This window comes from Mustela putorius, unplaced genomic scaffold (genome assembly GCF_011764305.1).
Source record: "Mustela putorius furo isolate JIRA1106 unplaced genomic scaffold, ASM1176430v1.1 tig00003836_pilon_pilon_pilon, whole genome shotgun sequence".
Taxonomy (NCBI): domain Eukaryota; kingdom Metazoa; phylum Chordata; class Mammalia; order Carnivora; family Mustelidae; genus Mustela; species Mustela putorius.
The window spans coordinates 13,173,853-13,750,568 of record NW_025421989.1 but is presented as its reverse complement, the minus strand read 5'-3'; the positions used below and the strand labels follow the sequence as shown (position 1 = coordinate 13,750,568).

The 576,716-nt window shown below is 46.3% G+C and overlaps 3 protein-coding genes, 3 long non-coding RNA genes and 2 pseudogenes across 13 annotated transcripts; 3 read left to right on the top strand and 5 right to left on the bottom strand.

Annotated features, from left to right (window-relative positions):
• Positions 1-55,855: 55,855 nt before the first annotated feature.
• On the bottom strand, positions 55,856-61,817 carry LOC123394732. The gene is made up of 2 exons (XR_006609473.1): positions 61,487-61,817; positions 55,856-58,676 (listed from the first exon to the last, which is right to left on the bottom strand). It is a non-coding gene; the product is annotated as an uncharacterized LOC123394732 (long non-coding RNA).
• Positions 61,818-61,859: 42 nt separating this feature from the next.
• Positions 61,860-120,663, top strand: RAI2 (retinoic acid induced 2). Of its 2 annotated transcripts, none has more exons than XM_045089343.1 (2): positions 61,860-62,116; positions 118,673-120,663. In XM_045089343.1, the coding sequence occupies exon 2, from the start codon at positions 118,697-118,699 to the stop codon at positions 120,284-120,286; it is 1,590 nt and encodes a 529-aa protein (XP_044945278.1). In that variant the 5' UTR covers positions 61,860-62,116; positions 118,673-118,696; the 3' UTR covers positions 120,287-120,663. The 2 variants fall into 2 exon arrangements, with proteins under 2 accessions (XP_044945278.1, XP_004758982.1); XM_004758925.3 differs by lacking the exon at positions 61,860-62,116 and adding an exon at positions 62,315-62,698.
• A 21,492-nt stretch (positions 120,664-142,155) lies between these two features.
• On the bottom strand, positions 142,156-155,677 carry SCML1 (Scm polycomb group protein like 1). 7 transcript variants are annotated; one of them, XM_004758919.3, is made up of 8 exons: positions 155,077-155,677; positions 151,474-151,622; positions 150,144-150,224; positions 149,591-149,668; positions 146,563-146,667; positions 145,623-146,163; positions 145,323-145,474; positions 142,156-143,903 (listed from the first exon to the last, which is right to left on the bottom strand). In XM_004758919.3, the coding sequence occupies exons 2-8, from the start codon at positions 151,501-151,503 to the stop codon at positions 143,769-143,771; spliced, it is 1,122 nt and encodes a 373-aa protein (XP_004758976.1). In that variant the 5' UTR covers positions 151,504-151,622; positions 155,077-155,677; the 3' UTR covers positions 142,156-143,768. The 7 variants fall into 7 exon arrangements, with proteins under 7 accessions (XP_004758976.1, XP_004758975.1, XP_012915080.1 ...); XM_004758918.3 differs by having other exon boundaries at positions 155,403-155,677; XM_013059626.2 differs by lacking the exon at positions 155,077-155,677 and having other exon boundaries at positions 142,156-143,737; positions 143,808-143,903; positions 151,474-152,122.
• A 1,194-nt stretch (positions 155,678-156,871) lies between these two features.
• Positions 156,872-491,745, bottom strand: NHS (NHS actin remodeling regulator). The gene is made up of 9 exons (XM_045089342.1): positions 490,621-491,745; positions 212,306-212,458; positions 207,741-207,874; positions 173,777-173,839; positions 171,599-171,791; positions 168,774-168,905; positions 164,800-167,781; positions 164,164-164,290; positions 156,872-160,993 (listed from the first exon to the last, which is right to left on the bottom strand). Exons 1-9 carry the CDS (start codon positions 491,168-491,170, stop codon positions 160,384-160,386), a joined length of 4,944 nt encoding a protein of 1,647 aa, XP_044945277.1. The 5' UTR covers positions 491,171-491,745; the 3' UTR covers positions 156,872-160,383.
• On the top strand, positions 179,565-186,195 carry LOC106006484 (annotated as a pseudogene).
• Positions 200,022-201,611, bottom strand: LOC106006496 (annotated as a pseudogene).
• On the top strand, positions 233,534-249,922 carry LOC123394731. The gene is made up of 3 exons (XR_006609472.1): positions 233,534-233,984; positions 248,167-249,229; positions 249,362-249,922. It is a non-coding gene; the product is annotated as an uncharacterized LOC123394731 (long non-coding RNA).
• Positions 491,746-514,317: 22,572 nt separating the features above from the next.
• LOC101680487 lies at positions 514,318-521,235 on the bottom strand. The gene is made up of 3 exons (XR_001180588.2): positions 521,116-521,235; positions 518,037-518,132; positions 514,318-515,904 (listed from the first exon to the last, which is right to left on the bottom strand). It is a non-coding gene; the product is annotated as an uncharacterized LOC101680487 (long non-coding RNA).
• Between the last annotated feature and the right edge of the window lie 55,481 nt (positions 521,236-576,716).

Here is a 576,716-nt window from a genome sequence, read left to right as displayed (position 1 = left end):
GGTGGGCTTGCACACTCGTCTCGGAGGACTAATTTATCACTCGGGAGAGCAATTTCTCATTAACACAACGTCAATACTGCTGGGGATTGGCTAGACCACCTTTGGAAGAGGTTAAATTACCTTTTAATCAGCGTATGGAAGAACAAAGCTGTGTTCCATCGTGGCACTGCAGCCCGCTGATTTGAATGCTTATGAAAACCAAGGCAATTCCAGCCATACCTGGGCAAGACAAGCAGGATTATTTCCAGAGAGGTGGAAGACGCAAAAGGAGGGCTTCTGCAGCTGTTATCCAAACGGGCGTAATTGATGCGGGTGCAGTGGGTTAGAGCTAATGGTCTGTGTTTAATTATGGAGGCAGTGACACAAGACCTCGAGGATGCTACGGCACTAACCAGATGATGTACCGCTTGCGCAGTTATGAGCCCGCTGGATAGGGTCATGGCAGTGGCACAATGGTCTAAATTCCGTGTTCTTCCCAGGACGGGGGCTCAGTCCTAGAGAGGCTCGGAACTATATTTATAAGATGATCCACATTCACACTGACAAGGTCTCCTGGGAGAACAGTCACAGGCCCCAGATGGAAGGGCTTGGAAATCTACCACTCCAAGAATTCTTTCTGCCATTGAAACCAGTACCATTTACATTGATAAGCACTTAAAACTCATCAACCACAGTGGAAAGATGGGACTTTTCATCTCATTTCATTCATCAGAGCAATAAACAGCAAACAACATATTTTTGTCCGCCAGCTTGCAAAATGATGACCATAACTGTTATTGATCTGCATATTATCACACTATGTCCATGATCAGGTTTTAGAAATAGAACCTTCAGGTTGTACCCGGACACCTGGCCAGAGACCACATTTCTCAGCCTCTGTGGCAGGAGTGTGAGACCGTGTGGCTCTGTTTTAACCAATCAGAAAGAAGCAGAAGCGGGGTGCATGTAATGTCTTGGGTCACGCTCTTAAAGGAATCTGTTCATCCTCTGGTTGTGTCCCCCCCAACTCCCCACCCCCCAGTCTCGTGGGTAAAAGTGAAGCTGTGATAGGTGGTGGTTCAGTTTCAGTCTGGAAGATAAGGAAAACACCTGCAGGGTTTTGTAGGTTTTTATGTTTTAAGTGCGGGAGCTGAGCCGGAGTGGTTAGAGGGTCTGTTTGATAGGGAGGACGCTGGAGCTCAGAGCCGCCAGGCCTTTTTTGCTCAGTTGCATACCTCTGCAGACACAGAGTCACATCCTGAACCCGGGGATTCTGACTCTGATTCCAGTGCTCCTTTTACCGTAATGTTGCCTCTTTGTCCTCGCAAACCTTAAGACATTAGTCCTACACATTCCTGAGAGGGAGATCTGCATCGGTTGACACCCTTGCTGTTTCGGTGGCTTAAGCATCCCCGTCTAGCTGGTGTCCTCTCTTTTCTATACCTCCTCCCGACACCCCCCACCCCCCCAAAAAACAAATGAGCAAAGCTCTGTAAAGCAGAGTTTTGTTTTTTGTTTTTTTTTAAATGGTCGAAGGCCTTGCTTAATATCAGAACTTTCAAGGCTGGAAGGGGAGGAGGAGCTGTAGGCGGAGTATTTTATCAGCCCCACTGTTTACAATTGCCAGCACACGGGGTATTAAAAAGCAGAACAACTTTTGGTCAGTTTTATTATTGTTTTAAAATTCTCTACAGGCAGTGAAACCCTCATTACCTGTACCTGCTTTTTGCCTGTGCCTTGGATGGACCACTTCTCTCACCCGCCCCCCCCCTTAGTATGCTGCAAAATAATAGTAATGAAGGCAAGCAAAATCATAAAATGTAAAATCCACCAAACTCTTGCCTTGATCTCTTTGATATGTACACATGTCCAGGAAATGGCTGGGATGTTTGTACCAGTTGCCGCCCGTTACGTTAAGAAGAGCTTCTGTCAAGAAAAGGAAAGCTTGTCTGTTTTCTTGGGTTTTTCCTTCCCTCTTATCTCCATAGTTACAAGAATTGGTTCTGTGCGTTTTTTAAAGCTGGCATCTTGCCCAACTCAAATTGATTATAAAGGTTGGGAGGGACAGTTAAGATCTGTGCCTTGATTCCCGGCAAGTTGGTTGTTCTGGAAGATAGCGCTGACAGCCCAAGCAGCATGCAGAGGGGAAGGCAAGTCTAGAGACTCCCTCAATTATTATGAAGCCGCTGAATGACTCACTCGGTTGTGCTCTTCCTTGGAGGAACACAGAAAGATGAGTGCCTAAGTGCCTGGCAGAAATTAGCAAGAGACTTTCCTCAAAGGCTTTGTCGTAGGGTGGCCAGATTAAAGACAGAACACCAATTACATGTACATTTCAGAAAAACAACAACTGCTTTTATTGGTATAAGTATGTCCCAACTATTAAATGGAATATACTTTTACTAATAGATACAGGAGACCCAGTTAAGCTGGCATTTCAGACATGCACATTTTAACAGGGCATCCCGTGTTTTTATTCAGTAAATCTGACAGCCCCACCTATAGAAATCCGGTAAGATTTTATGAAATCGTCTCTCTCAATTTGGGATTAGCCAATGCTAATTTATTGGCAGGGGTGGGGGCATGCACGGGGAGAAGATCAAAAGGAAAGAGACTAGACTGGAAGACAGGAGCTCAAGCTCTGAGTCCTGTGCCAGCAGCCGCCTGTGTGAAGCAGGACGAGGCACTTCACCTGCCTGAGCCTTAGCCTCTTAAAAGGAGGGGATTACATGGTCCCTGTAAGGATAAAATGATTTTAAGTTCTTTGTTCTTCTCCACGCTACAAATATTATGATGGAGTTCCTTTTCCGTAGAGATGTTGTAGCTTGGTGCTGTCCAGTAGAAATAAACCACAAGCCGCATGTATGGTTTTAGGTTTTCTAGTAGCCACATTATAAGGTGAAATTAATTTCAGTAGTGTATTTTATTTAACCGATTATATTAACATATTAATCATTTCTATGTGTAATCAATATAAAAGTCATGAATGAGGTAGTTTACATTCTTTCTGTGTACTAAGCCTTCAAAATCTGCTGTGGAACCTTATGGCACAACTCCATTTGGACTAGCCACAGTGAAAGCGCCACTCGCCGCATGTGGCTATTCTGTAGCAGGAGTATAGGCTAAATAAATCACTGAATTGATAAATAAGTAAATCTTAGAGAATTAGACAAGTTCAAAAGTGAGAAATCTGTAGTGGGTTATGGAGAGAACCTAGGCTATTAGGAAGCATGTTCCTAAGCCTTTGAAAGTTAATATACAGTAGATCCTTATTATTCATGGATTCCATATTTGTGAATTCATCTACTTGCTTAACTTTATTTGTAACCCCAAAATCAATACTGGTGGCACTTTTGTGGTTATTGGTGAACATGACTTGTGCATGGGGTGAACCCTTTGAGTGGCCCAGTGCACGTGTTCCCACCTAGGGTGGACCAGGGTGACGTTTTGCTTCCTTGTATCAGCTCTCACACCGTACACAGAACCCTTTTTGTGGTCTGTTTAGTACCATGTTTTTTGCATTTTTTTGTGCCTTTTGTGGCTGATGTCACTGTTTAAAAGGGCCCCAAAGCATAGCAGTGAAGTGCTTTCTCATGTAAGAGGGCTGAGCTGTGCGTGCTGGAAAAAATATGTGTGTGAGATAAGCTTCTTCCGGGCGTGAGCTAGAGTGCCATTCGCCATCAATTCAATGTTAATGAGTCAACTATATATTAAATGAGGCGGCTTTAAGCAGAAACACACATAAAAAAAGGTTATGTATTGATCCAAAAATGTTGTGACCAGAGGTTCACAGCCAGGGGTAATGGCTCCGTATTCACCAGTTCGTGTTTGTGGAGATTTTATAGAACACAGTTACCACAAATAATGAGAATCAACTGTACTTCATTGTTCAGAAGAGTTGTAGATTTATAAAAAAGTTGAACAGATAGTATAAAAATTTTCTGTATACTGTCCTTTCCCTCCGTCACTGACACGTTACGATAGTATGGTTTGTTCGTTACAATTAATGAGCCAGTATCAATACATGAGTATTCAATGACGTCCACTGTTCATTCAGATTTCCTTAGCTTTTACTTAATACTGCTTTTCTTGGACATCAGGATACCACATGACATTTAGTTATCACATCTCCTTGGGCCCTTCTCGGCTGGGAGAGTTTCTCAGATGTCCCTTTTTTTTTGATGACCCTGATAGGTTTCAGGAGGACTGGTTAGGTATGTTGTAGAATGCTCCCGTACTGGGATGTGTCTGATGTATTTCTCACGATTGGGCTGGAGTTATGGCTCTGGGGAGGCAGATCACAGGCATAGAGTGACATTTTCATTGTGTCATATTAAGGGTACATATTATCAACATGACTGATGATATTGTCCTCGGTCACCTGGCTGAGGTAGTTTGCCAGATTTTTTCACTGTGAAGTTGGTCTTTTCCTCCCCTGGCCATACTGTTGTCTTTAGAAGGAGGTCATTATGGGTAACCCACACCTAAGGAGTAGGGCGCTGTGTTCACCTCCTCGAGGGTGAATATTTACAGAATTTCTTTGGGATTCTCCTGCACGGGAGACTGTGTCTTCTCCATTTATTAAGATATTCAATCGTTTATTTATAGCAGTAGAAACTCAGGGATGTTTGTTTTATACTTTGGTTTGGAACCCAATACAACTTTATATATTTATTGCTCAAATTGTTCCAGCTTTGGTGACTGGGAGCTTTTTCAGTTGATCCTTGTGACCATTCAGCATAGTCCATCACTCCACCATTGCGTGTGTGTGTGGGTATGTGTGTGTGTGTGTGTGTGTGTGTGTGAGAGAGAGAGAGAGAGAGAGAGAGAGAGAAGGAGAGAGAGAAGAGGGAGAAGAAAGAGCATTTCCTTACTTTCTGGCTCTACAAGATACTCCAGGCTTATTTAGTATATTTCCTGCCCCAATCCTAGAATCAACCATTTCTCCAAGGAGCTGTGATTCCTTTTATTAGACACTAGTACACTAGTATTAGAAATGAGTGTCTGGGGGGGTACCTTGGTGGCTCAGTGGGTTAAGGCCTCTGCCTTTGGCTCAGGTCATGATCTCAGGGTCCTGGGATTGAACCCCGCATCGGGCTCTCTGCTCAGCGGGGAGCCTGCTTCCTCTTCTTTCTCTCTGCCTGCCTGTCTGCCTACTTGTGATCTCTGTCTGTCAAATAAATAAATAAAAATCTTTAAAAAAACAGAAATGAGTATCTTGGAAGTAGGTTTGCTCATTGTTACTGGGGTGTTGTTTCTTTTAGAACCTCTCAGCTGACAGAACAGAGAAATAGAGGTGTGTATATTAACCCATACATTCATACGTCTCTATAAATATTTCTGTATATATCCATCTGTGTCTATATTAAGCTAACCCTAAATTCATACTGATGTCTCCAACTAATCCATTACCACGTGGGTCATTCTAGCCTCTTCCCCTTGCTTATCTGTAAATTTCCCCTCCAACAGTGAGAAACCTGGCTCCCACCATCTGCCATCCATTTACTTAATTGTTCAATTCCAGCATACATGTATAGAGGTATTAACTCTGCAGAAGTACTGTAGACTTTTATGAAATAAGTTTGTTTCCATTATAAAGCTAACATACGTTTAACAAAGAAAATAGGAAAACTAGATACAAATTGGGAAGGAGCTTCCTAAGTATGCCCCATCACCCGAATACAACCTTTGCTGATGTTTAGGGTTATTTCTTTCCTGTCTGTCTTCTCACTGGCCCTTTAAAGCAGCCAGAGTCTCCCCATATCCCCTAAAGCTGCTAGTGGCCATCTCTCAGGACCCTTCCTGGCTCCCCCTCAATGGCTCCTATCTCCAGTCCCCACACCCAGAAGCCGAGCTGCTCTGCAGCCTTTGGACTTGATGCCTTCCTTGGCCTCCCTCCATCTGGCCGTCGGCCCCCTCAGGGGCACCAGCCTATCCTTACTTCACCTCTTGACATGAGACCCTGATTTGTCTCAGGCCCTAGTCCCAGCCTAGTCCTGTTTCCAGGCTCTTTCCTCCTATCACTTAGGGCTCATTTTTCATAGCTGTAGTCAGGTTTTAGATAAGATTTTGAATATTAATTTTTCCATCTTAATACTATATCATAAGTGTATCCATGTTATTGCAGTTTTCCAAATCCCCATTTTCCTGGGTTGGTTTCATCAACAGGATTTACTGTGAGTTTTTCTTTTTTTAAAACTGTATCCTACTGGAAACCTGAGCAGGCCGGATTTCCTGTTATTATCAGGTACCTGCAATGGTACGTTAGAGCCTTCTAGTCTTTTCTGCATTTAGAACAAATAAGACATATTAGAATATATTCAGAGTCACTCCCAGAAACTGAGTTATTAAATCAAAGAGTGTTTCAAATTTTCAATGCACATCAGTAAATTTCTTCAACACGTGTGGTACTAATTCCACTTAGGGTTAATGTCAGAAGACACGGCCTCGGGTTTCCCAGTCCCTAGCCCCATAGGGCTGCCGCTGGGTGTTCTTGGGAGAAAGAGAAAGGACCCCAGGTTGACCCAGTGAGACAATTCTTTGTTTTTCTTTTTTATGTTATGACATGAATCCAGATATACTACAGACAAATCAGGGCCTCAAGCCATTGTAATAACAATAGTAGTATGTACTGAGGGCTTCCTGTGTGACAGACACTCTTCTGACAGTTTAAATAATGTGTTAAATAATGTCGTTCTCACAACACTCAGAGGCAAGCATCTGCTGGTCTCCATTTTACCGTTGGAGATGCTGCGCCACGGAGAAATTAAAGGACTTGCCCAAGGTCACTTGGTTTGTACATGGTAGAGGCAGGATCTGAACTCAGGCATTCTCATGCCACAGGCCATTCTCTGGGTGCCTCTGTGTGAGATGATGAAAACTCTTCATGGAACAGCCACCTCCGTCCGTTCTGTGTATTATTTACTGTCTCCTAAAACCAAACCCATAAAGAGGGCTCCCTTGTCATATTCTGTGTCTTTTTTTTTTTTAATTTCCATTATAGAAAAACTTGTCTTATTTAAATGGGTCAAAGAACAGTATGAATAAAGATCGCTTTCTTTATTGGCAAGCATTCCAAAAGAGAAATTTGCTTTTCCACTAATTAAAACCGTATCACAGATACAGGTGATGGTTCACTGTTCTAGCCAATAAGGAAGTACAGGGTGCCGAGCTGAGCTCCGCAACTAACTCGAGGCTGTCCTTGCTCTTCTGGGACCGGTCTTGCCCCAGTGTCTGGGGGGTTCCTAGAAACCATCCTGGAAAACGTGCATGACTCTAGAAAATGTTTTCTTATGTATAAAAAGACCACTTCCTTATCTTTCTACATAGAATGCCTAAGATTTGTCGTTCCCATATGAGTAAGGGGATTGGGTTGCAGTGGTCTTCGGTAGCTGGAAAAAGCAAAAAGAGATGATTTGAAAGATGGCCTTTGAAAAGTTTAAGATTCCCTCCATCAACACTGCTCTGTGTTCGTTACAGTAATACCAGAATCACAGTAGATGAATCCATTAGCTGTTTATTTCTGGCTGATGTCAAGTCCATTGCTGGGGCTCTCGTTCAGCAAGTGGCCTTCCGCGGCCTCCTTTGGGGGCCCGTTTCCCCCCATCTTGAGCTAGGTCCAGAGCATCAGCGGATGGGGTAAGAGAGTCTGCAGAAGGCACCCTTCCTTCTTCACCACCTCTGCCCAGAAATGAAAAGTGTGTTTGCACTCATGTTCTGCTGGTCACCAGCCAGTCAGAGGGCCTCCCCCGTGACTATGGGAGACGGACTTGCTGGCTAAGTAGCTGTTTTCCAGCCATACCTCAGCGTCACAGAGGCGAAGGCCAGTCCTGGTGGCTAGGTCGTCAGCTCTGCCATGAGAACCGCAGATGGACTGGGTTCAAGTTCCTCAGGACAGTGGAGGACACTGGACACCGAGGAAGAGGGCGCTCTGTGGAAGGGTAGAACCCCAACACCACGCTCTCTGCGACCTGCGCCATGTAGCCCTGGACTGCCCTGGCTACGGAAATGTGTGGAGAGCTGTCTTCCTGCGCGCTGGACACAGAGGGCCTGGAGAAATCACAGTCCTTGATGGTTTGACTCTAAAGTGAGCACAAAATAACGAGGCATGTGGAGCAACCCCATCAACGTGAGGGTGTGGGGTGGTTTATGCATGGGCACTGACTTTGTTACGCAACAGAAAAACTGCCTGATGTTTTAGAACAAAACCAAACAAAAAACCCAGATGCTCTCTAACTGTGTGGCTGTGTGCCTGACATTTAGCCACTCTAGGGCTTAGTTTAGGCAAAATGATGATGTGGCCTGATTGTTTCCAAAGCATCTTCTATGATCCTATGACCTATGAACTCTAGAATGGTAACGAGCACTTCCAGAGCCCTGAGAAAAGCCTCCTGTTACAGATCTTGATCTGGCTGGTGCTTACACAGATGTGTTTACTTTGTAAACATTCACTGAGCTGTACACTTGTGATTTGTGCACTTGTCTTTATGTATGCTGTCCTTCAGTTTTAAAAGCTTACAAAGGAAAAAGAAAAAACAACTCTTGTCATTGTATCCACCCCTTTTCAAATAAGGAGCCTAACATGGTTTTCAAAGTCAAATCCAGGCCATGAAACATGCGCAGGATAGGGACATCCTTTGCAGGGCTTCTCCCCAGGATCTTTTCCCCCTGTACTCTGTGTCTCTGGGACAGGGTAAAGGCAACTACCTATTGAAAGTGCACTCAGACTTTTCTAGAATCCCTGATTCTCATAGATGTGAAGTCCAGGGAAGGAAGAAACAAGGTAAAAAATGTGGCCATACTCTGTAAACTCACTGACTGGTTTTCAGTGACTCTTGGAAGAATCTTTAGGGGGTGCCTCCTTTGGTGCTGGGCATGTCACATCTCTGGCCATCAGCCGCATGTTGTAGAACCCTCTGAATGGTCCCCATCTTCAGGCAGTTCCTTAGTCAGAGGTCATCCTTCTGCTACCATGTGACCTCATCTTCAGACCACACCAGATTGGGCAGAGATGGACACATGTCCAAACAGTAGCACATCGTGATCGAAAGCCCAGCAATAGCCTGGAGTAAAAGTTCCACATAAATAGAGATGACAGACTAACTGGTACAACCCGATCTTCCTGGGGAGCCTGGATGTGTTACAAATACAGAGTCGGGCAGGTGGGTGCGAGCCCCAGAGGAACGGTGCCTAAGAGAAGCCAGGCAGAAAGGCCTTGAGGAGGAAGGCTCATGAGTGGCCATGACCATGAACAAGCTTTGCATAGGCAGAAGCCAATTAGCAGGCTAGAAGGTGAGGTGGTTGATTGGCAGGAGCAGACCCAGAAATCCCAAGGATTTCTGACCGAGAGAAATGGCAGAGCCCAAAGAAGGTGGCCATGGAGCATGAGCTGCCCGTGAAGAGGCCCTACATCTCCACTCTGGCTCGCTTGACGGCCCTTGTGCTGCTGTTCTTGCTGTCCTTCTTGATGTAGGACAAGATTCCTGTCGCCCTTATTTCATCTCTCAGTTCCCACATCCATAAAATGGGGATGATAAGGCCCATGTCTCGGCATTTTATGGAGTTTACATCAGTTGATGCATATAAAGCACTTAGAAGAGTGCTTCGCACATACTAGGTGCTCAAGAAGCATAAGTCATATTCACGGGGACAACGGTGATGATTTTCACGCATGTTCTTAACCCCACAAGACCCAAAGCGATCAGAGTGACTGTTACCTTCATACAAGGGGCCCTAATTATTTTACCTGATATTTTTAATTCCAAAATATGTGGCTCAATATGAACTCAATTCTGGCCCTACCTCTACTCCTAACTTTGCTTCCAAACACAGTCCGCTTTCCTGTCTTGGGGCTGTCCTCTAAAACACTTGCTTCCTGTCATAGTTGTTAGTGGCATCACCATCACCTGAAGGGAGCCTGGGATATTTTAGGCGCTAGAGAAACTGTGGTTTTCTAGAAGCATCAGGAACCTTGCAGCAAGTCTGACCTGAGCAGTAAGGAAGGAAACTTGCTGAGTGTGCCAGTGTGAACTTGGAACGCAGAACTAACTTTTAGGATGAATGATAAACTGGAAAAGGTGTGTTCCACTCGGCACAGTACGCCACTGGATGTCATCCTCCACGGAAGCCCTGACATCTCGAAACCTGCCAGAGCGTTCAGTTGCAAGGACCTCTGGGAGAAGATAATTGTCTGAGCTTGAGTTCCTCCGGAGGCCGACTCAGAAACAAGGTCTCCCATACGTGGAGCTGATCTGGAACTCTGAGGAAACACCGGAGGGGGAGCAGGCAAGTGAAACAGGGAAGGGATAGTGGTGGAGAAGGAGTGTGCTATGTAGCCGATGGTCCCTGTGGGCAACCGGCTTCAGTTCCTCGGCACTTCTGGCCTGCCACAGAGAAGGGCTGTGCAGACGTCAGGGACCAGAAAGGGTAAAAAAAATGCAGGTTCTGGCAAGTGGAAGTCAGGCTGGAGCGCCCTGAAGTGCTAAGGACCAGGGGCGGGGGATGGGCAAGGCACCTGTCCGTGCCTGCTCCAGCAGCCCAGCCTGTCCTGAAGACGGGGCTGCATGTGCACTTCTGGGGATCAGGTGCTTGTCTTACAAGCCATACTGACAGCCTGCACTTTGTCATTTTGCGAATCATTTGGGTTGAGACAAATGGAATGGTTCTCCTCAAATGGTAATTGCATTTTCCTGGAACTCAGCATGGGTTTGTTTATCTGCCCCTTGCACGTTGCGGCACGTAGCACGTGCGGATGGGGAGCCTGGTGAAACAGCCGCACAGAGCCCCAGCACGAGGCTGCTCACAGACCTGCCCAGAGGACACCAGATGCTCTGTTAGGTCCTCCACCTGACTGCATGGCACCAACAAAGGAGCTCTCCATGCTGGAGGTGGTGCATTTCTGTGATCGCGCAGCAGGCTGCAGACACGAGATTTATGTCATTGCAAGGTCTGGCAGACGTTCTACAGCGCGTCAGTGGCACGGGTGAACACTCGGGATGGGGAAGGTTGCTATTTTAATTTACATGCTACCGCTACCCGTTTTGGCTGGCTTACCCAGAATGCCCCAGATACCTATTTGCATGGGAAGCGTTCCATATTTGTAAGACAGACCATCTTGTGGAAATTGGTGTTTTGTCACTCTCCCAAACAGTGTGAAGTTAGGAAAATGGCTTGTGTGTCTTGTTTGTGTTATAAAATTCTAGCATTTTTTTCTTCATCTTTCTTTCTTATCAACATTTTTCTCAAGGGAGCTCACAAAAGCCAAAAGGATCCTTTTTACCATTTTTTTTAAAAAAACCATCCAACATGAAAAATAAAACCTTCTGTTATGCCTTAATTATTGTTTGCAGAAATTCTGAGTAGTTTCATGCCATGATTTTTGAATACTACTGTGATGGCCTGGTAGAAAATTGAAAGCTTCCAGAAATCATTTTGAGAATTTCTTCTTTTTATTTTTCTCTTGGAATTTTGATGTATTGGACAAAATTTGCTACAGACATTTATTTTTAAAAGCTGCATGATTTCTTTTAGATCCTAAACTATTATTTTGCAACATATTTCTATGCATTATTGAATTATCACATTTTTCAGTTTCATTTTTATATGATGAGTTTTGTTTGTAGAACGCTCAAAATGCCATATATAATATACATGCATATTTAAAATGATAGATGCATTCAGAATTCCAACAAGAATCTCGTATAATTGCAGTGATATAATAGAATATAATGCGATAAAAATGCAATTTATCCCAAGGACATATTTGGCAGAATGCGGAGGTCACTGTTTTCTGACCCTCATTTTCAAGCTTCTGTCTGACATTTACATTGTATATCATTAAGAGCATACACAAGTATATCATGTCTTTTTGAGACTAATTTTACATAAATTATGTGTCTCTTTGATTTGTTTGCATAATGGGGTCTTCAGTCTATATTAGGAATGTCACGTAGACCAGCCCCCTGCCATCACAAGAATGCTGGAAGTAAATCAGAGAAAAGAGAAGTTGGAGATTTCTTCTGAGACATTCTAAAAGCAATCAACAGCAGACTTCTTCCAGTAATAAAACAGACTGAGCTCATGATAAGACCTCTCTTCTATTACTAATATGTGGAAATGCTAAATTATATATATATATATAATATATATAATATATATATATATATAATATATATTATATATAATATATATAATATATATATATATAATATATATTATATATATATATATTTCCAGAATTTAAGTATATACATGGGCTCAGAAAAGGATAAGGAAGTCCCCAAGAGCCAGACAGGAAGAAAGGAATTGAAGTCAGAGCACTAAGGCCAAACAGGTACTCCAGAACCATGAAAATTTCATCTCAGGTTCTGAAAAGGAGCATGGTAAGCTTACTAGGGAAGCAACCCTGGCCCAGGGAAGTTATGAGGATGCTGGTGGCAGGGCCCCTGGGCTGAGAGAAGTCCTCTACAGGAGATGAAAAGCCCAGGACTACCCTGTACTCGGTGTATAATTTGAATTCACATTTCCTATATGGCACAGGAAACCCAAGCCAAAGAACTAACATAAAAATGGATCTAGAACATTTTGAAAGCTCCAGAATTCCCATCTGAAATAAAGGCAGACCTACTCTGCAGGTCCATTTTCATAGGTAGTGACTCATAGGACTCCAGGGGAAAAAACCAACCTGCCAAAGAAGAATTCACAATAAAAGTTTGATTGTATAGAATAATGCTCCCATGGTGAGGGTCAGTTAGAAAGTTCAGCAGACCGGAGAATAAGCATCCCAAGTTGGATATTATAGAATCATCTTGAAGATGTCGTAAGTATATTTTAAATAGTTGAAGATATAAAAAAGAGAACGAAAATGAAAACCCCAAATAGTATGAAAAAAGACTGGAGCGATTTGACTGAGAACCAGATAGAGTTTCTACTGATGAAAAATAGTCATAGAAATTAGTGGACAGTCGTGTAGACAATGGCAAAAGGAAACTTCGTTAATGGTACCTGTGAGGAAATTACTCCACAGGTGGCAGAATGGGAGAGGGAGAGAAAGAGAGAGAAGTAAAGAGAAATGAACTATGAAAGTAATTTGGAGCAAGTTCCAACATATGTCTAATCAAAGCTGCAGAATGAATAATCAACGGGAAATGAAATGGGGGAGAAGCAATATTCCAAGAGATAGCGGCTGAACATTTTCTGGGGCCAAAAAAAGACATGAGTTTTTAGACTAAACAAAGCATGTCTTTTCCCAAGCAAGATCAATTAAATCCACACCTTAAAAAAAAAAAAATGTGGTAAAACTACAGAGTGCTCCAGTAAAGGAGAAAATCTCAAAACCAGAGGGAAAAAGGAAAAAAAAAACAGCCTGCAGAGGAACCATACGGGTTATAATTCAATCACATGGCCAAAGCTGACTGCAAACACACCTGGGAAATGTAGTCAGGCCATGTGTCCAAGAAGGTGGTAACATGGCTTTCAGAAACGAGATGCCATCTCTGCCACAGTGTAATTATCACCTTCTGAGTGGGGAGCTCAGACCTATGGAAGAAGGGAAGACGAAGGATGCTCTTTGGAGATTGAAGCCTTTCTAACTATCCTCCAGTCACACTACACAAAGCACTGGAACTTTCTTCTCTGATATTATCTTGGCTTTACTGTTGTAAATGGCAGCGAAAGAATTCCCCCACCCAGATGGAATATAACATGCTCTAGAAATGAATCTTGTCCAATCTAAACTCAGAGAAGGGTAATCATTTGGGTTTGTTTCTCAAATGCAGAGCTAGCCACTCATAGAATAATAAACTCAAGAAGATCTCAGTGAATCACCCAGGTTAGCCTCTGCCAATGCACTGAGTCATGAGGGTCTCATTTGCGTGTGGCACACAACAGACTCAGCAAAAGCTTGTTGAATCCATTCACTGATTCTTGCATTCAGCAAAAACTTATTGGATGGCTACACTCAACGATTGTTCTATATCTGCACTGTCCAGTACGCTAGCCATTAGTGACATGTGGCTATTTCAATTTCAATTAACTAAAATTAGAAATTCAGCTTCTCCTTCACACTAGTCACATTTCAAGTGCTCAGTAGACACTTGTGGCTAGTGGCTGCCACATAGGACAGCATAGGTAGAGAATATCTCCACTGTCACAGCAGTTTCTATTGGCTAGATACTGAAAGTACAAGAGTGAACACAACAGACACGTTTCCCATCTTCATGAAGCCTAGATGCTATGTCAGATGGTGATAAGCCTATGAAGAAAAATTAAGCAAGAGTGCCAAATAGGGAGTGGTAGTAGAGGAGTGGAGGGGAAGTAGTTGCAATTTTAAATATAGTAGTCTAGGAAGGTCTCCCTGAAAAGATGACTGTATTAGTTAACATTATGCTAGCTGATATAACAAAGAAGCCCTCAGGTCTCAGTGACTAAACACAAGAGTTTATTTCTTGCTTTAAGCACCAGGCTGTGGGGAGGGACTCTGGAATCACCAGGTAGAATCTGTTCTATGTGGTCCTTCAGGGCCACAGGCTATCAGAGGCTCTGCCGGCCCCAGTGGAGAGCTTCCCAAGGGGCTCTGGATGTTAACATCAAGTCAGCAGATGGGAGAAATGCAGAAATGGAGTATGGTATAAGAGGTCTCTCTGGTCTTTGGAGCAGGCCTGGACATGATGTAATCATTTTCGTCAGCATTCAGCTGGCCCAAACTCTGTTTGCCGGGTATAGAGTAGATTTGTGACAGAGGGCAAGGAGAACTCGAGACAGAGGACTTAACCGAATGTGGTTAGAATACCTTATTTTTGCCAATTTTGCAAAAGCACATGACATGTGAACATGTTGCCCAGGCCCCTTTCGGGGCTGATTAGGGGTCTGTGCAGGTGAGGGGCCTCGCAGCTTAGGCTTCATTAGCTTGTTCCCATTAACCTTTTTGATAGGCTATCAAATTATTCAGCCAGGGAAAGGCCACAGATTGTGTAACTGGGTTGTAGTGAAGGAGTTAGCCAAGATCTTCATCATTTTTTTTATAAACAAATTGTAGCCAGTTGGATGGAAGTGAACAACCCACACTTGGAGAGAGAACCTGAGAAGATAGCCCTGGAATATTCTACCTCACCTCCCTATTCCAACCACACTGGCCCCCTTGCTTTTCCTCCTCCATGCCAGATGCACTTCTGCCTCAGGGCCTTTGTATTTGCTGAACTGCTCCTCTCCCCTCCCCCCACATTGCACGCTGGCCCCCTCCGTTCTCTGAGGGACCTGTTAATATGGTAGACAGCAGCTCACCAAAATGTGTGCCCCCAAACATAGCGTAGAAGCATTAGCAGTACAAAAGATGCATCTAGGTAAGGATGTGTGCTAAGGTGGCCAAGTCATCCCAGTAGGCCTGGAACTTCCATGGTTTGGGCACTGGCAGCCCCTCAGCTCACGAGATCATCTCCTCAGTACCGGCAGACTAGCTCGGTTAGTCACCCTCCTCAGCAAGGCGCAACTTGGGAAGCTCCGTGTTGTGGACAGCAGAGCGTCCTTCACATCTGGTGGCACTGAAGTGGCCAGAGATGAGATGGGGCTATGGGGAATTTGAGTTAGGGGTGCATTTAATTTATGCTTAAAGTGAAATATTTATGTGGTTCACAGTGACTTGTGTGTATAGTTAATTTATTGTTAGTTATCCCAATCCAAGAGTGGCTCTGGAATCCTTCTGCTTACTTTCTGTGCCAACACATGCGGCACTGTGACAAAGACTTCCCTAGTTGTATTGAGATGCCAACTGGACCTATGGCGCCAAGTAGCAAAGATACGCACAGAGTGGAGGAGGAAGAAGGTCTGGAAAGCATACAGCTTGATGTTGTGAAAAATTCTTCCATCAACAGACACAAGGGGAGGATTCAGTTCTCACTGATGCCTAATCAAAATGGACATTCTCCTGGCAAGGATATACTTGGTGTGCTGGCTTGAATAGTGTCCTCCAAAACTCATGTCCACCTGGAACCTCATAACGCCGACCTTACTTGGAAATAGGTCCTTGAAGATATAATTTAGGATGAAGTCATACTGGATTAAAGGGGGCCCTAATCCAAGGGCTGGTGTCCTTGTAGAGGAGAGGGCCCACGGAGACGCAGAAGTGGCTATGTGGAGATCAAGATGGAGGTGGGGGTCATGTTGCCACAGGCCAAGAGAGGCCAGGAGCCATGAAGAGCTGAAAGAGGCAAGGAATGAGTCTCCCTTCCAACCTTTGGAGGGAGCAAAGACCCCGATTTGGGACTTCTGGCCTCCGAAACAGTGAGAGAATGTTGTATGAAGCCACTCAGTTTGTGGTCATTTGCTTTGGCAGCAGTAGGAAACCAATACACTTAATAAACGCAACATTTATCGTTACAAGCACATAATATGTTTTTTTTCCCCTTGATGAATTGCAATAGATAGGAATGGGATTCCCATGCTCGTATGCACAGACTTACAGCAGTACTCTAGGCAGTACGGACAGTGTGTGTAGTTGTGTGTTACAGGCACCCCAGCTAGCAGTAATAAAAAGAAGAATTTCAATCAGTCACAATGGAGCTAAGGCTGAATTATTTCTGTTGTTTCTGTAGACAATCGTAAAATTACTGTCACATGAAGAGGTTATCAGAGTATCTAGAAAAAAAGGAAAAAGTATTATAAGTATATCTCAGGAAGCTAATTCATCCAAAAGACTGTCACTTTATGATTTTTGTTTGGGAGCTTTGTTGTTCTTTTTTTTTTGGAATTTATAATTTGTTGCATGTTTTGTTCTTATTCTAAGTAAATATTTACATTTGTACCTAATTTTCTTATTTTGTACTTTTTTAAAATTTATTTTTTATTTATTTTGAGCATAACAGTATTCATTATTTTTGCACCACACCCAGTGCTCCATGCAATCTGTGCCCTCTCTAATACCCACCACCTGGTACCCCGATCTCCCACCCCCTGCCCCTTCAAAACCCTCAGATTGTTTTTCAGAGTCCATAGTCTCTCATGGTTCACCTCTCCTTCCAATTTCCCCCAACTCCCTTCTCCTCTCTAACTCCCCATGTCCTCCATGCTATTTGTTATTTTGTATTTTTTAAAAGATTTTTAATTATTTATTTGACAGAGAGAGAGACAAAGCATGAGCAGGGGGAGAGGCAGACTCCCTGCCGAGCAGGGACCCTCATGTAGAACTCAGTCCCAGGACCCTGGGATCATAACCTGAATGAAGGCAGAGGCTTAACTGACTGAGACACCCAGGCGCCCTGTATGATTTTTTTAAAGTGGGTTCTACACCCACCATGGAACCCAATGTAGGGCTTGAACTCATGACCCCGAGATCACGACCTGAGCCGAGATCAAGAGTTGGATGCTTAACCGACTGAGCCAGCCAGGCGCCCCTATTTTGTATGATTTTTTAAAAGGACTCTCTCCCACCAGATTCTGCAGAGCTTCGGGCCCCACAAAGCCTGGTCTGTCCTTGGGCATGAAAAATTGACTCCAAGGGAATTTTCCAACAGCATCTGTTCACTGCATGATTTTCAGAAATCTATGGGCAAGTTAAGCCCTCTGGAAGCTTGTATCATAAGTGAACCCAGTAATCCTAGATTTACAGCTATCCTGCACGAACAGGATTTTCACGAGGTAGTGAACACGGCTCTAAATTTGCTTGTGCTTCTCGTGGTTTTGACACAGCAATTCGAATGGCAGCTTGGGCAGAACAGGAGTCTGTTGTTCCAGACTGTCCTGTGTGCTGCACACTGTTTGGCATCCCTGGCTTCCACCCACGAGATGCTAGCAAGAGGCTCCAGTCTTTGACATTAGAATCATCGCCAAACGCCTCGGCATTTCCCCCAGGCTTGTTGATGGGGGACGGGTACTGCTCCCATGGAGAACCACCACGGCAGCAGATGGCCCTGAGATGTTCTCTGTAAAGCCCATTTTATCAGATTAAAATTCAATTAGAACTTAATGCGAGAGCGAGACCCTTTGCTTTGTGCCCCGCTTACAGGGCAGACCCTCCTCAGCATTTCCACATCAGCCCCTTTCCCCCACAGGGGAGCCTGGGAGACCGGTTTTGGAAAAGCTCCCCGTGAGATTCTGACATCCATGGAGATCCTGGCTCTCAGATGAGAATGGTTTTGTCCCCGGGGGATTCTGGGGATGTTTTGGTTGTGACAACTCAGGAGTGGGTGCTACAAGCATCTCATACTGTAAATGGAGGCCAGGGTTGCTGCTGAATGTCCTACAGAGCATGGGATAGCTCCCATGGAGGAGAACGATCTCGTCCCAAGTGTCACAAACACCAAGGTTGAGAAGCCCTGATCTAGACATTAGATGGATCCCTGACATAGTCCAAGTGATGCCCATTAAAAAAAAAATCAAATTCTCTTTTAATGTAACCAAGACTTTGTGTCCACCAAGTCCTAAGGTTTTCAACCAGGCTGACTTGCCTGGGGGCCATAAGCAGTGCGCCTGCAAGGTCCAGTCCTCCCCTGAATTGTTGGGAGCCCTCAGGCTTTGCTCCCCATCCCTTTCCCTCATCTGTCAGCCTGTCCTCAGCCCTTCTCACATCCGACAGGGTTGGTCTGAGCCCTCAGGGAGTCCTGGTCTCACCTAGCCTCTCTAGGCAATTATGGCACAGCCGGTCTAGAAATACTCATCAGACCTTTTCTTCCTGGGTTCACGGGGATCACATTTCCCAGGCTCTCTTGCAGTGAGGTGGAGAGCCATGTGACAAAGTGCTGGCCCATGCAATGGGTGCAGAAGGGTGCCCTTTTCCTGGCTGGCCTAACACTGGGGTCAGCAGGGAGGGCATCCAGAAGGGCCCTCTCCGGAGGGAAGCCAACAGTAACCCCAGTGCTGGCTGGTGAGCCCCCCAGAGGAGGGGCCACCGAGGGACAGAGTGACCTGAAGCTCAGGGCCCTGGGGAGTCCCAGCTGGACTTCAGGAGGATACACAGCTTGTGTAAGAGGCAGGAGAGCAAAAGTGGGGCCCTGAGTATCTAGGAGTCGCCAGCTGTATACACTGGCAGCAGAGACAGCAGCGTGAACAGGGGCAGATGGACAGGGAGGCCATTGCTCCCGAGGCCTTGCCAGGACCCAAAGAATGACATGAGGACGTGGCAGGTCTCGGCCTTTCTGCCCACACCCCTGTCCCTTGAGCTGGGTGGAGCTCAGAAAGGGACTTTTTCTCAGATATTCCCCTAGATTTTTATTTTTCAACTTGTCAAATAGTAAGAAAAGTTGAAAAAGTAATGTCGTCATCATCTGGAACCTCTTCACTCAGAGTTACCTAACACTTCTCCTGACGTCATTCGATCATTCTCTCTTTCAACTCTGTTCTCCCTCTGCCTCCCCCATCTTCCTCCTCCCTCCCTCCTTTTGCTGAAACCTTTGCAAGTATCATAATGTGTGTTATAATCCGTCCCTTGCCCATCATCTTTGTGATGCTTAATTTTATGTGTCAAATTGACGGCACTAAGGGGTGTCCAGACAGCTGGTAAAACAGTATTTCTGGGTGTGTTTGCGAAGGTATTTCTGGAAGGGATTTAGCACTTGAATCAGTAGACTGAGCGGAGAGGAGCTGTCTTCAGTAACTTGGTTCACGGCTCGGCACCATCCAATCCCTTGAGCGCCTGGCTGAGCAAGGGTATTTGCTCTCTTTGAGGTGAGACATCCATATTCTCCTGCACTCAGACATTAGTGTTCCTGGTTCTGGCCTTTTAGACTCGGACCAGTACTTACTCTGTTGGGCCTCTGTGGTTCTCAGGCCTTCAGACCAGAACTGCATTATACCAGCTTTCCCGGGTCTCCATCCAGCTCGCAGAGAGTAGGTTGTGGGGCTTCTCGGTCTCCATAACTGCATGAGCCAGTTCCTATAATAAATTCACTCTATCTATCTATCTATCTATCTACCTACCCTATTGGCTCTATTTCTCTGGAGAACCCTGACTAGTATGGATTTTGGTACCAAGAGTGGTTCTAGAGGAACAGAATTTTAAGGGTGAATTTTCTGAATCGGTTCTGCGTTTCTGGAATTGGCTCTTTAACCTGATTAGATTTCAAGATGCTAATGACTCTGTTTCCAGCAGTAAACAGAGAGGGTGTAATTTTGTTACATCGTGCCAACCCCCCTCCAGAGTGGCTATGGCAGTTTCTGCTTCCACCAGCAGCATGGGAGAGTGCCTGTTTTCCCACAGCCATGCCAGCAAAGGTTTTTGTCAAGTCTGTGGGGTTTTGCCCAACAGATGGATGAGAAATGTAGTCTTTCTGTAATTTTAGCTTATTATGAGTGAAGATGAGCAATATATGTACACATATCCTTATATTTAAGAATCATTTGAGGGTGCCTGGGTGTCTCAGTCTGTTAATGTCCGACTCTTGATTCTAGCTCAGGTCACGATTGCAGGGTTATGAGCTTGAGCCCCGTATCAGGCTCAGCACTGGGTGTGTGGAGCCTGCTTAATATTCTCTCTCTCCCTCTCCCCTGCCCCCTAAAAAAAGAATCATTTGTTCATTTTTTTCTCCAGACTGCCTTTTTATATTTGTCCATCTTTTAATTTTGCTTTTGATCTTTTTCTTCTTGATCTTTAAGAGCTCTTTATATATGTGAGGGAGATTGGCCCAGAAAGGGACCCTTTTAAATGGAAAGAGAAGTTTTAAAACTGGGAGACATGAAGATATGACTGATTGAAAAGTTGAAAAGTTGCTTTGTTAGTAAGCAGGAGGGAACACGAAGATGATTAGGTCATACACAGAAAAATAAGATAGTTTTCTCTTATCTTTTTTTATTCTCATAGAAGTCTAGTGCGAAGAGAGCTGTGATGTACCACATATGGCTAACACTCCAGAAGGATTTCAAATCAAATGGGCTTCCCTCCGGACTTCCTGAAAGTGAGACCAGCTGCCGATACATGTAGCCAATTTGCCAACCATCTCCTTTTTAAAGAACAAGATGATGATGTGATCTCAAGGAAAGTCTTACAGAAGAGGCCACAGTTCTGGTTTTTAAAGGCTGTAATGGGTGCCGTGATTAGAGGAGAGCCGGGTGTCTCATAACTAACAGTAACACACTCTTGGCCCTAATTTGAATTGGGTGCTTATGTTTAAAGTCGAAAATAGCAATAGAAAAATGTGGAACTCAAACCGTTGTCTCCAGATAAACATCTTGTAGTAACAATGACTTGAGAATGTTCGGAGTGCGGCGAGCTTGGACGTGGTCACGAAGCATCTGCGTGGCATTCTCTTTGATGAGAAACGAAGAGGAGAGAAAAAGCCACCAAGCGCCCTAAGGGAACACGTCTTGGTTCTTCCCTTGCATCTTTGCAGGGGCTGAGATGTTCTCCAAGAAGAGAGGCTTTGGGCCGGATAGGTCGTGGAGAGTTCATTTCAAGTCCCATTCTCAGCCTTAGAGACAGAGAGAGAGAGAGACAGACAGACAGACAGACAGGCATACAGACAGCGAGAGCCCTGGACATCGACCCAGATGCAGAGGCGCAGTGTGTGAAGCGACGCTTGCTGAGTACTGTGGCTGCCCCACAGGATACCCACGGAGAGCAGGCTGCCCCAGCTGACCGTCTGTAAGCGGCAAAGGTAGTGGAGAACCCAGAGGGAGTGACAACGGCGCTTATGATGGCGTGATTGATAAAACCTGATTGCGGTGGGGTGGAAACAGTGGAGGGCAAACAATGATGGCCAGCACAGATGGCTCATTCTAGAAGTTTGAGGGCAAAAGGGAATGAATGCATTAGTGCAATCTGTGGCATTGGATGTGGAATTGAGGGATGCGTGTGCGTTGTGAAGTGTCGGAGCTTTTACTTATGGTGTGTTTGCACAGCGGTCCAGCTTTCTCCAGTACGCACGGGGAAATTGAGGAGATAGTTGCTGGGCTTGGTCCTTGAGGAGGGCAAGTGGTTGGGACTGGCGTCACGGGCCTGCGACCTATGGAGGCACGGCCCCACACTCTGAAAGGCCTGTTCCATGCTCTGTTGTTGCCCTCTGGAGATTGTTGATACTTGGACTTTTGTAAATAAAAAAGGGGAACTTGGGAGGTGCCAGGGGCTTGGAGCCTCAGCTCATGCGCGGTCCTGCCTTGTCCATCATCCTGGGGCAGGTTCTTAGACACCGGCTCCCGGCGGTCTGGTGCCGCAGGACCCACCTGGCCTCCCCCACATCCCTGCCCCACAACCAGAAAAACAGCTGGGTGGGAAGCGGAAGGTGGAAGGAAGAAGACAGGCCTGACTTGTGCTGAGTTGTGCTGTCAACATCCGCTCCCGGGGGGCCTTGGTACAGGCTGCGTGAGCTCAGGTGCCTACTCCCTGGGGAGTTTCAGGGCAGGCTGTGGTGGGAGCCATCTTGGCCCAGCGCTGGCACTGCCACGGCACGTCCAGGCAGCTTAACGGAGGCTGCATTCTGGTGGAGACAGGCTTCTCATCCACCCCAAGTTGGGTACCTAGTGTGCTCTGGTGCGCAGGTTTCAAGATCCCTGAGGGCCATCCGTCCGCCGTGGACTTAGGAGACACACCCATGGAAGGTGGGACTCGACTTGCTCAGAGCTCACCCCCGGTCTCAGGGCCATGGCTAGGCAAGGTGGCCAGTGGGAGACCAGGCCCAAGTGTGTGCAGCAAGATTTATGCTAGTAATCTAAACCCTTCATTTTTTCTATGTAGCCTGACGTTAAGCAGCAAATAAAAGCCCCATGACAAGTCAAGAGACAGAATGAGAAAGAAAGGAAAAATCTCTGTTTGAGTACCATTTCCCCTGCTTTTTAAGCAAGGTGTCCCACATTTTTAGTTTGCACCAGTCCCCGCAAGTTCTGGATTGAATTCTTCCTCTAGGTCAGGCACCGTGCTAGATGTTTTTCTGTCAGTGATCTCATTTGACTTTCCGGGTAATTCTGCCCTAATGATCCTGTTCTTAGAACGGAGCAACGGCATCCTTGAGCAAGCACGATGGTTAGGGAGGGATAGGAACTCAGGTCTGTTCTTTTCCTGGGAAGAACTCCGATATTCTCCAGGCAGCAGAAATGATGCGTGTCATGAGATAAGCCTTTATCTTTTTTTTTAAAGACTTTATCTTCATATCAGTGCTTATCATCTTTAGTAGCTACTAATCTCTAAATAATTCTCTTTTTAATTCTTTCCTTAAAAAACATAAAGGCTCAGATTTTTTTTTTTTTTTCGAAGCGAGGTGGCTTTGCAGGGGCCAGTACTGCCAGAGCCAGAATGGTAGGTGTTTCTGGTTGGAGAGAGGAGGACCAAGGTGGCCTTATGTGCCCTTCCTTCTCTCGATTGGGCTGCCGGCAAATGGGAAACACCAGTTCTTGCTCAAAATCAAAAGCCTCATTTGCCAACCTTCATGGTGGAAAAAGCTCCCAACATGACGAGGAGCTAGAAGGAGGTACATGGCAATGAGTGGCATTCCCATTGTAGCGATATAAGATGTTTAAACCCCTCCAGATCATAGGTGAGATAAAGTACAACACAACAATTAATAAATGATTTTGTTTTTAATATAATCTATTTATGTATTTAATATAATTTATAGAATTGTATGTTTATTCCATTTAATTCTTTATTTTCACATTTCAAGTTTTTATCTAAATTCCAGACAGGGGTGTCTGGGTGGCTCAGTCGGTTAAGCATCTGACTCTTGATTTCTGCTCAGGTCATGATCTCCAAGCTGTGAGATGGAGCCCCGCCTCGGGCTCCACAGAGTCTCTCTCTCCCTCTCCCTCTGCCCTCTCCTCCCCTCTCCCCTTCTCTAAAAAAAGATAATAAAAATAAATTCTAGGTAGTTAACATATAGTATGATCCTGGTTTCTAGAGTGGAATTTAGTGATTCGTCCCTCCCATATACCATCCAGTACTCGTCACAACAGGAATCCTGCTTAATGTATTTAATTCATTGTTATTTAAATCAACCAGTTGACTCAACCCCGAAAATCGAACAGTCACCTCTCGTGAGCCAGTGTGGGCCAGTGGAAGCTGTGTGGGCTGATTCAAGGCGCCGTGAAGCGGCACAGGTCGGCTCTAGCTCACCATTGCTTCCAAGGAGCTGAGCCGCAGAATGGGCCGAAGGGTGTTTATGTGAGTTTCTGGGGGCGTGGGTACCCAAGGAGCTAGGATGTGGGGCTCCCCATTTCAGAGCTTTAGCCAACACCCATCGCACCCATTTTCCTTTCCAGTTGATCTGAAGAACTTGCTGGATCTTTCTTGCTCAGCGTTTGCCCAGCTGCCCTGGCCGAGGCCCGAGGGAACCAGTTCTGCCCTGCCTGCAGCTGGAGTGGCTCTAGAGGAGCCCTGAGCCTGATCCCAGGGCCGAGGAAGGCATCCTGTCCTTGAGCCAGTTTTCTTTCTTGTTACGGACATCTCAGGGCAGAAACAAATCAGAGCAGGAACAGCTCTAGGAAGCTGCTGGGCCCCTGCCCAGCTTCCAGATCTGGAAATGAGTCCCAGAGGATGCAAGGGGCTTGTGCTCCGTGCACTGGATGCCCGTGGACCTCCAGGGTCTCGGCCACGCTGCCTGTCTCTCCCCCCGCACAGTCCAGACAGTTTTTGAGAGTGGCTTCTATAGCAGGCCTCACGCTACGTGCTGGGGACTCGCCAGTGACAAGCCTGCCATGGAGGCTGTGTAGGGGCAGGGGTCAGGGGTCCACTGCAGGGCGCGTGAATAAGAGGCTGGATCCAAGCAGACGTGGGTCTGGATCTTGGCTCTGCCATTCACTAGCTGCAGGACCAATCCCTTCAGTCCTCGGCACCTCCATCCTTGTTCTCTTATGTGGAGAAAACTGTGCTTTCCTTGGGGGTTGTTGTGAGGCTCTGATGGGGTCATGTACGTGCCTGGGCCGAGGTAAGAGTGTTGTGAGAAGAGAGGCGCCCATGGGAACATCCGGTTGTTGGGCCGCCCTGAACGGTGGCAGGGGGAGGTGCTGGAACCCACTCACCTTGCTCCGCCTGCCGGGGACTGCCAGCTCCTGCTCCCAGCTCCCCCGGGGCCCACGGCGGTCCATTTTCCTTCCGCCTAACCCGGGACCCCATAATCTTATTCCTGGAGCCAGGCCTGGCACCGGCCATGTTCCGGAAGGCCCTGCCCATTCTTCTTGACCACACAGTGCCTGCCACTGGGTTCGGCCGCCTGCTTCCCTAGAGACAGGCAGCCTGGATGGGGGCAGCATGCCCTTTGTTCTTAACCCCCTGCTAAGGCCCAAGAGGCCCAATGCTGTCCAACTGGGAGGCCGGTGGCCCCGGTGCTGAGTGGAAACACGTGGGTGCTCTGCCTGTCCTGCTGCCAGGCCTGGGAAACCCAGGAAGGTGAACACGCCAGCGTGTACTGTGCCTGCATCAGGCTCAGGACAGCCTAAGGCCAGCTGTCTGGAAAAGCACATCCGGTCCTACGCACACGAGAGACCCTGCCGTGTGCCCCCTTGCCTTCGGCATTGCCTTTATGAGCCAGAGCAGCCTAGACAAATATGGGCATATGGGTATATCCACACATCTCTGCTGCTCCCCACTGTCCCCTGAGGCTGATGGGGGTGGGGCAGCCTCCTAGAGGAGGGTCGTGAGTCTGGACAGACCGTCAGGACACAGGGAAGCTGATAGGACTTCAGAGATTCCCTTCTCCCAACACCCAGGGTACCGGGCAGTACCCAGAGTCCGCCACACATCGGTCCCTGGCTGCCAGGAGCCTTAACATGAATCCAAAGCTGTTTCCTGTCCAGCTCCACATTTAGGGGCTGCCAACAGGGAAGCCCCTTTGGACTCTGAAACGTGGCTTTCCCGGGCTTCCTGCTGGCAGAAGATGCCAGAGTCCAGGTCTGCGAAAGTGTGAGAACGCAGACTCGGACTCCCTGTCCCCCTCCAGCACCTCAAAGTTGCTGTTAGTCCCCGTCCCCCCCCCCCCACAGAGGGCCTGCCCTTCACCCTGATGGAGGGTGATGGAGATATCCCGACCCCCATGAAGGGTTCAGATGGGAAGAGAAATGCCACAGGGGAGGAGGCTGCTGGCCATTGTGTATCATCCGTAGAAAAGTGTGGCCAGGAGGAGCAGGGGTGGGGGTGGGGTGTTCCTGGGGGAAGTGACCGGCATCTGGGCATAAGGTGTTCAGGAGCCTCCACTAGGAAATGAAAAGCTGCTGCCCTGGAGGCAAGAAGAGGAGGGAGGTGAGAACGGGCAGTGGGGTACAGCTGGACCCCCTCCCCGGGAAAAGACAGTGAGGCAAGGGGGGGGAGGGGAAGTGGCTGCACCCCGGCCCGGGGTCCGGAGGACCGCTGCTTGTGTGTTGGCATTTTGCCTCCTGAGACCATTTCTGCTGGGGAAGATGGAGCTTCAGGAAAGTCAGCCAGCCCTGAAGTCTCTTTGGTGGCTGAGTGTCCCAAGTGGAAGGAGAAAGTCCCCGCACAGGAAGTGGTGAGCAGGCCGTTGCGGGGGACAGAGCCAGTCAATGCCCCCATCCTAAACTGCAGAGACCCCCCCCCCCCGGCCAGCCTGGGCAGTGAGAGTCCTCTGATTCCTCCAAATGGGAGGCTGGAGCCAGAGTATCAGCGGCCATCGGCACCTGGTCTTTAAAAAAGGGGACCTGAAAGCCCCGCGGCTGGTTTTGCCAGCCCCCAAGCAGGAAGGAGGCCTCCACGGTGGCGGGAGGGAAGGAGGTGGATCGGTGGGTCTAAGACATCTCCAGACTGTCCAGCCGTAGTTCCAGGAAATTCTAGCCCCTGGGGGATAAGCTCCCCTCAGAGAGGAAGAAGTAGAAGTGGAGTTGCTAAGCAGCCGGCAGAAACTAGATGTCCCCAGACCAGGCGGTGATCCCGGGGACAAGCCTGGGAGCCGTACTGGTGTGCTGACCACACGGCGTGAGTGCGATGGGCCAGCAGATTGGCCCTGGGAGTGCTTTGGCGGTTCCTTAGCTTCTTTGTGCATTGTCCTGAGGCACGTAGGGCTGAAGGCAAAAGAACTCCCTGTTCAGTGTGTGGCTGTGGTCCCCAGGCAGTGTCTCAGGACCCTGGATGGAAGTGGCCCCCCGCTGGCTGCCTAGCCTTGGTTTCCAGGGTTGCTCGCTTCTCTGGAGGGCAGCGCCTCTTCCCCAAAGTACCTGCTCAGATTACCTCAGTGGGAGACCCACTCACCACAGCCAGGATTCTCTCTGTGGCAGAAGGCAGCCCAGGGAATAAGGCATCATTTCCGGGATGGCGCTGCGGGCTGGTTTCCTGGACGTGTGACCTGTGCCGTCCCTCAGGGCCAAGGCATCAAAAGGGCACATTGCTTGGTTTAATGCTCTGCTGTTGGTATCTTGGGGTTCTGGATAACTTTTGAATAAGGGACTCTAATTTTCACTCTGTACTGGGCTCCCCAAATTATGTAGCTGGTCCTATAAGTGCAGATGGGAACCAGTGCATAAGTAAGGGGTCAGCTTTAGCTAAGAACAGACAATTCATTTGTTGTAGAGGAGGGAGAAAGCAGTCACAGGGAGGTTGGTGGGTGTGGTGGTGGGAACCTAAGGGACTGTTCCCTGACTGCTAGTACATTTCCAGTGGAGTAAGAAACAAGGTCATCGGGTGATGGTGCAAAAGAGGGAGAAGTGTCTGTGGTTTGAAGAAACAAGATCGTCTATGAAGGTGGACTGATTGGGTCTTTCCCAACATCTGGGATGATTCATGGGCCCCCTTGGGGGGGCACTGTGTTTAGAGGGTCTGAGAGGGTCAACCGGCTAAAAGGACTTCCATCGTACCCAACAAAGAGCTGCTGGAGCCAGCCTTGACAATAGTTGTCCAATGTGGGGGAAGAACATCAACAACAGCCCATCCAGCTGAGGTGGGAGCTGACAGAGTCGTCCCAACAGCCCCCACCGGTCCCTGAATGGGAAAACCACGATGATTTCTGAACTGCAGGTGGCCAAAGAAAAATCAGTGAACCTGCTCTTATGAAAGATGTTAGTGGTCTCTATGGTGCCTCATCCCTTGGCCAGTCTTTGGACCTCATCCAACTTGACCCATCAGCAATAGTGACAATGTTGATCACCATCTCTGCCTTTAAACTCCTTATTTGGTCTCTGAGACGCCACCCTCTCTTGGTTTGCCTTTTTCTTACTGGCTTCTCCTTCCCACCCACCTGCCCTATACTTCCTTGTCTTCCCAACCTCTAATCTTTGGAGTACCCGCAGACTTGGTCTTCGTGTTTCTTGTCATTGCCTCTCACTCCCTAGGTGATTTTATCCAAGCCCATGGCCTAAAGCACCACCTGGATACTCATGCTTCCCACATTGGTATCTCTAGCTCAGACCTTTCTTCTAAACTCCCTACTTGTATATCTACCTGCCTAGCTACTGGACGTCTTGATTAGGAGGCCTAACATACATCTCAACTTAACATATCTACAAGAGAGTTGCTGATACCTCTCACACACCTTCTGCCCTGCATACTTCTTCCTCTCATTGAACACCCAAAACCTGCTATCACTGCTTCCCAGAAAGATAGACCCTCTACCACCACCCACCCCTCAGCCAACTCCCCACCGAGCTTATTCACTCCCACTTTAAATTCTGATTGGTAGAGCCTAGGTCACATGTCTGCTCCCCAGACTCAAGGGAGGCTGGGAGAATGAATTCTGACTTTGAGAAGGGAAATTCTCCAGACAGAGAAGTGTTTTCAAAGATGCTGAGTAGCGGGCCACCTGGGTGGCTCAGTTGGTTAAGTGTCCGACTCTTGATTTTTTCAGCTCGGTTCCAGATCTCAGGGTCATGAGACCATGCCCTGTGTTGGGCTCTCCACTCAGTGGGGAGTCTCCTAGAGATTCTCTCTCTCTGACCCTCCCTTCCAAGATAAATAAATAAATCTTAAAAGGTGCTGAGTAGCCACAACTTAAAATTTCCTCATATTTTTAAGGAAATATGAGTACTAACTCTCTCTAGAGTTTTCTGATTTTCTCCTAATATTTCATACCTGAATCTACTACATCTAGACCATTAGCTTTTTTTTTTTTAACCTCCAGCAGTCTGCCTTAGTCAAGTCTATCCAATAACTCTCAAGCTTTTTATTGTCTTTTTTATATCGATTTAGGTCACATCTAATTAGGTTATAGTGGTCTAATAACAACTATAAGCATAAACAGTTTTGAGAACAAATTTACCTCACTCTTGGCTAAATATTCAACTCAAGCATGACAACAGAAGCATCCGGACATTTGACAGAGTAGCCTTTTAGCCCTGAGCAGTTTCTGGCTCTGGGTGTTAGTCCTGCTTCTGGTGGCGAGTATTAGTTAAGGCAAGTCAAGTAAGCAGAGACGGGTTAAGAGAACTTCCATAGCTTACTTACTGCTCTTATGAGAATGGTGACTTCACATTTAGTTATCTATCTGGATTCCCTTTTGACATTAAACACCTTGGGCTCCTATGTGTCTCCTGCCCCTCACACTCAGGGAAAGGCTGGTTCTTTTCTCTTCCAGAACCCTTTGTTGACACATCAGTCTGTTGCTCTCTGGAGAAATAATGTGCACCTTTAGCCCAATTCTGAAACCATCTGACTTCAGAGAAGAATAAATTTTATAGATAGACTGATAAACAGCTAGATAGCTAGAATCAAATATCATATATCAAGCATTAAATATATATTTATTAATATTAATAATTAACTAAAATTAATACTTATTAAATACCATATTTATTATATCCATATGTAAATATATATGTAAATAAATACATATATCTCAACTAATCAGACACTTCCGAAAGTAAGTAAAGGGGGCACTATAAAAACTAGGATAGGACAACAAGTGTAAAAACCAAGGTGTTTTGTCTTGGTACAGTGGAACGCTCGATAAGCCTGATGTGTAGGTGCTCATGCAATGACAGTCTTCTCCAAAGTTCCCAGAGAGGCTTACAGGGACTGTCAACATGGTGAATTTTGCTTATTGTATGTCATATGACTGATGCAGTGATTTTAGGGATTGGGATAAATGGTTTTTGCTGTGCTACAGTAGCATTCCAGAAGGATAGACTGCCCGGGATAGACACACAGGGATAATGTGATCCTATCTGGTAAGATTCTGTTCCATATCTGGAAAACCAACATCTGGTTCTGGTTCCAAACCACTGAATTCTGGTATTTACTTAGACTGTGCCAGCTTGGAGAATTGAATGGTGATGGATACCAACTTTATTTATGCTTTAAAATGCCATACCCTGCAATTGCATTGTGTATTGTATAACTCCAAGATTGATGAGGTGTACCTGGACCAATGATGCTTTGAGTCTTCCCAGCCCAGGTGCCAAACTTTGTGAATGAGTGAGCTTTCAGATGATTTCCACCCCAGCCATCTGTATTCTTCTGAGAGATCCTGGGCCAAAACCTGCCCAACCGAGCCAATCTCAAGTTCTTGACCCATAGAAACTGAGAGAGATAATAAATTATTGTTACTGTTTGAAGCCACTAAGTTTATGGGTGATTTGGTAGGCATTAATAAATAACTAGAACAGGTACTTATATGTTCTTTCAACAGAGTGTCCAACAATCAATGGATTTTATGAGTTGGAGCTTCAAGGGAGGGCTCACTGATGAAGACAACAATTTAGGGGAGAACCTGAATATATATGGTGCTTAAAAGGGCTGAATATGAAGCCAGAGGCTAGTGCATTAATGAAAAAGATGAAGGAGGGACCCTCCAAGAGTTAAGACTTTGTTTCCCAAACCCCACTTTCTCATGGCTCCCCTCTGTCTCACTGGCCATTGCCTCTCAGTGTCTTTGCTATTTTCTCCTCATGTGTGTGGTCTCTAAACTTTGGAGTTCCAGGTCTCAGACCAGACTGCTTCTCTCTTATACCTATATTACCTAGGCAATCTTATCTAAACTCATAACTAAATACTATCCACGTGCTGATGGGTCCTTCCTTTGATTCTCCAGAGCTAATCTTTCTTCTTAACTCTAGGCATATGTATCCAGCTGCCTGCTCTACATCTTCACTCTACTAGGAGTCTCAGACTCAATCTATCTAAAGCCAAACTCCCAATTTTCCAACATGCTCCTCTTTCAGTCTTCCCCATTTCAGTAAATAATGAATCCATCATTCAAATGGCCCAGGAAACATCTGGAGTTATGTTTGGATCCCTCCACTTATTTCACTGATTCATTTATTCATTCATTATTCACAAATTAATTTATTTGCTGATGTTTGATCCATCAGCAAATTCTTTTGGTTCTACCTTCAAATTACACCGAGAAACAGCCCACCTCTCATCATTTTTACCACTTCCTCTATATTCCAAGTCACCATCAGCTCCCATCTGGTAGATGAAGGTGATGAAGAAAGATAGTGGTACACTCAGAAGATAATGACTCAAAACGGGAGTTAAAAATTTTTCTTAATTAAATCAAACTTTTTATTTAAGATAATCATAGATTCTCATGCAGCTAAATAATAAAGAGAGGTTTGGGGTTTCTCCCAGTGGTAAGAAAATCACTACAAAGATAATGACTTTGATATGGTAGAGATACAGAACATTCTCATCACCACAGGGATCCCTCAATTGTCCTTTCGTAACCACACCCACTTTTCTCCCACCCCTGCCTGCATCCCAACCCTAACCACTGGCAACCATCACTCTGTTCATTTCTAGAATTTTGGTCATTTAAAAAATGTTATATAAATGTTATCATGCAACTTATAATCTTTTTGGATTGGCTTTTCCCCCCACTCAGCATAATTCCCTGTAGATTCATCCAAGGTGGTTTTGTGTCTCAATAGTTTATTCCTTTTTATTGCTGAGTAGTACAATAGCTTGTGTAACAATTCACCTGTGGTAGGACATCTGGGTTGTTTCCTGTTTGGGGTTGTTGTGAATAAAGCAGCTATGGACATTCGTGTACAGGTTTTTGCATGTACGTAAGTTTTCATTTTTCTGGGATAAATGCCCAGCAGTGCAATTGTTGAATCATATGATACTTGCATGTTTCATTTTTTTCAAATAATCATCAAACTATTTTCCAGAGTAGCTGTGCTATTTTACATTCCCAGCAATAGTTTGAGTCAACCAGTTTCTCTGCATCCTTGCCAGCATTTGGTGCTGTCACTGTTTTTAATTTTAGCCATTCTGATAGAGGCAGTAATATCTCATTGGGGGTTTTTTTTTTTTGAAGTTTTAATTAATTTATTTTTTTGAGAGAGAGAGAGGAGAGAGAGAACGTAACAGTGGGGCAGCAGAGGGAAAGGGAGAAGCAGGCTCTCTGCTGAGCAGAGAGCCCAATGTGGGGCTCAATCCTAGGACCCTGGGGTCATGACCTGAGCTGAAGGCAGACATTTAACTAACTGAGACAACCAGACACCCCTCATGGTGGTTTTAATTTGCATTTTCCTAATGGTTCATGATCTTGAACACCTTTTCTTGTGCTTACTTACCATCTGTATATCCTCTTCTGTGAAATGTCTGTTCATGTCTTTTCTCATGTTTTAATTGGATTGTTTGTATTATACTGTTGGTTTTGAGAGTCCTTCATGTATTCTAGATGCTGTCCTTTGCTGAATATGTGCTTTGCAAATATTTTCTCCCAGTCTATAGCTTGCCTCTGCATCCTTTCACAGAGCCCAAAGGTTTGTAATTTTAATGAAGTCCAACTTATCAGGTTTTTTTTTTTTTTTTTGAGAGAGAGATAGAGAGGTTTGGGGGAAGAGGGAGGGAAAGAGAGAATCCCAAGCAGGCTCCATGACCAGCACAGAACCCAATGAGGAGCTCAATCCCATGACCCAAGGTCATGACCTGAGCTGAAGTTAAGAGTTGGATGTTTAACTGACTAAGCCATCCAGGTGCCCCTATCCTTCTTTTGAACTGTTTTTGTACCTAGATCCTTTACCTTTCCATATATTGTAGAATAATTTTGTCCATATCTACAAAAAGTTATGCTAGGATTTTGGTAGGAATTTCAGTAAACCTATATATCAAGTTGGTGAGCGCTGACTTTTTTTCAGTGTTAAATCTTTTAATCGTGGGCATGGTATGTCTCTCTATGTGTATCTTATTGGATTTCTTTCATCAGTGTTTTGTAGTTTTCAGCATAAAAGTCCCACACACACTTTCTTAGATTTACACATAAGTATTTACTTTAGGAATCATAAATGATATTGTATTTTTAATCTCAGTGTTTGTGTGCTCATTGCTAGTATACAGAAATGTCATCAGCTTTTGTAAGTTCCTCTTGTATCATGCCACTTTTCTCAAACTTACTTATTTGTCCTAGGAGTACTTTGTAGATTTCCTGGAATTTTCTACCTAGACAATCGTGTCATCTGCAAATAGGGAAGGTGCATTTTTTTCTTCCCAAACTCTATGCCTTTCCTTTCTTTTTCTTTCCATATTACACTGGCTAGAACCTCCAGAACTATGTTGCATAAGAATGGTAAGAGCAAATATTCTTACTTTCTTCCTGGTCTTAGGGAGAAAGCAAACCTCTCTTTCATCATTAATTATTAGCTGTAGTCTTTTGGTAGATGTTCTTTATCAAGTTGAGGAAGTTCTCCTCTATTCCTAGTTCTGAGATTATTCTTTTATTGTGAATGGATGTTGAATTTTGTCAGATGTTTTCCCTGCATTATTTGACATGATCATGTGATTTATATTCTTTACTGTTATTGTGGTAGACTACACTGATGGATTTTTTTTTAAATTTTGGGCTTTCTTTATTTTTTATTAAGATTTTATTTATTTATTTGATAGAGATCACAAGTAGGCAGAGAGAGGGGAGGAGAAAGCAGGCTCCCTGCTGAGCAGAGAGCCCGATGTGGGGCTCGTTCCCAAGAGCCTGAGATCATGACCTGAGCAGAAGGCAGAGGCCAGGTGCCCCAACACTGATTGATTTTTTAATTTGAACCAGCCTCACATCCTAGGAATGAGCCCCACTTGGTCATGGTGTATGGTTCTTTTTGTATCTTGGTAAATTTATTTGATAAAATATTGTTAAAGATTTTGGTTTTTATATTTATGAAAGAGAGGGGTTTTGTTTTGTTTTGGTACTCTTTTTATCTGGTTTATTATCTGGTTAATATTAGTTTAATAAAATGAACTAAGCAGTGTTTCTTCCTCTTCCATTTTCTGGAAGAGATTGTATAGAATTGGTGTTAATTCTTTAAACATTTGGTAGTATTCTCCAATGAAGCTATCTGGGCCTGCAGATTTCTTTCTGGAAAGTTTTAAAATTATAGATTCAATTTCTTTAATGGCTATAGGACTATTCATATTATTTGTTTCATATTGGGTGAGTTGTACTACTTTTCCCACTGAGCCACCCAGGCACCCCTAGAAGTGTGTTTAATTTCTAACTGGAGATTTTCCCATTATCTTGTAGTTACTGATTTCTAGTTTGAATCCATTATGGTTGGAGAACATACTTTGTGTTATTTCAATTCTTATAAATAAGTTGTGGCTTTTTTAATGCCCAGAATACTGTCTTTATATATTGCCCATGGACAGTTGAAAATAATGTGTATTTTTCCATTGTTGGGCAAAGTGTTGTATAAATATCCATTAGATCCTGTTGCTTGGTAGTGGTGTTGGGTTCTTTGACATCCTTCCTGATTTCCTGTTTAGATGTTCTATCAACTGCTGAGAGTGGGGTACTCTAGCTTCTAAATATGATGCTAGATTTGTCTATTTCTCTTTTCAATTACATCATTTTCTTACTTCACAGATTTATCAGCTCTGTCATTTGATTCATACACATTTAAGATTGCTATGTGTGCCTGGTGGGTTGACTCTTATTGTCTTGTAATGTCCCCCTCTGTGTCTGGTAATTTTCTTACTTTATAGTCTCACTTTATCTAATATCAATGTAGCCAATTCTGTTCTCTTTTGACTGTTTACATAGTATATCTTTTCCCACCATTTACTTTCAGCCTACCTATGTCATTATATTTGAAGTTCATTATAGTTGTGTCACGTTTTTCAATCCACTATGCCAATTTTAGTCTTTTAACTGGTATGTTTAGACCAATTACATTTAATGTAATTATTGGCCTGTTAAGGCTTCAGTCTCCATTTCATTTTTTTAAAATTTGTTCTCTGTGTGTATCATGTCTATTTTGTTTTCCCTGCCCTCCTGTGGGTTATGTAAACATTTTTTAGAATTTAATTTTGGGGTAGCTATATAGAGTCATTGAGTGTATCCTGTATAGCCCTTTTAGTAGATGCTTTAGACATTGCATTATATATACATAGCTTATCAGAATCTGCTAGTCATTTTTACCAATTCTAGTGAAGTACAGAAACCTTAGCTGCCTTTACTCTCCTTTGTTTAGAGTATAATTGTCTTAAATATTTTTCTGCATACATTTAGAAACACATCAGATAGTTTTATAATTTTTGCCTCAATTATGAAACATAATTGAGAAGACTAAAAAGAAAGAAAATGTATTTACCCACATTTTTCTCTTTCTCTTGTACTTCCTTCCTTCCTGATGTTCTGACTCCTTTTATCATATCTATTCTGTTTAAAAAATTTACTTTCGTCACTCTTTTAAGATAGGTCTGCTGATGACAGTTTCTCTTAGTTTTTCATCATCTGAGAATGTCTTGATTTCCTCTTTTCCTCTTCATTCTTGATGGATAATTTTACTGGATATAGAATTCTGGATTGACAGTTCTTTTTTCTTTCAGTACATGAAAAACATACTGTTTTATTTTAGCAGTTTAATAATGATTTCTGATGAGAAACATGCGGTTGTTTGAATTATTTCCCCCCATAGGTAGTGTGCTGTTTCTCTCTCACTGCTTTCAAGATTTATCCTCACCTTTGACTTTCAGAAGTTTTACTACTATATGATGTGGTGTGGCAGTTTCTTTGGTTTTATCCTGTTTGAGGCTTGCTCAGTTCCTGAAATTTATAGATTTATTTATTTCACCATATTTGGAGAGTTTTCAGCTATTATTTCTTTAGCACTTTTCCATCCCCATCCTCTTCTCCTCTCCATCTGGGACTCCAGTGACCCAGATGTTAGACCTTTTGTTATACTCCCATAGTTCCTTGAGACTCTGTTCATATGTCTTGGTCTTTTTTTTCCCTCTTTTATTCAGATTTGGTAATCTTCATTGTTCTTTCTTTAGATTCACCAGTTCTGTCCTCTATCCTCCTTTCCATCCTGCTATTGAGCCCATCTGTTGAGTTTTTAATTTTGGTCACTATATTTTTAATTCTACAACTTCCATTTAGTTCTTCTTTATATCTTCTCTCTCTTTGCTGAGACTTTCTATTTCCTTGCTGATACTGCTTGCATTTTCATTGCTTTAGTCTTGTTTGTAATTGTTCTTTGAAGCATTTTTATGATGGCTGCTTTGGTCTTTGTCATATCATTCTAACAGCTTTTCCATCTGTGTTGGCATCTTTTGATTGTCTTTTTTATTCAAATTGAGATTTTACTGGTTCTTTTTATGAAGAATGATTTCTTTTTTTTTTTTTTTTTTTTTTTTTTTTTTTTACTGAGACCTGGACACTTCTGCTGTTGTACTCTGGCTTTTACTGAAACCTTCTGTTTTAGCTGGCTTCCTGATACTGCTCAGGCAGAAGCAGGAGAGGCATTTTATTCCTGCTTGGTGAGTAGAAATTCCGGTTCCCCACTTAGCTTCTGTTGTCATCCTAGGGGAGTTCCAATTCCCCACAAAGCCTTCCCTGACACTTGGGGTGGTTGTCTCCTTACCACTGGATAGTGGGGGAAACTACACTAGGACTCCCAGGGGGGAGGAGAGAGAGGTGCCTCATTCTGGCTAGGTGAAGATAGGGTTCCAGGCTTCCCACGTGATTTCCACCAACACTGCACAGGGTGTGTGTTTGTTACCACCAAGTGGGGAAGAAAGACATGGCTGCCTATTCCCTACTCAGCTTCCTCTGACTGCTCTGGTGAGAGGGGTCCCAGTTACAGCCATGCAATGGTGGAAGTCTAGACTACAGTTCTTTCTGTGGTGTTTGACCAGAGTAAAGTAGTTATTTTCTAAATGTTCCATCTTGTGAGACGGTCCCTTTCGTGGTACTTTGACTGGCAATAGCAGGTTTTTATTTGTTATTGTTGTTTTTTGTTTTGTGTGTGTGTGTGTGTGTATGTATGTGTGTGTGTGTGTGTGTGTGTGTGCGTGTGTGTACCCTGGCTGTGTTCCAGACTGTCAGCTTCTTCAGCTCCAATTCTGTGCTATAGGAGGCAAAAAGAAACTTCACAGACTTCATGACATTGTTGTTCTTCAAGGTCAGAGCTCCCTGGCTAGTCTGCCTTCCTTTCTCCACCTTTCAGAGGCTTTTTATGTTTGTTTTACATTTAATGTCTAGGGTTGTTAGTTGTACCTAGTGGGAGGAATAAGGAAAAGTATATCCACTCCATCTTCCTGAAAGTGGAAGTTCCCCAGAAGTTTTTTATATAAAGGTTTTCATATAAATATGGGGGAGAAGTGAATGATGGTATCATCTTCATGAAATGCAGGAGAATAAACAACATCTGTCTAAGGGAGTTCTAGGAAGTAGGGAGCTTCATCGGAGAGCCAGGCTTCAATTACCTCTAGTTGGTGAAGGAACAGGCATCTGCAGGGTTGCTTGCTATGGAAGGGGACATCAGAATTCCAGCGGACACTGTGTAAAGGATTGGGAGGGACAGGAAGAGTAGGAGAGGTAAAAAGCAAACAAACAAACAAACAAACAAACCTGGGCTGACATTATGGGAAGGGAGAGAGGACCTGTGAGGTTTATATTTGGGAGGTGACACAGGTGTGACAAGCAGATTGACTGCTTTAGCAGTCACAGATAAATTTGCTGTCACATCAGAACCTGATCACAGTGCACTCTTAGTGGTCGGGAAATGGGGTGCTACAATGGGGAGCAGGTAGGTAGGAGCAAGAATGGCACCTGCCACATTTGGGTTCCATTTTCCCAAAGGCGCAGCTGGACCCAATACAAATAAACCCTAAAATGAAGAGTTTGATTTCCAAAATGTTCTGGAAGAGTGATGGACCACTCATTAACTCAATCTCTACCCCTTATTTTCTTATTCTAGTAAGGTTCTCAGACAAACCAGTATAATTCCTTTGCAGCGAGGCATTTTCTGGTATGAATTTTTGGAAGATTTGAATATTAAGGTTGTCACTTTAAAATAAACTGTTGTTATTGCAACAAGCATAATACTAATAAATTTATTGAGTGCTTATTAGATGCCATGTAATGTTCTAAGTTCTCGACATGCTTTAAGTCATTTAATCCTTACAACCATCCTACAAGGTAGATACTAATTACTATATCAGCTCCATTTTATGCATGAGAAAACTGGGGATGTGTCAAAGGAATCAGAAATATGTTCAAAACCTTCACTGAATTAAAAATTGGCAGAGCCACCTTCTCTGTTACCACATTCATTTCACAAGAATCACAAAGAATGATGTTTTCCAGTGCTTTCCTAAATAATTGCTACAGTTTAGTCCTTGTATTTATTTCAGTTGCTGGGATAAAAAGTAACGAGTGCTAATCTCGTTATATAAATATAAATATATAAATATATAAATATAATCCTTATATTTCCTCTCTGGCAAATCACTTGATCCATTATCCTTATTTTCCCTGCCTTTCAAATTGGGACAGTCATACCAGGCCACCACCCCTCTAGCCACAGAGAACAAAAGCAGTAAGATTTTACTGCAAAACATTTTCCAAAAAATTGAACTTGTGCTAAATTATTATTCCACCCATAGGGAGCTGGGTGGTGACTAAAGAATGAGAAAAGGAGGAAATGGCAGAAAAATCTCAGAGAAGAGGGTTACCTAGCAAGGTGTAACCCAAGAGAACAAAGGTGTAGGAACATTTTGAGATGCCAGAGGTTTGCTTTGAACTGTGTCTGCCCCATGTTGGCTCTAGGCCCCTTCAGACAGGGCTCGTGGGCTTCTCTTGGGGCCTCCAAGATGTCTATGTCATGTTAAGTAATGACTTGAGTTGTCAAAAGAGCTTCTTTGGACTGTTTCCCAAGTCTTCACCCTTGTCTCTCAGCTCCTCTTTCATCTGCCTTTCCAGAGGCTACCAACAGATGGTTTTCAGGTTCGCCCATATTGATTTTGCTTCATGCAGAAATAGGCCAGAGCATCTCCCTCAGTGCAGAGCTCTCGGCCAGTACGATGTGGAGTGGGTGCGTCCATGCACATGCCCTTGGAGCGCCATTCTCTTGCCTGTTGTAGAATCAGTGTCCCGCACTTTGCATTTATCTTAACAGAGCAAGGAAAAAAAGAACATTTCAATGTGGTCTTATTATAAGCCATTTAAACACTGAAAATTCCCCCCCTAGTGATACACTTCCAGGGTGGGGCAAATTTGGATCTCCTTTGAGTCAAGACTATAAACAGAAAATTCCTCACTCCTGGGTTGAAGGCCACCACAGATCAACTTACTGCTTGAAAATCTGCAGATTCTCCCATCAAATTGGCTCAGATTCTGAGCAGACTTTAAGATTTCCATGCTGTCATTTTTAAGGAAAGTTTGAATAATGGAAGACCAAAACTCAAATGCCATTTGTTTGCCTCTGTCTTCTTTACCAAGAGGAATGCTGGTCCAGGCTTCTTATCAAAGTGTAATCCCCAAGAAGTACTTCTTTTCTCACCTTTGTTTGGAAAGAATAGTATACAAGATCAATGTTTCAAGATTTATTTATTTTTTTGAGAGAGAAAGAGAGAAAATCTCAAGCACTCCATGCTGAGTGGAGCCTGGCATGGGGCTCAATCCCACAACCCTGAGATCATGACCTGAGCCAAAACAAAGAGTTGGATGTTCAACTGACTATGCCGCTCAGGCACCCCTACGAAATAGACTTTAAAACAACTTAAGTTCACAAACTTTTTTATTTTTCTGTCCATCTCTTCCCTTCCCCTGCTCACATAATGGAATATACTATAATCAAACAGTTTTGAAATATAGTTTCCATCATAATCATGTCACTACTCAAATATATTCAATGACTTCCAGTGGCCTACAGGATAAAATTCAAAATCTTTAAAAACAGAATACTAGGACAGATGGCTCATGGCCCTAACTCTTCTAGTACATTCTTATCTCCCATTCTTCTATCTATAATCCCTTCACTTCAGAAGCCTTCTAAATATGTTTTCTACTTTTCCCTGCAGAATAAGGTGCCACCTTCCTCATAGCAACTCCCTGCTCTTCTACATATCTAAAATCCTTCAGAGAAATGGTTCTCAAATGTGGTCTCTAGACCAGCACCATCTACATCATCTGGGAACTTGTTATAAATGCAAATGCTTAGGTCTCACCACAGACCTAGGGAATCTGAGTTTCTGGGGAGTGAGGACCTACAGTCTGATTTAACAGTCCACGTGGTTCTGGCATGTATTCAAGTTTGAGAATAATTTTTAGCTCAGATCTTACCTTTTTCTGGATGCTTCACTGATCATCATAGCTTTCATCAAAGCCATTAAGATGTTTCCATGTTTGCAACTTCATTTGGTAATCACCATGCACAGCCCTGTCTAAGGTTAGCTACTTTTTAAGGAAGCCTGGGATGATTCCCATTCCTTCCCTCCTCTTCCTCTCCCTTCCTTGCTTTCTAACCTACCACAGGCCCTGGCACAAACATCAAGTCATCAGTTGTTCATTGGCTGAGGTTAGATGGCTAAGCAGAGTTCATATGTTTTGGTAGTATCTTTACAGCTTAGTCTGTAAGAAAGATGTATCCTTCCAAAACTTGTCCTTATATTTCCTTGACATAAACAGAATACTAGGACAGATGGCTCATGGCCCTAACTCTTCTAGTACTTCCTGAAGTGAATAATCTGGAGACACTAAAAATCAGTGATATAGACCATTGATGTGTCAAGTATCAATGACTAAAGAGGTCCCAGAAGAATCTTGATTGCATAAACGTTGTTCGTCCACTTCAGGCTACTTAAGACAAAGAGAACCCAAATGGTAAGTCAGAAAGATCAATCTGACCGACCAGTAGGACCTCATGGCTCTCTACCCACCCCCACCCTACTCCTCAGGGGAAGTGGCCCTTCTCACCATGGAGGGCAGCATGGTCAAATGCCATGAGAGGTAGCTCATCCTCTCTTAGGGTCCACTGGTGAAGTGAGAACACTGTCCTTTCAATACCATCCTCCTTTATAATTTTCTCCCTTCCCTGCCCACCATGAACCCTACATTTTGACATTTTCCTATACAAAGCAAATTGCTCTTAAATGTCATCATGCCAAAAGAAAAGTTAAGCAACCAAGTTGCTAGGAGTCTTGTGAGAACAGAGAGGCACTCCTTTGTAAGATACTTCTGGGCAAAAAAGAGGTTTAATAATTTTTACTCTATGACTCTACTCTGGTCTGGGGAATTTCAACAGGATTTGTAGTTAGTGCTCATAAACCATTCTGAGATTCCAACTCCCCTTAGAGGAGTGAGCTCCAAAGATTTTTTTTTTTTAAAGATTTTATTTATTTATTTGAGAGAGAGTGAGAGCAAGACAGAGCACGAGAAGCTGGAGGGTCAGAAGGAGAAGCAGGCTCCCTGCTGAGCAGGTAGCCCAATGTGGGGCTCGATCCTGGGACCCTGAGATCATGACCTGAGCTCAAGGCAGACATTTAAATGACTGAACCAGCCAGATGTCCCTCCAAAACTTTTTTTGATCCAGACCCCTATATCAGTAAAAATATTCGGGGCATGAACCACTGATAGAGATATATTTGTTTCTAAGTTATATTTGTGTACTATGAGCTCAAGAAACCATAAGCAGTCACAAAAAGGTTAATTATGGTGGCATGCTCTATCAGTGCCCAATCCAGATCACCTTGGCCCTTCCTAGCAGTCATCTGCAGAAGGTTCCTGTACAAGTAACCGCTTCCAATGCCTGTCCTCATGAAAGCGTTCTTGGACTATTAAAGTATAGTCAGTATATTTGAGAGATGCCATAGTGTGAGGGACCTAACATACCCCAGAAATGACTCTTAACCAATGGGGGACAAGAGTCAGTGGATAAACACTCCAACTACATTGCACCTCAGAGGGACAGGGTTGTTCCACACAGCCGCTCAGAGGGTCCCGGGTGCCCACAGTAGTAATCCGTTCATCAGCATACCTTTGATGGGCTTTCCTGCCTTTGTATGTCCCTTCCCTACTCCCTCACTGTTTTTCCCAGAATCACCTCCCAGATAAGATACTTGCATCTAAATCCTTGTCCTGGGGTCTGTTTTGGGGAGACTCCAGACTAAAATAATTACTAATAACATCTTTCTTGGTAACTTCGATTTTTAAGTACTCTGATTTGAATTCATTATTTTATATAATATGACTGAGACTGAGCTACTAGGGTAGGAAAATTGTTACTGCTGCCATTTCTCACTTTCGTGAGCTTGGGTTAATGGCCATACCTTGATCTGTGGTTTCTTTGCAGGGATTCTTTAAGCTACTTGCCAAATTTGAGAGAGTTATTAGTTAAAACTGGGTAACATAATTGGCAATGCCACTCAACCAGGAACACATCAATGATAATACTTGGCAATACACTGAAAGAAATGATCACATGAGGGCTCCATTGTCAACTATTCCCAGTGTGGAACATTTGCTCCTTCCCCCAGGAGACCTTGAAAAACATTGGGCTCTCTCATACAGACTGATGGAGGGCACTGGGGGCGATCTTTATATTAAATAAGAATAAAACTGCATCTGTCTGTCTACTGATTCTGACATTTGCTCCCTACACCTGACAGTATTATCTATCACCCTGGGGTGGGACCACCGCATTTTGGAGACCACGGCTATAGAGAATCCAAAGCCATGTCGAAACAGTCAAAGCCAAGTGGAGGATTGAAGGTAAAGAATATACTATCTCACAGAGAATCACTTATCACTGGCAGCAGAGAGGTTGGGTTGGGTGCGCAACATTTCTCTGAATTGACGTCCATGAGCCCTTGAGTTCTTGACTTTTGTATCTGAAGGAAGAAAGAGGAGTTAAAAAAATTTATTTGTCAGAGAGAGATAAAGAGAAATAGCAGAAGCAGAGGAAGGGGCAGACAGAGGGAGAAGCAGGCTCCCTGGTGAGCAAAGAGATGTGGGACTCGATCCCAGCGCCTTGAGATCATGACCTGAGCCAAAGGCTTAACTGACTGAGCCACCCAGGCATCCTGAAAGAGGAGTTTGGTGAATATAGTGCACAGGTAGAGGAGGGTAGAGAACTGGGAATGAGGACAAGAGAGTAGAAGGCAAGATGGTTGTTCTTGCCTGGTTTGATACAATGGTTCTGAGCCTTGATGGTGAAGGGTATTATTGATATCTAACATGGGAGAAACTATTTTATGAGGCACCCTGATGAGACTGAACACACACATTTTTGCTTTGGAGCTCAGGTGACAATATGACACAGTGGAGAAGAGAGACATTCTCTAGACTGCTGGCCCCGAGTGAATGTCTCTCTGCTACTGCATCATGGACCATTTAGCGAGCATGGCAATGGAGTGTACTCCGTGGGAAACTGAAGTTCCCACCCTCATCAGCAGCCCTGGGAAGAGACCCTCACTCCACTTTTGAGTAGACGACACTGACAATGGGAAGCCATTGCAGGAGAGGAGAAAAATTTGATCACAGTGGATGTGCGGAGGCTGCATCTGCCATACTGGTTCCCGAGCTCACTGTGAAACCCCTCCAGGGACATCCAGGAATACTTGGTTGGGAGGGGGCTTTTCCAGGAAGCTGTCTCTTTGGGCAGTTGTAATAAAAATACCCTAAACTGGGTCGCTTATAAACAAACATTTATTTCTCACAATTCTGGAGGCTGGAAGTCCAAGATCAGAATGCCAACATGATTGGATTCTGAAGGTCCACTTCCAGGTTACAGACTGCTGATTTCTTGTATCCACACATGCTAGAATGGGTAAGGAACTCTGTGAGGTCTCTTTCATAAGAGCACTAATCCCAATCATGATGGCTCTACCCTTATGACCTAATCACCTCCCATAGGCCACCACCTCCTAATATCATCATCTTGCGGAGTAGAATTTCAATATATGAATTTGGGGGAGGAGGGGCACAGATTTCCAACTGTAGCACTGGTGGCTGTGAATAAGCAGGTGGAGTTACGATCCAGGGAGCTTGGATTAATTTGACTCAATCCATATCCCCCAGGAGACATCTGGGTTGCAATAATGATTTGGGATTTTTTTAATTATCAAATAAGCAAATGATTATTTAACATCAAATAATTATTTCTCCAGTGTGCCTTGGCACTGCTGAGCCAGCCACACTGCAGATAAAACATCAGTGGCTTTTTACCTGTTCACTTCATGGGAGGGCAGTTTTTGGCACAGGGGAATATTCTGGAGCATTAGTTGATGATCTTATGTTGAAAAAGGATGAGGAGGAGAACCAATCATATTGGCGCTTCTAGGCAGGTTTGCAAGGGCAGATTTGCTTCCTCTTGCCTCAAGTTGCAGAATTATAGCTGTTAGAGCCTGCCCTATAAAGGAGTACATCACTCTTCTTGGTGAAATCATTTGTACATCGTATTTTGTGGCTCTGACCCTTAGATTCTTCCAAGTTGAGTCATAATTATACTGTTGGGTGAATTCTTGCACCTGTAATTTATAAACCTGATCGTTTGTACTCAAATCCTTGCCATCTCACCTGCTCATAGAGTCATGATTTAATAGCTCAGCCATGAGTTGAGGTCTGAAGTTACCAAAGCATCATAACTTTTACCACAGATACTCTCAGACAGGCAGGAGGAAGCTAAGACCCTTGAAAGCACTTGCACCTCAGGCAGAAGTGTCAGCTCACTGCAAGACAGACACTTCTGGAAGCTTGGTTCACTTTTTCTGGATGCCGAGAGGCCATTTCATGTGTTGGAGGAAATTCAGGGTAGGTGAGATGGCATCCCAACATCTTGAAAGTGTTAAGAGATTTTCCAAAGATACCTTAATCTATTTCCAGTGAGTAGTTTCCCATGCCTCAAAATAACAAATAATCACAGCCCAATTGCACTTGCCAAAATACATAAACCTTCTGTATCGGGTAGTGAATTTCATCCAGAATGCTATCTGCAGTTTGGTTTCATTTAGAGATAGTTTTCCTGGAGGATTTTGGGGGAAGGAAGTCTCTTGTCTTAAATTTCTTTAAAAACAATGTCTTGGGGTGCCTGGGTGACTCAGTCGGTTAAGCGTCTGCCTTCGGCTCAGGTCGTGATCCAGGGTCCTAGGATTGAGCGCCGCATTGGTCTCCCTGCTCAGCAGGGAACCTGCTTCTCCCTCTCCCCCTGACAGCTGCTCTGCCTGCTTGTGTTCTCACTCTCTGTCAAATGGATAAATAAAATCTTAAAAAACAAAAAGCCTCACCATTAAAACAAAAAATAAAATTCTCTTTGGAAAAAGACTCGTAAATATTATAAATTTATATATAAATACACACACGTATGTGTATATATATTTATATTTATTTATTTGAGTCTTTCAGTAGATTTCTAAAAATTGAACCTGAAAAAGGCAGGGATATAGATATTGTTGTATAAAAAGATCTAATGAAAGACTGAAACACATTTAATTAGTAAGCAGTCAGCCTTTATTGGGAATCCTGCATATACTATTGGGAACAAAGGTTTAGCTTATATGAAAGTGATCACGGGCAAAAGAAGCTTGGAGAAATGTGAAATATTAGAAATTGTCACAGATAAATTTGAGAAATCAGACGCTTAAAAAAAGACATAAGAACTGGTTTTACAGACTTATCCAAATGCCAATTATAATTTAATAGTCTCCCTCTAAGAGTAAGCACTCCAGTGGTAATTATTATCTTGAAATGAATTCATGAACATTAAGCCCCCTCCATGCAGGGTGCTTAAGAGACAATTAATAACAGACATTTAATACTAGTCAAATTTAGTAAACATTTGTTTCTTTTGAAACCTTCTGTTCATTTGCTAGATAGGCAAAAGGTACTTAGCTATTGTAGACTATCTTCTAGAAAATGTTGTGTTTGGAGTTTCAAAGTGGCACCCTGGGAAACAGTGTGCTGTTACCATGGTCTTGGAATGTCATAATCCTGAATTCTGCAACCATCCTGCAGCCAAATGTGAAAGCAATTTTGGGCAAGCAACCTAATGCTTCAGATGCTCTTGTTTCTAATCCCATCATAAAGCAAATAAAATAATAACCTCTCTCAGCTTCTTAACACTCTTTCCACCCTTGACTTCAAGGCTGTTCTCCACAGCCTTTCTGATCTCTCCTTTTACTTTGCTCCCTCTCAGCAGCATAGCTCGTATATTGTACACCTGGAGCAGATCATTTTTTAAATGCCTTAATTTCTATACCAAAATTATTTCCAGTAGCAATCATATAACAATCAGAATGATACTTTCTTCGGTTGTTCTTTAGTTTTTAAATAAATAGTTAAAAATTAGAAGGCAATTTTGTTCTGGACAAGATGGCTTAGACCCATTTCTCCCTGCTCCTCCCTGCTAAGTGCAACTATAAACCCTGGAAAGGACTCAAGCGGCAACCAAAGGAACACTCCAGGAGGTGGGAAGAGAAAGGCAAGCTGGTTTGGAATCCTAGGACCATAGGAACAACACAGCAGCGGGATGTCTCACCACCCAACGAAAGAAGGCCACCCAGGCCTGGCATTTTCAGACCCTCAACCTAGCACCACAGGGCAGGCCAGGTGGGCTCATTTCTTCACCAGATCAAATAGTAGGCCTTCTGACAACACAGGTGATCCTGACAGTGCTGGCGGGGGGAGGGGGGGGTTGATTAGGAGCCCCACTAAAAGCAAGCAGCTAAAGGAAGTGTTCTCCTCCTTTGCCAGACCTGAGACTCCTCCCTTGCCAAGAGACACCAAGTGCTAGGTTGGCACTGGCAAGAGAGACTCTGCTCTGCGCAACAAGTTGCTTGGCTCTGGAAATGTTCTTCATCGCAATGGTCCATTGATTCCCTTCCTCTACCTAGAGACATCAGGGGTCCCTGACTGGGGCAACCCCTTTGCTCCCCTGAAGCAGCACCACAAGGGACCAGTGGGAGTTCCTGCAGCACCAGATAAGCAAAGTTACTCCAGAAAATACTACAAAGGCTTTGAAAATTAAGCTGTCAATCAAGCCACACCACAAAAAAATAGGTCAGGACCTGCATGCTAAACCTAAACAGAGAACTACTTGTTGAAATAAAAGATTTAAATAGGCTCTAGAGTCTCATAGCATAATAGTAAAAATGTCCAGGATGCAATCAAAAGTCACCCATCGTAAGAAAGAAAAGAAAAGAAAAGAAAATCAACCATCATATTAAGAGCCAGGAAAATCACAAGTTGAATGAAAGACAAACAACTGAGGCCAACACAGGGATGACTCAGATGTTGGAATGATCTGACAAGGAGTTTAAAGTAGCCATCACAAAAAGCATCAACAAGCAATAATAAATTCTCGTGAAATAAAAGAAAAAAGAGAAAATCTCAGAAAAATATGTTATGAAAAAGATTGAAACAGATATCTTCTAACTGAAAAACTACAGTACCCCAAATTTTAAAACTTGCTAAATGAACTCAATACTAGAGTAAATATGTCAGCAGATAGAATCAATGAATTTGAGAACAAATTAGTAAAATTTACCCAATCTGAAAAAGACAGAAAATGGATTGGAATAAAATAATAAACAGACTCTCAGGAAACTGTGGGATAACAGGGAAATCATTCGTAGCATTGGAGTCCCAAGAGAAGAGGAGAAAGAGAGTGGAGCTGAACAAATATTAAAGAAAAAGAAAAAGTAACATCTGGGGCCCCAGGGTGGCTCAGTCAGTTAGGAGTCTGCCTTCGATGCAGGTCATATTCCCACAGTGCTGGGATTGAGCCCTGTGCTGGGCTCCTGCTTGGTGGGGAGCCTGCTTCTCCCTCTCCCCTGCTTGTGCTCTCTCTCTCTAATAAATAAATACAGTCTTTTTAAAAAAGAAAAAAAATGACTTAAAACACTCCAAATTTAACAAAAGAAAACACACAGATACAAGATTCTGAGCAAGCCCCAACAGGCTATTTTTTTTTTAATCGTGTAAAAACATTATAAGTAAACCTCCAAAAGCTGAAGGCGAAGATAAAACCTTGAAAGCAGCAGAAATGACACATTACCTATGAGGGAAGACCAATTTGAAAAGCAGTGGGTTTCTCATCTGAAACCAAGGAAGGCAGAAGGAAGTGGTATAGAATTTCTCAAGTTCTGAAAGGAAAGAATGTCCTTTAGGTGTGAAAGGGAATCAGACATTTACAGAAAAAGAAAAATTAGAAGAATTTGTTGCTACCAGATCTACTCTTAAATAATGGCTACAGGAAGTTCTTCAAGCAGAAAGGAAGTTGTAATAGAAGGAATCTTGAAGCATCAAGAAGGAAGTTAATTTTGTATCCTGCAACTTAGCTGAATTTGTTTATTAGTTCTAGAGGTTTTTTTATGGAGTCTAGGTTTTTCTATATATAAGATCATGTAATCAACAGAGACAATTACATTTCTTCCTTTCCGGTTTAGGTGACTTTTATTTCTTTCTCTTGTCTCATTGTTTCTGCTAGAAGTTCCGGTATTATAACGGCTAGAGGTAGTGAAGGTGATCATCCTTGTCTTGGTCCCAATATTTCAGGAAAAGCTTTTACCTTTTCACCCTTCAGTGTGATGTTAACTAGGAGCTTGTCATATATGGCCTTGGTCATGTTGAGATACATTCTTTCTATACCTCATTTGTTAAGAGGTGGTTTTTTTTTTTTTTAATCATGAAAGGATGTTGAATTGTTCTACATTTATTGAGACGATATGGCTTTTATCCTTTATTCTGTTAATGTGATGTATCATGCTTACTGATTTGTATATGTTCAACCACCTTGCATTCCAGGGTTAAATTCCACTTGGTCATGGTGTATGATGCCTTTAATGTGCTGTTGAGTTCATTTGCTGGTATTTTGTTGAGGATTCTTGCATCTATCTTCATCAAAGATAAAAGCCTGTGATTTTCTTTTAGTGTACTTGTCTGGCTTTGGTATCAGGGTAATGCTGGCATAATAAAATGAGTTTGGAAATGTTCCCTCCTCTCTGATTTTTTGGAAGAGTTTGTGAAGGATTGGCATTAGTTCTTCTTTAAATGTTTGGTACAATTCACCAGTGAAGCCATCTGGTCCTAGGTTTTTCTTTGTTGGGAGTTTTTTTATTACTGATTCAACCTCCTTACTCATTATTAGTCTGTTCAGATTTTGTTTTTTCATGATTCAGTCCTGATAAGTGTACCTTTCTAGAAATTTATCCATTTCTTCTAGGAGGTCCACTTTGTTGGCACATAATTTTTCATAGTAGTCTCTTGTGATCCTTTTTGTTTTTGTGGTATCAGTTGTGATGTCTCCCACTTAATTTATAATTTATTTGAATCTTTTCTTAGTCTAGCTAAAGTTTTTTTCAATTTTAGCTTTTAAAAAAAACCCCTCAGTTTCATTGATTTTTTTATTGTCTATCTGGTCTTTTTTCCATTTATTTCTGCCCTAATCTTTGTAATTTATGTCCTTGAACAATAGAAAGGGCAGCCATATGGCTGAATACAATAGACTATCCTTCTTCTCCCAAATTTTACAAATCGTATTTTATGACCGAAACAAAAGTTATAATACCATCTGATATCCAGACAATAATGGCTGGAAGCAATGAGAGTAAAGGGACCTAAATGGAAGTAAGAGTTCACACTTTACTTAAAGTCGCAAACTGTTGATGTAGACTGTACTACATCACATATTTTTGTTGTAATATCCAGAGTAACCACTAAGAATGCTATATAAAGAGACATTCAGAAACACTATGAATAATGCAAGATGAATTCCCAGAAAAGTTCATGTAATCCACAGGAACACAAAAAGAGAAAAAAGGAACAATTAAGAAACAAATAATAAAATGGCAGACCTACGTTCTAATATATCAGTAATTATAGTAAATGTAAATGGTCTGAATACACCAATAAAAAGACGCATTGAATGAGTTAAAAAACAGGAACAAATAGGGGCGCCTGGGTGGCTCAGTTGGTTGGGCAGCTGCCTTCAGCTTGAGTCATGGTCGCTGGGTCCTGGGATCCAGTCCTGCATCGGGCTCCCTGCTCGGTGAGGGAGCCTGCTTCTCCCTCTCCCTCTGCCTGCTGCTCTGCCTACTTGTCGTCTCTCTCCATCTCTCTAATAAATAAATAAATAAAATATATTTTTTAAAGGACCAAATATATGCAGTTTATCAAAAATTCACTTCAAGGGGTGCCTGGGTGGCTCAGTTGGTTAAGCTACTACTTTTAGCTCGGGTCATGATCCCAAAGTCCCAGGATTGAGTCACATGTTGGGCTCCCAACTCCACAGGGAGTCTGCTTGTCCCTCTGACCTTCTCCCCTCTCATGTTCTCTCTCACACACTCTCTCTCTCAAATAAATAAATAAAATATTAAATTCACTTCAAATTTTATGTTATAGGTAGGTTGAAAGTAAAAGGATAGAAACAGATCGACTATACAAGCACTGATTTAAACAATCAGAAGAGGCTATATTAATATCAGATAAAGTAGACTACAGATGAAAGAAAATTAGCAGAGACAGAGAGGGATATTACATAATAATAAAAAGGTCAAAGCATTGATTAGCTATAATGACTCTGTGTATGCAAACAGCAGAGTCTTAAAATGAATGAAGCAAAAACTAATAGAGCTGAATTTGGAATAGATCAGTTTGCAACTACAGTCAGGGACTTCAACATATGCCTCTCAGCAATTGAAGAATTAATTATTAGGCAGAAAATCAAAGAGGATATAGAAAATCTGAACAACATAATCAACCAACAGTATCTAATTGGCATATATAAAACACTCTACCCAATAATAGCATCCATGTAACAGTTACCAAAATAAACATCTAGAGGCATAAAGCAAAATACAACAAATTTGAAAGCATTGTGATCATACTTAGCATGTTTCCTGAGCACAGGTAATCAAACTAGTAACCACTAACAGAGGAAAAAAAAACAACAACAAGAAAATCTCTAACCACCTGAAAATTAAGCACTCCTAAATAATTCAAGTGACAAAGAGGACGTTTCCAAGGAAATAAAAAATACACAAAAGAAATGAAAATAAAAACACAACAAGAAGAAAATATAAGGGAGGCAACTAAAGCAGTCCCGAGAGGGAAATTTATAGCTGAAAAAAGCTAAGATCAAAAATCAATAACCAAAGTTTCTACCTCAAGAAACTAGGAAAGGAAGAGTAAAATATACCATAGCAAGAAAAAGGAAAGAAATAATAAAAAGCAGAAATAAATGAAGTTGAAAATAGGAAAATAATAGTCAAAATTAATGAAATAAAGTTTTGGTTCATAAAAAGTAAAATAATATTGATGAAGTTCTAATACAGCTGAAAAGAATGGAAATAGAAAAGAAATAAGTCACCAATTATCTGTAATTAAACAGGGGCTATCACTACAGATCTTATTAATTATGAAAAAGTTAATGAAGGAATACTACAAATGGTTTACACCAATAAATTTAACAACTTAGAAGACATGGACCAATTCTTCTAAAACCACAAGCTACCAAAACTCAACCAAAATGAAATAGGTGATCTGAATAGTACTATGACCACTAAAGAAACTGAATTTGTAGTTTTAAAACTCCTCCAAATAGAATTCTTCAAATCTAGTTCCATAAGAGCATTCTACCAAACACCAATTATACCAAATCTTTTCTAGACAACAGAAGAGGAGGAAATTTTTCTCATTTATTTTATGAGGCAAATGTTAGCCTGACACCAAAACTAGAACAACTGGTACCGCCAAAAACAAATTTGAAAAACAAAACATAAAAAACCCCTACACAACAGGACTGCTCTGAACTTAGACCCAGAAGTCCTCAACAAAATATTAGCAGATCAAATTCAACAATGTATAAAAAGAATACACCATGACCAAGTAGAATTTATCCCAGTTATGCAAATCTGGTTCAACGTTCAAAAACGTACTAATGCTGACCTTTGACAAAGGAGCAAAAGAAATACAACATGGTAAAGATAGTCTCTTTAGTATATGATGCTGGAACAACTGGACATTCACACACAAAACAAATTAACCTAGGCACAGACCTTACACCTTTCACAAAAATTAGCTCAAACTGAATCATAGACCTAAACGTAAAATGTAAGTATAAAATTTCCAGAAGATAACATAGGAGAAAACCTAGATGAACTTGGGAATGGCAGTGATTTTTAGATAACACTAAAGGCATGATCAATGAAAGAAATAATTGGTAAGCTGGACTTTATTAGAATTAAGAAGTTCTGCTCTGCAAAAGACAATGTCAAGAGAATTAGAGGACAAGGCTGGGAGAAAAGATTTTCAAAAGACATGTCTGATAAAGGGCCGTTATCCAAAAATACAAAGAACTCTTAAAATTCAACCAGAAAAAACAACCCAATTAAAAAATAGCCAAAGACCTTAACAAACACCTCACTAGAGAAGATGTATAGATGATGAATAAGCATATAAAAATGTTATGTGTTTATCATTTATTATAAGGGAATATGTTATAACATGCATATGTTATAAGGAAAATGCAAGCTAAAATGACAGTGAGATACCACTTCCCATGTATTAGGATGCCAAAAATCTGGAACACTGATAACACCAAATGCTAGTGAGGATGTGGAGCAACAGGAACTCTCCTACATCACTGGTGGTAATTTGAAATGGTACTGCTAATTTGGAAGATAGTTTGGTAGTTTCCTATAAAACTGAATGTGCTCTTACCTTAGGATTCAGCAATCACATTCCTTGGTATTTACCCAAAGGAGCTGAAAACTTAATGTCCACACAAAAACCTGCACATGGATAGTTATAGCACCTTTATTCATAATTGCCAAAACTTCAGAGCAACCAAGATGCCCTTTAGTAGGCAAATGGATAAATAAACCATGGTACGTGTAGACAATGGAATATTAATCAGCACTAAAAAGAAGTGAGCTATCAGGCCATGGAAAAACATGAAAGAACCTTAAATGCTATTACTAAGTGAAAGAAGCCAATCTGAAAAAATCTGCATACTTATGAATCCAATATATGACAATCTGGGAAAGGCAAAACTATGGAGACAGTAAGAAGATCAATGGTTGCCAGGGGTTGGGAGAGAGAGGAGGAATGATTAGCTGAAGCACAGAAGATTTTTAAGGCAGTGAGAGTGCTTGGTATGATATTATAATGATGACGAAATGTCATTGTACATTTGTCAATATCTGTAGAATGTACAACACTAAGAAGGAAACCAAAGGCTTTAGGAGATTATGCTGTGTCAGTATAGGTTCATCAATTATAACAAATGTATCTGTCTTGTGAATGATACTGATATGGGGGGCTTGTGTATGTGGAGGGGTTGGGGCCATATGGAGAATCCATACCTTCTCAATTTTTCTGTGAACTTAAAACTGCTCTAAAATATAATAAAGTCTTAAAAAATAAATCAATGGAATCTATTATATCAACAGACTAAAGGAGAAAAATCAGTTAATCACTAGTAATTGATGCGGAAAACACATTTAACGAGATTCAACAGTCTTTCATAATCAAAAAAACTCTCATTGTCTTCTCCTTTCCCAAGATTGCTTTGGCTCTTCAGGGTCTTCTTTGGTTGTATGTGAGTATGAGGATTGTTTCTTCTATGTCTATGAAAAATGCCTTTGGAATTTTGATAGGGATTGCACTGAATTTTTAGATTACTTTAACAATATTAACTCTTCCAATCTAACAACACAAGGTATCTCTCCATTTATTTGTGTCTTCATTGATTTCTTTTCATCACTGTATTAGAGTTTTCAATGTACAGAGCTTTCACCTCCTTGGTGAAATTTACTCCAATGTATGTTATTCTTTTTGATGCTATTAGAACTGTGTCCCCCGCCCCCCAACTTCTTTTTCAGATGGTGTGTTGTTAGTGTATAGAAACACAACTGGTTTTCGTCTATTGATTTTGTATCTTGCAACTTTACTGTATTTGTCTATTAGGTCTAACGGTTTTTTGGTGGAGTCTTTAGAGTTTTTTCTTTTTAAGTATTTTTTTTAAAAAGATTTATTTTAGACAGAGAGAACATGAGCAGGCAGAGGGACAGAGAGGGAGAGAGATAATCTAAAGCAGACTCTGTGCTGAACACAGGCCCAACATGGGCCTGACCCACGACCAAGAGATCACAACCTGCGCTGAAATCAAGATTCAGATGTGGATGCTTAACTGATTGTACCACCCAGGCGCCCCTAGAGTTGTTTTTCTATATAAGATCTTGTAATCTGCAAAGAGACAATTTAATTTGTTCTTGAGTTTGGATGCCTTTTATTTTTATTTCTTGCCTAATTGCTCTAGTTAAGACTTCCAGTACTATGTTGACTAGAAGTGAAAAGAATGGGCACCCTTGTGTTATTTCTAATCTTAGAGGAAAACTTGTAGCTTTTCATTGTTATGTATGATAATAGCTGTGGACCTGTCATATATTGGCTTTATTAGGTTGAGGTATATTCTTTCTATACCTAATTTTTTGAGAGATTTTATCATGAAAGGATGTTGAATTTTTTTCCAATGCTTTTTTCTATATCTACTGAGATGATCATATGGTTTTTATCCTTCATTCTGTTAACGTGGTGCATCACATTTGTTGATTCGTGTATGTTGAACCATCTTTGCATCCAAGGGATAAATGAAACCACAAGAGACCCCAGTTGGCCAAAACAATCTTGAGCAAGAAGAACAAAGCTGGAGGCATCACACTTCCTGGTTTCAAATTATATTTCAAAGCTATAGTAATCAAAACAATATGGTACTGGCATGAAAACAGACACATAGATCAGTGGAACACAATAGAGAACCCAGAAATAAACTCACACATATATGGTCAACTCATCTTTCACAAGGGCGCCAAGAATATACAATGGGGAAAGAACAGTCTCTTCAAGAAATAGTACTGGGAAAACTGGATATACATGCATAAAAGAATGAAATTGGATCCTTATCTTATGCCATACACAAAACTTAACTCAAAATAGATGAAAGATTTAAATGCAAGACCAAAAACGAAAACTTCTAGAAGAAAACACAGAAAAAGCTCCTTGATGTTGGTCTTGGCCATGATTTTTTAAATATGACATCAAAAGCACAAGCAACAAAAGCAAAAAATAAACAAGCGGTACTCCATAAAACTAAAAAGTTTTTAGGAAGCAAAGGAAACAATCAACAAAATGAAAAGGCAACATATGGAATGAGAGAAAATATTTGCTAATCATGTATCTGAGGTATAAAAGAGGTTAATATCCAGAATACATAAGGAACTCATATAACTCAATAGCAGAAAACCACAAATAATCCAATTTAAAAATGGGCAAAGGACCTGAATAGGTATTTTCCCAAAGAAGACATATAGATAGTCAACAGGTACATGAAAATGTGGTCAATGTAATTAATCATCAAGAAAATGCAATTCCACATGCAAAACCAAATGCAAAACCACAATGAGGTTAACATTTCACCTATTAAGACAGCTATTATGAAAAAGACATGAGATAGCAAGTGTTGTGGAGACTGTGAAAATAGACCCCTTGTGTACTCTTGGTGGGAATGTAAATTGGTACAGCCCTCATGGAAAACAGCATGGAGCCTCCTCCAAAAAATTAGAAATAGAGGGGCATCTGGGTGGCTCAGTCAGTTAAGTGTGTGACTCTGGATCTCAGCTCAGGTCTTGATCTCAGGGTCATGAGTTCAGGCCCCTCACTGGGCTCCACACTGAGTATGGAGCCTCCTTAAAAAAAATTAAAAACCGAAATCCCATATGATCCAGCATCCCTACTTTTGGGATTTGTTTGTTGTTATTGTGACTTATATTTACGCTGTATTTAAATAAAGGACACATATACACAAATAAGATGCAAATACTCTTATTTAATTAGTAAGTATGTGAAAGAAATAAACTGACAAAGTATACAAATATTCCTTAGGTGTACAAGTAGAAAGCACAAAAATGGCCCATCTCCCTAGTAATCAGTGAATATAGTTTAAGACAAAATAAAACAAATATTTTGGGCTAGGCCGGTAAGTACTCACAAGGCAAGTACTCTCAGAGCTCACACTTGGAGTTAGTGGAATATCCTTTTTAAAATCAGTTTGGCAACATATAAGTGTTTCTGAGTCTGTCCCAGAAATATTACAGCTATGTATTTATTCTGAGAAATAATTATTAATGGGAACCTTGATATACACAAAGAAAGTAATTGTAGTGTTCATTACAACAGCAGAATTTGGAAATAGCCTACGCTCCCAACAGTAGGGGAAAAGCTAACTATATGGTGATGAATGTACTTGATAAAATTGTTCACGGAACCATCGAAAATGTCTATTTTGATTATGTAATATTAGGAAGCTATGGGAAATGTATATTAGTTGAAGTTATTAAGAGGCAAAAATAGGAGTAAAATCATATCTAATATTATTTCAGATGGGTAAATGCTATAGAGAGAAAAACCTGAAGGGAATATATAATCAACCATTGAGAGGGGTTATGATTGAATGTTTATACTGAAGATAGAATAGGCCGTTTTAGTTATATATAATTCTTAATGAATGTTACAATGAAAAATCATCTGAAAAGAATAAGTTATATGTATTCTAAAATATTTTCATATTAATTATGATTTTTTTCTAAAGCAATACTGTAGTTTTCAAAAGGTCACCTTATCTGTGAGTAAAATGTTTGTGCTTCAAAAAGACAGAAACAATCACTGTAAATCTGTAATGAAGACCCAGCTAATAGGAGTGCAGGAGATGGTCCAGGCTGGTGGTAGTCCACAATTCATGCAAATACTCTTGTCAAGGTTTGGGGCATTCCGCGGAAGGCAGGATGTCAGCGTCGCAGAAACCAGCTCTGTCCCGTGTGGACAGCCATCTGGCCATCCCAGGCCGAGGGAGTGGGATCAGGAGGCGGAGATCCACGTTCCGTGGAAGGCCTGAGAGCCACGCAGAGAAAGAGGCCCACAAGTGTCATCCTAGGGCTGGGGTCACGGAGAGGATGACCGGGGAATGCCGGTCTCAGGGGCCGAGCGATGGCTCGGGCACACAAGGGGCTCAGACGGGAGAAGCCAGCTTCGTGTCAGAGCCAGCCACTGCTGGTGTGGGTCGGAAATCGGGGCCCACGAGCCTCGGAGAGTCCCCCTGCGAGGGGCCGGGGTGGGCAGGGGCTGATGGTGAGTCGTGTCCCGAGAGCTCCGATGCTGACCCGGCCCAGGAGCCACCAAGGCAAAGAACAGCGACGAAAACTGCTAGCCGTCCTAGCGAGAGACACCTTACTCTCATTCTGTTTCCTCCTTCTGTGACATTGTTCCTACAGTGCACTGATCGGAGGAATCGTCTCAGCTGAGGACAGACAGCACGATTCAAGTCCACTCCGTGCCACACACTGATGCGCTCTCCCAAAATGCATGACCTTGTCGAGGCCTTTCACCTCCGGAGCTTCGTACAGCAAGAGAAACCTTGTCAGTCACGTTGGAGAGACTGGCCATGCGGACAAACCCGGTGGGCCATCCCGGCACGGGAGGGGGTGGCAGGAGCACGCCGTCACCTGGGGGCGTGGCTCCCCGTGAAGTTGCGGCCCGCGTCCGTCTGTCCGTGACCTGCGCGCTGGCCCGGTCCCGTGGGTGTGTCTGTGAGGGAGGTCATCGCTCCCAACAGCCCGTGGGTTGCCGCTGAGAAAGCCCCCCGCGGCTCTTCTTCCGAGGGATGGCGGAGAGGGACCCTTGCTGTCGCCACAGTGCCCGGCACGGGGGACGCCCGGCATGGGATGTTGAGGAGCCGCGGCTCCTCGTCTCCCACTGCTCTCGGGGAGCGTCTCCGCAGGTACCTGCTGCGAGTGCTTGGGATAATAGTCTGATTGTCAGCGCTCATCGACACCCCAGGGCCACTTTGACGAGCTTCCCTTTCTTACCGAGAGATCAATCTGGTTCGTTTGTGAATAAATTTTTTAAAAAGGAAAGGCAAGTCTGGCACCTGGAAAGACAAGAGGAAAGAGAGGAGGACTTGGCTTATGTAAAGGGTGTGTGTGTGTGTGTGTGTGTGTGTGTGTGCGCGCGCGCGCACACACGCGTGTGCATGTGTGTTTCTCTACCGAACGTCATTTTCCCCGTCAGAAGGCTGGGGTGCGTGGGGTCATCTCTGAGCCGGCCTATTCTTGGTCCTTTATGGGCCAGTATTTCAGACACACTCGTGTGATTGCTGCCAGTATTTTCCCATCCAGCAAAATAATTTAGCTCTCCAAAACCAAATTGGAGTCTATTTTCCACTTAATCAAAATCCACTGCCTATTATTTCATGCCGCGTGACTTCAGATTTCTCTCCCGGCTTTAGTTTTTGTTTCCGGTCTTTTTTTCCGCGGATAAACATGCTCTTACTTCGTTTCATGCGACCTGGCTTCTCGCTTCGCAGGTCCTGGGCTCTCCACTCATTTGGACAAACGCTGGTAGCCTCCGGTGACACACGGCCCCCAGCCCAGTCCATCCACCTGTTCCTCCACATGGAAAAGGAGGTTGTAAGACTTGCAGTAGGTAAGGGGTACTGAAGCTCCTTCAGACTAAGAGCCCCAAGCACGAACGTGAGGGGAGAGAATCCTGACCAGCTGTCGCTTCCTGAGGGCCTCCTCCCTTCACTTCCAGATCAACTTTCCGCTCTTGCATCCTTGCCTCAGGATTCTGCTTCTGGGGGACAGAGAGCACTCATCATCTCCAGTCCCAAATCTGCTTCTCTTCCCAGGATGTCGTTCTCAGTGCTTACCGCACCCCCCCCCCATCACCCAGTCCAGAAAGCCAGGTACCAGTTACCCTAACTCCTCCCGTGCCCTCCGTCATTGAGTCCTGTCAATCCTGAGTACAACTGGCCTCCAGGTCCTGCCCTTCAGCTCCGCTGGTCCTAGCAGGATTCAAGCCCTGATCATTGCCACAGGCCCTGTCACCTGTTCTCCCTGCTGCCAGCGTCACTCCCTCCGGTCAGCCCTTCACACCTACCAACAGAGGGAGCATTCCTCCACCCAAATCTTTCTCAGTCATCCCTTGCTTAAAGCCTTCCTTGAGTGCAAGAAACTCCTTTACATGACAGACGACAGAGGAGGGCTGTCAGCTGCCCTCCAGCCCCCCCCCCCCCAATTATTCTCAGGGCCTCCACCGCAGTCTCACAGAATATTTGCAGCCTCCAGAATGTGCTTTGCATCTGAGCTTTTGTGCCTGCTGTTCCTTTCATTTGTAATGTCTTTCCCTCACTTTGAAAAGCTCCCATTTATTTCTGAGTGCTCAGCTCTTATGGCCATGTCTGTGCAGTCTCCTCTGTTTGCTCTGCCCCATACCACTCTCTGCCCTTTCCCAACACAAGGCTAGCCCCCCCCCCTTTGGGGCTCACCTAGTCGATGTGATAAAACCCCGTGCACTACCTAGTATCACACTGTATTGTTAGCAGTTCGTTTATTGGCCTCTGAGCTCCTTGGAGTCAGCAACCATATGTTAACCCTTTCTCTAACTATAGCCCTTAGCTTAGTGACTGGCATACAGCAGGTGCTTAATAGATGTTTAATGGATAAATAAATGAATCATCCTTCTGACATGTATGTAAAAACTAGATTATGAGGAGATGCTATGTTAGAAAAGCAAGGTATAGAGCAAAGATTCAGATCTGAGATGGGAAGTTTCTTGAGTCCTTACTTAAAATCACCAAATTTTAAAATCAGACATCTAGAAAATCATCCTGAACAGACCTAGAAGATTTTGGGGGGGTTCTTCCCCGCTATTTGGGCATACTGTTTCTTCCCTCCACTTTCTTGGGCATCCCTTTAACTATATGAATACGATTCTTCCATAGTAAGGTCTTATTTCTGTCCCCAGATATCTCCTCCCCTATCCAAACCTGCTCTATAATTATGGACTTCTTCGTTTTCCTTCTCTCTGCAACGGCAGTCACGATGAAAATACAGAAGGGTGCCACTGTACACTTCTGTGGAACCATAATGCCTGTTTATTATGCATTAATCTGAATCAATATAGTCTCTCCTGAAAACACAAGCCCCTCAAAGAGCAGCAAATATGAATCAGTACTGCCAGCAAGGATCAAACATTAACTCAGGGTTGTGATGAGGCCAACAAAAGAAATAGGCTAGTAATTGCCTTCCAGGGTATCAATCCCTACCTTATACACACATACCCCCTCGGCACACACAAAACCTTTATGGATCTTTCATCCATGAACTTGCCCAATTATAATTGCCCAGCTGTGTCTTTAGTTGTATTCAGGCTTAGTCCTGGCAACACAGACCTCATATACCTGATCCAAGGATTCAAACATTTGTGAGATCTCTAGAGGAAGTCTTTGGCTACTGGAATGGTTGAAGACACATTCACAGACAAATACTTCCACAGGTATCATTAATGACTCGAAGCTGATTTAAGACCCCAAGAGCCTGACCGAAACAAGTAGGAACTGGTACTTTCTGTTGATATTCCTTATTATCAATTCTTAAAGTTACACTGTGTGTCTTTCCGCCTCTATGTCAACTGAGTACTTCTTAATTTAACTGTTTTTTTTTTTTTTCCCCGCAAAAGAGGAAATTCAGAATCAAGGAATGGTACCACCAGAGCTTACTTCTTTCTTACAAGCAGTGGGCACTGTGCATGTAGCTCACAATACTTTTCAGAGGCCACAGAAATGTTTTCATGTCATTTAAAATCAAAAGAAAAATTGATCTTCTAGGTTGAAGGAAATGTACTAACACATAACATTAATACATTTGTCTTTACACCAATACAACTGTAAAATATCACTTTTAGGTATTTTTTTTTAATGGAGAGGGGAAATCACAAAGGCAGAATTGTCCACAAAAGTCATAATGTGGCCCCGATTTCTACCACATTATGCTTGTAACACAACAGGGTTTGACCAGAACCTCTCAAATACAAGTTCAGGTTCCCATACTAATTATAAACTTGCCAGGCTGTTCTCTAGGTCTTTCAAATTCTGTGTGGCCACCCCAAATTCTACAAGAGGGAAGTCATGGTTACTAGTCACGCTGTTGAGATGGAGGACTGAACATGCAAAGCATAGCTGGATCCAGACTGTTCTCTGCTCTGATTAAAGTAACATCAGCTCTGCCGTTCTTTCTCCACTACCTTCGTCCTGCTTTGATTTCCAGGAAAAAAAAAAAAATCTTTACCCCTGTAAGGATTAATTCAACCAGTGCAGTTGCTTCCTTCGCTCTCTTAAAACATTTATAGAATTTAGGTTATTTTATTTTTAAATGACCAATAGTACTACTAATACTTACTACTTATTTACTGATTAGCAATCATATTCAGTCACCGCTGTAACCCCAGGTCTTAGCCCTGGTGTCTGGCAAAACACCAAGTGCTTAAGAAATGTTAGATTAAGAAACAAATCACCTCTCAGGCAAGTTTGTGGAAATTAGATTCTGTCCGTGGGGCTAATTTTGCCTTTAATAATATTACACCTTGAGAGAAGGATCTTCTACCTGTATCACATTGGCATTTTAGGAGGTAATCGCTGGGCCCTCCCCACCTCTCCTGCCTCCATCAGCCAGCCACTTCCTTCCTCCGGGGCTCTGTTCTCGCTCTTCTTCATCCTGGGGTCTGGAATGGTCCCCAGCCCGCCACTTGGCAGCGGGATCCCCGCTCCGCGGGCCCTCCCCAATGTCCATCTCCCCCCTCCCCTGGCCCGAGCCTTGGGCGCCCCTTCCTCCTAACACCCTGCGCCGCCCACAGCCACGCCCTCCCCGTGGGCGAGATCACCTGTCCCTCCTCCGCCGCCGCCTCCTCGGGTACCCTCTCGCCCCCCTCCCGCTCCCCCTCCTCCGCCACCTCCCCCAAGCCCTCCCCTTCCCCGCCTCCTCCCACCCCTTGGTGTATATAGTAAAGGCCGGGCGCCGCACGCAGACACACACTCGCCCGGACACAGGCGCACACACACTCACGCACAACCGGCAGCGGCGGCGGCGGCGGCGACAGCGGCTCGGTGACAGCGGCGACGGCGGCTCCCACCGCTGCGCACCCCCTTCAGGCGGCGGGCGGCGACGCCAGACCGGAGAGTTCCAGCACCCGCGACCACCCCTTGGCTTCCTGGAGGCGGCGGCCGCAATTGCAAGGTAGCCACCGCGGTGGCCCGGTGCGGGCCGGGGTCCCCTTACCCCGCCCTCCCCGTGCGGACCTGCCACCGGGACGCAGGGGGCGCGCCGGGCTGGGCGCGCCTGGCGGGGCCCGGCGCCCGGGGAGGGGCCTGCTCCCGTGGGCAGGACGGCGCCCAGAGGCCGGGGCCAGCTGGGAGGGCCGGGCGGGGGCGGGGACGCGGCCCGAGGCCGCCACCCGTGCGGCGTCACCGGGCCCCGCTCCTGCTCCCGGCGCCGCGCACTGGCTGGCGGGTCCGGAGAGGCGGCGCCGGCCGGCGGGGCGGGGGCCCCGAAGTGGGTTTCGGGCCGCCACCAGCGCTGGCACCCGGCACAGAGGGCGGCGCGCGGCGGACTCCGCGCCCGGGCACCGCACCGGGCCGCCGCCGGCTTTGCCGCTCTGCCCCGGCCCGGAAAACCCGGCGCCTTCCAGGCCCTTCGAAAGATGGATTCTGTTGACGTATCTGGCGGCCCTGGCGAGCCGGGTGGAAAGTTGGGTTTTGCCAGATCGCGCTGGGCTTGTCTTTGTGACGCTCGGCCAGCCCCGCATCCCCCCGAAGCCCGGTGAGTGTGCGTCGGCGTCCCGGGAGCCTTCGTGCCCCCCAATGCCCAGACCCGGGGTGGCCGCACCAGCTCGGGCTTTCTGCCATGTTAGGCATCGAGCAGCGTTCTCGCAGCGTTTTTGCGTGCGTTTCAGCGGTGCCTTTTGCTGCGGAGGGAGTTACCGCTTCCCTCGGCGTTGGCTTTTTCGGGGTTGGGGTTGTGCTCTGTGTGTTTGCTTGTTTGCCGTTTAAAGCCCGACTATTGTTCAGGATAAGCTCCGCCTGGGTGGGGAAATGGCATCCCACCACAGTTGCCGGCGAGGGGTAGAAATGTTGCCAAACAGCTGCTGCTTTGTGTTTCCCTATCAGAAGTCCCTGGAGTAGGTTTGGGGCACGACGGATGGATGGAGAGAGGGATGGGGCACGGAAGAAGAAGGTGGCTTTGGAGGAGCGAATTGTCACCCACCCCATGGCATGCAGTCAGCCTCCCTTTTTGCCTGCCAAACTTTTATGAATATTCCTTTTGTGGCAGGGGAAAGCTTAATGAATTCAGCCCAGTTTTCCAGGGAAAAGCAACCCGGCTTTAACAATGGTTTGAGAACTTAATCAATGAGAAAGGCAGGGAGAGGAGGAGGAGGCGCTGACACCATATGGGGGGGGGGGGCGGGTGTGTGCTGCTGCTTGCAGTCAGGTAGGGGAGAGGTGGGCAGGGCGGAGCGCAGCTCCTGGGTGGCTGGGTTCCGGGAACTGTCGGTAGCTCTTACCTGTGCCCGCTGGAGCCACCCCCTGTCGTGCCCGCATCTCACGGTCTGCCCAGAACCTCCGCGGAGGGGCTTGAGGGGCGCCCTGCCGCCAGCCCCCCTCATCTGGCGTTTTTAAGGACGTGTAAATATTTTGCTGAGGATAAGTGACATCAACAGAATGATATTCCGCAGAGCCCGGGTGTGCAGCGATGATAAATAGATACGGCCAAACAAAGTTTTGATAACCGCGGATTCTTATGGCTCGCTCTGTTTCATTTGGGTCTTTGTTTTTGTTGGTTTAGCATTATCTCTCATCCTCTGGTGTGACCCCTTTATTTAGCTGATTTTGGAAGCTTCTCTTTAGAACAGAGAGAAAAGCAGCCAGCAGGGAGAAAACAATTCTTAGCCTTGCATGCAAGGTTTGCTTTGCTTCTCGCAGGTCCTTCCCAGCGTGGGCTAAATGCCTCTCTTCCTCCTTTTGAGTCTTCAGAATCGTTTGTTGATTGACCAAGAGACTTGGGATAACTTTGCAAGTGTATTGTGATGTGCTTTTGGTACAGCGGAGGGGTGGCAGTGTGGGAGGGGGCTCTGGGGAGGCTAGCGGGTGGGAGCCACTCACCAGGGCAGCATTGTGGCCCCTGCCCCACTGTTTTGTCATTTGCCTTTTCTTCTCAAAGAGGAGCGGGGGGAGCTGTGCCACTTTCAGAAGTCGGGGGTAGGCTGGAACGCACAAAACACACAGCTGGTGCCATCTCAATTTCCCTGCCCCTTAGAAGCCCTAAGAGGCCACCTACCCACCCCGAATCCACACCCCGCCCCCCCTTAAATATCCTACAAATGGCCACTTGTGTCTCATCCTGACTGATGCCTACTAGAGGCATTCCAAGGCAGCCCGGGCACGGTGAGCCACGTCAGACTGGAGCTTGGCACCAGCCCATGCAACATGGGGGTGGTCCTTTATCAAGCAAAGAAGCACCAGACGTCCTGCTGTTGAGGTTTGGCCCCAGAAAACCTGCCCATCTCAGGAAAAAAAAATGAGAAAACAGAGTTCCAGGTGATGCCAGTCACCAGTATAACAACTTGGTCAGTGGGCATTTGGGCAAAAACTCGAAAATAAATAAAAAGTCTTGTAGCCAGAAAACAGCCTCTGAGACAGGGCGTCTGGAAAGCAAGAAAGAAAAAGAAAATGCAAGAGGTGTGTGATGAGGTGACAGAGCTGACAGAGCCCTAGCTGCAGCCCCCCGAAAGCTAGATGGGACTGGCCTCCCCAACTCCATCTGATCCTGAATGGAGGTTATTCTGGATGTGGCCATCTCCACACACAGCATGCTCTGAATGTATAATAAGAAAAGAGCCAGTGTCTGTTCTCTGGCTCCTTCCCTAACCTTAGATCTGGGGGGCGGAGGGTAGTGCAGGGGAAAGGAATTAACATTTGTCACTGTCCTCTGTCTGCCAAACGCTTCACATGTGGGAAACCATGATGTGATGGAGGCATGATTTTCCAGATAAGGAATCTGAGGCTCAGAGAACTTTCCAGTCGTGTGTCTGAGTCCCGACTTTGGTGGTTATGAATTAAAGGAGCAGCACATCCCTCTAACCCCTCTTCCAAGTCTCTTATTTATTTCTCCCAAAGGGCAGAGTCCTCAGCCCCTCCATGTTCAAAAACTGTGGATCCCAGCTTGGGGGCAGGGAGCCTACCAGTGGGGCAACCCAGTCAGCCAGGGTACATGCTCACGTGCCAAGTGCATAGACCCCAGATAGTCCCAGACTATTTCAGATGGAAAGACTGTGTCTTGTCATCTTGGAATTTCCAATGCCCAACTGTTGCTTAATAAACAGGAGTTGAGTGACTAAGTGATGGAACTGATGGAGCAAATGGTGGTGGTGGGGGGGAGGCAGCTGTAAGTCATCATCAAGGGAGACTCAGCAGGGAGAAATCCAGAGATGTTTTTTCTTTGCTTGGGGATTTGGAGTTCCTGGTGTCGTGCTCCATTTCTAGCTTGTGGTAGGTCCAAGTCAACAAGTTTATGTGGTATGGGCAAGAGCATTCCCTTTTTTACAGGTGAGGAAACTGAGCTTAGACAGATTAAATAATTAGCTCTCCATGGAAGGACCGAAGGATGGGTAAAGTATTTCTGACTCTAAACTGTCTCGAATAAATAAATTCTCAATAAAAATGAGATGAGATCTTACCACGCACATGCATCATGTACACAAGTCCCTTAGTCCCTTTCCAACAAGATGGTAGCCTTTAACCCGCTAGAAATTCTGGAGCCACTGGGAGAACCAGGTTTGGAATCCATATGTGATTCTGCTGCCTCCCTGATCAGGGGACCTCTGAGAATGAGGCTCTCAAGGCTCATGGAGGGCAGAAGTTGGCTAATTATCCTCTCCCCTGTACAAAAGCCTGCATGGGATTCTGAATTAAGCTTGATTTGGGGTTCAGGGTGCCATCCTTGCAATAGAGTTGGCAGCTCTTGTCTTTGGAGATAAGATTACCACTTCTTCCTCTCACCTGTTCATCTGCCTGGATGCCCATCATCTTATTCTTTCTAGACCCAAAGCATCTCCTTTGTGGCTCCACCTTTTTTCATGAGCCTCTTGAACACAGCCTCTCCTGTGTTCTGATGGCAACTGGCGAGGAGGTGATTTTGGTGGTCGCATTTGTACTTCTGGATTTTGCACATGACCCTCCTTCCCTCTCCAACCAAGAACACACACACAAACACACATACATGGGCAAACACAGGCGCACATAATTTGATCATGTTTCTTTATCTGCTTCACCAAATTAGATTGCAAACCCAGAATTGTTATTGAAAGAACATACGTGACTTTGGCGATCTTCTGCCCCAGGCCCTGCCTGAAGCAGATCAGAAGAGCTAAGATCGGGGCGGCTCAACCCAGAGATGCTTTGACCAATTATTATACTTGCTGGCTTTCCCACTGCTGTGGGGCATCCCCCCCCCCCCACAATGTAGGCATGGGCCCTGGGATTCTCATAAAAGCCCATTTTAATCTTCCCTTAATAGTAGGTCTGGGCTTCTAGAATATCCCAATCCTTGCCATTCCCATTTCTGCTTTAATTCTTAGCTCCAGGAACTTGATGGCTCACCCTGCTCTCACCTGTCACTCTTTCTTCCCACAGCTTTTTGGTCTTGTACTACACTGTCTAATAGAACCTTTTACGATGATGGAAATGTTCCATTATCTGCACCATCTCCTACAGTAGCCGCAAGTCACATGTGGCTATTCGTAGTCGGAAGGTGGCTTAGTCCAGAGTAGGAAGCGCCAGCGGGATAACGTATGCACGTGATCTCTAGGACTCAGTACAAAAAGAAAAGAATGCAAAATAGCTCATTAATAATTTTTATATTACGTGGTGCAATGATAATATTTTGACTATATTGGTCAAATAAGTTACAGTATTAAAATGAATGTCACCTGTTTCTTTTTCTCTTTTTCATGTGCCTACCAGAAAAGTGACAACATATTATTTCTGTTAGGCAGTGTTTCTCTAGAGCCAACTAGAGAAACCAGCCTGTGCCTTCAGCCTCATGGTACTTTAGGGGACATGAAGACCCTCTGTCTCCATGGCAGATGGGAGGCACGGGCTGGCAGCCTGGTCTCAGGCAACTTTGATTTTCGGTAGCTAAGGTGTTATTTGGAGGGGAGTTGCCTCATCAAGGCTCTCCATTAACATGTTTGGTCGGTCAGGTTCCCCCGAGGAGTGTGGGCTCCTGAAACTTCGGGGAGCTCAGACAGCAAGGCAGGGCTGGGAACGGGCAGGGCTGGCTTGAGTGAAGTGACCCCTTTCCTCTCCTCTCTGCCATCTCACCCCCCCCCCCCAGGCTGGTATCTTTATCTAGTGGAGAGCTGTCTCTTGCCTGAGCAGCTGATTTCCTGAACACCTTGTCTAGGAGTATCCTTCCTGGGGATTTGTGCTTGGAGAAGAGTGTCCCAAGTAGGCACCCTAATGGTGAGAGTGGGTTATTTGGGGCTGGAGCCAATCTTATAGAAAGGAAAGGGGAAAAGAGGATGCACATAGTGATTTCCTGACAGCTTGATGAAAACAAGAGCAAGGAGATACATACAGTTTCTCTGATAGAGACAGAATAAATGCAAGGAAGCCCAGTTTCACACACCACGGTGGTGCAGATGAGGAAATCGGACAAAGGGACGGTTGCTGGGGAAGGGAGGAGGCTCCCAGCCAGCGCTGTGGTCTTCCTGGGCCCTTCCCTGGGAGATGGGCACGGCCCAAGTAGATGGAAAAGGCTGGACTAATGAACTTGGGGCTGCGGTGATTTATAGGTCAGGCCCTGTGGCTCTGGCCCCTGAGGGGGCTGCCCCCATAGGGGACCCTTGGCTGACCTCCTTGAGCTCCTCGGAAGGAGCTGGTTTTGTTTCCCATGGCAGACGCAGACTGTTTACTGGAGCACAGGAAGAATCCGACATTCTGGCGAAAAATAATTCATTAACAGCCAGGGTATTACCAGTTCCCTGGAAAAGCTCCTCCAGCTGCACTGCAGCAACTGCTCTTTTTCAGCAGCAGATTCGGGCCTTGCTGGCAGCCAAGACTGGGTGCATTGGGGGCGTTTTTGTCGTTGTTGTTATTTTTACTTTTGTGCGAATGGCTACTTTGGCCGTATAATTCAGAGAAAGGAATGGTGGCCTGGTAGGGTCATGATGTATAACTGTAAGCCATTGTTTCCTTCCTACTTGAAGCCTGGAAGCTCTAGGCCAACTCTAGGAACCTGCATTTCTCCTGAAGAAAGCCCACCCCCATGTTAGGGGCACCGTAGAGCCACACAGAATATTCTAGAACTGAAGGAAGTTAAGAGAATCTCAACACCTGCACTTAAGACGCTCTGGAAACAATTGGCTGAAGGACGGCCCCCCCCCCACTCCGTCCCAACTTCACGCTCCCACATACACAGAAACATCAGGCAGAAAGTCCTGTCTTGGCTGTGTGGGATTCTTCGCTTACTATTAATTGACACAGTGGGGCCAAAGTATATGATTCATCATCCCAGTTTTGAGGGCATTTGGAAAGCCAGGCAGGCATAACCAAGAGAATGGGCTGCACGTTTTGCTCACTAAGAATGATTGAATCTACAATAAATAAAATGGAATGATTCAGGAAGCTTTTTATGCTCTGGAAAAATCTGCTTTAAAAAAAAAAGGTTTTTGTCTGCTTGTTTGTTTTCTATGCCTCATGTTCAGAAATGTGTACCCAGTTAGCAAGAAATGGAAAAGAATGGCATTTCCTTGTTTTCGTTTTTTTAAAAAGCTCTAATTGCAGGTTAAGTAAAATACGATGTATTGATTTTGGTTTTGTATGGAACATAACTAGAGAATCATTTTATTTTATGGGATATTAATTTCCATCCATTTAGACTGATGAAATATGCATTTAAAATGCACCCTATCTACCCCTGCCATCACTGCAGTATTTCTTTCTTTCTTTTAGGGGGAGAGAGAAAGGGGGGGGAAGAAAATGTGAGTGAGCATGTAAGCAGTGGGCAAGGGAGAGAGAGAATCTTAAGCAGGTTGCATACCCAGCACAGAGCCCAACGTGGGGCTCGATCTCACAACCCTGAGATCATGACCTGAGCCAAAATCAAGACTCAGGTACATGGGAGTGCCTGGGTAGGTCAGTCGGTTGAGCATCTGACTCTTGGTTTAGGCTCAGGTCATGATCCCATGGATTGTGGGGTTGACCCCTGTGTTGGACTTCCGACTTCCTGTTCAACAGTGGGGGAGGGGGATGGAGTCGGCTTGAAGATTCTCTTCCTCTACCCCTCCCCCATAGTCCCTCTCTCTCAAAAAGATAAGTATTTTAAAAAACCGAGTCAGGCACTTAACCAGCTGAGCCAGCCAGGCACCCCTCTCACAGTATTTCTTTAATGTTCCTAGGTCCAGACTGAGAACCTATGGCACTTGTTTGGAAAGGAATAAACATGTCCTTAGCTAACGTATATGTAAACCAACCTTAAATGTCAAGGGAAATGACATCTTCTCCCTTTGAGGACTGCCAAATAGATGAATATTAAAGGCTGAGCATTTTGGTTTTATCTAGCACATAGTTTCTCCACCTTGGCCCTGTTGACATTTTAGGCCAGATTTTTCCTTGTTGGGGTCAGTGGGTCTGTGCGCTGTAGGATATCAGCAGCCCGTCTGGCCTCTACCCACTGGATGCCAGTAGCACTGTTCCTGGCTACCGCAGTTGTGACAATCCACAATATCTCCTGAATTCGTCAAATGTCCTCTCTGAGGCAAAATCGCCCCTGGTTGAGAAACACTGGTGTAGACCAAGGTTTAATAAGTAATTTGTGGGTTTTGGTGAATTGATTTTGAAATAGTAAAGGACACAGTTTATCCCCCAGACTTTTATATATACTGTTCATGGGGGCAAAGAATGAACACCTGGAGGTGTGTCATTTGCCTGATTTCACTCTAAGGTTGGTGGATGAGTCTGTAAGATTGTATAAGCAGAGAGATTTTTTTTTAAAAGGCAGGCAACTAAATAAGGTGTAGGTAAGTAGGGGTACTGTAATAATAAGGGCTTTTCTGGTTTTTCATAGAGCAGGTTTATTCCTCCCTAATTTCTTTTTCATGTGCACCTGATTCCAGGCATGCCTTCAAAGCCAGCAGGCATCTTCGTCCACCCTACCCCCTCTCCACTGTCACTTCTCCTGTAGCATCTTAAGCCTGAACCAATTAATTTAGCCCGTTAGTGTACTTGGGAGAGCTCTGTGCGTAACCCTGTAATAGGCTCATTTCGGATCGTGGCAGCCCTTTACCCGCCACTAATGTCTATGTTTTCCAGGGCTGTTGAGGGAGAATGTCAGTGGTGGGCAGATGGGGTATTTTTCAAGATGCCGGGGCATTCAGATCTCGGTGGTCCTTCTCAGCCTCCCCAGTTCCCTGTAGGCAGATAGACCTGGTAGTGCCTGTGGTCAACAGCAGCAGGGGGACGGCTGCCGCTGGGACAAGCCTTTAGCCTTCCTCTTTCGGAGGGTCCCTTGAAAGGCTAGAGAGAAGGGTTAAGCATTCTCAGGGGAGGCATCCTGGGGCTAAAACATGGAACTGGGATGCGCGCTGTCCCAGAGGGAGAACAGAGAGGTGGGTCACACGTTACCCAGGCAAGCATCCTGAGGTCAGTGTGTCCTGCCGGTCTTTGGAGTGCAATGGGCCATGGGCGGCGCTCAGTGCCGACCTCAGTGCGGGCAGGGTCATGGTGCGGCCATCGAGGCCGACTGACCTTTCCCAAGGAGTGTCTGAAGGCATCCCGAGGGTCAGGCTCCGCCAGTGAGGAGAGGTGGAAAAGCTGAGGACATCGGGGTGGGCCAAGCCAGCAGCACACCCTGCATGGGTGAGTTCTAGCCTCCCCTGGAGAGCAGGTCGATCCTTCCTTGTCGTCCTGAAGGAAGAGGCAGTGAGCTTGGCAGACATCCACGGCGTGCCAAGTCCAGGCAGATAAATAATTGACTCGTAGCCCAGGACACTTGGTCATTCTGAGTAGGCAGCCAGGATTTGGGTGATGGTTGCAAGACTGGGAGAGGAAGCAGGATCATAAATCTGGGCTTTGGAGGCCAGTTTCGTGGCGTAGAGGCCACCGGGGCCACCGCTGTGTGCCGCAGAAGCAAACAGACAGGTCCAAGTGGTGTGTGGTTCCTCAAACTAATGGCAGTGGCAGTGGCTGTGAAACACATTTAGACCCTTGTCATAAAAATGCAAACAGTCCTCCTGCTATAGGGAAAAGCTAAATAAACTCCATCGCAGCTGTATTAAGTAGAAACAGATTTGAAAATCGGGTGTTTTTTTTCCTGAGACACTTATTTATAGCAGGTTGGGCAAAGGCTGCCACTATCTTTCGCGACTCCGGAAGAGTGTTTTCCAGATGGTCCTTGCTGTTTTTCTCTTTATTAAGCTTAGCTGAACACGGCCTCACTTGGAAAGGTTCATCGAAACTGGTGTTCTTTTTTTCAGATTACAATGGCCATTGATTGGCCAACAAATCAATGGATGGGAATGGATTGAGCCCGTGCTGATGAATTTCCTTTTACATTTTAGAAATCAGAAAAATATCAAGGAAAGCACAGAATAGGGTGCTCATTCTTTGGCTGTATACATCAGCACTACGGAAATCATCTGGGGCTACATTTTCTATTAATTTACATTTGCTTTTCTTTTTTTTTTTCTAAATTAATGCCCTTCTTTTTGCTAAACCTCTCCAACATCACTGTTTCCTTTCCAACATCTAAACAATGTCCAGATATATTTCAGATTGAGCAATTAGCTCTGGCTGCAGTTTCCTTTTAAGAAAAAAAAATCACTAACCCGCTAGACTAAATATGAAATTATTGAACGTGAAAATCTCAATCCGAGACCATTTGTTCTAGGATCCTTTGTGGTTTATCACTTGCATTTTAAGAGGGCAAGAAAAGGCTGATTCTGCCCTGCCTTTCCATGCTGGACACACCCACACCAAGAAACCTCAAGCTTTGTTTTTGCTCTTAGAAGCCGGGCAGCTGGATCTGGGGTCATGAAGTCTGATTCTTATAGCCCAAACCACGCAGGGAACCATTTCGGAATGTCACATAAACCATTGGTCCCCACAGACCAGGCATGTGACAGAATTTCTGCCCATTCACAGTGTAATGAAAGAAAAGTGAAAATGTGGTGAGTTTCCTTCTTAAAGCCAAAACTTGTCCATTTCACAGAACTGCCCTTTATTCTAAAATGGCCTTCCTACTTGTCTTGGTGTTTACGGCTCTTTTATGAATGATCAAGACTGTCCCTGACATTTGCAGTTTAACATCTTTTTTGACAAAGTCGGAAGTTGTCCAGCTCATGTTGGAGCCTCCATTTTTTCCAACGTTGCTCATCCAGGAGACCTAACTGCATTATGATGGGAAGCCTTTGTTAGGATTCTGAAGCCAGAAAAACCAACCGGAGCAAGAGTCTTGCTCTGAGTTCCCTTACTCGATTCTTCTGACGCATCAGCCACAGGCCGCTGGCTCTGTCCGCAGCCCGTGGGAAGCACGGAGTCGCATCTCCAGAGGAGTTTGAAAGGGGAAACTGGCTTCTTGGATGTGGCTTCTGAGCATGCATCCTGAACTCTGGGAGCCTGGCCTTTTATCCCTGATGGTGTTTTCAACTCTGTGGCTGGCTCTTACAGGTTCTACCCACCTTCCTCCTCTCCTCAGCCCTGCCCACTGCTGCGTGAGCCAGCAAGCCTCAGCAGGGCTCCCCTAGGCATGGCCCCGGTGTCCTTACTGGTCGGCTCTACTCCTGTCCTTTCTCCCCCAGCCGCTGTTCCTCTCCGTAGGCATCTCTCTAGCCTTGTCACCCCAGCTCCAGAACATTCCGTGACTCCCTGTTTCTTTAGTTAAAAGAAAACTCCACATATGAAGCCCTCTTCCCATGTTCCCAGTCCATTCTCGCCCTCACGACTGGCCTTCAGTAGGATAATGCCTCTGAGGTGTACAATTATCTGGGGGTTCGTTTGTTTTCTTATCTGGAGGAGATCTGCAAGAAGGTTACAAGATCTCTTGGGCATCTTTCTAGATGAAGAACACTGAAGCCCTGAGTCTGCCGTAATGGACCATCACAGAGATTATGACATTTGTGTTTGGAGGCAGGGGAGGAAGGAAGGAAGGAAGAGAGAGAGAGAGAGAGAGAGAGAGAGAAAGCAAGCCCCCAGAAAATGAGGCTCTCTGGCTTCAAGAACTTTAGCCTTACCACAAGTCTCTTAAGTACTGCTTCTGGATGGGGAGGCCACCTTTCTAGCCGACCGACAAATGGGTATTGCTTCAGGACGTGCTGCTGAAAATAGAGCCGCTCTCACAGGCGCTGAAACTTGGAGTCGAAACACAGCAGAAGGAGTCTGTCCTAGCCAATGCAGACTGTCCATTCCATTAGCAAATATCTCCAGGGGTTGCTCATAAAATCATAATAGCAACAATATGACCTATCATTTCTCAAGCTTCTACTATAGCCTGGACGATTGTCAAGGTGATTTACATTTTATTATTTTATTTCCAGCTTTGTAACCCCCTTAATGAGATAGGTGGGTATTATTTCTCAAAAGAGGAATCAGGGCTCCGAGAGGGTGGTAGCTTATACAAGGTCACACAGCTCGTAGAAAGTGGATCTGGGATTCTATACCACCTGATTCAGTAGAACTTCCATTCTACACTAGAAATACACTCTAGGCTAGGACGCTGGCTGTCCAATATGGTAACCGCTAGCTGGAAGTTGCTGTTGAGCACTAGAAATGTGACTAGTATGGCTGAGACCTGACTTTAAAATTTTATTTTTAATTAATTTTCTTTTTAATGTTTTTCCTTCAGCATTTCAAGTGTATAGTTCTCTAGTATTAAGGACATTCACACTGTTGCGTAACTCTCGCTAGCGTCTACCACCCGAAATCTTTTCATCTTGCAAATGGAATCCTATGCCCGTTACACACGAACTCCCCGGGTCCCCTCCCCCAGGTCCCCGGCAACCACATCTATGTTCTTTTTTTTTCTTTTTAAAAAACATCTCCTTTCCCCCCACACCTGAGCCTCTGATAACCACCATTCTACTCTGTTACTATGAGTTTGGCTTTTTTTTTTTTTTTTTAATTCCACATTTAAGTGAGATTGTAGATATTTATCTTTCTTTTCAAAAAAAAATTCAAAATGTAAATTGCCACCTGGGGCTAGCAGCTACTGTCTTGGACAGTGCAGCTCCGGACAATGCCCATCTCACGGTGCCTTTCTGTCCTGCTCCCAGCTTTCTTATAACGTACTCCCAGTCGAGCACAGCCCCTCCCTTTCTCAGAGGCCTGCGGGGATCAGTGGTTCTCAACCTTTGGTGTGCATTCAGATCAGCTGGAGTGCTTGTTAAAATACAGATTCCTGGGACCAAGCCTGGGAGCAGGTCGGGAGTGAGGCCCAAGAATTTGCATTTCTAACAATTTCCCTGGTGCTGCTGGTGCCAGGGTCTTTGGTTGAACATTATCTACCTGGGCTTAAGGACTAATTCCTGCATCTTAAAGTGGTATGGCCTGGGGTTCCGCTGTTCGCTTCTGGTGCACAGAGAGCAGCAGGGGTCGCTGGCTCAGGTCCTTTGGGAGAAGCTTTCTTCTTGCTGCTGTCCTGGAGACCTGGCCCTCTACCAGTCCCAGCTTTATTTGGGCCACAGTTAGATCTGGTCAATCCCTTGGCAATTGTTCTGGAATGCATTCATTTTAATTTGGGGCTCCTTGGGAGAGGAGATGGAAAGCCGGGGGTGGGGCGGTGTGTGTGTGAAGCAAAGGTACTATGTCTAGGAATTGTCTGAGCGCCCAGGTGATGGGCAAGTATGGACATGTAAGAGTATTTGTTGTCCAGCCTACTGTTCTCTGCAATTAAATGGTGGCAGAAACGTTAAGTAGGAAAGAAAAAAAAAAAAGGAGGCAGGTGAAGGGACAGGTGACAGAGCCAGGTCCCCCAGCCGTGTATCTTCATCCTAATTAAAGCCTTTGTCCCTTTTAGAGGGCAAAGGCTATTTGCCGTGGGGCAGTGTTGGAGGCGAGGCAGTGTGAGTGACCAGGGGGCCTGGAGAGGTCCCTGGAAAGGGGACTGTCATGTTGGAGACCTTGACTCTTGATCTAGCTTTCAGTGGTGCTGAGAATGTTGTTCTTGTTTTTGAAAGAAAGAAAAAAAGAAAGGAAGGGAGAAAGGAAGGAAGACAGGTGTAAAGAAGTAGCTGAGGTTACTCATGAAAGTAGCTGTTAGGCTGTTTTTCTTATGAATATTTATAAAATAAAAGAGCAATATGGAATCACTTTGGGTCTAAGTGTGCACAGATCTTCTGTGTTTTCTCCCATGGAGCCTGTTCTTTCCTCTTGCCATTTTCTCTCTTTGTTTTGTTGTTGTAGTTGTTTCATTTTTGGAGAGCAGGAATCATGTGTCTTTTTTTGGGGCTTGGTCTCAAACCAGCCTTCAGTCTCTCGAGCCAGGCAGCACTTCCTAAAGTTCATTTTAATCACCATGTTTAACAACCCAGCCCTCCTTGGCTCCTGGCACTGTGCTCTACAGCTCTTAGATGCTGGTAGTAATCTGCTTCATACAAAAAAAGTACAAACACACACATTTCTTCCAGTTTATCTGTTTCCAAAACCAAGTCTTCAAAGGCATGAACTCAAGGCCCATTTCTGCTACTGCAGGGGTTCCGTCCCTGTTGATCGGTGGTGGAAATGTCAACTTCCTGTGCTTTGAGTACTTCCATCATGTCACTTAGCTCTGGGCCACCTACCCGGGAGAGAGCTCAGCAAGTCGGAGCACACCTGTGGGGCCCCGCCCCCTTCCCTCTCGTGTCTGTCTCCACCACTCAGCAGCGGTAAGACCTTCCTTCCTCCAGTCCACCAGACTGAGCCTCAGCTCCATTTTGGACATTTAGAACATGAAGCTCTTCATCTCCTGTTTGTATGGGATATTGCTTTCCTTCCTTGAAATCTGTTGCTTGCCTCATCTCTGTAGTGACTAGTGCCAAATGCCCTATTCTTTTTTTTTTTTTTTTTTAGATTTATTTATTTATTTTAGAGAGGGACCATCATGCGAGCCAGGGGTAGGGCAGAGGGAGAAGGAGAGAGAGAATCTCCAGCAGACACCGTGCTGAGCGTGGAGCCTGACTCAGGGCCCGATCCCAGGATGCTGAGATCATGACCTGAACGGAAATAAAGAGTCAGAAGCTTAACTGACTGCGCCACCCAGGCACCCCTGACCTGTTCCTTTTTATGACTCCTGTGGATGGCATGAAAGACTTCAACTTCTCCCAATCCACAATGGAGCTGAAGCACCTGGCCAAGAATTTAATATGCATGCTCTCACTTAAACCACAGAGTAATGTTTAGAAATAACTACTTTCATTTACAGTTGAGGAAAGCGAGCTTATGACGCTGAGCAGAAAAGGTAGGTGGGGTCCAGATCATAATGAGACTCGTTAGCCTTGAAAAAGAACTTGATCCTGAACAGTTTCATAGAGGCCAGTGATGTTATCTAGTCTCTGTGGTGGGTTTTTTGTCTTAGTGGAGACTTAGTGGAGACTTTCCCTCCTTAGCAGGAGGGAAAGAAGACCAAAAAGGGGGCTCTGTTGCAGTAATCCCAGAGAGCAGTGACCTTGAACTGAAGTAGCATAGTGGCAGAGGCAAGTGGTTGGATTGTAGAAGTGTTTAGGAGGCCGCCCCTGGGATTCGGTAATGGCTGGTACAGAGAATAATGATGATAACACCCTGGTTTCTGTAGTTTAGGCCCCCTGATGGGTCAGGGAACTCAGGAGAGGGGGGAGATTGAGTATGCGGACCCTCCCTCCCTTTGCAGTCCGGCGAGTGGGCAGACAATCTTGACATTGGCCCATGTAATCATCTGGAGCCCCCAATCTTGAAGGGAGTGTGTTGAAAACAGCGAATGGGCCAAAAAATGGGGGAGAAAAGGAAAACCTGACAGACATCGTCAACAGCCCGAGCACCTTCAGTTGGCAGCTTTAAATACACTTTCCAAGTGCATGTGCTTTAAATAGGCCAGAATTTGTAGGCAGTGGGGGACACGGAGTAATCCTGCCAGTTCAGGCCTTTACTGGGCTCAGCAGGAAGAGAGGGGTTTGGCGGGTGGCCTGCTCCTAGGTTGACCAACTGTCCTCATTTGCCCAGGATTGAGAGGATTCCTGAGACATGAGGCTTTCCGCTCTAAACCTTGGGCAGTCCTGGGCAAACTGGGATGCGTTGGTCATTCCACTTACCAGGGGAGCTGTCTCGGGCCAAGCAGTGAAGACTCAGTTCTTCCTGGGGACTCAGTATGGCGATGCCGCCACAGAGCAGAAAGGGGGCTTGGAAATGGAGAAGGCAAGAATGTATCCCAAGCCCTTTCAGACAGCTTATCTGGGTCCAAATGAAAGTCTTCTCTTAAAGAGCCTGGGAACTCCATTCTGCTTTCCCGGAAACTAGCCTGTGTTGCCGCCTTCTTGTAGCGCACCCCCCCACCCCCTTCCAACCCTAGGGATTCACTGGAACATTTTGGGTGAATTTCAGGTGAATGAACAAATTCTTTGGTTCTGCCAGCATTTGGGACCCGCAGGTCCTTAATCGGATGTGGGAGTATTTTAAACTGGATCCGAGGTGAGAGAACAGTTTCTTTCCTTAATACGTTCCTACATCCTTGAAGTCGCAGTTAGAAAAAGTCTTTATTTATTTTTTTGAACAGCAGCAAAACACAAAATCATTTGTAGCGGTAGACCCTTTGGATCTTCATATGCAAAGGAACCGTAGCTCTCCATTATTCATAAGTCTTTTGAAACCGAATGACAATTTTTTTGTCTTCAAAAGCTTCCCTTTTCCACCCCCCCCCACCACAAGTATTTCTCTTGCAAAATAAACCTCAGTAAATAGCAGACAACATGTTGTAAAGGGAGGACAGAGGGGCACTTGGAATGGAAAGCTAATGAGATGGCCTTTTCCTGCGAAGGCCTGGCCTGGTACAAGCCTCCAGCTCCATCCAGAAACGCAGAGAGAAACAGAGGGGTGAAGTGACAACCCTCACCTCGCACCTGTGACACCCGTGACCGGGAGAGGCATCAGAAGGAGAGGGTCAGTGCAGGGAAACAAAAGAGAAAGGGAAATATAGAGGGAGATGTGAAAAAAAGTAAGGTTTAGATTCTTCTGGCCACGTGGCTCAGGTAGTAAAGGAGCGAGAAGGGCGCCAAATGGCACTTGGGTTTTTGGAAAGAGCCTCCAACAGTCCGCTGTCCTCTAATGAGTCTGAGAGTGAAAACGACCTTTGTCATTTCTCTGCGCCCTTCTGTACCACTTTATAAGGAGTGGATGTTAGTTACAACGAAATCGCCTGTGGTATATTCTTAACCAAGCATAAAGGACATAGTGAGTAAAAGCTTAAATAATAGTATCAGCATTTTAAAAGGGTTTTTATTTCACATGAAATAACACACCCAGGTCACCAGCACCCTGATGGAGATGGGGCGGGGGGGGGAGCACACCAGCCCCCTAGAAGCCCCTCCCCACATCCTGTCCATTACCTCTCCCCAGCAGTACCCACTGCCTTCAACAGCATAGATGAGTTGTGTCTCACACCGAATTTTTCAGTCCTAGCCTTATGGATGAATAACCCCCCTCAAAAAAATCCTTGTAATTTTTTTTACGGGGGAGAGCAGAACTTTTGTAATGGTTTCCTTTCTCCGGCTGCTGTGAATTCGGCCTGTTCAACAGGAAGTTTCTGAGCTGGGTTCCTGCTGGTGCAGGATTTGGGGCAGGCTGGTCTGTGCTGCCCAGGACGATGCCCAGGCTGTAAGCCAGGAGTCTGTCCTTGGTGTCCCCTCTGCCAAAGACAGCCACCACGCTTGCCTTATCTGGCCCATTAAAGCCGCTATCAGATCATGCAAAGACACGTGTCTATAAGCACTGAAGGCAGGACAACAAAATGGCTGAGAGTTCCCCGAACGTACTGGCCTTCTGGAAAAGAAGGTCAGTCACGACCATTAAAACAGCATAGCCATCGAGCTTGTGTTGGTTTTTTTTTTTTTTTTCCCCACCTTACAAATGAGAGTGCGATTGATTAATTTCACTTCCTCTCAGGCTTCGTCGAAGCTCTCGACGTGCTTTCTCCCCCCTTTTCTTGCTGCAGGAAGCAAGCAGTACGAATGCGGGAAGAAAGCTATGGAACATACCTCGTCATGTGTCTGGAGCAGCATCAGAAAAGGACTTATTTGTTCTCCTGGGCTGTGTAGTGCCGAGTGATTGAATGCTCGCCAAGCTGTCAGTTTTATGAAACAAATTCCCTAACCCCCTTGGCCCAGAGCTTTGCTCAGCCTGAGATGGAAAAGAAATAACTTTTAATAGAAAACTCATTGCTAAAATCTAAGATAAGATTTCAGAGTTACTTCTCTCCTAAGAATGAAATGAAATATTGAAGAATGCATTTGATGAGGGATTCTTAGGGAACCTTATTTCTCAGTTCTTGCTTAACAAACTGTGTTAATAAAAATATTTAGACCTTCATGATACATAATGCATTTTTATTCCTAGTGAGCTAGCCTGTTTGTATACACAGATGTTTCCTGTGGTCCTTCTATCATTACTTCTTCTGAAACAATATTTCTAGCCGGAAACAGAATCTTACGTTAAGAACCTAAGCCCCTCATGGACCCTGTCGGTTTGACCAAGGGTATTTTTATTGCTAGATTTGGGGGAGGGGCTGGTGGGAATCTTCTTTTATTCAAAAACACAGAGAACGCTTTGAATAAAAAGATAATGCAATGAATCCACTGTATGGAGACATTATTAGAACATTCTTCCTTGGCTTCTAAATTAGACCTGGCCAGATCATCCAGGCACATTCATTACTGAAGGGCTGGTCGGCTTTTTAGTCTCCGTTCTCACTGTCAAAGCCCCATGAGTAATGCCTGCCCTTTCATACAAACCTTAGGTGTGTTCGACTGGGTTTTACAGATTTTTCCAAAGCATTGTTCTCCCAGAGCGACAGTTTCCTTTCCAGCACCAGGAACATGGTGGCAAACGCAGCTCACCAGCTCAGTTTCTCTGCCACTCTTAGGAACACATGGAAATCAATTAAAAATGAAATCCATAGGCCGGTTGTGCTAAGGAAGGAAATGAGGTTTTTACACATCAGCACTTTTCCGAAAAACAAAACAAAAAAAACCGATCTTAATTGAAAAATGGCACAATGCCCTAATGAAAAATTAAGCTTCAGGATTCAGTCCTTAATATCTCAGTGATGAGTGTGTATTTCCTCCGGTGGCTGCTGCCGTGAGTGAATTCTGAAAGAATCAGGCAGTGTGTTGAAATAAGATATCACTCGGCGTGACTGTTGGAGTGAGGCATCGCCCTGTCTGGCGGACTTGTCAGTTGCTGCCTAAATGCCAGGAGAGGAGGGTTCTGGTTCTCTGGAGTTTTCTTTCCTTTGACGTTTTGGTGAATTTTGCTTTCCTATAGCAATAAAAGTAGTACATACCTACTTGAGGAAATTTATAAATTTAGAATGGCAACAAGAAGCAAATAAATACCATTTGTAATCCTGCCACCGAGAGATCACCGCCAGCAGTGACTTTGGTCCCTATCGTTAAGGGTCTTTCTTGCCTACGCCTAACTCCTTTCTCTTCCCCAGGAGTTTGGAAGGTACTGCCCACCAGTTGGCTCCCCGCACCCCACCCCCCGACTTCTGTTAACATACATTTCTGTAATTGTCAGCATCAAGAATGAAAAGGTATCTCTTTTATTACCTCTCACCTGTGACAAAAACTTGCGGGATATTTGCTCTGATGAGTCCCTCTTTCACTGTCCCCCCACGCTCCCCACCACCAAGTCTCATTCACTGCCATATTCCCAGCACCTGGAACAGCATATGGTACCCAGCCATTGCTTAGGAAGTACCGCCGAAGCAATGATTGAATGGTGAGACTTTATCCTCACCTGACATCCCAAACGTGAGCACTTGATGCGTGAGGCCAACCCCTTTCCACCTTCCTTTGCTGCCTCTCCCAAGACGTCCAACGAAGCCATGGGTCCCCCTGCTGTCTGCTGGGTCTGCTTTCCCTGAATTTCCACGTGGAGAGTGAGAGGTGAAGCACCCAGCCTTTAGTCAAACAGACCAGCTTCCCAGGTCTTCAGATGACTCTGTCACCGGGCAGGTGTCATCTCTCTGGGCGGCAGAGTTGTTACTGGGAAAACGGGCAGTGGTGAGACTTGCCTGGCAAGAAGAATGTCAAGTATGCACCGTGCCCGGTACTTGGGAGGGATCCAAGATCTGTAGCTAGTATGTTGTTCCCACCTCTCTTTCCAATGACAGCATAAGTAAAGAGCCCCTGGGGGGTCCCGGATGTTTCCTTTTGCATTTCCAGTCATGTCATCTAATGAGCACAGGAGAGTTTCTAATGGGTAACTTTATGCTTCTGTGCCAAGTGAATCAGAAATGGCAAAGAATCAGGCGGCCTTCTAGTAATCTGTGAGTCCCCTGCCACACGGGGCTCATTGTGTTGTGACTGTGTATCCGCAGAGCTGACTCCCCATCTATGCGGCGAACACACATGCCATCTTGGTGTCCTCAACCGGAAACCCCGGTGCTGTAACTGAGACGTCACTCACTATGAACTTGCTAAATGGGTGAATGACTGGATGAATGAGTACACATGTTGTACACACCTTGCCTCATCACGACTGTTATCTGTGGGCTTTCTGCTATCTCCTAGATGACAGAAGCTAACCAAGCTGTAGACTTCAATCTCTAGCCTTCTGAGTGTCTACATTAAAATGGAAGCTTCTGATAGATAGACAGACACATAAGTATTGGTTCTGAAAAGGGCCAGCTTGAGGGGGAAGAATACTCCCTCTTAGTTCCTACTGCCAAGTCCATAGGTTTGTTGGCTGGCAGACCAGGTTCCTGGGGAGAAGAGGAGTGACAATGTGTGCACAGCAAGGCTCCTGTCTTCAGCTTTTACGTTGAGTTAGATGTGTGTTGGCATCTCTTTCACACAGAATCTGATGAGTTGGCATTTATTTTTGACAGCATCTCAAATCTTGTGAAAGTCAGAGCTGGGGGCTGGGTTTGTTTTTTTTTTTTTTTTTTAAACAATATCTCAGATGGTTGCAGGATAACCTTGATAGTAAAAAAGAAAGGTTTGAAAAGATATCCCCTTAGAGTTCCCCCAGGAAACTAAAAGCTCAGCAAAGAAGAGCTTCAGAACTTCTCAGAGCGAAGACTTCCTTGAATATTGGCTTTTTGTAGGCTGCACACAAATAAAGACACAAACGCATAGTGTGTGTTTCCTCCTCTCATTCACCATGGCAGCAACTGCTGGTTAGTCCCCCACACGTGTTTTTTTCATCTTCCCAGACTACCCCCCCAGACTACATTTCCCAGCCTCCCCTGCAGCCTTACATGTGGACACATGACCAGGTTCTACCTGATAGGATGTGAGTGGCAATGATGTGCGTACTCTGGTCCAATCATAAAGACTTTCCAGGTTTTCCTCCATGTTCTTTCCTCATCCACTGGCTAGCTGGGTTGGAGCAAAGTCCCAGGGTAACCTTGGAAGCTGGCAGAGTCCCCTCTACCTGGGGAGGATCATTGCATGAAATGAAGCGCCCCCTCCATAGCCCCCACCTTAGACTGTTACAGAAGCAAGAAATAGCTTCCATTGGTGAGCTATTACAAATGTGAAGCAATTTGCTAGGCAGCCTGTCCTAACTTAACAAAGTCATACTCCTTGGATGTTTAAAAAAAAATGTGGCTGGACAGTTTTCAAAGCCCTTTTATGTGCCAGGAATTGTTTACGTTAATAATAATCCCCTCGGTAGACTTAAATGTCACCCTCGTTATACAGCTGGAGACACAACTCCCAAGTGGGAAGGGGGTGAGTATTTTGTCCACCATGGTGGCTCTGGGGTTGGCACAGAGGTTGGAATTGAGGCATGTTGATGATTGTGGAAAAGAAGGCCCAATAAGGTGGTCATATGCCGAGGGCCCACAGCTGGAAAATAGTGGACCCACTGTTTCATCTAAGTTGACCTGGCTTCGAGGTCCAGCTGCCTCTGAGTACCCATAACCCAAGATTTCAAAGAATGAGTGAGGAATCAGTGATGGGCCCATAAAAAAAAATTTGAGTCTCTCGTCTTGTATTTCTGAATGGACAAAGTAACATTAAAAATGAAAACATCAACATTTCCAAAACAAAGAAAGGAACAACTCTCTGTAAGCTTATCAGAGAAAACTGGTACAAGCTTGGTTTTATTCTGTAAGTTCTCAGCGTATACACACATTCAACAAAAATTAGTTCACTTTGTGTGTAGAAAATTCATATTCTCACCCACCACATGATTTTGTTATTACTTTCCCCTTAATAATTTCCCTGGACATTATTTCCACGTCAGGACATAGCATTTTGTGTTGTCCTTTGCAACAACCAGTACTATTCTGTGTAACGACCTGCGGTAATTAACCAGTTTCCTCTCAGTTGTCATTCAGGTTGTTAGTCTTTAGGACACAAAAGAGCTGCGCTCATGTGTATCTCTAAGGTAGGATCCTAAGAGGGCAGTCATGAGCGTGCAACAGGCATGTGTCACTGTCCTCCGTATGTGAACACCTCTTACTGCAGGAAGTCCAGATGGTCAGCAGATACTGAAATGGACTTGATGGGTTTAGTTCTTCAAGTTAAGGGAACAAAGAACAGTGGAAGGAAGGGTTTCTCACACCTCATTCAGAGTGTTGCAGGTTGGCTCCGTGCCGTGGCGGAGGCACTGGTGTCCTGCCTGGAAGAGGTGTGTCCTTCACACTCTTGGCTGGTCTCACTGCAGCACCCCCACAGTGAGGGCAGTGTTGTCGGGCAGACTGGGGCTGACCTGGGCCCCCGGGAAGACACTGTCCCACACTAGGGAGTGAAGCAAGGCTTCCTTCCAGAGGAGGGGGCAGTGGCCAGGAGGCCAGAGAGAAAGAGGAGGAGGGTGTCTGGATGTCACTGTAGGTTCTTGCTGGGGCTGAAGCGGAAGGTTCCAGGACACTCACTGCTGTTCGCAACCAGGCATAAACCTGACGTGCCTGGACAGCTTTCGGGACAAGCAGGCAATTCCAGGCAGATGTCTCTGTGGGCACAGCTGTGTGAGCTCTGAGATGTTCCTCTCCACGAGGGACGTTTGTGGAATGATGGGGATGATGGTGATGATGACAGTGGCCATGGTTGGCAGAGATGATTACCTAAGCAGACAGTGCCGGAACACTGAGAGCTGGAATTTGAGAAGAGCTGCCTTCCGGGTGTGTTTCTGTGTGTGTGCGCGCACACATTGTGATGTGGTCATGTATGTGAATGTGACATACATATGTGGTGTGTAGTGAATGTGTAGTGTGTGCAGGGCTCTGTGTGTGTGTGACCGTGTGGGTGTGTGCTGTGCATGGAAATATTTGAGGATGGGAGAGGGCGCTGATTAAATCCCCCGAGGCCATGATGTCGCCTACCAGAGGCTTTACACTGCTCGCATCGTGTTTTCCCTCCTGTATTCCCTGTTTCCAGTGGCAAAAATGCCAGATTCACCCAAGACAACCCTCTTGACCATTTTCTCCCTTAGGGGGCCAAGCTCTAGGGAAACACTTTAGCTTCCGCCCATCATCTCATTACCTGGCAGGCTTAGAGAGACGGCAGCAAGCGTTCTCTAGAGCTACCTTATTTTAGCTCATTATTCTTTTTTTTAATATTTTATTTATTTATTTGACAGAGGGAGATCACAAGCAGGCAGAGAAGCAGGCAGAGAGAGAGGAGGAGGAAGCAGGCTCCCTGCCAAGCAGAGAGCCTGATGTGGGGCTTGATCCCAGGACCCTGGGATCATGACCTGAGCCAAACGCAGAGGCTTTAACCCACTGAGCCACCCAGGCACCCCTAGCTCATTATTCTTTTTACTTATTTTTCTCTATTTCCAGCATCCCCAAAAGCTCCCTTGAGCCCTTTCCCAGGAGATAACCCCCAAAGACAACCACAATTCTGACTTCTGTCTCCGTAGATGAATTTTGTCTCTTCTAGAACTTCATATCCACGGAACCGTGCAGCATCTATGGTCTTTTGTGCCTGGCTGCTTTCACTTAGCCTAGTGCCTCTGCGATCCATCCACGTCGTGGCGTGTATCCGCAGTTCGCATCTCCTGCTGCCGGGTAGTATCTCATTGTGGGGATGAATCAGTTTGTTTACCCGTTCTCCTGCTGACGGACATCTGGGTGGTTTCCAGTTTGGGGCTATTGCAAATAAAGCTGCTATGAACATTCTTGAACATGTCTTTGGTGGCCATATGTAGAGCTGTCTTAATGTTGCCTGTGATAGCGTTTGACAGAGATAGAGCTTGCAAAAATCAGACAACAACAGAACCCCCAACTTACTCCAGCGAGTTTCGCAGAAGAATGAAGCAGTTGACTCGAAGTGGCTTGTCTTGAGTCTGACGGTTTTCCTTCCTTTGGGGGAAAAGGGCATCCCCTGGGGGAGAGTGGCAGTCTCTCTGGGACTTTTAGCCCTTCTGCAAAACAGACATCATCTCTGAGGATTGCCGTATTTACGAAGCCAGGTTTCCCAGCGTAAAAGTGACTCTGTGGGGTAAGCTCGGGCCATTGGGAGGGCCATTGGCTACTGTACTCGATGGCTTGTGATTTGGGCTCCAACGCCAAGATTTTCTCACTGGGAATCCCAGTAAGGCTGAGTGCACACAACTTGGAAAGACGCCCAGTTTTCTTGAGCGAGCTCAGACTTTGGGAAACTCCAGCCTTTTGCTGGACCCTGGGACGCCAGGGCGGATTTCGGGGAGTGAAGAAAGAGAAACCAACAGGCTTGTGCCCGCGTGGTAGTCACTTTCAGACTCTTTGATGTCTGTAGCACCTAAACCCTTGACTTTCTCTGTAAGGAAGCTCTGGGGACTGACCCCTATGTCCTCCGTACTTATTCCACCGGCTTGTGCCTTCACTGTCACCTCCTCGGTTCTTGGCCATGAGACTCTCGTGCTGACCCTGGGAGCGTGCTTGGCCCAGGCCTTGGGCAGGCAAGAGGTGCTGGTGTTTCTGCCCCCATGGGCAGCCCCTAACCAGTGCCCCAGCAGAGCTGGGGGAAGGGCACCAAACTAACCCCCTTCCTTGGCAAGGATAGCTCTGACGTTAACTCCCAAAAGAACTGATGCCTGGGTGCCTATAGCAGGCACCTGCTTGTTTAAAGTGCCTTTGAGGGGCACCTGGGTGGCTCAGTGGGTTAAGTTGGGCGGGGGATGTGCAGGGAGTGTGGCTGTGTTCCCATTTATGTAACAAAAGACCTTTTATAGGGCGGCTGGGTGGCTCAGTGGGTTGAGCCTCTGCCTTCGGCTCGGGTCATGATCTCAGGGTCCTGGGATCGAGCCCTGCATCGGGCTCTCTGCTCAGCAGGGAGCCTGCTTCCCCCGCTCTTTCTGCCTGCTTCTCTGCCTAACTGTGACCTCTGTCTGTCAAATAAATAAATAAAATCTTAAAAAAGAAAAAAAGCACCTTTGAATGGCTACCTGCCCTTCCGGGCTCACTTCCCCACCCCCACACTGGAGCTGCCTGACACCCTCTCCCATGCAAACTATCTGCACTTGAGTCTGTCTCCGGGTCTGTTTTTGCAGGTTTCCCAAAGGAAGCCATGCTCCTCCCCAAGAAAAATGCTCTTTGGTACGTACGTACCGTTGCTTCTGCCTGGGAATTTTGCAGATTCCACGGCACCTTTTGCATCATCCGCTTGGGGCTTCAGCCAGGCCTCCACCAGCTATATTTGCTGTGGAGGAGTTTGAGACCCGTGGCTGACCCACGGGAGGACGGTAGCAAATAGTATTTACTTGTCAAGCTGTGGTGAAGACAGACAGCCTTCGCCCCATTGCTTACTGTCAGTATCGGTCCCAGTACCGCATCTGATGGACGGGGTACTGCGGGAGGGTGTAAGTTAATGAAACCATTTAGGACACCCGCCGGGGGGGGGGTGGGGGGAATGTATGGTCGGGGAGCGGGATGGGGTTGGGCATTGCTCTTTAAGGAGATTGCAAGCCGTTCCGTAGCCCTGAGGAAAATGGTTTATTATAAAAAAGAACGTGAAGAAGAGGAGACAAAAAGTATCTGTCTGCCATGGTAGGTGTTTCCTGAAAAGATAAAATAATAAAACCAAATAAGGCGTTTGGATTTGTTGGGGGTATGTGATTCCTGAATGAATGTTTCCTTCTGTTTTTGATTTTCCAAAATCTGGTTGTGATGTTGGTGTGAACATTTTGAAAAGAATTCTAAAATGAATCCTTTGGGGGAGCAAAGTCCACGCACAGAGCACTTTGCCCAGTGTCTTTCTCGTCTCTGCTCGGAGGGGTGGGTGTCCTTCCACGAAAGTCAAGCAAGGGAACATAGAGGACTCTCATTAGATGGAGCACTTGATGACTGGCATTCAAATCTGCGCTTCTGGAAGAGGAAACACAGGGACTCCTCTCTGTGGGGCTGGGGCATCCGCAGGCCTCCAGCATTTGGTGGGGGGGAGCGGGTCGTCTGCCTGCAGGTGCAGGGGGCAGCTCACCTGTGGGGAGGGCGCAGCTGAGGCAGCACAGGTGTGTGGGGCAGATTTGAGGGCACAGGTGAGCTCACTCTGCCAGGATGGGTCAGGGTGGCGGAGCCGGGAATTTGGGGTTCTGAGGACTGACTCCCTTTTGTCTGTTTCTCCTCACCACCCCGCATACTTAGAAGCACCCAAGCTGTTTAAGTTAATCTTTCCCCAGGGCTGGATTTGCTCGGGTTGATCAGTGCAACATCGCACGCCTTTTCGAATCATTTTTGCTGTTTCACTGATCGCGGTATTAGAAGCCTCCCCTGTCTGGTGAAAGTAGGTCAGGGAAGTTCCTGACTTCGCTAGGCGGCTAATAGATTTCTGAATGGCAATGTGCAGGGCGCCTGCATGTGACATTTGAGCAAAAGAACAATGGTGATCACTCACTGACGCTCTCGAGCCTGAGTCATTCTGTTCCGCGGCAGGAGCGAGTTCGTGTGGCCGAGGTGTCGAGGTGTCACACACCACGGGTGCTGGAACCCTGTGCCGGGGTGGGGGTGGGGGATGGTGAGCGCCTCTCTCAGGGCCCTACCCTTCCGGGTCTCCCCTCCCAGTGGCCCTCTGCCATTGACCTTCCCTGAGCCTCCACCGCGGAAACCTCTTCTGTCCCTCCTCCCGTGGAAGAGCCGCGTACCAGCATCCCACGTACACAGCCGCCCCTCCCAGGAGCAGCCTCGACTTGGCCGGTGCACCTGCTCCCAAACTTCCTTCTTCCTCCTCTCGCTGGTGTACACCTTCCCTGTTAGTTCAGCTTTACGATACTGTTGGTCGTGCAGAACCCACAGAAAATGAAACTGCATAGCCTTACAATAAAACAGTGAAGCCTTTAGGATGCCCCCAGGAAAAAGCAAATGGAATCAGATTATTAAGACCTAGACATTGTCAAATTCACCAAATGGCTCTGCTACTGTCAAGTAATTATTTAGATAAGGCATGCTGTGGGTGTCTCTCTGGCTTGTTGTCTCTCCTTATTAAAATTTCTTTTCTTCGATCTTTAAGAGGAGCAGTTTCTCTGTAGACCCCTTCTTTCTTCTAGCTACAGACAATGGCAATCATAATCATGTCTGACCAAAACATACTGCTTGTGTGTGTTCATGTTGAATTTGAAAAGTGACAGCAGTGATTTCTTTGAAGTCTCCTACTCAGCCAGAGCTACCTCACTATTGGAATATCCTGGAGGAGGAGAAAGAATAAATCAACATAAAATGATATCATAAAATCCTCTTAAATAACAACCAGGTAGTAAATTAACATATACACGACCTTTGAAATGTTCACGAACAGGGAGAAATACAGCTGCCGGAAGATATTGGAGAGTAGGTCCTAGATGCAGCGGTCTTTTATAAAAAAAGAAAATCAGAACCTTCATTTGACAGACCCTAATTTCATTGAGATTGACAGCATTGCCTTTGTCGAGCATACATTTAACAAATGAGATTGAACAACTACCCCACTCAGTTTCATCTAATTTAATTTGACAGCCAAAGCAGGTAGGTAGAGTAGTGTACTTACAGAGGGGGTAGGAGTGCCTTCCCCGGGGTGAAATGAGCGGCTCACCTCCTCGGTTGCTTGTGTATTTTTTATTTTATTTTGCCACCTATACGTGGATTTTTTTTAATTTTTAATTTTTAATTGAAGTAGAGTTGTATGATATTATCTTACTTTCTAATTGACATATAAAGTATGTCTACTCCCTTGATATACTTTATACGTCATTTAAAAGCTGATTTTAAACATGCCATTAAATTAATTTTTGCCACTATGTACATTTGTACAGCCACCATCTAAATCAAGATACAGGATATTTCCGTCCTGCAAAAAATTCACTTTCCAGTGAATATAACTCCCCTTTCCTGCTAGTAGGGTAACCACTGCTATGATTTCTAATGGTTTTTGTTGCCGGTTTTTGAATTTCATATAAAGTGCACCACGCAGTATGTCCTTTTGTGTCCGTTTTCTTTCACTTAATGGGAAATTTGTCCATGTCTCTGCATGTATTAGAAATTCATTCTGTTACTGCTCTGTAAGATTCCATTATAGGAGGATAGCACAGCCTGTATATTACTGATGGATGTTGGGTTGTTTCTGGTTTCCCCAATACCTTCAGTTTTAACTTCTATTTCTAGAAGTCTTTAGAAGGACATCCTAGAAATAAGCAAGAACGATATGCACCCCCAGGTGAACTTCTTCCAAACTGGTGGCAAAATGCTCTCACTACTGTTTAAGCAAGTGTTCTGTATCCTGAATGAGGGGACTGTCTTGGGTCTTTCTCCACGGAGGATGCAGCCAGCCCCGTGTTCCCTCATCCCATTCCCCGGAGAATTGTTGGGCGAGGGGGCTGCTTCAGGACCTCGCCTCCTTTAACCCTGAGATGGAGGAGAGAGAAGTGAGCAGGGCCTGTGACTGGTCCTGTCGGGGTAGCTTAGCAAACAGATGGGAAGGTGGGCCTGGGGTGGTTTCGAAAGCAGCTAGGAAGGGAGAGGAGCAGTTTCCCTCCGGAATGCCTGTGTATCTGGCACCATGCCTATCTTTGGGCAGACTCAGGGACACAGCTTAAATTTGGGCATCCTTCCTGATCATTCTGACACCTTCCCATTTTCTAAGTCTGCGAAATAAAGCAACCATTATTAGCTCTCACAAAGAAGCTGACCAGGCAGTGTGGCTTAGGGAGCCATTTGTCACAGGGCAGAAACGGGGTTCAAAGCCTTGTCATCTTAGAAGGCCATCCCCTCCCTCCAGCTGATGGGTAAGGCGAGCGGCTGTACATACAGGTGTGGCATGGCTGGGAACTTCGGGGAAGGGCAGGTCTGCAAGCCGCGTTTGGAAATGAAGGGACAGGGTAAGCTCTTTAATCCACCCGTGGTCAGCCTGGGACTGTTACCGGTTGAGCACTGAAAGTCTCGGGTCCCGAAAAGCCCCTCAGTCCAGGATGGTTGGTTACCCTGCAGGTTGGTCACCTTTGCACACTCACTTACCTGTGCATTCCTTTAACAGATATCGATGAACTTCTATCACACAGTGGGCACCTTGCAAGGTTATGGGCTTAGAATGGTCATCAACAAGGCAGCAGCAATCTCTGCCCCACTTCCAGAGTCCTTCCTCTAGAGAGGAAGGTGGGATTTAAGGAAGTAATTACAAGCCGCTGCAGCGCTGGCTTTGGTAGAGATAATAAGGCGATGAGCGCTTAATTGGGAAAATACTGGAGGCTGTGGGAGTGGGTGGGGAAGACAACCTGCTACCGGTTCTTTATCTCCTTAGCACGTGCACGAAGTTCTAGACCTGCTCAGAAAAGCAATTTACAGCCGACTCCGGTGCATTCAGGATGGCTGTGGAACAAAGAGGGTAGGGATGGGGGTGACAAGTAGCCAGATTTAAAGTTCACCGTTGTAATACTTTGTGCTGCTTAGCCCTCGGGCGCGGCTCCCAGTGGTGTGTCTTCTCCCATGAGCACCTCTTGGGTGATGCAGAGAAGCCAGTGGAGTGGTGAGCGGGAGATCTCGGAGTTGTCCATCCCCGTGCATTTGCATGAACAGGCATGCCCTGGCAGACCTTCTGGATCTTTCCAGGTCATGCAGATAAAATGGGGGGTTGCAGGTAGGGATAATGAGCCCGGGTTGGGGACGCAGTATATTTGTGAGCAGGGCTGGGGGAGCAAAACCTTAGCACCAGATTCTTCTCTGTGTTTTGTTACACCAGAACAGCTTGTACTCCTCTCAGTATCAACCACTAATGGACATGTGCTCTTGCCTAAGAGGCCCAGTTATTGTTGGTTAAAAAAAAACAAAACAAAAAACCCCAAAAACTTTTTTAATGCATTAGAATATATGGCAGCTGTTGTAAGATCTGAAAGGCTAGCTCAAAGCAGGTTTATTCGCTCCTTCATTCCACAGTTATCTGTTGACATTAATGCCCCTAAATATTTTACTGTCCACCTAGCCGTCACGTAGAGCCAGCAAAACAAATCCCCTGAAAACTAAAGCCCTTCTCTCCAGGGGAAGGTCCGAAACTTAGCCCAGTGTCTAAGACAGCCAAGCAGAATGAGTCTTGAATTTTAGAGTCTCTTTCTTGGACTCCTCAGCCTAGAGGGTGCCATTGGCCTTTCTAGAAGGCATAAGCTTTCGCTGATGTCTGTAGAAAAGATAGGGGTAGAGGATTTTTCTAGAGAAAGCTTTTTATTATGAGTTAGAAACAGCACGCCTGCACTGGGTCAGGTTTTTCCTCTTTCCCTACCTTTGCCATTGTGCATTTATACTGAGATCCCTCTGAAGTATTCTTTTTCTGTCACATGGGAAGCAATGCGCTGCCCACCTACTCTTGAGTACTGACTCTTTGAATGTTCCCAATGCTCATGCAGCTCTCTCCAGTCTTGGCATGTGACAGGTTAAGGCGGGATAATGACACCCTCCCCTAGATGACCTCCTAGCTTGCTTTCGCAAGCAAGGAAGCAATAATGGAGACTTAGCCATGAGGAAAGAAGTGCCTCTTCCCTTTACAGTCTGACAATGCCTTCCTTTGTAGCTCGTTCAACATGCTTGTCCAGATTTATGATTTTTTTGCCATCTGGTTTATTTCTCTTGTTGTTTTGTATTGTTTTAAATATGCTCGAGGCCATCTTTGAGTCTTTTCTTAAAAAAAAAGAACAAATTAAAAAAGCAAATCATATGAGTGTCATTTGAAGGTTAGGGATGAAAGAGAAGTTTAAATAGGACTTGGATCTTCCCTGTGAAGTTCAGTAGCTAAAAATAATTTTTTTTACTTTGTTGATTACGTAATAGAACACGGTGCTCAGATGTGAACTCTATGGAATGTCTCAGTTGTTTGGAGAATTCTTGTTTGGGTTTTCTTAAACGGAGGTGCAGGGGTTCTGTAAAATCACGGACCGGATTTGGTTAGTGATTGAGCACCTACTAGGTGCTCACCCCTTTGCCAGCCGCTGCCTGTGGCTCACTTTGGGATGCTGATGGGTTTTAACCAGAGGCCAGACTTGCTTTGCACTTGGTCTCACTTCATGTGCATTCCCTTAAGCCAGGTTTCTCTTTCTAGAGAAACATTTGTGCAGAAAGCACGGGGAGGGAGTCTTTTTAAAAGAGGAAAGGGTGGGGTTGGGTGGGGCAGTCTTTGTTTCAAAAAGAAAAGGTACTCTGGGTGCTGTGTTCTGGGAAGCCATGAAATCCCAGTGACCTGGATAACTATGTTTCAACCATGCTCTTATTAAAACCAGCAGTGCTGGCTTTCCCAGACAAAGAGATTCTGAAACAATTTTGGAAATACATTCACAAGAGTGGAATTCATAAAAGGAACGGTACAGGCCATCCGCTGCACTGTGTAGACATAAAATTGGATGGGCAAGGGGGGAATTTCACAAGTACAGATTCAAAGCTTCTAGATGAACTTGCCTAATTAGTAGCAGTGATGTAGAGCATCTTGCTGGAAGGAAAACAAATCTCGTATCTAAAAACGTCCTCTTCGATGTAAAAGCAAGTGCAGCTTCAAACAATGCTCGGGAAATATCTTGGTTAAGGATTTCGGAAACCATTTAAGGATCACGAGTGAGCGTCTGGCACTTGGTAAATTGCTCCACACCACTTAGAAATCTTGCCAAGAGGTTCCTAAATCCTATTCCATTGACTTTAGAATCACCTGGGCGTAGTTTGGGACCCATGCAGCCTTGGCCACCATCAGATGCTTTGGGTCAGGCCCTTGGGTGTCAGGCAGAGGGCCCAGTCTGCCTCTGTTGCTTAATCCCCCCTTTCCTGTGCTTCTAGAGGCTACCACCCCCCTGTGACAGACTCATTCCATCTTCAGGCACTTTATTAGTATTTGTAATCAGGTTACGCTTTGTCTTTTTGACCGAGGATCCGTCTGTCTCTATGAGGTGACAATGCCTGGTTCTGTTTTGCTCTTAGCTCATCTCATAGTTAAACTGTTAGAAAGTGACCTTCCTTCTGGGGATTTTGATGATTAGCCCAGTTTGAGAACTGCTGGCCGGGTCCGTTTCTCTGGACAGGATTCTGTCAATACCATCCCAGACAGTTTTCTGCCACACAGATGGCCAGGAAACAGCATCCTGGCAGACGCCATTGACTCTGGGTGGTAGGTTTATTCATTAGCTGAAGCCCGATTGGAAAATCCGGTCAACTACGATTCCTTCCAATGACTTCAAACCAAGTCACGTACAGTGCTTCTTAAGGTGGATTTTGTTTCTGATTATTCTACTGAGCGCTCCCGACAGCTGGTGGCTCCTGGGTTGGTGGGCTGGAGCCATAAATAGCTTTGGGATCCCACGGGTATCAGGATGGTTAAAAGGATAAATGGCGAAAAGAGCATAAAAGGATGAAGGTCGGTGGGTGAGCAGACAGAAATTGGACAAGGCTCTGCTCTCCTCTACACACCGTGAGAGGCCCTTTCGCGCCACCCCCTGCTGACCCTCACAGCGTCTCTGCGGGGATGTCGTCGCAAACCCCATGTCACAAGAGGGTGAGGCTTATTATAGTCCCAGCTCGCAGAGCCTTCAGAATTTTCTCCATCACCCGGTTGCCCCACTCTTTTCCATCCCTAATCTGATAGTGAGTTTTCTGCTTTTTACCACCTCTCAAGAGCACTTTAAATTTTCCTCGGGGCTGCTGTGGGGTCCAGCTTGGAGACCTGGTTGAGCAGCAGCTGGGCTCACGGGGCCCCTCCCTGCTGCAGAGGCTGCCTTCCTCTTCTCGGAGGAGAAGCGCGGTTCTATTCTGATGTGGCATGCTGGAAAGCAATCAAAGGTAGGACCGCTCATTTCTGAATTATACATGGGTTTCCCTTCATCTGTAGAACATAATTAAGAAAAAGGGCTCGAGGAATACCAAATTCTGAGCCAAGCATCTTAAGAAGCTGCCACAGGAATTGGATATGAGCAGCCTCTGCTGTGGGTCCCGTGGGCCGGGGCGGCCCTTAGCTTCTCGGCGGGAGGGAGTGGCCGCCGTGCCAGGAGCCAGGAGCGACAAGCAGTGGGAGGGAAGGCTCTTGCTTTCTGTCCTGGAGATCTTGGAGAGGTGCGGCAGGATCCAGGCTGACATTTCTCAGGGATTCCCAGACAGGCCCTCTCTTGCTGGCGTCACTGCCATTTTCATGAACTTCCCGCCAGGTGGTCTCTGGAGCACCGGGGCCCTTCACCCTTAGCCCTGCTGGCATCTGGAAGGACATCATTCTTGGTCATTGGGACTGTCCCATGCATCACAAGACATTTAAGCATCTCCATTGGCCTCCCCCCACTAGCTGCCATAGAAACCCCTTTCCCCGAGTTGTGACAACCAAAAATGTTGCCCAGACATTGCCAGATGTCCCCTTCGTGGCAGGGACAGAGTCGCACAATCAAGAGCTATAGCAGCAGCAGGAAAGGAAGGAGCTCTCTCTGGCTGGGGGAGGAACCCCACAGTCCCCACTCCCCAGGCCCTCCCTCAAGCCACAGGTATGAGTCTTCGCCACCAGGATTCCTTTAAGGACTAAGTCCCCAGCCTTCCCACTTAACCTATTTTCATGCCACCTCTCTCCGCCTGTCCTCAGTGTGCAGGGCCATGGCCTCGTTCGTACCCCAGATCTGCCACCAAGCAGCAAGTCATCCGTTCTTTTCATGCCTCGGTTTCCTCATCTGTAAAGTAGTGAGAATAATAGTATCTCCCTTACAGGGTTGTTCGTGAGGATTGAATATTTATAAACATTGGAAAACCTACCAGCACATGAGAAGTATTCTGTAGAAGCGTTTTGAAAATAAATCATAAATAATCCAGAAGAAGACCCTCTGTGCAATACAACCATTCACCCCACGTTACTGGCCACTGACCAGAGCCCCACCCCGGCCCTCCAGGTCTCTGAGTTTGGCCATGAGCCAGCAGTCACTTAGGTGTGTGTGTTAGTTGGGACGTTAGTGAGGAGCAGCGCCCTGGCCGGGCTCTCCTACACAGTCCAGGAGGAAAGCTCTCGACACCCCAGCAGACCCGCCATCCAGCCTTAGAGGCCTGTCCAGTGCTTTCTTACTCTTCATCAGTTGAAGGCAACTTTACCTTGCCATGAACTCAACATTCCATCTGACAGTGACTCAACTCTGTAGAGCCTCGGCTCTGGCCAAAATCCACGGAACCCCTCACCCAAAATTTGGAGGCACCTCTGTGAGGAGTCTGAGGTATACTGGTCTTCGAGTACCCTAGTCAGGAACACTGTACTCCCCCCCCTTCCTTTCTGTTCTCCCTTCTTACAAATGTCTTTTCACTGAGCACCGTCTGCATCTGCAGGGTGAGCATGATTCCAGTTGTTGGGGACACTGCAAGGGAACAGGGCAGAGGAGGAGCTTACATTCCAGACAGGATGGAGGGAGACAGACTATAAATAGTAGACAGAGGACAAAAAGATAATTTGCGAATAGGATAGATGCTGGAGGAAAAACACAGAGACTGACGTGAGGGAGAATCACTGGATGGAGGTGGGGGCTTACAGATGGGCATGGAGTTGTCTCCAAGGAGGCTATTTTGACTTGAGACTCAAAGGCTGAGAAGGCACCCACTGAGGGAAGGTCATTCCAAGCAAAGAAAACTGCCAGTGCAAAGGCCCTGAGGCAGGAAAGAGCTTAATAGCTTCTGGGAAAAGTATTCTGTCGGAGGAGGAAAGTGGTAGGAGAAAAGGATTGGAAAGTATCGAAGTAGGACCAGGTCAGATGAGCCTTTGTAGCGCTTGGCTTTTACTTTAATGTATGACTGAGAAGCCATTGGTGAGTTTTACGCAGCTGAATAAAACAGTCTACCTTCGGACTGAAAAGAAAGAAGGAATGGCCTTCCCTGTCTTTTGGTTTTAGACCATAAATGGTCTTACCAAGGAACAGGCATTTTCATTTGAAGGAATCAATAATCCGATCACATTTCTTAACACTGCTTTGTTGGTCTTCAGGAATGAGCTGGTTTTCTTCTCTACTCAATGATGGTGGTGACGGTGATGTCATCCGCCCTTCCATCACCTTAGTGATTTTCCAGGTGTAGGACAGTGCCAGCCCAGCCACACACAGCCCCTGAGCCGCACAGGGCTCAGAGGGCTGACCTCAGCTGCCTCCAGGCCCTGCTCGGATGGCTGTCCTCTGTGTGGCCTTGCGCTTCCAAAGTCCACCCACCTCCTCAACCTTGCATGCACTTTTAAGCCCCAGAAGGGCAGAAAATCCCTCAGCATAAATCCGTAAAGAGGCATTTGACAAAGCATCTCTAAACTTACACTTGGTGAAAAGCGGCTGTAGAAAAAAGTACATTTAGCACCAGCTTAAATATTACCGTGCTTTTCATGCGGTCTCCCACAGCATTTTGGAACCCTGACATTTTTCCTGACTGATCGTTCCCTTTGATTTTTTTTTTCCCCCTACGCTGCTTTGATTCTCTAACACAAGAATAATATTTTTTCTGGACTAAGCTGCTTATAAGTGGTCTTACCCAGGGAATATTTTAAAATGTAAAGATGATTCTATTTTCTCTTAAGTACCAAGAAGTCCACACACATACAAACACATTTAATAGCTTCCGAGGAGAGAGTTTGACTAATTTTTAAAGGCCTGTGGGAAAAATGTGCTCCTCATAATTCCAGCCCCTAGTGCGGAGTCCCATCGTCTTTATGCTGTTGCATGCACGCGCAGGCAGCTCCCCCGTCTCCTGCACGGTACAGACCCTGGCCTGAGAGGCGGACCTTGGTTCTTGACACATGGATTTCTCCTAACGTATAGTGTCTTCAAGATGACTCAAAGGCGAGTCCATCCCATTTTTAGAAAGGGAAGGGTTCTAACGCCCTCATGTTAAATACCCATGTTTGGTGTGTGGGACAAGGCTCCAAAACGCTAGCACCTTTGTCCTTAGGATTGGGTCTAGTCATTAACCCCACAGGGGCACATTTTGCAGTGAACTCATTCTAAGGAGGTGAGGGCCAAAAGAGGGCTGCTCTGCTCAAAATCCGACATCAGGCGTCGAGCACTGCCTGCCTAACTGTGGCTTTTTAATGGCTGAGGTGTAATCTTGCTCCTATCTAGAAGAATGTCCTTTGTACCTCTGCCCCTGAACTCTGGGGTCCGAGATGAGTTCTTATCTTAAAGTCTGTGCAAATCCTGAACCTTAATGAAAGAAAAAAAAAAAATAGCGGCCTTGTCTGAGGGTGGCCCCCCCCACCTCCCCATGGCAGTGGAGTCGCAAGGACACAGTCACCCTGGAAAGCCCTCTCTTTGGCTTCTTTTGCCCACAGATCTCTCTCCAATCAGAACTGCAGGCACTGGGGAGAGAAGCCAGCTGGGGCCTGCATTGTCCTGGGGGGATTCCAAGCAGTAGATTTTCTGGGTCTGTGGGTATGAATGCTTTTAAATGGCCCTTCAGAAAGTTTTTAAACTAATTTTACTTCCATGTCAGCAGACATTTGCTTTGGTGCTGTTTTTACTCATCCGTCCATCTGTCCGTCCGTCCATCCATTGATCTATTCATTCACTTACTGAGTCAGCGCCAAGACTATATCCCAGGCACTGTGGCCTCATACACAAATACTAATCAATTTCCACCCCGGATGGGGCTCAGTGGGTTCTCTCCATCTCCGTGGAGAGAATTGAGGCTGTGTGTTTGGGCCTCATGAGAACTGACCAGGATAAGCCTTCAATCATGTTGGGAGGAAGGGGATCCGGACCTGAAGGTGGGGTTCTCAGCCCCGCTGGCACACTAGATCACCTGAGGAGCTCTAGCAAATCCCACCACCCAAGCCAACTGTGGAAGAGTCTAATGTTAGTGGCCTAGGTGTGGCCTGGGCATCTGGGTCTTTCAAAGCTGTGCAGCCCGAATTGATTGTCCCTCTACAACCCTTTATCCTGGGGAGTCTGGCCTAATGAAAACCCTCCATCAGGTCCCCACTGCCTCTACTCTTGACCTTATATTTGTCACTTCGGATTTGGTAGCGGTTACTGTCCCCCTGCACATTTTGGCCACCATGGGCCATGGAAGACCAGTACCCAGCCAGGCTTAAAATTGCTGAGAAGAAAATCTACCTCTTTTTCATCGTATTTATTAATTGTAGTTTAAAATGAAATTTTCACCTTATTTATTTAGCCTTCCACAGTGAGGGTCCTTTGGCTCCCTATCTTTTTTTTTTTTTAAGATTAAAAAAGAATTTTTTTTTTTAGTTTAGACAGAGGAGGAGCAAGGGGAATGGCAGAGAGAGAGAGGATGGAGAGGAAGAAGCAGACCCCCCTGCTGAGCAGGGAGCCCCATGTGGGACTCAATCCCAGGACCCTGAGATCCTGACCTGAGCCGAAGGCAGCCACTTAACCCAGTGAGCCCCCCATGTGCCCCTCCCTATCTTTTTCAGTAATAATCGCCAGCCCCTATTGAGCGCTTACTATATGCCGGGAGCTCTTCTAAGTGTCTTGCATGGTAGCTCTTGCGCCCTTTGACAAGCAACCCTGAGGCATAAATACTGTTGGTGTCCGCATCTCACACATCAGGACACTGAGGCATAGAGAAGTTAAGAAATTTGTTCGTGCCCCACAGCCAGTCCATGGGGCATCTCCCCCCCCCCGCACCCCCCATTTCATCAAATAGGGCTCCTCTCTCCAAGTCAGAAGGGTTTGGATTTGCCCTGCCCCTGATCTGTATTTTCCTTCTCATATGACAAGTAGGGTGGGTGAGTGAGGGTCCACCTGCGAGGTCACCCAGCATCCCGACGCTTTCCTAATGGTGAGGAGCGGCTTGGGACAGAGGGCTGAGCAAGGAGTCATGCCCCAGCTTCTCAGCCAATGGTTTGAGTCACTTCAGTCTGGTGAGACCCAGCTGAAGTAACTGAAAGCAGATGGCTCTTACCTGCGCCAAGCACTGCCATTAGCACTTCCCGCCTGCATACTTTTTCAGAATTGTCCTCCTGTCCGAGAGAAGCCTGGGCGGGATTCGCCAACAGCCTGAATTCGTCTCTTTGAAACGCCATAGAACTTCTCATCTGCTTACTCTCCTGGGGGAAGTCAGAGGCTCTCGGAAGTCAGTAATTGTGAGCTCTTGAGTCATCATTTGTGCAGTTGTAACAGAGCCCGGTGTGGGGACGCGAGATGGAAACAGCACGTGGGTCGATTGCCATAGACGAGGTGCAGAGTGGAGCAGCTCAAATCTCCTCCTGGAAGGAAGGGATTAGCCAGTCAAAGTGGAAAAAAGATTTGAGAAATCCATTTACCCTTAAGGTTTAGTAGGGAATGCAGGTCAGACTTACTGTAATGTCTTTAGTCACGGCTCTGTCTCCTGGTTTTATCTTGGACCGGGCTCAGAGTTTCAAAACGAAAGGGGGGTATGTGAGCCTTTAAACCCTGGCCTTAGTACTTCCATCCACATTATTAGGAATCAAAATTCTTGTCATTTTTCAAACTGAAGGGATGGCATTAAATTATATGTAAAATTATTAATTTACTACTTGTATATTTCTCAGCTATTTGTAGGTTATTAGGGAAAAAGTCCGCCTTCTGCTTATATGATCATAGAACCCAACTTAAATTTCACAGAATATCACTAGCATATCCTTGGTTTTTCTCCTGAGAATAAATATCACCTATGATAAGATAAGAGCTTGGAAATATTCACATGGATTTTGACATGGTCCTAGGCCATAAAAGAATGTCAAAATCCTAATTAGTCTTCAAATATTCTTTTTTGTGGCAAAGAACTTCTGCTTGGAGGAACGCCATTTCAGTATACTATTTGTCGCCTCATCACCTGAAAGCCACTTGGAGGCATTTTGTGGAATTCAAACCCTTTGAAGGCCCAGAGGGCCAGCACAGCATCACCAAGATGCACGCGGCCTTGAACAGAGAAGACAGAATCCTAACTGTAAGCTTGCCCCTGACTAGATGTGCGGCCTGAGGCAAGTCGCCCTTTGTGAACCTCTGTTTCCTCATCTGGAAAATGTGTTGCACTAGATAGTCTTTGTAAAATGAAAATTAGAAGGCTGTGTGTGATCTAGTCCCTCGCTTTTCTTTCCCACTACACTCAAACTTGCTCCCTCCTTCTTGTAACATGAGCGCAGACACACACACTCACACACGCACGGGCCCAGGTCTTCCTGGAACACTGGAACGCTCTATACCATGGTGCGTCTTGCCTTTCCGGGCTTTCCTCAGGGGACTCTGCCCCACAGAGCTTTCCCCCCGGATTGCCCTCCCTGAAGTGGTCTCTTCCCTACCTGGTTTCCCCTTGTCACTTACCCTGATTGACTTTCTTCAGGGTGCTTCGCGCCTTCAGAAGCTATAAGCACCAAGATGCTGGAACGTGGGTAAGTGGATGAAAGAACTAATGGAACACAGTAGAAAGTCCAACAGAGCCACATGTTGAGTTGAGTGATGTCTTCACAAGCATTTATTTTGTTATTTTAAATTGTATGATCTTAAAAATAAAACAGTTTTCAAAATGAAATTTAAAAAAAAAAAAAAGTGAGCCGTGCATGGAATAGTGTCATGAACTAAAGATTGTGATCATACAGACTCTGTGCACCTGAGATCCGGGAATGTTACAGTGGATGCTCACTCAGTGGGAGGGGACCCCTTCTGCAGCTGAGAGATGGGCATAGGTGACCAGAAAGACCTCTGGAACCCAGCAGTGGCCGCCCCACCCCCATCCCGTCTCACTGGCTCACTGGTGAGGGAACTGCAGCTCAGAGAGGTCGAGTGCCTTTTCCAAGGCCACGGGGTTCTGAAGGGGCAGAACAAGGGTCTAGGGCAGGCCGCACTCATGAGCCCGTGCCTGGGTCACAACAGCATAACGCCTCCCTGGGCTGTCTGAGGGCTGAGCACGGCGGATGGCAGTGTTGCCGCAGCCTCTTCCCAGGGAAATAGAAGAGTCCTCTCCACCCTATAAAACAGGAGATCTTGGATTCTGCTCTCATGGAACTTGGGATTTCTGCTCCAGCAGGACTTCTGGGCACCCCACGGCAGAGACCCGCAGAGCAAGTCTCGGTAGCAGCATCCTGAAGCCTCTCCCACAGGGCCCCTCAGTTGGGAAGCAGTTGCTGTCCAGAGACCAGCACGTTTTGGCTTTTGCTCGCCTCAGAGCTCCCTCCCCTTTCCCAAACACAAAAATATTGGCATTTCCTGGAAAGTGGTTTTGGCCCAAAGCCTGATAGCTATCCCACACTCTTGGGCCAGTTTTCCTTGGGGCCTCTGTTCTTTTATTTCATTGAGCATTTATTTGTTTGAGAGCTGGTGATGCTCCCTCCTGTGTTTATACCTGAGGTAAAGGGCCCCTGCCAGGTGCCCTGGGGAGCACCCCGTGCCCCCCCCCATCAGTCAGCTCTGCTCCATCTCCACTCCCTCCAGGAAGCTAAGAATTGGTCGGAGTCACAGTGCTCACACACAGTACCTCTTTGGGTGGTATTTCCCCTTTTTTGGTAGCTTAATAATATTTTTAGCTTTTTTCCCCCCCTTAAATCAAAGGTAATTAAAGTCAAATGATTCTTAAGCGGTCAAATGATTCAGTTTTGAGAATTTGTCATACCTGTATAGTCACTGTCTGAAAGAGGCTCTAAAACATTCCTGTCACCCCAGAAAAGTCCCCCTCCCCACCGACTCCCCATAACAACCACTGTCTGATCTCAGGCATACATTCTTTGGGCCTGTTTTTGGATATTGTGCCAATGAAATCTTATAGCATGTACACTTTTGTATCTGGCTTCTTTCACTCAGCACAGTGTTTCTGAGACTCACTGACATTGTCGCATGTGGCGGGAGGTCACTGCTTTTCATTGCTGAGTAGAAGTCCACCGTGTGGGTGTCGCACACTAGGTTTACCCGTCTGCTGACAGACATTTGAGTTTCCAGTTCTTGCCTTTCATGACCAGACGTCTGTGTACAGCTCTTCTTGTGAATATATGTTATCATTTTTTTTAATTTAAAGGTTTTATTTATTTATTTGAAAGAGAGAAAGCACAGCAGGGCAAGTGGCAGTCAGTGGGAGAGGGAGAAGCAGGCTCCCCACTGAGCAGGGAGCACAACCCCAGGACTCCGGGATCATGACCTGAGCTGAAGCGAGATGCTTAACCGACTGAGCCACCCGGGCATCCCTGTATTTTCATTTCTTTGGGGAGGATACCTAAGAGTGGAATTGATGAGCCAGAGGGTGGACAGTTGTTTAACTTCATTGGAAACTGCCCGATGGTTCTCCAAAGTGACCGTACCATTCAACCAGCAGTGTATGAGCCCTCCAGGTGCTCCAAGTTTTGGTGTTGGTCTTTTTAATTTTAGTTGTTCTAATGAATGTGATACGATCACTTAGTTTTTTATTTTAAAGGACAGTTTTAAGAATTGTCAAGCATGTCAGTCAATACTGGCTCAGACACTGAAAATGTCCTGGGAGAGGGGAAGACTAGTGTTATATTTTTATGGGCAGGAGGTTTCTGCTCCTCGTCCCTGTCCCTGAAGCACAGTCTCCAGCCCTGAGGACATTGTCTATGGGCTTCCACAGGGCATGCTGAAGGCCAGAGTCCCCAGAGAGGCAAGGCTGGGCAGGAGAAGAGGCAGGCAAGAGAGCCAGGGTGGAGAAGGGAGAGAGCTCAGAACCACACTGTGACAGCCCTAAGACCTGCCTCCAGGCAAACTGTGCTCTGCGCCTGCGTGGGCGCACACAGCCGGTGAGAAACTAACATGTAAGTAACCAGCAGGCACAGACCAGTTCAGAAGCCTGTTCTAGGGAGTCCCAGCGGCTTATCTTTCCTGCTGCTGTGACCACACATGGTATGAAAGCTCCACTGGATGCAGATATGACAATATTTCTGAGGCCGGATTTTGGCAAGGCAACTGTAAATCCTCCAAAACCAATTGCCAGGCACTGGGCCAGCTTGGTGGGAAGCATCAGAAGCATCCCAGGGTGCTGGCTATGGGTTTTCTGGCTTCTCCAACTCTATGCACACAAAATAGGGAGCACCTCCAAAATGTTTTCGCTAATCTGTATATCTCACATGTCACTATTTTATCCATTTATTACAGTCCTCATGCTAATTAGTAAGCTACCTATTTTACAGCCTGTGAGTTCTAATATTCCCTGTGCTCTGTAGCCAAGCCTTAGGTATTAATGGAGATGAAGAGATAACCAGGACTCTGGTAGCACTCTGGGAACAGGTCTTGCTGATTAGAACTCAAGCTGACACACATCCTCCCCACCCGTGAGGTATGTGGCCTTGATGACAACACTGACAGGGTTAGGGTTTCACCTGAGTCTTAGACAGGAAATGTCGCAGTACAAGGTGCTGGTGCCTCTTCTGTGTTGTGATCGGCTCACTACAAAGTGTCAATGTCCCAAAGTCTTTAGACAGATCAGTATTTTGGAGAGGAACCCAGAAAGAAATCAGTAATGTTGAACACAAGGCAAGAGCTTGCTACAAGTGAAGCTTCAGTGGTTGCTAGAGGTGAGGATACTATTGAATGGGTGGTGTCTGCCTAGGAAATCAATTATGGAGGGCAGGAAGGGAAAGCTGGCCCAGACTTTTGAGCCATAGATGATGAGCTCCCCTAAAGGAAAATCCACAGTGACCTGTCCAATAAAGAATCTGATGTGACTGGGGAAATGGCAGAAATCCCAGGCCTTCCTGCTCCACAACTGCCTCAGCTTCCCAGGACTCTTGGCCTGTGTCGTGCCAGGGCCCTGCTTTGTCTCCCTCCCATACTCATACCCATTCACACGGCCCAGGGTACCCTTTGGGGTTCCAGGAATGAAGGCTGCTGAGAGCTCTTCTCCTCTGGCTCTGTGAAGGCAGCTTTACCCTCCTGTTCTCTCGAAACCCTGCCAGCTCTGAGTCCCCACGAAATGGACTCTTTCAGTGGCTCTTAATGCAGGAACCAATCAAAATATGTCCTGAACCCACGTTAATAAATCAAGCCAAAAGTGTCCATACTTTTAGTGCTGAAAAGTTAACTCGAGGTAGCTCAGAATTGGGCTCTGAGTGCTTGGGCTATCTTGCCGGTCTAGTTTTCAGCTAGTGGGGTTCAGGGTGCTCTGAGGCTACAAGTCAGTCTGTCCCCAGCACTCACTTTGCAGAGCAGGTCCCAGGAAGCATTGATGGTGTCCTTGAAAGTAATGCTGGCTGCTGTTTCAAATAGGTTGCAAGGGTGTTGTGGCTCAAACACAGTAGAAGTTTATTCCTCATTTCCCAAAACCCCAAAACAGATGTTACTGATGGCAGGTGGCCCTCCTCCAAACTGTGATTCAGGCGTGCAGGCACTTCTATCTTGTGGCTCCACTGTCTCCAACAGGTAGCTTCCAAGAGGTTTCTGTGCATCGAGCTCAGGTAGAAAGGAAGAGATTGAAGCACCACCTATGGAAAGTTTATAGGACCCAGCCCTGGAAGCGGCACACATTACCTCCACCCACATTCTGTTGCGTAGATCTCGGGCACATGACCACCCCTAACTGCAAGGGAGGCTGGGAAATGTAGTCCAGGCAGAACAGGAAGTGGGTATGGCGAACAGCTGGCCAGTCAGGCAGGAATGAAATATATTCCCGAGAAGGATGGGAATGAATCCCTGCCTGGGCTTCATGCTTGTGCAGAGGTGTAGGAAGGAAGAGCTAGGCCACAAAAGACATGGGAGCTCCTGTGTCCTTCAGGGGCCAGCAGTGGCTGGCTACAGAGGTATTGGTGGAGGGAGGGGCTCAAGGCTGCCCCTGCCCCAGGTGCAGAAGCAGGCCGAGGAATTCTAGCCTCCAGCCAGAGGCCAGACCATGCTTTCCCCTTCTCTCTCCCTTCCTGCCCTCCCCCAGCCCCCTCTACCCTTACACATGATGCCACGAACCTTTGCCCTCTCTGGTCCCGCCCTCCCCCAGACCTGCCTTCTCTGTACTAAATGTTGTTCACATTCTGAAAAGCTCTGGCCTTCCTTCCCATCAAGATAGTCATTCCCTGGGGATTCACAACTCAGTTCCTGGAAGGAAAAAAAAAACACACAAACGAACCAATTCACACCAAGGTGGTACTGATCTGCCGGGGTTTCTGAGACCCTGGGATGAGAAAGTGAGTGTGAAATACCTAGCAGGGTGCCTGGCACATAAGTAAATGCTTAGTAAATAGTTTATTAGTATCATGTTGTGAGCCTGCGTGTCCAGGGCAGGGGGGGGGTATGGGTGGGAGGGGGAGAGAGAGACAGAGAGGCAGACAGCTAGAGAAGGGAAGGAACTAGCAAAGCCTGGCAAATTAATCTACTTCTCTTTTCCTCCCAATGTAATGGTCTCCCTCCTGAATCATGGCATTCTGTTGGTCAGGATCTGTGAAGACATCAAAACTGTGTGGGTTCAGGTGGTTCATGGGTGACCTTTTGGACACGAGGCAGCTTTTCACCCCCCCCCCGTGGAAGAGCCAGACATCCTCTCCAGTTCACAGCACCGTGTCTCTCCTTGAAGCTCTCACCAGCCTTGGGCTCCAGCCCTGGCCAGGCCACACACCCTTTTCCCCTTGTACCTTTCCTCCTGCTCTTCTAGAACCCCCCACTCCATTCCACTCTCTCCTCTGTTGAAATCTGCCCCATGTGACACCTCCAGCAATTAAGGTTCGGTGACCAGAACCCAGATGTGGAAAGGTGAGGACAAAGTAGATTCCAGTGAATTCTGGTTGGAGAGTTACAGGGACAACAGGTGGCCTCATTCCTGCTCACCTGCTGTGCAGTGTGTGTGTGTGTAAACACACACATTCCAGAAGAACTCTTCCCTGAAAGAAAATAGGAAATAACACCTATAATCCTCATTGCCAACTAACCAGATGTTACACAGCAGCCTTGCAGTGTTTATGCTCCATTAGCTGTGGCGACAAAGCTTGCTTTTGGAGAAATATAGTGAATTTCTAGGACTTCGAAAGGCTCACTGGCCCTAAGATTCTGCAGTGGGTGGTTCTGCTCTTGAAAGAGCTCACCTCCAGGCAGAGAGATGCTTCTGGCCAAAGAGAATTCCAGAAAGCAGTCTCCCTGTTTAAAAGACGAGCATTCTCCACCCTCTTCTTCCTGCATTGTCTGTACACTTCTCAGGTCAAGGCTGCTATTATTTTTATTTTTAGGCGGGATGCAGCTGATAAAGTGAAGTGGCGTTTGTGTATTTATTGTTTTTTGGTCCCCGAGTTGGAACACAAGATCCCCAGAAGAGAAACTCCCTCTGTGACTCATCGCAGGAACATCTAGCCTTCCAGCCAGCACAAATATGATTAAAACAACTTTCTTGAGGGCCCCAGTTATAGTCTAGCAAAGGAACACATTAGCCAAGGTGACCGTCTCTGGACCATTGCGAAAACACCCTACCGTGGTGGCCTGAATTGGTGACATTTGGGTCTTCACATAAGAAGCACTTTCCAGGGCGTGGCTGGTGTAGTAGACATGGTTTGTCCCCATCCTCATGTCCCCTCAGACTGGCCTCTGTACCCTGAGGGCTGCTTACTGCAAATAGCTGTGACTTTCTTGAGGACATCACCCCCACCACCACCCCGCCGCCAGGAGCACAATAGGCCACCTGTCGGGCTAGTTCCAAGGGCTAGAGAATTAACACATCATCAAGGGAGCAGCCCTTGACCTGTGACAGATGGGTGTTTGTGAATGAGCACCCCGATTCTGAGCCATGTGGTTTCTGCCACCTCCCAGCTTCGCCCCGTGGAATCGAGCCCTGGTTGCCCACAGTGGTGACTTAGCGGATAAACTGGCTTCCTTCTCTTCCATGTCTCTCTGCTTCACTCCTCTACTGGTATTTTCTGAGATCTTCTCCCAAATAAACTAGTTCCAGGCAAATCGATCTGTTCTGACAACTAGTTCTGACAACTAGCCGGCTGAGTTCGTCCAAACCCAGCAGCCCTCCGCCCACTGTATCCATCACCACTGGTGGCGGTCAGGAAGTTTCCACCGTGACTGTGGCACTGAGGTAGCATCCTGTACGTAGGGTTGGGGCCCTCTGAGAGCCCCTAATTTCTTCATGAAAACCTAGGAAGACAGAAACCAGACTTCCAAGAGGCAGCCATTTCAACAGTAGGGCCCAGTACCATGAAGTAAGGACAACTTCAGACAGTGCACCTGTTCAGTGTTTCAGCTACAGTGGGGGCCAAGTGAATTTTGGTGGCGATCTCCCCGTCAGGTGCAACATCAATTCTATGTCAAATGCCTTCCCAGGCCCTTGCAGCTGATTTAAAAATAAATCTTTGAACAAACAGGGTTTTAACTTGGGAGCTTACTGTGCAAACCCACTGGGAGCATTTGTAATGCTATTTAAGACCCTCAGAGGAAGGATGAGCGGTGAATGTAAAGATGATAGCAGTGACGCCAGTGACATGGTGACGACGACGATGACGACGATGATGACAGCTTTGACGATGAGAATGATGATGAAGAGGGAGACAGCGATCCCGACAATGATGATGGTGGTGGTGGCGGTGATAACGACCACGTTTCATGCAGGATTTTCCACGTGCCTGGCACAGTGCCAAGTTCTTTACACGGACTGTTTCTTTCAGCAGTGACGACCACTGCAGCTCTGGAAGCCCCATTTTGCAGAGAGAGAGATCAAGGCTTCGAACTCACTTGCCCAAGGCCACACAGCTAGCAAAGCGAGGCAGAACCGAAATTTGAACCCAGGCCTGTCTGAGTTAAAGCTTGTACTTCTGACCACTCTCGTGAGGGGGAGCCCAGGGCCCCGGGTGAGACTGACACTGCTTCTATGCCGGTGCGTGGTGAGGGGCTCACGTGCATTAGGAGAAGGGAAAATCCGAACTCCAGTCCTTTGACTTTACAAGTCTACACCCCTTTCTTCCAGTGACCCCTCAAAGGGTCTATTTCTGGCACACTAGTCTCTGGAAAATGTCCGGCTAATGACACGGGATTATAAACAGTCTTTTTCCCAGAACAAAAATTTAACCTTTGTATCTCAATCTAATTAGAAGTATTTTCTCTTCCAGAGGCAGGTTCCCCCCCGCCGTCTTTGTTCCATAGCGAAGAGGTTTCTTTATTGCAAAAACAAAACAAAACCAAAAAAAATCTCTCCAAACACCATAGCTTTTGAAGATGACGGACACTGGCCTGAGACCTTGGATGAGACCAGCGCTCCCGCACAAGGTGGCCATTCGGACACCAGCACCTGAGGGTGTTTGGGGTTTCTGTGTCCAGCTGAAGGGTGGGTGACCTTGACCAAGTGCAGGGCCAGACACTCCCTGACCCTCCCCGCCCCCAACAGCAGTTCTTCATGACGTCTCTCCCTGGGATGCCGAGGTTCACCAAGACTTGAAGGGGGTACTTCTTGTCGTAGTTTCTGGACAATTAAGCATTTCTTCTCTACTTTAGAGATGTCCTTGCCTTAACATCTCTTCCCACTGCTGTCTTGAAACTGGTGTTCTTCCAATGAGACTTACTGCTTTACCTCTGCAGGAAACAGGGGCCTTGAAGGAGCCCCGCTGGAAGCAGATAACCCTGAGGGGACATGGGTTGCTTAATCCTTTGGGGATTGAGCCACAACAGAAGGGAACACCCCTGTGGAGGAAACAGTACCAGGGTAGAGGAATAGGAAAATATGCCTGGCACACAGTAGGTGCTCAGATAGTTTTTGAAAGAATGAAGACAGGAATGGAGGGGCACTTTGTTCCTATTCTAGCCCTCACCCAGTCCTGTGTGGCCCAAGGGCCGCCATCGGTCCTTGTGAGCAGGCTAGATGTAGTTGGGAGTATGAAATGAGATCACGGATGCAAAGACATCTGACACTCTCCACTTGGGCAAGAAAGGAGACCGGGCAAGCCCATGGTGCCCTCCACAGCCAGTCTCCCAGGTCCCTCCCGTGCTTTAGTGGAACCCAGCAAAGGCCATCAGCAGAAAACCACCTCTGGGCCTCTGAGCTGTTGGCTCTAGTCATGAAGTTTTCCCTGTAATCCTCAGATTTGTCCAGTTTTAATATTTCTCATTTTCAACCGACTGTTTACCTGCGAGGCCCAGCCTTAACCTGAGACCCCGCAGAGACCACAGAGTAGGTATGCTTGGTACTGGGTAGGTTCTCTGCCAGTGCTGTGTCTTCAACCCACAGACGCTGCCTGATGATGGGCAGTTGAGTCCCAAGAGAGACAAAGTGTACTCTGCCTGAAGCCAAAAACAAACTAAACAAAACAAACAAACAAAAAAAAACAACGAATCTTTGTACCTTCTCCCTTCCCTTCAGCCTTCACTTCTTCCCTGGCCTGGTTTAAAGATGACCTGGAGGGGCACCTGGGTGGCTCAGTTGGTTAAGCGTCCGATTCTTTTTTTTATTATTATTATGTTAGTCACCATACAGTACATGATTAGTTTTTGATGTCATGTTCCATGAGTCATTGTTTGCCTATAACACCCAGTGCTCCATGCAATACGTGCCCTCCTTAATACCCATCACCAGGTTCACCCATCCCCCCCACCCGTTCCCTTCCAGAAACCTGTTTGTTTCCCGGAGTCCATAGTCTCTCATGGTTCGTCTCCCGCTCCAATTTCTCCTCCCTTCATTTTTTCCTTCCTTCTCCTAGTGTCCTCCATGCTATTCCTCATGTTCCACAAGTAAGTGAAACCATATGATAATTGACTTTCTCTGCTTGACTTATTTCACTCAGCATAACCTCTTCCAGTTCCATCCATGTTGATGCAAAAGTTGGGTATTCATCCTTTTGATGGCTGAGTAATACTCCATTGTGTATATGGACCACATCTTCTTTATCCATTCATCAGATGAAGGGCATCTTGGCTCTTTTCACAGTTTGGCTATTGTGGACATTGCTGCTATGAACATTGGGGTGCATGTGGCCCTTATTTTCACTACATCTGTATCTTTGGGAATAAATACCCAGTAGTACAATTGCTGGGTCATAGGGAAGCTCTATTTTTAATTTTTTGAGGAACCTCCACACTTTTTTCCAAAGTGGCTACACCAACTTGCATTCCCACCAACAGTGTAAGAGGGTTCCCCTCTCTCCACATCCTCTCCAACACTTGTTGTTTCCTGTCTTGTTAATTTTGGCCATTCTAACTGGTATAAGGTGGTATCTCAATGTGGTTTTGATTTAAATTTCCCTGATGGCTAATGATGGTGAATGTTTTTTCATGTGTCTGTTAGCCATTCATATGTCTTCTTTGGAGAAGTGTCAGTTCATGTCCTCTGCTCATTTTTTTACTTGCTTGTTGTTTGGGTGTTGAGTTTGAGAAGTTCTTTATCGATCTTGGATATCAGCCCTTTGTCTGTAGTGTCATTTGCAGATATCTCCCATTCTGTGGGTTGCCTCTTTGTTTTGTTGACTGTTTCATTTGCTGTGCAGAATAAGTGTTCCATTCTTAATTCTGGCTCAGGTCATGGTCTCAGGGTCATGAGTTCAGGGGAGTGAGTCTTCTCAGTGGTCCTGGGAGTGGCCCTAGAAAACCTACCCTTCATACACTTCCCATCTTTCCAATTCTCCTTCAAACTTCCCCATGTTTCATGGCCCTGTAGCAATTCCCAGAAGGCTAAATTTGACTCCTTCCCATCAGGCACCACTCACTCGAGGGAGGCCTGAGTTAACTTCCTTCCCACAATGAGAGCAGGGCAGTGCCCCATGTCATAATAGAGGAAACTGAGTCCCAGGGACATAAAATGAGTTTCCCACGGTCATGAAAATTTCGTGTGTGTGTGTGTTTTAAGATTTTATTTATTTGGCAGAGAGAAAGCACAAGCAGGGGGAGCTGCAGAGGGAGAGGGAGAAGCAGGCTCCCTGCTGAGCGGGGAGCCCGATTCGGGGCTTGATCCCATGACCTGGGCTGAAGGTAGATGCTTAATGACTGAGCCACCCAGGCACCCTTGAGTTTCTGTGTCTTGAATCTCATCTCTTCTGTTTCAGTCACTTGACTACTAGGTATCACGGTCTCGGGAGCTTACTTCATCTTTTTGAATCTAGCTCCTTCGAACTATATTTGACATTTTGATGGTTGAATCAGACCATCCCACAGACTTTAGTGTGCAGTGCTGGTTGCATTGGAGACGTAACTAGGAACCCCTTCGACTCAAGTGGACTTTGAAACCAAAGCAGTGGGCGAAGGGCTGTGCCTTTGGAGGAGCAGAGCTCTGTGAGTAGGTGCCCTCTACACCTCTGAACCTCAGCTTCCTGCATAACAAAATGGAGAGATGAACTGGGCCAGTGACCTCAAGACTTGTTCAGGCAAGGGGGACCCAGACATTTTGCAGGGCCTTGAGAACGCCATCATCTGTCCTGCTGAGTTGCAACATTTTCATTCTTGCACTCCTATCAGAAAAAACTGCACAATTTCCCAACACACACACACACACACACACAATTATATGTCTTCCTATATTGATTTACTACATATGCTATAAAATAGAAAAATGGGAATAAAAAGGGTGAGATGGCAAAATGAACATAAATGAGTTTTATGGTGACCTAACCTCGCTCCCAGGAAGACCTCAGAGTCCCCTGGTGTCAACGATGCTCAGGGCCTGGCTTGCCCACCTCCACCATGTTTTTCCCTGTGGGGAGAGCAAAACCATTTTTTATGCAGCAGCACATCAGAGCTGAGATTTACAGGCTGTGCTCTGCAGAGCTGCCCAGAGACACTACCCATCTAACTGAAGGGGAGACTCAGTCCTGAACCCTGAGGCCACCACTGTTTTCCATAAATGAAGTCTCATGTCGGGGAACTCATTTCCAAAGCTCACCTGGGTGGTCATATTTCTTTTGGACGGCTGTGTGAGTCTCTGGATATAAAAGGCAGTCAGCTCTAAGGTGGGCGACTATTTTGTGTATTCTCTGTTTTTTCACTAATTTGAGAGCACATTCACGTGGTAATTATGTTCACAGCACCAATAGATCGACTCTGTGCTGGTGTTTAAAGCTCAGAAAATTGAATCACTGGGGCAAGTAACTAACAATTATTACACCCTATGGGGAGAGCAAAACCATTTTTTACCCAGCTGGAATTACTTCTTAGATACTTAGTGCGTATCAGGTCCTGAATAGTGAAACCATATCCACGTTGTATTAAAGATGAAAATTATGCATTGCTCCTGTAATTCCTAGTAAGTGGCGGGTGATTTTTACATGGAATTAAGTCAGTCACTGGGGGTGTAGTTGAAGTACTGGATGGAAAGCAGAAAATAGACTCAGAATGGAGAATGCTTAGCGGGGCAGGATATTTAGCAGAGGTCTCTGTGAAGTCAGCCTTGCAAGAGGGAGAGACGTGCTACCTTTTCCCAGGGGGCAGGGGAACTTGGGGGACACTGTGAGAGCTGGGAAGAAGTTGAGTGAGCTTGGGTTGATGGCTTTAGTTTTTTTTCTGTGAAGCACTAAGAAGATTGGCCGACAGCTGCCTCGTCTTTTGGCCTCTGGATTAAGAGTTCCCAACCTGACTGCACGTTAGAATCACCTAGGGAATTTTTCAAAACCCCAATGCCCCAGTTGTGCCCCGGACTAATTAAATCAGAGTCTGGGGGAGGAGGGGAGGGACCCAGACATCAGTAGTTTTTAAAAGCTCCCAAGCGATTCTAATGCGCAGCCGAGTTTGCAAAGCAGCACTAAGCCTGAACTTGTCAGACTTTAACATGAGGTCCTCAAACCTCCCCAGGGGTAGCCTGTCAAGGTGCAGATTCTGATTCCAGAGGTCCGAGGTGGGGCCCAAGAGCCTGCATTTTTTAGCCAGCTCCCAGGAGATGCTGCTGCAGCTGCATCAAGGACCCCACGTTGAGCAGGGAAGACGTAGACAATCCAGGTTTGACCTGAAATAATTGATAGCTGCCTACAGGCTCCATAAAAATCAAAGCTGTCAATATTTTGTAGTGGGAAAACACACATCTTAAGAGAATTATCAGTATATATTCTTTAAATGAATGTTTTAGAGGAAGAAACTGATCTTGATAGAAAAATCTAGATGAGGCTCATTTCAATGGAAGAGGAGAGCAGGTCACATCTGCCTGTTCTTGGGGCTAAAGGGGTCATACTGAGAAGTAGGGCCAGCAAGCCCAGGGTCACTAAGGTCACTTCCCCTGAGGCTGGACTTGCCTTCCAGTCACCTCACACAGTGGTCCCTGGCTTGAGTTGCTTTGCTATGTTGAATAACCTCTGCTCCTCATGCCCAGGTACCCAGCTATAAAGTGTTTGCTGAGGGGCACTGAGCTCTGCAGACCAGAGCCTTGTGATCATCTCGGCAGTTATCTGTGCTGAAAATGTTCTAAATTCTCAAAATAAAACTAAGCCCCTCCCTAGAAGATGATTGGGGCCTCTGAGAGGGACAGCCTTTTCCAAATTCCCTGCTCAGAAACCAGACTGTACCCGAACTGGTCTTGAGGACTCTCTCTTGGGTCTGTGTGGAGTTCACAACCACATTTTGAAGTTTTTCACTTTGAGATGCAGGCTCTTCAGGGGGCCCCATGGCATCATTTGGGATGTGGCAGAGAGCATTGAGGTGAGGGGATTTGGCTCTCTGGGACTGTGTGTGTGTGTGTGTGTGTGTGTGTGTGTGTGTGAGATAGAGAGAGAGAGAGAGAGAGAAACTGATTTAGTGATAAATGCCCATGATGAGGAAATTAGATGGACTTTAGGACCTAGAGACTAGTCTAAATAATCTGAGTGTTCAAGTGTTTTTGCTTTTTAAAATAAGCTGTAAACAGGGGCACCTGGGTGGCTCAGTGGGTTAAGCCTCTGCCTTCAGCTCAGGTCATGATCCCAGGGTCCTGGGATCGAGCCCCGCATCGGGCCCTCTGCTCAGCGGGGAGCCTGCTTCCTCCTCTCTCTCTCTGCCTGCCTCTCTGCCTACTTGTGATCTCTGTCAAATAAATAAAAAAATCTTAAAAAAAATAAATTAAGTCAAAAACAAATCCTCATTATATAAATGTCTGTCTGTAAAGAGGCCCACAGAGTGACATGAGAGCAACAGTCTGGAAGCAGGAGGCCTGAGAGGCAGGCATGGCTTGCAGCGGCACCTGGTAGGTGCCAGATGTGGGCTAAGCCCCTAACTGACTGCCTGGGAGTTAGGCCCCAGGTCAGCTTCCTCCCGAATGTACCTCCTTAGAAGGAGAGAAGCACATAGCGGGCTTTACTTCACTTTTCTTTTCCTGGGAGTGCCAGAGAAACACAGGAACCTGGGGTGGTTTCCTCCTCATGCCACTGGCTAGTGAAAGGGCCTGGCTGTTGTGTTACCCTCTATGGTCCCGCTGGGGTCTGACCCTCCACTTTTCTCACAGCAAGAGCATGGTGACTTTTGTAATAACTAGTCTTGGGGAAGTTTGGGTCAGACTTTCTGGGTCACAGTTTCCTCATCTGTGAAAAGAGTCAGGAAGAAGATGGAGACAGGAACTTGACCACCCTGGTGAGCCTTGACATGCCGTGGTCATGTATATGGCGAGCCGGCAACCAGAGGTTGGGCAAGAGAAGTGAGACTCGGAAGTCCTGCTCATTCGTGTGCCCCTACTATTCACCAGACAGAGAAAGATGAGGCAGTCCTTTGCTCCTGAAGAAACGAGTGACTAGGCAATCCCAGTATGGGCTGGGGGAGGGGGCACTCAGGACCAGACAAGGGCAAGTTGGGGTGCTGTAGGACCTTAGTGATGTGGGGGAGAAATCACCCCAAAGTCTGATGAATGAGCAGAAATTGGCTGGGCAAGGGCCAAAGCCCAACAGGGCTCAGGCTGAGACACAGATCCTAGGGAGAACCTGTTTCTGGTATACATAGATCTTGATGATAGCTAGATGAAGGGTCCAGATGATAATTCTGTGACCCCCCCCCCACAGCTCTCTGAGCCTAACTACTGCCCCAGAAAGCCTCTCCTCACCTCCTCATTTGCCCTGGGCCCTGAGACTTTTCCCCAGAGTCTCCACCTAGGGAGCATGTGGCCTGTACTGGGGTAGACTTCAACCCTCCAGCTCCAGCAGCTGACCCACGGCCAAGAGACTGAGAGTGACCCACACATCCAAGCTGCCCACTTCCCATCCAGCAACACTGCATTTACAGACCTCCCCCAACCCCCGGGTCATGATGGGCATAGGCAAGACTGAGTCAGATGGATGACCTCATTGAAACCCATTTGCAAAAGATGTTTGGAAAAAAACCTGAACAAAGTGTTCGCTGTCACCTCTGAAGAACTCCCGCCTGTCCACTTGAGGGCTGGTTGGTGGCTTCTGTGATTCCTTTCAATTTGAAGAGGTTCCTAGTACACCTGCCTCCCCCTGCTCATCAGCAGGGGAGGACATCTTCTCTCTTGCCAGCTTGTTTCTCACTCATCCTGAGGCCTAGGGGACAGAGACCTGCCCTTTGAACCCCGCTCTCACCAGCTGGGTGGTCTTCGCAGAGCATTGCTAGGGCCTCCCGCCCCGGCTCTGGTAGCAGCGCCCCTCTCTGTGCTGGCACTGGGGGCTCCCAGCGGGGGGGGGGATGAACAACAGGGGAGGGAGAGCCGAGAAAAAGAGAAGAAACTTCCTGGAAGACAGGAGGGTGCACGGGGAAGGCAGGGTTAGTTGTTCCTTTGCCAGTGTAGCCAAAGGCAAGCCTCATCTCAGAAGCCCAGTGCCGCTAGAGGGAAGGGACTGGGGGTGCTCACGAGGCCCACTATGGCTGAATAGTCAAGCGGGTCCAAAGCTATGGTGTAGGAGGACGTGAAAGCGGGATTGGGCCCGTGCCTCCTTGCCCTGCTCCCACAGACTTGAGTCCGCAGCTAATCTAAGGGCCTCCCTGTAACTCATGGGTGCTGAGCTGCCCCCCCACATGCCTGCTGTCTCAGGAAGGTTGAAGCATAGGGGATGCCAACCTTCTTGCCCTCCAGTAATAGGGCTTTGGGCTGTCTTCCCCAAAGATAGGGACTCTGATGACCCTTCAGCTCCTTGCCTGGTGAGAGGGACAGAGGAGGGCCCTGGTGGACAAAAGAGAGTAAGCAAAGAGTACAGAGGTTTTCTGGGAAGGACCTGGCCACCACTTTGAGGAAATCTTACACTCCAGTGCTCTCTTTTACACGGCTGGGCAGGCGCAGGCGCTCAGTGTTGAAGGGACGGCTGTCGAGGACTCTTCCTGCCAGGAAACCCCACTCATGAAGGAGCGTGGCCCTCACAGCTCCCACGGGGAGAAGCAGCCTGGGATTAACCCTGAACTCTAATCCCAGCCTCAGCGTCCCTTATCCTATCATCTCATATTCCTAGGGCATCCATTTTCTCATCAGTAAAGTGGGCATAATCCTAGGACCCCTCTCAAAGGGTTGTTCTGAGGGTTACGTGAAGTAATGCACCGAAAGTGCTCGGCATTCTTGGCAGAGGCCTGGCTCATCACCGCAGCAGATGCCCAGACAGCCACAGTAAGAGAAGACGCCCGTGGCCAGCCACCACAGTGGCTTCTGATGGCCGTCAAGGCAACTCCAATTCATTAATCGAATGAGTGCGCGAAGGCACGCATGCCTTCAGGAAGGAGGGAACCGACGGTGTCTTGGGGGTACGATGTTTGGTGGGCTAAATAAGGGAGGATTCCCCTCAGGAAAAACCAGGCCCTTTAGCTAGGGCAAGCCATCTCAGCTTCCCTGGGGTGGGCTGCCTCCCTACTCTGCCCTAAAGGAATTATTGGCCTACACGCTGGGTCATCTCCTGGTTTTCGGAGGACACCCCGGTTCTAGGAAGTCGGGCTCTGGAGCCCCCCCTCAGAGGCCCCACAGTGTAACCCTCTATGACCCCTCGCCCTCCCGACCTCCTGCTTCAGAGAAACTGCTTGTTCTATGCATTTGATGCATTTTGATTATCTGGAAATATCACACCTTTGTTTGTTGGTTAGAGCTGCCTTCCCGTAAGCGGGACCTCATGTGTTTATTCCCACTCCCATGGCCTGCTGGGCTGCCTCTCCTCCTTGTTGGGGACAATGTGTTGGTGATTTGGGGGTGAGGAGAGGACGTGAGGTGACTCCGGGACTAAAGTCTAGACAGCTCCAACAGGTGAGGCCAAGAATCAGAGTTCCCCAATGCCTGCCTGGCGAGCCTGAGGATTATTGAATTATTATCAAGCCCAACCAGACTCCAGGGCTGTGCAGATCCCTGAGTTAGACATGGTGCCTGCCTTCTCCATGGCAACGAGGCTAAATATGGACGCGTTTCCATGGAGAGCCATCTCGCGGTGGCAGCCCTGCTTCCTCCAGGAAGCACCCGCACTGAGTTCCTTCGGCCTCTCAGGAAGTGGCCAGAGGTGCGGGTGAGATGAGGAAAGAGTAGCTCACCTTCAAGGGTGTTTGTTTCCAACAAGTCTTCTATGTCTCCAGCCCTACAATCAGTAACATCCCCTCATGACAGTGGAAGTTAGGAGAGGTCACAGGTCGCACAGATGAGCTGATTAAGGAAAGCAACCCTAGGCCCAGTGAGCATTCATGCAATTTTCCCATGTCGGCCCAGCTCCGTGGAGAGGATTTTCCTGTGATGTAGAGGAAAAGGGATGGCGTTTTTCAGGAAGAGTCCGCGAGGCAACTGTGGGGACCCTTTGGAGATGTGCCGCGGCTCTTCTCACCAAGCCAACTGGGGGGAGAATTATTGCTACAAAGAGTTCTTACACTGTTTTCCATACCTGGGATGGCCCTTTTCCGTTTCCTTCGAATGTTCTAATGATGGGCGTTAAGGAGGGCTTGTGATGTAAAGAGCACGGGGTATTCTGTAAGACCGATGAATCGCAGACCTGTACTTCTGAAACCAAGAACCCGTTATATGTTAATTAAAACAAAACAAAAAAGAACGTTCTAATGTGACAGGATTTTATTTTGTTCTCGAAGTAAAGTCAGTCTTTGCCTCCCGTTTGAATCCAAACAGGTCAAATGTCCACATCCCCTAACTGCCCAGTATAGCAGTGTGGAATGGAACTTGGTGTTTGGCGAAAGCTAACCCTATAAGCTGAGTATTAGGCTTAAAAACACTCTGTTTAACCTCTCTTGGCTGTTTAGTCCTTACGTCATCTGTGTTTATAGCTTAATCGTCTGTTAAATTGGGCCTCTGCGTGCACAGCTGACCACGCGGGGGTCTTTGTCTGTAGCGGTTAATATCTATAACACGTGTGTGTACATATAGAGATGGGTGTGCTCCTCGGTTCACTGAGATGCGGAAACTTTTCAGAGATGCGGACAGGGAGCACTTCAGGCCGTTCTAAATAGTCTCCGACAGAAGACTCACATGGTGCATTCTGTGTTGCAGGCCCGGTGGCATCAGAGCCGAGTGATGGACGATCTGCGGTCCCAGAACCTCTCCGTGGACATGACTGAGTCCACTCCCGCCTTGGCCAGTAACAGACTGGAGAATGGCATGACCCAGCTCATCACCACCGAGGCCTGGAACATCAACTCCACTGACCTGGTAAAGAAGGCCCTGGTGACCGTGCCGGCCCCGTCCATCCTGAACCCCCCGGCCGACTCCCAGAGCGGCATGGCTCTGAAGGTGGCAGCCACCGTGCTGCAGCCCCTGTGCCTCGGGGAGAGCCCAGTGGTGATGCCCATTCACATGCAGGTGGAGGGAAGCTCCGCGCCCGAGCTCCAGCCTAATGGCAACGCCGCCTATGTCATGACCACGCAGGGCCCCGTGCAGCTGCCCGTGGTGCTGGAGCAGCACGTCTTCCAGCACCTCAACTCCCCTCTGGTCCTGCCGCAGGAGGCCCCGTGCTCCTCCAGTGCCATCCACAACAACCTGTTCCAGGGAGCCGAGGACCCTGAGGCGCAGCCCCAGCTCCTGGACCTGCGCATCCCCAACCAGCCGCAGGAACCCACCTTGCCATTCGAAGCCGTGCTCCAGAATCTGTTCCCTTCTCAGGGCGCGCTCGGCCCCCCACCCTGCCAGCCTCCTCCTGGATATGCCCCAATGCCCCCCCAGGCCTTCAACCCCCCGCTGTCCCCGCTGGTCCCTCCAGCCACCCTCTTGGTGCCCTACCCAGTGATCGTCCCCTTGCCCGTGCCGGTGCCCATCCCCATCCCCATCCCGGTGCCTCACAGTCCCGAATCCAAGCTCAGCTCCGCTTGCCCCAAGCCACCGCCTTCCTTTGGCGCGCACCCCTTCAAAGGCGCCCAGCCCCCTCTGGAGAAAGAGGAGCGGAAGCCCTTCGATATCCTGCAGCCGAGCGAGTACTTCCAGCTCAGCCGCCGCACGGTCATCAAGATGGGGAGCGACAACGAGGCCCTGGACCTCTCCATGAAGTCGGTGCCCTGGCTTAAGGCCGGCGAAGTCAGTCCCCCCGTCTGCCAGGAAGACGCGGCCCTAGACCTGTCGCTGGCAGCCCACCGGAAAGCCGAGCCTCCCGCTGAGACACTGTATGACAGCAGCGGGTCCGTGGGCAGCCCGGGTCACGCCGCGATGGAGAAACTTCCCGGTGGCATGGAAGTGTCCTTTGCCCCCGCCACGGCCCCGGGGGCCTCGGCTCTGATGGATAGCCACGTGGGCGGCAGCCACCCCACCCAGCTGCCCAGCCAGCCCAGCCAAGCCGGCAGCGAGGTCAAGGCTGAAAATCACATCGAGATGGTGAGCGAGTCCCAGGCAGCCAAGGTGATTGTCTCGGTGGAAGACGCGGTTCCTGCCATCTTCTGCGGCAAGATCAAAGGCCTCTCGGGCGTGTCCACCAAGAACTTCTCCTTCAAAAGAGAAGACTCGGTGCTTCAGGGCTATGACATCAACAGCCAAGGGGAAGAGCCCATGGGAAGCACCGAGCCCCTCCGGAAACCCGTCAAAAACCGGAGCATAAAGTTAAAGAAAGTGAACTCCCAGGAAATGCACATGCTCCCCATCAAAAAACAACGGCTGGCCACCTTTTTTCCAAGAAAGTAAATAATGGCTTTTTAAAATTTTTATGATTATAATATGGGGAAAGGTGCATTGGTTTTATAAAAAGGCCTTTAAAGCAAATTATCTTTGTTAATTATTTTGGGGAGTAGTTGGGAAGCGGGAAAGCAAATTGACTCTAGAGGCCCTGTAAGCTAGTATCGTTTTCTTTTTTAATTTTTGACTTTTCACAAATGAGTAAATAAGAGCAACCTATTTTTCAAGCAGATTGCACATTTTTTGCAGCTTTAATGGAATATTGGGTGAATCAGAGGGGTTAAAAAAAAAAAAAAGCTATTTTCATTGCCACAAAGTGCTTTGATGATGTAATACCTGATAAAGGGTAGGATGACTATTTCACAATAAATGTTTGTTTGCACTAATTGGTTGCAGCATTCTATCATTTTTTAAAAATTTGCATTCCTTAACTGGTGTGGTTTGGCTCATGAAGCACGTTGCTCATAAAGTGACAAGTTCTCTGTGCTTTGAGACCTGAGCTCTTCGGGCATGTCGGGCAGAGAAGAATTATATTGGCCTGTGCCCCCATAAATGGGCACTATGTATGACCCAGAGCAAGTCACTTCCCCCTCAGAACCTTGGTTTCTTCGTTTGTAAAAATGTGGCACAGAGAAGGGGTGGGGATGTGAGTTTCGAGCACCCGGGGTCCCTTCAAGTTCACGTGGGCCCTGCGTGTGGAGAATTCTGTGTCTGAGCCTTCTGTAGACTAAAACAGACAAATGTGTCTGAAAGGAAAATTTGCCGGCTTCCTCCCCACCCCCTCCCAGAATTTAGCTGGAAAGGATCTTCTTTTCAAAGGCAGTACAAGCATTGTTCTGAATGACTGAAAGTCTTGCAAGTCGAACGTATTACTGAAGACCACTCAGAACGAGAGGTAAGTCCTTTGCTGGTGGATCAGGAGATGGCCCAGAAATGTTCCTGGCCTGGGGCAGAGACACTCACGAGTGGGGTCGGGAAGGGAAGAGAGAGTGGCCCCTTGTTAGTGTAGCCCAGTGGTTTTCAACTGGGGGTGATGGTGCCTCCCCGAGGAACATCCGGCAATGCCCGGAGACACTTTTGGTTGTCACAGCTGGCGGGGGTGGGATGCTACCAGCATCTGGTGGGTAGAGACCTGGGACGTGGCTAAATAGCCCACAGGCATGGGGAAACCCCCCCCGCCCCCTCCCCTGACCACAGCAGGTGATCCGGCCCAAATGTCAGTGGTGACGAGGCCAGACACCCCTGTCTGAGCTATTTCTCGTGGCGCGGAAGCGAGGCGCTGGAAGAAGGGACCAGCACGCTGCTCTTCTGTGACAGCACAGAGCATCCCACTCAAATCAGGAACCATGAGTGTACGCTGGAAATAGACCTGCTAGGTGCCACATCACACTTGGGTCTGAAGCCGTGCTGGCGAGAGACGGCTTACGGCGCGCCTGCTTTTAAACTTAGAGCTCTTTCTTGCACGTCTTTGCAATTAGCATGTATCCAGCTGTTACTGCGAACACGAACAGGAGGAAAAGCAGTTGCGAGACTGTTCTTTTATTACCAGGCTCGCCGTGGATAGCGTTACCGTTTCAGCGGGTCCTGGGCTCTACCCCTAGAATGGATTTTGTTTTTCCTGCTCTTTTCCCGTGCTGTTAAACTTGACTTTTCCAGGCGCACCGTGGTGGTGAGGGCCAAATAGATGCTGCTCGCCGGGCTTGACTGGTCCTGTTCGTGGCCCTGGCTATGGCCCTGGCTACACCCCGTCCCTTCGGCCTCCACACAGGGTGCTCCTTTTCCCTACTTGTACTGCCGTGCTGGTTTCTGGCCATGTTTCCTGAGCCTGTGTGTTCTGGTCTCGGAAACGACAATCCAAATGTGCCCAGGGACTTGCTGATGTCTGCTCCCCGTGTTCGCGGCTTGCGCTGCCCCTGTCTTCCCAGCGTGCTGGCAGGAGCTGCTACTTCCCTGGCTCCGACAGAACAGAATTCTCAGTCTGGCCTATAGAAGGAGCAGGTGCCTGAAGCCGAGTGATATACAGGGCATGACTGGGGGGCCTTTGGGGAGAGGCGCCATGGCATGGAAAGGCCTGCTTCCTGAGGTCTGTGAGGCCTACATAGAGTGTTGTCTAGTGACCAGGCTCAGGGTAGTGCTAGGGGGACAGTGACACCCTCTGCCTGCCCCCATTTCCAGCCTGTGATGGAAACTGGAATCCACTTGGCTGCCCGCAGGCCAGGGGATGAGAACAAAGGGCTTGTTGCTGTGACCAGTGTGAGCCTAGGGTTCCCTGGTGGTTCAGTTCCCTGCTGCCTTCCCACTCAGATGTTTACAGCCTTTCACACAACCTGATGTAGGAGTTATCAGCCTGGAACCACAGGTCCTAGCCTGAGGCATGTGACCCCCACCAGGGTCATGGAGGGGGCCACTGGCCACGTCAGGTCCCTTCATTTTTCTGCTCGATTCAGAGAGCTGCAGTCACTTACTCGCCCACCCCTCACAGCTGTTTCCAGCTCACCTGCTTTCAGGTTTCAGCAGGATTTGTATCAGACTCTTTCTCGTGACTTAATTTCCCATTTCTTCTCAAAAAAAAAAAAAAAAAAAAAAAAAAAAAAAAAAAGGTTTGGGCCAACCAGCCAAAAGAATAGCTTCTCAGAGTCTTTTAGGAAATAAGGTTAGTCCCCAGGAATGTTGATATTTGCTCAGACTTGTCAAGATGGCTTCAGCTGGCTTCAGTTCAGAAATGATAAAAAATTGGAACAAATCACAAAGATCCATATTTGGGGGTAGTTATCCTCCTGGCAAAACAAAAACTGGATGGAAAATGAGAGACTTAAAGATGATACAGTGACTAGCCTAGCCAAGGAGGTCCTTCCCAGTGAGTAGACAAGTCTAAAGAGAGGTCAAAGATTTGTTTAGATTCAGATGCAAAAGTCTCATAGTTTAAGCATGAAAACCGTTTGTCTGCGAGGGTGAAAACTCCAAACAAAAGGAGGGAGGAGGGGGTTAGAGGGAAGGAAGGTAAGAAGGAATGGAGGGAGGGAATGGTAGCCAGTTACCGAGAGGGTATGTCAATACAGTGATTATCTTCATAAATGCCATAATTAATAGAGCAGGAAAGGATTTAGATTCCATTTTATAAGTGAGGAAATTGAGGCTCAGAAGAGTTTTCTGTTTTCAGTTTTTAAGCATCAACCACTTAAAAAATATGTACTTTGCAATGATTCTTAAATATTGGGTTTGAAGCCCAATGAACCCACAGGAATTTGGATCCTTTTGGGGGCAAAAGCCAGTGTGAATTAGTGACGAGTCTGAATTACAGAATTTTTTTCAATTATTTTTGAAACCATTCCAATTAACTGGAATGGCCAGAGCACTCGGTACAATTATAAAGGGGTGATTTCAAGCTGAAGGGTGGCAATGCCAGGCCTTTAAAACCCACACTCAAAAGCTGCTAAGCTGAAAACTTTAACAGCAGGGAAAAAAGCGTTAGAGGTCATTCTGGCTGACTTTACTCCTCATTAAATAAAAAAGGCAATTTTCCAGAACAGCTCACTACCACCAGGTCAAATAACTGACCTCCCACATCAGCGAAACAAAATAGGGTGTATTTGAGGTCCTGAGGGTGCCATTTTAATAAATTGGTATTTATTTTAATTAACGTATTGGTTGATTTTATAGTAAGTAGCATATATGAGCGCTGGAAAGAACTAGTTCCAAACCATTGCAAATAATCCATCTGCAGCTGTTATGAGACCAGGGGATTTCTAAGCAAAGTGAGATTGTAGTAATGCCCTGCTGAAACTGCACGAACGAGGAACAAGTTCAAGTTAAAGGAGATGAACTCGTGAGGTTTACTGTATTAACCCAACTTGTAGGTTATCTTCTGTCCGGCTAGGTTCTGGACACTCAAAAGTACTCACTCTGCTTGATAAAGATGGCAGGTCACCTGGAAATGGTCCTCCTGCTAAATAAATTTTTTTAAGTCTAAGGTTTGGTAACCCAGTCAATTAGTAAGAATGTGACGAACCCTTTACACCAGCAGTCCCCATGCTCTCAGTCCCCAACGGTACTGGGAATTCAATTTTATATATAATCGTTTCAAATAAGGAACTTGGGGAGTTTCTGTAAATGCAGAAGTTTTCATTAGGTCACATTTCAAGCCATATTAAGAAACACTACAATGACCAGACTTAATTCTTCGAAAACAGGAAACGAACCCTATTTCTTGACCTCAAGGTTTCTCCACTTTGGCTGGATTCTCTGGATTCTCTGTTGTAGGGTGCTGTCCTGGGCGCTGTGCAATGTTTAGCAGCACCTCTGGTCTTTCCCATGAGATGCCAGCAGCATCCCTCCCGCCTGCCCCCCATTACCCCCGCTGGGACGATAAAAATGTCCACAGGCTTTGCCAAGAGCCCCCTGGGAAGCAAAGTCACCCCTGGTTGAGAACCACTGCTTTATTCCCAGGGTTTGTCTTCCTGTACCTGTTCCCCAGCAAGAGCTCAAAAACTCTGAAGAATGAATTAAATCAAGAGACAGGAAGAGAGAGCTGTAGCTGTGGTCTCTGGTACCCCACTCATACCTTCTGGCTTATCACCACGTGCTTGATCTGACCGGGAAACTATCATTTGGAAACTTCATTCATCCGTCCAAAGGGCCATCACTCATCTAGCATGTAACAGGGCCCTCTAGAAACTTCTCCCGAGAAAACCAGGTTCAGCAAACCTAGTCCACCTCACAGAAAGGGCAGGCACTCAGCCAGTTCTGAAGGGATGCCTCATATTTTACCAGCACCACGAAGCTGGAAGGACCCGTTACTCAAACCCTGTGCCCCCATGATGGCATTCATCAGCCTTAAACCCTGCGCCCCCATGATGGCATTCATCAGCCTTAAACCCTGCCCCCCCATGATGGCATTCATCAGCCTTAAACCCTGCCCCCCCCATGATGGCATTCATCAGTCTTATTTGCTAGGGCAGCATAACCCAGGAGTTTACAAACATTGCCAGGAAGTTGGGTATGGTTTTTCTTCCTTGTGTTTTACCTCAGTCCTTCTTGATGTGCTTGAGCCTAGGTTTTTAGTTGGTCCTTAATGGAAGCAAAAGGCCAAATCTCCTCCTAGCAGTTTCCTATTTAAATACCAGATCTTTCCGCAGCCTCCTTCCCTTGGACTCAAGAGTCCCATCTCCTCTCGTGCAAAGTTGGTTGTTAACAAGTGATGTTTGTTTGAATGCGGCTTCATGATCTCAAGTACCAGACCGATGCAAACCAGCTAACAAGGCCTTACCTGGCAGAAGTGCTTGGGCAAATCTTGTTAATACTGGGATAGCATTATTGGTAAGAGCTATCAGCGATTTGCTAGTGAATGGGTACTTCTGAGGTCCTTGAGGGTGGATGAGAACAGTGTGTTTTCTTTGTGTGGCTGGGGAATGAGCCTAGGCAGGCAGTGGGAGAGCCACGAAATGGAGGGCTCATTCTTTAAGCTCTGAGACCTTTTTACTGCCACTGTTTTCAATGGGAATCTTTTCAAAATGCATCAAGCACTCGGCAGGGGAAACCCCTCCTTGACTCTGTCATTGTTCTGGCCATTGGTGACTGGCCTGAGCTGGAATGACATGATGCCTTACAGGGTGCCCAGGGTCAAGGGCTGGCTTTGGCTGTCCTGTCCCCAGTACCCACTGCACACTGGTGACTTTCTTCTTCATTTTCTTGAAAATCTCTTCCAGTCATGTCCATTCTTTTCTTCCATGACAGAAGGTCATGCCTGCACGGCCATCACTGGCCAGCAGGCTCTTGCCCAGAACCTGGCCCACAGCATGACGTGGTCCCCTCTCCCCTGGCAAGGGCCTTCGGTCCATGGCCCACAGTGCAGAGGAGCTCAGAAAGCTTCAACAGTTGCTTATCGACATGAAACACAGCGTGCTGTCTTTACTTCCTCATTTATCACCTCTTGGCTGTGCTGGGCCCTGCCCTGGACTCGGCCACTGATGGGCCCTACTGCTTTGGGCCGATTCCAGACCCCAGTCTCGCGTGACCCGTGCAAGCATCAGATGAACCTGACACTGTAGCTTAGAACCTTCACTTGGGGCCCGCCCGTCCTATTTAGTTACTCTTCAGACCCCATGTTGCCACCATGAAGGTTAAAATTCAGCAGAATCCCTTTGAACCATTGCAAATTTCCAGAGTAATGAAATTTTAATCGACGTTTTACTGAAGTAAGTTCCTTCCTCCCTCCCTCCCCGTCTTTCTTTCTTTCTTTTTTTTCTTTTTTGTAACATCTAGAAGTTCTGCTACTGTTTCATGTTCCAAGTGACAGTAATTCCCTGGGGAGCCATGACACCTCTCAACCCCATGTGGCCGACCGCGCGGGGTGCTTCTACCCTCCCCCCCAGCTTTCCTGGCCTGCCTCTCGCCATGATCTTCCATCTCCTGACTGTGGCATCCTTTGCCCTCCCTGGACAACGATGCTGATGTTCCATGGCTCACCCACATGGCCTAAAACTTCACTCAGCATCCCCCTTCCCCACCCGGGCCCCAGATCCAACTGTGTCGCACCGTCTCTACAGCTGCCTCCTTCCGCATCGCCCAAGCAAGCAATGTGAGGCTGTGGTCCATGGCTCCGCCCCCTCCTTCCCCTCCCACATCCCATCTTGTTCACTTCGCCTCCTTGATACTCCCCAAATCCACCATTCCTTTCCTCCACACTTACTGTTCGCCACCCAGGCTACATCATCCTTTGCCTAGACGGTTAAAACGGGCTCAGCGCTGGCTGGGGACCGTCCCTCCCTTTGTAGCCACCCCCTCCGACCCCCTTTCTAGTCTTCCACCAGAACAGTTTTGGTAAAAGTCGAGCCTTACCATCTTCTGCTGCTGCACAAAAGCTCCCGGTGTTGGCTATATCCTTAGACCCTGAAGAGGCATCCTGTCTCTGGCCTTCTGAGATCAGAGTGTGGACCACCTCTGTGACGGGAGCTGCCCCCTTCGCCCCCATATGCAAGCTCCAGGAATAGAGAAGGTTAACAGTTCCCAGCATAAGCTTCTGTGGGTCTACTCTTCAGGCCCTGACACCCCCTCCCCACCTTCTTACTCTGGCTAATGCTTCAAGATTTAGCTTAAAATAACATTGCCTCCAGAAAGGTTTCCGGGATGAGCCCAGCATAAGCCGCGAGTTCTGCGTCCGGCCCTCCCATGGCAGCGTGCACACCTATGTCATTTTGTCAACCTCCTTCGTTTGCAAGTATGACTCTGTCCATCCTACCATACCATAAACTGCTCTAGGGCCAAGGTTAAGGTCATTGTATCTCTCACATCCAGCATACTCTATGGCATTTAGGGAGCCCTCCGGGTGGCTAGGGACTCTGGGTAGAGAAGTTAGGAGAGCCAAATTTAGAGCTGCAGAGTCTGGATTCAGGCAAGTCACTCCCATCTCTCTGCTAACCCTCACCTGGAAAATGGGAGTAATAAGACATCCGTGAATACATGACGTGATGCATTTGGAGCACCAAGGATGGAGCGCTCAATAAATTAGTTTGTGTTATACTTTGTTTATGGCTAGTGATAGAGACCAAGGCCACCAGGGCTCACCGAAATTCCCGATTTTATAAAGCATTTCATGGTAGCTGGCATATTTGGGGGTTCTGCTTTGTTCCACAAAGGGAGGTTTCAAGCCAAGACCCGTGAGGGCCTCCTGCAGACTACTGACTAATAGTTGAAGCGGCTTACGTGTCCTCTCATGCTCCATCATAGCCTGAGACAGGACCGATCGCGTGGCCATCAACAGGAAGAGGGACTAGTTCGGAAAGGAGACCAAGAGTCCCAGGTGGGGAGGAAAAAACCTCAAAGGCAAGATTGGCCATGGAGCCAGAGCGGCGCACGTTCTTGAACTTCACTCTCCCTGAGTTTTCTCATCTGGGGAACCATGACTCAGCTGCCTTGCTGTGGGGGTTGATGACCTAAGGCATAAGCCCGGGGGGCCTGCCGGGACAAAGCACGCACGGGCCACCATTCCCTTCCTCTCCTGTGGCAGATAGGCTCCCCCCTGTCCAGAGGCCACTGCTCAGCCCCATGGCCCATTGAAGGCCATGGCCCAGGAGAGGCTCTAGAGTGGCCCTGGAGGCTGTGCAGCCCCAGAAGCCTGCTGTCTGGTGGACAGGGCCATGGGGTCTTCCTCTGAGGTAGACATGTAGAGCCATTCTCCCATTTATCAAACGCTTCTCATGTCTTAGAGCAGCTAAACCTTTATTTGAATTAGATATATAAATTCATGAGGTTCCTGGGTGACTCAGTCAGTTAAGCATCTGCCTTTGGCCCAGGTCATGATCCCAGGGTCCCGGGATCAAGCCCTGCATGGGGCTCCCTGCTCAACGGGGAGCCTGCTTCTCCCTCTTCCTTGGCCTGCCGCTCCCCCTGGCTGTGCTCTCTCTTTCTTGCAAATAAGTAAATAAAATCTTGCAAATAAAATATGTGTATGTATATATATATATACATATTTTTTTCGCTGTTCGAGAGATAAAGCAATTTCTTTTTCCAGTAAGAGAGCTTTCTTGGGTGCCCTTTAAACAAGCTCTAAAGTGTGGGCAGCTTCCCAGGAACACAGCTACTAGACAAATTGAGGGCAACTGTATTTCAAAGAACTACAGAAAAGGGTTGGTGAGGTTAGTGCTGAAAAGGAATCCCTCACTCCTCCTGTGTAAGAGCTGCTGACCCCTCCACCACGGAAACAGGAGCCTTTGCAGTTAATGGGTTTTCAAAAACTCAGAACAGCCAGTGCTTCTCCGCAGTCCTGCTGGAGAGAAAGCACCACATCCCCATGATCCCACTCTGTCTGCGCCCGGAGGACAGTGCCGCCTGCTGGCAGCCACTGCCACAACCACACGGCGCTCATGCCCACCGTGGTCCTGACACCTGCACCTGGCTAGTGACATTCTTCTGGAAGCAGCTACTCTGTGAGCATCCTAGGACATCCGGGGGAAGGATTCACATGGAAAATCCCCAGGACCCCAAGTTCTCAGGAAGGCGCCACCTCCCCCTTTAGTAACGGATGGAAAACGTCATTTTGGCAAAGCGGGGGAGGGAGGCTGAACTGCAAGCTGGGGAGGACCACACGGGCTGGGAGCACATGGAGCCCAAGTGACAACCCCACCTTCGAGGGGAGGAGAGAAATCCAGCGGGTGTGGGGCGGTGGGGCTCTCAGAAGGCAACAGGGAAGGGCAGAAGGTGAGGTCTCCAAGAGAGCACAGGCCCCAACCTCGAGCCACTGCACTCGAGGGAAGGGGACAAGAAAGCCACCCATGTCACAGCTGTCACAGGTCGCTCCTCTGAGTGCCCCTTCATCACGCTGCCCGCACGCGGATCCACCAGGGGAGCTGTGCAAACGGCTGGGGCCCAGGCCCGGGCCCTGGACGTTCCCCCGGCACTGGTCAGGGGAACTGGGGTGCTGAGCTCCGTGGGGCTGGGGCGTCTCACGGGCATCAGGCCAAGGGGCGCTGCTCTGTACGCTTTGTGGAACCAGTCCCAGGATTGTGACACTCGATTCTCGCGTCTCTCAGGCAGGCTCACATCCCAGGCCTGGTTTCTAGGCAACAGGAGAGGGCAGGCCATGGCCACGGCAAGGAAGAGGGTGTGAAGTGACCGTAAACGTGACCTATGGGACCATGACCCACTCTACCCATGAGACAGAAGGGGTGCGACACTCACAGAGCAGCACGGCCCCGCGTGCTACGCAGGACATTCTGCCGGTTTCATTCAGCTCCGTGAAAAGTGCCGCCACGGGCTGGACTCACGAGGCGCGACGGATGACGGGTCGCCACTCCAAGGGGGGGTGCACAGGGACAGGTCTGTGTGTGCGAGTGAGAGAGAGTGGGGGGAGGTACAGAATGTGTGAGAGACACAGGGAGACACGCAGAGATGGGGGGGGAGTGGGGCTTTGGTGGCGGCAGAGACTAGGAAAGAGACTCACCAGAGGTCCGTAAATACAATGGGACACGTCCCCATTGCTGTGGGAGTCTGACCACGACCAGTCTGCCTTCCACCCCGAGTCTGGCCTCAGAGCCCTGGGAGGCTCCCACCAGGGAGCACTGGGGACAGCAGGCTGGCCCCGCTCTGGGGAACACCATGGCACAACCTCCCCACACCACCCTGCTCCGGGCTGACACCTTGTCCTAACCAGAGGCCACACGGTGGCCACTGCTGCAGAAGTCAGAAGCTCTCCTCCCTTGCCTTTACTCCGGTGCTGACGCCAGCCCCACATTGTCGCCTGGCTGTGGTCCCAGACCTCGAGCAGCCTGAACGTGATTCCGTCTCCCATTCTAAAGACAGAGGTGGTTGTGCCTGACCGTTCGTGGCTATCACGAGCCCAACGACGCGGGCCATCCTCAGAGGGACACCTCCTCCTCTGAAAACGGCCCCAAAAAAGGTTACCGTGAAATTGTTGGAGTGGCCGTCCCAAAGCATACCAGAATGGGATTCCGTCAAGGACGCTGTGCACGCTGGAGGATGGATTCTGTTCACTGAGAGCTCGCCCCGGACCCCCAACCGCTGCCAGAACGATCTGTCCAGAATGCCCACAATGCTGGTCTGCTGTGTGACACCCACCCCTGTTCAGAACTCCTTAACTGCTTCCCTTGGACCTTAAGACGCCATCCGGAGGTGACCCAAGGGCCTTCCTGTCCAGGCCTCGTTCAGCTCTCCAAGTTCGTAATGACTCCCCAGTGTCCAGCCCACGCTGTGGTCTCTCTCAACACTCGTGGCTTACTAGATGCCTCGGGATCACACAGCCTGGCAATGACCTGGGCGGAATAAGGGACTCTGTCCTCCTTCACGTGTGGCCCCAAGTGCCCCTGTGGCCGGCTGAGCAGGGATTGTGGTCAACACGGAGGACGTGAACGGGAACCAAAAGGTGGACAGAGAGAATGAATGCTCACAGGCAGAGCCAAGATTCTTCTTGGAAATGTGGGGTCAGCTTTACCTCCCAGAGGAGTAGAGGGCTGGCCGCTCGAGATCCCAAGCTCTGAGACCAAAGGGCTAACAAACTACGCTGACAACACAGAGGTCACATTAGGCCCGCGTCATACACATTTTATCTGGCCTGGGTTTTCGTATACTTAGGTGACCGTCTTACAGTTGGGAGATTTCCCATGAAAACCTGTATTTCTACTTGCTTTGGAAAAACTGGAAGGTCTGGGGCGTAAGACTCAACAGTTTGCATGTCCACAACTGCCAGGACGACTACTCTCCTTGGGGGCAACAGGCGGGCTCCAGCCAGACTCAGTCCCCCGCTCCCCGCCCCCCTCACCTGTGCACACGTCGGCACTGCACCCCTAGCTTCTCAGTGAGGCCGCCAACCTGGCCCAGCTCCAACGCCATCTGCCATCACCCTCACCTGGAAACACAGGAGGCACAGCCTCGTGGAAGAAACGATGCTACATGTTGTCCAAGCCTTCCGTTTCCCTCTTCTTTTTTTTTAATGACTCAAAATATTTATTGATAGAAAGATTATGATGTAAGTTTTTGAATATTAAAGAAAACCCTAGAAATAATTTGGGCAGGAATGATCCCTCTTCTTGAGAAAACCACTCTCTCCCTTGAGTGGGGACACATGCTCGTCTTACCAGTGAGCCCTGAGAACTACCATGGGTCACCTCTGGGCTGAGGCGATGAAAAGATCCTTGCAGGGGCACCTGGGTGGCTCAGTGGGTTAAAGCCTCTGCTTTCGGCTCAGGTCATGATCCCAGGGTCCTGGGATCAAGCCCCGAATCGGGCTCTCTGCTCAGCGGGGAGCCTGCTTTCTCTCTCTCTCTCTCTGCCTGCCTCTCTGCCTACTTGTGATTTCTCTCTCTCTGTCAAATAAATAAATTAAAATCTTAAAAAAAAAAAAAGATCCTGCAGGCCACATGTTCTAGGAGCAGCGGAAAGACGCGGCAGCAAGGGAGCATCAGACCTCACCTGGGAGAAGGGGAGGAAAAGCAAAGGCACAGAGCTGTCGGGGTCTGTTTGTTACTGCAGCAGAGCCTGGGGTACTCGGACCAATCTGAGCACAGTGACCAAAACCACATCTGCCTCAGGCAGTTTGCTTAGTATGACGTAATAACACAGCTGAAGATTCTCAGCACTGTTGTCATCAGTATGTCCAGTTAGCAGGCAGTCCAGACATCTGGCAGCGTCCACAGTGGAACGCAGGGCTGACTGCCAACCCTCCCGGCTCTGACCAGTGTCTCTCCACAGTCCGCTGACACTTTCAGGAAAGGGGTGCACTGGAGCACTTTCCTGACCAGAATCGTGTCTTGTGTACCAGCACTTTTCCTAATGGCACTATTGCTTTTGCTTTTGCCAGCTTTCATGCTAACTTCTGAAATATATTAGTGCATAAATTAATACAGAAAGGTGCAGCGACTCCTGGGTGGCTCATTCGGTTGTGCGTCTGACTTCTCAGGTTGTGATTCCAGGGTCCTGGATCGAGCCCCTTGTCAGGCTCTCTGTTTAGCGAGGAGTCTGCTTCTCCCTCTGCCCCAACCCCTGCTCCTGCTCTCTTTCTCTCTCTCACTCTCTCAAAGAAATAAATCTTCTTAAAAGACGCTGCAAATTAGAAGCAAGGAATTCTCACTCGGTGACTATTTCCAAATGGCGACAGTCATATGCTGATTATTCGTTCTAAATACATCTCCCATATAGAAATGACATGCAGACTCCTTGTTTTTCAAGACCCTGCACACCGTCCTCTTCGGAAGGAAGTCTCTGCATGGCCCACACTAGGGCGTGGGCAGCGGGGCTCCACCCCCTGGAGTGAGAATCTGCATGACTTGGGCTTCTTCTGCACAGGTGTGTCTATTGTCCCCCATCTCTTCATTCTTTCCGTCACTCGCTCACAGCAGTTTGCTCTCATGGGGGGTTATTTTACGCTTTGGGATCTGACCCAATACTACTTTACTTACTGTTCAAATTGTTCCAGGCTGAAGCACTGGGAGCCCTTCTGGTCGGCTCCCTTGTCCCTGTGAATTGCCCCATCCTTGCGCTTTTTAGAGCACATCCTTCTGATACGACAAGATGCTCCAGACTCATCTAGAATTTTCCCTGCCCTGGTCCTAGAATGAGACATTTCTCCAAGAAGCCCTGGTTCCTGTCATTAGAGAATAGTGTCAGAGGCACTGTCGAGCGTGACAGCAGTATGGTTCCTTTAAAAAAAAAAAAAAGTTTCTTTATCCTTTATGCATATTGACCTATTTAGGTTAAATGATCATTCGTATCTGCTTCAAGACAACATGGAAATGGGGGGTGTGGGTGCGTGTATGGACGCAACAAGATTGGCCGTGAGTTCGTAATGACTGAAGCTGGGTGATAGGTCCGAGCTTCCTTTCACAAGTCTGTTTTTGCAGGAACAAATGTACTATCACAGAGCTTTTTAAAAACATAGTCACCTGTGACCAACAGAATAACCAGCCCCTAAAAAGGAAGTAAGTCACTGAAGGTGACCAACCCTAGAGGCCCTCATTGACAGCCCTGTCGGGACCCCTCTCACTCTTGAGACCTTTTTCTGTGTCTTCACTGAATAAACTTCAATTGCTTTACTCAAAAAATAAATAAATAAACTAATTAATTAATTAATCTTACAAAAGAAAGGAACATTTGGCAAAGCCAGTGGAAACAGGTGTTTTATGGGAAATATGGACAGCAAGAACAACTTTGACCTTCTCTCTATTTTTTAAATTATTTTTTAAGACTTATTTATTTATTTATTTGAGAGAGAGCCAGAACAAGTCAGAGGAGCAGGAGGCAGAGGGAGAGGAAGAAGCAGGCCCCCCGCTGTGCAGAGAGCCTGGTACGCGACTCGATCCCATGACCCTGAGATCATGACCTGAGCCAAAGGTAGATGCTTAACCGACTGAACCCCCCAGGTTCCCATACATTTTTATTTTTAAATTCCAATTGCAAAGCATGAAAAATGTAGCCTCTAAATTGTGGAGAAAAGTATTATCCTGACTCAAGAGAAAAACGGCATCAAGCCAGCATTTGGTTTGGAGATACAAGATATAAATTGTAGGGTATAGGACAGAAGCTCAGTGTTTACAGGCCATAGTTAGATCTTCAAATCCTAGTTACACACGCACACACACACTTCCGCTTACACATGCGCACCCAAAACACTTTTTTTGTTGTTGTTAAAAAAAAAAAAACAACACCATTTTTTTTTAACGCACTTGGTTTTTGTCTTAGACAAATCTTTCCGTATGTGCACACAAGGTCAGGACTTCAGTTCTCCTGCAAGCACTGTCTGCCTTTGCCACAAGAATCCCTGGGATTATTCGTCCTTCATCACTATTCAAACACCTGTGAGATGTGTTATGGTCGGTGGAGGGGGAACTGCGTGGATTAGTCAGGTACAAACATCCATAAAAATGAGGGTTTTGTTAAACTGGCAGATGTACTGGAAATGGATATGTTTTTCAGAAGAAAGTCTGCTTTTGTTTATTCAACCAACGTTTATGTATCTCTTACGCAGGCGATACTGAGCTAACCCCAGAGAACCCCAAATAAAGTGTCAGCCGTGGAAGTGCTCCTGGGGCAGAAATTTAACTGACATGACCTCTGGCAGCCAGCTCAGGGAATGACAGACCGGGGGACCCAGACGACCAGAGGGCTGTGGGAGGCGGGATGTGCGGGAGCTGGTGACCTCAAGGCTGGCGGATAGTGGCTGCCACCCCGTCAGGGGCCTGGCCGCGAGGGCAGGTGACATGCTGTCATGGATGTAGGACTGCAGAGGGCTAGATTGGCAAAAAGGAGAAGGGAAAAGATTTAGGTGTGACGAGTAGGAGATGGGCCTAGGGGCTAGCAGGTGCAGGCACCCTTACCCGTGGCGGATACTTTCCGAGACACCTAACGGGCGCCTGAAACTGTAGAGAAGACCCCACACTACATGCACCATGATTTTCCTGTACATACATGTCCCTGATACCGTTTCGTGCATGGATGAGGCACAGTAAGAGATGAACAATGATAACTAACGAGAAAATAGAACAATGACAGCAGAGTAGTGTAGTGACAGTTCTGTGAACGTGGTCTCGCTCTCGAATATCTTAGTGAACTGTACTGACCTTCTCCTTCCTGTGATGACGTGAGCTGGCCACGTGCTGAGATTAGGGCAGTGAAAGACGTAGGCGTCGTGACACAGCATCAGACTACTCTGGATGTGATGATGCGTCAGGAGGATCATCTGCTTCCAGAACTGGGCTGACCTCAGGGAACCAAAGTTCATGGATGAGGGGAGATGACTAGATAGGCCTAGTACTCAAGGAGAATGTTCAGGAAAGAAGCTGTACCTAGAAAGGTGGGGACGATTATTGTTTTCATTATTAGGGTTTCAGAACTGTCCCCTTAACCTCTAATTTTATGTCTCAGCCTGTAGCCTCTACTAACTTTGCTTTGTGTAATTCAGAGGGTACTTTGTACATTAGGATGGACTCGATTTTGTGAAAGTTCCATAGATTCCTGAATTCTCTTTCCAATCTGACGTCTGTTCCTAACACTTTTTTCATTATGTCAATACCTACCCTTAATTTTGTTTACTTATGTCAAAGGCTAAAAGACACAGTGAAGTCTTTTTTTTTCCTATTGGATTTCTAGTAAATCATCTGTATGGTCTATCAGATGTGGCTTTTTACTTGTTGATTCTGTGTCATTGGTTATCTGTTCCAGTCCACGGTCTCTCTCCCCTGTACTCAAATCTCTCACCATATAAGGACTCCTGATGCGTTGACTGCTTTTTGTGTGTAATTCTATGGTGCAGGGATCGATAGATTCACTGGGTCCTACTTTTGGTTCATCTGCAGATCCCTTTCTCTCTAGCCCTTTATTTTTAAAGTTGAAAACAAGTGACAAGGTAGGTAAAAGCATATAATTGTTTTTAGAATCCATCTTTGAATTTTTAAAAATATGGATGTTTAATCTGTTTTGACATGCCATTACCTTAAGGTGGCCTTCTGACACAGGTGATGCATTTTTCTTACGGTTTTGCTGCTTCTGCCTCCCGCTACGTGGCAATGTGTTACTTCCTTTTATCTTCCACCAGTGATTTGAACATGCTATGGCCTGTGTTTTTGTAATTAAACAATCATTATAAAAGCAATATGCTGTAGCAAGATCAGAAAGTCAAGATAAGCAAAATGAAATGAAACAGACCCTGAATCCCACCTACCCAGAGACGCCCACTCTGAGCATGTTTCTATCTATCTTCCGTAATGTCTTCTAGATATGTAAACACATCTGTGTATAAACACACAATAGAATCTGCCGAGGATGTTAGGCTACATGTCTGCTTCCGTGACCTACTTGGATCGACATATAACACATGACTTCCCATGTGAATAAATCTCTACTTAATTTTGAAAATCCCCTTGTCGTGGACCCAATCAGGCTTCTTACAGATATTTTCAAACTGCCCTTTGGATATGTTTGTACCAAATTTGCTTCTCGTCAGCATGAATAATTAATTCTGTTTTTCATCTTCACTGGTTTGATAAAAGGGGAGGAATAACACGCATCCTGTTTTCATTAGGGCTAGTTTCATCCCTAGGCAAGTTGTGCGTTTTCAGGTTTTCTTAGCATTTCTTCATCAGGATTTAATAGAGGGCGAAGGTGATTTTTTGGAACCCATTGGGAAGGGAAGCAGTGTTCAGCAAATGACGTGGGAACCACTGATTTACCATGAGGACAAAAGCTAAAGGTCCTTAATAAAATGCTCACCAGGTATATTTATGATGTCTTCAAAAGAGCCACAGATCTCCTAGAAGAGACATGGGTATGCTTCTAGCAGTTTACCCCTGCTCGCTGTCCCTGGCCTAAAAAGCCCACTGCCCTGCACGCCTCACCCCTCCCCACCACCCCACCCCGCCCCTCCCTCATCCTTCTGGGCTGGGCTACAGTGACCCTTCCTCCGGCAGGGGCTCATCCTCCACCCAGCAGGCAAACATCATCTGGTGTATCTCCTGCCTGCTTGAGCTTTGCCACATGTACGTTTCTCAGGGACCCAAGTCTCTGGAGCTTTCTCATGCTCTCTTCCCGCATAGGCGGGAAGGTGCCTCAGGTCAGGGATCTCGCCTCTTACCTTCACTCTTCCACGCCCAGGAGCCTGCCTGTCATTTACCCCCCTTCTGGGGGTGCTTCCTCCCACCTCCACTTTTTAAAAGACTCATTAGAATTTGCCAGAAATTGCCAGGGCTCTTCCTGTTTGGGCTTCCACGTGCAGTGCTCGGCCTATGGGGTCTTCCGCACCCCCCTCCCCAAAGAGCGCCGCTCCTCTCCGCCTCCTTCCTGATCACGGTGCACTGGCTGTTTGGGAATGGATGGAAGTGAAGGGAAAAGCAAGGGTAGAGCGTGGTAGAGCCTCGAAGGCCCGTGCTCGGTGAGATCTGCCTCTGCCCTGGGTTGTAACGCGCGCCCAGAAGCCAGACATGCGCACGTGTCTGGGCCAGGGGATGAAGGATGTGTGGAAATGGAAGTCACAGGGATTTTCTTACAGACCTTAGAGTGAGTAGGAATACTTCCCAAACCCCAGCAGGTGCAAGCCTACCCATCTTTGTTTTCAGGGCCAGTGTGTGTTTTCCTCATTTTCATTTCCTTACAGATACTTAGTAGGAAGGCAAGCACGAGGGACTCAGGGCTGCTAGAGAAATGCCATGTTAAATTAGATAACTGCTTGGGAGTTTCAGTGTTTCACTCTCTTCAGAGACACACTGTTCTCCAGTAACTCACTCTTTCTCCCTGGGCTTCCAGTGCTTGGCACTAGGTATGTAAAACCAACCGGAAAATGATTTAAAGGCCAAATGAATTTAATAGTACTAACTACCTGGGGGAAAAGGCTCGGGGTGAATTTGGTGCCAAGAAAATTCAAGCCAAACTTGATTCCCCAGGGGGAGGAGTCAGTCCACAAACAGCGGGGCCGTACTTCCGGTCAAGGGCCCTTCAGGACGGACACTGCTGACGCACGAAACAAGCGAGTGAGGCTCACTGTCCTTAATGCAGAGCTCCTTCCGGTGGGGAAGACAGCCAGGGCACAAATAAATAAGATGTCAGCAAGGGCCTTGGTTACATTCCACCCTATTTTTGAGCCGCGGTACTGAGTCCCCCAGACCCAGGACACTGTGCACATTGACTTCTTAGGGACACTCTCTGCAGGAGGCATGGCATGGCCTGGCCCCACCCCACAGGCCTTCTTGCTCCAGAAGCTGGTCTGAAGACGCACCCCCTGGGTGGCATGCGCTGGGCTTGCAGCAGAGGGGAATGAGAGAGGACAGATGACCGAGAAGCCACCGGAGAGCTTCTGTTGGGCCTTGATGTGCCTTTGGGCCACTTGCGTGTCAGCTAGAGCAAGGTTCAGGGCCAACAGGGGCACAGGCAGTAGGTTTTGCCTGTAAGATGGAACCGTAAGCCCATGCCGATAGAGGAAACGCAAGATCCTATTACAGGGAAAGGTGGAGGCAAGGACTAGGAACGATAATATAACCAACCCCACGTGTAAGGGCTACGGAGAAGTCAGGGGAGCCAGGTGTGTGAGTGGAATGCGGGGAGGGGGGGATCCAGGAAGACCAAGACCAAGGAGGTCTTGAGTGTCTTAGGTTTTGCCATTAGGATCACGGTATATGGTTGAGACTGCTGGCTATTTATCAAAGATCCAATTTTTGGTCTTCTTGGGCACAGACATTTCTGGTCACCATCAGTCTGCTGTGACCACATTGTCCTAAAGGAATAACTCTTTACACTCATCTAATATCCACTGGGTACCTGCCTTTCCCGGACTGACTCATACACACCTTTTTACTGTTGGCTTCTCTTAGGCCAGATCTAAACAGGATCCATGCACGACATGTGGATGACATGTCTTTAAGACTGTGTTCATCTACGATCGTGGCCACTTCCTCTTTCTTTTCTTTGGTGGGTGCAAGGAAATTGTTAAATGACCTGCTAAATGTGACGGCTTCTGTCCGGCATCAGCTGATGCCTAAAGACAAAACAGACGCTCGTGGCAAGAACTTCTGCTTATGCTGTTGGCTACACTTTCACATTTCAGAGTCCCGAGAATTGCAAATTTCCGGCAGATCTGATTAGGTTGCTCCATTTTCATTTGTGCTGTGGTTGTTACTGAGCTCAGACCAGGGCTGCCCTTTCTCGCTGGGCACTGGGCTCACGTGATCAGTCTTGAGTTCTCTGCTTCTTTGTTTTATCCTTTTCAAATAACCTGTTCAGCTTTTGAGAGCTAAAATTTTATGCCTTAACCCACTCACTTCTCCCCACCTCCTAATATCTATGGAATTAGTGACAGGGATGCCCATGGCATCTAATTGAATAGGCCACCTTCTTCTCTCCCATTTGGTCCATTAAATGACGGCCGGTCTTTTCGCCAAAGGAGGCTCAGATCTGATTACATAAGGCCCTTCACTGTGGAATTTCTACTCCTCCCTCCCAACAGTGGGCAGCTTCTCTGGGGCAACCCACTGAAGGAGGTAGACAAGTCCGGGTTTGAGAGGGCATATGCAACGTCCTACGTCTTCAGAACAGAAGTGGTTGGGTACAGAACCAGAAGCTCCTGCAGTCACTGGAGGGCAGGGGGCCAGGGCAATAGACGCGGCTCCCAGAGATCCAGGCGTGCAAGGGTTGCCAGGAAGCACCCCTGTGGTTTCAGCCTCCTGTGTGCCTGACATGGGGAGGTCTCCAGATGACATCTGGTGGCCACTGGCCAAATGCACATCTGCCTTCTGCTGTGCCAAAGGCCTGTCCTGAGTAGACACCAGAGGAAAGCTGCTTCTGTTTACTCTCTGCCTTCTCCCTGGTGGGGGACTCTAACCCCCACTGCTGGCAAGGGGGCCTGGGAAATGCGGCCTCTAGGTCACAAAGGGGAGAACTCAGCAAGGCTGGGGCTGCGGGGCGTGTCAACACCAGCCAGCGCTCCAGAACACTGCATGTTGGTCAGTCCGTACATTCAAGGTGAAGGAGCTTCATTTCTCTCACCTTCTCTAAACATAAAAAAGGTGTAATATATTCTTCCCTCTCTCACTGGATTGACTGCTGTGCCTTAGGGAGTCTACAGACCCCAGCCCCTGACATCAGTGAACTTGAGCGCCACAAGCCCACCAAAGGCAAGTGCAACAGTGAGGCCAAAGGTGGGGTGGGGCTTCCTAGGACCATAGTCTGCCTTGCCTGCCCCTTGCCCCTGAGGGATTAGTTCTGCGAACAAACAAGCTTAGTTAAGTGCTTTGGTTCTTTAGCTGAAGTGCAGGACACAGTCACTGGAGTGTTAGGACACTGAGCACTCGCAGTCGCCAGGAACTGGCTCACGTGCGCTATCATGAGCTTCCCGAGGCTCCTTTCCACGAATGCTGGGTCACCAACGTATGGTGGAAGCAGCTTGTGGCAAGGAGTAGGTCTCTTACTCCTTATGCCCCCCCCCCGGGGTTGCCAGAGCCCCTGGAGCCGAAGCAGGTGGTCCCGCGTGTCCAGAGTTGCCTCTAGAAGAGCAAGGAGAGTGGGGACGCTCGGGCTGAGGACTCTCCGTGGAGAGCTGCTTTCAAGGTTGAGTTTCATCAACCTTCAGGACAAAATGGGAAACGTCGGGGGGTCGAGGACGGAACCCCGTCTGCCATGCACTCTGAACGTAGGCCCCGGGCCGCACGTCCCCCGTGCCCGAGAGCCCTTCCTGGTTCCCTCCCTCGTTCCCTGGATCAGCCTCAGAGGACTGCGAAATACAAGCGAGTCCCAGCATCCCAGCGAACCAGCAGCCCCGGAAGTTCAAACGTACTTCACTCACTCAGCCGACTGTGAATGCGACCCCTTCGTGGCTCGGAAAGCGGGGCTTTTCCTCCCAACTACATCGTTCCTCGTCATGCGGTTCAGTTCTTTTCTAGTCGTATTACAGAAGGGCATGTCTTTTTCATGCCTACAGAGGGGGCCTGGGTTTCAGTCTGGGAAGTCCCACCCTGGACACACACTCCGGAGCCGCCGCAACGATCAGAAATCACACAAAGACGAAAGCAAACGCTCCATGCGCCCAGAGGCTGCCACGGTCAGCTTGCAGAATTCTGCCCGCTGGTGTTGGAAGGATGGCCTGAGAGGCAGAACCAGAGGAAAGATCATTTTAACCCACTGAGCCACCCAGGCGTCCCGGAAAGATCATTTTAAAAGCCCGGAGAGTTCCCGAGAGCCTAACACGTTAGATGGTCCCTGGACTATAAGTTGACAAACCGGATGGCCGAGAGCAAGCGGGTCTTAATCACCCAAGTCCCAGACAAGCACAGTGACACCCCATTCCCGCCACTAGAGCATCAGCCCTGGAGGCTCGGTGGGGACCGTGTCAACCGGCAGACGTGCTGCTGCAGTGGGAGGAGTTTGTGGGCCTGAAGGCGTGGAGCAGAAGCTCCTGGCGTAGCCGAGAGGGGCAAGGGGTCAGGTGCGGAAGGCGACGCAGCCCCCGTCCTGAGCCTCTCCTGTAAGCTGGGAGAGCTGAAGGCAGAAAGGCAGTGTGGCTCCTGGCCCCCGGTGACAGAAGAGCAGCCAGACCACCAGGCAGACGTAGGAGCTCGGGGACGGGGACAAGATATGCGGGGGCCCTGGCCTCTTCTAGTGCACTCGCATCCTCGGTACCACTGCGAGCGGCAAGTGCTGAGCACAGACACAGCTCGTGGATGGAACTTCGTGCTGCTCCCCTGGGGGCTCGTTTAAGGTCCTACAGGAGATCAGCCCTTCGCTGCTAGCGACCTGCTTACCTGTAGAATGAGGGCAAGTGTTAACACTCGACTATCTGGATGTGCACGTAGACAACCACAAGCTTGGTATAGCGTTTCTTTATCAACTCTAATACATTTGTACATTAATGTCATGTAGTGAAAGCAAACAAAATCAAATCTGAGGCTTTAACATTATTGTGGTTTTAAAACTTTATTGTATTTTAAAATCTGAAAACTGTAAAACATAGTATTCATATAAACACCTGAGGACTGTTCAACTGGGCACAGCATCTTCACACAATTTGAGAGAAGATCAAGTTTAAAATAGAATCTTGTCTTACAAGAAACAACATAAATGAGTAACATAAATAAAAGCACCTTTTAACAAGATGCTTTTAAGTCACATATGCCCAGTAAAGAATTGCAGTTGTTTATAAAGCACACTTGGTTTTTGAAAAGGAAGATGTATATTTTTGCCCCCGGTGAACATTTTATTGGCATTTATAACAAATGGTTCATACACTTAGCACCAATTCTCACAGCTTATAAATATTATATCAAATGTTATATAACATAAAAAGGTAATAAATAAGAAAACAATGAACAGGTTTCACTTGAACATTCTAATTTTCTAATTCTTAAAATAAAGTCCAAAATGACAAATCAGAGCTAATGTAGTTTTCAAAGTTTAGTAGGATAAATGGCTCAGAAAGCAAATGAACTAGAAACATTGCACAGGACAGAGAGCTTCCCTGTATGGAAACGCTGAAGAGTCAGCTGAGAGGTACTAGTGATGGCAGATGATGTGAATATTTTTAACAGAATAAAAACATCTCACTGGATATAGTTCATCTTTACCTCTGTGAAGTGCAAGGCGCTATCCTTAAATTCAAAAAGAAGACTTACTTGTGTGTATACTTCAGATATAGAATAAAATATAAATATGAAACAGTATCATTATGAACACAGACAATAAAATTTTATCTTTCAAAAATTTGGACATAGGCATCTTTATAGAGAGATGGGAACAATGAGTGCCTAGTGAAATGTCCAAGCTTAGGTAAAATATGTTAAGTTGTAAACTAAGTATCTCTTGCATAAAATGACGGTTCTAACAGTTTATCTAAAAATTGGTAAAAATACTTTAAGAAAGCTTGTAAGGTTGCCTTTTTTTCTTTAAATAGAAACAAATACAACATATATAGAAATAATAATAGAAAGGAAAATACTTTATATGGCTTTCCCTTTTGGGAAGCTGGTAGAATATGAATTGAAGCTTGCAGTAACAAACATAAAAGATTTTAGAAAGATGCTATCTATAGTTGAATCTTTAAGTTTTCTTCTAAGGAAAATCCATGGATTTATTAGAGAACTTTTCAGGCCCTGATATTTTCTCTTTGGGATTCAGCTGTTTTGGTTCCTTAGATAAAGATGAACAGAAATTAGAGGTGTTTCTGTTTCCTGTGTGAAATACAATTGTAAACTATGCAATAAAAATAGTAAAAAGATATAACGAAAAAACTCCTAATCTAAGAAACTTCCAACACTCACATGTTAAATGGCTTCTGAAAGAGTAGACCAAACTATAGTGGAGTTCTGAAATTCTGGACAGAACATAGTTTTAGAAGAACCTTCTACACAACAAAAACTTCTAAGGGCAGAAAAATGATTTTACACCAAGATGGCACTGGTCTCCCCTGAATGAAGATAGAGCTAAATTGACACAAACATGTTTTCAGTTGACAAAGAATTTTTCTTCTTTAAGCTTATCAATGTAGTGGCACTAAATTGACACAAACATGTTTTCAGTTGACAAAGAATTTTTCTTCTTTAAGCTTATCAATGTAGTGGCACAACTTCACGGCTGTCCCCAGCTTCAGCCCCATGTACTTAATCATCATGTCACTCTTAAGCAGTAGCAGAGCCTTTCCGTCAATGTCCTACAGACAGAAGGAGAAGACAGTGATTAGTTGATAGGTTCATATTTTATCAGAATGGTCCTTTCTTCATATTATATGAACATGTGATACCAATAATAGAGCAGCTCCTTCCAGATGTATATTCTCTGAGTATACACCTGCTTGAAGGAAACTATTAAAAATATAATTTGTACAATGAAGCATGGTTTGATCATTTATAAATTTACCTTGAATGTTAGGAAGAAAATTTAACCTAATATCTTTTTAAAAATGTATATATTTATCTGAGAGAGGGTAAGCACAAAGTAAGGGGGGGCAGAGGGAGAGCAAGAAGGGGAGCCAGACACAAGGCTTGATCCCAGGACCCTGGGATCATGACCTGAGCCGAAGGAAGACACTTAACCAACTGAGCCACCCAGGCACCCCTAACCTAAAATCTTAAAAATGTCCTAAGCATCAAACTACCTACCTTTAAATATTGTGTTGAATAAAATACTGCATATCTATGACAGATTAAAAACTGTGAATGGTAGAAATGGATTTCAGATGGCCATTAGTTATCTTAGAACAGCCTGGAATAAGAGGGTGTTAGCATCCATATGAACTGTACGCGTGCTATAGAGTGCTATCTTGATGTTGAAAGCTAATCAGTTAGCTGTCTGCAGTTGATTAGATGCTTAAAAACTATTTTCTTGCCATATCAAAGAGGGTATGGCTACTAATTTTATTCATCAGGAAACACTACAAAAATATGATTTCATAGTCACAAGGCATCCTCCTCAAGTTCTTTACTAATAGTCTGACTGATGTTGCTAAAACATATTACTTCGTTTTTACAAGTTCTGGTCTAAAAATAAAACTGTACTGTCTGAATAGACCTGAAACCCCTTACAGTGCTGCCTTTGTCAGGCACTTTCTGTACTTTTCCTACTAAGTACAATAAAAATTAGAACTTATAAAAAATGTAACCCATGATGTTACTTTGTAAATGGATGAGGCTATCAGCACCTCAAACCATCAACAACCATATAAGGTTAACAGAATTGAGCCAAACGGGATCAGTTGCTGGCTTCATTGGGCATCATAACAAAGAGGACACCCTGTCATACTGTTCCTATTTAAATCCAGCCTCTACCATTTAAGGAGCTAACTTTGGGCTAAGTAACCTTTCTCACACATGGAAAATCGGTTGCTAGCGTTCCCCTACCATCCACACTAATCGGTACCCAACTGAAGGGCCTGCACAGAGGTCATTCAAAAGCATTATGGCATGGGCACCTGGCTGGCTCATTCCTACAGCATGCGACTCTTGACCTTGGGGTTGTAAGTTCAAGCCTCCCACTGGGTGTAGAGCTTACTGAAAGAAAGAAAGAAAGAAAGAAAGAAAGAAAGAAAGAAAGGAGCATTATGGCAGGAAAACCAAATAAAAATATACATTACATGTTGCCTGAAAAGGTCAGCGATGGGGGTGAGTGTCTGAGGATCTGTTTGTTTCAGAAACTGGATCACTTCCTCCACAGACCAGGTTGAAGGGTCATCCGAGAAGCTTTGTTTTAGGATACCTGGCTCAGTTCCAATTGGTGAACTTGTAGCTTCAATGGGAGAAAAAGACAAATCAAAATTGACCTGATCATTATCCCAAAAGAAGAGATGTTAGGTAGGGAGAAATGCCCTTGCATCAAGGACGTTGAGGATTATAGATCAAATAGTGCTACTTGTCATGTGTCATTTCACACTCACCAAAGTTGGGCGGGATACAAAGAGATGAGGCAGTATGGCCGAGGCACTTATTTTCCATTAGAGCTGGGTAAGTCATCATCTCAGGGTTATGCGTCGGACTGGGCTCACCTTGACCCAGAATGGATCCGGGTGCTACTGTACAAGCTCGAGTAGGTGAGAACATGTGGCTGGTATTGGGCCCTGGGCTGGGATAGTAGGGCACAATGGTAGAGGAGCCCTGAATCGGATCATCAGGTGTGAAATATGGCTGGTATGAGTGTGATGAATACACAGAGGGAAGTGTTGGACTCTGGCTCAGATTCGGCTCCTGCTCCTGGAGGTATGACTCTGGATCCCGTTCTGGGGACCCCACCTCTGAATGGTAGGGTGATCCTATAGGATTGCTCGGGGAATCATTTGGGGGCCTTTCCACCGGCATAGTTGGGCTATAACTTTCAGGGTAAGAGAATGAAGAAGGAGGTTCCTTCTTCCTCATTTTCTGCAATCTGATCTTTCTGGAAAGCAGGTAATTATAATTTTTATAAGCATATCCAAGTGGCTTCTGAAATGACACAAACCCAGCATAAACTAACTGTCAGTGAGTAAAAAAGGAAATAAAATAAGTAGTAAATATAAATTTCTTTCAGGAAATACTGCTTTACATTACTAAATATATATGCTCTATTTTGATTATATGATTTTTGTTCCTCTTCAACCCTACATTTTAACTGAATTTTATACATTGTGCTTATAAACATAAAACTATTCATTGTCATACACTTTTCAAACCTAAACCTAAGCATTTTCCCAACAAGTTTCAGTCTCCCATCTGCTGCTACAGCAAGAATCATTTGGCCTTGCTAATCTCATAGTTAATAGTTCTCTCTCATTTCTAACTCAATGGCATCTTTAGAAGCAAGAAGTCTATTGCAGTTGTGAAAATATGTTTGTTAATACTCACGCGATTCTGCCACAGTGATTTCACACGAAAGCGGTGGATTTTCGAAACTTTTCCATGAATGACATCAAATTTCTTATCCAGGTTTTGAATAGCATCATAGATGACCTATTATAATATAAACTATTAATAATTTCTATTCTAAAAGTAACATAAGAATACCAATAAGCCAAATTTTGACTGCTAGAAACAAAGAACAGTTCTCAAGCTGTCAGAACCAGATGCCTGGTTTTGGTGACACAGAGCGGAGCTGATGGGAGATAAGGAGCCCAACCTCCTACTCAACAACTCCAGGCCATGCGGGCATTTTAAAAAGCTTTAATACTGGAAAGTAAATGTACCACCATTCTTATAAGCCACCATATTTATGATGGAGTTGTTTTATATCAAGGAAGGGGCTATTTTAGGAAAGAAAGCTTCAAATCTGCTAAAAAGGCCAAAGAGCCTCTTTCCATATAACCATGGTGAGAACTCAGAGGCAGTGGGCATTCTGTGCTGGAAAGAACAGTGAGCCAAATAGAACAGACGAGACTTTTGGCTTCAAAGTATTTCAAAGGTAATCAACAATTAACCTTATAAAACCTTCCAGTATATGTTCCCTATTGGCCAACCAGGTATGTGGCTAAAGAAACCTGAGAATTTTTCAAATACACAGAAATTTTATTCAGGCCAAAAATACACTTAAGCAGGAGGCCAGGACCATTTCCTTATTCATTCACTCAAACATTTATTGAGGGCCTACTTACTACCTCTTGGAACTGCTTTGCCAGGTGCTGAGACTGTGGACAGAAAGGAAAACAGGAAAACGACGAGAGCCTGCCCTAAGGAACAGCCAGGTGAGTCGGGGAGAGAGGATTTCAATAAAGTGATGGGCAGCCTAAAGCAGTGGTTTTCAAAGTGTGGTCTTGGACCAGTAGCATCCATGTCTCCTACTGGCTTGTCGGAAATGCCCCATCACCCACACCACACCTGCTAAATCGGGAACTCTGAGAGCAGGGGCAGCGATCTGCTTTCACGAGCCCTCCAGGTGGTTCTGGTGCATGATCAAGTGACCCAATGACCGACAGCACTGAGGTGAACCGTGCAGGCTTTAGGGGAACACGCCTGGGTGCAAGGACTAGCGTTCTGCAGCTTATCAGCTGTGTGACCTTGGGCGAGTCACTTAACTTCTCTGTGCCTTAATTTCCTCATGTATAGAATCCAGATGAGAATCTCAGAGTTCTCTCAAGGACAAAGTGAGGCGCTGTGGTGTGTTAGTACTCCCATCCTAACAACAATACTACATGACAACGCGCCCAGTAGTGCTCAACCATCCATCAATAGTCATATTATTGCTGTGACTCTGATGGCTACGTCACAGGTAAGAATGGGAGGCCACGTGTGCACAGAACAGGAAGACCTAACCCAGGCTACCGGTCGTGGCAGTGTTGTCAGAGGAGATGTCCCCATTGAGGACTAAAAGACGAGACGGTGTTCACCAGGAAAGATGCACGGAAGGGCAGAGAGGGCAGAAGGAACAGTAGATTCAAAATACCCAGACAGAACACAGAAGTCAGATGTGTAGACAGTGAACATAAATGACGTTCAAAGAGCCGGCTGTCCTAAGGGAAGGAGAGAGAAGGCGTGACAGAAAGAGGGACCGGAGGCCCCACGCGGAGGTGAAGCTGTGGGAGGGATGCGGAGAGTGATGGAGACGGAAGCCGAAGGGCCAACAGGGGGCCACTGACCAAGGGAAGCGTCCTGGCACAGGGAAAGAGGCTCAGAGGCAGAAAACAGGACCGCCTTCGCCATATAGAGGGAGATGCCTGAAGGACAGATCCCAGCCTAGTGGCTGGCTGTGGGGAGAGGAATTGCGACTCAGAGGGATTTGAGCCTCACGCTCCACCCCACCTTGGCCTCCCTGAAATAAGCAGCGAGGGCCGGGCCCTCCGGAGCTTGCGGGGGACGGAGAGGGAGCTGACCAGAGTGCTGGCGAAGGGCCACGGGACAGTGGAGGGATCCCGGCAGGCGCCCCCTCTGCTTCCCAGCCTGCACAGGGCTGGAATCTTCCTGAAGAGGACACTGGGCAAGGACAGAAGAAGAAAAGACGGAAGTGTACAGCGACCGGTCTCGGCCGGTAAGGGAAGGAGTTGAAGAAAGGAGAGAGCTCGCACGCCGGGAGAAACGGGGAGGATCCCCGATGGTCCGTTTCGGGGCTGGGATGGGACACTGGGCACTTCTCCTCCTCCACGTTCTAGCTCACCACATCTGGCACCATCGCTCAGAAAGAAGGCCCTGGCAGAGCAGTGGCAGCCCGGGGGTCGTGGGTGCTTACATGAGGCAGGCCGGGAATGGCCCCCCTGGAAATCCGAACCCCCCCCCTCACCGCCCACCCTCCATACCTCCTTCCCCAAAGACCTGCTATGTTCCTTTGAAGCAGTCCACTTCTGCTCTCAGTAACAGTGATAAAGACTCACCTAAACGTGCTTTACTTAGGTGGCGTAGCTCATCTTAATCCAACAAACTTTGTATGTTAACAACTACTTTTTAAAAAATAAACTTCCATTACCTCTAGAGGATGCAGCTCACAAAATCCTTGATAATTACCCCCATCAATCTCTACCAGCATGCTAACTTTTACAAAATCCCCTCAAAACTACGTAAGATATAGTCTTTAAAAAACAACAGTATGCTGCCATTTTTTCAATTGAGAAATCTCAACAATGTATTTAGACACATACTAATTTTTTCTATATCAATTTCTTTCAAAGATTTTGTAAGGAAAATTTAATCAGTATCAAATAACATAACACACATTTCTTCAGTTAATGGCTTTTAAAACAAAGCTATAAAACGTACATATTGGTATTTCAAAATTTTCACCTGGAGGTACTATTCTAACTAGAAATTATTAAAAATTATTACAATGAAGGGATAATGTTAGGTAATTTGATACAGCAAAATTTCAATTAATTGTATACTTTTACATGAGATAAAGGGAATTTTAACTTAGTAGTTCAGTAAACTACATTTGAGAAACAGAATTTTGTACCTGACAATGGTTGAGGACATCCATAATAGTTTTTTGTTGTTCTTCATTGTAGGATGTGTCAGACATCACGGTTTCCTGCTAATATTTTAAAAGTTAAGTAGTTAATGCTTTACTTTTATAAGAGCCAAATTCAACACCAGGAGGAAAGAAACACTTTACATTTATTTAAATTGTTTTTATTTGTCACCAACTTTTCAAAAGGATCCAGAAGTCTTAATCTCAAGCAGAAACAAAATAAAGCTCACATTAATACGAAAATGAAAATGGCAACTGCTAATTGAGAGAGGAAATAAGAATTGATTATATCAGAAGGACCTAGGTTTCAAATTTTGTACTAAAAATGAGTATAAGCTGCTCTGAACTTCCTACTACCTAAGGAAAAGGGAAGTAAAATGGTTATATGGTTACTGTCTAGTGAAAGGAAGCAAACAAGTTCAGAAGAGACCTGGGTTTGAGTTTAGAGGAACTCCACAGTATATGAAGAATTTAAACCTTTTTCTTTAAAATGGTTAAGTGTTAATATATCTGGCAAGTGGCAATTAACATTACTTACATTATTGACATATGCAGTATTTGGTTCATATGCATAAAGAACAGTGTTATCATCATCATAAGCAGGTATTCGTGTTCTTATCTAAGGAAGATGTATTAACAAATTAAAAGGAAAGATGAAAGATAGAACTGAAAGAAAAACTGAGGACTTCAATTTCACTTTTAAGATGCTCCAAAAGCTATTGGTGAATATCACAGGACCTTTGTCCACTGTAAATACTATGACTACATGAAAAGATGTACTTGCAAAACTGTTTTCTTATTATCTGAACTTAAGGGATCTCTGAAGATATCATTTACATTTAAGATACCATTTTCTATTGAGCTTAGCCTCTTGTGTAACTCAGGGTTGAAAGACTAGTCTAGGAACCTGGCAAGAGAACTGCTGCAAACCTAAGTATTTTTAACCATGAACAAGGAAGCAGGGTACATGGCTTTTGATTTTTAAATAATCCAACAGTGCCACTCTGTGGACAGAAGAAGAAACACTTAAGCATCTACTTTTCTTGATAAATTAATCACCTTAAAACTTTTTTAATAGGACAGTTTATAAATAAATGAATATACAACAAATAAGCATTAGATTTCATTTAAATACAGTGTTCTAAGAATTAATTATAAACTACAGGAATAATGTTAAAATAAAGACAGAAGCTATGTAGTCTTTGTTTCAAAAAGGATAACCAAAACAATATGGAAAGGGCTATAGATTAGTTCTATTACCATGTATATTGGTATATGCCAACACTATACAAGTTGGTAAATGCCAACATGTATAGTGCCTTGTGCTTTTCAAACTTCTTTCACATACTTATGTCAGAAAGCAATTCTCAGTAGGCAGTTAACATTATGTCCAAAAATGAAAAGGTACTGGGGCTGACAGAAGTTCAGAGAATTGCCCACAGCACTTAGGTGGCATTAATACCCACATCCTTATTTAAGTAAAGAAATGCTTTTTCTGGTAAGCCAAATTATATATAGTTTAATAATCTGTATTTTTACTTACCTTCAGGAATCAAGAAACAGCAGAATGTGACAGAATTATACAACAGCACAATCAAACACAAACAAACAAACAGCACTGTTTGGCAAGATTTTCATAGAGTTACTTAAATTAACCCTATGAGCTAGCAGAGCAGCTCCTGACTATTTACCTGATAGAAATGCTAGTTCACAAAAAACTTGTACATGAATGTTTGTCACAGCTTTATAGACCACTGTCAAAGCTCATGAAGTTATTTCTGAATTCCACTCAATGAAATTAAATTCCATTTAGAAAAGAAATAGAGCACAGTGAAAAGAACAAAGACAGATTTATTTGAAATACAAACCACATCAGCTTCACTGGAGCCGCTAGACATCTTTTTTGAGCAACAGCAGCATTCCACCTCCTCGGAGTGGGCCCTACTTGTATTTAAACTTGCTGGTGGGTTTATTTGTGAAATTGCCTGGTCACCCAGGGCTGGTAAACCACCTACTCCTAAAAAGCAAGACATAAAAAAGTTACTTTGCACATTACCATCATCAACTTAATAGGGATATGTTCTCCAAATGCCAACTCAAACTGAACCGGAGTCTTGGCTGAATTTTAGAGTAACTCTTCCAGGAGTGACTTAGAATAAACCTTTAAAAATTGAAGAGCTATGTTGTCACACCTAGATATAAGGATCAAGATCATGCATAAATTCTAAATTGTGAAGTAAATACTTTACAACTGAAAGGCTACAGAGTAAATGCTGGAAAAAATGAACAAGAGAGCACAATTCCTAACTGCTTTTCGCAAGGCACTGAGGGGCACTCGGGTGGCTCACTCAGTTGAGTGTTGGACCCTTGGTTTCAGTTCAGGTCATGATCTCAGAGTTGTGAGACTTGAGTCCTGTATCTGCTTGGGCTTCTAGTGCGTTGCCCCTCCCCCCGCTAGTGCTGTCTGTCTCTCTCCCTCAGATAACTAAATCTTTAAAATTAAAAAAAATTCTTTCTTTCCCCCCCCCCAACATTTATGCTCTCTCTCTCTCAAAAAAAAAAAAAAAAAAAAACAACCAAAACCCAAAACCTCCAATTTCAGGTATAACTTCAATCTTTGTTTCTTAAATCATTTGTTTTATTCTGATTATAAGATTAATAATAAATAATGAAACTGTTGTGTTTTCATACAAAGGAAGCCTACAGAGCAATGAGAACAAACCAACTTTTGCTACACATGAGGAGAATCTCACAACCATAAACATGTGTAAAAGTCAGACACAAAAGAGAACATACTATATGATTCCATTGATCTAAAGCTCAAAAACAGGCAAAAATAATCAATGGTGGGATAAGTCTTCCCAAACCAATACCTTTAGATATACTGTAGTCACTCTAACAAGTTTCTCGTTTTCTATCTTGCAGATGGGCCATGGTCTACGTAAGCAGTCCCCAGTTAACAGATATCTGACAAAGAACACTGTGGAGCAGTCTCACACCTCTACCTGAACTCTCAAGGAGTAAGAATATTGAATTCAAATTTCCCAACTCTGATACTATTTCCTATAATCTCATTGTATTTCTAACAATTTTGTTTGATATTTTATACGTGTAATTTTTTATTACATATATTTTACTATAGAAAATTTAGAATATACCACAAGGTACAGATAGTAATACCGAACAGATTTTATAGCCGACCCTGTGCCAGGCAAGGTTCTAAGCACTTGTTAACTCATTAGTATTCCTGACAACCTTGTGGGGCAGGCTCTGTTATTTTATCCCCATTTTTCTTAAGAGAAAATTGAGGCTAAGCAAGTTTAAATAATTTATCCAGGTCTCATAGCTAGTAACTGGTACAGTTTGGCTCCAGAATCAATAGGCTTTACTTACTCATTATTAAAACCACCTGGAATCCCTTCTCTAACATTATCAAAATAAAACCCGAACTCCTACAATAGCCTCCATGGTCCTTACACAGTCAGAAGTCTCCACACCCTCAAGTGAGATCACCTTTTACCACTTGTCCCCTTGTTCTTAGCCTAAAATATTTACTTTCTGGCCTTTTATAGACAAAGTTTGCCACCACCGTTACAGACTCTTAAAATCAGACAATTCTCTACTGGATAATTACACTGCAGCCCAAACTTGGCTGTAGTTAGACACAGATGCAGCAGTCATTGAATTCACGACTAGACTCCAGACATTTCTACCTCTGTGGCACATTTATAAATCACCAATGTTGCACTCTTTGAACCTCTCACTCCTGTCATGACCTCTACCCACAATACCCTGCTGGTTCTCCACCTAGGAAAACCTATTCAACTTCAAAGCTCAACTCAAGGTCCATCTCCACAAAGCAAAGGTGCTAAGTCATCCCATCCAAAAGTGACATTGCTTTCCCCAAAGTACCAGAACACTCACACAGTAATGCTTTTGAGGTCATCGTTACCGAAAAGGAAACATCAAACAGCCTAAAGACCTTAGGTTTGGGGCCAGAATACCTCAGTTTTAGATCCCAGCTCCTCCACTTATCAGTTACGTGACTTCCCTGTGCTTTTTTTTTTTTTTAAATCTGTAAAATGGCGATAATAGTACAGACCTCACACGGAGTTATGAGGATTAAATGAATTAATACACGTCAAGCTTTCACCATCACGACCGGCATAGCAAAGGCACCCACTTTTCGCAACTGTTATTTCATTATTTGGGTATTCATAACCTCCTCCCAACAGAACTACCTGTCATGGAGCACACGGACAATAAATACTCAGGGTCAAAACATGTAATTTTCATTCACATTGCACCTGTATACTGCAGATATACAACAATTTCTAGTAAACAAATTTTAAACACCAGGACATAATGCAAAGTATTGGACTTTAAAAATACTTTAATCCATATCCAAATTGCAAGTTTTGCTATTTTGCTTCAAGCAGGTATTTAACCTCTCTGTTCCTCAATTTCTAAACTCGTGAAGTTGGAATAATTTCTACTTCACAGAGCTGTTTAAGACCAAATCATACAGTTAAGCACTGAGTATCATGTCTGGTTCACAGCAAGCACAGCATCAATTTTAGTTCCTTTCCCTTCTTTTCATAAAGTTTCTGCAACAATTTCTTAGAGCCCAATCATGACTGGATTATGCAAAACTAATTAAAATAACTCATTAAACTCAAAATCCCGCAAAATGAGTTTACTTAAAATGAAGCTCGTTTGTATTTTACCACAGAAAACCTAAACTCTTGATAACATAAGAACAAGAAGCCATCTGATTTTTAAAAAGGCTTTTTAAAAGGCATTTTTAAAGGCATCTCAAAGGCTTTTTAAAAGGCATTTTTAAAAAGGCATTTCAAAGGCATTTTTCAAAAAAGTCACTTTAAGATTCAGCTTCCGAAGTTCCAAAGCATTCACTTAACTCATCAACTGACTGCAAATGTTAAGGCTTCAAAAACAGCGTTTCACCCGACAACTACTCTACTGTCCGTATGGAACTTAAGCGACCACAAAGTTGCCCGATGGAAGATAATGCCGCCCAAACTGTATCCCATCACCCAGCACTGAATCGGGACCATGCCCTGTTTTTATGCAACACCATGAAGAAAAACTGCTTGTAAAATCACTGTTTGTAAATATTAACGTAGTTTAAAACTCTAGAGCCGTCCTAATTTGGGGAGAGCGAGAGGAGGGAACGAAGCGATCACTAACGAAGTTATCAAACAATCATGCCTTTACTTTCTTTTGCCTCGGCGTTTATATACATATTCTATATACAATAAACCAGGAAGACTGCACGGTCATTGATCAAACGAGGTTACCAACAAAGCCTCAAAATCAACGTTTCAATCTCAAAAAAATGTTCCAACGAATCAACTCGCTAGCTCATCAGTTCTTTAAACTCAAAATTCTATATAAAGTCTCAAAGTCTTGGTAGTTCCTCGCTCCGCGCCCCGCGCCCCCGCCCAACACACCTTCGCTGAGGCAGCGAACGGACGGAAAACGAACTACTTCTCTCAGAAAGTCAGCACAAAGTACTCAAAAAGCCGCCAAATCTCAAAAGCACATAACCGTGGCTCTCCGGGACAGGAGGTGGGAACCACCCCGAACCACCCCCCTCACCGCGATCCCGAAAATCAAGTTCTTTTCCTTCCCTCAGGACAAATCCTGTCCGGCCCCGCCCCCCTCCCCCCGCTCCGCCCCGGAGCTTCCCAACCGTCAAACCAAACCGTACCTCAGCGGTTTTTCGCAAACGAGGGGCAAGAAAGTTCAAGGGAGGAAAAAGTGCCACTACACAGACCTGTTCTGTCATCAGCACCTGCCACACTGCCCGCCGAAGAGCCCGAGGCCCGATTAATGTCAGCCAGTTTTCCGGAGTATCAACGGCCTAAGACCGTTAACTTCCACAGCTTCACCAACCGTCCACCCACCGGAAGTCGCGCTCGACCATATGAGGCGCTTGCCTCGAGGACCCCGGAAGCTCCGGAATACGCGCGCATCCGGGAGCACGCGGCACGCTTCGTGCTATTCACACGGCTCTTAACCAATCCGGCAAGCGCCTGCGCAAAGTTGGGGGTTGGGGGGAAAAAGAAACGTTGCTAGGGAGACAGCCGAGGGGCGGGGCTTCGCTTCCCATTGCGCGTCCAGCAGTGCCCGCCCCTGAACGTCTGTAGCTGGGCGTGCCAGTTCAGATTTCCGCCCGCAAAAGCTGGTGGGATTGGGACCCGGCACTAGAGCAGAGGCGCGAGCCTCCGACGCTGCGAGGTGTTTCTGCGGCTGCGCAGGGGTGCTGGCGCGCACGCGCGGGCTTTTCCTTCCAGCGCTGGAGAAGCTTCGTGGAGAAGGCTCTGCGGCGTGAGGCTGCCGGTTGCCTGGCCTGCCCACTGTCGTTGGTTGGTTTTCGAAAATTTTGTTTTTTTAAATGTAATTCTGTCTCTCTCCTTACCATCACAGACGTCGACTTTGGCTCTGTCTTAGGTGTGCTTGTCTTTGCTGGAATTCGAAGGAGACGGGCTGGGTCTTTAGTTGTGGAGGCTTGGTACAAACGGGGGAAAGTTATTTTAAAAAGTTGTTACCTCGTGGAAAGGTAACATAGACCCTGGAGCCAGATTTACAGGGGTTCACCCCAGCCCCAACATTTTGTCTTTCCATGGCTTTGGGAGAGTCAGGTAACGGCCCTGAGCTTGCGTTTCCCCGTCTGTAAAATGGGCACAATGTGGGGAGTACGTGAGTTTGAGTAAGCAAAGCACTTAGAACACTACCCAGGACAATAAATTTGCTATATAATAAAAGGCACATGAGATTTATTTAGTGGCGTATTGTAATATGTATATCGAGGCTGCCCATCTTCGGAACAAGGCACAGTCTTGAGTAATTATTAGAAGCAAAGCAGGTGAGTGTTGTAAAGTAAAGCCATAAATTTTTTCCTGGCTCACAGAGGAGCTACAAGGAAAGTATAGTAGCTATTGGAAATTTATTCTTCTCTCAAATACAAAACGAGATTAGAGAGGCACCTGGCTGGCTCAGTCAATAGAGCGTGTGTGATCTCGGTTGTGAGTTGGAGCCCCACATTGGGTGTCGAGATTACTTTTTAAAAAATCTAAAAAAACCCAAAACCCAAAATGAGATTAGAGCTCATTATACATTATTTATTATTTTTTCCACCTACTTTTGCTATAGCAGTTACCTTCCTTTATGTCCAGTTCCCTATAAAACACTTGCTGTTTGTGAAACCCCAAGAATACAATTACATAATCCAAGAGAAACTGGTTGTTTAATTGCAGTCACGTTTATTTGCAGTTTCTATACACACTTTCTAGGTAATCAAACTTTTCTGGTACATTTTTTTGAGAGGGGTTCACAATGAAACTGTCACCATTTTTACTAAAAATAAATACAAGACTTAAAGTGTTGCACAGCTCTAAAATATACAAAGGCTTGAATTGAATGTAAACGTTGAAAACATCTTACAAAAGAAACCATTTCTGCAACAATTTAAAAAGTTCATATTTACAAATATTACAAAAATACAAAATGGATGCAAGTCCATAAACCATTGTCTTTTTGGCCAGCACGAACTGGTTCTAGTACCAAAATAGTTACACTGTAACCTTCTTACAGTTTTAAATCTTTGTCATGATCTAATTCTCTAAGTCTGCCATCTCTGCAGCAAATGTACTCACTCACTGACCTTTGGCAAGAGCAAACAGTGTGTTTTGTTTGCTACAACTAGTCCATGTCCTCTACTTAGCCAAAAACAAAAAAACCCCAAAACACAAAAAAACAAAAAGGAAAAAAATTTTCCCCCACACAACATAGACATGTTGCATAAACATAAAAGAACAAAAAATTAGCATCAGTGCAAACAACAGAAGAAAAGTTTGGATTGATGTTTTTCACGATACCTAATGTGTGTACCCTGCTTCAAAACGGCAGTGATGTTGAGGACAGCCCTCTAATTCTTGGTTTTATATGCTATGTAATAAAGCCATGTAGAATATTCCAGATTAATAAGGAATTCCTTACCTTTTCTTTCCTTTTTTTTTTTTACTCAGTTTGTTACTCAATACTCTTAACACAGTGAATTTAAAATCCATCATTACTTGGGTTTTTTTTTTTAAATCTATGAAATATAAAATAGAGAAACTCTGCTATAGATTTTTAGAGTAAACAAAATAAGTAAAACTATATTATAAGGGTTAGTTCTGTGATCATTACATATAGAAGGAATCTTATTGCCTCACAATTCAAGTCAGTATGTATTTTAAAAAATATATGGTACCATTACTTAAATTGATGTCAATAATAAAAAGGTGACATATTTATTAAAGCCAATTCATGTGTTTCCTATTCAAGATTTAGAATCACTTTAAAGCCCACATACCTTTCTTTACGCTTAAAAAACCCCTAACTACACAAAAGCCATACTGCAAACGAACTGCTTTTATGAAAATTACAAAAGATCACCTATTTGACTGGAAATGACGGTTTCTTATCGCATTTGTCTAAAAACTTTCTTTTAAAATTTTGCCAAGTGTACTTTTCAAAGCATGAGAAAAAGTTATTCATGTTCCCATGTGTCAAACCATGCTGGTTTTCTTGACTAATGGGTTCCAATGAGAAATGATGGTCCATTTTTTTCAAACCCCCAAACATTTTTCTTTTAATAAAAAGTATAACACTTTGTAAATGTTCAAATGTACCCTTTACCAGGTAGCTTATCTATCCCAGCACAAGCACACACACACACACACACACACACTCACATCCACACACGCACGTTCTCCCTCCTCTACCCCACCACCCCCAGCACATATTTTACATACAAGGATGACAAATTTAGAAATACCATTTGATAGTGAAAACAAATAGTAGGAGACAGACATTTTTTTTCTTTACAAACAAAAACCCAACAGCAATCAGATTCTCTAATTCTCAATCTATAACACCTTAGAAAGTGTTTCTATTGAAAGACAGCATCCTCTTAGACCAGGCTTTCTCCTTCATATGGTATGAATTAAACCAAAGCCACAAACCCCCTTTCACACATCCTACTTTCCCAAATACCACTTGCATAAACTTAAAGCCAGCTGCTTATCAATTTCTTGGTAACTCTGGTCTGTTCTATCATTCTAATCACATTCTATTCTTTTATAGGCCATATCCCTTCTTAGTTCTCTCTACTTTCTACCTTGTCCCATTCAAAACATATTTTAAGTACATAGCTGCTTATATTTCTGACATATTTCAAACATTAGTATCAGTTCACGTTAAAATCAGAGGTGTAAGAATCATTTACAGATTTCAACTTGTAACTACTTTTTTTTCAGTTTTAAGACAAGAAAATTCAAGTAATTTCAAGTAATTCAGCTTGTTTCCCTGCCTTCATTGTATCAGAGCACTCACCCTGACATTTCCATTCCCACCCACCACCCTCCCCTTTTGCCATCAAGCAGATATAGTAAAATCAGACAAAAACTCATTTGTATGTAGCATTGTGAACCAGAGCTGTTCCCCATTCCCAGTTTAACAGTGAATATAAATAATGCCTATACACATACCTATTTCCCAACTACATTGTTCACAGTGTCATTTCTGTTACTTTTTTTTAGGTAGCATGAATCTCATCAGCACAGAGAGAAAGCTTCACTGAAAACTCATTGCAGGTACTTACTGATAAATCAATAGCTCTGTGGCATGCTTATGTTTTATTTTTGTTAGTTAAAGAAACTGGAGCTAATTACTAAATTGTTTAAGGAGTTTATAGTCATTAGATGATGACTGTTTATGTCCCCAGTAGCCTAATATAAAACATAACCTAAATTAACTATTGTTTTCCCTATTCATTCTCTTTAAAGCAATCCACTGAAAAATTAAAAATCTAAAAGACACTGTCAAATGTTCTTCAGGGCTTTGTGTTGAGAATGTTGATTTTTCTCATTGATTAAAAAAAATCAAAAGCATGCTTTTCATTCTGTCCAAATTACCACATGGCAAATCATAGCCATGTGTTACTATTCACTTGTTTGGTGCTGCAATTTGTCACAAAAATGGCTAGGTCTGAATTCATTATTTTAAATTAATCACATTTCAGTATATGACCTCAAGATTTTCTTTATTTCACCAGTTTAAAATTCATAATTGAGGTTTATCTATCACTCAGAAAATCATATTGGTGGACATTTAAATATGGTATTTTATATGAAAATGGTATTCACAGAATACAGTTATTACACTTTATTTGTTGTGTTCTATAAACAGTTGGTGTGTGGTAGATAATTGGCCACATGTCCACTCGTCATTGATAAATCTATTTACACATTTTTATCAAAAATATGGTATTTACATGTGTGTAGTTCTTTCTTCTGAATTTTGCTTTAGTTCATTTTAATGTAAAAAAATACCAAACCTCCAGAGTAATTTCATCTTCTTAAGAATTATGACAGTGAGGGCTTTGTTTTCTGAATAGGCAGCTCTGGGAAAACTTTGTCTAGGTTTCATGAAAAGCAGACATTTTCAAATTCTATATTATCAAAAGGAATGAGATTGGGTAAATCAAACTAAGCTAAAGAAAAATATGAAAGACAGTGCAGCTACTTAAAGATGTGGAAAATAATCAAGAAGGACCATCTTCCATTTCCCCAGCCAATATTTAGGAATTCGTTGGTAAGCGGTGATGGTACCCCACGTTGTGCTGACTTCTCCTCAGTCCTCTCTTCTGTTCCTACATCCTCATACGACTAAGGGTTTTGGCCTTGGACAGCCAGCCTGGCCCGGGCCACCTATGTTGAGCTCTGGGAGGATCGGTCGTCATGTGGGCTCCCATCAGAATTTTCTGTCTCGCCCTCAGAGATGGCCTGCATGGGCGCATTGTACAGCCTGCAGCGGACGCTGTAGCGACTGCTGCTGGCCGCAGGGGGTGCTCGGGAGCGGCCAACCCTCGAGGAGGCCGAGGTGGCAAAGTTCTTTGAGGAAAACCCTTCCACATTAACTCTCGGGGAGCAGGGAGAGAGTGGGGACAGGGCCTCGGCCCCGGGGACCCCCTGATGAGCCTCATGGGTGCTTTGTGGGGACTCAGCTGTGAGCTCTCCAGGAGGTTTGGGCAGGATGGGACTCTTGAGGATCTCAGTAGCAGACATGCGGTAACTAGAATCCGAGCGACTTCCTTTCTTGAGGAGTAACAGCTTAAACTCTTCGTTGGACGTGTTGGACTTTTTGGCATTTCGGTAGATGAGGCCCGGGGACCTCTGGCTGTTTGGGGTGGTCACGTTGCTGTTGGGCGAAGTACCAGAACCAGCGCTGCTGCTGCTACTGCTGCCAAGAGAAGCCCTCGATTTGCTTCGAGCTGACATATCCCCGGAGTCTTTTCTTCCAAGGACTTTTCTCTTAGACCTTTCAAGAAAAGGAAAAACCTCAGTCCACACACATTTTTCTGAAACTGGAAATGTTAAGTCACATTCATGCATTGTCCTTGAAGAGCAGTTTGGTGTGCCCTATCTGATTGGCTAGGTGGCATTAGGACACTGGAGGTGAGGAGGGAGATACATTCCTTGTCCTTATAGCTCTCACGGCCCGAGGGAAATTCTCCAATAACCAGTGGACTGAAATTAGGTTCTGTAAATGACCTTCTCACATAATGACTCATGTGGAGGCTGGAGCTAAGAGAGGAGGACTTACTGGGATGTTTTACAAGAGCTTGAGAAGATATTGCTGTCTGACTTCCGGTTAGAGCGTAGGCAGTGAAGAACTGTAGCTTTCTCGTATTAAATCTGTCTCCGCATTACCTATTAAATGCTCTGATGTGTGGGGTCAGCTTCCAGTGAGTACCAGAAGAGCAAAGCGGATAGAGGTGTGGATAGGGCAGGATTAGCCGTAGGTTGATGGTGGACAGGCTTGGGTAACGGATATGTGTGTCTGGGGAGGTGTGTTATACTATTCTGTCAACTTTTTAAATTTCTCCCTATAAAAAAAATTCTTACATGACTTTTTAAATCAGTCAATCCATTTTTGGCTGTAAAGACAATTTTCTGTAGCTGCTTAGTAACAGCAGTGTTATCACTCAGTAAATCAACTTTCTCTGAGAAGCTAAAAACCTAGACTGCCTCTGGAGCTCTTAAAGCTCTCTGTATTGTAAACCCTCAAGAAAACAAGGTAAAAAAAAAAAAAAAGTGTCATACACACACACACACACACAAAGGCAAGGTCATTTTTGTCACTGTGCTACACATAAATAAATCCTATACAAATGCAAATCAAAGATTACCAAGCTCTGTAAGTCCACCAAACATAGGGATCCATCATTATATTATTTCTTTTGATAAGTATATAGGTGTAAACTTAGTGAATCTTTGCATGATTCAGTATGTTGATAAATATTGGCAGCATGCTCTTTCACCAACCTAAAAGTCCATAGAGTAGAGAAAATTTCAGCTTTGCAGTTGGAGACCAGCCTCATTTTGGTTCACTGAAACCTTTGTGGTTAGATCACATAGGCCAGTGTCTGGCACTCCAGTAAGGTAGGAATTCCAAACTAGCATTTGCTTTTAACATCTACCATATTCTAGACACTAAAATGTTATTTTAGCATCAAAATGGAATATGTGAGTATAGGTATTTCCACTAACAGTCAGGAAATGGGTAGAGAGGTTTTAACTGACAAGACTGGATACGAAGTGGCAGCACTGAGATTCAATTCCAGATGATTCTGACTCCACTACTTAGGTTCTGTCCACTATTCCAGATACTGGCATTTGGTCCTTTGGGGTAAGGACTTGACTCTTTAACTTAGGTAGCATTTTAGTAACTTGTCCTAAGATAAAGTGGGGTGTGGGAAGTATAATTGGATCTTAGACTACACACAGAGCAAAGAAAAAAGTAAACTGATTCTTCACTCTCTGAGTGGCGAGGTGTGCCTGGTAAGGTATGTACACACAGAAAGGGTTTCTCATGGAGTCTTTTAAAAAAAGCTGTTGAAGAGCTGTGCTCCTTTATGTTTATGTGGAAAACCACATCAAGAGAAAATGCAAGTTCTCTTTAAAAGTAGAATTCCAGGGCGCCTGGGTGGCTCAGTTGGTTAAACAGCTGTTTAACCTGGCTTGGGTGATGACCTCAGGGTCCTGGGATGGAGCCCTGTGTTGGGCTTCCCGCTCAGCAGGGGGTCTGCTTCTCCTTCTCTCTCTGCTCCTCCCTCCGCTCCTGCTCTCTCCCTCACTCAAATAGATAAATAAATAGATCTAAAAAGAAAAAGAAAAGTAGCATTCCAGGAAAAATGGCAAACTTCTTGCAAAAAACTTGCTTCAAAAAAGTATAACTTCAGGGGTGCCTGGGTGGTTCAGTTGGTTAACCGTCTGCTTTCAACTCAGGTCATGATCCCAGCGTCTCCCTGCTCAGTGGGAGTCTGCTTCTCCCTCTCCCTTTGCCCCTGCCCATATGCACACGTGCTCTCTATCTCTCTCTTGCTCTCTCAAATGAATAAATAAAATCTTTTTTAAAAAGTATAACTTCGCGGGGCGCCTGGGTGGCTCAGTGGGTTAAAGCCTCTGCCTTCAGCTCAGGTCATGATCTCAGGGTCCTGGGATCGAGCCCCGCATCGGGCTCTCTGCTCAGCAGGGAGCCTGCCTCCCCCTCTCTCTCTGTCTGCCTCTCTGCCTGCTTGTGATTTCTGTTTGTCAAATAAATAAATTAAAAAAAAAAGTATAACTTTGTAAGGTAGAAAAGGCAGTTTTCAAGTTGTGTCCCTTGGGAACCCCATGTAGGTGCAAGGCCTAGTGGAAGAAGGTAGTGGTGGTAGTGAAGGGAGCAGGCACAGCACGGTTGGCTAGCTCAGTCCAGTCTGGGTTGGCCTCTGTGCGAGCTCCTGCTCTGTTTGCCGCTCACACACTGCAAGGACGATGTGCTCTTGCAGACATGGCCCTTGCTCGCAGGGGGCAGGGGGCAGGGGAGAGAAGGTGAGTGGGCAGCCTGGACACAACAGTGTCCTGCAAAAACCGCGCAGAGGACGTCCTCTGTTTGTGGGATTTGGAGTACTAATTTTAGAGAGGACCAGTGTTATTAAAGAAGTTTAAGTTTTAGGACGGGCAGGGGGAGCCCTGAAACGGGCAGGCTCCTCCACTGTCTTGTCTCCAACTTGGGCTCTGACTGTTCAGTGAAGCGGCTTGCATCTCTGCTAGTGGAGGATTACGGCCGCGAGCAGATTTTTTTTTCCTTTGGTTCAAGAAATTATTTCCGTCAGAGGTTACAACAGACTCTGAGCTTTCACTCTAAGTTACTTAACCATAAATTGTTTTCAAACGGAAACTTGTTCCAGGATGTCTTTCCTGTGGGAAACCCCGTCCCTCCCGCAGTTCTTACGGAAGGCCCTCAGGTGAGGTTGAGCTACATAGAAAGGCTCACATTCCCTAACGGAAATAGAAGTCTATCAGTTTGATTCGGAAAACAAGGTTGGTTGGTTTGTTTGTTTTTGCTTTTTTGCTGAACGCACCCCAAGTACCCAAGGCTTTCCCGCATTTGCATTTGATGAGACGCATGGAAAGAAGCGAAGCGTTTGGTATTAATTGCCTCACCTGTGAATGACTGCAAACAAATCCTCAGTTGTACGAGGTTTGTTTGGAGACACGAACACACCTTCTGCTTCGGCCTGAGAGTCTTCACTAAGCGGTGAAATCATAGAGTCATCACTCGGTGACGATTCTTAAATGGAGAACAGAAGCATCTTTAGGAAGAAGTTAGCAGGCACACCGCTGCCTTGCACTGGCTTGCGGCAGCAACAATCAACAGATACCTTACTGCTCTCTTTAAGAAGAGAGATTATCGGGGTGCCTGGGGGGCTCAGTGGGTTAAAGCCTCTGCCTTTGGCTCAGGTCATGGTCTTGGGGTCGTGGGATCGAGCCCCGCATCGGGCTCTCTGCTCAGCGGGGAGCCTACTTCCCCCCCTCTCTCTGTCTACTTGTGACTCTCTCTCTATCAAATAAATAAATAAAATCTTTAAAAAAAGAAGAAGAGAGATTATCTGTCGCAGCTCAGTCAGTCCCTCAAAAACAAAAACTGTTATCTCACTCGTTTTAATAAGTGGGAAAAAAAGGGGAGAGGAGAGAAACTGACACCCAGGGCTGCACTGTGTTACGGGGAACATAAGAAAAAAACGTAGTGAAGTGCCGTGAGACACCTCTCTACTTATGACAAAGCCATCAACAACTGACCTTTCAGTGAAACCTCATCCATGCTTCCTTGGGTCTCCTCTGCTTCGCTGTTGTCAGAGGCACTTTTGGCGGAAACACCTGAAGCGGTATTTTCCTGCTCAGAACATTTTTCAGGGCATGAATTTGCAGTTGATAGCTCCGCTTCACAGCTGGTATTCCCAGGCACTTTGTCATGGTGGCGGCTCATCCCAGGTTGAGGCTTGAGTGGATTGCTTATGTCTGTGGGTCTGGTTGGCGAGTCTGACTGAGCCGCGAGCGCATCGAGAGACTCGGGGTACGCAGCTTCCTCCCAATCTGCAGAGGATGGCTTCTGCACCTGTGCCAGGGCCCCGTCTGGACCCGCTCCATATTGTCGTACTTTGCCATCCAGCTCATTTGGGCGGGCACCAGAGACCCTCTGAAATCCCTCTGTGGGAAAGTCAAAATTCTTACTCGCCGTACTTTCCGGAACAGGCTCATTCTCCATATGTTTTTGGTCTTTCGTGACACTCGAATCTAGAAGATTGCTACCAGCTGAGGTCACCGTTTCTGGTTCACAATGGTTCTTTACATCAAAAGTACGTTTTTTCTCTAACTGTAGTTTATCTGGTCCCATCTCGACTGCAGAGGAGTCTAAGAAGGACAGTATGGTGTCTTCAGCGGAGTACTGACGTGATACTGATTTCTTAGCCGCATGTGGCTTAATCTTACCTGGAGACAGGGCAGCCATTGCGAGAGTGCTATCCTCTAAGTAGGGGAGATCTGTATTGTTGCCCTCGTTCTGCTTCACTTCTTCAGACTTGCTGACGGACCTCAGGTTAACAGACTTCAGGACTGTTGGCGTAATCGCAAGGGACGGCGGAGGGTTGGACCGCAGGGTTTCTCCTACTGGGTTCTGCTTACCATGAGCAAAAACATGCAGTGGGTGACGGTGGTGGAATGGTTTATTCAAGACACTATGAAGAGCACTTAGGTCAAGATGGGTAGGAGGTATAATTGGAAGTTCAAGGTCTTTGCTCAGTGACAGAGCTCCATCTTTTAAAGAGGGTTGCTGTAGTGAGGATTTCCTTTCTGGGACTTTTGGTTTTCTTTTGCTACCTCCAGGAGACAGCGGGCCAGAAAAGAAAGCTGTAGGGAAAGAGGAAGTTGGTGTTTCAGACTGGCTTGAGTAGCCACTTGATGGAGATGCCAAGCCGGCCAGCTTTTCTGGTGAGGCCAATTTAAACTCATTGTCAACAGAAGGAAGGGATGGGGTGGTTGCTCTTGATTCTGACTGGGATGTTTGGGATTCAGAGCTCTCTGGAGATTTGATGCATTCAATAACTGTGGTACCCGTAGCAGTGCTGGAATTAGATAAAGATCTGTAAGGATCATTTGTTTTCAAGTCATTCAGAAGCCAGAGATCTGCATAGTGAGCTGATTCAGCACCTTCATCTTTGAATGGCGGAATATCTGGAGTGTCTAACTGAGGCTCCTTAATACCATGCTCACTCTGGTTCATCCAAGAAGATTCTTGCTTGGTGGGAAGGTTGGCATTTTCCATTCGAGAAGGTGTGTTGGAGAAATCTAGAGGCAGCTTCATTTCCCTGGAACTGTGAGGCAGGAGCTGGCCGCTGCTTATCTTTGGTTCTTTCTTCTCAGAAATGTCTGCATTTCCATCGGACTTCCTCAGTGATGAACTACGTTTAGGTGGGGTCGGCTTTGCCTTTGGTTTCCTGAAAGAGATGCTTGGTCTCCCCTGCCTCCTGTGGTCTAAGTAGTCCTGCCAGGCACAGTCGGGAAGAGTAGGAGGAACCCCAATGCCCTGGCCATTCTCTGGGCCCAGGGCTGCATAGTGACAGACGTAACTCTTACTGCCTTTGAGACCACAGTCAAAGTGCATGGAAGTGTAGTATCCTTCTGTGTCCACTGAGAAGTGAGAGCTAGTGTCTGCTTTGTCTGATGGAGACTTTTCCAGAAAGCTGTCATAAGTGGCCATGCTTGTGAAGCTTGCGCAGCCCAGGCTGTCTGCCTTGGGGCGCTCAGGACTAAAATCCTGGCGGCAGGAGGCATCGTGATGGTGGTGTAGGTAGTTCCACTCACTGTCACTGGTGTTGCTGTTGTTGGGGTCATCCAGCAGATCTGCCACAGTGGACGTAAAGGAGTTTGCCCGGTGGCCTCTCACTTTATCCAGGTGGTCATTGTACTGCTCTGTCACGAAGACGTTGGCATCCTCATTAGCATGAGGGGCTGTGTTGAGTGACAACTCCGAGTCACAGTGTGAAGACCCAGTTAGGGGAGGAGAAGCCGCAGGAGGGATTGTCTCTGAGGTCTGTGAGGGGCATGTGGAGCTGCTCCCACTCCAGTTGCCACTGGATGATTGGTGGTCATCTTTCTGGTCCATGTGGCTGCTGAGGAGGACACCAGCTGTGGAGATGCAGTGGATGGGGCTCCCAAAGGTGTCTGAGTTGGAGGAGATGTCACAGCTGCCAGAGTCGGCAGCCACTCGGGACAGGCGTGACCTCCCTCTCTCATTTAACTTGTGCTGAGGGCTGTGAAGATGTTGAGAACAAGCCAGGCCCAGAGCAGGCTGGTGTTCCTGTGCACTTGGGCTGCTGGGGGCCTCACTGCAATCATTTGACGATCTTTCTCGGTCGCCCATGAAGGGCTCCCCCTCTTCATATGCTGAGGGTTTAGCACCAACTTTGGGCTCAGCATCCCCACCTCTGTTGCCCTCCCGGGGAAGGCTCCGAGATCTTGTACGGCTGCTCACTGCAGTGGTAAACATGGTGTCGCCTTTGTCTGCCAATGCAGAGATGTTGCCAGCGGAGTGAGAAAGGGAAGCTGCGATGCTTTGACCCCTTTGAGCTCTGATTCTCCTTCTGGATGGAGCAGCAATCAGAATATCTTCAGTTTGGCACTCGGAGTCCCTGGTTCCAGACCTCCTATTCACAGTGTTGGAAGGGTCTGGATTTGTGTGCACGATCACATTCCTTTCCCTGGCCACAGGGGATTCATCAGAATCTAGGGCACATGGAAAGCATAGTGAGATATTTCATACATCAGCAGACTAACAGACATTCTGAGAGATATCCACAAATCTGGTGGTAGCATGTTGGATCTTTGAGGAAAAAAAAATCAGTGTATAAAATTAGGAGAAAGTTAAAATGCTTTAGGGAATCTGTCCCTTTGCTGCTCTGTCTCTGTCTCTACACACACACACATATCCACAGGTGCACCTGCGTGTGTGAGTATGTGTGTGGATAGTAAGTGAAGATGTTTTTAGATCTTCTGTGAATTTTCTCTCTTCACTATCAAATTACTTTGCCCCAATAAGTGACTACTATTTTTTTAAATTAAAGTGCATTTTGTCTTCTTGGCCACTATTCTTTTTTATTTTGTAATATATGCTCAGCAAAATGAAACTTAAAATTCATTATAAGTAATGAACGAGATGCTATAGTAATAGTAATAAGAATAAGAATAAGAAAACAGGAAGAGATTCCTAAACACATGGAACAGAAAAAAATGGGAAAATAGTCATATAAAGGGTAACATGTTATCAATATTCAATATTTAATTGAATATGCTTAAAATTTACCTTTTTAAAATAATTAATGCCATAAAAGTATATCCGTCTTTAAGTAAGGGTATAATTTTCTAAAAATAATCTTTCATTGAATCTTGTTACTTTTTTTCCATCTTTATAAAACTTTTAAAAATTACTTACTTCCATCTTAATAAAACTTTAAAAAATTTCCAAAATATTACATTTCAGCCATAAGACCTGAACATGTATACCTAAATCCCTAAAGTTAAATCTTCACAGTCAAAAACAGAGATTCAAAAAGTAATACCACCCGGCCTGCTGAACACAGAACAAGTACATGCCATTTCAAAACCTTTACAAGTTACAACACTATCTTTAAGGAAGCTGATGAAAAGGCCAACTTCCATTTCATCTCCTTCTAGTTGACACCCAACAGAATGTTAACCATTAACAGTTTATACTACACCTATTTCTTGTTGGACTCTTCTGGGGATACCGGAGATGGTTTTCCTCCTCCTCAGTTTTCGTCTCCGCTGTAGTACGGATTGTGAATGAACAAGGGAGCAGCGTATACTAGCCTCTCTGTCAAAACCAACTCCTGCAACCCACAAATAGGTCTCATTAGCCTTTAGAAATGGCAAACAAATTTTCATTTGCTTGGAACACAGTGATATTTATTGATTGGAAGTAAAGGAAGAGTTTGGATTAAGCCCGTGAATAAATATAAGGGAGCCCTTATTCAGCTCCTATTTAAATTACTCTGCAGTACATTAAGCTTTACTTCTAAATGCAGCTCTGCACGACAGCTTGCAGTGCCAAGAGTAACAAGCAAAGAAGGAAAATCAAAAGAAAGAGGAGAGAAAAATAACATCAAAGAATCACTCTCGCACAGAAACAGCTCCTGAAGGACTTACAGCCTTTAGTTACTACTATCTACCGGTCTATTTCTGGGCTCTCTGAAGCTGTCTTTGCATAGTAGATCCAGAGCCAAGATATTAACCTGAATTAGTTCAGCCAACATATCCTGACCTGTTCTTCATTAAAAACATCTTTGTGAGGTTTTTTTCTCTCTCCATTACACCCCAACCCACAACACAACACAACATTCACTCTCTCTCTCTCTCTCTCTCACACACACACACACACACACACTCTCTCTCTCTCTCTCTCTCTCTCTCCCTCTCTCTCTCCCCCGTGAAGAGAAAATAGCCTAGAGATTTGTTTTTAAATGAACATGTAACTCTTTCTACTTTGTTCTGCTGACTCAGTCGGACACTTCTTGGTATGGCACCAGTGTCTTATCAATATAAAATAAAAATACAAGGCAGTCCTCAGTTCTCTACTTAAGTGGATCTACCTTCACTATCAGCTATGAATGAAGCTGGAATTCCCAGTCTTTACAATGCGTGTCTGTTTGCTTTTATAAATATAGGGGCCAAACCATGATGCTTGCTTGTTTCTCTCTCCATAATCACATTATTGATACACTACATACAGTCTTATCAAAACTAGAATGGCGAGGAAGGAGGTGAGGAACTCACACCCCTGTCTGGCACAGGCATGTGCCATGGATTTTTCAGATTGAGCTTTGCCTCAAAATCAGGATGCCAAAAGTGCATTGGAATCTGGTTGCCTTATCTATCCTGATTGTTATACACAGAATAGGTTGGCGTGTTAAAACCTTGACTTAGCTATAAAACGAAGCAGTTTGAGTTCTGCTTATCATCAGAGTGACAACAGTTTCTAGAACTCACGTTAAAAAAATCTGTGAGATATCACATGATGAATAATTATAATATTATTGGAGAATTCATACTAATGGGATTTTCCTTTATTAGCTCCAACCAAAAATTAAGATCTTTCATTCTACTCATAATAATTACAGAACACATGGCACACAGACACACTTATGTTATATGGACAAAATTAGCTTTCTCATTAAAGCTCTTGAAATCAACATATAATCTGGGCTTTAGTCTGAGAGTTCCTGAAATAAAGCAGAAGGAAAGATCTTCCCTTTTCCTGAATCACAAGACCCATAATCAAAGAACTAAATTTAAAAACAAAATTTACTTACAGTGCTGTGAAGAAAGCAGGTGCTGCTTATAATCAAATGTTCCCAGAAGGGAAAGTTAGTTTAAGAGGATGCCAAAATGATACATTTTGACATCTACCAACCCCAGCCCATTTAGATTATGGAGATCAGATAAAGTATGCATCCTTAGAATAATTTCTTCTGCAAGTTGAGTAGGTCATCAGGAAAACTTCTCCTAGCTCATAACCAGCTGATCAACCAGAACTCCGGTTATTCAGGAAGGAAATAATATCTATACCAGATATCTGGTCATCATTTGCTCCCCACTGTATGTGAGAGAAATCTGAGTGGGATTAATAATAGCCATGTCCAAAATGCATCTCGAGTGACATGCCGTCTTTAGTCACATGGTACCAGGATAAAAGTAATAACATGGCCATTGTGACATTTTCAATATACAAATAAATTAAAACATAACTATCAGAGCTGTTTAAAGAAAGCTCAATGGATAGATTATTTTCTGTGTATCTTTGAAAGTGAGAATATTTCACAACATTATTTCACTTGCAGCTAAGATTAGTAGATCGTTTCCTGGCATCTACGGTCACTACAGATAAACTTTTCAAGAAAAGTCTAGACAGGCTTGCATTCAACCTAGGCTAACATTTAAACCCTCAGTACACAAGAAGAGGAAGGCAGAGAGGAATGTAAGCCAGGCTGGCTAGATTAGAATAGAATTCAGCTTTCATCTTTGAATCTGCATATTTTTAGGTCAGAAATTGCCAAAATCAATGCGGAAATCTAAACGATCTTTGAAACAAGCCTACCTTCATCCAAAGAAGCCTGAAAACAGATTTTATAGTTGGTCTACAGGATCATTACTTGGCAGTTTGAGAGACCTGGGGTTTGCTGTTTTCTTTTTTGCTGTGCCATGCATCATTATCATGTGACTAATCACTGCCGCTTTCTCCATTATTTCAGTCGGCTATGACCAAAGAGCTATTTGGTGACTTTTTTCAAAAAGAAACTGTCCATCATTTACATAACAAGCAGCCTAGCAGAACATATGCAAATGGATGTTCAAAACCTGACAAAAGCATATTGAACATCTTCTGGGTTGTATTTTGATGAAAAAGGTATTGCTTGTTTACAAAGCGGTATTCTTAACTGGCCCGCCCAGCAGCGCAGGTTTTGAACATATTTAAAACACAGAATATTGTGACCCGACTGCCCGTAAGAAAAGAACAGAACGGTACCAGTGACATTGATGGGAATAATGCAAGAAGAAATCACTTGGGCGTCTTGTTTCATCTTTTCCTCTGGTGTTGGGAGAGGCAGTGCTTTGCTCCAGTTGGTCTGCTTGTCCAGTGTCGAGGGGATATTGTGTACTGGGTTTTTTGGCCTCTGCCCTAACATGACATCTGTATCTTCATCCTCCGGGGGATGGGACTGCAAATGAAGTACATTCAGACTTAGCCAGCATGGTTTATATGTAAGCAACATATCAAGGAATTTCACAGTTGAGTTAAGAGCAGTGAGGTCAGAAATAAGCTTTTAGGTCAAAGGAAGAATTCCTAGAAATAGTTAGTGAGCACCACTAATTGAAAGTTACAATTTCAATAGTCAAGCGACACAAAAGAAAAAATGGACTTAAGGAGCATGCTTTTCAGGTTAAATGGAATTAAGAGGAGAGACAGGGTAGCCATAGGTTCCCCCTGCTTGAAAGTGAAGGAAAATCTTAGTTTCTAACCCAGGGACAGGTAGATTCTGGATATCTATCTCCCTGTATATTCCTAATGAAAGGCTTGAGAGCCCTACATGACTGGAATCAAAGGGAGCAGATGATTTAGATGCCTATGAAAGGTTCAGAAAATGTGCCAGAAAACCTAGAGTCAGGAAACATTCCAGAACATATCACCCGAAGGACAAGCCTATCTACTCTGAGAGGCTGGATGAAATCACAAGGAGTTAATTTTACTGTAGAACTGTGGCATTTGTGAATAACATTTCAAAAATGTAGTTTCATCAACACTGTGTGCACACGGAAAAGCAGCCCATCTCCCCCGCTTACTATAGTGGAAAACACAAAAGCAGTTAATGGGGAAAAAGATCCAAGAGGCTTTCTTTTTCAAATTCGGAAGAGTAAAGGATCTTAGTTTCTTTCAGCTTTTGCAGTGGGAAGCTTTTCTTCTAGCTGTGGAGTTAGAGGCCTTGACTTTGGTATGACATTTGAAACTTCTCCATCCCAGCCCTTGATAGATATTAGTATTGTCTACTTTTTATTTCAGGGCTGGGCTCCTAAAAAGGCTCCACTCCGATTTTGATTTCGGGGTTGGGCTTCTAAACCAGATTATTAAAAGACCCAGTTTTCACCACTGACCCTAGTTTTCTTTCTTTCCATAATTTGGAGGAAAGTGAATGTTTGTATAAAATAAATATTTTCCCTTCTTATTCCAATTAAGTTTTGATAATATTCTGTCCTAAAATCATGAAAAAAATTTTCTCATCCTCACATTTGGAAGCATCATGTCCTGCTGACTCGGGATTCACATATTGTCAAACTGTTCTCAGGTCCTCATAAAGAGAAGATTCTAGAGCCATTTGTTTAAGTTAACCCCCCAGCATTTGCTTACCTTGTCAGAGGTATCTGCAAAGCCCCCCAACACACCCAACAGGATATGACTCCCCCCACCTTGAGAAAAATGTGTTCGGCATGAACATTTTAGTAAAACATAGCAACCTTCTTTTCTCTTCAGCTTTTGTGCAGATTCCCAGCGAAGCGAATAGCTCAAATAAAGTTGGAGCACAAAAGACTTTGTTTCCTAGGTAACTTCCAAAAAGAAAAAAAAAAAAGTTTGGTGCATTCGAAAAGAGAGACAGAAAAAGAGGGAGAAAGAGCAAGAGCTGGAGAGAAACCCCCACCACCAGAGGCCACATTTTGTAGGCGATTCCTTCCTTGAATAACAATGGACTGGGGAACAAAGACAGAATAGTGACCTGACTATAGGCTCTGACTGGCAGCCAAAAGCCTGTTTTATTTAATGGCGACAGGGACAACTGGCTGCCAGAGAATCCTTTTGTCCTGTTCTCTTTTTTGATTTGAGAAGCTGAATCTTTACAGTTCTGATAAATACAGGGCAAACTGGAAATTTCTCTCCTTCGAAGTCTAAGGTCCAGGAGTGGCATTAGGTGATGCCTGTCTTGAACAGAGCCTTCGTTGTAATTTAGAGGGGGAAGGTAAGTGAGAAAGAAAGTCAATGACAGGGCTGTCTAAATCACATTTTATTTAATTCAAGTTAGGAAAATATCACTCTTGAAGTGGACTTAAAAGAATACCTGTTAGTTAGAAAGAACAGTTTGCCATAGTTAAAAGAGAGAAGAAAGTCTGGAGAGAATGGGATAGGGCTGTGATGTAATGTTCTCAGAACCAGTACCTTTCTACTCCATGGGGTCATGTGGCAACACTCAGTGGGGGAGGGCGAACGGGTGCTGTTAAACTATGAACATGAAATGCAAAAAAAGCAAAAATTAAAAACATGCACACAACACACAGTATACCCTGGTTAAGTCAAATCTGAGATAGTAATGAATGAGTATACCAGGATGACTCCCTCCCTCCCTTCCCTCCATATATGTCCTGATTTCAAGGACAGATTAAGAGCACAGACTTTGGAGCTATACTGTCTGACTTCAAATCCTGGTTCTACCATTTATTCACTGTGTGACCAGGGACAATTAATGACTCAGCCTTTCTAAGGTCGGTTTCCTCGTCTGTAAGATAGGGAAATAATAGCATCTATCTGCCCTCCAGGGCTGTTTTGAGGATTAAATGAGCAGTAAGTTGACAGAATTGACTGTGAAAAATGGTGGCACTTAATAAGGTCTGTACGTCTGTCAGCTGCTACCCGTGCTACTGCTACTATCATTATTACATAACCTTACCGTGTAGCTGTGCCGTATCTGTGACATCGACTTTGCAAATGGTAACTTTCTTTTAGAGCCCAGTCCCATTTGTTAATTTGGAAAAGACAGAATTCTTTTCTTTCCTCAGAGTGAGTTTATTTTCCGGTGAACTACTTGGAAGAAAATTCCCTGTGTGCACTTTCTTCATCCAGGCTGCTTAAAATCTGCCTCTTCCCCATATTCACAGACTGTATTTGAAGACAGGGTCAGGTTTAAGGGCATGTGACAGGGTCCCGCACTCAGAAGGACACCATGCTTTTTTGAGTAAGGGGCCCTGCGTCTTCATCTTACTGGGCCCCACAAATCATGTAGCCAGTCGTGTTTGGAGAATAATCAGGTAACTAGAATCCCCTTTTCAGGATCTACTGAGTAGGACATTGAAACTCTCTTAAACTCTAAACCATGTCAGCTTTAGATTCAGTTAGGCCTCTATTACAGCACTTTCCCTATAGCATTGCTTTAACGTAACCTGAATTCTTCCTGGATGTGTCTTTTTCTTCTATTAGGTTATAAATTCTTAGGGGTTAAAAGCCACATTTGATTTCCTTTTCAGTCTTCCATGATGCCAGCAAAGTGGCTCCTCCTTGTAGGAACTCAAAAAATTATTGGTACCCTTGAATGATATGAGCCTTGTGTGTTTTAATAGTGATGAGAAACTCCAAAAGAGTAAGGTTTGTGGTCAAGATCTCAGGAGGAAGCAGACACCATAGAATCCAAGGGCACTGATCATTTTAGTGCAAGTAGGTGAAAAAAATAGAGGAAACCACAAGCCGCGTTTGGTTCCATCAGAGGCTCAGTATTCCAGTTCTGATTTTTCTTAAGCCTATGGCAGACCTCTGTTTTGGAGGTGGAGCACTCCAGGTCTGATTCTCTTCTGAGTTTCTAAATTTTAAGTGACAGGGTTGCTCATTAATTTTTAAGCAAAGCAAATGCCATCTCCTCAGGCCCAGTTAACTTTGATCTGGATGTTACTTAAGACAAAGGATTTCATAGGGTCTGTGGCTCCCTCACTGAAAATGGTCATTTTGACAGATGTGCTGTATGTGGCCTGAGTTCAGACGTTACCCCGCTTCTCTCCTAGCCTCCATCATAGATAGTGATGTGTAGGTCTCAAGTAAGACCCCAGGGTATGCCAAGTAGAGAGCAAAATCATGGAAGCAGGAGAAAGGGAGCCTGAAAACAAAGCCTGTATGGCGAAGGAACCCGTTTCCAAGAAACCAAAGGCTCTGGTGTCTCATGAAAGAATTTAAAGAATTACACAGCAGAAAACTGCAGGGAATAAAACATATTAATGATATTAATATATTAATTCTGGTAGTTTGTCTTTAACCTTCTAAGTCAGCTCTCCTACTGAATGTTTTTTCCAGGAGTGACGGATGAGGAGTGGTTTTTAGTTTTCATCAGTTTGAGAACCGGCCCTGCCCCCACCATGCCATTAAATAAGTATGAGGTAACATTTGGAAATGACTAAGGACTCCAAGTCCAGAGAGAGACTTTTCTGTTTTGGTCAACCATCGTTAGGTCAGGGTCTCTGCAGGTTACACTCCACTGAAGATTCCTTCTCAACTGATCCGCCTCTCTGCTGTTTTGATAGGAGCTCAAGCCTCCAGCTTGTTAGGCCTGAAAGTAGGTGCTCTGGAGCTTGTGTGTGGAAGGACTTTGTTCTTTGGTTCTGATTATTTCTGATTCGACTTTTATATGGTGATATAATCAGGTCATAGGATTTTTTTTTCTAAAACTACCTAAGAAATAAAATGAAACTGAAAGAGCACTGTTGCCTCTGGGCATCTCTGTCCAGCCCAGCATGCCGGTCCTTAACCCTTGTGCACGGATAAGGTGAGGAAAAGCTGCATGCTGGCCAGACTTGTATGAATTAAATTATCCTTTAAGGACTCTATTTAAATGAATCCTTCTGCTTATTCTTAGTAAGACCTACAAGGGCAGAAACCATTTTTTGTTCATAACTGTATTCCTACTGCCTTGGTAATGCTTAAGTAAAATCTGTTGCACTGCTAGCTAGCACCCCCATGTGCCTGGCCCAAGCAAACAAAAATCCTCTCAAAAGAAATAATATCAGATTACCTCCACATACAATTTTGCATTACCACATCCAACACAAAGTCAAAGATAACAAGGTAAGGAGGAGACAAGACAGCATGAGCAAGGAGCATCCAAAACGGTAGGCAGAACAGAAGCAGAGCCATAGGGTGTCCTGTTTTTGGAATTACCACCCCATGCAGGAGTAGCAGTGAACAACCTTGGCTTCCCTGGAATATGTGGGAAGCCTCTTAGACCACTCATTGATTCATTCAAGAACATTTCTTGAAGGTCAAAGATAGCACCCGGGGAACCAAAGTGTCACATGAAAAATGATCTCTCTCTCATCACTATACAGTTCTTTTGACTTTTGTTTTTTTTTTTTTAATTTTTTTATTAGCATATAATATATTATTTGCTTCAGGGGTACAGGTCTGTGAGTCGTGAGGCTTACACATTTCACAACACTCACCATAGCACATACCCTCCCCAGTGTCCATCACCAACCACCCTCTCCCTGCCCCCCTTCTTTTGACTTTTCTGTACTTTCAGATTTTTTCATAATGTTGGACAAAAACACACACATAAAAGTGTCTCTTTATTTTTCCAGGCTCCCATTCTGGCCCTCTTACCCCTGATTTTAAGAGGCCTTAGACTCCGAGATGAGAACATTTTAGAATCAGCCACTACTGGTCTTGCCCATCCTGTCACTGACAAAATATGCCTCTTTGATGCTTTCACCCCATTTCTGTCCCTGCTGGCCCATAATTTACACTCTCAGATCCTTTCCCTACCTGCCCATGAAACTGCTTCAATGAAAGTTAGAGCTACATACTTAGGGTCAATGCTCAGAACAAGAATAATAGACACTATTCATTTCTTCAGTTTTGTGGCTGTGAACAAGCATTTCTCCAAACATCTCAAGATTTTCCCCAACCTTTCTCTTACTGCCAAAAGAAAAATATAATCCCTCCGCATTTTACTTTCTTTGGGGTTTTATTTTATATGCTGATGGGAGCTTATTTTGCCTCTAGACTCTCCAAAAGACATCTGTTAAAATGTTGTGGGTATTTCAGCAGAAAATGTTTTGAAAATTTGGCTTTAGTGTGTGATCTGATAACACATGGCATTTATAGCAGCTGACTTTCAGAGCTGATTCATTACTATCATGCTGTCTTAAACATGAGAAATATTCACTAGAGAATGGATGCTGTGGTATGCTTGAATATAGGAATAAAACCTTAGAGCGAAGATGCCCATTACAAGCCACATGGGTTCCTAGTCAGGGGATCTGGGACCTTACTTTCATTTCACCCTGGGGCCCATTTGTCCTTAGACCAGGTCCCTGCAATTCTGCACAACGTTACGGCCTATCTAGGAGACGGAGGGGACCTTGTCTGCCTCAGATTTTTCTTACTGGAGTGTGTGAATGTGTTGCACATAAACAGAAAGTGCCTCGATCTTTCTGGAAGGCTTAAAGGAAGCTGGTGATACCTTCTTCACTCAGCACTCTTCCTGCTGCAGTTACATAGCACTTTCTTTCCATGACACTGTCCCAGAGCCTCCTATTGGCTGGCATTGTGCTCTTCCAAACATGCTTAGTGACATCGTTTCTGACTCATTCTGTGCTTCTCCCTTTTCTCTCTCCTCAACTCCAACATGTACCAAAGTGAATAGCTGTGGGAAAACAGAATGAAGTAAGGAAAAGTTTAGGGTCTTCCTGTGTCTCTCTCTCCTAAGCCTTTCTTCCCTTTCCTGGTGTTGCCTTTTCTACCACTCCTCCAGGAAAGCCAGGGCCTTCATGCTTTCCCCAGAGGGCCTGAACGCAGCACCCCCTCGTGCCCAAACCCTTCCCACTGCACCCCCAGCCAGCTGTGAGGCTTGACAGAAGCCCACAGATGCATTCACGTTAATGTGCTGAGAACTCCTAGTGAGAAGCCCAAAGGAACACATCTCTGAGGCAGAATTGTGGATAGTGGTTATAGGCCGGGAGGGAGATATTCAGGAACAAGTGCCAACTGAGTTCTTCTTTTAACCACTTTATATATTACTGTCTATTTAAAACACCAAAATGCAGAAATATTCAGAACTGGGAAAAGTGGCCTTATCATTGATAAGTCTGTTTTTCCAAATCATACCTTTATTTCTCTTCCCTGCCAGATATTGCCACCACCACTTCCTCAATTCTCCTGAGAAGCACTTGGCTAAAGGAAATATACGAAAGGCCAATAAGCATATGCAAAATCCCTCAACATCATTTCTCATTGGGAGAATTCAAATGAAAACCCCAGTCACATACTGCTGTGTACTGGAGGGGCTAAACTTAAAAAGGTCAATAATAACAAGTGCTGGTGCAGAGGAAGAGCAACTAGAACTCTCATAAATTGATGGGGTGCATGTAAAATGGTCTAGCGACTTCAGAGACTGGCATTATCTAACAAACCTAAGCAGATGTCTGCCCTCTAATTCCCTCTCAGGTATATGGAGGTAAGAAGAATGAGTATGTCCACAAAAAGCCTTGCACAAAAATATTCATAGCAACTTAACTTGTAAAAGACCCCCCCCCCCCAAGTCCTCACAACTAGAAATACCTCCATTATCTACCAACAAGAGAATGGATAAACAAATTGGGGACTACCATATTCATATAACGCAGTATTACCCAGCCATAAAAAAGAACACGGTATTGATACATGCAACATTGACCTCAAAAAAGTATGTGGAGTGAAAGAAGCCAAACACAAAAGAATATGTGCTCATTCACTCAAAAGTGAATCCCACCCTCTTGATGGTCTGATAATGTCTTGGGTATGAGATTGGCCCCTAGTGAGCAGAACTTGAATGCAGTGGCAATGGCGCAGTTTCCACCGCGAGAGAGTCTTTGTGAAAGACAGCATGTAGCCGCCAAGAATCTCTCTCTCCGTTTGATCTCAGCTGGAACCAAAGGAAAATTCTTTGGGTGATGGAATGCAAAATGATTTTATGTATTTTAAAGTTCAGGAACACTTTGTTTAATGGTGTTCTATTAATGAAGTGATTTAAATGTGCTGAGCAGAACAGAATTCTACTTTGAAGCCTGTGTGGACAGCAGTCCCCATGTGAGTGGAAAAGAGGGCTCCAGGGAGACCAGGAGGGAGACCACTTCCTGCTGCTGCTCAGTCATTTATTCACAGGAATTGCTCTGGACTGTCAAGGAGAACACAAAACAAGGCCCACTGGACCATGATCAGTGTGATGTTGATGCCAGTGAGTGTCTTATTCATCCCCTGTGGCCAGCTTTGCCAATTAGTGGGGTCACTGCCAAGGGCCATTCAGTATCAGTCCTCAAAGGTCGCTAGCACCAAATAAAAGACATGAGTGGGAAAAAGGCAGGCCCGGCTTTGAAGTGGAGGGAAGAAGGAAGCTTTGAACTGCTGCAGATGGCACAAATACCCTCCCCCAAATCACAGGAGCAGGCAGCGTGAGTCCCACAATGGCCCATCGGTGCGGGGAGAGTTCCTCCCTTGCCCACCTGCCTTGCCCTCAGCTGGAGGCTCCAAGGTGTGCAGTAATTGAAGACGTGTACATTTGGCCTCACTCCAAGGGACACTTTTCCCTTGTAACTCACGCCAGTTGTGGCAAGAGCTCAGTAGGGTCCTACTTAACCTTACCACAGCAAAGTTTTCAAAAAATAAGAAAAGATAAAACCTTCCTATGCACAAGCCATGCATGTTCCACCTTTATTTTTTACATTTCCCCCCCTTTTTAATTGACTCCTTTTTTAGTATAGCTCTATGAGTGTTATCACATGCCTAGACTCATGTAACCCTGCCACTATTAGGATTCAGAACATTTCCATTACCTCAAAAAGGTCCCCTGTGCTATCCCTTTAGAGTCATACCTGCCCCCCCCTTAGCCCCTGGCAACCAAGAACCTGTTGTCCATCACTACGGTTTTGTCTTTTTGAAAGTGTCATATAAATGGAATCATACCTTTTGATACTGGCTTCTTTCACTTAGCATAATGCCTCTGAGATCCATCCAAGTTGTTGTGTGTGTCAGTAATTCATTCTGTCTTATTGTGAGTGCTAGTCCATTGTCTGCTTTTACTTAGAGCAGCGGAATGTCTCAGGTGTGCAAGAAAACATGAACCTGAGCATATTCTGGAATGATGTGTACAAAGCAGTAATTTTATTCACTGTTCCACAGCCAGGCCCATGTTTTCAAAAGAAAGAATTCCAAAACTAAACTCTGCAGTAAGGAGTTTTCTTTATTTCTCACAGTATTTGATATTAACGGGGCTCGTGGGCTAAGGCTGTCATTAGCTATTGTGCTGCCTGTTTGGCTGTCGTCTGTCAGCTGCACATCTATTCTTCCGCACTCTGCCGGGACTCTGAAAGTAACATTTCTCTCTCACCAGCTGCTCCCTGTTCGGTTCTGTCCTAGGCGTGTCAGCTCCTTTCTGCACTGACTGTCTCTGTTGCCTCTGTTTCCCGTTTGCTATGTCCGTTTTGCAGTACCTTCCCGGTACTGAGTTCTGTCTGTTAAAATAACTGCTGTGGATCAGTCTGTGTTCCTGGCTGGACCCTGACTGCTGAAGTGTGTGGTACCAGGCGTTCACCCCTGGCTTGCTTGTGTCTAAGGCATCTAAAGTACTTGCTACCTATGCTTCCTCACTTCCCGAGGAAAACAGGAACCGGTGTGATGGTCCGGGGGACGTCAAGGTCATAATGATGCCTGCATCTTATGGCGGGGAACAGGAGAACTGATGGCGTCTCAAAAGCAAACTGCTTCTGGTGATTCTCGAAAATGGGTATAGAGGGGGAGAAGTATCTGCCAGGGTCAGTAGCTGTATAGTTGCATGTCGTAGGTGCTGTGCTGACTTGTCCCAAGGATAGTCCCATATCAGAACAGCAGCTACGAGTAAAGTCACAAGTTACTTAACAGCCAGTCTGTGAGAGCTGACAGCTGAGTTAAATGGAGCATGTGGCAGGCCTCACCACTCCTGTAGTCTTACATTTGAAACTAATGTCAGGCTCTTCCAACCCTACTATACCAAGAAGAAACCTCTAGAAATTGAGGAAGTTAACCCTATACACACATGGCGTGGTATCTTCATAAAGCACTGGTCTTTCTGACCATGTTATCTCTGTGCTCAGAACTCTTCTAATTTCCCGTGTCTGTGTAACAGATTCAGACGTTTTAGTCTAACATTCAAGGTCCTTCAAGATCCGGTCTACTGGAGCACTGCAGCCAAACCAAAATATTTGAATTTATGTATATGCACTTCATTTTTTCCTGCCTGTGTAAGCTTGCTCTCATGGTTTCCTCAGCTTATAATCCCTTTCCTCCCAGTTTACACATGGAAATTCTACCCCATCCTTCAAGACCTTTTCAGATGCTCCCTTTACCATGAAGTTTAATCCTAACATCCAGTCCTATTCTAACACCACATACCAGTTAGGTGCTAAAACCTTATACTTAATAACATACAATTTTCTCTACTATCCCATGTACTCTATATGGCAGAAATTATGTCTCTCATTTTTGTGTCAGTTAATTTTCTTCAAAATGAATAAATAAGAGGCCACAGTGGGAGAGAGGGCATTCCAAGTGGAGATATTGTTTTGAGAGTGCAGGATATTTTCTCAAGAAGCACATGTAGTTTGGTTAGGCTGAGGTCTAGGTCTGTGCAACGGATTTGTGGGCAGTCCATCTGGAAAGGTATGTTAGGACCAGATCATATAGAGGCTGGAGAGTTGGGCTAAGGATTTGAACTCACTTCTTTAGGCAGAATGAAGGAATTGAAGGTTTCAGGATTAGGGGAGAGTTTTTATGTCAAAGATTCTCATACCTATGTTAGAATTTTTGGTAATTGATTTAAAGGAGCAAACTGGATGAGATAAAGGAAAGCACTTAGACTGAAGCAAGAGAGACTTAATTGGATGGATAGAACCATTTTGAGATGGGCCATAAAGCAACAGAATATTTCTGAGAGAGCTTGCAAAACTATGAAGATATTTTAGAAAACCAAAACACCACCTGTCTGGGACACTGTGGTCTGTGTAATTCTTTTACAACAAAGGAAAGGCTCGGTCAGCATTTCTCAGTCTCGGTTTTGTAAACCAATAGAATTATCAGAAATCTCCAGTGAGGACTCATGGAGAAAGAAGGAGGGGAGAGGCTGGATGAGAGGAGACAGAACCGGGGATGGGAGAGAGAGTGAGGCAGTGAGAAGGTCTTTATCCCAGGGCAGGTCAAATACAGCTGAAATGCCCCTCCTGCCAACTCTAGTCTTTAAGCCCTCTCTTGGCTCAGAACTCCACTGCTAGTCTTGTCATTCTTCTGTAAGACAGTTTCGTTGTTCTCAGAAGCTGCTTTCCCATAAGACCCATTTTTTTCTTGATAGAAAATGGAAGCGTGAACGTGGTCATTGTTTATAGCTCTAGACTAAGACCAAGGCGGTCTGGGTCTTCGTTTGAGTGATTGCCTTCACTTACTTCCCAGTAAGGCCGTCGGAGTGTCCCGTCTTTCAGATGCACCTCCTCGGTAAGAAGAAAAGTATGATTTGACAGACTTTTACTTTAAAATCCCTGGATGCATAGTGTGATAAGTTAGAAAACTACTATCAGGCTATGAAATGACAAAGAATACCTGATATTCTTCCCAGGCTAATTTTATGAAGCCTGACACAGAGGATAACTGTTAACACCATATGGTGGAATGAATTAACTGTCAGTCCTGAAGGTCAGGATTTAGGCTTCGGTGTTCCTCGGGAACCTGATCAACCTTTGCCACAGCGCTGCATCTCATGTCAAGCTTCGCCATCCACTGCCACAGACACTGTTAGATATTCTGGCCCCAGACCACTGACAAAAGCTGGAGAGGGACACTTGGTGAAATTGCTGGCGCATCTTACCACATTTGAGGAAGGATGATTTCCGTGCCTTTCCATCTAAACCTCAGAATCTAAGCAGGGACTTAGACTCCAAGGGTCCCCATGGACCTGACTGCAAGCTGAAAGCAGCAACAGGAGATGTTTCAGCTCAAGTGCTGACTCTGATCAGTAGTGGCTCTCTGGACCGTGTGGGAAAGGTTGGCTGTGATCCAACAGGAATGCCTGCCTTAGACTTGCACAGGGGAAGAGCAGGTAAATGTCTTGAGTATTTGCGGCCCATACCAACGTAACTTACTGATGAGAACAGATGAGCTGGACAGCCCATTCAGCAGAGGGCGAGGGTGAGCTGCACCCCCTGTGCAGTCCGTCGTAGCAGCTCACCCTCAGATGGGAATCTGTGCCATGAGGGGGTCCTAGGGGTCAAAGTGTCACATACCATAGCAATTTCTGATTATCTTAGATTAGATTCTCTGTGGTCTTCTGAATTTTGCTATTTAAAGAAAAGAAATTATGAACTAAGCTTGTCCTGGTTGAACTTACTTTCTCCAGAAGCCATATATCTATCATAGGCACTGGGGTACAAGTCCCAACTCAGGAACTGTGGAATATTTATGGCTGTGTGTGTGTGTGTGTGTTTTAACTTTGTATTTTGAAATAACTGAATATTTACACAGAAGTTGCAAAAGTATAGAGAAAATTCCCATATACTCTGTCCAGCTTTTCCTAATGTCAACATTTTATATAACCGCAGTATATTTATTGAAAGCAGAAAATTAACATTGATAAATATTATTTACCAATTTATTAGCTTTATTTGGCATTTACCAGTTTTCCCACTAATGTTCTTCTTCTGGTCCAGGATCCAATCCAGGATCCCACATTGCACTTAGTTGTCAAATCTCCTTAGTGTCCTTCAGTTTGTGGTAATTCCTCAATCATTGCTTTAATGACCTTGACACTTTTGGAGAGTGCTGGCTGATTATTTTCTAGAATGTTCCTTAATTAAGAATGTCTGACATTTTTCTTATGGTTAGATTGAGGTCAAATATTTTTGTCAAGAATCCCACGAAAGTGTCATCTCATTGCATTGTTTCAGGAGGTTCATATACAGCTGTGCCCTATTGCTGCTGATGTTAATTTTGATCACTTGGCTAAGATGGTGGCTGTCAGCTTCTGCAGCTAAAATTACTATTTTCTGTTTGTAATCAACAAGTATCTTGTGGGGAGAAACTCTGAGACGATGCACACATCCTATTTCTCAACATAATTTCACCCAACTAATTTTAGCATTCATCAATGATTATTGCCCATAAAAATTATTACTATCATATTTGGCTAATGGTGATTTTTAAAATTTGTATCAATACTTCTACACTTATTCATTAGAATTTTTCTGTAAGGAAGAACTACCCCCCCATACATGTATTTATTTATCCCAATTTCCTTATAGCAGTATAGACTCAGATCTTTATTTTCTGAGTTATAATCCATTACTATCTTTATTTTATTGCTCAAAGTGTCCCAGATTTAGCTATTGAGAGCTCATTCAGGTTGGCTTCTGTGCCCTTTCGACATGCTTCCTATTATTTTTTGAGCACTTTCTTGCTTTTGAGCATCTTAAGATATTCTAGGCCTATCTTACATTTCCCCTGGCCCAGTCCTTGAATAAATTTCTCCAAGGATCCCTGGTTTATCTTTTTAGGGAATGGCATTTAGAAAGATGTAAGCAGGGCGCCTGGGTGGCTCAGTCAGTTAAGTGCCTGCCCTTGGCTCAGGTCGTGATCCCAGGGTCCCAGGATTGAACTCTGCATCAGGTTCCCTGCTCAGCAGGGAGTCTGCTTCTCCCTCTCCTTCTGCCTGCCATTCTTCCTGTTTGTGCTCTCTCGCTCTCTGTCAAATAAATACATAAAATCTTAAAAAAGAAAGAAAGAAAGAAGATGTGGGCAGTAGATGTATTCAGGGTTACCAAAGTATCATTGTTTCTAAGGCCCTCTCAGATGACAGAGCTAAGAAATATGTTCGGATACTCATACATGCACATAGACACATGTTTATTTTATGCCTATCCATCTGCAGACACATGTGTATATCTGTGTGTTTGAGAAAATATGTATGAATTTATACTGATATTTTAGATGTAATCCAATACCAAAGGATTCATTCTAGACTTTCCCCATTCCTCATTTGTAACTCCTCTCTCTAGCAGTAAAAACTCATTGTCATTATCTACAACATATTTGCTCAGTCCTATCCTGCACATAAAGTAGTTTTGGAATTTTTAGTTCATTCTCTTGTGAAGAATAAATTTTCCAGCGAGAGTACAATATTTGTCTACAGATCCTTTTGTCTTTAGCTTTACACTTGTTGCTTCAGGTACAGCTGCTCCTAGGGGAGTTTGGGGTTGGAGCCTCAGGCCTCCAGGTTACTGTGGAATAAAGAACTCGAGGAGATCAAGGAGAGCAGCCTTTCCCACAGTCAGATCACCCGCCTCTACAGCCAGTTCACCGGCCCGGACAAAGGCGAGAAAGGGGCCCCCAGCTGGGAAGATTTCCCGTTGATGCCAGAACTTGTCATCAGCCCACGGGGAGATGGCTCATTAGTGCCTTCTTTCCAGAGGGAAGAGACCAGGTAAACTTCCGCTGATTCATAAAAACTGGCTCATTTCCAACCCACTTAATATAGTGCTAAGAGCAAAGATGAGAGTGGACCAGAACCACTCAACTCTGAAGCAACGAACTATACTTTGCTTTTCGGCTATATGATTTGGATAAAGATGACAGGATCTCCCACAATGAGCTGTCCAGAGGCTGTGCATGAAGGCTGGAGCGAATTTCCCAGAGCAGCAACTGAGCAGCATCACAGGGCCATCCAGGAGGCTGATCAGGATGGGGATGGTGCCGTATTGTTTGCAAAATTAGTTAGGGTTTTGGAAAAAGTGGGCATAGAACAGAAAGTTAGCATCCAGTTTCTTGACTAAAAAGTTCCTCGTTCTCTAGTATTTAAAAACTGGAACTTTAGAGTCCTCCTCCCAGCCCCACCTCCACCCCATCAGCCCCTCTCGGCCAAGACACCACTGTTGCAGGACAGCCCCACGTGTGCTCTGCTAACACAAACCTGCCTCTGGGGCAAACAGGACGTGACAGAATGGCACATCCAGCCTATTTCTCTTCAGTATCCATTCAGCTGTTCCCCATTTGCAGAGACCATCTCCCCCAGTTATGCTGCTGAATGCTGTCTGTCCATCCTGTCTGAGAAAGGGAGGGATGGAGGGAACGACTCTCGCCAACCGGCCAAGCTAGCTTTCCCTGGGTGTAGACTGCAGCCATGCTGCCTTCCCTCAGCTCGGTTTCAGCATCCTCCTGCGAACTCTCCCATATGTCCTTTGCTTCTCTGTCACCCGGCATACCACTCACTTGATCTTTCAGTCTTCCTGCTTTTTATTATGCCTGAGTTTCCTCTTTTTTTTTTTTACCTGGCACCCCAAGCTGTGCCTGTTAAATACATATCTAACTTGGCAAGGTTGTTCTATGGTCTGGTAGTTTTTATCTACTTTTGCTCATAAATAAGCCTCTGGGATGTTATATACCCAGCATTTCTGTCAGAGAATATGACCATCTCTTGGTCTCCTGCAGTCTGCTCTGTCATCAAAGGACTGCTGGATGGAGATGTTCATCTTAAAAGGTGAAAGGTGTCAAGCCACACTTCTCGGTGGTTTTCCCAGGTCCCTCAACGTCTGGCATCTGATTCTCCACACACAGAGTACCCATATGGCTACTCTTCCTCTTCAGAAAATAGCCACACGCCTGCAGGTTTACTCAGCTTGAGGCACGGTCAACCACCAGAGTGGCTTCTCTGACAGTATGCTTGGGGGGCCTTCTCATGGGTTTCTGAACAAGGAGCTAGGGCACCCTAAACGCCTCCTGTATTCCCATCTCTGCCGCATGGTTTATGCCTAATTTATCTGTCCAAGAGATTTAAATATTGTCCTCAGGACCCTGAAGGTTTTTGCAGTTGCCAAATGATTACGCTAGGAGGTCCAAAGCATTGACTGTATTGTCCCTTGAGCTGCCTGGTTACATTGACTACGTATCTCCTTGTGTAGATTACTGTTAACTTCTTGGAAACATGGGATCTGGCATTGGTAGCACAATATGATGTGGCATTATAGACCTTTCTGCAAGCCAGAGCAGCTTATTTGCCCAAGTCAGCTTAAAGACCTCATTGAATCACGCAGTCGCCATCCTAATGTCCAAATCTGTTCATTCATATATCTGCCCATGGCTCACTTCCCCTGACTCATCACTTGCTTGCTTGCTTCCTTGCTTTGGAAGGAAGATGTGCACACAATTCCTTACGAAGGGAATGGCTGAAGAATATCACTGCAAAGGAAAGGGAGAGGAATGAGGAACAGAGGAGCAGTCAGGTGGGATGGCTGAGGTATAAATGAATGAGAAATTCTACAGAAGTATCATTCTGGCTTTGTGATCAAGTGATGTAATACAGGAATCGTACAAAAGGGAAGAATTGTCTGGTACTTATCTATTCAGTACCTCAGAGGCTCTTTGACTTGAATATTTTAAGTTCCTAAGTTTATGGCTTTTCCCTCTTTTGGTATTTGAATATGGTTTGAATTCATGGTTGTGCCTTCTTATTCTATTTAAAATTATATTCATCAATCCATCAGTAAATATTGTTGGTTAAAATGAAACAAAACAAAAGCACTTCTTTCCGGAGTTCCTTAGGTTTGCCTATTTCCTTTCCCACCTTCTTCTGTGTGATTATGATATTCATTTGAGATATAGTTGGGTTTATTTGTTGCTGTTTGCTTTCCATTTGGGGTTCTCCTCACATTCTGATTCATATTATTTATTTATTTATTGGGGGGGGCTAGTATGTAAAACATTACCTGGGTTCTAAGAGTTAGACCTACCCCAAAAATATACTCAGAGAAGTGTCACTCCCTTGACTCTACTACCTCCTTCCCATTCCCCATTCTTGCTAGTCTGTTCCCACTTACCGCCTGTTGGTAAATCAATCTCATTACTTTCCAATTTGTCTTTCTTGTATGGTTTTGCAGTAATGCTTGTTTTGAAAAAGCAGGTTTGTGCCACCATGATTGATATATCTTAGAAAACAGTTGGAGTTTCATGTGTATTTCGTGTTTGTTTATGGACAGTTTCATGCATGAGAAATTCTAGGTGAACCCAGAAAGTATACCCAGCTGACCTGAGCTGGGTAAGAATACGTAAAATGCACATACTATAGACATCTCTGAGTCCCCCTGGTTCACCAGTGTCTTAGAAGCCACGCCCATCCATACCTGGGGCTACAGCCTTCTTCTACCCCTTCGCACCAGCCGTCCTGCTCGCCATTCCACAAGCAAACTTCAAGGCTTTTTCTAGGTTAAGTGACATGTTTATTGCAGTACACTTCTTAACTACTTAATGTTGTAAAATTGTGTTGCTGCTTTTTTAAAAATTAGGTTCCTATCTGTGTGTGTGTGTGTGTGTCTGAGGTTTACTGAGTGTTGTACCCCATGTTCCCCCATAAACCTTCTGGTTTTTCTTGTGGAATTTTGCATAATGTGGAGATTTTTAGGTATGAATATATTGTGTTATAGCAAAATTGACTCTTTTTTTTAAAGACTATTTCTTTCACACAAATAAATGGATACCTGTATATTTTCTTCCGTATCCTTTTTTCTAACATGAAGGGTAGCGTACAATAGATACTCTTTTGGGCTTTACCTCTTTTTTAAAAAAAAAAACATTTAACTTCATGTTTACATTTTTTATTTGAGTATAGTCGATGCAATGTTATATTACTTCAGGTGTACAACATAGTGACTTGACAAGTCTATACATTATGCTGTGTTCACCACAAGTGTAGCTACCATCATATCATCATATTGCTCTTATGGTATCATTGACTGTGTTCCTTAGGATGTCCCTTTTATTCCTATGACTTACTCATTCCATTACTGGGAGCCTCTGTCTTCCTCTCCTCGTCACCCATTTTGCCCAACCCCCCCCCCACCAACCCTCCCCTCTGGCGACCTTCATTTTGTTCTCTGTATTTATAGGTCTGATTCTGCTTTTTGTTAATTCATTTATTTGAGGGTTTTTTTTAGGTTCCACTTATGAGTGGAATCATATGGTATGTGTCTTAGTCTTATTTCACTTAGCATAATATCCTGTAGGTCCATCATATTGTCTCAAGTGGCATGATGCCATCTTTTTTGTGGCTGTGTAATATTCCATATAGATGGATCTTGTTTATTTTTCTACTATGCATGCTGTTTTAAAAAAATTTTTTTTAATTTAATTTTAAATTTATTTTAATTCCAGTATAGTTAACATACAATGTTATATTAGTTTCAGGTGTACAATATAGTGATTCAACAATTCCATAATGACTCAGTGCTACTCATCATGCCAAGTGCACTCTTTCATCCCTTCACCACTTTCACCCCTGGTCACCTCCCTTCTGAGAACCGTCAGCTTGCTCTCTATAGTTAAGGGTCTATTTTTTGGTTTTTCTCTTTTTCCTTTGTTCATTTGTTTTATTTCTTAAATTCTGCATATGAGTGATATCATATGGTATTTGTTTTTCTCTGACTGATTTACTTGACATTATACCCTCTAGATCTATCCATGTTGTTGCAAATGGCAAGATGTCGTTCTTTTTTATGGCTGAGTAATGTATATCTACTACCTCTTCTTTATTCATTTGTCTATTGATGGACGATTGGCTGCTCCCGTAATTTGGCTATTGTACATAATGCTGCTGTAAACAAAGGGGTACATATATTTTTCGAATTAGTATTTTTGTATTCTTTGGGTAAATACCCAGTAGTGGAATTACTGGATTATATGGTAATTCTAATTTAATTTTTAGAGGAACTTCTGTAGTGTTTTTCACAGTGACAGCACCAGTTTGCATTCCCAACAGTGCACGAGGGTTCCTTTTTCTCCACATCCTCGCCAACACTTGTCATTTCTTGTCTTTTATTTTAAGCCTCTCTGACAGGTATAAGGTAATTGTGGTTTTTTATTTCCATTTTCCTGATGATTAGTGATATTGCATATCTTTTCCTGTGTTGGCCATCAATATGTCTGCTTTGCAGAAATGTTCATGTCTGCTGCTCATTTTTAATTGTTTATTTTTTGTTTTTGAGTTATGTAAGTTCTTTATATATTTTGGATACTAGCCCTTTACTGGATATGTCATTTACAAATATCTTGAGTAGGTTCTTTTAGTTTTGTTGATTGTTTCCTTTGCTGTGCAGAAGCTTTTTATTTTGAGGTAGTCCCAATAGTTTATTTTTCCTTTGTTTCCCTTGCCTCAGGAGACAAATCTAGAAAAATGTTCCTACAACTGGTGTCAGAGAAATTACTGCCTGTCCTCTCTTCTACGATATTTATGGTTTCAGGTCTCATATTTAGGTCCTTAATCCCTTTGAGTTTATTTTTGTGTATGGTTTAAGAAAATGGTCCAGTTTCATTCTTTTACATGTAGCTGTCCAGTTTCCCAGCACTATTTGTTGAAGAGACTTTTTCCCATTGCATAATCTTGCCTCTTTCTTTGAAGATTAATCGACTGTATAATTGTGGGTTTATTTCTGGGCTCTCTGTTCTGTTCTGTTGATCTGTGTGTCTCTTTTTTTGCCAGTACCATGCCATTTTGATTCCTATAGTTTTATCATATATCTTGAAATCTGCGATTGTGATACCTCCAGTTCTGTTCTTTTTCAGGATTGCTTTTGACTATTCAGAGTCCTCTACAGTTCCCTACAAATTTTAGGATTGTTTGTTCTAGTTTTGTGAAAAAATGATTTTGGTAGATTGATAGGGATTTGTATTAAATCTGTAGATTGCTTTGGGTAGTACAGATGTTTTAACAATGTGTGTTCTTCCAGTCCATAGGGATGGAATATCTTTTCATTTGTGTCATCATTAATGTCTTTTATTAATGCTTTATAGTTTCCAGAGCACAGCTCTTTCAACTCCTTAGTTGAGCTTATTCCTGGGGATTTTATTATTTTTGGTGCAATGTAAATGAGACTGTTTTCTTAATTTCTCTTTCTGCTACTTCATTATCAGTGTATAGAAATGCAGTGGATTTCTGTATATTGATTTTCTATCTAAAACCTTACCGAATTCACTCATCAGTTCTAGTAGTTTTTTGGTGGAGTCTTTCACGTTTTCCATATATAGTATCTTGTCATCTGTAAAGAGTGCATGTTTTACTTCTTCCTTACCAATTTGGATGCCTTTTATTTTTGTGGTCTGATAGCTGTGGCTAGGACTATATTGAGTAACAGAGGAATAGCTCTGTTTTTCCCATTGCATATGATGCTAGCTGTGGGTTTTTCATATATGGCCTTTATTATGTTGAAGTATGTTCCCTCTAGACCAACTTTGTTAAGGTTTTTTTTTTTTTTATCATGGATAGATGTTGTAGTTTGTTGGATGCTTTCTATGCATCTGTTGAAATGATCATAAGGTTTTTTCCCTTTCTCTTGTTGATGAGATAATATCATATTGATTGATTTATAAATAGTGATCCATTCATGCATCCTAGAATAAATCCCACTTAATGATGCTGAATGATTTTTTAATGTATTGTTGGATTCCATTTCTTAATATTTTGCTAAGTATTTTTGCATCTATGTTAATCAGAGATAGCGGCCTATAGTTCTCTTTTTATGTAGTGTCTTTATCTGGTTTTGGTATCAGAGTAATACTGGCCTCACAGAATAAATTTGGAAGCTTTCCTTTTATCCTCTATTTTTTGGAATAGTTTGAGAAGAATAGGTACTAACTCTTCTTTAAATGTTTGGTAGAATTTACCTGTGAAGCCATCTGATGCTGGACTTTGGTTTGTTAGGAATTTTTTGATTACACACTCAATTTTATGGCTGGTAATCAGTCTGTTCAATTTTCTATTTCTTCCCAATTTAGTTTTGGAAGGTTATATGCTTCTAGGAGTTTATCAATTTCTTTTAGGTTGTCCAATTTGTTGGTGTATACTTTTTCATAATACTCTCTTTTAGTCCTTTGTATTTCTGTGGTGTTATTGTTTCTCCCTTATTTATTTCTGATTTTGTTTATTTGAGCCCACCCACTTTTTTTTATGAGAATGGCTATATCAATTTTGTTGATCTTTTCAAAGAACCAGCTCCTGGTTACAATTATTATTATTATCTTTAGTTTCTGTTTTGTTTATTTCCATTCTAATGTTTTTGTTTGTTCTTTTTCTAGGTCCTTTAGATATAAAGTTAGGTTGTTAATTTGAGATTTTTTTGCTTCTTTCTGTAGGCCTGTATTACTATACACTTCCCTTTTAGAACAGGTTTTTCTGCATCCCAAAGATTTTGTACTGTTGTGTTTTCATTTTCATTTGTCTTCATGTATTTTTTGATTTCCTCTTTGACTTTTAGTTTGACCCAGTCATTGGTTAGTACCCTATTATTTAACCTTTATGTATTTCTGTCCTTTGCAGATTTTTTCTTGTAGTTGGTTTCTAGTTTCATAGCATTGTGGTCAGGAAAGATGCATGGTATGACTTCAGTCTCTCTGAATTTGTTGACACTTGTTATGTGGCCTAACATGTTATCTATTCTGGAGAAGGTTCCATGTATACTTAAAAGAATGTGTATTCTACTGTTTTAGGATGGAATGTTCTGAATATATCTGCTAGATCCATTTGGCCCAAGGTGTCATTCAAAGCCACTATTTTCTTGTTCATTTTGTTTGGATGACCTATCCATTTTTGTAAGTGTGGTGTTAAAGTCCCTTACTATTATTGTATTACTATCAATTATTTCCTTTATGTTTGTTATTAGCTGCTTTATGTATTTGGGTGCTCCCATGTTGGGTGCCTAAATATTTATACTATCTTCTTGTTGGATTGTTCCCTTTATGATTTATAGTGTCCTTCTTTGTCTCTTGTTACAGTCTTTGTTTTAAAGTCTGTTTTGTCCGATATTAGTATTGCTACCCTGGCTTTCTTTTCACTTCCATCTGTATGATAAATGCTTTTCCATCACTTCACTTTCAATCTACATATGGTTTTAGGTCTGGAAATGAGTCTCTTGTAGGCAGCATATAGATGGTCTTGCTTTTTTATCCATTCCGTCGCCCTATATCTTTTGATAGAAGCATTTAGTCCATTCACATTCAAAGTAATTATTGACAGGTGTGTGCTTATTGCAATTTTGTTACTTTGTTTTATGGTTGTTTTTGTAGTTCTTCTCTGCTCCTTTCAAGCTGTCTTCACGCATGGTTTGTTGGCTTTCTTTAGTAATATTCTTGGATTCCTTTGTCTTTATTTTTTACCTATTACTGGATTTTTGTTTGTGATTACCATTAGGTTTGTATATAACATCTTCTGCATATAGCACTGTATATTGAGTTGATAATCACCTAGGTTTGAACCCATTCTTTACTTTATTGGCCACCTCATTTTGGGTAAATGGTGTCATACTTTATGTCTTTTTATTTTGTGAGTCCCTTGACTGATTTTTATAGATACACTTATTTTTACTACTTTTGTGATTCCTACTTATTTTACTCTTAGGGTCTTTTGTTTCCACTCTAGAGTCCCCTTTGACATTTCTTATAGTGCTGGTTTAGTGGTCATGGTTTCCTTTAATTTTGGTCTCTTTGGGAAACTCTCTCTCTCCTTTTAGTCTGAATGATAGCCTTGTTGGACAGAATATTTTTGGCTGCAGGGTTTTTTTCTTTCAGCACTTTGAATCTACCATGTTACTCCCTACTGGCCTACAAAGCTTCTGCTGAAAAATCAGCTGGCAGCCTTTTGGGGTTTCCCTTGAATGTAACTGTTTTCTTTTCTCTTGCTGCTTTTAAAATTCTCTTTTTGTCACTACTTTTTGCCATTTTAATTACTGTCTTGGTAATTGGGTTGATTTTGTTGCAGGCTCTCTGTGCCTCCTGGATCTGGATTTCTGTTTTCCTCCCTAGATTTGAGAAGTTTTCAGCTATTATTTCTTCAATAAATTTTCTCCCCCTTTTCTCTCTTCTCCTTCTGGGACCCCTCTAATGTTAATATTACTAGGCTTGATGGTGTCACTGAGTTCCCTTAATCTATTTTCATGTTTTATTCTTTTTTTCTCTACTGTTCTGCTTGATTGCTTTCCATTACTCATCCTCCAGGTCACTGATCTGTTCTTCTGCTTTCTCTAGTCTACCATTTATTCTATGTAGTGTGTTTTAAATTTCAGTTATTAAGTTCATCATCTATGGTTGGTTCTTTTTTATGTTTTCTATCTCTTTTTTGAGGGTCTCACTGAGGTTCTCCACTCCTTTCTCAAGTCCAGTGAGAATCTTTATGACAATTAGTTTAAAATACTCTATCAGACATATTACTTATCTCTGTTTCATTTTGCCTCTTGCTTCACTTTTGCCCTTTTCTTTCATTCAGGACATATTCCTGGGTCTTCTAATTTTGTCTAACTCTCTCTGTTTCTTTCTCCATGTTAGGAAAATCAGCCATGTGTCCTCCTCTTGGAAGTAGTGGCCTTATGAGTAAGAGGTCCTGTAGTGCTCTGCAGCACAACATTCCCTGTTCACCAGAACCTGGTACTTCAGGGGTGTCTCCTATATGTGTTGCATGTGTCCTACTGTTGTGGCTGTGCTGAATTTGCCTTCAGTCCATTTGTCTCTAATGACTCTCTTTGCCTGTTATAGGCAGGGTTTGGTTACTATGTTGTTAGTGGGCCAGTCTGGGGCCACCTTGTAAGTGGGCCAGTCTTGGGCTTAAGTTGAGTTAGATCAGGCTTTTCCCCAGAGCTATGGTAGCATCAAACTGCAGGGCACTTTCCCTGTGTTATGCTCTGAGAAGCTTTCATTCGTGGGTGGGGCCTGCAGTCAGACATCATGTCTGCCCCCAGCCCATTGCTGGGGCTGCAGTCATATTGGTATGTGCAGTTATTTTCCCCAGGAGTCACTTTGGAGTCGTCCTGTCTCCTGTCGGGGCTACTTGCACACAGCCAGGCTTTGGCATGCTTTGGGTGGGCTCCAGCCAAGGGCATATTGGAAGGGGTATGTCTGTAGGGAGAGCGGAGGGGCCAGGTGTGCGAGCCAACCTGCTGTGGGTGGCGAGCGGCAGGTGCCCAGGAGAACTCCTGTGAAATCCTGATGGATTGGAGGGGACAGATCTGCTGAAGAGCATGGGAGCTGGACACAAGCTGTTAACAAGCTAAGTGGAGAGTGTTGCGCTCTGGTGGTTCCACCAGGTGTCTGTTATCTAGGCTGGGGGGCACGGGAGGGAAAGGGCACCTACCAGGACTTTTGTTCTTGGAAAAGTTTCCCAAAGTTCCCTGCCCCTGCAGCACATGCTTTGACATTAGTAAATAAATCTTTCAGTATATCTCGGGAAGTTTTCAAACTATTGCTTCTATGCTTTATCTCAGTGGGACTGTTTGTTAAATGCTGTCTCTTTAAAGGTGGGGACTCAGTTCCCTGTGACCTTCCCAGCTCCTGCAGAACTGAGCCTGCTGGTTTTTAAAATTCCAGGTGTTAAGCCCTACTGATTACGAAAACTTGCAAAGCCAGGCACCTCTGGCCTTCAAAGCCAAATGTTACAGGGATTTATGTTTGCAGTGCAGTCCCCATGCCTGAGGTGCCTCTCCTTTCATTGTGCTGGTGGTGTCCCTCCCTCCTGTGGGCAGTCCTGCTAGTTTGTCTGGCTCCCCACTGCATCTCAGTCCTTCTGATCCTCTTTGATGTGGCCTCTTCTCTACATTTAGCTGCGAGAGAGTGTCGTCAGTCTTCTAGTTGTTCTGGTTTATTTACACTGATGTGGGTATTTCCTAGTGGTGTCTGTGGGACAGATGAGCCGGATCCTCTTCTCCTATTCCACCATCTTTCCTGGAAATCTACATGGGTCTTTTTACATCTATTCTGCCCACTGTACATCTTTTGACTGCAGCATTTAAGCCATTTATATTTAAAGTAATTATTGATAGGTATGTACTTACTGCCATTTTAAAATTTGTTTTCTGGTTGTTCTTGCAGTTCTTTGTTGCTCCTTCTCTTGTTCTCTTTCTTTGTATTTGATGAGGTTCTATAGTGTTGTGTTTGGCTTTCTTTTTATTTTTTGTGTATCTGTCATAGGTTTTGTGTTTGTGGTTCTCATGAGGTTTGGTCATTTAAGTTCAAATACAGTCTAAAATAAAAGGGAAAAAAACCCCTTGATTTTCTTTTACCCTTCTCTTTCCTTTTTACTCCCTCTCCACACTTAATGCATGTTTTCATATTTTACATTTTTCTATTCATAATTTTTATGTCTAATTATAGCTATTTCTTTTCCACTTAAAGAAGTCCCTTTAACATTTCTAGTGAGACTCATTTAGTGGTGATAAACTCCTTTATCTTTCATTTGTTTGGGAGACTTTAACTCGCCTTCAACTCTGAATGATAACCTTGCCAGTAAAGTATTCTTGGTTGCAGGTTTTTTCCTTTCAAGCACTTTAAATATATCATGCCCTCCCTTTCGGCCTGCAAAGTACTGCTGAGAAATCAGCTGATTAGCCTTATAGGTTTTCTCTTGTAGTTAACATTTTTTTTTCTTTCCTGCTGCTTTTAAAATTCTCTCTTTAACTTTCACATTTTAGTGCCATGGTATGGACCTCCTTGGGTTCATCATGTGTAAAATTCTGTGCTTCTTGGGAGTGGATATCTGTTTCCTTCCCTAGGTTAGGGAAGTTTTTAGTTATTATTTCTTCAAATAAGTTTTCTACACCTCTCTCTCTCCTTTTAAGACCCTATATCATGATGTTTGTTCACTTGATATTATCCAAGAGATTGCTTAATCTAGCCTCATTAAAAAAATTCTTTTCTTGGGGAGTATGGGTGGCTTCTTTGGTTAAGTGTCTGCCTACGGCTCAGGTCATGATCCCAGGGTCCTGGGACTGAACCCCATGTAAGGCTCCCCGCTCAGCAGGGAGCCTGCTTCTCCCTCTCCCTCTGTTCCTCCCCCCAGCTTATGCTCTCTCTGTCTCTCAGGTAAATAAATAAAATTTTTTTAAACAAATTCTTTTCTCTTTTTGCTGTTCAGTTTGTGCACTTTCCATTATGCTGTCTTCCAGACTGCTGGTACATTCTTCTGCATCCTCTAATCTACTACTGACACTCCCTCTGGTGTTTTTTTATTTCAGCTGTATTCTTCAACTCTGATTGGTTCTTTCTAGTATTTTCTATACCTTTATTGAAGGGCTTACCAAATTCTTCCACTTTTTTTCTGCAACCCACTATCTTTATTATCATTATTTTAAATTCTTTATTAGGCATATTGCTAAAAAAGGAGGGGGCGCCTGGGTGGCTTAGTTTTTAAGCATCTGCTTTTGGCTCAGGTCGTGATCCCAGGGTCCTGGGATCTAGCCTGGCATTGGACTCCCTGCTTGGCAGGAAACCTGCTTCTCCCTCTCCCACTCCCCCTGCTTGTGTTCCCTCTCTTGCTCTGTCTTTCAAATAAATAAACAAAATCTTTATTTTAAAAAAGGTGTATTGCTTATCTCTGTTTCATTTATTTCTTTTTCTGAGGTTTTTATCTTTTTCTGTCTATTGGAGCATATTCCTCTCTCCTCCCATTTTGCTCAACTTTTGGTGTTTCTATGGATTAGGCAGAAAGGCCACTTCTCCTAAACATGAAGGAGTGGTCTTGTGTATGTTGTCCTCTCTGTAAATTGTGTGTGTGTGGTGACTTTTGCTGGCTGGCTGGAGCTGTGGCAGTATATGTTAGTTACTCTTTTTAAACTGTAGCTTTTTATAGAAAGAAGAAAAAATTTAAAAATTTTAAAAAGAAGGGGAAAAGAAAAAACAAAACAAAACCCAAAGAACAAAAATAAAAACCAAACAAGACAAATTTTAAAAATAAAATATAAATAAAATTTTTTTCAATTAAAAACAAAAATATTTTTTGTGCCCCAGCACCACAGGATAGTTGTGGGCTGTTATGGGCTTGTGGACACTAGGCTAGCTGAGGTTGCAATTGTGAGCCAAACCCTGTTCTGGCTTGGGCTTTTAGGGTGGAGGGGGAGAGAGGATCCCAGCTATTCCTCTGCCCTTTTAAACAATGGCTCTTTTTTTTTTTTTCTGTGTCCCATTGTGACCAGGGTTGGTGTGGTCTTGCAGACCCTGGGCTTGCTGAGGTCAGAAGCTCCTGGTGATGACCAGACCTGTCAGTTATGGCATCCAGACCCACCACTTACAGCATCTAGATCCCGTTCCCATCTGGGCTTTTTTTTTTTCCTCCCCATTATGGTTTTTTTTTTTTTTTAATTCCACTTGCTTTATTCATAATTCTTTTTTTTTTTAAATAAACATATAATGTATTTTTATTCCCAGGCCATCTGGGCTTTTAAGGTGGAGGGGAAGAGTGTTCCTACAGTTTTTTGGCCCTTGTAAACTTGGCTTTTTTTTTTTTTTTCCTGTGCTTTAGTGCAACTGAGACTGGTGCAGGCTTGTGGACCCTTGGCTTGCTGAGGTTGCAAGCTCCCTGTGAGGGCCAGACCCACCTGTTACGGAGGCTGGACCCTGCTCCATTCTAGGCTTTTAAGGTGATATGGGAACATAAACTGTGTCTCTCTCACCTGGAGAACATTCCCACAGCTCCTTCACCACTCAGCAGAGTTCTAGGGTTGTGTCTTTTATATGCTACTTGTTCTTTAAAACTGTGGCTTTTATTTTTCTGTGCCCAAGGACAGAGGGATCTGTTCCCAGTTCCTCAGTACTCTCCCTCCCCACTCTGTTCACAGTGTGAGTGTAGGGGTTCCCTTTGGTTCTCTCTCGCTTGCTCGCTCGCTCACTCACTCTTCTCTCCATCTTTGGTTGCTCAGAAGCTGTTCGGTTAGTCGTCAGGTCTTCTTGAGGAGGAACTGTTCTATCAATAGGTGCAATTCGCTGTGTTCCATGGGGGAGGTCAGTTCAGGGCTTTCCGATATTGCCATCCTGTACTGGAACCTAGGGCTTTGCCTTTTTCAGTTAAGAATATGTCCTGGAATCACTCCTTATTAGTTCATAAAGATCTTCCTCATTTTTCTCACAGCTGCATAGTACTGTATTGTGTGGTTGTCCTGTAGTTTACTCTGTCAGTACAGGTACATGTGCCACAGAAGGGCTAATATCACTCATAGATAAATAATTCTTCAATATATCCATCTGTGTATAGCTTTTTGGTTATTTACGGTATCTTTGATTTTAAGCAATACTGCAATGATTAATCTTTTGGTAATACTGGAGGTGTATGTTTAGTGGGATTGCTAGGGTGAAAAGTAAGGGTATATGTCGTTTGGTTAGATATCGCCAAATTCCCCTCCAGATAGGCCGTACCAAGTTTGCTTCTCACCAACAGTGTTTGTGAGTTCCCCCCAGTTTCACCGGATTATATTGCCATATTGTTTAATTTTTGCCAGTCTAATTAGGTGATGAGTGATTTCTCAACATAAATGTTTGCATTTCTCTAAGTATGAGTGAGTTTGCGCACTTTTTCTTAAGTGTAAGCAACATTTTTATGTGTTTTCTGGATTGTCTGTTTAAGGCTTCCCCCCCATTTTTCTACCATGTTTTTGTTCCTTTCTTTGTCCCTCAATTTTTTTTTCTCATTAAACTTTTGTTTTAATGGGTCTCAAAATTGTGTGACAGATTTTTGGTCAAGTTGTTTCCATTAAAAAGTACTGATTTTAAAAACTAATAACTTAAAACTGCCACACACACACACAGAAAAACAAATGGTCCAGAAAACATTCTCCTTTCCTTCTGAAGGTTTTACGATGCATTGTTATCATTAACCAGTCTTTTACTATTAAACTTAAATGGCCAATTGACACAAACAGTTCTGAGACCATTCTTCCACCACTGATTAAGACTGGGGTGGCAGGTATTGTGGATAATATTCATTTAGCCTTCTGAGCTTTCTGGGCAGACTTGGTGACCTTGCCAGCTCCAGCTGCCTTCTTGTCCACTGCTTTGATGACACCCACAGCAACTGTCTGTCTCATGTCACGAACAGCAAAACGGCCCAGAGGAGGATAGTCAGAGAAGCTCTCAACACACATAGGCTTGCCAGGAACCATATCAACAATGGCCGCGTCACCAGATTTCAAGAACTTGGGACCATCTTCCAGCTTTTTTCCAGAACGACTATCTATCTTCTCCTTCAGCTCAGCAAACTTGCAAGCAAGGTGAGCTGTGTGACAATCCAGCACAGGTGCATATACAGCACTAATTTGGCCTGGATGGTTCAGGATAATCACCTGAGCTGTGAAGCCAGCTGCTTCCATTGGTGGGTCATTTTTGCTGTCACCAGCCACATTGCCACGACGAACATCTTTGACAGATACGTTCTTGACATTGAAGCCCACATTGTCCCCAGGAAGAGCCTCACTCAAAGCTTCATGGTGCATTTCAACAGACTTGACTTCAGTTGTAACATTGACTGGAGCAAAGGTGACCACCATGCCAGGCTGAAGAACACCAGTCTCCACTTGGCCCACAGGGACAGTACCAATACCACCAATTTTGTAGACGTCCTGGAGAGGCAGACGCAAGGGCTTGTCAGTTCGATGAGTTGGTGGCAGAATGCAATCCAGAGCTTCAAGCAGTGTGGTTCCACTGGCATTCCCATCTTTACGGGTGACTTTCCATCCCTTGTACTAAGGCATATTAGCACTTGGCTCCAGCATGTTGTCACCATTCCAACCAGAAATTGGCACAAATGCTACTGTGTCGGGGTTGTAGCCAATTTTCTTAATGTAGGTGCTGACTTCCTTAACACTTTCCTCGTATCTCTTCTGGCTGTAGGGTGGCTCAGTGGAATCCATTTTCTTAACACCAACAGTTAGTTGTTTTACACCCAGTGTGTAAGCCAGAAGGGCATGCTCACGGGTCTGCCCGTTCTTGGAGATATCTGCTTCAAATTCACCAACACCAGCAGCAACAATCAGGACAGCACAGTCAGCCTGGGATGTGCCTGTAATCATGTTTTTGATAAAGTCTCTGTGTCCTGGAGCATCAATGATGGTCACGTAATACTTGCTGGTCTCGAATTTCCACAGGGAGATATCAATGGTGCTACCACGTTCACGTTCAGCTTTCAGTTTATCCAAGACCCAGGCATACTTGAAGGAGCCTTTTCCCATCTCAGCAGCCTCCTTCTCGCATTTTTCGATAGTTCTTTTGTCGATCCCACCACATTTGTAGATCAGATGACCAGTAGTGGTAGACTTGCCCGAATCTACGTGTCCGATGACAACAATGTTGATATGAGTCTTTTCCTTCCCCATTCTGGTTTAGGATGAGCGGTGGTTTTCACGACACCTGTGTTCTGGCGGCAAACCCGTTGCGAAAAAGGAGTCCCTCAATTTTTAAAAAAGGATTTTATTTATTTATCTGAGAGAGTGAGAGAGGAAACACAAGCAGGGGGCGTGGGAGAGAGAGAAGCAGGCTTCCTGCAGAGCAGAGAGCCCGATGTGAGGCTCGATGTGGGGCTCAATGCTGGGCTTAATGCAGGGCTTGATCCCAGGACTGCAGGATCATGACCTGAGCCAAAAGCAGACACTAACAACTGAGCCACCAGGCACCCCTCTTAGTCCCTCAATTTTAAAGAGGTATTTATCTACTTAGTGATATTAGTCCTTCGTGGTATATATTGCACATATTTTCTCCCAATTTTGGCTTATGTTTTGACTTTATGGTGTTTGAGCACACAAAAATATTTACTATTCAGATTTATCAATCTTTTCTTTTACTTCCTCTGTATTTTGAGTCAGAGTTAAAGACTGAGGTTAAAGAATAATTCACCCTTATTTTCCTCTAGTACTTGTGTGGTTTCAGTTTTTATGTTTAGGTCCCTGATCCATTAGGAGCTTAATCTTGTGTTTGGTGTGAAGTATGGATCTAATTACATGATTCTCAACTAGGGGCAATTCTGTCTCCCTAGGGAACATTGGCAGTGTCTAGAGACATTCTGGATTGTCAAAACTAGGGGGAAGAGTGCTCCTGGCATCTCTTGGGTAGGGGCCTAGAGTGCTGCTAAACATAGCACACCGCACAGGACAGCCCCCACAGCAACGCCTTATTGGACTCAAAATGTCAATAATGCCAAGGTTGAGAAACGCTAATGAAATTTTGTCTTTTACCAACTGGCTACCTAGTTGTTCCAGCATCATTAAAAAAAAAAAAAAACCATCTTTTGCCTCAGTGTTTTGGGATACTGCCTTTATCATAGACTATGTGTTCATATATATTTGGGTTGATTTCTGGACTTTGTATTTTTTTTCTACTGGCATATTTTTCTATTCATATATTAGTGACACACTATTGTAATTATAAAGGCTTTAAGGATATTTTAATGCCAGGTAGAGCTACTTACCCCTTATTGGTTTCCTTTGTCAGTGTTTTCCTGGATATTCTTGTATGTTTTTCCATAAGAACTTTATTATCAATGGGTCTAACTCCATTTAAAAGAAGGCTTATTGGTATTTTGAGATTGTGTTAAATTTATAAATCAACTTAGAACTTACCTACTTATAATGCTGAATCATTCTTTCCAAGAATAGGGGACATCCTTCCATTTGAGAAAATCTAATCTTGTGTTTTAAAAGAATGCTGCCGTTGCTCTCATACAGGTTTTGCACATTCTGGTAAATTAATTCCTAAGTATTTAATCTTCTTTGTTATTGCTGTAAATGGAGTTTCATCTACTAGTTGGTCTTTTAATTGGCTATCATTTGTGTAAATGAAGGCTATTGATTTTTGTGTGTGTGTATCCTGCTACCTTACTGTGTGTTTGAATTACTTTTATCATTGATCCTCTACCAGGAAGATCCTATAGTATCATATCATCTGCAACTAGATATACCTTTACTTCTTCCTTATCAAATCTTATGCCTATAACTGATTTATTTTGTCCAGTTGCATTGATTAATCTCCCTAGTATAATATTAGTTAGTAGCAGAGATAGATAGCATCTCTGCCTTGTTTCTGATTTTACTGGAAATGCCTCTAGTGCTTCCCCATTAAGAGACTGGCTTTAGGACTAAGATATGTATATTTTATCATGTTAATGAAGTACCACTCAATTCCTATTTTCTCAAGTCTTTTTATAAAGAATATGTGTTGAATTTTATTTAAGGCCTCTCTGGCATCCATGGACATAATCATATTTTTTTTTCCCTTTAGATAGTATATGATTAGTATATGAAACCATATATATATATATATATATATATATATATACACACACACACACACACTAATACTAATCTACTAATACATACATATTCTAATATATATATTAGTATATGATACTAATATATTTCTTAATATTGAACCAACCTTCTATTTATAGAATAAATCCCATTTAGTCATGGTATATGAATTTCTTAATGTGGTATTCTATTTGCTAACATTTATTATTTCTGCATTAATAACCAGAGTGATATAGGTCTATATTTCCCTCCCCCACTTCCATGCTTTATCAGGTTCAGGTGTCAAACTTTCATAACATGTTCATAAAAGAAATAGGGAAGTTCTATTTTATTTTCAATGCTCTGAAATAATTTATAGAGCACTGGTATTATCTGGACTTGGAAGGTTTAGAATTCCTCTGGAAAACCATCTAGGCCTGGGATCATCTCCTTTCCCACCCTTGAAGGATGAGGATTCCTAAGATGGGCTTTACAATTGTGAGAGAGACCTTGAATTTTCAGCTGACAGTGGGTTTTAAGCTAAGTTGGCTGGTCAGTTTCCCTTGTGTTCCTCTCGGAACTTCTGATTTAAATTACATGTCAAGAAACCAAGCAACCCCTCTTTCCACTTGCAAAATCTATGAGGCTACTTTGGAGCCATCATCAGGTAGAAACAGAGGACCTCTTGATAATGTAAAATATCCCAGTGCACCCTTTGGATTTCACTGCAGTGCCCTGGAGGACCCCATCACACAGTTTGGGAAGCACAGGTACAGAGCCTTCCGGCCTTTTTTCCTATGCATGTATGTATGTATACTCACGTACGCACTCATAGACACCATACACAATTTTTACACTACTTAAAACTCCCTGATGATAAAATATATATTTTCCATGTCATTGAATATTCTTTAGTGACACTTTTTGATACCATAGTCTATCCTATGAATATATCAGAATTCACTAAGTACCTACTGTTGGATATTTAAGATATTTGTAACTATTTTTCCTATTCCAAACAGTGCTTTGATGAACATCCTAGTGAAAATATCTTTGCATTAGGATAAATTCCTAGATATAGAATTGCTGGATCAAAGGGTAGGAATATCTTATAGGGGGGTTTTTTGGGTAAAGATTTTATTTTCTTAAGTAATCTCTACATCCAGCGTGAGGCTCAAACCCACAACCCCGAGATTGAGAGACACACGCTCCACTGACTGAGCCAGCCAGGTACCCCATCTTGTAAGGGCTTTTTTGCCCCTTTTATTTATTTTTTATTGAAGTATAATTGAGAAATAGTGTTACATTCAGTGATATGACCAACCTTTGCTATATTATGCAGTGCTCTCCACAAGCGTAGCTCCCATCTGCCACCGTACAGTGCTATCACGGTATCACTGACTATAGTCCCTACGCTGTACCTTTCATCTCCGTGACTTACTCATTCCATGACTGGAGCCTGTACTTCCCAATGCCCTTCACCCCTTTTGCCCATCTCCTCTTCCCCTCCCCTCTGGCAACCATCAGTTTGTCCTCTGTATTTATGGGTCTTTCTGCTTTTGTTTGCTCATTTGTTTTGGTTTTTAGATTCCACATACAAGTGAAATCATATGGTATTTGTCTGACTTATTTCACTTAGCATAATTTAACATCTTATAGTTTGATAAATATTGGGAAATTGCCCTCTAGAAGAAGTCACAACTTATATTTCCTCTAGTCTTATTAGTGAATATATGCTACAGGCTTTTCATTTGATGGTAAGGGTTTGATTTTAAGTGTTTATGAATATAGATTCAGATATTTGTATGTTTTAGGCACTACACTAGGGACTTTTTCATATATACATGATTTAATTGTATTTATATAACACTTAAATCTTCTTAACAACCTTGTAAAATTGAAGTTATCTCCCCATTTCACAGAAACTGGGACTCAAAGATAAAACTTTTTCAAAATCATGCAACCGAAGAAATTGTAGAGCTGGGATTGAAACCTAGTTAGACCCATCATCTTATTACAATATCAATGATACACCATGAATTTGATTGGCTATTAACAATGATGATGATGTCTAATACGTATCGAGTGCTTATTATGCATTAGGTACTATCTACATGTATTAACAATGTAATAACACATTCAGTCTTTGTTTCAAACTTATGAGGTACTATCACTATTATCCCGGAGACACTAAAATGATTAACTTGTTCAGGGTCACACAGCTAATAAATGGTAGAGCTGATATTCAAATCCAGGCAGTTTGACTTCACAGTCTATACCCTTAATGACCAAACTACAGTATAACAGTCTGCAGAGTTGTATCAGCATCTCACTATGAATGCTTTTTTCCCTGTTGCTCTCTAAGAAAATGTCCAACAATGTGGTTGCCAATTTCCTGTCCCTGCCCCTGCAGCCTCTTCTCTGGTAGCAGTCTACGGCTCCTGTAAGCTCAGCGCACAGAACTGTGTTCTGTTCTGAATCACCTTCAGGTCTGAGGGATAGAACTTGAATGGAAGATCTTCCAGTGAACTTGGTGAACCAAATTCAATCAAATAAATGAAACAGTATTCCTAAGTAATTGGGGCGATTTTAATTATTATCATTTGAGATGGGTACACTTTCTGGTTTACGTCAGTTTGCTCTAGACTCCTCCTCTTATTGAAGCTTGCTCGGTAAATGAAGCACCCTCATTGTTATTCATTATTTTTGGCTTTTTCCTATAGTCTTAACTTTGGTATTTAGACATTATTAAAAATTATGCAGATTATGACAAATGGTGATATTTTTATGTCATTTCTGTAAATGCTCAACATTATTCTCTCCCATCCGCCCCCCTGAAAAAAAACAACTTAATGAGCCACAAAACATGTTATAATGAATGGAAAAATATTTTTAGCATTTTTATGCAGAAATGCCTCATTAAAAGCAAATGCTTTTGCAAGCACATTTGAGCTTAATAAAACTTTTGTCGAGCAGGGGCTTTTATGACAAATCACTAGCATGTGTAACTGCTCTATATAAAGACCTAGAAAGCCCTCAGAGTCTCTCACCTTCCTTTCTCATCCCTGGGCTGCACTGCAGCAGCGTAGTTGAGTGTGACACGGCTCTGAGGAGCCTCGGTGAGCCTGAAGGACATGGAGCCCACAGTGCAGCCACAGGTAGGAAAAATATCTATGTCTTAGTCAACATCACTTACTGTTGTATCTGGGTATGTTAAAGCATGCAGATTCATTTAGATGAAGTCTGTTCTCAGCTGGATGTTTGACATCCTGCAGTCCAAATATTTTGCATCTGTTTTGTGTATCGTAAAAGCCAGAAGGGCGCAGGATTTATTACCATACAGAGAAGCTTAATATCAAGTAAAAACCTCAACTTGGACCCACACTTGTAACTTCTTAAGACTTTGGGCCTCAAACTGTACTGACAAGGGAGCAGGGGTCCAGCCATGTGGGCTGATTTGGTCATAGAAATCATAGCCTCTCACTTAAATGCTGCCCTCCTCCTGGGCACACAGCGCTCACCTCTCCCCGCCGAGGCCGTAGAAAGTGCACTCGTGGTGGTGATGTTTGTAGGTGCTCCGACCTGGGCTCAGCTTCATCTGTCATTGGTACTTGGGGGCTTGGGCTGAGTTACAACCACATCCACCCAGGCAAAGCTGCCATCACCAGCAGTGATGAGGACCCTCGGGTAACTGGTGACCCGGCAGGCCTAGCCTCCCTTATAGAATGGGGAAGCATGAAAGCATGACATGGCTCATCTTCATGCGGTGATTTTTCACATTTTTTTCGCAGCCCACCCCACCGAGTCATCTGCACTAGCACCTTCCCAGTAAGAGTGAGCATTTACTGAGGTCTTACTCCATGCCAGGCACCGTGCTACCTTCTTTCCAGGCCTTATCTCGGTTAGTCCTCAAACTTTATGAGTGAGGTGCTACTCATATCCCCAAATTACAGATGAGGGGCTGAGGACACCGAAGCCACCTGCTCTAAATCTTTCTGCTTCTATACAGAAAAACTCCTTTTTTAGGCAAAAACTTCCCCCTGATTTCAGAGTCCTCAATTATTATGGCTTTACTACATTGTGCAACCAGTTAAGTAAAAAAAAAAAAAATACTTATGTACTCCTACTCTATTCTCCAAAAGACACATGAATGAAAGGGGGAAAAAAGTCCAGTCACTCTCAAATGCCCATGACTTGGCTCTCTTAGGTGGCCCAGGCTCTTCCACTAGGAGGAAGGAAATGGACTCCCAAGACCCATTCATGGTTTCTGATGAGCAAGGCCAGGGCTGCCGGCTGGCCACCAAGCTCACCGTTAAGAAGTGCCGGTCCTTAACTTCGCGCCTCCTCTGGCTGTGAGCTGGGGGGTGGGCTGGCAGTGGAGGGGCCGCTATGGAAAGAGGGGCAGCGGCTCTCTGCTCCCGGCGATCACTCCGGCTCCGGTGCTCTGGGGGCAGAAAAAGCAATAATACGGACACATCCTTGGCATCTTCCATTTCTCCTTCCCCCTTGGGAGGGTGAGCAAACAGCTAGAAAAAAGTGAGTTTTTCCTAATCTAGCTCATCCTTATACCAAATAAGATTTTCAGAACGGTTCCAAGCTAAACTTTCATTTCACAATAATATGAAAAGGGGCCCTTACATTTTAGTGGGTCCATCTCATAATCTTTGTACGAGATGGCTCAATCTTGAGTTTGGAAAAAGCAGTGTATTTTCAACATGCTTCATTTCAAAACACGAGCAAAAAAAAAAAAAAAAAAAAAAAAAAAAAGTCTAGAACAATAGCTGACGTTGATGCTGGAGGGGATGGTAGGCACAGCCATGCCAGAGTCTCCTGGGGAGTGGCAGGCACGGATGCTCCCAGCCATTCAGTGGGTGAGGGAGTTGGCTCGCCCTGACTCAGGGCTGCTGACTGCTACGTGGTCAGGAATTTTGCAGGCCAGTTTTTAAACTATTGGTAGCTTGAAGTAGGCCATGGTGGAGGTATTTACATCATAGAAATTAGTGAGTGTTACACATTAGGGCTTTTATCTATCTTTCCACCAGCTATCTAGTTCTTTATCTACATTTTCTTTTCTAGAGAGCCTGTGACCAGCACACCATTGCAGCCTTCTAAGCTCTGGCATGCCTAACACTCAGAGGGCTTTGAAATCCTAGGCTCCTAGAGAAAGTAAAGGAATCCCAATGATGACAGTTGTCTGATTTAGAAATAAAGCTACCTCTGAGGAAAGCCAAGACATTTCTGTTCGTGGGATGAAGTGGTCCTGACTTCATAACAAGAATCACTGAGAGCCCAAGAGTAGTTTAGCTTTCTGGGTGTCTCAGTGAGCTACAGAGCACACCCTGCCCCATACACTGGCCACACTGAAGGCCACCAAGCCTGCAGACCCAGCCCACATGCATGCCTGGGGCCTCCTCGTCTAACCAAGACACGAAGTCACTGAAGAGGTAGTCTGTGCCAAACTGCTGCCCAGCCAGTGGTTATCAGAAAGCCTTTGGAGATAAATGTCTTCTTTGTTGAAGTGTCTACCTCTATTGCCATCCTCTTTGCTCTCTGCAAGCCAACAATAGGCTTTTCTAAATGGACAGCACAAGGAAAAAGTTACATTTTAAAATACATAGTGAGGAGTAGAATACAGGTGTCACTGGTTAGGAAGAGGTCAGAGGAAGGGAGTCAGGAGGGAGACATCAACTCAATTTCCCGTTTACTGGTTGCCTTCCTACACGTTCTGAAATCTCTTTCATTTGCCCCAGGCTGGGAGGAGACAGGCTAGATTAGTGGCTCCCTACTAATATTTTTTCTGGTGCTATGGTTGGGAGAACATTCATCTGTTAGAGTCTGGAACTGCAGTAGACCCTTGGTCCATATTCCTTTAGACCAGTAGAACATAGACCTCAGCCCTGAAACTTGAAAGACAATATAAAATATAAATGTCTCTTTACAGCCACTTGGTAATCTCTCTCCCTGTCTTACAAACATAAATGATGGCCTCACTTAAAGCCATCATTGGCTCTGAGTATAAAGAATTGCTAAGAAAAAGGGGGGAAGGGGGAATCCAATTCTAAGTACTCCAAAAGCCAGTGAGGTGTGACTTGCTCCGGGAAGCCTTCTCTGAAGCACCCTGGCACAACTGGTGCCTCCTCTGAGCAGCCACGGCGCTGCGCCGACGTCCCCTGCTTACCTGTCCGGCTCTGTCACCAGACAGGCATTCCCTCTGAACAGGGACCAAGCGGTAGTTACTGCTCGCCGCGTCCCAGGTGTGGCGCAGCACTTGGCCTCAGTAGGCTATGTTGAGGGGTGTGCTATGGAGCAGATCTTGAAAGCAGCCAATTTCTAGGCTCTGATCCCAGGCCCCTGCTCTCTCCTTTTAGCCTCAGCTCCAAAAGGAGCACAGTACTGCTGCCACCACAGCTTTACTCGTCTGGGCTTTGTTATCCCTAGTCCTCTTGGAAGCCAGGATCTTCCACCTGTCCAGAGAGCCTCTGGGGAAGCTCACTGCCCTGTTTGCCGAGCAGGGCTGTCGCCTGGTCGGTGTTAGTCACGGCCACCAGATGGCAGGAGTGGTATTCTGATGGATGCCCTGCTAAGCTGCTGTTTCTTGGACAAGGTTAAAAAAAAAAAAAAAAGTCACTTTCTAATTTTGATTCCACACTGCATGTTTTTAATTCTATGATGCCTATAATTCCTGTTTATGGCTCTCTGCAGTGCTATTAAAACTACTACACCCAAGATTTGCTGTTGAGAGAACCTCAAAGAAAGCCAGTCTGTGGAGGACAAGATGCAGCTCCACAATCTTCCTTCCAAACCCCCAGGAGGCCTTATATCCCTCTCTCAGCCCCCAGGAGGAAGTTCTGAGAAAATTGATATTGGCACTTGCTGTTCCTCAGTTCTGTCATTAAGTCCAAACCCGACAACACGGTGAAATGTGATAGCTTACCAAGCAGCTTAATGTTATCTGGTCGAATCTGGAAAAATCTAATCAGGGATGACTTATGAATAATAATAAAGGGATAAAAATAATTATGTCTAAAGGGCTAACGTAACTCAAGCTCTCTGATGATGGGATCAGAGAAAGTATTTAGTGAGAATGATCAGATTCCTCTGTCATCATTCTCTGCCCTCAATGCTCAACCAGTTTTCTATAGAATTTGATTTACTTACGCATACATTCATTGAGGACCTACTCTATGTCAAGTTCATGCTAAGTGATTTGAATAAAAAAATTAATAAGATGCTGTCCGTGCTCTTGAGTTGCTCATGGATTAATGGTGGAAGACAGGCCTATAAGGGGTTAGTGATGATATAAGTGTATAAATGACATGATTGGGAGGATGCAAAGGGTATTATTATGGGAAGGGTGCCTAACTGTGGCTGCAAGGGAACGGTGAGTATGTTAAGGAAGATTTCCAGAAGGTGCTTACAGTAAAAATTTGGTAAAGAAGGACTTTTTAGCCAACTACAAAATTGAAGTGACTCAATTTAAAAAATCAAAGTGATTAGTAAGAGTGCCAGAAATACTTCTAGAGGATACTGGTCATCACTCTTTTTTGTAAGTGTCACAGTATCGGCTACCAATAACCAAGGGGAATTTTTACAAACAGTTGAGTTAGGGATATTAGTCGGTTAATTCTTTCATTAAAGGGGGAGAAGACCAGGGCTATGGAGAAAGGGAGAAGTCATAAACATGTGGAAGAACATAAACTGAAAACAAAGTGTCATTTCTCCATCCTCATGGTGACATTAAAGTGTTTAATTTGAATTGTAATACTTTTGGAAAATACCATTCCTTACAGGAGCACAGGGAATTTGGAACAAAGGCACTGAAGGTGCAGACATCACCATCTGTCTCCACGGCAAAAATCTAAAGGCCAGAAAAGCTGGCATGCCAAATTCTGATACCCAATTTAGGGGGAGGTCTCTAAAAGGATAATGCCGGTTTTTAATCTCCTTGTCCCAACTACAATGGTTTTAAGCCACCAGGAAGTAAGAGAAGGCTGTTACCTTCTACCTTGCCTGCTTTGTGCCCATCTCTGGCTTTTTCAGGACTGAGAGAGAAAGAGAAATAGAAATATTTATTTTCCCAGGACACTGTGTATAGTGAGGAGGAAAAGAGCTCTGGCTGGGGGTCTGGAGGCCTGGATCAGGGTCTTGGCATTCTACGTAATGGGCTGTATGTGACTCTGAGCAAGTTTGCTGACCTCACTAGGCCTCCACATGCTCTGCTGGAGAATGGACCACGTCACTGGTTCTCAACAGGAGCACACCTCCTGAGGGAGGGTCTGGCTGTTAGATGACTAGGCGGGAGCCAAGGATGACAGCTGTCCTACAAGGCACAGGAGGGTCCTGAACGAACAGTGCCCTAGGTCCCACCTGTGTTGTGGGGGGGCATAGAACCTACTTCTGAATCAAACCTAATTCTCTTTTAACTATAACCCAAAGGCGTGGGCCTTTTTTTTTTTCTGCTCATGTTTAATGTATGCACAATACACCAGTTTTTATGGTTGTGTCCTCCTGGCCCCGAACTCCTTCATTTCCCTCTACTTTTTGTTCAGAATGGCTTCTGATTATCTTTACTTAATCCAAACCTATTTGATAGGCACAAACATATGACTGCTTTATGATGTCTTCAAGTGTCGTCGTGCCCAGGCATTTATATATTGCAAATATAAATAATTTTCCTTTTAAATTCTATTACATATTCAGACCATAGTGCTATTTCTAATTACATGTATAAGCAGGTTGTATTACCCAAGAATTTGTTTTCAGTGTAGAAAAGGGAGCATTTCAAAGTCATTATAGTAAGGTGAAGTGTTAGAACTGATGGGACAAGCTCTGAGTTCTCTCTCTGAAAAGCCCCCCAAAGCCCAGGACCAGTTACCTCTGCGCAGGGCTTGTAGGCTCTGCCGGGCATGGCGGTGCAGCTCCTCCACGCAGGGTGGCCTTGTGGCCGGGAGGAAGATGTTTCTCTGCTGGTGCCATGGCGCACGGTAGTACACGCTCAGTTTACTCTCAATGTCCAGGTTGGAGACGGCTGCAAGACAGAGAGAGAAAGGGGTCGTTATACAGTTATACATCACAACTTTAAATTATGCCTCTGGCAGAGCCTGGGTGGGGGTCGGGGTGGGGTCTGGGTGGAGTAGAAGTTCAGAGAGCTGCGTTCATATTAGGAATGCACTCAAGGCTGGAGGAAGGTCTGTGGCTTCCAGTATAGAAATAGACCACCTTCGCCCCCAGGCTAAGGGATGGGAGACCCCAGGACACCCACCATCTGCCTGGGACCAGCTAACTTTCTCTCCACACCTCTTTGCACTCTCTGGCACAGATGCTCATCAACCTGGACGGACTCTTGGCCATCCATGCTTGGGAGTGGGATGTGGCGGGTGGGGGTGGGGGCCCTGCCTTCCAAGAATACAGAGAAAAGCCTCAGGAATGAGTAAAAAAGGTCGCCCTAGCTCCAGTCTTCTGGCCGCGAGGCCTCAGACTTCTAGTTGTGCACGCGTGCTCCTGCATCCCAGCTGAACTTTCCTTTTCCCTTGCTCTGCTTCCTGTCTCCTGTGACCCCGGGCCCCCAACCCTTGCTGTTTTGCTTTATCTTGCTCTCCACCTGCCAGATCCATGGCCTGCCATCTTTCAAAGCACTGCCCAGCTTCCTTAGTTTCATCTAGGGGCAAGGACAAGCACTGAAGAACCCGTTCCCGGGGTCCTGGGGTTCGGTGAGGAAACCACAGACAGTGCAGGTAAGGAGAGGGGTGCCGTCCCTGCAACTCATCCAAGAGATCAGGGAAAAAAGCCTCTTTCCCCCAGACACACCCCAGGTCTTCATGTACACACTGAGCCTGGGATGGAGATCACCTACGAGTGATCCCCAAATAAACTTAAGACAAATTCTCATGGGAGAAGCTGGTCCTAAGCAGGAGGATTCTGGTCAGGAAAATGCTGCACAGAGGAACTCCTGAGCACCTGGGCAGCTTGCCAGCCTCAGGAATAGTGAGAACTGGCCCAGAGGGCCTCACCTGCCATGCCAGACCTGCTATCCCAACCAGACCCCTATTCCTGCCCGTCTCATTGTTTCCCTCTTCTCCTTCCCCTCTTCGCCCCAGTGTATGATTTGGGCATGTTCTGCCCAACTGTTTATTCCTGTGCCCCAGACTTTTTTTTTTTTTTTTTTTTTTTTTTTTTTTTTTTTTTTTTTTGGTTCTCCTTCGATCCTTTTGTTTTTGAAGTCTGGTTTACCATTTCACTTTGTCTGGGAAGGCTTACACAGAACAAGATACTCTACAGATAAAGCAGAAAGACAAATGGAAAAAGGAGGTAGGGCACTTTTGTAGAAAGGAAATAAAGAAAACTGGGGAAAAACACAACGTTTTGATAATTAATCCCCACCACCACCCAGTACTGCATTTATGGGAATTAGTTTTGGTTTTTTCTTTTTCTTTTTTTAATTTTATTTTTTGAGAGACAGCCTGTGCCCTAATGGAGGGGAGGCAGAGGGGCAGAGAGGAAAAGAGTATCTCAAGCAGGTTCCACACTCAGTGCAGAGCCCGAAGCAGGGCTTAACCCACAACTCTGAGATCATGACCTGAGCCAAAATCAAGAGTTGGCCACTTTAACTGACTAAACCACCTAAGCGCCCCTTGGTTTTGTTTTCTAATGCAGTCTTCAGTAGTCTTTTTTTTTTCTAGAATAATGCATCATAATCACAAGAACCATCAATAGAAACAGACATATTTCCAAAGATGCTAAAGAAACATCACATGGACAGGGTCAAAAGAACAATGCTGTGCCCGCCAAACAGTGCCATGCAACAGAAATTTCTGTGATGATGAAACGCTCTATTAGCTATGCCATCCAATGTGGTAGCCAATGTGGCTATTAAACACTTTTTAATTTTTAAAAAAAATGTAAATTGCTTAAATAGCAATAGGTAGCTATTCTGGACAGCCATGATCATGAACACTCATCACATTCTCTCACCTCCAGCTACAGAGCATATTACTCTCTTTGACCTAGATTTTTTTCTTCCTTGGTGTTCAGTCTCTAAGAAGAATTCAGGCCCAAGGGTTAGAGACCCCAGAATTATCTTCCCAGGGAACCCAGGGGAGAGTATTTTTAGGGCAGAGTTCTATGGGGCCAAGCATAAAGACAGCAACTTTTCTTTTTCTTTTTTTTTTAAAGATTTTATTTATTAATTTGATAGAGAGAAATTACAAGTAAATGGAGAGGCAGGCAGAGAGAGAGAGAGAGGGAAGCAGGCTCCCTGCTGAGCAGAGAGCCCGACGCGGGACTCGATCCCAGGACCCTGAGATCATGACCTGAGCCGAAGGCAGCGGCTTAACCCACTGAACCACCCAGGCTCCCCAGCAACTTTTCTTTATTGAGTTACTCTATAACCTCAACCCTTTCCTTGGAAACCGTAAGTGCTTGGTGAACAAGTCAGGGGTCACTGAGTTTGGGGGGACAAGAATACCTAGGAGGATCATGGGAGGCCTTGGGGTGGAAAGGTCAGGCCGTATCTAGATCAGAGCCTCCCTTCTCTCCTGGGTTAAGTAGTGGGGCATGCGAAGACCGAGGCTTTATTTAGCCGCCCTCGGAGGATCGCTCTGGTTCAGTGACCAAAACTGACTAAAAGGTCAGCCCCTGCCTGGTGGCAAAGGTCAGCTGCCATCTAACAGGGCAAAGGTCATTATCAAACTTAGCAGAGGTTGGTGAGAATTCATGGGCTGGTGACAGCTGGGAGAAGGTCCTGAACAGAGAGCTTGCCAGGGAAAAGAAGAGGCCAAGATGTTTAGGGGGCAGTCTGGGAGTAGAGGGGCTCCTGAACACCTCTTCTCCTAGGCCATGCCTTCAGGAGGGTGGCAGCTAGGATTCAGGGCTGAGCCCAGGTGAATGGGAATGGACCAGAAGGCTTTGATAGCTCCTCAGCAAACAGGTCAAGTGGCCGTGGCTCCTTAATCTGAGTAAAGGGAATTGCTGAGCTCGTGCTATTTATCTCAGTGTTCTTCTGAAGAAAAGACTGATCAGAAGGGCTTGTCAAAGACAGATTACTGGGCTCCAGCTTACTAGGCCTCTACAGGCTTCCTACAGAGACCTAGTCATCTGTATATTTGAAAAGTGCCCTCAGATTATTTTTTATCATGAGGTGTATGTGAGAAACACAACATGTTATCTGCTGATGCCTTGGGATCTTATGTGAATGAAGGGAGATGGGCAACCTAGTGGGCCAGAAGAGACTGCTGACAACAGAAATCTCTATCTACACCTGGAGTATTTTCCAAATAGCTCTTATGTCCTAGGCACAGTGCTGGGTGTGGAATATAGCACAGAACAAAACACAAGAACCTCTGCCCTCCTGGAGTCTATGTTCTCTGGTCCTGTGCGAAACTTGTTTATATGTGATGGTGCCTGGAAGCAGCAGGTTGGGAGAAGAGCCCTCTGGCTGAGTCCTCCGTTCTGCTATTACACCATTCCTGAGGGTAGTCCAACACCTCGACTTCTGAAGGCCCTAACAGTAAAAAGACCATAGCCTCCACTCCTCCATCTCTGCCTTTCTGCAGTAGGTAATCTCAAATGAAGCCATGAATTAGCAATCATAACATAAATGTAAAGAAGTTCTGTAAAATTCTCTTTCCTCACTATTAAACATTAAATATAAAGTTACTTGAAAAAAAAAAAAAAGCATTTTTTGGCACCACTGCTTTGCTGATGCCCAAAACATTCTTACTGTTCCCTACTGCGCAAGCCAATGCTGAGTTTCTGGGCTGCAGAACTCTGCCTGCTGCTCAGGCCTGTGGATTTACAGATGCAAAGACTAACACAGGCAGCCAAGTCACGGTTGCTGGGAAGAACCAGCTCTCTCAGTGACAGCCTTCAGGGCTAGGAATCCACACCTCTCCCCATCTAGTCTTTTTCTTTATCTGCTGAGAAGCTATAATGAATTTCTGCCATGCATTAGCAGGTGAACATTTCACTCATCAGTTGCCACAATTGTGTTTATCTCTTAGACGAGGAAGGGAAGGAAGACTCTTTAATCCCTTTGCTTTCAGTTTTGTCCTTTGGTTACAGAGCATTAACTAGTATTATGTGACCACTGGAGGCAGACACACAGGCACTAATGGAGCTCTTCCAGGGAAAACTCCCATTTTCCCTCTTAAAAAAATTTTCTTTCTTTCTCTGAGTTCAATGAAAGTTGAATACACTCATTCACTCATTCATAAGCTCATTGCACCACTGCCACTTATTGCAAAGCTCTCCCACATCTTCAGGTTCACCCTGCCCCCTTTTCTTTCCCGTTTAACAATTACACCGTGGCTCAGCCTTGAAAGCTAGTGGCCTTAGTATTCACAGAAATGTTTGTTCTCATAAAAATGATACAGAAAGCAGCAAGAAGGTTTCTCCTCTGCTTATTAGGATACATGCAGCCTCCTGGCCCATGCTAGACAGAATTCTAGAATAGCCCCCAAGATTCCTGTCCTCTCTTGTATGTACCCTGTGTAGTCCCCACCACCTTGAGTGTAGGTGAAACTTGTGAATTCTGTTACATTATATGGCAGTGGGGAGTTTAAGATCCCTACTTAGTTGACTTTTCAGTTCATCAAAAGGGAGATGATTTTCCTGAGCAAATCTGGCCTAATCAGCTAAGCATTAAAAAAAAAAGAAAAAAGACCAGAAGCAGCAGAGACATTCTCCTGTTGCCCTTGAAGAAACAAACTGCCACACTGGAGAGATGGCTATGTGGCAGGTATGGGCGGACAGCCTCTAGGAGCTCAGCCCCAATCCAAACTTTGATTGCAGCCCACAGAGACCCTGGGCAGAGGACCCAGTGAACCTGTGTCGAGACCTCAGATCCACAAGATAGTTGGAATACACTGTTACACAATCACAGAAAATGAATACCTATTTTCCACAGCAGAAAAAAGGTTTTGTGGAGGTATGATTTCTCCTGTCCAACTATAGGCTCTCGTAGAGAGCTCCGGCTACAGGCCAAGCTGTATGTACATCAGGTGTATTACATTCTTCATATCTTCACTTCACCCAAAGATGAAAGTACTGCTCCCATTTTACAGCTAAGGAAACTTCTAGGTATCCTAGAAGTACAGAAATTTCCAAAGTCTCACATACCTGGCCCGTTGATGATCTGGCACTAGAAACCTTCTCTGTCTGGCTTCCAAGCTGTTGCTCTTTCCCAAACCAGGACTGAAATGTTTGCCTAAATTAAGGCTGATTGGGGGCAGGTATAGAGTAGGCTGTCTGCCACATTAAAAGTATCTAGTGCTTCTCAAAAATCAAAAGATTCAGAACTGCTACTGTTTGCATCAGCCACAGGACTAGGTGTAACCAAGAACTGAGTGCATCTTTCAGAAAGTACCCAGGAGATTTGTCGTACGAACAGACACCATAAAACCAAACTGCTGAAAGAGAATACCACTGTACGAAATGTCCACAGGGCAGTGAAAAGTCTTTATAGAATGAACTTAGTTCATTCCCCTGTCAAACTCTGGATATAACGGTATTGTCAGGACCTTGATTCATAGTGATATATTGAAAGCACAGATCTGGTCACCAGGTACAGCTGAAATGAACTGATTTGGAAGTTGAGGAAAACTAGTGGCTGCCATTCTCTTGGGAAGGCCGGGCCTATTTCTAAGGACAGGAGGAGGCTCGTGCTTAGGGACTGTTGCAAAGGGGTGAAAATCAGGGGGGGAGGCATAATCTTGCCCTAAGCTTCTCCCATCCTGCGAGGGTTGGTCCTTATTTAACACTGCCTTCTCTGGCCTGGCCGCATGAACTTTTCACTCCCTTACAGCTTGCTTATCCCTGGGAGGAGTGCAGGATGCTTCTTCTCAGCCTGGCTTCCAAGCCCCTGTACCTCAAGTCCCCACCCCTGCCACTGTCTCTCTCCACGTGCTATTCCTCCTTCCTTCTCTCAGGCTTTCCAGAATCTAAGAGGGGTAACGTGGTAGCTGAAATCGAAGTATGAATGTTTCGTGTGGCGAAAATGGCAGAAAGATATGCAAAGCCATTCAGAAACGGAATTGTCTTTTGGATTTTTAAATGTTCTTAGCGTGCCTACAGGTCAGACTACCTAACCTCCCTTCCTTCCCTTCCGCCTGTCCCACCCACCCCTGTCACAAGGATTCCCTGCCAGAAACCATCCATTCTGATGCTCTGGGACAGAAAGCAGCAGGGAATGTGTTAGCACATTAATATATTAATGAGCATCTGAAAGAGTCTGTGTCACAGATACGGAGCCAGTTTGCTCCCCAGGTCCCTGCTATGCTGAAGCCAGTGCTCAGCCGTCATCAGCTTGGTAAGCAGAACAGAAATCGACTCAGGGTCTCTCTTGCTACCGCCTGAGCTCTCAGATCTGTTAGGGAGGAAGGATGGGATTTCCCCAAACGCAACCATTCATTCCCGCCTGCCCTTCCTTCCTTGGTAGCCAGCCCTTTGCCCATTCTATCTGGCAGTGTGGCGGAGGGAGCAGAGTAAGGAGCACCGAGACTCCTGCCACTTGTGGCACGGCCTGACGCCGGCGCCAGGCTCCCAGTCTGTCCCTGTTGGACTGCCGTTTCTGTAGAACCACAATAATTCAGACCTGTTCACTGCTGTGGGCAAAGCATCCCCTCAGCATCAGAAAAATCTAGGCTTTCTGACAAGTTCCAGTGTCCTGAAACATTCCAGCACGCACAGAACGTGTCTGTGTGTTTATTTATAGACTAAAAGGATCTAGAACGATTTTTCCCTCTAGAAATATTTCCCCAACTTCTAAAACAAACTGACGCATCATACTAGGAGTACTGTTTAATTATTGCTGTTACTGTCATTGCCCTCTTCATGTCTGACATCCCATGGAAAGACCACTAGAGGCATGGGTTCCACTTGCAGTTCTGCACCCTTGTGCAAGTCATAGAACCTTCCCAGGATCCACCTCCCTATCTTTACAAATGAGGATTTGGACTCTCTTCTCTCTGAGTCCTGTCCTGCTCCATTTATGCGTCCGTTTCCTACCGCTCATCAGAATAAGTGAGGCTGCATCATCCACCCAGACGGACTCTGCCTTTAAGCAGTGGCAGGCTACTCTGCGGGGAAAGACCCTGAGCTCCGGGCTGGCAAGATGGAGGTTCATTACAGGAGCAATGGATCAGAACAAGTGACTGAACTCTTTGGGCCTCTGTGCCCTCCTCTGTGAAGTAGGAATCCTAGAGCCTTCCTGGAGTGGCTCTGAGAGTCCAATAAAATGATAACATCCTGGCCATGTCCCTGCTCACTACATATCATTCCCTTTCCTGGACTGGGAACAAAAGAAGACCAAGAGGCCATGATTGGGGGTCGCAGTACAAAAGAGGAAAGTCTGGAGCTCTCGAAGTTTCTTGTTTCTTTATTTGCCTGTCTTCTTGGTGAGTGAAATGTGTACAAAGATGAGGCCATTAGAGATCAGTCTTTGGGGGACCTTATAATCTGGAAGCTAGAAAGGAGGCTGCCCACACAAAAATGAACTACTGGGGCTTCATCAAGATCAGAAGCTTTTGCCCAGCAAAGGAAGCAGTCAGCAAAACCAAAAGACAACCGACAGAATAGGAGAAGATATTCGCAAATGACATATCAGATAAAGGGCTAAAATCTATAAGGAACTTATCAAACTCAACACCCAAGGAACAAATAATCCAGTCGAGAAATGGGCAGAAGACATGAACAGACATTTCGGCAAAGAAGACGTCCAAATGGCCAACAGACACATGAAAAAGTGCTCCAAATCACTCGGCATCAGGGAAATACAAATCCAAAGCACAATGAGATACCACCTCACACCAGTCAGAATGGCTAAAATTAACAAGTCAGGAAAGGACAGGTGCTGGCGAGGATGTGGACAAAGGGGAACCCTCCTACACTGTTGGTGGGAATGCAAGCTGGTGCAGCCACTCTGGAAAACAGTATGGAGGAGGTTCCTCAAAAAGTCGAAAATAGAGCTACCCTATGACCTAGCAATAGCACTACTGGGTATTTACCCTAAAGATACAAATGTAGGGATCCAAAGGGGCACGTGCACCCGAAGGTTTATAGCAGCAATGTCCATAGTATCCAAACTATGGAAGGAACCTAGATGTCCATCAACAGATGAATGGATAAAGCAGATGTGGTATATATATATCCAATGGAATACTAAGCCATCAAAAAACCGAAATCTTGCTATTTGCAACGAGGTGGATGAACAAGAGGGTATTACGCTAAGTGAAACAAGTCAATCAGAGAAGGACAATTATCATATGATCTCACTGATGTGAGGAATTTGAGGGGCAGGGCATGGGGGGTAGGGAGGGGAAAAAATGAAACAAGATGGGATCAGGAGGGAGACAAACCATAAGAGACTCTTAACCTCACAAAACAAACTTTTGTGGGTTGCTGGGGGATGAGGGGAGGGATAGAGTTCTGGGTGATGGACATTGGGGAGGGTATCTGCTATGGTGAGTGCTGTGAAATGTGTAAGCCTGACAATTCACAGACCTGTACCCCTGGGACAAATAATACATTGTATATCAATAAAAAGTTAAAAAAAATTTTTTTTAAAGCATATAAAGAAAGAAGGCTGCCCACAGTCACGGAGCCTGTGGTCTCTCTGACAGGTTGCATGTCTCCAGTGTCATACTGGTTTACTGACTGGGGCAGCATTCAGTGTAATGACTTGGAGATGCTAATTGTCCAAGTGGCTCTCGGAGCTCCAGCACTGCACATTCTCGGAAGCTGTGTATAATTTATGTGTTTATCTTTAGGTCACTCTGCTGCCATGCTCTACACCATGCACTTCCTCCAGAATGTAAGCACACAGCCATCTGTCGCAGCTCAGCTATTGTTTTAAGAAAATTCCTTCAGGCACCTAACAGAGTCATTGAATACTGCTGGGAGGGACCTCGGGAATTACAGAGTTCTGTGTTTTTTCAGACCCGAGGGCATGACCCATTAGTGGATTGTGAAATCCATTCAGCAGGTCAAGACTAGCGGTTTTTAAGACAAAGAAACAGAATATAGTAGAACAGAAAATACCAAAACGCACTGCATATAGTAAGTATTGTTTTGTGAAGCTGTTGTTTCTGTCACATGTGTGTGCCTGCTGGTAGAAATGTGTTTCTGGCTCTGGGTAGCAGTCAGCACACCGAAAGCTACTGTTTAGCCCACCCCTCTCATGTACTGATGAGGAAATCAGTATTCGGAAATTTGACCGAAGATCCCAGACCCGATTTTTGGCAACCCCGGCGCTCAGGTCTCCTGACCCTCACGCTTCCCTGGGCGACCCCTCCTCCCTTCCTTCGCCTTTCTTCCTGGTCCTTATTTCCCACCTGGCAGGTTGTACTTCCAAAACAAAACAAAAACCCCAAACAGTTCTCATCTGTTCGCCAAGAAATCAGCCATTCTTATTTTAGGATTCCAGAAGCACCTCAGCCAAGTGAGCAAAGAGCAAGTTCCCCGGGGAGGCTGGCGCTGCGTGTCAGGAGACCACGTATGGAGCAGCACTCGTTCAAGGAAGGAGAGACGAGGCAACGAGGTAGGTGTCAGCGTGAACAATGTCAATCAGTGACAGCCAACCGTTTCACTCTGCAAAAACTATCTGAAGAGCCCAATTTAATAATTAGGTCGACTCCAAGATTAGGTTTGCCAGAAAGGACATCATGTTCTTAGTGGTAAAGTGCTCCCCTTCCAGCAACCTGGACTGAAAATGACCAGCCCGTCATCAAGAAGTGACATATTTGTTCCAGTTTTCAAGGCATGTGAGCCTGAGCTTAAATCACAGGGGGGGGGGTGGAGGGGCGGGGGGGGGTGGGAACTTGGCTCAACACTTGCTTCACGAGCCTTGCACCCCTTAAAGAGACAAGGACAGTTTTACAAGTTTGCAAACAGGTTTCAGTGGAGAAAAGAAAACACTGATCAGAAGTAAGGAATTTGATCTTTCAGGAAAACCAAATGAACAGTTACGACATACTTCCAAGATTTAGAAAAGGGTGAAAGTCACAAATCTATTGTCACTATTTGCAAAGAACCAGGTGACGTTGGTTGCCGGGAAGACCGTGACTATCATCCTTTGGCGGGCACTCTGCTTTCCTTGAAATTCAAGCAGGAAAATGGAGGGGAAAGAAGGCACTCTGTCCACAAAGATGAGTATGGGGTTTTAAAGTCCCTTCACTTCTGCTCAAACTACAGATGTGACGTTGTGACCGCTGGCACCTCTGACATTCCAGGGAAGACAGTGGAGCTGGAATGGGAGAGGCGGGTCAAAAAAAGCATGTGCAGGTCACTTTTCTGTTTCAGGAGACATTGCACACAGCCACTGGATATAAGAAAGGTTTCTGTTTTCAATACGGTGCATGCATGGAGGCCCTTGTCTTCCTGGACAGATGCCCTTGGCTTATTTAAATGGTGAAGCAATAAAGTATTTAGCACGTGACAGCCAATTATATATGCTAATAAATCTCTTCTCCTAGGTAGAGATTGGCTCTTAAAATTTACTCAGAGATCATCAGTGACAGTGGCAAATTTAAAAATACTTGCAAAAGGCCCCACATACCACCTCCACTGCACTTACTTAGAGTTATTATTTGCTAATTAGTATCTTTATAGGTAGAGGAGAAGTAATGGCCTTTATTGGGCCAACAAGGAAGCTATAACTACATGAGCCTGCAAGCCAAAAGGAATTATTTCCCAAGACCCTTCCACTCCAAAAGCCTAGACATTTATAATGAGTTCTGTGCTCTCTATAAAAGAGGAGGCAGGAGCTGTATGAGTGGGGAACACTTAATGCATGATCTATTGAATCTGGTCAGAAAAGATGTGTTCTTTTGTGACTCAGTTAACCTTAGTCTAGCTGAGTCTGCCGTGATACTAAGGGAGGCCTGCTCTCCAGGGATGGTGGCTCCTTCCCTCTCTATTTGCCCATGGAAGACAGACTCAGAGAATGAAGAGTTTGGGTTTCGCCAGGACAGGCACTAAGACAAAAGTTCAGGTCCACATTTATTTAGGAGGTAATTCCAGGAAGCTGCCAATAGGAGGTATTAGGGGAAGTGAGAAAATGAAGGGAAGAAAGCCAACAAACGGTGACTCTATGGGTAACTGGGGGCTGGATCCTTTGGGAGTCAGCGTGTAACACACACTTTAGAGGTGAGGGAGTTGGGGTGTTTATCTACCACTTCCTGTCAGTCATTGGTTGAGGGCTGCCTAGGCACCAGAACAATATTTCTCTGGGATTTCTAGAAAAGCAGTCTCCCTGGCCAGAGGAGGCCCTCAGACAACAAATGCAGTTCCTGGGAGCTATAAATCAGGCTTCTCTGCATGGAAGTGATAAGGGTGAGGGAATATGGCCAGGGTAGCAATAGTCTTGGGGGATTTAGGAATGTAATCCTCACAGCACACAAACATGTGCATTTCAAATGTGGGATGTCTTGATTGTGCTGCTAGCTAATTTTAAAAGTCCCCCAATGCCGAAATAGCTCAGAATGGATTTGTTGTCAAAATCCCTCAAGTGCGGCAGTGAGGAATCTTGGCCAGACAGCTTTGGATTCTAGTAGGAGCATTAGCTGAGAGGGCTGTGGCTTGGAGGCCTGTCTGGAGGAGGCTGCCTTGGCTATTCCCTGGCTATTCCTAGGGTCCTACCTGCTGTGTGGCATTGAGTTGGACCTCTCAGGTCTATTTCCTCCTCTAACAGAGTTTCGGGTATAATAAAGTATTTCAGGTTCATCTTGCACGTTTGTTGCCCTGGACCTGGAATCAGCCCTTCTCCAAAAAGGTCTGGCTCCCCTCAAAGTGAACAGCTTTAAGAGACCACGTTCTACATGCCAGGGATATTTATTGTTGCTGGGTTATCACTGACTCTAGGATTCTTCTGCTGAGCTAGAGAATATATAAGTTTCAGAAGATGAAGCTAAATCACGAGTTCAAACTGCTATTTCCAATTCAAATCTAAGATTACAGGTTTTAATTTAAGTGTCTTGATTTTATAATTGATCTCTTTTCTCTTATGCTGAAAATCTTGATTCTTAATGATAGTGGCACAATTTCTTATTTGAATAGTCTCAAAATGACTACAATAAGACAACTCAACTCAGTTTTAGATTTGTTTTTATCTTTAGGATATTTTCTACTGGAAATGGAGTCCTTTGTTTAAAAGTCACATGAAATGATTGAAGGTATTGAATAACAATGATTGTTAAGGTCCTGTATATTCTTCTGGGTACATAAAAAGAAACTGAGAGACTCCTGGCCAGCCCATTTGGATGGATCTAGTTCATAAGTAAGTGAGTCTGTAAGTTTCTGTATTTTTAATTTGTAGCTTGAGAAAAACATACATGCCTTCTTGTTCTTATACTCATCTGCCCCATGGGGTGCAATATTTAGAAATCTGGGAGTTCCTTCCCCCCCCCCTCTCTTGGGGACTTTGCCATTGGCCCTTGGAGGAACTGGATTGGCTTTGTTGAGTAACAGCACAGAGAAACCCATGTGGTGTTGAGGAGAGCCTTTGATCTCCAGAAGACTTGAAAACTCAAGCCTGGAGGTCTTGGCATCTATCCCAGAGATCAAACACATATGTTGGCACCTGCAGGGAAAAGGGAAATTAACTAGCCATTTTTGAATCCGGAGCCTATGACAGAAACTCCATAAGCAATGGCAGAACCTACTGAAGGCCACAGGCCCATCAGAAGCTATGCATAGCCACTCCAGGGATCTCTCTACCAACCATTTGGGTAAGCAGACCACACACAGGGATCAGACCACTTCACCTATGAACAACTGTGAATAAGTCCAAATACCAAGACTAGCCTGAACCATATTAAACTAACAGTTGGATATTATCAATTTCGTATGGTCCAACTTTATATCTCTTAAATAGGCAAATGAGGATCCGAAAACGTCAGTAATCTTTCAAAATAGATAAATGACCCTTATTTCTCCCTCTCGGGTTCAAGGAATTTGTCTTGTTTCTCTCCCTCAGGTTGATTTGCTAAGGAGGCAGTCAGAAGTGAGAGGAGAAGAGAGAAAAAAGTTAAAGCAGGCAACTGATTCTAGAGGGGTCACATTAGAGGACAAGGGTCTTGGGCCCCAGTGCTGGCTGGCATGGTTCAGAGGCTCACCAGCAGATTTCAACTCCCTCCAAGTGTACTGGAGTCCCTGTCTAATCACACTTGGGGCTGGGAAACAGAAAGTGTCACCTCTTACTAAGTTCAAGGTATTGTGCAGATGTACTTTAAGGAGAAAAAGAAATCATTGGTGCCCTTGGGAATTTCTTTTTTTTTTTTTTTTTTTTTAAAGATTTTATTTATTTATTTGACAGGCAGAGATTACAAGTAGGCTGAGAGGCAGGCAGAGAGCGAGAAGGAGGAAGCAGGCTCCCTGCCAAGCAGAGAGCCCGACGCGGGGCTCGATCCCAGGACCCTGGGAATTTCTAACCTCATAGCCCCATTAGATTAGATGATGATCCCACGTGGGATCAGGTGTGTATCGTAGAGAGGCACTGAGTGCGATACAGGTTCAACAGGTGCGCTCTGTGGTGCGAGAGGGGGAAGAGGCACGAAGTGAGAGGAGGGCTGATGGATAGGGTTAGCAGCCAGGTTAGAAAACACTGGAAGAGAACCACGTACAATTTCCATTTTGAGGGAAAAAGGATGTGACTACTGGCAGTTCCTATGAGGCAAGCCAATATGAAGGCTGGAAAGAGTCAGTGTGGTGTGAGTCCCAGGAGCAGCTCTCTGCAGCCAGGCCAGGAGCTGTGTGAAGCAGCGGAGGGCAGGTTAGGGGCCATCAAGGGGGGAGACACCACCACTCAGTGAGCATGTGTGTGAACTGGGCACTTGCTTAGGCTCTTGGTAGAGGTAATCTCATTTGGTTCCCCCAATAAACCCAGGAAGCACATTTGATTATCTGCAATTTACTGAATAGGTGCAGAGAGATTACGGAACATGCCCAAGGGCCCAAAGTTTATAAAGTCCCAAGACCTAGGACTTGGCAGTGAGTACATCTGATTCCACAGCCCCGCACTACTTCCTGCCTCACTATCCTACTTTCTAACTCACATTGCTGCTCCGCACAGGAGCAGACATCCACGTGGGAAAACTATGGTCACCCCCAAAAGGGAGACTGAAGTCATTCAGTGGAACGCCCTGGTGGCCAGGATGAGGGACCTGCTATATGACCAGAAGTATCTTAGTTGCCCCCAAAGCAGAGCTTAGCACAACCTGTTTGAAGATAGAGATGGGCTTTATTGTGTATTTTTCGCATCCTCTAACTAAGCACCGGTCTAGCACACTGACCTGTGTGTTACAGGAGCTCAGCTATGTGGGTTGAATGGATGTGGCTCAACTGTACAAATGGCTCAATCTATACATCTTGGGGCCTCTTCTGTCTCCTTTTAATCAGTCTCCTTTCGTTCCCTGATCTCTCTCCTCCCAGATAAATTCTATTCGATATCCAGCCCAAGTCGTATCTCCTCCATGAAGCTATTCAAGACCCCCATGGCCCAGTTGGTTCATTCATTCAGAGCAGTGAGTGATTAAAGACCTCCCACGTGCCAGGCACTGTGTTAGGCCCTGGGATACAGTGGTGGACCTTAGAGACACGATCCTTGTCCTTGTGGAACTTATATCTAGGTAGGAAGAATGCCAGGAAGTAAGTACATTAATAAGGAAGGATGTAATCAGATAGTAATAAGCACCTCAATAAGATAAAATGGGGATGTGGGAGAAAGCAAGGCTAGCGGAAAGCATGGCATGGAGGAAATGACAGTGGATATCCTCAACCAGGCATCAGAGACACGGAGGTAAGGGAGCCAGAGGGTCACTGACCATATAGAACTGACCCTTAGTGGATGACCTCTTCCTCTAGCTCAGCATGGCAACCTAGTCTAGCTGATTATCAAAGTCATTTCCTCTTCTTCCTGGGCACAAAACTAGACTGTATTTCCTAGACTCTCTTGCAGTGAGGTGTGGCCAAGTGTGGAGGTCTAGCAGTAGAATGTGGGCAGAAGTCACTTGCCCCACTTCCAGCAGAGCCCCGAAAACCTCCCACACATTATCCTTCATGTTCTTGAGACCTTCGAAGCCACATACTAAAGATTAGCTAGACTCATAAGACAGAAGGGAGCATGGATCCTTGAATTCTAGCAAGAAGAGGAGATAGGCACCAATGAAGACAAACCAACTTCAGTTATTACGCGAGTTATGAATAGTCCTGAATTTTATTAAGCCACTGAAATACTGAGGGTTACTTGTTATAGCAAGTTTGCAGTACTCTGATTCACTGAAGTCACTGTCTCATCGCTGTGGCTACTCATTTAGCCCTTTCTTGGCTTAGGACATGGTCCCTATTGTATTACCATTTACCTTCATTCTTTCTGTTCACTTTTCCTTTCTGTAGGTCCCATTCCCCTCAACTCATATGGCAACAGTGCAGTCAGAGGCTTGCCCTTCTTAGGTGAATGTTTTGATACCTTATCTGCTCATTAAAGTGGGATTCTGTTTTCATTACTATAACGTGTTGGTGGATGCTTTTATGGCTTCTTAAGTCATTTGTACTTTTAGTTAGGGGAATGATCAGTGCATTCATCTTTTCTCTTTTAGTTTGCTTAGAAGACCTGTTTTCTAGACTACCACATAATGCAGTATTGTGTATTTTTGTGTATTGTGATAAGGATAGGATAGGATAGGATAATGAAAATGATAATGGTGGGGCCTGAGTCAATGTGACAATACGATCCATACACGGCTGTAGTCGCGCACTTCCCTGTCAGACTGTATGGTTTTCAGGACAAAAACTATTTCTTCTCTGGATCTCAGCACCAAGTATAGTATCGGGCATATTGTAGGTGCTCAATAACTGCCCGCTGGATAAATGAATAAGGTTATTTAAAGTTGTTAACTACCCTGGCATGCTATTGGAAATAACCTGCAAAAGCTTTTGTTCTTCAGAAACATCGCTGCAGCCATCCCCTCGGTCTACAGTAAGCATTAGCAGAAGCTTTTTCTCGAGAACCAGATGCACAGACATTAGGCTGAATGACGAGTTGCTTTGGGGCATCCACGAATGTGAGGATTGTGCAGGAGGGCACACTAAATAGGGCTTAACTTTCCTGATTCCCTATGTGCTGGCTTTTTTTCCACCTTTGCTCTCACTTCTCAAACTCTACCTCCAAATTAGGAGTCTACAAGCAGTCACTCTTTGTCCTCACACACACCTCCCTAAGTCACCTACCCAGTGAAAACTGCAGGCACCGTGCTCCATTCCACTGTGCTTCGGTGCCAATTCCCAGGCAGTGGAGGAGCGCCCAGGAGTGCCTTCCGTGGCTAGCCCACGCAGTGATGCCTTCTCCGTGCCCCCAGAGCAAGTCACCTGACCCGCATGGACTTGTGCCTTCAGAATGCCCTTTGGCTCTGGATAGTAACTTCAAGAGTCATAGAGCAGAGCTTCGCTGGTCAGAGACGCCAAGGCCAGATCAGTTTGGCCAAAGAACATGATCTGGAAAGGAATGGGCTGTATCATTCCTTTGAAGAGTAAAGAAATGCTTTTACTGTTTTTCTTTTAGAGCCTCGGACCCATGCAGCAATAGAAACCGAGGTGAAAACACAGATGCCACCAACCTGCAAACCGAACGGCATGAGTCAGTGACATCAGCCCCAAGACATGTTTTGAGCCCATGCAATGGTCCAAGTCACAGGGAGGGTCAGCTTACTTGTTCTACCAACACATCAACGTCAGGAAGAGGCATTTGTGCCAGAATTTCATCTACTGCAGAGACAGCTGGATAATTTGATCATTCCAGTAATAAATGAGAACCATTTATTATTTCATTACACTCACACAACCTATAAAACACCTTCTAAACGGACTGTTTCCCAAAAGTTGACAGTGAATTCAATCAAAGGTATAGGTTCAGTCCTGTGTAGGTATGGGACAGACCTCTTTTGGTGGGCGCTCATGGGGTCCCTTCTGTCATTTCTCCAGGGAATTAAGTATTAGGGCAGGGATGTTTACATGAAGATGTGAAGATACTGGAGAGAAAGCAGCCAGTGCTTAAACACAACAGGGGAATCTCATTTAAGAATGAGTTTCAGTCAGTGTACTGACTTTTTAAAATACTTTTCTTCACAGACTGTCAAACCAATAGCTTTGGTAAGCACAACATTTATTTGCCTTTATTACTGAGCCAGGTAAAGGTTTGTTCTTTCCAGAACAAAAGCCACCTGGGACACGTGACCTGCAGAGGGGCCAGATTCCTGCCTCCCTCACCATTGCATTGGCTCACTGCTGCGCCCTCCCAGGCCTTTTTCAGATATCAGTTACTGGCTGAAGCCAATTCCAGAAATGCCAGTGTCCTCTGTGGTAGAGTATTCTGCAAACCCACAGAGACCAAGCAGACGGCCATTACAGGGGTAACAAATTCCAGAAGTTCCATCCTCCCCGGGTGAATTTAAGCCAGTGGCCTGGAGCAGATGGTTCAGGTTCTGAACTGTGCGGCTGTCAGGGCCTTTTTAGTAACAAGTGTGGATGTGGGGCTCTGGAGTACGTTGCGTTTGTTTGGATACACCTCAAAAGGCTCATATCAAAAATTGAGAAAATCCCAGTTGAATGTGCAGCTGTTAGTGAGGACTCAAACTTGTCAGGCCCTTCCTTTGCCACCTTCTTCCCTGGACGGCACTTCATCAGTCTTAGCCCTCCTCCTCTCTCAGTCCCCGTCACACTCCTTTCACTGTTGTCTTGGGTGAGGGCCTGGGCTCTCTAACAGACCAAGACCAGCTTGACCTTTATGGGTATGATACATTTTCCATCCTATAAAGAAATGCTTGTTGGTGGTGGTTTTCTTCCATTTGGTATCTGGGGTAAAAGTTATAGCTATCATGGCCATGACAAGAATGAAATCCTTGAGTACCCAGGAAAATCAGACCAAGAAACTAGAATCATTCTCTAGTCTTCACTGTTTATGCATTAAAAAGCAAAAACAAAATGGGCACAAAAGCAAAAATACACTATTGGGACTAGATCAAAATAAAAAGCTTCTGCACAGTGAAAGAAACAATCAACAGAACTAAAAGGCAACCGTGGAATGGGAGAAGATATTTGCAAATGACAGATCCAATAAAGGTTTAGTATCCAAAATATATAAAGAACTTACCAACACTGAAAACCAAACAGTCCAGTGGAAAAAAATGGGCAGAAGACATGAACAGATATTTCTCCAAAGAAGACATCCAGATGGCCAACAGACACATGAAAAGATGCTCCACATCACTCATCATCAGGGACATGCAAATCAAAACCACAATGAGATGTACATCACACGTGTCAGAATTTCTAAAACCAACAATGTAAGAAACAGCAGGTGTTGAGGATGTGGAGGAAAAGGAACCCTCTTTCACTGCTGGTGGGAATGCAAACGGGTGCAGCCACTGTGGAAGACAGTATGGAGGTTCCTCAAAAAGTTAAAAAATGGACTACCCTATGATCCAGCAATTGCACTACTAGGAATTTACCTGAAGCATACAAGAACACTAATTCAAAGGGATACGTGCACCCTTATGTTTGCGGCAGCCTTTTTTACAACAGCCAAGATAACAGAAGCAACCCAAGTGTCCACCAGTTGGTGCATGGATAAAGAAGAGGTGGTGTGTCACACACACACATATACATAGAATGGAATACTATTCAGCCATCAACAAGAATGAAATCCTGCCATTCGCAACAACATGGATAGAGCTAGAGAGGATAATGCTAAGCAAAATATGTCAGAGAAAGACACATATATGATTTCGCTCATGTGGAATTTAAGAAACAAATGAGCATAGAGGGGAAAAAAAGAGACACAAACCAAAAAACAGACTCTGAACTCTAGAAAACACACTGCTAGTCACCAGAGGGGAGGGGAGTGGGGGGATGGGTGAGACAGGTGATGGGGATGAAGGAGGGCCCCGGTCCTGGTGAGCGTCAGGGGACGGATGGCAGTGTGGAATTACTGTACTGTACGCCTGAAACTAATACAACACTGTATGTTAACTGGAATGAGAAAACTTTAAAAAAAAGCAAAAACAACAAATATGAATCAGGGACCTGCCACGGCCCTCCCCTGTGCGATAATCACCTCTATTCCTGCAACGTACTTCTGCCCTGCTTCTTCCACACTTTTATGTGCTGAGGATAATAATGTCAACAAGTTTCCATCTTTCTCTGAAGATTCACTCATTCAGCAAACAAACACTGAGCATTCCGAGTGCTATTCCTCCCCGCGGCATGGACAGACATATGAAGTCTGTCGTCCTGGAGCTTGCTGTCCAGCAGGAGAGACACATAACGAGCATACAGATCTAATACATATCAGGGCGCCTCACAGAAGGAAGTCAGAAAGTGGGGGGTAAGGGGATCAAGAGCGATGGGGTGGTTGTTTTGCAGGGTGGCAAAGCAGGGAAGCTCGGTGCCTGGCCAGCATGCCCTTGGGCTTCACTCCAAAGACTGCTTCCCATGACCTTCTGAGCCTCTCCGTCTGGGGGTGATTTTTCTCCTGGGGACAGTAGAATGCTGGGTCACTAGCAGGGCCAGAAGTATGAGAGAATCCATGCCCCTGGGGGCAGCCCTCCACAATTCCAGATACTCTCCTCTGAGGTTAAGCTAACAGAAGTGCGGTCTCCACCCCTCCTGGATGTCCTCAGCAGGACTGAGTTCCAGCTGCTCTACGGGCGCTCGCGAGCGCGTCTTAAGATTTGTTCCCTCCTCTCTCCTCCCCACTCCGCAACAGGTGCTGCTGGGCTTGCCTGCACAAGTAAACCACTTGTACTCCAACCCTTGTCTCAGGGTCTGCTTCCAGGGGAACTCAAACTAAGATCGGCGGTGAGGGCAGGCTTCTCTCAAAGGTGCCACCGGAGCACATACCTAATCCCGAGAAGCAGGCAGCTAAGCGGAGGAAGAGAAGGAAGAAGCTATCCTAGCCGAGGTGGGATCATGTTTGAGCCCTTGAGTAACAGCAAAGCCCGAGTGCAGGGACAGAATGAGTGAGGGAAAGAGCAGTAGAAAACGGCTTTCTTACTTTCTTCATTTATAGTGACCGTATGTTTTTTAGCCCTGTCTTTCATGATTTCCTGCGGTTGGTTCACTTCTCATCTCTCTGGCGGCTCATTTTCTGAGAGTCCTGCCATTTTATTTGCATTTGTTATTTCACTCTATTTAAATGGATCTACCACTGTTTGGTGCCTGGGAGCGGGGACACAGTCCACAGCTTAAGCTGCCACAGCTTAGGGAGGTGGCTTCCAGGGGGGAAAGCAACAGGCTCTCTGCAGTGCCTCCCCCCAATTCTTTTTTAAGATGGGAGACTTAGTTTCCCCTGTCCTCCATCATCACGATCAGCAACAGCACCTCTTCCTGAGAACCCACTATGTGTCAGACTTTGAGCCGTTTGCTCGGCCTTCGTCATCTCGGACCCTCATACCAACTCCGAAAACCAAACAGGAACCACACAGCCCAACCCTGAGAGGCAACCTTCTTCCTCCTGTTTCCCCCTCCTGCAGCAGACAGGGCGCTCCTGTCACACCTCTGGCTACACATGACACACCCCAGCAGCAGATCCCCTGGCTGCTGTGCCCTCGCCATGCATTCTAGGCTCTGTCGAGGTGGCTGCTTTGATCCTGGAACAGGAGACTCCAGATCACAGAGGATATAGAGTTCTCTGTAGGCAGCTGGCATGAGCTTAGCACAGACGCCTCCCAGAGCAGGACTGCTTTGCTGCCTCCCGGGAGGTTCATCATCAAAACTTCCTTCCCTGACCCACATTGTGCCTCTCTCCATTTGTGCTTCTGGCTGGAGCTACCAGGTAACCGACAGCGGAGTCTATTAGTGCTTCGTTCTGTTCACAGTTCCTTCTGGAGGAGTTGGCATCTAAAAATTAGGTAGCAATATGCAGGCCCCGAGGTGGTAACTGTTAAGGCCTAAAAGGCAGGGAGACTGAGCTCTATTGGCAGAACTGGTGTGTGGTCTGTAGGCCATCCTCTGTAAGCCTCTTACTGTCTCTAGGGATTAGGTTTCTCCAGGCTGGAAGTAATAATAGTTTCCCCTTTTACTCCATCCTAATTGTCCTTAGTGCTTAGCAAATATCTGTGTGTGCGTCTGTATTCTCCAGCTTCCTATGCAGTTGGATTGGGGCCAGATAACAGAGTGTCAGCTACTAGCCAGTGGGATGCGGGCAGAAGCAGTGTACACCATTTGTAGGCCTGGTCCTTACAAGACCTCCCCAAGAGCTCACTGCTCTCTTTTCCTCTGCTCCCTGGGGGCTACGTGTTCTAGGCCTACATCAGACTTGGTGTGATGAAGAAATAGGACTTTTCTTGTGTTAAAGTGCTGAGTTTTGTTGGTTTATATGTTAACGGATCCTAACATAGCCTATTCTAACTAATACGGTTTTTCTTTATTCTGCCTTTTGTTCTTTCATTCACAGATTCACGGGTCCGTTTCAGATGTCCTTCATTCGCTTGGTATTAATTAAGCATCTGCTCTGTGGAAGGCACTAGCACTTTGGCATGGAAAACCTCCTGAAGGTGCTGGATGTTCAGGTAAAGAGGTGGATATGGGAACAGAGGCAGTAACAGAGTGAGAGAAGTATATACGAGGTGCTTAACATTGTGTTGTGTTCAAGGAAATAAATATTCAGAGGTCTTTATCTTGAGAAAACTCAAAGCACTTTACTCTTCGCAGCTTTACGCTTGACCAGACTCCTTTCACTGAGCCAGTGCTCACCCCTGCACACTGCGCCAGTTCTAAAAGACCTGCATGTGCTGTCACTCTCTGCTGGCTACCAGTCCATCATTCCAAATCCATCCACCTGAAGTACCATTCCCTGGAAATCATCCAAGGCTTCTTCATTGCCTATATATAGTCCAAACTCCTCAATATGGTGGCATTGACCCATGTCTGAGCTATCTAACGTTCTCCATTTCTCTTTTACCCAAAACTTCTCTTTCAACCAGATTGTTACAGTCCATGTCCAACAACACACGCCACTGCATATCCCACTTCATGTCTTTTCTCACACCAGTTTTTAGTCATGATTTTCCTCCTTATCTCCCTAAGTCCCTTCTCTTCAGGTAGCCCCTCAAGTGATATCTTTGGTCTTTGTGCCTACTCCAGTCTACAGTATTAATATATTCAACTACTTAGATGAAACAGCTAATTCCTTTAAAAAAACTAGCAGGAGAAATAGAAAATATAAATAGTCCCATATCTCCTTAAGCGCTTGAATTCTTAATCAAAACCCTTCCCACAGAAAAAATTCTGGGCCCAGATGGCTTTGCCAGTGAGTTCCATGAAACATTTTAGGAAGAAATAATACCAATTTACGTGAATTATTTCAGAAAACAGAGAAGAAAGGAACACTTCTCTACTCATTCTATGAAGTCTGGATACCAAAAGCTGACAAAGGTCATCTCTGAAAAATCTATAACTACCACCATTATTTAATGGTGAAACACTGACTGCATTCCCCTAAGACTGGGAAGAAATCAAACATCTACTCTCACTAGTGTAATAAAACATAAGAAAGAGAGTAGTAAATATTGTTGTTATCAAACATAATTGTGTAGATTAAAATCCCTATGGAATCTATAAAAACTGGTAGCACTAAAGAGTGAATTTAGAAAAGCCAGTGGATATAAGGTCAATATATAAAATCAACTGTGTTTATATATACTAGTAATGAAAAATTGCAGAATAAGAAGGAATTTGTATTTATAATAGCATCAAAAATATCAAATCCATAGGGATAAATCTAACAAAAGATGTGCAAGTCCTCTATACTAAGAACAGTAAAACATCACTAAGAGACACTCAAGACCTAGAAGATCAAAAGCTATACTATATTCAGGGATCAGAGGATATTGTTAAAGATGTCCATTCTCCCCAAATGCCCTAACAGATTTAAATCAATGGCCAATCAGAACTCCAGCATTTGTTCTGAAGAAATTCATGAGCTAATCCTAAAATGTATATGGAAATGCATAGGTTGGCTAAGTGAATTTAAACAAAATTTAAAAAGGAAATGCATAGGTTCTAGAATAGCTAAAATAATCTTGAAAGAAAAAAAAATCTGGAGGATTTATACTGCTTGATTTTAAGACTTACTATAAGTCTACAGAGGTCAAGACAGTGTGGTTTTGGCAAGAGAGTATACATATAGATCACTGGAACAGAGAGTCTAGAAATTGACCCACAGACATACATTCGAGTGATTTTTTTTTTTAAAGGTGTTAGTTCAACGGGAAAAAAAATTTTTTTTACATGTGGTTCTGGAACAAATGAATATACATGTGGGAAAAAACTGAATTTTGACCCCAACCTTACTCCATACACAAGAAGTAATTATAGAAAGATCATTGACCTAAACATAAAAGCTAGAGCTATAAAACCTCTGGAAGAAAATGCATGAGAAAAATCTTCATGAAATTGAGAGAAGCAGATTTCTCTGACAGGGCTCAAAAGGGACTAGCCATAAAAGAAAATATTGATGAGCTGGACTCTGTCAAAATTTTTTAAAAATTCTACTCACCAAAAGAACACTACTGGAAAATAAATTGGCAAGGCAATTTACTGGGAGCAAATATTTGTAATCCACGTATCTGACAAAGAACTTCCAGCCAGAAAATATAAAGAGCTACTACAAGCCAATAATAAAAAGACAAAGAACCCAATTAAAAATGAGAAAAGGGATTAACTAGACATTTCAGAAGAGAAGATATGAATGTCTAATAAGCACATAAAAAGGTATTCAACATTATTTGTCATCAGAGAAGTTCAAATTAAAATCATAGTGAGATACCATTTCATATCTGGAATGAGAGCTAATATACCAAGTGCTGACGAGGGTACAGAGCAACTAGAACTGTGATAAATCGCTGGTGGGAATGTAAAATGGTCCAATCATTTTGGAGTAATTTCTGCCAGTTTCTTACAAAACTAAACATACATGTACCCTATGACTAAGCAACTTCATTTGTATTTACCCAGAAGAAATGAAGACATAAATTCACAAAAAGATGTGTTCAAAAATATTCTCAGCAGCTTTATTCATAATAGCCCCAAACTGGAAACAGCCCAGCAAAATGTTTAGATAAACTGTGGTATATTTCTACAATGGATTACTGCTCAGCAATTAAGAAAAGGGGGGGGGGATGAACTACTGATATTTACAACGTGGATAAATTTAAAAAATATTTTGCTGGAAGATGCCAGACATTTTTAAAGATTTATTCATTTATTGGGGGAGGGGGAGAGGTGGAAGGGGAGAGAGAGAGAATCTCAAGCAGACTTGTGCTGAGCATAGAGCGTGATGCAGTGATCCATCTCATCACCCCGAAATCACAACCCGAGCTGAAACCAACAGTGAGACGTGCAACTGACTGAGCCACCCAGGTGCCCTGAGGCCAGACATTTTTTAAAAGCCATACTGTAGAGGTGCCTGGGTGGCAGTCGGTTGAGCATCCCACTCTTGATTTTGGCTCAGGTCATGATCTCAGGGTCCTGGGATCAAGCCCCACATCAGGCTCCATGCTCAGTGGGGAGTCTGCTTGAGGATACTCTCTCTTCCTTCTCTTTCTGCCCTTCCCACGGCACTCACTCGCTCTTTCCCAGATAAATAAATAAATCTTTAAAAAATCATACTGTATGAGTCAATTTATATGAAGTTCTTGAACGGGCAAATTTAATCTCGGTGAAATTAGCGTAACAGTTGCCACAGCGGGTGGAAGATTAGAAAGGGGTACTAACAATTTTGGGGTTGATGGAAAGGTACTATATATTATTTCAGGAGGTGGTTACAGACATGTATATTTCAGAGCTCATGGAACTCAACCCTTAAGACCTTTATATAGTTTAATTGTATTTAAGTTATATTCAATATATAAATGTAATTCAGTTTTTCCAATAAAAAGATTACTCCCAACCCTTCCCCAAAATACTATGTTGGGTGCTACTCTATTGGATTGTTACTTATTATTTCCATACGTGGTTACCTACTTTAAACTTTCTTAGATCCCTCAGTAGGACCCACACAATATCTGGACTCCATATTTGTTGAATGAATGAATTTGTAATAATTGGACAGTATAAAAGGGAAAGGAAAGGGAAAGAAAAATTAGAATATGGCATGATACACATTTCCACTGTTTCTATTTTCCTGGGAGTCAACACCATTTCATATGCAGGTCCCTGTCTCCCAACAGAAAACAATAACCCAATATCTAGGACATCTTGCTTTTATTTACAATAAAAGAGGAGGCAGGGAAATAAGAGAAAGCTTTTGTCTCCTGTATTCTGTGGCAATACCACATAATTATTACTCTATTTCTTAACTCTAGTGAGATAGACCAAAAGACATCCAATGAATCACCTTTTCATTCATAAAACCCTGCTTATATCTTTCATCGCTTTTATCCTCCTAGAATAATAGGAGAGAAACAGTACTTGATGGGCCTGCATTATCAGACGCTATTGGAAAGGTCTAGATAAGAGTGCTGAACCACCTATTAGTATTCTGCATGCAAACCCTTCTCTATAACCCAGAGTCATCCGTTTCCTGGCAACCCTCAAAATTTCATTCTCATTGAATTGCTAGATCTTTATCAAAATATAATTATAGCCTTAATTTGAAAGATAAATTTTGATTGCCAGTGCCATGCCCAAAGGAAGAAATAATCAGGTGGGAGAACACTTAGGCGCAATTGTTAACCATATAATCAATGTCATGAATCACCCATCCCCTAAATACAAAACAATACAAAACAAAACAAAACAAAAAACAAACAAAAAAAAACTTTGGGGTGAAAAACTTTGTGAAGGGTAGAGTGAGGAGGGGAAAAAAAAATCATTGCATCATCAAACTTTACTTAAGACTGTTATGTTTGCTTATTTTCTCATATTGTTACTTAAGTACTTGTCTTCCCAGCTGGAAGAATTTGGGGATGACCTATTGTATGTCCTGCCTCTTTCTGTGTATATCCATAGTAGCCCAACCTGTAGTGCTAAGCAACACAGGGTACAAGCCCCCTATCTCAGGTCAGGTTCTCTGGAAGTAGACTTTGACATGGACATAGGTGTGCAAGAAGTATGGTACAAATGCTTCTGGGGTCAACATCTAGGAAGGAGCGAGGCACGACTGGGCAAAGAGAAGGCGGCCGTGACACAGTTACAGCAAAGGCTCAGCCTGTCCCAAGGAGGAGCTCTGGAGCCGCCTTGGCCCTGCAGAACCGTCCCGAAATGAGGCAAGGCGACCAGTCATCAGAGTAGGGCTGCCATGGGAAGGGGTGCGACCTTGGAAAGGTGGCTCTCTCTCGAGTCAAGGACAGTTCACAGAGAGGGACTTGGCTGTGAGCTGTCAGCCACTAGTGCCCAGCTCTGACTGGTGCGGGCTTGAGACCTGGTGAGGGAGGGGGATGTGGGCGGTGCACCGAAGTAGCCCTTTACCCCGCAGACTCCAGTGGCTGAAGGACCTGAGGACGATGATCTGGAACGGAAGCGTGGAAGACTGAGCAGGAACACAGCTCTACGTCTGGGGGCAGCTGGGGGCGCCAGCCGTGCCTGCTAAGTCACCTAAGGATGTGTGACTTGCCAGGGAAGAGTAGACGGAGATCAGAAATCGTCTTGTCTCCTGATCTGACTGGCATGCTACCGACTTTTCAGCAATTATTCTCGGTTTTTCTCTGAAGGCGGGCACTGATACCTTTTTAAAAATTGATACCTCTGAGACAAAGTATGGGAGACGCAAGAGAAGTCACCCACTTCAGTTCCCTTTCCTTTTGGGTGGTGACATCTATAGCCTCAGTGCTTTCGTGGACCCAGATAACCGGTTTGGTAGTTTGGGGATGGAGAAAAACCAAACATATCTAACAGGCTTTTTCCACTGGAGTGAAAGGAGAGGATTTTATTTAACCTGCATTTTAATGTACAGCCAGCTTCTCCTGAGACCTCTGGGAGTCCTCAAATCTGTAAATACAGAAGCTTCAGACTTCACCACTGGGTGGCCTGTTTCCACCCCTCCTGGTCCTCATGCCCTTCTTGAATTTCTCTGTCCGGGAGTCTGGGCCAGGCCTGTGACCCGGCTCATTCTGTCAGTAATACAAGTCACAGGCCCAGCCTTGAGAAGGCCTAGAAGCTTCTGCCTTTACAGTCTTGGGGACCCTAAACCACTAGGTAAGAAGTCCTATTCCCTTGCTGGAGAGACCACACAGAGAGGCTGCTTGGAGAGGGAGAAGTCCTGAGACAACACAGAAAGAGTGTAGCCAGCCCAGCAGCCCAGCTGAACCCAGCTCCCAGGTGACCCACTAGCAGACGGACTACCAGGGAGACTAGAAGAACTGCCCAGGGAGCTCATCCCAGACTCCAGCATCTTGAACCAACAGGTGGGCTCTTGTTTCTTAAGCCAGTAAGCTTTAGGGTAGTTTCTTATGCAACAATAAACAAAACAACCCCAATGAGCAATCACCTTGAGTCCAGTGACTGTGCTCACCTTACCCAACACCCACCAAATCACCAAGGTGCCTTTTAACCTGAAACTGGAGAGTCCCTCTCTCATTGCATGGCTGCTTTTCACAAGGAAATAAATATCTTTATTATTGCACAATAGTTACTGCCTACCCAGTGATGAGTAGACCAAAAATTTTTAAAGGAAAAAAAAAAAAAAAGCCTCGTTGACCTGTCAGAGCTGGAGATCGGGGCTGGGTCTCCCTTGAAGTAGTGCGTTCCTACGTATCAATTTCCTATGCTTGGGGCTCAAATTCATGCCTCAGCAAATTTACAAATGACTCCCTGTCATGGACCTTCAAGGTCACTCACTGAGAGAGGAAACTCCGAATATTAAAGCCTGAGTATCGGGCTCCGCGCTGATGGGACACACCCGAGAGGGCTAGACATGGAGTCCACCAGCTCAGAGAGGCAGTGTAGTTAAATACCCAGGGCCAGATTCTGGAGCCAGATTGCCTGGGATCAAGCCCCAGATCTGGCACCTGTTATCCGTACAACCTTGGGCAAGTTACTTAATCTCTGTGCCTCAGCGTCGTCATCTCTAAAGTGAGGATAATAATAGTCCCTACTTCCCAGGGTTACGGCGAAGATTAGATGAGCTATTGTACGTATAGGACACAGACCAGTAACCTCGCTATTCTAAGCCTGACCATAAGTGGTTCTATACTAAGAACTGAAAAAAAAAATCTCACAGGGATTTTACATAATATGAATAGCTGTTTCTAGTGATTATACGCAACGAAAGGATATCCAGGGACCGTGTACCAACCAGCCTTCTGAAACTATATCCCATAGAACTGGTTCGGATCCTAGCCCTGCCGTAAACTAGCTGTGTCACACCAGGCAGGTGATTTATAACATGAGGATAATGACAATGACCTTGCCTAAAGAGGCTAGACCAGATGGTCCCTCTAGGAGCCTTTTATATCTCTATACCTTGCCAAATCCCTGCGAGACAGGAAAGGCCGGTGGAATTACCACCATTTGTAAGATGGAGATCAGTATTTAGCTACATGACTTGTCCAGAGCCAAACCCAAGTCCCAGGGGCATCTTTCACACTGGAGGGCTTTTAGCCATGGCACAGACATTTCCCAATCTCCCTTGTAGGTAGCCGTGGCCATGTGACTGAGTTCTGGCCAGCAGACTGTGGTTGGAGAGGAGGCATGCTAACTTCCAGACAATCCTCCATGCTCTCTTTATTGCCTTCTGCTGGCTAGATGCAGAGGAACCCAGGAAGGACTCCGAGGCCCTGTGAGATAGTAGAGTCACAAGAAGGCAGAAGACCAGGTTCCATATCATTACAAGCCAAAAGTTCATTAGACCTTATGTGATAAGAAATAAATGCATTGTGTTAAACTCCTGAGATTTGGGGCTTGTAATAGTATTTGGCTTTGCTGACCAATACGGATGCTCGGTGTCTCTAGCGGTTTGCTGGTTCAGGTTGTGAACTTCAAGAGGAAGCAGCCCTCTTTTGTTTAAGAGCGAGGTATTGTTGACCTCTGCTTGCTACAGGCAGAGCAAAGTCGGTGACGTTTTTGTAAAATCTGAATCCCACTCTGGGTCTTCCCATCTACTCTTCTGCGTGGCCAGAGACTTCGCTCCTGTCACACTGGGCCTTTAGGCTACATTGAATCTGCAGTCCTTTTGCATCTTTTGTAGGGAACACAAAGATGGCGGAACATTTTAAAGATAAACTAGCAACTGGTTTTTAAGTCTCTACTAGATGACTAGAGGAATGAGGGATTTCTCAGACATGCTTTCAGTTTCCTGGTCTGTTCCTTCCCCCAAATCAAGCTCTCTACCTTAACATTTGCCCAGTGATTACATTTATGATCTACAGAAAATAAAGGTAAACTTTTAAAAATCACAATTCACTTTGGAAGGGAGGGGAGAATTACCTGGTAGATTCCATCTTGAATAGCGAACTGGTGATGGGATTTGTACCTTCCCTCCCAGATTCCCAGGCTCTTTAGTTTCTTTCTTTCACTGTAGACAATTAGGCATTTACATTTTTCAGCGATTACCCATGCATTTTTCAAAAATAAAAAATACCATAGTTCAATCAATCAAGAACAGAGGGGGGGGGCTTTTTTTCCTTCAAGCTGGACTTTGCCACGTTTGCTTCCAAAGAAAAGGTGAACAGGGGGGAAGTGAAGGCTTTTGAAAATAAAGAATGGGAGAGGCCGAGCAGCTCCCAGAATCTCCAACCCCCAGGAGAAGACCAGGGCTCCCACCCTCTACTGCAACAGTCCCTTCCTGGCTCCATTCCTTGTGGCACCTTCCCCATCAGCTGGGGGCAGCCCCCTTGAGACAGAGCGGGCACCTCCCAAACACCAGGAAGAGGTCCATCCCTCAGCTGTCCAAGGGTCGCCTGCTGGAAAGGAAAGAGTGGCACCCCAGCTACTGGCTTCACAGAGGAAGCTGGTCTGTGATGTGCACCCTGGACCTTTTGGTCCCTCTGTATTCTGGGCCAGACTCCTTTGGGGGTGGGGGGAGGAGTGGCCTGCTGGCCCCTGAAGCACCAAGGAGAGAGCCCTGTATGTATGGCTGGGTGGGACTCTTAGGGAATGTGAAGCTGCAGAGGCCAGTGGCTGGGGGTGAAGAAGGGGTCCCTGTCTGGGCTCCCATCCCCCAATCTTGCAGCCAGCCCAGTTGCTTTGGGCCTCACATAGGAATGGAGGAGCTACTGCCCGTCTCCCACAGACCAACACCACGGCATCCCTGCCTGGCCCTGAGAATGGATGCTGCGCTGCTCCGGAGATGTGTGAGCCTGGTCTCCTGCTATCTGGGAGCCCAAGTTCGGCTCACCCTCGCACAGCCAGGAAGGGAGACCCCATTCTTGCGACAGTGGGGTCAAGCTAAGCTGCATCTCCAGCCGCTAGGGCTATTTTTAGATGCTGTTATCTTTGCCTTGCTCACAAGCAGCTGTGAAAAACAAACTGGTGACCAGGAGGCACAAAACTGCAAAATGAAAACCTCGTAGAACAAGAGCTCCCAAACTCACAGCAGAGCAGACCACACTCTGGCTACAGCGCTGTGCACCATCATGGCCGGGCCTGCTTAACCTTCCCTTAAGGGGGCACCAGTTGGGGCTTTGCTCCTTTACCGCCCACACGTTCCTGGTCCTGCCCGCCCACGGCAAGTCTGGCTTCGGACCACCAGACCTGGCAGGGCTCTTCAGCCCCGCAGCCCCACTCGTGCCCACAGATGGTGACCCAGGTGGACAGGTGTGCCAAGGGAGCGGGCTCCACAGGGTTAACACTGCCACAAAAGGAAGAGCTCCAGCTCTCTCGCCTCTCTCTTCCAGCCCATCCTAACAGTCCATTTGCCTCACAGCATCACAGCCAGCTCCATGATGGTGAAACCCCTGCACAGGCGAAATGTCACACAACACCAAGTGGCAGGGCAGGAAAACAGGATGGAGCACCAAGCCGGATCCCGGACTTCTCCCTCAGCCCTCAGAGCTCCCAAAAGGCTCAGCTTCAGGGCGCACTCCCTCTCGCGGAGCCCTGGAGTCCCCACGCCCCCTGTAGGAAACCCCCCCACCAGCCCAGCCCGTGCAGCCCCCTCCGCTCAGCTGGTAAGGGCCTGGGTAGCAGCGTGGAAAAGTGCCGCCCCGCCCCAGAACCCGGGATGAGGGGTGAGGTGGAGGCGGCAAACTTCAAAGCTGCAACTGCAATATGCTTAAAATAAAAAGACCCCTGAAAGACGGAGCTGTTCCCCTCGCCCCTCAGAGCTATGCGTGGTCCACCTTGATCGCCTGCTCTGCCAAGGGGACCTGACTCTCAGACCTGGGGGCAGCGACGGGCGGGGGGGGGGGGATTTCCTCTTAGGCTGGCGCGCGGTAGGGCTGCGGCTCTTGCTTCCTCCGTCTCCCAAGTTCACCCACCACCCAGAGCTGTGAAAAATTAGTTTAAAATGATGTCACCTGCCCATACCCCTTCCCCATCACCACCCCCCTCCCCGGCGGGTCCCATCTCACACACACCCGAGTGGCCTGGGCTGCGAGTCGCGGAGCATCCCGGGGGGTTGCGGTGGGGCGCCGTGCCGAGGCTAGCTTCCCCGGGCGCCCGCTCGGGCTCGGGCTCGGGCTCGGCCCTGGGCAGCCCGCCCGCGCATCGTTCTCCGGGTGCAGAAATCCTACCGCCCGTGCGCCCTGGGCGCGCCGCCGGGCCCCGCGCCGGCTCCCCAGGAATGCGGCCGTCAGGTGAGGTAGGCATGCGTGCCGGCTCCGCAGCGAAGCAGCAGCTGGCTGGGGCGCTGGGCTCAGGATATGCCTCTTCTCCCTCTCCCCGCGAAGGAGAGGCCTCTCGGGGGGCTTGCCAGCGCCTTGTTGCGTTAGGACCGCATTCCTTCTTCCTTTTGCCTTTTATCTTAGTTTCGCCTTCAGATGCAAAAAGGGAGATCGCAGGAGTCCATGCCCAGCTCCAGCCTAACTCGGTCCACAGGCAGAGAGAGAATTATGAATGGATGCTGCCTTCTGATGAGGAAGTCGACTGGGGAGGTCTCTGCGCACGGCGCGCTCCATCAAAGCCGGGGCATTGGCCCCTCCACTGCTTCAGTGCTGCAGGCTGAGACACCTAATTGACCACTGGGAAATCAGGTGCCGGGAGACCTGGGCGGGACGCAGCCCCAGGGCCACGCTGAGATCGAGCGCCTTGCCGGTGGAGACAGCTTCGATTTACAGCCCAGTGAATGGAGGGGACTGCGGCAGCCAAACCTCCCGGGCAGCAGGCACGGTTGCACCAACGCTCTGCAGACAACCGCCCGGCTCCGCCAACATCTCCCGGCTCCGCTGGGCTAAAGGGAACCTGCTAAAAATAATCCGTCCCCTGCCGCCAGCCGCAGTGAGCCGCAGGACTCGGCCCCCAGCCCCAAACTCCGCGGTGCGCGGGAGCCGGCCACAAAGCGGGCCCTGCGCGCTCAGACAAGCCGGGGGTTGCGGAGGATCCTGGATCCGGATTTCTGGTACCTATGCGTTTGCTCCTCCGGTAGCGCGACGGCTGGTGCTGCGTGTTAGCCATGCCCGGAGTGGCAGTGGGCTCGGCACATCACCAACAGGCTGGACCGACCGCGGCTGCTCAGCACCGCACCCCCGTGGCTCCCTTCTCACCTCCCTTGTCCCCAGCCTCTGACCAACATCTGAAGAATCAGACACGCCGACGGTGCCAACTCCTCCAGCCCCGACAAGAGGGAAGACAGAGACTGGTGTGGAGCAGGTGCCCGCGTGTGACAGGACTAGAGCAGCCCCCAAATAGTCACATCGCGTCCCTTCCCCCTAGTCATCTCTGGTGGCTGAAACCTCGCATCCTAGATACAACTCACTCTGCCCAGGCTTAAAAACACTGCAAAGACAATGCCTTCACGGTGATGAACTCCTCTCCGGGGAAGGGTGATTTACTGAGCCAGCCGTGGGGCTGAACCAGGGTTAAAAACCGTGGCAGTGTGTGCCTGTGCCTTAGGCTGGTAGGCTGTATATGTAACAACGGCATGCAGAAGACAAAAAGCCATTTAGGGCCACTGCGACACTCCTGGGATATACCCTAATATATAACAAGGAAAAACCAGTGAATGAAATGATCCCAAGATGCCTTGTGGGACACAGGTTTTGGTAATCTGTCTTGATGCCTTGGAAACCCATTTCAAGAAAACTGGACTATTCTCTATCGGGTCATCTCTTTGCAAATAGGTTTCTGCCCCGGGGGCAGATTTACATGCGTGGGCAGTACAGAGTCCACGAGGCCCGTGACTCCTCCATAATTCACAAATTGTGGTGAAACACTAACTTGCCAAGGTCATAAGAAATCACAGGGTTTGCATGTGCACTGGTAGAGCATTTCCTAATTGGCATCACCATGAATTACGATTGTGGTCACATGAAATATCACATCGAACCCAAGTTAGTCTGGGTTGGCCGTCCTCCTCTGACCCCACTCACACTAACCTCCTGGGAGGGTTGCCAGCCACCGGGAAGGATAGGAAATCTGGCTGGAGTGCCCCTGAGAGACAGAGAGAGAGAGAGAGAGAGAGAGACGCTAGCATAGGAAGGATGGGTGGTGGAAGTGCTGTGGCCGCTCCCCCAGTGAGGGTGAGAAGTGAGCCTTGAATCCCAAACTTTAAGGGCAGTGTAGGCCAAGGAAAGGAGGCCATCAGAGAGAAAGAACGAGGGGAGTCAGAGAAACAGGAGACCAGGAGGGAGAGAGGGCCCTGTCTCAGAAACCAGGGGACAAAAAGGTTTCGAGAAGGCAGCATGATTGAGAATGCCAAATGTCCCCAAGAGGTCCACGGAAACGGTTCTGTCCGCCAAGGACTGACCTGGGCCCTTTAGACTTCAGGAAGGCCTGACGGATTGGACACTGACGGGAAGGCCAGTCAAAGCTTCAGAAAAGAGAAGGGAAGTGGGGGTGGGGGTGGGGATGGTGTGTGTGTGTGTGTGTGTGTGTGTGTGTGTGTGAGAACAACCTCCCAGACCTACTCTACTAGGGACACGGGCAGCCCCGCTGTGTGACGCAGACTACTCAGGCCTTGGAATGAGAACTGATGTTTAGGTGAACAAAAGGGCCGCCTCCTACAGCCCTCCCTGGCAAGATGGTGGGGAGCTGGTGGCCAAGTCACGAATCCTAGATCTCAAGAGTTGAACTGTGCTATTCCGGGTTTTCGGGGCTGCTCTGTCAAGGGAGAGCCTTGGCAGGACACCCGAAAGCAATGGAAATGGCCATGTCTTCTCCTTCACAGGGATCTTTACAAGACTGAGGCTATTATGAGCAGTGATGACGAAAATAAATGATAGAACTAGATTGCCTGATTTGAATAAAGTTTTCAAGGTTCCCATGGTGTAGAGGAAAAGCCAAAACAAAACCCTGAGCTTTTGTCCCAGGAAGACCTGTGCTTAAATCCTAGCCCCTTCACCTCTTAGCGGTGTGGCCTTGGGAACATAATTTGACTTCTCTGAACCTTGGTTTCCTCATTTGTAAAATGCAAACAGGAATACCTAATTTATAGACTTATTAGGAAGAGTAAATAAAAGTATAATAAAAGCCCAACAAAGGCAGTTCCGTCCTAACTGCTGGAGGTCTTCGCCACCATGCTCACACTATAGTTTTGCTGGACTCCCGTTCCCCTGTACTGTGGTTAGGGTACCCGATGCTCCCCATGGCTGACGGTTCAAACAGAAGCACTTACTGAACCTCTCTTAGATGCCAGGCACTGTGCTCAGTGCTGGCGGGGAGAGAGCAGAGTCTGGGCCCTGTTGGAGCAGACGTTCTAAGGGCAGAGTTTACAGCCCAGTCCAAGTGGGTATCCGACTTTCTTTTTTACAAGGATACCGGGTCTCAAGAAGAAACAGTTGCACATGTGTCCGTCTTAGGACAGTGAGGACCTAGAGCAGGGATCGGCAAACCTGTTCTGTTGTAAAGGGCCAGGCAGTAATTAATTTAGGCTTTGTGGGCCACGCGAGCTCTGCTGCAACCAGTTCACACTGCTGATGTGTGTAGCTCAAAAGCAGCCACAGGCCAGGTATAAACGAACGGATGTGGCTGTGTTCCAATAAAACTTTATCCGCAATAACGGGCAGCAGGTGAGTTTGGGTCCGTGGGCCGTAGTTGGTCAGCCTATGATCTGTACTGTGCCTCAGGGCATAAACTCGCCCTTGACCTCGCACTGCCAGGAAATGTGGAAGTCTCCGTAGGTGATTTTGCACCGAACTAACGTTTATCCAACCATGAGGAGTTTCTTGAAGCCCCTTATTATTTTAGAGCATATTTTACACTTTCCTGGAAGACAAGGACTAGTTAGCTGTTTGCCAAGCTATCTTTCTCCTCCAGCCAGCTTCCCCCGCAGTTAGTGTGGCCACAGAACTGAGTGGCAGCCAATGGAATGGGGGCAGAGGGGTGTGTGCGCCCCAGCCTGGCCCGTAGAAACTCCTACCTGTCCTACACACGCTCCCTTCCCTCCCCTGCGGGCTAGACACAGGTGCTCTGTGGGGGGGGGGGCTGCAAGCCCAAGACAGAGGAGCCTTAGTGCCCAAATGACCGAACGCTGGCCTGCGTTGGCCTAGAGAATGAGAAATAAGCCTCTGAAATGTTGGGGATTTTATCACCAGAATTTAGCCCACCTCGAACAATTCACTTTCCTATCTTTGTAATCAGATGAGACGAAAACACAATTTAATGTTTCCTTGATACTTCACTCTCCACTGTCATTCCTCTCTCTCACCCTCCTTCTAGCTCCTTCCCCACGGTTTGAATACACAGTGAGCTGAAGAGAAGAGGCACCCTGGCTGGGTAACATCTGTTCATTAAACAAGAGTTACTAATGGACTGAGCGAGAACGTAAGCACCGTTTTCCATAAAGTACACGGGCTTGCTGACAAGTATCTGCAGCCTGGGGAAGCTCCCTTACTTTCAGGCTTAGTGCTGTGTTCCAGAGAGGGGAGGATGCTAAAAGCTCAGCATCTCTGGAATCAGTGGGGCATTTCAGTATGATCTAGCCTGTACACTTTCCATTTTTCCACCAGTCATCTTGGGGGAATCCATAATAAAGGTTCTGGTTCTATCTCTTGACACTCAAGGGCTATTCAGCTTTCGAAATACTGTCACTTTCTGATTTTTCTGCACACAGATTAAGCCCATTAAATGCTCCAAGTCTGTTTAAAACTCACCTTTTCTGTCTAATTATTCTGTGGACACCAACAGATATTCGTTGGCTCCTAGCTTATAGGAGCTAGAAGAATTGACTTGAAAAGCCTAAATAATTTTATTCCTGTTCCAGAGGCGGTATTCCCTTTATGACATGGGGAGATTTACCCAGAAAACCAAGCTGTGCGTTGGACCTGGTCTTCGGATTATTCTGGTAGGTGGGGATGTGGTCCTCTCCCAGAGTGAGGCCAGGCCCAGGAGAGGAGTTGGTGGGCCAGATCAATGAGACACCGTGGAGAAAGCCGACAGAGTCCAAATACCTTCACAGTCTGATTTTACTTTTTCCTTTCTTTTTTTTTTTTTTTTTAATCAAGAAACAAGATGACCATGTTTAAATGATCCTCTTGGTCTGTTTCTTCCACTGTGAAACAAAGAGGGTAGAGATGATCTATCAGGTTTTCTCTAGGTCTGCCATTCTGGAAGTCTATTGTTCTGTGAAACCTGGAACCAAAGATACCTTTGGGAATGACTGCTGATCATCAGGACCTAGTTTTTCTTCCCATTTCTGTTGATCATCCAGGACTGATCACTCTACACATAAACTTCAGCATCTGCAAGGGTCATCATGTGTTCTGTGGTCTGTGCAGGCTGGGTAAGCGTTTTGCCCCAGAGTGACCTTGTTTATGACCTTGGAGATCCCAATTTCAGCTCTATGTTCTATCATGCACATACTCTCCTCATGTTTCTGGGGGGAGGGGGGGCTTCCCTGCCTTATTCTTTTCAGCTCCAATCCTGGAAACCCAGGTTTGCCACCAAAGTTCACTTCCCTGAAGCAGGCTGGATGTCTCCTCCATGGCGTCGGGCGTGGTGACCCTCTCCTCCCGTCTCGCCCTTGCTGTTGCCCCAACACTGCTCACAGGAGACCCCACAACTTCCAGAAGAAATCAGGGCTATAAAATGGCTCACTCGCTCATAAGGAGCTATGTGTTTATTCATATATATTTTATATCATAACAAATGTAAATTAATTTCAGGGTGCAACCACCCAAGCTAGTATCTATGTGGCTGCCTGTATAAAATTTCTCTCTCAAAATTCTCCAAACCATCTGGCATAAACTACTGTATTGTGACCTGTTAAAATAAGTAACAGCTGTGATAATCCCTCTCGATTTATGGCAAGCTATAAAGCTTTGCATATACTGGCAATGCATATAAAATAATAAATAAAACCATTATCATTCTGTGCTGTCTTGGTGGGAATTATGATGATTTAGCCAAAATGGAGCCCCATGGAATGCATCAGAGGAGAAGCAGAGGTTTTGCCCAATCTGGCCCCCTCTACCCGCCAAAGAACAACTTCACTACTTAGAGCTCTGAGGTAAGTTTGAAAACCTTCTCCACTGTACATGTGTCCTTTCTGAGAGAACATTATTCCCATCCATTGCTGCCCAACTTGTATTATTTCAACGCTTTCTTTTCTGGTGGTGAGTTTCCAAAATTCCACAATATATCCAGACTATAAAGAAAAAAAAAAACATCTTTTTTTTTTTTTTTTGCACAACTTGAAGATGTGAATAATTTGCAGCCCCCAAACTAAGAATCATCTTGGAATTGTTAACTGTAAGCTTATGTTTTTACAAACACTGCCAAGATCCCAGGTTGCAAAAGACTGTATTTAAGTCATCTTTCAAAGATACGCTGTACGTGGAAAAAGAAAAGCCAGTATCTGGCAGGAAAAGCGATCGGGCAGCTTTGATTCTGTGTTGAAGAGAGTGACTATGGCCACTGCACATGCATTTCAAAAAATTAAGGAGACAGGGACAGAAACTAACAGGACATGGCTGTTGACCACGTGCCAGGCTTTACACAATCATCTCATCTAATCCTCGCAACAGCCAGTATTGTTTCTGTTTTATGGTTGAGGACATCGATGCGTAGAGAGGTTAAGTTATGTGCCCAAGGCCATCCTGTTAACAAGTTGGGGAGATGGGAGTTTGAACTCAGGTGTCTGTCTGATTTGGAGGTTCACGCTCTCTCTGCCTCATCACATTATCTTGTGGACAGCTGTTTGCAACCTTTTTCTGCATGACCACACGGTAGGGTGATAGATAGTATGTACATGGGCTGCTCGCCGTCCTGGCCAGGGACAATTACCTCCTCTTTGTTTCCCACTTACAGAGTCTACTTGAATGCAAGTGAGAGTCAGCTTATTCGTGGGAGAACTCCAGATCTTTTAATTTATATATTTACAAAAGGTGCCAATAAGGAGGCGCGGTTCTTATGGTAGATTTCAAAAACAGCCACGGTACTTCTTAGCTCTTCCCATCAAGAGGTGGAGTCTGTTTCTCTACCTGGAATCTGAGCAGGCCTTATGGCTTGGTTTGGCCCACTGAATGTGCTAGAAGTGACACTGTCCATGTCCTGAGCCTGGGTCTCAAAAAGCCTTGCAACTTCTACATTTGCTGCTCTTGGTGCCTACCCATGCTTACGGCCACTCTGCCAAGAAGCCTAGGCCAGCCTGTTGGGTGATGGGGTACACGTGGCCCAGCTGCTCCCCTGACCGTGGCCCAGCGCTTGCTAACTACCAGACATGTGAATGAGGCCACCCTAGGCCATCCAGCCCCAGACGAATGACAGACAAAAAGCAAGCCCTGCGGAGTTCAACTGAGCCAGCCCAGAGCAGCAGACTCTCCTACTTCTTTTTAAGCCAGTAAATATCGGGGTGATTTGTTCCACAGAAAAGGTGAACTAAGGAAGTTACTTAAACTTCTAGCCACCTGTATAAACAAATAGTACTGGTTGAGAAATGTTGGTTTGAACACAAATTCCATAAACTCAAGTGAATGTAAGTAAAAACAAAATAAGTCCTTTTTGATGGCTCCAAAGACTGTCAGAGCTCAGAGTCGTGTTCACGTCATCTCAGTTACGCCCCATGAAAGTGCCAGTTCAGGGAGGCTTCCTACAGACGGCCTTCAGTGCCAGAAGCCCACCGTCCCTTCTCCAGTCCTGGACTGGTCGGGCTGGTGTGGAGTCAATCATGTGGTTTTGGGAAAAGAATCACCAAGGTCAGTGGTCCAGAGCCACCCTCAAGAGACAATCAGTAGACGGAAGGCAGAGAAGGGTAGATGATGTGCGCCAGGACTATAAATGCCAACGCAGAACCCCAGAACCCCTCCAGGAGATGGAAGAGTAATGCTGTGGCAGAAGAACTACCATGATGTTAGCACGTGGCATCAGTTACATGATAGTCAACAACAGCGGCCATGCTGTCCAAAGAAGATAGGGCGTCCACAAGCTACAGCTGTAGCTACAGCTCTTCCTACACACTTGGGGAAACTTAGAGATGGATGGAAACCCTCAAAAGGAAGAAAGGAATAATTACAAACTAAATTAGGGCCAAATTGAACTATCTGAGGAGGAAAGAAAGAATGGTCTTCAACCTTGGCTGTACGTTGCAGTTTCAACAGAATGAAATCAACTCCTGCACACTCCTTAATCACCACATTAATTACTAACTTTATTTAATAGGAAAAAAATGTTCAGCATTTGGAATTCTCACCAGTTTCAACAAAAGCTGTTTCTTTGGAAGAAAAGGCTGGTGAGTAACGATTAGTTCATTGTTCAGCTCTTTGTGCATGTATATGCTTGGGCTTTTTTTTTTTTTTTCCTTATTTTCTTAGTAAATCTGGGAACCTTTGAACTTTGAATAATTTCTTTCCTCTCTCAGTGCCCTCTAGTTATACAAACACAAAAAATAATTACAGGGGCAGTATTTACATCTATACGTCTATGGTTTTTTTCATTTGGTATTTACACTGCTGCTGAGTGAACGAATTTAGTTCATTTTACTTCTTGGGAAAAATGTATGTAATGAAAGGGGGCCCATTTTGGTTGACTCTGGCAAGGTTTTATAAGGAACATATAAAGGAGAAGGAGAGAGAAAGAAACCTTCTTTGTAGTCCTGAGAAAATATGCTGGTCTGTACCCTAAACAGTTTTTCTACATTTGTGGTTAAGCACGTACTCATTATGTTTCAGAAAGGGGGATGTTTTACTGGAAGACTGTGTGAGTTTAAAAAAAAACTCTCTCTACACCAGTGTTTGTAGTTTCTCCCAGTTCAGGCTCTGAACTCGCTTTCCAACAGTTTTTCCCAATCTGAGAATGTGGTCAAGACGCTGGTTTCAGGCTCTAGGCTGGGACTTCCCTAAGTTGCCCTCCAGGTAGAATCAGAACCTTCTAGATCAGAGCAGATCTAAAAAAATAATATTACATGCCTGATCAGGAGGGAAGATTTCTTCACTTAAGGGTGGGGTGAAAGGGAACAGAAAGAAAAGCGACCAAGTGGGGAGAATCAGTGCCCCCCACCCCCCTCGCCCATGCAGGCACTGCACTACAGAAGCCAGGTAGAGACCTCGACCCTTCATATCAGAAGCCCTCCGACCATGTTTTACCACTTGGAGTGTGATGTAGAGGAGAACGGAGGCCTGGTTTAGCCTGTTCTTGAAGGGTTTGGGTTTCGAGTAATTAATTTCTAAAAGAAGGAAGAGGAAGCAGTGGGAGTTTTCCGAAGAATAATTTCATAATAAATAGGTCATGTGTAGGAAGTTGCTTTGCACATTGGAGCTCCTTTACTCATAAATATTTCTTTTGGTCCCCCAAGTTTTTACTTAAGTTCCAGCTAGTTAATCTACAGGGCGATATTGGTTTCAGGTGGATAATACAGTAATCCCGCACTTCCACACGTCGCCAGTGCTCACCCCAAGCGCTCTCCTTCCTCCCCATCACCTGCCTCCCCCAACATCCACCCACCTCCCCTCTGGTAACCAGCAGTTCGTTCTCTAGAGTTAAGTCTGTTTCTTGGTTTGTCTCTCTTTCTCCGGGCCATCTTCATCTGTTTTGTTTCTTAAATTCCACAGGTGAGTGAAATCATACAGTATTTGTCTTTTCTCTGCCTGATTTATTTCACTTAGCGTAATATACTCTAGTTCCATCCATGGTGCTGCAAATGGCAAGATTTCATTCTTTTGATGGTTGAGTGATATTCCATTGTATAGATACATTACATCTTTATCCATTCATCTATCAATGGGCATCTGGGCTCTCTCCATAGTTTGGCTATTGTCGATAATGCTGCTATAAACATCGGGGTGCATGTGCCGCTTCAAATCTGTACTTTTGTAACCTTTGGGTAAATACCTAGTACTGCAATTACTGGGGCATAGGGCAGTTCTATTTTGAACTTTTTGAGGGAACTGCCATCCTGTTTTCCAGGGTGCCTTGCCAGTTTGTTTTCCCACCAACGGTGTAAGAAGGTTCCCCTCATAAATATTTTCTTAAGATTTTTTAAATGGAGAGACAACAGATAGCTCAGGTGTTCATTTGTCTCAGAGAGGGGGCAGTTTTAGGATCATAGAGATGCAGATGTCAGGAGGATTTGTAAGAATGATTTTTTTCTGGCTTCCTGGGAAGGTTATGACACATCCGAGGTGGCCTGATGCCTGCCGCTGCTGCGGTCATCCCAGCCACTCCAGTGATTCTGGGATGTCGCTTTGTGCCTCTGGCTTTTAGACTTCCCTCCCCCTCCCTCTGACTGTGGGCTCTGAGCCACAATACTGAAGCTGCCAGATGTGGGCATCTGATGCGCGAATACAGTCCGTCCTCAGCCCTGGACTGTCCTAGAGTCATTTCTAAGATTTACTTCTTAATTCGGGACACATATTCCCATGGAAAAGCTGTTACAAATGACGTTTAGAGTTCCTTCCAAGTTTATCCTTTAAGACTTACTTCCTCCATAATATTGTGGGGGAGATACGCTTTTGCAGCAAATGAGAGTGGGAAACAATACTGGTATCATGAGAGTGAATTAATGTTAACATAACTCAAGAAGACGGTTTTAAAAATTCATCTTAAATGCTGGTGAAATGTAAGACTAACTAGAGAAAGAGCAGTCAGCTGACAGAGACCTTGGGGTCTACAACTGGAGTATCTATTTCTGAGGATTAATGACACTGGTTCTCTAAGACCAGTACCACTACAAAGAGTCACTCATTCCAAAAAATAGTATTTTTTGAGTACCAAAAATCCTCTAGGCAATATGGTAGCAGAGATGAAAGGCCTCGTCCCTACTCTGAAGGAGCTCATACAATGGCCAACTAAAAAGATACCACACCACATACGTGGTTTTCAGAGCGGCTCCCACATCCTCCGGACACATGCTGTGTTGTGCCTGACGGTTCAGGAAGCCACGGGTAGATACTGGGGGAGCTTTCTGGACCACTAGTTTTACTCACTGAGGGTAGATTATTTTATATTAAATAATGTAGAGAACTGTGCTAATTTTATAGGAATGTTTAGGCTGACGCACACAACTGTAAAGAAATCTTGAGGTCTACAGAAGGCTGTTTTGAGCCATAACTAACTGTACCACGCCCTCCTTTTCCACCATTTGGCTCAGATCCCCCTCAGGGGTGCTAGTTCATCCTCTGCCCTTGGAGGTACCACCACTGATATATGGGCGTGCACAGCCTGGCAGCTACGCAAAGGGAGGAGTCTGAATCACCTTGGGTGATGGCAGGAAAGGCTGCCCAAGGAAGGTGATGCTTAAGTCCAGGCTTCCAGTCCAACCAGGAGTGGGCCAGAAGACACACGGCATAAAGCGTTCTAGAGAGAGGACAGTGTGCACAGGCCTCAAATTGTGTAAGAGGGCCTGGTGTGATGAGGAAATGCAAGCAATCTGATGAGATTGGAAGACCCAGCTGGCTGGCACAGGGAATTTCAGAGACGCAGGCATTATCATTTCAAAGCACAAGAAAGGCTGAGGAGTCCAGGACGTCTCTGTTCTAGCCAAGAGGTGGCGCTGTTGGCCCCGTGCAGCTTGGTGGCTACCCAGACCAAGTGGCCTTGGGAAACCCAGGAAAGCAGACGGCCTAGTGTAGAAGGGAGGCGTTTAGAAATAGGATTCTCTAACTCCAGGAAGAGCTGTGATCGTTACCTGCTCCTGTCACTTTGCTCAGGAACTCTGAGTGACATCACGCATAACCCTTGCAAGCGCCTTCCACAGCAGGATGCGGAGATTCAGAAATGAGAGGACAAACCGTCCTTCCCTCGCGCTGGGAAACATCATCCCTGCCCGCTGAACTGCCCGGACGGGCAAGCGACGAGGCGGGCAAATCTGCACTGTCACCTCGTGACCTGCCACGCCCTCTGGCTCTGGCCACTCCATCACCTTTCATGACCCCAGGAGACATTTACGACCCTCTCCTAGGAAATGAATATTTGAACAACAGATCATTGACAAACAATGCTGAGTAATAAATATAACAGTGACAGGCAGTCAAGTTAATTAGCAGAAAGTTCTAGAGTCGTTATTGCAACCTGAAAGAGAAAGGAAAAGGCCTTACTTCCCACCCCCCACTCCACCTTCTCAAGACCTAGGACACTATTGGTTCTGTCCCTCATCTGACACCTCTTTTGAGCTTCTATTTTGGGGGGGATATCTCCACTGATCGGTTTTTGCTCCCTCAAATCAAAACTAAGTTCCCTTCTGCTTTGGCTGATCTGAGCAGAGGCCGCAGCCCGTCTTTTAACATTTAACCTGTACACCGGCCTCCGAGCACCCCCCTGCATTGCGTCTGGGGTCATCATTTTCAAACCGCTGCAGGCAGAATCACCTGGAAGGAAACAGCGTGGGGTCTGGAATCAGACAGACCCGGGTCCACATCCGGCCCCTGCAACACCTGAGCTATAAGCCTGGGCAAGTTATGTCACTACTCTAAGCCTCATCTTCCTCATCTATGATACAAACACAGAGCTGTGCCTGCCTCAGAGGGTCGCACTGGGGATCAGCTATGACAGAGCCATTAGCATAGTCCTGCTGAGCACATAATAAGGGGTCATTAAATGACTTTTCATATTAGCATCCTGGTCTTCCCCAACCGCCGGGCCTAAAATCTCAGCCCCAACTGTCCGTGGACAAGCTCCTCTCAAACACATAATACTAATCATTTAGGACACAAAACAACTTGGCCTTACATGTTAACTGTCACACTTTAGAAGAAGTAAGTTCCATTGCTTCTTTCCGGAAACACCTTTCCTTTGTGACCTGCAGGAAACCACTGGAGGATAAACAGATGCGAAGGAAAAAAAAAAAAAAATACCCCGAGTGACTATTTCTTGAAGCTGCTAAAATAAGTTGTTGGAAACAGGGACCCAAGAGAGATGGTAGCATAAGCTAGTGGTTTTGTATTTACACCTTCACTCAAACAGCCACCCACCACTGAAATTATCAGCCAGTGCGTGAGACGTTACACTGAGACACGGAGGAGGGTTAAAAGCATCTTGTGATACTTGGCTGAGTCTGCTTTCATTTTGCTGGAGGTGAACGGATATTAACCAAAATATGTCAACACATGAGAGATGAGAACCAGCCTCGGAAAAACTGGGCTAAGAGCAGAGGGAACAGGGTTTTACTCCCGGTGACCGAAGGCATCCCTTGCCTCCGAAGGCCCCTGGAGGCTTCGCTCACACGCCTCCGACACCGCCTCTTAATGATGACAATGGCAATGAAGACAAGGGTGGTGGTACACGCTGACTCAGGGCCTAACCTGGGTCTAGCACCCCCCCCCGCCCCCCACTGTAGTTTTAGTACACCATTCAGCCTTCACAACAGGCCTAGGAGATTTTGCAGAACGAAGTGCAGCTTAGAAAGGTAAAACCCCAGAATGCTTCTGGCTACCAAATTCCTCCCTATCCATCAAAGCCTGGCTCAGGTCTCACCTCTTCCAGGAAGCTTCCTTCCTGGCCCTCTTCACCTCCCCCAGCCCCCGTTCAGTTTTTCTTGGACCGTTTTGAACTCTGTTTGGTTTCATTTCCTTCCCTCCCTCCTTCCCTTTTTCCTAGAGCTGGAGATGTAGTCACGCACATTAGGTTGGGTCTCTGGATGTAGCTCCAATACCTTAAAGGTAGGGAAAGTCCTCAGTTTTGACCCCAAAACATGGCAGGATGCAGAGAGATTCTGTACCCCTAGAATCTGATCTGGGCCTAGACTTCTGTTAAATTGCAATGAATTGGATTTTGGGGCTTTCCCACGTTTCAGATTTCATAGTTATTTTCTACTTGATACTCTGGACCAAGGGCAGAGAAATGTCACTGTCCTAGAGAGTGCTCCATGCACAAGAATGTTGGGGAACAGGAAGTCATTTTTTTGGTCACGGAATTCAAAAGCGTCCCTTCTTATAGGGATCAAGGATGTATCTTATCTCCCGGCTATTCCTTCTGAGTCGCTCAGTGGCTGGGCTGCCACCCTCCTATAAAAGGCGAGGAGACGAAGAGAAGCAGAATGCGATTTGGCGGCAAAGAACATTTTTCCCCAGCAGAAAATGGAGTGACTTTTAGCTTATCTGCTGTCACCTTGTTAATGTGATCATTGTTCTTCAAAATAAAATCTCTTCTTACCCACGATGTGTTTCGTGCGAAAAAAATTTTTTAAAAGCAGCAACTAAATGCCAAGAAAAGAGGAGCAGAGAGAGGAAAATGAAAGGCTAATCAAGAGAAGCTACAAATCAACTTCTGTGCAAGGAAAAGCACTCAACATACAATTATCTTAATTCTCCCAGGTGGCCATTTTGCTTGCTTTCCAAGGTAGGTGTGGAACGTACTAGAAACCTGTGACTCCCTTCATTACCCCGGCTTTCAGAGCAGGAGCTAGAGGGCTGCATCAGTTGGGATGAGTAATTTATCGTCCATTTAAGCCACGGGCTCGGTGGCTGTTGATGTGTGCCCCTGGCCTGTTCTCAAGCACATCCTTATTTCAAAATTAATCATCCAGCTCTAACTTGCTGGTGAAGGTTTCTGGGGATAAAAACTTAGATGGAAGAGGGAACCTAGTTGTTAATGGCCAAACGCCATCCATGGCAAGCATAACACAAAGACAAGGCAGTGAGAGAAGAGTGATTAACTACTCTCTCTTGAAGAATATATCGAAACTTCCTCTTTGCTCCATCGTGGGTTGGGCGCAAGAAAGGGGCAGAGATGACATTCCCAAGAGGCCTTCATTCTTCAAAGCTGGGGAAACACTGGCATCTTCCCCCTTATTGACATTTGGCCTCTGGATGCTGAAGAACCAGTTCTGTGTTTCAGTGGTGAGAGGATATAGCTGACATGAATTCCCTCCTGCCTCTCCTTTTTGCCATTTTGGGAAACCAGTGGTTGTCCCACACTCAAGGTCAAGGAGTTACAGCCACACACAAGGCCAGCACCCTCCAGGCGAGTGGAGTTTCTCAGTATTCCTGCTGACCCAAAAGAGGGACCCAGGGGGAAGGGAGCCATGCCACCCAACAGAACATTCAGAAGCACGGATGGAATTCAGAGAAGACTAGAAAACTCTGCCTAGGACACAGACAAGTAATTTCCGTCCAAGTTGACATACAGAGGGGTTGCGTAGGATAGAGAGAGTGTGGGCAGCAGACTATAGTGGTTTATAGCTTTGGGCAGCCTTAGACCTTCCGGATCTTACGGTCTTTGGCTCCCCACCGCTTGACTTAGAGAAGGTAAGAATCAATCCAAAGCAAATCGTCTTTATTTTTATGCAAAATATTGACTCTATCAGAGATGTTTCCCTTGGTTTTAGAGACCAGATACTTTCTTCTTTTTTTTTTCTTTTTTTCTTTAGTTTTAAAGATCAGCAGAGTGAGCTCATTCTATCGTGTTCTAAAAAATGGAACAAAATAAGACCAAAAGAAAAAACTCCACAAACAAAAATCCACCCCAAACTTGATACACCTTAACTTCTTTACCCTAACACGGTCAGTCCAAAGTGGCCTCCATCAACCTCACTTGGCTGGCCATACCACCCCAGGAGGGAGAGTTGTTCCCGCCTTCCTGCAGATGGGCCCCGAGGTACTCTGCCCAGCCTTTCTGGTACTCACAGAGCACTATCCGCCTGACTTGCAAGTCCCCAGGGACAGACGCCTGCAACTGAGCCGAGTACCTGGCAGAGATGCCGCTTGGTCAAGCTCAGCTCCCTAGAGGCTGCCTCCTTCAAGGACAAGACCAGTAGTCCAGGCTCTGCGGAGTGGGAAGTAACCCAGTTGGGTAGCTGGGAAAGAGGCCAGGTCTGGGACAGAACAGTTCAAATATTCTACTGAGGAACACTCCACAAGAGACAAGGACCAAGAGACTTCAGAGGAATTTTTCAACTGTGAATTTTTGTGTTGTGCCGAATTTTTTTCTGGCTCGTCTCAGCCTGCTCGTGTAACACTTGGCTGCATGCCCTCCCCTAGGTACACTGTTGGTATTTTCCTGTCCCATCTGCTAGTGCCTCTGGAGGACATCAGGATGAGAGGGTTGATCCAGAAAGGACACCCACTGTCCTGGCCCTCTGCCCAAGACATGCAAATGGAAAACAGCTTCCCAGCCACAAAGTTTTGCCTGTGCCAAAGGCATATTATTTTAAATATGATGCTTATTCATAGCTACTATGGACTGAGTAGCTACTAAGTGCTCATGCTAAGTCCCCTGCCTGCATTCTTTCATTTCATCCTCACTTAGGGAAGACGAAAGGCAGACATCACCATCTCTACTTTAGAAATAGGGAAGTTGCAATCACGTGACTGACAAACGGCAGAGTAAGGATTCAAACCCAGGCCTGGCAGACACCAAAGCCCATTTTCCCCATACCCTGCTGCCTCTCCAAAACCTAGCTCTCTCCAGGATAAAACTCCTACCGAGAAGCCCGCACAGTAAAAACAATGGAAATTACCAAAGCTGTATTCCTGAGGTAAAGTTATAGCTCTTGGTTTTCAGACCTGTCTTTTAAGCTCAGCATGCAACTTAAGAAATAGAAAAGAAGTTTAAAATCTCAAGTAAATGAACACATAATCTGATTAATGAAAGATAATAAACACAAAAAATGGACAAAACAGATTCTGCGGTAAGATGGTGGCAGCCCACACCTTGTTCCCTCTGAATGCGGAGTTCCTAGGAATGAATTAAGAGCCCTGAGCTGATAGTCACACTGCTACGAAAGTTTTGCTTCTGGGGACGCCTGGCTGGCTCAGTCGGTAGAGCACATGACTCTTAATCTCAGAGTCATGAGTTCAAGCCCCATGTTGGGCATGGAGCCTACTTTAAAAAAAAGAAGAAGAAGAAGAAAGTATTGCTTCTGGGAAATACAAATGCCCAGAGGTCTGGGCGTACACAGTGGCAGTAGATGCTGAGTGCCTGGCCTCTGACTGTGGACGGGCTTAAGGGTCTGGGCCCTGGGAACTTTGCCGGATCAGCGTAAACGGCTCTCAAAGCTGCCCAAGGCCCCAGGGCACCGCAGACTGACGGCAACAGGAGCCTGAAGCTCCAGTCCCGTGCTCCATGTTTCCTGAAGACCACCAGTCTATCAGCTATAAGATCAAATGTTTTTGGTGCAAGGCTATGCCTGTCTCCAAGTTGGGAAGATTCTGCAGGGGCTGAGGAGAAAAGAAAGCAGGGAGTTTTATGTTTCCCTGAGTTATTCCTATGCTTATAAGGCAATCGTATGAAACGATTGTTCCATGGCTTTAAATCTAGTAAATAAAATTCCCTTTGAGACTCTGGTTTGAAAGATGGTGAGGATCAGAGTAACTACTTTGTTTATGTAATAAACACACACCCCAAACTGTAACATTTTTATAATGAAACCTGGTGTAATAAAATTTGTGTTGAGGCAAAAAGCAGTCATTTTCCCCTCTGTGTTTACTGTGCTGAATGCAGTATCAGCCAACCGCATGCGGTGCCAGCAGCTTCGAGAAGGTCAAGCCCTCTGCCGTGGAGCTCCTGTAACCTTCCTTCCTTCCCCCTTCCTGGCCTGCCAGCCATCCTCCTGCCTTGGATCTCCAACTCTCCCAGGTAAACTGGGTCAAGCTTTTCCAAAGGCCTTCTCCCCATCTTCCTCCTTAAGCTCCAACTGGAAACTTCCAGCCAGCACCTGGAGGGGCTTTATTTCTTCGGGATTCTTTCTGATTACTTGGCCCTTCAGGCCCGATGACCACCACCTGGCTGTTGGACACTGTCCCCCAGATCCAGCAATCCTTCCGCGACTGCGTGAACTTAGGTCCCTCACTGTCTCATTCAGTCTCCTGAGGGCCACTGGGGGTCCGAGCGGGAGCAGCGTTCTTACTTGTTACCGAAGGCAAGGACTCTCACCCCTGGCCACACGCTGGTCTCCCTGGGGTGCTTTTCAAAAACCGCACTGATGCCGGGGTCTGTCCGCGAAGATTCTGACTTAAGTGGTCGGAGGCACAGCCTGCCCATCCCACAATGTATGATTCGGCATGAGTGGACTCACCTTGCCCACCCCCGAAACCTGTGTGCCACGGTGTGCTGACGTCACTGACAGACATTCAGGGCCACGCATCGGAAGGGGCCTGGTCCTCGGGCATGAACCCTTCCCCTCCTAAGGGGTCTGCGGTAACAAAGGAGACACAAACCAGTGCCGCCCCATCACCACACCTGGAAAGGCAACTCAAAGGGAGGCTTCTCCGACGGGGAGGCGGGACGATGCTGTCTGTGGGCCGGGCTGCCGCAGCTTAGGCCAGTGCTTGGCCCCCGGAGCACGGCCACCGGCTGTGGCCGTCTCCACAGAGACAGTGGAGGCAGATGTGCAAGAAGCTGGCTCAGCTGGCACAGGACAGTGGCAGGCTTCAACGCTCACACTGCCCGCCACCCCAGGGAGCGGAGGTGGAGTTTATCGCGAACTGTAAGGAAGCCACTGTCCCTGATGTTTGGGAGCCTGAGTCACTCTGGGACGGCTAACCCCAGCGCAGGACTGCAAAGACTTCAAGACTTTTCAAGCAGGGGCCAATGTGTGGCTGACCTTGTGCGGTAGAGGCTCGCAAATGGTTTAAGGCCACATCAGATGGAAAGGAAGCTGGAAATCGGAGAATCTGGCTCTGAAGACTCCCTGTTTGGGGCTGCCTGGAGGCCAGAGGGACATAAATACATCTCCCTGTGGACTCCCAGGACGAGGGCAGGACACTGAGGAATTCCCAGCAGACAGAGGGGGCGGGGCGCCGGCGGAGGAGAAAGGGACCAGCAGGCCTCTTCCCAGCCACCCCAGGCCAGAGCCCGAGAACCCTGTCCTGGGCCGCCCCCCACCCCCCACCTGCCCTGGGCTCCCCTCTGCGCCCTCTGGGAAGACATGCAAGTGGAAGAAGAAGCGAGAGAGGCCTGTGGTCTGTCTTAAGCCATCCAACACCTCAGAAGGAGCACCAACTTGCAAACTTGGCCAGCCAGAATGAACTACCAAAGTCTCCAAGCTCAGGAGTCGCTGACCCCCAAATGTCAAGGTCAACCCTGAGGGTCAGGCACGGCCTCCCTTCCTCACCTCTGCTCCTGTGGAAGGATTCCCTTTCTTCGGAAAGCACACTCCTCATTCCGCTCGCCACTGGGCCTGGCTTCTCCCAGTTCCCTCCCCCTCCTCTTGCCCAAATACCTGCATTCTTGGGCAGGCAGCAGGCGACTGGCATGCTGGGATTCCCGCTCTGCTTCTTAAGGACAAGGACGGGCCTTTTCTTTCATCCAAAGCCCTCCCGGAGCCCCCGATTGCTGAAAGCTGATCTGCTGAAGTCGGCAGGCAGAGCAGGGGGGCGGAGGGCGCGAGAGGGCGACCTTCCACGAGGAGGGTGGCAGATTTTCACACAACATCTGCGCTGCCTCTGGGACTCCCCCCTGGAGGGGGAGATGGTCTCACCCAAGTGCGGGGCCAGCTGCTAATCCCTCCGGGCTCACCGGAATGGCAAATCAGGACTCCAGGGTAGCCTCAGACCCACCCTGTCTCCAGAGGAGGGGCTTAGAGCACTTTCTTTCCCAGCCCTGAGGAGCTCAGAATGCCCTGGTACTTTCCTGGGGGCCTCTCTGCTCCCAGTGCGGGAGGCCAGGAGGTCAGCAGCGTCCCCAGCACCTGGGAGCTTGTGAGAAATGCAGAATCTCGGGCCCCATCAGTTTGGGAAGCTCTGCCAAGTGCTCGGGGGCTACGGAAACCATGAGCCTGAGACAGGAAGCCGGACCCATACCACAGTCCCGGGAATCCACAGCCGCCCAACCCCCATGCCAAGTGTCCAGGCGCGAGGAGGAGGACACACATCCCTTCTCCACCAGAAGGAGTACAGACACCCCACACGGCCACAGCCAGCAGCCCAGCCTGGCCACCCATTCCCCGCACCGGGCTGGGGCCGGTTCACTTGGCAGTGAAATTTTAGGTCAGTGCGAGGGTGAGCTGCTCAACAGGCCTGCAAATATTTGCACACACACTGAAGGAGGGGCGGGGGGCAGGCCACAATTGGCGTTTGCTCTTTTCAGGTTGCAAATCAATTTCTGGTCCCCTCCCTGCCCAACGCACACACCACCTGTATCAACACGTCCGGCCGCTGGCTGCCAGGAACAACAGTCAAGTACACGGCAAGGATCCTTGAGTGCCTTCGCAGACAGCAGCCGTTCCGGAGCCTGTTCAGACCATCCTCTTGGCAGGAAGGGGAGAAGTCAGGGATGCCCACAGCTCTGCTCCAAGAGCCTTCGTGCCATCATGGCACACGCTTCACCTCCCCCCTGAACCCAGCAACGAATACATGTGCCAGAGCCGGCAGGGCGGAGGCAAGGAAAGAACACAGACCTATGGAAGGTCAGAGAAGAGCTTTGCTTTCTAGTCCAGAGACAACGCCTGACATAACCCCCAGTGAGAAGAAGACCCTCTGAGAAGCCAGAGAGTCGCTTCCCTGCACCCTGCCCTGGGACCCCACTCCTCAGTCATGAGAGCAAGAGCCGGGACAGGTGACTTCGTGTCTGGAGAGCAAGAGAATGGCGCGGCCGTTGTGGGATGCATCAAGCCAGTCCAGATCAACACGGAGTCTGGCTGGAACCTTGGAGAAGCGACCCAGACAGAGTTTTCAGCCGTGCAAGCATCTGTCAGTGGCCTCCGTGGACAGCAGGGCCACTGCCTCAAATACAGTGAATTGCAGAGTTCCTGCCCCCCCCCTTGCCTCCCCTGCTCAGAGGGGAGGCCCCGAACTCAGCAGGCCAGAGAGAAGGTGCGGGGCCAGCCGGCCAGGGAGGAAGACCGAGCAGACAGAAAGCAAACAGGGTGGCCCCGGGCTCTCCTGGGATTTGTGTGGGCTCTCAAAAGCAATCATGGTGGGCTTCTGAGTAGAAAACCAAGCGAAAATAGTACTTAAAAATCTTCTTTGGAGCCCTGGTCTTGTCTCAAACAACAATCACTCATAAAAAGACTCTCACGAATGGAAGGAAATGATGCCATTGTTTTATTTTCTATGGGAAGTCATAATAGTTTTTAAAAGGTTAATCTCCTTCTCAGCCCTGTTTTTTCCCTTCCAGTGACCCCAAGCTGAAAAGGAAAAATATTTGCACTCGGTGTTTAAAAACCACAGTGAATTAGCTTTTGTTGTTCATGGCAAAGCCAGTATTTAGCTGCCCAGAATCAAACCAGATGTCAAGGAAGAGAAAAGGCCCTGCAGCCTGAGAACTTGCCTTTCACCTTTCCAGAAGGGCTGAGAAGACAAAATGGAGGGAGCTCGCTGGTCAGCAAACCTGAGAGGTGGTTCCAACGCAAGTGCCGGCGCTCTTTGTGGGGTGCTGTGTGTGGCGATGAGCGTGCCACGGCCTTGGGACCCCAGATGCCTGATGCCTCTTGGCTTCTGGAAGTTTCCTCTGTGGACACAAGGGCCAGCAGCACAATTCCCACTCTTTCCACTAGACCAAGGTGAGCAGTAGAGACGGACGGAGGGGAGGATAGAGAGCCAGAAAAAAAACAACACAAAGGTGATCAGCAGGACTTGCTGGAACACTAAATCTATCAGAGAAAGTATTTAAGAAAGAAGGAAGGAAGGAGAAAGACAGACAGACAGACAAAAGGGAGGGGGCGAGGAAGGAAGGAGGAAGAAAGAAACTAACTCTAAAAGAGTAGCTTTTCTTTCTGTGGCTTTCCAGGGAAGTATGAGGAATAGATTATTAGTCAGTCTTGTTTTTCCTTAGGACACCACCCACCACAAGTCACAGCTTAAATTAGGCAAAAAAAAAAAAAAAGAAAAAAATGGACACCATTTCCCCAGATGTGATCATGTGCCCATGGCTGTGCCATGTAGCATCTCATTTAATCCTTACCATAACCCTGCTGTACATTCCGTTTTATTATCCCCATTGTACAGATGAGGAAACCAAGGCTCAGAGGCTTAAGGAACTTGACTAAGATCACAGAGCTATTAAGCTGGCAAAAGTCTTTGTTTTTATCACCGATGAGGCCCAGGGGACGAGATCAGTACCTGGCACAAAGCAGCTACTCCGTAAATATTTACTGAATGAAGAAAGCAGGGAAGGGCTTTGGGGGCACTGGTGCTGAGATCTGAAGCATGGTTAGGATTTATGCAAAGATAATGGTCAAGGCACACCAGAAAGGAAATAGGAAATGGACAAATGCACCTCTAAGGAAACAAAACTGTTTCACAAGATTGCAAAAATGGGCAGGAGGAAATAGCAGTTAAGAACACTCATGTCAGAGAGACTCTGGTCCTACCACGGTTCTGCCGCCTTAGGTTGTGTGAACATGGCCAAGTGACTTGGTCTCTCAGAGCTTTATTTTCCTTATCTGCAAAATGGTGATGAGACTATTACCTGCTGTGGCAGGAACTGTTAATTTCCTATCAAACCTTCCATGTTCACCTTGTCTTTCATATTGATAACACCTAGGTTTTTTAAAATCGGGTCCACGGCCATACAACCAAAAGGCTACATGCCCAGAATTCCCTTGGAGCTGGGGGCTGCTATCTGGCCAATGACATAAAAGCAGTTGTGGCATGGAACTTCTAGAAAGTCTCTTTAGCATAGAAAAGTCATATCCTTCTTTCATCCTCCTGTGTGGGCCGATGATGTGATGACTGGCGCTCTGGCAGCCATCGTGGACCGTCAAGATGAGGGCCACAATCTAATGGTGGAATGAGGAGCTGGAAGGAGCGTTGATCCTCACTACCGCTGAGTCTCTATAACCACTCTGCACTTCTTTTACATGAGAGAGAAATAATGTTTTGTCTTTCTGAAGCCTCTGTTCATCTGCAATGGATATATTTACCTCAAAGAGGTTCCAGGAGGATTAAATAATATAATGCAGACCAAGTAATTAGTGCTGGGTGCTAGACACAGCACACACACAAATCTAAGCCAACATATTTTGTTGCTCTTATCACTATTAGCATCATTATCATTACAAAATCTAGAATACTCCCTTATTCTGCTTGAGGCTGAACCCTCTTCATTCAGTTATTTAACTCCATCTAGTCAGTTTGCTTAAAATTCCTCAAAATTGTGCCTTTCATGAGAACGTATCTACAAGACTTCCTACGAGGGGGTCCCTGATAACAAAACAAAATACTTCTCTTTGAAGTTCATCACCAAATCATTCATACAACCAATAATATTGGAAAATCTAGGACTGTTCGTGAAAGGCGAGGGCGGACTGCTCGTAGGTTAGCACTTCTGAGCACGGAGACTGGGAAGCAGTCGGTGCCTCAGGAAGTCTCCCGTTTCCCACCCAGACAGACTTCCATGTCAGGACACATAGGGAAAAAAGGTGAAGATACAATTTGCTAAAAAAGATCTGAGAGTCAGCACGGTATGCTGGACTTCCAGATTTGCCAAAAACTGTGCATCCTTCAATCTCCACTTAGTGTCTTTGACAGAGTGTGTGTGTTTTTTTCCTGATTGATAAATGTTTCTTAAAAGATCTAAGGAAGGAAAGACTAATGAGCTGGCCACAGGACCGGCACCAACGATCCACTTTGGAAAACTATTGCATATCGGGTCCCACCCTAAACCCACTGACTCAGGATCTCTGAATGGAGGGCCCAGGAATCTCAATTTTTGAAGCTGTCTTCAAGGAACCTGAGCTTCAAGGAACCATGCAACCGTGCGGCGCCGTCAGGCTTTGGCACTGGGCTCCAATGCTCCCCTCCCCAGCCTCGCTCTAAGGCTGGGTTACCGAGAAGCAAAGTCAACCATGGCAATTCTTGTTCCACTGGTAAACGGAGGGGGTGCTCCCGGTAGCAGGGGTGTGAGGGCAGCGAGCCAGGACAGGGGAAAGGACAGAGCCCTGATGCGGCCTCTGCTGGACATGGAGATCAGCCTGACCCCGCAGGAAACTGCAGAATGCCCCTCGCGCCACAGCGCTGGTCTCACCTCAAGGCAAGGAAGTTGGGGGGCTCACAGGGGGCAAGAGGCAATCCTCCCAGACAGCCGTGGAACTGGGCCTGCCGGGAGCTGGGGCACCCAGAGCGCCGGCCACCAGCATTAGCACTTGCGTGCCTGCGGCTTTGCTCTCGGCTGAAGCCCTCATGTCTGCCCTGTCCCTGCAGACTCCGCCCAAGTGTCCCTTTTACGGGAAGGGTCTTGGGGAAGAGTTTAACCCTGGAGGGAGGTTTTCGAAATTTAATCTGGTGCTTCCGTGACCAGAGGTGCCTAGCCCAGGCAGGAGACTCGCCGCATCCGCTGGAGTGTTCCCTGGCGGGCCCACCTGTGCCTGGACCGGCCCCACATCCATGTTCCAGAACCGTTCTCCCAAGTTCCCGCCATGCTCACTCATCGACTCTGTAACAAGCGACTCGAGGAATCTGGCCGCCTGTGATCGGGATCCTCTCCCTGCTCCCCTGACACATCAAGATGCAGGCCACCAAGCTTCCTTTGGCTTATTCTCAGCGGCTCCTAAATAGGTCACACCACTTTGGAGACTGGCCAACAGCTAATTCCATATTCACCACTGACCTGTTTTATTCCTCTGGTATTTCAGGAAAAAGAAGGGTGAGTGCCTCTTCTCCTATGTCTGAGTCCCCATCCCCCAGAGCAAAATCTGTAGCCCAGGCCACTGTGGTTGGTCCCGAGCCACCAGTCCCTGTCAGTGGCCTGCTTCCCTGACCTCGCTCGCGGCCCATCTGCTGTGTTCCTGGACATAAGCGCACGTGTGTGGGAAATTAAAGGCCCAGCAGGCCCTGGCTGGAGCGGCCTTGGCCCACAGCTGGTCTAGCCACCACCAGGCTTAGTGCCAGGGCCTGCTGAAGCAGCCCTCACCACGCGGTCAAGAAATGGGGAGCATCGAAGATAAAGCACACCCCGGTCACCCACCTCTCAGCTTCTTTTCATCAGTACATCAGCCAAGTACAGTGTATGTAGCACTCTCTCCCCCTACAGAGCCCCACCACTCCTCAGCCTCTGTACTCATTGAGGAAGTGCCGCCATCTTGATTTTTTTTTTAACGTGAGAGCAGAGAGGGACCCAGGAAAAGAAGCAGAGAAAGAAGTAAGGAGCGAGGGGTGCTGAAAAGGGGGAACAATATGCTTTCCTTTTGTGGTTCACTGAAATCTAAGAAGCAGCTTGATACTTCCAACCAAAGTCTGCAGCTGGAAAAAGAAAGAAACCCAGGCCTGTCTTGACTGTCTCATCAGAAGCTGCTCTGTAAGAAAGTCCGTCCCCCTCTCTGTTTCACCCCAGATTCCAGCATTTGTTTTGTTTTGTGACATTTAGTTGTTGTTTTCCCTTTTCCATCATACACTCGGAAATAATCTGCAGCTCAGTCTGCATGGCAATCTGGCCCTCCCAGAAGAACAGAAGTTGTGATTCTTAAAAGGGTTCTCCTCGCTCTTCCCACTGAATCTGAAGCCACCGTGTAAGGAAAGTCTCTGATACAATAATGATAAAATTAATATTCTGTTCACTCAGCAGATATTTACTGAGTACCTACTTCATGTCAGGCATTGCTTTATTAAATGTGTTCCGTGTACAATTTCAGTTCACTCTCACAGCTACCCTATGAGGTAGATACTAGTATTACCTCCATTTTACAGATCAGGAAACTGAGGGCACAGAGGTTACATAACTTGCCCAAGGCACTGGAAGTGCTCAATGAGCCCCTCACTACTAGGCTGGGTTACCCCGACGACAGAGGTTTGGGAAATTGTTCTCTGCCTCAGAAAGCACAGCGTCACCACCTCCCACTGCTCGTGTCCCTACCCCACATCAACAGTGAAGACCAGAACCCGAATCCCAGCGACCTACAGGAACTGTCATTTGCTTTTGCCGAGTGTTTAACATCCATGGGCAGGTGCAGCCGTGTATGTGCGTGCGTGTGTGCGTGTGTGCGTGTGTGTGTGTAGGTCCGTGGGTGGCTATGTACATATACCCTTACATGATGTTCTCCCCGAAGCCTGGAAAAGGGGTTCCCGTTCATAATAAAACTGAAAACAAGATTCTGATCTCTCCACCTTGCATGGCCCTCCACTGCTATTGCCCCAGACTGGGATGAGAAAGGTATTCACACACCCTTCTGGCGGGGCTAGGACCCCTCACCCTGGGCCTGAGCTGCTGCTCAGCTCCAGAACCTTCTGCTCAGCAGGGGCTCCAGACTGGGCATGAACGATCACCAAGTTTCCTCAAAAAGCTAAAAATAGGACTACCAGCCGATCCAGTAGTTCCACTACAGGGTTTTTACCCAAAGAAAACGAAAGCCCTCATTCAGCAAGATTATGTGCACACTTACGTTTCTGGCAGCATTATTTACAACAGTCATGACATGGAAGCAACCGCAGCGTCCACTGATAAATGAATAAACAAGATTTGGAGTGTACACACACACACACACACACACACAGGAATATTACACAACCATAAACATGAGGAGATCTTGTCATCTGCAGCTACCTGGAAGGCGGACACAGAAGGTATTATGCTAAGTGGAGTCAGTCAGACTGAGAAAGACAGGTACCATGTGATTTCACTCATGTATGAAATCAAAAGATAAATGAATAAACAAGCAAAAAGAATGAGGCCAATAAAGAGAGAACTGAGGGTTGCCAGAGGGAGGAGGGATGGGGGGAACCAAGCAAAGTGGATGAAGCGGAGTACGAGACCCAGGCTTCCAGGCATGGAATAAATAAGCCACGGGAACAAACAGTCCCGCACAGGGAGCACAGTGAGTGATACTGCAGTCGCGACACATGGTGACACAGGTGAGCTCCACTTGTGAGCGCAACATAACGTGTTGTCAAATCACTGTGCTGTACACCTCACGCTGATAGAATGTTGGGCGTCAACTATACTCCATTAAAATTTTTTTTAAAATAATAAATTACCGGGGTGCATGGGTGGCTCAGTGGGTTAAAGGCTCTGCCTTTGGCTTAGGTCATGATCTCGGGGTCCTGGAATCGAGTCCCGCATCGGGCTCTCTGCTCCACGGGGAGCCTGCTTCCCCCTCTCTCTCTGCCTGCCTCCCTGTCTACTTATGATCTCTGTCAAATAAATAAATAAAATCTTTTAAAAAAAGTTACCAAGTACTGGGATCACCACAGAGACTCCGAAGATAAATTCATTCAAACACAGCTGTTTTAGGAGAAGGGGCCACAATGTGTTGAGCCACAAGTAGGGCCCCCAGGTTCCCATCTGGATCCAAAAAGGATATAAAACTATCCACACCTTCCTCTGACACTTGGTCCTACCAAAGTGTTCGCCTTGCCTGTAACATTTGCGTCTTCAGAGCAAATCAGGCCTAATGCTGGATGGATAAACCCAGACCTATGGAACCCGTAGCATTCAGTCAGCAGCTGGATGAGAATCTGGGCAAGGAAGGGAAGGCAAAACCATCAGGTCCGCTATAGTTCTAGAATGATCTAACACTTCACTTTGGAGTTCTTGAGGATCTCAGTGAAAGCAAAACTGCATTTTATCCAGAAGGGGAAAGAACATGAAAATAGTCTAAAGATCTAGACCATTCAGGGACAGAGAGAGCAGAAGTTGACCTCCAAGGTCCTAATAGTTGCAATAATCTGGCTCAGTTCTGCAGGGTGGTGTCCCAGCCACTGTCTTAGTTTTTGTAAGTCCTGACTCTAAGAGATGAGTGGAGTAATGAAGGGCATATCGGTGTCTAGTCCATATCGTGGGGTCCGGGCTCCACAGACACTCTGCATGGGGGGGGGGGACCCGGAGACAGAAAAATTAGAGGATCCAGCTCAATAAAGAGCCCAGGAAAACCTCAGTCTTCACATGTCATCAAGCATGAAATCATTTCACCAAGAATGGTGCTGGCCCTCACCGAGCTCCTAATGGATGTGAATTAAGTTTATTTGGCTTGGCTACCTCAGATAAGGAAATTCCTGCAGCTTTCCAGTTCCTTTTAGATTTATTTGACATGACATCATGCACTCTGATGTGGGGTTCCTGAATGAGTCCAACACAAGGAGAACGGATATGCCAGAATGATAAGACTGGCTGAAAGCTTAAGGAGTCAACGTGGGTGCGGGAGAACACAGGAAGGAGATAAAAGTCATTTCTCATTTGTCCACTCAATGACAAGAATCAGACACTTGACCAGTCACAAAACTTGCAGTAACGGGACCACATGGTTACACCTGGAATTCTAGTCTTTCATTCTGGGAGTCCAAGTAAGAGATCCCGCAATGTATAAAATGGGTTAGCTATCCATTCTCCTGAATCTGAAATGGTTTGGAGATGATGCAATTCACAAACAGAACGAAGTCTTTCGTGCCAGACAGGCTTGCTTTGGCCCTCTCCTTTGAAGCCTGTCAAATCACTTTGGCTGCCTTTGAGTTATAAGATGCTAACCTCTGTGCTGCATCTTTACCTTGAGTGTTTTGGGGCCTGGAATTTCATTCCATTGTGTCCTTTGCCTTTTGGAAAGCATACCAATGTTTCAAGACAGGAAGACAAAAGGCAAGAAGACCTGCTGTATCTTTCAGACACGGATGTGGAGCTCATCACTTAAAAACTTAGCCAGCTTCCCGGGGCTTGGTCCCAGGAAGCACGGCAGCTTGCTCTAAGTCCGTCCCGTGTCACCGTGTTTAAGATCCTGCCATGTCCAATCAGAGAGCGGTCCATTCCAGGGACGGCTGGGGACGGCGGTGTATTTCACAGCCATATCAGTGACAGTGTGAGATTATTCCGTGTACCTGAAGATAGCAAAAGAGAAAGTCCCAGAAGCCAAGCTGAAAGGGAACTTGCTATGGCTAACTGTGGCTGCACAGGGGCTGCCCCCACCTCCCAGTCTTCTGTCAAACATCCTAACCAGCCTAAGAAGAAACCCACTTGGCACCAGTTTTCTAGAAGTATCTTGAGAATGATTACCTTGTCCTCGTCAGGCTGCTAAGCACTGAAGAACCAAGGGATGGGATGGATAAGGAAGGCAGAGCACAGAGATTAGATCTGCTCTGTCCAAAGTGGCAGCCACAAACCATATATGGCTACTGAGCCCTTGAAATGTGGCCGGTGTGAAAAAGGATTTTAATTTTAATTCACTTGAATGCTGATGCTCCTTCTAGTTATCGGAAGAACCCGAATATGCGATCTACTTTTTCAAATTTTGTGGAATTTTATGGAATCCAAAAACAGCTACTAAATATTTCAAATCACATAAATGGCTTGCATTATATTTCTAATGGACATCCCTGACTTCAAATGAACAAAATCAAAACATTTCAAACTGATGTTTTTACAAGTAAGGATTATAAAGTATTGAGAAGAAAAATATGGGTTTTTAATCAGCTGAGAACTGAATTAAGTCACTGTGATTTGGAGTAAGTTAGCACGCCCCCCCACCAACCTCAAGTGGGCCAACTTGGGCTTGCCTGTTCACTAGAGACTGCCAACCATACAGGTGGTTGGGGTGTTCTAGAGCAGTGGTTCTCTAATTTTTGGCCAGGGGATCCCTGAGATCCTCTCAGGGAATCTGCAAAGTCCAAAGTATCATCACAATGGTACCAAGATACTGCTTGCCTTTTGGACTCTTCCTCCCTCCTGGGTGACATGTGACACCATCATAGGTAGAATGCAGAAGCAGAGAGGAAGAACCCCACAGCCTTCTCTTGAGCCACTCTTCTAACATTTTTGTCTCAGTGGATAGTTATTTTTCCTCAAACTATTTTATTTCTAAACATGCAATGTATGTAATGTATAGTATGCACTTATTATTGTTCATTTTGAAATAAATTACCAAGTGACACTTTTTTACTTCTCAGGTTTAATTCCTAACATGATCAACACTGATAGAACTCATAGGACTGTTCTAGAAGGACTTGTTAGCCGGTGCTGTTGATGGTCCTTCCCATAGTGCCTTGGCCCACTTTGGAGCCTTCCTGCAGCTGCTGTACACAGTTTCCCACCTCAGACACCCAGATGTCTCTGCTGTTCTGCCTGAGGGCTTTGCTTCTGCCGCAGGACTGTTCACATTCGAGAACCCCAAATTAGCAGCAGCCAAATGCTAATCAATGGCAGGCTGGACAGATGGGTTCTGGTGCTCTCATGCCAGGGAAAAACTACACGGCGATGACGACACACCAGCCACTGGTCTATGCGGCAGCGTGGCTGAAGCTCCCAGATACAATGTTGAGTCCAAGAAGCCAGACACAGAATGGTGCATGCTTGTACGAATAAAAGTCAGGCAAATCTGTGGTGTGAGAAATCAAGACAACGAGTTGCCTTTGCGAAGGAAGAGTTGCTGCGGACATTCTAGGTGCCCATCCGGCTGGTGGGTTCAGGGGTGTGCTCGCTTTTTCATCATTCGTTGATCTGGAGGGTTCGGGCACTTTCCTGGCTAGATGTTAGGCATCACTCAAAAGATTTTCAAATCAAGTATTATTATTTTTCCCCCATGCTCTGCTAGGCACAGGTGAACACAGAATTTTCAGACATGGCTTATGATTTCTGCCTTTACATTCATTCTCCTGAGAGAAATAATGGTAGAATATTTAACTTGGTGGGAGGCCATTTGGGCTGGATTGTCGGGCTTGGACAGTGCAAGGATTTTTTTCATCCACTTTGAGGGCCTTTTCTTACTTGGAATGTGCACGGCATCTCAGTCCGCACCACTCCTTAGTGTCCTACGCTGGCTGTCCCGCTTGTAAGCTCCCGGCCTGACCCTGAAGGCACTTGGCTTTGAGGCCTCTGACATCAACGATGCTTCCAGAGATGACTTGAGCTACCATGCACTGGAGACCCAGCTCACCACACGGACAGGGACGGCCAAAGGTGTGGCTACACAGGGGCACAGAGAGGGCACAGAGCCAAGGAAGAGGGGTTCCTGACAGGCCCTCTGTGGGAGATGGTGAGGAGATACCCTGAGAGGCCAGGACGTGCGACGAGGGCACCACCGTCTAGGAGGTATGAACGTGACCTCAGCAGCAGGCCCCTGGGACGATCCTTTAGTCAACATCTCTGTCACTCCCAGTCCAGGAGTTTCCTGCCTGTCGGGACCCACGGGTTCGTGCGGGGCACTGAAAAGCCATCCCAGGAGACCCAGCACTCCAGCCCCCACCTTCATTGGGGCTAAGCTATAGCTCCACACCCCGCCGCAGACACAGGCGCCCGAAAGGGAGAAAGAGCGCCTGGCTTCCTGGGCAGACCCGGCTCGACGAGACACAAGGAATGGTGCAAAATGTAGCCTGGTCGTGTGCCCAGGAAGAAGGGGACGGTGTGGACACTGGGAAGCAGCGGCTGTCCCTGCCTCAGGTGGATCCCCTTCTCGCTGCCGGGAGGGCCAACAGCACGGGGCAGGGGCCATGCAGAGGCCCGCTGGGAAGTCTGTCCCTGCCCAGGCACCAGAGCTCCCGGCGCACCCTGCCTCCAGCCCTGGGATTCCAGACTCCCAGACTCCTCGGGCCTCGGTGAAATCCAGGGCCTCAAATGCACAGCCCGCTGGACTCCAAGCCCCATCCCAGACCAGGGCCGCTGAGACCCCTGCTCTGGGCCCCGCTGGCGAGGCTGCGCCTACGGTGGAGACGAATCACCCCCCACCCCCATCTACCCGGTTCACCCAGTGTGCCCCAACAGTCCGCAGACCGTCACCTCGGGCCTGCCCCTGGGCAGGGACAGACGCCGCCTCGAGCCCATGTCCCTCAGGCCTGTCCCACCGTCACCCGGGCTGACAGCCGCCCGAGGTTCAGGGCCACGTGCACACGCCGGCCTCTCGAGAGCCCGCGGCTGGGGACGGACAAGCACGTACTGGAAGCTGCTTGCCAGGGGCTTCAGAACCGGGGTTCCCCCCCTGCCTCCCCTGAACTTTGAAATCTCTCCTGCCTCCCAGTAATCGCAACGCGGGCAGCAAGAGGCGGGGGTGGCTGAGGGCGGGCGGGGGGCTGCCCTCAGGTGCACGCGGGAGTCTGCGGAATTCAGATGCGCTCGTCGGACGGTCAGGGTTTGAAGCTGAAACAAAGAGGGAGGTTTGTGTGTGTTTTTAATTGAAGCCGAACAGCTGCAGCCCCCCAGCCTCCACGGGGGCCCTGCACAAAAGAACGAGAGCCATTCTCTCTCCCGGGCACCGCACGCCGTTACAGCGGCTCCCGCTGCTAATCCTGGACGCGGCCGCTGGCTTCACCCAGAGGGCCCAGACGACTTAGCATCAGCAACCGTGAAAGCTCAAAGCACGCCCCGGTCCCGTCCCCTGGCTTTATGAACAAGGAAGAGGAGGCCTGGGCCCCCACAGCGGAGGCCAGCAGAGCTGGGACAGAAACCCAGGCCTGCGCTCGGACTCCCGCCGCAGCATGCTGGGCAGCCCCGGTGAGGGCAGGGGCCGCCAGCTACCCGGGGACTCGGTCCTTAGAGCTGCCGAGAAGCAATGCACGAGAGAGACCATGTGGCAGGAAGGGGAAGGTCTCCGAGGAAGAAAACCAACGGGCAGAAGCAAAATGGAGACCAGGAGAAGCCAAGATTGGGGTAGAGCAGGTTGGAGGCTCAGGAATGATTCTTCAGCATCTCGAGAAGAAGGTAGGCAAGGAAGCCAAAAAAGAGGTCTGATAAAATCAAGTGCCGAGGCATCGGAGTCTGGCCTCCACCTGCCTGTCCACGTGTCCTTCCTCTGTGTCGGACGTGACTCCTTGCCCAGAATGCCTCCTGCCCGGCCCACTGTCTGCTCCCACCACTCCGGACACTCGCCTCTTCCTTGACAAGTTACTCGCTCACTTCGGAGCCTGATAAAATACCTGTCTGCCCGGTACGTTCTCTTCTCAGATTTCTGTATGGCTAGCTCCTTTTCTTATTCAGGCTTCTGCTTACACATTATGGACAAACCCATTCCCCAGAGACCTTAGTGACCACTAACAAAATCGTCTTGATCTGGGCATTTATTTATTTATTTCAAACAGAGAGATGCAGTGAGAGAGGGAACACAAGCAGGGGGAGTGGGAGAGGGAAAAGCAGGCCTCCCACTGAGTGGGGGGAATCCCACGCAGGGCTCGAGCCCAGGACTCTGGGATCATGACCAGAGCTGAAGGCAGACACTTAACGACTGAGCCACCCAAGCGGCCCTGATCTGGGCATTTTTGATCACACTGAGCTATCTGAATTTTTTTTTCACAGAATGTTATATTCATCTGACACTTTCTTATTAGCTTGCCCCCCGCTTCTGGGACCTCCTTGAGAACTGGGCCATTTCTTACATTGTGCACCTAGAACCAGGCTCTACCCTGGAAGAAGCTCGATACATGTTTGGCAAATGAATGCATCAAAGAGTAAACCATCAAGATCTGTCCTGGGCCAGAAACAGGGCGATTTGGCTCTCACTGATCTTGTATTTTTGTTCTTAACTGTTTTCGCTAAGGGACTCCGGCCATCAATTAATTAAGTTTCAGTTCCTAAAAACTCACAGCAACTAATAAAATAAAACCCGGAAATGGATCTTGCTCTTGCTTCTAATACTGATTTGTGTTTTGACAGTTGATAAAGCTAAAGTCAGTTTACCTCCTAATTTCCCAGTGGAAGAGTGGACTTAAGCAGTCTGAGGACAAGCTCATGAATGAGCCCTATTACTCACGCCTGATAACCAAAATCACCCCTGTCATTCATTCCCTTTCTCACTCAGTCAACAATTCTTACATTCCATGCACCGGGTGGATGCGACAGTGAGCCAAGGTAAAATGGCCCCTACCTTTGAAGATGTATGGTCTAGAGGGGAAGAGAGTCAAGATCAAGAGCTAGACCTTACCAGTCAGTAAGGTAAAAACTCTGAGGAAGGCACCTGGGTGACGACAAGACTACAGGGTAGGAGGCAACCCAGATACCGCTGGGGGTTAGGAAAGTCTGCACAGAAAAAAAACAAAAACCAAAAAAAAAAACTAAAGCCTGAAGTCCTTGTTAATTCATAAGGATTTCTGCACCCTCCTCTCTGTCCTCTAGTGGAAACTGCTTACTTGAAATGATCACGTTTTGCTACGTGAAACTATCCAGAGTTGCATCTGCCTCAGATAAAAGACTGACTTGAACCAAAAAATTACAGTAACCATGTGGCTTAATTAGGCATGGTGATCAAAGAGCCACATGGCTCATTGGTTATGCTTTTCCATGACCTACTATTCCACACCAGCAATGTGCTCTGCACGTCCCATTCCTCCTTGAAATTTGTAAAGTGTAAGGCAAAGATTGATTCTCCACTACATCTGTAAGAATATTAGTTAGGGTAGGCTAACTTGTGTAACAAACAGCCCCCAGATCCCACTGACTTTGTACCACCAAGTACAATTTCTCGCTTATGTCACACCCAAGACGGTTCAGCTGACATGCTCTACTCCGTGCAGTCGTTCAGGAAACCGGACTCCTCCTGTCTCGAGCTCTCACCGTCCCCCAGGAGCCTAGCTAGGTTCCTCCACCAGACAGTCTGTACCTAGCGAACAGGTGAAAGAAGAGAAAGAGTGTGGAGGACTGGAAGGGAAGAGTTCAAGCCCAGGGCTGAAAGAGGATTCCATTACTTCCGCTCACATACTATTGGTCGTAACGCAGTCAGAGGGTTCCATCTAACTACAAGGAATGCTGGGAAATGTAGTCTAACCGTGTATGGGAAGAAAAGAAAGTGGAGTTGGGCAAACACCCAACATTGTCTCTGCCACAGCGCACTTAAGAGAATGTATGTAGTCAATGTAGTGAAAAGAGATCGGTGGTACTGTGTGAACCAAACAACCGGCCAGCTGACCACAAACAACTAAACCGTGAGCTAAGTCTTACGTAACTATTTTTCAGCTGGTGAGTTAATCCCGCTTAAAATCTAGTCAAAGCATTCTCTTTTCCAAGGACGATCGGAAACAGTTATTAATTGATGAAAATAATTTCTCCATCTGATGCACATGATGTAACTCTCTGCAAAGGCTCAAGTATGTAAAATTAGTAGAGGGAACTAATACTCAGCCATATTCTCAAGAGCGTAGCTGACTCTCTGTCTAATCACTTACTCAAGGGATATTTAATAAATATGTCAAGCCAAATTTAAGTCTGCACATCACATGTCTATATTCCAAAGTGAACACGTAAAAAGCCACACTTTTCCTGCCCATTGGTGGGGGAAAAACCCCAGCATGAATAAACATGCTTAAATATGTATGGGTCTCTGAAGATATTCATTTGCGCTTGGAGAAATAAAAGTTTGCAGAGGGCCCTGCAATTTTCTGATAAAAGTTGCTCTCTAAGCACAAAGCATTATTTGATTTGTCAGAACAAAAATCAAGGAGCAAGGTGAAAGACTGGAGACATTGGGAAGAAGCCAAGAATTAATGATGTGGATTTGGCGGCCGTGTGCTAACTTCAAAAGTAATAATGATTAAATATACCGAGTACTTATATATCATCGATTCCTAAACAAAGCTGAAAAACCAGATAGTTCCAAGGGCAAAATCGTGTCAGCACCACACTGTCACAGATCACAAGCGCAGACCACCCTCAGGATGCTTATTTGGATATGTAATGAAGTAATTGACAAAAGCCATTCGGAGGGCCATGACTCAAATGTGTCAGCAGATCTGGACATCTATGGTTCATGTGGCTTGGTAGCATGGAGGCCCGCACACATTTTTCACATTAGGGAACAGATGGAAGCCGTAATTCCCGCCATAGCTGAAGGATGCCTTGCACCCAACAGCAGCAGAGAATAAGCTCATTTCAGGAGAAATGTGCCATTTTCATTCCAGAGCTCAGTGAACTGCCGCCGAACCACTCATCCGAGTGTGGACAGCACGCTTCCTTCCCCTGGGGGAGACAAGGGAAGCTGCACCTGTTTCAAAACCCTTAGGGTCTGGAAGCATTTCAGTTTCCCCTTCGGCCTCAAACATCACGTCAGAGCCAGGCGGCCTCACCCTCATGGGGTGCTGGGTACATCAATCCTGAAGCTCAGTTTCCTATTAGAACTAAGTAACACCAAACACTTTCAGGGCTTTGCAGGAGACATGGGCGGCTAGATACTGGGTTAAGTGACACACCTCATTTTCATTTGTTCCAGAACATTTTTGCTCTAAACTTCTCAAGCTCTAAATTGGTCTCTGGGGTGCCATCCAATGGGAGACTTGCAGGAAGGGGAAAAATATATTCAACTATTTTGGATTTGGAAAATATGCTCTTTGGCTGAGAAAGACGTTTTCCACATATTTGATCACTCAAAAGCTGTTAAGCACCGAAGCTTCCAATATGTTCAAATCTCATAAAAGCCGTGAGCATCTAAAAGCATGCCCCCCCCCCAGTGCTGCAGACAACAAAACACACGATTCATACAGGTGTTGTCAATGCCGGTGTAGACTGCCACTACAGAAGAAAACATAGATCAGCATGGCGGGGGGTGGGGGGAGGGAGGGCTGCTGTGTAGACGGACTCCAGTCTACAACCCAACAAGCCTGGGAATTACATGGGCCATTTCATCCCTGGATTTTCACATGCTTCCCCAACAGGAGCCTATTACCTTTCATGGCAGCCCCCAAGAGGCCAGCAGCAAGGCCCCAATGTCACAAAGAACTTGCTGGCAAACCTGGCTGACAGGAGGTGTCTTACAACTCTCCCCACCACACTTTTCTCCTTTCTAAAAATGACGTTGTAGGAGCAGAGGAATGAGCTACCCGATACTGAGAAATCTTTGTTTCTCTAGGGCTACAAATTCTGAAGTGGTAGCCACCAGGGAAACAAATGTGGCTACTGAGTCTTTGAGAAGAGACTAGTGTGAATGAGGAACAGAACTTTGAAATTTTACTTAATTTTAATTAGTCTGAGTTTAAATCCAAAAGCTCTAGTTAAATTCAGTTATCGGAAAATTTTTAAACACATTTGGAAGAACCTGGATATGTGAATCGACTTTTTCAACTATAAATTTTATAGAATCTAAGCACAGAGCAAGTATTTCTGATAAAAGCTGAGCATTTGAATTAAGAGGTGCTGTAAGCATATAATAAACACCAGGTTTTGAAGGCTTGGCACCGAAAACACAAATATGAAAATGATTAATAGTTTTTATTGGTTGTCTTCTGACACAGTAATAGTTCAGATCTACTGGGCTAACTAAAATATATTCTTAAAATTAATGTCACTTTCTTGTTGCTTTTTAAACTTGAGTACGAGAAAATTTAAGAATATATGTGTAACTCAAATTGGTTTTCTCTGGGACAGTGCTACTTAAGAGTGAAAAGTGTCACACACACACAGGTATCCCCTACCTTCCCCCCACATTCCTGCCACAGGGGCACATACACACAAACCCCAGGTAGAAAATAACAATGGCAACCGAGTATCTAGTACCAAGATTGGCAACTGAGTATCTAGCACCAAGATTGGCAAGTGAGTATCTAGTACCAAGATCTCTGAAGGGGTGGCGTTACCCAGTAACATGTCCTGACTTCACTTGTCCTTTGAAGGACTTTGGGGAAATGAATCCACCTACTGTCCTTACAGCAACGGCTGCTGACCTCCCCTTACCTCCAACGCAGGGGTGTCCTTAACTCAGTTCATTTCCTGAGCTCGTCTTAGAGGCAGGCCACTTGCTCATAAACGGGGCCAGGAGACCCTTCCTGGGCTCAAGGGGCTTGTAGTCTAGCTGTTTCCAAGCATGTAACTAACTGACTAGATCGTTTTCTAGTTGGTTAACTGTTTCAGGCTGAAACACATACCGAAATTGAGCTCCCGAGAAAGGGCTCCAGAAGCACAGGGTGCAGGGTGTTGAGTTCTATCTCTGGAGATCAGAGTGGGCTTTCCATGTGGTAGCAAGCAAGATGAACATGGCAGATGAGGAGGATTGACTGGTGGGAAACTGGAAGGAGGGGCTGCAGACGACAGAAGCAGCCTGAGCCAAGGGGAGGACGTGGGTAGATGCGTGCTGTGCTCTGGGAAAGACGAGGAGGTCAAGGGAGAGAAGTCTGGACAGATGAGGCTGGTCCTCTCCAAAGAGACCAGATGATGAAGAACTGGGAATGCCAAGTGAATCCACTGGCAACAGCGAGGTGTTAGAAGATATGTGTAGCAAGCTTACGGAGACGATGGCGATATTCCAGGCATGAAATGGCAAGAGCCTGTCCTGGGATGCGGCAGCAGGGGGCAAGAGGGGAACAGTGGCAAATGGCAAATGGGGGGGGGGGAGCATCTGCAGAAGGCAGATGACTATTAGGCTGTCAAGGCAGGAAGGGAAGAGAACACGGAGCTAATGGTGTTGTCATCGGGCAAGATTGGGGCGCCCAGGAGGGAGAGCAGATTGGACATGTGGTGGTGTGTAAAACCCAGCACCGCCAGCTCTTTGGAGGAAAGCCTAGATCAACACAAGACACTGATTACAGAGCTCCAGACACCCAGACCCGCTCCGTGCCCAGGGCCCTACGTGGTTGTCACAAAAAACCGTTATCCCTCAACGGAGATGGGAAGTTGCCAAGCGGAGACATTTTTCATTTTGGGATTTCCCAAGTGAATTTTCCAACATGAGGTAGCATGGGTGTAGATTATTGACACTCAATCCACGAAACTCCGGAAATGAAACAAACACGTATGAAGCGTGGGTGCCGGAGTCCTAACACTACCCCTATAATTGGTTCAAAGTCAGAGCTGTACCCTTGGAAAATGCAACCCGCTGTGATGAAAGGATTATGTAATTTTTGCAGGGTCAAAATTATCAGACGGTTTGCTTGTACAAGTGGAACAGACACCGATCCCCCTGACCGCCCACCCCCACAGCAACAGGAGCTCAGGTTTCAAAAGCAAGCCTTTTGCCTAGCCCTCGGGCCGAGGTTCTGTGGTTTCAGATTGGTTTTGGCTTTAAGCAAAGGCAAGTCCCTGCTTTTGCTCTCTGAACTAATTCCAGCATATACGGCTGAGCCTTGTGGCCCCTTTTCTGCTGACCACGTGGGTAGCTTCAAAGTCTTTGCGATGTGATTATTTGTTCTGTCAACAGCTCGGAGCCTCTGAAAAGCAAGGGCCACTGCTTCCAGCTATCACTCATCCTCTCTCTCTCCCCATATCACTTCTCAACAATGCAGACCTTCTTCTGAAGAACGCTCAGCATTTTCACACCACTCCCCCCATCCCGATCGATACTAAGTGATACCAGGCCTCTCTGAATCTCGCCAGAACAAACCGAACACTATGTTCCTGTTCCCACCCCTAGAAGAAAGTGCATATTGAGTGAAATAGGTTTACTAGTAGATTAACCACAAGCTCACTAATTAATTCCGTTTCATAAGAGCTGATGGATCTGATGCTTCTTTATGTTTCATCCATTATTTTCAGTTGTCTTCAATAGACCCATTGGTCAGAATGATCTAGTTGGCCATCAGCCAAAGGGCAAACCCCTCGGGTTTTGCTGCGTGCGTTCTTTGCTATTTATCCCGCTGCCACAGTCAATTTAAAAATAGGTCTTTGAAAGTCGGTCTTGAGAGGAACCAAATGAAGTGAATGTTCTGCAGAGGGGAAGGTTCATTCTCTATGGGGAAATGCTGAAACAGAAGCACAAGTGTGCTCGAAACTCAGAAGCACATGCAAGTCCCACACCAAGGACTGTTCCTGCGCCAGGAGACGCGACTCTAGGCGCTCAGTTTATCCAGCTCCAGGGAGGGGGTCGAAAAGGCTGCTCTTGTCCTGGGTACAGTCCGAAGGAAAGATGTCCTTCAAAAGTTCAAAAGACAGTGACCATCAGACCAAGGAGGAGGTCTAGAGGAAAGGAAGCCAGGCCCCTCAAATAAACGAAATCTGGGGGAGTTTGGTAAGAGTGGCCCTTCTGATCTTGAACCTAGAACTTGGGAGCACTGGCGCATCAGGACGGACGGATGGGGCAGGGCCGCCCTCCCCTCTCCCGGAGCACCTGCGTCATCACAGCGTCAGGACCACAGGATGCGTGGAAGTGCAATGCCAATGGCAGTTACTTTGGAACAAGAATCCGTGGACACGTCTACACAGCAGACCTGTTATGCATGTGCGGTCAAGGGGACCCTTTCCTGTTCGTGAGATTGCACGAGCATGTGGGGAAGAAAATGACTTGTAAGGCTGGCTTGAGGCGAACCGAGGGAGCAGCCAGAGCTATAATTTAAGGAGAGATCGCTTCCAGCTGTGGAAGCCAGGGCTTGCCTGGAGAAACGAGCAGCATGTGGATGGGCAGAGAGAAGAGGAAGGCTCATAACGCATGGGAAACCATGGTCCAGAGCTGGGGAAGATCCAAGGCATTTGCAGGGGGCAGTGGAGAACAGCACAGCAATCTGGACATCAAGTACTCTAGATGTATTTTCTCACCTGCCAGACAGGGATAGTAATGACCTCCCTCATTGGATTGCTGTGAGGATTAACTGAGATAATATGCAGAAAGTGCTTTGCATGGGGTCTGGCACAGAGGAAAAAAAAAAAACAAAACCCACATTTGTGATCGGTAGGACAGTGGCACCAAAAGGACCATAGAAGGCTGGGACAGCTGTCTCCACGGAAGACCTATCAGGACTCAGCTGGATGGAAAAGAGGACAGGAAGCACCAAAGGTGGCTCTGAAATTCAGTCTGGAAAGGGCGAGCATGGAAGGATGATTGGCAGAAGCTGGAATGGGGGGTGGGGGGAGGATATGTCTCAAGCACGTGGTGCTCGAAGTGTCCAGAAGTGATGTCTATTTCAACAACACGAACAACCACAGTTTCACTAAAAAGCACCTACAAGTTCATGGGGGAAATACACAAACTAAATGTGGTGTCCCAATCCGTGTGATTCAAATGCCTGGTATTTGTTCCACTTATGTGATGCTGGGAACTTTGGAAAAACTGTGTTGTCTATTTGGAATTTTTCCTAATAAAATGCTGGCAGTGGGGTGGGCGGGGCAATCCCAGAAGAAACTATTGTTGAATTTCATTAACCAAACATGCATTTATGCTTTCTAGTTTACGTCAAATGCACAGGACCCAAACAGCAAACGAAGATTTACATCATTTGTTTCCCCGATGGTTCTCTAACTGGCTTTGTGTATACTCCTGGAGAACACACAAATCTGGCAAGGGCCCGGCTTGATGGCTGGACACTCTGGCTTTGTAGAGCCTGGATTTCACTTCCAAGGAGACACACTCTTGACACATTAAGACAGAAACAGAGAAGCGCTCTCTGCTGCTAAAACTTAACCACCTGATAAAGGCTCACCACCTTCTGCCTGAGAATGTATAAGTTAGCTCTTGTTTGCTGAACATATTGAAAGTTTGAGAATTTTACCCCACAGCTGTCCCTAAATACCCCATGAATGGGAATATAAATGGAACTGACATTGCTAGCTGACTTTATTATGGAAAAAGCCAGCCAAACTTCCATTAAGTGAAAAAAGAAACTTTTAAAAATGTTTCTCTTTAAGATTTTTTTTTAAAGTAATCTCTACACTTAACATGGGGCTTGAACTCACAAACCCAAGATCAAGAGTCACATGCTCTACCAACCGAGCCAGCCAGGCGCCCCTGTTTCTTTCTCTTTGATAGTTCTTCCTCTCGAATTTTTTTTTTTCCCCTAAACCAGGGAATCAGATGTTATGTTTTAGTAATGGAAGGACTAAAAGCCAAGGGCTCTGAGGGAACCCAGTCTGCCCACTGAGTGAGATCCCCGCAGGAGAGGTGCCTCTAGAAGAAGGAAAGGGGAAATTAAGGACTGGGGCTGGGGGGTAGGAATGCAGCAAATTGTGCAGATTTCCCCCTCCTCTCTATTGTGTTAGCTGGCTTCCCCCATATAAATGGAAGTCTGGAATTAGTTCTTAAATCTGACAATGTGGCTAATGACAGGATATGGTTTGAGATCAAATAACCAACCAAAACAAGGGGTCTGTTTCACCTCAGCCACTCAGCGTTTTGCTTTTATCTCCCCATTTGTTTCACGATAACTTTCAAAGGAGTTGACTGATTCTGATCAAATGTGGGGCACGGCTAAAGGGTTTCAAGATACATCTTAAGTTCAATTTGTGGTTCCGCCAGCCATCCTGAAACAAAACAGTAGCCAGTAAAAGTTTCTAAACGGGCATATCTGCTGTAATCTTTAGCAGACTTCACCGAAGTTCATACACGAGTAGTGGTTACAGATCTGTGTGATTACACGGCCTGGAGTTTGCAGATCGCAGACCCACAGAGGTCTCTAAATTCACTGCATACAATGACTTCTTACAGCCTTTCCAGAGGCGAGGGTTATCTCTGCCCAGGCAAGGGGGAATAAAAGCCTTGCTAAAGGGGGACAAAGTTAAATTACTTTGGCTATATCCTGTGAATGATTCATGAAAGAAATAGTTCCAAAGATGTAGAATCCAACCCAGTAGAAGCAAGTAGAGCTCCGGTAGCTAAATCCCTGTTGCTGAAACGAGATCTCCCAGAAAATGACAGATCTGGATGTTAGAGGAGAAACTGTTCAGCCCAATACCAGAATGAAGCCTTGAGCACTGCTATGGTGGCACCACAGGATGGCTTGGAGGGGTGTTAATCCCTCCAAGATGCCCATTGGACTCCCACCAAAACCCACCCAAACCAAACAAGCAAGAATTCTGCCTCTACCCGCTCACTCACTTAAATATCCTTTTAAATGAGAACAAAGTGTCGAGCTCCGCATTTTCATCAATCCTGCTCGTTTTGTTCCATTTCATGCTGATTAGTCCTCGCGGCGGATGACATCCCTCACGTTGCAAGGGAAGAAGTGTGCTTTGGTAATATTCCTGTAACGATCTGTTTCATTTTATATTTGCTCTTTTTCCTTGCCCCGCTTTTCTAGACCTGACTTGTGCGATTCACTTAAATTAAGCCATGTGCTTCGTCAGCCTGACAGCATCCACGGGAGTCCCCCATGCGGCCAGGCGGTTTCTTTGGTAGAAAATCTGCGGCCACCGCCATGGGCCCTGGATCATCTGGCTGTATAGGAAATATGGAAAGTCGACTGAAGGGCACAGACCGTTAACCCCTCAGAAAGAACTGAAAGACAGAGCCTTCATATGCCCAGCTGTAGGGCTGGCATGGTATGTGGAACATAAGCAATAGCACGGAGGACACTCGGAGAAGGAAGGGAAAATGAAAGCGGGGGGAAATCAGAGGAGGAGACGAGCCATGAGAGACTGTGGACTCCAGGAAACTAACAGGGTTGCAGAGGAGAGGGGGGTGGGAGATGGGTGAGGCCGGTGATGGGTATTGAGGAGGGCACGGACTACATGGAGCACTGGAGGTTGTATGCAAACAATGAATCATGGAACACTGCATCAGAAACTAATGATGTACTGTATGGTGACTAACATAATAATAATAAAAAGTAAGATTCCACATATAAGTAATATGATAAAACAAATAGGCTGATTGATTTCCAACTACCTTCTGGGATGAGCATCTCCGAAGTCTCCCGTCCAGAGCCGAACATCCCATTTCCACCCAAGCACTGCCTCTTGGTTAAGAAGGTCCGCTGAGCTGGCACTTCCAGCAGCACCCTCTTCTCCCTGTCTTCCACCTCTGGTGGCTCGCTGCCTTCTTCATAAGGCTCTCAACTCCATCCACTCCCCGCTTCCCAGGGCCTCGCTTCCCAGGGCCCGTTTCAAAGCATGACTTCCTCCTCTGGTCTCCCACAGCTTCCATCTTAGCATTGGCTCAGCTTTTTCGTTACGATACTTGTTGGTGTGTCTCCCTCACTGTCTGACTCAATTTGGTGTTAAATAAATCAATACAGGGATGGCTAGGTGCTTTTCCCCTGAAATAATTACATTTCCTGCAGGCTTGCCGCAGCCACAATATCCAGGGGTGGTATTCAAAATATTTAACAATGGTACAGCATGGGCACTGACCGGCCAAATGCACTGCCGGCTCATCCCAACACGTCAACCCTGCCCGTCGCCCAGCAGGCAGGATTTGCAAGGAAGGGTGCTCCGTATCTGATCCAGTCTGTAAAAACTGCTCAACTCTCAAGCTTATTGGGACAGCGAGGGCCTGAGGCTCTGGGTTCTCTTTGCTAAATCCTTCAGGATCCAAGGAATTGCCCTGAGAATGGACAGCAGCTTAAAAAAAAGTTACTATCATCATTATTTTTACAAAGACTGGAGCCAAGAAGGTGAATAGTAGCTAATTGTGAGATTGCTTTGCAGACAAGGGCTTCAACACACACACACACACACACACACACACACACACACACACACACATCCAAGTCTTTTCATTGTCTCTGCAGTCACGGTACACGCATACAAAGAAGGCTTTCATTTCTGTCTCCCTCTCTCTGCGAAGCCAGGCCAGAGAGTAAAAGATATCTTAATGTTCTCTTTCAAGGCTGCTGAGATTTAGAAACCAAGATTGGTAGGATGCTACAATATCGACCTTTCTTTTACTTCCCTCCTGCCCTTCCTTTTACCTTCTGCTTGCCTTGTTTTAAAAAATGATATTTAAGCAGCTCCTGTTTTACTTAGCTACCTGGAAATGTGTTCAAAGTAAGTAGCAGCGGGAAGAAATTCAACTCTGAAGAGAAAGACTGAATTTGGGGTTTTGTGGCCCATGTTCATGGATTTAAGTTTTAATCCAACAGGGCATATTTGAAAGCTGCAGCGCTGGCCACCTATTCAAACTTTTCCTGGTGACATTTAGGAACTCAGAATAGCCCAGACTGAGCTGGGGAAGAGAATGCTTGATATCATGTTTAGGGTTGGAAGGTTCTAGGGCTATAGTAGTCTACTACAGGAGCCACTTGTCACATGTCACCACTTCTAATTACATTTTAATTAATTAAAATTAAATACAACTCAAAATTCAGTTCCTTGGTCGCACTAGCAACATTTTAAGTGCTCAACAGGCACATACAGCTAGAGGCTACCCCACTGAGCAGCACAGATATAGAACATTTCCATCATCCCAGAAAGTTCTATGAGTGGCAGGACTTTGGCCCAGGGGGTGGGGGTGGGGCAGAGTCATGTTGGGAAACAGAAAACTCCTTATCAGGGGAGTCCCGAAATCCTTCCTCCTCTTTCCCGGCTTTTCTCTTGATTTTCCTCTCTCCCTATTCTCTTCTTCCTCATGTCTGTGGACAAGGGAGAGTCTGATGAGGGCCTACACCATGACAGAAACTCCTCACAGGCGGGGAGCTGGGGCCCTATGGTTCACTCCTATATCCTTGACAGCCACCTCAGTGGCTTAGTAAGCGCTTGGTGGATGAGATCCCACTGGGGTGGGGGTCTCCATTTTCCTCTACAAGGCAGACAGCTACAGCAGCCTCCACCTGAAGATCGGCTGGTAGGTGGTTCTCCACATCCATGGAGTCCACCAGGGACACTCTCCAACAGCCTCAGCCCTCAACTCCCCAAAGCTGGGCAAAATCCTGTCTTCACTAGGAGACTCGGAGGGGCAGCTCACCGCAGGGGGAGAAAACTCAACTCCCGGGGTGTGAACCCTGGCTCTGTCACGTGCCAGCCACGTGGTGCTGGGGAAGTCCTTTACCCTGCTCTGTGCCTCAGTGCCTCCTTGGTAAAATGAAGACAATCAGTAATAGTTCCTGCCCCACAGGGCTGTTTACAGGTCCGTCCGCACTCCCTCAACAGCCACTGGACTCTTCCTGCCAAGTCCACCGCGCTGAAGGCGGCGGCTCCATGGGAACGGCTGCCCACGAGCCCACGACAGTGGCAACAGCTGGCCGTGCTGAGCAAAACGCCACCCTGAAAATGGGCTCCAGCCCCCTGAAGCATGTAAGTCAGAAGGCTTCTGGGAGTGAGAGCCTTGTGAGAGATGTAAAAGCAGCATGAACCACCCCATTAATAGGAGACGTACAACTCCTAGAAAAACTGAGAGCGGACATCCTTTCCAGGCCCTTCAACTGGTTGCTTTTGTTCAAGGAAGATAAATCAGCAGGACTATTTTTAATGGAAATGGGCTTTGCCTATCTTCCAATGACAGAAATGCGGCTCTCCAGGAACCGAGCTTTGAAAAGCCAGGCCAGCGTGGGGGCCGAAGCCCGCCAGTTGGACAGTGCGTCAGAGTGGCTCCACGAGGCTCGGAGAGCACACCCACCCTCTCGGGACTCCAGTGTCTATCCGGGGCCTAACTCAGTTCAACAAAACATTTTGACTCCCAAGACTACCACAGGCCACCCCTGGTGTGAGTCTACTCAGAAGGAAACTAGCTCAAAACCACCCCTGGCTAGCACAGCAGTTTCAAGCATCCTGTTTCTGTGGGGGTCCTTATGGGAGCCCCCATGTCATCCAGGGACCCGCCCCCAAGTGGCAGCTTAGGTGCTAACAGACACACTCGGAGAGTTCAGGGCCCCTCCTGGCTTGGAAGCCCCCAGCCCCAAAGGAGCTACTATTTCTTGTAAGCAACTCTAGTTTCCAGGGGCCCCATCAGGAACATGCCAGAACCATGAGTCCCACAGTCAGGGAAGCCCGAACCTGTGGCTTCCTGCCAGGTATTTAGACTCATTTACAATCCTGCTGCACCAGAAGCAATTTAACAATTGGGTCATTTTTACTATAAGCAATATTGCCTACTGACATCCCGCCTTCACCAGGTTTCCAGGGTAACAGAGCTAGAAATGAACACAAGGACGGATTTCCACAGAGAAGGGGAAGGGGTTATGTTAACCCTTTACCCACATACCTCCATGACAAACTCTTCCATGGAAGGAGGCCTGCCAGTCCCTGCCGATTGGATGCAGGGACAGGACGGAATGCAGAGAAGCTAGACGCCACCCGAGGCCCAAGACCAAAAGTGACCATTGCAAACCCAAAGGGGAATGGGGCTTCCTTGGCAATGAATGACTATGAGTGGGGCGAGAGCTGGCTGTGTGAGGGAAAGGCCACCTTTCGGGCTTCCAGACTCCAGAGGAGGTCAAGATGGCCGACCCACGGTGAGAAAGCATTGGGATTCACACTCCTGAGAAAACATCAGGAACTTCGAAGAAAGGAAACCCAAGTTAACCAAGCTACTCCTGGACCTGCACAGAAGGGTTTTAGACGAGCTCTTCACCCAGTTTGCTAGTTAGGCATCTGCTTGGAAGCTACGCTGCTGGCGCGGCACCCTCATTGTTTGTGTTCCAATAAGATACATCCAACTGATTGTGCATGCACGTACAGGTCCCAGTAAGCAAGCTGTCTTCTCTCTCACTCAAGAAAGCATATCAGAATGGGAGGTGAGCTGCCACCCTAAATCCACCCTAATTTATATTTAAACGTAAATTATTCCCAAATGCCTGTCGTTAAAAACAAAGGACTTGAGGCTTACGACTTGAGCTTACAAGTGACACACTGCTTGTAAGTGACACACCTGTGACACACCTGTGCCTGGATGGATCCACATAGATGCAGAGAGAACACCCCTCACGCTGCCTCAGAGCCCACCTCAAAATGTAACCAGACCCGCTTCCATCAAGTCAAAGGGGGAGGCACTCCTGAGGGTTTTACTGGGATGGCCCTAAGAGTTCTGGGACACCCAAGGGGAACCAGTTCCCTTATTTCTTCACTTGATTTGGTCATTTATCTAGCATAAGGGATCCCAGATCTACAAGACACATTTCATATTCTTCTCTGACCCTGAGTCAAAGGGTGACCAGTGTCAGCCCTTGCTTGGCTTAACTCAAGCCCAGAGAAGGCGTTCATTCATCCATTCACCTTAACAAGCAGGTGTCAAACACATGTGCTGTGTGCTGGTGAGAGCGACTCAAGGGGTCTTCATGGAGTTTCTGGCCTCAAGGAGTTCAATACTGTGCTTGCTTATTCAGATACCTGATCATCCTCTCTCCCCAATTCCTCCCCCCTTCATCCCACTGAGAAGCCCCAGAAATTCTTTATTGCTAGAGGCATGGCCCATCTGAACTATAAAGGATCGCTCTTACAGAAAATTGCTTTCTAAAACAGCATCTCCTGAAATATGTCTCATGGAATCCAAGACCCAAATGTGTTAAGAGAGCTCTATAGTCAAATGAATTTGGGAAATACTTCATGCTTGATCCTCTTTTAGAGAATCACAACGTCCTTCAGGATATTAAAGGCTCTGATAGGTTCTGCAGTAAAGAAGCCCATTTGTGTGTGTGTGTGTGTGTGTGTGTGTGTGTGTATGTAGGTGTATAAACCTATGCAGTTTTCTCAAACCTCACTAACCACATAAATATATGCGTGTGATCTACCATATTCTGAGGAGCCCACACAGTTTGGGAAATGTTTTACTAAAGCAATGCACCCTTGCCTCCCATTTGATAGAAATATCTCATGTCTGGAGATGTCTTTATTAACACGTTACCTGTACACACATAAAACCTTACCTTACATTTGTACACTATTGTTAAGTTGATCAATAGCTTTTAGCTCTATTATTAAAAATAATATTAACAATACTTCATTATCAGGTCACAAATATTGCCTGAGTGACATTCGTAAGGACCCAGACTCGGATGACATGGGGTGGTGATAACAGGTCCTCGAAGAGGCAAATTTGTAGCCCTCAAGGACCATGTACAGTCTTCAGGGAGAGGTCACTGAAACCAAACCAATTTCTTTTCCTCTTGGGCCATGAGCCCCACCCAGGGGCTTAGGCAAACAAAGTTCTAGCAGCTCATTCAACTAGGCGTCCCTCTCTTACTGGCACTCTAGCCTTCGATGTCCATCAGAATGAAGACAAAAGAGGCTTCATGCCTCGGCCACTGGAGCAGTACCATTAGGGTGGTGCTGAGCCACAGTGTGAAGTCACAGAAACATCTTTTAGCACTTATAACTATATTTTATGACGCTCTCTGCTTGAACCATGAATAATGGCGATGTGAACGACTGAATACATGTCTAACATACACTAGGTTTGGCAGGCATTTGTGAGAAGCTGGAAAGAGAAAAAAAGAATGCAAATTCCTTTTGTTCTATTTTCCAAGCTCCGAAATATCTTCGAGAGAAGTTTGAAATGGTTACAAGTATCAATTCAATGTCCCCGAATGAAGCCAGCATGTTCTGTCTGAGACTGGTCTGGCACGTAGCCGACGTAGTTCTTGAATCCTGCTCTTCAGAAAGAAGGAAAGTAGTTTATCTTGATTTAAAACCCCCAAGCCTGAAAGCATGGTTGCTGAAATTCCTCGGGAAAGAGGTGTGAGTGTGTGTGCATGAACGGAAATGGAAAGTGTCATCGGTTTATCATGCTCTCACTGGACGCTTGCCAAGTAGTCTTATGTTCTAAGGGACCCTCCACATAGAAGAAACCCCAGTTAAAGTAGTGTAAAGGATTTTCTTCTGTCTTTGAACTTTTTTCTTTCCTTAAACACTGTCCTCAGAGATAGAAAGGGAGAAGTTTACTTGCTTGGGCAAGCGGCATGGAACTTTCAGTGGCCACGCTGGGCCACTCTGGATGCTTCCCACGTAAGGCCACAGCCACCTCACTGGGAGATCTATCCCATCCGCTGCAAACACATTGCCTTGTGCCAGGGGCCTCTCATGGCACCTTCCAGAACCTTCTGTTGCCTATGGGCCATGTCCAGGTGAGCATCTGAGGGCACCTTCCTCAGAAGCTTACTTAACCCCCTTTCTGATGAATCCTGGCGTCCATAGTTGCTACCAAAGACCAGAGGCCTGTGTGGAAGGAAGCTGTGGCTCTTCATCCCTTCCCGGGTTACCAAGGCCGGGTATTCAGAAAACTTTGCCTGGGAGGAGTTTCAAATGATTTCTCATCTTATACCTTAGTGCACCAAGGAACCCCTTGAGAATCACATAGGTTGGATTCCTCTGGTTGTATGTGGGTGTGTATATGTTGTGTGTGTGGAGAGAGGGAGTGAGAGAGAGAGAGAGGGGCGGGGAGGGAGAATATCCCAGCATGCATTGCGCAAGTGGATTGTGCTTGCTGTCTTAGCCAACAGCTCAAAGCTCCCCAGGAGGACCCGGGTTTTGGTCCCGTTTTCATGCTGGCCCACAGGGACACCTCACATTTGCAGGTCAGAGTCCACTTTGTTAGAGAACTGAGAGAAAACAACTCTCAAGGTTAAAGAGCAGCAGTTGGGAACTCAATTTGGGATCTTTAATAAGCTTTGTGACTTTAGATGGTGACTTGATGTCCCTGAGCTTAAATCTCCTTTTATATAAAAGAGGTCCATCTCTCTTTCTCTTTGTGAGAAAGAGAGCTTACAGCTTGTCACTCCTTTTCCAGAATACGAGGGTGGGGTCAGCTAAAGTACCAGTTAACAGAAAACCCTTAAAAACCAAGGAGTTGTGTTCCTCCTAGACTAAAGGGTTTCTAGAAGTTATCATTCAGGGGACTGTGCTCCTTAGGTCCTTTAAAAAGCCCGGAGAGGCTGCTGTGGTCCCAGCCAATGTGAATGAGCTTTCAAGTGGCCAGATTTTCTGAGACAGCATAGAAAACATCTTTTGAAGCTCTATGCCATGTTCTCCTTCCTCATCCAATAATCACGTAATGTTTAGGACAAGCGCTCTTTTCCATCCTCAAACCCATTTATCTTGATTCAAGATGTGTAAGCTGCCCATTGAGCAATTCTGCCCGCCCGGAGCCTTTCGGCGCTTCTGTTCTGTGATTCCTCTTTACTTTGAGAGGGAACGGATGTGGCTTTTCTGGCCCGTACCCGGGAGGGAGAGTGCACTGTACACCCCAGCCCCGCCCCCAGCCATGACAGACCAACTGCCCATGTGACAACCCTCCTGCTGCTCTGTGATTTTCCCAACAGAACTGTCAAGAGCCGGGGAGCCCGTTTCCCTGCGTCCCCACGCTATTCAGCCAACAGATCTGCTGAGTCTATGAGTTTGGGTTTTCCAAGCGGCTTTACAAAATTAATTCCATTAATTAAAATTAAATAAATTAAAAAATCAATTCAGCTCCTGCATGACCTGCCACCGCCCTCCCCTCCAATGTGACCGGCTGCCACGGTGTCACTGCCTCTTAATTAGCTACCACACAAGCGCGCACGGTGGCTTCCCAGGTGTCTCCACCAGAATTCTCTCTAGTTTCTGTACACTTCTCTGTACCCCAAAACCGGTCTGACAAATTGCCTGTTTTAGAGTCCCTTTACATTTGATCTTGGCATTTATTATTACACGACTGGTGCGCTCACCTTGCAAGCTCCCACTCGTGTTCTCCTTCTTTCTCTGTCCTGTCTCTTTCCCTCTTTTATGCCTGCCTCCCTCTCTCCTTCGCTCCCCATTCATTCGATTCGCTCTCTAAATTCCAGCTGTCCATGAATAGAGTCTGACAATACCAGACAGCTGAGATTACTGGAAAATACTAAAAATAATTGCCTTTTGTTATTAAAGTCAGGACCAGGGCTGCCGTTCCCTCCCAGGAATTTGTAGTTTCCCGCAGGGATTCAGAGGTCTGTACCCCAGTGCTTTTTTTTAGAACGTGAAGGACTATTTCAATAAGCACGGCACTAAATTGACGACGTCGTCTTAAATTAATGTGCATGGTCACTTGTCCCATCTAGCCCCGACTGCTGCTTTTCTGGAATTCGCCACTGGAACATTTTACACACTGATCTCTTCCTCCACACCCTTTTTGACATTAAAGTTCCTCTTGAGATTCCAAGGGGACCAAGAGCCCTAACTCTATCTCAGCTTCCTTACCCACTGGGGACCAGCCGCATCATTTCTGTTTTCCAGTGCAATCTTTTTTAGTCAAGGTCTTGGGAAACCTAACTGGAACATCATTCTTCTTAGGGCTCTGGTATTAACAGGCTGCCTTTTGGCCCATAGGCTTTTATTGTTATTAAAATAAGTACAATGTGAACTCAGCGAGTGCCAGCACTAGATGCCCAGCATGGAAAATGTCATGCCTCCTGGATTTGCACTGGGGTGCTTTTCTGTGTCTAGAACACAGGTTATCAGATGCATTAGAACCACCTAAAGTTCCTTCCTCAAGAGGCAGGAACTTGATTCTTAGAGCAGGATGGGGTCCAAGAACAGGCATTTTAACAGGAGTCTCGTGTGTTGCTTGGGGCCACGTCTGGAGAACCCCTGATCGATAGTGACCATCGCAATGGTCTACACCGGGTCACAACTTTCCCGTGTCAACTGGTGGGTTTGCCTTTATTGTTTTTTTTAAAGATTTTATTTATTTATTTGACAGATCACAAGCAGGCAGAGAGGCAGGCAGAGAGAGGAAGGGAAGCAGGCTCCCTGTTGAGCAGAGAGCCCGATGCGGGGCTCCATCCCAGGACCCTGGGATCATGACCTGAGCCAAAGGTGGAGGCTTTAACCCACTGAGCCACTGAGGCGCCCCTCTACCCACCCACCCCCCACCCTGGTTTGCCTTTATTAAGCAAAGGACTGCATTGGTGTCGCCGGCCCAGCCCTGGTCCATGTCAACCAGGAAGCCGTTACTCGGCAGTCCTCAGCTGGACAAGGGGAGAAGACGCCGATTCCTGTTCATTTCTCCTGTGCCTTTGCCAGTTAACAAGCATTAAACGAATAAAAGTATGTCAGTATCTTATAAGAAGGTAGCATACCAATGTAAGGTATTAATACTAGGGGAAACAGAGTGTGGGCTATATGGGGGCTCGCTGTACAACTGTCTCTGTCTAAAACTCTTCTGTAAATAGTCTATTTTTTTTTAAGTGTGATACACACTGCCTGCCAGCATGGCTTAAAATGAAAAGACAGAAAATTCCAAGTGGTGGCAAGAGTGAGAAGCAATTGGAACTCTCCCATCCTGCTGAGGAGACTGCGCATTGGTGCACATACTGGGTGAGACTGCTTGGCAGAATATTCGTATTCACTGTGATTTTACACCGCTGGTATATACCCCACAGAAATATGTTCCTGAATTCACCGTAAGATGTGTACACAGCAGCACTATTCATATTCTCCAAAACGGGATATCAGCACAATATCCATAATAAAAAAATGCATAAATCAATTGTGATCTGTTCCCACACTGAAATAATACAGGTGAAAAGAAGTATCTTTGAACTATATCCAACAACAAAGGTAATGCAGAGGGAAAGAAAGGAAAGAGAAAAGATAGCAGTGTGTGATTCTACCTGTAAACAGTTCAAACTAATCTGCGCCAAGCAAAGTCTGGAGAAGGGTAAAGTTTGGGGCTGGAGATAAAAGGCTTTTCCGGGCCGGGTGAGATGCTGTTTAGGGCAGGGTTCTGGGTCCTTGGGTGTGTTCGGTTTAGGAAAATTCATCGAATTCTATACGTAGGATCTGTGTTTTTCTGTATGGCTGTGCTATTGCCGTTTTACAAAAGCAACCTACGATTTAACTGGGGAAAGAATGGAAAATGAGTCAGCCTCCTGGAGTTCTGACACAGACTCGGAAACTGGTCAACCTTGCTTGAAAGGCCAGGGTTACCACCTATAAACCGCCTGACCCGGGCAAGTCATTAAACCTTTTTTTACACCTACAACCTCATCTGTAAAGTGGGGGACAATAATGGTACCTATGTCAGGGGCAGTTGGGAAGATCAAGTAGTTAGTATCTGTACAACACTTGGAAGAGCGTAAGGCCCAGAGTGAGCACCCTATACGTGCTTGCTCATTAAATAAAGCCATTTTTCGTGGGGGAGCACTTAAAAAATTATCTTTTTAATAATGCCTCCTCTAAAGAAGGCTGGAGAAGATTTCAGAGAGGAAGAAAGGAGTGAACTTATTTCCTAGGCAGAGTTCTTGATTGTGAGGGAAAATATTATCTTGGCGCTTGGCCAATTAATTCTTGACTGGGAGTCTGGACTTCCAACAGGCTCCTGGGCACCGGTCCAGAGGCTTGACAACGAGCCACATTTGGGACTGCCAGAAACTGCCACAGAAGAGTCCGCCCAGAGGGCCTGTGGGAATTGCTGGGGAGGAGAGAGAGCGGTTCAGTCAGGAGCCGCAGCAGGCGCCCCGCCAGGCTGGGGGCCCCTGACGCTACCTGCCGGCCAGGGCGGAGCCCCGGGCCCTCGCCTTCCCTCCAGCTCCCTGCCAGAACCTTCCCTTCCATCACGGGTCTCCTCCGAAGGCAGCCGACGCAGGGCCAGGGCTGCCTTCACAGGCAGGAAGAGCAAAGCCACAGAACTCGCAGCAACGGGCCTGGGCACCCTCTCTCAGTCAGGCCTGCTCTTCCCTGAGCATCCCCAGTGAACCGGGAGCCCGAGGAGCTGCCCTTCTCGGGCCACTGCCAGAGTCACCACAATGAGGTGCCCGCGGCGGGGCTTGACCCGCTCCGCCGCGCCCCTGCTCCTTTCTGAGCTGCCGGGTCCCCATCAAAGCTCTCCGCGCTCTCATCCAGTCCTTTGCTCTAGGAAGTTGAACTCCCGCTCCGAAGCCTGTGCCTGAACAAAACAAACCCGAGCGAGAACCATTTTGATCTCCCATTAGAAGGGAATCGACTCTGACTCGGCAACCCCCAGAGTACCCCACTCATTTTTAACTCGTTCCTTGCCTGGCTTCTTTCTCGCTTTCTCCAGCTCTCTTCCAAATGTTCATGGAAGAGGAGACGAAGGGGCCTGCGTTGCCCAAAGCCATGTGGGACACACTGGCTAGTGTGACACAAAGCCATCTCCTTTCACGTCTTGGGCACACGGACCCCACGTGGGGTCACGTGGCAGCTGGGCCAGAGTACGGATGTGCCCATAAAATGTCCCAGGCTAGTCACCAATTTTTTTTTTTTTTTTTTTTTTTTTTTTTGGCCTCATCTGCCAGACAGGTACAGTAGCTTGGGAGGCAGATGGTCCCAGAGAAGAGTGAAGCCATCATTTGGAAGGAGTTTGGGTTTCTGAAAGCCTGCAGGAACACAGGCAAGAAATGAATTTCATTTGTGCGCAGGCCTGAGACTTGCGGTGTTGATACAGCAGTTAGCCTGCCCTGACTTCTTATATGCCAAGTTCCAGACTCCCAAACTGCTTTCTGCAAGCCTGGACGTGCCAGCCCTCTCTCGCCCTCTCCCTCTCTCTCTCTCTTTCTCTTTCTCTTTCTCATTGGTTCCCAGGGGAGGCATCTTTGACCTGTCTTCATGGTAGCCCACACCTGGAGTATTAGCCTCAAATCTGACCTTCAGCCTCTAACCTTCGTTCATGTTTCAACTTTGAAATTGGTTTCCTGCCTGTTGATTAAAATGTACTTGTTGGAAGAGAACTGAAACTCTCAGAGATGGTGCCCATCATTCTCTACGCAGAGTCTTCAGGCCATATGCTCTGCATCCCTATGGGCCTGTTTAGGATCTCCGAATGAGACCCACTGGCTGCAGTGGAGACAAATAAGCAAAGAAATTAGAAGCTGCCAACTCCCTCCATGCCGGACAAGTTCTCCCAAGCCATGCTTCCCATTGGAAGGCAGAAAAATTACAAGCACATTACAAAGAACAAGCCGTTCAGCATCTTGGTTTTGCTTGAGTCCTGACTTGCATCTATAATGACAAGAAACAGGCCGCTTTGTGGTAAACAGAGGCCGACAGACCTACGGACTAAGAAACTGAGCTGATTTATTTTATTTGACTTTCTGAGATTTGGGGCTGCCAGATTTCAATGAATAGTGGTGAGTGTAACACATCATTAGTGTTTGTTGTTGTTGTTGTTGTTGTTGTTGTTTTGGAGTGGGGAGTCAGTGAGCAAATCATCTGTAATTTAAGCCCAGCTGAGAACTCTGAACATCCTTCAGCCCGTTCTTAACTTGGCAGGAAATTGGAGCTCGTAAAGCTACATAAAATTCACTTTTCCATTATTAAAGAACCAACACAAGTAACTGTTTGACTCAAGTTAACATTCACTCCTTGGAATAGATGATGAGTAAATATTTACCCACTGGCATAGCTGTTGAGTAATTGCCCATTAAGAAAGTTAAATGTTAATCACTTATTCTGGATTGAATGATTTCAACATGATCCTATGACTAATCCTTAATGTCTAAGGCAAGAAAAAAAAAAGCCCACATCCGTTAGTTTCTTTCGAACTTGACCATAAAGAAAGGCATACTCTTAGGAATGTCTCCAATTAGACACAACCAGTTTTCACTCCCTTAGCACTCAAAGCCAGCTTGATTGTTTTTTCATTATTCTTCACCCAAAGAAACTATGACCTCAGGTTAAGTATTAACAGGACCGGAGAAGGAAGTGTTGGATAGGAATCTAGCGGGAACGGTGTGGACATCTGAATTAAGAGAAATAAAACTTGGGGACAGAGGACAGAAGTTATAATCGAGATATGCTGGCTATCCTCCATCAAAGGGAACTATGCATGATAAATGCCATTAAAGTAAAAACCTTAGGCTACACTTCACCAAACTCTTAAGTTTAGACTGAGCCAGAGGGGGATCCCAGCAGTAGGTGGCCAACAAAGGAGTGGGGAAAGTCTCTGGACTGGCGACTACATGGAAAGGATGCCTGCTTTTGGGGTCCCCTCTTCTTCGGAATCAAAGAATGAGCTTTCAGTTGGACTATCTCCACCCACCAAGTCGGTCCACGTCTAGATGGGAAGGGCAGGGGCCTAAAACCTGCAGAAATTTGTTATACACTGCATGCCGGCAGGACCGCATCTGGGAGCTCGGCGGGTGTAGTGGATGCTGTTGATGCCCCAGATCCCAGACCCTCGTACCTGGGCTGGGACCCCCTCCCCCAGATGCTACGAGTATTGGTTGTTAACAGCACCCGACAGTTCATCTCTTCTCTGGAAAAGTGCCCTTGGTCAATGGTAATTACATAGCCAAGAAAGTTATGCTCCCCTCCCCGGAGGCAGCCCACTGCTAATTCAGTGATTCAAAAGGCCAGTCCCCTTGCATCAAGGTGGGATCAACTCTGGTGTGATGCCTGCTCCAGACTGAGTTGAGACTGAAGCTCATGTCTAGCTGGGACCACAAACATGCTTAGGCCTTTCTCCCTGGCCCCGTCTGGCTTCCCCGACTCCCCTGTTCCCGACAGCACTCCCTCGGTGAAGCAGGTGCACAAGACTGAGTGTCTATTTCTGCTGCCGCTCTTTGTCTGAGCCTGAACAAAGACAGTAGGACGGGCAAAACCTTTGGTCTCCCAGATTGCCTGAGAATTTTTTTTGGCGGGGGGGCCAAGGTTGCCCTGTGGACAGAGGAGGCAGTTTGATCCCAGGGGTACCCCAAGCAGAACGGAAATAGAATAACCTACCTCACTCCTTCCAACCTGTGACTGAGTTTCACTTGTAGGAGAAGCCTGCGAGTCTAAGACTGCCTGACACTTCTCTCCTCCCTCCACTGATCCGTGCCCTCACCTCACCTGCCACCTACCCTCCAATGTATATCCAAGGGAAGACTCCCTTTCACCAGTGGATTTTCTTCTGTATTGTGACCCCTTGCCTCACAGAAATATATTGGGTTCATGACTCTCCTCACTTATATACTATATGGATGGGTTTTGCTATAGGTACATCTGCATTGCATGGCGTACAGGAAAGAACTTGGACATCAATGGTGCGTGAACTTGGGCAAGTTCTTCAACCTTTCTGAGCACAGATTTCTCCATCCGTAAAATGATATTAATAAAGCCTACTTCAGTGTTGTGAGGATTAAATGATTTATAACTAGATGTTCACTGGTATACAACAAGTACAACAAGTGCTCAGTGATAGACTGTCTGGAATACAGTAGGTTACTAGTAGAAAAAAATTTAAAGATAAATAAGAATTTTTAAAAACTAAGAAATACAGCTCTACTCTTGGAACACAGAGACACACAGTACCCTATCTCAGGTCAGTTTCTACCATCCATCCATCCGTACCCATCTACTTATGTACCCTTCCCTCCTTCCTTCCTTCCATCCATCCATCCATCCATCCATCCATCTATCCATCCATCAAACAACAACAACAACAACAACAACAACAACCCTCAGTCCTCCTTGGAAGCCATATACTGGGGATACAGAAGCAAATTAGAAACAGACTCCCTGGGAGAAGCCCACAGTGCAATGCTGATGAAAGCTGCAGGCCACTTTCCCTGGGAATCCAGGGACATTTGGATGGAGGAAGAAGCAGGAGAGTTGGGGCTGAGTTCTACATTGAGATATTATTTATTTTAGAAGTCCTTCCTGTGTAAAGGATCCTTACACTCCCATATTCAATGAAACTAGGTATCTCTTGGGATTTGATGGGAAATTCTCCCCATTAAGTTGCTGTTGCCACCTGGAAGAAAGTCCCAAATCAAGTCCCAAGAAATCAGGACTTCTGGGCTGGTCCTCCCCATGTGACCTGAGGGCTTCTGTTTGCCTGAAGACCAAAGGAATGCCTGTTCCCAAACATGCTCCCTCCCAGTGAGCCTACTGGGATTCAGCGGGATTTTTGATCCACTTATAATATGAACAATGAAAGCAGGGACCACTTTGAAGAAATGTCTACTAAGGGCAGGTACAGTTCTCAGTGCTTGATATTTATTAATTTCTCATGGTCCAAACAACTCGGGAAGGTGGGTGTTGTATCCTTATTTTATAGGTAAGGAAACAGGAGGTCAGTACTTGCTCACAGTTACAAATGGAGTAAGAGATGTGATTTATACAGGTACCCTACTTCAAAGTCTGTGCTCATTATAACCTTTGTGTTTTCATAAGTATAGTCTTGTATTAAGTATGCTGTTTCCTTTTCGATTTATTTGTTGAATGACCTCAGCAAGTTTAAGAATTTCCATACAATTTTACTGGGAGGAGGGAGTTAAAGTTCTAAAGAAGAATTTCTAAATTACCCCCAAAGTAGACAGAAATTTACAGTGAAACTCCACACATTTATCACACGTACTTAACAACCACCTAAGGCCCATCTGCCCCATTTATGCCCTCATCCATTTCTTCCTCCTGGCTTAGCAATCCCAAGTATCAAATCCTATAGCTCTGGCTGGTCTTTTTGTGCCCCGAGCACTAGGCACCATTACAGCACTTCCCAAGGCCCACATTAAATGATCATTTCTTGTGTATATTTCTCTTCTCTTAAAAATTCACTGTGAATGAATAAAATGACAGAAATAAAATGACAGAATATTCCAATTGACTGCAGAGCATTTCGGAGCTTATCCTCAGATTTCCAAATGTGCAGCAGAGTTCTAAATTGCCATCTCTACGTTGCTACCTTGGAGATGGCTGAGCCGATGTCACAGTACAAGAAGACTGAAAGCACTTCTGCTCCAGCAAAAATTAATATATAACGAAATAATGGCTTGCCAACTGGGGAGTACAAGTTGTTCCTTTTCTTCCCCTTAATTACCTCTCAATGGAACATTCTAGAATACCCAGGGGGTAAATTTTCACTAATCTTCAGGCCTCTCTAAAAGCCAGTGCCAAAACAGAAGTTAAATACAGAACAATATCCTATAAACAAAGTCCTAAGTCTAAGGACCCAAATGATTCAAACATTATTTTCATCCATGGTTTACAAAGAAAGTAACATGAATTGTGTCAATGGTCCCAACACCTCTAGAGAATATTATACTGGAATACAAAAGATACAGAAGATCATCTTCAAGGAATTTATAATACAGCTGAGGGTATGGGATATGCCCAAATCAAATGATAGAGATACACAGAATACAGCGACAGTTATGCACATAGACTTAGGACCACACATTGTTACACACACATACACATGCACGCACATGTGCATACTGGCTGACCACCCCATCTCAGATGCACACAGTCACAGTGTGATGCAAACACCGAGAAACACATGACAACTCAGCAACGATGAGGGTCTTAAGTCCGGGTTTTGGTTTGAAGGCAGCTGTACCCCACATGAAGGCAGCCTGATGGAAACAGGGGAGGGGGGGCTGCTGGACAAGGTAGGAATAGGTTCCACTCCCGCATCAACCAGTAATGAACCATTTCTTGAAGCCACTTGGCTTTACTGGAGCTCAGCCTCTTTGTTTCTGAGGCTCCTTCCAGCTCTAACATTCTATGATGCTACGGAAACCAGATCCGCTTGGAAGACAACCCACAAGAACAACGTCGCACAGCATGGACTCGTGAGACAAGCAATGCAATCAAAGCTCACGTGTTAGTTCACAATGATATAACATTTACTACAAAACCAAGCAGTGCCCAGTGCCTCGGACACGGGCCTGAAGGCAGAGGGGGCACAGCTCTATCTGACAGCTATGGAGGATTCCTTCTTTGTTAGGGACGTTTTGGGAATCGTGACAGAGGCTCTCTCTCCTAACCATGCGGAGGTCTTGGGGTGTAATCTGCAAGTATGCGGCAGTTAATGAACATTCTGGTTTGGCTTGTAGAACTTGGGTTTGGTTCTGTAAGTACAAACAGGGCTGCGTTGACACCTCTTGGCCACCAGAGAGCTCCATGCATCTAGCCAGAGGCACCTACTGGCTCAGCGAACACGGTTTTTAAAAAGTGGGCTCCAAGCCCTGCAGCTTGGAGCACAGGGCCTATCGTCATTGCTCATACCAGCAAAATTCGCTCGTCTTTCCCACCAACAGTAACTCTGGCCATGTCCCTCTGCCTTTTGGAACATGGTACTTGGAAGTATCCAGGAGGCAAAGGATCACCATGGGTACCTGGTCCCCACACTAGAGGAATAAACTCCTAGCTGGGGAGGGGGCGGGCAGGAGAAGCCTGGACCCTCAGACTTACTGATTCTACTGGTGGCTGTGAGCACAGACAGCTACGTGTAATACAGACTCAGGAGAACTTCTGGTTATGGGCTTTATTTGCCGGTAGTTTCCGTTTCCTGCTCATAAAGATAACACGCGCCAGCCAGGGAAAAGTTGGGAGATACAAACTAATCTAAAGAAGAAAATGGCAATCATCCATCACGCCACCATCCAGAGAAAATCACTAAATAGATCTGGACACATTTCCTTCCAATCTTCTTCTTCTTTGGGGATGCGTGTGTATTCTTACATACTTGATTGGAGTCAATGTATTCTGATTGTTTGGATGATTTTTCTAGCCTGTCGTTCCCCCTCATTTTGTAAGTGCTTTTCCATGTCATTACATGTGCAGTGCAAGACAATGTGGAGAAGTCAGAGCACCGCCGAAGAAAAGAAAAACCCCTGTGTTTCCAGTACCCAGAGATAATCATTTTCACATTTTGGTGTTTTACCTTCCAGCGACTCTCCTCAACATGACAGTTAGTTACTTTTAAGTGAGGGACCATATCATCTATATGGGTTTGTAGACTGCTTTTTTTTTTTCACGTAAATATTGTATCATGACTATTTCCCCCACATCATCAAATATCCTCCCAAAACATGATTGTTAATATCTGGGTAATATTAAAACCTATAAGTCGAGCTTAATTCATTTAATGAATTGCCTACTATCGGCTATTCGTGCTGTTCCCAATACTGACTCCCATTACCATCAGGATGAACAACTTTAAACTAAAGACACCCTCCGTGCTCACATCGTTAATTATGTACCCAGCATAAATTCTTAGACTTTGAATTGCTGGGTTGAAGGGTTTGAACATTGCTAAAAGACACATTTCCAATGGCCACGCTGTTCCCTAAAGTGTCATTATCAGTTCATGGTCCCACCAAGACTGCCTGAAATTCCCGGTCCCATCTGCACTCACCTGGACTGGGGATTACTGATTTTAAAAGTCTTCGTCCACTTAATATGCAGACACACACACACACACACACACACACACACACAGAGTTATTCCTCATAAAACATTGAAAACCTTGTGTCTTGGCCATTTTAATCTCTGCAGTGAGTCACTGAGAACCTAATGAGTATGTAGGACCAGGCTGCATGTTTAATGACAATCAGCGCAGTCGTCCAGAGAGCCATACAGATCAATACCATAATCTCTGTCTTACAGATGAGGAAACTGAGCTACAGAGATCTTAAGTGTCTTCTCAAGGTCACACAGCAAGTCAATAACAAAGTTGGCCTTCACATTCAGCTCGGTGAGTCCCAATCTCATATTCCACTTGTGATGCCACATTGCCTCCCTTAGAGATTTTGAAATGTATTTTTCTAGAGGACAGAAGATTAAAGCGTTCCTCCGCTCTCTGTAGAAGAAATGTCACGAGACCATCTCCTAGTGTGTCACCATCACAAGCCCACCACTAGTGTGTGAGCAGGGATGAGTAAGAAGACCGAATCCAATGACCTCTTGTGTACAGATAAAGACTCTAGGACCCAGCGGAGTTAGAGGACTTGCCAGATCTGAGTTTGACTGCAAGGTGGGGGAAATACCAGAGCACAATACCCTGACAAGCTCTTTCTTGCTGCCCTGTCTTGGAGCACTGGGTTTCCTGTTTGGATTTCTCTCCCTCGTCCACCTGGTGACTCAGCGAAAAATGTCAGGTCCTCTACAAAACCTTGCATCCTTTTTTGAGGCAGAATTAACTGTCTCTGTGCGCCTCCATGCTTACTGTATTATGAGCATTTGCTGTATTATGCGGCAGAGATGTCTAATTGCCCCACAAATGGTTTAAGCCTTTCCCTTCCATTGGGATCAGAGGGGTGGGGTTGGTGATGGAAAGTGGCTGCCAAGGGGGCATGGATCTCCAGCACCCGCCTACATGCAGCCATGTGACTTGTCCTGGTGAATGGCACGTGAGCGGGCATAACCTTCTACAGCCCCTGCCCCGCTTATGGCTTGTGAGCTCCAGGATTTGAGAATGTGATACTTGGAGCAAGACAATCACATTGCAACCATGATACCACTGGCCCAAGGGACAGAAAACCAACATGGAAGAGCGAAAGTGGGGGAGGAACCAAGAGTGAACAATATTGTCCAGCTATGGAAGCAACCCTAAAACCATCTGCCTTCTGACATTATTATATCTTGTAAGATGAGTAAGTATCTTTTTTTTAAAGATTGGCTGATTGATTTTAGAGAGAGAGAGAGAAAAAACATGAGTGCGGTGGGAGGAGGGGCAGAGGGAGAGGAAGAGAATCCTCAAGCAGACTTCCTGGTGAGCACAGAGCCCAAGGCAGGGCTTGAACCCAGGACCCTGAGATCATGACCTGAGCCGAAATCAAGAGTCAGCCACTTACCCAACAGAGCCACCCAAGTGCCCCAATAATTAAATATGTCTATCACTTAAGCCGGATATTCTGTCCTTGTAATCAAAAGCACCCTACTCCTGTGTTTGATTATTCACCTCTGGCTTCCATCAGATTATGAACTTTCAAGAGCATCTTTGCATTTAATCCATCTTTGTATCCTGTTACTCAGGCAGATTACAAGGCTCTGCAGGGGCTCCACAAACATCCCCTGAATCGAATCCACCAATGGCATTCAATTTTGGTAAAAGACGGTGCTATGCCTAATGATTCTTGATTTCCACCGGCCAATTCCTGTAAGAACCTATTTACTTAAACCAAACTCGTCCAGCTGTGGCTCTATGGAGCTCCCTGCCATTCACACAGCCCCGTACAGAATCTGTGAGGCAGGGGTTCCTTTACGGCTTGTTAGTCGAGCGCTGAGCGTACCACATGACTCATTTCTACATTATTCGCACAATTGCACAATTAGCATTTTAAAAGGTTTTCTAGGAGGCTGGTCCAAGTAAGTTTATCTTGAAAAATGTCACAAAAGGGAAAGAGTGATTAACAAACCAGTCCCCAAGCAGGTTTAGTGGACGGTTGGCTTCAGCCTGCGAGGCACTGCATGGAAGACTTGCTTTGAGGACGTGGCCAAGGAAGTGAGTTTTGCCTGACTTCAGCCTAGAGGATCCTGGCCCTTCCCCGCAGAGCTGCGGACCCAGTGGGAAAGGACTAGAAGGTCTCATGCTTGGTGGTGGTGCGTGGTTTCTCTCTACTGCTTGGTTCAGCCATGAACTCAGGCACCCGTTCAATTGATTCCAATTCCGACTAACTGGACAGTTACCAGTTTCATCATTAGTTTTTGGAAGAAGCTGAAGAAGCATGTGAGAGGCATCTCATCTTTGTTATTAAGTGAAAAACAGAGTACATTCTTTAATAGAGACTGGCAGTTGCTTCATAAATTAATTAATCAATAAGTTAACATATGTCACTGTATGTGTGTGTTCCCCTAGAAATTCCAACAACGTCATCGACACTGGCTTGGGTATTAGGAAATCCACTTCTCATGCTCCCTCCCCTCCCCCCTCTGCGATTCACTAATACACAAGGTGACTCTAGGCAAGTCACTTAAGAAGTTAAGAGAAAAATCTCGTTATCATTCCCTGTCCTGTGAACCCCAGAGAGTTCAGAAGAGAGTCTTAAGAAGCCACACAAAGCCGACAGCAGAGTGAAGAGATTTACGTCAGGGCCGGCCCGCCATCTTGGAGGCCAAGCAGTGGCGTAGTGTTTCTCCCTGGTGTGGCTGCCCTTAGTTCATAGCGTGTCAGCCCATTTTCCTAAGTCTTGAAGGACTGGAGGGGTTGACAAGAGGCCTGGGCTAAGGAAGTCATGGTCATGGTTTCTACTCCCATCAGGGCTCAAGCGACATTAGGGGCCCTTTGAGGCCTCAAGTAAATGGCTGTGTTAGCTCACAGAAGGTGGCCAACGGGTGTGCTACTAAAATGGGGAATCTGATCTCTTTGCTAAGAAAGCACCTGACAAGGTATGCTGTCACTCTGTCAACTCCCTATGGGTTTCCAGCCACATTTTCAGGCATCTATCTTATTATTATCAAATGCTCTTATGGGGATTCCAACTTTATCCTTTCTCTTCATAAGCGTTAAGGCAGCTTTTACATGTGTGCTTTGAGTTCTCTTTGGCTCAAAGTCCCTTGAGGACAGTGGCCTGTCTTCGGATTCTCTTGTAGCTGTTCTCAGTCCAGACACGCCAAGAAGAAAGCTCACTGTATAGCATGGACAGATATGCCTACACTCACCCAACCATGTGACAGTGTGACCCGTTATCACATCTCTCATTCCCCCAGAATAGCTCTGTAGGGCAGGGACTTCTAGCCTCATTTTCTTAAACAGTGAGACACCTAGGCTACAGAGAGATGAAGTAACTTGCTCCAGGACACGCGTGGCAGAACCAGGACAAGGAGACAGGTTCTCTGACTCCTTCACTGGACTTTTAAAATTAAGTTATCTGATAACAAATCCCCTTGGTTGTGAAAGCAGAGAAAAAAACCTTCTGCAGTCTGGCCTTGCCTTTTGTCAGATGGCTTGGAGGTTCTTATTTCTTCTGCCCTCTGTGTGTAAACCACCACACAGATATATGCCTTCTTTTTAAAAAGATTTATTTATTTGAGAGAGAGAGAGAGAGAGCGCACACACATGAAGGGGCAGAGGGCAAGGGAGAGAATCTCAAGCAGATTCCTTGCTGAGCCTGACGTGGGGCTCAATCTCATGCCCCTGAGATCATGACCTGAGCCGAAACCAAGAGTCAGATGCTTAACTGACTGTGCCTCCCAGGCACTCGCACCCTTGATCTCCTCTTACTATGGTTTTCATAGTGAAATTGGCAAAATTAACAAACTAGCTCTTTTTCCCACTCCATTTAAAAAAAAGGAAACAAAACTAAAAACCCAATTAAACTTCCATCAGCTCATCTACTAGGAGATTTTGGTTCCCTCTTCTATCTAACTCAGTCTGAGCTATTCTTTCGGCCATAAGTCCCGCCACCATATTCCCAGGAAGTACAGCCTCCTCTGGGGTGATGGCAGCCAGATCAAAGACCCAGGGGCTTGCAAGAGAAGTACTGACCCTATCTGTCAGGTCCCCTGTGAGAACAAAAGGCCCATTCCAGTTCTTTTCCTCCACTATTTAAGAAAGCTTGGCATTTCTTCGAAGCCTTGAAAACTGAACCAACACTGAATCCCAAAACCAGCAAACCAAATCGAAGGCCAGACTTGTTCACTCACATGGGCCCCATCCTGATGAAAATGCTGTTGGCAAAAGGCTGCTCGGTGAGGCCTGGCCAGACCATTAAAGATCTGAATCCAGGGAAGACGCAGAGTCAGCACTGACGTATACAGAAAGTACATACTTATGACAACGGCAGCTAATACTGGTTTAGTCAGAATACACATCAGACATTGTACTTAATCCTCACAAAAACCCTATGAGATAAGTACTAATATCCCCCTTTTACAGATGAAGAAACTGAGGCATGGGAGTCCAGAAGTCTGCCCAAGGCCACACAGCCAGAGCAATAAACCATGGTTCACTCTGGACAATGATTTGGAGAGGGGTTTACATTCCAATTTTAAAAAAATTATACATATTACTGTTTTATCTTTATTACTTTTTTTGCCACCAGCAAATAACTATATTGCTTTTTAAATTAAAAAGATGTAGCCAGACTGGAAAGTGAGCCTAATTCGGACTAAATGAAAAAATGGCAAGCTCTTCTATTAGTGACAAGTAAAAAACAAAAAATCTAAAATATTAAAAGAAAGGACAGTTTTTCATGTGGAAATCCAGGTCAACCAAGGGCCATGCTGGATGGTTCCCTTGGGGCAACTATTTGTTTGTGAAGAGGTACTTGAAAGTGGGACCCCATGTGACTGGGGAGGCCTAAAATCCCCCATCTCCAGAAGCATGTGGAACATTCTCTCAGCCCTCCCAGTGTTACTCTTATCCTGATTCTTAGTGACCCAATATCCCCAATTCCATACTGGTGGTCTTCTGTCTAACCAGATTTCTTCCTATGACGAAGACAGAGCAGCTGAATAAAATTCACGGATTCCTGCCAAAGCTCACATTTGCTTTAGTGCCCCCTCCTACTGCAAACCGGAACTGTGTGTGGCAGCCGCCTCATAGACACCGATGTGCACAAAGACCCATAAGAGGTCCACAAAGGTGTCAGGCAAGAGGAAAAGGAGAAACCAGACACCCAGCTCCTCTGCCCAGGAAGCAGAGAAGTGGCCACCCGGAGCAGCCTGTAGGCTGGGTGCCCCCACACCGCACACCTACTTCCTCCCTCTCCAGAGGAGGGCCCGACTCCCCCTTTGTCCTCCCTCCTCAGAGCCCGGCTGGGGTGAAAGTTGAAACCCAGAGGAAGTTCAACGGCATCCGGATACAATTACTCAGGAAGGACAGACTTCCTTTGAGCCCCTGATTTTCAAATCAGAGAATCTAGAAAACTCGGCAACCTCACCTCTCATCACTGCCCATCATCCCCTCAAAAGGAAAGCTTCTTGTCGTCTTACACAGACACAGAAGAGCCTGTCTCAGCGACGGACTTATCCACTCTGATCAGGGCCTCTTCTGGGCCAACTTCTAACCCTTTCAGAAAACAGAGTGAGCAAGAGAGGAAGAAGAATCAGGGACATCTGCTGGTTGCCACATCCATCTGCGCAATTGGATCGATCGTCTCCATTTTGGAAGTGGCCTAAATATATTTTTACATGAATACTGTTCTAAACAACTCAGTAAGAATCAACTTACAGCTCACACAATAGCACAGGATTCTCACTAGAGAGATAATCATCCCTCGGCAAAACCAACAAAGGCAACACCACAGGGAAATCGGACAAGAATCTGTAGACACCAAGAGGGGCAGGCCAGGGCAGTGTGCCCTGGAGTCCTGTATGTGCTGGAAATCCCTCCCCCAACTGCCAATTGAGCTCTTGGCCCACAGAATGCACTCGTGGAATTCTTTTGCTGGAAGCCATTTGTCTGGGTGGCCATGCCTAGTCCAGATCATTCTGTTGAACACAAGATGACTCATTTAGGGAGGAAGGGGAGAGGAATGATTCGCATAAACACCCGGAGCTCAGGCAGCTCTTGACACCCTCAACTGCTCCATCAATACCTGCTGGGAAGAAATGAATGAGTGGATCTGGAGGCATTCGCTGTGGAGAGACAGATCTGTGGCAACTGTCCACAGCACTCACCACTGCCTGACAGTTTACTGGCTGACTCTCTTCCCTAGAACGTAAGCTCTATGACGTCAAGGACTGTATCCGAGTCATCATCTAGTGCACCTCCAGCAGCTCGAGTTATGTAGGAAGTACCCCCATAAGCATCTGGACAATATTACTCATGGCCAAGATAGCCGTGGGGTATCACTAGAGAGTAGCACTCTGAATGGCATAAAGCGAGAGCCTCATGGAATGTTCCACTCCAGAGGCTATAGAACAAATGTTCAGATGCTTCTCAGCGCAATTAAACCCCAATCCGTCCTAGGAAGAGCAGTAACTCGACCAGTAGGTTGGCACATGACCCCAGTGGGAGTCAAGGCTTGGTCTCATGCTCACGAGATCCTGACTACGTTAGCTCAGACTCACCCCGACAGCTGCACCCCCCCCAGTCTAGTGGCCATCGCTGGTGCGCACACACATTTGGGTTTGTCTTCCAGTGGGCACACACTTTTATGGCCAGGTTTATCTTTTTTACAGAAGAGGAAACTGAGGCACATAGAGACTAAATGACTGGACCCAAGTCATGCAGTGGGAAAGCTGCAGAGTCAGGACCCACCCTGGAACCCTGAGCTGCAGCCATCTAGAGAGCAGGGCAACAGATGGTGCATCCAGGAGGCCTCTGTGTCCTGGGCCAATCAGGGCACAACGTGTTCAGAGTCTGAGGGGCCTTCGGGCATCCAGGAAAAGCTCCAAGTCTCTCTCTTCCTCTCAAAGCCACTAGAAGAGTAGCTCGTGTCAACTGAGCCCTGCCTCACTAAACATCCCGTTTTCCTTCTAGGCATGCATGGAGTCAAGAGAGAACACGGCTACACACAACCTGTTTCTAAAAATCCCTTATGGTATTTCAACCTTTCTTGGAAAAGAAGCACATCAATTCTCAGTCATCCCTCCTAAGTAAAAGAGTCTGAAGAAAGCCACAGAATGTTCTAAACTCTCCTTTCGGCCACCATTTCAATGTCACTTCATACCAAATCTTCTTCCCAGAAACAGCAAAACTAGATGGCTGACTAGACTTTTCTCTCTTCACCCCGTTTCTCCCATGATGGGTCTGAAAAGTGGGGAAATTGTCCCCAAAACAGGTAATGGGAGAGAAAAGAGGAGGCCAGTGAGGGAACAGAATGAAAGCAAGGCCTAAAAACCAGCCCCTAAAAACCCAACCGAACGACTGAGCTGTGCCTGCCCAGCAGGTCCAGCCCAGGAGCGCCCCGGAAGAAGGGGAGCGGGTCCCGGCAACTCTTAGCAGAGCGAACAACACAACTTCCTCACTCTGTAATCCTGGAATCTTTTTTGTTTTTTGTTTTTTGTTTTTCTTTTTGGAAGAGAGATTAACATCACTAAATAATAGAAGACCTACATTCTTGAAAAATTAATGACTGTCCTATATCAAGCAGCTGTCAAATTTATTTGCTTGTTTTCCTGACAAAGTGTTTCATCCCAAATGTTCACAGGGGACCTTGTGTTCATCAGTCTCAAGTCACTAAGGCAGGGGACAGTGGGAGGCAACCCGAGAAAGCAGGAATTCCCAATTTCCTCATTAACCCATTAATTCCAAAGACCAGATCAGCCTGCCTTTTCCCCTGTGATTCTGCAGAACTCACAGAGCAGAGGACAAAGCAGCAACAGTCTCCTTGTCCTCAGTTGGAATTACTAGCTGATGCCAACAGGATTCTAATGCAGGCCTTTGACTGCTCTCCATTACTTCATTTTGCTTCAAGGCTGGCAGTCCTAATGCCCAGAACATACCCTGAGGTAGCTTCTTTGGCTCATCTCCCTGTGGCCCCCAGCCTCTACTCCCAGCTCTGATGGGAGAGAAGGGGTTTCCGTTGTGGAGAATCTGGTGCAGAGGCCCAGTCCTTGCCCAACACCAGCTCTCCATATTCCTCCTCAGTGGCTGACTGTGATCGGCTCTCTGTCCACACTTTTACTCCACTCAGGAAAAAAAAAAAAATAGTGGGAAGAGGCATTGTCCAGGTTACTTATAACCTGGAGCTCTGCCCCTTGTCTCCCTGCTAAACGCCTCCTCCAAAGCCGTGCCTTTGAGACCACCCCCCCTTAGCATTAGGGCGACGTGGTCCCAGGAGGCAAGAGAAGGTAAACTCAAATTTCTCCACTGTGCATGAGAGCCACCCCAGGCCTCTGAAACTAATGATTAAGCTTCATTTTTAATTACAAGGGAATTTAAACTAGGTAGGCTCTCCAATTTCCTCCCTGCCCTTTGTGCTCCAGTGGTCTTGGCTGTGGCAAGGTTGGCCATTCAAGTTCAACTGGATTTCAAACAGAGAGGTAGTTCCCGATGTGCACGCCCGATTCACTGAACATTCACCTCTCGGTGTCCGCTCTTCGCCGAGCTCCGGATAGACGTGAAACAGTCCGTGTGCGCGAAGAACGTCATCTGAGAGAAGACAGATGTTTGTTTCCTGTCCTTAATGACCATGAACAGCATTAGCTTCCGCTTGGAGACTGATTGGGAAAATGAGAAGGGAGAAGGGGGGTGCTACCGGTGGGGGCAGCCCATCACAGAATCAAGGAACACGGCCTCTCTGCAGGAGACAGAAAAGCGATGGACAACTCGAGTTCAAGCTGCAACCAGCGCCCCACACCTCCTGTGGCCAATGTCCCTCGCTCAGCTTACTTGAGGACAGAGTAGTCGCCACCTCCTAGCACCTAGTAGGTGCTCAGTAGGTATTTGTCGAATGAGCGAATGAAAACCAGCAGCCCAAGAAAAATCTTAGCTTCAAGAACCTAAAGAGAATCGTACATCCCCAGTTCAAACATGGCAGAAAAAAAACAGTCCAGTGCGTAGCCCACCTTTGAACAAAAGTCCCAATTTTAATTCTGGCACCCAGAGAGTGAGGAAGGGGCAGCCTAAGAAACATAACTGGGTAAATATTTTTAGGTTCTTATCCTGTTTGGGGTTCCCCCCCCCAAAAGGGATGATTTAGGGTGTAAGAGGGATTCTGGAAAGCCGAGCAGAGTGCGGCAGGGATGGGGAGACAGGGGAGGGAAGGAAACCAGTGCAAGTTACTGTCAGTGATGGGGGTTGGGAACTCACTGGGAACCTGTGGAACACAGCTCACCCAATCATCCCAGTCTTTGGCTGAGGGTTACTGTGGTGTGTATGGCGGCAGGGGCGGTTGTCAAGCACCCCTGCATTGCAGAGATAGGGCTCGGAGGGAGAGGCTACAGGGGCTATGCCTGGTGGGAGCTGTCCCCGTGCAGCACACTGTCTCCTGAGCCACAGGTGGCCCCTGGGGGGCACCTGGAGAATACAGCTTGGGCACACACAGCGTCTGCGACAATTCTCTGCTCGGCTTCCTTCTGAACCTCGTATACCTACACAAAGAGAGGTAATTGGTTTTGTTCTTTGTTAGATGTCACGTTGGTCTGTCTCTCATTAGCCTGGTTGCCTGATGTTTAGATTTTTCCTCCTCTCATCAATAAAAGCAATTGAAGTGTTTCCTTTGGGGAAAAAGAGCAAGAGAATGGAATCCTGTGGTGTTTGAAGAAGAAAAGAAACGAGGCTGCTTCCAAATCAGAATAGCATCAAGACAGAAAAGCGGGGGGGGGGGGGTAAATGCCTGCAGAAAGTTCCACTTTTTCTCATTCATTGTTAGCACTCGAAAATGAAGCAGTCTATTAATACGAAGCACTAGCATGTTTGGAGAATATCCGCCCTACCCCAGTTTAAACCATGACACACATTCCCGAGAAGCTGACTGTAAACTGTATCACGCGCTGAGAATTATTTTTTCACTTCTGACTTGCTTTTCAAATGCAAGATTTCCTGGCCCAAGTAATCCAATCCGGGGAAATGCTTCTTGCCTGGAAATGGCAAAAAATGTTTAAAAGGAATCTGAATTTCACCAGGTTTACAGATCTGAATTTGATTGCCTACACAAGAGCTTTGGGCTGAGATCATTTACTGAGCAAGTTATTGGATTTGCCACTAGCACACACCTTCTCGTCCACTGGCTCGGCCAGACACACACACAGACACACACACCCACAGTGGGGCATGGGCCGGGTAGGGAGCAGCACGTTGGGGCTGCAGGAAGTGGAAGCCGTACAGTGAGAGAGCAGCTAACACCTACTGAATGCTTACTGTGTGCCAGGCACGGGTCTAGGCAGGTTTTTCTAGTTGGGGCAGAAATACGATGTACTCATGAAACACCTTGGATGGACAGATCTAAGGACCGGCGACAATACCAGTTGTGATGATTTCATAACATCCATTGATTTTCTGCTGAATGTTGGAAAGCATCCCAGCCTCACTTGTAGATGCTAACGGCCGATATTAAATACAAAACTAAACTGCTCATGCTCCGAACATTTCGACATTAGGAGCTCAACCCACATACACCGTGAAACTAGTTATTCTTCTGGCCCCATTCTACAGACGAGAAAATGAAGACAGAGATATTAAGCTGCCCGAACTCACTCAGTCTGTAAGAAACAGAGCCAGAATTTGAAACCCGGGGTGCTGGGCTCCAAGCCTCCTTTCTTAACTGGTGACTACCCCCAATGCTGGAAAGCGGAAGGGCTGGGTCCTAGTTTGGTCTCTACCTTGACCCACGCGTCACCCTGAAGAGGAATAGAACCCCTCTGGGCCTCTGTGTCCGAGAGTGGTCTCCATAGTTACCGGGTGTCTCCGCTTCCCTGATCACTTCCATGAGCTTTTAACTTCAGTTAGTGAAGTGCTCACCGCATAGTTCATCCTTTCTCGGAAAAGAATGGTATCTCATTCATCTCTTGAGGGGCCTTAGGAACAGTCTGACATCACACTCCACTCCCGCCCCTTTCCAGAGATGAGGAAATGGAAAGTTCCATGAAGGAGAGGAGGTGGAGGAGGAGAGAGAAGACAGAATGAAGATAGTGTAGACAGGCTTCCAGCTCCATCGCGGTCAGTGTCTGCGTCTCCGCCATGACAGCGTTTGAAGCCAGCTGTCAGCACGCCGGCGACTGAACCAAGCACGCCTTCCAAAGTCAAATGTGAATGATTTCTGAGATATCGGTATTTGTGGGGCCACCTTCTAGTAGTATGAAAAAGTGAGTCTGGAATGATACGTAACTCACTTTAGACCAAATTTTGGAATTTACATGGCTACGGATACAGAGATGGTTGGGTCCAAGCTGTTTGAAGACATGCATCATGGGCTCTAATTTAGGCACACATTATAAGAAGTATTTAACCTAATCAAAATGAAGAAGAGTCCACTTAAAACGGAAGCAGCGCACTACCAATAAACCCTAGGAATACGGAGCACGGGATACAGTCCCTGTTGTTGGCATCTCCCAGGCTCGTCTTCATCTCCTGCTGCATCTGAACCTTTTCTCAAATCAGGTCCATGAAGATTTTGGTGGGGCCAGCAGAGGGGCCTAAGCTCCTCGTTAGCCTTCCTCACATATCCTCACCCTCATTGCGGCTCATCAAAAACGAATAAAGCCTCTTCTTGAGACACTGGGGAATTTGCTGGACCCTGGAGGTTTGGGGCTCAGGGCTAAGGTAGGAAGCACAGATTCCGCTCAGCAGCTCTGAGGGATATCCAGGTCCATCCCCTGGGCTCTTCCCACGGGCAGGGCAATCAGGACAAAGAGGAAACCCAGAGAAGGATGTTGGGTCTAAAACCCCCATCTTGAGCAACTGACGTCCACCAGAAAACCTCCTCCTTCTTTCGTTGTTTGCTCGCCTGTCTGCACTGGGAGGAGAATGAATATACTATTTGTTTTCTTTGAAGATTTCCTTCTGATGAGAGATTCTGGGAATGCTTCAAGGCTGGATAAGTGCCCATCCCTCAACCTTAAGATGATGTAAATTGAGCAGACCTGGATGGGGTCCATCAGGTCGCCTCTCCTCGTCACTGCTCCTTGTGAAAGGGAAACAATCACGTGTTTATCCTCACCGCTGACAGTGTGCAGATGTGTTTTCTTAATGGCACTTGCGACACGCTTCTCTACCCTCTTTGGTGCTTGGAGCCTGTGCTTTTCCATCTCTCCCAGCTGCACAGGGCAAGTCTGTTGGTAACCTCCAATTTTTTCAGACTGATTCTCTTGCCCTGGATTGTTTGTTTTGTTTTTTAAGTAATTTAAACCACACCAAGTAGCCCTTGGGAGAAGGGTTATTTAATCAAGAGAAAGTTGTTTAGAACACCATTCATGAGATCTTCCCAGAGTTCACCCTTTGGCCAGGACAAAGGTGGAGGGAGAAGGAAAAAAAAATTGAGATTTGCCTTACCGATCTTTCTGAGAAAAATTCAAGCCATGTCTGGAAGGCGGGAAGAGACGGAAACCTAACCACTTCTTAACCTTTACCTTCAATGATGCAAAACTAAGTTCCTGAATTCACATGCCATTTGTTTATTGGTTGACGATCTGTCATAGTAAATTACTTGGCGGTGAGTATCTCCATGATGGAGTATGCTATGGGTCTTAGATCCAACCAATTCAGGTGACTGAGGACAGTGAGGGAGCCCATCCTAGGTATTCTGCAAATGCCATCAAAGGAATAGCATTTCCTGGCTCCTCCGGACAACAAGAGAACTACTGAATGTCCAGGATCCTTCTACATCTCTTTCTGCTCCGTGCCACGAGGCCAAAGAATCAGCTACAACAGACACTAACTCTTCTTGCTGTGCAGTGGATCTGGGCCTCTCTGCACTGAGATTCCCACGAAGGCTCAACTGTCTGGAATGAGAAAGGCCAATGCTCAGGTCTGGAGCACAACCTGGCACGTGATGGTGTGCAAATACGACCTGGCAGCCAAGAGAGTGAGGCAAGGTGATCCCTAGCCAGAGCCTACCCTGCGGCCAGATACTCATCTCAGACATTCCAGATACACCAGCCATCTGTGAACCAACAAGTTCTTTTTGCACACCTACCCTGAGCCGGGCAGGTATCCTGCTGAATGCTGAGGATACAAAGGCAAACAACACCGGCCGTGGCCGTGGCCCTTCGGACCCCTTAGTTCAGTGAGGGAAGCAGAGAGACAGCAAGGGACTCATCAAACAAGACTTCTCCGTTGTGAGAAGAGCGGCCACGGCCAAGGCAAAGAGGGTGTTGCGATACAGGAAGATGGGGGGGACGAAGGGAGCCCTGAAGTCGGAGTCGGGGTCTGAAGGATGAAGTGAGAGGGACAAGAGTGAGGAGGGCGCTGCACGTGCAAATGCTCTGATGTAAGAAAGAGCGTGTGTGTGCATAAAAGCTGGCGACGGGCCAGTGTGGCGGGGGCACACGGGGCCTGGGCACGCGTGGCATCTGTCACAAGGGGATGAAACGGCACAAGAGTGTTCTAAGATTCGCTTAGACTAGCACTTGGGACGCAAGGCTAGAAAAATTGTTAGCTGTTATTATTGTGCTATCTGATAATCATAACTAATATTTCCCGAGCACTCACTATGTGCTATATGCTTGATATAGATGATCTCACTTAATTTTTACCGTAAATAATGATAACACACATGACAAACCACATGGGTTCTCCACCGCGCTGGCACCAACATTCGTGCAGCCTGTCTGGAGGTGGGGGGAGGCCTCCCGGGACCGCTTTGTAAATGGGACAGCTCCCCAAGACGCCGCTCTGGGGCTTCAAGAGCGGAGACATGGACAGCTCTGACCGGGGCGCCCAGCCACGAGTCGGCGTTCCTTGTGTGAGCTCACCAGGACGCCAGCAAGGCGGGTCCCCCCTCCCTGGCCTCCCTGGCCTCGGTGGCAGCCAGGAAGACATCGGGCTGCTCTGCGGCCCCTCGGAAGGACCACCTGCCCTTCATGCTGGTGCTTCTTCAGTGTAGTCGGACAGCATGACTGGGTGGAGGGTTGGGGGGGGGGACTGACAACTATTTCTGGAAGGAAGAGAAGGGGAAACTAGGGAAGGAAAAGCATCCTTGAACAGCTTGATTCACACCTGAAACTGAAGGCCCCCATCTTCTTTCCATTTTTCCCTTCACCTCCTCCCTCCAATTCCCTCCCTCCCCCCTCCTGTTCCCCTGCTGCTCTCCCCCTCTCTCTCCTCGCTCTCTCTGGCTCTCTCACACAAACACAACCAGGCACGTGCACATGCACGCACACAGCTGGGAACATTCTTCTCCTCACTGGCTGCTGGCTGGCCTCTCCCCGGGCTGGGGGTGGGGGGGTTGGGGGGGGAGGGTAGCACGGAGGGGGCGTGGAAGCCGGGGAACCCATCCATTTCCTCCTGGACAAAGGGCAGGGCCAGACTTGGCTTGTTTATTTATTTTCCCCATCGAAGCTATAGATCATTCCTGAGTAGATGAGACAGCACACGACCCCAGTGCGGTCTGCCAGGGATACAGCCTGTGCGTCCACGTGGGGGACCAAGGCGAGGGGGAAGGAAGGCAACTGTCTTTCTCATTTAGGTCATCACAGAAAATGAAGTGAGCGGCTGCGACAGGGGAGGGGCAGAGCTGCTCCTGTCCGGAGGGACCGCACAGAAATTCCCATCCAGCATCGCCCTCCGCCCCCGCCTTCACACAGAGGTGCCATGTTCTTGTTCTCTCGAGCACCCAGCACACAGTGGGTTACTGAGAAACACCGAGAATCAGACCACTCTTGGCCCGCACTGGGACATTTCTTTTATGGCTTCTGTAATTATTTTTAAAGTAAATGAATTAACTATAAGCCTCACCCTAGAGGCCAAATCTTTAGTTCAGCGTTAAGTAGAATCAAGATGAGACCTATTATTAGCTTCGTATCAGAAAAGGCCATTTTGCTTTCACATCGGAGAGCAGAGAAAACGGCTCGGCTTGACAGGCTGATGAGCAGTAATAAGAATGTGACTGTGAGGGGGTACTTCTGGTGCCCACTCAGTGCCCCGGTGGGCCCGGCAGCCCTTCAGGGAGTCACGGGGCCTAGCGGGGTGGGCGGAAGTCGTCTCTCAGTGGCACGAGGCCAGCCCAAAGTCAGGGATATTCCTAGTCCATCCCAATGAGCCCAAGAAGGACTCCTCGGTTTTTCTTCTCCCATAATCACAGGCTGTGACAGATAGGATAATCGGATGTGTCAAGAGGCTTTTTAAAGGAATAAAATCCTGGAATAAAAAAAAAAAAAAACAAAAAAACCAAAAAAACAAATGCTAATTATCCCCGAACATCAGCGTCCTCACTCATCAAGCAGAGCAGGAGATGAAAGGAAGGTGGAGAATCGCAAGCTCTCCTCCAGCTCCTATAATTCATTCATTTCCTCATTCACTCATCCACCCATCAAATGCACTGAGGAACAGCCAGGAACCAATCCCCATGCTCTGCGCTGGGGACGCCATGAGCAAAGAGAAAGACAGAACCGCTCCCCTCGCATGGGCAGAGTCCAGTGGGGTCTGGCAGGTGCAGCATTAAAGAAGTAACTCTGAAAGAATTATTGAAACGTGTACTAGCTACAGTTTTTCTTAGCTAATAAAGAAAGGGCTTCCTAAGGCATCTGCTATAGATCAAAGAGATGGTTCATGAAACCATTAAGGTAGAAAGTCAATTATTAGCCACCACTTGTGAGGAAATTCTCAGTTGGAAATACCCACTTCCAAACTCTAATGGTGGGAAACGGAAGCTTAAGACATCTTCAGTTATACAACCACGCCTAGGGAATGGGTCATGGGTGACCTGAGCATGGTGACACTGGGGGTCTAGGGGTGATACCTCTGTGTGAAGCCTGACATGTGAGACATCCATCACACGGAGCTGCCATGCACTTGACCTTTATAGCTTTACTCACACATTCTTGACCCTTTCTTGTGGCTTCCAAATATAGAAGTCAGAGGGATTCTTGAAGAATGGAACTGAATGGTGGCCCCTGTGAGGCTGGGATGAGGGCCTGGGACACCTGGCTTGTGAGGGATGTGCCAGCCAACCAGCTAGCAGTCCAGGGGACATGGCTTTGCTGCTCACTACTTGAAGTTATGTTCTAACAGGTTGTTAAAAACCATAAAACTGCCACGAAATATGTATCAGTTATCTACTGCCTTATAACAAACCATCCCCAATCTTACTGGCTTCAAACAATGATTTATTCTTTCTCATGATCATGTGGATCTGTGGGGGTGGGTCTTCCATGGCTTTTGCCTGGCTGTACCCATTTGACTGGATTTAGCTGGAGGCTGGGCAGACATTTACATGTCTCATTGGTGGTGTTGGCCATTAGCGGGGGTGCCTTGGCTCTCTTCCCACCTGGCCACTCATTCTCCAGGAAGCTACACCAGCTTCCTCACATAGCAGTCTCGGGACAGGGGTCAAGAAGTCCAAGGCGGAAGCTGCTGGGCCAGTTAGAGGTCTAGGCTCTGGAACTTGACCACCACCGCTTCTGCACACTGAACTGCTCAAAGCCAGCCGCGAGGTCAGCCCAGACTCAGCAGGGTGGAGGACAAACTCTGCCTATTCATGGGAATCGCTGCAAAGAATGTGTGGCCATATTTAACTTACCACAGGGTGAGAGAGAAATCTTGAGGGGGGTTTTGCAATGTGGTTAGCCTGTAGTATGAGGCTCTACACGGACAACATTGGACTTGCCTTAGAAATGGGACGGAGAAAAGTCATGAGCCTAAACAAACATTTCCACGTTCAAGAACTAGGGCATCTCAGAAAGTGTTCAGGGCATAACCCTTCAAGCCCGGTCTATAAGGGGGAACCGTATAAAAACTGCTGATGGGCGGCTGGGTGGCTTGGTGGGTTAAGCCGCTGCCTTCGGCTCAGGTCATGATCTCGGGGTCCTGGGATCAAGTCCTGCGTCGGGCTCTCTGCTCAGCGGGGAGCCTGCTTCCTCCTCTCTCTCTCTCTGCCTGCCTCTCTGCCTACTTGTGATCTCTCTCTGTCAAATAAATAAATAAAATCCTTAAAAAAAAAAAACTGCTGATATTTGACCAACTGGGACACACAAAAAAAATATATGGCAATTTCATGGGCTCTAAGCGAACCCAGGCTGAAAAACCCCATGTGATTTAGAGTTGTGTGGCAACGTGGACCCCAGGAAGACAAACATTCTGGCCAAATCTGTATGGTAGCAGCCCGTATGATCATTCCATCTCAATGTGTGTACGGGACTCTGAAGCCATGCAGGAGTCATCATATGAAACCCCCAAGTCACACAGAGCACTACAGTGACTGTGGGATTCGGGAACCCACTAGGCTTCTATCTAGGCCAGTGGTTCTTCTGTGTAGGCTGCCTTTGCCCCTCAGGGGACATCAGCAATGTCTGGAGATATTTCTGATCAGAACAAGGGGGAGGGGGAAACCAGCACCTAGTGGTCAGAGGCCAGGAATGCTGCCAAACCTCCCAGGACAGTCTGCCACAGCCAAGACTTAGCGGGACCCCAAATGTTACTCGTACCCAGTTAAAAACCCTGGTCTTGGCAGATGAGAGGTCAGTTTTCAGTATGAGCCTCCGTTTCCTCACCGGTAGAAGAAAATAATCATTGCTTTCTAGGCTTCTATTTCTACCATTCTACTCATTACACACCTGTAATGTTACTGTACTTCTCTGAGTTTTATGATTAATTAGATTTTGCGTGAATAAGGTGCCAAGGGGGTGTGTGTGTGTGTGTGTGTGCGCACGTGCATGCATATCTAAGTGGTCTGGTGGTATCAGCCCAAATGCCTAGATTAGATTAGCTTTAGGCACAAACACAGTAAGATATAGACAATGAGTCTGGAAAAACACAACAGCTTGGAAAATCACACATGGATACCGAGCTCTGTAGCCACTGCCCTGAAAATGGGACTCTCACCTACACACCACTATCAGCCTCTGCCCCTCTGCACGTTCCTTTCCCCTTCTGCCCCTCCCACCATCGCATGCACTTGCCACCCCCAGAAACCACACCCCACCCTTCCTTCCTGGCTTTCCATCCAACCTCTAATCACCCACCAATCCCAGAGAATGACAAAAATTTCCTTGCGTGACTGATCAACCCTGTGAGATTTTTGTGGTTAAGATATAAAGCCCCCCCCCAAAAAAAAACCTTACTGAATCTGAACAGGACTGCAGTGACATCAAAGCTTTTCCTCTTCAATGCCTTTCATCTTTTCTCAGCCTCTGGCGCTCTACCCACGAGCATCAAGTCAATTAATTGAAAAGTCATTAGGAAAGCCCTCCACTGTGATCTGGATCCTTGGAGAAAGAACAGAATTGGCCGACAGCTTCCCTATTACAGGTGTCTCGCTCACCTCCACCCTGTCTGTGTGCAGCTGCTCCCAGGCGATGCCAGGGAACTGGAGGGAATCTACTTCGCCCATCGAACATTTATTGAGTGCCCACTATACGGCCAGCATTGAACTCGAACCTGGCCTGGTGTCTATCCTGAAACATCACCTCATCCTCATTTCCCTACCCAGCTGTGGCAGGTGGACTCCACTAGCTTGACCAGAGAGGTTAATTCGTAAGATCAGCCCCTTTCTCTGTCGATTTCTTTTGCACTGCAGATGGTCAACCTGTGGCCTCATGTATGGAGCTACTAGCCATGTCCCTTGCAAAATGCATGCCATAGTCACAAGGAGAACCTAAGCGAGGGTGGCATGGCCCAAACCACGGCACAGAAGTAGCTGAAGGAACTGCTTTGTTGCTGGGGAGTCACAACCCAGAGTTCAGTATACTGATTTGCCCGCACCCCATTTCAACATTGCCTGACTGACATTCTAGAGAAAAGGCTTCAACAGTTGGTCCACAATCCAGGAAGAATTGCAGGGCTTCGGGCAAGTATACCCCAAATATGCAGGAACTGAGGCAGCTACTGAAAGGTATCAAGATCTGGAATTTTATACCTGCTTCTTTTTAAATGTAGGCATAATTTGCATACAGTGAAATGCACAGGTTTTAAATATACAGTATGATTAATTATGACTCATGCATAGACCAGGGAACCCACACCACTATCCTTTGTGGTTTTTTTAAAGCTCTCTTTCTTTAAAACTTTTTATTATTCCAAATCTTCAATTATATTTCATTAAAGGTAGAAGTATTTATAGAGACCATAACTGGGGGAAAGTCTCTGTCCCCAACAAACTACATGCATACCCCTATGAGACCACAGCAGCCACCAGCAGTGACCTCTGGAGAGCTCTTGTACCTCTCACCCAGGTGCACTGCAGCTGACTTCTGAAGGCCACTCTCTAAATTGCTGTGCCTGGCTTCCCGCTCCCACGCCCCATAACTGAGAAAAGCTATGCTATCCATAGGCTTGGCCAAACATGCTGGGGAATTAGCAACCCCCAGCAGCATCTCTTAACAAACAACTCCTGAGAGTAGGAGTATTAATACCCCAGCTCCCTCACCCCTCAGATGGGAGCACTCTGAATGATCTACACTAAATCCTACAGTCTCCTTTGGGAATCAGCTCTAGTTGCTCCCAGAGGTAATTCACTTGATGGCTTTATTCCCTCCCCTAACACTCTTACCCCCTGCTGCCACTGTTTCCTTCACCTCTCAAACTACTTGCACTTCAACCCTCATCTCAGGGTTTACCTTTGGGGAAAGGAAACATGAAGATAGTCATCCACAATCCCTTTACAGAGTTTACCACTTGGGACGATACTATAGGGTTTTTCTCTATTATGCATGCACACACAGACATGTAAGGAAAAGGCAGAGAACAAGTAACAGGAAAGATAAAAGCCAGAAATTTTAGACTCTGGTTCATGTGGACTAGGATTCTGTTCCTGACCAAGATATACATTTAGACTCCCCTGTATCATTCTGAGACAAACGTGGCCCCAATCCCTAACATTCCTTCTCACAACCCTTGAGACTTTTCAATATTTATTGCACTATTTTGGGAGATTAACATCGTAGTTTCTGTCTATAGGGAAAGGGTCTCTCCCCTGACTGCCTCAGTGTCTCCTTTTTCTCATTAAAACTTCTCCTGTGAGCCTGGGTCATTTATTTTCTAAAAGTAGACACCGAGAAGTGGGGGGCTCTCCAATCCTGAACCCAGCCCTGCCAAGCCACACTTTGGGAAGGCACAAGGTGTGTGTGTGTGTGTGTGTGTGCACGCGTGCGCTACACACGTGCTCACATGCACACCTGCAGGTATGTAGACCACAAAGTGACTCTACCTACTGCCTGGAAAAGTCAAAAGCTGGGAATGCAGGAAAGAGGGCTCCACTTTGCTCTCCCTCCCCCCAAGGCCCTATAAAAGGGGACTCTGCATCTCAATATACTCTTGAAACGTGTGTGAACCCTCTTCCCCTTCCCAGACAATGGGAGTAGACACAGCACCTCTGTACCCCTTCCCAGTGGGTAATCTGGCAAAAGTAAGAGAAGCCCACAAGCATTGGGATTGAGATACTTTCTATTTCTGCCTGCTTTATCACCACAGCTAGGTTTCTCACTACTACACAGCAGTGACATCTGTTCAGCCAAGGAATATGGTGTCAATGGGAAATTCAAGGGAATTCAAAGCAAGACAAGGGTCATTGACCTTATGTCTTGGATGACCAACTTGGCAGGGCAGAGGGATGCCCAAGGCTTTCTCTATAAACCGGGCCTCATTGGACCTCCCTTCGTGTCAGGTTCATTACTGAGAGAATGAACTACTTGTAAAGACATGGGAGTCGCTCTTGAGCAGGACCAGGGGATAGGCATGGGGTTGGGTGACATTCTCCTTGGATGAGTACTTTGAGAGATCGTTCTTAGGATGCTGAAGGCCACCATCATTTCAAGGCCACTGGGAGGCCAAGCGGGGAAAGGCCTCTGGGTGGGACTGTTAACCTGTGCTGTCGCTGGGCCTCCTTCAGCCAGGCTGAGGCAGCACGGTGGGCCTCCACAGTTGAATTCAGTGGTTAAGAACAAACTTATATCTGAATGGCTGAAAAATGTGATCACCTGAGAGACAATAGGAGGCTTTGTTCCAGGCAGAGAGAAAATAAGGGAGCATTCAGCCCTCCCAAATCTTTACGCTGAGACCAGTGGAGTCTGTTTTCAGGCCGAAGGCTGTTTGAAGTGTGTTTATATGCCTACACAGTGCTGAACTGAGTGCTGGAGTTAAAGCTGGCAAGTGAGAATATTTACGTCACCCCGATATCATGAGGCTGCCCATCATGTAATAGCAGGATGATTCAAGATGTACACATTACACAGTCTTTCTTACATGAAAAGCTGAACTAAGAGAACCCCATAGGTTTCCCAAGGACAGCAAGGTATGGGGAGCTTTTGCCTGGTTCTGAACATGGAGATTCTTTTAACCTCACTGGAAGTTCAAAGAAGGGAAAGGACTCTTTCAGTTACAGAAGAATCTAGCAAATCCAATCCTGAGGCTTCCTTCCAGGGGCTAGCCTGTGATCCACAAGTCACTGCTACGAATCAACTCAAAAGTCCGCCAAGCCACGCTGAGTAGGACCACAAAGACAGGTCTACATGGATTTCCATCCTGTGATGCTGCATTACCTTTAGGCCATTAGCGCCTCTCCTGGGCTAAGCAAAATTCCCCAAAGGCCAGCATCTCCACTTGATGGAACAGCCCTTCCAGGCAGCCACACCGGGAAGAGGTAGATTTGAGGCACCTCTGATGTTTTTGCTGAACTGGACATGAGTAACATCTCACAAGTAACTCAAATTCCCTTTCCTGCCCCTGGGAAATCAAAAGGCACTAGAGTTTTGAAGAAGACTGGTCTTCATTTTAAGATATACTGTTTATTGAATAAATGAGTATAGGAACGAACAAATGCATCAGAGAACAAATGAAACAAACTTCAAAGAAAATAATCTTGGGATCAAATGAGAAATCATGAGGAACACTCTCTTTTCGTGGCATCCCACACTTGTCACCTTCCAAAACACAGTTTGCCTAGCCCACTCATGAAGTAATAAATCACATGTGATGTAGGTAAGAGATCTGAAAGAACCTTTCCTCACCTTATCCAATCCCTACCATGTGAAGGGCACTGCCCTACCAACTCACATGTGTTTTCTCATGGATTTAATCTTCCAGGAATCTTTGAGATGGGTGTCATTCCTCTCATTCATTCGATGAGCAGACTAATATTCAGAGAGTGTGAATAACTTTCCCAAAGTCGCCTAGTTGGTCAGGGTAAAGTTGGAGTCAAAATTCGACTCTCTGGCTACGAAGCAGTGGGATACACATCCCACTGCTCTGGCCAACAGGGAGCCTTGGAGAATAGACTTCTAGAATGTACTGTTATCACCAACATAGTCAAAGGTATAAGTGAAGAAAGGAAAGACACTTTTGGTAGAATACTGACATCTCTCTAAATCCAGTAATAAGAAAACACCCTTAATCGATTTTGTTGTTGATCATAATGGGCTGTGGAGAGAGTTAGAAGGGGGTGGGAAGGATAAGCCAAGACTTAGCAGCAAATATGTGAGTACCACTGAGAACCAGAGAGTTTATAATGCCAGCAATCAGCTATATTTTACTTGTAAATTGATTTTTTTTTCTTTTTAAGACTTATTATAAAATATTTCAGACATGTTGTTGTAGGCAGACCTGTAAGATGTCCCCATTGTTCCTCACCTCCTGGCACTCATGTCTTGGTGTAATCTTCTCCCTGAGTGGTCTGGACCTAGTGACTGGCTTTTAATGAATAGAACACAGCACAAATGATGGGATATCTCTTTCATAAGTAGGTTATAAAAGACCGCGACTGTGACCCCAGCCCCCTCTTTGGCTGTTAGAGTCTTCACTCTGATAAATCTGGCTGCCATGTTGTAAGTCGCCCTATGGAGTGGGCCATAGAGCAAGGAACTGAGGCTGGCCTTTGGGCAACAGCCAAGGAGGAATCGAGGCCCTTGGTCCAACAGCCCATGAAAACCCAAATCCTGCCAATAACTACATGAGTGAGCTTGGAAGTGAACGTTCTGAGGCCCTCCAACAGCCACACAAGTGAGCTTGGAAGTAAAGCCATGCCCAGTTGAGCCTTGAGATGACAGCATCCCCAGCCGAATGCTTTGATACAGTGAAGAGGGAGCCCAGCTAAGCTGTGCCCAGATTCCCGAGTAACATACACTGAGATCATCAGTGGGTATAGTTTTCACAGCCACTAGATTCTGAGGCGATTTGTTACACAGCAACAGATAACTAAAACAAAAAGTCAGAAAGCATAATACGATGGATATGTGCGTAGTGCCCATGCAGCTTAAGGAAACAATCACAAATGCACTCAAAGTCCTTCTTGTCTTCTACCTGATCACATGCCCCTTCTTGCTCCTCTGACGTAACCAGTCTCTGAAAACAGCCTCTGGAATGCACGTCTTTACCAATGTGTGTGTACATACACACACACACACACACACACACACACACACATACATATTTGGTTAAACCACATGAAATTGCCATATCCAGCCATTTTTTACCTATAAAAATAGCTCTCTTGTGGGATTCCACCTAATAAGTCTTCACACATGCAACTACAGCTCTTTATTTATAATGCTACTGATGGTTATCATCATCTAAACTCATGCCTGGCCTGGCTGTGTGAGGCTCACAGCTGCGGGGCTTTGGGAAAACTCCTTTCCTTCTCTCTAGTTTCCTCATCTATGAACTGGAGACAACTGATAATACCTACTTTGTGCAACTAAATGAAGATTTAATATGGTGGTGGGCAGACAGCCAGGTACATGGTGAGGACCTAATAAACCAGAGCTGTTGTTACTGTTGCTTCTCTAGTCGTCTTTGTGAGAGGTTTAAACCTGAACTGGCCCTCAGCCACACGGAGAGTCTACAGAGGAAGCCTTTGACGGGTGGCCATTTGCGGGGCTGGCGTGACCTTCACACTGCTTGGGGACCTCTTATTCCAGCCCCCCTCACTGCCTTTCCCAGCCTGATCGATAGTTTGGCCAGGAATCCCAAAAGAATCCCCTCTTCTTCCTCAGATGAGACTTCTAAACCAGCAACCTACAGAACAGACTCCAAAAGCTCGAAATCCTAGGAACAACCTCTCTCTCCTCCAGGCCAGATGTTTCTGTTACTCCAAACCCCAACCTAGGAAGTATTTCAAAAGAAGAAAAAGTGAAAATAATACCCAGGCTTGATTCTCCTTCATAGCCTACCCCAAAACCCCTTCAAATGCAATCTGGGACTGATGGCCAGGTTCAACAGAACATGTATTTTATCCAAACCCGTCTGCTCTTCTCTCTTGCCAGCAACACATTTTTAAAAATCTAATCTCTGTTTTCTTTACATGAATCTAGACCAAATGTGATTTCTCCCCTGCATGTGAAAATAAATTATTTCAAATGTAATTTTCTCTTCTGGTTTGTTCCTGCACCTCCAGAGACCCCTGAAGGGCGTCACTCCAGAGGCAAGCTCACTGCTACCGCAGCACCAGGCGGGGCTCCCAGGCACCCAAGGTCCCCTGGGGGCAGGGGTGGATGGAAGAGCGAGTATTGGGGGCCGTCACGCTACTCAATCCCCCAGCATATAGGACTCTTGCTTCATACTCCAAGACGGTGCCCGAACTCCCTCTGTAAATGAGGAGTCAGGGCAGGAGATTAAGAGTTAGGCTCAAGAGGAGAGGTGGACAACACGCCAAGTTCTTATCCCGGCATGTTCCATCTGTGCTCAGGGGGACTGACTGAGGGTCAGGCTCTCTGGCACGTCTCTTGGACCAGTGCCCCTCAGAGTGTGGCCCCCGGAGCGGCCGACTGACATCACCTGGGAGCTGGTCAAAAATGTCCCTTCTCAGGGGCGGCCGGGTTGCTCAGTCAGTTAGGCGTCTGGCTCTTGATTTCAGCTCAGGTCGTGATCTCGAGGTCATGAGATCGAGCACCGCACTGGGCTCCGTGCTGGGGGTAGGAAGCTGCTGAGGGTTCTCTCTCTCCCTCTGCCCCATCCCTGCCCCCAAAATAGAAATATCAATTCTCAGGCCCCATTCCACATCCACTGCATCTAAACCTCTGAAGGTGGGGCCCAGCCACTAGAGCTACCAAGCTTTCCAGGTGATTCTATGCATGCCCCAATGTGAGAAGCTTTGCCTCGGGTAGTCAGGAAAACACAATGGGGGCCCACGGCCTTCATGCTCCAATCGGTCCCTGCTGTCTAGTGAGAGGACAGATGAACTATTGAATGTTGAACAAACCCAAACCAAGGTTTGAAAGGTAACAGTCCACCGCCAGCCCCTCCCACTTCACGCACAGCCCTCACATAGCCCTCGGTGACATCAACATAGTGAACGCCCTCAGAGGACAGATCTCCCGACTGGAAGAGGTTTGACGGTTACCACAGGTGAAAACATGTGGTTCTAAAGGCACTGACCATTTAGAAAGAGCTGCTCCTTAGGGTACTACAAATAGAAATGCAGGTCTTCCACTTGGGCCACAAATTCTTAGAGACAAATACAACGAAGGGTCCAGATAACAGACAGCCCCTCATCTCACCGTATCCCAGTCAGCAACCCATGGCTCCCCCCAGGACGGTCCTGCTGGGCTGGCCATGCTACAGATTCTAGTTCCGCACAACGAGGGCCTCCATGGTCCAGGGCTGAGACTGGGGTGTATGTGTGTGTGGGGGGGTGCCCTTGTCTGTCTGCTGTTGGCAAATAGGGCCTAACATGTCATCTTCCATTCACCTTGTCATCTGTGCCCTTTGTCACGACTGCTGACTCTCCACAGCCCTGGCCTGTGTCTGGGAATACGGAACATCCACAAGCTCTTTATACAGTGTTCTGAGAAAAGGCACTGGAGAAACTCAGGAACAGAGGCTTGGACTGAGGAATGATACTGATACCCCACAGCTGTCCTTGTAGGCGGCAGAAGGATCCAGAACAGCCCAGCAAATTCCCTGCTTAACACCCTGGGAGAAGTACTCTCCTTCCGCAGCAGTGTGGGAGAGGTCCGCGAAGCTCCCAGGAGCCACCGGGCTCACCCTCAGAATGACCAAACTGAAGGACCGAATCAACATTCTCAAGTTGCCCCAGCCGCTCTTGGATGTCTCGTCCTCTCCCAGAGGGAGCAGACAGAAGTTCTGGCACATTGCACCGTGTTGCCCGCTGCGGGAGTCAGGCCCCGTCTTCTCTTTCCTACTCCATCCAGAAGGCCTGGGGCACGTATCTGTTAAAGGAGCGCGAGGCCTGAGACATCAGTCATCCCTCGGGCTCCCCAGACAGGGCCTTTCAGGCAGCCGCGTGGGCTGGCCAGGGCATGAAAAAGGAGAAAAAAAAGGCAGAAAAGGGAGGACTCACAGGAGGTTCAAGGTCAGGAAAAGCTATTTTGTTGTTGTTGTTTTGTTTTTCCACTAATACATCAGATCACTCCGGCTCATTCCTGTTGCTCTTGGCTGGCAGGACTAAAAAAGAACTCTGAGTCACCAATGCTACTCACGACAACTGCTTCCTGTGTGGGATTTGGGCATTTCTCTTTTGTTTTCTTGGCAGAAGCAAGAAAGAAACATGAAGGGGTGAAAGAAAGACATGAGGAAAGAGTTAATCTGCTGTGTTACCAGGTTCTTAATCCCAAGCCCCTTCATGCTGGCTGTTGATGGATTATTAAGTCCAGTAATGATACCTCTGAACCAGCAGGATAAAAAGCCCACAGGGCTCTTAACCATCTCCTTGCCGGGAGGGCAGGGTCCTGCCATATTCCTAAACTCCCCGGTCCTGCCTCAGGCCTGGTTTGGCCCCATATTCTAAAGGCAAGGCCTTCTGTCTGTCTTAGGCTGACTTCTCTAAGGAAGCTGTCTAGGCTTCCCACCTTTCAGTTATAGGCTGGGCCTTCGTAGAGGTAGAGGGAGAGCAGAGCCCCACAGAAAAGAACTGACAGGGTAGTTTGCCCAGGACCGGGGCCTAGGGAGGTTCCCAGGACATGGGACTAACTATCCTGTAACCAGGACAGTCCTGGGCAAACCTGAGGCGGTCATCCTACAGCTGATGGCTGTGAGAACTTTGGCTGAAGTCAGGAAGGCAGTCTTATTCTCAGTCTATGTTCTAGAAACAGTGCTTCTCAAATAGTAATGTGCACACAGATCACTGGGGGGCTATGCTAAAGTGCAGATCCCGATCTAGTAGGTCTGGGGTGGGCCCTGAGATCCTGCATTTCTAACCAGCTCCCGGAAAGTAATGATGCTTTGAGTACAAAGGACCTAGAATCACTCCTGTTTCAGGGAGTCACAAACCCTATCAGAACATCTTCCTACCTTCTGATTCCTCGTATGTGCTTTAGCCCAGGAGGACAAATGAGTCCTATGGGCTCAGCATGGCCAATAAAGAATGGGTCACTGCTGGCCACAGAGTCTGCTAGAAACACTTCTGGCCAGGAAATCAAAACTACCCCTATGGCTACACAGTAGTCCCAGAGTTCCCTCCCCAACCCTCTCCTTTGCAGTCTTGCCCTTTCAAAGCCTTGAAATGTAAAATACTGTCTTTCACAGTCTACAGCTAGGTGCAGTCCTGTGACACAGCTCTGGTTGATGAATCAGGAGCAGAGATCTTATGGGAGGTGGAGATGGAGGTCTGGGAAAGTTTAGCTTTCATGATAAAAAGGGAGCAGATGTGACTGAGGTCCCCCTCCCCGATTTCTTTCTCTTGGAAGACAGATGTGATGTTCAAGTGATTGCAGCCACCCTGCAACCATGAGGAAAAGGCCAAGAAAATTTCTGAGACACTAAACCCAGCATCGTTGAGCCGCAACACCAATCTCTGCAGCCACCTACCTCCAGATGACATTTGGCTATGTGAGAAAATGAAAACTCCGTTTGATTTAAACCCCCAAGCGCTCAGCCTTTCTATTCCTTGAAGTGTGATGCATCCTAACTGACATAACTGGCCTCCCAAGCCAAATACTACTGCCAGCAGATAAGGCAGCTATGTACAGCCATGCAGACTGTACATAGGAGGCATCAATCATGAAGCCTTCAGAGTTGTGCAGTGCACAACCTGCATTAGGTACATGGTGTTCAGGGCCAGACCTTGGCAGAAACCCAGTTCTACTATTACTTTCCTAATCAGCCTTGGACTAGCCCTGGAACCTCTCTGAGCCTCAGTTTCCTCATTAAAGAGGAAGAATTATGCCTTCTTGGGGAATTCCTATAAAGATTAAAGGTATGTGGGAAACACCTGGCACGTAGCAGATACTCTATAAATAGCAGATCTTGTTACAGAAAATGCCATATGACATGTGCTGCATCTGCCGGCATCACCCCATGTTGAAGGACCACAGTGATTCTGAGGGTCTCCTTCTCCCACAGCAGCACTGCGTCAGGCCCAGGCTACTGCCAGGGCCACCTGCGGAGGGGTGTGAGGAAGGGAGGTATGTCCGGATGTCAGGGAGGCATGCCGAGAGGCCACTGTACTCCACGGGACCACCTGCACGTGTGTGTGTGCTGTGCACTGCTATGATGGGGCAAAGAGCTTCATCTGCCCCCCAGGATGCCCCACGTGTCCCCAGGCGCACCTGCCCCCACTACAGTGAAGCTGGGACTCAGGCAATGTTCTGGGGAAAGCTTCTCACCACTACACCAGGGAGTTCTAATAGATGCCATGGAAACAGGCCACCCTCCTTGTTCCAAGAGGAGTGTTCATGGAAAGAAGAACGGACCAGACAGCTCTGGCCATTCCCAGGGGGTGGCTGTCGAAGCCGAGAGCCCTGGGGAAGGAGACCGCCTCCCAGAGCCGCGCCATGCAGCCTGTGCCAGTCGTCGGGGGAGAAGGAGTCCGGCTTCTGCAGCTCGGTGGGAGCACCAGGCTTGGAGTGACAAGTTCAACGCACCCCGGAATGCCTTCTCCGGTGTGGGTTCCTTCTCCCTGTGAATATTTTTTACCGAGGTCCTACTGCGTGCCAAGCACAGATCGACCAGGCCTTGCTGGTACAGGACTCAGCAAGAGAAACAACACCTCTGTTGTCACAGAGCTTACCCTCGAGTCCGGGAGGCAGACACTAACGCACATGCGCGAGATACAGCGTCTGTTAGCTGGCCATAGATGCTACGGGGAAAAGGAAGTGAGGAAGGGGGTTCAGAGAACCTAGAGGGTGCTCAGGAAAGGAGGGCTTCACGGGGAAGGGGAGCAGTGAGGGAGACTAGTGGGGGATCCCTTCAGACGTCCAGCAGCAGAGTGCCCCGGCAGAGGAGCAGCCCAGGCGAAGGCCAGATGTGCATGTGCTTGGTGTGTTCGGGGAGCGGCCGGAGCGCCGTGGCTGGAGCAGGAGGGAGTTGAGGGGGGAAGGTGGAAAGGCAGACAGGCGGATCCCCCAGGGCCTTGTGGGCCACCCCAAACTGAAGGCTTTGGCTTTTGCCGGGCATGAGACAGGTGACCTCTGGACAGCTTTCAGCAGAAGAACATGATTTGACCTCTCTGGAAAGGACTCTTCTAGCATCAGGGGGCAGAATGGACAAGAGGCGGGCTAAGACTGAAGGTGAAAAACCATTAGGAGGCTCTCGCTGTAATCCGTGGGACCAGACGGTGGCGGTCTGGGTGGCCTCCCCTTGCTAAGCTCCAGATCTCCAGGATGCTGGGTGGAGCTGGGGCAGAGGAGAGCCCCACGGACATCCAACCAGACCCCCTCTGCCCCCTAGGCGGCCCCCACCTGGCTCCATCTGGAACAGATGAGCTCCAGACACGGGTGTCCAACGGCCACCCCATGGCTAAGTGACAGCAGAAGCCAGGTGCCCTGGGCCACACCCTGCCTTTGACTGCTCATTGCTGCCACACCAAGGAGCCACTAGAGGCCAACCCAAGCGTCTAGCAGCCTGATCTTTAACCAGAACCTTGACAGGCACCGAACAATAAAACCTTGGCCTTGCTGGGGCCCTGAGAGGTGATGGGAGCCCAAGGAATGTTTATAATGCTCAAAAAGGAAGAATTAAGCATGTGGTCAGGCCCAAGCTCAGAACGTCCTGTGAGGGGAAATCCTTTCTGCCTCTGGGTGCTTGGGGTGTCGAGAAAGCACCTCCATAGCTTCTTCGCATTTCTATCCTCTTAAGAAAAATCATAGCTCCGTGGTTAGCCCTCCAAACGGCTGGCATCAAAACTTCAGTTTCCCACTAGCAGTAAATGAATTCAATCTACTCCAGATCCTTCGTGCTCTCTATCAGACACCCCTTCCGGACTCAAGGGGCTTTGTTCAAGTCCCCCCCTCCAGACGGGAGAAGCGGCCCATTCAAACACACTTGCTCCGTTTAGGGGTTTAAGGGTTTTGCAGATTCCTTCTCTCCCCACCCCTCCCACCCCAGCAACCCCCCAGCTGTTGTTTTCCCCCGTGCCAACATCAGGCTCGGACACCCAGCCCCCGCCCCCCCCCCACCGCCACACAGGACCGAGCCTTTGGGCTACCCCCGCTCGCACGCTCACTGCGGAGCAGAGCCCGCCGCAAAGCCTCTGAGTACTGGGATGGAAGCTGACGCTTCTGTCCACGGAAAACCTCTACACACAAACGTGGGGAAAGCCCTGAGCTGTTTGGGGCGGGGCGGGGGGGGGGCGGCGGCGACAGCTTGTCTTTCTGGGTCATCCAGTAGGATGAGGCCCACATTCTCACGGATGCCGCACCTGGGAACAATGCGTGCTGGGAACCGGGGTGGGACTCAGAGAGACTCAGCCCCTCGGGCAGGCAGCAAGGGCAGCTCCAGGGCCTGGCATCGCTGCCACTCAAGTAACTGATTATGGCCGTGGCCACTGGTCACCATGGGCCCAGACAGAACGCAGGCACTGAAGTGGGTTGCTTTCCTGATGCTAATATACAGCCTGGCCTTTGCTGTTTGTTTGTTAAAGAGTGGCCTACTCATCTTACCACCTTTTTATTTATTTATTTTTTAAAAAGATTTTGTTGATGTATTTGACAGAGAGAGAGACACACACACACACACACAGCAAGAGAGGGAACACAAGCAGGAGGGATAGGAGGGGAGAAGCAGGCTTCCCGCTGAGCAGGGAGCCCCATGCAGGGCTCGATCCAGGACCCAGGGATCAAGAACTGAGCCGAAGGTAGATGCTTAACGACTGAGCGCCCCCAGGCACCCTTGCAACCTTTTTAAATAGGTCTTCTGCCCCCTTTTCTTCCCCCACACCACCCACTTTTCTATTAACCACAGGAAGACTTGTTTCCCCCAAAGAAGTCCATAGAGATGGGAAAATTAATTGAAACAGACATGTGTCAACATTGTTTTTTTTTTTTTTTAAGTGGGACAAGTAATGATGTACAAAAATGTACTTTGGGTCACTAGGCAGCGTGAGCATGGTGGTATCTTGATCCTAGCTTCACCTCCAGGGCAGAAGGAAAGGTTTTCCCTGGGGCCATTGCCGGCCGCTTCCCTCTCCTCTCCACAGCCTGCTTCCTTCCTGGCAGCTCACAGATTCCCTAGGCGGGGCTTCTGGAAGTCCTCTGAGGTTGTGTGGGAGACCACACATGTGCCATGTGCCTCTGTATGTGCACGGGTGTGCGTGCACGTGGTACCTGTTTGACTCTAGCTCTTAGCAGAGTCTCACACCTCTTCTTCATCTCTTTTCCCATCATCCCCAGGTCGAGAAGTCATACGTTTCTACTACAGGAGCCGCCGCCACCCCAGCCGCTGCCCTAGGGGATCCGCAGATCTGGCATATAGATGGAGCTCACGAGGGGCGCCTGGGTGGCTCAATGGGTTAAGCCTCTGCCTTCGGCTCAGGTCATGATCTCAGGGTCCTGGGATCGAGCCCCACATTGGGCTCTCTGCTCAGTGGGGAGCCTGCTTCCCCCTCTCTGCCTGCCTCTCTGCCTACTTGTGATCTCTCTCTCCCTCTGTCAAATAGGTAAATAAAATCTTTAGATGGAGCTCACGAAATGTGTTTTGGATGACCTTGAGTAGTCTGTCAGCAGGCTGAAACCACTGGCACCTCCATCCGCACAGAACCAAAATCTCACTTGTCAAATCTGGTCCTGCCTCAGATTTCCTGGTTCTCCATGGTCTCAGCATTCGTTTCACTCAGTTCCCTGCCCTGGACACCAGCACGGCTGGCTCCTCTCTTGCTGCTGCTCCCCACATGAAAACAAACTGCCCAAATGCCCTGGCATCTGCCAGCTCCTGTGGAAACTGTGCAAAAATGGCCTTTGGATTGTGTCCCTGAACACACACACATACACACACACACACCCGCCCCGCATGCTGACTCCGGCTGGGCCTTGACACTTGCTTTGGTCCAAGAGACAAGAGCAAAGCAGGCTCAAGCTGAGACGGGCAGACGCCCCAGGGCTGCCAGCCTTGGCCTCTCCTGCTGCCAGGGGCCCTTCCACTGCAGTGGGAACAAGCCCAGCCTGGCCTCCTGGAGGGCGAGGGACTGCGTGCTGAAGGAACCTAGGCAACACGCTATCCAGGCTGGCGCCCCAGTCCTGAAAGCGAGGCCATCTGAGAACTTCCAGCCCTGGCCACGCCGGTCCAGACCAGATCTGCCCTCCCTGCCTGACCGACCACAGGGTCATCAGCAAGATTAAGCCTACATGGTTACAAGTGGCGAAGTCACAGTTACACTAAGTTAAGCAAACGGATACACCTGCATTTCAGCCCCATGGCCACTGCCTCTTTCACACCTGATCTCACGGTCTTCTGACTCAGATAAGAAGTCTACAGAAAATAGAAAACATTAAGTCACATTTGGTTATATGTTTAGAAGTCATCTTTACCGAGATGAAGCAGATTATATGAAGTCAGGACTATCTCAGAAATGCTAGATTAAATGGGTCACCGGTACAGCCTAGAAATAACATAGTGCTTGGCACAGAGGGAGCCCTCAATCGACACTAGTTGGACTGATCTAACCTAACGTGACTCCCCATTTCAAAGATGAGAGGACACAGGCCTGAAGAAGTTCTATGGCTTCTCTCAGTCCTATATATAACTAATGGCAGGCCTTCTCTGCCTCGTGACGCCTGTTACATGTAAAAAGGGGGTGTCTGGATGACTTCTGACTTCCGCGGATCGGAAGGATGGGGTGAGCCTCAGATATATACACCATCCACTGACTAAAAGCCTTGGGGTCTGCCTTGCTCTTTGTCACTGGCATGAGGTAGGTGCTCAGTTAACGTCGAATGAGGACGTGAGTGTAGAAAACTTGCCACAAAAAACGGCCATCTCTGCAGCTCGTACCTGCAGGGCCTCTCTCTCTCCTCACACAGAACTACAGTGCATAGAGTGCCTTCCCAATGTGTCAGACAAAGTTCAGCCTCGGCTGTTTTCCGGCAAATACCTAAAGGTCTCAAAGAGAAGGAGAGCCCCTACCCTCCACGCACCCAGCGAGGAAAGCAGAGGTCCCTGAAGGGCCAACATGCGTTGACTGCCCTCATTTATTTTACACTTTTCTCATTGCATTCGGTCAAGGTCAACCTCCTCTTGACACACCCCGATCAGGAAGACTGCTTGCTGGGAGAGCAAATGCAGGCAGCAGAACAATCGATGATCTCCATGCCAGGCCAAGGACGCGGTAAATGCCACTTTCTCCTCCTTTCTTCTCCAGCAAGAAAAGCTACAGTCGTTTCCGCACCATCCTCCAGCAGGGGTGGCCAAGAAGAACAGATGGCTCTCAGCGCTTCCCTAGCGCCCTCGTTCACCGTGTGTGCACGCCAGCGCGTCTGTGCATGCGTGTGGGTCGCATATGCGTGTGTGTGCATGTGTGCGTGCGTGTGTGTGTGTGTGTGTGTGTGTGCACGTGGTAGGAGCTCCTTGTAGGCAAGAACTGCTTCATTCAAGGCTCGTCCCCATGACCATGCACATGCCCGGCATCCAAAAATACGTGTTTAGTGAAGCCATGAAGGAACGAATAGATCGTACTCAGAGGTCTTTCCGAGTGACCCTTTGAGATTCCACTGTGGCTGCAGCACATAATGGGAACACAAATCATGTGAGCCTGAAACAAAAGCCCCCACACCGGCTATGAAGTTGCTGTCTCTTAGTTCCAAAGCCACCCTTTCTATACACTGCTCTGTGATGCCCCAGGGCCTTGGCATTCAGCCTTCCTGCCTTGCCCACGGCTCCCTGTTGGGCTCTGCCAGTAGGGGGACCTAGAGGGAGACGGGGGGGGTGGGGTGGGGGGTGTAGAGGCAGAAGGGGAGGTGAGCCTTCCTTTTCTTCCTGCGCCCTTGAGTCTCCCCTTAGAAACAGCCCTTCCTTCATTAGGGAGCGGCCACCCTTTCCAGAATCCAGCTGTTTTGTTTCTGATTTTTTGTTTTGCTTGGGTGTTTTGCAATCCCAGCACCTGCCTCACTGTTCCCCGTCTGCGACATCAGCACTAGCCAAGCAGCATTTCCTCCTCCAGGCTCTGCATCCCAGCCCTGCAGGGCATCACCTCCAGATCCCTAAGTTTTGAGAACCTCGTCCTCGTCCCCTGCTCCCCCGATCCTGGGGGTGATTTCTGCTTCACCGCTCTGTTCAGTCGCCTACTGACAATTTACCCAACAGCCTCTGTGAAAATAGCCAGCATGGCTGCACGTCTCCGGGCTGAATCCTGACGCATATGGGAACCAGAGTGTCTCTGGGGGCCACACCGCCTTTTACACTCCTCCAGAAGATTGAAGTCAGGCACAGTGACCTCCACTTAGTCTAGAGTAAGACCCTCCAAATTGGGCTCTGACCAAACAGACAAAAGACAACACTGCCTCAGGCCTACAGCAAACAGGATGCAAATAGCATCTATGGGCCTGATGCTCCAAAATTATCCATTCAACAAATGAATGTGCCTGCGGCCAAGGCTGCTATGTGCTCCCCAGGACCCATTGCCTTTTCTGGCTCAAAACACAGCTGGACTACATTTCCCAGCCTTCCTTGCAGTGAGGGTGACCACGTGATGGGGAGCTGGCCAATGGCACCTATGTGCAGATGTGATAAGCACCACTTCCAGATCTGGCCCACAGACATCTCCCTTGGGTGAAACTTCTCTGTTGACCCGATTTAGAGGCTCCAACAGAAGACTGTGAGGCACAACTACAAGGTGAAGAGACCTGGTCTCAGAATGACCAGGTGGCAGATCTCCTGCCAAACTGGGAAATAGGAAACAACAGAATGAAACCGTTAGCTGATCTCACAATAAATACCTTTTGTATTAAAGCTGCTGAGATTTGAGGCCAAGGGCATGAGCCTGATCTCTAGTCCCGGCCATCCAACTCTCTGCAGCGGGCGTTGGGTCATGAAGCTGGGTAAACGGGAATTTGGACGATCAGCAGAAACTCGTTTCAACAACTGGAGGAACAGCTCAAAGGGCAGAGGCTCCTGAGAGCAGGTCCCTGCTCAGCAGGAGAGCACATGATTACAAGGAGTCCTTCCATCCAGATAATGGAGTCAGCCACTTTTGGGGGCCTCATGTAGGTAAATCTACAAAATGATTAACCAAATTGACTAGCCCCTGCAGAGTCTGTGTCCCCGGGACTCCTCACAGAACAACAGAAGATCATCTGCCTGAAATGACTTTCAACATTGAACTAGGAAGAAAAAGACTGGACTGAGTGATTTTTCTTTCAATTAATAATAAGTAAAGTGTATTTTATTGTAAAAGCAATAACAGACGGTCACTGGGAAAATAATTCGAGAATCAGTATGTAAGAAGAAGCGCATCACTGTACCACTGCACCATCCAGGCAAATCATCGTCAAAGGCTGATATATTTCCTTACAAAATTTTTGCCCCGCTTACATATTTTACATGGTCGTGATTATACACAAAGCATCATGGTTAAGAATGTCAGATTTGAATCCTATCTCTGCCGCTGCCTAGCCCTGCAACCTTGAACATGGTACTTGGCCTCTGTATCTCCAGATCTTCATCTGTAAAACAGGGACAATGATTTGAATCTCATCCAACCTGTGACAAAAATTAAATGACATTATGCAGTAAAGCGCTTAGCACAGCGTTTGCCCAGCTGAGATGAAGCACTTAGGCTATGTCCAGAATTACCTCTCTTGACTGAAAGAAAACAGTAGCTAGGTTCTCTGATTAGTGCTATTTCTTCATTGCAGGCAACTAGGAAAATGTGGAAAGAAATCACGAAAGAGAAACCATGCTTTCTGGATGTCCTGCAGCTCCTTGTCTTTTGCATTTTGGGACTCCCAGAGTCCAGGCAGCTTTGAGTGAAGAAGGCCAAGGAAACAGCGTGGGGAGGCAGGGCCATGAAGAAGGGAACAAAATCTTGATCTGTGAGTGAAGGCACCAACATACGAAGACGTCAGGGAAAATTGACAAGACACCATGGGCAGTGTAGCCCTTCTCTTGATAGCAATGGTATTTGATTTTCCTGTCTCATAACTACAAAAGAAAAAAAATCAAGAACCGCGTAGAGAGTATTTCTGAAACACCCTTTTTGCCCTCTGCACAAGCACTCTGCAAGAGAAGCAGACAACGAGCCCCTTTCCCTCCATCATCAGCTCCATCTGCCTCCCTGGGGAAGGGGAACCCACACTTCATGACGGGAATACACGCTGACTTCTAAGTAGTGTTCAGATTTACCAGTGATATCAGCCTTCAAGCTCCAAAGCCCTTCTTGGTGATGCCACTTTTTGCAGGCATTAGCTTCTGCCTTCTTGTCTTAGCGATGCTCAGGATAATGTGAACCATTAATTCTGCGGCCTAATGGAATGGGAACTGCAGTCAGGTAAAAGGCCCATGATTCTACGTGGAGGTGACGACAGCAGTTCACACTCCAACACTTCAGAATGTCTGTCACAGGAAGGATGACGCTGTTCTGTGGTTCATACCAGTGCTGCTCAAAGTGTGGTCCGTGGACCAGCAGCACCAGAGACCTTGTTAGAGACAGACCCAGGGAATCTGAATCTCTGATTTGGGGGCGGGGGTGGTTGGTGGCTCAGAAATCTGTTTTGCCAACTCTCCAGATGATTGTTACCCACACTAAAGTTTGAGAAGCACTGGTTTATACCACCTTTCCTAGAAGGCCAAGCTCTCGTGAGACTATTATTAATAATAATGTGTAAGTAATAACAATACCTAGCATGACTCAAATAGGTACTATGTGCCCAAAACTGTTCATTGTGACTCATTATCCCCTGTAGGCCTCATCACAATCTCACAAGCTAGACACAATTATACCCATTTCATAGATAAGGAAACTGAGAATTAGAATGATTAGGTAACTTGCCCACAGTCATCCAGCCTGGAAGTGAGGGATCCTGACCTTGAACCCAGGGCTGACTAACGCCCAGCACTCTATGTCTCAACCTCAGCCTCCACCTCGCCCACCTCTCCTACCTCTGCCTGTACGTCTTTCTCTCTCTCTCAATTCAGGAATTCCACAGGGAGAAGTTCCCTGGGTATCACCGTGTCAGAGCCGTGATCCCTTCTCTGGACTCAGGCAGCTAATAGATGCCCGTGAAGCTAACCCATGGCGTCACCACTGCTCGGAGACAGGAAGCTGCAAGGAAATGGCCAGACCTGTCCAGGGTGTTCAGCATTCATTTTTAATGACAACCGAGCAGGTTCACGCATCCTCGGGCCACCGCTGCCGTGGAGCCACTTGGCACAGCCATGGCGGCATGCTTGGCACGGTCCCTGTTCCTGCTGGCACAGGCCAATGCCAGGAAGGAACAGGCCTCTGTGCCAGGCAATGATGCCAGGCCTCCCCGGCGGGCTGCTTTGACACAGCAGGTCAGGCAAGTGGCAGAAATGGAAAAACTGCTTCTCGCAACTGGGGAGCAGGCGTGCAAGTACACTGAACCCTGGCAGGCTCTCGGTGGGCTGCTTCCAAAGGCTCTGGCCGCCCTGCACGAGGACACTGGCAGGGAGCCGGGGGCGGGGGGTGGCGGAGGGGAGCAATCTGCAGCAGGCCCAGCTCGGTCACGGACGTCGGACAACTAGTGCATGATGACCCACCAAGCCCAGGGGGGATGCCCTCCCCACCGCACCTCTTTCAAAGGCTAAGATGCCCCTACCAGCTTGTTTTTCTGTGCTGCCTCTTCTTGCCCTTTCCCAGTGAACATGGGATTATAAATCACCGGACAGAGGTGTTTTCTACCCCTGGTATTTCCCTCTTTTAAGATGTGTTCTATGGAACGCGGACCCTCGAAAGATCCTGAGAGGATCCATGTGCGTGTTAAGCATCCCTAACCACAGCATCGCAACCAGAAGAGCTCCCCCTGACTGAATGGTGCTACGTTCCAGCTCCTGGGGCTTCAGTAGGTCACCTGAGTCAACGCCTGTCACCCTCTCCACACTGCTAAGAGGTAGGCACTGCCACCATCCCCATTCCGCAGATGGAGAATCGAGGCAGAGAGAAGTCAAGGGGCCCGCCTGGGATTAAGCCCCGAGGTCGGGATTCAAATGCCGACAGTCTGGCTTCAGGGTAAGATATGAAGGGGGTGACACTCTGTAACACGTCCGGGGACTGCACGAGGCTTTGCTAAGAGATGCATAAAATGCTTTCATGGACAAAGCTCTCCCGCTTTCCTCCCGGAAGATGGGTTCATTGGTGTTTGTCTTCCATTTCCTTGGATGGTCACAGGAAGATGAATCGGGGCTCAGCACCTCGACAGAGGTGGGGGGAAATGCGTGGTGCTTTGCCCTTAACCAGGGTCAGAGAAAGTGAAACTAATGTTCCAAAGCTCTTCTGAGAGTTGGCTGTCCACTGTTCCCTGCTACCCACCCTCCCTCCAGAACCTAGATCAGATGCTTGGTACTCTCGGTCTGGTCAGTTCCTGCCTCCCCCAACCCAACCCAAGTCCCCAGCCCTGGAGCCCCAGAGCTCACAGCTAACTGTGCTAGCATCTCTCATGGATGATCAGTCCTACCTTTTCCTGGTGACGCATCTCTTTGCGCTAAAAAACCTGGACCAGGGCCCAAATTCACCAAGAAACTCCCTGATAGCCCCAGATCACACAACTGCTTTCCTCTTCTGACTCCAAAGGCAGCCTGCCATGTCTCCCCGGCCCAGAAGCTGCCATTCCAGAGAGGCCAAGCAGAGGAGCGGCCATGCGACATGAAAGTGAATGAACGGATTACATGGTGTGCCACGGAGCACTAGGGACTCCGGAAGTCGGTGGGAAGGGCCTCGCTGATAAGGGAAGACAAGAGGAGACCCACCGAGGCATCAGAGTCAAGTGAAAAGTAGGAGGACTGTGTTCCAGGCACAGGGAACTGTAGAGGCAAAGGCCCTGAGGCAGGACCTTATGTATTGCTGTGTATTGTGCATGCTTGAGGAGTAACAAGGAGGCAGGGCAGTGGGGATGTGAGGAAGAGCATCGGCACAACCCGGGAGGGGTGCGGGGACCGGGCAGGTGCTGAGCACAGCGGCATCAGTAAAGTGTGGCTAAACAGGATGCAGGGAGGCAGGGCAGTGGCTGGAGGGGGAGTCCCTGTACCTACGAGGGGAACAGCAAATGCACTCCCAGGAGGAAAAGAGAAATGGGCGTGTCTAAGAGCAAAGCCAAGCCTTTGGTCTGTGTGAAGCTGAGCACCCACAGAAATGCGTGCCTGGGCTCAGACAGGCTGGCCCGCCTGCTCCCTAAAGGGGTTGCCAAGGGGCTGGCAAGAGCTTGGTCCAAAATGCCCCAGGTTGGAGTCCCTCCCCCGTTCCTCACACGCCCTGTGGCTTCCTGCTCCATGCCCTTGCGACATCCTGCTGGAGGGCGTGCTCTGGCCTTGGGAGCTCAGAAGGGCCAGGGACTCTGCCTCCTCACCCACGGAGGGGGCAGGAAGGACCCTGAGCCCGGCTCCTAGCATCACCTCCTAAACGCACAGCTCGCACTCCATCGCTCGTCTCGTGTCTGCTTCTAGAGGACGCCAACTGGAGACCCCGGCAGAATCCAGGAGCGGCACTCCACCTGCCTGGGTCTCGTTTCCTACATGTGAGAAGGGGACCGTCTACCCGGATTAACCAGGAAGCCGCTTTGCGCTCTAGCCACCGAGGAGTCCCGGAACCTCACCAGGCAGCGCGTGAGGCCATGGCACAGATCTCCCAGCCCCACCGGGAGCACCTGCACCTCCACAGCCCGCCTTGCTCTCCTCTCGGTGAGATGGGCAAAGGCCCACAAGCCCCGGGCACGGGGGCCTCCCTTCCTGCCGGTGGTGGGCTCTGCAGTCCCCCTTCCTGTGGATGTGCTGGGAACAGCTTCCCCTTTGTTCGGCCGCCTGATCCCCATCTGCTCAGCAACTGCCCAAATCCTGTGCAGGCGTCGCGTGCCTCCAGCCTCCCGTCGCGACGCGCATTGTCTCTGGGCCATCACCCCAATCCCCCCAAACAAAGGCCCTCAAATCTGAATAAACCCTCTGACATCAGCCTGGCGGGTCAGGACGCTGAGCATGACAGTCCCCAGGCCTGCCTCTTTGAAACCCTTTGGCTCTGCTGACCTTTGTCTCACCCCCTTGTCGCAATGCTCTCCTCTGTCCCCGCCAGGCCAGACCGGACGCTACATTTCCTGGTAGACTTAGCTACTGTGCTGAGCTGACAGGACACCTCCATTTTCTGATGACCCAAATTCATCTTTTTTTTTTTTTTTTTTTTTTTGCTTTATTCCAGAATTTCGGTAGGGTCTGGTTTGTGAAATTGACTTCATTATCAGGGTACCCCCGGACAGGACCCCATGGTGGCTTCCGTCTGGGATGATTTAGGCAGCCTAACGGCTAGAAATTCTTCAGTGACACCTCTACTTTTCACTCCCTTTACCTTCTCCTCCTTAGGCAAAGAGAGTCTGTCTCCTTCTAGAGGTAGATTTGCCCAGGTTCAAGCCTGTGATCACAAATACTTCATCATCATTATGCTTGGAATCTCCGTGAAAGATCAAGCCATCCCCTGGTGGTACTTGACAGAGGTCCGCTAGGGGAGTTTGGCTTATGCCAAAGCCTAACAGAACAAGAGAAGGGGTCTAATGTCTGCCGGAAACTTCACTTCAAGGTTGACGCCATGTGCCTGCCTGAAAGATGGAAGCCAAGGCTCCATTTTCTTTCTTCCTTCTTTTGGATGGGTCCTTGTCATGCTTGGACATGACAAGAGTCTTGGCTTTGCTTCCCATCTGGCAAGTCTCTGCTGCTATGTCAATACGTTTTTATGACTCATATTTCACTTTATCTCCATAATTCTATCACCTCATGGAAAATCAAGATAAGAATTCTTCTAAACTTTCATTTCTGGAAAAATTAAGCTCACTACCCACCAAAGAAGCACGGCAGTAGGGTCTTCCAGTGCCTTCTGAGAATGGGAAAAATTTTTTTGCAAAGGAAAGTTCTCAAAGGTTTCACATAGTGAACAAGAACAAACCGTTGATTTGTGTCCAACATGTCAGACAGTGGCTAGGCATGTAACATAATGAGATCAATCTTTGCTTCACAGGAACATATTTTTAGATTCTCTTCAAGAAAAAGCAATGTACTGGGCTCTTTGAACCTTTCTAGAAGACACAGAAAGGAAACTTGTGGTGGCCCCAAATCACTCCAGTGGTAGAACAATAAATGGTTTAGGACTAAATCACAAATCTGACTGTCCAAGACAGAATCAACTTTCCAGAACTTTTCTCCTTCTCTCTTGTTTCATACTGTAGGAGTGGGTCTCTGACAAAGTAGAGATAATCAGAGACACCATTACGCAGGGATAAACCTGCTCTAAGAAAGAACCAATCCTTTCAGAGCACATAAGTGCCTGGTGGGTTCTTGACGAGAAAGTAATCATAGAACGTCAAAGCTACAGAGGACTTCAGAAATGATCTGGTAGCGGTTCCAGACCAGGGACAGTGCTGCCTCTTGAAAGGGATGTTTTCTATTTCACCATGACTAGGGGAAGACCCCTCTAACTTGTTTTAGTGGGCAGGGCCAGAGATGCTACATGACTTGGAATTCCCAGTTCATCTCACAGAAGTGACTATCTGACCCACACTGCCTAGCCTACCCCAGCCCATGACCGTCATTTTATAGAAGAGGTGCCATCTCAAGAAATGAAGTTAAGTGGGGTGCCTGGGTGGTTCAGTGGTTAAGCATCAGCTTTCAGCTCAGCTCACAATCCCAGGGTCCTGGGATCGAGCCCTACATCAAGCTCCCTGCTCAGCTGGAGCCTACTCCTCTCTCTTCTCCCTGCTTGTGCTCTCTCTCACTATCTCTGTCGCTATCAGTCTGTCTGTCTGTCTGTGTCTCTCTCTCAAATAAATAAATAAAATCTTAAAAAAAAAAAAAGTGAAGTGCCCAAGGCCAGAGGCAATGATAGCGCTGGATTGATAACCCAGGTTTAATATTCTTTTTTAGGGACACTCTGAAATGCTGCCTTAGGATGGATTCCTCCCAAAGCTGACCCTGAGACAAAGATTCAAGTGTAAGTAGTGTATCTGGGAAGCATGGGAACAGAGTGAGGAAATGTGACAGGGAGGGGAGGGCGGTCCTAAAGAGAAGGTTATCAAACAGATTCCCGCTGTCGGTGACAGAGGTTTGATTTTGTTGGTAGACTCTGGGGGATACTTTAAAACACAGCTCAGAGTTGTCCCAGCTGAGGGGGGAGGAAGCCGGGGTACTGATCACCCAATTTCATTCTTCACTCACTAAAGAATTCCCAGGCCAAGAACTGTAGCTACTGGGAGCAGGACCATGCCCGGGTATACACACCAACTGTGAATGTCAAGTGCACACAGGTGGGCATCGGTAGCATCTATCAGACATACGAAGACCTACACCGAACGGTGAATCCAGTCACTTACTTGGTTCATGAGTAAACAACCTGAGCTTGTAGAAACTGCTTGAAATTATTTTTAAATACTTGCCTTTATGTTTGGAACAGTTTATACCATAAAATTTTGGACCTCCAAAGCAGATTTGGCCCAGGGTCCCTCATGAAGCCACAGGCCCTGGGGAGTTGCCATTTACGGGGCAGCAAGAGGCAGAACTACACTGTCTTTCCCTCTTTGAAGTGGCTGCCGCTTTCCCAGCCCCAGTCCCTAACCTTCAAAACAGGAGAGCCAAAGCAACCCCAAATCCACCAAAGGCCACCAAGGTCTCTAACCACAGTGATTTCTGAGGGTGTGTGCCAGGGAGCAAAGGTAGCTATGGGCCCTGGGGGAGAAGAGCGCAGCATCACTTCCCAGAAGCCAGTGGGCCAGGCACCACCAGCCACGTTGGCCTCCTCGTAAGCTTCTCTCTCAGGCGGCATTCTCTAACGTTCTGTCGTTGGAACATCCAATTTTCTGCTCCTGAAATCAAGTCATGTTCTCCCATCCTGTGAATTCCTCCCAAATGCCCATCAGCTGCCTGGGCATCATGAGTGTGACCTGGGAAAAATGTTTTAACGCGGGGGCAGATGCACACCAGAATGACCTCTCAGACTACAGACTCTGAGAAGCCTTCCTTCCTCCGCAGAGGTGAGAGAAATCGCCATCAAAAGAGGAAAATGGTGAAATAGCACAGTCACAGACTCCCTTAATGTGGCTTTGGAATTCTTTCTGGTAAGTGCTGACAACACTTTTGCTCAGAGAAAATGCATATTAATGGGAAGAAAAGGGAAAGCAACAATTTACTGGGCCACAGTGACACACTTTTGTATTGGTGCCATTTCGCCTTCAAAGGGGCCCTGGAAACGGCATTACTTTCAGCCCCATTGTATGGACTACAAAACAAGACTTTAGAGAGGCCCCCCGGGCCTGCCCAAGGTCACAGAAGCCAAGGCGCAGTGTCAGTGACCCTCAGGCCGCCCACCTACCATTCAGTACTCAGAAGTGATGACTCCCAGACTGCTTTAAACAATTTTTTTTTAAAACCTGTAATTTAAAAATAAAAAAACCCAGCAGCCTCATAAAAAAAGGTTGTTGAAAAATATGTAAGGGACTTAGAGTAATAAACCTTCTAACCACATGGACTCCTGCACTTGAGAAAATCCCATATAAAGCCACTACCGGGGACCTTCACGTTTGCAAGCGCTTTGACCCACCCACACTCCTTTCGTGGCAGACACCTGCCAACAACTTCACAGGCTGTTTTGGTGACGGTCGTTGCTCATTATAAAAAATTCCACAGAGGTCTATGGCAGGCAAGGCTCTGCAGGCCTGAGACTCATGATCACAACAGATTCGCCACCCCCGCGACGCAGGTGCTGTGCCCAGTGCGGCTCCGGGCATCAGTATCGTTACTCCCCTTTCACAGCTAAGGAAACTGGAATCTCAGCGCGGTTCGGACGACAGCCGCCCTGGCCCAGCGGTGAGTGGCAGGGACAGGGTTTGATCCTGGGTGATCAGTGTGCTTACCCCAGCCCCCAGCTCCAGCCCCAGCCCCCAGGCTGGGCTCTTTCGGACAACGCTGACATTTTCACTGAAGTACCCGAATCGCACCCGGTCCCTGGAGACGGTCTCCAGAAGCTGCCTCGTGGTGTGGTGCCGTCTCAACCTCTCTGAAAGGCAGGGTGAGGGGGAGCCGTGGAAAGCAGGCTGCTGGTGCCAAGGGCTGCCCGCCTGCCTGCCGCACCCCTACTGAGTCCTCCCTCCCCCTAAGTCAACTCTCCAGGGACTCGCTGTGTGCCGCCTGTCCCCTCAAGGGCAGAAACCGCATCATTCATCTCTGTTTCCTAGGGCTGCAGCGTGGTGGTGGTGGGGGGGATCATGGGGCTGAAGCAGTGTGCCTGGATGGATTGATTAATTTACATAGAGATGGCTTCCGCTTTGTCCTAATTAAAGCCAGAGCAAAGAAGCCTTCCTGACCTCGAGGGCTGATTCATGCTACCAATTACAGAGACATTCAGAGTTGAATTCTTATATATTTACGACAGTTTTGAAAAGGCAATTGTTAGAGGTTTGGAAGGGAGTCTGGTTTTTGTTTCCCAGTATCGTATTTTCAGAGACACCCCCACCCCAATTCCCTACACTCCCTAAAAGAGGCAGACAACGAGCATAGGGCGCGCCCGGTGTGTGACGCCAGGGGGCTCATCAGCAAATAGTTACAGGGTGCATTCTAGATGCCCGCCCCTGATGACACAGGGATCAACACAAATGAATCGGGTCCCTGCTCTGCGGAACTCCCAGGCCAGGAGTAGAGACCCGTATCAATTCCACCACTATACTTTGAATGTAGAAGTGCGAAGGGCCAAAAGCAGGGCAAGGGGGAGAAAAGCGGATCTCTACCACAGGAGTCTCACCAGTTAGGGAGGGGGCAGAACAGCCGGCCCCCAGGAAGCGTGAGGCATCATCTGAAGGCACTCATCAGCTCTAGTGGGGGGGGGGGCATTCAGCAGGTGCGGAAGCCCTGTGGGGAGCAGACAGTGGCCTGTGTGGTTGGAGCAGAGCACAGAGCAGTTGAGGGCGGCAGGGGGACGACGGAGCAGGCCCACGCACAGCATCCCCAGGGCCAAGCTCAGGACTATAGGCTGAGATGGATAGCTTACATCCCCTGTTCACAGATGAGGAGAGAGGCACAGAGAGGTCAAGCAGTCTGCCTGAAGTTAAGCGGCAGAGCTGGGATTCCAACTCAAACAGTCTGGCTTCAGAGTGAGGTGTGAAGAGGCCCACGCTCTGTAACATGTCAGGTGACCCCACAAAGGCCTTGCTACCAGAGTGTAAGTTGCTTTTGGGGGCAAAGCTCTGGAGAAGGACTTGATTAGTCTAAGCCAATTATCAGCCATTGAAAGGGCTGAAGTTATGGTGGGAAAGGAGAGGGTGTGATGGAGGGTGGAGACAAGGGGACAGGGAGGGGCAGCCACGCGTGGGTGGGGGGAGACAGGAAGTCAGAGCTGCTGGAGGGACTGGGGATCTCAACTTGAGGTCCTAGCCCCTCCACCATCACCAGGGACCTCATTAGAAACTGCAGATTCTCCGATGCTGTATCATAGAGGCGAAATCGGCCCAGAGAGTAGAACTTAAATATTCTCACAAAAGAAAAAAAAGGTAATATGTGAGATGACGGGCATGTTCATTTACTCAACGGTAGAAATCTTTTCACACTGCACATGGCTATCAAATCATCCAGGCGTGCACTTTAAATACATGACAATTTCATTTGTCACTTATACCTCAGCGAAGCTGAAAGCAAAGAATGAATGAGTGCACCTTCTCTGGCTTCGCCTGGACCGTACTCCAAGGAGCAAGCGTCCAAGGGGTCAAGGGACCATCCATCTCGCTGGTGACAGACAAGCACTCGACAGAAGGCCAGACCGTTAGCTCTCCAGAAACCTGAAAAATGTCAAGCTCCTTAAGTAAACTTCTTCCAGACAAAGCCCCGCACAGGCCCCTCACTCAGCAGGGCTGCAAACCTAGTGGGCAGATAACCATCAACCACTCCATCCAACAGCCAGAGACCACTGAGCATGATCCACAAGTCACTTTCAAGTTCTCCTCAAGCTGTTTTTAAATCTTAGCTCTTCTGGGGCACCTGGGTGGCTCAGTGGGCTGAGCATCGAAGTCCTGACTTCAGCTCAGGTCGCGATCTCAGGTCCTGGGATCGAGCCCGCGTTGGGCTCCACACTCAGCATGGAGTCTGCTTGGGATTCTGTTTCTCCCTCCCTGTCAGCCCCTCCCCACCACCTAGCTCACGCTCTCAGTCAATCAAATCTTTTTTTCAAAATTTTCAATTATTAGCTCCTTTAAGAGGGGAGTCACTGCATGGCATCTTTGTTCTTTCCTCTCTGTGTCCCAGAAATAGATCCCAGCTGCCACCAAAGAGCCAAGGGCCACAAAACAGCGTACCCGTCTGGGGGGTCGCAAGCACAGTTAAAGGCACAGGTCAACAGGGGATACCCAAGGGGGAAACAAACAAGCAACAAGAACAAACAAACAGAATGCCCTTGGCTTTTAGCCAACATCCGGTCCTATGGGCTCTGGACCATACCAGCACCTCCCCGACGTGAAATCCCAGGCCAACAGAAAACCCAGACGTTCTCTCCTGGAACGAATCAAATCCTGATGAGAACGCCCTCCTCGTGTTTTCTAAGAGCTACTGTGAGCTGAGGTTTGTTTTTTTTTTTTTCTTCTAAAGGCAAATGTGCAAAGTGGCAAGAATTGAATAAATAATTCAAAGACTTTGAGCTGGAATCTGTGTGGACTCTGGGCAGCTCAGGCTCATTTCTGTTTTACGCTGCTTGTCTGCACTGGGAATGTGGAGGGAGCGAATTTTTTCCCCTAGAAAACCAGCGCGTCAGCTCTCTTTGCCGGCTCGGGACGCAAAAGGCAGTGCAGCGTTAGCCAAACCTGAGCCAAATGAAGCTCACGCGCTCCTAGGCAGGGTCAAGTCAGGCACCGCAAGTGACACTTCCTTGTCCCCCCACGGCCTGGCATGTCTCTTGTGATGGCTCTTCTTGGGTGTGCCTGTGTTTTCCTGTGTTTCAGAGGCGTGCAACATGTTGACTCCTCACGAGCGATTTCCAGCTCTCTGATACATAATAAAAGCATCCATTTTCAGCTAAATCAGGCCTTCTGTTCCGAGTGTTTTCCCTAGAAAATACGGCATCTCCTAATTAAATAACTCACCGGGCAGCAGGAAGGGGTGATGTGGAAATTAGAGCAGGCAGCATTCCGGCTTACGCTGCATCCTTCCTGACAAGCAGCCCACAGTGGCTGACGGCTTCAGAGAATCAAGCTGTCTTACCTTTCTGAAGAAAGACGGAGGGGTGAGTGCGATGGAAGGAGAACCCCAGTGGGGGTTCGTAAAGAACGTCTGGTCAGGGCGGGGTGAGGCGGTAGGGTGGGCAGCAAAGTCTGTATTACCGCAGGGGAGGGGAGGGGCCAGCGGTGAGAGGGTCATGGCAAGCCAAGGGGAAGACACAGGGATAGGGAAAGGGGCACAGGGAGAAGAGAATCTGGGGGGTGATAGGTGAGGCCTTTGGGAACCCTCCCTCAGGCCAGGCCCTTCCCTAGGAAGATGCAGACAAGGCCAAAGTCCTTGTTCTCCCGGCTCTAGAAACTGGTTCCCCTCGGGATCTTGGGTGGCTCTCAAGATGTCTCAGTCTACTGCAGGAAGGCGCGGTGAAAACGGGCGGACTGTAAAGGGGGACTCTATCTCCCATAATCCCATCAGCTGGAGGGAACCGGCAACCAGAAGCACACTGGGCGTGGAGAGAGCCTGGCAGCTTGAGAGGGTGCACAAGTCCAAGCCGCCAGCATCTCTCTCTTGGATTGTTGCAATGCCCTCCCCACAACCGACTCCCCACCTCGGTCCTGGCCCCTCAGTGTCTAGTCTCCACATGGCCCCACAGTGCCCCTGTTAGGATGTACGGCAGGCATGGCAGTGCCCAGAGGCCGGTGATATGGTTTGTCCCCAGAGCCCCTCGCCTTTCCTCTGTCTTCTGCATTTGGACCCTCATTCACTTCTCTGCAGCCCCATCAGCCTCCTTGTTGCTCCTGAACTGCCAAGCATGGTCCCACCTTGGGGCCTTTGCCCAAACTCTTGTGGCTTCTAGAATGTTCTTCTGCAGAGAGCCATGTAGCACTGGCTCCTCTCCCTCGTCAGGTCTCTGCTCAAATGTCACCTCCTCTGAGAGGCCTTTTACCCCTCCCCATGACATTCTATCTCTGTACCCAGCTTCATCTGTCTCTGCCCAGCACCCACTACCCGTCATCGTCTTTTCTGTACTGTGTGTCGCTCCCCGCTAGAATGTCAACTACAGCGGGGCAGAGGGACGGATGACTGCGGACACCCGCCACCTCTGCAGTGCCCACAACCACGCCTTACGTGCCCCAGGCACTCAACAGTTGTAGCTCCGTGTTTAATGACATGATCTTAGAACAGAAGAAGCAGCAAGAGCCAGAAGGAGGCACCTTGAGAATGGCCATCTCACAGACAGTATTCCCGCAGGGCCAGCACCAGGAAAAGCACGACTCTGGAAGGATGGGTGAACTGCTCGAGGTCTCAGTTCCAACGCCTCCTAGGTAGACACCGGCCAACCCACCACCCCTACCGGGCATCACTCAGCTGTCCGTCTGGTGTTGGTCAGTGTGCACTGTGCTTATGAAAAAGGAGGGTGGCCCAGGGATGTCTAACTTGCCCAAATGACAGATCTGGAACCTTCTGAGGAGACCACATGTTTATAAATATTTGAGAAATGGGGCATTTCCAGTGTAACATATATTCATAGGGGTTGCCTTGAAGTGTGGGTGTTTGAAGAAGGGGTGAGTTAGTCAGCACCCTCAGAGTAAACTACTCCTCTAGAAGAGTCAGAGCTTAGCCGTGAAGCTTCCCATGGGCAAAGCCAGCAACAGATGCCAGCAAAGCCACCCACACCCGGGGCCAACTCTTCGGGCCAACGTGGCGCCCCCACTCCTCATAGGTACTCGGAGACCTGGGGGTCAGTCACACTCTTAAGGACAAAGTCTCTCCGTCTGTGGGTCTTAACTATTGAAAGGCAGGGATGGTGCAACCAATACCGGATGGGACCCGAGAACAGTCCTCCCCAGAAAGGAGGGGACGGAGGAGCCACACCGGAAGTGAGGGCAGAATCAGCCCCAGCTGAGAACCATGGCCCGAGACAAAAACCACAGAAAACCAGAGGGAACAGCCTAACAAGTCACCAGGCGCCCCATTCATTTGGGGGTGGGGTGGGAAAAGGAAAGAGAAGAAAGGAAGGAAAATGGCGACACAAGAGCAGAGACTTCGGCCAAGAATTCAAGCAGGAGTTCCACCAGCAGATAAGACCAGGGGGGGTGAGTCTTCCCACCCAAGAGCTCACCAAGCCCGTGGGCCGCTTTGAAGGTAGCAGCGAGCCAAGCCGGCCAAGGGGCAGAGAAGCCTCATAAAATGGGAGTGTCCCGAGGCTCTGCAGTTTATCTTATCTCCCTCACTTTACAGATTCAAAGCAGTAAAAACTCCCTCCACATGCCACCCCTGAACGTTCCTTTCTTTTAACTTAAAGACTAACAAAACTTTGTGTCAACACAGAGGAGCCTGAAGTGATTAAAGCAGAAGGGAGCACTCCCTCTACTGTGTCTGCTTTTAATCCTCAGAGAATTTTTCTTCTAGACACACATACAAACAGCTTGGGAGCTGTTTATGCGAACTGCAGAGGGGTGTGGGCAGGGAAGGGGGCGGGAGCTGCTAAGAGAAGGCCAGAGAATGGGGAAACAGAGGCAAACACCCGGAGGCAGGGGAAGCCTTCCATCCCCGCACCGCCCCCACCCCCGCTGGGGTCAAGAGCAGGCAGAATTCAAGGCTGTGGGTGGACTGCTCCCCCAGGGGGCCTGGAAGGGGCAGACACAGCGAAGCAGGCAGGGCCACCCCCCCCCTCCCTTCAACATTCAGGAGCCAAATCAGTCACTGGAAAGTTAAGTGCTGCCTTTATCATATAACAAAGGGCACTGGAGAGTGCCTCCAAGGCTGCCCTGCACTTAATAAAGGCGAACTAAATAAACAAAGAGAAAGTCTTGAGAAAATAAAAGTCTTCACACCTGGGTACCCTCTTTATTGCCGACTCCACTTTTAGCAATAACCCACCAAGCTCTGACCTTACGTCCAACATGAGCCAAACCCAGGGAACTGGTCAGAGAAGGTCAAACTGGACCCAACTTCCAGCCTCTGGTCCCTGAGGGGGAATATGACGGGCATGTCTGCCTGGCACTTAGACCCTCTTTTCAACTTCTTTGACCCATGTTGTGACTGTCTCCAAAGCTTGGTTCCCTGGACTGTTGAATTCATCCTCAACAGGCATTATTTCTAAGCAAGGCCAAGGACTTCAGGAGACATACCCACTCAGGGTAATCGTAACAATAGTTCCTTGTGCTTTATGTGGATTAACTCATTAAATCCAAAGCTGAAGTGTTGTTGTTTTTAATAACTTCCACAATTATAAATTATCTGTATCAAATTTTCCTCCTCCCTGTCAATAAGGGCCAGTCACATATTTAGGGTCTCTGCACTAGATTATGAAAATGGCCCCCATCACCCCCCTTTTGTATCCCCACCCCTTTGCTATGAGACCTTGCCCTCCCCTCCAGAGACAGAGTCCAGTTGCTTCCACGGCCTGGGATCTAGGCTTGGTCATGGGACTTGCTTTGGCCCATATGCTGCAGAAGTGGCCTCGTGTGAGTTCTACACCTGGGTCTCCTGCTCCTAATGCACAGGCTCGGCATTCCATGACCACCGCGGGACCCGGTCCTGGCTAGCACGCGGCATGGGAGAGAGCTCCTCTAGAAGAAATCCCCCGGAAGAGGCCAAGCCAGATCAGCCAGTCCCCAGCTGACCTGCCAGTTCACTGCAGACCTGAGCCAGAGCCCAGGAAAGATGGGAGCGGGGTGAGCTCAACCACAGACTAGATCCGTGTGTGTTGTTGTCAGCCCTAAGGGCTGGGGTGGCTCGCTCCCCGGCAAGGCTGTACCATTCAGAGCACTGGCGGCTCCCTTTCACCTTGGGATTGTCCAAGAGGGAGTTAGCCTCTGCAGGGTTTTTGAAAGTTACTCAACTACAAACCTACTCTCTTTCCCTTTTCTCTCCTCTCTGGGTGTGCATCCAGGCACATTCCAAGAAGCACACACACGCAGGGAAAGACCATTCCAGATCACACATCACAGGGGTAACTAGCATTTGTTCATTTGTAGGTTTTATGGAAAACAGCTGCTTTTCCTTCATGTCCACTTACAGTTTTCACTGCTGTTCTGAAAACAGTTACCTTAATGGGACCTGTAACAACCAGTGTTATAATAACATATGAGAGCCGCGAAACCTCTCCAACAGTCCCCGCGGTTCCCTTGGTCCTACTGTGGGCCAGAGAGAACATACTTGAAAAGACTCAAACCAAGACCAAGAACGTAATATTTCAGCCCCAGTAAAGAAGCAATCAGAGGGTCTCCCAAAGAAACCCCTTCCGGAAATAGCAGTCAATGGCTGTAAGAACTAGACCAAAACAAAGTGGCTAGAAACTGGTTACAGATTCATTTTGAATCAGATCAATAGATAACCAAGATTCCAAGCAATACCGTTCTCTGCTTCACTACCACCACCACAATCCACGCCCCCTACACAAACAGCTCCTACACAAGCATTTTGAAACATTTCTGGAAATTCATGTTTTACTTAATTCATCTGCTTCCAATAGTTCATTTGCCCTTTGAGTCCAACCATCCTCCTCAGGGTTCAAATGGTGTCTCTAATTTGCCCCCCTCCTCTGGAGCAGGGGTCAGATGGAGAGAAGACATTAATACTCTCAGCATGATCAGCTTTCTGTCGATCAATACTGTGTAAAAGACCAAGGTGTGATTTTTCCAGCAGACGCCACAAAAACAAATTATAACACATGTGATCAAAATCCCACCTCTTTTTGGTAAAGCGTGTCAAAGGTTATTCCAACTTATACAGTGACATATGTCCATCATTTCTCAGTAAACCTGGGGATGGGGGAACGTTGCTCAAAAGTCATCCAGTCAGGGTGCAATACGTATTTCCAAAATGAGTTACGATGAGTTACAACGTGCAATATGTATTTCCAAAATGAGTTACGAGGTGTGTCAAAGCCCACACCCAACAGCGCAGGACAGTTTGGCAAGAGCTGACTAGGGGTCCAAGTTGCATATCGGGACCCTTCCTCCCTGTGAGTTCATCTACCAACCTCAGCAGGGGGGATATGCCTTACCACCCAATCACAGGCTATTTTGGACTCACAAATATGGAAGGGATGATGGATGCAACCATGAAAGTAACCATTATCCAAGTGAGAATCTTCTGTGAGTGCTAAAACTAGGTTGGGAGAGTCTGCTAAGGAAGAAGATATGTACATAATATCAAATTTACCTGTTCATTACCAAAGGAAAAAGGGTGACCACACAGAGACCACCTTAAGCAAGGGATCAAAGCTGACATCTCCAATAGGGGGGAAAATGGAATTCTATGCTTCCTGATAAGGCCCCCAGAGAAAGACAAATCCTTATGCTAACTTAAATAGTATTCCCACCGAGGAAACATAGAGCTGAATCAAAACATGAGGAACCAACAGAGACACCAAAATTAAGGGACATTCTATAGCTGGCCAGCATTCTTCAACAATGCCAGGGTCATAAAAGACAAAGGAAGACTTTTAAAACTGTTCTGGATTAAAAGAAACTACAGAAACAAGACACTTGAAAGCGGTGTGGGATTCAGGGCTCGCTTGTGAATCGTAATGAAATTGTCGCAAAGGGAATTACTGGAACAAAACTGGAATATGGACGATGTCTTCGAGAAAAGTCTTAAATCAATATGACATTTCCTGAATTTGATATCATTTGATATCTGTTTGTAGCCATGTAAGGGAATATTCTCGTTGTTAGAAAATACAAAGGGTAGAGGGAGTTTGGTGCCCATGGCTTACCTGCAAATTGTTCAGGAAAAAATTTATATATATATATATGCGTACACATGTGTGTACTGCGCATGCATGTGGAGAAAGAGGAAAGACATAAAACAAATGAATGCAGGAGTTCTTTGTGTCACTTGGGCCACTTTCCGGTATGTTTGGATTATCTCAAAATAAAACTCACCGAAGCAGAGGTTCACTCGTCAGGGGGCCTGGCAAGGCCAGACCCAGAGAGGGGTTGGTCGGGGAGCACACCCCCTCTCCAGCTACCTTCTGCAGCACTGTCTGCAGCCTTCCCCCGGAAAGGACCCCCTCTTAGCCTCTTCTGAGATGGAGCTTTTGTGACCACAGGCCCCTGGCACTCTGGGACAGTGTGTGTCTTGCAAATCAGGAAACTGAAACCACTCCAGGCCACAGTTCAAGTCTATTTGAACATTTTCTTCCTGTGGGTTTTCGTTTTCCACTGTGGTGGTTGGAGGGTATCTAGTTCCTTTGCTGGCTCCGTCATGAGAGAGACCAGACTATGCTTCTGCTGAGGCACGAGAGGGCCCGGGGAGCCAACAGAGACACGGGCAGGAAGTCATGGGTTCCAAGATGATCCCTTGGGGTGTGGGGCGCTACCCTGTCTCCACCGTCTTCTCCCTTTTGTGGAAAGACCTGCTGAGGTGCTTGCATCTGGACCGTTGGGGCCTTCGGGTGTGTCTCAGGGCTGAGCTCTGGGCCCCGAGCCCTCAGCTCTGCTCAGTGGCCATAAGCAATCCTGCTGTGGGGGCCCTGCCCTCTCTGGGTGCGGTGGGCTCTGGAAGGCCATTCCTGGCAGGAGCACCGGGTCTCTGTCCCTCGAGTGCCACCCGCTGCTAAATGTCCTACTTGCTGTTGTACCTGCCCAGTCACATGACTGAGTTGCTAACCTCAGTTTCCTTCCCGGCACTCCCGTATTCTAGAATCCTGCTGGACCCTAAGACTCAGCCCTAAGACTGCGGCCTGCTGTTCTCCCTACTCACCAGATCCCACCTCTCTGCCTACTCGCCACACCCACAACTCTCACACCTGGCGACAGAACCATCCTGCCAAAGGCCAGGGACAACTCCTCAAAGGGCGGTCACCAATATGAGTTCTCCTGGCTAGAGTCTCCCCTAGCAGTTCCTTTCCCAACAAGTGCCGGCTGACGTAACCCCAGAGATGGGCTCTGACAGTGGGAGCCACTCTCCAGCTCAAACCTGCCTTCCAGATGTGAGCAGACAGACTGGGGGGGGGGGTGCAGTGTCCATGCTAACTTGTGGGGGGGGGCGGGGCGGGGAGCACATCAGTTTCCCAAACGCAGCTACTGGGCCAGAGCCACTGGATTCTCACGTAACTTTGAGAGGAATTGTTTTAAGAAAAGGAAAGAAAGATGAGGGGACAGTGTCACCTGACGGCCGACAGCCAAAGCCAGAAGTTAACATCTGGGCCCCTGAGGCAACAAACAAACGCTTTGCTTCTCGCTTCTCGAAGAAAGGCTCCCTGCTACCGCCCAGCTCCCCTCCGCTCGGGAGTCCCGCCTGATCAGAAAAGCAGTCCAGGTTTTCCAGAAGGCAGCACCAGGAACTCCAGAAGAGCTGCCACACCCTGGCTGTGCAGCCCTGAAAGCTGGGCCACCGAGGGGTCCAGGCCGCTTCTGAGAGGTTTCCAGCCTCTATTTGAGGGAATGTGCCAGAGCCGCCACAGGGGGAATGGTGGGCCTGGCACAGAGCCTCCCTCCCACCCCCAAATGGGTTTTTTCAGAGGCCACGGCACCCAGCAGGCCACACCGTCCTGAAAAAGCCAAGGCCAGAACACACCCCAGGCGGCTCCCCCCCACGGCCCACACACCCAACAGGACAGTCGGTGCCTGGAGGGGCGGCTGCATTTCTCTGAGGCCACACATGAGGCCTAACATGAGGGCTTGCTCCAGTCGACATGAAGCATCTGGAAGGATGACCTTAAAATGCCATAGAGAATAGCGGACGCCACCTTCCGAGTGGCCCCAGGCCCATCCCATCGTCCCCCAGCCCCACCCCAGCTCCAAGGCTGGGCCTCCCTCCACGGCCCCCCAGGGAGCAGAGGACGAGGTGTCCTGCCTTTGATGAAACTGGGTTATGGGCTGAGCATGTAGGCTGCTTCCTCTGCCAAACCAAAACGCAGCGGCGAAGCAGTTATCCAGAGGTCTGGAGCTACACCCACATTTGTCAAGGTCATTCAGCAAAATGGAGGCCATTTCTTAATTTTCCACTTTGCTTCAGCTATGGCGACCTGGCCTCAGCCAGCTGGAAATTCCAAATGAAGTCCTAGCAAATCCAAATAAGTTTGGTTTTGCAAAAGAATGAATGAGCGAAGGAATGAATCAAGAAATGAAGCCAGCACAAGCACCCTCTCTTCCAGAGAAGCGCTTTTGGAAATACAGAAATGCATCAGACATGTTTGCCAGGCAAGGGTAAGGGGATGGTGAGCAGGGGGCTGAGGCAGAATGTACTGGAGATTTCCTCAGTGGCAAAAACATAGAGAAGTGGGAGAAACCAGTTGAATGCTGCAAGGTCTCGCAGGTCATAGGTGACAAAGACAGGATTCTCAAACAGGTCCCCTGCCACCCTGCCGTCCCTCCAACCAGACTTTCTGAAGCTTAGCTTCCTATTTCTACCACGGATGTGAGATTACGGAGCACAGAGCCAGGCCCTTGCTTTGCGCTCCCTGGGCAGGGCCAAACTGGGCGCCTGCATGTGTCATTACTGGGTTAGAGGGAGTAGACCCAGCAAGAGAACGGTCTGCGGCTCTTGAAGAATCCCGAGAGTAATGCTTCCTAGACCTTGCGGTGCACAGAGACCACCCACCCTCTTGCTGGCGTGCAGATTGTGATTCTTGCGTTCTGGCTGGTGCTGACGGCCTCCCAGGGGATGCTGATGGGGCTGGTTCCACGGGCCCCACTTTGAGAAAGGAGGCTCTAAAATACACTCACACAGGAAGGGGATGAGGGCTGGGGGTGAAGGCAGTAAAGCACCCTCTCCTTCTGGGCTCCTGCTCTTGAAATGAAACTTTCCATAACAAAAGAGGGGTCATCCCAGCAAGATCTCATCCCATTAGTGAGGCTGTGACTCAGGATGCAGGGAAACGCATTTCTGCTTTCCAGTTGTCCTTAGGAAAATTCCATTTGCAAGTTACTAAGTCCCTTCCATCCACCATCTCGCTCTCTTCCCCTGCGCTCCTCTCAACAGCAACCTTAGACGTGATGCCCTGCAGCCAGCCCAGCTGCGGGGCCAAAATTCTAGAAGCAATTCCTAAAAGGGGTAAAATGCTTTGGGTGCAGCAGCTCAGCTTTCTGTCTCAACAGAATGCGAGCAATCCAGGCTCTCCTTCGAGCCAGCCCCCAATCCCGAGGGAGCTGGCTTTCTTGGCAGTCAGAGAGACGGTCACTGTCTGTGCTTTCATGATCCACTCTTAGATCTTAATCATTCGGAGACATTCCTTTTTTTTTTTTTTTTTAAAGATTTTATTTATTTGTCAGAGAGAGCGAGCGAGAGCGAGCACAGGCAGACAGAGTGGAAGGCAGAGTCAGATGGAGAAGCAGGCTCCCTGCGGAGCAAGGAGCCCGATATGGGACTCGATCCCAGGACACTGGGATCATGACCTGAGCCGAAGGCAGCTGCTTAACCAACTGAGCCACCCAGGCGTCCCCGGAGACATTCCTATGCTCCATGTTTGGGGGGGGGGGGGGACAAAAATGAAAAAATACCTTTCTCATCAAAACCCCACAGAAAGTAGAATGGACAGAAATGGCATTTTATTGGTCATCTGGCCTGATTCTCTGGGGACCGTTGCAAAAATTACTCCCTAGAGTGGATTCAATGGGTGCAGCCAAGTTTTAAATCTCTACAAAGATGAGATTTCCCATAAATTCACAAACGTCAAATGGAACGAACTCTCTGATGTGTGTGTCATATGCAAAGAATTAGGAATAATCGGGAAATGGTTCCTGGAAACAGAAATGTAAGTCTTGACATTTGCTCATTAAATTATTAAAAACTCTGTAACCAAAATGAGGACAGGGGGAGTCTTATCTCAGTAACTGAGAGACTAAGAGGCAAGGAACTTGCCAAATAAGCATTAAAAGGCGGAGTGGGTCTGCGTGCTTATTTCAAGATAACGGGGGACAATGGCAGGTATCCTGGTGACAACCTCCCCCAGAAGGTGGTCCCAGTGGGTTATCTTTAACCACAGAGAAACCGCAGTAATAGCAGAAGCCAGGGGTTAGAGCTCTTTTGAGCTGGTCGCAGCCCAGCCCCTTCCCACAGTTCCCCTGCTTTGTGCTTAATTTCAAAGTGAAAGGCAAACAGACGCCGGGCAGGGACCACCGGGAGGGCGGGAGGGCGGTCCTGCACAAGCGCCCCTCCCCCCACTCGGGCTCAGCCCCAGCTCAGCCCCACGGGAGCGCCTAGCCGGGAGAGGCCCCTGGAGGGATCTGAGCAGGCTGCTCATTCGTGTGGGCAAGTCAAACAAGCAGCCAGGCAATGGAAAGACAATTTTGAAATTGTTGCTTTTCACTCTTCTTCTGTTTTGCCATAAAAGCTTGCCCCGAGTAAGCCCTTCATGCCGCACATTGAAGAAGGAGTGGGGAAGACCCAATGAGGTCCCGAGCTATTCTCCTTCTTGGACGCACCCCACCCCCCTCCAGAAGTCAGGAAAAGCCAAGAACTCCATTCCTGTAACCTAGACCATGGAGAAAAACAATCACGGTTAATCACACCGTGTGGCCCTTGCAACACACCATTTCTTCCCCGGCCAGCCTCTTAGATGGGCTGACTTCGGGAGGCACTGGGACAGCACAGCAAACAGAATAACCATCATTACAGTAGTCACAGGAATCAACACACTTCCCCAGCTCCGACCAGACCTTGGTGCAGCGCCTACCGCTTTCTCTGCCTCTCATAGAACCATCACAAAAACCATCTACCAAAGCAGCAGAGAAATAAAGCAACCCAGACACAAGCAATACAGCTGAAAAAGCGGAAGCCAAGTTCTGAACCCAGGTCCCAGCATTAGAATCATCCAGGCCCAGGCTTCTCCAGAGACCAACTCAATGAGACTCCTTGGGGTAGAACCGAGACATCAGTATTTTTCATATCTCCCTGGGTAACTCTAGGGGGCAGCCAAATTTGAGAACCAGTGTCGCCCACCACCATTCTTCACTGCCTCTTCAGGAAATAAAGGACAGCTGGATAGGCTGGGCTCAACCTAGGTCTTGGTTCAAGTCACCAGAAAATCCACATGAAGAGCTGACGCACATCTTTCAGAAGATGGAAGGGCCCAAGGTCAGCAGAGGCCAACCTGATGGGAGTTACTGCTACACTGTGCCTCAAGGGCTTGTTTGGTGTGTTGGGAATGAAAGAAAACTCCCTCCCGTAGAAAAGAGAAGTGAGCCATGACCGAGTTAACCTTGGACTGTGTCTCTTGGGTACTCCCTGGGTAGACGGGAGTCTTTGACACTATTTAACGCAGGATCTTTCACTGCTGTGGGAGACTGCATTATTGTTCCTAACTTTATCCTTGTAGACAGTTCACACATCCCCACCAAAGTTGGCTTGGCCGCATGACTTGCTTTGCCAATTAAGTGTAGGCAGAAATGTTGTGCCATTTTTTGAGCATAAGCATTAAAAACAAGTGTGTGATTCACCATTTTCTCTTCCCTCATCAACCATCTGGACTAGCAGTGTTCTAGAGAGAAACTCCCCCCATCAGCCTCAGCCCCGGAATGAAGGAGATGCAGTACATTTTTCATGAGCAGGAAATAAACTTCTGCTGTTGTAAGCCACTGAGATTTGGGGGGGTCATTTCTTACCAGGCCTATCCTGACCGATACAATCAACTATTCTCAGAATACTCTGATTTCATCTGTGCCCTAGAGTGAATGAACCACACCAGAACATTCCCTTCTCTATGAAATGCTTCTCAAGAGGGAGGGATGGAGACATCCAATATCAGTTCTCCTCCCCTGATACCTTAAATCCTTTCTGAGGCTAGAAAGGGCCTAACTGAAATTAAATTAAGATAAATGGATTTTCTCTCTCTCTCTCTCTCTCTCTCTCTCTATTTCTCTCTCAAGTGCATTACAAACAAACAGCATTTGAAATCAGATACTTACACGTCCACTTCTCTCTCTCTGGGTCTTCTAATTTTCCACCCAAAAAAAGGGAGAGGTCATTTACAACACGAACAGCCTCAACCCCAGAGATTCTGAATTATTTTGTTTAGAACGGGCCCCGGGTGTCAGCATTTTTTAAAACACTCCCCAGTGACTCTACTGTGCATCGTGGATTAAAATCGAATCCTACTTCCCCTTTCTTACTGCAAAGCCCAGAGGAACGGAAGGCATGGAGCTAGTTAATGGCAGAGGTCAAGACTAAAACCTTTCATCCGTGATCTTCTCACTATAGTGTGTTGTTTCTCTGATTATGCATGTTTTTCCAGAAGAGCCACTTGTCCCCGTGAATTTAATTAACAGAGAGATGACAACACCCATGGCTAGTGTTCTCGTTGGCCTCTTTGGGTATTCAAGGGTACCTCTCTGCATTTTGCTCAGCAATCAGGGACTGCTGTTTTCTACCAAAAAAGACTCACAAAGCACGCTTGCTCTTCAAGACCTTAAAACAAGCCTGTATTCTTCTGAGTCGAGTTGCTGTCTTTTATGAAGCTCAGTGCCATTATCAGACAGTTGTGGGAGCTCTGCTGTGGTTCTGAAATAGCCACACAACAAGCCTGTTTGCTTTTAAGGCTGGAGATCCATGCACCCCCACCACTGGGTCACAAACAATACATATACATATATATGTACATGTATTCCATTTAAATTACACTGGGACCAAGATGGCGGTTATGTCAATGATGAGAGGTCAGCTAGACAAAGGAAGGTATCACGCAGGCGCAAATAAAACATCTCTCCCTTCCTGTACCCCTTGCACTGGATCCTCAATCCAATGAAATAGATATACTGACAACAAAGATGGCATGTGTGTATGTGTGTGTGTGTGTGTGTTTAAGCTAAATCCCCTTTCAAGAACATTTGTTAAATATTGTTGGGTGTGCCAAGAAAAGTATAATTGCTTGGGCCCACTAGTAAAAGCCCACCATGGACAGAAGTAGCTACAGAACTCTGTCACGATCTGGAGAAACATTTGAGGCCTCTCGGACCTGAGCTAAGCAGGACTGGAAAAACATCTTTCTGTCTCTCAACAATCATCCAAACTCTGTTCTCAAAGCCTCACGTTTTTTACCAAGTATCAGTCAAGACTGCACTGTCCCATACAGTGGCCACTAACCACATGTGGCTTTTGGACACCTCAAACATGGCTCGTTCAACTGTAAAACATACTCTGATTTCGAAGGCTTAATATAAGAGGAAAAGGTAAAATATTTCAGTACTATTGGATAGCAATCACATGCTGAAATTAGAATATTAAATATACCATCCAACTAATTTTCACCTGTTTCTTTTTACATCTTTAAAAAACTTCGTTCTGCGAACATCTATAATGGCACATGTGGTTCATGTCCTGTGTCTACTGGACAGTGCTGGGCTAAGCTAATCATTTTAATGATTTTAAGGATTAGTCTACTTGGTTTGAGTTGGAGGTGACTATTGTTGACTACGCTTGAAGAAGTGGAGGCAGAGTCATGCTCTTGTTAACAACCCACACTGCCTGGGCTCCCAGGGTAGTTTCCCACCTGGACGTCTGTGTGTCCCTGTCATTTAACCTCATCTATAAAATAATGATCATACTTGGACCGCACAGAGCTGGTGTTGAGGATTCAGTGAGCAAAATAAATGTACAATGCTCGGAACAGCATGTGGGACTTGTGGGCACTCAGTATCTGTTAGGTATTAGAATACTTCCCATCATGTTGGCATTTCAATAGTTTTTAACAGACCCCCAAGGATTTTCCAGACTTTAACAGCCAACAGATGAAAAAAAAAGGTCCCACATTTAACCTAGAGCATCCATAAAACATTTTAACAATACACATGAACTGGTAAAAGACCGCTAATTAGCACTCAAAACTCCTTTGTACATTATCTGACAAACCTTATCGTTGAATAATAGCCTTATAATGTAGATATATATTCCTTGGGATATAATACAGACCCTTGGAATGTCAGCCCTGGAAGTGGAATTACCATTTATGCTATACACGAATTGCCAGTTTTCAAAATTTCACGGCACAACGGAATGCTCCCCATGTTGAAAGGATACCAACCACTCTAAGCCCTCTTCGATGATTTAGAAGGTACTGCCAGATCTCTCAGTAAGCAAGGGTCAATAATAAATGAAGCATGGAAATACCAGTCCAGGCACTGTCCCAGGTGATGAACAGGGCGAGCTTTCACTTTATCATGTACCTATCAGTTAGGTCATAAAAATTGAGTATGCTTGACAAAAAATCTACACACGCTGGCAGAAAAGCCCATTTCTGCATCTCCAAATTTGTGTTATTTGCTCCAACTCCGCAAGGCCCTTAATCTCTAGGATGACTTGAGTGGACCTGATTTACTGTTCAATGCCCGGATGGTGGAGGAGGCATTTTAAGAGAGCCAGCTATCATCCTCACCGCCCTGAGCCCTCCAGTGAAGGTGCCAATCTGCCTAGCCGACACATTTCAGCTTCTGAACCAGCCGGATGTGAAGAAACCAAGGAAAATAATGACAAAGGAAACAGCCCTTTAAGTGGGCAGCAGACTCTGGAGAAATCCCCAAAGGTTGCCCAATCTCAGCACTGTTGACATTTGGAGCCAGATCACTCTTTGCTGTGGGGCTGTTCTGTGGGGCCTTCTAGAATGTTCAGCAGCATCCCTGGCCTCTACCTATTTATTGGATGTCAGTAGCATCCCCTCTGAGTTGTGGCAACCAAAAAAGTCTCCAGGCACTCTTACATATCTCTGGAGGTGGGGAGGGGGATAACAGGGCACGAAGGACCCCTGTTGAGACCCACTGGTCTAAACCTTTGAGTTTCGATTTTGAGTACACGTAAGCATCATCCAGTAGCTTGTAAAAGGCAAAAGGCAGATCCCTTCCCCCGCTTCCAAGATATTTTGATCCAGGAGTCTGGGGTTGACCCCAGGAAACTGTGCTTTTAACAGGCTCCTTGGGGATTCTGCTGTGGGTGGGCTATAGTCCACACTCCGAAAAACGCTGACCTTGTATCCTGGGTGCAAGCCCCGGTCAAAAATCAAGGCTATGCAAAGTCTGAGCTTGACACTGAAGCAGACCTGGTTAAACAAATGAGTCAGGCGGTATAGAAGTTGCTTGATTGCGTACAGGTACACATGGGAGAAATCAGGTATTGAGATTAAAGAAGTTGTAGAATAGAAAAGAACCCATTTGTAATCTACCATGGGAAATTAAGAATGAGCTGTGCTCAGGCTGTAATTTTACCTCCTGGGAAGCACCGAATGCAGGTGAATAATATATCTACCAAGGTTCTATGTTAATCTCTTTTTTTTTCCTTATAAAAGACAGAACTGAGCATTTACAGAATTCTTCTCCAGCTCATAATAACAGACATAATCTGACATTTGATTTTAGGTTTACAGCAGTTCCAGGACTGCAAATAGGCAAGTGAGATTTTCAGGATTGGTACAACAAGGTCACAGTCCCCGAGGGAGTTACAAGATAATGAGTGGGTGAGACCGTGTGGCCTGGGGTGCAGAGACCCCTGTAGGAGGATATTTCGACTGGAGACCCCCAATTCTAACATCCAGCTGGTCACTGTTCAACCTATTTGGGTCTGAAGGGGCTTCTGGTTTGCTTATTTGCTCTGTTCAACATAAGAAAAGCCCAATCAAAGAATAAAACCACCATACAGCCGCCATTATTAGGGATCTTACTTTAGGTTTAGAAAGAAGCCCTACAACAAGAAAGCCTACACGAGTACAGTCAGTCCTGCTCTAACACGTTAGAAACACAAATTTGTTCCAATGTGATTGATAGATTAGAGGAGAATTTGAGCATCACATGAAGTTCGCGTTTGCTTATATGCAATTCTGTCTGTAAGAAACTGTAAGTGGGGGCACCTGGGTGGCTCAGCGGGTTAAGCATCTGCCTTAGGCTCAGGTCATGATCTCAGGGTCCTGGGATCGAGCCCCGCTTCGGGCTCTCTGCTCAGAGGGGAGCCTGCCTCTCTGCCTACTTGCGATCTCTATCTGTCAAATAAATAAATAAAATCTTAAAAAAAAAAAAAGAAAGAAAGAAAGAAAGAAAAGAAACAGTTAGTGATCGCAGCTAGGCACACACTTCCGACACCTCCCAGCCACCCCCGTTCACCTTACGAGCCCCAACCATCCACACCCAGTGTGACAGCTGTCCATTCGGTTTCTACGGACACTCCTAGCAGCCCTTCACAAGTCGCCACCCTTCTGATGCCCACGTCTGCAAGCCACTTCCAGGGCTTTCCCTAGGTAGAGCTCCACAGCAGTTATTGTATTTATGTATTTCCTAACCACATGACGTGTCAAACCGTGCTACCATTTTTATTAGGTTTCCGTCTTATTTTTCTTATGCGCTCCTAAGTTTTTAAGTGCTGTGCCCCTAATCTCATTTACTCCATAAGCCCTGTGGTTTTTATTGCATAGCAATATTTTGCATAGCACGGTGATTTTCTAAAAGTCATGTCATATTATAACAGAACTGACTGTAGTTTATTTGAGAGACGAGCGAACAGCGGCAAGGAAATGAGGAAGCAAGACGGGAAGGAAAGGCTCCTTAGGAAGAGTGTGCCTGTCAGACACATTGCTACTGCGTGGGACCAGAGTCCAATCCCACTGGGAAATTCTGAGAAATGCTGCAAGACATGGCTCAACTTGGTCCCACCAGAGAGGCAAGGGAGCTGGGGTATTTGTACACTAACTCCTGTCTGCCAGGGTTAAGGGCTGCTCCTGGGGGTGTTAATTCCAGCCCGCTGAGCCCTCAGAACAGCAAGAAGATAAAATTACTGACAGATGGGACCCCCCCCCCCGGAGCACACCGAATTGGTGAGACCCAAAGGATCTGAGTCATCTCCCTATATGCATCTGCCACAAAGGCCGAAAGAAGGCGGGGAAGGGGGAAATACGGCAAAAGAAAATAAGACAGGAGCAAGGGCTGTGCCTTTCAAAGTCTCTTACCCCCAAGTGTCCCTTTAGTAGGAATCCCCTGAGGCTTGGTAAAACACTGATTCCTGGGACCTACCCCACATCTGCTGAATCTAATTCTCCAGAGGAACAGCATACCTTTTCCCCCTCCAGCGCCAGCCTCCAAAGGTAAATGTCTCATCTGCCAAGCCCAGGAAACACTGCCAAAGCAATAACCCGGCAGTTCTGCCAGACTCTTACTTATCACAAGAGAAGTTCTCCCACTGAGCCCCAGGGGCAGAGGCCTAGGGCGGTGCTGAGCCCCTCCCCCAATCACACCAGCCCCCCCCCCCCCCCCCCCCCCCCCCCCCCCCCGCACAAGACAGAGGGCAGGCCAACTGTGGTCTTTCGGCTCCTCCTTTAATCTTCAGGGGAAGTTAAGTGGCTTACGGAGAATGAGGGGTCAGGGGCCAGGGGCCAGGCAGGCAGTCCTCGCGTCCGAGGTCACATCCCACCCACCCACCAGCGAGGTCTCTCCAGGCCCCAGAATAGCTTCTCTCATCCCAGAGATAACTCGGCTTCAGGAAATGGCTGTACATTTAATCTCCTAGAGCTTAGGGCCAAGGCCATCCAGCCTCACTGGCCACGGTGGAGCCCGAAACCACAGTTCTGGATACCAGCGACCCATCGGCAAGCAGGCTCCCACCCCTGCACGTCGGCCTCATGTCTTTATTTCTCCTTCACCCAGAACACAGCTCATTTCAGAGCCTACCCCACTGAACAAAGTGTTCAGCTGTGAAACAAAACGAAGTAACATGATGGGGAATGTTGCTCTAAGGTCAGTGAGTAAATAAACGTATGTCGTCAGTTACACTGGCCACTGAAGTCCTACGGTTGCCATCAAAAAAAAGTCCACAAATAAAATGTCAGGGTAATGAGGCTACGGTTTATTTTTATATGCAACAATGCATGAATCAGAGGGACAGGATCGTCCCTCGTGACCAAGGGGAGATGGAGAGACCAGCCACTCAGGCTCCTTTGGGAAAATCTAAACAGCTTCAGCACTCGATTTATAATAGCGCCACTTATGTACCACCTCGGCTGCTGCTATAGAAACAGTGCTAACCTCGGACACGTGTTTGTATTTGGCGTCGTCGAAAGCAGTGCTACCCCCACCACTTGTCGATGGGCGCTCATCCCAGGGCACCCGTCTCCACGGGTCGTCTTCTGGACAAATGTGCCACCAGGAAAAGAGGTGGGGGTCTGCACACCAGTAAACCTACGATGAGGAATGAGACGGCGTGGGAGGCTGTGCGAATGCCCAAATCCTGTATCCAGGGCCAAGCGCTCTGGGACTGGCCCTCCAAAGGAAGGCAAAGCAGTTTGGAAAATTCTAGAAAGGCACCCAGAGTTCTGAGCTCAGCTCTTACTGCCCACCTGATGTCTTGTCCCTCATTTCTAAGGTCCTCTTCTAAAAGGGGGAGATGGTTCCTGTGACCTGAGAAAATAGGAAGATGGGGGAGGTATTTAAAAAGAAGGAAAAGAGATAATAGTACCTACTTGGAGTCAAGGGTCATGTCGCTTGAGGGGGAACACATGCCAGAGACTGACTTTGAGATAGACTCTGGGGTCTAGGGAGTAGACCTTTCAGGCTTGAAATTTTTAGGATGCCTTTTCCAGATATGAAGGTGCAAATTAATGAACAGCGGTAGAAAGCTACAGTGTACTGGATTCTAGCGGCACAAACACACACAGATGCGGGGACGATCGATGCCGCTACTGTTGCTGTTATCACCATCACCACACAGTTGATTTAAACTAACATTCCTCCATCACGACTGGCTTTTGCTTTAAAGAAGGCAATTCGTATAACTGCCTTTTGTATCACTTTTTTTTTTTTTTTTTGTATAACCTTTCTAACCGCTTCTAATTGCTGGGGGGAGGCAGCATGGCACAGTGGAAAGACCACGAACACCCAGCACAAGCTCGGGATCACCTACCTTTAAGCTGTGTGACCCTGAGCAAGTTCCTTAACCTCTCCGAACCTGGTTTCTTCATTTGTAAAATGGAGATGTGAGGTATGAAGCTTGCCCTTCCTGCAGGTCAGGAATAAAGAAAGATGCCTCCTAGCAACACTATTTGCTGGAGAGCCCTGAATGCTTTAAAGTGATTCCTCCTGAACTCCAGCCATGGCTGGTGGCCTTTCAATGTCAGTGCTAAAGAGACACTGCTACGTTAGTCCCCTGGGAAGAACCGTAGTGCACATACAGGAAGCGGCATAATATAGAGCCCAAAGGTACATCACCAGATGACTCGATAAACCAAATGCGGTCTGTCCACACAATGGAACAGTACTGGCCATAAAAAGGCACCAAGTGCCGACACAAGCCACAGTGTGCAGGAACCTTGAAAACACGACACTAAGTGAGAGGAGCCAGATGAGAAAGGACACATACTGTACGAGTCCGGTTCCATGAAATGTCCACAACATGCAAATCCAGAGAAACAGCGGACTGGGGGTGTGTGCTAGGGCTAGGGGAGGGGGGAATGGGGAGCAACCGCTCCCAGAATATTCTTCATTTTCATACTCCTCATATTCCTCACATCCTTCATATTCTGGAACCAGATAGCAGCAGTGGCTGCACAGCATGGTGAAGGACTAACTGTCACTGAATTGTTCGCTTGAAGATCGTTCCTTTGCGGTCAAAGAAAATTTGCCTCAATGAAAAAAACACAATAATAATAACCATGATAACACTATCACCAACCTCAGGCTCACTCTGAGGGTTAAGGGAACTAGTATGAGTCAAACACTCAGCACTCTGGTCAGGGGACAGAAACAACCCCTGTCCCCATCTCTCAGAGAAGGAGGGTGAGGGGCTTGGGCAAAGCCAGGCTGCGAGAACTGAAGGAAGTTAAGACTGAAGGCTGTTCTTGGCTCCTAAGAATAAAGACTCATCTGGACGTCTGCCTTCGGCTCAGGTCATGATCTCAGGGTTCTGGGATCGAGTCCTGCATCCGGCTCCCTGCTCAGCGGGGACTCTGCTTCTCCCTCTGTGTGCAACTCCCCCTGCCTCTGCTCTCTCTTCCCTATCTGACAAACAAAATCTTAAAAAAAAATTTTTTTTAAAAAGGCTCATCTAACTTGTGCTTTAAAAACAGTCGAACCTACCCCTTCACCTCATTGAATGCACCCCGAAGTTCTGCGGCAGTTTTACCTGTCCCTCAGGCTTGTGACCAGGAAGCCCAGGAAACCCACAGGGAGAGCAGGCCCGGCCTTTACTACAAAGCCCCAGCCACGGAGGGGGAAAAAAAAAAAAAAGCAACTGTGTTCTACATTCTAAAGGGGAAAGCCCTTTCTGGCAAGAAGCTCAGAGAAAGCCCAGGGGCGGAATTTTCTGGAGATTTGAAGACACACCTGGGATGTCTTGCCATTCTTCATTTTTTTTCACTTTGATCTTCATTACAGTGTGGTGAGGTGTGGTTTGAGGTATTTGTGTTTTTCCAGCTCAAAGCAAAAATCCAGCACCACTGAAGGCCGGGAAAGGTGTGACAGACAAGTTCACAGGAGCGTACAAGTCACAATAGAAAAGATGTCATCACATAAATACCCCAGATGTCAAAACAGCAATAAAAGCATCTCTTCGCTCATTTCATGATTGTTAATGACCCATGAGCTAAGTATCCATTTATGAAGCCCATAAAATAGGGCAGGTGACGATGTCACCTTTTTAAAAATGAAAGCGTAGAGTTCTTGTCCCAGTTTTGTTTGTTGGCTACTGGGGGACTGTTCTGGCAAAAAGCCTGACAAGCCTGGCCAATGCGATTGCAAATACCCAGATACAGGCTGAAGAGAGCCCAACCATAAAAGACAGGAAGGAATCTTAAAAGCCGACGCTTTGAAATACACTCCATCCCGTCAGATTGGTCATCTCAGATGAGTGGTGTTTCTTCCCAGCCTTAAGGGTGTGCAGAGGAAAACATGTCACCAATTTATTCCCTACCAACCAGTGAACCTGAAAAACCTCTAGCCAGTTCACAATGGCACAGCTACAACTACTTGACAAAAATCTAATTTCTAAGCAGGACCTTCCTGCAAGGGAGGTTGGGAAATGTAGTTTCTAGCTTTCCAGCCTCTCCAGCATAGCAGATGCCAGAAGGAGGTGAGACTGGATGTCAGGTGCCAATCCACCATCTTGTCAAGAATTAGCAAGACAGAAATTCTTGAAGTTCTGTTTACTCTCAAGGGATTACCATCAGTCACAAAGAGAGAACCATAGAGATTTTTAAAAATCCCTGAAGGTTCTCTAGTGCTGTGAGCCCACGGACAACACGGCTTTAATAAGCACCATGTGTAACAGTCCCATCTTCCTGGTGACTCTGTCTGGGGGAGGAAGAGAGGGAGAGGTAGCCTGTTTACGCTGCTTCTAGGACAGAGTGCTTTGGCCATGAGTAGTGACAAACAGAAAGTTCCTACCTCTAATAACCTATACTTCCTATGCGGCATTTCATTCCATATCCTCTGGTTCTCACATCAGTGGGATAACGCCCCACATGGGGATCCCATGTGAATTCTGCAGGGTGCTGAGGGGGAGATGGTTCAGAGAAGAGAAAGCGCCTATACACGCAGTGACCTTCCCTCCTCAGGTCCGGGCGCCCCCCTTACGCACACATGTGCACGCGCGTGCGTGCACACACACACGCACACGCGCGCACACACACACACACACACACATATCCACACGTTTCCACCCTCATCCTTGCTGGGGAGACACTGCAACTGAGGGTAAACAAATTAAATCTCGAGTCAGGAAACCTGGTTTTGATTCTCCGGTCCCGCACTGCTTGGCTCTGGTTAAGTCACTTTCCCCCCCTGAGTCTCAGCTTCCTTACATGGAAAATAACCCCAGCCCCAGCGCCACCGCTCCTGAGGCACGTTAGATAAGAGAAAGTAATCTAAGGTGATTCTAGAAAGGAAATCACAAAGAAAATGATAGCTATCCTTTTAAATCACTTAAATAGACCTTCTATTGCCCATTTCAGATGAGCAAAGGTTAAAAGCTTGGTAATGCCCTGAATGGTTACAGGCTGAAAAAACACGAAGGTTCTGGCAAAGAGGGTAGAAGCATAAAATAGTCCAGCCTAACTGGAGGGTGACTTGACGGTAGCACTCCAGCTACAAAATGTACCACTCTTTGAACTGAATTCCCAGATATACTTGCAAAAGCTGAGTTATTCGTAAAGGGACATATGTTATAGCAATGGCAATGGTACAAAACGGAAAATCCTTTGTCTATCAGTGGGCACTGGTTCAGTAAATCATGGTTTGTGTTTTTTTTTTTTTAAGATTTTATTTATTTGACAGAGAGAGACACAGCAAAAGGGGGAACATGAGCAGGGGGAGTGGGAGAGAGAGAAGCAGGCTTCCCCCTGAGCAGGGAGCCCGATGTGGGGCTCAATCCCAGGACCTCGGGATCATGACCCAAGCTGAAGGCAGCTGCTTAACGACTGAGCCTCAGGTACCTCTAAATTATAGTGTTAAATACTAGGCATCTAATGGAAAGAATGAGTAGCTCATTTGGAACTGGAAAAATTTCTAAGGTTTGTTATGAGGTTAAGTGAAAAGCAAGATAAAGAATACTATGTCTAGTAGGAAATAGACTGACAGAGAGAGAAAGTCACGCAAACACACACACAGGTGAGTGAATAAAACCTTTCCGGGATGATTCGCATGAACCTATCAGTGTTTCTCTCTGGAGAGAAGAACTGGAACGCAGGGTAGAGGAAGACTTTCACGTTTCACTGCATCTGCTTCCTTTCTTCACAGTTGAACGTTTTATTTTCAATCCTGTGCATTTTTTTATTAATCTAAAATTACACACTCCAAAAGAAAGCTAGAAAATGGAGTAAAGAAGCCCTTTTCCTGAGTGGGTGTTGTAAAAAATAAAGGAAGCAGTAACTGGAAACACCAGAATGCCGCACGAGGTGGCCGCGGCTGTGTTTAGGAAATACTGCTGTGCGGGCTGCCAGTCCTCTCTCTGCCTGATCCACCTCGTCTTTGGGGATCGTGAAAGGTGGAGGGAGCCCCAAAATAAATGCAGAGAAAATACAATATAAGAGGAGGGTGAGCGTATGTTGACACGGACGCACGTTCTCAAGCTAGCATGGAGAGGTGAAGGAAGAGACGCCTGGAGGGTCACCCTCGCATCCCACTAAGCACAACTGGCATTTAAGTGAGAATTTGCACCATTGGGAAAATGGGGCTGGGGGCGAAGCATACATGTCCGGTTAGCGGAGAATCCCAAGAGGTGGGAGATACGTAACCTTTTTACAAAAGATTCCTGTTGTTCCTAATGTTTATCCAGCTATATATACACAGATGGGTACCAGCACAAAAGAGCTAAACTTGCAAATCACGGCAGATTCAAAGCTGTAAACACTAATTACAAAGAACACACGAGCTGCCGTGTCCCCGGTGTCTGCGGGGACCCCAGCTCGAGGGGCCATTAAAAAAAACGCTACCCCCGAGAATGGATTCCATGGGGAAAACAAGGAGCTCAACATTTGAATAATCAAAGTGAAATAAGTTTCTCAGCTGTGGACTGCCTAGAACCCTTGGGGAAGTTCAAGAACACTGTGGGTTCCAAGAGCGTGGGGCTGGCTTGCAGCGCCTCCCCCAAATTATTGGCCGAGAAACCTCCCTTCCAAGCCCGGTGCTGCTGACTGCTGGACCTCAGGATGCGCTTTGGGAACTCAGTTCATTCCACGGTTATTTCTCCTCTTCAATGTCGAGATTAGGGAACGGCTGTAGGAAGCAGAAACTACACCACAGTACACTGACCCCAAGAGAACTATTCCATCCTACTGATTAGGGCAAAAATTCCAGTGAAGAAATAATAGTAATACTAATTAGTAATTAGTATTAATTAGTAATTCTAAATTGAGAGAGAACCGAGCTCCCTAGCCCTTCAGAGCTGGGACTCGGGAGCCGGAATGCCTGGGTTCAAACCTCAGCTTTCTGCAGGACCCAGGACAAGTTTCATGACCTCTCTGGGCCTCTGCTCCCTCATCTGGAAAATGAAGACAACAGTCTCTACCATACAGAGCTGTGAGAGTAAGTGGGCTTGTATTTAGAAAGCACGCAGGCCAGTATGAGCACACGGCGAGCACTAGGTAAGTTTGTCTTTAAGGAAAATAAAGTTCCTGGGGCCCTGGAGTCCTAAACGGAGGCATCCTTACTCCCACATTCCTGTTCTTACACAACACTTCCACTCTAATAAAACAGTAATTGAAAAAGGGGAAACCAAAGGGATGATGGTCCGACCATCATCCAAAAGTCAATGTTAATGGGAAGTTAATAGGCCCAACATGGCCAGAGCAAATCTCAAGAATTCAAATAACACTTCTCCCTCCAGAAACACATACTGTGTGATTTAAAAATATATATGAGCCAGGAAGGGAAGGGATACATTGTTGGGTCCCCCCCCCCCTTGCCAGCCTAAAGGTTCTAAAAAGATCAGGTCATTTTTTTAAAGGATGTTCACAGCCAGCACTGCGGAGGAGGGCAGGCGGAGACCACAGACTCAGAACACAGGAGGGGCGCGAAAGTGGGCTCTACTGGAGATCGGAGGCAAATGGGGGTGTTCCTGCGGCAAAGTAGATAATAGCAGGATGGAAGGGTGGGCTGAGGTTCCTCTCTCCCCTTTAATTTGTTTTCAAGCAGGTGTGGTGGGCAGAGGAAAAAGCTCTGACTCCTTAACTACAGGCCGTTCTCAGGTCCACGGGCATGAGCTGCCTTGGGCCGGATGGCACGTGCGTTTCAGCCTGAGTGCCGAAATGCGGATTTGCTAACTAGGGCGTAGAGAAGGCTCTCGACAGGCGAGGGGGATGTTTGCCACGGCCGACCACCCGCCCCTCCTTGGGAAACGGGCCCCTCCCACGCTGTGGCAGGAAATTTCCAAATATTCCGTGAGGAGAAGGTGAGTGTAACCAATGCGGGCACAAAAGGATGGGAGAAATCCAAGGAGAAAAATGTGGGATTTTTGCCCCCACATACTGACATAAGCATCAATTTAGAGAGGCGTTTAAAAGGTGATCCTGTACATTTGGTGGCCAACGGAGATGGAATACGTGAAACTGTAACTGTCCTGGAATGTTCGTGACACATGGTCCCCCTGCCCACACATCTTGATGGGATGCACATGACCTTGCCTTTCCTAGCTTTTTTTGGCTGGGGTCTCAGGGAACGAAGTCCCTCAAAGTACCCTAACCCTAGCTCCCACAGCTGGGAGGTGGTGGAACCAAGACACCTGCCCCTTTTCCGCGCTGCTCCCAACCCTTGTCCTTGTCCCCTGGAGGAGAGGCTGAGGGTACCTGCAGACAGAGAAATGCCCCACGGGGTCTCCATGTCAAGCTCATGGACTCCTGCCCCTGGCTTCCCGGAGAAGAGAAGCGGCGGCGGCCTTAGCGGTTTCTGGGGCTGCTTCTTCAGAGCACAAATTCTGAACAGACACCCCAGGAGGCAATGTGGCCAGACATGACAACGGGGAACGAGGGGATCACGGCCGGGACACTTCTAGAAATCCTTTCCTCCTCCTGCACAACCTCCAGGTGACAAACAATCGATAAGGCACAATCAAGGAAGGCTCTCAGCAAAATAAAGCCCAACCCCAGCCGAGCAAGCATTCACTTACTTTACTCACCTGGGCTCCCCAGGTTTATGGCTTCAAGAAGCAATTGCATCCCAGGCTCCTGGGTCTGCTGTTACCTTTCTAGGCATCAAAGCCCCAGCCTGGGAATCATCTCCGGGATCCAGACTGGGAAAGGTACGGGTCTTCCTTTCCCATCAAGTAGAGGATTTAATTCATCGTGCCACTTATCCCGGCCGCCAGTTCACACATGGGCCTTACGATGCTTCCCAACACAGACCAAGTGGCTTCCAGGCCCTCTGCGAGTCCCAGGCGCACTTCCGGGACTGAGATTAAACCAGCAAACTTAGTCTCAGACCCGCAGCCAGGAGAATGATGTTTTGCTAAACACAGCGCTTTCAGGGCTCGCTGCATTGCTGGAAACGATGCTGATTATTTACCCACGGGCAGGAATCCCCTGTCTTTGCAGCACCTCTTGCCAGCCCCCCCCCCCCGCCGCCGCCCCGGGGTGTCCCAGAGGGGAGGAGGAACGGTGGTGCTCCACCCAGATCCCCTTTGATCAGGCCTGGGGCCCCTTCTCAGGAGAGCGGCCCTTTTTTGATGGGAGGCACCTTGCCCAGGAGGTTAGGCCCATGCCATGCTCTCCCCACGGCCAGCCGCAACCACTGATGGACCCACGCGGTGTCCGAAAGCCCTCTCCCTGCAGATCCAAGCAAAGCGAGGCTCTACCTGAGACCACACTGCGGATCAGCAAGGTTCTTCACGCCCTTGTAAGTTTCTCCTGAGTGTTCTCCCAATAAGCCCCAGGCACCAGAAGCCCTATCTCCAGCCCTGCCTCCAGGAAACCCAAGCCAAGACACAAAGACACAATGGAGAGTAAAACAGTGCAGTAAGTCACCCCACAATAAGAAGATTCTGCATGTAATGCAACTGGTGATGGGTTGTGCTTTCAGACAGGTCCGGAGTAAAGTTCGTATGGGCGGGAGGAGGGAGTGTGCAGGGGAAGGCGAGGTGGATGAGAAAACGGCAGACAACCGTGTCTCAAGCGCCACAGGGAAAGAACGTTAGCCTCCTGAGTCCCCGGCATTCTCCTGGCCCCATCGCCCAAACGGGCCAGTGAGAGGTGCCAACTCAACTAGGAGATTCCTAGAATAGCCTCGCCAGCCATGGGACCCAGAATTATCCTTATGGACGTTCAAGGCTGACAGGAGATGCCCCGCAGAGCCTGTGCCAGGAGAGATCCGGATCCCGCCGTCAGACTCCCAGCCCTCCCGCTAGCTATACAGACTTGCCCAAGTTTTCATTAACCTCATTGGCCTGGCATTTCACATGTTTGCACCACTGTTTGATCCCCACTTGCAAACTAGGACGGAAGCTCACTGCAGGAGGGTGAAGGTTGCTAGTTTCAAGTGTAAAATGATTACAGCCTCACTGGTTTTCATCTGCTCCCTTTTCTCTATCTGCGCGCGCGCGCGCACACACACACACACACACACACACACACACACACGGGGAGAGGAAATAGAACACGAGCTTTCAGTGTATGAGGTTAGAAAGCCTCACTTAGCTGTCCAGAAGGTCCAGAGAGAGAGAACACCGGGTTCCAAGATATTTCTATATGGTTACGGCTTGAGTAAGGTCCAGGCCAAACCCTGCCACGGAAAGATGTTTCGACAATCCCAAGCAGAACGGATGGCAGGAACCTCTCAACTACCACACCTTGGACTGTAAAGTGATGCGGTACCAGGCGCCCCAAGCTTTGAGTTAGGCTTTGTGAGAAACAGTTCCTACTCTGCAACCTTGGGGCGAGGCAAGATTTTATCAGGGGATGAATCAGGTGGAGACAGGTGTGGGAGGCCATCAAAGGAGAGCCCGACACCTCCTTTGAGATCCCCGCAGGGACAAGATCCAGAAAATTTAGGGGAGGAGACGATGCCACAGGAACACGAGATCTCAGACTCTGCTGACAGCGTTGGAGAGAATAATTCGGCAATATCCAAAAAGCCGAAGAAAAACAAACCCTTGGACCCAGAAATTTAATTTCTAGCTGTATGCCCTAAAGCAATGGTTGCTGATGCCAGCTGCACAGCGGGATGATCTGGGGGGAGGGTGCTTTTAAGAGATACAGGTGCCTAGTTTCCACCCCCCAGTGATTCGGATCTCGCTGGGCTGGGGGAAGCCTGCTGCTGGACCTTTTAAAGGCTCCCTTGGCTTTTCTGATGTGTAGAAAAGGTCGCGATCCACTGCCTAGAGACCTTCTTCCCCCATGGGCCATAAGGACATTTGATATAATTGTTTGTGGCAGCACGGTTTGCAGGAGCAAAAAACTGGAAGTACCTCAAATACCCACAGATGGGAGAGTGCAAAAAGAAATTGCACAGTTTTCCTTTAAGAGCATTCCTCGGGGCGGCAAGAGATGAACACGACAGAGCTGTGCGGACCAGTGTGTTTCAGTCATAAAAGCAAGCTACAGAATGACACATACAATATTCTATGACTTATGCAAATTTTAAAACCTATCAATTCAGGTTGTGAATATATACATATGCAATTATACTACTGAAACATATTGAGGTGAGGGCTGATAAGCCCAAGAATGAGGGTAATAGTTACCCCTGCGGGGCCAGGGGGTCATTAAACAAGGAACATGGGGGCTTCCAATTCCAATGGTAACTCGACATATGTATGAGCCTCAAATTCATCATAAACTCCACAGTACAGAGAGCAGAGGTAGTAACTCCCATAAAATGAACAAAACCCCAAAGACGGTTTATTATTTAGCCTTTGTTAAGTCCCCAGAAGAGCTCCAAGACATTAGCTGCCTGCTCTCAAATGCTGCCATGTGTATTAAAGACAAAAAGGCACCTGTCAAAGGAAATGAACGGGGTACTGTACATTTTGCATGTTCCCATCCATTCAGCGAGCGTTTCTTTCTTGAGAGGCTTTTGTGCACTCAGCCCTGAATGAGGTGTAGGGTTTCCCTTTTCTCTCTTCCCAATCGTGAACCCAAATGACCATGAGTTTCCCTTTCCATTGGTAAGAGTTCACAAAGACGGAGCCATGAACCACAGAAATGATTTTTCTTATTTATGCCAAGGTTTTCCCATTTCTTGTTGAAGGGCATCAGATGTCTCCAATTAGCTACACAGAAGGTTGTAGAATGAGAGGAAAAAGAATCCTACAAACACAGGCGGGCAGTGAGCAGAGGGAGACAATACTACCAAGGCTGAAACGTGGATTTTCATCAGGCTAATTCAGTAGTAGGCAGAAGAATGAGTGACGGATGCCCGTCCTTTGGGTCTACCAGCTTGTTGCTAAACCAGTTCTCCTGGCGGGCCAGCTGGCAGCGTCCAAGATACTTAATGACACAGTCCCTTTGTTGGTCCCCGGAGCTTTGGTCTCTGTGGCCCAAAAGCAACACAAGGTTCTATCTGGGCCTCAGATGCGTAACTGGACCAGTTTAAACCACTTTCTCTCACCTTTGCAGACTCCTGAGTAACTTTTTTTTTTTTTTTTTTTTGGTTCTGAAAAGTGGTCAAAAATGAACTGCGGCCAAACTTGTTGGACAGGCGGGGTGGGGGAGTGGCCATCAAGGACCCAGGGGGGAAAACAGCGGTCCTCAGGGGAGAAGGAAAACCCAAAGGCATGAAGCTAGTTCTGGGAGCGTACCCACACCTAGGAGCAGAAGATGTCGTGCTGGCCCTGGGCTTGTTACCCCAGATCCACGCATCGCCCCCTCTCCCCTGCTCTGCTGTAACCTCCAGGTCCACTAGCTTCTAGCTCGACTCAGCCGTGGGATGCACTGAGAGCACGTCGCGGGGTGGGAGGAAGAGATAAGTCAAGGTATTTCCTCCCTTCACTCTTAGTCCACGGCCATGTCTCCTCGGGGGTCCCGACTCCCACCAGGCTGGCTCACCGCTATTCCAGCCTCCTTACAGAGCCTCTAGCCCCCGGCTTCTGGCAGCATCGCTCCTCCCCACTCCCCCTTCAGCGTGGTACCTGCTTCCTGCCACTGCTCAACTCTGGCCTCCTTTGCCATTCTCTGTTTGGCTTCTCAGCTCACCCATGGACAGTGTAACTAATTCCCTGTATTAAATCATCCCTGTGTGAAATTCCTAGAGTGGTTTCACTTTCCCGGTTAAATGCTGAATGGTACAGGCGCTCTGAGGCAGTTGGGTGCCAATGGGTTGATACCCGGCTTACATATTACTCTAGGATGGTACGTGCCAATAGGCATCAGTTTGGTTTTGAGTCACAAGACCTACACTCACTCATATCCTTGCTCTAACACTGCCTAGGGGTACAGCACTGGGCATCTACCCCAGCTTCCTAAGCCTCAATTTTCTCATTTTGAGAATGGAGCTCACAGTGTCCATTCCAATGGATTGCTGGGAAGCTTAGGTGAAGTGATTATGGAAAAGGGCCCATATTAAACCAAAGTAAGCAAGGATGACTGTACTGTCAGCAACATTGCTGTTATTAAGTTTTTGGTCTACAGGTGACATTTTTATAAAAATGATTCATTTCATAAATATGGAATGTTTGCTCTTTCCTATCCACTCAGCTCCAAAGGGCAATTTTTATAAGATATTTTAAAGAGAATATTTCCCTTTCTTTTATAGAAATGTTTACCATGTAAATACACAGCCAGGCCAAGAGAGAAGGAGGATTGCTGAGTTCTGTTGGAACAAGCCCCAGGTAAACACAGTGTACCATGTAATGGATGTGTTAGACATGCTAGGGAGGAACATTCACCTTAGCCGTCACTACTCTCCATCCGCAGTTATTCAAAAGCTCGAGTTCAGTCTCCCGGCATGGTCTAGTTGTTTAGAATCCCTCCAGACTAGAGCAGGGAAAAGTGAGTTACCACTAAAAGACGTGGTCATGACCACACCCAGGGCCGACGCAGGCACCTGTCCATGTGACATGATGCCAGAGGCACAAAGAGATGCAAAGTTTTTAAAAAAAGATCTCCCCCAACCCTGTCTCCTGATGCCTACATCAAGGGAAGAAGAACTTCTATTCCACAATGAAGGGCCCCCAATTCTTAGGGAATGGAATGCTTTATCATCGTATTGGATGTCCTACCTAGGAGCAGGCTCTCAGGAGACACGGTGTGTGACACCCCAAAAGGAGAAAGATGCCCCCAGAAAGGGGGGATGCAAAGCGAAGGGCTGGGGGCCCCCCAAACCACACCTCCCTCACGTTTCCCAAGTCCTCTTCATGATAATGATCAAAGATGGGAGCAAAGATTTCCAAAACAAGTCCCAATTATCAGAGCTTCTGGAAGACTAACAAGCATCATTCCCTCATAGTTTAGAAAGGCAGTCATGAGGCATCAGCCCAGGAGGTTTCCAGAACACACATGGTACTCCATAGTGCAGCCATTACCTCATTTAATACTTCTCTGATGCTAGGAGATATGGCTCACTCACCCCACTGTTCAGGTGAGAAAACAGAGGCTTATAGAACCAGTATGTGGCCATACCAGAGTTCACACGCAGGACGCACCACTCACAGTAAGTGCATGTCCGGGCCTCGCCCTGCCCTCCCGGTCGGTGAGGCCCCTGAAATCACAGTGCAAAGCTCTCCCTGGCTGACATTCTCGCTCTTCTAGGCTAAGGGGTGCGGGTGGGGGGCAGATCAGTGCTCCTTAAACTGTAATGGGCCTACAGAGTCAGCCGGACATCTTGTTAAAAGCAGATTCTGATGGGTGGGGTCTGAGACTCCGGACTTCTGGCAGGCTTCCAGAAGACACCAACGTCGCAGTCCAGACACCCCCGCTGGGAGTAGCAACACATGCCTCCCCATGGCCTATCTTTCTGCTTTCAGTCAGGCACCCGTTCCAGGAGCCTTGCTTACCGGGCACACACTATATGCCACACATTGTGCTGGGAGCTGGGGGTGCGGCCCCGGGGGCGGGGAGATGGACAGAGACAGACAATGTATGTGGAAGGGAACAAGTCCATGTGACATCATGAAGCTCAGGCTGTCAAGACCCCCGCAGTGACAGGGAACAGGGTTCTCTGACACAGGCCCACATCCTGGGGCCCTGATCCCCCAAAGGAACTAGAAAGGCATTTGTGAATTAATCTGATGGCCCTTATCAATCAACTCCCCCACAATCCATAAAGACTTAGTGCCCGTCTGCTATTTGTAAATCAAAATATGGGATGAAGTTACAGAAAGTCTGGGATTTGCTTCAAAATGCTTCAGGAAGGGGAAGTAGGTGAAAAAAAAAATCAGCTGTGAGTCGACAGCAGGTAAAGCAGGTGACACACCTGGGGGAGAATCATCGTATTGTTCTGGTTACTTCATTATATGCTTGATGTTTTCCCAAAGTCAAAAATAAAACCAAACCAAACAAAAAACCCCACCAGAATTCAAGTATGTAAGACGTATGAACATAATACCTTACCTCAAAGAACTTACAGACAATTGCGCAACCTGATTCTCTATCAGGGGTCCGCCACCTCGCATTCAGGGGGTCCGAGAACTCAGAGGGGTATTTTAAATTGTATTGCACTTGTCTATAACAGAGACATAGATTTTCTTTCAGTTACACATGCTGGTGACCAACCATAGCCTATGCCTCTGTCACCAGTAGAAACCAGAGGGGCATTTTCATATCATAATAACCGGTGTTCCAGGTATCACAAAAGTGATACCACTTCAACCCTTCAACCAGGGCTTGACAGTCAGTGGGTTAATTGAAAGCTCACATTTTACTAGGTCGCAGATTCACAAGTTAGTATTTTTTAATAAAGGTTTGTATTTATTTATTTGACAGAGATCACAAGTAGCAGAGAGGCAGGCAGAGAGAGAGAGAAGAGGAAGCAGGCTCCCCGCTGAGCAGAGAGCCTGACGCAGGGCTCGATCCCAGGACCGTGAGACCATGACCTGAGCCAAAGGCAGAGGCTTTAGCCCACTGAGCCACCCAGGCGCCCCACAAGTTAGTATTTTAATAACTATTTCTTCGCCAACCATATTTAATAACGGCTGATCCTTTGTAATTCTATGTATTTTCACGTTTTCTAATCCTAGTCTGAGAAGGGTCCAGGCGTCAACAGTCCACCACAGGGGCCCACGTCATGGGAAAGGGGGGGAATCCCAGCTCTGGGCAGGTTTTGCGGGACACAGAGTGAGTACATGTCTCCCCCACCCGCCCGCACCACTGTCTGCCTCCTGCAGTCCTACAGGAGGCCTCGCCTGCCCAGAGAGGCAATAAATCTCTCATTCCCTCCTGAAAAAAAAAAAAAAAATAGGTAGCTCTCAAGACCAAGTGTCCTCCTGAGTGAAGCGCTCAGAATGGGGGGAAAGGGCCTGGAAGCATCTGAAAGTTTCCAGTGTCTCAGAAACAAGTCCTGACTTTAGTATGAAAGAGAATTCAGGCAATGGGTTAAGAAATGCTGGGCTATGGGCCAAATAAGAGTAACATTCTTCCCCGCTTGTCCTTTCTCCATCACTGGTGCCCATCTACAGGAACCGGCCTTTAGCACAGGAAAGGCGCAGGTAAGAGGACAGAATTCAGGTGAGGAGAGACACATTAACCACCATTTCCGCTGCCTTGGAAATGTTTGCAAACCAGCCCCCAGGATGGGAGTATATATTGGCCCAACTCTCCCCATGATGCTTGCTGATGTTCAGAGCTGTCGGTTTGCATGTTGTGCGGGGGTTGGGAACATTCAACTTCCCGGAGCGCCCACAAACCAGTAGCTCTGGATCCTCCTGTGGCTTTGGGGTGAAAAAGTTGCTCCCACCCACTTTGCTCCAGTTCTGACTTCCAGCGGAGGCTCTCGTGTCTGTGCGCAGCTCAATGTCCCAGGCTGCAGGACACGGCGACTCGTGGCTTGGGAACACCTGTTAACAGGGCCCAAAGAGCCCCCTTGGCTTGCCCTGGCCTTTCATCGAGGGCTAAAATTACAGCCACGGAGCGGAGCGGGCCTCTCCCTTCGGAGCCTGTAACTGGACACCACGGGACGGCCACAGCACTCTGGGGAGGAAGAAAGCCAGGGCTGGGTGTGCGGGGGAGGGAAGGGGACACTTGGGGACATGCCATGTCATGAGAAACTAAGGACTCAGTGACCGTGAGAACTAAGGCGCAGCTACCTCGCCATGGCATCAATCCCATGCCCAGGAACCAGGGCGCAAATCCCCTGGCCAGAAAATGAGTAAGTAAGAAAAGTCAGAAAAGGCAAAGGCTGCCCTGTGGGGTGGGAGCCCTAAATTAGAAGCCTCCCAAGGCCCAAAAGCAGAATTATACAGCAAAAACAGCTTGGTAAGTGCTGAGTGGCTCCTCATTCACAAAGGAAGATTTCCTGCCAGGGACCAAGGCGGGGACCCCAGGCTGGCCCAGCCACTCCCCACCTGTGGGATGCCGGCAAATCCCTGAACTTAGTTGGGCCTCAGTGTCCCTCTCCATAGTAAATGCAGAGAGCGAGCCTTGCCCCAACTGGGCTCCCACAAAAGTTAACCAAGCCAATATCTGTGCTAGCCTGTTGCAGACATTAAGCTGCTCCCCGGGCGTTGGGCACACTTGCTAGCTGGAGTGGGAGGCTGGCGTGGTTAAGACAGGAGGTACTGGGATCCCACTGCTGGGTATGAATCCCTCTTTGGCTGCCTCCTAGGTGTGTGTCCTCCAGCGAGTTCATCAGCAATTCTGTGCCTTGATTTTCTTATCTGTAAAATGGACCTTCAACGTGACAGCACCTACCCCCTGCCCAGGGCTGTCAGGATAATAAAATGAGCTTATTCACCTAAAATGCTTGGAGCAGTGCCTGGCAACGAGCCACATCCAATAATCGTAGTTCTTACACGAGTACCCTTCACCGCCCGTGGCTTTGGGGCTTGGTTTTATCACTTGTGTGGCCAAGAAGACGTTGGAAAGTCTGATGGGAGCTAAAGCTTAAGGTGTGCTTGTGCGGTGGGACTTCGCCTCTTATGCTTCTGCCCCCGGCATGAAAAGAATATGCCCCGGTTGGCCTGCTAGTGCCAGAAGGACAAAAGCCACGTGGAGCCGACTGGAAGGAAAGCCCAAGATGAGAGCCAGACCCAGACTAGATTAGTCAACTTGCAGGAAGAGTCACTACAAAACTAAAAGCCTGAGGGTAGATGCTTTCTGTCATACGCTACTGAGTTTGGGAGCTATTTGTTACGCGGCTATGGGTGATGGATAGTTGCTATGACCATCATCATCCTCATTATTATATTACTATTATAATACAGCCTGGACACTTTGAGGGTTTGTTTTGTTTTGTTTTGTTTTTTAAATATTTTATTTATTTATTTGACAGAGAGATAGAGATCACAAGTAGGCAGAGAGGCAGGCAGAGAGAAGAGGAAGCAGGCTCACTGCTGAGCAGAGAGCCTGATGCGGGGCTCGATCCCAGGAACCTGGGATCATGACCTGAGCCGAAGGCAGAGGCTTTAACCCACTGAGCCAACCAGGCGCCCCCACTTTGAGGGTTTTAATACTAAATTTTAACACACATTCTGTTCCATTTTTGGATGACTGTCATTATAAAAAAAAGAAACAACAGGAAGGATGGCTGCCTTGCCACTGTAGGATGTATAGAACAAGCACTTGTGTACTCACTCAACTACCCTTCACTGAGCACCTACTACATGCAGACCCCAACCAGATGTTATGGAAGCATATGCTTCAGAACGATCTACATTTAATTCCTGCAACTAAATCATCCCCCACTGCCTCATAGGCCGATTTTTAGAAAGCCAAATCAGGCCCTGAGATGCATCAGTCCTGGCCAAGGGAGGAAGGCTTCCACGCCATGATCACCACTGGAATCCACCAAAGTCTTTAACCAGCCATGTGTCTGCTCAGCAGGAAGGCTGTCACTGCCCAGGATCCTCTCAGGCCTCGAGAAAGTTCTACAGCCTCCAAATTGCCACCGATGTTCAGAATCCCAAGCACTGTCATCTTTTTCCTGGATAAACCCCAGTTCACACCTAGCATCGGAAAGGCAGTGAGTCGAATCTCTGTCTCCCTCGGGCTAAAGCAATCCTGGTCTTTAACAGCCAGCTGGTTTTCTGAGGCTCAAGGGAATTGAAAAGCAGTCCATCTGGAAACTCGTCCATGAGCTGATGCTGTTTAGAAGCTGGCAGGGGCAGGGATCAAGGGCAGGGTCGCTCTTCTCTCATCCCTTCAATGTAGGCCACCTAAGAATCCATTATCCAACCAGGGCAGCCCACGTGAGAGGCAGAGGACACCCCAGCAGCCGTTTCACCCTCGTGGCTCTCTGCCTCAGCCCTGGGGACAAAGAAAGGGTTCAATCTGCACACTATTCCCTCTGGCCTCCACCAAGAGCCATGAAATAATGAACCTTACATGTAGAATGTTTACAACTCTCTAGAAGGCATATTTCTTAAGTGCAACATAGAATGTGCTAGCATAAAAATAACTGGCAAGTATTTGTTTTTGCTAAATGCTCACTTGGTTTCCAGAAAGTGAAAATGTATGTCCTCTGAAGTTTGAATTCATGGAAAGAGGGCTAGAAACCGGTGCTATGCAGATCATCTGGGGGCCTCTGTCGACCTGTCAGAGCACTATTACCTCAAGCTTTAAAGTCACCGTAAATCTCAGCTTTGACTTTCCATCCCACTTCTTCCAAGGACAGCCGTAGTTGCCGGTACAGGCAGCGGGAGACATTCTCACCATCAGAGCTAATGGCAGCAGGGGGCATCTCACACGACCAATTTGGAAAGCACTCTAACGTAATGCTGCTACGTTCCGCTCTTAGAACAGCATTGGCTTCTGTAGTGATCAGGTCCTTTTATTCTGGATTTTTGATAATTTCACACTGGGGCCACTGATGACCCCTGGAGGGACGGCCTCACCCAGGGCTAGCTCATTCCTAGAGAGACCAGCAACTCACCTGGGAGCGCATCTCTCCTGTGCAGGTTGGCCAATCCATGACCCAGACTCCCAAGCACCTCCTTTCTGAAGCTCTCAGAGCCCCAGGCTGCTAGCCACCTGACCCAAGCACCCCAGCTCACCCAGCAGACAGCTAGGGAGGCTCCTCTACTCCCTCCAGACACAGCTCACTAAAACTAGTCAAGCAGCCACCCCAAATCTGTACTTTGTCTCACCTGGTCCTTCTCCCAAAAACCACTAAATAAATAAACAGATAGACAAATATATAAATAAAAGCAAGCTAGCTCTTGCTACAGTTCCTCTACCCGACCCACGCAGAGCTCCTCCGTGTGCCCCGCCACCCTGCCCCATGGCATGGCTTGGTCTCTCTTGGCATCTGAGTAATAAAGTATCTTTTCAATGGCACTCATCTCCTGATCTGTTGGTGTCCACATGTCTGAATAACAACAAAACGTACACTGAGCAATAGCTTCAGTGCCCAGGAAGGGGTGAGGGGAGGGGCGACAATAAGCAAGTAAAACCAAGGCAAACGGGCTCCTCCGGTTGTGAGGGGTTCTTCAAATCCTTTCTTTTGAAGGGAGGAGGACTGGGAGCACACGAGGAACAAAGGAGCATGTTCAAGGGCAAAGGCTTAACAACTCTTTCTAAGTAAAAATGCCCGGATTAGGAGCGAGTAGGAGTTCCATCACGTAAGCATTCCTACCATGGCTGATTCCAAGCTACCGCAATGGAAAATCCAGGAAAGAATGCGCCCCTGGCAAGGAGTTCTAAAAGCCTTTGGGTGTCCCTCCCGCCAGCAGCCCTCAGCGGAAGGTGCGACTCAGGGCATGTGGCGACAGAGAACCTAAACTCTGTTGTCACAAAGGCCTGTTGTGTGACCTTGGGTGAGTTAGTCGGACCCTGAGCCTCGGTTTCCTCACCTGCAAAACGGGAATAACAACTCCGCCATTGCTGGGTTGGATTAAGGCTGGGACTAATGTTTCTTCCGAGTTTGTTTAGCCCAATGGCCAACACAGACAGAGTTCTTAGCTGGGGAAAGGAAGCACATGTAGCTTTCTTCCATCAACTTGTAACCGGAATTTAGTATTTCCTTTGATTATGAATGAAGGCAACAGCCTGCAGAGACACTAGTAGTAGTAGTAGTGTCTGTTGTCAACAGAAATTAGATATTTTCATGCTACATTACAGTTAATGCTTGAATTACTATTCTCAGCACACCACTACTTCAAGTTAGGACGGTTATTGGATTCATCACTGATTCTTACTTAATATAGTAACAAAGAAGCCTATATCACAACATCACAATTTTAAAAATATTTTGATAACTGTATTCCAATATACTTCACTTCTGCTGTACTCTTACGTATTGTATTTTATGCACTGAGAAACATTACTTTGGAAAGGGATCCATAGATTGGACCCCATTACCAAAGGGGTCCATGGTTCAAATAAAAGTTCAGAATTCTTGGGCCGATGCTGTAAATGGCAGCAAGATGATGATGAGGATGGCGGCTCTCACAGCTGCGGGGACAGTAACAGCCTAGCTCCATGGGCCCACGAACTGCGGCAGCACTGAGAAAGCCATTGGCTAAAGGGGCTGTGCTTGCCTCCTGGTGTTCTCTCTTACCCCCTGGAGAGTCCAGCCACCATTCACCTGGTCCTAGAGAAGCCTCTCTAGTCCACACTGGCACCAGCTGGGAATCCCAGCTCCATGCCCACCAACTGGTGTCTCCTAAGCTACATGTGTGCTCAGACTCCTGCAGGACTCTGCCACGGCTACTCCTGGAGCCTGGGAAACATGGTTCCCAGATGGCCGCACCAAGTACCAGTTGGTATTACCCTGCCATGACCTGTGGTTCAGAACACCTTACACGTGGCATCTCCAAGACTTCGGGGTGGGCGTGGGGGAGGCAGACCAAAAGGCCCTGAGACCAGATTGTCTGCACCTGTGAGCTGTTTTGCAGCTTGGGAAAATGTTCAGAAAGTAAGTTTACTGGTTAGATTCAGCACCGTGGATGACGTGCAGCTTACTTGGCAGAGAAGGACTGGGGATAAGTTGCCTCTTGGGCAGCAGTACTGTGTCTCCCAGCTAAGGCAGTTTGGGAGCTCCCTACAAAATCACAGACTGGTCTCTCATCCTCCCAATCGGCAACAAGTGAGCACCAGATGTGGCAGCCAAAACTGCCACGACAGGAGCTCCCCTGGCCGATGCTAAGTACTCAAAAATGTATTTGTTGAATGAAGCAGCTCTCTCATTCCTCTCCATGAAGCTTTGAGTTAAATAGCATTCTTCTGTCCATTTTAGAGAGGAGAAAACGAAAGTAAAGCTATTTGCCCAAGGTCACCCAGGGTGTAGGTGGTAGGAGCAGGACATGAACCCAGTTCAGTGTAGCTCCAAAACCTAGACTATTAGCCACTACTCTAAATATATGGATCCTCAAAGAGCCAGAAAGACTGAAGAGCTCACTGGATCATTAGGCACATTTAAAGCCCATTTGGGGTAGTGGTGACTTTTGATCTTGGATAACGCTCTGGCTATCGTCAACACATCAGCCTTGGGTACTGAACTTGAAGAGATGAAAGCTCTGGTTGATTTGACAACTGGGAGCAAAGGATGCTTTGTCAGCAGAGTCACCATGGCAAGGGCACCAGCGGCATAGAGACAACCCTTCCTAGTCCCTTGTCACCCTGTCTTTCTCATAGAGGGATGTGTCGAGAAGGATCATTTCTGCTGAACTCTATCCTGCTCCATGGCAAAGGCTCCCGCATCTAGCCCTTGGGTGAGAGCAGGCTTTCCTGTTTCTTGTTGCAGCAGAAAACTCCAGACTCCTTTCTCCCAGATGATTTCAAACAAACCGGGAATGTTCATCACAATGTTCAACCTTTGAGTTCTCCGGTCTAGAATTCTAGTAGATCCACTGTTGTTCCCAGATCAGACATAAGCACTAGCTGAAATTTTGCCATTTCACACACACCTTTGAGTCTGCAGAACACCTTGTAATCATTTCCATAAGTCAGTCTCTCTGAACAGTCGCATCTATTTTGACGTAATGCCCTCAGTACCAGCAGTATGATAGTAAATGTTTAACAACTGACTTTCCATGGGGAAGGGAAGCCCTGATGGGTAGTATTTGCTAGTTTCTGTGGTATAAATACTCACCCCTTGGCTGATTTTGAGCTATGGGCTCAATGCACTAAACACGGAGTTGCTAAGACTTGCCCAGTTGGCTCTTGTGAACTAGTACCAGCTGGCCCCAGCCCATCACAGCCCAGGAGCCAGCACCCAGACATCTTATGAAAAAACCCATCTTTTAATAGTTCTTGGAATACCCCAAACTCACTAGACATCCACGATGAATAACAAGTGATTAAGGGTATTTGAGACCCAGCTGAGCATTGAGATCTAGGGAGCTGATAGCTTTGTGCCTCTTCTATTCAAAGCCAACTACGAGGGCAGCAAATGCAGAGACCAGGCAAAAAAGACGGGGCATCCCCTGCTCAGGACAGCCATACACAGAGCAGAGAAAGCTCATCCAACTACACAGCTCTCAAGCCCTCTCTACCTGGATGAGTGTTATCCCGTGATTTTGCTCTGCAACAGACCCGTGAGGCTGGTCAGTCTCACGCCTCTCTCTTCTCCAGTGCCCCTCACATGAATGTCAGCTCAGGATAGATGCATGAGCTTGGGGTATACATTTCTGGGCTTCGGCTTTGGTTTCTCTTTGATTGTATTTATTATTTATTGACATCATCCTATGTCAATTTTTTTTTGTCAATTCTTTCAAAACCGTCTAACTCCATCGATAGATAAATGTATAGAAATTGAGTGAATGGATAAATCACATTCCCTGTTAACCACACAGAGCTGTTGGGGCTAATAAGAGCCTGCCCACCATATACCGCTGCTCTCAGGGTCAGCCTTCACAGCACTCACCTCCACAGCTCTTACAAGCGTCCTAGACAAGCAAAGAGAGCTCACGGTCCTCCTCATCTTGATGGTAATGGAAACAGCATTCCCTGAGGGCCTCTCATGTGACAGATGATTGTCATATGGTACAGGGAACACTAGCGCAAACACTAATGACTGCAAAAAAATCATGGCGTCTTTCCCTGAGATTTACTTGAGCAAGAGGAAAAGAGTGAAGATGGAAAGAAATGGGAAGAGGAATGGCAGACAAGCAGCCACAGAGGCGGCGTAGTGGAAACAGGGCTGAGTGAGTGTGGGAGGGCTGAGAAGAACTGAGGGCAAGGAGAGCAAAAACCTTCCAACGTGCTCAGGTGGGTTTGAGAGATGAAGTGAGATAAGGTTTGGGTGTGTGTGTGTGTGTGTGTGTGTGTGTGTGTGTGTTTTGAGAACTCCCACTGTAAGTTATAAATGGCATCCCCTTTAGCATTTTGAGAAACAGGAAGTAGATTAAGTCACTTCCGGTTGCTAGATGGTTTTGACTGTGACAGTATATCATGACTGGACCACATGGAACTCCAGCTATACTGTGTGTAAAATATATTATCTCTGTTACTTAGAATAGTTCTTCAAGCTAGTCATTTTTATTCCCATTTTATGGACAATGAAAGATAGGCTCAGAGAGAATAAGCAAGGATTCCAAGACCACACAAACTGATAAGCAATGGAGCCAAGAGTCAGTCTCCTTCTAAGGAAATAATAATTGTGTTGAAAATAATAAGAGTAGTAACATCCTCATTTCAGAATATTAAAAACAAACAAAAACAAGTCAGTTATTGGGGAAACATCTGTATACACATGGTAAGTAAACGACATCCACACTTAGTGAAAGAGTTTAGGACGGTGGCTGGTGTAACCACTCCAAGGAATCCAGAAAGTTCTCAGAGGTTCTCCTGATTTAAGGAGTAAAAGAGTTCAACACTGACACCTGCATGCCCAGTCCTTCAAATGGGGACTGTACCAACCCCACGAAGTAAGCTGTGGTGCAGACTTTTCATAATACCCCATATCTATCCCTCTTTTCTTCCACATTTCGGTGGGCAAAGGCTTCTCAAAATAAAGATGACCCGTTGTCCTTTGGGGAAGTGTGGCTGTGAACCATGTTCTGGTATGTGCAGTCTCAATGGAAGTGAGGTACCCCAATCTCTGGAGATTTGTCTTTGCAAGGAAAGGGGATGCTGTAAAAACTTCTCTTTATCCTTCTATCATTTGGTCTGGAAGGTGAACACGGTCATCAGTCATCTTGGACCATTAAAATAGAGGTATCATCCTAGGAATGACAGAGCACCCAGACAGAGAGTACCTGGGTCTCTGACCCATGTATGAGGGAGAATTAAACTTCCACCTCATCTAAACCTCTCTTAGACTGGGTCTTTGTCAGAAGGACAGAACTCTCGTTTTAATCTGATAACCCAGCAGAAGCACTCCTAGGCATATACTAAACAAAGGGAATGAAAAAGCCTATCACAGACAAGTGCAAGAATACACACGGCCACTTTGTTCGTAACAGTCACAGGCTAGAACCAACCCAAACATCCATCAACAGGAAAGCAGAAAAATCAATCACGGTATATTCATAGAATGGAATATTATACATTAATTAAAAACAAAGGAGTGATTCACACAGCAACAGGGATGAATCTGATGGACATGATGAAAATACATCGTAGGTGATTCCGTTTCTATGAAGTTCAACAACAGGCAAAACTAATCTACGGTGACAGGGGTCAGAAGAGTGGCCTCTGGGTGGGATATTCAGACTGGTGGGGGCCATGACAGGAGGCTGGCAATGCCCACGGTGTTCTGGTATCTTCTTCTGGGTGGCAGTTACAGATACATATTCATGGTTTCAGTTGTAGTTATATATGTACGCTTTTCAATCTGCTTTTAAAAAATTTCTTCCATGTGTTTTTCTTCTAAACAAGTGGAACAAATTCCATGTCGAGGAAAAGCCCCCATGCACGCATGTAACACACATGTACGCGTACATTCCTTCATTCAAATATTGTGCAAAACAGACTTTCCTCGCTACAAATGATTTCACCATCAGACACACAAAGAAGAAATTAATTTGTGGCTACATGTTGAAAGAAAAAATAAATAAATGACTTCCAAAACCCAACATAGATAACTGCTCTCTCTCCCTCCCTCTCTCTCTCCCTCTCTCTCTGGAAACAAAGTTTCCATGGATGCAGGGCCAGAATCAAGAGGAGAAGAAAAAAAGCCACTGTTAGAAGCAGCAAAGTTTGTCTTTCCCTCTTCAAATGTCAATGCCCACCGATCACTAAATCACTCCCACGGCTTATTAAAGTAAATGTCACAGAAAGTTACGGACAGCACCTTATTCATTAAATGCACTTGAATCGCTTTCTGGGGGAGAATTTTCTTTTAAATCTCATAGGAGGTTTGCATTGCATTGAGAGGGTTATAACCCACACCAGCTGGGAGGGCATTCTTAACACCAAATGGGTGCTGGGTGAGATGTTTTTATTCTCAGACTACACTAATAACAGGAGCAATGTAAAGTTTAAACTCTAAGCCAACATAATAGCAATGCCGTTATCTATTGCAACTGGCATTTATACATCCATAGCATATACAGTAGCACGTGCTAAGGAAGTCTGGGGTCCATTTCCCCAGACTACCCATTTTGTTCCATGGTGGAGCATAGATATTATAAAGAGCAAACTTTCACATGTAATCAATGCCCAGTCATCATGCATTTTTCAGCTAAAGCTTGGAACTCATTCTGTACTTGACACTTGCATGCCAAACCATCAAGGTATTGCTTCTCTTTTCTCTACCATCAGGAGCACTTGAGTGGGAAAGTTGCAGAAGTAATATCTAGAACTGCTCGGTCTACCACGGCATTCAAAGTTAAATTTAAATTCATTAAAATTTTAAAGACTTTTTAAAATTATTTACTTATTTGACAGAGAGAGCGAGATCACAAGTAGGCAGAGAGACAGGCAGAGAGAGAGGGGGAAGCAGGCTCCCTGCCGAGCAGAGAGCCCGATGTGGGACTCAATCCCAGGACCCTGGGATCAGGACCTGAGCTGAAGGCAGAGGCTTTAACCCACTGAGCCACCCAGGTGCCCCAAATTCATTAAAATTTTAAATAAAATCAAGGCATCAGTTCCTCCTAAATAAAATCAATCAGTTCCTCCATGCACTAACCACATGTTAGGTGCTGAATAGCCATAAGGGGCTAGTAGTGGCTACCATGTTGGAGAGCACAGATATGGAACATTTCTACCACTGCCTAAAGTTTCACTGCACAGTTCTGGTCTAGATTACAAAAATCTGCTTTATTTATAGAGATGCTTCAAGATCCTTCCCTGCTAGCTTGAGAAGAAGAGGGAAAGGTCTGAGATATCAAATAGACTACTGCAGACTGACCTTAAGTCCACGGTCATGTTAACTGGGAGTCTGCCAGCTGCGAGCTATTGAGAGGAGAATCAAAGAAAGAGGCACATACCTTCGTTCCAAGAAATATGCCCATCAATTACTCTGCTACAAGAACATAGTTACCAGAATGTTGTCACCACCACATCAAGAATACCAATCTCCACGCAAGCCACAGAACCTAAAATAGTCCCCAAATCAAGTCCATCCATTGGCAAAGCAAGTAGAGAGTGAGTATTAACAACCAGCACAGAACTCATCTTGGGGGTTAGGGTTGGGGGATCCTGATTTTGATTAGGAAAATCCCTTGAAAGCTACTAGAAGTCAACTGTGAGTTCAGCGCTAGTGGTCAAGAGCAAGGTTACTCAAGATCTGGCAAAGCATTCTTCATGATATAAGATATGAGTGTTTACTCTCAAGAAAGAAGACCTTGGAGGGCTGGAAGAGGCATAGTGAGAAGGGAAAAAGAAAGCTGACAAAAGGAGAAAAGTAGTCAAGTGGGAGTGCTTTCCCAATGGGTTCCCACATCTCTGGCTGGCAAATGCATACCCACCGGTATCGACGGTCCGCAGGGTTGAAGATGGACATGGTACATCTTTGCGAACCTTCAATTTTACTCCATCATATGAGGTGGAGTGGTCTGACGATATTTTAAGAACAGGAATATTGGAAGTTCAACTGGACACTCTTTGCCATGATAGACCATTTGCAAAAATTGGCCACAATAATTTCCCTTCCTATATCCACATCCCTATGCACAGTGACTTTGCAGCTCCTCCCATTAAGAGGGGAGTCTACTTCTCCCTCCCTTAAAGAAAGGCCTGTTTGCAGACCAGTTTTAACCAACCAAATGTAGCAGACATTGTATCATCCCTGTTCCACCTGTAGGCCTCCAGAGGCCTGTCCCCACTGTCACTTGTTATTCCTCCACTGTGAAGTAAAGGGGAGGGTCTTAGAAGACACGCTTCCTAATAGATCTCCCTGCTTCCATTTACCACAACCCTGCCTCACCATGTCCTCAACACCACCATGCAAGCCACAACAGGTCCCTTCTTTGTTACAAGCCCCCCAGGGACGCCCCATCTCCTTCAGAGTAAAAGACAAAGGACCTACAATCACTACCAAGGTGCTGCATGATCTGCAGTGTCACCCCACCTTATGGCCCCTCGGAATTCGCCTCCTGCCACCTCATGCCTTGCCCACTCTGCTCCTGAGCATGCCAGGCCCACACTCATGCCTCAGGACCTTTGCACTTACAACTTCCTCTGGTTGCAAAGTTTTCCTCCCAGATAGCCCCATGCTTCATCCCTGCCAGGTTTTACTCCCATGCCAACTTCACACCGAGGCCTTCCCTGACTGCCTGATTTGCTATGGCACCTCAGCAACACTGGGCCTCCGTCTTTGTTTCACTGCATTATTGCCACTTAACAGGCTATAGAGTTGATGCACTTTGTTTCTACAGGTCGCCTCATGGCCAAGTGTCCTTCCAAGACAGCAAGTTATCTGAGGGTAGAGATCTGTGTTTTGTTTATTGCTGTACTCTCAAAACTTTTGGCAGTGCCAGGAATGTAGTAGCAGCTCAATAAATATTTGCTGAGTGAATGAAATAATGAATGAATGAATCTTAGCTACTGCAGCAGACACTGTCAGTGCCTCTTGCGTAGACTTCAGGCATTTTGGTTAAGCTCCAGATTTCCATGTGCAAGTGCCAGCATCTCTGTGTGGGGTTGGGGGTGGTGGTGGGGGAGTCTTCCCCAAACAGGAAGGCCACTCTGGCGGTACATGAGCTGAACAAGAAATGCTGGGGAACTAATGCCCCCAGGTGCAGCGCCCAACCAATGACTTGGGCGGCTGGAGTACAAATATCCCAGCTCCCTTGCCTCTTGGGTGGCCTGATTCTCCTGTAGGATTAAGCCTGCTAATGTGCCTTTATTGGCTTCCCTCTCTCCTGGAGCATATCTTCATGACCTGCTGGTGTTCCTGAATCCCCCAATGAAACTGCCCACACTTGGCTCACTATCTCAGGGTCTGTTTCTGGGGGAACCAAAGCAAAGGCAGCTGAGAGAACTGGCTGATTACACATGGAGGAAGCATTTCCTGAGCCCCCACTATGTGCCACGCCCATATGCTGCGCTCAGCAGAAGGTGTCTAACTCCTGCCCGCAGCCTCACGAATGGGGCAGAGAGAGACTGATGAAGGCTGCTAAGTAATCAACTGTAGGACCATAGTCCCCATGTCCCACACTCCAGGAGTAGAAGAGGGAGGATTAGGAAGCCCATTACAGCTTTCCTCGGCAGCGGCAGCCGGCCCGAGTCCCAATGACAGGCCTCCAGCCCATCTCTAAAATATACAAACACCGCCCTGCCTCTTATGCAGGCTTCTGAGAAAATGTGTGCTATTTGTCACGTGGCCCAGTACAACTCATACAGGCATCCTAAAGCTATGGCAGGTCTGAAAACCATGGCCCTTGCCTGCCAATCCTTCCCCCACCCTTCACTCCCTTTCTCGGTCCCACTCCCCTTCCCCTCCCCCACCCGCCCCCAGAGTCATTCCCTCCGGGCAGATAAATCAGAGCTCGGAATTCTCTTGTGATGTTGTAACAAGCCAGCAACGGGCATGACTTGTAGCCGGGGAGGGCAGAGGACCCCTAAATCAGAAATAATGAGATTTCTCTCTCAGAAGCAGCGTGAAATGACAGGCAAAGAGCAAGGTGGCTGGAGACAGGAGGAGGTGGGGTGGGGGGCGGGCAGGAAGGCCAAGGAGGTGGCCAGGGGCAGTGTTAACCCGGCGTGCACGAATGTGCTTCTAGAAGTGTACCGAAGTTAAGGAGTGTGTGCATTCCCCTGTGAGCACGGACACGGGGGACACGTGACTGTTCAATTACAGCTAACTGGCTGAAGAAGGGGCTGATGGGAGAAGAGTCCTGCCCAATGAGCACAGGCTGACGGGCATCGCTGATGAACCAGCGCTTACCAACAGGCGGGGAAGACTCCTGGGAAGTAGTAGCAAGATGTAAACCTGGCCTGAGGGACTAAAGGGCCAACGGGAAACAGAACCACCAGACGGATGGATAGACACACACACAGAGACACGAGAGCCGAGCTTTCAGGGATCAAGTGGCTACCGAGCTCTTACTTCCTGTGAGGCACCCGCAGGTCACTTTCTGGGCAAACTGGGGCCGGGGACGGGCTCTCTTTCTTGGCTTGTTATCTGAGCGCCATTCATTGTCCATCTGAGCGCCATTCATTCGCCAGCGGAATACTAGTCTATCCCGAGAGTCTTCTTTCTAAATTGACCCAGGCAGGGTCTCTGTCCGGAAACCAGCTCCCATCTCGCCCCTCCTGCCGCACATTTCTGAACAGCTGCTGGGCCGTGGCTTCAGCCCCATTCAGAAGTTAGAGGAACATAAAATGTTAACACATGTGCGGATTTGTGACCGGTTGTGTCATACTGATCTCTCCTCTTTTCCCTCTCCATTCTTCTCTCTTTTCCCAATCCCTTCATCTTTCCATGTTCTAGAAATGATGGCTCATTGCAGGGCACCAGGGAGAGGGATGCAAGAAAAACACGCAACCTACTCCTCGTTCTCAGGCACAGGGACAGTTTGATGATTAGAGCGAGACTGACATGTCATAGTCGATAGATGCTGTCGCGTGCTACCCAGATACCCCATTGGAGACTCTTCTCCCGGGGAGCTCTCGCAGCTGTTTCCTGTTCTGTGACCTGCCTTCTGTGGAAGGCAGCTGCCTCCCTCCGGGGTCAGTCCCCCACCGAGACACGGCCTGCATCCAAAGACTAGTCATTTGGAGGACACGACAGCCCAACCTCCTCACCTCAATTTGGGACCACTCTGAAGGGCCAGCTCCCCACCAGAGCTGAGGTAGGTATCTGTCATCCTGTACGGCCATTCAACTCCTCCTCACCCACTGCCACTTCCCTGGCTCCTGTGTTGCTCCCACAGAAGCCCTCATTAAGCTTCGTGTACACAAGACCCTCGGTGGGACGGTCTGTCCAGCCTAAGACAGCTGGAAGGAGGAAGCACGCTGTCCTGAAACCACTCACAAACAAGATTCTGCCCTGAGCTTCAGGCTTAAACAGAACACGTCAGAGGTCAGTAGAGCCCAGGCTTCTCAGCACACAAGACTGACAAGAGACAATCCAGCTAGGGGATGGACTCAGGGAAACAGAGGAGCAGGGATAACCTGAGTCCCACAGAGGCAAGAGGGCCTTTTCTTAGGTCCTAACTCTGTTCAATCTTCAGTGACAAACTAGCCTGAGCCACCAATGGAACTCTGATGCAAGAAGACAAGCCACATAGAAAATTTTACTCTTTCCAGGAGCCATAGTCTAAAAAGTAAAAGGGAAAAAACAGGAAAAGGATCAGGTGCAATCAAGTTTAATCATGTTTAGCTTGGGTCTAAAATACGATCGTTTTATCACGTGATCAATGTAAACAATCACTAATGAGATGTTTTACATTCTCTTTTCGATAGGAAGTCTTTGAAATCCCATGTGCTTTTTACACCTTAAAGGCATCTCAATTTGGGTGGTAAATTTTTATCAGAAATACCTGATCTGTATTTTGATTTCATCAAATAGAAGGTTGGAGAGTATACTCAAAATACCAAGAGTGTTTCAAAGATACTAATGCTTTTCCAACAACCAAACCAAATATCAGTTTTTAAATTTAAATTAATTAAATTACATTTAAAAATCAGCTCACCAGTCACACTAGCCACATCTCAAGGATTCAGTAGCCACCAGAGGCCAGTGGCTATCATGGTGAACAGTACAGCCTTAAGAGTTCTTTCTTGACAATGGAATCTTCTGGGTTGATAATAAACTGGTTATTTCATTGAGGAAAAAAATCAATCAGCCCACTCTTCCAACGGGAAGACGAGACCTCCCTCTCAGTGATCTCTCTTGTTCATATACATCAAAAGAGAGCTTCTGGTACAAATGGGCCACCCTTCGAGAACACTACACTTATTTCTATGCGTGCCTTTAAAAAGAATTCCATCTACCACGACTTACTCTTTCCCACCATTTAGGAAGTTGGGTCCTCATTTTTCTTCTGGTATCTATCAAGATTTTACTGGCACACTCGTGTTTCCTGGCTTGGCTTGATAATCTTGATATTCTGCGGTAAATAAATCATGTGTGTTTACATTCAAACTGTGCACTTTCTGCACATCATTGGAAAATTTGAAACTCCCTTACTCAAACTTGTACCTAATACATGGTCTCCATTACTCTGACATGTTTAAAAAAAAAAAAAAAACAGAATGTGAACCTTTTCCTCCTGCTTTAGCTGCTGTCTAGAACTTGAACTCCATTTGCTAAAACAAAACATGCCTTCGGTGTTGGACCCTGAGGGACCCAGCAGTGACAATCACTCTGCGTGCAGTGGCTACACCATTCTAGCCGATCAGTGTCCTTGGGGACCAAAGAAGCCAGACTGACTCCCACTGGACTCTACAGAGTGCCTTATCCTGGGTGTACGAGTGTACAAACTGAACCCGATGCCTCCGGCCACAGGATTTGCAGGAAACGAGTCCTATGCTCACAGGTGAACAGCACTTAGCGATAATCACTGAGCTCTGACCTCTTAAAGGATGTTGAAAGCTTTCCTACTTTGCAGAAAACATCTGTCCTTCATGTGTCTAGAATCCAAGGGGGTTCCAGCCAGAAGGAACATTAGGAATCGATTCATTCCTCACTGCGGACCTCAGTGGTGGGAGACGGAAAAACTGGGCTGGGTGAAATTTTCACCTTTAAGAGGGCAGCACAGGTCTGCTTTTTCATTATCTTCACGGCCCACTGCAGCTCTTCATCTCTGTCTCCCCCTTTCACTTTCTCTTTACTACTTGCCCCGATCTCCTTTCATGGCAGAGATGATCCCCCAACATGCGGAATCCTTGGGGGCTTCCCCCGATCACATTTCACATACCAACCACATGCCCTTGATCTTAAACCAGTGGACATGGCATCGGGAGACTCCCTGGGAAAAGCGAGCCTATCGGATTGCAAACTGAACCCCAAACGAGACACGAGGATCTCCGAACAAATTTACGGTCTCCTCTCCACCACTTTCTAAGGCAGGGTTCATCAGATGACATCTCACTGTGAAACCATTCAGTGTTTTCTGGACTAAGATTTCGGCCCAGAGGTTACGTGCTTTAACTAGATACTAAGCGGCCATCAATCCCTTTCCTGTCCCCCAAGCACACATTCCCACCACCTGGACTCTCTGGTTCACAAAGGCTCTTTTTCCTACTGGCTTATCTACGCACTGGGAGAAGAACCCCTCAGCGACGCACCTTCTTATAGTCTGATGCCAACTCTGCTAATTTCCTAATTATAGAGATAGATTTTCTGTCTTGTTATTCTAACGTAGTTAGATTTCACTTAGACCAGGAGAAAAAAATAAAGTCCCAAAATGTGGTTTGAACTTTTTCATTCTAGCGTAACCTTCGTCTCCCCATGGTTTTAATTACAGCAGTAAAATAATACGAGTAACACTGGAAACAATAAAAGACATTTGTTAGATGGGAATTAATAAATGGGAGTGTAACAGCAGTCATAGTCCAAGGTTAGAAACCAATCCAAATCAATTGAAATGTTGTTTTTGAAAAAGCTTGGTTTAGATGCACCTGGGTGGCTCAGTCAATTGAGTGTCCGACTTTTGGTTTCTGCTCAGGTCATGATCTCAGGGTCCTGGGATCAAGCCCTGCAACAGGCTCCATGCTCAGCAAGGAGTCTGCTTCTCCCTCTCCCTCTGCTGCATTCTCTCTCTCTGTCAAATAAATAAATAAAATCTTAAAAAAAAATAAGGTGCACCTGGGAGGCTAAGTCAGCTGAGCGTCCAACTCTTGGATTCTGCTCGGGTCACGATCTCACGGTTGTGGGATCAAGCCCCGAGCTGGGCTCTGCACTCAGTGTGGAGTCTGCTTCAGATTCTCTCCCCCGCCCTCCCTCTACACCTCTTCCCAGTCATGTGCTCTCACTTTATCTCTAAGGTAAATAGAAGCTTTTTTTTTAAAGCTTGTTTTAAATGATAACTGGGTAATCAATTATATTTTTAAAAATGTAAGTGTTGCTCTTTTCTACCCTAGGGACCCATGCCAAAGTGGAAGGGCAGAAGGTGAGATCTAACCTGTGGACGGACTCCCAGACCTGGAGCTTGGAAGGTCTAACCTCGTCAGAAGGCCTCATCAAAGCTGTGGTTGGATACAGTCTCAGCTCTCAAACCATCTTTAATGTGCACAGATAAAACAGACATACACAGGGGCGCCTGGGTGGCTCAGTGGGTTGGGCCACTGCCTTTGGCTCAGGTCATGATCCCAGGGTCCTGGGATCGAACCCCGCATCGGGCTCTCCGCTCAGTGGGGAGCCTGCTTCCCCCTCTTTCTCTCTGCCTGCCTCTCTGCCTACTTGTGATCTCTATCTGTCAAATAAATAAAATTTAAAAAAAACCAGACATACACAAACTGAAGTAAATAAATATAGAGCTAAACAAGAAGAAAAGCAGAAAATAAAAGGCTCAACCAAACCAAAATCTGGTTCGTTGAAAAGACTAATGGAAAGATAAACCTCTGGCAGAATAATCAAGGAAAAAAAAAGAGAAAATGCAAAAATAAATAATATTGGAAATGTTAGAGGATACAGCACCTCCAAGTTTCTCCCATTAAATACCAGCTCCAGCTACCCAAACTGGGTACCAATTTTCTGAATTTTAAAGCTGGTTTCATTCATTCAACCATCCACCTGCTCATTTCATTCAGTATTTACTGATGTGCCAAGGATATACAAAGAACAGAACCCACCAGCCCATGTGAAGCCGACTTTACCTGTCAACAGGTATAAAACACACAAAGCAAGTCAAAATATCACACGCCAGCTAGGAGAGGTAACCTTAAAGAAAAGTAAAGCAGGTTGGGAAGTGGAAAGTGAAAGGTAATTTTACATGTGCAGGTGAGTAAAGGCCTCTTTTAACCAGATGACTTTGAGCAGAGCCCTGAAGGAAATGAGAAAGCCAGCCGTGAGAATTTGTAGGAAAGAACATTCCAGCTAGTGGGAACAGCAAATGCAAAGGTCCTGGGGGCATATTAAGAAGGCCAGTGTGGCTTGAGTTTGAGGGAATCTGAGCACAAAGAAGGACAAAATAGGCGCTAGTGATGCTTATGGTGCTTATCCCACAGGTTTCCAGCAACTATCACAGGAGATTCATCATGTGGAAGGGCAAATACAAAGGGTTAAATTCTGTTCTGAAGTGGACTTAGTAGCAGAAGAGAGAGGAGAGGAGGATCGTTTTAATTTGGGCCTATTCCACAGCGGCTTCTTGGGCAATAGCGTCACCAGAGAAACAAAAACTTGGGCCAGAAGGTACCAACCACCGTCACCACAATGCATCACGCGGGCCCTTGACCGTCTGTGAGAGATTGTGAAATGGACAGTGTGTGGGGGCAGAATATTCCAGTTTGGATAATTAAGGAGCGGAGCCCTGGAGGCAGATGGCCTGAGTTCACCTCTGTTTTAGACATGTGTCCTTTGGAATGTCACCTCACCACTTTGCCCCTCAGTTTCCCCAGTTGTAAAGCAAGGATAAGGCACGGCTGCCCTGTAGGGTCGATGTAAGGGCTGAGGAATGTAACACCCGTGCCACGTAGGCCTGTTTTCTCCTCTCTCAAGTGAAGACAATGAACTCAAATCACCTGTTTTCAAAGTTCTTTTTTAAACTACAGAACTCATTCTTAAAATATTGTGTGGCATTCCAACACCGTCTATGAGAGAGATAAATGGGGGGCTGTTCTGGTTGAAGGCAGAGAGCCCCAAAGCCCCACCAAGCTTCTCTCTCCCCTCAGCGAAGACCCCTGATGTCTTAAAGTGAATCAGAATTCTGGCTAGGTATATATTCCGTGAGGCCCCCTCCAGTCCTAAAATCCCATAACTACCTTCACATGTAGACAATGAGGGGGCAGAAACAAAACAATTTCTGCTGAGACAGTCTCTCTCGAATGATCCAGAATTTCCTCTTTTGGATATATGTCCAACAGAAATCCAAACACACATTCTCCAAAAGTCATCTACACGAATGTTCGTAGAAGCATTATTAGTAATCGCCCTAAACTAGGAAACACCCAAATGTCTATGTACAATAAACAAGATAAATCAATGTATTGTGGCCTAGTTACAGGATGGAATGCAGTATAGCCCTGAGAATTAATGAACCACAGCCATACCTCATGACAGGGCTGAATCTCACACGCACATGTGAGGCCAGACCCAAAAAGGCACGCACTGATTCCATCTGTATGCAAGTAGGAAAACCAGCAAAAATTGGTCTATGGCATTAGAAGTCAGAATAGTGGTTATCCTGGGGCTGGGGTACATAGAAATAAAAAGGGCCTCCGTGGTGTGGGTAAAATGTTCTGTTTCGTGCTCTGTCTTGAGCTTCCAACGATTCACCAAGCTCTACAGTCCGTGATGGTACATCGTTTCACAGGTATGTTATGCTTCCATTCAAACAGGTATTGTTGGAGAATTCTTGGCGAGGCCAAAGTCTGCTGGTGAGATATGTGTGCGACCCCTGGTTTGGGTCCCATAGGCAGGATGTTATTCTCTGGAAATTCCTTTAAATCGAGGACCGGAGGAGCGAGCCCCACGCTGAGACACGCTCCCTTCTCTTGGGCCACCCGCTATACAGCTGACCCTGCCAAAGGCTCATACCTCCAGCGGCAACGGAAAGGTTTTTAAAGTGTTTTACAAACTAGGATGGACGGTGGAGAGCTTTATTATTTTGGATGTCATGGTGAGCTTATTCCTTATCTTTTTTTTTTTTAACCCTGGCAAATAGCACTACACAAAACCCAGCAGCAGATGATGCAGGTAAGAAGAGTGTAAGGGTTTCATGCCGTGCCCAGAAATTACATGGCTTTGTTTCCTTTGTCTATTACAGCGGATTAGCAAGTCCGCTTTTCTGTGCTGATCATATAAGCAGAAACAGTCCATTCCCAGACGCCCAAGGGGGCAGTGTGGTGTGGTCAGAAATAAAAATCAGTGTGAGGATTTATATTAATGTGTTCAGATCCACAAATGTGTCCTCTCCCATGAAGAGCCCGTAAGTGTATTCCACACGCTTTTAATGGTCTGAATTAAAAAAAAAAAAAAATCCAATTAACTCGGAACCTTAGCTCTTATCAGTGACATGATGTGACTTTCTTTCCATGTTGTATCCCAGTTATGTCCACATACCACAGAGCTGATCATCTGATCTTTCAGAAATACTTCTGGTTAAGGAAAAAAAAATCCTTGTATGGTTTTTTGCTTGGTTGGTTTTTTTTTTTCTTTTTTTCTTTTTCTGTTAAAATCCAGGCTGCCCAAGTATTGGGTTAAGAGGCAATTAGGAAGGTAATTAATTTAATTTCTACAAAGCAATATCTAGGGGAGTAAGTAAGAAAATTCAGGTTCTAGAAATAGGATGAATTAGAGTGGGCAATATGGTCAGTACAAAGAAAGAACAGTAACCTAAAATCCACTTCTAATCACTAGGAAAGCTGACACCACCCCTCTATGAGCTACACCCTGAAGAAAGTGTCCTCAAATAGTAGAAGCCCAATACGCCCAACTCTTGGGACAGGGCAACCTTGTGAAATTCATTTGTTGAGTCTGAAATGAATCCAAGAGATGAAACGCTGTGCTTGACACTGAAAGGAAAGAGCAAGAGTCTGGGAGAAACTTGCTGCGTCCCCCATCGAACGTGAATGTACATTTCTGTGTCTTCTTTTGCAATTTACAAGAAAGAAATGGCAGCTCCAACAGGACCATGTTGGTCCACCAGGAACATCAAGGGAAAGCAGGGGACAAGAGGAGCTAGGGATCCAATGATGGGGAAGAGAAGGCTGGCTTAGGAGTGTGGCTGGAGCCCCAGGGCTGTCGTTTCATGACACCATGACTGAGGACCAGAGCTCTGAAGCTACCCAGCCTTCTCGGCTCTCACCCCGGGACCAGACGTGGATCGCAGGGGTGCCACTGACTTCTTCAACAGATGCCCTCAAGAGGAGCCTATGAAGAGCGTGCCCAGTTTCTGCCATCGTGGCATCAAGCACATCACATGAGTTTCCGTCACCTCTAAAGGTATAGCCAATGGCATCAAAGTTGGAGGAGGGCATCACCTGGGGCGGAAAGGTCTATGTTTTTGGTCTATGCATCAAAAAACTCCCTCAGAGGTGATCATAAAAAAATAAAAAATGAGATGTTAGGGATCTGACACTGGATAAAAGATCTGCCGAGAGCTTCTTTGCCAGACGAGAGATGCAAAGAAACTTTCCATTCCTCCTTTCCATTTTATTGTTGACGAGATTATAATAATATTATTTTCAGACTCTTCTCTTTCCATGAAGAGGTGCTTGACTACCAGCCCTGGCCAACTCCTTCTGCTCAAACCCAGCTGGATACCCAGACCTCGCCTTTCCAGTGACTGCCGAGCCCCGGGGTAAACATCATTATTCACAAGATGCCAAGCCTACCTGCAAAGATGCTTTGTATCCTCTCATTCTAACCTGTCTTGAGCACTAAAATCCTAACACCCTCATATCGAGACATTCCTTAACATACCTAAAGACAACAAATTGGGTTTTTCCAGACTTCCCCCATCTGTTTTCCAACCACTTCCATATGCTATCTCTGTCTCCCCATCCCCAGCCTCGCCTGCCCACCCACCCCACTGCGGCTCCCTCCCGGTCAATGAAGGAAAGAGGATGCCCGCCAGGACAGGAGGGCAGACCGTGTTCGCCTGCTCCCACAAGGAGCATGTCTGTGCTGTTTGCATCTGTAGGAAGGCACGTGCTACCCAGTCAATATCACAGCTGATCGCCACACGCCAGACATGCAAATTCCGTTAGATGCCAAGGGCAGGCCCATACAAAAGAACAGACTGCTCTCCTTGGGGCCAGGAGGGTGGCCCTGGCCAAGCACCAGCCAGACTGAAACTCCACCAGGAATGTATACAAACGGCTTTGGCAGGTGGGACATCACCTGTGATAAACCCGCATCGCACTCGGAAGACGCGATGCTTTAAAAATAGACAAGGCACGCGTCCGTCAACCAATCAATCAATAGTAGTAGGGGCGAAGAGACAAATGAAAATTGCTGCACATGCAAGTATGAAATGGTGAAAAACAAAAACACACCCCAAAATAGCGTGTCCTCAGAAGAAGAGAAGGTGCACTTGTAGCGTAGCTTCTGCTGTGTCGTGACTACTTTTTTTTCTTTTTTCCTGGAAGAGCAGATTCTTCTAAGACGCACACAACCCTATTCTCACCCCTTCGTCTACGGCTCCAGCAATGGTAGAAACTAGTAAAAGGGAATCTCGTTTTTTTCCTTCCACTCCACCAGTACCATTACCAGGACTAACAATGAACCAGCTCACCCCCATCCGAGCCCCACACTGACAAGGGCACAAAGAGCCCTTTCCGCTTACGCTGTCTGCTGCTGTCTTAACCACATAGAACACAGGGAAAAGACATTTCAATGGAGGCCTCCGAAGTGCTACTTTAATTCCTTCCATATTTTTTGCTATGGGGCGTTTCCAAAGACTTTAATGAGCCGAGCCGTCAAGTGCATCGTTGACTCGCCCCGCGGTATCACCGCACTCTTCGCCAAATCCACCCAAAAGCTCCCGAGCCCGAGTCAACCTCTGCACCCCGAGTACCTATGATCCACATGTGTCACCACTCAGACCACCTCACCTTGAAACACGGGTCTCCTGTCTGAGCGCTGCCCCCAGCGGCTCTCCTAGCAGCCTGGCCACAAGGAGCAGGCTCACCATCAGGCAGCAACTTCCCATCGTCTGTTCTGCATCTGTCTTCCCGGGAACTGAAGGCATTTTGCAAACATAATACAGTGTCCAAATGTTGCCAGCTAGAGCATCACGGACTGCAGCTGCCTTGGCTGGGCAGGCGAGCATTTCCATGCAGCTGGATCTCCCCACTGTCCGTGCCCTCCTCCTCTTCCATCCCCACAGCTCCACTGCCACCATGCCACGGGGGCCTCTGGCCTCAAAACAGACCCTGCTACACATGAGAACTGGAGACATTTTGCTCCAGTATTTTCCACAAATTTCTCTTAAAGTCGGGGCGGGCGGGCGGTGGTGGGATAAAGGGAGGACAGAGCTTTCAGCTGAGCCTGCGCTGAGATATTTTCTAGTACACCATGGAACTGGGATCATCCAAGTTGTTCCTGGCACCTGGCTGCCGGGCGACCCCAGAAACTCAGAGCAAACCCCTCTCCCGCCATCTTCATTTTCTTTCTACCACCTGAACTCAAGAGTGCTTTGGAAACAGGAGCCATTCTCCATCACTGAACTATGAAGGAAGGGGTGCGCACTGGTCAGTCAAAGACAGATTGGGTAGTTACGTCCACACGGTGTCAGGCATTGGCTCATCTCCCAAAGCCCCCTGAAGACGAGGGGCAAGCCCTCCCGGCGGGGAACCAGCCACCTCTTGGGTCAAAAAGCTGCTCTTTCAGAAGACTTAAATGGTCACTGGGCTGCCTCCTAGATCCCCAGCGTCCTCGCTTTTCTTCACTTGGAATTACACCAACCCTACACCAACCAAGAGGCAAAACTATGACAAGTCAGGGACCCCGAGAGGCCACCGCAATCCTAGAATATCAGCTTCAGTAACTTCATTTATGCGGCATCTGAGGCTATGAGGTGTTATACCCAAGAAATACTAATGGCATCCCCATCCTCATCATCTATGGCAGTGTTTCCCAAATGATTTAATTCCCTCCCCTGATCAACAGAGCATATGAACATAATCTAACCTTTTTTCCTAAGAACCAACTCCAAGCCATACCAAGTATGAGAGTGACCCCCCTCCCCCCAGGCTCTATGGAGCTTTTTGTGGGCTCTCTTTCCCCACACCAACACCCTCCAACCCTTGTACTTTGAGCATTTGTGCTCTTGGGTAAACGAGTTCTCCAGAATCTTCTTTCATTGTCCAATAGTAGTGACCGTATAAGCCATCGTCAGGCTTTTTAACCTAATGCCGTCTTATTTGCTTCACGAATCCATCCGATGTGGAAAACCGTATGAGTGAGCCTGTGTAGACGGCGCCACCCGGAGTGGGATCCGTGCCCAGCTGGCTCGGTCAGATCCTAGGGGGTTGACAAACCAACTCCCCAGGCAAAAAGGCACTCATTCTGTGACAGCAACTCTAGCTGTGTTTCTAGATGTCTTTTTTTTTCTTCCCCTTTTCTTTCATTATCATCTGTGTTCTGGAGAGTTCCCAGAGGCCCCTCCCCCATTCCTGTGAATGGAAACTGCAAAAATAAGTCTGGGTGAATGAAACGCTGCTGCCAACCAGGCACTGGCCCTGGGCTAGCCAGACCTGGCCTCGAATCTCAGCTTGCATGCTACAAGCCGCACAGCCCTGGACCCCTCACTTTCTTCTCGGAGCTTCGTTCTCCTCATCTGTAGAATTGGGGGGAGATAAAAGCCGTCCTCCGTGGGGTCAGACTGCTGTGGTACTGGAACGCCGCAATGTGGGTGAACGGCTGGGAACAGAGCCAGGCACACCCTAACCCTTCCCTGTTTCCGTATGTCAGTCCTAGTTCCAGAATTAGCCGCCACACCACCCAAACCTCAAGGTCTGTCGTGGGTGAGATGGCACAGGGGTTAAAAGCCCACAGGCTCTAGGGTCAGCCTGCCTGGATGAGACCCTGGGGCTCCTTGTCACTAGTTGGGTGACCCTGCTGGGCAGAGTGCTTAAGCTCTCCGGGACTCAAGCTGCTGCTCTGGAAAGAGGAGGGGAACAGTAACTCCTAGCACTCAGGGCTGTCAGGTCACTCCAGTCACGAGCCTTTACGAAGTACTTCCAACACTACCAGCAGCTTGTAAGCACGGAACAGAGGCTATTCCATGCTCTGACTTTGTGGATGAGGATGAAAATGGCCACAGGGCTGTCCTCTCCCTGCGCTCACACCCTCCCCGCAGGACGAGGCAGATTTCCCAACAAGTGATGGAGTTGGGTTCCCCGCCCCTTGAACTAGAGCTGGCCTTGTCCCATGCTTTGGCCAATGGGCCATTAGCAAGCATACCACAGCAGAGGCTTGGGAAAGTGCTTGGGAAGGGGGCTTGTCCTCTGTTGCCGCCCTGGGGAGCCCTCTGTCTTGGAGATGCTGCTGGAGGGTGGGAAGTCACGGGGGAGAGAACCAAGGCCCTCGAGCCAACAGCCGTGCCCTGCCTCACAGCCGGCCAAGAGCCAGTCTCATGGCCCAGCCAGCAGCTAACGTGCCCACTGGCCACGGGGGCATACATGAGCCCCCCCAAAGAGTAGTTGACCCTGTCCAGAGCTGAAGAACTCCACAGACAGCCCACGGAAATAGGAGGCAAGTAAATGTGTTAAGCCATTCAGTTTGGGGGTGGTTTGTTACACGGCACAAGCTACCTACAACAGACCTTCCGGAGCCTATGGTATAGTTGCGTGTACCATTCTAACTCCTGGGTGCTTGTCTGCCAGGTTTCTGTGGCCAGCCTGAGAAACGTATGCTGTAAAGGCACTTTAAAATAAACACACACACACACACCCCACAAGCCCTGTGCCTTGGCTAACCAGTTTTTCTAAAGAGAGCAAAACCCCCTCAAGATATTTCTGTTAAAAACAGCTTAAGAGGAAAAGCTTCTTGGTATAATTATAGACACACAGATGGGATCTAAAAGCTGGAACATAACAAGCAGAAAATTTTGTGGGTGGAAGGGACATTAAGACACAGGGGCACGCTCTCAACAATCACAAGATTCTTCTCATGCAACTTGGGACAGCTTAGGCCAAGGGGCTAGACCCTTGGAAGGCCAGCTCCTCTGGAAACTTCTCCTCAGCTCTTCTCACTGACATCCACGTCTTCTGGCTGACTTCTTCCACCCACAGTACACATTTAGGCTTGAGATCACCTACGACCCCACAGGGCCCTAGAGGATCAACCTCATGCGCATCTGCGTCTCGTCGACTGAACAAAATGCTAAATTCTTTGACAGGAGGAACCTGCCTCCACCCGCTCACAACACCAAGCAAAGTTCAAGGCACAAATTAGGCACTCAAGAAAATCTCAGCAGACTGCATAAAACTAAGCCGTGCATTTTGAGAAAACCAGCGGTCATTACATGAAGCAAACATGCCAAGTTAGAAATGAATGCGTATTGTGTACCCATGGGGAGGCAGCACGAGCAAGAGGGCCAAGAACACGGCCTCTAACGCCACACTGGCTGCTGCCCGGGAACCAAAACCCTCCAAATTACTAAACTGCACCTCTGTTTCCTCATCTGGAAACAGTGGTAACAAAAGCAGCAATCCTGTGGGGCTGTCAGGACAATGAGCTGTGGTAAAAAAATGTCAAGTACTGTATCTAGAGCACGAGATACTATCTAGCAACAAAAAGGAGCAAACTTCAGAAACGTTACCCTCCGGGAAAGAAGCCAGTCAGTCACAAAAGATGCCCTGGTATACGATACCATTTCTACGGACTTCCCAGAAAAGGCAAATTCACAGAGGCACAGGAAGGAGCTCAGGGGCTGCCTGTGCTGGGCTGGGCTGGGCTAGGACGGGGGAATTGACTGTAAACGGGCAGAAGAGGTAAGAGAGGGGCGCCCGGCTGGGGCAGTCCATTAAGTGTCCGACTCTTGATTTGGGCTCAGGTCGTGATCTCAGGGTCATGAGATCGAGCCCCACGTCAGCCTCCACGCTCAACAGGGAGTCTGCTGGAGGTTCTCTCTCTCTCACACTCTGCGCCTCCCCCTACTCACACAAGCTCTCCCTCAAATTAAAAAACTTAAAAAAAAAAAAAAAGAGGTAGAAGAAATGTTCTACAGATCAGATTGAAATGATGGTAGTAGTATGCGGTTAACCTACCCCAAACCACCCAACGGCGGGTGAGAACAGGTGAATTTTACGGTATGTAAATTATACCTGAATAAAGCTGCTTGAAAACCACGTAAAGGGTCGGGGTGCCTGGCTAATTCAGTTGGTACAGCACGTGACTCTGGATCTCCAGGGGGTGAGTTTAAGCCTCATGTTGGGCACAGAGACTACCTTAAAGGAAAAAATAAACTGTCAAGGGCTTACAGAAGAGTGTGTGGCCCAGAATAAGCACCATATAAAAGTGTTTATCAGATCAAATAAATAAGCATTGTTCTTGGGAAAAGTTGGGCACAGCCCAGTCCCCAAGGATGCTGAGCCACTCTGGTCTGTCTGACCCTTGGTTCACCCCACCTCCTCATCGCGGGGATCTAAAGCCGGGATGCTCTTCCCATGAGTCCAGGTTGCTGCTAAGCCAGCCATGTGTGTCTCCTTTGGCTCCTACCATCCCTCCGACTGCCAAAACGCTACGCAGTTTATTAAATGCCTCTTGTTTATGTAGCTCGTGATGCCAAGCTGTACTTTATTATACTGAGCCAACTGCTTTTATGCAAGGTTTTTGGGGGTGGGGGGGTGGAGAGGAGAGGTGTTGGGAGGAGGGAAGGATCACACTATTGAGGGGGGGAGATTCCTTAAAACCACGACTCCAGAAACGGCTGCTGATTCCTCACAGAAGCACACACATCCCTGCCCTCGACAAATGTCGTGCCCTGGGTTGTCTCCGACCCTGCTCAGAATCTGGACAGCATTCCCTCAGGTGGAAAGGAGGAAGGAGCTTGGGAGGGAGGAGAGAGCAAGAAACAGACAAGAGTCCTGAGCACAACGTTCCTGCCAACGCGTGTCTTTACCATCTCGCCCCAAATCATCCGCGTGGAGTCCTTCACGTGGTTAAGGTGAAGCTAAAACTTCACCGTGTTTTATCTCCTGCCCTGCTTCAGGAGCTGGCCCATTCGCTCCAGTCCCATCAGGTCCCATGCTCTGATGCTCCCCGTTTCCCACATCAGCGCTGGTGGAGCCTATCTTCCCAGCCACCTAAGCGCACCCATCCCAGTTTTTTGAGAGGGCATGAAATAGGACTCCATCTCCCCACAGCCTCCTCAGACTTGGCAAAATGGCTGCCTGGAGTCATGCCCAGACCTCGTAAGACCAACCCACTTCCCCCACTCGATGTCTGTGTGCGTGCGATGATTTAGTGATTATTTACTGAGCGCCCACACGTGATGAGACTTGGGTTCCAACCCCAGCAGCGTTTCTCAAACTTGAGCATGCGTTGGCATCACCTGGAGAGACGTGACACCCAAATTTCTGAGCCCTACCCCCCCAGAGCTGCTAATTCAGTAGGTCTGAGGGTGAGGCCTGGATTCAACATTCCTAGGAAGCTCGCAGGTGATGCCAACGCAGCTGGTTCGTGGACCACCCTGGGAGGGGCACCGTCCTGGAGATTATAGTGAGTAACAGTGGAACCTGCCTCAGGCGGCTGATGACCCCTTCCTGGACAGAAGACACACGTGAGCATGCAAAAATACACCGAGCCAAGCTGTAACACCGCGTAACACCGCGTAAAACCAGGTAAGTCTTAGCCTTAGGAGAGACCCAGAGAGCAGGTAAGGGAAACTGAGGGATGGGTTGGACTGCATATATCTCCACGAAGGACTTCTTCGTGGGCAAAGACCTCACCTTATTCGTTTTTCTGCTTTTAGCACCTAAGACAATGCCTGGTACCCAGTAAATGCTCAATGGAATGTTCAGGAAATGAATGAGCGATGGAAGAACCACAAATGTAAGCCTTTGCCCATTAAATTGTGTGAAATAAAGTTTCACATCTGGTAGCATGTTTCTCTGCCTTACCAAAAATCAATGATCCTAGGAAATAATCATTTTAGTACTTAAGATTTTGATGTCAGGCTATTAATTTGATTTTGCCTAAAATATCTAACTTACCAAAAAATGTACTAAAACTTGCTTTTTAAAAATCAGTGAGTCAACAAACACTGAAAGACCACAAGGACTGCACCTAGAATATTCTGTGCCAGATTCCACAGTGAGCATGACATATGTGGTTCCTGACCTCCAAAAGCTTTAAGTCTGAGTTTCTTCTGCAAATGATATTCTCCATACCCGAGTTCAAAGCCCACTGGCTAAGTCAAAACACCAAAGTCTCTGGCTCTGAATCCTAGTTTGCTGGCTACGGGTCTTGGGGTCAATTACTTAACCTCTCTGGGCTTCTTCCTCATCCTTGAAATGTGGATAATAGTGGAAGCCCCATCAAAGGCCCAGACGGAAGATCAAGTTCACTGATGTCACCCACTTACAACAGTGCCTGGCACATAGAAAGTGGCTGTTAAGCGTTTTTATTACCATTTTTATTACCATCATCATCACTACCATCTCCATCAGCACCAAAAGCGAACCCTCCCCTCCAAGGAGCACAAGACACTATCAGCTTATAAAGTGTTGACGTGAGAAGCGAGGAGAGGAAGCAAGTGGGCATCTGACCCCTCAAAAAGCCTGGCCTGGTCTCACAGCTTCTCATGCCACCCCGATTTTTCCTGCTCCCCTCCAATCTGTTTTCACAACAGCTTCTTGAAACATCCAACCCATTTACACATTAGGGCCATCGCTGTGATGGCTCGAGTCCAGGACCAAGCTGGCAGGATCAAGAGAAGACAAGCCCTTCTCATTCAGCCACACACAGTCGGCCTTGTCACCCTTTTGGAAACCAGTGACTCAGACGTAACTCTCCTGCAAGGTGGCAGCTGGTGGGCTTTGGCAAAGCACACAAAGGGAGCACATTCTCTCTCCCAGCGACCCAGGGCACCAAGGAGAAGGTCTTAACACAGTTCTCATTCACGCTTTAGCCTAATTAAAATGGCATTACCAGTTTCAATGGAGGGTTTCTTCTGCCAGCGGCAACCGGTTCTCCTCTCTATAGTTTGTTCTTGTTTTTGGAGTTTATTGATCCCCAGCGCGGATTTGAGGAAGCTTGGATCGGGGGATAGCAGTTCGGCTCTCTTTCCTCTCTCCTCTGCCCTGAGATCCCAGGACTGACAATTATTTGCAGTCTCTGTTTATCTAAACTGGCCCAGAGCCCTCACAATGGGCACATCTTCATAAATCCACAGCCCGAAGTCTTCTGGGTTAACAAACGGACTTCATTCTATAATTTGGCCAGAGACTTCCCAGGGGTCAGGAACCCACATTTCATAAAACCCAGACCCCCTTGGCCTGCCCACCTCAAAAATACACAGTGTCCACTCTGGTATGTGGTGGGCTGGCGGTGACAGGTGACAAGCTGGATCTCACGTCCCCTCCGCAAATTCTTCATTTCCTCCTGTCACGAGAGGGGTACTTGTCTGCAACAATCTCCAGGAAATCCTGTGAATAACTCAGTTTTTCCTGCCTTGTTTACATACCACGTGTCACCTTGCAGTCCATGGCACGCCACCCCTTTGAAGTGACACGGTGGCATTTAGGGAGGGGTTCAACCACCCCACTGAGCCAAACAGTTCAACTCCAAGATGAGATTTACAGGGACAGGGTTTGGGATGGGAAGCAGAGAGACAGTAAGGGATTAAATGATACCCCAGTACATCTACTACCATGACCCCCTGGCTTTTTCTCACCCTGTGGTCTTTATTCTTTTATCCATTGGCTCATGTGTTCATCACACTCTTACCGAGTACCAAAGCAAACTGCAAATGGCATGCTGGCTATGGGCATGGGCTTTGCGTTCAAGCAGACCTGCTTGATTTGCAGTTCTACCATTCCACTGGCTCTGAGGGTGGCCAAGTCACTGGGCTTCTTGAAGCCTCAGTTGCCCACTGCCACTGAGCATGGTGGTTGGAGCCAAGTGAGGCCGCATATGTAAACCAGCTGGCAAGAGGGATGAGCTCTGCGGTACGTGATGATTGTGATGGTGACCTGATGAGGAGGACATGGAGAACCACTCTTGGGTCTTGGGAGGTAGCCTGTGATAGCTACTGAGATGGTGGTTCGTCTAGATCAATAGCTACATTTCTTTCCTAACTCCACAATCCCCGGCCATTTTAGGGATGAGAAACTGCATTTGATCCCTCCAGTCCCTTGGGATTCCAGCTCCCAGTTTGTGGGGAGGCCAGCCCCTAACAAAGGAAATCAAGGAGGGGGTTCCATTTTGCTTTTCCCTCATGATCCCCTCTCTCCTGGGGTCATCTAGAATGGCCAAATTGGACCCAGGAGGAAGGAAATCCATGTATTCTCCAGTCCCTCATCCTCAGGCTTGGAGTTCAACCTAGCAAGTGTTGGAAACCAACAAGGACTCTGTTCCAATTGAGCATAAAATTAAGCATTTTAATTGCAACTGGGCAGGTGACCAAGTCTTGATCCAAATATGCCAGGTACACCCAGCATAAAACACACCTCAACCCTTCTTCCCTTCCCGTCAATGAACATTCAGTGGAAAGATAAGAAGAAATCACCACGAGGCCCTGGTGATGAAGTCCACAGGGACCTTATGCCATTCCCTTGAGCTCTCACAAAGTTTTTCTTCTCTACATGTTTTTATACCCTATGACACTCCTAAGAATGCTAAGGAGGGCACCTACTGAACTCAGCTAACAGCTCAGGAAACTGAAGTGGACAGAGGTAACATGGCCCTCCCAAGGTCACACATCTGTCGCCGGAACAGTAAAAGTTAGCACCTCAGTCTCCTGATGCCAACCTTGGGCTCTTCCCCTGCCCCAGGCTTCAAGCCAACATTCAGCTGCTGAACTGAGCTTACAGACTCCTTGCCAGCAGAGGAAGAGGATGGACTGCTTGTTACTCGACTAGGGGTGGAGTCAGTCGTCCCAAGTCTAGGTATGGAGGGAGCTAACCTACATTAATGTCCATCTGGAATGGGATTGGCAGTAGCTCAGGACACTGAAAAAGCTGGGGCCCAGGAAGAATTCTCCGCTCATCTCCCATCCGTGTCTTCTGTGGCTCCTTCTGTCCTGAGTTCGTCCCTCCATTCCATGCACCCAGCAGCTGCTCTTCCTAGGCTCTCCAACGGGGAAGGCATAGACAACCCAGCCCAAATGAGCTCCAATGGTATCAAATGACCCATAAATCCACAGGGCCCCAAAGACTCAGACTTGGACCCCTACACAAAATAAGCCCACTCTACTTCCTCTTAAACTAGGGAAGGGAGGCAACAACTTAAGCTTGCCAGCCTCCTAACAGTCCATAATACAAAAACACGTGGGGCCAGATTGATGTCACCCAAGAAGACATGCACCCCACGGAACACGTTCATATACATACCAGGGGTGGGTGTGACACAGTGACTTTAACTGAAAGCCTCCTGCCACCATCCTCTTTAAATTGGTGTTTTATTCCCTGCATAGCTTTGTCCCTTGACTACAAGGCACCTGAATCACTCTCCCAGGACCACAATAAGATGTCAACCTCAGGATTCCGTTCTTCAGACTAATTCACACCTGGAGAGCTCCAGTGAACCAGAGACCCCAGAGTGAGCAGTGGCTTCCATAGTGAGTACGTCCTCAGCAGATTCTTTCCTCGAGCAGGGGTTCCTAACCTTTGCCGTGCCATGGCCCCTTTGGCAGGCTGGTGAAGCCTGTGGACCCCTTCTCAGGATTCATAATCCATGAAATACAACATATAGAATTATCAAGCAAACAAGCAGTGTCAAAATGCAGTTATCCACACACTAAACAGAAAATTGGTCATAAAGTATCACGTGTGCTTACTGATACATGAAATAACAAGACCTAGCAGCGAATCTAATAGACCATGGGTTGTGAAGTAGTGAGCCTATTTTGAGATCTCTCTAGGAACTCTAAGATGATCCAGAAATGCCTAGGATTCCTATTAGCGACCAAGGCATGGGTATAGGTAAGACAACTATGGTCTGTGTCTCTTCAAAATTGAAGGAAATATCTAAGTTTAGTTAAGGTTACTGAAACTAAAGAGGTCATTTTTTTTTTCTTGGACTTAATGAATTCTACCCACTGACCATACTTGGAGGAAGGGAATTTTCCAGGTTAGGATCAATCCTTGTCACAGAGCAGAGCTACCTGGATGGACTGCTGAAGAAGAAATGAACGAGCCATCTGGATCACTGAGGGCGTATGTCAACAACTAGCTGTTGCTGGGGAGAGTAGAGGGACAAGTCCTAAAATACTGAAATAATACTCTGATCCCCTAATGACAAAGAAATGATGACGTTCTAGGGCATGGCATTAAGAAGCATGCTGAAACCACAACTGAAATGGTCCTGTACAAGGGATCCATGGACAATGGGAAAATGAAAATGACAGGGCCCTGGATTTTTCCAACTTGCTCACTTGTTATCCATTATATTACTTCTCTGGGTAGTAAAAGAACTTCCTAGATCAGTCCTGCCATGCCACACCCTTGGATAAACTGTCCCACCTACCACAGCCCAGAAAAGGGCTGTGTAGGACAGTGACTTTGGCAGCCATTTTTAGTATCCTATGTATGTCCCTGCCCCACCTCATGCCATAACTGACTGGACCAAGGGTGAGCACCAGACTCAAGAGTAGTCTAACTATTGACTGGTCAGCAGCCAATGGTGTGGATTGATTTTTTTTTTTTTTTAATGATCTGGGTCAAGCAGGCTACATGCGCACTCATTCGCATGTTATCTCTCTCTCTCTCTCTCTCTCTCTCACCTACTCTTCCAGAAAGGGAACAGAGACACTGCAAGGAACAGGCACTTACGGGTGGAAGTCAAAGCTGAAAGAAAATACAGAAGAAACCCAGACTTGGATTCGGGGTCATAAGAGGAAAGAGTCCAAAGTGAAGCTCAGTCCAGCTAATGGTAGAGCACTGGCTGCCCTGGAGACCAGGAGCCCTGACGATGGGTCCCTAGGTCGGCTTTGGATTTTTACTATCTTCCACTACCTGTCTTGGTAAAGCCTCCACTTCCTGTCTTCACAGGAAAATCTCTTGAACACGATTCAGAGCATCTTTGGAAAAAAGTCGCACTTTCATTTTCACTAACTTGGAACTCACACTTAGCATTTCCTTCTCCTCCTTCTTGGAAGCCTTCTAGAACCTCTAAGATTGGATGAGATGCTCCAACAATGTGCTCCTAAGTCCCTTTTACCTACTCTTAACCACTGCAGGAACAATGTTCATTGTAATGCTTACTTACATCTCTCCACCTCACTCAAGACTGTAAGTTCCTTGAGGGCAAGAACCCTGTTGGCCACCTATGGATTCATGGGGCTAGGCCCAGCAAATGTAGCAGACTTCATAAATTTTATTGAATCAAATAGGGAAGGAAACTTCTACAGGAAGCCACGGGGACCCTATAAATAATAATTCAATGATGCAAGCTTAGTGTCCTAGCCATAGTGCATGAAAGGGAAATAATGGAGCAGATACCAACCCTTGTAGGAGAATGTTAGAATTGAGGCCTGTCATACAACTGGATTAAGGCAATTCAGGTCACTGAACATTTACTGTGACCTACTACGGGTCACACCTCCTTCCTATAAGGATTTAACCAACACGAGAGAGGTAAGGCATGCAGAAATATCTCAAACGTAATGCAGAATAAGACACATACGAGGCAGGTCAGTTGGAGGAAAACTTGTCACCAGAGCTGGGTTCTCATGGCCTATATATATCTAATGAACTAATCTATATCTAATCTGATGACCACTTACCAATAGCAACAGCAACAAGTTGCTAGACTAAGTCTCAATTTTGCTGTCTATAAAATGGGGCTGAGGATTTTGACTTCATAGAAAAGTTATGAAGATTAAATGCCACCATTACATGGAAGGACCTGGTACTGCAACTGGTAGCTAACGATGTTCATTAAAGGTCTGGATCTTTCTCTCAGGTGTTTAAAAAAAAAAAAAAGGTTTAATTGTACACTATTGGCAAGGTGGTGGCAGTAAAAGATAGAAATTTGATCTGTGACATGTCACTCCTAAATCCATTTCAACCATGACTGTGCTGGAAGAAATTTTTACTGTATTTGGAGCCGGTTCAGCTCAGCACTAGCAACCAAAACGGAACTACAATGTAGACACATGTAAAATGTTCACCTCACCCGTAGCCACGTTAAAAACGAAAAAGTAAAAAGAAACAGGTGAAATTATTAATAGATTTCACTTAACCCAATATCCCTAAAATATTATTTCAATATGTAAATCAGTATAAAAATGCAGTAACGATATATTTTACAGTCCTTCACTTGCATCAGGTCTTAGAAACGCAGCACGTGTTTTATACTCAGAGTGCCTCACGTGGCGAGTGGCTGCCGTGTGGGATGGCCCAGGTCCAGCGGGTGTGGCAACAGCTGTGGGGGTCACCACCGAGGAAAAGGATTCTATCTTTTTTAAAGATTGATTGATTGATTGATTGATTGAAAGAGAGAGAGAGAGAGCGAGCGTGCACACTGAGATGGAGAAGGAGAAGCAGACTCCCTGCTGAGCAAGGGAGCCCAGGGTGGGACTCGATCCCAGGATCCCATGACCATGACCTGAGCCAAAGGCAGATCCTTAACTGACTGAGCCACCCAGGTGCCCTGAAGTAGATTCTGCTGAGACAGTGGATGAGAGCTCAGGCTCCGGAACCAGTTTGGGTTCAGATGCTGCCTCGTGACTCACCAGCTGTGTGACACTGGGCAAGTGACTTCGTCTCCCTGTGCTTAACGTCTTCATCCCTACCAGGGGAAGAGGAGTCATGCCAGCTTCTGGAGCTGGGGAGGATGAAATGAACTACCGTGTGCCAAATGCTTAGAACCACGTTAGGCACTCAGTGAGCTGTCAGTAAATGGGAAAGAGCGTGATTAAGACAGCCCCAAAGGGGAGCAGGGAGGGAGTGGGAGAGAAGTCAAAAACCTATGCAAGGATTAGGGTTCTGCTCCTTCCTGTTCGGAATCATCCACGCTGATTAGACCACAGCGCTGTGCCCCTCGCAGGCCAACGGGAGGGGGAACCGTGGTACACAGCAGCCCAGCATGCATCAGTCCCAGAGGGTGGCAGGCCCCCGAGTCTGCAATCCAAAAGCCATCTGTGGAGCTATGGTTCCAATTAGGAAGGTAAAGCCGCCCCAAGACCGCTCCCCACAGCTTGGCAGGAAAAGCCATTTGCAGCAAACCAGACCATGTCTCCCATTTTCTGTCTTTGTTTCTCTGTTCAAACATTTGTAAGTCGTTCCGAATTTGGGAGAGGCGGCAGCAGCAACTGTTTTAAAAGGCAGAGTCAGGATCAAATACAGGCAGGCCGAACACACAAGTGGCCAGGGGTACTGGAAGCCAGAATACAAGTCATGAAAATAAAGAAGAAATTAAGAGCAATAAAACTCACATCTGCCGAACACAGGCAATTATGTCTTCCTGGAAATAACTTCTGATTCTTACAGATTAAGCGCAATCTACGTCTCTCAACCTACGGCTAATTTTTCTTTTAAATCTCACCCAGACAGGCCTTCTTCTCTTTCCTCACACTCCCAGCCTGGCTCACTATAGAAGCTTCCATTCCTATTTACTGTGTTGCAGAGGTTTCACAGGCATAGAGTAAAATGCCTCGCTCTGAAGCGTACAGGGTTGGGTGAAAATACGGACTCTTTCGACTGTCTTGGGCCCCTTCCAAGAATACCCACCCCCCTCCCAGGATGACCACTCTTCTAACCCCCACCTCTGTAGATTAGCTGTGCCTGGGCTTGAACTCCAGATAAATGACATGCCTCCCTTTTCTCTGCTTGTTCCTCAAGCACGTACTTAACCATATTATAGCAGAGACGCAGATAGATGGAAGGGAGCACAGGAAGTGGTGTAGGACACGAGATCTGTCGCATTTATACAGTCTAATACTGCAAAGAGGCACCAGAAAAGCAGCCCTCGAGAGCATGACAGGCCCCCTGTGCACACCGACATGCTGTCCTCGGGGCCTCCGATGCTAACACCAGAATGCTACCGCCCTAGGTTCCCAGATGTCCAAGTGTGCCTCGGGTACGGCTGGGTAAAAGATCAGGCCCACAGCCACTGTGCACGGAGCTGAGTCGTAATAAGATTCAGCTTTATCAGGAAAAAGGCGAGGATGTCTCACTCCCTCCAGGGACGTCCTTCTCAGTTTCACATGCCAAAGTAAGAGCTGGAGACGGCCGGCCTGGGTTTGAAGCCCAGCCTTGCCACTTCCTAGCTGTGTGACCCCACGCAGGTTTCTTCCCCTCTGTGTGCCTGAGTTTCATCATCTGAAAAATGGAGATAACAACAGTACCGACGTCATTAGGTGCATTAGAAGGACTAAATGCTGTAAACAGTGCTTGAAACATGGTACTTCGTAAAGATCAGCTATTGTTATTACTGTTAAACCTAGACAATATCCCTAATGCCTTCGGAGACATTGGGAGGGCACAAGATGGACCTAAGAACGCGTAGCATGCACATATAAACACATGCTCGCAGGTGCACACACACACGTACACACAGGTGCATGTGTGCGCACCCAGCGAATACACATGTGTGTACATATACGTGCACATATTTGCACACGTGAAGGCATGTGCACACAAACACATGTGCACCTTTGACTCTTCTCCCCTCAGGATGCAGATGACAGAAATTCTCGTCATCTTCCTAGAAAGCTCCTGCTCATTAAAACCCAGAGGTAAGAGATCAAAGTAAAGGAAGTGTGAAACAGGGAGAGGAACTTCATTCATGAGGAACGTATTTGCCACAAGCAGGTCTGGGGAATGCAAGCGTGTCACTCCCTGAGTGCATGTTGGGTTCACACATCCTGAAATGACATTGCGTGAGCTGAAATTCACAAAATGGCCCCCAACCACAGCGGTACTCACTGGAGGAGAAAGGGAGTTGGGTTACTCTCGTTCTCAGAAGAGCAAACACAGAGATCTAAAATCACATCCTCCTGGAATATCATCTCAGAAATGCCATCCACCTCTAGAATTACAAAACACCCATGAAATGCTCCCAAGCCCCAGGGCTGGAGAGAGATAGCTATGCGGCACTAGGCAGTACCGCAGTGCCCTTGCCTCTAAATGGAATATCTAACAACTCGAAAGATTTTTTTTTTTCCCCAGAGAGCAATGAAAACTTTTGGAGACACTGTGATCACGGTACAAAAATTTCCTCCTAAAACGTTTTCTAGTAGAATTACAAACATCCTAGAACCTATTTCTCTCCAGCATCCTACCCGGAGGGTTGCCACGAATGAAAATATACTGCTGTACTTCTCAAGAAAGTCAGAAAGAAGCAACTCAAAACTCAACTTTAAACATCACCTCAAGAAGGCTGGGGACAAGTAGTGTTCAAGCTTCACTGCTGGTCCAGCCACTTGCCCCCAGCACTCCCAGGAAGGCCAATAATTTACTGTACGAAATCAAGAAAGACCGTTCTAGGCAGAAGTAGTTCTATCTCTTCAGGGCACACACGAGGAAGGACCTCAAAGACTTGCAGATCTAGCAGTTTCTTCTTGTTTTATGATTAAAAGACAACTAGAAAATTCTCCCTCCCCACCCTGTGTGTGTGTGTCTGTGTGTCTGTCTGTGGCCAAAGTCCAAATTTTACTGTTGACTCAAAATCTTGCTAATACTGTGTCTGTTGTCTGTTTGTTCTTAAACTGCTAGCTAGCAAATGTTGATATGAGCCAAAATTACTTGGACTTCAGCCATAGCATGTGTATGAAGACAATGAAATTTTATTTCCTTTTCCTCCTCATCAATGAGCTTATTGGCTCCAAGTGCTTTAAAGTTCTCCAAAGTAGTTCTGTGGTTTATAAACACTCCAATAGTATCCCCATAAAAACTACAATGTCCACCTGTCTCTTTGGCCCTCAGTTAAAAGATTGCATAAGAATTAGGGAACTGATTACCATTTAATCCCTTTCAGTAACAAGGAAAAAAGTCAAGCAATGCCCATAGGTGCTAGTTAACAGATTATTTCACAAAATTTAAAAGGTGTGCCTTCAAAATTAGAATCTTATGTCCCTAATGCCTAGTGGGCACAGTTTGACTTTTTTGGCAGGCAGGAAAGACAAAATCCCTAATTCTGACCTGAAGGGAAGTTAATGAAAAATCACCCCCTAGCTTCTGATTTGCTGAAAATAACCAGAGAGGAGGACCTTAAGCCCCTGATACTGGCCTTCGTTTCAGAGGCATGTGGAGACATTCCCATTTTTGACAACTCTGCCCACCCAGCTTCTTAGCACCCAGCAGACACCAACTAGCCCCCGCAAGCTGGGGGCAGTCAAATACACCATCAGGACAAAAATTAAAGCCTGTTTTCCTTCAAAAGAGTTGGCAATGTTACTGAGTTTTTATGACAATAAAAGCTGTTTAAGGCAGCTCATAAATCTCACGTTAAAAAAAAAGTTCAGCCTGACTTTGCTATGCAAAGATCAACCACGTAACCATTAAAGGAGACGCTGCAGAAGATTTGGTGACACAGTAAGATAGTCTTGTCCTAATTAGCGAAAAAAACAAAAAAAGCATGGAGACTACACATCCATTTTATTAAGACATGTACAGGGGAGTAACCTGGAGGTCATACACAAAAATACTAAGACTTTGGGTGACAGATTTAGAGATTATTTTTATTATTTCTATTGTGTTCATCTTTATTTTTCCCAAATCTTGTTCACTGACCAGTTCTTGTGCTTCTAGACTAAGAAAAAATATAATTTACACTGCTACAAAACTTCGTTTGACTCAGGTCCTAACTCTGCCAAGAGTTCAAGATCACCATTTGGTCAAAATCCTTTCTGACAATAATCCCCAACCACACACAACCACAGGGGTGAATTTCACAAACACCACCCCGGACAGAAGCAGCCAGAGAACTGAGCATTGAGCGATTCATTTACCGGCAGCACACAAAAGTGACCAAACAACAGGAAATCAGAAGTGCGGGTGGTAGTTAGCCTTGGGCGAAGGGCTCAGCATTGGAAGTCTCCTGCGACCCTTCCAGGGTTTCTAGCTGTGCTCGGTGGGGAGAAGCTGGAAGAAAGGGGTCTCTGCCAACCAACCCCCTTGCACTGCCTGAACTAGAGGACCTGTTTTAGAACACCTTACCGGCCCCTACCAAAGAAGAGTGTGGTGTCCACATGAGATGCTCGCTGTGCCCAGGGGGGCTCTGACGTACCCCAGGACCAGCAGACACACACATCCCAAAGTCCAGAGACACAACATGAGTCTGGATTCCAGCACAAGCCCCAGGAAGGAAATGCTTCCAAACTCATTCTTTCCCACACTTGGGCTCCCACCGGCCAGCAGTTCCAAACAAACAAACGAACCAGGATTAAAACAAAACAAACCAACAACAGGAACCAATGAAGCTCCCTGCACTGCTGCAAAAGCACAGAGACAGTCAACCAGAGAGTTCTGGATGAAAATAGTGTATAAGGATTTCCCAAACCTTCTTACCATCCGGTCCCAACATTCTCTTACTTGGGACCAAAAGAAGGGCAGAGGGAAATGCAGGGAAAGCTGACAGGAAGAGGGACCTCCCAGGGCCCACTCTACGCTGGCTGGTCCAGGGTTACCCCCTCCCCGCCCAGTCCTCCTAGCCACCGACTGATCAGGCCCCGTAATCTCCCCTAAAAAAAATGGGGACAGGGGGGCACCTGGGTGACTCAGTGGGTTAAAGCCTCTGCCTTCAGCTCAGGTCATGATCCCGGGGTCCTGGGATCGAGCCCCGCATCAGGCTCTCTGCTCTGCAGGGCGCCTGCTTCCCCCTCTCTCTGCCTGCCTCTCTGCCTACTTGTGATCTGTCTGTCAAATAAATAAATAAAATCTTTTTTAAAAAAGGGGGACAGGACCAGAGGTACTGCCCGTTAGAGTAGCACTTCCTCACCTTGGCTGCACAATAGAATCACCCGGGCAGCTTTTAAAAATCCCAATGCCCAGGGACATTCCAGACCAACTGCTTTGAATCTCTGGGGCTGAAATGCATGCACCAGCATTTAAAAACAAAACAAAGCAAAACAAAAAAACAATGAACCCTTCCTGATGAACCCAACGGGCAGCTACGGCTGAGAACGATGGTTTAGAGCAGCGCATGTTACATTTTCAGGCACACGCACTGCCCTCAAAGAGTCGGGTTCTGATTCAGTAGATCTGGGGTAGGGCCTGGGAATGTGACCCGGGCGCCCTTGGCGCCCCGATCCCCGCTTGGACGGGTGAGGGTTACAGACCGCAGCCTTTCCAAGCCTGCGCAGAGCCTAACCAGCATGCAATTCAGAAAGGGGCTGGGATGTTCTAAAATAGATTTTCTTCTGGCCCTTCATGCCCACTTACACACCACGGGATTCCAAATCTGTGTCCCTTTGTACGAAAGCAGATGTGCTGGCCCTCCCTTTGCCCCCCTCTGCTTTAGAGAGAGCCCAGTGGAAGCGCAGGACACCGAGTTTCTGGAACATGGATTCAGAGGAAGGCAGCCAGCTCCCCCCACCCCCGGCCCACCCCATTAATCACTAGAGGCTGCCGAGAAATAATGGCTCCCTGCCGCTCGGTGGTTCAAGAGGGCCTTCTAGGAGCTCCCCTACTTGACAAGATATTAGGCACAAGCCATACCAGAGTGTGCATTAACGAGACCCACATGTAGCTGCTGAAGAGTAAACACTCACTTAATCCCATGTAACTGAACGGCCTAACAAACGAATTAGCTGGTGGCACCCACTTAGGATATATGATCCAATCTATATTATGATTTCTTTCTAAAGGCTGAACTGATTTTGACACATATAAAAATGTGGTTTCAATCACCCAGAATTGCCCCGTTTGAACAGGGGGAGAGAAAGGCTTTTAAAAGACCCAGACCTGAGGGGAGAAAAGAAGAAGGTGAAATGAAGGAGATTTGCCCTGGTGCTGCGACAGCGGCGGGGGGGGGGGGTGGCGGCGGGGCAGGGGGGCCCTTCAGGGCCTTAGGGCTGCTGTCAAGGAGCCCAGGAGACTTTTAGCTCTGTTGCTAGGTCTGCTCAGCCAACATGTAGGCACACCCCGGAGAAAACTCACCAGAAAATTCCTCACCACCTCCCCTCTCAGACTGCGTTCATGTCCCTCAACAGTCCAGGGACTCCAGAATCACGGAGACTAGAGCTCTGGGGGGAGGACGGGGCTCGGTCAGGCCCGGCATGGCCATCCTAAGACCAAACTGGGGATAAGGGGTTCATACGCTCGAAGAACCTCCATATTGGCCTCAGCTAATGACACCAAGAGGGAGAAAGGGCAAGTACCACGAGGGGCTGAGAAATTCCTGAGCGTCTATCCAGTACTTCACAGCACTTAGTTTCTTCTCAGTCCCGTTGTCGTAACAACCCTATGAGATAGCTACTAGGGCTTGCCCCTTTTCCACACATGAGGAAAACTGAGGCACAAAGACCAACTACGTAGTGGTGTTGCTTCCAGAAATGAAGGATTTAATGAATTTTGCCGTGGCCTTGGACCTAGGCTGCTTCCTTGGGCCCTGCTGGGCCAGTCCGATTCCCTGTGGTACGTCTGAGGCAGAATGCTGCAGCCTTTGGGATAGCCAACTGCCGGAAGAGGGCTCGCGCCTGTGTCCTTCAGCCGATTCCGACAGCTGTCCACATGAAGAAGCTCCCAGTGCCACAACAGCTTAGCTATGTCTGTCCATCTAAGTGCAGAAAACACCAAAATAACTACTCTGTTGTTACATACTTGGCACTGGGCTAGCAATTTTCATCTATCTTATTCCAATTTTTATAGAGGGAAAAAAACATCAAGTACTGAGAAGTTATGTAATTTTACAAAATCACCTATTCAGGTTCTCAGTGAAGAGCATCTGGGCCAAAATCTGGTGATTATTTTTCCCACTCTACAGCTCCACTACAATGATGCTAAATAATGACCTGAATTGTCCACAGTATATTTCCCAGAAAAAGCATGAAACATTCATTTATTCTCTCAACATAAATGTTGTTCTCTAGTCAAACTGAACCCCTTGTGGATCGTCAAACAGGCTGTGGCCGAGACTGCTACATATTCATTCTCTGTTCTCTTTTCTACCCATGCACATGGCGGGGATACATTTCCCAGAATCCCTTGCAGTTAATGGAACTGTGTAATCGAACTCTGGCCAATGCCACATGGGTAGAAGTGGCGGATTTCTCCTTTAGGCCTGGCACATAAAAGCCTTCGGTACAATCCTCAAATTCTCTTCCCTCAACTACTGCTAGGTTTGGGCGCTATAATGGAGGACACGAAGTCCCCGGGGAGTGGCAGAGCCACAAACAGAAAGAGCCTGGGTCCCTGAGTGCCTGTGTGGAGCCGAGGGCTCCCCTATCAACACACACTGGACTCTAACATAAAGAAGCAAGAAAACTTCACCGCATTATGCCGCAAAGACTATAGGGTTTGTTTGTCGTCACGGTTAACCTACTCTCATGCACAGGTCCCACTTATTTCCTTTTGCTTGCACTTTTATAAATCTTACCTGTTGTTTAAGTCAGTGATTTCTCAACTGTGGTCCCAGAAGCAGGAGCTTGTTAGTAATGCAAATTCTCAGGCCTTATACTCCTATCCTACTCAATCAGAAACTTGGGGTGGGGGGGTTGGGGGGAAGGGAGCTGGAGTCCACCCATTTGTATTTTAACAAGTCTTCCAGATGATTCTGACGCATGCTCAAATTTTATATCTACTGTTTAAAGTGAACCGAGATCTACCAATGAAATCCACAAGGCCATCCCCCAGCAACATCCAGCTCCTCCTCTGATCTCTGTGCCATTCACTGATCTCAGCCCTCAGCCCACTGTCATCGTGACCACACTGTTTCTCCTCTATGGTACATGCTTGTCCCAATTCCCAAAGGCAGAGCCCATTCCCCTTACCTATTGGTAAATGCCGGAAGGAAGGGAGGGAGGGATAAAGGGCATACCTAAAATACAGAACAGGGCAGGATCCCCATTCGACAGATGGAAAATGTGAAGTGCCAAAAGACTGGGTGACTTGTCAGGCAATAACTCAGCAAACATGCTCATTTGATGTCATCACCTACATGTCTGACTCTCACAGACAGAGGATTGTAAGGAGTAAAGAATTTGAGTACTAAAGCCAGAACTAAAGTTTCTGGGTTCAAATATGGGCTTTTGCACTCAGTGGTTACACAATTTTAGGCCAGTTAACCCCCTGGTGGCTCCATTTCCTCATCTATAAAGGTGGGATAATAATGGTACCTACCCTTATGGGGATGTGATGAAGATTTAAAGGGAAAATTGTATAAGGTGCTTAGAATAACGCCTGGCATACAGAAACATCTCCATAAGGTTAGGAATTCTATCCTATTGGATGAATTGGATGAATAACCTGGGGAAGTCAACTAAACTCTAAGTCTCGGTTCTGTTGTCTGCAGAAAGGGGTGTTGCCAGGATGACCTGAGATGATGAATGGTAAGTGTTGGGCACCGGCACGGTGCAGTTCACAGAGAGGGAATACACAAATACACATGTCTAGAAAAACAGGGCCAAGTCGGACAACAATCCACTCACACAGGGCTGTGGCCTTCTGGGGGGTTTGGGACTAGAGCAGGAACTGCCCAGGCCCCCCAGGGAGATGAACTATGGGAGGATGTGTCCTTGGGCTCTCCAATTCCATGCTTCATTTCTAAATAAGAAACGATGGTACCGCTGACTGATCCCGAGAAATCTTTGTCCAACTTTGAAAAACTGCCCACAGCAGCTAGAGAGCAAAGGTTAGCCACAGCTCTCCTCAGACTTGTTATTAATGGATACCTCCTTCCAGCTCACCCCTTCCTGAACTGAAGCGAGAGAGACAGGAAGATGAGGAATTTCCTTCTAAGCTTTTTTCTGTTTTAAGATTAAAAGCAAATTTACAAGGTCAAGAAAACCCACAATGTTTACACAGGGTTAAGAGGAGCAAAGAAGGTGGAAACTTTAAGCTTTACTCTTTTTTTTAATTCTCTAGCTTCCATCTGTCCTTGGGGTCTATTTCTTCTACCTTTTCAACCTAAAAACTCATAGAAGTGTGAACTAGTACACTTGGGAGAAGAATCTGGCAAGCTCTAGAAAAGCCAAAGGTACCCCCAGTCTTCAACTCAACAAGTCCATCCCTAGGTTGACCTTAGACTTGTTTCAATTATATAGTAATAGGGTGGTTAAAGTAAACTCTGTCACCTTGTCATTGAAATAAGTTCAATGAAATAGTCACTCCTTTTACCATGGACAGCATATTCTGGTATTTTCCAATGTATTCTATTCAATTTTTTTTTTTCAAATAAATTGCAACCCACTGGTTTGAGTTCATGACCCACAAGATGGTCACAACACCCTCTGAGAAAAACATCGCCCTGAAAACTTCACAGGTATATGCACAAAAGTGACATGTTCATTGTAGCACTGCTTGGGAGAGGAAACACCAGAACGAACTGCCACGTCTATCAACAGGAGAATCGATAAATGGAAGTATTTTCATATAATGAACTACACACTGCAAGTAAAATGAATCAAGGAGAGCTCCAAGTAACAGTGTGAATAAATTTCCATGTATAATGTTGAGCAAAAAAGGCAAGTTGCAGAAAGATACACAGAGCACAGAACAATGTATGCAGATTTTAAACCAAGCAAAAAACAACACTCAATATGCTTAGGAATACACCCATAGATATTAGAACACAAAGGCATGCCCGAGAGTTATTAAAAGGACTTTTCAGGATACGGTTGTAAAAGGTGATACAACTGAGAAGGAGTCTGTAATAGAGTTTTACTTGTAATAGTGTATTTTTTTAATCTAAATGCTGTTTCTTATATCATTCTCTGTCTTTCCTGAGTACCTGAAAAAAATTTAAAGATATTTATTTATTACACACACACACACACACACACACACACACGTGTGGCTTGATCCCACCACCCAGAGATTACACCCTGAGCCAAAATCGAGAGTTAGATGCTTAACCGACTGAGCCACCCAGGCACACCTCTGAAATTTTTATAATTAAAAGAAAATTCTCCATGGAACTAAACGCTTGGGACAATTTTGCTTCCTCCTTTTGGAGTTAACAGGATAAAAGTTCTCCAGTTTTAGTTCCAGTTCCCATCTGAGAGCAGGGGAGCGCAGAATGTAGATGTGTAGAACACATGCCCACCCGAACTCCCAACCCAGCCAATGTGCACCAACACGGAAGGAAAATGGGGGAGGCCAGGTCTGGGGAAGTTGAGGACACCGCGCTGCAGTTCGCGGAGGGCCGGAGAAAGGTGCGGCCGCTGGTGGAAGTCATCACTCCAGGGGCCACAGCTGAGAGGAGCCAGGAAATTTGTTGTTTACCAGCAGCAACCCTAACGGTGTATCTGGTTTGCTACTCTGTGGGGATTCTGATCCTCCAGCCCCTCCAAACGCGGGGAACACTGGCTCAGAATAAATTTTACTGGTTTGACCTTCTATGTAAATCACCAATATTAATGTTGGAGAACTTTAAAAAAAAAAAAAGATCTTTCTTGATGAAGACATCCCCAATATATAAATGGAGTGATTTGGGGGCACCTGGGTGGCTCAGTGGGTTAAAGCCTCTGCCTTTGGTCATGATCTTGGGGTCCTGGGATCAAGCCCGCATGGGGAATCTCTGCTCAGCAGGGAGCCTGCTTCCCCCTCTCTCTTTGCCTGCTTCTCTGCCTACTTGTGATCTCTCTCTGTGTTAAATAAATAGATAAAATCTATAAATGGAATGGTTTCTGAGATTGCTGTCACCAGACCTCAAGTCAGAATGTACCAGATCAACAGAATCTTCTAGCAGGGAGGAGTCTTAAACCAGCGCTTCTCAAAAGTTAACATGCAAGTTGTTAAAATGTGGCTGGGGGAACTTGTTAAAATGTGGGTGGGCACAGGAGGGCTGAGGCAGCCCAGAATGCAGTATTCCAAGCTGCTCAGGCTGAGGAAGGGAAATAACTTACTCACTGTCTCTTGGTGCTTCACTGGGACTAGAACCTGACCCTCCAGAGGTGGGTTTCAGTATTTCTCTGTTCATCTCCGTTAGGTCTCAGCTGCTAGATATACCAATCCAGCAAAGCGGCCACGGCGCTGTCAAGTTTCAGGTTGTTCCAAGACCAAGATCCCGTTTTCTGACCAAGAGCTGGACACTTAACCGACTGAGCCACCCGGGCGCCCCGCACTCTCTTGTCATAGGCACAGACCGCCACCCCACTCACTTGGTTTCCCTCTCCCCCTCCCCACCTCTTTCCCTCTTCAAAATGCTCACACACACGGCCACACACAAAATGGGCACACTCAGCTGACGCCCCTTCAAGGGCTCTGTGTTTGTGACTTTAAAATAATAGTGAACAGTTACTGGTCCCTGGCCGGACACACTCTACGACATTCCGTGATGTGGGAATGACCACTCTATTTTACGGATGGGGAAACGGAGACTTGGTTCACTTGGGCAACTTGCCCAAGCCTTCCGGGAAGCAGAAGGGGCGGATGAGGAAAAAGTGAATGTCAGTCGCCCCCAAAAAGGTGATCCAAAATGAAGCCGGGGAACTAATGACTCTGACACTGAAAACTGGCCTGTCCCTTGAAGAGGCCCCAGGGCTCGCTCTCTTGTCCTGAGGTGGGGCCCATTCCCCAGGGAGGGAAAGGCAAGACCTTGGACCCTTAGCCAAAGAGTCTGCCTCCCAGGGAAATGGGATGTGGGACGGAGGACAAAGGGGAAGAGGAGAGGATAATCCTAACCTCAAGTCCAAGTGTGAGGCCCATAATTCTTCTCTTGATGAGAGGTTTTCCTGGTGCTCTTGGACCATGGTGTGTGTGTGTGTGTGTGTGTGTGCACGCGCACGCGCACGCGCCACTCGAGTAAGCTCCCAAAATGATTGCCTGCCTTGAGAGCATTGTTTCTAGGGTCAGGAGTTCTGATGGGCCTCATTCAAAAGCATCAAGAGAAAGTGCCCAGGGCTTCCCTACAGGGGTGGCAAACACCATTGTCAGGCCATCTGAAGAGCTAGGGCTGACGCTAGCAGAGAAGTGTGGGCAACAGGAGTTCTAGAACCTACTTTAGAACCTACCTAGCATGGTCTAACATCCAGAGACACACAAAAGGTATGGCAAATTCTCCCACCGGGACCTCCAGGAAGACCACGCTAATAACTTACAGAACTTCTTCTGAGTAAATATTGGGCTTCAGAGTCGTTCTCTACACAGTGATTCCACAGCCACATCCCCATGAGGAAGACCAGCAGGCAACCAAAAACCTGCCTTCCATCTCTGTGAAGGTAAGGGGCCTTCTCTAAATTTCAGGAGACTGGGTCTCTAGTCCTGGCTTGGCCACGAAAGAATTGTGTGACCATGCACCAGGCACTTGACCCCTCAGGCCTTCTGCTTTCTCAGCTGTCAAATGAAAGAACAGAGAGGTAAGAGCCCTTGAGTTGGAGAAGGGGGTTGTTCCTGGCAGAGTTCCCAAGGTGACTCTCCTGGACATATGGGATTCGACCAGGTTTTCCTGTTCTCACAGCTCATTTTTTGTATGTGGCAATGGGCATTACATTCAAACAGCTGAGAAACTACCAATCCAGCCACATACAGCCATGGCGGCTGATCACCCACACTGGAAAATCATGGGGCCAGGTTGGGGTGGGGGGGTAGGCTTGATTTTTTTCCCTAAATGTTTACCTGGAATCTTCTGGTAAAGTGGCTGCAGTACATAATCACTGAAATAATCACTACAATTTTATTTTTAAGGCAGTATCTAGATATTCATATATATCTATGAGATAAGTACCCAAATAGAAATCATCTCCAAATTTTTGTTCCCACACTCAGCAGCCAGGATGCCTAGACATATGCACGCCCAAGACAGTTCCACAAAAGGACGGAGTTCTCACACAGAGGAGACGTGACTTTTTTTTCCCCCTTATCTCTGAGGAAAACCCAATGACCACAGTTTTTTTTGTGACAAAAATAGTAAAAATGGATCCAAACTTTTCCTTCAGTTTTATTCTTAAATAGGCTATCCTATTTGGGACAATTACCCCCCCAACCTCATAACCTTCTGAGAGACACAGCCCGACTTGGATTCAATACTGAGCTCTCTGATTTTCTTACGCCTCCATCCCACTGGGACTTCTCCGGTCAGCACAGGGTCCTGCAGACAATGGCGGGATCTAAGGCTGCGGGGCCCCAGGGAAACGCGGACTCCTGCCAGCTGCAAGCAGGGCCTGCACTCTGGCTCCTCCCTGCTCACGAAATCAGAGAGGCAGGTTTTTATATACTCCATCCTTGCTCTCAGCCTCCCTCCCCAAACCACCAAAGGCAGGCAATGAGATCATGAGACCCCGTAGGAGGAGTTCAGGGCTGGTGACGCCCTGCCAGGCTGAGAGCTCCGGGGAGAAGGGATTTCACCCCCACACCCCTAGAAGAAATCGCTCCTGGGAAGTGGTTCCTCCCCAGCTCTGTCCTGCTCCCCAGCGACCCCAAGCTTCAGCGTGGAAGCGACTTCATTCTGCAAAGCATTCAGTAACACACACACACACACACACACACACACACACAGGACGGATGCTCTCCTCCTCCTCCTCCTCCTGGCCTCGCTTTGAAGCTGCTAGTCCGGTGGTTCTTGACCTTGGCTGTGCACCAGAATCATCTAGGAAGCTTCTTTTTTTTAAAAGAACAGCGCGGAGCACCTGGGTGGCACACTCAGTTAAGCATCCAACTCTTGGTTTCGGGTCAGGTCATGATCTCAGGTTCTTTGGACAGAGCCCCGTGTCTGGCACCGGAGCCAGTGTGGAGTTGGCTTGAGATTCTCTCCCTCCCTCTCTGTCTGCACCTGCCCCCACTTGCACACTATCTCTAAATAAATTAATAAAATCTTTAAAAAAAAAAAACAAAAAAGAAGAGTCATGCCTAGACCTTCCCCCCCGGACCCCCTCCTGACCCCAGGACTCTTAATTGCAAGTCTATCCCAAGTGCTTCCAAAGTGCAGCCAATGCTGAGAGCCACTGAGGTAAGCCCTCGGCCTCATACACACTTCCCCATGCCACTTCCCTGCCTTCCTTCAGCTATCAAAGTCTTAGTATCTGCCCTTTAGGTCTCAGTGTAAATGTCTTTTTTTTTTTTATTCTAGAAACTTCTCTGGCTCTCCCAAACTGGCCTAGGTCTCCAGCTATGTGCTCCCACAACACCCCTACTCTCCCTCACACCACCCTTATATTAAAAGAAATTTGCACATCCCATCGCCTGTCCTCTGACAAAGGCCCACTCGAACGCGACAGGGTGCGCTTCTGGTATCACTTGCCGTCCTAGTCCCTGTGCCCAAGATAAGGCTTGACCCAAGGAGATGCTTAACAGAAAACTGTCTGAACAAACAACTGCCCCTGGCTTATTCAGGACTGGCCCCTTCTCTAGAACACCCTGGTAGCAATTTTTAAATTTTTAGTCTCCCTGAGCCGAGGTGTGGCCATGAACTGAGGCCGGCCATCGGAATTTGGGGGCGGTGACAAACACCATTTCCTCCCTCCTTGCTGCTGGCTGGACCAGGGAAACCGGCAGAAGACTCCGGGGCCCTAAAGGAGGGTGGAGCCACAAGACAGAAAGAACCTGGGCTCCTGAATAACCACGTGTATGTACAGCAGCCCCCGGCACCCTTTGCCAACCCACATCACTGGGTAGTGTGAGTGCGAAACAAAGGTTTACTGGGATAAGTCACTGAGGTTTGAAGCTGTTATCACAGCTCACCATAGATTATCTACTTTGAAATTTTTTTCACCAGGGGCACCTGGGTGCCTTAGTCGGTTGTGCATCCAACTCTTGATTTCAACTCAGGTCATGATCTCAGGGTCGTGGATTGAGCCCCGCGTTGGTCTTCGTGCTGGGCGTGGAGCCTGCTTAAGATTCTCTTTCTCTCCTGGCTATCAAAATTTTTTCACCAGTTTATCAACACTTCAGAGGACATATAATCCATAAATTCAAAGGTCAAAGTGAAGAAAAATTGTCTTGACCCTCTCCAATCTCTGTTTTGATGCACATGACTTCTTTCCACAGAACACAACTCACTGCTCCACTCCCCAGCTTGGCCACGTATTACCTGATCCTAAACAACATGGTGAGATCGCTTTAGGACCCACCTTCGTTTGACTTGTCACCTGTCCTTTGGGCATCCAGGCAAAAGCCTGGTCTGCATGTGCACCAGCCCTGCTCTATTCTGGACCACTAGCCAAATGACCTCTTGTTCGTTCTCACCAGCCATGCACGAGAAGAGACAGGCCTCGGGCCTCAGCTCCCCAGCAGACAACCAGGGCATCCCCAACCACGAACCCGAGCAGCCCTGTAATGGTGACTAGCTTTGAAATCCAGAACTCACGGCTAATAATCCATCATGTTTCAGACAGAACCAAAGGGTTTTTGTGCACTTTTATTTAAAACACACACACACAACATTTGAAGGAGTTCAAAGCAGAGTGAAACCTATATATTTTCTAAAATTGCTAAACTCCAGTAAAACTTTACCATCAATATGTTCTTTGAACTGAACTCACATTTTTTTTTTTTTTTTTTTTTAATTTTTTTATTTTTATAAACATATATTTTTATCCCCAGGGGTACAGGTCTGTGAAACTCACATTTTTATTTATTACGAGTCTCTGGCTCCCACTGTCGCCCACCTCCTTAACTTTTACCTTTATCACTTCCTTTAGGAAAAAAGAAAGCCACATGCCATGAAGTTGTTGGGGAGACACTCTCTCTGAATGTCTATGTCTCTGTGTTTGCATCCGGTAAAAAACACTCAGCAATTTAACGTTTTAAGACCACTGTTTCCAAAAGGGATTAATTATTTACCAAATATTTATTGCCCTCCATGCAACGCCTTACAGGAAATACCAAAACGATTGACCCGGGTTCTATTCTCCAAGGACTGAGCATCTGGATAAGGGAGTTGCATGTAAAGCACAATTAACTTCAATGAAGGTTAAATGGTAAAACTCCATAAAAGAAGGTAGAAGCCAAGTCCTATCAAAGCCTGGAGGAGAAGTAGATTGCTCCCAGATGGGAAGATGCATCCACTCATTCATTCATTCATTCATTCATTCAACAAATATGTATCAAGCGCTTCTTCCATGCCACCCCAGGCATGGTACTGTGCACACAGTAGTAAGCAAGACAGACATCCACTCAGGCACAGCTGTGTAGAAGACACGGTGTCTGAGCTGAGCCAACAACCATAATGGATGGAGCATAGCCTAATAACAACAGTAAACTGAGTTAAACACTTAGTAAGAACCCTCCAATTAGAGGGTATGACATCTGTCAACCTACTTAATACGCCTACCAAACTGTATGAGGTAGGTACTATTCTTATTCCCATTTTACAGATGAGAAAACCGGGCTCCAAGAGGTGAAGTTCCTTGTCCAGGGTCATTCAGAGCCAGGATTATCCCCAGGCAGTCTTCTTCCACAGGCTTCATTCTTCTCCGCTATACCGTAAACTATAGACGGTTTTGAATTCTAGGGCAGGACACTTGAAGCCCAGTCTTTGCCATGATCAGAGTCACCGCCACACACAGGAGGGAGACACAGCCCGAAGCCACTTGTGGGGTCAATCAGGGAAGGAATCCCACCCCAAATTCAGGCCCATTCAAAGCAGCATTAGAAAACAGTTCTGAGTGTCCCAGGACGTAAGTGACGAAGGTCTCCCCTGGCACTGCCAATGTCCTGGAAATCCACACTGGGGGGCCATTCATCAGGGACATTGCCCTATGGGACCCTTTTTGTCATTCTAGTCATTAAAGCCCCTGGGAGGCAGGGTCCTGTATAGAAACTAGCTGCTTTTCCAGCCTGATGTGATTCTGTCTTAAGGGTAACTTCTCAGTGTGCCACACTCTTCCTCCCTACACACACACACACACACACACACACACGTTCCCCCCACCTTCTTCATAGAATAGATGAATCACTAAATTCCATCAAACATCTTACTAAACTGTTGAGTTAAAAACAAACAAACAAAAAAAAACAAAAAACAAAAAAAAAAAGCATGACCCTCCAGTCAAGGCCCGGACACCAGCACACAAATACCAGACTGCGAAATGAAAGGCCCAATTAAAGGGAGCTGGCAACTGCAAGGCTCTAACTTGGGCCATTGTTCAGGGGGGGGAACCTACGAGTGGCGGTTCCAGATGAGATGGGGCTGACGGAGCTCCGCAGCTGGTTTACGTCGCCTGCAGATATGGGGCTGACAGGCCGCCGTGCCCTCTAGGGGCTCATGTTTCACAGGCATCCCTCAAGAGGGGCTGGAAGTCAAAAGTCCCTCGTTCTGGCCAGGGTCACAGACCCAGGAAGGTCCTTAGCCCCTGGAAAACAAAGTCAGGAGTGGCTGAAGAAGAGGAGCCCATTGTGCCCATAATAGTGGCACCGCCTGGCTGGGCCCTGCCTAGACCACCCATGTGACCCACCCAACAACATACCCCCTTTCCTACCAGCAGGCCTCAAAGTACAATAACAGGTCAAAAATGCATAATCTATTCCCACAAAGGCCATAGAGAGTTCCCATACGAGCCCACCGTTCTGTCCATAGGCACTTCTCAAAAGGAAAGAAAAAATCTATGCTTGCACAGAAACTTGTGCACAAATGGTTCTGTCTTTATTCATGATGGTCGAAGGGTGGAAACAACACAACTGATGAAAGAATCAACAAAACGTGGCAGAGCTGTACAATGGAAGATGACTCCGCTATAAAAGGAACGGGCTGCTGACACCTTGAAACCACGACACTAAGTAAAAGGAGGCAGACATGAAAGGCCACGTGATTTGAGCTCCCATTTCTATGAAATGTCTAGAATAGGCAACTCCATTGAGACAAAAAAAATCAATTAGCGGTCACCAGGGGCTGCAGGGAAATGGGGAGCAGCTGCTAATGGGTGCAGGGCTTCTTCTGGAGGTGATGAGAATCTTCTCAGTAAAGGTGCTATTTTTTAACGTTTTGAGAAGCAAGCTCCTTCCTTAAGTAATAATGTTCAGCACTCGATAAGTGGGCGGACGGACAGATGGAACATAGGAAGAAAGGAAAAGAAAAGGTGTATAATCAGAATGGAACCAGGCAAAAACGTCAGGCGAACTCAACATAAGGAAAATTCTACAAAGTAACTGGCATGAACTCTTCAAAAGTGTCAGTATGATAAAAGGCAATGACTGTGTCACGAAAGGCCTCTCTGTACTATTCTTGCAACTTTTCTGTAATTTTGAAATGATATAAAAATTTAAAATGACCAAATGGAAGACAAAGGGGCAGGGAGAGACCTGGTCTCTGGGTATTTGACGACGCCCACAGCTCCGTGCTTAGAGCCTTGAGTGTCGTCATGAACATCCCAGCCTTTGACAGCTACACAGAGCAAGTGTCACGGTGACACGCATGGAGGGCAGGGGATGGTGACCAAGGAGTCCCCAAACAGTCCTAATGAGAAGTTCTGGGATCCCAACAAGAGAACATTCTCACCACAAACACCCAGAATGACCTCACGTCAGGTAGGAAAGGGAGGTGGCATTTAACAAGTAGTAACGATGATGACAACTCAGCAAGAACCCAACCCCAGGACCAGAGGCAACAAGTTTCCACAGATCACAGCTCAAGGAAGGTGACAGATGCACGGACCATGGGCTGGGGTGACTGGCCTGGCCATGGGCACGTAATGGCTCTGCTTTCTCCCCATCTGCTTATTTCTCTCATCTTCGGTCTTGTGATTGGCAGGACCCAGGCCTAATGGGTGATAAACAGACCACGTGCATGTGCGTGTCGGACAGAAAACAGAATGAAATGATGAGACTGGCCTAAAAACCAATAAAGTTCCCCTTCTCCGATTTCTCTGAAGGTCTTACTCGATTTTAATTTCCAGCAAGTCTCCTCAGACGCCTTGGAATTGCCCGCAGAAACACTTGATGTTGCTGTGGACCAAATCAAAGGGAATTAAACATTAAAGCACTTGGATAACAGTGCAGGTCTGTGATGGCTTGAGCTGTAAGGTGCGCGCACAGACAAAGGCAGATGCACCTTGTCTCTAATGGACTTTGTTATCCTTCTCTACGAACTTCCGCTCTAATAAGGCAGTTGAGCCGCTCGGTTAACACTGGGAACTGCTTGCCATCCCCTCATCCCAAATCCTATGAAGTCCCCTAGACGAATCCCCCAAGTGTCTACGTATTGGTTACTAAAGGTGACAGTCACTAAAGTATCTGCGTGGGCCACCTCTTTACACCCCATGCCGGACACAGTGCCCGATGCCGACTAGGGGTTTAATAAATACTTGACGGGTTCAACTGAACTTAGAATTCAAGAGTAGATGAGAGCACAGGCGCAAGCTTTGGTTGTGGTGACCTGGTGCGAAATTTCTTTCGCTTAACGGACCTGGGCGTGTGTGCATGGGCACATGCACACACTGCGAGTTCAAGAGCAGAAAGAAGTTTTAAAAGGCTCACATCCCAGAAGTTCCAGATCTTGAGCTTCCACTAGTCTGCCTCCCTCAAGCTCGCCTGCTTCTTACTCCGCTGTACTGAAGAAAAGTGTGTTGGCTACCTACCCTCCGTGCTACCAGGGTACCTTATCCCAAAGAGTGAAAAATCTCCTGGTACCCAAACAAAGGGATACTTTCAGACAGCATCACCTCAGAGGGACAGTCCCAGGAGTGAAATAAAGCCAGCTTCAGTAGGAAATATTCAGGTGGGAACTTGCCGGCACAGCTCTGAGCCCTCTACATTTATCTAGCCACGCAGCTCCCCATCCCTCCTAGGAGAGGAGATTGGCCAAGCGCCCGCCTTAATACATTCACTTGAATCAATGAAGAAAAGTCCATTCTTTTTACTGAAAGCAAGTCTGGTGTGGCTGATGGTTTGTCAATAAGAAATGGTTTCTCCAATTAGGGCACAGAACAGACCTTTCTTCATAAATGGAAAGGTTTTGATGAAGATATGCTTAAACTCTGTATATGATATACACCAGGGCTTCTTAGACTTTAATGCGTACATAAAGCACCCAGGAAGCCTATTAAAATGCTGATTCTGAATTAGCAGGGGTTAGGGAAGGACTCGAAAATCACATTTCTAACACACTTCTAGAAGATGCTGATGTGACTGGTCTCTGTGTCACACTTTGAATCGTGAGAATACACAGTATGCTGGAAAATGCATTTTTTTGTAGCAAATTAAACTTTTTAAAAAATTCAGATATTAAATATAAAATGTACAAGAGGGTGCTTAAGTTTTTTCAATATAGGGACGCCTGGGTGGCTCAGTTGGTTAAGCGACTGCCTTCAGTTCAGGTGGTGACCGTGGAGTCCTGGGATCCAGTCCCAGGTGGGGGGGGGGGTGTCCCAGCTCAGCGGGGAGTCTGCTTCTCCCTCTGACCCTCCCCCATCTTGTGCTCGCTTTCTCTCTATTTCCCAAAGGAAGGGACTTCTTTGCCAGCCCCTCACACAGCTTCTGCTTCCGGTGGCACACTCAGTGGCCGCAACCCTCAGGTGTGGGGATCGAAGCCGCAGCCACTGAATACAAACAGCCCCGCCGGGATGGAGGTTGAGGGGAGAGAAGGCGGTTTGGGGGGGCGGGTGGTAACCAAGTCTGCACAGTCAGCAAAGCCCTTGGGATTCCTGATTCAACAGGAAATGTCTTCATCAACACGACCACAGCGACAGCTGGCCATGCCTTGGCACGGGTTGGTGTGCACAGTCGTGCAGATGGCTTACCCCGTGGACACCCATCTCTGCAGGTGCAGAAAGAGGGGCCTGTGCGTCTTGACCAAGCCACCGAACTGCCCAAATCCAGTCAGTCCCAGGTCCCTAGCAGAACCCCTTCTCCTTCCTGGCATCCCGTAAAGGTGGGTCTGATCTCTTTCACGTTCCATGAAGTCCTCCTTCAATCCCCAATACAAACCCAAATACAAACGGCTCATCTTTTCATTCTAAAGAGAACACTTTATTTAAACATGCATTCTGAAAGCTTCTGCACTGGCCACAAGCTCGTCAGGGGGATTTCCGCTGCCCGGAAATGGAAAAGACAGAGAACCCCGCCAACAGGTTAGCAAGGCTGAGCCTGCCAAGTCAGCTGGGGTTACATACAGCAGATGAATCTCAAGACTAGAGCTTCTTTAGGACCAGGAAGCAGCCTCTTTTCCGCTCAGAAGAGAGAAGTCATTAATTCCAGAGCCTTGGTTCACCACCGCGATAAAATAGCCTTCTTTGCGGCGTGACCATGAAGGGTACTGACGGCTGCCTCGAAAGCGCTTTGACACCTCCAGATGGAGGGAACTAATTAATGTTGAGTCTCGCCCAGGGCAGGGGGCCCATTCATTCGTGCTGGAGGTGGAAGTCTAGAGAGGAGCGCAATTATTGGCAGCCCAAGATCCAGAGAGGAAAACGAGAGCGCTCTGAAGGGTCCTGATCCTTGAAAGGACACGACATTTCCCAGCAGCTAAGCACTCACTGAATCACAGAATATTAAAGCCAAAAGGAAAATGAGTGATCATCTAATGATCCAAATTATTTTTACTCTACTGAGGAGGAAGCTGAGATCTGGAGAGGTAAAACGACTTGTCATAGAGCTTATTAGCAAAAGGAGCAGAATCGTCACGCTGGTGGTCTTCTGCCACCCCGCACCCCCTGCCAGGGCTCACTCTGGGGCTGAGTGTAACAGAGGAGAGAACGCGGGGCGGCCTGCCTACACATCGCAGGTACACACAAGGAAACCCCGGTGCAGCGCGTCTCTTCCCTTTAAGCTGAACAGCTCCATAAATGAGGCCGTGAGCATGGGAGGGGTGAGGATAACTCAATGACTGAACCACCAGCTTGGGGGATGGGGAGCCTTGATCTGAATCATTTGACCATTTCCACGGTGTAAATATCCCACCGTGGCAGACTCCAAGCTACCAACATGACGTCGCTTAACCCAAGCTGGGGAGAGATGTTTGCAGGCAGCTCTCAAGGGCTGGTACAAGCAGACTCCAGACACCACTGGGATTTCTGAGAAGGCCGAGTCCCTTGGGTTGGAGGATGGAATGATCTTTGGCCTCCTAAGGAAAAAAAAACAGCCAGATCTGTGAGAAAAAGATTAGCCAAACATCCCCCAATCACTGCATCCTGAAGTCTCCAGTTCCAATGCCCATGGGACCCAGAGAGAATCAAAGTTTTGAGAAGTCACTTGGTTCAGCCTGCCTGCATCGCTGACGATTCCAGGCAGGAGCCATGAGAGGTAGAATCAACATTCCCTATCTTAGCGCTCTGGGCAACCAAGCGCTCCTTCCCCAGCAACACCGGGATCCAGTTTCCAAGGTGACGCGTGAGCTGAGACCTCCATCTTTGCCAGCATCAGTGGAGGTGCCTGAATTCAGCTTCGGGCAGCCCTCCGCAGGTCTCATAAACAGGATGGGAAACATGAGCCACCAAATTCATCCTCAATTTCCTTTTGTGGAGATCGCCAAGGCTGGGGAGGCAACTCAACAGGGAAAGTTCTGAGCCTGTGCTTTCTCTTTGCCAAACACTGATTGGCTAATGGAGGGAAAACTGGTGTATAAACAAAGGTGGCTAATGACATCCATGGGTCTGGAGCAATTCCTCTGGATTGTTCTGACAGCGAACAAATGGAAAGAGCTCCTAGGGAGCATGTTTCAGCAACAGCTGGAATATGTAATGGACATTTTTCTGTGAGTCTGACAGGTTGAGCTCCATCACAGTTGAGCTAGACTCACTGGACACTGATCAGAATGAACTCTGCCATTCCTCGGAAGGTTGCCAAGAGGCCTTGGAATAGAGGGGAATCCAGGAACTCAGTTTCAGAAAGCAAGGAGAATAAACACCAGACAGATCATAAGCTGACCTGATTTAAAGAGAAAGACCTATGAATGCCACTCCCTCTGCTTTCTTCCTGGTTTCTTGACCATCACTATGTCATTTTGATACATCCCACCAAAATGACAGAAGTACAACCCTTTCCAGAGGGTCACTTGAGGGGGAGAATCTGTCACCTGTTGCCTCTTGGTCTTTAGTTCCATTCCTTCCCCTCCTCCCACCACACACACACACACACACACACACACACAACTTGATAAAATCAACAGACTTAAGTTCTTGAAAGATATGGAATATTCCAGATACTTTACCTTACACCAGGATTCACTCTAAGCATCATTTAAATGACAAACTCCCATGGAGTCCTTAAGATAACCTGATTTATCAAAATCTGGTTTGCCCTCCGCATTTTAGCAGCATACCCATAGTCTAAATAAAGCAAGGTGGTTTTCAGAGCACCTGGGTGGCTAAGTGGGTTAAAGCCTCTGCCTTCAGCTCAGGTCATGATCTCATGGTCCTGGGATCAAGCCCCACATTTGGCTGTTTCTCCCTCTCACTCTCCCTCTGGGCTCTCTCTCTCTCAAATAAATAAAAAACTTTAAAAAAATAAAGCAAGGTGGTTTTCAAAATCAATGACCAAAGAAACTTCTCAGAAGAAACAGAATTTTTAAGATTACAAGATTCATTTCTGTACAGCAAAGAAAATGTTCAGCAAAACAAAAAGACAACCAACTGAATGGGAGAAGATATTTTCAAATGATGTGATAGGGGTTAGTATACAAAATATATAAAGAACCTATAATATTCAACTCCAAAAAACCCCCCAAATAATCCAATTTAAAAATGGGCAGAATATATGAACAGACATTTCTCCAAAGACATCCAGATGGCCAACAGACACATGAAAAAGTGCTCAACATCACTCATCACCAGGGAAACGCAAATCAAACCACAATATCACCTCACACCTGTCAGAATGGCAAAAATCAGAACATGAGAAACAATAAGTGTTGACAACAAGCGAAGATGTGGAGAAAAAACTGTCGGGCACTGTTGGTGGGAATGCAAACAGGTGTAGCCACTGTGAAAAACAGTATGGGGGCTCCTCAAAAAGTTAAAAATAGAACTACCATATGATCCAGTAATTCTACTACTGGGTATTTACCCAAAGAATACAAAAACATTAATTCAAAAAGATATATGCAGTCCTGTGTTTACTGTAGCATCGTTTACAACAGTCAAATTATGGAAGCAGCTCAAGGGTCCATGGACAGATGAATGGATAAAGAAGATGTGGCATGCATGTGTGCACACACACACATACACACACACAGGTATATTACTCAGCCATGAAAAAGAATGAAATTTTGTCATTTGCAATAACATGGATGGAGCTAAAGAGTACAATGGTAAGTGAAATAAGTTACAAATACCATACGATTTCACTCATATGTGGAATCTAAAAACCAAAACAAAGAAAGAAAAAAGAGACAATCAAAAAGACAGACTCTTAAATATAGAGAAGTGGATGTTGTCAGGGGATGTGGGTGAGGGGATGAATGAAACAGGCAAAGTGGATTAAAAGTAAACTTATCATGATGAGCACTAAGTAATGTACAGAATTGCTGAATCACTAGATTATACACCTGAAACTAACACCATGGTTAATTATACAGGAATTAAAAAGAAAAAGATTACAAGATTCAAATCAACAAATGATTGAATATTCCTGGTACCTTTCTTTTTCTTCTTTCAGGCTCAAGGGAGTTATTACAAATAATAACATGCCTAGGGAAGATCTTGAGAAGGTATCAAGATCTGAAGAAGCCACCAGTCCGAGAGCACTAGACGCTTCCCAACACAGTGTGGTATCCGACCCCCCTCACTGAAAGCTCCATGCTAATACACACCCCTTAGGGCAGCAAAGGATGAGTTGATTAGCTGCAGTCGACACGCCCAGTCAGTCCACCATCATGGTATGGGGACCCATGTGGACTCCCACTTTTAAGTCTGGGCTGGGCAGCAGAAATTCATTTTATGAAAGACATCATCAGAAGGCATGACAGCCTAGAGCAGCAAGCTACCGCTAAGATGGTGGAAGTCCTATTAAAAACAAAGAGAACAGAGCATCTTCCACTCAGCTCTTCCAAGTGACCCCCATTTTGAGCGATCCTTCCCACTGAAGGCCATCTGGCTTGACCTCTTCCGACCCCACTTCCTCCCTCCGCCTCCAAATACGTTGAGCTCACCTTGGACAACCACCAGAACCTGATGACGAGAAGCCAAATTAGTACTGAGGCACAAAGGAAAGCGGCACTGTCTTTGTTCTCCACCAATCAACACATCGTCCTGCCCACCGTGCCAGCACTTTGCTCCATGAGACACACTTAAAAGTCAAGAGGAACACAACTGCTGAAAGCGAATGAGGAAAATCAGGGCATGTCCAGCAGGCACTCGCTGTCTTTCCTAATACTACTTAGCGCTTCCACAAGCCTTTTCATCTTCAAAGCACTTGAGGAACATTAGCTAATTAATCCTCCCAACAGCCCTGCAAGGTCACGAAGGATTATCTCCATTTCACAGATGGAGAAATGAAATATTTTGAACACAGGCAGAAAACCCAGTGACAGACGGAATTGCCAGAAACTGGGCTGGGCTCCTTCCCGGCGTCTTTGATGCCCACTGAAGCCTGCCAAGGTATCTCATCCCCAACCCGAGCAGGTAGCCAAGCAGACAGAGGGCCAGAGGCAAGACAGACAAGGCTCTCCTGCTAACCATTCCAAGTCTACAATTAATGCGTGATTTCACCTGATTGTCTGGTTAGGGGAGGTCATTTTTGAAAGTTAGATGGAGGAGGAGATGCCCTCTCAAGTCATCTTCGAGCTATGAGCCTGACGTTCCTCCCTACACATCTCCACTTGGTTGATATTTTAAACCAACCCCAAGGAAAGCACATACAATCATGGGCAACCACTTTAAATCCTTCCTGGAACCGAGGCAAGTTCTACACAAATAAATGAAAAGCCATCAGCATGGTGCTTTCATTATTCAATTTTTCTCATATTTTAGGACAAGACTTTCTCTGATCAAACCCCAGCTGCAAATACCAGTTGGAACCCTGGTCAAAACCTCGTAATTAAAAGCAGTATAGGAACTTTACGTCAAGCCCAGGCCTATGACTAAAGGCATAATTCCAAACTGTGGTGGTCTTAGAAGTTCTTGAATTTTTCAAAAGCTACAGAAATCATTTGGAGATTCAGACTGCCAGCACATTCTTCAGAACTGCCACTTTTGAGTTTGACCATTGCCCTATCAATAGCTACCATTAAAATTGACCAGTTTCTACCTTCATGCCTTCTTTCATACGCTTCTCCTCCCCAGAAGTGACATGTGTATGCCTCACACATCCGGGTACAAAACAAATGGAGAACTTGAAGACCACCTTCTCCACCCCCCAAAGTGTCTCTAGGATCTCCCTATCAGAAGCTCACAGTAAGTATCCAAAAAGGTTTTCAGTGGGGGGTGGGGATTCTGCCCTCACCAAGAGCCACCTGGCAATGCTTAGAGACACTTTTGGTTGTCATGGCTGGGGTCAGGGGTGGTGGAGGGAGAAGATGCTATCAGCACCCAGTGAGTACAAGCCAGGGATACAGGGGAATCACCCGGCTCCAAATGTCTGGAGCACTGAGGGTGAGAAACGGGATTAGAAAAGAACCATCTAGATCAAGCACATACTGAGCCCACAGTAAGAGGGTTTTCAATAAAAACTGACAGATTGAAAAAAAAAAAAAAACCCCTGACAGATTGCTGGCCTGAATCGTTAGTTGCTTCTATCACTGGGACCAACCCCTGTCGCCAGGACAGAACAGTCAGACAAACCAACTAAGAGCAAGTCCGGTAGCAATTCCACTTTTGTAGAACCTGGGCAAAACCTCGATCGTTTCATCCGTGAGTAAGAGAATAAAGTTTATTGACTTGCAATGAGTTCCAAAATATTCAATGGCAGGGACTGTGTCTCATACTTCTTTTATCCCCGATGATGCTGTCTACCTAGTAGGTGTAAAAAAAATTATTAATTAATTGATGATCATGGACCTCAATTATATCACCAGGGAGGGGGCAATCAACGAAATATAAGTAGAAAAGAAACAGAATATTTAACTCATTCAGTCCCATTATGGCCTTAAGATAACACAACTGGAGAAGCAGTCGAAAATAAGTCATTATAGGGGCGCCTGGGTGGCTCAGTGGGTTAAGTCGCTGCCTTCGGCTCAGGTCATGATCTCAGGGTCCTGGGATCAAGTCCCACATCGGGCTCTCTGCTCAGCAGGGGGCCTGCTTCCTCCTCTCTCTCTGCCTGCCTCTCTGCCTACTTGTGATCTCTCTCTGTCAAATAAATAAATAAAATCTTTAAAAAAAAAAAAAGAAAGAAAATAAGTCATTATATAAAAAATAAAACAGCAATTAAAAAAAAAGCAAAAGAACAGCTCTTCGATATGTAACATAGATGGATATCATAAGCATAATACTGACCAAAAGAATCCCCAGAAAAGATATATACTGTCTGATTCCATTTGTATGAAGGTCAAAACTAAACAAAATGAATCTATGATAGAGGTCAGAATAGTAGTTACTGTTGCAGGGGCACGAGAGAACTTTCTGGAACACTGGAAATGCTCTGGATCTGGATCTGGTTAGTGGCCATATGTGCGTGTGTACACACATAAAAATTTATCAGGCCATACACTTAACATTTGTTCACATTAGTGTATGTCAGCTATTTCTTACTTTTAAAAAGATAAACATTAATTAAAAGTGCAAAGCGCAGAAAAGAAAGAACCAGCCATGGCATAAAACTTTAAAACTATGGTTCTAAACAGGTAGGCTTGTGTTAACAAGCCTCTTTCCAGCGGTAAATATTCACAGCTTTCATCCAAATTTCAGCTGCAAGAGTTGTCTTCTTTCTTAATTAAAATGCAAACACAGACTTGAGTCAGAAAGAACACACTAACTTATTTCCTATTCAAACAAAGAAATTAAATGCAAGTCTGACAGACCAGGTCTGCCTTCACAATCCAGGCCAGCAGAGCGCGCATGCACACACGCGCGCACACACACACGCCCAGATGTCTTTAATGTGGCTGCCTGGGGCAGCTCACAACAGGAATAAGACTACTTAAAAATCCAAACAATTGCATTTCACAATTAAGAAACCACCCCTGCCCTCTCCCTCCCAAGAAACAAAAAATCATTAGTTTCCTGCTCCTGCAAAAAAAAGATGGTAAATTTGACACCAGGATATTCTCAGCTAGGTCTCCGACTGAGTTCCCGCACCCCCAAACCCCTCAGGTCCACGGAGCACCTGCCTTGTTATTCCTTACTTCCATTCTCAAAGTATACCATTATACACCATTATCAAAATGCTATACTTATAAATCAGAGGTCAGAAAGTACAGGAAGAAAACATTAAGTTGCTAAAGTATACCTTAGCATTGTCTTTCAAAACAGCCAGGAACGCCCAATACCCATTTACTATGATTAAGCTGCTGCGCAGTTAAGAATGCTTTTCTACCAGGAAGTTCAAAATCTTTGTAAAGAATTTTTAGTTAGCCTGTCTCTCCACTCAGATGTTGAGCTTCTGGAGAACAGGGGTTATTTTGTTGCCTTTATAATTTAAAATACCAAGACGTGTGCCAGGGCATCATAGGCCTTCAGCATCTGTCTGATAAATGATTGATGGACGCAGGAACGGCTAGATGGGGGGGGGGCGAGAGGGCGAAGAGATGAAGGCGTGGATGGGTGGATGACCGGCCGGGGGGTCCTGAGTGGATGAGACAGCAGGTAGGGAGAGGAGAAGATGAAAGTCAGGTTAATGGGTTAATGGCAAATTATTTTCAGTTCCTAAAACTGTTTTCATTAGACATCTACTTATAACCTCACTCAGAGTCAGGTGCACAGTAAGTTATCAGTTAATACTTATCAATTTTAAAATTTTAAATACAGCCTCATCTTAAAAAAGGCTACAGCACAGACAGATTAGAGCAGAAGCGGGGGTATAGCTCAGTGGTAGAGTGTTTGACTGCAGATTAGAGCAGAAGCCCACAGCCATTCAGCTACCGGATTTGTGGAAGAAAGCCAAAGTTAATACAATGAGAATCCATAAAGCTGTGAAGCACACAAGTAAGGGGAATATGGATTTGCTCCCAATATCTAGAAATATTAGGAAAGATATACAGAATTACTTATTCCCCGAGTATGTAAAAGCAGGACACTTTAATCATTAAAAACTCTCAAGTGTCCAGAGAAGAGGCTGTTGTGACATAAATATGGTGCCAAAAGCAGCAAACCACGTTTGAGCAACAATCATGTAAGCATGACCACTTCAAGCCAGAAATGTCAGCCATCTCAGAGCTTTTTTGAAGTGTTATCATTTCTGAGACACACGCTAGACTGTGGAAGTTTATGTCCAAGTTCAGAAAGTGCACTTGAAAAAGGGAAAAGTTTCAACAGAGAATTTTCATACAAACCAAACATAATAGTTCAGAATCCAGTTTTAGAAGATTCCTAGGGCTGATGGCAAAGCACTGGAGGTTGTCAACATAAAATCTGTCCATCAGAAGGATCGTGCCCTTTAGATTTATAAAAAGGGAAACCTGCTTATAAAAGTCTACAGTATGGGGCACCTGGGTGGCTCAGTGGGTTAAAAAGCCTCTGCCTTCGGCTCAGGTCATGATCTCAGGGTCCTGGGATCGAGTCCCGCATCGGGCTCTCTGCTCAGCAGGGAGTCTGCTTCTCCTTCTCTCTCTCTCTGTCTGCCTCTCCATCTACTTGTGATCTCTGTCTGTCAAATAAATAAATAAAATCTTTAAAAAAAAAGTCTACAGTAAAACTTGATTCATTGTTGAAAGAATCTGATCTGCGCTGAACCATAAAGACGGGAAGATAAAACTGCAAAATAAAAAGTATTTAGAGTGGAATAATCCATTTGTGGTCCTATTCACAAAGACAATACGCAAATCGGAGGGAGGGGTCTCTGCTCCGAAAGCCTTCACTGCCCTGCTTACGCTTATCAGTCCCGGGCTGGACCGTCAACCTCCTGGCTTTCCTCTTCGCCCTCACAGCTGCCCTTTCTTCCGCCTCCCCTTCCCCCTCCTCGCCTCCTCCTCGTTCTCCTCGTTCATTCTCTGACCCTCTCTCAACCTCTTTCCGTCATTCCAGTATCAGATGGGCCGGATGAACATCATCACAAAGGTAAGCGCGAACACGGAAGAAACAGGGAATTTCTAAGCATTGGTTTAACAGCAGCCCTGTGTGAGGAGAGAGAAACTTCTGGCCTGTTTGGGGACAGACTCCAGGCAGGCCCTGCTGAAGAAACTGGAGGGCTTCCGGGAGTGATGGAGGAAACTGGGCCCTGGGCCCTGGGCCATGCACGATGAGGGCCGTGGGTAGAGGCGGCCAGAGCACAAAGGGCAGGAGGGGTCGGCTCCTGCCAAGATGAAGAAGACAGCATCTCTATGCTGCCAGCCTTTTTTTTTTTTTCTTTTAACGAGCAATAATGAAAAGACCCCAGCATTCAGAGAATGCGTGAATTCTCTGAATGCCTCATCTAGCTTTCTCGTAACATTAAGGCCTCAAGAGGTATATTTGCGATCAGCTCATGGTTGTTCGTCTTTTCTTTTTGCGCTGATTTCTCACGGCTTAGTCTTGTCGGATAGAGTCCTTGACCGGCAAGAAGAGCAGCATACACTCTTCCCGATATTATGACGTGGAACCAACAGGCTCCACGATTCAGCGGAGGTCTGAGCCAGCCCGCAAGAAAGAACAACGAAGCTCATGCTGAGGTCGGACTGGGCAATTCCAGAAGTTCTTTCGTGCATGCGCTCTGTGAGTGTGACCGTAAAGAGAGGCCGTCCCTGATGAAACGAAAAATTGCAAAATTCCGCAGCCCTCTCACAAAATACATAAGGATCCTGACCACACGGTAAATTCTCCCAGTAGATTTCTGACGCCCAGTTATGACTGGCTTGATCAACACATCGCCAAGACGGAACAGTCATCCTCGCTGGAAAAAAAGTTGTAAGATAAAAATCATCATTGAATATTTACTGTTCAAAAGTAGAGAATTTGCATGCTCATGTTAAAATACTTTATTTGTAAAAATTGTGTAAATTATGGACTGTCTCTGGTTGCCCTCTTGCAACAAGGCAGGCCTGAGGGATTATAAAAAATGATTAAATGTCTTGTGAAGCCTAAAATATTTACTATCCAGCCCTTTACAGAAAAAGTTTGCTGACTCCAGTACGTAGTAACTCAGTGGGAAAAAAAAAAAATCTTAATTTGTGTGTTTTTAAAACCAAGATCGTGTGCATGTCTATGAGTGTGTCTTCTGAAACTCACGAAGCCCCACAAATCTCAGTAAAATGCAGAAGAATTGTGTCATAACAATACTGCGTATTTGTGCAGAAGGCTGATAAAGAGGGTAGATGTAATTATCTTGCTATTTCTTGAAGGAAACATCCCCTCTTTCAACACTCATTTCAAGAAAACTGTGACTCTTTTATAATTAAGTAACAGCAATTGCAGTAACTGTCCCGCTTTCTCTCTCTCTCTCTCTCTCTCTCTCTCTCTCTCTCTCACACACACACACACACACACACACACACACACACACACACACAATTTCACACATTCTTCACGGACCCCACCCATTCATTTAGGTTCCTAGGGGATGCCGGGTACTGTGCTGGGGCCCCAAGAACACAGAGCAGGATAAGACACGGCCCCCACCCTCACTGGGCTGGCAGTGGAATGCAACAGGCATGGCATAATTCATAATGGGACCATGCGGTAAGTACTGTTCAGAGGAATATCTATGAAACAGGAACACATTTTCGCAGCCAAATCTTGGAGCGAGCGGATACTACAGTTGGGAAAGACTTCACGGAGGAAGTGACGTGTGGCTTGGGGTCTGAAGTCTGAGTAGGAGTTGGCTGCCCATGGAGAGAGAACACAAGCTAGGCTAAGCAGTGGGAACAGCATCTGCGTCAAAGTTAAGCGAACACGGCAGGTCCAGGGACTTGCACGCTGCCTGCACGGGATGGAGTCCAGGAGAAGTGGGAGAGCATGAAAGCATGAGCCAGAGAAGCAGACTGCGCCCAGACCTCTGCTTTGCTAAGGAGTCTCAGCTTTTTCTGCATTCCTTAAGCAGTGCAAGAACGTGCTCGGATTTCTGTTTTTAAGATGAGATGGTTGGAGGGGGGATGGCTGCAGGATGAGGGGGGAGAGAGGCTGGAAGCCACGTCTTCCCAGTTCTATCCGTGTGTGACCGTCCGTGAGCCCTCCCTAGTTACACCAAGTGAACAGAGCCTCCAGAAATGGAAGGCAGCCTAGTGCTTGAATGAGCCGAAGAAAGCGCTCATGCAATCTGTTTGCTGGAAATTACAGAACAGTCATAGCATGCCAATTTTACTTCACAAGAGGCAAAAACCCTCCCCGTCTCTACTGTTGCCTGTGTGTCTGAAAATCCCCAGTATCTGAGCAGCGCCCAGCAAATGGCAACAGAAGTACAGAGAAATGCTACAGTGACCAGCTTTTGTGCCCGTGGTCCAAAAAGAAAGAAGACTCTGTTTCCAAGTCCAGAAACATCGATTATTACAATATTCCGATCACAGCCCAGACATCTCCAACTTGTGGAATGTTTGCTCCATACGCTCCCTTCAGAAATGCCTCCTCATTATAGAATTCTTGCAAAAGTGAAATAATTCCAGCTACTGTTTTTCCCATAAAAGGGACCACTGTGCTTCTGCTACTTTCCCCCAGCATGTTTCTGTAGGTGGTCATTTCAACAATAGAGGAAGTTCAAGGGTTCAAACAGATTTCCACTGTTCCAGCCCAAAAATTTGAGGTTTTTTCAAGGAAGTCCCCCCTACCGAGCAATTATGCTTGAATTCAAGGCTGGCTCTTTCTTACCAAAGCTGTGGGGAGAGGAGGGCCGAGGGGAAAGGGGTACCGTAAGGGGGAGGGAACAGGAGAGAAGCCAAAGAAACCAGAGCGCTCAATCAGAAGTAAATGGTTGCAACCAGCCACCCGATACCATGGCGACCCGGGAAGGGGGAAGAGAGAGGAGTCTGGGGGGTTGGTTCATTCCCCACTCTTATTCTTGGCAAATTTCTACTCTGATGAATAGATACACTTAGAGAGGAAAAAAAAAAGAGGACATACAGGGGCCATATAGGGACTCTAGCATGCCCCAAGGAAGACATTCAGAAGGTGCTAGAAGGAACCGGTGGAGCTGCAGTGTCCAGCAGGGAACATCTGTTTGTTCAGGGCGCAGTCGTGTGCTCACCACACCCCTCAGCCCACCCCGATGAGGTCCCCAGCTCTGCGTGACATCCATGACCTTGCACGGCAGAGCAGGCTCACGCCGAGGATGCGCTCCCTGCTGACTGACCCCTCATAGCATTGCCAAAGGCAACAGAGAACCACTACCTCGCCGCTTTCCCTTCTGCCTCTCTGACCCCGACCCCAAATCGCTCATCTCTTTCCTTTACCTCAGGTTGGGGGGAGGGTGGGTGTGTGTGTGGGTGTGTGTGTGTGTGTGTTTGCCATCTCAAAGTGGAATTCACCATGCGCACGTTTTTCAGAGTGGATGTATGAAACTGGCAGAGGCTCCAAAAGCCCTTATTTCTCTCCTCCCCTTCTGCTAAGACTGCAGAGGCCCCGGCCACTCAGTCACCCAACTCCCAGGTCCCCGGGCAGTCTTTCAGCAAAGCCGCTAGGGTACCAGCTCCTTGCTACCACTAAGAAGGACACTGCAAGCAACTTCTTAGAGAAAACACAACCAGCCAAGAAGAGGCATTCTTTGAAATGGATTACCCAATTATTTCACCAAGGTACTAAGTATTTGCTCATTTTACAAAGGAGTCGTCTAAGGGTAAGAGAACTTGGGTGGTTTGGCAGAGATGCTGCGACCCATCGCACAGAAGGCAAGGAGGGGAAAAAACTTCTCATCTGGACACTGGGCCGCTCTCCCCCAATTAAAACCTGGTGGATAAAATGCTCAGAGGAAGTAGCTGGGCCCCAAATGGTGCTCATATTTGAAAAGGTTGGACCAGTGTGTTTTGGGGTGGCGCTCCACACCCGCAGTGTAGATGTGGGGTGGACCAAAAGGAAATGAGAAGGCAGATTAAAAACATTTTTTTAAAGATTTTATTTATTCATCAGAGAGAGAGAGAGGGAGAGAGAGCGAGCACAGGCAGACAGAATGGCAGGCAGAGGCAGAGGGAGAAGCAGGTTTAAGAGAACTTTTCCCCAGGCGTTCCCAGGTTAAGAATTGTCTGATTGTATTTATTTGTTTGGATTTTGCTAAGATGAGCTCTCTCCCACTATGAAGTGATCATCGCGCTTTCCTGTGTCTTTCTATATGGCTTTTGAGGTTGGGGGGGGGAGCCTCAAATGTCTATATTGATTCTTCCTCTTGCATTTTTTTGACGAGTGGGGTGTGCTCTGTGCTGTCTTAGCTGTGACGGTTTCCAAGGAGGCTAAGGGTGGGGAGGGGCAGAATACCCCTTCTTATGGGCAGGTGGTTTCCAGAAAAGTCTTTGAGAAAACAAAAGGTAAATGATCTCTGCATTTTTTATTTGAATTTCTAAACTTATATGCCCCAGTGTCATTTATCTACGTGCAAATCATTTTAACTTAAATTCTTTCTATTTAGGAAAGATCTGTTAGGTCTTCACAGATATGTATACACATAGGAAGGAAATAAATGTTTAGCCCAAGAGTTAGAAAGTTAAGACCTGGAGCCTGACTCTCTAGGAGACAGAGCTTATCAAACCCAAGGCAGGACCCAGTCACAAAAGGCCGTGGCTCTTGCTGTCTGCCTGTCCCACGGAAGGGGTGTTCCCAGCCGCTGACCCAACGAGCACCCCAAGTACAAGAGGCTTTTTTTCCCCCCTGTGCTTATCAGCTTTCTCTGGTCCAACTTTTGAAGCTGTCTATCATTTAAACCTTTCCAGTGTAAAAGGATTTAGAAAGAGTGATCGTTCCCCTGAGGACAGACAGGTGAGCAGATAGTACAAGCCAGATTTATTGTCCCAATAAATTCACTTTTCAAAACAGACAGCCTTACCATTTGGAAAAGCCTTGTTCTCTCCCATTTCTGGGCAAATGACTACAGTTTTGTTTTGTTTTTTGTTTACTGGGAAGAAAGAAAAATATTCTGAATAGAGTCTGAAAGATTGATCAATCTGACCAAACCTGTGGTTTCATTTCAATTAATGCCTAGTTTAAAACTGTATAATGACATCAATAGAGAATGACTCATATCGAATGCGACTTGCAGAACCCACATTAAAAAAAAAAAACTCCATGTGAATCGCATCGTCGCCACTGAAGAGTATTAATTAAGTAGCCCATATGACCATGATGCAATGAACTTGAGAGGAGAAAAAACAATGACAACACTGAAAAACTTCAGATGGATTAGGAAGCCACAATCCCAGAGAGTCAGAATACTTATTCACAGACTCGAGCATATTCATTTACCATAAGACAAAATCACATATACAGCAATTCCAGACGGATCCGAAAACGGCACATTAAACACTCCAACTCATTCTTGCATGTACACACACACACATTGGTGCGGACACTTAAGTGCTAAATACAGATGTATTTACATATATATAAATTGTTTTTCAATTAGGCTGTAGTTAAAAAGCTTCATAGTTGAGATCAGGTTTTGACAAGCCAGCCCACAAGCCAAACTGGCCCATATTCTGTTTTTATAAATAAAGTTTTATTGGAATACCATGGTCTCTTATTTCCACATTGTCTATGGCTGCTTTCCCATTAGAGAGACAAAGCTGACTAGTTGCAACAGAGACTGTATAGCCTGTAGGCTTAAAATATTTACTGTTTGAATCTTTACAGAAAAAGTTTGCCAGTGCCTGATTAAGATGATGAATACTTTCTAAGTCACACCTAAGTTCACACCTGTGAACACGTGCTGTTCGGGTGTGATTGAACAAGCTCTGGATTTTTTCTAATTATTATTATTTAATAATAATTTTAATTTAATAATATTTAATAATATTTTTCAAATATTATTTTTTTTTCTAAATATCACAACCCACTAAGAATTCAGGGAAAAGGAATTTTGGGGGCTTAGTATAATTACTCTGTTTTGAGCCTTAATTCCTTTGCAAGCATTCTTTAGCTTGATATGATGATATATAATACATATATATTATTTTGATATATACTATGTATTATAAATACATTATTTAAGTACATAATATTATTGAAATGAAGCAACACACCATCTGAAATCCTGTTACCAAAAGTCTGAAGCTACGTGCAATTCTAATCCCGTTGTGAAATACATTGCCCACACACATCTCTCCTGGATATAGAAATCACTGACTCCTTACAAGATGAGATTATCCAATTTCAAAAAAAAAAAATTACTCATTCTTGTTTCTCATGCGCTGTGTTTCAAAGTGAATTTGGGCTGAATATAAACATGGGACACAGTCAGGGAGGGGAAAATCTTACACAACATGGTCACGGATTATTCTAATATTCAATACTATCTGAGAAGATTTCAATGAATATTCTATTTTTGTCTCTATCTCTAAGTTCAATCATTCTGATTTCATTTCTCATGTGGAACCTATTCATTATTCCTAGGAGATATGAAATTCTCTTCTTCTGAAAAAATCTAAATGTAAAGCTTTTACTGTCTGAGGCTAAGGACTGAGCACAATACACATCCTTACTGTCATCGTCCTGTCAAACGCACGCCATGAAGATGACAGGCACGGTGACGAAGTAGAGTAGGGCAGCAGTAACTGGGTTATTCCGTATGGAGATGCACACTATCGCATTCATGATTTGGATCAAGGATTCATGACCTCATTCCATAGCTAGTCAACCTAGAGCAAATGTAATTTACTGGAGCCAGGAGGCCTCATTATGATCTGGCATTCAACACGGCCCGTTCCTGTTACCAAAGTAACTCACGAAGAAAAATGATAGCCATGTAAGAAATCCATATTAGTGGTCTTCATTTTATTGACAAGATTTCCAAGAGAACAGGAAAAAAATATATTGCGCAGGGCTTGCCACTCCATTACAGAACATACATGTCATGTTAAAAATGATTATACAGAATGAGTAGGGAAAATCATTCACTTGAAATTGCACTGGAAAACCCGGGCTTTGGGGGTAGCACTTTCATGACACATAGCCTCAGTCACCACCTCCCGGCAAAAGTTTAACTTGCCTTTGCTTCCCTTAGGATTCCAAAATATCCTTAATGCCTTGGAAGCCACTTATAACGATCATCTGTCTTTACAGGTGGAAGGACCCTCATCCCCACCCACATGCTTCCTCGGTCTCATACAAAGACAACAGGGCACACGGACTCCTTCCAAAGGATTCTTAAGGGGCTCTTTTAAGGAAAATTGGAAGGTATAGCCCGAAAGGCAGGAGTTGACTTTGGCTAAGTGACAGCATTTTTGTCTTTTGAGGTAAAAGGCAAAACTTAGGAACAAGGAAGAGGTGTTGAGTGTGTAAAATGGAGGAGATGCAAGCTAGTAACATCAACTCGTGGGCTACTTTGAGATTTTTCCAGGCAAGGTCCATTAGAAGTAATTTAAGCAAAGGCAACTACTCTGAACCTAATAGAAGTCAAGGCCTGTGTACTGGAAAGCCTTGGGAAGGGGAAGGAAGGGTGACAAGATGAACACGGATTTCCTTACTCACTGGCATTCTAAGGTCTGTTTAAAAAAAAAAAAAACAGAGCAGAGAGTTGCTGTCAGAAAGGTCAGTCTGGTCTCCTTTCCATGCTGTTGCTGAAAGCCTGTACGACCTTTATCTGGGCAGATAATGAACTAGTTATTATCTCAACGGAAGGTCCTGACTCCTTCTATGCTCCCCATCATCAACTCGCCATGCTTAATTCAATCTGTGTTTATGCAGCTCAAACATATTCCCATCAGATTCAGTCATCCCCTTTCCAGACAGTGATACTGTTGCTAACATCAAGCTGGTATCACTTTCAGGAAGGATGGGGAGAAAGCTTTATCATTACAAGGAGACCACCCTCAGACACAGCCATTTTTTTTATACTGTTTTTGTATGGTTGGGGGTTTTCATTTCTCAGAGGACCTGAGATAAGCCACCTGGAGAATGTTTAATTGTTTCTTTGAGGGTATTGTTTTTTATACAGTGTGGACACAGCCCCTTTTCTCTTGAAAGGCAGCTCTCCTAGTCTCAGTGGAAAGTGGTTTCATTCTCTGAATCTCATTCTAGGCACAGAAATACTCAGCCAGGCAAGAAATCTTAGCTGTTAAATCTATTTTGCAAACAGGGGGGGTTTTTCCCCTCTAACAGAATTCTTTTAAGAAAGCACTAAGTAAATAAAACTTCTCATGTGTGCCACAAATTTTGCTTAAGTTCCATATACGCATGTGCCTAAGCCCCACTATTTCCCCATTATAGTAATAACCGGTGCCCTCTGCCAAATACTGTAGCTTTCCTCAGTGAGGGCGCGTTTGAGGGTGGGTGTGGCCACGTGACTTCCTTTAGCCAATGAAGGATGAGCAGAGAGTGACACGTGGTACTTCTAAGTGAAAACTGGAGGAGCAATTGACTACATTCTCCTTTGTGATGCATGTGTCCAAAATGCAGCCTCCCTCAGTGTAACTAACACCAGCAGAGCTTCCCTACTGACCTGTGGGATAAGGGAAACATAAATATCTGTTCTATTGAGCTGCTGGAATTTCGGGGATGTTTAACATCACAGCATAGCCTAGCTGATCCTGACTTTCTATTCTACCTCCTTTCCTATTGCTGTGCTGTCTCTAAAACATGAATACCTTTCTGTAATAGACAATGCTCAGGAAAATTTCCATGGAATAGAAAAAAAATATCATGTAACAGAAGGAAAAGACAAGAGCGTGGTAAAAATCCACTCAACTGACCATAGATTTTCATTAAGTGCTGTGACCTGACGCCTTTTAAACTCTTCACGCACAGTACTAAGCTTATTTACATGCAGAGTCTAGTATCATGTTGATTTTTTAATCACTTTTTTCTTGATCAGGAAACTCTGGATATTACAGTGGGTAACAAGTACATTTATGTTATGGACTCAATGTTTGTGCCCCCCCACCACCAATTTCTATGTTGAAGCCCTAACCGGCAGTGTGGCTGTACTCAGAGATGGGGCCTCTGAGGAAGTAATTCAAGTTAAATAAAGTCATAAGGATGGGACCCTGATCTGATAGAATTACTGTCCCTATAAGACACCCCAGAACTTGCTCAATCTCTCTCTCAGTATCTCTCTCTCTCTCTCTCCCCCTCACCATGTGAGGACACAGCAGGGAGGAGGTCACGTGCAAGCAAGAGAATTCTCACCAGAAACTCAACTGGCCAGGACCTTGATCTTGGACTTCCAGCCTTGAGAATGATGAGAAATAAATTTCTGTTGTTGAAGCCACCCAGTCCGTGGTCTTTTGTCACGGCAGCCTCAGCTGACAAATACACGTTATAACTAGTCAGACAGGTATACAATGAGGTGAGTTGGTCATTAAATGAAAGCAGTTTCTCTCAGGACTAAGACACTAAGATAAAAAGCTCACACTCTCAAAGAAGGGATCTGAAAAATCCTTGACAGGTGGACAGGTGTTCTGTGGGAACACTATAAATACACACTACGTGCCAGACACTGGGCACACAGCTGAGGACATAAAGGCAAATGACACATGGGCCCTGACTCCAGAGAACTCACAATCTCCTGAGAAATACACTGCATAAACAAATCACTTCAAGACCACAAACATTCACCAAGTGCCTACCATGAGCTATGAAACACCACGCTGGGAGATGAACCAGGCAATACGTTATTATTGATCATCTGATCATTCTTCATGGAAGTGCACAGACTGCTCAATTATGAGCAGAATCAATAACCAGGGCCGTGGGTTGGGACAGACGAATGCTCCACGGCCTCCCCCACCACACCAGAGCACTACTGTCTTCTGAATGTCGCCATCTTGTTCTGGAACCGGTCCTGGTCGGGCTTCCTTACCACGGGGGATCTCAAGAAGAGTCCGCCAGAATGGTGTCTTCTAAGGAGCAGGTGCTTGCCAGAGATGAACCAGTACCAGCCCTATCCTCTGCTCCCCCAGACACATGCTGGGCTCGCAGAAAAGGTCATATGATGACATGACTTAGTACTGCATTCAACGCAAGCGGCCACTGCATAGCACTGTATCAGAACTAAGTACACCTATACTCAGCGGTCATGAGTAAAAACAGAAGCGAGTTTGAATGCTGACCTGACCACTGGAAAAATAATCCCCTCCACAAAACCAGTAGCAGTCCTCCTCAGGGAGGAGCAAGCTTTTCCGAGCCTTTCCTAAAACTCTAGGGACCAAGAATCATCTTTGTCTCAATCTCACTCCCAGGACCTTAGGCCAGATAATAGAAGACCCACAACTTCTCTGCTGTAGCAAAACTGGGTTATCTTCCCTAAGAGAGGGAGCACAGATGCCATCCAAGATGCTTGGGCTTTTTATTGTGATTCGGAAAAGCAAGAGATTGGAGAAGGACTTCAAAATATGGTTTATAGGGATGTGAGGGGAAAGCAGAATAGGAAAACAGAAAACAGTGTGAACAGAAGAGAAAGCGCCACCGTTTCTCCCAACTCTGGATTTACTACATTCATCTTTTAATACAGAAAGGGATTTGCCAACACAGATAGCCACACAGATACTATTAGGTGGCGGTCATGGTCTGCTTCCAAAAAACAAACATACCATGCATGGGAGCTGATGCCAGAAGATGTGGGCTTCCCAGGAATACCTGAGCCGGCGGGAGGGAGGTTGGTTTAGGAACTGCCGTTCCCCAGTCTTTCCTACACAGGGTTACTTCCCTCGCGCTAGAAATTCTGTTTCAGGTTCTGTGGCGTAAGGAACTCATCGTGACTCCTGCTGCTTCTTCTGACATCCTCCCACACCGCAGCCGACCTTTAGATTTTCCCTCCTCCTCTGCACTAGCCAAACCCATAAAGAAGACTATGATAGACCAGGGAAACTATAGCCTTCTTTAATTAGGCAGGATGGCGAGGTGATGTCGGCGCTCTGTCTGAGTGGGGCAGGGAGCGAGCGTTCAGGGTTCTTGGCAAGGCCACACTGGTGCTGGGCAGCGCGCATGCACATCATTTATTGAAACATCTTAGCCCTGGGCTTGCTTTGTTTTGTTTTGTTTTAATAAAAAAGAGTCCCGTGGCCCAACTCCACCTAGACCCTGCGGTAATTAACTGGAACGTGAGGCACTGCCACTTGGAAACCATCTGCGCAGTCGGTCTTCGGTTGTCTCCGCCAAAACTCGGAAGGGGGACAGAGATCCACGGCACATTCAGAGCCGCCTGTATAGACAGGAAAATAAACAGCCAGTGTTGAGAGGTAAGCCCAGTCCTCCGACATAGTTTCCAGTGTCGCTAATTGAAAGCTAAGGGGGAATCTTCTGGAAAACAGTTTGCAGATTCCAGCGAAAGGGCTTGGGGGTAGAAAGAGCAGGAGTGGAAGAGCAGCCACGTGGTCTTGGGAAAGTCCTACGAGTCACTTTGAGCCTTGCTTTCCTCATCTGTAAAGCAGACATAATAACCCTTGGCTTTCTTACCTCACCACATTGTTACGAGGATGAAATGAGATAAGGGTGGTAGAGCCACCCACAGGCAAGGAGTTATTATATCCCAGCCCATCCAGAAGTTGAGTCTTTGAAGGCTCATTTTCAAACAAAACTGTCGGTCCCCAGTGGTTATCACCGTGTGGCTTCACTTGCTTCTTCTTACCCGTGAGAGGGATGAGGTTTTCGCCTCCCGTACGCGGCTGGATTGTGGCACAGGCCTGGGTGGACGCTCCGACCATGGAACCGAGGACGGACAGGTCACGTGCACTCCGCACACCTGCCCCCCCCCCCACAAACTGGCAGCCAGCGCACGCGCAGGCAGGCCCCACACTTTTCCAGGGACCGGGGAGCAACGTGTGAAAAAGCTGACCCCACTACATGCCACCGAATACAAGCAACCGTCCTCACGCCTCCTCTTTTACCTCCCTCCTTGTGCCCTCTGAAAAAAGAAATTTTTCTGTTAATAAAAAGCTCCTCCCCCAGAGGACTTGGAGGGCGGCCCCTTGCTGCCTGGGCGCCCCACTCCCAGACTACAGGGCTCTTCCTGCTGGCACTATCTCTAACACGTGGAAGGTACCCAGGACCCTGGGATCCACCGGGCATTTTCTCTGTGACCCGTCATCACATGTCCCTCCTGCTGATTAAACTGAATCCATAAGAATCAAGATGGGGCCTAGCATACAACGTTCACTCACGCGACGAATTCAACAACTAAGCATTCACTCGCTTCCTACCGTGTGCCAGAGACCAGCTACCTGCTCACCAAGCCCACTCACAGCTGGAGAACATTTCCCGGCATTCCCTGCACTTGCATGTGCTCGTATGAATGAGCTTTGGCCAACGGAAAGCTGGTAGAAGTTAAGTACACGACTTCAGGCACAGCCCATAGAAACCCTCCTATAGGACCCCCATTCTCTCCTCTCCCATTTGCAGACCTGGAAAGAGATGATGGTCCTAGGGGATGAGAGCGCTCCAAAATGTAAGAGGCCTAGGTCTCTGCTGAACTGTGTAGAAAGGCACCTATCGGACACCCACATCGAATTGCCACGGTGGGGGTGGGCAAGAAATAAGACCTGTGTTGTATTTGGTCATTTAGACGTCTGGGGTTCTTTGTTACAGAAATTAGCCTATCAATGCAATTGAGAGTCAACTAGGGAACGAGACCTGCTCCCGATCCTAGGAAGTTCCCGGTTTAGTGGGGGAGCACAAAAACCACCACAGAATTACAACACAGCGAGATAACTGCCACGAAGCCGAAGACAGAGTGCTGTGACAACTTGCCCAGGGAGGCTCATGGGGTTACTGGGGAGGGCTGCCAGGAGAGAGTGCCATCAAGGGCAGGGCCAGGGGAAGCTAGAGGAGCTAGATAGCATGGCACGAAGAACCGGAAGACTCTGAGAACAGGGGCCGCAGCAATGAGTTTAGGGAGGCAGACAGAGACACGAGGCAGGAGAGAGGGTGGGCCCAGCCTTGGAGTCTTGAAAACCAGTTCATTTCAATGTCATCAGAAGAGCAGTAAGAAGCCAGAGAAGAATGTCAACTACAGAATAATGCGATTCGACTTTTGCCTTGTGAGGGTCACTGTGCAGGAGCGTGGAGAGTGGATTAGGGGAGAACAAATCAGGCAGACACAACTGATTGGAAACCTCTCCCATGCACCAACGCAGTGCGTCAGACTCTTGGGCACGGACACTAGCCCAGATCCCACACCGTGGTCACTGTCATTTGGACTGCTGGCCATCTTCTCTGAGAGTCCCTCCTCATGCTCCCCCTTCCCTCTTCATGCCAAACCTGTCCTCAGGGTCCCAGTATGGCTGTCGGCAAAGCCCATGGGAGGTTATGTCCCAGGGATGAAACTGTACTGTATTCCATCTCCCACTCCCCATAAACAATGCTCATTAAACATCTAGCATTCTCCCAAGAGACAGGTGCCCCTGAAAACAGGGACAGGGCAGTAGGCGACAGTCAGGAAAGCATCAGCAGCCAGACACAGTCTCTCAGAAGGCGGCAGCAGATGCGAAGGGCAGGTACCATCACTAGAGAAATGACACTAAAAGAGCTGCACCTGTTAAGACGGTGCTGAAGACCAGGGAGCTTCAGTCTGAGGGATCCACTCATGTGAGCTGATCCCGGGGAGAACTCGGGCCCCTCGGCCACAAAGGGAACAGGTCTGGCCTGGGAGTGAAGGACAGCTGGAGAGGGGGAGCCAACAAGAAAAGATCAGGAAGGGCCTAGGGTAGATTTCTATTTAAAGCAAAACCTTAAAGGGGGACAGATTCTTATTTGTATCCATAGCATGTCCCCGTGGCAAGGAACAGTAGCTTATTTCCCACATTGGTCTTTTGGTGCCCCTTTTAATGACAGCATGGACAGCGTGGTTACACTTGCCACACCAGAGGTGAGATGCTGAAGTGGTCAAGGTTGCTCTGGTCTGGATTTCCCTCCCCAGCCACCACTAATGGAGACCACGTCACACTTACCAGTGGCAACATGCCCCACAGCAGGACTTCCAGTTTGGGACTAAGCCACCAAGAATGGTGGGAGGAAACGCCCTACCCCTGCTCTCAGCAGTGACCACACACATATGAGGCACCTCTAACTGCGCTTGGACCCTGTCGTTCTGCTCCTCGTCCTTGGGAAGCCCTCATAGCGGAGGCTGGCGAGCTGCTCTACAATCCTGTTGCCTTTCTCTTCTCTGGATACAGGAGTAGACAGTCCGCACTCATCTCCGCCCCCCCGCAGGGAGGCATGCTCACGTGACTGAGCTCTGGCCAAAACCACATGAGTGGAGGGGAAGCAAGTCACTTCCGGGCCTATACCATGAAATCGTCCCACGCTCTGTCCTCCACTGTTTGCCCATCTGGAGGCTGCATGGAGGGCACCAAAGAGCTAGAAGAGGGCAGAGACAGAAGATGAAAAGAACCTGGGTCCCTGAGTCACCACCTGGAGGAGAGCCCTGAAGACAGTCACCTGACCAGGATCAGACAACTATGCCAGAGTAAAACACTTTTACTGTGCTCAGCCACTAAAAGTCGGGAGCTGTTTGTGATGACAGTTAGCCTAATGAAAATAGCTCCCCCCGCCACCATTTTTTGGAGAAAGAGGTCCAAATCATTAATATTTTTCTTCAGACCACTAACATCCCCTACTCTTGGCAGAAGACTTCACCTTGCTTTTTAACAGCTTAATTGAGATGTAATTCACACAGAACAAAATACACCCTTTAAAACACACTTCAGTGTTGTTTTTTAAGTATTTCACAGAGTAATGTAATCCTATCAGATTTTAGGACATTTTCATCCTTCCTAAAAGAAGCCCCTTACTCAACAGCTTTCAATTTCCATTCCCACCCCCATCCCAGCACTAGGTAACCACTAACCTACTCCATGTCTCAGTAAATTTGCCTGTTCTGGACATTTCGGATCAGTAGGATCATACAATGTGTGCTCCCGTGGGACAGGCTTCTCTCACTTAGCACAATGTTTTCAAGGTGTACCCACACTCTAGCATGTATCGATAATTTGTATGATCTTTTAGCACTGTTTACGGCCAAGCAATATTCTACTCTATGGCTATGCTACATTTTCTGTACCCATTTGTCAGCGGATGGACACCTGTGCAATTTTCATCTTTCAACTATTATGTGTAATGCTGCAGTGATCATTCACGTACGTGTTGTGTTGGAATGCAAGTTTTAGATTCTCTTGGTTATATACTAAGGAGTTGAATTCCTGGCTCATATGGTGACTCTGTGTTTCACAACTTGAGCAGCTGTCAAACCGTTCTCTAAAACTGCTGCCCCACTTTACAGTCCTCCCAGCAATGTGTAAGGAGTCCAGTTTTTCCGCATCCTCCCCAACACTTTCTCATTATAGCCACCCTAATGGGTATGAAGGGATAGCTCCTTATGGTTTTGGTTTACCTTTTCCTGACAACTAATGATATTGAGCATCTGTGTGTGTGTGTGCACGCACACGCACGCTTTTCTGTCTTCTTTGAAGAAAGGTCTCTTTAAATCCTTTGATTTAAAGGATTGAGTTCTCTTTTTTGACTTGAGTTCTCTTTTTTATAGTTCTCAGTATAAGTCTGTTATGGGTTGAATTGTGCTCCCCACTAAAAAGTATGTTGAAGTCCTAATCCCCAGCACCTACGAAGGTGACCTTATTTGCAAATAAGTTCTTTGCAGATGGAATCAAGTGAAGAGGAGGTTATATTGGGTTCGTGTGAACCCTAACTCCAATGACTAGGATCCCTGTAAGAAGACCATGTGAAGATACAGGGACACTGAGACACACAGAGAGGAGAGCAGCATCTGAAGATGGGGACAGAGTGCAATCGTGCATCTCCAAGCCCAGGAGCTCCAAGTATAGCTGGCAAGCACCAGAAACCCGAAAAAAACCAAGGGAGGACTCTTCCTTAGAGCCTTCAGAGGAAATATAGCTCTATTGGAACCATGATTTGGGACGTCTAGCCTCCTGAAATGTGAAATAATGACTTTGGCTTAAGCCACCAGTTTGTGGTAGTTAAGTTACAGCAGCCTTAGGAAACAAACACAAAGCCCTTTCTCTGATACAGGACTTGCAAACATCTTCCATTTTGCGGCTTGACTTCTCACTTTCTTGTGATGTCCTTTAAAGGGACGAAACTTTTTTGGGGGCACCTGGGTGGCTCAGTGGGTTAAGCCTCTACCTTCAGCTCAGATCATGATCTCAGGGTCCTGGGATCGAGCCCCACATCAGACTCCCTGCTCAGTGGGAACCTGCTTCCTCGAAGCCTGTTGGTCCTCCCTCTCCCTCTCTCCCTGTGGTTCTCTGTCAAATAAATAAATAAAATCTTTAAAAAATAAAGGAACAAAAGTTTTTAATCTGATGAGGTCCTATTTTTTCCTTCATCTCTTGTGCTTTTAGTATTGTATCTAAGAAATCACTGCCTGATTTAAGGTCATGAAGATTTATTTCCAAGTTTTCTTCTAAGACTTTCACAGTTTTAACTTCAACTTCGTATTTTGCATGTGGATATTTAGTTGTCCCAGAACCATTTTGTTGGAAAGATGATAGTTTCCTCCACACTGAGCTGCCTTAGCACCCTTGTCAAAAATCAGTTGACGAGGGGCACCTGGCTGGCTCAGTCAGTAGAGTGTGCAACTCTTGATCTTGGGGTTGTAGGTTTGAGCCCCACATTGGGTGTGAACATTACTTTTTAAAAAATCTTAAAGAAAACCAATTGACTATAAATGTAAGGATTTGTTTCTGGACTCACAATTCTCTTCACTGATCTACTTGTCTATCCTTACGCCACTACCACACTGTCTTGATTACTTGATTATTCTAGTTTTGTAGTAAGTTTTGAAACTGGGAGGTGTGAGTCCTCCAACTGTGTTCTTCTTTTTCAAGATCGTTTTGGCTATTTGAGGTCCTTTGCATTTCCATATGAATTTCAGAATCAGCTTGTCAATTTCTGCAAAAAGTCAGCTGGGAGATATGGATTGAACTGACCCTGCATATCAACATGGGGAATACTGCCATCTTACCATAGAAAGCCTTCTGACCCATGGACCTGCAATGTCTTTCCATTTATTTAGGTTTTCTTTATTTTCTTTCAATGAGGTTTCATACTTTTCAGTATACAAGTGTTGTATTTCTGTAAAATTTATTCCTAGGTATCTTATTCTTTTTGAGGCTACTGTGAAAGGACTTGTTCTCTTAATTTCTTTTTCATTGCTCCTTGCTAATGTGTGGAATACAACTGATCTTGTATCCTCAAAGCTTGCTAAACTCATTTATTAGTTCTAAAAGTTGTTATGTGTGTGAGGATTCCTGAAGAATTTCTATATACAACATCATGTCAGCTGTGAACAGAGATAGTTTTACTTCTCCCTTTCCAGCCTGAATGCTTTTTTCTTTCTTTCTTTAATTGCTCTGGCTAGAATCTCCAGTATGATATTGAATAGAAATGGCAAGAATGGACAGCTTTGTCTCATACTTCATCTTAGGGGGAAAGCATTCAATGTTTCACTACTAAGATGATGTCAGCTGTGAGTTTTCCATAAATGTCCTTTATCAGGTTGAGGGAGTTCCATTCTGGTCCTAGTTAAGTGCTTTTGCATGAAGAGGTGTTGAATTTTCTTGAATGTTTTTTCTAGATCTATTTAGATGACAGACGATCATGTGACTGCACCCTCTGTTACAAAGGTAAAAAGGACCACTGAAAAGAAATCAATTTCCAGCCCTCTTCCCCATCGCATTTCAATGTATTAATCTATTTACCTTGCTTCCTTCCCTTTCAGACTGTGAGTTACCTAAGGTAGGGGCCCGCCTTTGACATGTTTGTATCCTCAATATCTAGCTAAGTGTCTGATTCATAGAGGTCACTCAGTAAATGTTTGTGGAAATGATGAGGATGAAGTCATCCCTCAGAAGCATCTAAAAGAATTAGGACAACCAAGAGCTGAAGGGGCACTTCCATGGAAAGGGCTACTCATGAAAAGACTGACTGGGAGTATAGCAGGGATGTTCTCAAGGTTCAGTGTCCCTGACCACAAGCAAGACATACCATCTGTCTCGAGCACAAAGAATTTGAAAACTCAAGAGGTGAGAGACCTCATGGTTTATAGAAAGTCAGGGCTGTGGTCTTCTGAGAAAGATGGCTTTGGAATGACACAGCAGTTTCAAACACCTATTTTTCCATTGCCCAAATTAAGAAAAGGACACACAGTAACAACTCTGTGTTCTTGGGGTAGACAGGAGAAAGGGCACCAATTCTTCCCTTCCTGGATCCATAGTCCTTGTAATTCTCTATTTGAGAAGTAGAGTCTTTTTTTCTATCCTGAATCTGACCTGGTCTCATGATATGCTTTGACCAGCTCCAAGCCTAGCTTTCAAGAGGGTACAAACACGTCCCTGCTATGTTGGAGTCCTGCAGATAATGAGAGATTCTAGACTCACTTACATGATTACCCTAGCCAACACCAGCCACCCTTCTGATGTAAGGCCATCTTAGCCCGGCCAGTTCTCAGGTGACTTTCCAGCTGAACAGCAACTCATCACCAAAATGAGGGAGCCTGGCTGAAATCAGAAGAACCACCCAACTGGGTCAAGTCCACATTGCCAACTCATAGAATTATGAGCTAAACAGTGCTTGTTTTAAGCCACTTAATCTGTTATGCAGCAAAAGTTGTGACACAGAAGTAATGTCCACATAAATTGGAAGACCAGCTCTTATTCCTGGAATATTAACAAATCAATTTTACAACCTCAGGCAAATTGCTTCACCTTCTTGGGCCCTAACTTTTAAACCAGAAAAACAAGGGAAGATGGTGGACTTGCCCTGGGCTTTGTAAATATCAATAAGTGGCCAATGCCTTTCCTCAAATGATACTCCACAAGGAACCTCAGCATAGGACACAGATGAAAAGTCACCTGCTCTGGTTCTCGAGGAAGCTAAACGCCATCTGTTCAGCTTTCCTCTCACTCCTCCCTCCTACTCCCACCTCCACTCCCTGGAATGGCCCAGCAATCTGTGGATAAAATCTGGTAAGCACTGTGCCATTCAGTTTTTCTAAGACTTCTTTCAGACTAACATTCCAGGATTCTAGGCCTGAAGGGGACACTTATTTTTGCACGAATCAAGCCAGGTTGGCAGCTCTAGTAGCTCCGCCCACACTATGTGCTAACTAGTAGTTTGTCTGTCTGCTCCCAGCAGATGATGAGCAGCTCAACTAGAACTTCTCTTCCTCCCTCTGGAGCTCCTCCCCCCACCCCAATGATTGCCACATGCCTCTCAACGCCATGCCATCAACTCAAGAAATGCCATGGAAGCAGATGCCTGGATGAATGGGTGGGTGAAAGAATGAATGAATGAACCAATAACCAATGAATGGATTATTATTGGATACTAAATGAATAAATAAATGGGCACGTGAATAACCTTGACAGGGAATTCACAATGTTTTCGAGACAGAATGAATTTAGCCTTCTCCCTGAACAGAAGGTCCAGACTCCACATTACATGCTCAACATTGTCAGGTTACTCTCAGCAAAGAGTCTGAAACAACAGTAACTAAATTAGTACCTCTTGGAAAGCAACCCCAGTTATTTTCTAAGCCTTCCTATCATTAATTCCTTGCAAGGACAGGAAGCATTTCTCTCCATGTCCCTCCCTTGAAAATGCCAGCCAGCCTCTACCCAGCCCCAACCCAATGTATCACCCCCCCTCCACTCTTTGCAGTTGGCATGTGTGCCCAGATTTACTTGGACTCTACACAAACAGGATTTTCTGCAGAAATCTCTGCCCCACTTGTCCATCAATGGTTTTCCCAGAGGAAAAGGTTTTTCATATGCCAACCCCCGCTTTGCTTATGTGGCCCTGATGGGTGCGGGGCTCCTGGGGCTGCAGATTTCCAGCTGTGTGCTAAGAGCAGGAAGCCCATGGAGAAGGGCTCTGGCTCAGGCCAGAGATTCTTCCTGTCCTCCCGTAAAGCTTCTGCTTCCTGCTCTAAGTTCTTAATGACTACCTTCCATTTAAAATCATCTTTAGCTTTAAAGGAGGCTAACTTTGACAGTACTGTAAGCCAAGATAATCTGGCCAGAAAGTACTCTGATGAATTTAATATCCTTTTTTCTTTTTTAAGGTGGGGAATGAGCATGAAAAAATGCAATCTGGAACAGAAATATAAATAAATTCCAGAGAACTGATGCAACATACTGCAGTAAAGCAGTAAGTAGGGATGCTTGGTGAACGTTTGAGTTTAAAAAGGTAAGGTCACGTTTCATCTTCTTGTTGTTCTATTATTTAAATGGTGTGTCTCCATGCATATAATTTTTCTACCGTAATGTTAAGGTTCCCAGAAAACTCCAAATGCCCAATAATTGTGGTACAGGCATCGTATTTTATACAATCGTACATTCCTAAAAAGTTGCAGGGTATCAACTTGTTTTTAAATAGAATCATTATATCATTTTAAAATGTTCATTAGCCTTTGTATTACATAAGTAACATAGAGAAGCAAAAAAAGACAGCCCCCCTCCCCCGCGTCTAAAGAAAAAAAGTTTTCTATAATCCCACCTGCCAGAGATAACCACGGTTAACATTCTAGAGCAGTGTTTTTCAAACTGAGGCTTGAGGCCCATCAGGAGATCATGAAATCAACTTAGTGGGTCATGACCAGCATCTTAAAAAAATGTAATAGAAGAAAGGAAAAAGAAGAGAGGAGTAGAATTTCAATGAAGTAGAATAGTGTAGGGAAGATCGGATAAGGTTGTATGGTAACGAAAAGAAAAAGAAATGTATCAGAATGCATCACATAGAGAAAAGCAAGTGTTGTCAATAAAACTAATGTTCCCGCTACACGCACATACTGGGGTCACAAATGCGGAGTGTATTTCTCACTGAGGGTCATGCAACATGTTTTAAAAATACTGATTTGGTGGGGCGCTGGGGTGCCTCAGTCAGTTAAGCCTCCAACTCTTGATTGTGGCTCAGGCCATGATCTCAAGGTTATGGGATCGAGCCCCATATCAGGCTCCACACTTGGCATGGAGCCCGCTTAAGATTCCCTCCCCCTCTGCCCCTCCCCTGGGTTACATGTACGCATGTGCCTTCTCTCTCTCTAAAAAATAATACTGATTTGGTATATATCCTTCCAGACATTTCCCCCTCTATTCCTGTATCTTAATAAACACACCCTAATCTGCAGACTGGTAGCAAGTCTATTAGACTTTGGAAAGTAACCCAAACATACTTCGAAGTCAGTAAATGCCCATTTGCACCATTTTAATGGCAGTAGAGTATTTTGTTGTACCAATCTGTAGCAATGTTGCTTATCAACCCACTTGCTATTATTAATCATTTAGGATATTCCCAGTATTTCCTCATCATAAGCAACGGTAAAGCATCTATTCATTGTTTTACTTATCTGATGACTTTTCTTAGGTTAAATTCTCAAGTGAAATCTCTGGTGTATAATTTTTTTGTGTATTAATTCCATAAAAGCCAACTGCCTCCCCAAAAACGTACACACCCCATGCTCACCCCTTCCTCACTTCCACGCCAAACACGATCATTATCACATTTTCATTTTGGCCTATTTGAGGAAGCAGAGGGGGGGGCAATTTATTTTAATTCAGGGTGATTCATTATCTGAATTGAGGTCACCCAGGGTTGATCTCCATCAGCCTTCGAGCAACATTATAGAAGACAGAAGGATGACCCCTGAGCTACAAAAGAAGTCTCTGGATGGGTGAGATGAGTCTTCTGGGTTTAGACAGTAAAAGCCTTGATGTATAAACTAACTCCTGCTACAGCAAACAGCGTATATTTTACCCAATCAGTGCGTTCCCCCAAACTGTTAGGTTACAACCGAACAACTCATTAGTGACAGCCACACAGGCAGCCACGGCCTTGCCCAGGTCTATAGGCGACCACCTAACACAGCCACCCACCTCTGCCAGACACGCACCGGGTACTTCTTGGGTCATGGGCTTTCTCGTCCAGCGGTCCCAAGCCAGCCCTTCCGAGAATCCAAGGATGCATCCAGACACTGTCCTTGGGTCTTTTTTTTTTCCTACCTCCATTTCCCCATCATAAACTGGGAGGCAGAAGGCTAGCAGGCGGTGCTGGGGTGGTCGGAGGGGGGGCATGTACCAAGAGCATCTGAGTAAAGTAGACGGAGCGTCGAACTGTGGACAAAAGCCACACCGAATCCCAGATTCACATTTTCAGCGGTGTGGTCTCAAAGCCACGGAGCTGAGCCTCCATTGCCTCATCTACCAAAAGACTAGAGTTCCAGCGCAGACTTTTGAGGGGCTTGTGAAATAACAGGGGACGAGACTAGCGCAAAGCAGTCACACCACAAATGTTAGGTGACGTTGCGGGGGGGGGGGTGTACGCATGTGCTTGAATTTGCTTGAAGTCCACCTGAACCTGCTCAAAAGAATACCCTTGATACAACAAAAATTCAGCCACCTTTCAAACACTGGGGGCAGGGCTGGCTACAGCAAAAAGTCGGAGTGAAGAAGAAAACACTATAGGCCGTGCTCTCAGCAGCGCCACCACAGAAAAGAAAGGCCGCTTGCCAAGAGCGAGAGATACGCACGTCCTCAGTAAGTCTGGATTCTTAAAAGCCTCATTTCTGATAAAGCCTTTTTGCATTTCACACCTGGTGAGTCAAGAAAAGCTATCTTCTGCCTCCCAACCAACCTGCGATGCCTGCCTTGACAGAGCTGTCTCACTAGGCCTCTGGTTTTTATAAAAAGCCAAAAAAGTCAAGTCACCTCTGTGTTTGAAGAAAATCTGGTTAATGGTCCAAAGCGGTCTCCTCATGAAAAAAAAAAGATCAGCTCACCTATCCTTTAGTTAGGAAAAGGAATGAAGCCAAGTATAGTAAAATTCAAAGCCATTGTTCAAATTTATTAGAAAACTCCACTCTCAAGGGCCCAGCTGTGTGTCACACTGCGGCAGGGTCCCCTGGGTCATTTTTCAGGCTCCACTGTAAAGGCTTCACCCACCTTCATACCCAAAGTGAACCCAATATTCCATCAAAACACAAGGCAGTCGTGGGGCTGCCTGGCCTACTGTAAAGAGGTCACAGATAGTCCTAGGATGCTTGGAGTGGAGGGCCTGGACTGAGACATTCACCCCTCAATTCTCCAGTCATGGTCATTTCAGAACAAACAGTGAGGAAGCCCCTGGGGCTGGGGTATGGGGGGGGGGTGTGCACCCCTCACTGAGTCCAGGATCTCAAACCTCCGCAAAGGAGTCTGGGAAACTGAGCCTAGGTCAGGGGTTTGAAAGAAAGTCCCCAGGGCAGTTTTAGAATTTGCATGAGGCCTTTTCAACCCCCAGAATCTACAAAGCCCCATCGAGCCAGGGTTGCTACTGTGTGGATCAGATATCCAAGTCAATGAAAGCAGAGATCCAGAAGAAATCCTCTTGGGGGAGGGGGGCAGAAAAGCCTCCTCTCTTCTTTGTCTCTTGCCCTTCTGAGGAAATGTTCTATTTTTTGCTTCAATTTTGCATAAAACCTCGATGGTGGGCAATCAGAGAAGGCAACTCTCCAATAGCTCTAAGGTTAATCCAGCCAAGCGATTAGAGAACTCGCTGGTCCTCTCCTTTCCCCATCCAAGGAAAGGAAGCAGTCTGAACATCTGACAGGATTCTCCTCACAGAGGAAGAACCGAAGCAGCGCCAACCAAGATTCCAATGTCATACTCCAAAGACACGGACTTCACAAGTGATGTGAAACATGGCTTCGTTAAGAGCCCTTGTTTGAGAATCAAAAGTCCCCATAACTACGCTTTAATTTAAAAAGAGGGGGAAGAAGGGTCCTTTTAAGTAGATCACATTTCATCCATTTTAGGCATCAAAACTTTGCCACTGAGCATCAGTGATAATCTTTAGAGAAAAATAGAGCAAAACTTTGGCTTAGTCTAGAAGCCAAAGGACAAGTGGTAAGAACAGTCACTGTCATGGCCTCCAAGTTTCTTGTTGAGGGAGAAAGTTTTATAAAATTATAAGGCAGGGAGTCTTTACCAAACAGAAATGTGTAGGTATGTTGAGCAAAAGACAGGAACTGGGATGTTCGTAGCAACATTACTCAAAAGAGCTAAAACTGAAAACTATTCACATGCCCACTGATAAGTAGAATAGACAAAGCAGGGCGCCTGGGTGGCTCAGTTGGTTAAGCGACTGCCTTCAACTCAGATCATGATCCTGGAGTCCCGAGATAGAGTCCCACATCCGGCTCCCTGCTCGGCGGGGAGTCTGCTTCTGCCGCTGACCTTTCTCCACTCACTCACTCTCATTCTCTCTCAAATAAATAAATAAAATCTTAAAAAAAAAAAGAATAGACAAAGCATGCTATATTTATAGAAAGGAATACTATACAGCAATGAAAACAAACCATAGCTATATGCAATATGAATGGGTCACATAAATATAATTTTGAGCAAAAAAAAAATCCAGATATTAAAAAAAGCACATGGTGTATGATTCCAACATAAGCCAAAACAATCTATGCCGTTCGAAGTCAGGATAACAGTTACCCTTGGGAAGGTATGACTGTACAGGAACATTGCTAGAAAGCTGCAAATGCTTTTTCTTATTCCGAGTGCTGACTACAGAGGTGTGCTCAATTTGTAAGAATTCACGGAGTTGTACACTTAGGATTTGTGCGCATTTCCGTATTTGTGTTCTAATGAGATCTTTGAAGTTTTACAAATATATGGATATCATTTATACACGGGAGTGGAGGGGGAGAATTCTTTCGGTTCCGGGTAGCAACATTTCTCCAGAAATTGGAACTCTGTCAACAAGTTTTTTATTTCCATTTCCTTACTTGAAGAAGGGTGCCACACTGCTCTGGTCACCCAGAGCAACTCTCTGTCTCTCAGAAAAGATCCTACAGTTCAGTGCCTCTTTTACTCAGTTAAAGAACACTTGGGAGTGTCCTTTATATGTTCTTTATATTTGGGAGTGCTTTCATCATCAGTGCATTTTCAGGAATATCAGTCCTTTTTAGGGTCTGTGTTAGGGTCTGCTGACGCTAACTGTCCTAACAGCTCCTAAACAGAATGATGAAAGTGTACTTCTCCCTCATGTGCAATCCAGTCGGGTGTTGGCAGACAGCCTTTCATGTGGTGATCCAGGGACCTGGGCTCCTCCCATCTGGTGGCCCTACCATCATCCCTAAGGGGCTCGGAGTCTTCTGCTAAACCCTCTGCATGCAGCCAGCAGAGTGAAGAAGAAAGAAGCCGCAGAAGCTTATGTAGGAGCTTTCATATTTCCATCCTAGGGCAAGGCAGTTATCCCTCCCACAGCCATTGGACAGAAACTCAGTCATGGGGTTCAACCTAACTGCAAGAGAGGCTGGGAAATGTAGTCCAGCGATGTGTCCAGGAAGAAAAGGGAAGAGTTGGTGAACAGCTTGGCCATTCTCTGCCATGGTCGGCCCAGATCTATCATCTACTCTCTTCTGCTAGCCGTTCCATTGTCTGACTATAATAAGCAGAGGACAAATCTGTGGACATGTCATTACGGGAGAAGATACAGACAGTTCCAGAAAGTAAGGGCATGGGTGTCTACACTCGGCACCACTTCCACAATGGCACACATCCTAAGCCAGGACTTTCCCCGCCCCTGAAGAATGAGGTCCTAATGGCTGCCAGATGCTAAATTGTTCCTGCAGTGTTCCAACAGGAGTTAGGCCAGCCAAGCCAGAAAACAGGGTGGCATTCTTCTGTCCTCACTTTTACCACACATCCAGCTGCCCAGAATATTTACACTGGTTGAGGAGCCGTGGGGACTGGGTTTTATCCATTTTTATACCTATTTCCTTTTCCCAAGCTCCTAACCATCATGATAAAACAGTAACAAAAATAATAGCACCCACAGCACACACACACTTTATTCTGTGTACGTGTGACGCGTCTCCATGGACGGACTCACTGCACCTTTACAATGACTCTACGCGGTGAGAACTAAGAGTATCTCATTTCACAGATTTCCCTTACTTCACAGATTTTATTCCCAATATTCCCATATTTCATGAAATATGTCCCATATTTCACAGACAAGGAAACTAAGGCACAGAAAGAATTTGTCTAAGATCGCACAGCTGGCAAGCAGTGGAACTGGGAGAATCAAAAGGCAACATCCACTTCTACCAGAGAAGTGACCAGGATGAGAACAGGGCCAGGGACCATGACAAAAATTCCAGTCCTTCAGGGAGCAAACCTTGAACCTAAGCTTCCTAAGTGGAGGGCTTGATCCAACCAAGCTGAAGGCCACAGAAAAGCATACAGAGCAACTTGGAAAGAAAATGAAGTACAAGGTAAGAAGTCAAGGAGAGACTGTGGGTTGTCTTTTTTTTTATGTTTTGTTTTGTTTCTTACCTTTCCTTCTCACTCAATAGCCATTAAAAAGTCTCTGCTGACAAATCAAGAAAACCTGAAAGGGCTTCAAATTTACACTGACAAACGAATACATTGAAGAGCTGCTCGCTGTCTTTACTCAAGTGACTGTAAGCGAATCCAATTTCTCAGCATCTCTTCCCACCCTAGCCCCAGCCTGAGGTTCACTGGTCTCAGGGTGTAGGGCAAAGAGTTCATCTAAAGCTAAACAAGTGGCAACCTTATGCGATGTATTTTTCTTCACGCAATTTGATTAGTTTTAATTAGCAAAGGCTAAAACTTTGCCAGATGAGCACTCGTGACATCTGATACCTGAGCAGAGTTCCAACATCTCTTGTCTCACACAGGAGGCATTTAAGCCAAGTGAAACTCCAAGGAAACCTCTCAGGGTCTCTTCTCGGTCTGCCCACCTTCCCCCAAACTCTGAAGCATCCATCCATTGCTCCAGTTTGGGAAGCAGAGAGCCCCAGGACTTCTCATGGGAAAGAATTTCTGCGGTATTTATTCATACCGCACTTCCCCCCCCCCCCGCCCCAAAGTTCTTCTCTAGACTCGAACTCTCAACAGACATGCGCCATCTTGCAGTTGAAGCACTGTAGGGGTGAGGAGGGGTCGGCTGAGGCAGAACTCTGATGCGAAATTAAAAAGGAAAATACAGCTTTACTTACATTATTAAAATATAAATACAGGCTTGAGGAACAGAGTCCAGATGCACGCTGGAGAGAAACATAAATATTGATATTAAATTCTAATGAACATTATGTCTCACTGGCTGTCATCCCTCCTCAGAGCTACTAGCTCCTCCGTCCCTCAGATGTCTGGCATTAAAAACCAAGAGTAGCTGAACTCCAGAATAGGGCTTCCTATTTCACAAACCTAAATGCACTTGGAATAATCAGAAATCAGATCTTAAAGAACTTTCTTCATCCTCCGTCTAGGCTTCACGCATCAGCATTAGCTGGAAACACACGTACAATCAGTATTCCCTGCTACTTCAAAATTTGTCAGAGATGAACACATTCTTTTTGTTCACATCCTCTAAAATGTTATTTTAGCTTTATCTTAGAAAAACTCCAACTTCTACGTTAATCCTGGGGCCTCTGAGGCCAGATTCTTATCCGTGTCCCAGTTCCTCCCTAAAGCTCAGCACCACGATGTCATAAACAGCCAGTGCCATGAGACCGAGAGAACTCCACCATCGCAATTTGTCTTGAAAACCTTGGGGCGCCTGGGTGGCTCAGCCAGTTAAGCGTCCAACTCTTGGTTCGGCTCAGGTCATGACCCTGGGGTCATGGGATCGAGCCTCACATCGGGCTCTGCACTCAGCAGACAGGCTGCTTGAAGATTCTCTGTCTCTCCCTCTGCCCTCCCTGCCGCACTCGTGCTCTCTCGTGTGTGCAGGTGCTCTCTAAATAAATAAATAAATCTTTAAAAAAAGAAAAAATCTGATACATGGAGTCATTAGTTCCCAGTCTGCTCCTACTGAAGAACCCCAAAGCCCCCATGGAAATATTTCTCTTCTGTGCCCACAGTCAAAGAACAGGCCCTGTAGGGGCTAGTGTCAGGGCACCAGAGCTCAAACAGTGCTCTCCTAACTCCAACCGGTATTCTCTATTTGGAGCGAGGAAACGGTCTGTATCTTAATAGGGGTGTGGGTTACACAGGTGAAGCTCACCGACCACACATTTGAGAGCTGTACATTTCATCATATGGAAATTCAACCTTGATTTTTTTTTTTAAGAATATCAGAACATCTTTTAAATTTTTCCAAGGTAGCAAAATAAGATTTATCAACAAAACTCTAGAAGTGCCGACTTCCTGGACATTCAGCAGTGGCTTTACAAAAGGCATTAGATGTATGTGAGAATTTGCTTGTGTTCCTCCTAGAAGGAGCACAACACGTTCTAACATGGTTTCTTTTGAAGCCAGTCTGGCAGGGTAAGAGGGGAGGAGAGCTTTCAATTTTCAATCTTATGCCCCTCTGTATGGGTTGCATCGCCGAGCCCTAAAACATGAAACAAAAAAATGTCAACAGCTCTAAAGCGGATCCAACCACGTCTCATTCCTTCTGCCAAACCACCACCACCACCTCTCATCAGAAACACTGCCAACAGCATCCCACTTGCTCCGCCTGCTTCTACTCCTGCCTCCCCGCACGCCTGCCGTCCCGCACAGCCTCTTCATATCACAAGAGCCAACGTGATCCTTTTCAACTCTAAGTCCATCATGCTACTCCTAGGTTGAAAACATTCCAGTGAGTCCCCACTTCACTCTGAGTGGAAAGCAAGATCCTCACCACGGCCAACTAGACCCTCCCTGAGCCGCCTCCTCTTCTCCTTACTCACTCTACATGGACCACACCGGCCCGCCCGCCACCCCTCCACCAGGCCAAGCGCCTTCTCCCTCCACTAGAGCCCTCTTCCTCCAACTGCCCAGGTCATTAACTCTGTCACCTCTTGCCAATCTGCACTCAAACACTGTGTCCTTACTGAGGCCCGCCCGACCACACCATGGCCAACAGCAACCCCGGGGCCAGTCCCCTGGCTGGCCCTCACCCTGCTCTAGTTTCTGTTTGCCCAGAACACACCTCCTAAGATGCTTTGTAAATCTGCTGAAAGGTATGTTTGTTTCTTTAGGTTTGTTCTTTAGGTTTTGTCTCCCTCCTCTGAAAGCTGTTGGTAACTTTTTGCTCACTGATGCAGCTCAAGTGCCTACAGCAGTGCCTGGCAGAGAAGAAATGCATGAACCTAAATGATAAGATCGCTGGTCAAATGGTTTTTATTTCTACACTTTTCTGCATAACAAAAAGCGCATGAAGAGCTCGGAGATCCTGGGAGTCCTCTGACGGTGCACGGGGACACAGGGCTGCTTGCCCAGAGGTCTCCTTGCCCCCAGACCAGCCAGGTTACAGATTTAGGCACAGGTTTCACCTAGTTGGACAAAATTAACACATGCCTCCCACTCTGCATGATCCAATTATAGCAGTGATAAAATAAGAGCCAATGATTAGCAGGGGCTCACCATGTGTCAGGCACCGCTCCCAGCGCCCGTGCACCCTGGCTCCTTCCATCCCGTCAACAACTGGATGCGATAGGTACCACGTTTATCTCCATCCCATAACAGACAATCAAAAAGAAATACTCAGAAAACTGCCCAAAGTCATACAGCCGTAAGGGGGCGGAGCTGGGATTTGAAGCCTGCTGGTCTGACTTCAGAGCCCAGGCTCCTAGCCACATTCTCGCTTGCTTCTCCACAATTAGATAAACCGGACACTTGCCAACCTCACTCAAATTGAGCCTAAGCAAATGCTAAAGGTCATGAATCCCAAACCTTTCCTTAAGGAACAGATGATAAGGACACGAGCTATCATAAAAGAAAGAGATAAGCTCTCTGACTCTCTGCCTTTTACAAAACCAGGCACTTTGGAGTCCGAGCAATGGACGCTAGGACCCAGAGAGTCCCCTTGCAGTCCAAGGCTGCAGTCACTCTATGGCCAAAACACCGAAGCAGATTCCCCCAAATAAACTCTTCATCCACTCTATACAAGAAAACTTAAATGGCTCCTCTGATGGCTGCAGGCGAGTCCAGTTTGCGCCAGACTAACCTCATTTCCCTTTTGAATAGGGTTATTAGACTGCGAGATCAAAGGGATGCTACAGACATATGGTATCTTGATTTCAGCAAACCATTTGACAATTGCTCATGATGATAGATCTTGTGGGCAAGGTGGAGAAATGTGGTTTTAATGGGAAGGTGGGGGGTACATTTGTGGCTGCTGCAACAATGGTACCCGAGGAATGCTGTTGAACAGAAATCAGCTTGGAGGGACAATGCCAGTACTGCCTGCCAATGGACCCCGGCCTTGAGTCCCTCTGAACAATCATTTTATCAGAGATGTGGATGATGGGCTAGAATCATGTTTATGATGTCTGCAGAGAGCAAAATGCTGTGGGCAACAGCTGACACAGTGAATCAAGACTTTAAACCATCACCACTGATTGGAAATGAAAGAGCAAAGCAAGCAAGATCCAATTCAACAGAGACAATGGGGGAGTCTTGTGAAATTTAAGTTCAAAATCCCAAGTGCACAATAGAATAGGGGAAACCTCGTGTAAAAGAACTGCTGCTGTAAAGCAAAGTCGCGGGCCATAAAAGCAATACAACAATGCAGCGACAATGTCGTGCAACGGTTAAAATAGCAGGGGCCTGGGCCACCTTCGTCCTAAGAGGGCATCCATATGAACAAGGAATGAGTCCATTTGTGCTCTGCAACTCTGGGCAGGAGGTTGGATTTGATAGATACTTAGGTCTTTCCCCACTCTGGGATCCAAGATTCTCCTACTCTTGGGAAATTCATTTTATTCGTGGTTAGTTTCACATTCAAGGACTTAGGTACTTATAATTAAGTAATCTCTCAGCGTATGGATGTCCAGGTCCTCAGATTCCTGTTTCCAGACCCACAAACCTTCTCATTTTCATCAGTGAATTGAGTGATGGACATTAATGTCAGAAACAAAAATTGACCACGCCTGTCTCACTCATTCAACAAAGTTGAGCCACACGGGCTCTCTGCCCTTTGTGGCCTTGTGGTCTGGTAGAAGGGCTCTCCAAAACCTTTTTTCCACAAATTCAGACCTTAGAATGAGAGCCTTATATTGGAAAACCACTCTTATCTCACTTTTTATTTTACTTATTATTAGGATAAGATTTTTGAGGGATTCTTGATACAAAAAGAAATTTCAGGAATCTTTGTGATTGATGGTTTTGTCCAGGCATACTCTTCCCATGATTTTTTAATAGAGTGTCCTACAAAAATCTCATGTTACACGAGTTAATAGTAAAAAGTCACAAAAGAAAAAAAATAAAACTGAGCTGTCAAAATAAAATTCCAACTACGTTTAAAATCATCTTTGTCTCTAAAATTTCAAAGTATTATATGAAGTCAATGACTCCTTAAGACTCTTGGACAATAGGAGAGATTTCATATGTCATTGCAATTTAAAGGTAATGCCCATTAAAGGTAGACCAGAAGATCTGAGACTCCAGACATTTCTGAAAGCTTATGTGGAATTTACACTTTCCTGATGGCATTATGTGGGAAAGGCCTCCACAAACAGGAAGAAAGAAATCTTTTTTGTTACCGTCTTAGCATTATCAGCCCCAAAGAATCTCAAGGATTTCCTAGGTAAAGTAGTTCAGTAGTTTTGATTTAAAAGCCCAATCCAGTACAAGAAAAGTCTAGAAGGAAATGTGTTGCTGTTACGAGTTATGAGGAAATTACAACCATGAATTATTAACCTTTGAAAGATTGCTTTCTTCTCAGTTGTTCTGTGATGGATTTAAAAGCAGCTTTCAATGGAGCTGTTAGGATCTCCTAATGCATCAGAGAAGCTCACTGAGCAGAGACAGGAGGAAAAGAAATCTAACCACAGTTACTCAAACATCCAAAAAAACGCATTAACCAGACTACAAATGGTTTTGCAAGTGGTAGAATGAACAGAATGGAAGAGGGAAAGGATCATCCCCCAAAAGCAGAATGAGCCCAAAATGATGGAATTACCTAACGTGTTCTTTCCTAGTATCTTTCTGGGTTTACCAGTTTCTGTGACTGCTCTGGCTGAAATTATGCTTCCCAAATAGGGAGCTGGGATCTCCTGGGACCGTCACTGACTCCATTCACAGGACCGTGAACAGTACTCTCAAAGGGCGCCCAATGGAACACTGAAGAACTAAGCGGATGCATCTTCATCATAGTAGACTTGACTTCCTTCCATGTCTCTTCTCACCCCTGAAGCACTGAGGATATCCTCTAAAGGGTAAGAAGTTATCTCCAGACCCACCGGAGAGCATCTGGGAGGGGCTGGGCATGTGGCGAATATTAATAATCTAGGGATACATAGTTCAAGGAAAAAGAGTGAGAAATATCACCTCTACTATACTCCTGGCCCTAGGTCTTTGCCTTCATAGTTCAAAAATTAAACAGATTGTTTTGGTCTGGGTGCCCCCAGATCCAATGAGTGCAAGTCTAAGTTTCTGTGGAAGGCAACCCCAAGAACCACCCACAGAGATATGAGAAAGTGAGATGGAGAATGGAAGACAGAGAACATATATAGTTCATTATCACATAAGTCAGCACTTCGGGGCCACTAGAGCTCAGTTCTACTGGGGAGCCCTGAGAGATGGTGTGCAACATGCAACGGAACTGGGGCATTCGTCCACGAGTGCTCCATCCATCATCGGTCAGCTACTGCTGCAGGGACATTTAACTCACTGTCACTTCTGGCTTTCCCCCTGTTCAAGACCAACCATGGTCCACTGGCCAAGGGGAAAAAGCCCTAGGCAGAGTTAGGAGTTTATAGTTAGTAGCCTTCAGCATGGCGGGGGGGGGGGGGGCGGGCGGGGGGGTGGCCGAAGGAATACAGACAGAGCACCAACACGGTCTGCTGTTCAGAATGAGAAAAGCTATGATAAAAGTTAGCACACAGTTCTAGAAAACTTGTAGGTGGAGGGGTGGTAAGCAAGCAATCAGATTCCACTTCATGGAGAAGATAATATGCTGGTGAGTATCAAAGAATGAGTAGGAATTAATCAGTGAAATGTTCCAGAAGGAAAGAGTAGTATACACAAAGGCATGAAGAATGAGAAAACCTGGCAAGCTGGGGAACACCCAGTAGTTCAGTATGGCTGGATTAGGGTAATAGATGGAGACGGCGGAGAGGGACACGGGGAGAAGAGCAGGAGATGGAGCTTGGCACAGAGACAGAAGCATATTGAGAAGGGCCTTGACTTTAATATAGTAATTCCCCTGGATTTGTGTGGTGGTACATGGGAGAAAAGTCTAGTACTTGAAACACAGCTTGTGAACTCAGACCTGGGTCCTGATTCTAGGCTCCAGTACTTTCTAGCTATTGCTGCCTAGGGCAAGTTGCTAATCCTTAGTAAAGTGGGAAAATAACAGTACCTCTCTCACAGAGTTATTGTGAAAATTAAATAAGGTAATTCATATAAATGCCTTAGCATAAAGCCCGACATATAGAACTCAATAAATATCAGCTCAAAAATAAAATCAATCCACTCAATATAGGATAAATGTTTCACTGCAGTGCAATGGAGAAAAGGTCTTTTCGGTAAGTGGCAATGGACTAATTGCACATCAATAAGGAGAAAACTAATCTTGACCTCCTACCTCACATCATTTGCAAATATCAATGCCATATGACTTGTGGATGTAAACGACAAAGGCAAAACAAAAAAAAATGTCTAGAACATGGAAGAATATCCTTATGAACTTGGGGTCAGTGAGGAATTCATTTACGAGCAAACAAAATAGAACACAAAAACACTAACCATAAAGAAAAAGATTGATAAACCTAACTATGTAAACCTAACTTATGTAAAAATAAGAATGTTTGCTCACCAAAAGATAACACTAAGAGGGGTGTCTGGGTGGCTCAGTGGGATAGAGCCTCTGCTGTTAGCTCAGGTCACGATCTTGGGATCCTGGGATCGAGCCCCATATCCCCCACATCGGGCTCTCTGCTCAGTGGGGAACCTGCTTCCTGCTCTCTCTCTGCCTGCCTCTCTGCCTGCTTGTGATCTCTGTCAAATGAATAAATAAAATCTTTAAAAAAAAAAAAAGATAACACTAAGAGAGTAAAAAGGCAAGCCACGGAGTTAGGGAAGGTATTGGCAGTATCTAGAGCTCACATATGAAGCTTATCCACAGTATATAAAGAACACCTTCAATTTTAAAAGGTACAAAAAAAACTTACCAAAAAATGAGCAAAGGCCATGAACAGGCAGTTAACAAAACAACATATCCAAAGAGCCAAAAATATATCTGAAAAAGTGTTCAATCTCACAAGCTATCAGAAAAATGCAAATTAAAACTACAACGAGAACTTTATTACCTACCCACCAGGGTAGCTTTCGTTAAAAAGACAGTATCAGTGTTGGTGAGGATGTGGAGCAACTGGAACTTCCCTATACTTTGCAGAGTATAAACTGGTACAACCAGTTTAGAAAACTGGCAGGTGGTAACTACTAAAGCCAATACCCATCCCCTGTGTACCAGCAATTCTACACTTAAATATATACCAAACAGCTGTGGCAACATTAGCTCATCAAAACACATGTGAAAAAATGCAACAGTCCTAAACTGGAAACAACCCAAATGTCCACCATCAGGAGAACGGATCAATGAATTGTGGAGTACGTACACGATGCACAATTCTCTTCAGCAATGAGATGAGCAATCTGCCGTCCGTGCAACAAATTGGAAGAATGTTATGTAATCTTGTATCTAGCAGTTAACCCGACAAGTAGATAGGATGTGACTCCACTTACATAAAGTTCAAAACCAAGACAATCTCATTGAGGGGGGTAGAAGTCAGAATAGTGGTTTCCTTTGGTGGCAGGACAGTGACCAGTAAAAGGCCTGTGGAAGAGGTTTCAGGAAAAAGTAGTGCTTTCTTTCTCAGGCTGGATAATAGTTACAAGAGTTGTACATTTATGGTCTCTGCACTTTTCTGTAGGAATGTTAAAGTTCATTACAAAACCTCCTTTAAAACTCGGTGACAAATACAAGCAATAGCAACCAAAAAGCCAACGACATTAAAATGTCTAAGGATGAATGGCTTGGGGTCGAGGCTCGTGAAGTAATTCCAAAGTCTCAGGTTTTAGTGACTGAAAAGCTGGACGTACTTCAAGTTTATGACCATAAATCTCAGAGGGCTCTCAACACAGCCAGGTAATCCCGCTGCACTTCCTTACTGCATCCAGGTTCCCTCCCTGAGACAACATTAACACCCAGCCTACTCTCCTCACATTACCAACACCATCTCAGCTGGGGACCTCCCTATGCACGCACTGAGAAAAATTACTGTAATCGTGTGAGAGCACCCCCCACCACCAGCTCAGCAGCCCTCAGCCATCCCTACCCCTATGTCTCACACTCATGTCCCCAGTCTGGGTCTCTCTCTTGAGCTCAGAACTCACACATCTAACTAAGACACATAAGGCATCTCTAGTTGATATGGCAAAAATACAAAACTACTGATATCACGTGCATGTGCGCGCACACACCCAATAAAATATCCACTCTTCACCAGCCTTACCCATTTCTGGAAATAGTACCATCTTAAGACAAAAAAAAAAAAAAAAAAAAAAAAAAAAAAAAAAAAAAAAAAAAACTAGAAGCCATCCATAATTATTTTTTTTCCAATGATACCTTATACCCAATCCGATTAATAAATCCTGTCAATTCAGAGGGGCTATGGGTGGACTACCAGTGGCATCTACTACATTATACATCTCCCTTTAGCACTGGCCAAAGCCTAAGGGAGTTTCAAAGGGAGAGAAAACCTAGACGTGACTCACACTCCTTTTTCTCCTCATTTGAAGGTGTTTGGGTGCCTCTATACTCCCTGGATAGCCTTCCCACACCGGCCATCTCGTCCCTTCGTAGTCTGCACACCGCTTCATACACGCACAGCTGCCGTCCCCTGCCTAGAGCCAGGCTAGGGTGGCTTTTGCAGGGGTGACATGATCGGACATACACTTCAGTGAAATCACTCCAGAGGCAAGGCTGGAGGCTTGTAGACCAGTTAGACGGTGTGACTGGTGATGGTCATCAGGACTAGGGAGTTATTTATAGGACTGTGAAAAGTGGTAGGACTCTGAATTGACAGGATTTATTAATCGGATTGGGTATAAGGTATCATTGGAAAAAATAATTATGGATGACTTCTAGTTTTGGGGTATTTTGGGTGCCATCCAAAATTTATATGGACAAGAGAAGAGAAAGGTCTGGACACAAAGTGTGGAAATAATAGTTTAAAAAAATTCAAAAATAAGAGATTTTAAGTTCATCCCTGGGTATTAATTAGCCCCATCTTTATTTATCTATTCATGTATAAATGCGTATAAAGAGTATATAGCCATCAAAAATCCTTGCTTTTCTTCCTCAATCATTAGTCTGTAAAAGGGCCTTAAAGGACTGTGTTAAATGCCAGATACGTGAGGGCCCGTTGCTCTCTCTAAAGCAAGAGGGGAGAAAGGAGCACATTCCCTTCCAGCAGGGGGGTTCACTTGCGTGAGATCTAATTTAAGGAGTGATGTGCCCCCCGCACACACGCACAGAAATGCATGCACCACTCAACAGTCCGCAAAACTTCCCTCCAGTTCTTCTGAAGTGAAATTACCACTCACCCCAACCGCACTCCCCAGATATCAGCGCTGTAGAAAGTGAAGGGCTTGTCCCCGCCGTGTCGTTTGGGTTTCTTTTTTCTTTTTTTTTTAAAGGAGGCAGGATTAAAGCGCTCATTTCAAGTCCCAAAAGTAAAATACGACTTGGCCTACGGCAGTCCTAATTCTTTCCAGAACTCATCCCGGAATTGCCCTTTTAAACAACCAGTCATTAACCCAACTCTGGGTCTTTTATAGCTGCGAAAACCGATCGCGCACATCATTTACTCATTACGCTTATTATTATCGTTATTGCAGAAAAGCAGCGGATTCCCGGGGCGCGGTGCAAAGGGGTCTTTGTTGGGGGGGGGGGGTGCGCGAGTGGGGGCGTCGGGGAGGAGGCTGGGGCTGGGATGCAGGGCAGAGGTGCCCGGAAATCCCCGAGGAAGGATGCCGCGACAGCGCCCCCGCCTCGCGCGCTCCGCGGCCACCGCGCTCCGGCGCAGCTGCCGCAGCAACCGAGGAAGCTTCTTATGTAAGTCAGAGCCGCTGACATCACCTTCGCCGCGAGCGTCGCAGCCGGACTAGGCGCCAAAGGACCGGCGCGCCAGCCCCCGCCCACCGTCGGTTCGTTCCTAAAGGATGCGGCCGCCGCCTGATTCGACCGAGCGTGCGCCAAGGGACCCTGCTGAGCGCCCCTGGGAGGGCAGATGACACAGAACGACATTGACTGGGAGCCCTAGGGTGTCGCCAGAGTGAAGTTAAAGGGCAGCAAAGATGCCCAAGGGTCTTCCACACGCGGGGAGATTGGGGCGACAGCACGCGGCGGGGGAGGGGGGACGGGGACACGCCTCCCCGATCCTCAGAAGGCGGACGGCTCGGAGAGCCATTTAGTAGGGCTCGGGTGCTGGCGAGCGCAGGAAAGATGCCCGGGGCCTGGGACACTCCTGCCTCCACGCCCATCCCCGCGGCGCCGCCGGGCCACAAGGTTAGAGCAGAGGCTTCCGAGTTCACTTGCTCCGCGAGCGGCGCCGCGCTACGCAAGCGCAAGGCGCAAGTTCGGGGCTCGGCGCAGACCCTGAGGTAACAGCGAGAGTGACCAAACCGCTACGACGTTCCAATAGCCCTAAAAGGACGCGCTCTACTCCTCGAGCCCCCCCCCCCGCCCCCAGCACGCATGGAGGGCACTACGGGGCTCGGGGCTGGGCTGCTGGAAACCACGGGAGTTGCACCAATCCCCCACCCCCACCCCCGGGGAAGGCGAGTCCCGGGAATGAATGACAGACCCGTCTGTCTCCCGTATCCCCAACACTCTCCTTCTCAGCCCGCGGCTGCCTACGAGTTCCCAGGCCGCCCCTTTAACTTTCTACCCCTCCCCGCCCCCCCCCCCCCAGCCGCGGCCGCATCCCCGCCGCCAGCCCAGCGGGAACTCCCAGCTCCGGGAGGACTGGGGTGGGTCCCAGGGGAGGGGAGGGCGGCGTGGGGGTGCGGGGGGGGGCGAGAGTGAGGCGCAGGCTGCAGCGGGCGCGGCGCCGCGGGGTGGGATTGCGGCGACCGGGGAGGGCGCGAGGGCGCGGCGCCGGAGCGCCGGACGGGCGGACGGCGCGGGTACTCACGCACTGCCTCCTGCTTGGGGTCCAGCGTGCCGAGGACGCGCTGCACGCCGCCGAGCTTGCCCTGCAGCGCCCAGACGCGGCGGTGGGTCAGCTGGATGTCGCTCTCGAGCTCCTGGAAGAGGCTGCACGCGTGCCGGGCCACGTCCGAGAGCTGCCGGAGGACGCGGGCCAGCGCGGCGTTGCTGACCGCGCACAAGTCCAGCATGAGCAGCACGGCCGCGGCCGCCGCCGAGGACGCCTCTCCGGCCGCGGCCGCCGCCTCGGCGACCCCCGCCGCGCTCTCCTCGCCCGCCGCCGGCGCCTCTCCGTGCGGCGGCTGCGCCTGGTCGGTCGGCGCGGGCAGCGGCGGCGGCGGCGGCCCGGGAGGCGCGGGGGGCGCGCGGGCAGGATCCTCCGGCCCCGGCGCCACAGCCTCGTCCCGTCGGCCGGGCGGCTGCAGGGGCGGCGGCGGTTCCGCGCTGCCTCCGTTAGCGTCCTCCGCCGGGCCGGGCGCCGGGCGCCGCTGCCGGCACAGCCACTGCGGCTCCACGATCCTCTTAGCGAAAGGCATCCCGCGAAGCCGGGCCGCGACTTTCTGGTCTCCTCAAAGCGCCCCTTGCGAGCGGGGAACCGGGCGCGCCCACCTGGGCGGAGAGGGAGCAGGAGTCGGGCAAAGGCTCCACCGGGCGGTCCGGAGACGCGGGGGCTCCTTCGCTCACCTGGTCTCCTCTTCTTCCCCGCCCCTCTCGCAAATCAGTCCACCTGGTCCACCTCCGGGCGCACCGTTCCCTGGGTAGGATGACAAGAGCGGGGCACAGAGATCCCGGGGTGCGCCTGGGCTCTCCTCACTTGCTTCCAACCCGGGTCGGCTGGCTCAGCTCCATCATTCCTGCCTCGCCGCCGCCGCCCCGGCCGCTGCCGCCGCCGCCGCCTGTATAAATGGGCGTGTATATGTGTGTGTGTGTACGTGCGTGTGTGTCTGGGTGTGTGTGTATGTGTGTCTCGGTGTGAGTGTGTGCGCGCGCCTCAGTTTGAAAGTACCCCGGCGCAGGCCTCTCCCCGCGCGCCCCTCGGCCGCTCCGGGGAGCGACTGCGCCCGGGATCTCACTCCCTCTCTGGGCGGGGAGGAGGTTTCGGAAAGGCGCTTTGAAAACCCGGAGAGAGGAATCCGCCTCCAGCCCAGCGCAGGAGGCGGCGCGGGGGCGGCGGGGCGGACGCTGGGCGGAGGGAGGCCGGGGCGAGGGGGGCGCAGCGCCCTGTGCGGCCGCTGGGAGTCACTGGCGGCCTCGCCGCGCCCGGCGCGCTCCGACGCAAAGGCACTCGCGTCCAAGGGGTTAGGATTGAGACTCTCAGCGTAGTGGGGGCGGGGAGTCCTCAAATTGGGGTTGGGGGTGTGGGTAGCAAGCGCAGAGGCAGGAGGGTGGGGTATTGGGGGTGTGGCAGATTTGGCGTGTTGAAGCAAGTTGCCTCGCCGAATTCCAGCTCTGAGCAAGTCCTTTGGGTTCTTAGCAAGAAAAACGGGGCTGCCCCTCAGAGAGCCCGGGGCCCTGGGAGCTGGTGAGACAGCTGGGGTGGGAGGTGATGAGGCTTGCGCGCTTCCCGGAGTAGCCGGGGTGCTGTTGATGCCTCTTCCCAGGCAACTCTTGGCCTCCTGCGTTGGGCCAGGTGGCTAAAGAGTGTCATGAATGAGGCCCAAACCACCAATGAGCGAAAGCCCGGGAAAACTGCTTGCAAAATTCATTGGCACCTTAGGTGAGATAAGCCGGATCACCTGCGTGTTACCCTACTGGGCTAATCATACACGGGGATTTTCGAGTTCTCTATCAGAGAGGATTCACAGAAGAAAGTTTTCCCCTTAAGTTAACTGAAAGGTATAATTTCTAAAAATGCACGTATTTCGATTGCTGCAGTCCACAGGCTGGATGCTGTCAGCCTAAAACCTAAAAAAAGAGTTTGGGAAATGTTAATAAAACACATGCTTTCATCCCTCCAAAAAGAATACTGTAAAAATATTTTTTTATTTTAAAGCCGCAAGCCAGATCTTGGGAATGCAGCCTTCATTTCATGTGTCTAAAGAGAACATGGAAAAAATATGTTTTATGGCAACAATAAAGTTCTCCAGCCCTGCGGTGGTGCCTCCTCTCTTCTCTCCCTGCCTTTAGTGGAAGCCTGCACAGAGCCCCCACAGTCAGCACTTTGGACTGGCCCACACTTTGGTTATAAAGGCTTCAACAGACCCTTCCTTCTCTTAGTCTACCAAAAAAAAAAAAAAAAATTAATAACATTCTGGCAAGGGAATGTCCTTGTTCATAAAAGATCCAGGGTGGGAATTTGAAGGTCAAGGGTCATGATGTCCACAAGGTATACATAAAGGATCCGGTAACATCAACAAGAACAATGATGATAATAGTCATGTGTATGTCCAAAGACAGAGAAAAAGAATATGGCAAAATGGGCAAAATAATGAGTCTAGGTAAAGGGCATTTTTGGAGTCGTCATACGTTTCTTACAACTTTACATTTGGTTTTGTTTCCAAACAATAAATGAAAGAAGAAAATGTTTTGAGAAAGGGTCTTTCCGGAGTTGTTTTTTATCTCACAAGTCTCAAAAGCTTAGAGCTTGTTGTTTTCAAACTCAGCTTGACTTTTAATATGTTCAAAATTCTGAACATGAGCTCTGCTAGGTGGCCAAGCCACACACTCCTCCCTAAACATACTGAGGCATAAAGAACAATGAGGAGTTTTAAATGCATCCAGTTAGCAAGCCTTGTGGCAAGTCTGCCCTACCTCTCACTGGCCCTCACCCAGCACTGTCCTATTAATAGCACTCAGGAGGATGGGGGAGTGGTCCCTGCTGAGCACTGACAGGGACCATGAGCAGCTTGGGCTGTCACTAGACGAGGAACTTGGGATCATTGGTGAGCTCCATCTTGGGCCTCAGGGCCCCTGCAGCACACTGCCAGGCTTAATTGAAGGAGAGGGCAAAGGAGTCTGGCAGGAGAGGAAGAGTCTTCGTCTTCCTCCAGGTCCATGAGGAGGAGGCTACCAGGGGGTAATTAAGTTCAAGAACAGGCTAGGGACGTTGGTGTCTGCCCCGAAGTGGTCAGCATAGACTGAAGTCAAGATTTCAAAATGATCCAAACAAAGCACACTTCAACTATCCAAAAAAGAAAATTCTCTCTGTAATCTCCTGGACTCCTAGTTGCGTGCTAATAAAGCCATTTGGTTCAAAATTAAAAGCTTTGATTTGCGCGTTTGATCCCCTTCGTTCTTAGTCCACTGTAAAGTATGGATAAAGGCACCTTCAGAAAGGTGATCGCTCTACATCTGGAACACCACCTAAATCAAAACTATGTGTTAGCTATGCAAGGACAGCTTCAAGGTAGCCCCCCAGCCTCACTGTACCTCTTTCCATTTTAAGCCCCTCCTATGTGACCCACCTTCCCCACGTGCACACACACACACATTCTTCAGCTTAGTTCCTAATGTATAGAACTGAAATACTGAAATCAATAAAAGTGTAGCAACCACATGTAATCATGATGAGATGTATGAATATCCTTTTTTGTTTGTTTTTGTTTTAAGATTTTATTTACTTATTTGACAGAGAGAAAGATCACAAGTAGGCAGAGGCAGGTAGAGATGGTGTGGGGGAAGCAGACTCCCTGCTGAGCAGAGACCGCCCCCACCAATGCCGGCTCTATCCCAGGACCCTGGGATCATGACCTGAGCCGAAGGCAGAGGCTTTAACCCACTGAGCCACCCAGGTCCCCCGAGATGTATGAATATTCTTAACGCTGATGAGTTTTCCGCACATCCAGGAGCTGTACCTTCCCTACTCAAATCCCTGATCGCACTATTTTACTCTGGTGTTTCCCACAAAAACCTGCTGAAATCAAGGCTGGTGTTTATGGCCGACTGCTCTACCTACTTACATGCCTGCTCATCTCTCCTGATCACATACCGCTCCCGCATGTGCCCCTTTACTAGCATGAACTTGGAGCTAAATGGAAAGGAAAGGCAGCATTTAAGAAAAACAAACCAACCCATGGCCTGATCCCCAGCAGTCTAATTCATGCAGCTCAAAGGCCAGCATACTTTCCCCCATAGACACTAATGTTCGGTCAGTATAAACCTAAGACCATTGTAAAATGAATGAAACACCCCATCTATGTCACCACGCCCCAGAGTCACGCTCCTGCTGGCTGTGGCCCAGTGGGAACCAGTGCCAACAGTTGAGTTCCTCTAGAGCCTCCCAAGCAACAAAACAGATTCCTGAAACATTCTTCACCAAAAATGTCTGCTCTGTTTCAAATATCCCAGCCCTGATGCTGCACCGCCATTACTTCTGCTTGAAAAATATTTCTTTTGTCTAAGAAATTCCAGGAGATACATGGGCTTGTTAGCACAATCACGTAATTACAGGGACTGGAGTCTCCCTTCCCCCACCCAGTTGCACCTATTCCGCTCCTAATCACTCTAATTCACTCCTAAAAACCCTGCCGCTAAGTAGAAAGCTGTTAAATAAAAAGTATTTCCATTAATTTTATTGGGGAAAATTATGAGCATTCCATCCCAACCCAGGTTACCCAAACCACTGTACAGATGGAAAAATATATTAAGTTTAGATAAGTAAAAACAACAACGTTGGAGTAAATGAATATGGTATGTCCATAGCATGTCATGTTGAAATGTCTCGGAACGGAGGTGCATTGTCCTTGCCGGAGCGTGGAGAGCGGATCTGAGAGTGGGCAGCAGTGGCTGGAGGAGGAGGAGGGCGAGGTCGCCATTCTTGGGAAACTCTTGGAGAGTCATATGGTTCACATTCAAGCAGAAACCTTTCTGGAGCTCGTGGCTATCCTATACTTGAACTGCACCCACGATAAAGTTACAGCACAGGAAAACAACTTGAGGGCGAGATCAAAGCTAAAGATGAGACAGCCACGGAACACACGAGAAGAAGGCATGCGCACAGTCAACAGAAGGACTTCAGGGGATGCTATCGGTCCCTCCCTTTCCCACACCAGGAGGCCACACTTCACGCTCTCCCCAGGACTTTCTCCCAAGTTTGGTATTAGCTGCTGAGCTCTGACATTCACCGACTCCCTCTCTCCTTTGGCTTCGCTGCTTCATGGGAGGAAGCCATCTTGTTGGAGGGAGCATGCGTTCTCCCAGAGCGAAGACTCACAGCATAAACATTGGGTCTAAAGACTCCAAGGCTTCGTTTTGGAAACTCAGAAGTCCAAGCTCTTCTGGTTCAAGAACCTTAAATTTGGCTTTGTGTACCTATGTTCCCAGGAAAGATGGGGGGGGGAGGATTCGTTAATATATCAAAATATGAAGCCATCATACACATAAGCGATACTGACAACTACCACGTGTGTAGTTTTCAGCGGGGATAAAGACTATATACCACTCCCAAAGGCTTTCCTTTGTTTCAGTTTGTGCTTTTCTTCCTCAAAAATCCTCATTTAGCCTATCAAGTATGAAGGACAAGGGCTTCTCTCTGCATTTTACTGGAAGGGAAACATGGGCAGAAAAAAAAAATAATGCTATTTAGTGATTTTTTCCAAAATGCCCAAGACTGTAAATCCAAAGACTATTCTAACCAGCTTTTTTATCTTCCCTGCAAAGAACTGTTGATTGCTCACATTGTTTCCAATGGCAGAAATTTTGATTTCTTTCTTATCTTCAGAACTCCTAGCCTCACATTTTACAACTGAATATAATTTTAAACATGCCAAATCTGGATCTAGTCAGAACTGCAAATACATCAAAATAACGGACAGAGTTAAAGCAGATGGTGATAGCAAACAGGAAAGTTTCATTCACTGATTCGTTCCTCTGGTTATGCAACAAACATTTACTGGAAGCTTTATTTACTAAGTGCAAACATCTATTGGGTGCTCAGGCCTCTGTTGGCTGCCAGGGATATAAAACGAAAGAAGACAGAAACACTGCTATCAGAGGGTGGGGTCTAGTAGGGCAAACAGGTAAACAAGACAAGGTAATACATGGCCAGCAAGCTACAAGAGAGAAGAAGTAAGTGCAGTTCCCAATCCCAGAGCGATTAACGCATTTGAAGTTTGGGCGGGGGAATACACGGATTCTAAACACAATGCAGGCTTCTGGGCTGGTTCTTCCAGCTTAGAAACAGAAAGACTAAAGTGAAGCCCAGGCATCAGGACATGGTTGAAAGCAAAACAGTGGCGAAAATGGAGAGACCCTCCCACTAGCTGCAAGAGAAGATGGGCTTTTCCTTTTTTTAAAGATTTTATTTATTTATTTGACAGACAGAGATCACAGGTAGGCAGAGAGGCAGGCAGAGAGAGAGGGGGAGGAAGGGAAGCAGACTCCCCGCTGAGCAGAGAGCCCGATGTGGGGATGTGAAGCTCGATCCAGAAGGCAGAGGCTTTAACCCACTGAGCCACCCAGGCACCCCAAGAAGATGGGCTTTTGATTAGAATCATGAACTGGCACTTCCAACAAGTCTGTCAAAAATCCTGGAAACCAGTTAGTAGGAGAAAGAATGTAGAAATTAGGGGGTTTTTTTTAAGCTAATCTGCCATTTTCACTCTTTGGCAGGGCTCAGTTTATAAAGAGGAAGTCGATTTTTAATATATTTACTATCAAGGAAAGTCTTCAGTTGAGTAAAATGCAGCCCAATCTCTCGAGCACATGGTTCATAAGCTCCCCCCACACCTCCCTTTTTTTTGAACTGTGCAGAACTTGCTTTCCAAGCACCCTTCTGTGACGAAAACACCCGGCGCTGGCCTTGACCCAGAGGAAGTGCTTTTGACTGTGGTGGTCCTGAAATAAATCAGCTCTTTTTGAGAGGAACTTGAGGGAGTGCAATCTACAATCCACATTATCAGTCTGGGACAGAGTCCTTGTGAACAGCAGAGGCAGCAAACTGCAAACTTTATCAAGATTGTAGTGCTCATTAAGGAAGTGAAATTGAGCCAGATTTGAAGGAAAGCGCTGTAGTAATTACAGAGTTATGAAGATTTAAAGGCTATGCGCCTGGGCATGCAGAGTGCTACGTGTTTCCTTTGGGTTCAGAGACACCGCAATTACAGGGCTTACGGGGAGCAAAGCACTGAATTAGAACTCCCCATTAGTTTGATGATTCACTGATGTAAGTGCAGGCACCGGAAGCCTGACTTCTGTCCCTTCTCCAGCTCCTGGTCCACTGTTCTCCCTCTGGCTCGTCTAGTCTACAAGATGAAGGGATCGGGGAAGAACAGAAGCTTTGGATTAATAATAAGAAATTTGGCACAAGAAAGTTAAAACTTTCTGAAACATAATGATTTCCGTACACTGGTGTTGGCTTTGCCAAGAGTCGTATAATAGCTTGTTCTTTCTTCTTCCTGGGCTGTTACGTGGTAATGTACAACAATGACATGGTAGTAAATTGAATAAGAAAACCAGAGAATAGGGGCACCTGGTTGGCTCAGGTCATGATCCCAGGGTCCTGGGATCGAGCCCCATATCGGGCTCTCCGCTCAGCAGGGAGTCTTCTTCCTCCTCCCTCTCTGCCTGCCTCTCTGCCTACTTGTGACCTCTCTCTCTCTCTGTCAAATAAATTTTTAAAATATTTTTAAAAAAGAAAGAAAGAAAAACCCAGAGAATAGAGTATTTTATTTGGGTGTAGAACAAGTTACCATCCCCACAAGAAGTTCACTGAGATAGTAACATATGATATTGCATAAGACACGCTAGAACAAACAGACAGACAAACAAACAAACCAGTGACCAGCCAATTAGCAATAGTGGGCAAGAGTCTGGTTCTTTGGAAGGAAGGGTTTGAGCCCTCCAATCAACCTAACAAATCTACTTGCAGAAATGGTGTCTTGCCCTGGAGAATGATGGTGCTGTTGACTCCGTGACTCCACGTCAATGCAATCAAAGAGTACAGCCAATTAATTTTTTTTTTATGAATGGGGAACACACTAATTCCAACCCAGCATGACCACTCAGAGAAAGAACTCTGTGCCGGAACTCATGGCACAAACAGACGATACTGGATGGGCATGCTTGGTGAGAAAGGGGATTTTGTTCAGCAGATTTGTAAATTAAAAGTGTCACCGAAATTTACTTATGTGGCCCTTTTCATATTTTTGCATGAGCTACAGGGCTCCTGGGATCAAACGTGAGACAACCGACCAGCCATGCCTCTTAAATTATTTTTCCGGAGATGTTTTCTTTCTCCACCTCAATTTTAAAGATCCAGGAATAACAGCCCAGTGCACAAAGTAGACATTTTTATTTCTCATCCTGTCTCAACGGTCTCATAATGGTTCAATAAGAGTCTGGAAATAATGAAAGCTTCTCCATGGAGAAGTACAAGACTCACCAGAAGGAACGATAGCACCTATGAATCCCCTGTAGTAACAGCAGCATGAGAAGAAACATTCCAGGAGTCCAAGTTTCCTATTTGAGAGAGAAGAATCTTAAAAGTGTCCATCCTATATGCTCACTAGTGTACAGATGGAATATCAGGCCACTAAGATGAAAATAAACAGTTGAACTTATTTTGAAACATGCTTAAAGTATTTCCATTAAAGTATTTCCTACTGGCTCTGGGGACAACTTCACCCCTGGTTGCTAGGAAAGTCCTAATAACAGGGGGGAGAAAGTTAAAAGGAGGGGGGGGGCGGATTTGAGTTTTTAAAGTTATTTTCTATTTTTATTTTATTTTGCCTTTCTTTGCTCTTGGGTAAGTGTATTCGTTTTGAATTCCCCATAGGACTTGGGTAGTTCTGTCCTTTTCTGACCCATCATCCCTTTCTTCTTTTCTAACAGAATGTCAGTTTCACCCCAGGTGGCACTGACACCAGCCAATCTGCTCACCATCCTGAGTTCCTTCACATTCAGGGTTGACCAGATGATGCAGTTCTGGATAAAAACGTCCACGTGGACAGCTGCTAGAGATTTCGAGGAACTTTTTTTTCCCCAAGATGCTGCCCTTCCCAGTTCTTCCTCTCTCTTGTTGGCCCTGGTGACAGGGCTGAGATGGAACGGCTGTCCTGTGACTGTCACATACATGAGCATGAAAGCCTCATGCGTAGAGGTAAGGCTCCTGGTGTATCAAAGATAGAACAGACTGTTCTGTAGACCTGGACTCCCACCCCTTCCAAATTTCTTGTATTGTGAGAAAAATAACCACTATTTGGGTCAGCTACTATATACATGCATTCAGATGTATTTCTGACTGACAGGAGTGTCCATTCCTTACAAAGCAATCCTCTGAAATTTAGAATACCAAGGTTCTAGATCTTCCTCATTCATTCATTCCATAGACATTATTTAACAAAAACCTACTAATGTGTCTGCAACTATTTTAGGAAACAAGGAGCCACCTATGAACTAAACAGAACAAAGCAAAGACTTGCCCTCATGGTGCTTACTTTCTCGTTTAACAATATTAAATAATCATCATCCCATAACAAAGAGTTTGTGTATTGAAAAGACAGTTCTATACTCTGAAAGCTATAGAACACTGATGAAAGAAATTGAAGAGGACACAAAGAATTGGAAAAGCATTCCAGGCTCATGGATTGGAAGAACAAGTATCATTTAAACGTCTATACTAACCTGGGCACCTGGGTGGCTCAGTTGATTGAGCATCTGACTCTTGATTTCAGCTCAGGTCATGATCTCAGGATCCTGGGGTCGAGCCCCATGTCAGGCTCCATGCTCAGTGTGGAGTCTGCTCGTCCCTCTCCCTCTGCTCCTATCCCCACACTCGGTGCTCTCTCTCTCTCTCTCTCTCAAATAAATAAATAAAATCTTTCTTTAAAAAAGTTTTTTTGGGCCCCTGGGTGGCTCAGTTGGTTGCGCCACTGCCTTCAGCTCAGGTTGTGACCCCGGAATCCCGGGATCGAGTCCCGCATCAGGCTCCCAGCTCTGCAGTGAGTCTGCTTCTTCTGACCTTCTCCCCTCTCATCTCTCTCTCACGCTCTCAAATAAATAAATGAAATTTTTTAAAAAATAAATAAGTAAATAAAGTTTTTAAAATTTAAAATGTCTGTACTACCCAAAGAAATTTACACATTTAATGCAACCCCTATCAAAATAACACAGCATTCTTCCCAGAGCTAGACCAAACAATCCTAGACTTTGTATGGAACCACAAAAGACCCTGAATAGACAAAGCAATCTTGAAAAATAAAAACAAAACTAGAGGTATCATGATACCAGATTTCAAGCTGTATTACTAAACTGTAATCACCAAGACAGTATGGTACTGGCACAAAAACAGACACATAAACCAATGGAACAGACTAGAGAACCCAGAAATGGATCCTCAACTCTATGGTCAACTAATCTTTGACAAAACAGGAAAGACTATCTGATAGAAAAAAAAAAAGTCTCTTCAGCAAATCGTGTGAAAACTGGACAACAGGCAAAATAATGAAACTGGACCACTTTGTTACACCACACACAAAAATATTCTCAAAATGGATGAAAGACCTAAATGTGAGACTAGAAACCATCGAAATCCTAGAGGAGAACACAGGCAGCAACCTCTTTGACCTCAGCCACAGTAACTTCTTATTAGACATGCTTCCAGAGGCAAGGGGAACTAAGGCAAAATGAACTATTGGGACTTCATCAAGATAAAAAGTTTCTGCACAGCGAAGGAAACAACCAACAAAACTAAAAAGCAAACTACGGAATGGAAGAACATATTTGCAAATGACATATCAGATAAAAGGTTAGTATCCAGAATCTATAAAGAACTTATCAAACTCACCACCCCAAAAACCAAACAACCCATTTAAGAAAAGGGTGGAAGACATGAATAGACATTTTTCCAAAGAAGACATCCAGATGCCAACAGACACACGAGAAGATGCTCCACATCACTCATCATCAGGGAAATGCAAATCAAAACCACAATGAGATACCACCTCACACCTGTCAGGATGACTGAACTCAACAACACAAGAAACAACAGGTGTTGGCGAGGATGAGGAGAGAGGGGAACCTCCTACACTGGTGGTGGGGATACAAACTGGGGCAGCCACTCTGGAGAACAGTATGGAGGGTCCTCAGAATGACCCTATAACCCAGCAATTGCATCACTGGGTATTTACCCAAAGGACATAAAAATACAGATACGAAGAAGTCCATGCACCCAACGTTCACAGCAGCGCTATCGACAATAGCCAAACTGTGGAAAGAGCCCAAGTGTCCATCAACTGAAGAATGGATGAGAAACTGCCGTAAAGGCCAATACCATACGATCTCACTCATATGTGGAATTTAAGAAAGAAATCGGATGAACATATGGCAAGGGTAGGGGAAGGGAGAGAGGGGTGTAAACCATAGGTGCCGCTTAAGGACAGAGAACAAACTGAGGCTTGGTGGTGGGAAGGGGCTGGGGGCTGGGGGGCTGGGCTAGATGGGTGATGGGCATTAAGGAGGGCATTTTTGGGGATGAGCACTGGGTGTGGTATGTAAGGGATGAATCTCTGAATTCTACTCCAGAGACCAGCATTGCACTGTATGGTCCCCAAGTAACACTTAAATTGAAAAATTTAAAAAACGGTGGCTCTAGTGGGTCTAGGTATTTAAAATAATACAAAGAAATGATGTCTGTAGTACATCACAGGGATTCCCTTCCGGCTGCCTTCCCCTGGCGGGCACACTCAGCACCCCACTGCTGCGCATGCTCGCTGCCCGCAGCCACAGCCTGCCCTGGGGGCTTCCCCGTATTTCGCTACCCAGGAGCTCAAGTCCCTCCTGAAGGGCAGCCCATTGCCAGTGACTCAGTGGGACAGTGCAGAACACACTCTGTGCTGATATTCACACTCCAGAACTCTCCATGGGATCACGCTGAGGCTGCCTTCTCCTGAATCCTTCCCCTGCCCGCCCTGCTTCCCCCACACTTCAGGGGTCCCTCCGGAGGGCTCTCCCTCACTCAGATCTGCAGCAAACATGCCCACCGCAGCTTCTGCTAATGGGAACCTGACCTGTCTGCCTCCATTTTTTTTAATTAATAAAGAATATAAATTTTTCATTTTCCCCTTTGAACTAACCATCTAAAAACTTCCTCATTTGAATTAAAGTTCGTCGAAATTAGAGGGGCTTGCCCATAACCCGCACAGCTGCTCATCATTCAACTCAGTGCAGCTGGCCAGCGCATTAGTTCTCACTCCTCTAACGGCCTAATTGCGTTAACTAATAATAATAAATCATTTCTCTTACACCCTCAATTGATCACCGGGTAGAAAAAGATGCATAAGAATTCTTAATATTGAAATAGAAGTTCATGAGACCCATGAAAGCAAAAATAAAATGATCGTTTCCTCTAGATCAGTATTCAACTGATCCAAATCTTATGCACACATCAGGATGGTAGCAGTACCTGAAAAACTAATGCAAGGGTGAAAGTATTCTAATGATTATACCCATTTTGCATTCCCATTTTGGGGTAATATAGACTATCTGCACTGAGACTTGTTATGCTCATAAGTAACAGTACCAGAACTTTCCTGGCGTGCTATGCCTTCGTCCACTCAGGCTGCCGTAACAACACACCATAGACAGGGTGGCTTAAACAACAGACACGGATCTCTCACTGTTCTAGAAGCTGGAAGCCTGAGGTCAGGGAACTCGCCTAGCTGGGCTCCAGTGAGAGCCCTCTGGTTTGTAGGCCGCCTTCTTCCCCGGTGTGGAGAGAGGACAGACTCTTCCTCTGCTTGGAAAGGCACCAATCCCATCATGGGGCCCCTCCCTCGTGACCGCGTCTAGCCATGATCACTTCCCCAAGGGCCCACCTGCAAATACCACCACATGTTATTTTTTAAAACCCCAAGATAGGTCGCAACTAAAAAGCACAAAATGAAAGAATTATTAACATCTTCTCATGAGAATAGTTTTGTCTCTTTTGATCCCTGAACATAAATTTAAACGGCCACTAAACTTCAATATACATTCAGTCTCTGACCACATAAAATATGTGAATTTAAAATCAATCTGTTGACATATTCTAATGCTTTTTTAAAAAAGATTTTATTTATATTTCAGAGAGAGAGAGAAAGCACGAGCAAAGGGAGGGGCAGGCTCCCCTCGGAGCAGGGAGCCCAACGCAGGACTTGATCCCAGGGTCCTGGGATCATGACCTGAACTGGAAGCAGATGCTTAACCAACTGAGCCACCATGTCGTCCCTATTCTAGTGTTTCTAACATAAGCAATTTAAAGCCAATAAAATGCATCCCTTGTTAAACAGACAAATATCAAAATTTGTCTTTACAGATTGTGAATAGCAGTAAAATTGAATTAAGATGAATTTCTTAGTAAAACTTTATTACTTGTCAATCCAAAATTCATCAGTATTTGCTTAAAATCAGGTTCTTTTCTTTATCATTCGCTATACAAAAATGATCAAATGATTTTTTAACATGTTAAGGGATTGAAAAGATGGCATGTCACTCTCAAAGGGGTTCACAGTCTCCATAAAATAGAAATGCTGAGATAGTTGATCTCTGGCGTCACATATGATGTGAATGACTGTAAGTCTCATGTCACTGGCGGGGCTGAAACCTCTAGCATGCTGGGGAGCTTCACCGATCTTGCATTATGTTGGTAGGTAGTTGGGTAATAGTCCTCGCTTATTTAAAAGCAGGGCACTGCCCCCCTCTGCTCCACTCCTTCATTGTCCAGCTCGAAGGTGCCCCCTCGCTGGTATCCCACAGCCCATGGAGCCTGTCTTGTGATACTTTAGTGTTTCTAAACAAGAAGTATTGGGCTCAACCAAGGAATAAGTGTATGCTAGGACGGGAAATGAACCAGAGAGTGTAAGTTTCTGGACTGTAGAAACCCTGAACTGAGCTAATAGATCCTCCAGGCCTAGAGATCTTTTACAATGTCTCCAGGGGCGCCTGGGTGGCTCAGTGGGTTAAAGCCTCTGCCTTCAGCTCAGGTCATGATCCCAGGGTCCTGGGATCGAGCCCCACATTGGGCTCTCTGCTCCGCAGGGAGCCTGCTTCTTCCTGTCTCTCTCTCTGCTTGCCTCTCTGCCTACTTGTGATCTCTGTCTGTCAAATAAATAAATAAAATCTTTAAAAAAAAAAGAATGTCTCCAAACTCAACATCTTGGTGTGAAATATTCAAATACCTAGAGGGGAGGGACTGAACTAAATGACCGTTTCCATTCTAAACCTCCATGTTTCCAAACACTGGTGTCCAGCATTAGTCCAAGCTGAGGCCGTGCACGCTGTTTTATTGTTCTCAATTTTAAAAACACATGAAATGCCCATCGCAGACTACATCTACGGCACCAGTACAGAGCAGCATGCACAACAGCGATGACCAAAGAGAACTGTGTGATCTGGAGGATAAGAGAAGATACCCAAATCAAGTCTCCATTTGGACCAACATCTTTACAACAGCTTTACAATGACTGCTTTGGTTTTTCCCACCAAAATCAGAGAACCCCATCTCATCAAATCCCTGAAATCTGTATGACCTTTCTGCCTCCTTAGTCTTGTTCTCCCATATATGTGTGGCTAAAACCTCGAACTAATTGACAGATCTGCCCAGGCCTGCATCTTCATGGCTCAGCAAACCCCCCTGGCCCAATTCATTGTAAACAGAAGTATTAACCATGTAAAGATAGTATTTTAGTTAAACATTATATTGAGTTATAACACCTAACTAGTTTATAAGAGCTCTTACATATCAATGCTGGCATCTATTTATTATGTATGTTACAAACAGAAAAAAGCAAGTCCTATTCTGTGTTATTGAACTATGGTTCGCTGTGCTGTTTCCTCGTATTGTAAGAACTCCTGTCATGAATTTAAGAAGTGGTCACTGTAAGGAGTTGGCTTGGATGAACTTGGCCCTCTATGGTTAGGGTGGCCCCTTTTTGGGGCCAGAGTTGGGGACCCTGAGCACGGCACTCTCTCCCACTTAGGGAGAGGCATTTTCCTCACTTCTCTTTTAAATCTTAATTCCCAGCTTCACATGTGGCAGTTCTGAAAACAAGCCTCCACGGAAGGGCTTAGCAATTTGGGGCCCAAGTGAGCCACCAGCCACTGCTGTAGCCGGCACGATGTTTTTCTTGGGGAGAAATGACTCCTATGGCCTTTTCTCCATCACTGTCCGAAATGGTTTCCTTGGCAAACACAGCCAGAGACTGGTCCATTTTAAATGGCACCAACGAAGCCTCCTCCCCAAATCCCTGGATTGACTCCTCTGTGGTCTCAGGGGATTCTCAGAGAAGAGCTTCCCAGGAACCAGGCTGGCATACATTGGCATTACTTAGTTTCTCCCAGTGCCTCCAACCACCTCACAAAACCGTTTCTCTGCCTTCAGGGTTCACTTCTGGAGAAGAACACATGCTGGTTGTCCACACGGGACAGTCCCGACCCAAAACAATGATGAGTCCCCTCCCCCAACAAGCAGCCACTCTTTCCGCACATGTGACTAGAACGTTCAGTTTGTTCAGCTAGGCTTCTGATTTTTCTCAAAGCTTTTCTATTAGATGCAGTGTGAGAAGTACGAGATAACCTGAGTCCTGTTGCATTTCTTCGCTAAGGTTCCTCCTGTGCTCTGGTCTCTGTCAGGGGAGAGGCTTGGTTCTCAACCTTGACTGTACGCTGGAATCATCTGGAAAGTTTTTAAAAATCTTGATACTCTGGGAGCTCCTGGGTGGCTCAGTTGGTTGGCTCAGTTGGTTAAGCATCCAACTCTTGATTTTGGCTCTGGTTGTGATCTCCGAGTCATGGGATCAAGTCCCCTGTTGGCCTCCATGCTGGGGTGGGGGTCTGCTTGGGATTCTCTCTCTCTCTCTCCCTCTGCCTCTCCCCCACCTCTCTCTCTCTCTCTCTCTCCCTCTTTCTCCTTCCCCACCACTCAAAACAATATTGATACTCTGGTCTCCACCAGCAACCCCACCAAAAATATCTAGTTTAATTGGTTTAGGGTGCAGTCTGGGCATTAGGATTTTTTAAACTTCTCAGGGGTTTCTAACACACAGCAAAGTTTAAGAATCAATTGGAATTAGGAGACTTGATTTAAATGTAGCCACTAATTAGCTATGTGGCCTTGAGCAAAAGAAATATTCATTTATCCACCAGGTGTTCCCTGACAGCTTGCTGTATGCAAGACAGCACTAGAAGCCTAATCTCTCTTGCCTCTGAGATAAGGAAATTGGGCTCAACAATTTGCTCATTCATTCAGCAAATCAGTATTGAGTGCCTACTACCTTCTAGGCCCTGGCGAGGCACAAGGTGTGCAGCAGTAAATCAGAGGGAGAAGCCCCCTGCCCTCATGGAGCTGACAGTTCAGATGGGGGAGGCACAACCACATACAAGTAGTGAAAAGCAAAGACTAGGGATACCTGTCTGACTTAGTGGGTAAAGCATATGACTCTTGATCCTGAAGTCATGAGTTTGAGCCCCATGTTGGGTGTGGAGCCTACTTAATGAAAAAAAAAAAAAGTAAAAAAATTTTTTTAAAGTGAAGAGGGACATCCTATAAAGGACAGGATGGACGATGAGAGGGAAGATGACAGGATGAGCAGCCAGTGTGGAGGAAGCAGCGGGCCTGGTGGAGAAGGGGGTGGAGCCCATGGATTCAAGGAAACAGTCAAGGAGATCACCTCTCAAAGACTTGTTGTGGATCTGATAGAGGGAGAATGAAGAAGGCCAATTCGTAGCTGGCAGGGTTGTTGAGTCATGCACTGGAGCAAAAAAATGCATGAGAAGAACCCCAGCACACCCCCCACCCCCAGGGATTATGAGGGTCTAGAGCGAAGGTGTAGGAACCTGGGGCAAGGAACCAAGTCTCTCCCCTGACAGAGCCCAGGGAACAGGAGGAACCTTAGCCAAGAAATGCAATGGCTCTCACAGGTGGTTATTTCAACACCTGAACTGGGTCTTTGTCTAGCCAAAGGGGGAGCCACTAAAGAGCCTGTTCCCAGAGGCCCAAAGCCGAACAACTTAAAAGGGAAAACTGGCCAGAAGAACCCATCACAATTGTAAACAACGTGAGGTACCACGTGCCCTGTGAGAGGGGTCTTGCATATTGCGGAGACACTTGAGAAATTTGTTCTCTTCCCCCTTCTGGGTGTAGACTGTGTTGGCTCTGAGAATTCATATCCGTCCTTGGGAGATCCCTGTAAGTGTGTGTTGGGGGAGAAAGAGAGAGAGGGTGAGAGACAGAGAGATCCATAGCTACCATTGGACAATCTGGCAACATCCACGGGCAGGTCTGGAGAGACCGTGGGCAGAACAGCAGCCCCAGGAGGCTGCAGAACTACCTGTTGACTGATGTGCGCTGGGGAAAAGGTCCTGCTGGAGGAAAGGGTGTACTGTGGGGTGAGAACAGCTCTGGTGAGTGACCATTTCAAAAGGGAGATGCACAGGTGAAGGAGGAGACTCCACAGAGAGGAGAAGACTTGAGGGCAGGGGACAAGCACAGGAACTAGAGTGTGCCTCTAAGAGCCCGGCGGTGACCGCCTAAACTCCTTAGGGTCCTGAGGTTTCACAGTATTTTCTTCACATGTGGTTTTTCCCCCTTTGATGTTCCTCAAACTTTAGCACAGGCTGCCAGACCCACATAGCTGTCTGGTTGTGTGAGGGAGGAAAGTGACAGTGGGGACTCCCAATTACCCTGGAAAGCTCTCCGAGATCTTTCCAGGGGGAACAGCAACATACAGAGGGGAAGGTCCCCGCCACAGAGTTCCCGACTTCCACCCACAGAGACGTTTGTAGCGCCCCCTGGTGGAGTCGGGAGTAACACGCGACAGCGGAGAAGCTGAGTGACGCAGGTGGACGACTTGAGACCGGACTGGGGGGTCCAATCTGTCCCTTTCCCAGATACCGTGGGGAAGCAACCCTTAAGAGCAAGATGGAAACTTCCATTTGATTTACAGAGGCAAAACACCAGGCGCAGTGCCTGGTTCAGAGTTGGCACTCAGTAATTGGCAGCCATTACCGTGATTATGATGATTATGATTATTGAGATTCAGTTGCTATAGATATCCTGTGGCCTTAAATGATCTGAGGATGGTTCACGGAGTAAGAAGCCCCACGGGCTCAGCACAAGTTGACGATAATGCGGAGGGCTTTGGGGGCATAGTGGGCGATCCAGCCCCGAATGCATCCTCGACCTTTCTTCCCTGCAACTATACGTTGCTCAGCTGATGTTCATGGTCGTCACACTCAGCCCGGAAGCCCGAGGATCTCTCAGGGCTGTGCTTCTTGCCTCCAAAAAGTTCATCCCTTTCACTGTAACCCCTTTCCTGCCATTTCTCAAAGGGTCAGCCGTTGTATTGAACGGCCCACGATGAGTCACGTTAGAGGCCTGGGGAGGCCAGAAGATGCCACAGGAGGAGAGAGAAAAATCGGAGCAAAGGAGAGGGAAAGATAGGCCAGTCAGGGCCCCAACAGGAAACAGATGGCACATTCCAAAGAGGAGGACTTCAAGAGGGTTCTTTCATAAAGGGACTCATTACACAACGGCAGTGGGTGGGAACATGCTGGACCTCGGGGTCAGCAGAGGCAGAGCAGGCCTGCCTTCAGGGGTGAGGGGAGAGAGAGGTGATCAGAAAGAGAGACTCATGTAGGCTTCCTTGAAAGAAGCAATGACCTTAGCAATGACTGAGCAGAGCAAAGACCCGGATCAGTATTGGCGTTTTTGTGTTTGTCTGTTTGTTTTCCAAAATATAAGACCGCAGGCCCATCAGCAGTGGGATAGGCAGAGCATCGTTATCCTGGAAATGACGGATGGTTTATATTTACCCACCAAACTCCCTCTTTGCTCTTGGAGCAAAAGACAAGCCTCCGTTTAGAAACTCCCAGTCGTGCCTGGGAGCAGGAGTAGGAAGAGAAAATCCCAGCAAAGCCATCGCTTTCCCTTGTGGCTACTGACAGGACCGCAGGGCACTAGAGAAGGCGTCGTGAGGGGACAGGAACAGGTGCCAGGGGTAGGATCTGGGGAGAACAGAAGAGCTCAGAAAGGAAACCAAACATTTGGCAGAGAACAGCACACAGTAGCAAGTGACTATACCAAGTGCAGTTGGGGTTCCTTTATAAAAAGCTCTGGCCCAGGAAGCCGGAGCGAGGTTGAGCGTGGGTCACGATGCCCAGGCGACACATCCCATTTGTCATGGTCCCACATTCTACTTCCTTCTCGTTTCACCCAACGTCCTCCTGGAAGTCCTACAGATCTTCCCCTAGGACCATATGCGCCAGTGTTTTTGCTTGTCATGAAATGATCAGCATTCAATGAAATGCTTCTATTTCGGGGGCATTACCATCTCTAAAACAAGACACAGAAAAGCAGAGGGAGGCAGCTAGGGGCTGCATTTAATCTTCTGTAATATCGCAGTGGGAAGGAAACTGGGGAATGAAAACATAGTCATTTAGAAAATGGTTGATGAGTCACTGATTGGCATCGGGTAGAGAAAAGGAGAAGTCATTACACATTCAGAGTATGCCTGGTCTTTAAAAATAGGCTCCTCACTCTGCTCGAGGGGGCGTCTGGGTTTCAGAGGAGGGAGGGTGGCCGAGGGCACGGGGCCGAGGGCCGGGGACTGGGACCGAAACTGCCCACGGCCCGCAGCGCCCTCCTGTTGGGCCAGGTTCTCCTCAGCCCTTGAAAAGCCTCCAGCTTGAAGACACAGAAAGACACTGTCTTGCCTCCTTGTTCCTCCTCTACCTCTTTCTTGAGGCCTTAATCACACTTTGGGGGAAACTTCAGCTTCAGGGGAACCAGGCCAAGTAGAAGAGACAGCACTTGGTGCGACCATAATTTTGGATCGGCCGCAGAGCTGCTGGCCCCGGACGACCCAGCTCTCTCCTGGTCTTCCTGCTTTTGACCTCCTGGTTGTTTATTCGTTGTTCTACATTTTAGTTGGGGCTAGTGGGAGGGATTAGAATCCGTCAGATTAGAACATGGTCTAATGTTTGCTGGAGGCGGGAAAGTAAATCTCCGGTAAGCAGAGGTTCAGAGACAGCCTGGGAACGTTCTTGCTGCCGGTGTTCTAGAAAAACAAAAGAAAACAAAATAGAAACGCCGCCTGCTAAGGGCTTTACCTTCGCCGGCTAGTTCTTGGGCCTTGGCGGGCAGATCTGGGCCACGGGTGAGGTGCTGAGCCAAAAAGAGCTTGACTGCTTTAGAGTGAGAAGGGCAGAGAAAAGAATAGATCTAGAAGGTAAAAAATGGCAAAGGCCAGGTCAGGCTGAGTTGGAGAGAAAGGCTGAGGACTTCTCGAGAGCCAGTGGGAAGAAGCGGGGCAACTGCTGGGTTGGAATGAATTCGGGCTTTGGGGGAGAGGAGGCGCAGAGAGGAACTCGGTCGTGTGGTATGAATGGGATGGCTTCTTTCCCTGTTGTCGATTCCACAGGCAAAATCGGAATCGTCTTTCAATTGTTTTGAATTGTTGGACTGGCGTTTCTTCTGAATGCAGAAGCTGAGGCAGACCACCGGGTGGCCCGGATTTACGCAGGTTACGAGCATGAAGTCCATCCCAAGCATGCGTGTGTCCCCCTCCCCCAACACACAACTGTCACAACATACCCGCAACTTTCTTACGTTATATTTTGCCTTGTCACTTGTTTAGTGTGTTGTCTTTGGTCATAGTGGGATAAATTCACCCACCCTAAATAGAGACAAAAGAGAAAATTCTGACACTGGGACTAGTTTCAGAAAAGTAGACAGATCTGCAGGACCCTGGTTTATCTCTGCTTGGAATTCTGTGCTGAACACGCAATTGGGGATATCCAGAATCTTCCCACTTTCAGCCTCTCTCTTCTTCGAGAAACTGCTAAGGTGCTGGAGATAAGAGAGACTCAGTGACCTGTGGACTGTTGAGGGATGTTCCCGTTTCGCTGAGAGCCGGCAGCCACAACTCCCTCTCATACAACATTGTTTTAAACATCACTGTATGCGCAACATACACTTTCACTCTTACATATTTATTCTTTATCAGCCTTAATCTTTTGCATGTTCACTTTACACACTCGTTTTGGTCCCTCAGCACCCTGAAAATGACTCTCAGGCATGCACTCACCTTTAGTCAAACTGAGATACAATTTCTCTAGAAAAAAAAAAAAGGTAAAGAAATATACTTTTAAAAATTATGCATCGTGATCCGGCAGAATTTATCCAGGATTGTAAGGGTCTCAACACATGTCTAAGAGGCACTTGATAATGTATAAGGCCCGTTCCTGGTAGGAATTCTTAGTTAAGGGGCACCTGGGTGGCTCAGTGGGTTAAAGCCTCTGCCTTCAGCTCAGGTCATGATTCCAGGGTCCTGGGATTGAGCCCCATGTTCAGGCTCTCTGCTCAGCAGGGAGCCTGCTTCCTCCTCTCTCTCTGCCTGCCTCTCTGCCTACTTGTGATCTCTCTCTGTCAAATAAATAAATAAAATCTTTAAAAAAAAACAAATAAAAGAATTCTTAGTAAACTAAGAGTATGAGGGCACTTCCTTAACGAGACAAAGAGTATCTCCCATTAACCAACAGTCACCTTCAGGTTTAATGTTACCAAACAAACAACAGAAGAGCTCGTAGCATTTCCAATAAAGTAAAAGAAAAACATAGAATTCCTGATCTCACCGCTGTGGTTCCATTCTTTGTTGTTGTTGTTGTCCCATTGTTGTTTAACACTGCCCCATAGGTTCTAGATACTGTGATAAGATGTTAAATAGCGACAAGAGGAAAAACTTACCAGTGGTCCCAGATGATTTACTTGTTTGCCTGGAGAAACCAAAAGAATCTAATGAAAAACCAATGGGCCAAATAATCAAATTCATTAAGGTGGGCCAGTTAGAAAACGAACACACAAAACTCACTTGTATCATCTTTTCTAGAAATTAGAAATCCAGTTAGAAAATATCATGGGAAAGGATCATATTTTTAATAGTAACATGTTTTGTAGAAGTTAACGGCCACATGCACGAGGCGCTCCGCTGCACATTAATCTGTGACTCCCTGCAACAGAGACAAGTAGTTTATTGAGTATTAACTATGTTCCAAGAGCTGAGCTGAGACCCAACTTTCCCAAGTGTATATTCTAGAGAAAAAAAAAAAAATCAGCCCTTCCAACTCATGATTTCCCTGCTTAGGATGAGACTGAAGAAGTCTCTTTCTTAAAGTAAATATGTTTCAGCTCCTGAAGCTCACGCAGAGGGAGTGGGGGGGGGGCACAGGCTAGTGAAGGCTGTGGGCGTGATTGGTTCCCTTTGCCCATGTCCCCACCCAGCCACTCTCTCTGTTCCCCCTCCCCGGGAGGCGGGGCTTCATGGGTCACATCATCCTCGGCTCCCTTGCTTCTGGCTGAGCACAGCCAATGGGGATCCCCAGCAGGAGATGGGGGCCGGAGGCGAGTGAAGCTGGGGCGCTTGCTTGGTCTTCTGCAGGGCCAAGGTCTTGCTGCCTTCTTTAAACACTTCCCCAGTTGGGCCCACACTCGCTTCTTTTGCCCCCTTCAGGCCTGGCATGCTAACAAGCTCCCCAGGATGGATGGCTGGATCGCTGGCCTTGGGTCTCGAACCAGCCCTCAGCTGCTTCCCTTGAGCCTTCCCCACACTTTTGTAACAGATCCCTTTACTAAACTTTCCTCACAATGACCCTGACTGGTAAGTGGAGAGGTGAATGGCTCAAGTTTGGGGAGCCAACCCGTGCTATTCGGTCATCAGGACAACCTTTTCAGATGAGAATTGTCAGCCCCACTTGATGTGGGAGAAAAGCGCCGCTGAGAGGGGGAGGGTAGCGAGGCCAGCATCCCCCGCTGTCCAATGGCGGCCGGCTGCTCCAGCACTTGGCCATGCCTCTCCTGTGAGTCTGAGGCGGTGTTCCCTTGCTGCTGAGCCTCCACCTCTACGTAGTTCCTCCCAAGGAAAGTACAATCGGAACTCTGGCCCACTGTGATCTAACCCCTCGGGCTGCTTTTCTTCAGGCCAAATGTTCCAGAAGGCTCTGTTCTCTCATGTCAAAGCTCTTCAACCGGCTCCCTTGTGGTTGGTTTGGGGACTCAGGGAAGAAAGGGAACCTGCTATTGATCTTTAGGCTGCCATGGAATTGCCCCTGCTGTAGCTGGCTGGGTCCCACAGCCCCCCAGCAATGGCACACTCCTGAGGTGATTCCAGTGCTTCTGAACCGACCCGAGTCTGCCTAAGATTTTAGCCAACTAATGATGACTCATGCTGTTCTCTGGCCTTTCTCGGGTTTTAAACGTTTCATAAATGACACTACCCTTTATAAAATTGTTTTTCTGAGGGAGGACAAGGATTTTCTCTTTTATTCTATGTTGATGGAGGAGATAATAAATTTTAAATAATTTGTTGAAGCTCATTTAACTTTTTACTGAGGAAAATCTGAGTGATCTTAATGATTTGCTTAGTGTTTCTTTTTTGCTTTCTTTCTGAGAGGACAACTGTTCTTACACACTCTGATATCTAATTGTTGTTTTTTTTTTTTTTAAATAAAAACAATCTTGTCGGGCGCCTGGGTGGCTCAGTGGGTTAAGCCACTGCCTTCAGCTCAGGTCATGATCTCAGAGTCCTGGGATTGAGTCCCGCATCGGGCTCTCTGCTCAGCAGAGAGCCTGCTTCCCTCTCTCTCTCTCTGCCTGCCTCTCCATCTACTTGTGATTTCTCTCTGTCAAATAAATAAATAAAATCTTTAAAACAAAACAAAACAAAACCGATCTTGTCAGCATTTAATAACAGTGAAATAAATTCAAATCCTCAGATGGTCCTTGGAAGGAAGTCTAGGCTTGTGGGTATGAGCTGGAAGTCTGGCATTAGCAGCCCTGAGACTGACTTCCCAGCTGTGTTATCTTAGGCAAGTGTCCTAACCTTTCTGTGCCACAGGTTCCTTGAGTATAAAATAAGACTAATGGTGGGTACTCATTTCACAGGGTTAATGGGAGAAGTAAATGAGCTGATTCATGTCAAACTTTAAACGTGGTACTTAACACATAGTAAACACTCAATAATTGCCAACAACTATTATTACTATGTGGAAGCTTCTATGACACGCACTGAGGAGGGTCAAAGAGGAAAGAATCTCTGCATGCAAGTGGATTATAATTTTATAGAGAAATATGAGGGGAGACCGAGGCCCCGGAAGAGTGGACAGGGACTGGATGGGTAGGAGGAGACGGGGCAGAAGACAGGAGGCAGGTGGGTGAGCATGTGGGCGTGAAAGAAACGGAAGCCCAAAATGCAAGGAGACCAGGAAGGGAGGCAGAACCCCAGGGCTCCTGCCCCTGACTTTCTGGTCATTGGGCCATGAGAATGCTGGCTTCAGTTTCCTCATTTAGGAACGGGGGGCACCAGACCAGATCATCGCCAAGATCCTTTCCATACATTCCACTGTGAGATACACGCCTTAGGAGCCAAACTCACAAGGGTTTGTTTTCCCTTTCATATCTTCTCTTCTCCTCTCTTTCTTATCCTCTGGCTCTTCTTTCTCTCTGCCTGATCTTCCATATAGCTCAACATATGTCAGGCTGTCAACATATGGCATATTTTGCAAACAGATAAACAGTGGCACATATGCAACCATATATTCCTGGCATGCAGATGCCCCAGCTTGGCTTCGTCAGCCTCAGCAGAAAGCATTTGGTAAGTCTCTCTCGGAAATTCCAGAATGCACGAGCCGCCCATGGAGCCTCTGACAAGCGGTTAAAATAAGTCGTTCCATGTCTTCTCTGGTGCAAAAGCCAGAACACTGGCTCCCTGCCCTTTCGGTTCCAAGGCATTTAATACCAAAGGCTCTGCCCCTTCACTCAACTATCTGGGATGTTCTGACCAGGGGTCAAACTGCCCATTAAAAGTTCTTTTGTTTTTCCAGTGGGCAGTGACTCATCGTGTCCTCCACACCAGACGAGCGGCCCTTCTCGGACCTGGAAAGGTTATACTCTGAGACCCCTGGGTCTATTTTGTCCACTCGAAAATAAAAATAAGCTTGTGTAGCTGACTCCGTAAAGTCCACCCCTGTCCTCCAACAGGCCCCATTTGTCCCTGCATGCCCAAAGTAGTAGGCCCAAAGCGTTCCTCTACGTGCCCTCCCCTGATATCCCTCAACCAACGGCTGCTGATAAAGGGTGGATAAGTGCCCCGGCTCTCTCACCCTCCGGCGGGATATTTTTGAAGCCGTGGATCCCAGAGTTGTGTCTGAGAAACTGGCCTGAGAGCATATCTTCCGTAGCTTCCTCGCTTTTCCTCTCTCGTGCCCACCACCTGGGTTTCTGGGAGTTCCTCCATTAACAAAGTGCTTGCTCTTGAACCCTTGGGTCAGCGTCTTCTTTGGAGAGGACCCCAATTAAGGCAATCTGTAACTCAAGTTTGGAAAAAAGGCGATCAAGGATAACACAGGATCTCCTCAACCTCAGACTTTGCAACTGGGGCCCCCAAGGCAATCTGCAGTTTAAAAAAATGCTCTGAAATGTCAACAAAAGCAACTGTGGATACCAAGCTTTTGGCAATACTCTGCCCCAATTCTACCTGGTCACTGGGTCTGGTCTGAAGCTGTCCAAACATCAGAGTGGGATTGTCCTTCTCTGGCCACGTGAAAATGGGAGATGGCAGAACAAGAGAGAAAGTTAGATTCTGCCACGTTTTCCACTCCCGCGTGGCTTCTTGCCTCCTCCCCCTTGAGATCAAATTTTGTTCCTTGTAAAGATTAAAATGGACCCGAACAATAAGGTAAAGGAAAACAGCAATCAAGGAAGAAAGTGAACGTGACTGGTTGGTTGTTGTAATACTCACTGGAAGCTCAGTGTGTACTGAATCTGAGTTAACATTTAACCACTAAAAACTCAGGAGTCAAAGGTCATTTAACGAAGGTACCTCCAGACAGAAAGTTTAAAAAGTATCACCATACTACTATTGTCCTTTAACAAGCTACTGCAATGTTTTCAGGAAATCCCACGGGCAAAATTTGATTTGTTATGAGCTGAATCTGGAGAGGAAGAAATCAAGAGTTTGAGATGCAAGTGAGGCCCATTACATCTCAAACCTTGACCCATTCAGTAAGCTCTAGGTCAATGCTGTCCAACAGAACTTTCTGTGATGATGAAATGTTCTAGAGCTAGACTGTCTAATACAGTAGCCACTACCCACATATGACTATTGAGTACTCAAAATGTGGATATTGTGTTCAATTTATATTATGGTTATTTAAATAATTCATTTACTGCATTATCATTTATATTGTACAATAGAGTTTTATCTGGTATTAGGATTATAATAACGGCTATTCCAGTTCTAGGTGTTTCCCCCCCCATCCCCTTCTCTTTCCTCTCCTCAGTGAAGCCCTGGCTTGAGCTCATTTTTCTGTCTTAGACCCAAGTGCTTCCTTCAGGATTGGTTTTCTGTTCTTGCCCTCCAGATCTGCTCATTGTCCACCACCTCCCAGACTTCGGGGACTATTGGTGGGCGTGCCCTCACGAGGCAAGTGTGACAGAGTTGTCCATCTCCAGTGTAAGCTCCTCTTTGACCTCATTCTACTGACTCAAGCTGGGGGGCAGAGACACCAAGGCAAATAGGGTGACTTACTTCAAATCTTTTGTCGCCTACATAGAAACTCCTTCCCTTCATATATAGGCTTGCTCTGAATTCGTGGAGAGACCCTGACATATTATGCCTTGTGGAACAAGAAGGCAGACGCTGGCATATGTCTACACGTCCCGCCTTTTAGAGCCCTTCATCATCTTCACACATACACCTGTCACAGCCCGCACCACACCCAGAGGGTACCTCTAGCTCTTTGTTGTAGGACAATCCACAGGCAGACAGAACCTACTTTGTCCATGCAAGGACATCCAGAATTGCCTAGAGATCTATGCTACACTGTCTCGACCCACTGATTAACATGGGGGAGGGCGGTTCTGCAAATACTGCAGCTCCCTTTTCCCCTGATGAAGGCTTACACTGTCCCCAGAGCAGGACTGAGCCCAAGCCACTCTCCTGGGGGCTTAGCATGCTACATCTCCCTTCTCGGTTCTTCCCTTTCCTGGTGCATTTCCTTACTGGTTTTTATGAACCCTCACCTCAGAATCTACTACCAGGAATACAGCCTGAAACACAACTTCTTTAAATGAAAAACACCAAATCCTAAAATTCACTGAAGTTTTTTGTTTTGCTTTGCAGGCGATCTCGTTCAAAAAAAAAAAAAAAGCTTTTTTTTGGGGGGAGGGATGGGTGAAACAGGTGACAGGTATGAAGGAGCGCACTTGTGACCAGCACCGGGTGACGATGGAAGTGCTCAATCGCTACGTTGCACACCTGAAACTAATATTACACTCTATGTCAACCAACAGGAATTAAAATGAAAACTAAAAAAAAAAAAAAAAAAAAAAAAAAAAAAAAAAAAGCTTGTTTTTAGTGGGACCAAGAGGTAGCAATGTTTTTCAGCTGAACCTTTAAAAAGTATTTGGAGCCTAGGAGAACAGATCGGTGTTACCTTAAAGTCTTGACAACGTTATCTGCCCAACAGATACGTTTGTAAAGGTCCTCAATCCAAACATTTCAATCAGTAGCTCAGTGTCAGACCCTCAGACTAGGAAAGGAAAGAGAAGGACGCTTTTAGATTCGACAGATATTTGTGGTGGGTTCCCCAAGCCCCTCTCAAGGTTACACGGTTCCAGAGAAGGACTCTGTTAATCACGCTGCTACTTTGCCAAACATACTCAGCAACACAGACTTACTTAGTAAAGATGAAATTGGGCTCTTCAAAATCTTTTCTAAAAAATTCACCAAAGGGCTATTTTATGACCTAGTTTCTTTATTAAGTAATAATGTAAGGAACGTCTTGTTTTCAGTCCCCAGCAGCTGCCAAAACCTGAATGTATCAAATCCAACAGATCACAGCCATCCCGGAGTTCTATTAATAGCAAGATAATTTTCAAATCCACTGTACCGAGTAGCATTTTGTTTTTTGGTTAGGCATATAATACATTCCATATCACGTCTGGTGCGTTGTGTCTTGAGGTCGCGTTTTTAAAAATAAATCAGGCTTGTTTTAAATTAGGCAAACAATACATCCATCACTGTTTGGTATTTTGGCTTGGGCCCTTGTGGTGCCATGGCTAATATCTAGGTTTGTGGAGCCTAAATTAAAACACACTTGTCTCTTTTATGTTCTTGTCCTGTGTTTCTTGGTGTTTATTGGGAGCCACAGAAGTGTAAGAAAATAGCTCTCTGGCAAGGAAGCAGTTGCAATGATCCCATGAAGAATATTTTCTAGATGGGCTCTGGTCTGTCGGGGGGGGGGCATCTCAAATGAGGAGGAAGAACTGTATAACATTTTGCCCTGGTTCAAACCATTTATCAAATCAACCTCTCTTTCTATCTCACTTTGTGTGTGTGTGGTTTAAAAATCTTTTCCTACCACAGCGTCATAAAGCTACTGTCCGTGGTGGTTAATTTTCTTTGTCAGCCCAGCTAAGCTGGGTCAGCTGCTGGACCAAACACCAGGCTAGATGTTGCTGTGAAGGTACGTTAGACGTGTGATTCGCATTTACAGCAGCAGACTTGGACAAAGCAGATCACCGTCCCGAGTGTATGTGGGCCCCACCCAATCAGTTGAAGGCCTTGAGAGAAAAGTCTGAGGTCCCCAGAAGAGGAAGGAATTCTGTTTCCAGACTTCCTTCAGACTCAAGACATTAACTTCTTGCTGCAATTTCTAGCCTATGAGCCCGCCCTGCCGATTTAGAACTTTCTATTGCCTGCAATCAGATGAGGAAATTCCTTAAAATCTTTCCCTCTCTCTCCCTCTCTCCCTCCCCCTCTCCATATGTTTATTCTTACTGGTTCTGCTTCTTTAGAAAACTCTAATACAGATTTCAGATATTCTCCTACATGGTCTTCTGTAAGTTAAGATTGGGATTTCACAACTAACTTTTTACCCCATCTGGAATTGATCTCGTAGATAGATTCTTAATTTAGTATTTCTTCAATTTCACATGCCTTGAGAAGAAGAGCTAAATGTGTCCATTTACCAGTCCTCTCGGACTGTAAGTTTGTGTATCTCTTTAAAAGCATAAACATCTATCTCTCACTGTAGATATCCTGATTCAACAGGTCTGAGTTGGGGCCTAAGCACATATATGTTACTAGCACAGGCAATTCTGAAGTTCTATATAGAAGAAAATGAACATAAATATTTTTATATCCTTCTGATAGGGAACATCTGAGAATGCTATTAGAGACAAAACCCATTAAGAAAGCAGCTTGAGATATTTGACCATATCAAAGATTTTTTTTAAAGATTTATTTATTTATTTGACAGAAATCACAAGGAGGCAGAGAGGCAGGCAGAGAGAGAGGAGGAAGCAGGCTCCCCGCCGAGCAGAGAGCCCGATGCGGGACTCGATCCCAGGACCTGAGCCGAAGGCAGAGGCTTTAACCCACTGAGCCACCCAGGCGTCCCCATACCAAAGATTTTTAAACTGTGTAAAATTATCAGTTCTAAGATGAATAAGTTCTAAGGCTCTAATGTATAACATCATGACTATAGTTGATAATACTGCATTATATAATTAAAATTTGCTGAGAGTAGAACTTCAGTGTTCTTGTCAAAAAATAAATAAATACATAAAAAGTAAATATGTGGGGGTGATGAGTGTGTTAATCTACTCAGTGGGGGTGAATCTTTCCACAGTGTACATCATACCAAATCATCGTGGGGTGCACTTTAGATATGTGACGATTTTATTTGTCAATTAGACCTCAAACTGAAAAAAACAATTCACACAGAAAAGTGCGTCTGTAAAATTTTCAAACTCTTATACAGTAAGCGATGCCATAAGGAAAGTTCGAAGTAGAAGGGCAAAGTAGGGAAAATATACAAGATGTATTAAAACAGTGACTATCCATATGTAAAGAGCTCTTATGAGTAAATACTGCAGGAGCAAGAGAATAGGGTCAGAATGATTAAGAACATCCGTCAGAGGATCTAACTGTCTGGATTTGATGGTTGGCCCCAACACTTACAAACACTATCCTGGTGGGCACTTACTGAATCTCTGATTCTATTTTCATGTTTCTAAAATGGGAATCGGAATAACTCTATATGGTCATGGTGAATATTAAAATAGGTAAGGCCTATTAAGAGCTTAGCGTAGTGACACACTGTAAGGCATCAATAAATACTAGCTTTTTAATGAAAAAAAAAAAAAAAACAACAACACCCCCTACCCTCAAAATGGGCAGAGACAATAAACAAGCAAGTCATCAAAAGTAACAACAACAACACAACAGAAGTGGTGATGAAACCTTAAAAAAATGCCCTCACTTATGGTTAGAAAGATACAAAATAAAAGATAATATTTTTGTTGTTATCATGGATCCAACTGGCAAAGATTTAAAAAATAGACACCCGCTCCTGTTGGGGAGGGTGATGGAAAACAGATCGCATACATTCCTCCAAGGCTGAGATCCCTGGTCATGGAAATAAGATATCCCACCACAACCTCACTGACCCAGCTGCTGGCCCTCTCTCCTGTCACCTGGACCTCTGAGTCCAGCAACGTAAGAATTACCTTGAGGACTGTGCTCCACGCAGAGGTCAATATCCATTCTGTTGCGGAGTATTTTGAATATCATCTCTGGATAGTATCTTTCCCTCTTCTTGCAATATGTCAGAGGTTGAAACATGTTCGCCAAGGAACTAATTAGAAAAATGAATAGAAGTCCACATATTGAGAAGTTCATTGCAAAATTGGAAACACCCTATAAGTCCTACAAGATATTTTGTTTAAATTTGTCATGGTAAATCCATACAATGTATTATTATGCCCATCTTAAAATGAGGACATTAAAATGTCCCAGGATGTAATTAATGGGGAAAAAACACAAGGTACAAACATCATGTTTAATATCATCACTTAAAAAAATATACAGAAATCATTAAAAAAATACCACTTTTGTTTGGGTGTATATTTTTTCATGTAAAAATATATGTGTGTATGTATACATATATACACATATATGTATTTACATATATGTAATTTTTAAAAAGATTTATTTGAGAGAGAGAGCGCAGGGGGGAGGCTGAGAGAGGGAAAGAGAGAGAGAATCCCAAGCAGACGCCCTGCTGAGCAAGGATCCCATGCAGGGCTCGATCCCACAACTCTGAGCTCATGACCTAAGCCAAAATCGAAAGTTGGACGCTCAACTGACTGAGTCACCCAGGCGCCCCTCTCTGTATGTAATTTTTAACAGTATTTATCTGTGCTGAACTCCAAAATCTCAGCACAAATTATTGCCATCTCTATTTCTGCACCTTTGCATTATGGCTTTGGCTCGCCTCAGATTAAAAGGTGTAATCTGTCTCTCGACCACTTAAATCTGCGCTTAGCCATGTAACTGGTTTGGCCAATGGGACATGTGCATATGTGGTACCTGCAGAGGCACAAAAATGTTTGGGTTTCGGGGCTTTGCCTCCTGTTGCTGCACTTGGAAAACTGAGACCACCATGTGAAGAAGGGAAGAGCCTGTTCTCCAGCAAGGGAACAGCCTGCTAGAAAGGTCATGTGGGGGAAAACTGAGGTGTCCTAGTCAACATCCTGTCAACTATTAATTGTGAATAAGGTCTTGCTCAGCCACCCAGTCCAGCCAAGCATCCAGAAGACTGCAGAGATCCATGGAAGCCAACCTAGAATGATGAAGTCATGATCACTGCTTCCAGCCACTAAGTTCTGGATTGTTCACTATGTTACTTCAGGCCAGTCAAATTTGGATACTTAAAATTTGAAGGCAATTCTGTATAACTCTGCATTTTCTAAACATTCACAAAGAACATGCATTACTTTTTAAATTCAAATTCAATTAGTCAACATATAGTACATCATTAGTTTCAGATGAACACATATTACTTTTTATTAAATCAGAAAAAAAATGCTTTTTCTATTAAAAAATTTTTAAATTTTTAATTTTAAAAAACTGAAAACCTCTACCAGATTCAAGCTGTTTGGCAGAATAACAATATCAATAACTAACAACTAAATAGCACTTACTATGTACCAGACACTGTGTTTTTACATATATTATCTTAATCTCCATAATAATTCAATTGCAAAGAACACTATCATCATTCTCTTTTTCCATTTGAGGAAGTGAAGGCCGAGAAAGGTTTAATGACTTATCCAAGGTCACACAGCTACTAAGATGGCAGCTCTGAGCTTGATCCCAAGCAGTCTGTTTCCTGAGTCTATGCCCTTAACTGACCTCAGACAGAGACAAAACCATACGTAAATGTAAAAGGTCATTTCTAAAGGATTTGGTATCTGAAAGTTACAGCTGTGAGATATCCAGGATCTCTCTGGTCTCTCTTGGGTTCCCTAGATTCATATGACTTCGTCAAGTAAATCACTTTCAGGGTGGACATAGCGGAGATGGGCTAGGACTCAAATCGTTCCATTTTGCTGCTTGTTATCAACTCTTACAGAGATCCGTTGAGAGAGGTGGAGGGTGTTAAACTCTTAACTAAAAGCAGGTTTGTCAATTGACAAAGTTCTTTTAATTTATGCTTTCCCTCTCCACCAAGGCTGCCAACTAGAGAGAGCTATTTATAAGCTTGTTTATCCCACGTTCTATTGTGCAAGAGGCATTTTTATGCCACACTTCCAGCACAGCTCTGCCCACACTACAAACAGTGAGCACTCGACAAAAGTATAGATGACGATGATGGTGGTGCCCAGACATACCCAGCAAGCTCGCCTCAAGGTGTGGCAGGGCTGAGTACTTAAAAGTGGAACTTTAGAATCAGACCTGGATTCAAATCCTAATGCCATCATTCACAAGTCATCGGTCCTTGGGCAGGTTAGTTAATTTCTTGGTGCCTCTGGCTTTTTTCCGACGTCAAACAGAGATGGGGGTGGCTGTAAGGATTAAATGATATGATTCTTGTTAAGAATTTGGCAACGGGTGCTACTCTATCAGCATCACTATCTTCTCAACTTCAAAAGTTTAGACAAAACTATGACTTGATCGAATTCTATACTGTCTACAGACTTCAGTGTCATCCAAAGCAAAAAGTAGCACATCTTAACTATGGATGACAAAACTGAAAGTCTAAAATTCTTAGTGACAATCTTTTCTTGTGGTCTTGATAGTACAAAATCAGCACAAGATGGCGGCCTTAAGTGGTCAAACGGAATCAAGATTGGTATTCCCATCTGGAGTCACATGATGATCCTTGCTATGTGCTGAGACAGATTGCCCCCAAATACTGTTAGGACTTGAAGATGGGAGACCCCTTCCAACTCAGCATGGCCATAGCCGAAGACTGTCAATGCCTGAAAACAACAGAAAGCAGACTTGGGACTGTTCTGCCTTTTCATGACTGCCTCCCACAGCCATTGTTACCCAACAGGACAGGCTTTTGCTCTTCCGACAGACAAAGTTCATATGTCCAGTCTTAGATAATAATTCCAAGTCTGCAACAGTTAAGTTGTAAACATGACAGAGTCATGTTGAAAAAAACCAAGGAACAGATTTTCTTAAATTAAAAACAAATGGAATTAAAGGAAAAGTCATCATTTTTGTGTTTCTGTAACAAACACAATCTAATGATAATCCATATCTGCTAGAATTCCTGGGTTTTTTTAGATTATAATTAAATTTCTCCTTGAATAATCATCTTGCACACTTTCCCTAGGGGGAACTATTTACATTTCATCATATCTTTGAAAATGTAATAGATCTCTATTTTAATCAGCCTTTCGTATTTGGATCATTCCTTGAAAAGACAGATGAACAGGTTTGTTTTTAAAAATACAATTCAGCAGTGAATTTGATGGTACCAGAGATGCCATAAGTCAGCGAAGTTTTAGAGACAGTTTTGATCATGAATGGCTATGACGCCAGAAATACCTTTGGCAGAGTGATTTAGTAATGGCTGCTGATTTGTTCCATCTCCCTATATCCATACCCGTATGTAGGCTCCTTCTACAGGCTCCAGACTCCAGATTTGGCCATGTGATCTGTTTGACCAATAAGGTATTAACAAATGTGATACTAGCAAAGATCTGAAAAGCACTTGCCCATTGGGGCTATCCCTCTCTTGCCATTCCTGTTTTTGTTTTTTGTTTTGTTTTGTTTTTTAAAGATTTATTTATTCATTTGAGAGAGAGAGAGAGAGAGAGAGAGCGCATGGAGGGAAGGGGCAGAGGGAGAGGGAAAATCTCAAGAAGACTCTCTATTGAATGGGGAGCTGGGTGGGGATGCTCAATCCCAGGACCCTGAGATCATGATCCGAGCTGAAATCAAGAGTCCGATGCTTAAGCAACTGAGCCATCCAAGCGCCCCTCTTGCTATCCTTAGGACTCTTATTAGAGCTGCCATGTGAACAAGCCCATCCAGGGCTGCATGATGGATGATGAGAGAAATCCATGTCTGGAATTAAAATGGCGGCCTCCAGTATCCTAGCTAACTGCCAGCCAGTGTCTTGGCTGGCCCAGTGGTGGCCTGTGGACACATAGATGACACTCAGTTAAGACCAGCAGAAGACTCTTCCATCTGAGCCCACCCCAAATTTCCAGAGCATAGAATTATGGTTGTCGGTTTAGGCCACTTCTGGGGGCGGTCATGCAATGAAAGCTAAATGATGAGTGCAGAGTTAGCGCACCAGCACTAGGATGGCTGTGGGATCCCCTCAGAATGATTTTGCTTAGAAATTGACAGAAGCATAAAACAAGAAGGAAGCACATATAGGTTGCTCCATCCATCCACGAACAAGGATCAATGTAATGACTAAGAAAACTGGAGCAAGCGTGGCAGAAGGTATGGGTATGGGTGTGGGCTGACCCCTCACTATTCGTTATTTGGGATCAATGGAGTAAACACCAGAAATTATGAACATTTTAAGAACAGTGAGGGCCTCCAGTGCAGCACAACTTAAAACTTACTTTGCTTGCTGCTTTGCATTTTAGGCTTTGTATAAAGCTCTTGAGGCCCTGGGTTGGACCAGATCAACAGGCTCATAAAACCGGGTCTTGCTGTGTGGTTTTTTTTCCATCCCTTCCCCTAACTATATGCTCTGTAAAATGTCCCTCAGGAAAAGGGCTCCATGGTCACATAAATCAGGGCATACACTTGCTTCCTCTTGGAATGTCACAGGGTACCTTGGCATATTAAAGACCTATTCATCCTTATTTATGCCTGTGCTACATTGTATTTGACCATGGAATCCTTTCTGTGAGGAACTAAAATCTCATTAACCAATGTTTCTTAGAGCATACTTGGAGAAAGGGTTTTCTTAAACTTTCTTAAAATGAAATACAACACACAAATGGAAAGGTACATGAAGTACAAACATGCGGCATAATGAATTATTGTAGACCAAACACTCCTGTAACTACCAGCCAGGTCAAGAAATAGAACATTGTCAGCCTCTCCCCTAGACTCCTCCTGGCCCATTACAAATTCCTCCCTTCATTTCCCCGACTTTATGGGAATGACTTCCTTGCAGTGTTTTATTGCTTTGCCACCTACATATGCATACCTAAATTATACACTTGTTTCGTCTGTTTGTGAAAGCTACATAAATGGAATTATATAGTACGTATTGGAGGGGCTTAGGGTAGAACTATCTTGAACTTCAACAGATAATGCCAAACTCTTTCCCAAATCGAGGGCACCACTTGACACTGGTCCCAACAGTGTATGACAGTTCCAGTTGCTCTAACATCCTAGGTCATATTTGATACTGTCAGATGTTTTCATTTTTTGCCCATCTATGCAATGTATAGCAGCGATTTTGATTTGCATTTCTCTGATTAGTGCTGAGGTTGAGCACATTTTACGATGTTTATTGGTCGCTTGGATATCTTCTTTTGAGCAGCTCATGTTCAAGCTTTCTGCTCATTTCTCGACTGAGTTTCTATTTCTTTCTCAATTTGTAGGAGTTTCTTAGTCTATTCTGGATAAAAGTCCTTTGTGGGGTATAGGCGCTGCTAATATCTTCTCTTGCTCTATGGCCTGCTTTTTCTCCTTAAGGGGTCTTTCGTTGAACAAAACTTCTTCATGTAAATGTCATCAAGTGTCTCACTTGTTTTCCCTTGGTGCGGAGGGCGCGGCATGTCTCCTTTCGTCACACCTGTCTCGGTGTCCAGCAGAGTTCTGAGGAGCTGGACTTTGAATGGTCAAGTCTTTCCTTTAGTACCGCTGAAGGCCCCAAACTGCAGGCCCACCGAGAAAAGGGGAGTGGGTGGGAAGGGGAAGGGCAGAAGGCCAGGGGGAGGAGCACTAGGGACTGGCAGGAAGACAACAGGGGCCCTGCCAGTATCGAGAGGCTAGTTCTGAGAATGGATTAAAGGTCACGTTCACCATCCAGCTCCTCACGCATGTGAAGGAAGTTGGCAGCATCATCAGAAAGAAAGGAGACTCGATCAAGATTTGTGGGGACCGTGGTGCACCTATCAACATCTGAGAAGAGAATTGGCCTGAGAACTACAACTTTGGCTGGAGCCACTAATGCTACCTTTAAGTCCTTAGCTACGATGACTGACAAACTAGAAGGGACAACAGCACAATAGCACAGCTGGCAGGAGACGTCGGTCACCCTGAGCCTGACGAACCCCATATCGGGGCGGCTCTCTCACTGGGCAAGGGAGCTTCAAGATCAAGGAAATACTAGGAGAGAGCGCAGGGGCCCGGTCCGGGTGACCGGAAGTACGCTTCCGTCCCAGCTGAGCAGGGCACAACACCCGCCCGAGCTTGGCAATCCATCACTGAGGGTGTCAGACGGACCAGTCTGGTCACGTCGGAGTCACCCCAACCCGGGAGGTCAGCCAGGTCTCTGGTCATCCTGGCAGGCGGTCAGGAGAGCAAGACACTGGCAGCCATCGTGGGAGCTTTTCTCACACGTGCCCATCCTCTGCCTCCACCCCAGGCTGCAGGGACTCCGTCCAGAGCCTTACACCACTCAGGGACAGCGTGGCCTTCCACGGCCACATGGACCAAGCTGCCCCCATTGGCAAACTTCCAGTCCCTCTTTCCTCTAACGTTTGGCCACCCTGGATTCGGTGACATTGAATCCACCCTCTAGAGGAGAAAGGCTATGGGGCAGGTTTGGACGCAGCTACTGGGAATGCCAATTAAATTTTAAATTCCAAGCATTTTAATTGGCTGCCTGATGGGGTGTCAGAGTGCCCCCCAATCACCAAGATGCACCAGGTGTCCTGGGGAGAGATCAAAATTGCAAGCCCCATGAAAGTACTTGGCAGCGGACAAGCTACCCCCACCTCGGCCCAGCCCCGGGCCTGCCACCAGCACTAGCCCAGCTCAGTACCTAGGTGCCAGGTTCCCCTCAGAGACAGGCAGCACGGGGAGTGGCGGAAACCATGCAGATTCATCGCTACGCTTTTTCGGCTCTTCACCCCTCTTGATCCTTCTGGGTAGTTTCTGAACACTCAGCAATTTCAGTTTTTAAATAGTCTGTTAATGTTCAGTTTCTTAACACTTTACCATAAACTTGTGATTTTTAAATTATTTTAATTCCTTTCTCCATTCAGCTGTTAGAGCTCAGTTCCATATTTAGTTTTATATGCTTCTCTGTGTTTTGTTTTATTTTGGGTTTTTTTGCTCATGATTTTTTTTTTGTTTGCCGTCGTAGAATACAAGAGTAGAATGTTAATACAATTCAGCTTAATCTCTAGCGTCAGAATTTAAAAAAAAAAAATAGTTAAAAAAGTGGACTGAAAAAAATTTTAGCCAGATAAGGGTTTCCTCATGGTTATCTTTACCATTGTTTGGTAGTCACAGAAAGCTCTTGGATCTTGATGTATTCTTGCTCTGGGTCTCTGTTTTATTCTCCTGGGAGAAAAGCTACAAGGACAGGAACATGGCGTGGTGCTGCAAGAGGCTGAGAACGACCTACTGGAGGGGAAAGAACTGGCATGTACTGGTTGGCTACCACATGCCAGGCTCTGGGCTGCGCTGTTGACCTACACAGTTATGTCATAGTTAACCTACTTAGTTAATGCTCTTAATAATTCTGGAGGGCGATACCATTATCCCTCTTTAAAAGCGGGGAAACTGAGGTTCACTGAGGCAATAACTTGAGCAAGGTCACACAGGTCAGTCAGCCAGTCCATGGCAAACACAGGATCTGAACTTGGGGCTTTCCCGCTGCAAAATGCCGCCATGCCGCAAGAGCAGGGGACTTAGCAAAGTTGCTCTGTGAAAGGGAATTTTAAAAAAAATTTATTTATTTATCTGACAGAGATCACAAGTAGGCAGAGAGGCAGAGTAGAAGAGGAGGCAGGCTCCGCACTGAGCAGAGAGCCCGATGCGGGGCTCAATCCCAGGACACTAGGATCAGGACCTGAGCTGAAGGCAGAGGCCCAACCCACTGAACCACCCGGGCGTCCCTATGAAAGGGAATTTGAAGTGTTGCCTTTGCTTCATGATAATTGGTAGGGGGAGAAAACCCTTTACATTCACTTCCTGTCTTGCTGTGGGTTACCCTAGAAGCAGAACCTAAGAGCATGATTTTTGAGAATTCTTCATTTCTTGGGGGGGGGGGTGATTTGAGGAAACAGCAGTGGGGGAAGTGGGGCCGGAAGGGAAGGGAGCCAGTAAAGGGGATGTTATGGACCCCCGGGGGTCACCAGAGCTCAGCCTTGCTGGGGAACTCCCAGAGCCCGTTGTTGCCACGGACTGGAGAGAGTCAGCCCACCCCAGAGTCGCTGCCGTGGAGGGGAGAGGCCGCTGGGCATTCATCTCCCCGCTGGCATCCGTCTAGATGCGGACAGCTGTGGAGGGATCAGCCCTCCAGCACGCGGGGCTTGCCCTGAGGGCGGGCCCAGGTGCTCGTGGGGCTCCAGAAATTCCCCCGGCTGCTGGCGGAGCTTTGCAGGTGTTTGCAGTAAAGAGACTTTGGCACAGAGGTGGATACCAAGGGGATGTGGCAGAAAACCGATACTGTCTGCTACACCCTCTGCTAATAAAAGCCAACGAAAAATAGAAATCAACATGAGCTCCGGTAAAGGCGAGAAGGCTATAGAAGAGCTTAAAATCCCTCCAAAGGGCTCTGCAATGTAATATTCCTGAGATGTTCACCCTTGCACCTCCAAATCTAATTTGCCACACTAAGGAAGGGGCACCCCCCACACTACGATTTAATAATTTAGCTATTATTTGAGAGCGATCTTATTAACAGTCCATTCATTTTCTCCCCGGCAGCTCAGTCATTGAAATTCACCCACTGTGTCTTGTGACTATTAGTGATACTGCGGGTAGTATTATTTATGAGTGTGTACAAAAAAAGATTTGACAAAGATTTCACGTGCAACCTGATACGAAAGACAAGATTTCCAAATCTGCGGAAGGGGGCGGAGGAGGGTGCGGGGGAATGGGCTGGGCTGGGTTTAGTCTAGGGCGTCTAAACCCGTGCCCCCCCCTTCCCAGTCACCATCTGGGGGGAGGGGTGGATAGTGGTGGTGGTATTTAGAGACTTTAAATACCCGCTAAATAAAGGGGCTTTTTAATGCAAATTAACCCACTTAATCCCTTTCAGAGACTAGCACTTTCACAACAGCTTTTAAAAATAGAAGAAAAATGTTCTAACGGGGAAGAGGAGGGAACGTTCAAGGAAGCAACAACTAGAGTTAGCTCCCCATGGAGAAGCTGTGATGCTGGCCGGATTCGGAAAGCAAAGATTCAAAAGGAAAACGACAAAATTGAGATCATTTTCAGTTTCAGGCCCTCGGTGCAGGTACAATGAGTGCTCTGCCTTGTACAAAGGTGGTGCAATTTAATTCATCTACTCTGGTACAAGTAGTTTTACACTCAGGAAGAAAAGTGCAAACAGGCTAAGTTGTTACCGAAACAGTCGCTCCAGGGGAGGGACGATGCTGACAGTTGGGACCGCGGTGTGTTGGGGGGAGGGCGGCCACGGGCTGTCTGGGAAATCTCTGTACCTTGATACTCAATTTTGCTGTGAACCTCAAAGTGTTCTAAAAATTGGGTCTCAAATTAAAAAGATATCTATTTAATAATGTTAACTCTTTAAACCTTTGCACAAAAATCGTGAGGAGATAGGCCAAATAGAGTATCTTCATATTAACAGACAAGAAAAGCTTCGAGTAGTTCAAGTTCAACTCACAAGTGGAAGAGCCTTCTGGTTTTAGGTTCAGTGTGTCCTTTGTGGTACGAAGTTTTAGGGAAGCTGATGAAGAAAGCAAAGAGAAATTTTCCTGTTTTGCATGTAGGAGTGGACCCTACTTAATTCTGGCCAACAAAATGTGTCCCAGTAGGAGGGTGAGTGAGTATGTGTGTGTGTGTGTGTAGGGGAGTCAGTGATATGGACATCACTCTCCATAACTCTCCACCCAGAAATCTTACCTGTTGAGGTGGTTGTACCTTGAGAGAGCCTCATTACATTCTACCCCAACCCCCCACACACCTGCCCCACCAGTTGCCCAAGGGCAGAATGGTCTACAAGTATGCTCGGCCTTTCCCTCCCTCTGAAAAAATATCTTTTCTCTCCTCTACCCCTGCCTACCTCATCTTCCTCTTCAGGGCTTCTTTCTAAAGATTACTTCCCCCAGAGATGCCTTGTCCGGCCCTCAGTATAAATCAGGTTTCTCCCATTATTCTTTCCCCTGTGTCTTGTTTTTTCTTCAGAGAGCTTATCAGAACGTGTGATTGTTTAGACATTGGCCAATCTGTTTTCTCGCTGGAGCTCCCCTCTGTAGACTATAAGGGTCATGAGAACTGAAACATCATTCACCATCAACAACCCAGCATTCAGCACAGGCCTTGACATGGAGGTCAGATTAAATGGGTGTCAAATAATGCATGCATGAATAAGTGAGTTAAAGAAATTAAAGGAATGAAACTAGTCATCCCTTCTAACCTCACCTAATGGCCTTCTCTACCTCCAGCCAGACTATGAGTATCATGATACCAGACGTAGAGGAAAGGACTGGGGGATCAGGACAGATTTGACAGATGGTTCTAAGGACTTGGGCTTATATTTCGAGTAATATGGGAAGGCACTGAAGGGTGTGAGACAGCTTTTATTCTGTCCTCTACTTCCCCTAGCACTGTCTCCCATCCCTAGTGACTTCTAGAAGGCACTCATTTGTGGAATAAATGCCTGTGTGCACGCATGAATAAATGAGTGAATGAATAAAAAATATTATCTCTATCCCTAAAGAACTTAATGAGCATTGGGATAAGATACAACTCATATCCATGTAATTATCGGAGAATTCTAGGAATGAGAGGAGAGTGTAAATCACATGCCAGACTTCAACCAAATATCTGGTGAAAGAAACTTGGTAATCATGTTTCCGTATTTCGAATTGGCTCACTGTCCGACCAGTTTCCACTATTTCAATTATAACAGCTGCAGAGAAGTGCCCAAGCGATTCAGACCCCTGGGGGCCTAGCAGAGAGCCCAAGGGCATGAGGTGTGCCCAAATTACTTTTCCAGTTCTCAAGATGGTTCAGAAGGTTGGATTAATCTTGTAATTTGTCATTTGTAATGCAGTGCACTTCACACACCAGCCCCCTAGCTAGACCCTGGGTAATCCCTGTCGGGGAGCTACCAACTGTGGTTCTTATCGTCTAGAGCAGCCAGAGGATAGCTCTAAAGATTCTGGTCTTTCCCTTGGTTGTCCTGACCCTCCAGACCTCCCTGGTGATGGTGGTGAGAGCAATGGTTGTGGTCCGGAATCACTGGCTCTCTGTACAAAGAGCAGGGCTGGTGTTCCGGGGCTGTGGGAAAAGCAATGAACTTCTTTCTAGATTCAGCTCACTATCGGTGTGTCCATAGACCAATCATTTCATCTCCCTGTGCCTCGGTTCTCCTCACTCATACAATGAGAGGGTGTAGGGTGGGTAGAGAATGTTCTTCTAAGACTCTAATTCCTGATGTGACATGAGAAAATGATTCCTTAAATGGCCACAATCCATCTTCTAGCTTCGAGAACATTCCTAAGCCATATATTTGCTGTATCTCTGGACCATTTCCAGAGAGCTCAGATTTTGCTCATCTGAGAGGCTCTCTTATTTCCGAAATGCCAGACCCTGATCAGTTTAGTAACTGGAGCTTATTTTTATTTTTTGGCGTTGGATTTCTGACATCTGGAACAACTTCCTGTCAGATCCCAGAAGGTTCCCTCCCAGAGTGTCTTCAACAGCAGCAAACAATTTACACCCACCCAGGACCCATCATGCCTAAGATGTCTTAGGGCATCTTATTGCAATTAGGAGAAAATGAAACCAGGAGCTCCGTCTAATGAAAACTGAGGTTGGAAACTAGCATTAAAATAGAAATCATGAATGCAGACAAAACGTAGCTCAAAGTGCCAATTCATGGGAGGGCGCGTGTTTGGGAGGGCAAGGAGAGAGTGCCAGTAGTCATGTCTGCAGTCCTGTGGAACGGACAAATTCAAGAACGACATTCAGCATCTACTTGTTGGTTAATGTACCAGAGACTCTGATGAGCTGATAAAACAGGAAAAGCCATTGAAAGGCTCCTGGGACAGTGCCCTTAAACATCATTACCTTATTGGGCTAGGAGCTGACTATTTTCGGTTGCATCTACCCAGAACGCAGGCTTTAAGAAAAGGATGGAAGTATAGGAGTTTACTTAGGAAGTGATTCCAGAAAGCATTTTAGGGGAAAGGGGAAGTGAGACAGGGAAGGGAAGGAAGCCAGTAAAGGGGGTATTAGTGAGAAGGGTACCGTTGTGGGTGCTGAGGCGCAGTCCTGCTGGGGAACCTCTGGGAAACTGTAGAACTTGGCCTAGAGTGTGCCAACCAGGGCAGGGGACATGGAAACTGAGATGTTTATCCTCCAACTCCCACCCCTGACTGGGTGTGCGCTGCTCTTAGAGGCATTGCTGGCCTCCCCTCCTGCAGGCTGATAGGGAATCTTAAGGAGAAAAGCTGGCATGCCCTCAGATGTTCTAGAATAATAAGTGCTGAGGGGATGTGAGTGCAGCACTGATTGTGTCTGCTCCATTAACCTTGACCGGGGTTCGTGTTGCTAGGTAATCAATTCACAGTTCATCAGGCATCGGGGTGGGGGGGAAGCATAGTGTCTTTGAGATGAGTGTACCTTACCTATCTTTGGTCTATCCCCCTCATTTTCCAGATAAGAAAGCCAAGGTTTAGAATAGCACTGTCTCATCAAAATATAATGCAAGCCACATATGTAATTTTAAAAATGTTAGTAGCACAACAGAAAAATAAAATGAAACAGGTGAAATTGATTTTAATAGCATATTTTGTTTAATCCAATATATTCAAACTATTGTATTTTTTTTTACTCTTTGTTCCAACTGCTGTATTTTTAGCACAGAATCAACATAAAAATTATCACTGCAATGTTCGGCATTTTTTTGTACTGTGGCGTTGACATTTTCCATTTAGGGCGTATTTCATCCTGACTGGCTACATTTGAGGTGTTCTGTAGCCACTTGTGGCCAGGGCCTACCATATCGGACAGCACAAATTCAGAGCATTTCTATCATTGCAGAAAATTTTAATGGACAGTGCTAGTCTAGTTAGTTTGTCATTTGCCCCACGTCACACAGCTCGTGGGTAGTAGTGGCGGTTGACAGGAAGCCAGAAGAGAATGCTAGGATCCCTGGGTAAGCCAGAACTCTGAGCTTTAAATCTTCCAAAACATAGGAGGAGGGAAGGAGTTCTTATGGGGCCTCAAGATGTTGAGTTCCAAGATCAACTTGGCTGAGAGCACAACCTCCTCGATGTTCAGAAGACCCTGAGGTCAAGTTCAGGTAGCCCTCTGAGGGAAAGGACTCGGTCTCTCTTGTTCATTACTGCATTCCCAGCCCAGGACTTGGCCCCTAGGAGGCCCTCAAGAGAGCTCTGTTCCATATTGATTACAAGCATGCTTTGGGTGGCTGTCATCGAGTCACTAGCAGGTGAGAGCTGGGGAACTGCCGTGAGGTAGTCGTGAATACTGTTACCATTCAGGAGGTTACCTGTGTGAAGTCGTGAGCAAACAAGTAAAGGGGAAGTTGGCCCAAGGAACCCAAAAGAGAATCAACTATCTTCCCACTCACCAATCCTCACTTAACATGCTGTTCTGCAAGAGAAACAGGGACGCCGAGTGGTTGAGAAAATTTTCCAGCAAGATCACTGCGATTGCCTGGAGTGAACTGCTTTGACATTGGGGCCAACACACACATTTCACAAGAGGCGATTTGCCCAGGGTTTTATTCCCACAATAAATCTTATCATTTTCTGCTCCTTACACTGCTTGTCTTCTCTTCCCTGGCATTACACTCCCAGCTCCCTTTCCCCGCAGCCGGGGTAATAAAGGGTGTACTCACAATGTAGAAGTTAAGGTTTCAAGGTGAAGCCTTTGGAAGCGATTCCTTTGTAATTTCATTTATGGCCGTGCCATATTTTATGGCGCAGCTCACTAACTCTGTGGGTGGCTTCGTGTGTGTTCCAGAGAAAGGGAGAGTGAGAAACATCCCCACCGTCCAACCCTCACATACCCCTCCCAGTGGAATTTGGATGTTAAAGCACCTCCCAGGTTTTAAAGGGAGATTTTAACCTCTCCTGGTGATCTGGCCGACATGCTTGCTATCCAGCCAGCCATGACAAGAAATGTTGGAAATGTGGCTGCTCCAGGAAGCTTCTCTTCATCCCTTCGGTCTACCTTGAGGCCCCTTGCCTAGAAATCCTACAGCACTAATTGTCAAGGCAGACCTCTGGCTTCCACCCACAACTGGACAGCCATTTCTCTTGGGAGTGACAATCACAGAAGAGATGTTACTTTTCTGCCTCCTTCCCTGCTCCAGACACACATCCAAACCCACCGGAGCACTGGGAATTGGTTAACCGACTAATGAATGATTGGCAACCTCTCTCTTTAGTGTACAAAAATCATTCAATTAGTATGGCCTTTATAGGGGGCCAACAATGCAGCATAATTGGTCCACATCCTCCAAGAAGAGGCCAAGAACCCTGCATGGAGAGAAGACACTCAATATATATGGTTGGTTCTAGATCAGTTTCAAGTTCTGTCTAAAGCCAAAGCATAGCCTGACTTTCTACACAGATTCCCCCCCCCCCCACACACACACGGTGAGAGATCCCTTAGGACTTCTTGAGGATACAGTCAACGTATCCTTTATCTGGTACATAGTGGATGTTCAATAAATACTTGCTAAATAAAATCAGTGAAGGTGGCTGCCATGACTTCGCTTATCTTGGGAAAGCTACATGATCAAGTGAGAGAAGCATGGGAAACAGACTTGAGATTAAATCCTGCTTCTGCTCCAAGCTATCTGAATGGCCTTGGTCAAATACCTTAACCTCTCAGACTCTGAATTTCCTAACTGTAAAATGGAAATGATATTATCCACCTCCTAGAGTTGTTTTGATGATTAGATGAGATCTTCTCAATAAAACTTCTAGGTACTTACTGGGCACATGGGAAACATCAGTCACTTTTCCCTCTGCCTGGAATGTTCTTCCTCATTGGGCAGACTCCCCGGCACCCTCTAAGGCTCACCTTGAATGTAGTAGGCCAAGAGGAGGTGATGGCTCCTTCTGCCCTGCTTCCCTCGTCTCTCTTTAGGCAGCTGCCATTGCACTTCTCAGCCCAGATTGCGATGATCTGGGCCATGGCTCTCTATCCTGGAGGTCAAGACCAACCTTCCACCATTTTATGTCCTCATTGCTTAGCATGCTGCCTGGCATGTAGGAAGCATTCAATAAAAACTTTCTTTTCCATGTAGGAAAAGAGATTAAGAAGGGTATATACCAGAATCTAACTGTGGTTATCCATCGTTGGTGAAATTACGGGTGGTTTTCCTCTTTGAGGGGCTCATCTACATTTTAATATTTTTTAAATATTTCCCCCTACAAGGGTCATGTTTTATTTGAATAACAAAGTGATTCTGTAAAAATGCATGTATACTCAATGAGAAGATGGATGAATGGATGGATGGATGGATGGATGGACGGACAGACGGACGGATGGAAGGATAGGCGTATTTAATAAATGTACATAGTTTCCATTCCTCTAGATTCTCAGTAACTGGGTCTGAGGTTGACTTCGCTGCAGGGTGAGAAAAGGTATTTCCACTCCCCATGAGCCTGCTCCTATATCCTGCCAAATGGCTTTGAAGCTCTGCTCCTGTTCAAACTCACATTTTCTGAATATCCAAACCAGAAAGGAAAAATCACCCCCCTGCTTCCACCTTGGTCTATGCCAGGACTCAGCAAACTCTGTATATAAAGATCCAAACAGTAAATATTTCAGTCTTCGGGGCCATACAGTTTCAGGTCACAGCTTCCAAGTTCCACCCAGACAGCATGAAAGCAGCCATCAATAATACATGAAGGAATGAACATGCCTGTGTTCTAATCAAACCTTATTTACGAAAACGCAGCAGGCCAGATTCAGCCCAAGGGCCACAGATTTTGCCAGTCCCTGGCCTATCACTTTGCCAGTGTTGTTCCCCTTCCGGGAAGGCCCTGTGGGCCCCGAAGGCCCCTGCCTGCCCGCTTAGATTCTGTTCATCCTCTGTCTTCCAGCTAGAGCATTGCTACTTGTCATCTGTGGCGTTAACCTGCTGTCATTACACTGGAATTACATGTCTACAGTAGTAGATGCTAGAACAATTTGCTGAGAAGCTTTCCACTTTGGGGGAGATTTTTTAAAGGGGTATGTGTTGGAATTATGCTTGCGAAGAACTGGAATGGGAGGATGCAAATAATAAATATTCATGATAACAGGATACAGGGCATTAACCTTATAATGATGTGGTCAGCCTAGTGATACCCATCTTGGAAGAAAAAGACATACCAAAAAAAAAAAAAAAAAAAAGCTAGGCAGCTCTACAATGACCTAATAGCAAGCGACAGGGGAGCCAGGTCCTATGACTCAATGTCTCATTCCTTAAGAAGTGTCTTTATTTCTAAAATCTACAAGAAAAATAATAGCAAGTCCTGTTTGGGGAATCTGAGATCCAAGTACAAAGGAGCTTGTAGGATCTTGAGACAAGCTGGGGATAATGAATCTAATGTCACCACTGGAGAGGCTGCCGTTTCCCTTCTAAAGTGGCCACCAGACAGTCGTCTGTGCAGAACTCTGGCTTCAGCTTTCGGCTTGCCTTTCTTTTCTCCCCCATCCTGCTCTCCTGAATGCCCAGCTTGTGCTGAGATGGGCTAAGGTTTACGCTTAGGATCACGTGACAGCCCAAGCAGCTACCCGCAAGTGCGACTGAGTAGTCCATAAACGGTCCTTGTTTGGTGGCAAAATGCTTGGCTCCCTCTCCCTAAAAAGGAAATTGTAAAGAAAATGTACAGTACCGACCATAAGACAATTTCCTGGCTCGCAGACCGTTTGCTGACAGAGCAGACCCTTGGAGAGCAGAGATGCAAAGCCGATGGCTTCACACTTGGGGCTTTTCTGACACCAGACGACCCTGCCCTCGCAGGTGGCTGGTAGGGGCTCTTTCTGTGAGCAGCCACCATCTGCCCTCCCCGCCGGCCCGCCCAGCCCCGGGAACTAAATGAAGGGAATACCGTTGAATAGAGCTTTGACCTGAGGCTTTAAGACACGCCTCCTATGGCTTCCTTTGGAATTCGAGACTTAATGACTTCTTTCCTTCCCCTCCAGCCATTCCAAGGATACCACATCTTTTTACACAAAGCTGGTGTAGTCAGCCGTGGACCCAGTCACTCGCTTCCTCACTCATTCATTCAGGAAGCCAGCATATATCAAGCCCTTGGCAGATGCCAATACTTGAGACACGGCACTAGAAAAGTCAGAAACGGTCCCCATCGTCCCGGAAATTACAGCCGAGTCGGCAACACAGACGTTAAACATTGGCAGTGAATGGTGAGGAGGGTTACGCATGGAACAGCATGGTGCTGTGGGTAAGCTGACCGTGTCATCGGCCATCCGAACCTGGGTGCTTTCGAGAGAAAAGGAGGTGCTGTTCATAACTATTCCGAAAGAGCAGGTTGAGCTAGCATTGTCCTGGGCCAGCCGGAGTCGTAGGGCTCCTCTAGCTGTGGCCACAAAGCAAGGGACCTCAGAGTACACGTCACTTCCACCTCTCCCTTCATTGCTCTGTTCCCACCTTCCTCTGCTTACCTCCTGCTGTGGCTCCTTTATAAGGTAACAGAAGTAAGGCGCACGAGGGACAGAGCCCCTCAATGGCCGATGGCATATGCTTTCAATATAGCATTCATCTGTCACCATTTCCTCCTACTCCGGGTTGCTTGAGAAGAGCCTTCCCCCAACAGAGGCTTTAAATCTTGACTCCAGCCTTTGATTTCAGCCCCCTTCCCAGAGGTCAAGAATGCAACTGACCCTCTGTTATTTAGCTAAATCACAGGGCTGACCTGGGATTCTTGCATATTCTTCAGCAATATTAGGAGTAGGCTGGCTTTGTTTTTTCTGGAATCTCCTTCTATAGGGATGATGAGCTTCCCAAAGCCCAAAGCTCAGTGGTACAGCAGTCACCTAGAGGGCATCTCACCAACAGCCTATCATTTTGTTTTCTCCTATAGGTCCAAGCTATCAAAGAGTTCTCTTTTCATTATCAAGGACGGACCAGCAAAACCGCATCGCCTTTGCCAGCTTGCACCATGTGGCACACGCTCTATCCCCCTAGTCCCTAGGACCACCTTTGAGTTCACCTACAGCCATACTGGACACTTCCCAGCAGGCTGGTCACTTCTCACCACAAACACAAAGGCTTTACCAGCCCCTCCTTGAACTTGCTCAACCCACACAAGGCAACCCTCAACCAAAGAGGGACAAGGAGACAATGGATGGGTGGTCAAGCTCCAAGATAACCCCAATGATCATTGATTTCTGGTATGCATGCCCTTGTAGAGTCTCCTCCTACAATGGATACTGCTGATGTCTGTAACTAATAGAATAGAGTGGAAATGAGGGGGCTCGACTTTTCAGGCTAGATCATAAAAGGCATTGCTGCCTCTATCTTACTCTCTTTTGGATCACTTGCTCTAGGGGAAGCCAGCTGCCATGTTATGAGGTCACTCAAGTAACCTCATGTGGGGAGAAACTGAGGCTTCTTGCCAACAGCCAGCCCTGAGTCATCAGCCAGGTGAGGGAGCTGTCTAAGAAGTGCATCCTTGGGCCCCAGTCAAGTTCTCAGATGATCGTAGCCCAGCCAACATCTCTACGCAGCCTTATGAGAGACCCCAGGCTGACCGCTCAGCTAAACCAACCTCAAATTCCTAATCCTTAAAACTACGAGAGATAATAAATGTTAATCATTGCTCTAAACTGCTGAGTTCAGGGTAACTTGTTACACAATATGAGATAACTAATACGGTGGGTAAATGCCCCGGCTCCCCCAGAAGCACATTCCGCATGTCTCCTCAGACAATCCCCAGCAGGACTGAGCCCCACGTGTCCACAGAGGTCACCTTCTCACTGTGTGAGAAACTTAGTGGCTCAGAACAACCGTCGTTTCTTTAGATCATGATTCCGAGGTTTGTCCAGGTAGCTCTCTCGGTCTGAGCTCAGACTTCTCATTTGCCTGCAGTCACCTAGAGGCTGGGTGCTAAGATGGTCACACTCAGGTCCCTAGTATTGGCAAGATATTGGTCAGGGCAATGGGGACAACTACATGTCTCTCATCAGCCAGCAGGCACTCCTGGGTCTCGGGGTCCCAGGACCCACAAAAGAACAAGCCCGAGTACACAAGCATGTTCAAAGTCTCTGCTGGCTTCATGTTTGCTAATGTCCCATTGGACAAAGCAGGTCACACAGCCAGACTAGACTCAAGGGGTGAAGAAACAGATTTCACCTATTTTTTTTTTTTAAACCAATCCCAGCTCTTGATGGGAAGATTTGTGATGCTACAGGCAGGTGAAGTACTTGGGACCATCATTCATATAACCTACCAAATCTGTTTGTTTTGTTGTTTTGTTCTGTTACAATTCTCTTCTGAGATCTACAGGTTGTCATTCTTCTCATTTGCTGGAGAATATGTTTTCTTTAACAGCTGTTCTAGCAGCTAGAAAATATAATGTATTTTGAGATGAACCATTTTGCTCTGAGATTAATTAAACTCTAGCTCTTTCTCTTGGAGAGAAAATTCTCTGTTGCCCTAATCAGCCATTGACTGCCATATAGATACCCCCAGAGTCTGGTTACAAGCCAAATATAGGATGCCATCCCAGGGAACCTGTTGACAGTGTGGAACAGGAGGAACACCCAAGCATATACCACTCAACACCTCAGGAGGAATTTGTAGCCTGCAGACCTAGCTGCATCTTTTTAAGGGTGATTCGAGTGCATCTGGGGTAAACTTTGACTAATCACAGTGGAGGGAAAATGTTCTGTGTTCAATTACATACTGTCATACCCAGTCAACACTGTTGGGGTCTGTGAAGGACAAGGGGAGAGAAAAGATTGTTGGGTAATGGAGGTAGGTGGGGAAGGGCACATCTGGATTGGGAGGATTTTCCAGGAAAAGAGAGAGATTTGAGACCTCAGTTTCAGCTCCCCACTGTGAGACAAACATGCAGGGGAAAGAACGGGGCCCTTCGAGTCGCTTCCCTCCCGCTTTACTCAGCTCCTGAAGCACAATCAGCTCTGGCTTAACTTGCTGTCAGGCAAGAGTTCAACAACTAGTAAATAATAGTCCTGCCCAAAGCTCATCAGGCCACGGTATAAGGTATAAGTGCGCGCACACACACACACACGCACACACACGGCAGATACAGGAAAAACTATCCATGAGGCCTAGCGAGTGTTGTTCTTCCCTCAAAGCATGGAAGAGCAGTTCCCTAAGCAGTCCCTTGGGGGGTTCTGAGGGCTTGCTTTTGGGGGTGAAGGCTGCCAGGTATCCATTAGAATCAACTTTTCCCTTCTTACTGGGCACACAGCTTGAGTCCATTTCCTAGACTCCCTTGTAATAAGGTTTGGTCACGTGATTGAATTCTGGCCAGTAGAATGTGAGGGGAAGCAACTTAAGCCACTTCCAGAATGAGGATGTAAGACAGTAGACATGTCTCCTCCATGTGATCTTTCTCCTTCCCACTACCTGGAACCCATCACAATCTAGTTTCCACCACACAGATAACAATACCTAGGAGATGGCAGAGGCACACAATAAAATGAACTTGGGTTTCTGACTAACTATGGAGCAGAGCTGCTTCGTCAGTCAGAACCATGGACTCTGAATTATTACCTGAAAGGCAAATACACCTCTTCGTTCTGTAGGCTATACTGTTTTGTTAGGTCTCTTTGTTACAGCAACTTAGCCTTTTACCCTAATATTTTCATTCATTCAACCTAAATGTTGTAGGTCCCGTTGGGGAGATTCTCCTGTATCTCGAGGTCATCATGAAGCCAGTCTTAATCACCAATAAATTTTTTAAAAAAAATATATGTCCAACTCTACAAAGACTATAGAATGATGGATGCTTTCCCTGAAAGTTTCTTGAGGAGAGGATGTAGAAGACGTGTTGATGTTGCACATGACTCAGTAAAACTGCTTCAGAACATCTTTTTTTCTCCCCAATGTTTATTCCCTATGGCAGTTAGCATCCTTTGTGTCTCATTCTTTCTCTTCCTCTTATGTTCTACACACACACTCCTCCTCCTCTTGAGCCTCCCCCTTCTTCTCTTTGCTCTACATCTATAGCCTCCTCCTCCTTCTAGTCTTGTCTCTCTCTGCTCCCCCCTTTGTAGTCGTAATGACCATCCAGGTTATAAAAAACAAAAGATCACCCTTAGCATCTACTCTTATGAAGAGGCAGGAAAATCCTCATGCTCAACGTCTAGTCCCATGCTCTTTCCTGACACTACCCTCACTCCTTGCTCGGAAACTTAGAGGCAAGTATCTGAGACCCCTCCACAGAATGCTTGCCAGAATTTCCATATACTAGACCCCCCCAGAGGGGGAGGAAGGCAAGCCAAAATCAGAGGACTGGGGAAACTGAGCCAGTCACAGAAGCAACCAGACCAAAGCCTTCACACCTATCCTGTGATCTACCAATTTCACTCCTACATATTTACTCAAGAGAAATGAAAATACACATATTTAAGAATACTTGTGCATAAGGGAAGTATGGAAGCTTTGTTCATAATAGGTAAAACAGGAAATAATCCAAATATCCAACATGAGAACTGATGAATCAGTTATGCTGTAGTCATACAATGGAATGGGACCCAGCGATAAAAAAGGAATGAACTGCTGATACATACAACAACACGGATCGTCTGAAAAGCATCATATTGAGTGAAAGAAGTAAGACCAAAAGAGAGTACACACTGAAAGACTTGATTTTTCTGAAGTTCTAGAACAAGTTAGACTGATAGATGGTGATAGAAATCATAGCAGTGATTACCTCTGGCAGGGGCGGAGGACTGGCTGCAAAGGGGCACGGAGGAATATTCTGGGGAGACTGAAATGTTCTGTATCTCAAGTTGTAAGGTTAGGGTTGGGTGTATACATTTGCCAAGCTCACTGAATAATACAGTGAAGAAATGTGTATTTATATATAACTTATAACACACACACACACATATGCACACAAATAGTATCAGGAGAAAAAAAGACTATATAAGAAAAATGGATACATTCAACTTGCAGCTTTTGTTTCTCGGCATGTAATGTTACAAAGCAGATCCCTCCCCAGTGCCGCTGCTCTCTCATCTCTTGGCTTCATCTGTTCTTCACTCTATTCCATCCCTGATAATCATATCAAAAGCTCTCCCCATATCCATCCCTATGGAATGCAAACCTATAGCTTCAGCCTGGAACCAAGCCTACATGAGTACCCTAGGCTCATCCTTGGGTTCTGTACTTTCAGGTCAGTTGTGTATGAAAAACGCCAGGGCAGGGAGATAATGGAAGCTCTTTACCACCTCTTAGAGCTCAATCTCACTGAGAAACTCTGGGAAATAGTATGGAATGGCCCCACCCAGGTGATGAGGAAGCTGGGGAATTTACACACCAACTCCCATCAGTCCCTGGTTGAAGGTGTTCATTCACCTGAACTTTTAATCTATTGTGTGTACTGGCAGGGTGCGAGCTGGCAGCTAGGGAAAGCCCTCAGGCAAAGAAATGTGTAAGCTGGCCGCTGGAAGTCAGAAGTCAGATAGATTTGTACAGAAATGGTAAGGCCTGAGGGTTAAGGGTCGGATATTATAACTGTCTGCTACAAGACCTAAACACATAGGACTGGATTTTGTTCCCTGATTAGGTCTGGTGTTCTAATCCAGCACCACCCCCCACCACCGGGCTGGTCAGCTTCTGCTGTATAACAAAGTACCCCAAACCACAGTGACTTAAAACAATACATATTTTATTTAGCCCATAATTCTGTGGGTTGACCAGGTAATTCTGCTGATTTGGTCCAGCTCAGCTGATATCTGCTCAGCTCTCTTATATGTCTGTAGATGAGAGTTAAATGAATGGTTGTTCTAAGCCACTATATTTTAGGATGGTTACATGATTAAGGCAAATTGATGTGTGGGGTAAACGAGTGAAGTTACATTTAGGTGATCAGGTAAAGCGAACGGGGGTGTTTAATCTGAGACTTAAAAGATGGCAGGGAGGGGGGTGCCTGGGTGGCTCAGTCAGTTGAGCGTCTGCCTTTGGCTGGGGTCATGATCCCAGGGTTCTGGGATCGAGTCCCGCATCAGGCTCCCTGCTCAGCGGGGAGCCTGCTTCTCTCTCTGCCTCTGCCTGCCGCTCCCCCTGCTTGTGCTCTCTCTCTCTCTCTCTCTCTCTCTCTCTCTGACAAATAAATAAATAAAATATTTTTTAAAAAAGATGGCAGGGAGATGGTGATGCTAAGAGGAGGGTAAGTAATTCAAGGCACACAGAACAGCAAATGCAAAGGTCATGACAGAAAAGGGCTTGATGTTTTGAGTGAACTGAGAGAAGATGAGGAAATGCTGGTAGAACTGAAGAAAAGAGTGAGAGAGAGAAGGAGGGGGGAGGGAGGCGAATGTCGAGGACAGACCGAAGAAGACTGAAGGGCACAGGGAAAATCTATTCATCCTCTGATTCATAAAAGGAAAGGAGTCATAAGAATATGTTCCTTATTAGTATCCTTCATTAATAGAATCTTAGTCAAAAATACATTCTGAATATGCAGCATTTTTATATATATTATTCATAGAGAATATGCTAATACAAATGATTCAGATTCTTTATACAGTTAGAACTCATGCTCTTCGCTCTCCCCTTTCTCTTCTCCCCAGGCTCAGATACAGGAGGAGGGAGCTGTGGCAGAGGCAAATGGCATAGTCCTTAACATGAAGGCAAAATGAACATCCATTGTCTAAACAAAGAATTCACAAAAGCAAGACAGTGGTGTGATTCGGCCATTCAGCAAATTGGCCATTTGGCAAACTGGTTTCTGGAAAATTGGCTTCCAGCTTTGCAACCCTGAAAACTTCCAGCCCTTCTCTCTTTGTGCTTTAGTCTTCTCAGAAAATAGACTGGATGAAACCGAAGTCCCTTCCAGCTCTACTGTAATGAGGTTTTATGGGACCCATGAGTTCCATGGGGTTGTGTGTGGGTGTGCATATGAGTAAGTAGAAATTAATTAATCTCAGATGCCTGAAAAGTATTAAAATAGAAAGGGAGTGAGGGACCTTGGAGGTTGAAGAAGGAGAGAGAAGCAGGGGAAGGCATTCACTGGGTCATCTTGAATTGCACCAGATTTTGGTTCAACAATAAACTAGTCCGCTAATTTCAAACTCTAATGCTTGGGCACGAATGTGTTATAACAGCAGAATGGATGTGGAAATAGACCAGAATTGAAAGTCTTGCCTCAACAATCAATTAAATTCACCAGGCAAATCCCCAAATAAGCCTTGTTTAGTTTTGTTTTCTTCAGTGAAGGAAGGAAACTATATCATATCTGGCAGAGAAGCAGACTCTCAAACAAAAAAGGGAGCAAATGTGGAAAGAAAATTAAAAAATGCATTGTGCTTAACGTACTAATCAGAAGACCAAGGACATAGATCTGATTCTGCTATTAACTGAGTAACATGGAGAAAATCACATCATCCTTTTGTGCTACAGTTTCCTCTTACAAAGACATGACCGGATCACAGATGGCAAAAACCTAGCATGCATGACATCACCATCTCTGTCCAGGTCAGTGAGAGATAGCAATAATCAGTCATAGCAATCTTTCCAGGAATATCTAGAGATGTCCACAGAATCCACTCAATATAGTGCTTCTGGGAATCATTGCCAAATTAATAGCGTTGGCTTTCAAAGTTAAACTTACCTACTTTTCTGATCTAGCCCCACTGGTTCCCAACCTATGGGCTACAAATTTCTGGTAGGCTGTGAGGTTACTGAAAAATGTCTGTTAAGTCATGTGCTCACCAAGCCTCATCTGTATTTTCAATAAAGTGCTACTTTATCAGTATCTTCATTCCAAAAAGAGATCGGGGGTAGCTGGCCAAGGGCATTTCAAACTCTTTTTCTGCTCTGGTATTTTCTATTCCAAGGCAGATTTGCTTTCTGTCTTAAACCCACTTCCCCTTCTCTCCTTCCCCTACCCAAGATTTTCTAACACTAACATGGACTCTGGTCAGGATGGAATTTCTCAATGCTCTCTGATAAGGGAATGAATTGGGCAGCATAGGTCAGCAGATGAGCCACAACAATTATCATTGCTTTGTCCTTGACATGGGATGTGACCAACATGAGGGTCATCATCTGCCCAAACTGGCTCTGGACTTCAGCCTTTTATTTCAGGTCATAAGACCAGAGTCTTTCTTTTCATATAATTTCCCAGACTTGCCTAAACATTTAATACCATCTCAGATTCAAGTTTAGTTTCTTCTTCAGCATTTTAGGGTAGAAAGCTAAGACCCAGGGTGACATGGAAAACAACCTTGGGTACCATCACTTACTAGTTAAATGACCTTCAGTAGTTTTCTTCATGTCTTTGAGTCACAGTTCCCTCATCTGTAAAGTGGGGTAGTTGTGTTGATTAAATAAGACAATGTATGTGAATTGCCTAGTAAAGAGCCGGCCATGTGTTCAATAAATGATGATGACGATGATGATAGAGAAGTGTCACTGGACAGTATAATGCCGGTTACTCTGTTAAGCATGTTACAGACAACCCGTTTAACCAAATACATTTCTTTTTTGTGATGGGCTGTATAAAAGGCCACAGCTCTTTGTAGCTTCTACATCTCTACCCTTCGATTCTGGGTATAGGCCAATGTAATGTAACAGAAACTACACTGTCTGAGTTCTGAGACTGGGCCTCACCAGGCTCTTCAGACTTCTGCTCCTGCTTTATTGAAGGGTGAGAGACAAATGGAGCAAAGTCATGCTTTCCCAGCTAAAGCCATCCTAGACCAGCCAGTCCCCAGCCGACACAGCAGCTGGCCACGTTTGCGCGGGTAAGCACAGTCAGCTGATCAGATAAGCCTGACTGAGATCAGCACAACCGTCTAGCAGATCCTATCCCTAACTGCTGCCCCACAGAATTCTGAGCTAAATAAAGGATTGTTGTTTTAAAACCACTAAGTTTGTGATGGCTTGTAATGCAGCAATAAGTGATACACTTTTCTTCTTGAGTATACACCTAGACGGCATTTCCCATACCCCCTTGCTCCTAGATTGGCCACGTGACTAGTTCTTCCCCATTGAATGTGATGAAAAGTGACATGTATCACTTTCACGTCAAAGTGGTTTAGAAACAAATGTGTCTTCTTACTTTTTCTCCCCTTGTCTGCCCACTGGATGCAGAGGTTCCAGCAGAAGGCTTCAAGGCCTTAGGGGATATCGAGCCAAAATACAGAAAGAACTTGGGTCCCTGAATCACCACCACATGGAGGAGAACCACCCACAAAGAAGATTATCCACTTGGACTTTACATGATCAAGTAATAAACTTCATTTGTGTTAAGCCACTGAAGTATGAAGATGTCTCTGCTATAGTACTTAGCATTGTGTTAACTAGCACATGGATTATAGAATTAAATTATCCCCATTTACCAATGAAGAAACTGAGGTAAAAAGAAATTAACCTAATAAGAACTGGAATATGGGGCGCCTGGGTGGCTCAGTGGGTTAAGCCTCTGCCTTCCGCTCAGCTCATGATCTCAGGGTCCTGGGATCGAGTCCCGCATCGGGCTGTCTGCTCAGCAGGGAGCCTGCTTCCCTCTCTCTCTCTGCCTGCCTCTCTGTCTACTTGTGATCTCTCTCTGTCAAATAAATAAATAAAGTCTTAAAAAAAAAAAAAAGAACTGGAATATGAACCCAGGCTGTCTAGATTCACAGCAACGCCACATCTTATCTTCCCAAGGTAGTTGTAATAGTCATTGCTGTCAACATTCCTTGAAGTTTTAATTTACTTAAATGGTCAGTGCAGAGACATAACAATGTAAGCCTTTACCATTTCTTGCCCTTCCCTCATTCCCTAAGCTGTAGAGGCTTTGAGATTGTTGTGGAGGGAAGAATTCACATTGGTGTCCCCATCTCTTCTGACTCCAGCTACCTGATCTGTCACAAACAGAATGGCCTGAAGTGCTTACACCTATGGGACTTCTTACTAATGAGGGAGCTACCTTCATCCACAGCTTTCTGCAGAGCTCTGGGTCCACCACAAGCTGCACGCTCCTATGCAGTTCAGCCTTCTCCCCTTGGTTCCCCATGCTTCTCATTTTATCCCATAGTCTCTCTTCAGTCACAAGGATCAGTGAAGTGGAAGGGACAAAGAAATGTTTGTTCCTTGTGCTTCCATTCAACAGCTAGTGGGCCATGTGCTGGGCTGGTCACTGGGAATACAATGAAAAATAAAACTGATAGAATCCCTGCCTTCACCAAGCTTCTACCGGAAGGAAAAAGGAAAAGGAGTAGTTAGGATGCTGATAGAGGTGTGAATCTGCTTAGATGCAAATGAATATCCAGAGCTGATGAGTAAAGTTATATATGGTGATTATTTTGCCAACATCTAGGGCCACAGATCTTCAATTTAGCTTGTATGAGAATCAGCCAAAGAGGCTTTAGTTTAAAAGGCACGCCATAAGGCCTTGTCCACAGAGATTTTGATCTGGAAGATCAGAAGTATGGATTCAGGAATCTGCATTTTTAACAGACTCACTGGGAAATTCTAAGTCAGTTGGTCCTTTGAGAAACCCTAGTCTATGGTAGGGTGTGGCATTTCCATAGAACTTCACAGATGTTTTACCAGAACTCATGGGCAGATCTAGGCAAGGCCTCTGAAGCCAAAAGATGGGGGCATTGGGGAACAGCATGATGGGGCATAGAGCTGCTGGCAAGTCAGCACCACAGAATGCCCAGAAGAACAGAGAACAAAGAATCCAATTAAATCCATTGAGTCCCCATGAAAAGACAGAGAGAAAGGGCAACTGTCATCACTAAAGTGACAAATAACATGCTGAATGTGAGTACTTTGCCTGAATTAAGTTAGCAGTAGGCTTTCAGGGAAGCAGCTTGTGGGAACGTATTAAAATAGCACAAGAGACAGAAGCACTTTATGGGAAACTCAGATTTTTCTTACCTTAAATCAAATATTCATTGAAACGAAGAATTCCTACCCAAAATAAGCAGACTGAATTGTTTCAAGAAGGGGTGCCAGTTATAGCTGTGTTCATGGCCAAGGCCCAGCTAGGGAAACAGATCACTGCCCTCTAATAAGAGATTGGGTTCCTAAGGACACAACGAAGACAAGTGGGTAGAAATTACAGGAAGGTAGAGTTCAGCTTGCTGTGAGGAAGAAGTTTTGAAAAACTAAAAAATGGAATAGGCTGCCTTATGAAGCAGCAAACTGTCTGTTATTTGAAGAACTCAAGGCAAGCCCAGGTGCACTGCTCTGTATTTACCAAGCTGTCTTTGTATCTAGTGATACAAAGAACAAGATTAAGACACAGTCCTTGGCCTCAATGAACTCATACTCTAATGGGGGAGGCAGAAAAAGAAGCCCCCAGTTGTCATGTGGTGCAATGACACCATGACTATAGTATACCTGGGTACTGCAAAAGCCTAAGAGAGGAGGTTGTGGCTCAGATGGAAATGACGGGGAAGGTCTCCTAGAAGAAGTGACATGAGATTTGCCTGCTAAACCTCTCAGAGAAGGAGAAAGAATGGCATTCTGGGCAGATGGAATGGCATATGTAAGGGCATAGAGGCAAGAAATAGCCTTATAGGAAGCTCAATAGGATGAAGTGCAGGATACTAGAGAAAGGAAGGAGGTAGGCCAAAAATCTAGAAAGGCAGGCACAGACAGATCAGATCATGAGGAATTTCTTTGGCTAAGATGAAAGGGTTAGCTTGAAAATGGTGAGGAGCCATCAGAGGTTGACCCATTTGACTTCTGAAGCCCTTTTCAAAAAAAAAAAAAATTCTTTGAGTCTAGACAACAACTTGCTTCTTCTAAAATTATTTTATAAATTGGATACATACATATAAAATCAATGCCATTTTAGTCACAATCAAACATTTATAGGATCTTGGTATGTGAATGATGTGGTATTTTAAATCAGTAGAGAAAGAAGACACTATTAATAAATAGTGTTGGAACAACTGGCTAGCCATAAGGCAAAAGATTGATTTAGATCCATCTGTACATACATCACCCACAAGCACAAACTCCAAATGGATCAGGGATCTAAATGTAAAAGAAAAAACGATGAAACCATATAAGTGCTGGGAGAAAACACAAGTGAATTCCTCTATAATGTGGGTGTGGAAAAGGCTTTTTAACTATGTCTCAAAATTCAGAGGCAATAAAAGAAAAGGTTGACAAATTTGATAACTTAAAAATAAGATTTGGGGTGCCTGGCTGGCTCAGTTTGGTGGAACATGCAACTCAATCTCAAGAATTCTAAGTTTGAGCCCCACGTTGAGTGTAGAGATTACTTAAAAATAGAATATTTTTAAAAAGAAAATAAACTTCCCATGACCAGAAACACTATAAATGAAGTCAAAAGGCAACTGACAAATGGAGAGAAAAAATCTGAACTATACCACAGAAAAGGCATTAATATTCCTAATATAGAAATAATTCTTAAAAATGGAAAGCCAAGGGGCTATGGGAAAGGTAGAATGAAGAATTATTGCTTTATGGTTATAGACTTTCTGTTTGGGGTGATGAAAGTGTTCTGGAAATAGATACTTGTGATGGTTGTATGACCCTATGGATGTGCTTAATACCAGTGAGTTGTACACTTAAAAATGGATAAAATGGCAAGTGTTATGCTATATATACACTTTTTTTAACCATCATAAACTTTCTAAAAAATCTTTGAAAAAACCCTGAAGGACAAAGGATCAAAAAACTTGATTTAAAAAATCCAAAAAAGACATGAACAAACAATTCACAAGGAAGTTATAAAAATGGCTCTTACACATAAGAAATATCATTCATAATTAGAGAAATAAAAAATAAAGCAACACTATAATACCATCTCTCACCTACCAGATTGGTAAAACTTTAAAAATATGACAACAAAGTTTGCTGGCAAGGCTGTGAGGAAAGAGTCACTCTCATACATTACAGGTGGGAATGCAAACTGGTACAACCCTTCTGGAGGTAAGTTTAACAATATGTACAGAATTACATACGCAAGTTAGAAAATACATCTAACAATACAATTATATCTATGCACAAGATTATTTATTGTGGCCATCATTTGTAATTGTAAAATGTTGGAAACAACCTAATGCTGCTAATGGAAGAGTGGTTGTATAAATAAATGGAAAATCAGCACAATGGAGTACCACATGCATGTGTAAAGAAACAAGGAAGATATCTATGAACTGATAGAGAGTGAATTCCAAGACATGACGCTGAGTGGAAAAAAAAGAAACAGTGCAAAAGATTACCCACAGTATGCTCCCCTTCATGTGAGAAACAAGGCGATATGAGAAAACGGACATGTATCTGCTCAGCTGTGCAAAAGAAATCTAGAAAGGATAAGCTAGAATCTAAGATGACTCTAGGGGATGAGTGGAAATGGAGTGGAAAAAATGGGGGAAGGGAACAGTGTAGTAGAGATGAATGGGAAGTGACATCCTCATGAGTATACATTTTTGTTTAGATCTGGCTTTTAGAACTGTGTGAATGCTTCAATTACCCTAAAACACAACAAAACAAAAGATTAAATCCAGGATATAAGGAGAGCTCAGGATGATATATAATCAGTAACAAATGAGTCTACTGTATTACAAGTGAACAATATAAGCACACTAAAGGAAAAATAATGAACCTAAGTAAATTTGTTAAACAGTAGTTTGTATACCATAAGGTTAAAGACATAAAGAACTGTATATTGTTCTCTTGTTAGTAAGGTTCTCTAGTTAGTTTTTCACAGGGGTTTAATTTAGCAATTCTGAACTATGGGTGTACTAGCATGGAGCAAATACATAGATTTATCATGGATAATGAGAACAAGGTTTCTCAGCATTGGGGAAAGGCACTGCAAATAAGGAAAAGAGGAAGGCTGAAATAAATCTTGTAGTGTTGGACTGCTGGGAGTATCAGTATGAATTCATGATTTTTAAAACATATGTACATAGGGAGGGGCAGAGAAATAAATACAGGTGTGTGTTATCCATGTATGAGCATACATGCATATATTCCCTTGCTCTGTTTACTGACAGCACCAGAGAGTAGCGACACTGCAGTAGCAATGAGCACACCTAGCACGCACATCTTGGTTTCTAAACACCCTTCTCCAAGAAAAGGAAGCAGGGCTCCTCAGAAACATGGTGCCTTCAGGTTCAGGGCTGGGAAAGGAAAATGTAAGAAAAGCCTGGTACATCTCATGGAGACAGAAAATAAGGAAGTGTTCAAAAAATGATGGGTCATGTTGAAAGGACACCGAACCAACACAAAGCAGCTCCCAGGAATCAAATCCAGAGCAATTTTAATAATAGAATAATAATAGTAATGGATTACAACCCACAGGGGGAAATGTCTGTACAGGCATACCTCGTTTTATTGTGTTTCACAGAAGGCATTTTTTACAAATTGAAAGTTTGTGGCAACCCTGTGTCAAGCAAGTCTGTTGGCACCATTTTTCCAATAGCATTGATCACTTCATGTTTGTGCCACATTTTGGTAATTCACACAATATTTCAAAGTTTATTATTATTATTATTATGATATTTGTTATGGTGATCTGCAATCAGTGATTATAACTCACAAAGTTTGGATGATGGTTGGTATTTCTCAGCAATAAAGTATTTTTAATTAAGGTATGTGCATTGTTTTTTTAAGCATAATGCTATTGTACACTTAATAGACTAAATATAGTATAAATGTAGCTTTCCTATGCACTGGAAAAAATGCACTTGATTTGCTTTATTATGATATTTGCTTTATTGCAGTACTCTAGAACAAAACCCGCAATATCCTTGAGGTGTACTTGTACCGATAATAAACAAATAAATAAATAAACGAACAAACAAGCAAGTAAGTACGTTCAAGAGCAGTTCTCCTTTCCAGGAGATTCTAATTAATAGATGTAGAAGAAAGCATGGAAATTGAAAAACACCATTTGGCAACACCATGGTAACAGTCGTTGGAAGCAAGAATTATTGATGGATGCTGTTACGGACTGAATTATGTACCCCCCCAAATTCATATGTTGAAGCCCTAACCACACCATGACTGTATTTGGAGATAAGGCCTTTCAGGAGGGGACACCGCACAAAACTTGGAACAGCGCACATTTGTGAAGCTGACAGCCTCCTCTGTGGCCCATTCTAGCTGTTTCGTGCCTCTATAATCCTGTTGAGAGCTGGTTAATTTCTGACACCTGCCTTTCCACCAAGCCATGGGCCCCTCCTGTCTTGTTCATCTGTGTATCCCCAGTGCCAGGACCACAGTAAACACTCAAGTTCTTTTTTGAATTGGCTAAAATTGACACTGAAACGGAGTAAATTAACACGTCATCCATTGCTGGCTCCCTTCTACAGAAAATTCTTTGGCTTTGTTTCCAGTCAGTGGATGCCATGTTGTGCCTCCTCAGTCCTCTCTTCGGAATGAATTAGTCATTTCCCCAGCTGACTGGAGCTTTGGCAGCCAAGTGCTCTCCGCTTGGTGAGAGAGAGCTGCCTCAGCCAGGGTGTGCCCTCAGACCTCCCCACAGGATCAGCGGAGGCCTTGGTTGGGACCACACTCGTTCAAATGATGTCCCGTCTGATCCTGCTACTTCCTCTTCTTTCTCAGGTGCTGATCCTAAGAGCACCCCTAATAAACTCAGCGAATGGCTCTTTCTGCTGTCTGCTTCTCGGGGAGCAGGGTGGGCAACACTCTTTAACCTCTGTTTTAGATGTGTCTTTCTCGGGCCTGATCTAGAATATGCCAAATGCCCTTTGGAGCCCAGATCCACTTGTGGGCTAAATTATCACTGAAAGAAGCCTAGAGGGTAAGGAGACAAAACCAGTCTCACTCACCAGACACTACTCCGTTCCCCTGCCCTGCCTCCTTCCCACTGCTCTACAAATGCCTCTGCACCCCTCCTCAGAGATCCTGTTATGATCCAAACAGACAAAAACTCCCTCTTTGGGTCCAAAGTAACTGTAAACTGAACACCGTTTATTTGAAACTGAATCCCTTTACAGGAAGTGTCTGCTTCCAGTATCTTTTAACAACTGAGCACATCTCAAGTTCAAATCCCAGCCTCCCTGCTGAGAGGCTGTCCCGCCTCCAGCAGCAAAACCCTCAGCTCAGCAGAAGCACCCCTGCACAGACCAGCTGCTCTCCCAGCTCCATCTGCGGAGCTGCTGCTGCTTAGGGTTGCCCCCACCTGGAACTCCTTGCAGCTGGGAGAGGCTTCTGGACTCCTGTGAAGGACACAGTTCCCACTGCCTCTTACTGAAGCTCAGCCTGGATCTTTCCCAGGCTCCTGGGATCTTTCCCAGGCCAACCAGCGATGAGAATCACTTAGAGGAATAAGAAAATGATGGGAACAATCAAACACAGACTTGACTTGACTGGTTTTGAGCTGACAGCTGATCTAGAAAGTCCCTTCGTTTCTGCCCTGGAGCTACCTGCCATCTTGCTGGCATCAGATGCCCACACCAGATGCTGGACCTTGGTGACACAGTTACCTGGACACTGCGTTGCAAATGTCTCTTTATTGTCAATATAGGCCTTTTCATCTATTTTTCCCTCCGTCTGCGAAACATTCTCCCTTGCCCACAAAAAAGAAAGGCATCTCAGGAGGCTCTAACATTCCTCTTTCAACCATCCCCCTCCCCAGCTATAGTTTTTTCTTTGTATTTGATAGAATCAAAATCAGATGCATTGCCATCAGGATATGATAAACTGTACTCTTGGTGTTTCATCATAATAGTAGGGTTGGGACTAAAGCCAAACAGTGGCAATTTCTTTCCTTTATAGAAAAATTGCTTTTAAGAATTAAATGAAATCCTCCATCTTCGCACCATCCTCAACAGACCCTTCACCAACCCATGGTACAATATCTTATGAGGGAGACTTTTTTGTAGACTCTCTGGAATATTTCTGTATTTCAAATCAATCCATTGGACACCTCAGACAAAAACAAATAAAGTTGAGGCTTTAGCAAATCATTTCAGAGTCACAGGCCTGACAAAACAAAGGTGAAATCTGGTCTTAAAGAGGAATGTTTAAAACAACAACAACAATAACAACAACTAGAGGTAGAAGAAAAACGACACGGCTTTGCTCTGTAAGCAGAGAGAATTGATCTGAAGCGGAGATTTGATGGACTTTAATCTTACCCCTGGTATTTGGGGGCCTTCCAGCACCCACACATTTTTGTCAGGCAGTGTTTACAAAGAACTAGAGAAGCAGCAGCAATTCAGAAAAAGATTTTGTTTCAGTATGGAAAAGATTAATCATGAAGTCACGTGGTCTATTATTATGCAACAAGGAGTAAATGGACTTGTAAGCAAGTGGTGAAAGAAATGACTTAGTAAACAACCTCTTTTCCCTGCAAGAGGGTAAGAGGAAGAAGAGCTAGAGACAATTTCAGTGGGACTCTGGAGGTGAAATTCGAGGTTTGATCATTTCTGCAGACCCCCAAAGGACAGGGTAGCATTTCTAAAGCTGTAGAAAATATTGATTGTATAATTGCTATAGATTTTTCTCTGGGGCCCTTAAGAGAAATAATTTTCTCAGATTGAGGTTTTTCCCTTGCAACAAGCCTACTAGGAGAAAATGATCATTTCTTCTGCTTCCTGTACTGCAATTAGTTTATTGAAAGTTGTGAGCAATCAGCGTTACCGTCTCCGGCATCATCATCGAATGGAGATAATAGTGACAGTGATAGTGATGATGAGGACAGGGAGGAGAGTGATGAGGGGACCGGTAGTAGACATGGCATGACCATGGAAGTGGTGAGGGTGGGCATAGTGTTGGAGGTGCTATGTTGTATGTGGTAGAGGAAGTGATGGTGCCAGCAGCTATCATGGTAGTGGGGTCGAGGTGATGATGGCATAAGAGTGACGGTGGCAGTGATGGTGTGGTAGAGTTGGTGGTGATGTTGGTGCTGACGTGGTAGAGGTGGTGACAGGAATGGTAGTAATGGTGATGGTAATGGTGATTGTAGTGGTGACACTGATGGTGGTGGTGGTGGTGGTGACAGATTATAATGGTGTTAATGGTAATGGTCACATGGGGATGACGGTGCTGACCATCGTAGTGATGGTGATAGTGCTGATGATCATTAGAAGTCATGGTGATATAGCTGACAGAGTGACAAAGCCAGTCTGTTGCAGAGATTATGTCCCTATTGAGGAGGCTGCAAGATTCTACTGCAGTTTATTTCCAAACTTCCTTGACTGAGTCTCTACAACAATAGGGCGACTTACTTATTCTGTCATTCAAAAAGTATTTACTCAGCATCCATTCTGTTCCGGGCACTGTTCAAGGTAGTGATGACGCAGCAGTAAACAAAACAAGCAGAACTCCGTGCTCTCAAAGAGCCACCACTGTAGCCAGTAAGACAAAGTAGGTAAGTAAAACATGTCATTAGGTAGGGTGATGATAAGCCCTAAAGAGAAAACACACAGAAGATGAAATAGGGAGTGCTAGCAGGGGTGTGTGTGTGTGTGTGTGTGATAGTTTGGATGACTGTTCAGCAAATATTTTCTCTCTTCTCCCTCTCCTCCCCCAATGTGGGCAGATTATACTTCCCTAACTCATTAATGTTGAGTTTGGTCATATGATTTCCTTTGACCAATAGAACGTTCATGGAGTGTGATGCGAACAGAGATCTTAAATTGCTTATGTTGCCTGGCTTGGCTCTTGTGGACTGATGATATACCATGACAAAAGTATGCTCTGGGTAGCCACTGCCCCTTCATTCTGGGCCTCAGCATAAGCACACGAGGAACAGGTCTAGATCCAGCCTGCAGCCTAAAGCAAAGTTGACAAGTCAAGCCCATCCTAGAGCAATCCGGCCTCAGCCACACCCATGGGTCTGGAGACAAATGCTTGTCGTAGGCCACTGCGTTTGGGGGTGGTTGATTATGCAGCTTAATTATGGCAATAGCCCGCTAACACAGAGTAGGCATGATTTTAAATAAAGTGAGCATGGAAGAGCTCATTGGGAAGACAGCATCTGAGAAAAGAGCCAAAGCAGGTGGAGCAACCTGGCATAATGCAGGTAACCCGTGACAAAGCATTCTAGGCGGAGAGAGCAGCAGGTGCAGAAGCTCTGAGGCAGAAGAGCAATGACGTGTCTGAGCAAGAAGCCAATATGTCTGGAACAGAGTAAGAAAGGAGGAAAGTAATAGGAGGTAAGGTTACCGAAGTAACCCAAGTGTAGGGCAGATTATGTAGGGCTCTGTGAGCCACAGTAAGAACATTAGGAAGCCATCAGAAGGTTTTGAGCAGAAGAGTGACACAATTTACCTTGCATTTTGAGTGTAGGTGAATAGTAAGCTCTAGGGAGGTAAGAGTGAAAGCTAGAAAGGCAACTGGTAAACCCCCAGTGAGAGATGATGTTGGCTTGGATGGGGGGAGGGGTGGGCCTTATTGTCCCAGGCCACCTCTGTGGGATGGCCTGGACTCTTCATCATCCTATCCCGGTAGCTAAGGAAACTGAGGCCGTTGGGGTTGGCCTCAGTGGCAGTTACCAGTGAAGGAGCCAAGATGAAATCCCGCACAGCCATGTCTCCAACCTGTTGCTCAGCACAAGGAGCGTCCCCACTCCATCCCGCTGTTGTCTGGGTGGGCGGGGGGTGGTCCTCTGTGATTCAGGAAAGGAGGATCTTTTCAGAACAGCTCAGGCAGACACAAATACAGCCTGACAGCCCAGCCACAGTCTCTTGTGCGCGTGGATCCTCCACTTTGTCTCAGTTGGCAGCATGCCTGTGATGCCGAGCCTCACATGAAGAGCTGGCCTGCATCCTGGGGGCCCCCCGGCCGCTCTTTGTGCTTCACGGCGGCGACATACCAGGCTAGGGTGCCTGCATCTTGAACTTCCTTATTCTCGTAGGCTCCCCTGGAAATGAGTGTGCCTGGCTCAGGCACTCCAATAACTGGCCCCCTCCCCCACGGGACCACACTGCCCTTAACCAACTGTTTCCCTACTTGGCCTGCATCTGTGGAGTAATCAAAAAAGGCAGACTTAGGCCTCTTCCAAGCTCTGTAGGGGAGAGCACTCTTTTCTCCAAGTTCATTTGATTATGTGGGAAGGTGGTTAAGGCTATGTGTGTGTGGTTGTGTGCATGTACGTGTGCTAGGAGGGGGATACCACTCAGAATATTTAGTTGAGTGTTTTCCTAGATTACTTTTATCTAAGTATTATCAGTTATTTAAGCTTGTGTCCCCTGCCTTTTTTTTTTTTCCTGGCTCAAGTTCTAGCAGGACAGAGTATGTTTCAGAAGAGATGATCACTTTTTCCCCATCAAAAGATAGCCTCAGGGGTGCCTGGGTGGCTCAGGTCATGATCCCGGAGTCCCGGGATTGACTCCCACATGGGGCTCCCAGCTCCACAGGGAGTCCGCTTCTCCCTCTCACTTCTCCCCTCTCCCCTCTCATGCTCTCTCTCACACTCTCTCTCTTTCAAATAAATAAATAAAATCTTTAAAAAAAAGATAGCCTAAGATAAATGCATCTATCTGTAAGAACGGTAAAAAAAAAAAAGAATTAGCAAATTGAAGCAAAATGGCCCCGGTCCACTCTTACTTTGTCAAGTGACCTCTAAGGAAAAAAGGGGAAAACTTGTGAAAAATTCTCGGCATTGCTAAAATACTTTGTTTCTTTGTAGCGAATCATCAGATTTAGAGAAATACTTTGTCCTGACCTTCTGTGGCCATGGGTGTGAATCCATTTGGCTGGACCCGGTGTTGCCCTTGGAACCTGTGGCTGTGGGTTCCCATGACAACAAACTCCACCCCAGTGAGGCAAGAGGGAGGAGGTTTTCATCAAGAGCAAAGGCAGGCGTCACAGCTGGAAGAGGCCTGGAGAGGGGACTGTGGGAGCTTCCGTGAGCCAGCCCATTTTACAGATGTGGAAACTGAGGCTCCGTGTTTGGAGGCTGCCAGATCTGATGCACAGTCCTGTCTTTGGAAGGTGGAGGTAGGCTTTCTAATGCAGTTCGGTCGCAAACATACATGGCTGATCAGAAGGGTCGAAAAACTGCTCACTGAGAAATGAACTTACTGTAAAAGACTGCTGTGGGGTGTCAACACGGTCTTGTGTTCACAGAGTGTGAGGATTGGATTCACTGCTGAAGCAGGGCCACCGCTCTATTTGGATGCCCTTCAAAGACTGTATTTGAGGAGGAACCAAAAGCACAAAGTGGGCTGAAAAGGATACAGTAATCGAGTGTGTGCTGTGTGCTCTCACACTCCTTCCCTGGCTCCAGGGGAGCTCTCCCAGCCTGACTTCCCAGACTAGGCTGTGGACTTCCTACCTTCCTGCTTTCTTGCCTCCCGTCCAGCCGCATCTGTCTAGCTAGGTGGCCTTCGGTTATTTGCTGTCATTGCGACTGACCCTAAGGTTTTCAGGTGTTCTGTCATTCTAATCACTTAGCAAAATGCTTTTCAGAGGGGGACAAGTTCAGTGATTTACCCAAGGTCACAGATCTTGTAAGGAACAGAATCAGGTCTCTGGGACAATGAGTCCACTGCTCTCTCCACCAACCAGACCCTTCCCCCATCAGCAAAATGTAACACATTGCTAATCGGATGGCACCACTTTATGTTAGAAATTGGTTAACAAGTAGAAATGCCACAGAAATGTACAGGTGAGGGCAATCTGTAAGACAAGCGAGGGAAATAATTGGCGGAAGCTAGGAGAGAGACCAAACCATCAACAAAAGGAAAAAATTAAAAGCGACTGGATTTTCTGGAAAGGCAGGCAACAAAAGGAGAACACTGAGTGGGGCCAACCTCCACTGCTGTTAGATCACGCATCTAAGATGGTAAAGCAGAGTCGAATGCCGAAGTAAGTACAGAATTTTGTAAGGGAATGACTTCACCTACAAAAGGCAAGACAAGAAAAAAAAAAAAAAAAAAAAGCCTGGGTTTGAAATGGGCCTCTTCTATGAAAAAACTTACACCCATTCCCATATGAAGCTGACTAAGAGAAAAAAACAACTGGACCCCTCTGCCTTCCATGATGAGAACGTCAGCGGGAGGCTGAAACGGCTGTTGCCTTCCTACTAAGAGCAGGCACGATGGGGATGTGTTAATTAAGGCAACACTAATTGTGGAAACAACCCCAAGGTTGTATTCCACATGTAACTGTCCGACACAGACATTCCCAGTTGGCCGTGAACCTTCCACAAGATTATTCACAACTCAGGCTCCTTCCGCGTTGTGGCTCCGTCCTCCTCTTGGGCCTTGGAGTCCTTTCCATTCAAATGGAGGATGGATAAAGAAGATAAAGGTGCGCCCACCACTTAAGCTTTCTGACCTAGGCATGACGTACATCACAACCGTTCCTGGTCCATCAGCGAGAACCAGTCCTGCGGCCTCACCTCCATGTAAGGAGGCCTGGGAGATTCAGTTCCTCGGAGGCAGAGGCTCTCAGTCAATGATATTACCCTCTGCAAGAGGGAGTCTGCATTTTCTATGGCCAAAAAGTTGTTTTTGGTGTGGGAGACCTCCTGTGTAGAGAGATGGAGGCCAGCAGGACGGGACTGAATAAGATGTATGAGAGCCGAAAGCCAACATAAGTCTGTTACAAAATATATTTCCAGACAGTTGCAAGGAAGCCTCCTTTTAAATTTTAATGAAGTTGGCTGTACCTCCTTCACCAGAGTTTGTGACTCTTAAGGTCAGATATTGCCCTGAGAGGTCCACCTGCCGCCCAGGCTAGAGTTTCCGTCTGGCATCCCCGATGCCAAGGCAGCATTCCACCCGCATTCCCAAAGCTCCTCCAGGGGAGTGTGTTAACCAGGATGTTTCAAGCTAGACGTAACAGAAACCCCACCTCAAAGTGGCACCCAGAGGTAGCAGCGTCATCAGTCACAGGACGGCCAGCGGCTGAACGGACAGTTTCCTTCCATCTCTTGGCTCTGCAATCCTCGGTGACAATTTCCCGCGCAGGCTGGTTCCCCTCATGGCTACAAGATGATGGCCAGTGAGCGTCAAGACTAAGGAGTCCTGATGCATGTTGAGCAGGAGAAAGGGCAAATCTCTTCCCCCAGCCATACAACACAAAAGCTGCCTGTAAGTCTGACTGGGCCAGCTCAGGGTAAATATCAAGCTCTCGACCACCAAGAACTACTCGAGAATACCATGTGCTAAACAGCTTGGACTAATCCAGATGCATCCCTCCCCATGATCACGTGAAGATGATACTTCAACAGCTTCGGGGTTCTGTAGTCAAAAGCAGGGGAAGGGAGAAAGGAGAATGGCTATGAGTGGTCCGTCCGGACCATCCACTGAAGATGGAGGAAAGGCTTGCCCTCGGAAGAAAGGCCATTCCAGCCTGGGGCAGTGCTGATTATGAGCAAGTTCTCTATATCGAGCCCAAACCTTGCTCCTAGCTTTGCTCTCTGAAACCCCACAGCAGAAGTGTAAACCTTTCCTGGGACATACTTTCAAAACTTTAAAGGCAGATATTGTATATCATATATTCCACACCAAAGTTTTCTTTAGGCGGAACCCCCTTGCTTTTATCCTTCTCAGTATAGCAGTTCCCACCTCCGCATCGCTCTTGCTTTCATCTATATACATGTCCCGGTTTGCCAAAGTCTCCCTTACGAGGTACCGTCCAGGAAAGAGAAGCAGAGCTACCCCCTTCTTTGTTCTTCCTACCATCCCTCTATTAATACAGCCATGGCTATATATTTAATTAAGTAACGAAAGCTATTCTAACGGGAAACCCAACTAGAATATTGCCTTAGCACAATAACAGTTTATTTGTCACTCACACATAGTCCCGATTGACAGGTGGCTCTCCTCCAGACAGTGGTGAGCCATGCCTCTTCCATCTCATGGTTCTGCTCTATTCAACACACAGCTTCCAGAGTCACCCCCCCCCCTTTTTTTTTATCTGACAGAGAGAGATCACAAGTAAGTAGAGAGGCAGGCAGAGAGAGAGGGGGAAGCAGTCTCCCTGCTGAGCAGAGAGCCTGATGCGGGGCTCGATCCCAGGACCCTGGGTTCATGACCTGAGCCTAAGGCAGAGGCTTTAACCCACTGAACCACCCAGGTGCCCCCAAAGTCACCCTTTTTGCCTGTGTCAAGCTAGAAGGAGAAAGAACGTGAAAGATCATGTGGGGCAGTATTCACAAGCCAAAGCCGAAAACAGAGCACCTTGCATTCATTTGGCCAGGACTCAGTCACATGACAATATCCAAGTGCAAGGGAAGCTAGAAAGAGTAGCCCAACTGTTTCTGCCACAGGTACATAGCCTGCATCCCATGGATGGTTCTTGTTGAGCTTGCTGTCATCCAGATGCCACCAGATTCTATCTAAATGAGATATTACTAAGAGAGACTCCTGGTCATCCTACAGTCACAGAATTCATCTTTTGAACCTAGTGGTAGATCTCCTCATGGCTCGCCCTCACAGCCCATCGAGGCCTCTCATTCTGCTCGCTGCTTCTACTACTTTCCTTCCTTTTAGGAAGGTGTCTTTGGGCATGATACAACTAAAACTGACCTGGAGACAAGCAAGTCTTCACTGAGGTTGTTGTTGTCATTGTTGTTGTTTCTGGATTGCCAAGTAGCTTTCCAGATCCTCTGTTGGTTCATTCCTCTGTGTTTTAAGTGCCATGTGAAAAAGAGGAAATGGCTGGCTCTGCTCTGCCATGCTGGGAATTTTGAAAATGACCTTGAAGTCTATGTTGCTTTCATTGCCTTTTGAGGCTTTGTGGGGCCAGAGCATTTGCTTGTGTATCTATTTCCAACCCATAATGCAAGACATGTAATTAGTAGTGCTTCCGCCTCTCCCTGCGAGCTCAAGCAGGCAGAGCCCATCCAAATGTCCTCCATAGACTCCCCTTCCACAGCAGACCAAGGCAGATGTTTCTTACTCCAAAACACCATTTTTAAACAATTCTCTAGTCAAAAAATCATCACTGGGAGGTCACTAAATGGTATGTTCTCTGGAGCAGCTCCTGTTAATTCATAGGGTTATTAAATACTGGACATGGTGTTGAATGTGGCTAGAATTCTGTTACAATAAAACTTCAAAGGAGTAAATACCACATAGGCTGAAAAAATATCTTAAAAGACCCTTTCCAAAAAGCCAGTATGTGGCTCATCTTCATGGTGACACCGGGTTTTTTTTTTTTTTTAACCTAGAAGAAAGCCATAGCCTCATTCACTCATTCATTCATCCAAGGATTTACTCAGCATCTACTGTGTGCCAGGCACTGGAGTATTGATAGAAATAGAGATGAATCCTTGGCTAGAAAGCTTCTAGGCCAGTTAGGGAAGATAGACATAAACCACCAATATGATACAATAGATTTATAGAAAATTCAGTGGAAAGATATTAGACCTGGATGAGGTCACACAGATCATCAAATGCAGTCTTTCTTAATCTTTTAGAATCAATACTCTTCAATACTATCTCCTTTTATATAAAAACAAAAATCTCTAGGCCTGCTCTCAGGAAACTACAATATGACCCCTAACTCCGGGAGATCTTTTAGGTACAAGGAGTTGTCTTCTGTGGATCTTGGCCAACTCACAAGATTTCCTCCTACTTTGCTTTTCTGCGTATTATTTTTAAAATTTTCAATGTTTTCTAAATATTAAAATGCTATTAAAAAAAAAAAAAACTCCTCTGTCCGCTCCTCCCCTGATCCACCACTCCAGCTAGCTCATCTAATCCAGGCCCCACCTCCCCTTGCTTTTTGAAGATGAAGACATTGAGGTCCAGAGAGCCAAAGACCAAAACTCAGGGAACCTGGGGCCTCCAGTGTTGCTTGGGGTTAATGATGATGTGGGATGATGAAAGAAAGAGCAGGACTGGTTTAAAGAACAGTGTAGTCTTTGGTTCTCGAAATGTGATTTGCGGACCAGCAGCATCAAACATCATCCATGAGCTTGTTAAAAATGCAGAATCTCAGACACCACCCAAGACTTACAGGATCAGAATCTGCCTTTGAAGAAGCCCTCCAGGGGATGCCTGGGCACACTGACGCCTGAGGGGCAATGCTGTAGCTGTCACTGTTGGGGCCCCCAAGCCGTTCCCCACCCACCCACCTGAGTTCATCAGCAGGTATGGTAGTTGCCAACATGCCAATCGCTTCTCCCCTCACATGCCTGCATTTCAACTCCTTGTAAGTATGGGGGAGTTAACGCCCCAGGGTAATTCCTCGACCAGTGAGGGACTGAAGCCTGTGGATAAATGCCCTATTCTCCCCATCTTTTAACCAGGGAGTTGACTCATCCTTAGCTGGGATGATTTGTCCAGTGATGCAAACATCTCATCAAAAAGAACACCAAGTAATCCTGAAAGATTTTGTCCCAAAGCTGACTAGAGGATCACACACTCTTATCAAGATATACTTTGTTTGGGTGATTGTTTGGTTTTTCCCTGGCTCCTTGCCATTCCTCCACCTCCTAGTCGTCTCCCATGACTTAGGATTACCCCAGGCATGGGAAAATAGCACCCAGTAATTTCTGGCAAACAGACTCCTCCTTCTCTCATACAGGTTCCCCACGTTGCTTTGGGAATTCATTCAACAGTCTCTGCCTTTCAAAGCCTTGAATCAGACACCAATCTGACTGAGGCTGGAATTTCAGGGCACTGCTTTCTTTATTTGGATTGGGTTTTAATCATAGGTTTGCCCTTCTCATGTCACACTGACCGTAGTCCCTCGGGGTCTCTAACTTACTTCTTTCGCTTAGCAGGAGGCACGCCTTCCACGGATGATGAATGTTGATATTCTGCCACCTAGTGGAGGAACTGGATCTGCAGGAATGGAGCCCACAGGCTGAAAAGTAGGGATTCGTCATTTAACACCCACCGTGTCCTTCTTGAACTTTATTATGTACAGACTGCTTCATAAATAAGAGCTCACTGATATTTTTAGATGTTTTTAATTAAGTAGGCCCCATGCCCACCATGAGGCTCGAACTCACAACCCCGAGATCAAGAGTTGCATGCTCCCCCAAATGAGTCAGCCAAGCTTCTCACATTCGTTTTTATATTTACAACCTTTTTTGTTTTGGTAGTCTCAAGTTTTCATTTAAATTCCAGTTAGTTAACATATAGTGTAATATTGGTTTCAAAAGAAGAATTTAGTGATTGATCACTTACATATAACACCCGGGGCCATAGGCACTCTTGTAATCTTCATAACAGCCCTATGATAAAGATGGGGTCCTAATTTCCCAGGCTTAAGAAAATTAAGCAATGTGGCAATAGTGACACGGGGAAAGGATAAACCCAATAAACAAGCTTGTTAATGAATGGTTTATAGCTCTGGGCAGCTGAGGCTCAGCTCTGCTGGGGATCCTTTGATATACTATGTGGAACGTGCCTCAGAATCCTCCCACTAGAAGATGGAGATGTTGCAGTTTATATGGATTCCTGTTCTTCATTGGTGATGGCTTCCCCCGTGGATGTCAGCTCATGGGGGATTCTGGGTTGCACCTGCTTGTGGCGGAGAATGCTCACTGGAAAGAAATGGAGACTCGGGCTCTTGAGGTGGGAAGCTGCTAGCGCGCTGGAAACTGAGAGAGTGGTAGAATAAGATTCTAGTCCAGGCATGTCTAGCTCTGTAATCCATCTCCTAACCTGTCCATCATATTGTCTCGATAGCTCAGCCACGTATGAATCATATCACTTGCCAATTTCTTGACTGGAAAATTCTTCCATGTACTCAGAGCTCTAGGCATTGGTCAGTGAGACCTGGAGTTCCCTTATCAGTTCTGGTTTGGGCTGTGATATGAAGCCAGCATCCATGTTTTCTACAGATCCCCTGATTCACTATGGATGGTGATAAGCCTCGATCTCCTTCATTTCACCATGCTCACATACATGTATGTTGCATCAGCTTCTCGAGTTTGAGCCTGAAAAGGGCTGGGAATCGGAAATCCTAAAGCAACCAGCTGCCACCTAGGGCAGGCTGTGGACATGGGGTGCAGCAGCCCCATAGTCCTTGGCTTTCCCCAGCCTCTCCGGTCTTTGCATTCATGTCGTATTCGAAATTACTAAGATACAAATTGTTGCTAGGGAAAGAGCATGGGCTTTCACCAGACAGACGCACATTTCGATCTGAGCCGTACATTCACCAGCTGAACAAACTTGAGAAGATCACTCGACCCGCCAGAATCTGTTACCTCATCTATCAACCGGGGCTCAGAATACCGACAGCCCTGAGGGTGACTGTACTGATTGGACAGGACTATGTGTATAAAGTAGACCGTGATAGCAGGCTTCGGGTGCAGCTAGTTTATTTGGGAGGTGCAGACAAGTCTGGGAGGGCGGTAGGAGAAGCAGAGCAGGGGAGGAAGGGCAGCCGGGAAAGGGGGCATTGTAAAGCTAGCTGCCTCCGCGGGCAACCGGAACCTCATCCTGCAGAAGGCTCGGAAACAGTGTAAAGCCCTCGGCTCAGAATTTTCCTGAAGGTTGAGGGGACTGGGGTATTTTTTTTCTTAATTCATTTTCTTTTTCTAAATGATTTTAGTTATTTATTTGAGAAAGCAAGAGAGAGAGAGAGAGCATGCTGGGGCACGAGAAAAAGCTGAGCAGGGGAGTGGAAGGAGGCTGACAGAGAGGGGGAAGCAGGCTCCCTGCTGAGCAAGGAGCTGGATGCGGGGCTCCATCCCAGGACCCTGGGACCATGACGAGAGCCAAAGGCAGATGCTTAACTGACTGAGCCACCCAGGAGCTCCAGAACAGTGGTATTTATATAGCAATCCTTGAGAGTCATTAGTTGAGAGCTACCCCCAGGAGGGTGTTAATTCCCCCATCCTTCCACAGTCATGGGGACAGGAGGCAGCCTTCAGACATGAACGTGCACATTGGCAGCTGGAAGTAGGCCAGGGCATCCTGGAAGGACCGCGGACCATAAGCGCGGCATCACAGCATCGGCTCTAAGTAGGCAGCCCGTGCTAGGCAGAGCTGCTGCTCCATTTGGGGTCCAGCACTCTCGCCCTTTCTCGGTCCCCGCTGCCCTTCCAAGTCTCCCTTCTGCCATTTTGCTGAACACAACATGTGCGACACTTGCCATTCTCTTCCTCTGTAATCGTGTCCTTACTTCATCCTTAGGCCCCGTGCTAAGGCGCTTTGCTGCCGAACCTTCACGCTTCCGCCCAGACTAGATCACTACCCTCTTCTACAACTCTCTTTTGCTCAAGGCCCTCATTTGAGCCATTATCCTTTGGTTCCCCTCTCTGGCGACCATCAGCTCCTTTCCCGCCTCTCCCGTAGGCAGCCTTTGTGACATCTCAGAAGTCCCTTCTCCCAGGACTTACACTAGCAAAAGCATTTCTTTCTCTCCTGCTCCATAAAAGGAGCAAGGTTGCCCTTTCAAAAGGAGCATTAAGGAGAAGAGCTGTGCCACCGGCATGGAGTCGCCCCGCCAATGGCCGCTTGATCCTCCTCTTCTCCTGTTTGACCAAGAACTCACAGATTCTTTTTTTCCTCATTTGAGAAGAAGCCATGTCTTTCAGAGGAGGCCAAGAACAAAGCCGAACTATTTTTTTGGTCTAAGTCAATCAGGGCACTAGTCTTTCTTTTGCACGTGACCGATTCAGACGTTGTCAGGTTAGGTGCTGGCCAATGAGATCTAGGGAATGCCCGGTGCAGGTCTCTGGAAAGGTTTGCCGTACTCATATAAAAGAATCGTTTTTGCTTCTGCTTCAGGATATTGTCACCTGCGTGTAACACCCAGAAGTGCCACCATCCTCTTGGAACCATGAAGGAAATACAAGAGAATATCATAGAAGTGAAACTAGAGGCACATGTCACTGACTCACTGACTCCATCAACCCAACAGCAAACCTATCTGATTGTTTAAGCCTATTTTAGCTGAGTCATATGTCATTCGCAACCAAAAGCATCCTGAAAGGATATGAAATAGCCTTTAGACTTTAGAACTTGGTTTTTAGAAAATAATTACAAGAGAATGATTTTAATGCACAGGTGAACTGTTCACAAATGTTCTTAATGGCCCATATATTTTCAGTGGGCTTGGCCACATTCTCTAACACAGTGCCGTTATGTATGTCAGGTCTATAAGAATCAGCCTGAACAGACAGAGGAGCACATCTAAATGGGCCCATCTGGCCTTTAATTAACGCCACTCTTGAAAAGTCGGGTGGAAACTGAATTTTGCCTATATTGAAGAGCGAGCTGAGTTGAATAATGTTTTGGGAAGCATTCTGGATAAACCTGAGGTAGTGGAGCTTATGAATCGCTTTAAACAATAAGATTTCCTTTAAATAAGCAAGTCCATGGCAAATCCTTTTGGGTTCAGAGGAATTCCTTCACAAAAGTATATATTCTCCTTGTGATGAAAGGTTCCTTAACTTGGGGTTTGCCTTCAGGGTATTTGTGAATCCCATAAAATCATAAGCAACATTCTGTGTCTGTGTAAATGTGAATTTCTCTGGGGAGAAGGTTTCAAGCTTTCCTTGGCTTCTGAAAGAAGGTTATAACTACCCACCTACCTCCAAAAAAAAAGGAGTTAAGAACCCCTGCTAATGTAGGTGTTTTTCAAAGCCTGGATTTTCTTAAGGAAGCATATGCTTATATTTGAAGGCAATCAAAGGTAATATTTTGAGGAACCAGTGTTCATATCCAATTTGTGAATTCTCAGATGTTGCACCAGATGTCCTTATTTTCATGAGGGCCCTTCGGGAACAATATGTGAGGGGGACTTGGGATCTAGTTGCCATGTGCTACATTCTCAGGAGATGTAGCGATTGCTATAGCGATGGCCTCCAATTTTTTTCTTCATATGTCTCTGAATCCAGCCCTTGGACAGTCACCTCCCATCAAAGTTGGCCACGTGACTTGCTTTGGCCAGAGGGACCATGTGAATGTGACAGAAGCAGAATATTGAATATTCTTGAAGAATATTCAAATATTGAGGATTTCCTTCTTTCACTGTTCCTGGAGCCCCTGCCACCATCTCCGTATGAAGAAGTCCAGTGAATGATGAGAAACACATCATCCATTTCCCCACCTCCTCCCAGTCTACAGCCAGTCAAACCCCAGAAGCACAACCACGCGAGTGGGGGGCAGCAGGCATAAGTGCGTCATGTTGAGAGAGCAATGGAACCACCTACCTGAGCCCGGCCCGAACTACCAACCCTGTAAGCTGAGGAAATAGCTTGTTGTTTAAGCCATTCAATATGAGGATGGTTCTTTGGGCAGCAGAAGCTAGCTGATACAGGAGGGAATTGAACAGCTGCTCCCCACAAGCAGCGGCATCGGTTGTGGGTATGCGCGCGGGAGATGGCAGAGAAGGCAGCCGGAGTGGCTATAAGGGCTCCAGACCACAGGCAGGCTCGGCGGCAGCCCCTAAGGCAGTGGTTGGCAGGCCGGTCTGAACAGGATGGGCACCAGTAAGCAGAGAGGAGAGAGGATCCCCAGACCTGGTCTTCGCTGACCTTGGCCTCACTGGAATTATCTGGGCCCCAGAAAGAAGAGACCTACTGCGCTCCTTCCTTCAGACACTCTTCCACCAAAGAAGGGCCTGGTAGGTGGAAGTTAGAAAAGGGGTTTTAAGGGTTCCTCAGGCCCTTGTTTTTTCCCATTCTTGGCGAAATGATATGACAAAATCATCTGGCAAAATGAGAGCGATAGGAAATGAATCAGGAGATAAGAACATCAGGAATCAAGAAGACCAAGAAGAATCAAAGGAATCAAAGACCAAGAAGGCAAACAAATCATTATTATGCTCAGGGGCTCGCACGTCCAAGAAGCTGTTCAACCTTCCGAACTATCCCGAGACACTGAGGCTCATGTAGTTCACGTGAGGTGCTCTAGGATTACACTGACCCAAGGTGGGAGGCCCAGGACTTGAGCCAGTACTTGCCTCAGCGAGAAAAGAAGGCTTGATGTGGAAAACGGTAACAGACAACACTTCGGGGTGCTTACTGTATGTCACGTATTATTCTAAGGACTTCACTTGGTTAACGGGTTTGACATTCAGGACAGCTAGGCGCCACGATGATCATCATTCCCATTTCACAGATGAGGAAACAAAGACTCCAAGAGGCTAAGTAACTCGGCCAAGATTACTTAGCCAGCAAGTAGTGACGCACAGATGGGAAGCCATATGGTCTGGCTCTGGACTCGGCACTGACAGCGACTACACCAGAGTGCCTATCAGAACGCTACCTGATTCCAAACCCACTGCTGTCCCTGCCGTTCTTGGGGCTCCCAAGTGGGCCAGGGAGGGGTTTGTGGTACCCAGACAGGGCCCAGATGAGAACGGATCACAATGTGGAGATCTGTGAAGGCAGAAAAATTCAAGTGAAACCGTCCACGCCTTAGATCGAAGCGACAAGGCTAGGGACAAGGCCTGGCTGCCTTCTGCTCTTTCCAGAGCCCAGCACACCCCTGGGGTACAAACATGGGTACAAACATGGGAGCATGGGATCTGAAGTGCACTGAACTGCCTGAGAAAGTGCCAGGAATGGCTTTCTCTCATTTTGATGTCTGGGCCTTTGGAAGCTGGAAAGAAACTTTGCTGAAAACTGTTTGAAGAAAGAAAAAGGGCTTGCATAGGGGAAGGTGAGGGCAGAGAGACAATACTCGAAAGACAGGCAGAGCGGAAGGGAGCCATAACAAAGGAGGTGCTCGTGGAGGGGGGGGGGGGTTGTTTCTCCGTTACTGACTGCGAAGCTCGTAAATTTATTTTAAGTCCACTGGGATCCACAGGTGGATCCCAGGTGTACCCAACATGAGTCTGTTTCTGAACATGATTCTCTAGAAATCTCTTGCGATTTAGATCTTAGCCAATAATCCCAGAAGAAGAAAGGGTGGAAGATTTTAGAAAGTAAAATTTCATTCAGCAATCTGTTTAGTTTTTGAAGTTCTTCCCAATCTCCACTAGCCTTCCTCTTTTCTGCAGTTAACATATTTAAGGCACCACAAGGCCAGATGCATCAACCATAAGTTCAGCATGGAGACTCGTTTTGAAAAAGAAGAAAAAGAAGAGAGGAAAGAAAAGGCTTTGGTGATGGTGGCAACGTTCATTTTTGTGGTATGAATCCAATTGGAATAAGGAGTCCGTGACTTTGGCAGCGTAGGAAATCATTTTGTCTTTTTTTTTTTTCTTTCTGGAAATCTCTGGATCTCTGGACTTTAGGGGGTTTCAGCATCAAATCATCCAGTCCCACTCCACACATAATAGAAGAAAAGGAATGTGAAGTCCTTCATTTTTTTTTCCTCCGTGGTTTGAACTGTTTCTAGGGAGAGTGTTAACACTCTCGAGAACCCTAAGGTGTGTATTTAAATTTCTGAGATGGAAGTTAAAGGGAAGGAAAGAACACAAGGTTTCCAAAGAGAGAATTCCAGAAGAAGTAACCATGGAAACAGTTCCAAGGTCTTCAGAGTAGTGTCACATTGAGCCGAGAGACAGCAAGCCCGATTAGTGGGAAACCAAACCCTAAAGCAGAGAAGCTGAGCAAAGGAATGAAATGAATTGAAAATGAGTGAAGCCATTTTTAATAACCAAGTAAATCAGACTCAGTAAGCAGTGAAAATCAAGGTAGCAAAAATCATCTGCCTCTGTAAATGAAAGACGAAAACAGAGGGATGCTTCTAGGAGCCCTTCTTCCTGGGGGCTGTATTCCAATCATATGCATAACCCTGGGCTTTGCAAGCGTACCAGGGCCAGATTTCAAGACTTTATACATTCTCATGCATTTATTCATCAGCTCACTCTTTCATTCAACAGCTGTTATAAGGTATCTGGTGCCACATTTACTCACCCATTCACTCACTATTTATTGAGTACCTACTATGTGCCAGATACTCTACGAGGTACTAAGGATATTACAGTAAACAAGACAGCTATATTACCTGTCTTTACAGAGCTTACCATCTAGCTTACACTGTGCTCAGCAACATGAAGCAAAAAACTGAGTTTGCTAACCTCAAGGAACCCACAATTTCCTTAGGAGAAAAAAATACAAGCATAGTAAGAATTAAACATTTATACAAGAGCTAGATCAGAATTCCAAGTGAGAATACGAGCAATGTCACAGGCAAATAGATTTCCATTTTCCCATTGCATCACCGCCCAAGATCATTCCCAACTTTGTCTCCAGCTACTTAATACATCGTGGACTTCCTTTGTGAGGCGAATCCTTAAAGAGGTGACTATCTTTTTTTTTTTTTTAATGTTTCAAGTTTTTATTTAAATTTCACTTAGTTAACATACAGTGTAATACTGGTTCAGGAGTGGAATTTAGTGATTCATCACTTGCATATAATACCCAGTGATCACTTGCATATAATACCCAGTGCTCACTTGCATATAATACCCAGTGCTCACTTGCATATAATACCCAGTGCTCACTTGCATATAATACCCAGTGCTCATTATAGCAAGTACCCTCCTTAGTACCCAGACCACCAATTCAGCCCAGTCCCCTGTCCAACTCCCCTCCAGCAACCCTCAGTCTGTTCTCTATTGTTAAGGGTCTCTTATGGTTTGCCTCCTTCTCTCTTTTTTTTCCCCTTCCTCTATGTTCATCTGTTTTGTTTCTTAAATTTCACATATGAGTGAAATCGTATGGTATTTGCCTTTTTCTGATGGAATTATTTTGCTTAACACAATGCACTCTAGTTCCATTCATGTCATTGCAAATGGCAAGACTTCATTCTTTTTGATGGCTGAATAATATTCCATTGTATACCACATCTTCTTTACCCATTCATCAGTCGAGGGACACTTAGGCTTTCTCTGAAGTTTGGCTATTGTTAATAATGCTTCTTTGGAGAAATGTATGTTCATGTCTTCTGCCCATTTCTTAACGGGATTATTTGTTTTTTGGGTGTTGAGTTTGATAATTATAGATTTTGGATACTAACCCTTTATCAGATCTGTCATTTGCAAACATCTTCCCCCATTCCATAGGTTGCCTTTTAGTTTTACTGATTTTTTCCCTTGCTCTGCAGAAACTTTATATTTTGATGAAGTCCCAACAGTTCATTTTTGCTATTGTTTCCCTTGCCTCTGGAAACGAGTCTTGTAAGAAGTTTCTAAGACTGATGTCAAAGAGGTTGCTGCCTGTGGTGTCCTCCAGGATTTTGATGCTTTCCTGTCTCACATTTAGGTCTTTCATCCATTTTGAGTTTATTTTTGTGTATGGTGTAAGAAAGTGGTCCAGTTTCATTCTTCTATGCATTGTTCTCCAGTTTTCCCAACACCATTTGTTGAAGAGACTGTCTTTTTTTTTTTTTTCCATTGGATAGTCTTTCCTGCTTTGTTGAAGATTAGTTGATCATATAGCTGTGGGTCCATTTTTGGATTCTCTGTTCTATTCCATTGATCTATGTGTCTGTTTTTGTGCCAGTACCATGCCATCTTGATGATTACAGCTTTGTAATAAAGCTTGAAGTCCAGAATTGTGATCCCTCCAGCTTTGCTTTTCTTTTTCAAGATTGCTTTGGCTATTTGGGGTCCTTGGTGGTTCCATACAAATTTTGCTTGTTCTAGCTCTGTAAAAAATGCTGGTTGTATTTTGATAGGGATTGCATTAAATGTGTAGATCACCTTGGGTAGTATAGACATTTTAATACTATTTGTTATTCCAATTCATGAGCATGAAATGTTTTTCCATTTTGTTGTGTCATGTTCAATTTATTCCAGATGTGTTCTATAGTTTTCAAAGTGCAGATCTTTCACCTCTTTGGTTAGGTTCATTCCTAGGTATCTTATGGTTTGGGGTAGAATTGTAATTGGGATCAATTCCTTGATTTCTTTCTGTTACTTCATTATTAGTGTGCCAAAATGTGACAGATTTCTGTATGTTGATTTTGTATCCTGCAACTTTACTGAATTTGTATATCAGTCCTAGCAAATTTTTTGTGAAGTCTTTTGGGTTTTCTACATAGATTATCATATCATGTACGAACAGTAAAAGTTTGACTTCTTTGCAGATTTGAATGAGTTATATTTCTTTTTGTTGTCTGACTGCTGAGGCCAGGACTTCTAGTACTATGTTGAATAACAATGGTGAGAGTGGACATCCCTGTCTTGTTCCTGACCGTGGAGGAAAAGCTCTCAGTTGATCTCCATGGAGGATGATATTAGCTGTGGGTCTTTCATTTATGGCCTTTATGATGTTAAGGTATGTCCCCTCTATCCCTTTTTATCAAGAATGGATGCTATACTTTGTGAAATGCTTTTTCTGCATCTTTTGAAAGGATCATATGGTTCTTATCCTTTATTTTGTTAATGTGGTATATCACATTGATTGATTTGCAGATATTGAACCAACCTAGTAGCCTAGGAATAAATATCACTGATTGTGGTGAATAATTCTTTTAACATACTGTTGGATTTGATATGCTCATATCTTGTTGAGAATTTTTGCATCCATTTTCATAAGGGATAGTGGCCTGTAATTCTTTTCCGTGGGGTGTTTGTCCAGTTTTGGGGTCAAAGTAGTGCTGGCCTTGTAGAATGAGTTTGGAAGGTTTCCTTCCATTTCTGTTTTTTGGAATAGTTTGAGAAGAATAGGTATTAACTCTTCTTTAAATGTTTGGTAGACTTCCCCTAGGACACCATCTGGCCCTGGACTTTTGTTTGTTGAGAGATTGTTGATTACTGATTCAATTTCTTCACTGGTTATTGGTCTCTTCAAATTTTCTATTTCTTCCTGTTTTAGTTTTGGCATTTTATGTTTCTAGGAATTAATCCATTTCTTCCAGATTGCCCAATTTGTTGCCACATAATTTTTCATAATATTCTTTTATAGTTACTTGTATTTGTGTGGTGTTGGCTGTGATCTCTCCTTTCTCATTTGTGATTTTACTTATTTGGTTTCTTTCTCTTTTGGTAAGTCTGGCTAGGGGTTTGTCAATTTTATTAATTCTTTCAAAGAACCAGCTCCTAATTTCATTGATCTGTTCTGCTGGGGGGGTTTTTTTGTTTGTTTCTATATCATTTATTTCTACTCTAATATTTATTATATCCCTTCTTCTGGCTTTAGATTTTATCTGCTGTTCCTTTTCTAGCTCCTTTAGGTGTAAGGTTAGGTTGTGTACTTGAGATTTTTCTTGCTTCTTGAGGTAGGCCTATATTGCTATATACCTCCAAAGAGGTGAATATCTTGAAGTAAATACCCTCAATGCCTGTCTACATTTCATTCATCCCTTAATCTGTATCTCCAAAGACAATCTGGTGTGTAGGTGATTTTATCAATTCACCTGATGGAGTGATATGGTGAGAAGAAATACATTTCGAGTATAGCTACTTTGAGGACACCGAAAACAGTTGGTCTGCTTTGAAATATGATCCTGACCCAGCTCTCAGCCTTTAGGGAACACCAAATGAGTCTTCACTCTCACCTTTGGGGTTGGGCCAGTACTAGACTACTCTGCAGTATTCAGAACAAAACCTTAGGTTCCTGCCTTCTAGAAGACCAGGAAAATGTATGAGTTTTATGAGAAGAGAAAAAATGGAATATGAGTACCAACCCTAACATTGATTGCACATTGGTGACCGTGTGAAAATGGGGCAAAGTCAGTGCAGGTGGAAAGTAGTCCTGCTCTCCTTCCTTTCACCTGGCACCTGACGTGGTCCCCTCCCCTTTTTGAATGACACAAGGTGACTCATTCCACTTGGGAAGACCACTACGCTTACTCCAAGAAAGGGACCACGGGGTTGTAGAAGAGAGACATTTTTTAATCTTTGGCTGTATAATTATCAAGATGAGCCAGTGGGAAAAGCTATGTGACATGTGAGGGAGACTACTTGGGGAGGGAATATTCCCAAGGGGTGTGTTTCTATTTTGTCTCTAGTTTACTTATCACTGGCAGAGAAACAGAACTTAGTGAACAAAACCAAACCAGGTTCCTGGCCTATCATGGATCCAAGGATGGCTAAATTTGAAGAAAATAGGGGTGGTGGTGGTGGAGGCGTGAGTTCCAAGAGTCTCTGGCAAGGCAGACTGATGGACTGTTCTCAGGCAAAACTATGACGGTCTTGGTGAAGAAAGCATACAGACTCTGGTTCACTTCAATTTCCTTAAATTTCTCAATGAATCAAAATCATTTCCACTTCACTGAGTTCTGATGGTAATTGGGTGATGAGCTATTCATTTGTCAGAATTTTCTAATTAGAACAGAAAGAAAAAGAATCTTCAACATTGCTTGTCTTGTTTGCCTTCCTCTAAGGCAGAGGTCATAAATGGATGTAGTTGGCTACCTTAATCATGGTTTTTTTGTTTTTGTTTTCATTTTAGTTGATAGAGGGAAGGCAGGAAATAAGAGCTCCAGTGCTGACCCAGGCTCACTTTATACCTGCTTAATTCTTACCATTCCCAAACTTGCCAGCTTAAAACAACAATCACTTATTAGCTTATGATTCTGTGGGTCAGCAGTTTGGCCTGGGATTAGCTGGAGAGTTCTTCTGGTGGTCTCATCTGGGCTTATGCATACTACTGCGCTCAGCTGTAATTGACTAGAGTCTGGTCAGTCTAGGGTGGCCTCACTCACATGTCTGGTGGTTGGTGATGGCTATTGGTTGGGACAGTGTGGGTAATTGGGCTACACATCTTTAGCCGGCCAGCTGAAGCTTATTCAC

Coding starts and splice junctions, on each gene's coding strand:
- NHS (XM_045089342.1), bottom strand. CDS start 491,170: ATGCCTTTCGCTAAGAGGATCGTGGAGCCGCAGTGGCTGTGCCGGCAG. Junction 212,459..490,620: donor CCCCAAGCAGGAGGCAGTGC/GTGAGTACCCGC, acceptor TCTGTCTTGCAG/CCGTCTCCAACCTGGACATT. Junction 173,840..207,740: donor AGGACCGGCACTTCTTAACG/GTGAGCTTGGTG, acceptor TCATGTTCATAG/TTTAACAGCACCCGTTCGCC.
- RAI2 (XM_045089343.1), top strand. CDS start 118,697: ATGGACGATCTGCGGTCCCAGAACCTCTCCGTGGACATGACTGAGTCC.
- SCML1 (XM_004758913.2), bottom strand. CDS start 151,638: ATGTCTTGCTTTTTAGGAGTAGGTGGTTTACCAGCCCTGGGTGACCAG. Junction 145,475..145,622: donor TTGTATCCCGCCCAACTTTG/GTGAGTGTGAAA, acceptor CTCCCATTGAAG/CTACAAGTTCACCAATTGGA. Junction 143,904..145,322: donor CTGACCTTTTCAGGCAACAT/GTAATGTATATT, acceptor TTCTGTCTGTAG/GACATTGACGGAAAGGCTCT.